A 576,716-nucleotide genomic window follows, 5' to 3' on the forward strand; every position below is an offset into this window, starting at 1 on the left:
TTCGGCTCAGGTCATGATCTTATAGTCCGTGAGTTCAGCCCCGCCTCGGGCTCTGTGCTGACAGCTCAGAGCCTGGAGCCTGCTTCAGATTCTGTGTGTCTCCCTCTCTCTCTGCCCCTCCCCTGCTCATGCTCTGTCTCTCTCTGTCGAAAATAAACATTAACCAAAAAATAAAAACAAACAAACAAACCCCTTGGAATAATAAATAAATGATTTTTATTTATAAAATTTATATTATATTATTATATAAACTATAGTATTTATATTTTTTTTTTCTTTTTTTTTTTTTTATTATTATTTTTTTTTTAACGTTTATTTATTTTCGAGACAGAGAGAGACAGAGCATGAACGGGGGAGGGGCAGAGAGAGAGGGAGACACAGAATCAGAAGCAGGCTCCAGGCTCCGAGCCATCAGCCCAGAGCCCGATGCGGGGCTCGAACTCACGGACCGTGAGATCGTGACCTGAGTTGAAGTCGGATGCTTAACCGACTGAGCCACCCAGGCGCCCCTATAGTATTTATATTATAATTTATTTCTAAAACAATATATAGCTTCTAGCACATTTAGTTAGATTTAAGTCCTGACAGATGAAAGACTGAACAAGACGTCTCTCCTGAATATTGTTAGGGACTAGAAGCAGTTCACCTTATTTAATACAGTGTTTAAATCTATGTAACCACTTGACGGTATAATAGTAACAACTCAGAGTAGCCTCTGAGTTAATATTGCCTAAAACTACTTGAATGGCAGTTTTATAATAAATAAGTAAGTAAATAAATAAACAAACAAACACCTATTCTTTATCTAATGATTTTGACACAGTGTGGAAAGACTGGTGACTTTTGATTGCTGGCCCTTTCAGCCTAAAATTAAGCTGTTGTAGATGTCACGTGCAAGTTGAGTATTTCATAACCATGGCTCATCGCTTAACTCTCCCCTCTATGTTTTCTTTCTCAAGCACCATATGTAAAGGTGTATCTGTTAGATAATGGAGTCTGCATAGCCAAAAAGAAAACAAAGGTGGCAAGAAAAACGCTGGAACCCCTTTACCAGCAGCTATTATCTTTTGAAGAAAGTCCCCAAGGGAAGGTTTTACAGGTATTTACTGAATTGTTTATCCCCTACATAAGAAAGTATTTTCATGGAGTCAAACCTTGCACCCCCATATCTTCTTATTGCCTTCTTTTCAGTTGCCCACACTCGAAATTCTCGGAAGCGTCACAACAGTGGCTGGTGCTATAAAGCCACAGATGCTGTTGTTTCTTTCACAGTGAACTAGAGACTTGCAAAGCCCCATCATACACAGACTCCGATCTCCCTGGACTGCTTATGATCGTAACACTCGAGTACACTTGTCCTCATGTACCTTTGGATTCTAGTAGTTAAAAACAACTATCCCAGCAATTAAAATACAACTCTTTAACTTAACGTTTGATATCCGCACATTAACTCAATGTATTTTAGTTTACAAGTTTTCACGTACATAATTATACTGACATTACTCTCCTTTGTATTTTGCCAACAGATCATTGTCTGGGGAGATTATGGCCGCATGGATCACAAATCCTTTATGGGAGTGGCCCAGATACTTTTAGATGAACTGGAGCTATCCAATATGGTGATTGGATGGTTCAAACTTTTCCCTCCTTCCTCCCTAGTAGATCCAACCTTGGCCCCTCTGACAAGAAGAGCTTCCCAATCATCTCTGGAAAGTTCAACCGGACCTTCTTACTCTCGTTCATAGCAGCTGTAAAACTGTTGTCATAGCAACCAGCGTTACAAAAAAATAAAAAAAAATCACAGGTCGCAAACCCTGGTAACACTGCATGCTTAATGTTGTGTCTTCTGAGCCTGTTTCTAGGGATACAAAGCGATCCTGTGTTCTCAGAGGAAGTTGCACACATTGTGCCCTAAAGATGGCCCTCAGGTGAAAGAGCAGTTTATGAAGAACTATCAGGTTTGGAGTTCAATAACACTCGAGTTTTGGTCCAATCTGAAGCCATGGATTAATCTCAAAGAATCAGTCAGTTTCATGCAACAAAAGCCCTTTTCAATGGCACCTTTATATTTTTATCGTTCCTTTTTCTTCATTTCTCTGACCCCAAAGCCCTGTTACGCCACAGAAATGGAGCTATACAGTCATTAAGCCATGTTACAAGTCAAGGAGTGAAGTCCTAGGAAGCATCAGGTGAAAAGCAAGAGACCAAAGAAGTGGTCCGGGACAGACGTCAGCCCTCCTCTGGAGTGTGACCAGCAGCAGCCAGTCCTGCGTGAACAGTGGCAGACTCAGAGCTCCGGCAGGCACGCCATTCACTAATGCCACGATGTGTTGGACTCTGAAAAACAAAATTCTGTGGCTACACTGTACTGAATGAAATTAAACTTTTTTTGCATGGACACAGATTAGCTGAATACTTAAATTATTTTCTTGGGGCTGCAACTTGCAAAAAAAAAAAAAAAAGAATAAAAATCAGCCATTTTCAACAATTTATATTATTTTTAAAAGTAAATTTCACTATTGCATGGTTTTAAAAACGGGAGAGAACGCAACGGGGTGGTACAAAGAGACACCATGTTTATTCTTTAAACTGATCATAGTCTGTGTTTTGGCAGACGTTACAAATGAGAATACTTTCTAGAAGATACTTAAAATTCTCTTTATGTGACAAATAAGCATAATATATTCAATTGATTTCCATGTTAAATATACAAACCTTATGAAGTTCAATATGTGCAAATTGTTCTCATCTTTCTTCCTCTTCTCTGTCTTACTTTTCCTCTTCACTCTTTTAATCTTTTGTTTTCTTTCTCCCTACCAGAGTGATTATGCTAAAAGATTACAAGTTTTTGACCTGATACTCCTTACACCCCATGTTTGATTCAGAGCTATAGATGCTTCTGAATTTATGAATTTCTCAAGGGGGGGAAAAAAAAAAACTAAGAGCTTTCTTTATTTCCAGCATGTTGAAAAGGATTTTGCAACATGACTTGGGAGTACATTAAAGTAAGTCAGCATGTATTTGATAAAGAAGATATTTGAACTTTTGCAGTTTATTGTACAGTGCATGGTACTTTTATTTTCACCTTCAAAGTTCAGTTTACAGGAAAACCCTACAATCATGTGGCCATTGTAATGTCTAATAAATTTGTTTTTAGCACCAGCATTATTCATACAGGGGTTAAAGTATTATTTCTAGAAGGTCTTAGGTTTTGTTTTTTAATTAATTAAAGCAATTTCTTTAGCCAATTTCCATTTACTATGTGAATAGAAACACTGCTAAAAATTTGGAGCCTGAAACACGGGGCTGTTTATTAATTCATTTTTCTGTAGTAAAATACAATTTTTCACAAATTATATTTCTAAAGAAATATAGTAAACATAAATATGCAACAGATAATTTTAAAGCTCCAATTTTTAGGTGACTCGAAGAAAGTCAATCTGCCGATTAATAGTTCTTTCACGCCATCACCAAAAGTCTACACCACAAATCCCCTAAGGTCAAACCCCTGCCTTTGGTTTTACAGACAGTTATTACCATTGGGTGGTGCTGCAAGGTCGAATTTCTCTTAAGTTTCCCTGTTGAGAGGAGAAGTCACTGGTTAACGTTAACAAACCACCCACACTTTCTGTTTCTTTATGTACACTTTGATAATGCATTCTTACAGGTCGATTTCAATTTCTTACAGCAACTTTTGAAATCCACATACATACCAGTTAAGGCCATGCACAAAAATTGCTTTCTTCTTCTTCTTTTTTTTTTTTTTTCCTTTCTAAATTCCATGCTGACCATTAAAAACTATCATGCTTGATATGGTGCAAAAGTTAAAATGAGTATCACTAAAAATGCCTTCTCTTTATGTGGTGCAATATGAAATACACCGAGACTGTGTCTTGACATTCTGAGATCTACGATGGACCCAGGTAAAGTTGTTAAAAGAACGAATAAGACTTTATGGAAATAATTTAGACACTTGTGTACCAGCAGCAATTGATTTAATAGACCTATAGTGTCTATACTCTCCCGTAGAATAAACGTTTACCATTTTCCTGATACTAAGATGCAGTCACGTAATCTTTTGTGCATATTCCTATATAAATTATTTCTAATTTTAATAAGAAGGACATGACTGTATGGGATATTTGTACATACTTGTCATTATGCAGTATTTATTTAAAAGTTGGTGTATTTTTTTTTTTTTTTTAATTTTCACATGTCTGCACTTCGACTTGTGGTTTAGTCATGTAAATAGCACTATTCCAGTGACCATTGCTGCCCTGTACATAGTATGTTTTCAAAGTAAAGGGAATTCCAGTTGGGGAAAAAAAAAAAAAAAAAAAGGCAGATTAGTCCTGTAATGAACACCAACTAATGTAAATCAAATTCATTCTGGTGATGGTATTTAACACTTTAAATAAAACATTTTCTTTACAGACGTTGTATGCACGGCTTTCTCTGGCTTCCCTTCTCCCCATCCCCAAGCCTGGTGCAGCTTTCCCTGAACTCATGCATCATTTCAAGACAACAAAATAATTTTATTTTCCTTCTCCGTGCCAGAAACAGATTGCTGGTCTTAGCAAATAGCCCTCAGTAGAGCATGTTTCCAAAGAGCCAAAGGATTTCTGCTCACATCATTAAAAAGTTGCTGCTTTAAAAAAAACAAACAAAACATTGTTATTCTATGGTGGGGGAAAGGTGGTTGTTCCAGACTGAAGTGCTTTCTGGTTAAATGACTCAGCAGCTCACAGAGTCTGTGAGTAAACTGAGATTTCTGAGTCAGCGTCACCTCCACGGATGGCAGAGTCCTGAAGAATCACAAGAGGCCATCTGCCATTCCTTGGGTGAAGGTGAGAAGAGTGACAGGGGCTTTACCCAGCTGTGTCAGTTCAGCTTTGTGGGGGTGAGGGGGGTGGTGCATTTTCAGCGGGGGAGACGCCGGTGGTAACAGGACGTGTAACAACCTGTCCAGAGACTGGCTTCTATGGTGTGGCTCTGGAGGCGAGGGTTTCTGCGAATCCTCCCAGGGCAGTTCCTTAAACTGGAAGAAAAAACCCCCAGCAGAGTTCTCTCGGAAGGCCCCCCGCCCTGCTGCCCGGCTCTAAATTTAAAAGCTGGCTTAATTAGTTAAAAATTCAAACCTAGTTTTCTCTCCATTCTTGGAAATAGCCATCTCTTCCCTTTCCAAGGACTCCCTTCGAGCTCAGTCCCCCATGCCTATCCCAGGTTATTTGTCATTACTCAATGTCCACCTCCTAGTCTAAGGAGCTATTTCCTTGCTACTCACACACTCCTATTATACCAATCCCCTTGCCTTTCTTGCATGCCCTCTCTTGAAAAGCCCTTCTGCTTTCTCAGAAATGATCCATGCTAGCCCCTCCCTACAGCTCAACTCCCTGCTCAGGACCGAGCTCCTCTTTAGCGGTTCTGACTAAACCCGAACAACGTGGCTGCCATTGACATCAGCACCTTCACTTTCCCGGGAACATGTGATCAAAGCTCCACAGTCCGCAATAAAGGACATGGTGGTCACGCTTGTAGGGGCTGAGAGAGGAATGGCCAAGCAATCACCAAAGCTGTCCGCCTGTATTGACTTAGTCCCAGAGTGTAAGTGACTGACTTCCACATTACAAACCAATTTGGGTTTTTTTTCTGGTTCCTGGCTCTGCCGCTTGCTTGATGTTCAGCCTTGACCATGTCATTTATATTCTCTGAGTCTCACTACCCCAAACTGCAAAATGACAATAGTAAAACTACCAGCTCATTGGGTCATCATAGGGATTGAATAAAACGATGTATATGGAACACAGCACCATGAGTGGTATAAAGTAAGTGCTCCCAAATGCTATTATTATGAGTATAAGTAATTGATCAGAATACCATTTCACTCTTTGCTGGTCTCACTGAAGGTGCAAGTCCTCTTAAGAAAACAAATTGTTTTGGGGCACCTGGGTGGCTCAGTCGGTTGAGCGTCTGACTTCGGCTCAGGTCATGATCTCACGGTTCATGGGTTTGAGCCCCGCGTCAGGCTCTGTGCGGACAGCTCAGAGCCTGGAGTCTGCTTCGGATTCTGTGTGTCTCCCTCTCTCTCTCTACTCCTCCCCCACTCATGCTCTGTCTCCCTCCCTCTCTATCTCAAAAACAAACATTAAAAAAAATAGTTTTCTCTGGACATTCAGGGCCAAACTGAGGGATCACCTGCTGGATTGGGGGGTAGCTCTGCTGAGCTCCTTGCAGACCACGTCTGATCTTCCCTGAAGAAGAAATGTACCCCCAGTGCATTCAGCTACCATCAAGGTTGCATTAAAGACCCCAACGAGAAATCTCAGGCAGCAAGGCAGCTCAGGGCCTTGTCAGAAGGTACAGCTAGGCAAACAGAGTTGGGCAGACATCCAAAAGACAGGACCTTAAAAATACCCTGGGAGAGTTCACTGGCTGGCTCTCTGTCCTGGAGAGTCAGTGATGGGACAGGAAGTCCCAGCCCCTGGAAGATAACATAACATGGGAGCAGGGTGACCTCAGAATCCTCATAGATCCTTGGGTTCCTTATTGTGCAGCCTCTTTGGTTGTTTCCTAGGCAAGAAATAGGTCAGACTTTTCTCTGCTTTTCACCTGCAGGGTCTGAGCTCCCCTCTGTCATGGGTCTGGCTGGGCTGCTGGGGACAACAGACTTTTGGGGTGGCCACCCAAGATCAATGAGGGCCCCCACAGACTACATTGCGTGATATGCTGGGGTACCCAAACCCTGACTGCTGATGACTTGGGCCCTATCTGAGAGTAATGAACAGCATGTGTTAGGCAAGGGCAAGAAACTATGTGTTAGGCAATCCTGAGCCTTCCTTAGCACATTTCAAGCTCTTGCTGGGGAAACTTTGAAAATTGTGATAAAAAGTATGCATTGCCTAGTTCATTCTTGATTTATTATAGCCAAGAACTTTGTGGGCTAACAGGCAAAAACCAACAACAACAAAAAAACAACAAAATCAATGCCTCGGTGGTAAGGGGGAGCAGCAGGATAGGGGGTGGACTCATCCTAAATATTCTGAGTTCTGATGAGTGCTGGGCACTCAAAGTTGACAGTCTAGTCAACCTCAGGGTATAAACTTAGTGCCTGAAGACTTACGGAAATAATGCCAGACTCACAAAACCAAAAATCTAGTTCTTTGGGCTTTCTCAGAAGAAGTGACAGGGTACAACAGGGCCTCAAGTCTTAAAATTATCTGAGAGACAGGCACTTCAGATACCCAGGAATCATTTCTCTTCCAAATGGACTGGTCCTCCGTCTCTAGATACTAACAGGCCCATCTTTTCTGTCTTCTATCTTTTCTATTGTCACAATAAATCATCTTTCTAGTCTCAGGTGTAAATACTGTGACCCTTCACTCCAAGCTGAACCTCAAACCCTATCACGCATTTTTCATGGTATGGAAGAGGAAATGGGCGTGGGAAGGGAAAGAGGGAAAGAAGAGTATAGAAAAGGAGGGGACCGAGAGAGAAAAACGCCCCAAAACAATTTAGCCCTTAACTAGCTTTGGTCTGTTTTCCCTGTCTGGAATGTAGTTCGTTTTCTCACACCTAGCTGGAGCGGGGCAGGTGAATGGGTGAATGTGAATGAGCACCAGAGACAAAATGGAAACAGAAATAAACACTTGGAGGCTTCCTTTAATGATATAGTTACATCCAGAGTCTTCCTGGGGAGCTGAGTACACCTTGAATGTGAAGGAGAAAGGTCGTGGCTTTTAAGAGGACACTCAGAGAGGAGACAGCCACCCTTCTGGGCAGGAGTTCAGTCTGAGGGACACAAACCGCACACACAGAGAGCAGGACCACAATGGCACCATGATGGAAAGGTCTCCCTCTTGGAACACAATAAGCAGCAGTGGGAGCACCTTGCAGTCGCTGCAAGAGGTCTGTTATCCTTCCTCTCTGCCTGTAGTATGGGATTATCAGAGCACTAGTCCGCCCAGCCAGAGGTCTTTTTCCTATCTGCGGGCTGGGCAGTTTATCAGCTGGATTTCAAACACAGCATTGTGCACTTATGGAACAGGTTCTCGGGACAGGGAACAGAGTAGGGCTCAGGGGTCCGAGGAATGTGAAGACAGGTCCCAGCAAGCACCAGTGCCCGTGGGAGACTGCCGATTGCAAGAACTTTTCAGGTCCTGGTATCCCAGGGCTCAAACACTACAGATTGCCACCTGCTCTTGTCTCCACTGTATAGCTGGTCTTCTTAATAATGACAACCCCAAAGAATACACTGCAGGGCAGTATAGTCTCTATATTTTATTTTTTAAATATGGTTTTATATATATATATATTTTTTAATTCTGTTCCTGCACTAATAACGCCATGGTGAATAAGACCTCATCCCAGACTGCAAAAGGACCTCTCTGAATATGACCAAAGTGTATTCTTCTGTACCTAAAATATGTCTGTTGCTAGATAAGATACGCACTAGACAGGAACAAAGAGGAAGATTTGGTTAATTTTCTTCAGAAAGTTTGCCTGAAGGAAGTGAGCTTTTCTGTTTATTGTTGACTTACTGTGTGTCAGTTTACTCATCTGCCGCAAAGGCAAGTAATGGCCACTTCAAAGGGCTGTTGGGAGTTAAAATGACAAAAGAAATGACCACTTCCAACACAGCCCAGGATACAATAAGTACGCAACCAAAGTCATTTCTTATATTAACCAGGAACTGCGTTCAGCACAGGATAACAGAGTCTCCAGTGAAAGTAGCTTATTTTTTCTTCAAGGTTGCTTCCTGGTTAGAAGATGGTAGCTGTGGCTCCTGCCATCACGTCTACGGTTCTAAGAGAGAAAAAAGAGGAAGAAGGAATAGTGAAGGGCACCAGTCAGGTGGGGAAAGGAAACAGCTTGAACGCTTGTCAAGAAGTTCTGCCCAAGACTTCAAGGCTTGGGGAGGCAGGGAATGCTCAATATTTAACCCTTAGGTATTGTGGTAGCTGTAGGATTTTTGTAGACGCTCTACCATATTGAGCAAGTTCCCTTTTAGTCTCAATTTGCTGAGAGTTTTTGTCACGAAGGGCTGGTAAATTTTGTCAAATGCCTTTTCTCCTTCTACTGAGATGTTTGTATTGTTTTTCACCCACACACTGTTACTATATGAATTACACTGATTGATTTTCCAATGGTAAGCCATTTAAAAATTTGGAAGGAAACCCAACTTGATCGTGATGTATTATTTTCTTTATATATTGCTGGAGTTGATTTATTATTTTGTTAAGGATTCTTGCATCTGTGTCCAGATATTGGTCTTTAATTTTCTTTCTTTGTGATACTTGTCAGGCTGTTATCTGGGAGATGATGGCCTCGTGAAAAAAATTAGTCAGCAAGTGTTTCCTCCTTTATTTTCTGAATAAATCTGTGTAAAACTGGCATTATTTCATAAATATTTGACAGAATTCACCAGTGAAACCATCTAGGCCTGGAATTTTCTTTGTGGGAAAGATTTGACTATCAGTTAAATTTGTTTAATAAATAAAAAGCTACTAGAATATCTTTCAGTTTGGGCTATGATTTCTAAGGAATCTGTTGACTTTATGTAAGTTGCCAAATGTTATTGTTATAAAGCTATTTACAATATTTTTTATCATCCTTTAAATGTTTGTAGCATTTAAAATAATGAGCCCTCTGGGGCGCCTGGGTGGCTCAGTCGGTTAAGCGTCCGACTTCGGCTCAGGTCATGATCTCACAGTCTGTGGGTTCGAGCCCCACGTCAGACTCTGTGCTGACAGCTCAGAGCCTGGAGCCTGCTTCCGATTCTGTGTCTCCCTCTCTCTCTGCCCCTCCCCTGCTCATGCTCTGTCTCTCTCTGTCACAAAAATAAAAACATTAAAAAAAAAAAATTAAAAAAAATAAAATAAAATAATGATCCCTCCTCTCTTACTCTTGGTATTGATAATTTTCTCTTTTTCTTAATCAGACTTACTAGGGGCTTATCAATTTTGTTTCTCTTTCCGACATACCACCTTTTGGCTTTGTTAATTTCCATATTCTTTGCTCTCTGTTTCACTGATTCCTGCTCTTCATTTCCCACTTTCTAATCACTTTGAATTTGATTTGTTCTTATTCTAGTTTCTTAAAGTAGAAGCCTAGATCATTGATTTTAAATCTTTCTTCTTCTCTAATATCCTTATAGTTATACATATCCTTTTACACCGTGCTGTGGCTTCATCCCTCACTGTTATTTAGGTAAAATGTTTTATCACACTTGGTGATTGCTATCTGCATCTGTACATCTTGCACTAATTCCAAATATTCGGGAATGTTCTCGGTATCTTATTGATTTTTTAAAAAAATTTTTTAACGTTTATTTATTTTTGAGACAGAGAGAGACAGAGCATGAGCAGGGGAGGGGCAGAGAGAGAGGGAGACACAGAATCCGAAGCAGGCTCCGGGCTCCGAGCTGTCAGCACAGAGCCCGACGCGGGGCTGGAACTCACAGACCATGAGATCATGGCCTGAGCTGAAGTAGGACGCCCACTGACTGAGCCACCCAGGTGCCCCTTATTATTGATTTCTAACATAATTCTAATTTGGCCAGAAAACAGACTCTAAGATATTGATCTTTTGATACCTGTGGGGACATATTTTATTGTCTAGCTTTTGCTTATCTTGGCAAACATTCCCAGTGCAATGGAAAATAACGTGCTTTCTGCAGGTGTTGGGTGTGGTGTTAGGGGTCTGCAAATATTAATCAGGTCAAGTTGGTTGATAGTATGGCTAAATCTCCATCAGTTACTGAGAGAGGGGTAATAAAATCTGCAGTTTCATGTAGGTGTGTCGATTTTCCCCTTTGATTCTCTCAGGGTTTTTTTTTCCCCCTCCTGTATTCTGAACCTCTGTTATTAATTGCATAACATGCATGATTGTTATGTCTTCTTGATGAATTAAACCGTTTATTACTATGCACTACCCTTTTATCACTGCTAATATTCCTTGTCTGCAATTTTACTTTGTGCTGGAATATTCATGCCAGCCTTCTTACTCTTACTGCTTCCATCTTTCTACTCCCAACCTGTCCCTGCTGATTTATTTAAATTGTGTTTCTGTCTCCTCCGGGCAGCTTTCGCTTTATAGTCTACTCTGATTGCTTCTTCCTTTTACTTGCAAGGTTTAATTCATTTACATTTAGTAGCACTATTAATATGGCCGGGTTTAAGCATCGCATCTTGGTATTTACTTCCAAGTTATCCTATCCTATTTATCTTTTCTTTTCCTGTCTTTTGAATTAATGTGTTTTTTAATATTCCATTTTAATTCCTCTATTTCCTCTGCATTGATATTTTTATGGCTGCTTCTAGATAGATGACAAATGAATTCTTCACTTACAACTGTCCACTTAGAGTTAATATTTCACGAGTGCACATAAAATATAAGAACCTTACAACAGCAAAATTCTATTGCTCTCGCCTATCCTTTTCACTCTTGTTATTTGTCTATGTGAGTCATGAAACACTGCAATGCAATGTCTTATTTTTGCTTTAAATAATCAGTTGTCTTTCAAACAAATTAGCAGTAGGAAAAAGATACTCTTTTATATTTTTCAAATAACATTTACTATTTTTTAAAAGTTTATTCATTTATTATTTCTCAAAAAGAGAGAGAGAGCATGTGCATGAGCACAAGTGAGAGAGGGGCAGAGAGACAGATGGAGACACAGAATCTGAAGAAGGCTCCAGGCTCTGAACTGTCAGCACTGAGCCAGACGTGGGGCTCGAACTCACAAACAGCAAGATCCTGACCTGACTTGAGCCGAAGTTGGATGCTGAACTGACTGAGCCAACCAGGTGCCCCAATATTTACTATTTCTGATTTTCTCTGTCCTGTAGATTCAACTTTCTGCCTAGTGTTCTTTCTTCTTAGCCTGGAGGCTTCCCTTAGCATTTCTTATCAGGCAGGTCTACTGTCAACAAATTCTCTAGGCTTTTGTTATTCTGAAAATAGCTTTATTTCACCTTAAATTTGAAGTATATTTTTTACTGAATAAAGCATTCTGTTGCTCAGTGTCTTTCCGTCTGTTGCAGAACTTCAAAGTTGTCATCTCATTGTTGTCAGACTCCATTCTTTATGATGAAAAGTCAGTCATAATTCATCCTTTTCTCTCCTTCTTTGTGGCTTCGTTTTAAAAAAAAATACGACTGCTTTCAAGGTTTTTCTCTTCACATTTGGTTTTCAGCAATTTGACTACATTTTCCTAGGTGTGCTTCTCTTTGTATTGAAATTATGGTTAAGTTACTGGTGGATTCTTTGGGTCCTGGCAGGCTGGTTCCATTCTTTGTTAGGGCAGGTCTGTTTCTGTTTTGAACTTAGCATTGGAGCACGGCCCTCGTTCCTAAGGCCTGGTCTTTCCCAAGTCACAACTGAAAGTGTAAAATTTTGGGGAGTTGTCTCTACTCTGGCTGGTCTAGAATTCCAACATCTTCTAGCATTAGAACGATAAGAATTAGAATTATCCCTGCAGCCCCAAATAATGGGGGATCAGAAGCATGATTAAACAGAGGAAGTAATTGGTAGGCAGATTTTTTAAAAGTAGGCATATAAGACTATAATTGTATCATAATCATGGTATAGTATTAAAGCTCTGCCAGGATGTTTTGAAAAAAATTTGAATTCAGAACCATCTTTCAGCTCCACACTGCCTGAGGTCCTGCCATATTTTAGTTCTCCCCTTCTTAGATGTCCAAGGGATTCTCCTAATCTCTCTTTTTTTTAAAATTTTTTTAACATTTATTTATTTTTGAGAGAAAGACAGAGCATGAGTGGGGGAGGGGCAGATAGAGAGGGAGACACAGAAGCCGAATCAGGCTCCAGGCTCTGAGCTGTCAGCACAGAGCCTGAGGTGGGGCTTGAACTCAGGAACAGCAAGATCGTGACCTGAGCCAAAGTCAGACACTTAACCGACTGAGCTACTCAGGGGCCCGTCTCCTAATCTGTTTATGTGATTTTGACATTAATCCCACTCCCCCTACTTAAGCTACTTTGAGTGGGTCTCTGTTTATTTAATCAAAAGGACAAGGTAAAACTGTAATTGTATCTCTCATGCGGAAGAATATTTGGTAAGCTATGACAACACTCCCTTCATCAAATCTGAGCCTTCTGTCACTGTAGGAAGAGACCTAATATATTAAGAACAGATGAGCAACCCAAAGCCCAGAGATATTTTCTGGCCATCCTGGGAATTTCTCAGCTCTCCTGACTTTAGTCAGATGATATAAAACAGTGGTTCTCAAATGAGCATGTGCATCAGAATCACCAGGAAGGCCTTGTTGAGTATTCAGGCCCCATTGCTACTGTTTCTGGATTGGCAGGTCTAAGAAAGGACTTAAGAAGTTGCATTTCTAACAAGTGCCCAGGTGATGCTGGCTGGGCACTACAGATTAAGAACTACTGATACGGAGACCTCTCAGAGCAAGTTTACATTTGTGTTTGTTTCCTATGTGTAGAGAGTCACCAGTCCCCTGTCACTCATTACTTTATAACATGATGTCATCCATATTCCCAGGGTGAGATGGGTAGGGGTGGCAGCTGAAATCTAAGAGCAAAGAGAGCATTATAAAGGGGTCATTTCGGGGCGCCTGGGTGGCTCAACCGGTGGAGCATCCGATTTTAATTCACGTCATGATCTCGTGGTTCATGGGTTCGAGCCCCACATCAGTCTATGGGCTGATAGCTCTGAGCCTGGAGCCTGCTTCAGATTCTGTCTCTCCCTGTCTCTCTGCCCCTCCCCCACTCGTGCTCTAGCTCTCTCTCTCTCTATTTCTCTCTCTTTCTCAAAAATAAATACACATTTTTAAAAAGTAAAAAAGAAAAAAAAGCCATTTCGTTAAGGATTTCCCGCTCCTCCCCCGCCCCCAAGAAATGACAATAGGGAGATTTAAAGGTTTTCACTTACTTTTCCAGTGTTTTGCTATGACTAAAGAATCATAAGTAGCATACAGTTGAAGTCTGGCAGTATTTCCTCAATATACTGTACAGGAAAAGCTAATGAAGGTGAGCTACAGATGTTTCTAATATTTGGATGGTTATTATCACCAGCAGTATATCTCTAATTCGTATAAAATGAAATTTCGTAACCCAGTGATGGTCTGTTTCTTATTGGCTACAACACTGGAAAACAATAATAAGACCAACTATTGCCTGAGGCTTAATATAGCTCTGTTTTGTCAAAATGTGAACCTCTCCTGTGACTTCTCTCAGTCACACAAATTTCATGTCCTGGTGCTTCTTCACTTAAAAAGGGTTTATGAAAAATCCCAAGTTGCTCTGTGGGGAAGCCACAGATACTCACTTCAGGAGAAAAGCTTGGTGTCCACTAAGGGAGATGAGACAGCTGCAGATATCACTATGACAGTAAAAAGTACAGCAGAACAAGAGCCCCAGGGGTCAGAGAAGAACCACTTTGGGTTGGAGTGATCAGAGAAGGTTCTGTGAAGAAAGTGGCATCTCTGCAGAATTGTGAAGGGAGACTTGAGTTTTGATAGTCACATACGGGAGGAAAACCACAGACCAGGAATTACTTCTGAGAGCACCAGAGACAAACCAGCCCAGGTTGTCTCCCATTTCTAGTGAGGTAAGTGGGCGAGTGCTCACGTAACATCCGTGCAAAGGAGTCCTGCGTGAGGGGGTGAGAAGGGAGAGAAAATAAGGTCTCAGATGCCAGAGCAAGGATTGAGAGTGTAGTCAGCAAACAATGGGGACATATTGAAGTTTTCAAGCAAAGGAACCATGTGGTCCAGATATTTACGTTTAGCACATTCATAAATGGCCAATGGCTAAGAAAGGATAGTTGATCATAACGTGAAGAGAATAGAGGCAGACAGAAGCAGTGAGATGACTCCAGCGGTGTAATAATCCAGGAACGAAGAGGCCACAGCTAGACCCGGGAGGCACCCATGGGAACAATAGAACAGGGACAAAATGAGGTAACTCATTACATAAAGTTTAGGTTTTCAGAAGAGTGTTGGTGCCATTAACTGAACTAGAAAAGTCAGGGAGAGAGGTATGTACTAAGGTTGGGGAGGAAAACGATGAGTTCGGGTATGGATACATTGGGCTTACATTTCTTTCAGTAAAGCCAGAGGGAAATTTTTTTTTTTTTTTTTTTTTGGTGTTTATTTTTGAGAGTGAGTACAAGCAGGGGAGGGGTATAGAGAAGGAGGTACAGACGATCTGAAGCGGGATCTGCTCTGACAGCAGGGAACCTGATGCAGGGCTCAAACCTGTGAGCTTACGAGGTCACGACCAGAGCCAAAGTCAGGTGCTTAACTGATTGAGCCACTCAGGTGCCCCAAGGCAGATCGAAATCCTTTTGAAGGCAGCCGGAGTTTGGGAAAAATCTCAGATTGAGCTGTTGTATGGGTCAGGCCGGGCCAGATGATGCTACAATTACCATCCTCAGGGAAATCCCAGGGGCTGGAAACAATGGTGCTTATTTTGTAATTCATTCGCTGCGGCCACTTTAATTTAGGAAGGGGACTCTGTTCATCCTAGTTACTCAGAGATTCGGTCTGATGGAGGCTCCATCTCAACATGTTCTCCGTGGTCACAGGGACTGGGAAAGGGGAACAGGAAGAACCAAGGGCTGGCTCATAAAACTGCTGCCCTGAAGTGACACATAACACTTTCCTTCACATCTCACTGACAGAAGTAAGTCACATGACCGGTCATTCCTCAAAGCGGATGCAGAAAAACAATCCTACATGTGCTTCAGGCAAAAGAACTGTGGGCTAGGAAGGCACAGCCCAGGAAGGGAAGGCTCTTGATGCCCCTGAGAGGACCAGGAGCCCCAGACCAAAGGGGCAGAGGCTAGTGCTGCCCCCGGCGGGGGGGGGGGGGGGGGGGGGGGGACACAGAAGAGGCAGGGCCCCATGGCAGAGCCACCCACCAGCCAGCCAGCAGAATGAGTAAGTGGGGGGTGGGGGGTGGGGGAGGTGGGCAGCTGGGTGATCTTGAAGCTGCAAAAACGGCTTGCTTGTGAGGTCACTGCCTAGACCTATTGCCCTGCCTGCCTTCCTGTGCCCAGAAAGGAAGGGGCTGTTGCCCCCTCCCAGCCACGTTTCCTCTCCTTTTCCCTCCTGTGGACTCTCCCATCATCCATGTGGCCTTCCTCTTAAGGCCAGATGAAGATGGTCCCTTGTGGTTTCCCAAGTTAGGTTTGTGATGTGAGACGCTTCTGCTCCTGCCCCTACCTCTCCTTCCCCACCCCTGCAGAAGGCAATTGCTAGTTTTCTTTCCCTATTCTTTTCCAAGTAGGTTTTGTTTACTCCCCAAATCCCTGAGCCAGATGTGGGGTGCTGACACTCACAACCCCTGAGTGCCCAGTCTTCTCCCTCCCCTTTCCACTGAGTTTTTAGTCTCCTGTGCTGTGCCTAGTGGCACCTGGGCTGGGGAGGACACTGCCCCTGTCTAGGTTTTTATAAATGTCAAGGGGTGCCTGGGTAGCTCAGTCGGTTAAATGTCCAACTTCGGCTAAGGTCACGATCTCATGTCTTGTGAGTTTGAGCCCCATGTCGGGCTCTGTGCTGTCAGCTCAGAGCCTGGAGCCTCCTTCAGATTCTGTGTCTCCCTCTCTCTCTGACCCTCATCAACTCATGCTCTTTCTCTGTCTCTCAGAAATGAATAAACGTTAAAAAAAAAAAATTTAAATGTCTTACTCAAGTTCAAACCTGCAGCTTGTGAATCAACTGTCTCTTTTCTGACTTGGTAGGCAAGTTTTGGACTTTGGAGAGAGGGGAGGTCTGTAATGTGAAACAACTTCTTGCCTTTTCTTCTCCTCCCATTGCTGTACATAACTTTTAACGGCCAAACCCCAGATTTGTACTTTTTTTTTTTTAACTGCTAAAGCCATTCTCTTCCACCTGGTTTTACTGTAACATTTTGAAAAGGACTAAATATTGTTCCTTAAAAAGAAGAAGAAGAAGAAGAAAAGAAAAAGGACTGCCATTTATGAATTGTTGCTCTAATTCCCATGAGTATCATCCAGATGACAAATGGTGAAGACCGAGCATTGGGGTGAATTTTGATGTAAGAGGAGAGAGAGGGAAAAGCAACCCTCTAAGGATAGAACCCCAGGGAATAGTCTTACTTGATAGGGCAGTAGGAAGAACACATATTTAGGGAGCAAAGTAAAAACATATAGAAAAGAAAAGGGCTCAGTTTAGTCTAGGGTCACATCCGTGAGAAGCATCTCAGGAAGATTCCCTATTGCCAGATCTGGAGATAAAGCAACTGAACGTGAGGAAAGGCCATTGGGTCTGACCTTGAAGGTGACCGTGGCTGACCTTCAAGAGAGCTGCTCCAGGGAGGCGATGGGGCCAGACCAGGGAAAGAGTGATCAAAAGTGGAGGTAGAACATTGGACTGTGAAAAAAAGGAAGGGAAATAAGATGGTTACTTGAGGTAGTTGCGAAATCGAAGCTGATTTGTTAAATCAAAGCTGACAGTTTTTTATTCATTTATTTAGCAAATATTTATTGTACATTTACTCTTGCCAAACACTGCTTTAGAAGCTGGCGAGAGACAGAACAAGATAAGTTTTCTGTTCCCATGGAGCTTATCTTCTGGTGGAGACAGACGTCCAATAAACAAGTGAGCAAAGAAATGAATGAGTGAAAAAGATCATTTCCAATTATATTTAGTTCTGATAAAATGAAATAAATTATATTTGGTTCTTCCTTTAAAGGAAGTGACCAAGTAGGTAGAGAGTGTGGGTTGAAGGGTATATCCTCAACTACTCAGGATTGGGCAACATATGAGCTGATGCCCAGAGGACAAGAAATACTGGCTATGCAAGGATTTGGAGCTAGAGTTTTTCTTTTCTTTTCTTTTCTTTTCTTTTCTTTTCTTTTCTTTTCTTTTCATGTTTATATCTTTTTGAGAGAGAGAGAGAATATGTATGTGTGTGAGTGGGGGGAAGGGCAGAGAGAAAGGGAGACAAAATCCCAGGCACGCTTCACAGTGTCTGCACAGAGCCTGACTAGGGACTCGAACTCATGAGTCGTGAGATCATGACTGAGCTGAAATCAAGAGTCAGATGCTTAACCGACTGAGCTACCCAGGCGCCCCTGGAGTTTTTCATGGTAGGCAGAAGTTGTGAAGGAAGGTTCTCATAGAAAGTAGAGATTAAATAGACAACTAAAAACGGCCGTGTGTGTGACTATCTAGAGTAAATAAAGGTTCTAGAAGGCACTTCTCAATGCGCAGGGCTCATTAGTTTAGAAGCATGCACCTTCTCCTTCAGTTAACTCTGCCACAGAACCTACTTCTGCTGCCTGGGAGAAGTTGCTAAGGGTACAGACCCCTTGAGGTGATTCTTTCCTCAGTGTTCTATATTGTGCCGGCCTTTTCTTCTTAAAGTATCTGAACCAGCCCTCACTGGCTTATGGTGAAGTGCCTTTTACACTTGCATTCTTTCTGGTTTCTTACGGCACGCATCAAACATTTGTGTAAGTGGGCGTAGGGTACATTTTCCTGGGTCCACTCTTCTACGCGTGTGGGGTTTGAAAAGAGAAACTTAAAGAAATCTCTGCAGAGCTCTCTGACCGGTCCCTGTGGCCTCAGGAGATGAGAGCAGTCACCACGGCCATTATGGTCTGAATGAAACTGCCACTGGGAATAAATGCACACATTTAAAAACCTTTTAATATTTTTAAAATTTATTTTTGAGAAACAGTGAGAGACAGAGCACAAGTGGGAGAGGGGCAAAGAGAAAAGGAGACACAGAATCCAAAGCAGGCTCCAGGCTCTGAGCTGTCAACAGAGAGCCTGATGGGGGCTTGAACCCACAAACAGTGAGATCGTGACCTGAGCTGAAGACAGATGCTTAATCGTCTGAGCTACCCAGGCACCTCTAAATTTTAAATTTGAGGTATGCTAGTTCAGTGCGATAATCTGCTGGAGGATTAATTTGTGTTAACTTATTTCTGTTTTTTCATATTCTTTGTTGTCCCCACTGCCCTCCCTGCTGGAACACAAGCTCCATGAGGGCAGGAATATCTGCCGGTTTTGTGCACTGATGTATCCCTAGTTGCTAGAACAGTGCCGACAGGAAGGAGGTGCTCAGTAAATACTGAGTGAATGCGTGTTGTTTCTCCCTGTTGTGACCCTGGCAGGAAGGCAGGCTTGCTTTCAGGCTAGAACTCAAAAGGCAGCCAAGTTTCTGTGTGAGCTATGAGTGCTGGTCTCAGCACTCGTTAGACTTTGTTCCGTTGGGATCAAAAGCCTTAGCCCTGACATCCAGAGAAAAGCCTGTGCTCAGAGCAGCAGACTGGAGACCAAGGAGGACAGGAGTGTGGAAAGGACCCTTCGCGGAGTCCTTCGAGAGGGGTGTCTCTTGTGGGATGCCAAGGAGGAAGAGTCCCTACCCATTCTGAGAGGAGAGGGTTAGAGTGTATTGTTTTGATTTCCACAAATGCAAAAGTTACAAAAAATGTCTTCAAGGCCGAAATGGGATGACGAGGTTGGGAGCGTGGCAGCCACAGCCAGCATGCACTTTTTCCAGACACGCTCTGTGCAGAGCCAAACATAAGTGCTTTGCAGTTATTTTGTCACCAAGGTCTCCAAACCATCCTGGAGGCAAATAGCATCCTCATTTTACAGACAGGTTGACTGCAGTACAGAGGGTGGTTTAATCTGGAGCTAGTGGTGACCAGCGTGGCCTGGAGAGGACCAGCTAGGGCTTTGGGGAACAAGGAATCATGAGGGATGGGGAGCAGGATTGCTGGGGCCGTAGAGACTCATCCCCGTGGCAGACAGGCTTACCAGCAATCATAAGTTGGGGCGGCAGAGGGCATGGCTCTGAGACACACGGGAGGGGCAGGGGAACTTATCCTAGGCTGTGGATCTCCTTGGTATTTCCCGTGACAGCTTTAATACAGCAGCAGTTAGGGGAAATCTTGGGGCGGGAGGGTAGGGAAGGCAAATTCGGCTTCCAGTACCCATGTCTGGGGAGGAAAATTGGCTTGCACTAGGGGTAGGAAGGTGCAGGTGCGAGAACCCAGGCCATTTCCTAGTTCACGCCCTGCATGCAGCCCCAAATTTCCAATAAGAGAGAAAGGAAAACAGAAGACAGTAATTGCCCGAAGTCTCTTCACTAAATCTCATTTAAAACAAAACAATTATGTGTGGTCATTGTGGGAATGAGATTGTTTCTCTTCAGGGCTGGGTGGAGCCAAGAACATACTTCAGGAGGGAAGAAAACCTGTTTTTCCCCAGGTTCTCCGAGGACCATCCTCCCGCCCCTGGGAGACAAGGAGGGTCTCAGGTTTCCCACTTTACTCCTGGGAGGAGCATCAGAGGAGCCTGCTTTGCACGGGCCTGTATTTGCCACACCCATGCCACAGGCACACTACTCCTCCCCAGGTAGGGGGGCAAATTCAGGGGGTTTGGCTCAGGATGCCAGCCGGGGTCCATTCTTTTGTCTTTATCATCCTTTCTTTGTGCCCCTCAGCCCTGGCTTGAAGGGTCAGCATCTTTGGGGCCAACGGTGTCACTCCTGGGCTCGGGCAGAAACCCTGCAGCTGTTTGTTGACTGACACTAGAGCTGAGTCTGGGAGGAGGCAGGGAATGACGAGGGTGTTCTGCCTCTTCTGCTCCGTGAGCACGGTGTGCGCTCGCTCGCAGAGCTAATGCCCTGTGACAGATGGATTCTGGGCCCGAGCCTCACGCTTGGCTGGTCCCTCCTGCGGAAAGGAGACTCAGCAGGGAAGCTGCTCCCAGAGAATTTATTTCCACGGGTTTGAAAAGCCACAGGGCCCTGGGAGCATCTGAAGACCAATGATTGAAGGAGATCAACATCACGTTTGCAGCTTTTCATTTCCCTCCCAGACAACCTGAACTGATGTGAAAACAGAAAATTGGTTCCCAGGGAGACAATGCTTAGGGGCAGATAAACCTGGTGGCCCCTTCCTCCTGTTTTCCATCTCTCCAAATCCTTGGCATGGGCACCGTACCACCTCTAGAACCATCCTCTGACCTTTATTAACTATCACGATGTCTCTCTTCTCTCATTCCCAGGGCCACCTATTACCGCACACCAACATTTACCAATCCCCTACTTTGTTCCGGGCAAATGAAAATGGCAACACCATCCTACCCGCTTGGGGACTTGGAGGGAGGCAGAGACTCATTACAGCGCTCATGGTGTATTAATATAAACTGCCTTGGAGTGTTTCTCCATCTTGTCTGCAGGCGTATATATGTATCTGTTCATTATGTAGATACATATATATAGATACATATATATATAGATACATATGAATTAGTTTCCCCATAAGACTATAAGCACTTTGAGCACAGGGCTTTATCTTATATGATAATTCACAGGGTGCAGAGTATAAAGTAAATGTATAATAATATAAGAAATTACATTATACATACACAATAAATAATATAATAACATCATAAAAATATAATAATTCCTTTTGAATTTGAATGAAAATGACTCTGGGGTGGTAGAGTGACAGAGCATTTTCTGGAAGAAAAACAGCAAGCTGTTTGTGTTTACTGCAACTAAGCATTCGTGGTTGGTTTCACCTGCAGTTTTGCCACTTAGAATAAAGCCCACCACTTATGCAGCTACAACAGAACAGAATCCTACTGCTGATCTCAGGAATACATTGTGGGCTGATAATTTACAGGCACGTTTTTTTCAAGGCAGCCAAATAGGCCAGTGAGAAGCAATGAGGAATAATCACAAAGGGAAAATAATTAAGTTGGGTTCCTATCTCATACCATACAACAAAATAAATTCCAAGTGGATTAAAGATGGAGCTGTAAAAACAAAACCTAGATAATTAGAATATCTCTCTGAATCTTGCAGCAAGAAAGGCCTTCCAAAACAAGGCAAAACCTGAAGCAAAAAAAAAACCCCAAACAAACAAACAAAAAAAAGGAAACATTGACAAATCTGAGCATATAAAATTAAAAACTTCTCTAGGATAGAAAGAAATAAGTTTTAAAGTCACCAAGTAGAAGCATATTATTCATACTAGATGATTAGTAAGAAAGGTGAATTTTTTAAAGGTAATCTGAAAGAGAAAAATGACATAACATGGGGCATCTGGGTGGCTCTGTCAGTTAAGCTCCCAACTTTGGCTCAGGTCCTGATCTTGTGATCTGTAGGTTCAGGTACCCCGTCAGGCTCTGTGCTGACAGCTCAGAGCCTGGAGCCTGCTTCGGATTCTGTGTCTCCCTCTCCCTCTGACCCTCCCCTGTTCATGCTCTGTCTCTCTCTCAAAAATAAGTAAACATTAAAAAATTTTTTTTAATTTAAAATTTGTTAAAAATTAAACAGAACATTTACAGAAGAAAATAAATGGCCAATAAGGGATGCCTTTAATTTTGTCTCCTAATATAAGCCTGTGTTTTTATCGCCAGTGGTCTGTTTTGGTCTCCATCAGAGCAAAATTCGTTTTGTTATGTGACTTCATAAAATAAAGCACCATTTTCCAATGAAAACCTTTTAGAAAGAAGTAAAGAATGTCATCCTTTTGAGGTATTTTACCTCCTTTCCTCATTCTGACCTGCTTAACAAGAGGAAAAGTTCATCAAGGTCTCAGCTTTGAGAGCCATCAATGGAAGATAAAAGTCTTGGCCCATCGTCACCACGGCAGAGCCTCCTATTCACTGCCACCAGCAAAGCCTCTGATTGTCACAGGGATCTGGCATCCTCAACGGTGATGAGCTAAACGTGTGTTCCCTGACGGCTGAGGGTAAACAAAGAGTTTATTTCAGTACCAGTGATGTTTCTGACATTCCTCTTTCAAAGGCGAGCTGACTTCAAATCACACATATTTTCTCCACACATAAAGATTTGAAGCCATTGTAGCCCCAGGCATTAGAGGTCTCACTTACCCTGTTAGTGGCTTTCTCTTCCTCTGACCCCGTTTCAGGGGTCCGCAGCCACCCCCAGAGCCAGGTGCTGCTTTGGTTGCCTGCACACAGAGACCCAAGGAAAAACGAGAAGCCTCGCTCCTCCAGGGGGCAATCAGAGTAGATGTATGTTTATAAGTCTATGAGAAGGGCTGGTGGGCAGCTGGGAAGAGAGATTCTGAGAAGCAGAGAGTGACTTGAGAGGGAACAGAAGCAACAGTGGTGCCACCTTTGGCTAAGAGCACCTGGAAAAGAGACTTCTCAGCAGAATAAATAAGAAGGCAGACAAGAGAAGGTGCCCGGACACATCACGGCAAAAGTGCACATATCAGAGGCAAAGACATCGTTAGTGAGGAGGAGAGATAACAAAACAAGGGGACACCTAGGCTGATGGCTGATTTAGCAGCAACAAGGAAGTCAGAAAACAGTAAGAAAATATCTGCAAACACTGAGATAAGATAACTGCCACCCTAGATTGAAATACTTAGCAGAACCACTTCTCAAGAACAAGGGCGAAATAAAGACATTTTCAGATAAACACTGAGGAGGTTGACCTCCAAACTCTCACTAGCAGAAATTCTAAAGGATGTACTATAAGGAAAGAGAGAGAGGAGAGAGAGAGAGAGAGAGAGAGAGAGAGAAAGAGATTCCAGAAGATCAAAAGGCAGGTCTGAGATAAGATTTTTTTTTCAATTCTAAATTTAAAATTCTAAAATTTTGAAATTCTAGAATTTTAAAAAATTCTAAATCCAGCTAACACTGATGTTATAAGAATAATATCTAAATAGTGAGGTCAAGAAAGGAGCTAATGCTTCTTCTGAAAATTGTAGGGGAGCCCTTCCTTGCCTCTTTCCAGCTTCTGGTGGTTTCCTGGCAATCTTTGGCGTTCCTTCACTCCTGGATCCATCCCTTTGACCTTCCTCATTCTCATCATCTTCCTGTGTCTAGATTTCCCTTTTATAAGAACACCAGTCAGGTTGGATTAGGGCCCACTCTGATCACCTCATGTCAACTTGACGACCTTTATAAAGGCTCTATTTTTAATAAGGTCACATTCTAAGGTACCAAAGGTTAGGATTTCAACATATCTTCTTGAGGGGGGAGGCTGGGGAGGGGAACAACCCATAACAACCTCAATCCTAACTGACGGTTTTAAACTCTAGACCTCACCCTTGGTTCTAGCTGTTAGCATCTTTGCTTTCCACCTTCCGTCCTTTCAAAGCTCCAAAGCCAAGGATGCCCTGTGGTTTTATCCTCCTACACGGCTTGTTATGGGCTAAACTGTGTCCTCCTAAAATCCATACACTGAAGCCTAAACCCCTCCATTCTCCAGAATGTGACTCTATTTGGAGATAGGGCCCTGAAAGCAGGGACGACCGAGTCAAAATGAGCCTGTTAGTGTGGGCTGTAATCCAATATGGCTGATGTCCTTGTAAAAGGAGGAAATTCGGACACCTGGAGAGACATCAGGGATGCACGCTGTTAAATAACAAAAATTCAACTGAATAAAATTTAAAGACCGAATTGGCTCTATTAATCAATTCATGAATCGGGCAGCATCCCATCTGGCAAGCAGAGGGGATTTCCAAGGAGTTGTACGGAATAGGAGGGTTTTATAGGAAGGAGGGTCAGGCAAGTAGTTATAAGCAAAAGAAAAGAAAGGATTGCTCCAGGAGGTCACCTTCCCTTAAGGGAAAGGGCAGCGGGGCTTATTAGGTGGATTATCTCATCTTCTTTGAGGGGTTGGAGGGCCTCTGTGATAGATGCCTCACTGAGGCTGATGGGAAAATTCCTGACTGACAGGTTGAGACTACATTTCTGGGGGATATTGAAACTGCAGTTAGGTTAGGTATTAAGTCCAGACTGATCACATGGCTTAAGTGATGTCATTTGGCGGCTGAGGTTTTCTTTTTAACAATAATCACAAAGGAAAGAATTTGTGAGGACACAGCGAGAAGGTGGCTATCTGCAAGCCAAGGACAGAAGAAACCAAACCTGCTGATGCCTTGATCTTGGACTTCTAGCCAAGAAAGGGGAAAAAATAAATTTCTGCCGTTTAAGCCACTGAGTCTGTGGCATTTTGTGATGGCAGTCCATGCAGACTAAAGCCCCTCCCCATGGCATTTGGCAATTCCCCTAAGCAGTATCCCCAGGCCTCACTCCCTCTTCCCCCACATGGGGTCTTTCTCAACTAACGTCCCTGAGAGTCAGTGTGTGGAGTCCAGGGAAGCGTCTTCCCAGGTAAGCAGGCAGGCGTGCTCCCCCCAGTGGTCTAGTGTGGCCTTGGTGCCCACAGCACCTGTGACTGTGGAGGGATGGATGCCAGCAGCTGGTGTGAGACTGTTCGTGGGCGCAGAGGGTGACAGGGAGGATGACCTGAACGTCAAGCAGATCGCTGAAGGAGAAGCTGACTGAAAAGCTCAGCTTAGGTCCAGATGTGGAGAAAGGAGGAACCCACCTTCCTAACCATCGTTGACTTCTCTGTTCCCACTGCATCTTTCTTTGACTTTGTCCTCTTTGGATTTCTCTTGGACACTGCTTCCTTTCCTTCCTTTCCTTGCTGGATATCCAGATGTTCCCCTGCCCCAGCGTGCATTCCTTCCTCTTCTGGCTGCACTCTTCCTGGCCTTTTTTTTTTTTTTTTTTTTTTTACAAAGTAACAAGAGTTAGCAGCAAAGAGCCTGGGCTTTGTGGACACAGGTGTGGGTGGATGAGCCTGACTTCAAGAGTTCATATCCTTGAGCTTTGGAGACTGGATACAAAGTAACAAACAAGAAAATTCTCAGGGCTTAGTGCTGAGGATTGACATGGGAGAGGAGATTGCAATTGATGGTTTTGGACTGGGTAGCTTTTGGTGCAGCTCTTGGAGGTGGGGGTGCAGGTAGTAATTGGCAATTTCTGATCTGCAACACTTATTAATCTGGCTGCAAAAGCACCAGATACACCAGAGGTTTGCCATTCTGGCTCTAAATTACAAAACCGTCAATAAGTTTTGCTTCTCTGTATCAGACAGATCAGAGCAGGTCACCAGACCAGGTTAGAAAATGAGTAACAAGTGCTCCCAGGTCCCATTTCCTTTGTCTATTTAGAAAGCACTTGTAGCCATCACAAAGCCTTCTTATCAGGCCTCTGATAAGGAAATGGGATGTTATGAAAGGCTGTTACCTAAGAAAACAAAAAAAACCAGGAGATACATATTTAACCTACCCTGGTAACATCTTTAAGTCCCAGGCCTGCAAGATCAACTGGAAGTGAGTTGGGACCCCAAAGCCAGACACTGTCCCTTAGACCCCAGCATTAAGTCCAGGGGAGCCTTTTCAGGTGGGGCACACGCTGGCCAGGGGCCAAGTGCCAGGTGGATGCAGCACCCCAAGTCTTGGGGGTGTCCTGTGGAGCTCTGGGGTAGCTCTTTGTGGGAGGGGCTCGGGGGAGGGAACTGGGGGGGGTGATATGGGGAAGCAGCTGGAACCTCAAGATCCAGCCCCCTCCAGCAGCACCCCTGACATGGCAGGAGAGAAGGTTTGGCTCTTGTCATTATGGTTTGTTCCAGGGCCAATGCACCGACCTTCGGGTCAGGAAGTGACTTCTTTGTCAATTGCTGCTTTTGAGGGGCCTGCCAGGATTTGAAATGAAGCAGCAGTTCTTCTAACATCCAGCCATAAATCTAAATCTTTTTTTTTTTTAACCCAAGCAAAATAGTGAGATAACTTGACATTTTGCAGGCTTAAATTTAGAACAGATTACAGAAATTGAATACCCACGTCATAAGCTGCTTCGTTTAAGCACAACACACATACCCAGACTCAGTTTCATGTGATTTGTGTCTTGACAGTGCTTCCTCTTCTGCCAAAATCTTAAAATCTTAAGGTGGCTAATGGATATCAGCCTGAGGATGAGGCAACCTGACCTCTAGTCCTAGCCCTTACTTAGCTGAGCAAAGGCGCCTCTCTGGGCCTCAGTGAACCCCTCTCTAAGATTCCATGGGGTGCAGTGGCCGGCTTTTGTGCCCAAAAGGCACAATCCCGAATGACTACAGATAGTGGTCACACCTCAGTGTCTAGGACGACGTGAATAGAAGATCTATGAGATTACCTTGGAATTTATGCCTCATAAGGATTTTTAATAATAGGTGCCACTCACCAAGTACTTCTCACGTGCTAGGCGCTATCAGAAACATGCTTTGCTTGTCTTATTTCTCCTAATTCTCATTACAACCTTGTGAGGTATCACCATTTTACCAGTGAGGAGACTAAAGCTCCGAGAGGTTAAGTAACTTGCCTAGGCTCACACAGTGCATACGGCTCTAAGCGGGGACTCAGGATACAAACCCAGGCATCTTAGGGCACTCCTCCTGCCTTGCAGCTTCTGGGTATCAACCCTGAGATCCTCCCACTGTCACTGAGCTGGAGGGATGAGAAACAGGAAGAGCTAGTGATCCTGGGCCAAAGATGGCTCCTCGTGGGGCCGACTGTCTCTGAGCCTGTCCCACAGCGACCTGTCTGGAGGGAGGAGCGATGGGTATAATGCAAAATGGTTGATTCGATTTAGAAAAAAAAAAAATCATCGCCCCATTACCATGAGCAATATAAAGTGTTTCAAGAAGTTCTCTTTTGAGAAAATCGCTGTAGATCTTAGAAAAATGAATCTAAAAGAAGAGAAAAAGAAAGGCCAAGGGATCCAATGATTTGAGTACGGATGTTCAGGTTTAAAGTATCCTTTGCCCTTTAAACACAACCTTTTACTCACCTTGACGGAAAGTCTCTGCTACTTTGGGATTGTCTCAATACTTCTCGCAAAGGCTGGCTGGGACTGTCAGGCAGGACCATCTGTGCGGGAACAAGGTTTCTTCCAAAGACCTGGTTTTGATTTTCTAGGAGCTGTACATGACATCATACACTTGAAAGAGGAACTTCTTCGCTTTTGCTTATCTTCTCTCCTTCTACTTAAATGGATGCCTGCCGATTTTTCTTCCAGTAGGACAGTGGGGAGGAGGGCTATTGGATAAGTCATTTCCTTTTTGTGGGCCACAGCTGCAGAACCCAAGAGGGGCAGAGATTCAGCCAGCCCTGTTTGCTGGTTTTGCCTGAAGCCGAAATATCCAGGCCAAAGCAGAAGGTGTAGTCAAAGCCACTGGGTCTAGTCTTTCCAGCCCTTTCTTCATTTTCTGTACTCAAAAGTTGTTAGAATCAAATTTGCCTAGCTTTTTGTGGGTTTCCTTTGTGGGTATCTGTTTGTACCCACGGCATGAATACACATGTCCCTCCGTAGTTTCTACGTACAACCTAATTGGAGACCAATTAAAAAGATGTACAAGGTGGGTGCCGTGAAGACGAGGAAAAGGGAGAGGGGAGAGGTTTGCCACAGAGGATTATGAGAGTCCCTGAACCTTGGAGCTTGCATTCAAATTAAGTTACCATCCAATGTTCAAGGAGACCAATTTACATAAATACATAACGAGGGTCATCTCTGTTGTTACAGCCGGACTGTTAAATAAGACCAAACTAGAGAATATTATTATTAAAATTTTTTTGATGTTTATTTATTTTTGAGATAGATAGAGAGAGCGCAAGGGAGGGGCAGAGAGAGAGGGTGACACAGAATGTGAAGCGGGTCCAGGCTCTGAGCTGTTGGCACAGAGCCCGACGCGGGCCTCGAACCCACAAACCTGAGCTGAAGTCAGACGCTTAACCAACTGAGCCAACCGGGTTCCCAGAGCATATTATTATTAACGGTAACAGCAATAACACCATTGATGGGGCACCTGTTCATGCCTAGCAGCACTGCTGTGCATGAGGTGCTGTCCCCATTGCGATGGCAGAACAGCAGACTCTGTCACATGTCAAGGGCACAGAGGGAGCAGGGCCGCAGGTCTGAATCCAGACTCCATGCTCATTGTCACCCCCTGATGAGGAAACCAGCACCAGCAAAGTGACTTACACATGTAAAATGTGCCACTGGGTAAGCAAAATGGCTTAATAACAGGCCCTGAGTCCCAGGACCGGGTTTGAGCAATTTCCTTTTCATGACTTTAGGAACACTGTGCCTCAGTTCTTTCATTTCTCCAGTTTTCATCCCAACAGACTCCTGTGGGCATGGGACGGGAAAATACAGGTGGAAGTTCTTTGGTAACTCCTCCTAGTGTGCATGGCATGTATAAGTGCCATGCACCCTCCCGCTGCCTGTTTTAACTACTGCTGAAGCCGGGCCTATTTGAACTGTTGGCCAATTGAGAAATAATGCTTCTAGGAGGTGGTGTAAAAGAGCATCAGCTTGAACCTCTGTATCCTGCAAAGAAGACGTGCGTCTCAGTCCCTGGCGTGGCAGCTCCTTGTTCCTCTGGTGCCGGCTCCGGCAGGATGCAGAGCATGTCTGGACTCCTAGCAGAACCTTCTGCAATGACGCTGCTATTTCCATCTCTATGAAGGAAGGCTCTGCTTCTCATCTGCTTCTCACCATCGTTTTCTCCCTTAAATCCCCATGAACAATGGTGAGGGATCCTGGACCCCCAGAACAAAGTTCCTCTGTGTATAGGAAGAGATATGCACAGAAATCGTTAAGACCTCTTCCTTGCTTGCCTCCCCTTCCGACCAAGGTGCAGGAAGAATTGTAAAGTGAGTTGCTGGTGCTTCAGAGCTGGGGTGCCCACCAGTGACCCTTGACAGCCTTGACCTCCCTTCTCACGCCAGCATGGGCCCCAGCAGACCCCACGGGACTGCCTGTGGGCCATTCCTCTCTGCTTAACTGGCCCAAGACCGTGGCAGAGTTCCAGAAGCTGTTGTGTTGTCAGGTTTCATAGAGCAGGCGCCCTGTCAAAGAATTGCAAAGAAATCTCTAAGCCGTCTTTCAGAAGAGATATTAAGCACCTCTGTGCCTCGAGCTATGCCCGTCACAGCCTAGCAGCCTTGATTAACGCTCTGGTGCTGAGATACTGTGCACCGAGTACTTCCTCTGCACCTGCCTCTGTGCTTGGTGCTTCTCCAGTGTTCTCTCCCGTCCTCTCACGTAGCTGGCAGGGAAGGCTGTATCTTCATCGTGCAAGCAAATTAATTCAGGCCCAAAGAAGTAAAGGGCAGCCAAACTGGACAGAGCTGGGACGAAAACTCGGGCCGACTCTTTCTGCTAAATCTTGTTCCAGTTCGGCAAGGCTGGGACTGGCATTAACACCCCAAAGCGGCCCGGCACCAGGCCAGTCCAGCCCACATGTCCGGTAACGGTAAGAATACCAGCTACCCTTCGTCAAACTCTTGTTATAGGTCTGACCCTGTGTTTTTACCGGTGCTGTGCATTCATTTTCATACCGACCCAATGACGTTGGCACCAGTGTTATCCCCACGTTAGGAAGCAAGGGCTCTGGGAACTCCAGTAACTTGAGCACAGGCCACGGCTGTAAGAAGTCAGACCCAGGCTGTGTGGCTGTGAGGCCCCTGCTCTGAACCGGCGTGCTCCATTACCCCGCCGGGTGGTTTTCCAACTGTCCTCAGAGGAGCTCCTCAAGCCTGCGGTGCCCCACATGGCAGGCGGGAGAGCTCGAAGACTGGCAGGAAAAGGAAAAGGCATATGGGGAAGGCCAGCTTGTGTCCGAGCCCTGCCATCTGTCCCTGTTAGTTTGATGGGGGCCCAGTTGCGACAGCATGTGCCAGGCACCAGGATGGTGTGCTCACGCTCACGGCAGTGTTCAACTCTCGGAACAACTTTATTGAGGAGGCGTGACCATCTCCACTCGACACAGCAGGAAGCGAAGGCTACCTAGACGAAGTGACTCTGCTGTGATCGCATAGCTCGCAAGTGGCAACGTCTGGGTGGCGATCCTGGCTCTAGGCTCTAGACAGTGTTGGAGGAATAGCTCTTCTGGCAGATGCTACTCGTTGATTGACTCGGAAGACGGTCCCACTCCTTTATCCTTTGTACTTCCGTTATAAAGGGCAGCTGCTGTCTTTCTCACCCCCTCGTCTGGTCACAGGACACGGTTCGGATCAGTGGGACGTCAGCAGAAGTCCATCGGGAGCTTCTAGGAAGGTCCTTGCTCTTTCTGATGAACAAAAGGCCGCTATTACTTCACCTTCTCCTGCCTTCTCTTCGTTATGATGGGGCCATGTGTCTTAACACCGACCATCTTGCAGCCTTGTCTGAAAGGCCAAGAGCAGCCGGCCCTGATGTCACTGGGCCAATAGGATTAAAGACTTCTTGGGATGTGCACCAAATACCTTCCTTTGTGAAGCCCCTGTGAATCTGATTTTCTCTCACTTGCAGCCCAGCACATTCTTGACTTGACACAGGTCCTCAGAGGTGAGAATGAGGCGGTAACCTTGTGATGCCTGGTCACGTTGCATCTACTGACTAGTAAGTACTGAGATATGAATTCGTGCTCTTACCTGGAGTGAAGCTCTTGGATATAATTATGAAATTTGGGGAATGACTAGACGCATGTGAATATGGCGTTTCATTCCCCCAAACTGAAATGCGTGAAGGGCAGATCACTGGGCAGGCATAGAACGTGAACTAAAATTGGCAGACTTTCAGAGAACAGAGTCCTCAAGGCCTGTGTTTCCTCTCTGTGACCCGTCTAAAGCCCATCAAACACCAGGGGAAATCTTCCTGGGAAGGGTGGAGGGGAGAGCAGCTGAGGATTGTGGAAGTCAAAGTTGGAGACCCCAAGAGATGCTTCCCAGGGAATTCCAAGAACTGTGGGGATATTGTGACTCTGCTTGACATGCTCCTTGCACCGTCACTCTCTCTCTCTCTCCAGTCTTTGGGTGTATCACCGCCAATTTAATGTGGGAGCCACGAGTTCAGAGTGCCTGGGTTCAAATCTCAGTTATGAACACAATTCCAATCATGAAACTTGCTCTCTATAAGGACACTGGTGAAGTTACTTAAACTCTCTATGCCTCTACTTCTCCATCTACAAAATGGGCTAACAATGCTTAGTTCATAGCATTATTACAAGGTGTAAGTTAGACAAGCCGTGTTATATGCATAACTCAGGACCTGGCATATGGTATATAATTGATAATGTGAGTCATTGTTAGCACCTTCAGTGAGAGCAGGTGCGTGTTCATGGTGCTTTTCTTGACCATTCATCACAGAGAAGGCCATCTTGCCTCCAACCCACTACTCTCCGCAGAAGCCCTGCTAGTATTCTCTTACATTGTTAACTCCCCTTGAGGTTAGAGAAGCAAGTGGCTGGGTAAGGAAAAGTCAGGATGTACATTGGCCAACATGCCAGTTGAAGGACCGGGCCAGTGGCCTTGACATTGCCAGTGCAAATCTTTTTATCTAACAGGGCAAACTACCATGGGTCAGGTCAAGACAAGAGCAAGGGTGCAAAGAGAGAGACAGCCTATAAGATAGGAAGGGGAGTAAGCTGGATACCTTCTGGAGACCCCTTTTGGCCTTATGATTTGGCGTAAATACATGATTGGCATAAAACTGAATGCCATAAATTTAGCTCTAAGTAAGATAGCATAGATTCCCCCCACCCCCATACACACACACCTAAGTCTGGGCAGTTTTCCTATTAGCCAAGAGAACAAAACATAAATCTCCCTCTGGATGCAAGTACTGGGCATACAACACACTCTGCTGTCTCCCCTGTTTCCAGAAAGGGTTGATGGATCCTTCCCCTCACATTTATTTTAGCCATTAGTGTGGCACAATAGAATTTCAACAAGACAGAAATAGAAGACAGAAAGGTTGATCCTGTCAAAAGCTCTTAATATAATTATGAGAGTCCAACCTCTGCATGCACCCGCCCCGCCCCCCCCCCCCCGCCCCAGGAATAATTAGGCTGTGAGTCGGTGGGAACTGAACCAGGGTGGGGGAGGGAAGGGACAGCAGGCTGAGAACATTGTGATTAGCGCAATGGCTGCTGCTTCTTTGCAGGAAGACGCTGGGAAGCTGCAGCCTTGTGGGCTCCCTGGGAATTCTGCAGGTTCATAAAAGCCTCTGTTAGAGCTTAGATCGTCCCAGGCAGCAATTAGTGGCTCTAATAGTTTCAGCGACGCCTTATGGCTGCTCCCACCCCCACCCTGAGCGCTTCGCATGCACAGACCCTTTGCTGAAGGTTAGTTATGGAGAAATAACACCCTTGTCACCCTCCCACCCACAGGGTCTGCCGAGGGTAGCCAGGAACATACCGGCCATGGCACCAGGCTCTGGGACTGATGGGAACTTCAGCGGCAGGCCCAGCCTGGGACATCCAGGCTACCAGTGGGAAAACAGAATTCCTTTTCCCTTGAACATTTGCTTTATGGTTAGGGTTTAATTTTCTCTTTGAAAGGCAGTCTATGGACTGAAAACAAGCCAGTCCCCAAAGTCCATTCGTGCTGTCTCTTCTCCAGCTTAATTTCCGTTCTAATGTTTATGTAGCTCCCACCTTGGTGTTAGGCATTAGTTATTCTAATTCTGCTATTATTCTCCCCCGGGGAAGAATTTGCTGTTTTGTCAGGGGCCTGTGCTGCTTCATTTCAGGGATTGGAGCAGAATTACAGAACTTAGGTATCGAAGGAGGGGACTCAGGAGGACCTTGACACCCTAGAAATGAGTTCTCCATGGCTTCATCTCCTCTCCCTCAGCCCCAGAGGTAGGCAGCCCTTTAGCTCTGCTGGCTGTCACCTGGGCTCCAGAATGTCCACTCTACACTGGTGGCCAAACGACAGAGAGCTGTGCTCTGTGCAAGAAACAGACACTGGTCCCTGAAACCTACTCCTTCATGATTCTGCGCCCATCCTCTGTCAACAGCAGGGCTGACTACAGCTTTAGGAGACACCTCAGTTTAGCCTTTTTGAAAGCACTCTCTGGAGTTGAGCCAGATTATCTTGGGTTTGGATCTCAGAACTGCTGCTTACCCGCTATGCAACCTTGGGCAATTTCTTCAACCTCCCTGTGCCTCGGTTTCCTTATCTATAAAACTGGGTACCAGCAGTACAGGGCCGTTGTCAGCCTGAGATGAGTGAATAGATATCAATTGCCCGGAAGATTTCAGGGTACACAGTCAGCATCAGAAAGTGATGGCTGTAATCTTTATTGCTGTTATTAGCACCTCCTGCTCAGGTCTGGACGCAGACTCTGGAGCTGCAGTTCCCAGTATGACCAGCAGGGTGCGCACTGCATCTCAGTGGCACAGGGTGTGGAGCTGCTGGCCATCCCTGCCTAGTCCGCCAGATGCTGACTGGTACCCACCTATCGGGTTCTGTCGGACCAACGCGTGCTTCCGTCTCTTCCATCCTCCCTCCAAACCGCCTGACCTGGTGACTCCTGCCTGGAATATGCCTTGTTTGAGGAGGGCAGACGGGCAGGAAGGAAATCATGGGAATTCTGACTCTCATCCTCAGAAGGGTTCAGTCACCGGGCCGAGCCCACTCGACTAGCGAGTGGCATTGCAGGGACTCATACCCATCTGGGCTTGACTCCCAAGGACACACTTGCTTCTCAGGCCCCGTGGGGTGATGGCCCTTTTGCCAGGGGCTGCTCTGTGCCATTCCAGGCTGCACGGTGGTGAGTGGAATGGACGATTCTGCCAACAAGTCTCTGAAGGCAGAAGTGAGGCTCTTTGATAACCACCAAAGGTGGGAGATGTTCCAGAAAGGAGAAGCTGGCCTATTTTAAAAGGCTTCAGAGAAGGAAATTCCCAGCCCTCTCCAGACGCAGGATGAGCTGCCACCTTCAGGCCAAGTGTGGATGACAGGGCCTCTTGCTCAAACGCTCAGCCACCAGTTTGATCCTTGTAGGACCCAACACCTCCCAGATCTGTGCCCCTGCCCACTGACAAGGGACCCCCAGGAGCAAACCATAGTCTGTGCCCTGCTGACTTCTTAGGTGGCCCTGCTTCTGGGCATGTTCAGATGAAGATTCTGTCCCCCACCCAATTAGGTCCCAGGCTGGAGCCGCATTGCCATCTCTCACAGTCCTCTGCATTTTCCTAACTTGTTCTGTGGCACATTGCCAGCTGCCCAAGGTAGTGGCTGTTGGGCATTCCAGGGCTCTGGGCCACACTTGGCCTCTGATGAGCTGGGCAGTGTCTGGTGAACCCTCGGAGTTCGGGTCTCCTGAAGGCTGGGCCCAGGCTGTGGAGTAGACAGAACTCCATGTCTGGAACTTGCCACCCAAACCTCCTCCTAGTGCCTTTCATGGCCCGGACTCTCCCATCGAAGAGGCCACAGCCTTTGCCAGTGATCCTTCCTCTGTTCAGGCTCTGGATCTGTCGTCGGTTTTAGGCTGAACTTCCCTAGATCGAAGGTACACCAGTGTTTTTCCTGGCAGACGAGGCAGTCCTAGGCTGATGTGAGAAGCTTCCAGTCTTTGGTGGCACTCACTTCCCAGCCATGGTCTCCTTGGGTCCTGTCGTTCCTGCAATCCTTGCCTGCCAGTCTTGGCAGATGTCAAGGATGTGGACCCCGATATCATTCCTCTGCCGTTCTGGAGTTAAGAGATCCATTTTCCCGAGGCCCCTACAGAAGAGGGGCGTGGTGAGGTATCGAGGACAGAGACTAGCTTTGGGATCAGATCTGGGGTCCAGAATGCGGGCACTGTGTAACCCTGTGCAGGGGATACTCTCAGGATGCTCCCGCCGCAGTAGGGAGAGTGGTCTCCCCGCCAACTGTCATTGTGTGATTGAGTGATGTCACAGGGGTGCCCGCCACCCAGAACACCGCACACATTCAGTCCTCCTTAGCTGCTTGCTAAATGGTCCACTGTTAAGCCCCTGACACCGGTGCTGCTGGTGAGCATGAGGCTGGCTGGCCGTGAGGCCCTGCTGAAAGACGCTGGGCCTGCCCAAGTCTGGGATAGACAGGAGAAAGTCACCTGGAGCCTAGGCAGTGCCTGAAAAGGATGGCAACGAACTTCAGGGTTCCCCTGAGCGGAAGAGAGAGGCATTGAGGGTCATTTGAGAAAGAAAGGGAAGAGGAGATAGGAAAAGAGGCACAAATGACTTGCCTGTTTTGCCATTTTGCTTACAGATGGCACATCCTCGGGAAAAGCCCGGATCCCAGAGTGTCCTGACCACCAACCCTGTGCAGCCCCCATCTCCCACTTTGCAGCCCGCTTATGTCCATTGCTCCAGGGCCTTGCCCTTTGTGGGGGGAACCGATTCCCTGCACTGGTCCATCCATCTGCTGGCAGAAAGATGCGGTCTGCTCAAGGCATTCTGGAGGTTCTGAGGACTGGGCATCCTGTAGAAGAATGAGGCAGGACTTTTAGCTAATGAGGCTCCTGGGGCACCTTGGAATCCCACCGCAGCCTTCTCTGTGGTTCACTTGACAACCAGAAGAGAACAGTGAGAAGATGGACAGAGATGTGTGTGGCCAAAAGATCTGGCTGCTGGCTACATGGATTCATCCTCCTGGATTTTGGAAGGTCTGCCGGCTGGAAGAGAGGCTGGTCCCACAGACGAGCCTGGTCCAACAAGCGTCCATCTGGCTGTGAGGCCCATGCTGCCACCTACAAAGGGAGGGAAGGTCTCCAGGAACAAGGCTGCTGAGCTGGGCAGGCATGCGGGGCAGCTGGGCAGGGCCGCAGTGGAGGCTGAACCAGCCAGCACCCGCTACCCCAATTCTGCCTGCTGAGTGCATCACAAACAAACTCATAGAGGAGGCGTGTTGGTGCCCTCCCAGTCCTACAGACATAATAAATCAGGAAATCTCCCTGATGCCTGAACTCCCCCACATGCCCTTTGATTTAATTATTCATAAGCACCCTCAATAACTACTGATCTCCAAGGCAGTGAATGAAGCTGCCCAGGGTTCTGCTGAAGGAGGTGAATGGGCGTGTGCTGCCCCACCCAGAGACCATTCTGAGCTGTCAGGCGCCAGTTCCCCCATTAGTACTCAAAGCTCAACTCCCTCCCATCAGTCATTTCTTGCCTTATCTTATCGATCCTTTTAATAGCAGGCGGTAACAATTTATTAGCAGTTTTCCAGAGTCCGTGCCTCCTGGTGAAATCTTTTTCCATCTTGAGAGCTGAAGTAATATTTCTCCTAAATCTGGCTCTCTTCAAGGCACCAAGGAAGGCCCGTCTGAGTGAGCCAGTGATGCCTACAGAGAAGGAACAATGAAATGAAGACATTTCCACTTTTCTTTTTGCTTATTTGTTAAAAGAATAATAATTTAATGGTTTCAAGTGAATAACTGTGTTGTGGGGTGGTGGGGGTGGTGGGGGACACCTACAGAGACCAGATGAAAAATGAGTCCCCTTTTAAGAGCAAAGAAGATATGAGAGGAGGGAGGCCCGCAGGCCATGCCCCTGTGGCCCAGCCTCCCTGCCCTGAGCTTGTGACTCAGGCTTTTGGTGCCTCAGTTTTACCCACAACAAAACTAGGGGAAGCAGAAGCCACTTCCCTGTCTCCTGACCCACAGTTGATTCATGACCCCTCTTCTCCTTGAGAATGAAGAACTTCGGGGAAAGCACTGAGGGCTGGCGGGAAGCGCCTGACAGGGAAGAGAAGTTTGCCAGGCAGCCCTTCTGGCTTCTCAGCGGCTGGCCTGAGCCAAGAAGCCATGAGGGACTGGGCCTGGGCAAGCGTCTGGGGCTGTGTAAATTCAAAGTGTTTATCCGGTTGACGGCCAAGAGGAACAGAGACCAAGATGAGACCAGGGACGAAGAAAGCCCCGGAGCAGATGAGTGCTTCAGGCTTTTGGGCCAGACTCACAAAGCTGCCTCTGCTTTGGAGCCAGAACTTACCCAAAGGGAGGGACTGGCGTCCCAAGGACTTTTACTGGCCCGAGGAGAGCCCTTGCTCTGCTCCTTGACCATCTCCCTGTGCGCCCCTCACCCCCTGCCACCTGGTGGCGGATCCCAGAGCTGATGTACACACCAACAGCCTGCTCCCCATGCACCATCACAGCCCGTGACAGTTCACCCACCTCTCCCTACCCAGCCCCGTTTGCAATAATAAAGGACAGTGAGCTCAAAGCAAAATGAAGGCTCAAAAAGGATACCTCACTCATTCAAGACCACACAGTGAGTAAATGGCTTGAAACGCTTTGAAATGCAGATCTATCTGCGTTATTATTTACTTGTTTCCCAATATTTATATTGTAGTAAATGATTGGCTTAATGCTTACATAAATATATCCATAAAATTCACATAGAACTTTAATATATTTAGAAAATTATACAATATACTAAGTTAGAATTTAATATCATTATTCTTTTATTATTGTAGGGGCGGTTATGTTATTTATTTTTTGAAGGAGGCAAAGTGCGTGCAATTCAACATTCAGAATATACCAAAGGAATGCAGTAAAATCTACCCCTCCTCCACCTGTTGGGATGAGCACTGGGTGTTGTATGGAAACCAATTTGACAAAAAATTTCAAATTAAAAACAAACAAAAAACCCCCAAATCTGTCTAAAAAAACAAAACACTACCCCTCCTCAATCTTTGTCCTGCAGTCACCCCCGTCCCTCCTCAGGGGCAGCCACAGTTAATTAGTTTGTTGTGTAGCCTTCCAGAAACAATGATACAGTTAAAATAATATACCCATAGAGTCTTTTACTCCTTTTTATACATATATCATTCTGCTTCTTATCTCTTTTTCCAGTTAGTATTTCTTAGAGATCATTCCATTTGAGTATATAAAGAACTGCCTCATTTCTATTTATAGCCCCATGGTACAAAGACACGGTAGTAAATTATGCATTAACCTCAAGAGGCAAATTCTTTTCTTCTCTCCTGTTTTATGCATTTATTTTAAAAGTTCCGTGTTCTCTCTAACTGATCTTTCCACTTGGTACCTAGATCTTCTGGTCTGGAGTAAATTTCCAGGGCTGGGAAGCAAGCTGGTTCTTGCTGGAGAATAACCAGAGACGGGGTGGTGGACCCCAGGGCCGACCTTACATGGCCTGCTATTTGGCAGGGTCCCTGTCCCATCTCAGTCTGGCAGCTTCACACACTGGAATCCCAACCTTCTGCGGGTTGGGTGCCCATACCATGGGGTTGGGTGCATCATTGCCTCCACCTGAAATTAAGAAGAATTTCTGGGATTATCCCACTATGTACAGAGCCCACGTTCTTAGGATCAGTAAGGTTCGAGATTATAAGTCTTACGGGTGTAGGGAGAAGATATTGGGAAATGCTGTAACTTTTGATGTCACTGAGACTTTTCAGTCATGGGGATTATGGTTTAATAAAATTTTTAAAAATAGGTTTTATTTTTTAAAGTGGTTTCAGGCTCACAGCAAAATGGAATGGAAAGTACAGAAAGTCTCCATATACCGCCTGCCTCCCACACAGGCACTGCCCCCCTCCACTATCAACATCCCCCAACAGGATGGAAAATTTACTACAATCAGGGAACCTACGGTGACACATCATAATCACCAAAGTTCATAGTTGACATTAGGGTTCATTCTTGGGGTTGTCCCTTCTATGGACTTGGACAAATGTATAATGAACTGTATCTACCAATACGGTATCACGCACAGTAGTTTCACTGCCCTGGAAATCCGCTGTGCTCTGCCTGTTCATGCCTTCTCCTCCTCAACTCCTGGCAACCACTGATCCTTTTACTGTCTCCATAGCTTTGCCTTTTTCAGAATGTCATATTGTTGGAAACATCAGATTGGTTTCTTTCCCTTAGTAATATGCCCTTCACGTTTTGACAATTATCAAAAAAGCTGCTTTGAACATCTGTGTGCACGTGTTTGTGAGACACAAGTTTTTAACCCCTTTGGGTAAATACCAAGGATATTGGCATGTCAGCTGCTGGATTTGATGGTAAGAGTATGTTAGTTCTGTAAGAAACTGCCAAACTGTCTTCCAAAGTGGCTGTGCCATTTTGCATTCCCACCATGAATGGATGAGAGCTGCCATAATAGAAATGGCTCTAGAGGTCATCTGATTTTACCCTGCCATCTTGGAAATGAAAACCAAAAGACAGCAGTTAAGTGACTCGCTCGAGAACACACAGCTTGACAGTCAATGGCAGAGACGTCTGTGATGACTAGAAAAAGAATTATAGCATTTCCTATCCTGGCTGCTGGACGTTATGCCATCAGACAGCTCATGTGGCTGAGGAAGCAAATACCAGGCAGCCTTTTGGTATGAGCTCAGGATGTTTACAGTAATTTCACCAATGGCAGCTGAAACACGGTCATCACAGTCAAATGCTGGGGTAAAATTTTAACAGATTCTGCTATTTGATAAAATAAATAACATAGTCATTCTCAATGAATACCAACACAATGGAAACATCCAGAAAGACATCCAGGAATGCAACTCTGGTGGGTGAGCTACAGCATGCCCCTGTCACAACAGCTATCTGCCTGTACTAACATTCTCCTTTTACATATTTGAGCTCTCCACCAGATTAGGAATGCCTCGAAGTTAGAGACGGTGGCCCATTCCTTCTAGAGCCCTGGTGACGAGCTTGGAATCTGGTGCATCGTTTGTTCTCAACAAACATCCGTTGGGCTGAAACTTGGAGGCATTAAAATATCACTCATTATTGTTCACAGAGTGTGAGGCAGCATCCTACCATTGTGCATCTCCTAGATCTCGTATTTTCACTTCAGTGTCTCTTCAGGAGGTGGTACTCTTACACAGTTGTGTCGCCTGCAGTTTGGGAGGTCACCATGTCACTAGATTGCCCTGGCCCCTGGCTGGAGCCTGGTAGGCCTGCCAGGCATGTAAGCAGTGAGGCTGAGAATAGAGATAGGAGCAGGTCATGAAATCCTCAAGAGTCACGGGAAGGAGTTTGAACTGTGACCTGTAGCAATGGGGACCAGGGATGCGTGTTAAAAAGGGTGTTCTACTGACCAGAGGAATAGAATAGAAAGTTCGGAAATAGACGTCTCGTGAATTTTTTGTATGATGAAGCCGACATTTCCAATCAGTAGAGTATGGATTGATTATTTAATAAATAATATTGGGCTAATAGGTGAGTTTCATTAAAAAGCAATAATAGATCCCGTGGTAGACAGATTTATAACGCACCCCTTTTCACCCCCTGTCCATGTCTTAATCCCCACAACCCGTGAATGTGGTACTTTTAAGGGCAAACACATGTGATCAAATTCAGGATTTTGAGACTGGAAAATGAGCCTGGTTTATCCAAGCAGGTCCAATGTAGTCACGAGGGTTATAGGAGGAAGCAGGGGGGTCAAATTCAGACGGAGATGTGAAAATGGAAGCGGAGGTCAGAGTGGTGCAATGGCTGGCTTTGAAGATCAAGGGCACACTAGCCAAAGAACGTGGGCAGCTGCAAAAAGCAAGGACACAGATTCTTCCCTAGAGCAACCGGAAAGAGAAAGAGCCCTGCTGACACCTGGATTCCAACCCTGTTAGACCCGTTTTAGACTTCTGACCTTCGGAGCTGTAAGAGAATACATTTGTGTTCTTTTAAGCCACTGAATTTACGGATGGAGTTTGCAAGTTGTTACAGCATCAGTAGAAAATCTCCCTGGGGCGCCTGGGTGGCTGACTTCGACTCAGGTCACGATCTCCCGGCTCATGAGTTCAAACCCCTTGCGCTCCGTGCTGACAGCTCAGAGCCTGAAGCCTGCTTCGGATTCTGTGTCTCCCTCTCTCTCTGACCCTCCCCCGCTCATGCTCTGTCTCTCTCTTTCTCTCAAGCATAAAAACATTAAAGAAATTTTTAGAAAATCAATATAGTTTCCTATTTTATAAGTTATCAAATAAATATTAGACAGATTAAATATTTAAATGGAAGCACCACCTATACACACAAACAAAACAAAACTTATAAGGGGAGTTGAATTTTCTTTCTTCAAAGACAAAGACTGATAGCAATTTTAAAAACTTCTGTGTATAGGGCGCCTGGGTGGCTCAGTCAGTTGAGTGTCTCTTGATTTTGGCTCAGGGCATGATCCCAGGGTCATAGGATGAGCTTCATGCTGAGTGTAGAGCCTGCTTAAGATTCTCTCTCTCTCTCTCTCTCTCTTTGCCCCTCTCCCCCATTCACACACACTCTCTCTCTCTCTAAAATAAAATAAACAACTACAAACTTCTGTATGCAAAAAAAAAAAAACCTTAAAAATCAAATTAGAATGCAAATTACAAAGTGGAAAATTATTTGAGGTATATAAAATGGACAGAGAATTATCTTTGAATGGTAATTATCTTTGAAGGGTGATGTTCTACAATGAATGTGAATTATTGTCTCATAAAAGAAGATACATATTTTAACAGAAATTCTATTACTGTGGCAATTGTATTAAAAATGAATTAAGAGACAAGTACAGGCACTTCACCAAAGAAGATACAGGGATGGCAAATTAGAACATGAAAAGATGCTCCACATCATTGGTCCCTGGTCAAATGCAAATTAAAACCATAATGAAATACCACTGCACAGCAATCAGAGTGGGTTAAATTAAATAGACAGACCATACCAAGTGCTGGCAAGGACCTAGAAAACTGGAATTCTCACACTCAGCTAGAAACAATGTGAAAGTGCACACTTTAGAAAACTGTGGCTATTTCTTTTTTTTTTTTTAATTTTTTAAAAAATTTCTTTATTTTTTGACAGAGACAGAGTGTGAGCACGAGCGGGGGAGGGGCAGAGAGAGGGGGAGACATAGAATCCGAAGCAGGCTCCAGGCTCCAAGCTGTCAGCACAGAGCCCGACACGGGGCTCGAACTCACGAACTGTGAGATCATGACCTGGGCCGAAGTCGGACGCTCAACCGACTGAGCCACCCAGGCGCCCCATCTTTGGCTATTTTTTAAAAGTTAGTCATACACCTACTATATGATATGGTTATTCCACTCCTAGGTATTTTCATAAAAGAAATGAAATCGCATGCTCATACAGAGACTTATGTTCAAATGTTCATAGTGGTTTTATTTTTAATAGCCCCGAAGTGGAAACAACCCAAATTTCCACCAGGAGGTTTATGGATAAACGAATGACAGTATGTCCATACGTAGGAACACTAATCAGCAATGAAAAGGGATGGTACATGCAACAATGTGGATAAATATCAAAATAATTACACAGCATGGAAAGAGCCAGACCAAAAAGAAAGCACAATACATGCTGTAGGGGTCCATCCATGCATTTCTAGAAAATAAAAACTAATCTGCAGTGACAGAAAGCAGAACAGAGGAGGTCTGAGGATGGGGTGGAGTGGGGAGGGAGAGTGTGCAGGGGTGCAATGGTGTCCCAGGGAACTTTGGGGGAGATAGGTATGTTCACTATCTTGGTTGTGATGATGATTTGGGGAGTATACACGTATGTTGGAGCTTATCAAATTATACATTTTAAATATGTGCTGCTTGTGATATGTCAGTGATACCTTGATAAAGTGGTGTTTAAAAGCGGCTGGACCTTGAAAAGAGATGTAAGAAACTTAAGTGTCTATTGCTAAGTGAAGGAAGCCAATCTGAAAAGGCTACCTACTGTGATTCCGACTATATGACATTCTGGAAAAGGTAAAACCATGGAGACAATAAAAAGATCTGTGGTTGCGGAGGTGAGGGTGAGAGAGAGATCCACAGGCAGGCACGCAAAGATTTTCAGGGCAATAGAACTATTCTGCATGACTGAATATCCCCTATAACGGTGGGCACCAGTCATTACACATCTGTCCAAACCCAGTGAATATACGACGGCAAGAGTGATTTGTAATAAAAACTATGGACTTCGAGTGACTATGATGTCTCAATGCAGGCTTGTTGTGGTACACTTTCCGCTCTGGTGTGCAATGTTGATAACGAGGGTGGTTGTACATGCGTGGGGACGGGGAGTATATGAGAAGTCCCTGTACCTTCTTCAGTTCAGTTTTTCTTTGAACCTAAAACTGCTCTAGAAGATAAAACTTATCAAAAAAAGTGGCTTGAGCCATTGGGATATTTGTTATCTCTCATATCAGGGACCCTGTGGGTGGAGGTGGGGAAGCAGCTACAGTACAGAAATGAGGGTGAAACATTGCAAAACTTCCATATTGACATAGCAGGAATGATCCAGATCTTTATTGTAAAGGATAGGACTTGGATGACCTCGGAGAAACACTTGGGAATATCACTCTGAGATTAAAAGGAGAGAGTTTTGGAGCAGAGACCACATAACAGGACTCGAGGGACAAAATTCTTTCATTGTCCGTTCAACGTAGGAAAATTACTACCTCTAACGGGTTGGTCAGGAAAGACTACAGCCATTTTTAAGGGGCTAAAAACCACTAGCTGGACAAAATGACAACACTTGTCTAGGCAAGGCCTTGTAGTCTCACAAAACACCCACTCCCTGTCTTGTTCTCCGGAGATTCCTGGGCTCGATGAATCACAGGTCTGAAGTGAACCTCATATTTCCCATGCTTCCTGACTCATCAACACTAAAATTGCCTCTGGGGCAGAGATTCCAGATGGCAGGAGAAAGAATGTTAGATGCTCCTGACCTTAGGGTCATACAGGAGCTTCAGCAGTGGCTGACTGCTCCTTGTCCGACACTTCAGGCGGAATCCTAGAGATGCCCATGGTCACCAGGCCCTGGAGTAGGAAGTTTGTTGCACACCAGGCCTCCCTCAACCATTGCTGTTCTGAAGCTATTTATCTCAGGAGTACAGAGACTCTCAAATTGTTCAGTCCACTAACTGCAGACTTTCAAAGTCATGAAGGAACATTGGAGCTGATTCAGGTTAAAGTTCCCAGCTGAGCGTAGCTTTCCCATTGTCTGAGTTTCCTGAAAGCCCAGGAAAGAAATCTTGCAGCAACAGCTGAATGTCAGCATTCCAGCCCCTCAACCTTAAGTGGCACCCACTTTTAGGTGTCTCCAACGTCTGAACCCAATTGGCTGCTCTCATTCCAAGGCTTGGGCACTGCTGGGGGGCTCAGTGCTTCCCCTTAATGGCTCCTGGGGGCTGGGGGCACATTGCTTTCCTTCTCCCAGTGCTTCTTCAGGCAGCTGCTCCCAGATGTGCTTTCCACAATTTGACAACCCATCTCCCCTCCCTTCTCTGAGAGCAGAAGGCCCCCTCTCCTCCTTCCCCAAGGGGATTGAGCCCATCCTCAGCTTTCCTTCTTTTCTCCTCATCTTACCTGCTCCTGTCTTCATTCTCCTTTGTGAGGTTGATATCTACATTTTCTCTGTTCTCCAAAAACCAAAACCACTGCTTCTCAACTATTATCTACTCCCCTCTCCATTTCCATACCCAAGACTGCTACAAAGTAACCCTGGGCTTGCCCTTCCTGTCCTTGCCTGTGGCTCACTCCCAGCCCTCTAGTGACATGGCTCTTCCAAGAGCACAGTGACCTCCTAATCACCAAAGTCTAGGGCCATTTCCTGGGCTCCATTCTTCTTCCCGCATTCATGATCTCCAGACTGCCTCTGGTTCTCCATTCCCTGACCCATCCCTTTCTTGGGGCCCCCAGTGTTGCTTCTGGATTATCCACATCAGGCATCCATGCTACAGTCCAGACCTTCTTACTCAAATGAAAGCATCTTGCCTCAATGGCCCGCTTCACTTTCAGGACTGAGTCGGCTCCCTGACATGAAGTCTGTTAAGGATATGATTCTGGCAGGCTTATCTCCTTCATTTGTGCCTGCTTGCCCCAACCTCCTTAACTACAGTCACATCCCGATTTTTGCAACTCTATCATTTGTCTCCATGCATTTATTTGCATGTGCCACTTTGTTTTTCTCCTGTCTAGAAGCCTCCCTACCCACCACCCTTCCCAAGGTTAAGACTTATTTCTCAGCCTCGCTGGAGGCAGGTATGTTCTTGAAGCGTTGTCTGAATGTGTTCTGTGAGCTTGATGAGTCAACAGAAGCCCTAGCCCTTTGAGTTTTACGATGGTACTCTGCAGCCCAGCACACCATAAACCTATCCCCTCATTCTGCTTTCTCTGTTTACACTGTCTCCCTCTGAAAATCCATTTGGCCTCAGAGCTTGCAAATCAATTAGACAGAAATGCCCCGGTTGCTATGTTGCAAGCACTCGCCTGGCTAATTCTCAGCTCTCTATACCTCATGTCTTCTCCTGAGCCAGGGACCACATTCCTGGCTGTTCACAGGATGGATATTTCCATCCGGACATCTTTGTGGAATCATATTTTTCTAGCCACATTCCTCCATGCTCTTTGTGGTTCAGGTGGAAATTTTTGATCATCACTGATTCCTTTCTTTTCTCTCCTCTAGATACCAATTCTGTCCATTCATTCTCTCCAGCCTAAACAAACAACAAACAAAGCTCTCTGTTTTGTCTTTCTTTCCTTTCCGTAATTCAGATCTGGTTGTGATGGTTAATTTTCTGGGTCAGTTTGGCTAGTGTCCAGATAGTTGGTCTGATGTTGATATAAGGGTATTTTTGTTTTAGAGGAGATTAACATTTAAGTGAGTAAATATTGAGTAAAGTGGATTACCCTCTATAATGTGTATGGGCCTCATCCAATCAGTTGAAGGCCTTAAGAGGGAAAAAGGATGAGGTTCTCAAAGAAAGCAGGAATTCTACCTACAATTCACCTTTGGACTCAAGTTGCAACATCACCTCTTCTCTGGGGCTCTCATCTGCTGGCTCACCCTACCGATTTTGTACTTGTCAGCCCCCGTAACTATGTGGGTCAATTCCTTAAAATAAACCTCTTTCTCTCTCCACACACACACTCCCCGTATTGGCTCCATTTCTCCGGACAAACCTGACTAATAATACACTGGTCCTACCTCCTAACTCAGCTCCCTGCCCCAGTACCCATTTCTCTTCAATGCACTCCAGTGATGCTCACTGATTTTTTTTGTAATATTAATTTGCTCACATTTACAGAATCCCTGTTGTTCATGATGGATGGCTATGTCTCCTAAGCATCATATGTTTGGGTATTTTCACCATGATATTTGACCTGAGTTTTCAGTGACCCATCCATATACTTGTTTAGTTTATGTTTTTCAGTTTATATCAGTCCTTCTACATTTTGGCAGGAATCTTGAATTTTAAGGTAAAAGCTTCTCCAGTTATATTATGGGTCTAGATCAAAAGGTGAAAAACAATTTTGTAGAAAGGTTTTGAGGTTTCCTTAACTCCCTCAAGCCACACAAGCTGATCCTTTTGGAAGCTAAATTTCCAAAATGGAAAGATTGAGAGGCGTTACACAGACAGTTACACCTGTCTTGGGTCATCAACGCAGAGATGGCCCCTTCATGCCTCTGGGACTGTGGATGGTAGACTGGAGGGTGAAGTTTGTCACTAGTCCCTGTGCTGGGCCTGGGGTGGGGAGAATTAGAGTAAAGGGAGAAGAGGACAGAGGAAGATGACCCTCCAAATTTTCATAACTCACCCTCCGTTGTTTGAGAATGCCTTATTTCATTATTTGCTAGAATTGATTTCTGGAACATCTATTCTGAGGAAAATACGGGAAAGAAATATGGAGTTCCTTTGCATCAATTATCCCCTTTGTCAATATTATGACTTAGTCTCCTTGTGGAGGAAATAAAGATGCTGATTCATGGTGATGTGACCCTCTTGTTACTTCTGGTTCCTTTTTTCCTATTGTATATCAAAACTCAGAGTCCATGGGAAGGGTATTTTCGCACTTAGAGAAGAACCTGAGAGGAACCTGTAAGTAAACTTTCAGAATATTTTGTTCTTGGAATTGCTTAAGAAAAAATTTTTTAATGTTTATTTATATTTGAGAGAGAGAGAGAGAGAGCACGAGTAGGGGAGGGGCAGAGAGAGAGAGGGAGACACAGAATCCGAAGTAGGTTCCAGGCTCTGAGCTGTCAGCACAGAGCCTGACGTGGGGCTCGAACTCACGGACCGTGAGATCGTGACCTGAGCTGAAGTCGGACGCTTAACTGACGGAGCCACCCAGGTGCCCCTGGAATTGCTTTTTTTAATGAAAAAAAAAAAAATTAGTAAATTGGAATATACAATTGAGACCAGAGGATACTTTAAGCTCCTCCTCTGCCCCAGAGAGTTTATCTGTGTACAGAAATACCAGAAAGAAGTCTTTATTAATGCGGGCCGGAGGGATCTGAATACCCTCATCTGGGGACTACCACAGCATGATAACCCTCTTACTAGAGCAGCTTGGGTAAATTTGCCCATTCCCCAGGTTTTGAAGAATTGATCCCTGTTAGCCGAGCCTCTGGGGGGTGGTGAGGAGCAGGGCTGTCCCGGACCTGTGTGGAAAGCTGCCAGGCCTCACTGACAATGCCCCGCACAATGACAGACTGAATTGTTCCCTAAATGCTCTTCTGTTTACCTGGTAGCTTTCATTAATCTTTTCTTTCTTGTGTGAAGGTTGCTTTCAGGGAGGAAGGCATTTGCTAGCTTTCCCAAGGCAAGAACGATTAAAAGGAATGAGGAATTCACTCCACCTCAGAAGGAGGCCTCTGTGACTGCTGGAGCGATTTTGGCAGTCTGAGAGAACAGTATGTTACCAAACAAATTATAAGTTTCCAAGAATTTAGGAAGGAAGGAAGGAAGGAAGGAAGGGAGATCGGGAGGGAGGGAGGAAGGAAGTGTTAGTCAAGAAATCCTCCATTCTTCCTTTGTCCCATTTACAGGTGCTGGGCTGGAAAACGCCAGCCCCCAGAGCCAGCTCTGTGGCTCTCTTGTGCCTCTCATTTCAGACTGTCGGGCTAGCAGCAATGTTAGAATTCATTTAGCCCAAGGGAGCTGTGGTCCTGAGAAGCGAAGTGACCTACCCAAGGTCACACAACTCGTCCTGGGTGGAAGCAGGCGAGGCCACAGTTCTCCCATCTCCCTGCCCTGTGCTCTTTTCCTATTCCACTATGACCTTTAACCTTTGTCCCAACTTCCTTTCAGTCCTAAAGATGAGAGAGAGGTTGGTGGGTAGATAGGTTCCCCCCGGGGGGTTAGCAAAGCCGGCTGGAGGAGCACAGAAAGACTAGAAGGATCATTAGTCTGGATTTCCTTTTCCCCAGGGTGTCTGCAGAATGCATCTGAGCTTGTGACGCATAAGCCGTTGGCTTCTGCATGGGAGCAGGGTCAGAATGAGTTGATCTCACTTAATGGAAATTTGGGGATGTCAGACAAGGCAAGCATTCCACGTAGGGAAAGAGGGGAGCAGGACAATTGCCTAGATCTTGATCTGCAGCTCTTTCCACAAGGAAGTCACCTCACCACCTTGATTTCTCCTGCACTCACAGTGAGGTTTCTGTCTGTCAGCCCCAGAGCAGCACTGGCGAAATGCATCTCCGATATCCCCCAATCTAGAAAGCTCCTAGGATAGGCCATTTCTTTGGAGGAGGCTCTAGTCATTATGTCATGGCTGCATTTGTCCTGGCTGCTGCCTGGGCTTTGCACGTGAAGCAAGGATGCGGTACAGCTCCAGAGTTGATCTGCGCTCAAAGAATGGTGCTCAGGAATGTTGGCCCCCCTGATTCCCCCACGAAGTGGATGAGCAGGGCTCCGAGGTGGGGGACCGGGGGCCTGTGCTGCTGCCTCTGGCATTCGACACCCCCTGGGGAAAACAGCCAGGGCCACTGTGTATGCACCTCACAGCCCATGCTTGCTATGCGGGGTTGATGGAGAAGCCTGGCCCTTCTGTTTCCCATGGCAACAGCTCAGCTCTGCGTGAAAGCAGATAAGTGTGGGCTCAGGCTGGCTACACAAACTGCATGGGCTGCCTGGCTCTCAGCTTGGACCGGGGGCTCCTCATCACCAGCCCTATTTCCTTCCTCGTCCCCGCCCACCCAGCCCCACAAAAATTGCTTTAACCCATGAAAGAGAGGTGGGGCTTCAGTGATGCTCTCCTGTGGACTCTAACTGTGGTTTTCCCACCCAGGGTGTGGCGCACACTGTAGTTTAGGGATGAAGGCAGGAAAGCGGTAATTGCTCTTGGGATATTGCTGTTGGTAAAAGCAAGAAGCAGGTACTCTGTCCTGGGGAGACAAGGATGTTGAGTCAGGCAATAAACATTATCGATAATGGAGGCAAAACAAAGAGAAATTGCAGGTTAAAAGGACCAGGTTAGCCTTTTAGCAGCTCCCACAAGAAGCAATGGAGAGAGGGAGGGAGGGGCTCCATCGGGTAAGCACCGACAGAGGGAAGGGAATAGAGTTAGAGATCTTTGGGGAAAATAAATATTCCCAAGGCATAGAGAAAAACCTTTATGCATGAGACTGGAAACTGGCCTACAGCATGATTTTAAAATGTCCCAGGGGATAAAACGAAGGAGAGGAGGAAGAATAAGGTTAAGGAGGGAGGCAGAGCAGAGAGGAAGGAGCAGTGAGGATTCCCCAAAGACCAAGACTCGCAAACTGACAGTCAGTGGCTGAAAAGCAGCTAGAGTATTTAAAAAGTTTTTATGTGTGTATGTATATACACACACATATATATATACTATATATACACACACACACACACACACACACATATATATATATATACATACACACACACACACACACACACATATATATACACGTATCAGGAGATGTTACCCCCAAGAGTCTATATTTCTGGCTTCTTTTGGAAAAAAAAAACAAAACAACAGCAGAAAATTTGGCAACACTGGGACTCCATACAGGCTTGAAAAAAATCTGTTGGTTTGGAGGCTACTGTACCTATAACTGTAACTGGGGCCTGGGCTCTCTGGCCCCCAAGACCTACTGCCCATTGCTCTATACCCCTCACCCCAAGAAATGCCTGTGCCTCCTGATTTCCTTTATTCTTTACAGTGCTTGTCTGACCCTTGTAAGTATTTAAAATGCTGAGGGCTATCCACACTGCCCTGATTTTCCGGCACAGGACAGCCCGACCCTGCGACGTGCCCCGCCGCCCCCCCCCCCCCCCCCCCCCGCTCCCCAGCCCAACAGAAAGTGTGGGCACCTGCACTGAACCTACCTCTCAGCTCCCTGATCCTGGGAGAGAACGATGGACCTGCGGCCTTGACCTCAGACCGGGATGGGCCTGACACCAAATGGGCTCGTTCAGGGGAGGAGTGAGCCTGAGCTTAACGCTGGCCGGAATAGTCTCTAAGGAAAACATGGAGTAGGACACAGCTGAGCAAAAGTGCCGGCCCGGGGAAAAGAGATCCGCAGTCAGCTCTGGAGGGTCCGCTGGGCATGTGCTGGCAGAGGGGGAGGGGGCTACCAGATGCAGACAACAGTGCGAGGAGAGCTGACACCAGCACTGTGAAATCCACATTTCTGGATGCATGCGCGATTAGGGTTCTGGGAATGTATTTCAAACAAATTTAGAAACTACTCCTTGGGGCACCTGGGTGGCCCAGTCGGGTGAGCGTCTGACTTCGGCTCAGGTCATGACCTCACAGTTGGTGAGTTCGAGCCCCGCGTCGGACTCTGTGCTGACAGCTCAGAGCCTGGAGCCTGCTTCGGATTCTGTGTCTCCCTCTGTCTCTGCCTCTCCCCTACTCATGCTCTGTCTCTGTCTCTCTCTCTCTCTCTCTCTTTCTCTCTCTCTCTCTGAAAAACAAAGATAAACGTTAAAAAAAAAAAAAAGAAACTACTCCTTTAAGACTGTTTTAAGAGAGTCTAGGAAGCTGCCCATCTTGAACCCTCAGTGGCGCTTAAATGCGGGTCAGAATTCCAGTTCATCCACTTATCAGCTGTGTGACCTTGGGCAAGTTATTTAACCTCTCTGAGCCTCAGTTCTCTCATCTAAAATATATAACTATAATAATATCTATAATATCTAGAGCCATGAAGATTAGAAATAAGGTACATCAGATGCAAAAACAGTGACCAGGCACTTGGTGGACAAATTGAGAGACATTACCTATTATTGTTGTTATTTTGCTAAGCCTGGGAGGCACAAGCAACAGTTTGTCCACTTTTCTATTTATGTGTGTTGGGGTGCCTGAGGGCAAACTTGGTATATGGGAAAATTTTTTTTTTCTTTTTTTCTTTTTTTTGGCATGTGGGAAATTTTAACTCCATTACCCAGGAACACCGGTAAGGATTTTGAAACAGAGTTCGCAAAGAGTCAGAAGTGAGATGCTGATGTGATGGGAAAAGTGGGGGAGAACTGGGGTCTCCTCCCCCCCCCCCCAGCTCTGTCTCCATTGCCAGGACAGCCTCAGCCAGTCCCTTCGCCTCGTTGGATTTTGTTTCCTCATCTGTGGAAATCAGCTGGCAAGGTGTCAATCATCTAGAGCTGTGCCCTTCAGTACCATGACACCAGCGACACGGGACTATTTAAATTTGAATTATTAAAATTAAATCAAGTTAAAAATTCAACTCCTCAGTCACACTGGCTCTATTTCAAGTGTTCAATCATCGCATATGGCTAGTGCTGTGTTGGACAGCACAGATACAGCACATTTCCCTCATCACAGAAAGTGCTATCAGACAGGGCGGAATTCAAGAGCTTGCTACCCAGTGCCTGTCCTCAGATAAGCAGCATCAGCCACCTGGGAACTTGCCAGAAAGGCAAAGTCTCAGGCGCCATTCTAGACCTTTAGGACCAAAATCTGCATTGTAACAAGGCTGCCCCAGTGATCATAGACTCAAGTTTAAGATGCCCTGATCTGTAAGATTCCTTTTGGCTCTCAAAATGAAATTTAGGAATCTGGGTCTCTGCTTGACAAAGTCTATGGGAAAGAAAGGAGCAACTGACTTCTCCAAATCTGGATTCCCAGATTTGCCTCAAAGGGAAGAATTGGGGCCATCCAAGGAAACTTTAACAGGACAATCATACCTCTGCAGAAGAGGAAGGGAATCAGCAGACTTCTAAAGGAGCCATGGAAACAGCGGTCCTGGGAAGGCAGTGCAATCCCACTCCTGTCGCTATGCCTCCCTTGAACTTGGGGCATCCAGTTGGTGCTTGAAGACCTTCAGAGAATAGAAGTTCTCAAGTTCTCAATTTTTTTTTTTTTTTTTTTTTTTTTTGTGGCCACCAAAAAAAAAAACAAGAAATGGGCTGCATTTACTGGGCACTTTCTGTCCTGGTCGTCTTAAGGGGCTTGCTAAAACTTTCCTCGTCCAACTACACCAGAAAGGAGCTCAGGTGGAACTGATATTCAAGTAGGGAAAATGAGAAACAGATTGGGGAAGAAATCAAGGCCACGTTCAACAATGACAGGAAGGGCAGACTGGACACCAGCTTCTGGACATGCGGTCCCAAGCCCAGGTCTGTGGCTTAAACTGTAAAATAAGAGAGGAGACACTCAATCCTCTCACTGCAGAAAGTTTTGGTGTCTTTTGGTGATGTGCTGTTTTCAGTACAAAAATAAGGAGGATAATATTAAATCTGTTGCTCATTAAGAAAACATGTGCCTCTTACAGGACAAAATTGCAGCTGTATATCTTATTTAATTGTTATTAGTTTGTATCGCCCAATGTTAAACTTTTAATGTGTCCGTAAATCTGTTTCTTACTGTCAGAGAAATATCTGTATTAGGAACACACTGTGCAAGAATGAAGACGAGAGAAGGGAAATATGAATCCAAAATACACATTATTAATTTTGTAGGAAGCCAGGAGAAGGGTGCCTCACGAAGCATATTAGAAAAAAAAGCCAAAACAGCTGGGATTTCTGATTTGCTTGAGAGAAAAACCTGCTGAATCGAGACACAGCCTTACAGGGCCAACTATCTTCGGTAGGGGGAAAAGTGAGCAGGTAGAAATGGGTTTGTGATACACAGGTCAACTCTTAAACATGACGTCACTGGCAGAACGTGTCATGCTTTTCCAGCAGACACACAATGAGCTGAGTGTCCTGTCACATAAGCTGGAGTCATGGAATCTGGCCATGGCGTGGGATGCAGGGAGCTGGACCGGGAGGCAGGGAGAGCAGGTCTGGACTCCACCACCGACTCTCTGGGTGCTCTGAGGCTCGGATTTCCACGAGCCTCTGAGCCTCGGCTTCTGTGTGAAATGCAAAGAGCATTTGTCTTTGGGGGCTTCAGGGAGAGAGATGCTTTACATAAAGTGAACGGAATGGGCCATTAATCCCTATTAGTGGATCATTTAGACAAATAAAGGTTTAGGGGTCAAACCCAAAGCTATGGCAAAGAAAGTGAACAGGGACATGGCTGCGAGGAGGGACAGCACTTCCGACCTGCTCTGATGCATCGTGTCCTGCCCACCTGCTCACCGCTGACAGCAGCTGTCCTCCCGTCCAGCCCACGACGCAGCTGACTCTGGCTGGCAGTGCTGGGGAAGATTCGGGGGCACAGGAGCCCTTTGGTGATTTCCAGGGGTCAAAACAGAGTGGGAGAGGGGTCAGTGCATGGAAGAACGACCAACCTCCAAACCAGCTTCCAAACTGAAAGGAGGCAAGCGTGCAGGAGGAAAGACCTCCGTCCTTTTGCTGGTCCCTGTTCTAACAGCTATTCCAATTCCCCTCTGGACAGGGTGAGAATATCCTCTTATGTGGGATTCCGAATCTCTAAAAAGGCCAGTCCCACATGGTAATCACCCTTCTTCAACACTTCATTTCTCTCCAGGTCTCTTTTCTGTGCCGAGCGTTTCCCCTCACGTGACGGGAGCCGTATGCCCTCTACATTATTGTAGGAGAAACATCCACAGGTTTGTTCCTAACTTGCCTCTTTGTCCATCTCATTTCCACTCTTCATCAACTTCATTCAGCCTGAACACAAAAAGAATCGTTCCTTTTCCTTGAATTGCTCGGTTCATGCCCACTAGCCAATACCTGGGCACCTCTCACACACTGAGTATAATCCTGGCTCAAACATTGTCCAGCTATTCCAGAAATCCAGCCCCAGCTTATCTGATGTGAGAAGGGATGTATTTGATGGTGTTTGTTTTTTTTTAAGTTTACTTATTATTTTGAGAGAGAGAGAGAGAGAGCACGTGCACACATGCATAAATTGAGGAGGGACAGAGAAGGGGAGAGAGAGAGAGAGAGAGAGAGAGAGAGAGAGAATTCCAAGCAGGCCCCACACCATCAGTGCAGAGCTGAATTCGGGGCTCAATCTCATGACCATGAGATCGTGACCTGAGCTGAAATCAAGAGTCAGATGCTTAACTGAGCCACCCAGGCGCCCTTATTTGACAGTGTTTAAAAACTGATCAATATCTTCTTTAAAATCCCACACATACCGTATGCTCTCTTTAGATACTTTCATGCCAATCAAGGAAGAAACGTCTCAAATTGATTTTATATCATTCCAAATGAACCCAAGACCATCTGAGTGCATCACAGACCTGAAGATGCATGACTGACAGGGTGGCAGCAGGCTCATTAGCACCTTCATTTTAATCCTGCCAGATCTGGGAATAAAGACAAGGTGATCCGTTCAGTGACAAAACATTCTTATTTCCCTTGCAAGATTCTCAGAGAGCAACTGCCCTCAGAGGGTAAGGGCGGGCTGGAGGGTGTGGGTAAGACACAACTGTTACAGGGCAGAGACACAATGGCTTCAGTCCGGCGGCTCATTTAGGTTTGGGTGCCCTTGGTACGCTTTCTGGTCTGCAAGATTAGGGCAGAAAAAAATAGATGACTATCAAAAAGTGATCTTATATAACGCAATGTGTTGAAATTTTAGCCTATTCATCAGCCTAGGGTTTATTTCCATTATTAAGATCCATGATACAGTATTGCTGTTTTTATCAATTCACAACCAGCGCCTGAGAAAGCAGCACAGAATTCGGTGACTTAAGATAAATAAGCATTTCTTACTACTCAAGTAGCTGTGCTCAGCTGATGGGCTGCCTGGTGACTGGCTGGTCTAGGAGGGCCCCCTTCAGGTGTTTGGCAGTTGATTGGCTATTGGCTGGCTATTGGTTAGAGCCAAATCTGGTGAGATGGGCTCATTCACGTCCCCCCACACCCAAGCTGTCCATGTCCTAAGGCCCAGAGCCTGTTAATATGTTATTTTACATAGTGATAGGGTCTCTACATATGGGATTAAGCTAAGGACCTTGAGATGGGGAGATGATCCAGGTTCATCTGGGTGGGCCCAATATAATCACAGGGATCCTTCTAAAGGGAGGCAAGAGAATCCGAGTCCCAAAAGGATATAAGGATGGCAGCAGAGGTCTGAGAGGAAAGAAGGTGCAACATTGCTGGCTTTGAAATGGAGGAGAGTCCAAGAGCTTCCAGTTGCTGGAAAGGGTGAGAAATGGATTCTTCCCTGGAGCCTCCAGAAGGAACATTAGCTCTCTGGACTCATTTTAGACTTCTGACTTGCAGAACTGTAAGAGAATAAATATGTGTTTCTATAAACCACTAAGCTTGTGGCAATTGGTTGCAGGAGACTAACATCCCTGGACCTGTTAAAAAGTCAGTAGTAAGGTTCCAAGGGAGAAGAAGTGGATCATAGACTCAGGACTGGCACACTGTCACTTCTGCTGCGTTCTATGGATCAAAGACATCACAAAGCCATTCCAAATTCAAGGGCTGGAGAAATAGACTCACCCACCTCTTATTGGATTCTGTTTCTCCCACCTCTTGACGGGAGAAGCTGTAAAGTGGCATTTAAAGGGATGAGGAGGGGTGCCTAGGTGGCTCTGTTGGTTAAGCATCTGACCCTCGATCTCAGCTCAGGTCCTGATCTCAGGGTTATAAGTTCAAACCCCACATTGGGCTCTGTGTTGGCTCTTCACTGGGCATGAAGCCTACTTTAAAAAAGGGGGTGGTGGTGGGGGTGTGGAGGTAGAGATGGGTAAAGAATTACGGCCATTTTTTGCAACCAATCTACCCCCATGTCCTTTACACAGTGACAGAGGACATTCAAAAGCAGTGCCTGACCCTGGTTTCTTTTTGATTTCCAGGGACACAAGGAGCATGGGTGTCTTTACCTCAGGCGCTGATATCTTCCTAGGTCTCTGGGGGATGTATGTGTCTCCAAGAAGCCCTGGATGGATGGACTTTATCCAACATTTGGGAGTTTGCTCTTTTGTTGCTCTCATTTCAGTGGGCCTCTTGTCTATGGCCTTTTCCGGGTGTCTGTCCACATTTATCGCCTTTAGCTCCTCCTGGATGGTCACTTGTGTTCTGCTTTGCTGCTCCAAGCATGCACGATGTTTCATTCTCCTCTTCTTCCTTTCCTGTGGCCTGCGGGAGGGCAGGAATGCTTTGATTGCAGCTGGCACAGGGATAGTAATCTTAGGACACGTGGAAAATATTTTTCATAACTTCAAAGGTCTCCTGGACAGTATGACTTGCAACCTAAGGGCCAAGAGCTTTTCCATACATTTTCCACTTTTGAAAAAATATATTGAAGCCATTCAGTGGATTTATGGCCTTGCCACTCACCTAAGTCTATTTGATGACCTTATTTCTTGGAACCAGACTCTGGCCGTCTCTCTTTTCAGTCCCAGCCAAGCCCTGGAGGCACAGCTAAATGACACCAAAGGCCAAGTCCTGGGTGTCTTGTACCAGATGGTGACGGCAACAGAGGTATTGTCCTCCCTGGGACAGCAGCTCCTTGCCCTAGCAGGGCTTTTGCTGGTGCTACTTGGCACTGGCCTCTTCATGAGGCGATTTTTGGACCCTTGTGGTTGGAAGTTTGAAAATATCTTCATCACTAAACAATTTGTTCGGTTCGATGAAATGGAGAGGCAACTACAGAGGCCCTGTGTCCTCCCACTGAATAAGAAGGAAAGGAAGAAACATGTTGTCATCCCATCTTTCTGGCCGTCTCCTAAAGAGAGGAAGAACCTGGGGCTGTTTTTCCTCCCCATTCTTACCCACCTCTACATCTGGGTGCTGTTTGCGGCCATAGATTATCTTCTGTATCAGCTCATTTTCTCAGTGGGCAAACATTTCCAAGGCTTGCCAGGGCTGGAGGTCCACCTGAAACTGCACAGAGAGGTAAGCGTTCACAGGTGCTTCTTGCGATGCGTCCCGGCTATTTGCTGGCTTGCTTTGAAAAAGATCATGAACCTCCCAGAGCAGGGCACTGCCTTATTCACCTTGGGATTCCCATGATGGCACAGCATCTGGCATGTAGAAGGAGCCCAACAATTGTTGGTTAAGTTGACTTGAAATCCTGTTGTTAGAGTATGATGTCATCCTGAAAATCTTTGGTCACCGTTTCAGTTTCCTGTGGCTGCTCTAACAAATTGACCCAAACTGGGTGGTTTGAAAGAACAAAAATTTATTCTCTTATAGTTCTGGGGGTAACAAGTCCAAAATCAGTACCACTGAGCTGAAATTAAGTGCGAGCAGGGCCACAATCACTTTGGACTCTAGGGAAGAATCTACTTGTTTCTTCTTTTTTTTTTTTTTTTTTTTTCAACGCTTTTTAATTTATTTTTGGGACAGAGAGAGACAGAGCATGAATGGGGGAGGGGCAGAGAGAGAGGGAGACACAGAATCGGAAACAGGCTCCAGGCTCCGAGCCATCAGCCCAGAGCCCGACGCGGGGCTCGAACTCACGGACCGCGAGATCGTGACCTGGCTGAAGTCGGATGCTTAACCGACTGCGCCACCCAGGCGCCCCGTCTACTTGTTGCTTCTTACAGCGTCTGGTGGCTTGTTGGCTTTTCTTGGCTGTGGCTGCAACCCCCATGTTCACTTATGTCTTCACATTGTCTTCTCTGTGTGTGTAAAATCTCTCTCTGCTTTCCTCTTACAGGATGAATGTGATTGTATTAAGGCTCACTGAGATAATCAGGGTAAATTCTCCATCTCGAGATCTTTATCTTGGTCACTACTGCAACGTCCCTTTTTTCCAAATAAAGTAACATGTATAGGTTTCAGGCCTTAGGATCTTATATCTCTGGAGGGAGGGAATTTTTTAGCTTTCTATAGTTAGCAAACACTGAACTGGGAGAATAGGTGTCTCTGATATGGGACATAAAGTTGGTTCTCAAGCAAGAGTACCTGGCATGAACCTAGAGTCTGTCTTCCTCTCTCCCTTGGACCTGTGCAGGTAGACTTTGAGCAACTTCTGTGAATGAGAACTTCTTTTCTTTGCATCTTGAGTCCGTATGCAACATAGGAGGCCTGTCAATGCATCAGCAGAGCATTTAAGAGGATGATCGCTGAAAAATGGGCTCCTAAGTAACCAGATATTATGGCTGGTGCTAGTATATGATAACACCCCCTAAAAAAGAAAAGAAAAGAAAAGAAAAGAAAAGAAAAGAAAAGAAAAGAAAAGAAAAGAGCTACCTTGGTTTTTTAGGTCAGTGGTTCTCAACCTTAAGTGTGACCTGAGCCGAAATCAAGGGTCAGATGCTTGAGCCACCCAAGTGTCCCGGGGAGAGTACTTTTAATAAACACTCCATGGGATTTCAAAGTAGGTGGTCTATAGAGACCATATTTTGAGAAAATTTGGTGCAGGTGCCAAAAGCAAGGACCTTCTAAGTCAGTGATTATCTGCCATAGCCACACGGTGCCTTCACTGTGGACCTGAACAAGCCAACAAACACCCGGGAATCAGATTTAAGTGGATTGGGGTGAGGCCTGGGTGAGGGATTTTTAAAAACTCTCCAAGCAGTTCTGACGTGCGGCCAAGATTGAGAACCACTGTTCTAAACTCTGCCCAAAAGAAGGGAGCTGAAAGCCATTGGATGGATCTATGACAATCTTAATTGGTCAAGATAGTGTGTTTCTCTGAGCTGGTGCCCCCTGAGTCTCAGGGAATCTGCCTTTCTCTCCTTCGTTCTTGTTCCTCTTGGCAGCTGTGTCCCAAGCAAGAAGACCATGAGTTTTGTGCCTCCCACCTTTTTTCTTTTCCATTTTTCTGTGGGGAAGTTTGTGATTATGTGGGCATGTCAGAGGATGTGGGTATTGTCAGACATTGTCTTGATTTTTTCTAAACCCAGAGGTTGTGAAGCTGAGCTAGGTAGGACATGCGTGTTTATGTGCATGTATGTGTGTGTACATGCGTGTGTGAGTGTGTGTATGTGGGCGTGAGTGTTGCTCATGGTGGGGTAGATTGCGCCAGCCTGGGCTAGTGAAAACACCAATAGCTGTCTGCACATGTCTGATTTTCCCTTGTTTTTGGTCAAGCTACAGTCCCGGAAATCTTAGAAGGAAACGGCAGAAAGGATGCCTGCAAGGCCTCCTTTGAAGCCCCACTCTTCCACGGGCTCTCTTTATCTGGGGAACTGGGGTCTTCTGGTAGCATCCACACTTTTCTTCCCAGCTTCCTCTGGCTCAGCAGGTAGGTCGACTCCACCCCCTCTAATCCTGGGCTGCTTCTCAGAGTTGATTACCCTGAGCATTCTGCTGCCCCTGAAGAATTCAGTTAATTACAAGATCTCTGTTGCTCTAGATATCTGGAGCAGGGGGAATAATGGAAGCGGTGTCTCCAGTGAAAGCTAAACTAACTCTTCAGACATGCTTAATCCTGGGGGTGGCAGGGAAAAGGGTCTCTCCCTTCCCCTCCCCCAGCCCATTCTCCTTTGTCTTTTTTCCTTGCTCGGTTCTTCCTCTCCCCTCTTCTCTTTTTGCTTCTCTCTCACATTTCTCCCTCAGCCAATACCCATGCCTGCTTTGTGAATTCTCACCATTTTAGACAGAATGAGAAAAAGGCAAGTTCTGCCTTCCAAAAAAAGCCCAGAAGCTTTCCAATGACAATGTCCTGACAAATACATTTTTGGGCATCACAGGGTACTGGAGATGCAAAGATGTCTAAGCTTTGCCAGCTGCCATTGCACACTCACATCCTGGTGGGGGAGGCCGCCACCCTCTCGCATAGCGACAGCAGGGCGGTGGGTGCTGGGGCAGGTGTGGGTACGAGACTGCTGTGGGGGCTCCTCGCAAACTCTCTCCTGCCGTGCCTGGGAGACTGCCATCAGCCACTGGCTCCAGGGACCTGCAGTGTCCTGCCCTTATCCCGGGATGCCCTTGGTGGCCATGGGTCCCTCTGTTGCTGCAGGTTGAGCAGGAAGAGAAACATCGCCTCAGGGTTTTGCTAATATTTCTCTCCCACTTTCATATGATTTTAAATAAGTCTTTTAAGTAGAGAAGAAAGAAGGGAAATGACCCAAAGGGAGCTAGCTGGATGGGTGGGCATCATAAGTAAAAGTAGCCAGCATTGTTAACTTATTGAGCATGTATTGTGCACAGCATTTGTCTGTATTAGCTTTTCAGGACTGTCTGATACCAGAGCGGATCCTCGGTCCATTACTCAATGCTGTCTTGGCAAATTGTTTACTTATGAGAGGTAAACACATTTTAAAGCATCAGGGTACCATTTAGCATATTGCTCAGCATTTTGAGAGAATTCATTTGTCTTCCACATTACCCTCCACCAACCCTGTACAAAAATGTTGACTCAATCTTTATGAAACCCCGAGTCCCAAATGCAAAATCCCCAGTTAGATTCCTAGATTAAGTAACTTCTTCCAAGACCGGACACCCGCTGCTTTCTTATTGCAGGATTTCTCATCACTGACTCACTCGATGTGTTTGTTTCTTCACTAGTATTAAAAAGAGCACATGCTTTGCTCTGGGGACTGAAATCTCTATATTTAATTGTAGGCGAACTGTCTTTTTAATAAGAGAAAATGAAAGGCAACAGAAAGGCTTTTCATTGCTTAGGCACAGTGGTGGAGAAATTACAGATTTGACTTGACATCTATAGAGACGCCCCAGGTTTGAAGTTTCCAGAGTCTTCACAGGTACTGGGACAGCTCAAGGTGCACTCTGTTCTCTAGGTGTGGTTGTGTTCTTTTGGAGAAGTCGTTTCCCTCTTCCTGCCCGCCCCTGCCCCCCCAGCTCTGGGGTGCTGCAGTGATAATAACTTACTAAGTACTCCAGTTTGTAAGGTTAACGCTCCATCCCCAAGGTGCTTAATTTACACTGGGAGTAGTTTGTTCATGGGCAGGATCTGCTCCATTAATTCCTGTTTTACCAAATTAGAAAACAAATCCACCGAGAGATTAAATGACTTTCTCAGGTCAGGGAAAACAAAGTGCTGAATCAGCACACACTTTTGCTGGTGGCTTGGCTGGGCGGCACGATGTCATCTTTTGCCCTCTGTTGTCAGTCCACTGAGGGCAACTGGTTTGTACTCTTGCCTTCAAGCAGAAAGGAACACATTCCCCCCGAGCATCCAGCAGAGATGAGACAACGTCCTGTCTGAGACCTCTACACAAAGGGTTTAAAGCCACCTTCAGCAAATACTATTCTTAGTATTCTTACGCTAAGAATAATTCCCTGCCCCCAATGTCTAGGAGGTTGATTTAGAACATAATTTAATGCTTCTGCATCTTTGTGACCTCGTGGTCTGCCGTCGGGGTATTTGTCAAGATGGGGAGGATATGGTGGGGTCTTAAGGGGCTATGCTCCCAAAAAAAGGCTCCTGCAGTTAAGCTAAAAACATCTTTCATCAGTCCCATGTTTCCTAGCGTGTAGAAACAGGTGTTCCATAAAACTGGGTTATGTGGTCAAATGTGTGAGGAGAAGTGTTGGCTGAAGTGAAATGGATTTCTCTGCCTTCTTCTCAGAGACTTCAACAGGCTCATGGGGATCCTGACTCTCCAAAGAAAGGACAGAGTAGACAAACTTATCTGATACGTTTTCTCTCAAGGAAATCTATATTTCCACAAACCCGCTTTAGAAAAACACTGCAACCGCTGCAAAGAACACTCGGCCCTTGTCTTTGCTCCCATGCTAGCACACGAAAGGAGCTGCTCCAGTCCAAGACCCTGCATGGTTCACGCTAAATGCTATGCATTGCAGGGCAGGATTGAGCAAGACAAGGACTGAGGGCAAAAATGGCATGGATCTTAAGGGTCTTATTCTTTCATTTTAGGAGCAAGGAACTCAAGACATCATACATGACTCTTCCTTTAACATATCTCTGTTTGAACCCACCTGCATCCCCGAGCCAAAGCTCCTTCTGTCTAAGACCTGGGTTCCTCTCAGCATTATTCTTGTGATACTAGTGGTGCTGGGACTGCTGTCCTCCATCCTGACGCAGCTTAAAATCTTGGTGTCCGCGTCCTTCTACCCCACCGTGCAGACGGAGCGCGTCCGGCACCTGCATGTGAAGCTCCTGAAGAAGAGAGCAAAGCAGGCACTGGGAGGAGGAAACAGTAAACAGAATCTCTACTTTACAAAGGCAAGGCAAGCCAAGATGGCGATGTAATCTGTAATGAAGGAGACTTTGGGTTTGAAGGGCCAGTGGACTTGCAAAGCACTCTTCAATTTCATGTTAGGGTTCACACCCCTAGCAATAGATAGGACACCAGGGGGAGAAAATTAATAGATATGTGTGGCTAAGGCTCTTCGCTTCATGCTTTTGAATAGGCCAGATGGGTCTGCAAGATATTTTTCAAAACGCTGATATTTTTTTAAATTTTTTTTAACGTTTATTTATTTTTGAGACAGAGAGAGACAGAGCATGAACGGGGGAGAGTCAGAGAGAGGGAGACACAGAATCTGAAATAGGCTCCAGGCTCTGAGCTGTCAGCACAGAGCCCGACGCGGGGCTCGAACTCACGGACCGCGAGATCATGACCTGAGCTGAAGTCAGCCACTTAACCGACTGAGCCGCCCACGTGCCCCAACGCTGATTTCAAGTAGGTACAGTCAGCCACAAGGTAGAGAGGCTACTGGGAAGGCCCTCTGCAATTATTATTAAAGGACCATGCCCAGTAAGAGCGATTTATCACGTCGAGGACAAATAAATAACAGAGGGAACTATCTACTACAGCTTGGTAAACTTCAAAGAATTTGTTCATGCTCCAGCATTAAAGTATATGTATGATGTACATATGATGAAGAGGATTTCTATAGGCATAACATATATGTATATTTATGCATAGATATGATAATGACTTCCTACACATAAAATGAATGCTCATCGAAGGTTTTGTTTAACTTATTAATTAATGAAGAGACGGTAAGAAATTCCAACCAATTCAAAGAACAGTTCAAAGGACACACACACACACACACACACACATATATATATATGCCACCAGGAATACCCAAATGAATGTGCTTACTAGATGCAAAACTGGCTTCTTCCACAAGGTGGATGGGAGAATTAATTGCACTTTACAGGGTGAAAGTCATTTCACGTGTCCGTGGACAAGAATCATTCCCATTGTTGCTATCAGCTCCCGACAGCTGGGAATGGGGAAATGGCTTAGAAACAATGAAAGGCTAAGGTAACCCACAAGGATAAGTTTCTGGCCATTTCCAAGTCTCTTTTTTTTCTCCTTTTTATAATGGCACAAGACCATTTTATTTCTTTATTTTTTGGGTAAGTTTATTCATTTATTTTGAGAGAGACAGAGACAGCCCAAGTGTGAGAGGGGCAGAGACAGAGGGAGAGAGAGAGAATCCCAAGCAGGCTCTGCGCTGCCAGCACAGAGCCCAGTGTGGGACTCAAACCCACAAAGCGGTGAGATCATAACTTGAGCCGACACCAAGAGTCAAACGCTTAACCGACTGAGCCACGTAGGCGCCCTTGGCCATTTCCAAGTCTTTTGCATGTTTTTCTGATGCCAGCAGCCCACAATGAGAAGTTTATGTCAGAGGCATCTGAAATGACTCTAATGCTCATTCATCGATCTTTTTGTCTCTTCAGATTCACTTTTGGCTTCCAGTCCTGAAAATGATCAGGAAGAAACCAGTGGGCATTGCAGGTGAAGACAATCCATGAGAGACGCCAAGCAGCTCCTCGGCCACACTGCTCCAGCAATTCTCCTCAGGTCTGCTGATGGCAGGTCCCTATTTTTGCCCAACAGCAGAGAACTGTGTTGCGTGATTCCTCGGGTGTTTGAGTTTGCGGACCAAACCACTTTTCTTCATAAGGCCGAAGGGCTACCAGGCTAATGGCTTTGTCATCTGTCTTCCAAAGCACATGATTTGGACGCTGTCACGGTGTAACAGAATTATAACCAGACCCCTGGAGGATGAGCCTCAGCATGGAGTAATATTCAAAGAAAAAAAAAACACAGAACAAATATTAGAAAAAAATCAATATTTCTACTGCTGACTTATAGGCAAATGCCAAGGAGAACATAACACATATAATGCCAGGAAAATATCTTTAACCTCTTCTGTCCCTTCTCTGCCCTTTTAAATATCTCTCATAGCTATTCACTATATACAGAACTATCTCCCTTTCCCCTGTTCCTATTCAAAAAAACAAATCCTTTTTTTGAAACCCATATCTAGCAGCTCCTAATTTCTCCTTACCACTACCTGGGCTCCTACTCTCTTCTTTCCTGGATCACTTGTTTTTTTCCCCTCTTTTACCAAATCCTCTATCTGGTATTTATGACAGTGTTGCCTCAGGAGCACATGCTTCCAAATCACAGGAAATACTTGTTAAATTGCCCATCTTGAGCCACTTTCTCCCACGCTCAATGTAGACTATACAGTATATAGAGGCCTATTTCCTCTAAACTCCAAACACCCATGAGGGAAAGAAAACCTCCTGAAATATTGATTCCATTATCTTGAAAGCTTTTATTTTGAAAACTTTTCAGACTTACCGAAAAGTTGTAAAATAGTGGAGTTCCATTTACCTTCATCCATCATCCCCAGTGTTAACATCTTATAGAAGTGTAGTATAATTATACAAATTTAGTAAACCATCTTGAAAAAAAATGGATAATGAGCAGAACTTATTGAGTTCATGCCAGTTGTCCCACTAATATTCCTTTTCTGGTCCCTGATTCAATACAGGCTCCCACAGTGCATTTAGCTTCTTAGTCTCCTCCAGTCAGGGACAGTTCTTCAGTCTTTTTCTTTTATGACCTCGGCACTTTTGAAAAGTATTGGCCAGTAATTTTGAAAAACGTTGTTTGACTTGGGTTTGCTGACGTTTCCTTGTGTACTTTCTCCAGATAATGTATTTTCAGCAAGAGCACTACAGAAGTCATGATGTGGTCTCCTCGGTGCCCCCTTGTACCAGGGAGCACATGGTGTTGACATGTCTCATTACTGATGAGATTACCTTTCATCGTTTAGTTAAGATGAAGTCTGCCAGATTTTTCCACGGTAAAATTACTGTTTTTCCCTTTGTAATTAATAAGTATACTGTGGGGAAATACTTAGGCTATGCAAACATCCTGTTTCTCATCATATATTGTTAGCATCTGTCGATGCAGAACCACAGTGTGGCCAAAAAGTGATTTTCTTTTTTCATAATATCTTCTATATTTCTTCACTGGAATTTTACACTATCCTTAGAAAGAAACATTTTTTTCAAAGCCTAAACTTTGTTTCGGGCACCAGAGCAGGTATTTTCTTTCTTTCTTTCTTTCTTTCTTTCTTTCTTTCTTTCTTTCTTTCTTTCTTTCTTTCTTTCTTTCTTTCTTCTTTCACAGTTAAATGGAGATGCTATGTATTATTTTTTTAATCTTCATTATTTTATTTTATGTTTATTTATGTTTTTTTATTTTTTTTAAATATGATTTGTTGTCAAATTGGCTTACATGCAACACCCAGTGCTCATCCCAACAAGTGCCCCCTCAATGCCCATCACCCACTTTCCCCTCCCTCCCAACCCCCATCAACCCTCAGTTTGTTCTCTGTATTTAAAAGTCTCTTATGGTTTGCCTCCCTCCCTGTTTGTTTGTAACTATTTTTCCCCTTCCCTTCCCCCATGGTCTTCTGTTAAGTTTCTCAAGATCCACATATGAGTGAAAGCATATGATGTCTTTCTCTGACTGACTTACTTCACTTAGCATATTACCCTCCAGTCCCATCCACATTGCTGCAAATGGCCAGATTTCATTCTTTCTCATTGCCAAGTAGTATTCCATTGTATTTATAAACTACATCTTCTTTATGCATTCATCAGTTGATGGACATTGGGCTCTTTGCATAATTTGGCTATTGTTGAAAGCACAGAGCAGGTATTTTCCATAAATGGCTCATTTATGTTTCCCAATTCTGTGAGGTAGGTATTATTATTTCCATTTTATGGGTCAGAAAACTCACCCTCAGAGACCCTGACTTTAGCTGGCTGCGGGTAGGGCCTCAGCACTGGCTTGTTTAAAGCTCCCAGGTGATTTTAATGGACAGCCAAGACTGAGAACCATGATTCCAGAAGGTTTACAGATTGAAGGTCTTTCAACTCAGGTATTCAACTGTGCGATTTCACGAACAGAAGGAGCCTACATGAAAAATGTGTCTGATTCAACATTTCCCAAAGTGTGTTCCTCGGACCACACCAGTCTCTCAGTTGTCCCATAAAAAGAGTTACATGAGTTAGTAAATCCATACCATCTGCCTTCTAACTGTGAAGACTCGTAAAGGATGTTGGCACAACGCAAACACTTGAGAAACCCTATAATAAAGAAGTCTCTTTAAACCCCATTTCACTCAGAATGTCCCCCAAATTATTAAACCTTGGAATAACTTGCAATATCTACAAGAAACGTGTAGGACCAGTTCCGCAGCCCCCGCGCCGGCAATTGCTGATGTAATCGGCATGACTTCCAACCAAAAAAGGATTTGAGAAGGTGAAGGTGCATTTGCGGTTTTGATTTATTTAAATCAAATCATCCAATTATTTTGTACTTTGTTGTGTTTTCTAAATAAACAAATGTATATATTAACAAATGGATACAATATGTGAATTTCTGTATTCATTTTACATTTATTCCTCCTACGGAGAAATCCGTTCCATATTAACAGAGGCAAAGAATGAACTGCCAGATTTTTAGAAGGAATCGGATGCTTTTGTGCTTCTAAATTCTGTTAATTAACTAACTTACTTATTCTACCTAAGAGCATCACCACCAACTAGAACAAACATTCAAACAGCCCACATGGAAGGTACTGATGATACCCAAACAGTTCACTTGGTCCCTGCCTTTGAGGTGCCTTCAATCTAGTCAGGAAGACGGACAGATCTTAGACAATAAATAACAATACGCACTAGGCTTAGGAAGTGCCAAAGGCACAGGGCAGGTGGGTACCTTTAGGGTACCATGGCCAAGTTCTCTGCCCTGGCCTGTTATGAACGCCTGGTTTACCAAGATTACTAAATCGGTCCTAATTTCCTTGAAACCAAAGTTACCTTCCTGAAGTCAGCATAATCCCTGTTGTTTCCAATGCACTGTGATTTTGAACAGTGCACAAGCCTGGAGAGTGGCCCTGCTGTCTTTATCTGTTAGGTGTTTGCCCTTATTCTGAAATGCCTGTCCCTATTGGAAGGACAGACTGGCAAGGAGGTGCTGTCACAAAGCGCAATTTGATCCTGAAAACAAGATTTAGACTTGCTCATTAGGGCCAGCGTAACTGGGATATAAAATGCTTATTTAATTACAGCCTATCCACTTTAGATTTCAATGAACGGTTAGTTAAATTTCTTGAGACATCTATTGTGAAATGTGCCCTGTTAATCTCATGCAGGTGGAAAGATACTGCCCAAAGTAATTGAATAGCCCTTCCATTTTTGCCTCTAATTGTAATGGCTTACAGAAGATATTGCATCACGGTCAAAGTCAGTATTTCTCATCTCACGAGTCCCAGCATGATGCCATATTTTGTCAAGGTCTTTCAAGTGTCATTCTGATGTCCTCATTGGTTTCGCATTTGTTGTTGGTCGTGTCTCTCTGAGTGAGATACACTAATTCTAAACACCTTTGCGGTAATAGATCTTGTTTATTGTTCTACTTGGCAGGTTAAACATTATCTTTTGATTCAATGTCTGCTGCTTTCTTAGGACCTCATCAATCCTAATTATAACATGGGACATATTGAAGTCTTTGCACATCATATATTTTTGTCTTAATTCACTTAAGAGAAAGAAATAAACCTATCTCATTCTATGAAACTGAGAACTAGCTTCCTCACACAAAGTCATTCATAGCGAAAAGACCATTGAGGTCAATTATCTTAGTTAATTTATGCAATGAAAGAGAGAGGAACCGGTTAAAGAAATGAATGTGAGGGGCGCCTGGGTGGCTCAGTCGGTTAAACCTCCGACTTCGGCTCAGGTCATGATCTCACAGTTCCTGAGTTCGAGCCCCGCGTAGGGCTCTGTGCTGACAGCTCAGAGCCTGGAGCCTGCTTCACATTCTGTGTCTCCCTCTCTCTCTGCCCCTTCCCTTCTCATGCTGTGTCTCTCTCTGTCTCAAAAATAAACATTAAAAAAAAATTTAGAAAAAAAAATGAATGTGAACTGAGTGTGGCCATACATATATTTAAAAGCCTGTTTTATTAGGCTAACATAATCCTCAAACAGCAGGGAGGAAAAATTTAAATTAATGGATGGCTGAGACCAACAAACTTTTGGGGTTCTAAATCTTTTCTTGTTTTAATCCCTAATGGTTTCAGTGACATTCTTAAAAGCAGGAAAGGAAAGAAAGATGAAAAACAGGGTACAGGGGATACGAGGCTTTTCTCATCTAAGTTCTGACTGTCTATGCACCTCACTTTTACAATCAGAAAGCAGAGGAAATCAGGGTTGGATTTGTCATTTGAGGAATTTTATGCAAATGCAAATGGAAAGCGAACAAGGCAATGACAGAAATAAAAGTGTAACCAGTCAGATAACTACAATGAAGGCAGAAAGTGCACTACTTTACTGGATACTGAGGAAATACTAGTGTGGTGTGTAAGGCGCCCCTGCCCCCAGCCTCATACAGCAAAGATGCGGAACAATGTACCTACGACCCATAGCCTGGGGCTCAGGAAGAGGATGGGCTTAGAAACACACAGGAGGAAAGGAAAGGACTCTAACAAAGATACAGACGTCCATCCAGTCATTACCCAGCGCAAAGGTTCCCAAAGCTGGCTGCTCATCAAAATTGCCTCCAGAGGTTACAAAAATAATAATAAAATTACAGACTTCCAAACCTAAACTCAGATACACTGACTGGAGATTTGGGGAGGGTCCTGGGAGTCTGTATTCTCAGGGATTTCATGGAATGGAGCAGATGATCAGGCAGATAGGGGTACCACTGTTCTAGAGAACTGTGGCGAGCTTTGGACAGGATGGAATGCTGAATGAATAAGAACACATCTATGTGGTATCGATGTCATCAGTTGTGTGACATGCACACAGAACTTCCGTTCTACCTGTTGCTGAAAGACCTATTAATCCATCAAGATTTTTTACAAAAAGCATAACACAAAAACAAACAACAACAAAGGGGTTTCAACCAGGCTTGATACACAACAGGGATCGGCAGACATCTTTTGTGAAGGGACTGTGATTCAATAAAACTTTATTTGCAAAACCAAGCAACAAGCTGGATTTGCCTGCCTAATAATACAGGAAGACTTTTTAGAAATGCATGAGTTGATGCAGGACGTGATGCAATGGGGACTCCAAGTCAAAAAAACAAATGGGTTCAAAATCCCTCTTACCACCAAGTAGCTAGATGACTTTGCAAAATTCACTTCACCTTTCTGAGCTGAATTTTGTCATCTATAAAGATGAATGAGCTGGGCTACAGAATCTCTGAGGAAGCTGCCCTCCCTTGGTCTCTGATTCTTTGCGAGACCGCAGTCTCCTGGAGAGAATCACCAATATGCTGTCACCAAAATTCCAGCATTTGTTTCTTCGTTCATGGTTGATCAGTGAATCATAAAGAACAACAGAAGCTCTCAGGTCATAAGTATGATTTATCTGATGAAAAAGGGAAAAGATAGCATTTGGTCAAAATAAACGTTATTTTCTCCAGACACAAAGAAGCAAACAGAACAGTTATTAAAATTTAAATGTCATACGCAAGTTCATACAGTTTAAAGTCAGACTCCCCTGTTAGTGGCTGAAGATCTGAAAATTGAAAGCCCTGCTTTGTCAAAGCAGGCAGTGCTCACTCTAACTGTGGTATATTAATTAGGGAGTGAGAGAAATCATCGATCAAAATGTTTTTCCAAAAGGAAACCATTGTGGAGATATGTTTGTACTAAATAAAGGCATTATGTTTTGCAAGTGGAAATGCTAATGCAGACAAGAAAATAAATAAGACATCATTTTAAAACAAGATGCACAGAAAAAGAGTGTTGAATTAGAAATCAGGACTGATTTCTAATTCTGTCTCTGCTACTACCTAGCTCAGCCAGGCCACTTCCCTCTCTTGGCACTATTCAGTCCTTCATAGACAACATCATAATAGCCCTTAGTAGGGCTCATTACTGAGCCCTTAATAGGTACCAGATACCGTTTTGGGTGTGTTAGAAGAAGCTAAAGCACAGAGAGGCTAAGTAAGTGGCTCTGGAAGCAGTATTTGAACCTAATTGCTCTCTGCAGTGTTGCCTCCCAAAGCATGGCTTTCATGGGTCCCTTCCCAGCTCAGAGACCCGGATCCACACTTCCTGTGAGTTCACACTCCCCCCACCAGGCATTCAAGCTCCTTCTCCTCTGATCCCAACATGTTTCCCCACTGTATTCCTTGTTCCGCCTCTGCCCAACACCTTCCTTTATTAAAAAGCTCTCCCTGCCTGGCCCCGGGAAAGTGTCACCTGATTCCCCTGCAGAGCTGTGCTCTCCAGGATCTTCTCTCCCCATTCCCTGCCCTGCTTTCTCCTGCCTTTGAAGCCCTACCTGAGCCCTGCCTCTGAAGGAGGGAGCACAGTCAGAAGAGCATGGGTGGGGGTCACGTGAATGGGCCCATGTCCCAGCTCTGTCACAAACTCCATACGGGAACTGGGAAATGTCATTTAAACTCTCTTGGCCTCAAGTTCTTGATAAATTGAGTGCTGGACTCCATTTGAACATTTCAAACTTGTGAACTATTGTTCTTTGAAATGGTAGATCCCTTCCCCTAGTTCACTCCTTAGATCACAGATTCCCAGGCCAGTACACCAGGATGCCTTGCTTGAAGGAGAGGCGGGTGACCTGAAGCCACTGTCACTCCTCTTGCCCACCTTAGCAGTCTCTGAGGCACCTGAGGGATCTGCAGAAGAGAGCAGGAAGACACCAGTGTGGCTTTAGTCATTCATGCACAACCTCTACATTTTTGTGGCATATTGGTGGAGGTTATACTCTATCATTTACTTAAATGTTCTTTAAATCAATTCAGCATTTTTACTTAAACAAGTTCATTCTGAAAAGAAGCTTTATAAGCACCATTGCAAGTGGAAAACAGTATTATCTTCCAAAGTATAAAGTACCATATGCACACACACACCATATACATTATTTGTTATATACACAGATTATATACATATACATTATGCACAGAGTATATACATTTCATATATACATATATGAACTATACATACTACTACATATAGAAACATACATATATATATAAGCTTTCTCTATATATAGTTTATATATATATAAACTATACATACTACACATACACACACACACACACACACACACACACACAGAGAGAGAGAGAAAACAAAGCAATAATATTACTGCATTACTCTAGCAAGGTATTTGCCTTGCAAAGCCAGCAGCCTACTTACTCTGTGTGTTAAATGGCTTGTAGACCCCATGCGAGGGGTCATGCTAGGGACTAGGGTATTTATACACCAACTCCTACCAGTTGCCGGTTGGGGCTGCTGCTGCTTTTGGGTGGTTTTCATTCCTTGGCACGCTGGCTTTCCTCGGTTATGAAAAAAGCCCCCGGGCAAAGGGACACAGAGATTGGCAGCTGGCGGTCAGTTGGAGAGCACTGAAGCTGGGGGGGGGGGGGGGGTTGGAGCAGGGCCCTCACAGCATCTGCAACAGCTCCGTCTCAGTAAAAAGCCCTGCCATTGTCACCATGTGGTTCTTGCTTACAAAGCATTGAGAACCCTTCACTCTCATTCCTGAGTCCTTTTCTCCAATAAAAGACGTATTCCTGGCACAGGGATATTTATACAACTAGAAAATACTTTTGCTGAAAAATCGGCATAATTCTCCATGTTACCTACTGAAAAAGAGTTGTCGCTATGGAGTACAAAAGTGTCACGGGATCACTAATTCAGCTTGAATTAAATGAATAGTTTCCTCTGAATGTCTGCATCATTCAACCATGAAATCCTAGACAACTTCCAGAAAGTGGTGGCCCAGAACACCCTGATCTCACTCAGAATACTATTTATAAGAATGCCCTGTGTGCAGTAGTCTTTACAGACTTTTTTCCCCTTCTCAAATGTTCTTTCGCCTATGTAGATGGCATTTATGCAATTCAGAGAAAGGCACCGCAACAGGATTAGTCAGCAACGAGCCCTCTGACGCAGCTTCTGTGATCTAGTTAAAAATAGGAAAGAGGATGTTTTGCATAAGTCATCACCATTGTGCAGGATCAGAGAATTGCCCACTTTTTTTGGTTTCCACATCCTGTTACTTTATCCAAAAATAGATGAAAAGTCCGTCCCGTCCCCTGGATTTCTGGACGAGACCTTTGCTTCTGTGACGTAGGCTCCCTGGGCCTTCTTGTCTTCAGGTTCCTTCCCTTCACCCTCTGCCATTTCCAATTCTGCCTCTCAGCCGCAGGCTCAGGACCCCTGCCTTTCTTCCCCTCTCCCAGGGGTTGTGAACTCCAGGGCCCAGAGGGGCCAGGTGGGGGATATCAGCTGTGAAGCCCGCCAGGTGGGCAGGTACACCAGCCTGTGGCCCATCTGACATGAAGGAGCTCTTCCTTAGTTTCTCACAGACCAACTGACTTTTCCCGGAGCAGCCAGCAACCTAGAGTGCCATGGGAACTCACCTGACCCTTAGGTGTTAGAAACAAATTTAAATACTAATTTTAAAAACTAGAATAAAGGTCAAAGCATGAGTTTGTGGTTTGTCATCTCTGTTCCATATATTCTCCTTTGTGGGTTGCCAGCTAGAAAGTGGGGTTCTACAAAATCTACATCCATAGGTCTTTCTCCAGTTCTTGGTCTCTAATTTGGATTACGAGAGGGGCCTTGGATTCTGATTTTGGCTCCACCCCTTTGCTAGCCGTGGAACTCTGGTTGACCGCTTCATCTCTCTGGGCCCCAAGTGGCCTTGTCTGTAGGATGTGGCACTTGGAGCCAATGATTATGAGGGCTCTGCCAAGCTTTATTAGCCTGTGAGTCTGACAGACCCTCCTCTTCACCTCCTCTTTCTTGCTTTTCTTGATCTTGAATTCCCTACCACACTCAGTGACCCAAAAGTTTTTCAGATTTCCTCAGCCTAGGAGTCAGCCTTGTTTGTAACTCTGCTTCCGTGCAATGTCCGACCAAGTCTACTGCTGCCACATCCCTTAAATTTCCCTTCTGACCAGTGCTGACTGCTCCTATCATTTCCCTACCAAACCAGTGGATTTGGATCCATCCCTGCTTGAGCTTCTCCATCACCCCCAGCTCTAGAACTCTTTCTCCAAAGACAAAAAATAAAAAAAAATAAGTTTAAAAGCATTTTGTTCAGCAATTTTCCCTGGAAGAACATTTAATGGCCATTTATAACCTGCATTACTTATCACATCCAACCTCCAAGTTGCTTTGCCGCCCTCGCAGGCTAATGAAGCCACTCAAGCAGCCACATTTAATTCATTAGCTGGGCACCAGAGGAGGGTCCGGCAGGCTGTGGTGCGGTCAGGGGTGGTTCACAAGTAGCCTCTCTTTGGGATATCACGCAGTCACACTCTAGGAAGAGCTGTAAATATTTAGGTAGTATCTCAAATCTAAGTGTCTAATGCATTATGGGTAATAATGTTACCAATGTCAGGGGAGAAAGAAATCACTGCATTTTTTTCCCCTTATGTCCAAAAGTACAGAAAGTATTCTCTTCTAAGAACCAAATGGGCAAATTCCCATCTATCCTTGGGGGAAGCTGAACATTGGAGGCAAAACGATGACAACATTTGAGAGCAAACCTCTCACCTCTTTCTAGTTTTCTGGTTGGTGAGTGTATTGTTTGCTAGGGCTGCTATAACAAATTATCACAAACTGAGTGCCTTAAAACAACAGAAATGTACACTCTCGCAGCTAGAAGCTGAATAAAGTCTCTACAGAAGAATCCTTCCTTGTCTCTTCTACCTTCTGGGTGGTTGCTGGCAATCTTCTGCATTCCTTGGCTTATGGTAGCTTAACTCCACTTTCTCTTCTGTCTTCACACTGACAGGTTTCTTTCCTATTCTCGCTTATTATAGGAACAGCCGTCATTGGGCTAGGGCCCACCATAATCCACTATGATCTCATTTTCATTTGATGATACCTTCAGAGACTCAATTCCAAATAAGGTCACGTTCAGGGTGTCGGGGATTAAGGACTGAAACGTATTTTTGAAGGGGACACGGATCAACCCAGTACGACAAAGACTTTCACTTTCCGTATAAGAATTACACCACGCACAGTATACAGTACCACGTCTTTAGACAATGTTTTTTTCTAAATTGGTCATAGCACAACTGCACAGTTAGGATGAACTTTGCATATCCGCTGGTGCACTTTAGCTCTAAATGCAGGCATGGAAAGAGCAGGGGCAATCAAAACTGGATTTTCGGGGCGCCTGGGTGGCGCAGTCGGTTGAGCGTCCGACTTCAGCCAGGTCACGATCTCGCGGTCCGTGAGTTCGAGCCCCGCGTCGGGCTCTGGGCTGATGGCTCGGAGCCTGGAGCCTGTTTCCGATTCTGTGTCTCCCTCTCTCTCTGCCCCTCCCCCGTTCATGCTCTGTCTCTCTCTGTCCCAAAAATAAATAAAAAATGTTAAAAAAAAAAAAACAAACAAAAAACTGGATTTTCAATGCACAGAGGCAAGCTGTTCTAAGGAACTTGGGTTTATACCCTAGCCACAATGAATGTTCTGCTGTGTAGAGTCCCACAGAGCTTTGAGGAAAGGATCCGGGTGGAAGATCTTGGCAATGCACTGAGCTGAGCCATGAGAGGCCTAGTAAGTGGGAGATACCGAATGTGGGAATCAATATGGTGCTTCATGGGAAGGTGAGGAAGAGTGGTGATGGGCCCCAACTGAGAAATGGGACTAGCTGTTGGACCAAGGACAAGCCTACCCTCACTGGCTGCAAGTGGTGATTGCATGGCAGAAATTCTGCCAGCGGATGTGAAAATCCATGTCAAAAAGAAAGGTAGAACTTGAACTGGCAGTAGCGGGCACCACCTCGGTGTTTCTTGAGTCTTACAAGTTTACAGCTGAGAAAAAAGCTACGGGCAAGCCACACTCTGTGAGTAGAGCAAGATGGATTCTAATAATGGGTCAGATAGAGCCTTCTTCATTAAAGTGATGAAAACCATGTCAGGAGCCTTAAAAACAGAAATGGATGGGTCTAATAAAAATGACACGGTAACATAAAATTAAATGTGCACTGTGACTCTTGTTCCTCTATTTTCTTGAGTTAGTGTTCATATTCGTCAGTACTGAGGGCGAGACTGCTGGCAATTATAATCATGACAACGACCAGCAGGGGGCAGAGTCCCCAGATGTAGGTGAAAACGTGAGAGCCAGACATTATGTTGGGAGCCACATGCTTCTCCCGGAGACTCTTTCCAGGGCTGGCATACACTATGTGCGGAGGAAACAGTTTTGAAAAGAGTCAGTGAAAACGGCTGACAAGGAAACTTAATTTTTTGGCACAGAAGTTGTGGAGAAATTTTATATTTCTAGTTGGAAAAAAAAAAGTCATACCATAATGTGTTTAAGTGCATTTTTTAAGTTAATTCTGAGAAGACAATGTTCCCTTAATGAAAGACATTCTGTATCAGGACAGGATGTAAACACGGCTGGGAACTGAATAAGGTACAGCAAAGGCTAGTAACTAGAGAGGGGTTGGGTATAGCTTAATGAAGAAGCACGTTGCCATGGAAACAAGCCACTAAGTGGACCGCAGCCATCTTGAATGCAGACACCCTATAAAGAGAAAGGAAGGAGACTGGAGACATGCCAGATGGCCAAGAGTTCTCAGGAGGGACACTGAGGGTAGTCCTGGCATTAGCTATATGGCACTAGAAAAGAGCCTAAGGCAGTCAAAAGCCACCAAAAGAGGGAATAAAAATTCCAAGCTCGTTGGGAATCTTGAATTTGGCCTTATTCATTTGCTGTTCATCTATCTGTCGGTTCATTCCAACGAACACTGGCTGAGTGCCTTCCATAGGCCAGGCACTGTACTAGGTAGCGAGGCTACAGAGAGGAATGAGATATGTCCCACCTCTCAAGGATCCTGCTATCCCAACCTGCTGTCTGGAGGAGCAAGACCTAAACACAGTCCTCCTTTCTCTCTCCCAGGCATCAAGCCTCCCGGAGCCCTGCAGTTCTGGTTCTGTTCCAGGGTGACTGCCAGGTCTCCTTCCTGCCAAGTGGCATCCTTGCCACCTTGCCTAGGATTCCAGCTCCTTCAGAACTGGTTTTCTTGGCCTCTGACCACAGCCGTCAGCTGCCTCTGCCCAGACATCGGTTGCTCATTCTGACCTCCTCCCACCGCCTCTTGCTGGGCTTTCTCAGAACCTGCCTGGAGTGTCCAACTCATTTCACTTCCTGGACCACCCAGCCCTGCGTGTCTTCTCCACAGGTCCTCGGGCACGGTCATCACCTCGGCAAGGCACACCTATTCCTGTCTCTGGCTTTTGCATGTGACCTTCAACATGGATGGTACAGTGACTCACGAAATCATAAGCTCACAGCATAAGCTGTTTCCTCAACCGCTTTCCCCTGCATGTCAGGGAACAAATCCTCCAGCTTCCTCCAGTAGCACCCAGCAACACCTCTTCCTCCTCTGGTGCCACTGCCAGACTTCCTGTTCAGTGTCTCCACCATCGGCTCAAAAGTGCCCTTCCGTGCCTGCTGTGATCTCACCGATCTATTTGTAAATCCCCGCGGCCTTTATAATCTCTCTCTCAGTCTGAATCATTTTTAACCACAAACCAACCTTCCAGAGTGTGTTTTTGAGCGTGACACTGATATCACAATCCTATTGTACTCATGACATACATGAAGTTTCACTGTTCACAAACTTCACTTGGAGCAGTTCTTCTGGCAACGCAGTAATGTAAGCAGGGCAGGTGTTATCATGTCCATTTCACGGATCCAGAAATTGAGGGTCAGAGAAGTGCTGCAGCTTTCCCCAGGCCACACACTGAAAGCTCTGAGCCCTGGGCCCTGAGTCTTCGTCCACACCATGGCTCACTGTGATTCTCAGGGTGCTTCCTTGTGTGAAGCCAGTGTCCTCCGAAGAATCTGAATAAACAGAAACAGCGACTTGTGCCTTCATTTTCCCCTTTCCCTTTAGATCCGGTGGCATAATTGTAGATCCTAAGATTTAGGAAGCTCCATTCTTCCTTTGTTGCCTACAAAGCGGGGGGGGGGGGGGGGGGGGGGTGGATAACCAAAGCAAACCCTATACAAGAAAACCCTTTTCTCAGGAACTCTAGAAATGGCAGCGCCGCGTGCAGAGTATCCGTGCACACTCCCCAGAAGCCTAGCGATTCTCAGACTCCTCTCCCTGTAGCGTTTTTATCACAAGCTCCCCGAGGGCCGCGTCGACATCTTCCTAACGTGCTGTAAAGCTCTCTCCCTCCAGGCGGGCCTGTGCAGAGCCAGTAAATATTGATTGGGGAGGGGGGGGGCAGGGGGGAGGCCGGGCGCGGGGAGCGGGGCAGCGTGTTCCTTTAGAAAGCAAGCCAGCCGTCTTGTTACTAGAATTCCCAGGGCAAGAGAATTATTTACAGCGAGCCTGGCCAAACGGTGTAAAGCAACTCAGGGTATTGTAAACCACTTAAGAAAAGAAGGCAGAACCGGGCGGGGCGGGGCGCGGGGAGTAAATGAGTCCCGGGACGGCGGCCTGCGGCGAGGGGAGTCTAGAAAGCTCTGGCGCGGGAGGCCCCGCCAGCCGCGCTCCCCCTGCCGCACCCCGCCGCGCTTCCTCCCCACTTCCCCCCCCCCACCACCACCACCCCGCGGGGGCTGCACCCGCCTGGGCTGCGGCGGCGCCTCGCTCGGCGGGCCGTGCCGGGCGCCCCCGCGGGCCGTGTGGGAGGCGGCGCTGTCCCGCCCGGTTTCCTGCAGCCGCGTCCCGGCGGGCCCTGCATGACTCAGGGAGATGGCGCTGCCGGGAGAATTTGCTACCGATCGCGCACTCCCCGCGGGCTGCTGTGTGTGCACCGTCTCAGCCGCACCTCCCCGCAGACTTGTGCAGGTGCTGCCGCCTCCATTACGTAGGAGGAAACTGAGGCTCAGACCCGGGAAGTTTCTTGTCAACGATCTTCCCGCCGGTGAACGCTGGTTGTCTGACTCCAAAAACCTGTGCCCTTCACCTACTCTAAAAACGTGCTTTTACCGGGCATCTGATGGGTTTCAAAGATTTCACATTTTATCTTGTGTGTGCCTCGCAACCAGCCTATGACATGGACTGGATGAATGTTCTCCGTTGAAATGGAGGTTCAGAGAGGCCTCAAGCCGCTCAGCTGGAAAGGGACAGACAAGGGCGACCAGCACAGGCCCTTGGACACTGAGCCCAGGAGCCTGTTCACAGTAAATCTAACTCTGTGGTCATGTCTCATGACCATGAGCCAAGTCACTGGGAGGTTCCATCTCACAGGGGTTCAGCCTGGGGAGTGGGTGGATTGTGGACCACTGGAGAGGTGATAAGGATGAAGCATGTGGACCCAATGCCTGGCACAGACAGCTGATCCAGAAGTTCTCCTGGAATTAACAAATGAATTTATCGCCAGGATGCTTATTACAACTTTGCCCTAACCCAACTGTTAACATAACCAGCTCTGGTTCTAATAGTGTTTTCATAGTGACGGTTGCTGAGTCCTAATCTCTGGCCATTTCGCAGTCTGTCACCTATCATCTGCAAGGATTTGGTTTCTTACCTCTGGGGGGACAGCTGAGGGTGTTGCAGCCGGGCTCCTTAAAGTAAGCCATTGTCATGAGGACACCTGCTGTTCCACCCCTCTCTCCATCTTGCCTCCTAACTTTCCAACCAGCAAAACTCCCAAATCCCTCACTTACATGAATCAGTGTATTTTGAAAACGGTCACATGTGCCTCCTTTTTTTTTAGTGTTTTCTTGTGGTAAAATAATACAACATAAAATTGACTGTTGTAACCATTTTAAAGTGTACAATTTAGTGGCTTTTCGTACTCATAAAGCTGTGCAACCAACACAACTTTCTAATTTCAGAACATTTTTATCATCCCCCCCAAAGAGATCTCAGACCCACGAAGCAGTCGTCTGAAAGGGTGAGTTTGAGCAAACTGAGTCACCAGTTACACACTCCTGTTAGGCACGGGTAGGGGCGGCCACAAGAGTGTGTAACTGGTGACTTGGTTTGATCAAACTCCAACCTTTTAGAGGCTCTTTCAAGACAAGGACTCTGCTGGGGACAGTGCTATGGGATATTAGAACTCCAAAGTCTTCCAGAATACTCATGGCTGGCAGTTGTCAGAATTGTATACTGTGTGCCTTAGAAACTCAGAGAGCAGCCAGCGAAAGTCAAGAATTGCTTGGGGGCTTGGAATGCCATAGCAACAGGGGGCACTAACCATTGACTTATTGCCACCACTCCTCCCAGCACCACACATAACAAGACATAAAAGGACCCACAGTCCTAGAGAAGGAAGGGTTAATTCTATCCTCAAGAGGTCTCAAAATATTCAGTTAATTACACCGATTCTGTTTCATTATGATTCATTGCTAACATATGTGTATGCAACAAGCTTTTCCTGACTCCTACTATGTTCCAGGTGCTGTGTTAGACACTGGGAACAGCGATGAATTTACCCATTGAGGTGCTGGTTGCTATGAGGGATAGAAGGGAAGCAAAAGATCTGTCTCTTGGTTCTTTCTGGGTGTGGGCTGAATAGAACGGCAGTGTGGCTCAAGGTTTGCAGCATCTGGAGGAGGCTTCAGGAGGGGGTGCTGAGGAAGAGAGGCTTGCACAGAAGATTGAGAAGATTGGGAAGGGCTTGCTGGAGCTACAGGGGGATCTTTGCCATCCTCCTGCCGCCGCCACAGTCCTTCCCACACTGTACTGATGTCCTTGTCTGTCTAGGCTCAGGGGCTTCATTATATGCTGGCACGTAGTTCAGTGCCTGGCACATGTCACCAAAAAAACATTAAAGCTTTCTGCAACAAGAGGACTGAGTGCATTCTCTGCTATGTTACAGCTCAAGCTGCAGAGTAGGGCTTTGGACCACGTGCTCAGAGGCTGGTGTTCAACCTGTCCTTTCCATCACTGCATGCGGCCTTGATGTCTTTTCCATTCTCGGTTCCTCATTTTCCCTACTTGAATAAAACCCTGCCTGAGCTCCTTCCTGGTGAGGTTTAACAAAAGGAAATGTAGCACGTACCTTAAGGCTCTTTGTTAAATTAATTGGGGAATTAATCAATACAATGTCATTGAAGACAATAGAAATGTGAGTTTCAACAAGAGAATGTTTGTGTCGCCTAATAGGGTGAGTGGGCTGTCTTGGGATGCGGTGACTGGCGAACACTGGGGACAAGGCTTGGTCCAGCTATTGTGGGTGGATCCAAGAATGCAAGGTTTTGAGGAGTGGATTTAAAGTGAGAATGTAAATACGGGTTCCTCTTCCAAACTGGGCTGGGAAGAAAAGACCACTAGAATCAAAATAGCTTGAGTCAAAAATAAATTGGTCAAGAAATTTCTGTAAGATTGGAGGAACTTGGGACGCCTGGGTGGCTCAGTCGGTTGAGCGTCCAACTTTGGCTCAGGTCACGTTCTCATGGTGTGTGAGTTCGAGCCCCGCATCAGGCTCTGTGCTGACAGCTCAGGGCCTGGAGCCTGCTTCAGATTCTGTGTCTCTGTCTCTTTCTGCCCCTGCCCGCTCACGCTCTGTCTCTCTCTCTCTCTCTCTCTCAAAAATAAATAACAATTAAACAAACAAACAAAAAAATGAAGGAGAAACTTAAGCATACTTGTAGGCAAAAGGGAAGGCACAATAATAGTAATTGCTGACATTTACTGAAGGTTTATCATATGTTAGACGTCGATTGAAATATTTTCATTTAAGCCTCCCAACAATCCAATGAGGGAGACAAAATACTTTCAGCATTTGAGAGTTGATGACACTGTGGCACAGCGATTCAGTGATTTGCCCAAAGCCACACAGGTGGGGCTGCGTGGACGACAGGAGGCAGGATGGTCAGAAACTGCACCAGGTGAGGGGGAGAAGGTGGGTGCAGACGAGAGAAGACAATGGACGTGGTTGCTGAGAAGGCTCAACTGATTAACCGGCTCCCGAGGTTCCATTATTACCCTAGACTGGACTGCAGTTTGGGGATCATTAGACTGGAATTGATTTTCTAACGCCGAAACAAGACTCCTATTGTCCTGTGATCTGAGCTCGGTCATCAGAGCTACGGCAACTGCCCAATATTTAACCGGAGAGAGAGGGGAGAAGGGATTCAGACCGTAGGAGAAGGAGACAGTTGCTTTGTGACTGCACTCTACCAAGCCCAGCTCATTCATAAAGGGGTGATTTCATATTCCTGGAGCCTAGCACGTTACCGGCACCAAGTAAAAGCCAGCGAACATGTGCTGCGGAGACAAATGAGTGAAGTGCTCAGTACAGTACCGTGCGGTTACGTCACAGAGAAGAGCCCAGAGCCTTCTGCACGTCAGACGCGACACCGGGCCTTCACATCCACCGTGTCACGTATAAAAATGTATTTAGTTATTTATACCCACCTCATTTCAGAAGAGGCTTGAAGAAATACCGTCTCACTTCATCCTCTCACCGTTGCTCGGGTGCTGGTGTTACGATTATTTGTATTTCCAGATCACAAAATGGAGGCAGAATCAGTGGCCCAGTACTTTGGGTTATCTTGAGGCACTGGTGATTTGAGATCTTTTATGTGGGTCATGTCTGTAGGGTCAGTTGGTACTGCCCAGAAGCTAGAGTTTCTAAGCCAGAGAATTCGCCTTTAGATTTTGTTCTTGTAGTAAGTTAAGAGTCTGCCACAGCTGGGGCGCCTGGGTGGCTCAGTCGGTTAAGCGTCCGATGTCAGCTCGGGTTGTAATCTCTGGTCGTGATCTCACGGTTCGTGATCTCACGGTTCGTGAGTTCGAGCCCCGTGTCGGGCTCTGTGCTGACAGCTCATAGATTCTGTGACTCCCTCTCTCTCTGCCCTCCCCCCCCGACTCTCTCTCCCTCTCTCAAAAATAAATAAACATTAAAAAGATTAAAAAAAAGAAAAAGAGTGCCACAGCAGAGCTTTTGAATCTTACCATTGACGATAGGGCCCCTATTCTCAGGTGACTGACTAGCTATAGACTTCAGGAAATAAATTTCCTGATAATAATCACGGCCAGAGCTGACTTCTACTGAATACCTACTGGGTGTTGCCATTGTGCTAAGGGATTTCTTTACATTATCTCTTTTAAGCCTGAGGTAGACACCGTGACGACTCCAATTTAAAGGTAAGGAAACAAGCTATTCTGTTTGGAGGCGTCTGCAAATTGAAATCTCGGGCGCTGCTTTCTCCTCTAGTACGTGCAACGGTCTCTTTGATCTTTCCACTTGGATAGCTCACTAGCATCTCAGACATAACGTGGCCAAACCCCAGCCTCTGCTCTGTCTCTCAAATCTGGTGAGGTCGTGTTTTGGCTGAAGACCCTTCAGAGGCTTCTGGTTGCTTGTTCTGGCTCCTGCCTCCCTCTCGAGTGCTCTCTTTCTCTCTGTCTCTCTCTCCCTCTCCCACCAGATATCTCAGCCTTTGCTCCTTTATTCATACTTCCGGGTCCTTGCCCTCCCCAGCCCCAGCCACACACACTAGTCTCTGCAGACTCCTCCTGCCCTGTGTTGCCTGCTTATATTCTTACTTCTGGTCTCAGCTCATCAGTCACCTTCTCTGGGAAGCCCTCCCTGATCATTCTCCAAGTCATGAAATCTTTCCTCTCAGGTTCTTGTTTCACTGTATACCTCTTCTTTGTAGTGCTTGGAACAGTTACAAATTTAGGATGGTTTGTGATTATTTGACCAATCTCTGTTTTTCTCAGGAGGGCAGGGACTGTATCTGCTTTTACTCACAATTTTATCTTTGGTGCCAATATCTGGCGCATGAGGAATACTCAATAAATGTTAGTTGCCCAAGGGCATGAGCCAGGAGTGGGACCTAGGGCAATATAGCCTGGAGGGCTTTATTTCCTCATCTTGCTTATGGGGGCGCTAAAAGGTCTTTCTGGCTTTAAGTCTCTATGATGCTTTCATTTCCTGTCTGAATGAAGTTTAAGTCTGATGTTGAATGTTATGAAGATTTCATCCAGCAAACAGCTCTCTCTCTCTCTCTCTCTCTCTCTCTCTTTCTATTCTAATACAAGTTTTGAGGCATAAACACCCAGAGTTTAAGTTTGGTTTTTGTGAAAATAAAATTTCAACACATTTATGACTTTGGAAGGACTAGTTGCAGAAATGTATTCATTTCATTTATTGGTGACATCTCATTCCCCAATAATTAACTCAAATAATATGTTCTATGAGACAGAAAGATGTATGTTTAGGTGGCTCATGGGAAAATTTGAAGGGAAAACAGTAAGGCTTATTTCTCAAGTGGCTTCATAAATTACTGAAGCAAAAGCAACACTCACCTGCCCCTCAGCGGCTAACAACGTAGTCACTTTTCGGAGAGCCAATCGAAGTAAAGAGGAGGATGAGCAGTCCACCAATCACTACGGGGCTGCTTTTGCACAAGCGTTTCTTTCATCTCTCAGTTTTAGTTGTGCGACTGTGCTATTGAGCAGCAATGGCCATGAACTGTGACCCGGAGGAGGCCAGAAGCTCCTACAATGGCATTAGATGGCTTCATTCTACCTTGATGTAGAACACTAAAGCAGTCGAGCGCAAAGAAATGACAGTAGCTAATGCTGACTGAGGATTTACAGCGTTAAGTGTTTATGCCTTAACCCATTTAATTCTCCCCCAAATCTTGCAGGTAAGCATTTATATTCCCCCCATTTTACAGATGGAACATATGAGGCCAGGAGAATTTAGGTAATTTGCCAGACTATACAGGTAGTGACGGAGGCAAGTTTTGAAACTCAGTCCATTTGATTCCGGAGCCCCCGTTCTTGAATGCTTCCGTACACAGCCAGTGTACCCACCTCCTCTGTGGGAAGATGAAGTCAAGGAGGCTTGGAGCCGAGTGTCATTTGCGGGAGCCACACAGGTAAAAGGGCAGAGCTGGTACTGACACCGGGTTTCTAATGTCAACCCCACGCTGCATCATGCAAGGTGTCCCATCAGGCAGAGGCACCGACGGATGTGAGCAATCCCAGGAGTGGTAGGGCCAGGTTAACCCTGCTTCAGGTGTCTTTCCCCATGGCTGGAAGGGCCAGCCCAGGGGAGCTCCCACGGGTCCCTGGCACGGGGAGAGGCAGCCCACTCAGGACACCGGGAGGAGTGTCCATGAGTCACTCGCTGGCCTGTGCTTCCCACCTGTGCTCTTGACTTCAGGTTCAAGGAGGAAAGACAACAAATCAGGATTCAATTCTTTTCAACAAAATGAACAAAAGAAAGATAACCCAACCTTCTGGCTGCTCCAAGAGAAATGTCCTTATGTAGGATGCTAGAGTTCTTAGAAAGAATTGAATCTAATTCCATGAGAACAGCCATTGATTTCTGAAAATCCTGTCTTCTGCTCCTCCTGTGTTATGTATTATTAGTTAGGGAGAGTCTAGCACTATCTAGGGGTGAGGTGATGCACTTTCACCAGGACTGTCTTGGGCGGTTCAGAAACCGTTTACCGAGAAGACGTAACGCACATTGGGAACCCCCTCCCAGGTCATCCCCTGACGTTATCTAGGAACTGAGAAGTTATAATTAACGTACCTCGGTTTCACCACGTATAAAATGGAGGTAACCACAGTCCCCTCCTCAGAGTGATGTCGGAAGGATGGTGTGAACTAATACTCGTAAAGTATGTAGAGCCTTGGGGCACCCGGGTGGCTCAGTCAGTTATGTGTCCAACTTCAGGTCACGATCTTGTGGTTCGTGAGTTCCAACCCCGCATCGGGCTCTCTGCTGTCAGCACAGAGCCCGCTCTGGATCCTTTCCCCCTCTCTCTGCCCCTGCCCAGCTCTCACTCTCTTTCAAAAATAAATGAACATTAAAAACAGATTATTAAAGTACATAAGGTCTTCATAGGTAGACTCTTAATGACTGATAGCTGCCTTGATTTTTTCTGAGCTTTAATGAGGTTCAGACAACTGTACATCATCCAGGGGTGAGTTCCTTTGAAAATCTTGACTAAGGAATACACTATCATGGTCAATTGGAGTCAAGTGGGCTGGGATTCACATCCTGGGTCACCCACTGACCAGCGAAGTGCCTTTGGGCAATTATTTAACTTCTCTGAGGCTTTGTTTTCTCATCTGTTCAGTCAGGGTGATAATAGCATCTATCTCATAGGGCTGCCGACAGAATGGAGTGACAGCATGTATACAGAGAGCTTAGCACTGGTCCAGACATCTAATAAGGGCCAGACAAATATTAAGAATCTACTGAGCACATTTATAGGTTTCATTATGGAAAAAATCAAAGGTCCTGTATTCTTGTGGAGACTACATACTATTTTTAGGCAAAGAGCAGTCTTTAGAAAGCGTGTTGATGCTTCCCTACTCCAAGGGCTTGTTACGTAAAGCCGACTGCCCCCTGAGGAGCCTCGAGGGCCAGTGCAAGGTGTACTTCCAAGGCTGACAGTTGAGCTCACCTGTGATTTTGTTGTTCTGTTCCCCTTTTTAAAACATACTCCTTTCTTTCCTCTGGCAGACAGGAGTGTCTTCAAAAACGCAGGATTTGAAATCCTTTTTCTTCAGAAAGTCTTTCCCAATTTAGACAGTTTCCTCTAAATCCCCCCAGCTATGGTACGATAATTTCAACTTACCAAGCCCATCATGAAGGCCCACCCTGTGGAAATCACTGTGCTGGTGCTGTCTGGGACCCAAGCTGTGAAGAACTTGTCCCTGTCCTCAAGGAACTGACAATTACCATGCGGCTGCAAATATTTTGCACAGTAAGTATAACATAATTATTTGGTCATATTAGATTATCTTGCAGGCTTCAATAAAACATGGGCACATATATTTCAAAACCGGCCATTTATATTTTTAGAAGCTCCCTCGACACATAGTGGATGCAGTCCTGACCTCTGAACACAACCAATAATTTGCTGTAGTGTGAATTTTCATTTGTGAGTTCTTTCTCTTGGTATCTTTTGTCTTTTATTCTCAAGATGAATTCACTGAGCCCCTCACTGTGCCACTCAGTGTGCAGTTGAGGGACAATGGCAGCCTGAACTAAGGGATTTTGTTCAGTGTTCTATAAACAGTGGGTGTTTACTAAATGATAGATCCGTTCTTGTTGTCTTAAAAACCTGTCTACAGATATTCAAAAAGAAGGAAAAGGAGAGAGTGGGTTTGACAAAAAGAAATCTAAATTAATCGATTAGGGGCTTGAGGGGGTTCCGTAGCAGGTAGCTGGGAAAGAAGGTAAAGAGGAGAGTTAAAGTTGGTATGGAGGAGGGGCAAGGAGCAGCGGGCAAATCTGACCTTCCACTGGTGGAGAGCCAGAGGCTTTACACTTACCCTCTCAATTCATATTTTCAAAGAACCTCTGCAAAGGAGGTGTTTATTATTACTACCTTACCAAGAAAGAAACTGAGGCTCAGGAAAGTCAAGGGTCTCAATCAACTGGTACGAATTCAGCTTTTGTGACTTTAAGGACTGTGACATGCCCACGATCCTTCCCCTAGAGGATGCTGCCTCCCCTGTCCAGTGGGCAGGCATAGGGGAGAGGAATGTTGGGAGAAGAGGGTACCAGCTGCAGCTGCAGAAGCGCACATCGGGACCTGTTGGACCTGCAGGGGGCGCTTGAGAGCCAGTCTCCACCCATCCTCATTTTTCAGCTTGTGCCCCTTGTTCACGCGGTGCCTGCTGGGAGCTACCAAGCCTTTTGACCTCTGAGCTCTCTGCAGACCCCTGCTGTGCCCTCTGTAACTGCCTCCTAGTCTAGGCTTCCATGCTCCTGAGGCTGCCAAAGCGGCCGGCTTCTTTCGAAGCCTGGTGAGCTTCCTTCCCACAGAGACAGCAAGGTCAAGACTTAGACAATCTCTGGGTGTTAATTCGTCATGTGGCACAGAAATCGTAGCAAGCTTGTGCAGACCATACAGTACAGGCTTCCTGATCCTTGCAGCAGCCTCAGGTGTTAGGCTGATACTATCTTATCTTATACATGAAGATACCGAGGCTCAGTTAGACCGATGAAACTGCACAGTGAAAAGGAGCTCAGCCTCATTAGCACAACTTTTCACTTAGAGAACAATTTGCCAGTATTGAAGTAAGGGGAGGATGTGCACACTGTAAGACCCACCAGCCCCACTCTTCTGCACCACAGGCATGTTCCCTGGAGGAGCTCGAATTGCGTCCCAGGAAACCTGCACAGAAATGCGTGTAGCAGCATCGTTTGTGATAGCAAAACAATGGAAACAGCGTAAATGCCTGTCAAGAGGACAATGGGTCAATAGACTGTGGTGTGGTTACATGACGGAAATTATGTTGCTAAAATGGATCATGAGAGCTAGACCAATCAAAACAACTCCCAAACACCTTGGCTGTAAAAGAAAAAAAAAAAAAGCAGGAATCAATACCATAGGCACTAGAAAACAAACAAAAAACCCCCAATACATACTATATAACGTTTCTATAAGATTTAACCCCATACAGCACAATGCTTAGAGATATGGGCAGGTATCGCAAAGGTATGGAAGATGTGCGTGGGAATAAAACTCCAGATTCAGAGCTCTGGTTACCTTGGGGCAGGTAGGAGACGTGGAAATGGCACTTGCACTGTATCGGTAAAGTTTTATTTCTTAAATGGGATGGTAGGTACATAGGTGTGGTTATGTTAATTGTTTTGCTTTTTGTATGTTTTAATAAACTCATATTTTAATTTTAAAAATGGAATGCTACTCATTCCATCTATTTTTTGCACAGACCTTGAAAATGCAATTGTTTAGTGACAAAGGGACCTCGCTTTGTATACCAGAGGCAATCCTGAAAAACATGGTATTAAATATTAATAGCTTGAATCATGTTTTCTTATGGCTTTATAATATTAGTTAGAATTACATTTCTGCAAAAATATTCATGACAAGTCTCATAAAACCAACAAAGGGATCCCCACATTCATTTCAAATGACTTTGTTGACACAGATTTCATTCTCCAAAAAAGGATCTATCAAACAGACAATGAATCTGTACTCTTCATTTATTTTTTGTAAATGCTTATTTATTTTTGAGAGAGAGAGTATGAGCAGGGGAGGGGCAGAGAGAGAGGGAGACAGAGGATCCGAAGTGGGCTCAGGGCAGACAGTCGGGTCCTATGTGGGGCTGGCACTCACGAACCCCCGAGATCGTGACCTGAGCCAAAGTTGGATGCTCAACAACTGAGCCACCCAGCACCCCCCGCCCCACCCCAGGTACTCTTCATTTAAAGCAAGCTTACACTCAAATACTCCCATCCAGGTACTGACCAGGTCCGACCCTGCTTAGCTTCCGTGATCAGACGAGATTGGGTGAGTTCATGGTGGTATGGCCATAGACTAAAATACTCCACAAAGTTTGTCCCTATTTTGTTCAGACTTCTTACTAACTTCATCTCTCTCAATTGAGGAACGTAGCAGGAACTCCTTCGTTTCCTCCTTTATTTAAAAATTAATAAATATGCATAGAATGCTCATCAATTTCCAGGCACTCTGCTAAATGCTGGGGAAATGATCTGAACCGGACAGGCCCTGCCCTGAATGAGCATTCAGTTTCCGGGAGGAGAAGTCATGTAAAGCAGTGATTATAGCACACTGACACAGGCACTGTGACTGGGCGTAAGCTGGGCTCTGGTAAGGACGAATATGACCCAACGTGACCTCTCATGTTGGATCTGAAAAAGCCTCTAAGAAGGGGTGATATTTAGGCCGAAGACTGAAGGATGAGTGGGAGCTGGCTTCCAGGTGAGAAAGCAATTTCACTATTTCTTTTCAGAGGATTCAGACATTTTATTGAGGGGTTTCCATTGTCAACCAAAGCAGAGGAGAATACTAATCAAATATTTTAAGGTACCTCTACCCTGACAAAAAAGACCCATGATTCTTCTTCAGGTGTAGCTCACCGTCATTTTTTCCTGTGTGTTCAAAACAAATTAGAATTGGATAAACTGGATTCCTATCACCCTTTGTCAAAGGTGTGGGTACACTCCTGATCTAAGTTAAGTCAGGGGCAGAAGTATCTGCAGTGAGAGCATAATTGCCCTGATTTTACCCCATGTTTTAAAAATTCCTCTTGACCTAGTTACTTAGGAGAAGAAATAGAAGCTCAGCTTCTCTGCATACACAGAAGGATCACAGGACACACCCGGAAGCATAGGGGAGGGAAGGTATCACTGTAACATCTTTCAGCCATGCTGATTCTTGTTAATTCCTCCAAATCCTGCACTCATCAGTGTGATTGGATAATTTGGTTCAGACTTAATCTAAGGTTGAGTATCCAATTTAATTACATGAGGTTTGTTCAGGGATCCGATTTCCAGGAGTTACTGAAACAGATGTCACAGAGGAAATTGTGCTTTTGAATCGAAACCAACCTCTCAGGCTCTCAACCCTGTAAGTTAGAAGATACACATGACCCAGAAAACAGGATATAAAATGCAGATCTCAATGTTTATTAATTAGAATAGGATGTAAAACCACAGAGTTTGCTATTTTTAAACAAATGGTAGCCATTAAAACAACCTTAAACAAGAAAGTGATTTTTAAAATTTCAAAGCAAGAAATCCAGTACAAGCAAAGATGTCATTTTAAAGTATCATCAATGAATTTTCACATGGACTTTCCATCACAATAATAGTCATTTATATCTTCCATCTTACGCAGCAACAAAGTCACAGTGAGAAAGACAGCAATTGCTTCTGAAAGGAAATCAAAGAGGCCTTGAGCGATTATTTTTTCAAAAGCATCTTGGGGAGTTGAAATGAGGCCTGTTTCTCCACGGGCTGACGACACTTAACAGTGATGGGAACAGCAGAATTCTTTTCTCTGATTTTACCTTTGAACAGAACAAAAGGAACTCAGTATAACATTCTCCCTCATCAAGAGATGCAGAACTCAAGCCTAACCCCCAAGAAATGCTCTAATCAAAGTAAACACTAATCCTGCTCCTATAAATGATGTTAATAGCACGTTATAGCATTCAACAGAATCTCTCCCTCTTGCTAATCTTCCTCTGAATTTTTAACACAATATTCCTGGATTGGAAAAAGAATTCCAATAGTCAGGAAATGACAAAAAACTTGAAGCTTCGGCTGCATAGCATTGTTAAAGACAGCACTCCATAATAAAGAGAATATAACCCAGAGTACACAGGACCTCATGATTCAAGTCATGGGGTTTAGGGAAGTACAGGTTGTCCTAGTGTAAAAATGTGCAACTCCTAAGTGGGTATGTATAAAAGTAGTCCTTTGACAGTGTCCCAATTAGCACAAACACCTATCCCCGTTTACCATGTCGACGCCTCGTATAAGTCTTTTGCAGATCACTATGTGTTGAAACAGCCAAAAACATCACAAATTAAAAAAAAAAATTTAGAGCCCAATAAAATTTAAAGCTGGCAAAACATGCAGATTTCATGAAGCCAGTGGAAGTGGTGTTGGAGAGAGGCTGCCAGAGCAGGATCAGAAAATAATAGGAAAGAAAGAAAGAAAGAAAGAAAGAAAGAAAGAAAGAAAGAAAGAAAGAAAGAAAGAAAGAAAGAAAGAAAGAAAAGGAGGGAAGGAAGAAAGGAAGGAAGGAAGGAAGGAAGGGAGGGAGAGAGGGAGGGAGGAAAGAAAGGAGGAAGGGAGACAGAGGGAGGGAGGGAGGGAGGGAGGGAGGGAGGGAGGAAGGAAGGAAGGAAAGAGGGAGAAAGGAAGGAACAGGAAGGGAAGGGAAGAGAAGGGAGGGAGGAAGGAAGAAGGAAGGAAAGAAATTGACAAGAATGGTGATAATAGATACTTGAAAAAAAAAGAAAGATCTGGGTATCAAAAGACTAAGAGAAAACTGAGGAAGCAATGAAATATTTTTTCAAAATGACCATATCTACAATACTATTCCAAGAATTAAGTGTGCAATAAAGTACATCAAAGACTATCAAATAATTTTCCTGAAAAATTATACACCCAAAAGCAACATTTGATTTATTTTTTTCATTCATTCTAAGTTCTAGAACATAATTGCATTTACAATACGAAGATTTGTTTTCTAGATAAGATCCTAATTAAATAGTTTATAAATTTTGACCACAAAATTACACTGTTTTAAGACGTGTCAAATTTCCTCACTAACAGGTCCCTCTGTATGCTACCCGTCTATTTGCCTCTTGCTCATATTTGATACTTCAAGGCTTTGCTGAATGTTTCCTAACATCTCAGAGAATAAATCTCGAAATAGACCAAGGCCTTCTTCAATCTGCAGGCTCAACTAAGTGTTCTGTGTTAAGAGGTCTTTTATCAGTCTTCCCTTGGCTAACCTGTCCTTGAGTCTTTTGTCACTTTGAAGCCTTTGACATTGACCTTGGACTCTTCAAAAGCTTATGAAGACAGAGCTGCTGATTTCATGCAGGAATACTTTCTCTGCCCACCGTCCCTTACCCACAGCACCCAGCTCAGGGGTGGGCCTGTTTCCTGGTCCCTGCTGCGACGTCTTCTTTTGTCTCTCTAGTTTTCAGTGTGACGACTTCTCCCTTGTAGGGTTCACGCTCCACAGGGGTAGGTGTGCAAGTCTGAAACAGAACAGTTCATTTTCCTCTTGTGGTTTACTGATTTCCTGAATTCAAAGCTAAGCGCAGCTCCCTTAATGAGCAAAACGAATCTTAGCGAGAGCAAAACGAATCTTGCTAATTGACCTCTCATGTGCCTCCCGCCCCTTGCCCTTTCACTGAAGTTCCTGGCAACCTCAAGTACCTGAGCTGTGCCCCACTCTTTGCTGGCACTAATCTGTGTCCAACAAAGACCCAGGAAGCACGCTCTGATTGTCCTTTCACTGAAACTTAAATTGGAGCCTCTACCCCATCCCCACACCTTTCTGGTTGTATTAACCACCTCATGGTCCTTCGGACATTCTACCTTTCCTTCTCATTTCAATCTTAGACATCTATATTCCTAGACCGCTTTGTGGTACCTCTCCTAAGACTCTGAGCATTTTCTTCTGAGTCTAGCAATCTGTGTATGTGTTTTCTCATTTTCTCACTTGCCCCTGTGTGTAACAGGCTGTCCACAGAATCTCACATCTCTAACTACACCTCTCGGGTGGCCCGCTGAGAGCAGAACCCGCCGGCTGGATTCAGCTTGAGTTAATTCAGTGCTTGCTCAGAGTTTAGAAATCTGGACTGGATAAACAAAGGCATTCACAAGAAATAAGTCACACTGTTTATAAACATGGACACAAATTCACTGGCAAGTCAAGAGGCAGCAAGCCACAGTGATTAAGGGCATGGGCTCTGAAACCAGACTGTTTGGGCATGTTCCTGAACACTGTATTCCTGCTGCCTCAGTTTAAGCTGGGAATAGTAACAGCACCAGCTTCTGGGTATGGTTGGGAGACGATTAAAAATAAGTAAATCATTTAGAATAATGCCTAGTGTAGAATAAGCTCTTAATAAATAAGTATGTGTGTACACATAAGTATGTAGATCCCCCCTCCAATAACATTTGCCTTGTTTTGACCACCAAAACCAATATACTGTGGTGATCAACAATGTGAGCTCTGCCAGACACCGGCCCTATGTTTGAGTTCTAGCTTTGCCATAAAGGCCAGATGAGCCTACTCACTCATCTAGAAAACGGAGGGAATGAAAGCCATCTCCCAGATACAAAGCGTTACCTTCCTTCATTTTATGGATATTTATTGAACACACACAGTCCCAGATATTTTGCCAGGCCAGAGGACAAAACAAAGAGCAACACAGAGACCGTCCCTACAGTTGTGACATTTGAAGTGTAGTGTCAGGGTACACACAGAGCACTTAGGGGGTGGGAGGGGGGGACCCCTGCCCTCCGCTCACCAGTCCCAGCCTCTGTCCGTTTTCTGTGTCTGGTTGGATGCTTTGCTGGACTTTCATCTTGACTATCTCTGTCCTTTACTTTGCCCTGGATCCTGTTGTCATCTTGAGGAACATCGACACCAAGAAATGAAGGACCAACTTCCTATTTCTGCCACCCAGCCCCTGGACCTTGTGTTACCTGGAGCTAAGCCACACCTGAAACTTACATCTACTTACTGTCCCACTCTATGACCTTTCAGGGAGGTCTTCATGTTTTTTCCTCTCCTGGTTTACTTTCCAAGTCAGACTGTATGATGTATCACTTAAACTTTGGCTGACCATATAATTGAATCCAAACACGACTGAGACTGTAAAGGGAACTAAACATAATTAACGGGCATCATCAGAACTGGCTAATAACAGGGTGCCTGGATGGCTCAGTCGGTTAAGCGACTTGGTTTTGGCTCAGGTCATGATCACACGGTTCGTGGGTTCAAGCCCTGCATCAGGCTCTGCACTGACAGCATGGAGTCTGCTTTGGATTCTCTCTCCCTCTCTCCCTGCCCCTCCCCCACTTGTATGTGTGCTCTTTGTTTCTCTCAAAAATAAATAAATAAACTTTGAAAAAAAGAACTAGCTAGGAAAACCAGGATTCATGTCCATATGTTGCCTAAAATCGGAAGGGTCTTTCCTTTCTCTCTTTTCTGTTAGCACTGGCACTCAGTAAAACCTGTGGCCAGGCTTTTCCACAGCTAAGATCCCCTGGAAAAAGTGACATAAGTGGGCAGATCTTGGTGTCACCTGCCTTCATGCTGCGTGCCCTTCATCAGCCCCACTCTGTCTCCCTCTTCACCCAACAGTTCCTTTGAAACTTCACTGCTTGTGGTTTTCAGCTATTACTTTTTTGTCTCTCCTGGACTCGTTCCTGGGAAGGGGTGGCTAAAAGCAGTGATTTAAGCAGAGCCATCACGCCCAGGCACAGTCCTCCTCATTCAGGGGTGGGCTTGCTTCACAACCTGATCAGTCCCTTGGAGGATCCTTCCCTGACCCCAGCTGCAGACCTGGTGGGGATCACGAGACTCAACAGATGACCAGGGTCCTTCCCAGATCCTCCCGCCAGGGCTAGACCTTGCCCATGCTGGCATTACCACCTCCTTGGCCTAAATATCTCTGATTTATCTTCTCTCACTCAAGTCCAGAGGATTGTCCGTCCAGGATGCTTTAGCCCTCCCTGACACATCCACCACCCTGTTTACCATGGTTTCCTGTAATTATCTGTTTACTCATCTATCCCTTCCAGCAGATTCGGGGCTGGGGTACTGCTCTGTTTTTCCATAACAAGTACTCAATACACAGTTGATCAATTTCTGCCCAGGGTATGATGGGAAGGAGATCCCCATCTGAGCTTTGTCTCCTCCTTGTGTGGGTCATCCTGGCCTGGGGTAACTCCGTTTCCCTCACACTCCTTTGCTGTGTTTCGCCATTTATCTGTTCTCTAGGCTTCCCTTCCTCTTTGGCCGACTGTCTCCTGTGGGCAGGCCTCGGCTCACCTGGTTGTCCACGAACCACCTTCTGGCTGCTCAGTCACTTCACTAGCAGTGCCACTAGGCCCCTCGTAGCCTTGCTGGTCACTCTGGTCACAGTGGCCACCGTGTATCTCTGACCTGACTGGCCAGGTCTAATCTGCACGTGGTCCTGCTCTGTATCTGCCTCTGAGGCTCTGGGTAGGCAGGGCACGATTTCCCGCCAGAACTGCCGTGGGGCATTAACCACCCCTGCCCACGCCGCCACCTCAGAGACAAACCGGCCCTTTCTGGGGAGGCTTTGCTGCTCCACACTTCACAGCCTTCCGCTTTGATAGATGATTTGACAGAAATCAAAGACAATTCAAGTTCTGGTCCCAAGCCTCCCAGTACTCTCACCTTGTAAAATCTTCTTATCCTTAGAGGTGGGTTACATAAACTCTTTAATGTTAGCCCCACATCTTGTTCATCTTTGTACTGCCTATTGCCCCTGGTATTGCACTCCGTCTATTTCAGAACCTCAGTAGATATTCACTGCGACAAAACAGAGAGTGATGGCACTCGTCCTGCAAAATCTCAAGCCGTCACTGTGTTATTCAGAAGTTCAGTTGCACATGTGTTTTCTCAGTAGACCCAACCTACAAGTCTTGTTACTTCTCTCTAGTGACAATAACAGATCTCCATCTGAAGTGTGAAGTGCCCTGCCCTGACATGGCCCCTAGCGTCTGGTGAGACCAATGTGTCATGCTCATGGGTTACCCTAAGTGGTGGGGTCCAAAATAAAGTGGGTTTCGTTCCCTAGGATCTCAGATGAGTACAGTGATTAACACGGACTCTGTCCTGAGTCTCCCAGCTAAACCCATACCTAATTCTTCGCGGACATTTATGGAAAAGCCGGACAAAGAAGCAGAGGGCTCTGGATTGAACAAAGAGGGCAGGTCTCTTCTCTGCTTGCCTTCTCTCCTCCATGTTCTCCTGGTTTTCTTCCTACCTCACCGGCCCCTTTCTCAGGCTCCTTTGCTGGCTCCTCTGCTCCTCAACCTCTGAAGGTTGGCAGTCCCAGAGCTCCATCTGAAGCCCCCTTTCTTCTTCTCGGTGGCCTCAGACTTATGGTTTTAAATCTACATATTGCGATTCCCAAATTTTAATTGCAGCCCTGATCTCTCCTAATCTCCAGACTCCTTTGTTCAAGTGGCTAATAGACCTCATCGCAGGAGGATGTAATAAGGGTCTCCAGCAAAATTGGAACTTAGGCACAAGGAACTGTAGGTGAAATGGAAATAGGATTTAAGGTCTTTGAGAACGAACACTGGTGTTATATTACGCCTGTATCCCCAGGGCCTAGGATAGTACCTGGTGCTCGAGAAATATTTGTTAAATGAAAGGTTTCTCAACTGTAGGACTTCTTAGAACTTTTGTATGATATTGGGCAATAGAATCAGTCTGAGAGCAGCATTATCTAAAATTATGTGACACCTTTCTCAAGGTGCACCTCAAGAGACTAGTGTCCTAAAGAGAGAGAGAGAGAAAGAGAGAGAGAGAGAGAAACTAGTGTGAGACTAGTGTCCTGAGAACGCACCTTCAGAAGGGTGAACTGGGTTGTGGCATCTGTTCCCCTCAGTACAGGTGGGTCAAAATCCAATGATTTCACCCACCACCAGATCTTTCCATCCTGATGATATCACAATCCAATAAAGTGGCTCGAGTGTAAAACTGTGTGAGAGGCTCTCTTAGGTAATATAGGGATCACAGATGGCACCTCGTCTGGCAGGGTGCTGGTGGCTTGCATTGGTAAAGTTCAAGGTTTACAGCATTTAACGATGACTGTCATTATGATGAGTTAATAGACAAAAAAGAGAACTATATCACAATGTGCAGCACTATGAATAAATATGAATCGCAATCATTATTATTATACCCGGGTAAATGCTTTTTGGTTAGCTGACCAGGGGAAACAGGAAGTTGTAAGTGGATAGAAAATGTAATTGTATTGTTTGCAGAGAGTTGTGTGCTGGGATGCTAGCTTTTCTGAGACTAGGAAGACCAACGGAGAAGAATCCTGGGCCCCAGAGGAAGTTCTGATATCATGCCAAACATGGAGACTAAGAAACTAAAATATCAATTGAGACAACAGAATTTCCAGATTCCAAACAGCAGGTACTGATCCAATACTTAGCAGTCCAAATGAGCAGCAAATGAAGTCCATGCCTGTCTGGTGAACACTCAGCACACATTGAACTGAGCCCTTCAGGGCTGTGAATCCCTAGGGCACGAAGAACCCCTAGGTTCATTAGAGATGACCTGTAACAGTGAAAACCTGCATTTTGAAAATCTTTTGCAATCCACCAATTATTTCCTTTTAACCTTCAACATATCTGCTGAGCTATTTCTCAAGGACAATGTGACAAAGCTGGGCCCTCTCATTTCAGGGATGGTTCCTCTGGTAATAAGTTTGCCAGCCTGAGGGTAAGTGAACGCCATGTACAGGAAGGCAGACTAGTGGGGTGACATTCTGAGGATGGGGGCAGGTGGCTTTGTGTGTGGGGGGGGAGTAAACTTCCTGATCAGTACACTGCAGCAATAGAGGCTAAGGGGATTGGCTTTGGAGGTAGAAAAATCTGGGTCTGGGTTCTAAGGCGGCCACTTAGTAGCTATGTGACCTTAAGCCTCTGATTCTGGGACACCTTGTGGCTCAGTCAGTTAAGGGTCAAACTCTTGATTTCGGTTTAGGTCATGATCTCATGGTTTTGTGAGTTCAAGCCCCATGTCGGCCTCTGCACTCATAGTGCGGAGCATGCTTGGAATTCTCTCCCTCTCTCTCTCTCTTTCTGCCCCTCCTCCGCTCATGTTGTCTCAGCCTCTCTCAAAATAAGTAAATAAACTTAAAAAAATGCCTCAGTTTCTTACTTTATAAAATTGGAATACCACTACTTGCCTCAGAAGGTTGTAAGGATTAAACTATGCCAGGCACATAATTGGTTATCAATAAATATTTACTGAATAAATGCTGAGTGGTTAAAGCGCAAAAAGAGAGTATTTAGGAAGTCCCCGTATACAGTGGTGCACTGGTCAATGTCAACAACCAGCGCTGCCTTCCCTTTTCTCAGCAGCCCCCCCAAAGCCCTGATTTATAGCACCTGCCTATTTCTGGGGTGTAAATGCTCCCACCACAGCAGATTTCAGGCTACTGAAGTGATGTCACTGAATGAGGAGCTGGGAAGAGGCACACACAAATGTCTCTCATGAACCAAAATGAGCCGACTCCAACGGAGGTATCACCTTTGATTATTATTAACAATCAATCTGAGGAAATGAGGATACGTGACAGTTACCGACATCCCTTAAATTATTTTCTCTGAGCTACCACATTGAGAAAGACGTTTGACAAACTGTTCCTTCAGAAGTGGAGAACACTCATTTCAAGGACCAGATCAGCCATCCATTCAATTTTATCTTATCTAAAAGGCAAATTATGCTTATTGTTGCAAAGCTTTAAAAGTTTCAAAGCTTTGGCACAACTCTGAAGCCATGCATTGCTCCGTGAAGCTATTCCTGTTTCTCTATAAAATGCAATGTGACCCCGATTTCCCAGAATAGATTGGGTTGCTTAATACTGAAAAAAGAGAAAAAGAGATGACTTAAAGCAACTCTGTACTTCCAAATTTGGGTGAAAATTACAAGTCTAAACACACAAAAAATTCTAGAAAAAGTAATTCATTTGAGTTTCACGAGCTATATTTTTGGGGGTAAGGAATTAACAGTATGTAAGTTGATTTTATTCTTTCCAGATGCTCTTGAACATCTAAGTTGTGTTACTCTTTTTTTTTTCTCCTTCCTTCATCCCCCAAGAGTCACTTAAGTGACTTTTTATAAAATACTGTAATATATATTTTATTATGTTATATTTATCAAATAGTTTGATGCCTCATCTTCTGATTTAAATTTTTTTCCCTTAAGGATCAGCTGCTTAAATGTTAAAATAAATAAAGAAACAATTCCCAAAAGCTGTCAAATTGGATAAAAATGTTGTTTCTTTCCTTTGAAATTCCTTACTGTATCTGATAACAGTGGTAGGTGCCTGGCATGATGCTGGTAACTTTTGTTAAGTAATAAACTCATGGACAAGAATCAAGCTCACAGATAATTCCACAATTTGGGATGAGTCAGGGGGCAATCTCCTGGGTAAGTTGATTTAAAATTTTTTCTAAGACCTCTAAAACTATAGTCTTTGCTCTTTCTATTTGCAGTTTTTTTTTATTTTTAAAATTTTTTTAATGTTTATTTTTTACAGAGAGAGACAGAGCATGAGTGGGGGAGGGGCAGAAACAGAGGGAAAAAGAGGATCTGAAGCGGGTTCCAAACTGTCAGCACAGAGCCCGATGCAGGGCCCAAACTCATGAACCGCAAGATCATGACCTGAGCCGAAGTGGGATGCTTAACCCACCGAGCCCTCCAGATGCCCCTGCAGTTTGTTTATGCATCAAATTCTTACTATGTACCAAGTCCTGGGCATGAGAATATACGATGGTGTCCTTAAGGAACCAACACTCCAGCCAAGTCAGCCAAGTTATGGAGCAGGCAAACGCTGATGTGTCTCTACCACAGAAGGGTAAGGGATGCATTTTCTTACTTTTCTGCTTGCCTTCAAACTCCTATCCTTACAAAAATAACCAGAATATTTTAAATGGAAACCAAAGCAAGAGCTCTAATAACCTAATGTCAATTTAAAACTAGAATGCCTAACAACTCTCTTTATTAACCTTAGTGTGATATTTTTCTTCTATGAAATTATCTTTGCTTCATGGAGAGAAAAAAATGTTTGAAATGTCTCCAGGCAGCCTTCAAACCTCATTTTATCCATTTTCTTTGATATTTTTCCCACACCACCATTTTCCAAAATAATGAGTTTCCCCACACTTTGAGTTTCACAATCACTTTCTTCTCTTTTCTTGATGTATGGAGGTCCCATGATGCAGCGGGAATCAGAAAGGCCATGTTACAAATCCTGGCTCTTATGTTTACTTACTGCTTATCACAGGGAAGTTATTTAATCTTGCTGAGACTCAGCTTTCTATTTTGTAAAATGAGGTTGATAATATCTACCATATGACTTGTTATGCAGGTTGAGTAAAATAATGACTGTAAACCATCTAGTACGGTGCCTGGCAGATAGTAAGTGCTCAGAATAGCACATGACAATAATGATAACAGCTATCACCTATTGTTACTGCAAAAACAATAATGCCCTTGAACGCCTTAAAAGTTGGTGATATCAGGGGTGCCTGGGTGGTTCAGTAGGTTCAGCACCCCACTCCAGCTCAGGTCATGAATCTCACAGTCCGTGGGTTCAAGCCCCGCATTGGGCTCTGTGCTGACAGCTCAGAGCCTGGAGCCTGCTTCAGATTCTGTGTCTCCCTTTCTCTCTGCCCTTCCCCCACTCACGCTCCATCTCTCTGTGTTTCAAAAATAAATAAACAATAAAAATTTTTAAAAAAAGGAAAAAAAAGTTGGTGATATCAGAAGAAAATATTAAGAAACTAAGATGACTCACAAACAAAGTGAACTCTTGAAAAGGGAAGTTGATAAGAATTTTGCCAACAAACCCTAAAATGACAATTTGGAAAGGAGAATTGATGACGCCAGTCATTTGGTGATCTCTGCTGCCTCAAACATTTTCTCTACAAGAAGACAACTTAGGTAACGTCAGCCATTTAAATACAGTCTATCAGGCGTTCCCGGTTAGTCTAGAGCCCCTGTTGGAGAGCATTGGCACTGATGCTGTCTTGAATCCAATTCACATGTGACCTAACCTATCACCCAGTTCTGCTGATTCTGCCTCCTTATGGTTCCCTAACCCAATCCCTTTCTGCTCATACCTTGGATTACTATTACAGCTTCGTGAATGCATTAGCCGCCAACAATGTCTCCAATTCAGATTAGTTTTTGAGAGACTATTGTTTTCCAAACCAAATGCTGAATCATTTGTCTCCCATTAACTCATTTAACTCAATGTTTATGATTTACAATATCGTTCATTGCTCACCTGTACAGTTTTTGGAGTCAGACAACCAGAGTTTATGTTCTGGCCCTGCCATATACGAGCTGTATGACCTGGATCAGTGTCTTAATTTCTAAAGCTTGTTTCCTAATCTTTAAAATGGGGGAAAATAATAGTTCCTTCCCTCACAGAATTTTACAGTGAAAGAACTCATGCCCTGACTTGCATTCAGTTAGCATCAGTAAATGTTAGTATTGCTATTATCTATCACACACGTGGTCAGAAACACAGGGGATTCTTACAGTCACTATCTACCTGGTACCTGTCAATGTCAACATTTACAAATTAACCCTAGCAAAATGAACTGTAATCTTAAACATTTTGACTAAAATACAGTATATAAAGAACTATGGCACCCTGAGAATTTAAAACATTCTAGAGTGCCTGTTTACTTAATCAAAGCTTTAGGAAGTGTTAAAAGAAAAACACCAAACAAAACAGGATGAATCCTGTATAAGGGACTCTGAGAATCCACAAGTAAAAAATTTCTCACAAGACATAAGAGGAAAAATCAAACAGACTACATGATCCAAATGGAATGCATTGAAAAACAGCCAGAGAACTTTGGAAAAATAGAAATTTATTTTAAAATGGAAAGAAGAGAGAGAAGCCTTAGAATTGATCCAAGGGTTTCAAACTCTACTGTCTCTAGGCCAGATGAGGAACACAGTGAGTGAAGCCTACTGAGTAAAAACCAGAAAGGCAGTCTTAGAAGATCTCGGGCATCCAGCCATGTCCTATTGTCCTCACGTGGGGTCGAGGGCACAGGTTGCCTCCCTGACACCCCAAGTTTAGCAATTTATATGGTTTTCATTTGAAATTTTCTGACATGTTAGTGTATTTAGTAAAATGAATTTTTAAAACAGTGTAAAGTAAACAAAGGTATAAAAACCCATGATACATTAAGAACAAATGTTTCTTTTATACATTTATTACAAACAAAGATTTAGGGAAACTTTGTCATAGATTTGGTCATCAAAAGAGGAAAACAAAGAGACAGAAATAACATTTGACCCATACTATGTGCCTTATATTTAAAACTCTTATTTCAGTCTTAGCAATTTGTTAAGGAGGAAATGTTGCCTTTCTCTAGATCAGACAACTGAGCAGAAGGATGAGAGATCTTGCTGTTGGCCACATAGCTAGGAAATGGAAGGGCAAGGTAGAATTCATATTTAGATCTACCTGCTCAAAACTCCACCACTGCTCTCATGGCCATTAAAATGAGCTTTCATACATTCAACTATAAGGAGTGTAATTTTTTGAAGCACCATTCATTGCTAAGCACCATTCATTGCTGAGCTCCAAACTCCACCTCCATTTTGCACACAGGCCACGCCTCCCATAGCTGCTCCCAGCCAATGACAGCATGCCATGTAGCTGGTTGACAGGAGACTTGGTTCAAGGGCTGCCCAAGGCCTTGCTCAACCTATCTTAGATTGAATGGTAGACTAGGATGCTTCCTTTCTTTTTTCTCGGTCCTTCACCAGAGTCAGACTTGAATTTCAGTCTGAAGGCTCTCCCAGCACTTTCTGACTCCTTCCAATCTTCTCACACAGGTGTTATCCCTAATAAAAACATGAGTATCTGCTTCCTAGAGGACGCCGACTAACGCAATTGCCAAAACTCCCCAGAGACCCTGAATCTGCCTGGGGAAAAGTGACTTGGTCCATGAGGAAACCCTTGGTAGATATACCTATCTTCAAGGGAAAATGCATACATCCAATAATGATTCTCTCTTAGAAAACTGGAATTTAGCTGGAACCTCTCCTCTCAATCCTGACTCCCAAGAAAGTGTTAAGGCGAGCATATGTGAAAACGCCAAAAACAACATCCAGAAACAGGTGACGGTTCAGCCCCCGGTAATAACCTATTTCTGCACAACTCACCTGGTCTCGCTGCTTGATCCGTTTGTAAATATACTCAGCAAATGGTTTGCGAGGAATAAACTTTCCATCTCCTGCTGTGACACTAAGAACTCCAGCTTCGTACACCACTTTGCCTCTGGAAATGGTCACAAGGGGCACCCCGTGGCAAACCATGCCCTCGAAGATATTGAAGTTAACAGCCTGATGATGAGTTCTTGCCGAAATAGTCCTGTTTGTAAAGACAAAGACCCTCCACATCATCACCAGCTCACCTGACAAATATAAAATATTCAAAGAATGACTTTAGAAGAAAATTTAGCAACTCTATTAAGCCATATTAAGCTTTATCATTTGAACAAGTGACTTCAAGAATAGAACATAGCATTAACATTTCATTACAAAGTAATTACATTTTCTGAGAGAAAGACCCAATAGATCACTCCTTATGGTGATTAATGAGGATGAAGTGGGTGAAAGGAAGATATTGTCTCTCACGGTTAGATTTTTAAATTAATTTTTACAACACGCATGAGTCTGATGAACACACTGATTCAGTACCCACCCAGCTTTACAGAAGTGTAACTTTTGGCAGGTGCATCTGAGGCTTCTTCATTCCCACTCCCCAAATCCCATCCCTGTCCCTCCTTTCCCAGACGGAATCAGAAATTGGTGGTTGTCAAATTGAACTTGGTCGTTATCAAGGAAAATTGTATGTGGAATTTCTTTCCCTTGTCTGAGGCAAAACTTGAAAAATTTGAGATGATAAAAATAACAAAGCATGTTAGAATATAATCACTTAGCAGGGTCTATGTCATCTATTTGTATATTCATCATTATTCTTAGTAGTTTATTAGTACGTTCAGTCTTATACAATATGATCGATGACTTCCAGGCTGGATCCTTGAAAGTTGAGTGACTTCTTCCCTAAATCTCATTTGGTGGAAAGGGGCGGGGGTGGGGGGAGTGATCTGGCAGCAGTGAATAACATGAGCATCATCTGAATTCTGTACAAGTCTCTATAAGCCCTCTCAAGATGGATTGAGAGAAGTTCTTTGCTAAAATCCCCAAGGCTGGGTCGAAGGAACAGTAGCCCAAGGCTCCCCCAACCCTAATCTGGAAGGATGGAGCTCAGAGATTCAGAGCTTTTGTGTGCTGCCACCCTAGAAATGAACGAGATGGTGCTGGCCTGGATATTGGGTTTCCAACCCTAACATGTCCAAACAGAATTCTTGATTTTCAATGTCTCCCACAACACTCCCACTCAAGTTTGCTTCTCCCTTCAGTTTCTCAACTCAGTAAATGATACTACCATCTGCCTTTCCTCCTCCCTCAAGATATCATTAAGCCTATTGGTTCTACCTCCCCAAAAATAAATAAAGAAATCCCAAACCTGCCCGCTTTGGTAGCTCTCCACTGTTCCCACCCAAGTCCCATGCCACCATCATCTCTCATCTGGACGACCCAACACCTCCTACAGCCCTCTTTGTTTCCCCTGTTACCTTCATACACTCCTCACCACTGTCCACAAAGAGGGGCCTTAAGAACCAACTGACTGATAGAAAAGTTGAAAAGATCACAATGAATAAGAGGTAGATACAAACACAGTAACAATAATTTCAAACACTAAGGAGGAGGGGGGCTACTGATCAAATAGTGATGTTTGATAGGAAATAGGAAAATGAATAAAATATTTAAAGGGTTACTAAGAATAGGATGAGTTATGATGAGTTATGAGTTGGTGATGAAAGATACAAACTCAAGATAAATCTAAGGAACAATATAAAGGAGCTTCAAACCTGCAGGTTAAAGTGTTTTTACGACCATCACAGTCTCTTTGTGATACTTCCATAGTCTGTCTGGGCTGTGGTTTCCTAAGTATCAGTTACACTGATGGCAGAAACTCTCCGGCTTGCTTTGTAAAATGTTACATAAAAATGTCTGGACGAATGCATTAGTAAGTCTACTAAATGGAGGAAGTAAAATGCATAAAAATTCATGCTGAAATGGTTCCTGAAATACAAGAATGGGAGGCAAAAAAGGGGAAGCCCTAAATCATAAAAGTCTATTTTCCCGATGGGAAATTAAAAATTACTGACGCTCTTAGGGAAATAATCTAAGAGAAGAAATAAGCTCTATACACAAAGACTGTCATTGCAGTACTGCCTAAACTATTCAAAATCTGAAGCATAACAATTTTCTAATGACTATCTGGTGGAATATTGGGCATCTATGAAAGCCTACAATTAAGAATATGATAGGGAAGCAAATAAAATGATAATTACATAATAATAAATGGAAAAAAGTTATACAAAGCATGTATATTATATCTACAAGGAAAATACATATGCAGGTAGACAAATACAAAAGGAAATACACAAAGTAAAGTGTTTTTGTGGGCTGGGAATAAATGAATATGCAAAAAAAAAAGAAACAAATATGAAAGCAAAAGGTCTGTGACAGCAAAATGTCAAATCAGATTTCTCTGCCTCAGACAAATAAAGATCATGACCTTGACTTTCTCAAGGGTTATAAGAGAAAGAAGACAATTAGGCAGCATCTAAGTGATTCTTTATAATAAGGCATTATGTAAATGAGGTGCAATTAACACAAAATGTAAATTCTAGGCAGTATCACCAGCAGCAAAAAGAATGTGCTTCCACTTTTACATCGGAAGGTGTCTGACAGGGTGTCATTCCTCGCCCAACTCTTGCCTTCCAGCCAGAGCTGCAATTCTCCAGTCTTTTAGGAACCTTCACACTTATGGATCTTGATGCATGCAGTTCTCGTCACTCTGATTACCCTCCTCCCTGTTCACATCTGTTCCCCTCCCTTCCCTAAGACTCCACTCAAGAATCCCGGTGCCATGTCGATTACATTTCAATAAAGCAGGTGGTGGAGGGTGGCGGTGGGAAGAGAATCCTGACCCCGATGACCCCCAGCAAAACCGAGTATCTTCCTCTGTGGCTTAGCCCTATCTGAATGCTAAATGATCCAATGATCTCTTGACAAGACCCTCTCTTCCTACTTAGTGCACACTTTAAGACTGAGTCCATGTCGTTTCATCCCCAGCACACAGTAGGTGCTTAATAAATATGTATGAAATGACCAAAAAGAATCGCCACGATTTTCCTCCTGTGTGTTTTATTTCCTGCCTCCATCAACCTCTAGGACGTGACTGTGTTTTGGAAATAGACCACCACATTACATGAGATAGAAACATCTAATCCCAGAGTTTCATTGTTTACTTAACATTTCTGGTGAGCTGTACCAGTTCATTAGCAACACATAAATAAATGCATAAGGTAAATTGTTATAATTATCATTGTTAATTGCATCTTATCAAGTCATATGAAACGCTTGCTCATCCATACCTAGCAATATTTAGCGATGCCAATATTACCGACAGTTATAAATTCACAGGTAACTATTGTCACCCCACATCCTTGTTGATAATGCTGGATTAGAGCTGTGTGAGAGCTTGCCCAAGGGTCACTCAGTTTGATAATGAATGAACCTCTAACAGGACAGAATAACTCTCACTTAAGAATACTGGTATATTTGTAATGCTGCCATAAGAAGGTTAAAAAAAATTGCGGTGCATTTCAATATTTCATTGTTTTAAAGAAAAATAGAATTCAATATCATCACAAGATTTATAAAATTATTACAAAATGTATCTAAAATCTATTCACCACCAGTGCAGTATGGGAGATGTGGTCCATTAATGGAATGAACACAAGTTCCAAGTCACACAATTGCCTTTGGGAGGATACCTGTTGTTCCTTTGAACATGCTCCCTTAAAGGCAGAGACCCTCTGTTAAGGCAAAAGCCAAGAACATGCCTTCCCAGCCTCCTTTGCAGCTGGGGCCCAGTTATGAGATCTTGCCTCCTCCAAAATAGTGCCCCAGCACCAGACTTTGCATGCGAGCTGGTGACTCAGGATGCAGGTGTCACAGGAACTCATGTTGGTGAGGGTGGAGACAGATAAATCCTGCTTTTAGGGCCAGCTGTGACAGAAGTTTAGCAGCAGAGTCCAACCTTGTTTCATTGGAGCCATCCATGGGAACTGTGCCCAGGGGCAGGACCGTGGCTCTCTCTTGCCCTGTGGTAGGCCTAGAGCATTGGTCCTGGTTGTATAGCCTCTTAGCCTGGTCCTCTGGTCCTTCTGGAGATTCTCTGAGCCACTCAGTGTCCCTTAATACGTTTCCCTTTTGTTTAACTATCTAGAGTAGATTTCTCCTGGTTGCAGTAAGAACTTTGCCAGATACATCTTTTTCTTTCAATATTTGCAGTGTATTTCTGGGACTTTTAGAAAAATCGTTTGTGGTAATCTCAAAAGTATAAAACTGAGGCCTTTCTTGAGCATGAAGCCTGAGCCCAACTGCCCTTCAGGTCTTGTCTCTGTAACAGATCCTGAGCAGAGGTGAGCATTAAGCACTGTCTCTTCAAGTCTAACTCAGGCCACTGCCCTGCAAGACACAGGAGCAGACCCGTTCGTCCTAGAACTTTATGGAAAAATAATGAAATATTCCCTAGGTTTTCATAAGTTGCTCAAAGGGGCTCCCTCAGATGCAGCCCAAGCCCAGGTGTGAAAGACAAAGTCAGACTCATTTATCCTCCCTTACAAAGCTGGCGGATCTCATGTCACCTGGTGGGCTGGCAGTGCGTGGAACACTGAGAGACCATTTTGGAAGAAAGCAAGAATGCAGGTACCCAGAATCTGGCTAAAAGAGAGATTGAGTCAATGGACTCATTCATCATCGTTGTAAGGTTCAGCAACACTGTGAGATAAATTGGAGCAGGTGTCATGGAAGTTGGAGGTGCATTTGGCTCTTAAGTGGGCCACACAAATAATCCCGTCCTGAGAAATGCAGGGTAGCAAGCACTGTAATTTTGTCCCTTGGCTTTCATTCTCCCTTCCTCTGGTGTCAGCACCCCCATTTTTCTTTAAGCCATCTCTCTCCCTCATTAGAGATAATCTGGTAAGACAGTTAGATATGGTGCCCTGTTCTTACCTAACCAAGGGATGGGCAATTGCCTTTTGTTTCCTAGTAACCTGAATCATTGGCAGAGTGACCAAAAAAATTAAAAGTGATTGGTGGGCACAATCCTCATTGCAAACCAATTCATGCTACAGGCTGTCCATGGCTGCCCCGGGCTCCACCATTCCAGAGCCGGCAGCATTGACTGTTCTTTTGGTCTGTAAGCTCCTCATAGCCTTCCCACAGAGTGTGCCTTTGCCTAAGTGACAGCAAGTTGGTCACTATGATTTGCAGCCAAATATCCCGACTGATAAAGACTTTGTCCCTTGGAGAGTAATTCCCTTAACAAAGAGCCCATGGATATCTCTGAGGCAAAGTTCAAAAATTCTGTGATTCAGAAGGAACCTAGAAGCTACGTTCAACCAAATGTGTCTGCAGAACAGATGCAGATGTGGGACAATGCTCTGATTCCATTTGTAAGCAAAACCAAAGAGCTGCAAGATTTATCATCAAATATTTTTTCAAATTTAACAATATGCCAGGTAGCTCAGGAGACTAGCGTTTGTGAGAAATCTCTTCTCTGTAATTACTGATTGGATGGCTAGGCTGTTGGCCCGTCTGGGTGGTGACAGGAAGGGTAGGAATGATTAAAACTTTCCCAGCTGGTAAGGGAGGATGGGGTTCCTGGGCCTTTGCCTCTTCATTAGCAGACTCACAGGAAGGGTGTTCTCAGTGGTCACTCTGCCCCGAGGGAAAAGCTGCTCTTTGTCAAGTTCGCTTTGAGCCTGTATCAAAGGGCACGTCTCTCTGCAGAGGGGTGTCAAGGTTGTCTTACTGAGTCCCAATTATACACATCTCCAAGGCTCAAGCGGACAGGGAAGCAGAAGCCCTGAAGATAACATTAAGCTATTTTCCAACTTAGTCAATAACTTTGATACCACTCACATCACAGCTGCGGAAAAACATTCTGTCCCTTTGCAAATAGCTTTCTATCAAAGAGCCGCGTGCGGTTATAGATGAGAAAATCACTGAAGCAAAGCCTGCAGGAGACTGCAGCCCCGTCGATGTGCATTCAGAGAGAACACTGGAGAGGAAGAGAATTTCTGAGAGCAACGTGGGTCTTCTTGGCCCCAGAGAAATGACTTGTTTATTTTGTTACATTTTCTCCAACTCAGCCATTCTGTCTGTGGCACGAGTGCATTCTTATCAGGTCACCATGAGAGCCCAAAAAAGTTTTTAAAAGTCTCATCAGGTCGCTTGGCAGCTTCTTTAAAAATACACCTCATCTCTTTACATTGGGTTATATGACACCTCATGTATCACATGAAAGAATAATCATCGTTAGATCTCAACATTGTGAAGTAAGTGCTATTATTACTCCCGTGCAATTAAGTGAGGAAGATGAGATGCAAAAAGGTTTATATAATTCACCCCACACTGCACAGTTCATGTAGGTCAGGTGAGATAAAACGTTGAGGTCTTAGCCTCTAGACAATATTGCCCTTGAAAGCTTTATGGGAAGCCACCTAGACAGCAGGCAATCAACGAAAGCATTTTTTCATCAACCAGAAAACAAATGAGAAGCAACTTGTTCCATACATCCTGATGATTCTTAGTTTGTTTTCCATTTAGCATCAAGGGATTCAGTATGCTATTAAAAAAGTTCTTAAACCAAAATTGGCCGGTCATTCTCAATGTGATCATGATAGAAGATATTTTTTTGACATGTGTTCCAACTGTCTGTTTCAAACTACCTCTTCTGTCAATTTCTTGGACCTGACAAGTTATATAAATGGGGGGCAAAGCAGCCACATCTCTGGAAATGCTAAACGGTGCTACTTCAAGTACATTGTCATTATTAAGCAAAATTGCTGCTCACTGCACCCATCAATCTTCCACCCTCTATTCAGACTTTTCCACCTGCCTCCCACAGAAGAGAAAATGGGAATTGCTTCAGCCACGTTATTAAATCTAAATTGGACAATAACTTGGAACTGTATTGGTGCTCAATGGATGACAAGACATTTAATGCAAGTTCACAAAAACTCCCCAACATTGACTTAAAGAAATAAACCCACAAGGTAGCCCTGCTATTTTGTCTTTGAAGTTATATCGTATAGGTCACAAATGGTGGTGTGGATCGTGGTTAGAGAGACTGAATTTGAACACTGGAAAGTTGACCTTGGAAGTAGGTATCACATCTTTCACCTCCTGTGTCTCACACAGCACTGAGCAAATAGAAGGCATTTTATATACACATTTGTTTATCTGAAAATAACTTATTAGTAAATTTCTATATTATTACTTAACATAAATATTTCATGTCCTATACACTAGTTTTCAGAAGGTGGGCAACTGAAAATAATTTAGTGTCTTAAAGGAACAGGAACTGAATGTGAATCAGCAAAAGCTAGCATGATTCTAGGAAGTATGTTCCATGAATATTAAACAGATACATGCTTATAGGTGAGATATGATTATTAGCTTTTGCAAGCAAGGCTGTTGCCCTAACATATTGGTCAGAGTTAAAAATAACTTTCTGAGGTGGTGTGCGGACTTGGGCTTGTAATTACATTGTCCCCATGCTGGGAAGTTGCCTTGCCCTTGCCTGATGACATTGTTTGACAGACTATCTATGGGCACAACCTGGGCAGAAACAAGATGTTGGTTTTCTACGCAGGAATATACTGGCTACAATTCACACAATATCCTTCTTGAAAAGTCAGAGTAGGCCCAGTGCTTATGATGTTCAGCTATAATGCTATATTTTAGGGAGAGAAAGGAATGCCTGGAATATAGAGAAAAGACAGCTGAGTTCTCCAAAGGGATGGAAAAGAGAAGGCTGGGTAAGCGAAATGTCTGGGGGACTTTTAAACTTACTCTTTTTTTTTTTTTTTGAAAGGAAGATGACCTATTTTCCCTCCATCCCTATCGAGGGGAATAAAAAGAGGTAGGAAGCATAAACACGGGAAGATGAAATATAGTTTGACACTGGAAAATCACTGCTTGACAACGGAGAGTGAGGTGTGTTCGGGAAGAAGGGAGGCAAAAGCCGTGGCTAGGTGAGAACACCGTGAAGGCAGGCTGCCACAGACCTGGGTGATACCCCGGCAAGAGTCAGAGAGAATTTCCAGCTCTGCAATCTGAAGAAGGGCAGCCTGGCCTCCAGGATTTCTGGGAAGGTGATGAGGCAAGCATAATGTTGCATGATTCTATTCCTGAGTCATTTCAATTAGGGGCTCTCAGAAATGCCAAACTTGTCAAACACATGACCTCACAATAACCATAACAGATACTGATGGACTTTTTACTCTGTGATAGACGTAGAAAGCATCATTTCATTTAATCCTCACAGTAAGGCTATGATATTGACATATTTATTATTATCCCTGTTTTATGGGTAAGAAAAACTGAGTGTGGAAGAGGTTACATTGCCTACGACCCAGCTAGCGTATGGCCAAGGCAGATCTGGAACTTAGGTCTGTGGAGTAAAAAGGCTTCCCATTAATGATGGAAAGCAGCTCGTTTTAACCACAGTGCAGGGTCTACAAGTTCTTTTGGAAGTGGCCTGAGACAATCAGTCAATAACTATGCAGAGAGCATGGTACCCGCACTATGCTTATCTATTTCTGCTGCGGCCAGCAAGTTTTACTTAACCTTGACTGCTTTTGAATTGATGGAGCTACTTAGGATCCAACTGTCTAAATGGAATTTCTTTAGAATGTTCTAGACTTGAATGTCATTCAGTTGTCAATAACAAAGTCATCTTTTCCATCATTTCTTGATTCACTGTGTAAGACTGTGCTGTGGAAAAATACGGACCAAGAGTCAATGAGTTACCAAAGTCTTCCTCAGTTGTCATTGTGTGAACTGGAGGTCTAGAATGTCCATCAGAGGATATCAGTGTTCAGTGAGAGGAGTCTTAATCTCCAAAAGTCTGAATCAGGGGTTGGAAAATTATAACTTGCAGGTCAAATCAGGCCCACGGTCTGTTTTTGTAAATAAAGTTTTATTGGAACACAGCCATGTTCACTCATTTGTGTATTATCTGTGGCTGCTTTTGTACTACAATGGCAGAATTGAATAGCGGAAACAGAGACCCTCTGGCCCATGAAGCCTAAAACATTTGCTCTGTGACCCTTTATAAAAGGAGTTTGCCGACCCCTCCTCTAAATGCCTCCAGTGACAACAACAACAACAACAACAAACAAAACATCAGGCCCTTGAGAGATTTGCAAGACCTAAAACCTTGGCAAGGGAGAGAGCTACAAAAAAAAAAAAAAAAAAAAGATGAGAGGCGAAGAGAGAGAGAAAGAGAGAGGGAGAGAGAAAAGAAGGGGCAAAAAATAAAAACAAAGAAATAATTAAGAGAGTGTAAAGGAAGACAAGAAACATGACCCAAGAGTTGTGGGGCAGAGCGACGCCAGTGACCATCCCAGCAAGTTCCAGATTTCATCACTGCCCATTAAGCATCTGCTGTATTCCAGGTACTTCCATGCGCGCTGCCTCACTTAATCTCTCAACGACCCATGTTATTATCCTTGTTGACCAGATGAGGAAATGGAGACTGAGAGGTGAGGAACTTGCCTGAGAAGCGGCGAGGCCAGAAATAAAACACAAGCAGGCTGATCCCCCGCTCCTCTCTCTCTCCCACACCCCAGGCCATCAGTGACCACTCCCCTGATCAGAGGAGGAAAGCACTACGTTTCTTCACTCATTAAAATGTATCAGAACACTTGGAATTTTAACAGACATCATCTGCCTTCCATCTGGGCCAGAACATGGAGGCAGCTAATCAGTCATCTAGTTCAGCCATGGTGCACGCCAGCAGTCCAACGACCCTTTGAGAATAGAGGACTTTGGAAGTGCTGCCAGAGTGAGAAGCACAGCCCCGGAGTCCCAATTGGCAATGAGGTTGTATAGTTCAAACGTGGCCCGACCCAAAAGGCACCTGTTTTCTAGGAAGCACTGTCGGGTCACAGAGGCAGGCTCCAGGGCTAATGTCATCACTACAATGTCATCTCTGTCCCCTGGAGCAGGCGAGAGGCTCAGAATGCAAGGCGGTGATGATGCTGGGAAGCTGGGGCGAGTCGGCCAGTGAAACGGACTCAGCAGCAACACCCAGCACGCCTAAGGGCAAACTCAGCCAGTAAGGAGGCAGGGACCACTGGCACCCCAGGAGGGCCTGACCAGCTCTCTGCCGCTGCAGGCACACCCAAACCCTCTGACTGGAGCACACCGGGGTAAGAACTGCTAACATTCCCAGGATGCCTGTTTGTCGGATGAGGAAACCGAAGTAAACCAAGGAGGAAATTGAAGCAAACCGAGGTCAGGCAACTCGGCCCAGGTTACACTGCCATTCTGTGGAGAAGCCACATTTTGAAGCCAGGAGGTCTGACTCCAGAGGCCAAGACTCACCTCTAGGCTGCAGTGCCCCTTCCCTTCCCTGCCCTCTCAGGAGGCTGGAGCTTTGCAGTGCTTAAGAGATTGGACTTGAGTCAACCAGGCCTGCTCTGAATCCCAGCTCTGCCCTTTCCAGCTGTACGATTTGGGGCAAATAACTAACCTTTTTAAACCTCAGTGTCTTCACCTTGAAACAGATACCCACACTGACAATGGCATCTAGGCCTCACAGGACGGGGATGGAACTGAAGCAGAAACCACCTTGCGGCTCTGGTTATCTGCAGGCTCCTCTCCCAGCGTGAGGTGCCACCATAGCTGCGCCCACTTGGATCTTCTTTCAGCAGCTCTGACTCCTGTGTGTCCAGTCCTATGGCCAAAGGCAGACCTGCACACCACACTGCCAAGGGCGGAGGTCACGAGAACAGGATGGTTTCACTCCATCCTCCCCGCGGGGCCCAGCTCCTACTATGGCTCCATCCTGTCATTGCTTTGCCTGCTTTACCCCATCTGGCCCTCACAAATGGCCTGCCCTCTGGACTTCAGGCTCCAGCATCAGACACAAAGACAGCAGCCTTGAGACACTGTCCAACCAGCTCCTACAATTGTGGAAGGTGAAATTATATATACATACACGTATTGTACGTGCATGTGGTGAATGTCCATATCTATCTGTATATGTATGTGTGCATATGTATATATACACACACATACACATCCTTATATACATATGCCTATATGTGCATTGGTGTGTTTGTACAAGTATCTATGTCTATATCTATCTCCAGGTGGTCCTACTTCTCTGTTTGAGCCCTGACTGATGTATCTTGGGTGGGTTACTTCCGGGATAGTTTCTTGCCAGGATCTCTTTTCCTTTTTGCTATCTGAAAGCATTCACCTTTGACATTTTCATCGGGTCTTCTTACATCTACTGATAGCGCCTCAGTGGCTAGGAGTCATGGCCAAGTCATCTATGGTGAGTGTGGTGATGATAAATAATGCAGCTTCTATTTACTTACACGTAAATGACGCTTACACGTCAAACCATACGCTAGCATCTTTTCATAGATTATTTCACTTAATCCTCCTTACAGCCCTGTAGAAGCCAGCTGTTTTTAATACCTGGTTTATAAATGAAGAAATTGAGGCCCAGGAAAGCTGAGTAGCTCACATAATATCATAAGTAAGAGTCAAATACTATATATTGCCTCTCACTTAACCACTATATATTGCCTCTCACTGTAAGAGATCCATCCAGGACCCAGGCCTTGAATGAAACCCACATTTATATGAAATTTTACACCATCTTCTTCCAGAAATACTAAAGCACTTTGAAAGGAAAACACAATGTGAAGTAGGATAATTAGGGTTAAAAACAGAACGGAAAAACTGTATGAAAGAATATGGTACCAGACTCTTGGGTGGGTAGTTGAATATATGTCTATACATGAGATTATACTCAGCAGCATAAATTTCTATGCAAAATGCTTCCCCCAAAATAGTCACCCAAAGAATGAATCAATTTTAAGGAATACAGTCATGTTTTCTTTTAGACTTTGTGTACAATTAATTCCCATAGGTGCCAGAAAACAACAAATGAATCACGTGAGGACTCAGAGGTTCCATGTATTTAGGAACTAAAAATGCTCTCATATGAAAAACAAAACAACAGCCGGGGTCTTTTGTCATATTGCTGAAAGCCATACTTGGGTCATTAAGCTCTTCTTGTCTCTGGTTTATCACTTAAGTAAATGAGGTAAGAATTGCTAATTAGGCTTACAATGCTACCATACCTAAAGTTAGGTTCTAAGAAATGAGTTTCATAAGCCCAGAACTGTGAGGCCACTATTTCAAAGTTCTGACCTACCAACGTATCTACAGTTCTATTCACTCTGGTTTGAGGCAAAAAAGAAAAGGAAATGAAGAAGTCATCGTGGTGGAACAATGTAGAAAATCCCTTTCCGTCTTTGTGTTTCTCTTATATTCACCCGTTTAACATAAATTTATTTATTACCTGCATACTAATTGATTCCCAACATGTATCTACTGATTACCAATTTATTGATTGATTCCATGTCATGTACTGTTCTAGGCCATGGGGATGCAGCAGGGAAGAAAACAGACAAATCCTCACCTGAATGGTGCTCACACTCCTTGTCATGCCTATTTCTGAATGTGCAAGGACCTGCTTGTTATAAATGTGATTCTAACATACGAACAAGGTCAACTTTTTAATAACAATAATACACACACACACACACACACACACACACAATGCTTTACAGTTTCCATGAAACACTTCCCCATAGACACAGCATTTATTCCTCAAAAGAACTTTGGGGAGTTTGCAAGAAATATGACAGACCATTTAAATAAAGAGACAAATAATATAACTTTACCAAAAGAAAAATGAACAAAGGGCATGAACAGACATTTCTCTATAAGAAAAAAAAAAGCAATGACTAATACACATGAAAAAGCATTCAACTTTCCTAGTGCTCAAAAATATGCAATTTGTAGCTGAAAGGTAATAATTTTTACTTGCAAAAATAACAAGAAGAAAAGGGAAAAAAAGATTGTATCCGGAGCTGGTGAGGAACTATGAGGTGGTAACCACATATGCAGAAAGCCCTTAAAAGCACATACACTCTGATACAATAACTCTGCTTTCAGTAATCTGGCCCATAGAAATAATCCCAAATCTAGATTTAAAGTAGCAGAAAAATGAAAGTGAAAACTGTCAAAGTTATTCAAGTGTATGAAACCTGGATAAAGGGCCTAACACAAAGTCATTAGAGAGAGAGACTTTCCTGGAGAAGTCAGACATTCAAAAATACTGAACAGCTCTGTGCCATGTGACATCTAAGGGGTTCCCACTGAAATTGCAGTTACAATTGTGCCTCGTTGACATGCCAGTTACAAATTCAATGTGCAGAGGAGGATATGTATAAGCAGTGACTGACAAAACAAACTGGAATTCTGAGGCTATGGTTGATTTCTCTAAGCTTTTTTCCCTCTAGGATCCCATATTATAAAAGTCATTTACTTTGATGCCTCCCTGCTAGTTTGTAAATCTCTCATGGCTATCTTTTGTATGTGATAATGATAATAATGATATTAATGTCTCTTAGAGTTTTGCTATATGCCATGCTTCTATTGAAGGTATTATCTCCTTCCAATGACCTGCAGAGCTTGGTATTATTATTAGCATATCTACATTTTACTGACAGGAAACTGAGCCTCAGAGAGGTAAGGAACTTGTCCAAGGTCATTCAGACAGTATTGGCAGAGTTGAGATTTGAATCCAGTGACCCAGTTCTGCTCTGGATCCCATGCCCCTTAGCCACTGAGCCACACGTCCTGATCTATTACTTTATACAATAGTTATGTGGAGTACTTTTTTTTCTCTGTCCACTTAAGTCCTGAGTTACATTAGAGGAAGACATTTCTCGTTTAGCTTTGAGCACAGTATATGGCACCCAGTTGGCACTCAATAAATGCTTGGGTCATAAAGCAACAAAGCTACAGTTGACTCTTCCACTTCATTCGATTTCCAGTTTTTCACCAAGTTGTCAGGGAAAAGTTTTCCTTCTGGGGGAAAAAAAACCACCTTAAATCAGTTCCACTTTTGTTGTCATCATCTTGTATGAGGCTTTATCCCTGCAAATCGGACTTCACCAACAGTCTCCTGACCATTCTCTCAGACTCCAACCAGTCCTGCACACTCATTACCCTAAAGTCATCGAGCTTTCCCAAGTGATGAGCCCAGATGCAAGATTGAAACCCTCAGATCCCATGGTGACCAGGTCGGGGTAGAGCTCCGAGGCTAGTCACTGGTGGCCAAAAGCACCTTCCCAGGTGACAGGCAAGCAGTCCTGGTGTAGGGTTAGGTTGAAGGATTTTTTGGGATGTAGGACTTCCAGTGCTAAACCTGGGAAAGTTCTGGCCAAACCAAGACAAGTTGATTATGTTACATTCTCCTCACAGTCTCCAAATTCCTTTCACTACCACATACCCTACAAATAAAACCAGTTTCTACTTATGCCATGTAAAAATCAGGAAGCACAGAATAACACCAGCATTCTTCACAGAGCTAGAACAAACAATCCTAAAATCTGTATGGAACCAGAAAAGACCCTGAATAGCCAAAGTAATGTTGAAAAAGAAAACCAAAGCTGGAGGCATCACACTCTTGGACTTTAAGCTGTTTTACAAAGCTGTAATCATCAAAATTGCATGGCACTGGCACAAAAACAGACACTCAGATCAATGGAACAGAACAGAGAGCCCAGAAATGGACCCACAAATTTATGTCCAACTAATCTTTGACAAAGCAGGAAAGATTATCCAATGGAAACAAGATAGTCTCTTCAGCAAATGGTGTTGGGAAAACTGGACAGTGACATGCAGAAGAATGAACCTGGACCACTTTCTTACACCACGCACAAGAATAAGCTCAAAATGCATGAAAGACCTAAATGTGGAGACAGGAAACCATCAAAATACTAGAGAAGAAAACCTCTTTAACCTTGGCCGCAGCAACTTCCTAGTAGACATGTCTCCAGAGGCAAGGGAAATAAAAGCAAAAATGAACTATTGGTACCTCATCAAGATAAAAAAAAACCAAAAACAAACCAAAAAAACCCCTTCTGCACAGTGAAGGAAACAGTCAACAAAACTAAAAGGCAACCAATGGAATGGGAGTAGATATTTGCAAATGACATATCAGATAAAGGGTTAGTATCCAAAATCTATATAGAACTTACCAAACCCAACACTTGAAAAACAAATAATCCAGTGAAGAAATGTGCACAAGACGTGAACAGACACTTTTCCAAAGAAGACATCTAGATGGCTAATAGACACATGAAAAGATGCTCAACATCTTTCAAAGACACAATGAGATACCACCTTACTCCAGTCAGAATGGCTAAAATTAACAACTCAGGAAACAACAGATGTTGGCAAGAATGTGGAGAAAGGGGAACCCTTTTGCTCTGTGGTGGGAATGCAAACTGGTACAGCCACTCTGGAAAACAGTATGGAGGTTCCTCAAAAAATTAAAAATAGAACTCCCTATGACCCAGCAATTGCACTACGAGGTGTTTATCCAAAGGATATAGGAGTTTTGAAGGGGCACATGCACCCCAGTGTTTATAGCAGCACTATCCACAATAGCCAAAGTATGGAAAGGAGCCCAAATGCCCATCGATGGATGAATGGATAAAGGAGAGATATGTTATACACACACACACACACACACACACACACACACACACACAACGGAATACTACTCGGTGATCAAAAAGAATGAAATCTTGTCATTTGCAACAACGTGGATGGAACTAGAGTGTATTTTGCTAAGTGAAATAAGTCAGTCAGAGAAAGACAAATATACGATTTCACCCATACGTGGAATTTAAGAAACACCACAGATAAACATAGGGGAAGGGAAGGAAAAATAAGATAAAAACAGAGAGGGAGGCAAACCATAAGAGATTGTTAATTACAGAGAACAAACTGAGGGTTGCTAGAGGGGAGGTAGGTAGGCGGATGGGCTAAGTAGGTGATGGGCATTAAGGAGGGCACTTGTTGGGATGAGCACTGGGTGTCATACGTAAGTGATGAATCCCTGGATTCTACTCCTGCCTGAAACCAATACTACATTGCATGTTAACTAACCTGAAAAAAAAAGATGCAGATCAATTCAATCCTCATTCAAAGACATTCAATGGTGCTCTCTGCCGCAGGAAATCTATACTTCAACTAACATTCAAAGCCTTTGGCAGTCGGGCCAGGAGAGATCTTATCTTCAACTACCTGCCATCCTGACCCCTCTGCCCAGGCTCTCTGGTCCCTCGATCGCCCCTTGAATGTCTCTTTTCAATTTCCCCTTATTTAGCCCTGACTTCTTCATCTGGATAGCTTTATTGCCCCCGTCTATTTACCCAGAGCCACCTCAGGGGTTCAGTTAATTCAAAGTCTTTTCACGAGCCCAACCCAGCCTTCTGCGAGGTCTTGATGACCTCAAGTCAGGACAATTATTTTGACTCTTCCTTTGTGGAGGAGTGAAGCACACCAGACCCTGGTCACTTCTTGAACTGATGTGTTGAGCTGTTAATATTTTCCTCTTCCAAGAGTTATCGCTTCCCACACGAACCTCTTGTCTGCCCAAGCAGAATACAGCTTCTTTGATGGTAGGTATGGCACCTTATTTATGACCCCCATGGCACTCAGCAATGCCATTTCTTACACAGAGTGAGGGTGCAATAAATATATGTTTAAAGATAATTGATTACTACTGTCTTTCTTCCCCCACCACAGGAGGAATTCCACAACACTTGCACACAGATAAATGCTCCAATTTTTGTGTGTGTGGGGGTAAATTGCCTTCTCATTATTCTGCCTCCAGAATCTTAGCTTTCCTTAAATGCCTGGTAGAAGAATGGAACTGAGAGCAAAGTATGAACATTTCCCTCTGCTGGATGATGAGTATTGGCAAAACCACAGTGTGGAGGGATGGGGAGAAGGAAGACAGGAAGAAAATATCACAGAAAGGTAAAGAGGCATGCCTCGTGGCCCAGTCAGTTCACTGTACCATCTCAGATCAGGTCATGATTTTACAGTTCATGAGTTCGAGCCCCACATCAGGCTCCCTGCCATCACCACGGAGCCCACCTTGGAACCTCTGTCCCCTTCTCTCTTTGCCTCTCCCCCGCGTGCACGGGCACACGCGCGCGCTCTCTCTCTCTCTCAAAAATAAATAAAACATTTGAAAAAAAAAGAAATGTAAAGAAACGATTTTAATGAAATTTTGGAGAGACATAGAGCGTGCCAAACATAGGAAAAGACACAGAGAAAAGATGGCGAGGAAAGTGCTTCACACAGGAAATAAAGAAAACAAAAATAAAGCTGTCTATATTAGAGTATGGCCAGAGAAACAGGTGCAAAAGGGCCCAACACAAAGGCCAAGCTCTGCCCGGCGAGGGGCGGCCCGCCTGAGCCCCTCCAGAAGAGTGCTCCTGGGGGGCTCTGCACAGATGGCGGGCTTCACGTGCCTGTCTGGGGAGGCCCCTCATCGCCCAGACAGCACGCAGCCCCAGTTACAGGCCTGAAGGCAGGCACACTACACCGATGGAAAATTTCCTTCAGGCAACATAATCTCGGCATAAAAAACAATATTGATCCATTTGCCTCCCGGCCAAAAAGAAATCAAGTTAGACAAAGGAAATTAGGCAATAGGTTTAATATGACTCCAACTGCAATGGCAAAATCAACGTAACGTACCCTGACTCTCCTTCCTGAGCTCTCTCTGGTTTGCACAGGCCACTCTTTGGGGTGCGGGTGTGGGGGGGTGGCACTGAGAGGTGCTCGCAGGCACATGGGTATCTTTGAAACGAACAGGTCAACTGTCCTCTCATGTCCAAAGAATCCCGCTGCCAGCAAAACGTGCTGGGGAGTGATGTCCAGGAGTGCTGGCAGATTTACAGGGACCCATGTCACACACCGGCCAAGTGTGTGCTCGTCACCGAGGACAGAGCATGCAATCTGCTGCCCTGCAGAACACTGAGGTAGCTCTGACCTTGGATTCACAGGCAGACGGGCAGCTCACTCAGCACACCCAGCTCATCACTCTGCATTTATATATGGTGAGAGAGAGGAAATCTTTCTGGAAGTGACAGCTAATACCTGGAATGTTGGACTCACAACTCAAAAATCAGTGACTGCAGCTAGAAATAAAGCCATCACCTCTCTACTAGCCCTGCATGTGCTACCGTGGGTAAAAAGTGAGATTATACTTCATTTGCTTTGTCTTCAGCTGCCTCCTGGGCTCTCTGGAGCATGGCAGGGGCCCAATATACTGTTCTTAATAACTGAGCAAATGAATGTGGGACAAGATAAAATATAATGGGGACAAATGGAAAATTCTGCATTTAGTTACAAAAATCAAGCCATTTCATATGCTTCTACTGGCAAAATTTGACAGCATTTGATGCCAAGGAAATCAGGGACTAGATGCTTGTCCTTGAGAAGCTCTGACACATGTACATAAGGATGTACACAGTGTCTGGGATAGTGAGAGACTGCAAATGACCTAAATGTCCTTGAGCAAGAGAATATATAATTAATTATGCTGTATTCATAGACAGAACACTATATAGCAGTGAAACTGAATGAAAAACCTACGTATTTCGACATGGATAAGTCCCAGAAAGACAGTACTGAGAACACTGCACAATAATACACATAGTGCAATAAATTCATATAAAGCTAAAAATACACAAAATTATATAATTATATATATGTATATATATGTGTATATATATGTATATATATGTATGTATATATGTATGTATATATATGTATATATATATGTATACATATATATACATATACATGTATACGTATATATATGTGTGTATGTGTATATATATATATATATATATATATATATATATATATATAAAACAGCTTGGGACTGCATCTGTATATAGTAAAAATAGAAAGAAATGCATGGGAGTAATAAACATCAAATACAGGACCCAAGGTGGTTGTTGGGAGTGAATACAAGGGCATTATTTTTTGTACTTTCTCTTTATATTAAATTTTGCATCTTCTAAAAATTATGGTCATTATAAATTACTGTCTCTTCAAGTGGACTTAAAAGTATAATATAGAAAAAATCCATTTAATATAATCCTAGTCATTTTAACATAAACATCAGAGACGAAGACCCAATACAAGTTTTTAAATTAGCGACTGCACAAATGTGATAAAATATTGGAACTTCATGCAATGGTTTACATTTCGCTGTTTGTTTGTTTTTTTAAGTTTTTTTATTTATATTGAGAGAGAGATAAAGCATGAGCAGGGAGGAGCAGAGAGAGAGAGAGAGGAGAGAGAGAATCCCAAGCAGGCTCCATGCTGTCAGTGCAGAGCTGGACAGGGCTTGATATCACGAGAGGTGATATCGTGACCTGAGCCGAAACCAGGAGTTGGACACTTAACCGACTAAGCCACCTAGGTGCGCCCCGCATTTCACTGTTTTTAACCTGCAAATGGCAATTTCATAAGGTGTTATTGCAAAAAAATGTAACAAAGGAAATGCAAAGTTTTACATTTAGTATAAAACTAATTAGCTCACATGTTCCTGCTCTGGTGCTATTCCAGGCAGAATCATGTGCAGTTCTGAGACTCACATCTTTGTAGGACAGGGACAAGTGTGTGTCAAGAGAAGGGTGAATAGAAGTGTGGTCAGGACATTGGGAGTCTGCTAATCAAGGACCTAAGGATCTACTGAGGAACTGAGAAAGCTTATTTGGTGATGGGAAAGCTTACTGGAGGCCAATGACTTTCTCTAAATGTTTGAATGAATGAACTATCTTATGAGAGCACAGATATATTCTGCATAGTTCCAGAGGCAAACAGTTGAGGAGCACAACAGAGGTAATTTTTAATGGAACCAAAGGAAGAACATCTTAACAGTTATAGCTATCCCAGAGAGAACTGAATGGTTTAGTTAGGTAGTAACTTCTCTAAAAATAGTAGTAATCAAGCAAGGCCATAGAGAACTCTGAGGAGTTAGCTGGATATTATGAGTTCCAAAGCCCTCTCCAATTCTATGAGAACCAGTGGTTCTCAAACTTGGGTGTGCATCAGAATCCCCTGGGGTATTTGTTAAAACCCACGGAGTTTCTGAGGCAACAGGTCTGGGTGGTACTTGAGAATTTGCATTTCTAATAAATTCCTAAATGATGTTGAAGTTGCTGGTCTTTGAGAACATGTGCTCTTAAAAAGAAGAGGTAGATAAGCTTCAGTTAAATTTTTTGGAGTTTTTTTTTTTTTCCAAGCCATTAGAAAAGACTGCCTCTCCCTACACCACTCACTGCCTCCAAATAGACTTCCACAGTGGTCCTCTTCTGATGGGAAGGGCATATTTAAATGGATGCTTTCTCCAAAGTCCTTTGTAAAAAGCCATGGCTCTTTGCTGTGCCTTAAGAATATAAGGACCCTGGGATTCTCTCCAGGTACTGACATTATATTTCTTTTGATCCATTTTCATTTCGTCTTCTGTTTCCTCCATAGCCAAGATTCCCATGTTTTTAAGATAAGTGGCCAGAATTAAGAGTGAGTCTGGGCCAAAACCAGAATTGTTTGACCCACAAAAAGATCCAACCTAGCTTAGGCCATATTCCTGGCCAGATCTGGCAATGCTGCTGGCCACTGAGTCTGGAATGCATCTTGGCCAAGCACTGCTTTGGGGAAGGAGAAGGTAGAAGTGCCAAGAATTCTCTGGTTTGTTTGTTTGTTTAACTCAAAGGGAAGAAATGTAAGACCAATCTTAAACCAGTTCAAGGAACAGATAATAAACAAAGCCTAACCAAAATTTTTAAATCACACATTTGTTCATTGGCCCAAGACCATTATTAGTATCTGGTTTATTCATTCAACAAATAATTACTGAGTTCCTAGATGTGGTCTCCTGGCACTGCTTTGAGACTTAGGGATGCAGCTGTAAATAAGAGGGACAAATGCCAAAGACAGGAAAATAGATAATATATGTTGGGCAGGAAGAACAATATAGCAGGTGCTTAGTTGGAAGAGCCTATGCCTTTCACACAACCCCCTCCCCTTGATGCTTATTCTTTTCCAAATCCTAATGCTTAAAATAAACTGTGCTTACTCTGGCAAAGGCAAATGATCAATGATAGAATGGGTTACTGTGATCTGTTCCTAAGCTGATTTTCTTTTATAATTAGGAAAAAATGCCACTAATAGTAGTGAAGTCCCTGGAAATCATTTTCTAGTTCACTTGAAAAGTTCAGTTGCATAAGAACATGTTTAAATAAACAAGTTGGAATAAACAGTGGTTAAAATTTTACCCATCTGTAATCAGCAAAACTAGGGTTTTTTTTAATGCGTAGTCAAAGCCTTTTTTTTTTTGAAGCACAAAGGTGTTTTTTTTAAAGCCTCTTCCGAAGGCCACAGAATAAATGTTAGGTGATTTGTTGGAATGGTTTCACAGCAAACAACTTTTCAAAGGAGTCACCTCTGGGGCCACTGAAGAGTTCTGCTTTAATCAGGTTATCTCAGCCAGAAGAACTCATCCAAGCTTCTCCATTTTAGTCATTCTTGGTGAAAATTAGAAGTGTGCATGAAGTACAAGAGATGGACTTTCACATGAAATAGAATTCTAGTGACTTTTGGTCATGTCTGAATTAGGTCACTACTGCAAGGACTTGTGAATCACAACTGGAGCTGATCACAGCTTCCACTTATTCAATAAATTGACTGCCACTGACCACCTACCACTACATCGTCAGCAGGTAAGCCAAGAACCGCTGAACATTAATCATGTACTAAGCGCTTTAATTATTTTGTGTTTTGTTTTTTCATTATACTATCTTAGATACGCATGACAATGCTATAAAATAAATATCACCACCATCATCATCATCGTCATCCCCATTTTACAAATAAAGAGACTGAAATTCAGAAAAATTAGGTCACAATTCCCAAGGTCCCGTCTAGTTACTAAGAGGCAGGGTAGGAGTTAAACCCCAAAGCCTTTCTCTTTACACTCTCCTTCTGCTCCTGCCCCCCAAGGAACCAGGAAGATGGGCAGGATTTTGTGTGGATTAGCAAAAGACAATTATTCCTCAAGATACTGTGCCATGATCCGTGGGAAAATGACCATAAGTACTACATACAGCTATGGTCACTGCTATGACCGTAGCATGTGAAGGGTGCCCCTGGAGTGGTGCAAAGCACAGCCTGCACAACCTTAACCTGACGCCATGAATGTATGCGAGGCAACACAGTGAAAAATCATGGCATAAACTGCCATTTCCACCTGCATGCCTGGTCTGAGACCTGGGCCCCCACTCTTTCCTCCCACACATATGCACTGCCATGGTGTGCGTTTGGGAACCGAGGGAGGAGTTAGTCATAAACACTCTTAGAAACGGGCGTTAAAAGCAGAGTCATCAGGCTGACCGACGCTTATAAGCAGAAACGCAGCTGCTGTGTTCATGTGCACATCTGTGCAAGTATGTGTGTGTGTGCAGACTTCTTTTGAGGAGCAGGAAGACTAAAGGTCAAATCATACACAGTGTGCAACTTCAGGGGAAAATGCCTAAGGTTTCCGTGAAACAGTCACTGATAATATAGCTATAATCATAAGCCGCCACTATTTGCCAACGGGCACCTTACTCCTTATCTCTTCTTTGTCCCCACACCCACAGCCCAATTACCCAAGGATGAAATAGCCATTCTCACCCCACTTTCCTGCACACACAACGCCCCCTCCAGAATCCAGGGGGCACTTTCACAGGCGGCAAGTTATTCCTCTTCACTGAATATACAGTAAAATTCATTCATCTCTATCGTTGCTGAGAAAGGGAAGGAAATTAAGCAGGAAGGACAGCACAATGCCTTTACGAATGGTGTATTCAAGGTCAAAGCCTACTATAATTGAGTTAAAAAATAATAAATGAAAATAGCTGTGAGCAAAATATGCCTGCTTTGCAGAATACGGTCCAGCTAGAAGTCTTCATTAAATGTTCCAGTGCGCACAATGTGTTAGCTATGCGTATGTGTGCTGGAGATTCTGCGAGATATCCTGTAGCTCATAAATACTGAAAAGGGACAGTTGCCATAGTAACTAAGTGCTATTTAATGAATACCGAAGAACCGAAGCTCATAGGATAGTCTTAAATTGCCGGAACGTGAGTTACTGCTGCTGCTGGGAGCTTGCAAGTAACTTACGTGCCATCCTCTCTAACACGATTTTTTAACAAGTTGGCTGATTTGACTGGTCTCTGTCTTGACCACATGACACGGCCAGATTCTCTCTTGACTCCGCATGAAAATCCTACCCCTGGTTTCTTCCCCTTGACTCTAAGTACCAAAACATTCTACAGAAACGAGCCATACATTTAGATAAGGAATGTGTCCTGAAATTGGAATCTTTGACCCGAGTAGTGACGCGTTGGGACACATACCTCTGTCACAAGCAATAGACACTGGTTCAGTGAGCCATCAAGCTGAATACAGCAGATTCTTTTTACTTCTGGAAAAGGTGGACGCTCCATATGCACCAAATGCAGTTTGTTTTTATTGTGCAATGACACAGAAGAACCACCGCAGTTGATTTTTGTGAGAACTTTGTACAGGCTAGTAACATCTTAGGTCATCTTGCATTAGGATGTCCAAACCTTCTCTACAGACCCCCAATTCCCTCTCACCATCCATCCCACATGTCAGATTTCTCATCCTGGAATCATCGGGCTTTTCACAGGTTTAAAAAAAAAAACAACACAAAAAACATGGCTGCACTGCCTTTTCTTGGCTCTGGTCGCCCTCGGTAACTATAATGCGGCTCATTTTTAAGGTTACAGATTGTGTCGCAAGCATACTTACTTCTACATGCCATTAATAAATAATGAGAATTTAGAGAAAGGGGGAAACATCTATGTACCATGAAGCCAAAAATCATTAGCAAACACATCCATTCTCCAGAGGCTGGCTTGTTCTTGCATAACCAACACCTCAACTGGCCTCGTTGGGTCTCAGTGTGGGCTGTGGGGGCCCCCTTCAGGGTCTGGGGTGAAATGCATGCTGCTCTCATTTGAGATGCTAACTAGTCAGCTGGGCAATTGTTTTTGCTAAAACCTTTCAAGAAAATTTCAAAGGAAAATTCTGGCCAACCTCTAATGGTGTGGTCAGACAGAAAGCCCTCACATCACCAGGCTTCAGCTAATATTTAAACCAGGTAGGTAAAATAAAAGGCAGTGTCATTCAAGAAAAAAAAAAAACAAAACCTACAGATAGATCCATTTTATTCATTGGATTCAACAATGCTTTCCACCAGATGAGCTCTGTTTATAATTGCCTCTGTCTGTAATGAACAACATGAAAGCTGGAGACAGGCAGCCCATGACCCCCTCACCTCCCTACTTGCTTCCACGACCTGAACCTGTTCTCTTTCTCACATAAGTTAAGGCCAGCCTTAACTGTCTCCTCCCAGACTCCCCCAGCACTGCCTTGGTTTACCTTGTCTCCATGTTTAGTCTTGACACTCAGGGCCAATGTGGTCCCATGCCAATGACAGTGCTAAGGTGAGAATGATCTTTGAACTTCTTGCTCCTGATATTCTTAACCCATTCCTGCTAAGACTGAGAGTATTTGACTTTGTATCTCATCCCCTCTCCTTCCACTGCCAGCTTCCTAAAAGCAGGGCCTGGCTCTGACACAGTCTGGACCCTCGTGTCTGGCTCATGGTGGTGCTCCCATGATGAGTGGCCGTGGGAATGAAGAAATGCAGTAAGGAAACTGTATTCACTTCATTTTCTTCTCTATAAGAGCTGCTTAACAAGCTAATTGCTCCCAACTTCAAAAATGAAAAAGACACAGAGAAAATAAGACCAGTGAAGCAATTCTTCCTCCTCTCCTTGGGAGATCCTTTCTACTCACATTCACCTTCATTCATTCAACAATCATTTATTGATAACTTGCAATAAGTTAAAAGCATAAGGTGAGGAAATGCTGCTCTTTGTACTTTTCCTTTCACTGTAATCGTTGCTGAATAGAATCTTTCCAACTTTCCCTCATGTCATTTCTTTATTTTTCACCAGTTACCTTAAGATATAATTGACACAGGGGTGCCTGGGTGGCTCAGCTGGTTAAGCATCAACTCTTGGTTTTGGCTCAGGTCATGATCTCCCAGTTCCTGAGTTCGAGCTCCACATTGGGCTCTGCTCTGACAGCACGGAGCCTGCTTGAGATTCTCTCTCTGCCCCTCCTCTGCCTGCATTCTCAATCTCTCTCTCAACATAAATAAACATGAAAAAATGTATAACTGACATGTAACATAGTATGAATTTAAGGTGACTTGATACACTTACATAGTGCAAAACGCTTACCACCAAGCATGAGCTGACCCCACCATCCTGTAACATAATTGCCACTTCCTTTTCATGGTAAGAACGTTTAAGATCTACTCTCTTGGGAACTTTAAGTGTATAAGGCACTTGCAGCCATTTCTTAATTACACGAATCTTGCATGCAGTGTGGAAGGCTGGATCCATCTTGCTTGCCCGTTCAACATTTATTGTGCTTCTACTCTGTGCTGAACTGGGCCAGGCCCTGAAGATATAGAATCAATTAAGACATAAAACTAGAGGGGTGCCTGGGTGGCTCAGTCAGTTAAGCATCCAACTCTTGATTTCAGCTCAGGTCATGATCTCACAGTTCATGGGATTGAGCTCCAAGTTGGGTTCTGAGCTGACAGCTCAGAGTCTCCTTGGGGTTCTGTCTTTCCCTCTCTCTCTGCCCCAACCCACTCGTGTTCGCTCTCTCTCTCTCTCTCTCAAAATAAACTTATAAAACCACATAAAACTAGAGCATAATTCTCCACTCCCTAAGTGTGAGCTGTGCAGTGACTTCCTTCTACAAAGTACAATATGGGAGGGGGGAAAATGAGTAAATTGTACAGCCAGCAGATCCAGGCCAACATCAGCAGTGACAGTCGTGTTGATAGCATATATCCTTCAAAGGATGGGATGAAAATGGCACTCTATACCCATAACCCAAGGCTAATAATGAGAAAAACACCAGAAAAACCGTAATAGAGAGACATTCTACAAAATGCCTGACCAGTACTCCTCAAAACTTTCAAGGTCATCAAAAACAAGTTGGAGAAACTCATGGACCACTGGAGCCTAAGGAACCATGATGACTGAATGCCATGTGGTATCCTAGATGGGATCCGGAATAGGAAAAAGGAAATTAGGTAAAATCTAAGGAAGCCTCAAAGTATGGGCTCTAATTAATAGTAAAATATCAGTATTGGTTTATTAATTATAACAAATACACCAGAGGGATATAAGATAATAATAACGGAAACCGAGTGTGGGGTATATGGGAACTCTCTGTGCTAGCTTTGCAATTTTTATGTAAATCTAAAGCTATTCTGAAATAAAACATTGATCTTAAAGACTGAATTCTACTTCAAGAATGTTAATGAGGGAGAAAGACAGCGAGTAAGGACTGTGGTCTGGTACTGTACGTGGGTGTGCAGGATTCAGTGAGCTCAGTCTGCAAGGTGGGAAGAGGCAGACGCAGACAGGGGCAGGGCAGCAGCTAAGGATAGTGGGAAGCTACGGGTGCTGTACGGGCAGTTAGAGAAGGCTAAAAATATTGTTGTGCACCAGAAAGGTCCTCGTTGAGGTCATCAGCATAAATTTTGGTCAGGAACAGCCAGCCCAGATGAGCAACTTTCTCATAACAACCAGGCCAGGAATAGAGGGAGCCGGAGCTATGACTGACCTAGATAAGGAATCCGCATACCATTCCCACAAAATTCTCTCTTTTGATAGGAAGCACAATAAACACACTTTCTCTTTGTTCAAATATTCTTGCAGATTCGTTATTCTGTGAAGCTCCCTCTTCAAACACCCCTTCTCTCCTGTTTCCCACATTCTGCAATTTTCACATTGAAAAGGATGAATAATGATAGTGCAAAAAAAAATGGGGGGGGGTGGCTTACAGAAAATTCTTAAACTAAAGGGTTGGAGAAGCAAGGAGAAGTCAAAGAAATCCAAAGGGGGCTGGATCATTTCAGTATATCCTGCCAAGTAAAGATAACATTTCCCCATTTTTTAAAAGGACAGCAAAATGCAAAAGAAAAGCAAATGAACAAACAAACGTCTCCAGTTTTTAAAAAGAATCTGAGGGTCAGAGAACCCAGTGGTTCACCGACCTCCCTGGTCACCTCAGGAGAACAGCCGTGACCACCTGAAAATGAAGACTGAAGCAAGAAACGACACCAGCTAAACTAGATAAATAGGAAGTAACCAAAACAACACAAATCTTGTCTCTGTGGAGTGCCTTCTTGATTTACAACACATTTTTGCATAAATTATCTCATGGGATTCTAACAAAAAATCTTACGAGGTAGGCTTAACAATTATTAATAATCTCATTTTACAAATGAGACAGAGGCTATTCAGGAACCCTAACTAACCTGCCTGGGTCCCCAGCTTGGCACTGATGGAGCTGTGACCAGCACCTACTCAGCAGGCTCTTAGGCTGCGCTGTTTTTAAAAGTTTTTTTTTTTTTTAATGTTTTATTTTATTTTTGAGAGACAGAGACAGAGTGTGAGCAGGGGAAGGGCAGAGAGAGAGAGTGGGAGAGGGAGACACAGAATCCAAAGCAGGCTCCAAGCTCCAAGCTGTCAGCACAGAGCCCGACGCGGGGTTCGAACCCACAAACTCTGAGATCGTGACCCGAGCTGCAGTTGGATGCTTAACCGACTGAGCCACCCAGGCACCCCTGTGTTGTTTCTATGTAGCCCTGTGCCCAGGCATGCGCAGTAAGCAGACGTAGGTAAAGAGGACATTGAGCTAATAATTAAACGCCAATATGTATCTTTATCTCAAAAGATTTGTATATGAAAATGTAAATAGTTAATTTCCTGCTATCATGACCGCTATAAAGTGAAGGACAAACATCAAATAAGAAAATTAAAGACTTGATAAGAGAGATAGAAAGAAACTTAAAAGCACAGAAACTTTTTAGTTTGACCTTAGGCTAGAAATGAGGGGCAGCAAGCAGGTAATATATAGACCTGAAAAAATAAGAAGTAAACATCTGGCTCATTAAGCGCTATTCTGCAACAACTGAATAGGAAAGGAAGGACAAAACAATGTTACAGAAATCAGCAACTAAAAGTTGTGCGAAAGTGCTCTAAATTTATATCGTCTGAAAACATGACTCAAAGAGACATAATCACAGCCTATAAATATCCACCGAGCAACAATATATGTGGAAATAAAGTAAGTGAATTATTCACACCCATAGGTTTGGATCATTTCTCTTTGTCCAGTTGTCTAAGGAAGACAATGCTCTACCCCTGAGCTGGTGTCACCCTCACAGATTAAAACAGCCAAGGATATGCTTAAGGTGAATCCTGCCAGAGAGAGCCAGGTGCAGGGTTAAAAAGAACCACAGGAATGGCCTCCCATGGTTCTTCACTCTGTTAGACACTGGATCACTCAATTGATGATTTTCATTTCTCCCTCACTTTTGAAAATGAATACAGAATAGAATCAAATCCAGGAAGTCTCTTCGTGACTGGACCACTTGATTGGAAGAAAAAACGGAACATGAACAAACAAGTATGGTATAAAGTGCTCTCTGCTTTGGCATTAGGAGATAGCATGGTACCAAATCTCCTGAAAGACCTAAAAGTTTGCAAAGTCAAAGACACTGGATCAAGGATCCCTGTATCAAACCTGTCATGGACGCCCTTGTGCTAAGGTCTTCCCATTGCCGTAAGGGGGAGTCCCGTTTGTTTTACCTTGAGATCACGTTTTAGATACAAAAATATGTTTTTAAACCACGGAGAACTGTGCAAATAGAAATGGTTGCAAATTAATATCATTATTAGGACTCGCCCAGATGCAATGCTTCAAAAACACCATTTCTCACAAATATTTTTCTGCATGATAGTGTTCTTCCTTTTGAAATTTTCGAGGTTTCCTGATTAAGTCTCATCATCTCCATAAGCCACAAATCATTTCAAAAGACCTATCTGTCCCAGTACTTGGGGGCAATCAAAACCGTTTGAATCACAGCAGAAATGATGCTGGGCGGGTCCCTGCTGGGTGTACAAGAGCGTGAGTAGAGTGACATTTAAGACACCAGGAGCTCTCTAAACACAGCATGCTCAATTTGTCCGCAAACCAACCCAAGACCAAGCAATTTTTTTCCCTTTGTCTCCCCAAGGACATTTTTTTTTTCTAGTCTAGTAGAGAAGCTGCTCCAAATGTGAGTTTATTTGTCATCATTTCTTCTGCGTAGAGAGGGGCCTAGATGATTTGACAACCAGATATTTTGTCCTTAAGTAAGCAATAGTTCCTTGTTAATATCATAGCAACAAAGACCCTGAGTTGTTCCTCGTTGGCATCTTAGGACATCGTCTTAAATAAGATGTTCGTACCACCATGCCCTGCACTGCTTGACTGTAAACCAGAAACAAGATGGTACACATTCAGTACAGGCTGCTTGCAATGACTATGGATGGCCAGTGGTGTGAACTGGTGCTTGGGTTCTGAGGGAATCCCCAGAGAGTGCTAAACTAAAAAAGACAAGCCTTTTCTACAGGAATACCTGGTGCTTATTTTTTAAGCTCATAGCAATGGTAGCTCTCATGCTTCTCAGTCTTCTTTTCCCCAGCGGGTAGTCCAGGAGCCTTTCAACTGAAGCTGGGTCTTTGTGACAACAGCACCTCCAAGAAACTAAAGACTTCTGCTTAGTACAACATATAAACCCAGTAGACTTTGAATAAATGCCATTCAGTGGGGGTAGAAGGTGTATATATCCCTATTTACACACATGCACACACATACAATATTAAAGTAGGTGGGGTTTTCTCCATTACAAATGCAAAGGCTATAGAAAACACAAATTGGGATGCAGGTTTTGTCTCTGCTGATGTCTTACAAGGAGAAATTACCAGAGCTTTGGCCTCTGTTGAATGCTTTCCTGAGTTGGTGGAATTTGTGAAATCTGCAATATTAACATAGAATTACAGAAATAGGAAACAAAAAGCTGGAGTCTACTGGGAATGACAAGCTCAAGATGAAATCAACTGGAAAATCTGGCTAACTAAAAGTGACATCCTTTGTGCTGGAATTTTTCTATCTGAAAGCTTCAAAAAGGCTATAATTATTTTGGGTTTTCAATTCAGCCCTTTCCAAACTAAGCCTTCTAGTTTCTTCATTGCGCCATACCGTCCCTCCATGTGAACTCAGGTGTCTGCCAAGCTTACCATTGAAGCGGTAAATTCATACTGGTTTTATACCCAGATGCATTATCCAAGGAATGGTAAGCAACACAACTTTTTTGTCCTCTGTGTCCAGGAAAACAAAGGGATATTTGTACATCAAAACTTTTATCTTGTGCACAGGCTCAAAATACAGGCTAAATAAGTCACCCACAAGAAGAGTCTGATTAAGACCAATAAATCATTTCTTTGCAAGTTAGCGCTTCTTCTCCCTGGAGAAGCTAAGGAATACAAGAACTTAGACCTACCTTGTGGCTTTTGGGTCCCAAATCACAATGTCTGCATCTGATCCCACCGCGATTCTTCCTTTTCTTGGATAGAGATTAAAGACTTTAGCTGCATTTGTGCTGGTAACTGCCACAAATCGATTTTCGTCCATTTTGCCACTATGCTGTAAAACAATCCAAGAGAGAATATGCATTTGCTTTAATGACCATATGCTTAAAAACCTCCTATCAATTAAGGTGCAAGATTTGTCTCTTAAAACTCAACAGAACTGTAGTTAATTTCTTATATTGGGGAGCATAACACATCTGTGGATACTGGTAGGTCTTAAATTATCACAATGATAATGATGGGGATGATGGGGTAACACATGGAAGCCTGAAGACAACTTTTCAAAAACCTGTCAGTTTAACGCCCACCCCCCACTAATTGCCCCCATCCTTCCCAGAATCACACAGACAACAGCTAAATGTTAGCAATAGTGGTTTCAATTTTTGTTTGGAGTTTACTACTGCCACCCACTACAATTTTAATCTGGCTTGTTTATTGCAGACCTAAAATGTATGAGATGATCATGTAGACAATACGAAGAATATGATAGAGTTAAATTAATACAGACCTTTAAATCAGTGGCAACACTTCTAGAAAGAGGAAAAAATCAATTCAAGAGGTTAAATTTTGCGCTATTGAAATGTACATGAACCAATAATCATGGACAGTCTACTATAAAAGATTTTCATATGAACAAACTTTGGATAAATGTGGTCTCTCTAAACTGATATGATTTGTTTTTTTTTAATGTTGAGAGTTTATCCCTATGCACATTTATATGGTTAGAAGCATTCTTAAGGGTTATTTAATTATCAGTGTGTCAATGTTTCACAAAATGATGAAGAACCACATCCTGAGAGTAATATTCCCATGAGCAAACCCCCTTAATGTTTCATAAAATAACAGTTCCTGGATGCTATTAAGAAATAGTCTATCACTTTGAAGTCATTTATGCACTTGACGTAGTATGAAAGTTTGCTGTAATGCACATACTCATCGTAATAGCACAAGTTCAGAGAAAAAGGTTGAAACTTCAGCAAGAAAATCTATGCAAACAGGAAGAGCAGAAGAGTCATCTGGGTTGATTAGAGTTTGGGTAGAGGTGAAAAGGGCTGAAAAGATGATTAGCAGAAGATAGGGCTGTCAAGATGTTTTGAAGATCCTCACATGTAAATTAATTGTTCAAATATCATCCCATAAATAATGGAGGATATTGAAGGATTTTGGAGAAGAAAGCATGAATAGTCCTTTGGCTTTGGAAGGCAGCTCTGGTCCTAAACTATAGCATAGGCCGTAGCAAATGAGAGACCGGCAGCAGGGGCACCAGCTGTGAGACTACTGCAATAGTCCAAACAAGGGACGGGACTCAAACTAGAGTAGTAAACACGAAGATAAAAATAAGGAGACATGTTAGAAATAGAATTGACAAGAACTGGTAAATAATTAAGAGTTAGACATGAATGGTATGTGGAGGGGATTCTGAGGTGTGAGATATGGTTAATATGTCATCTAAGGGAGGGTTTCTGAGAGATGGGTGAGAATGGTGTGACAATGGTGGCCCCAGGTGTAACCAGGCAAGTCTCCCCCTGCTGATCTTTACGACTGCACATGTCAAATGGCTGGACAGGTTGACATATGGACATTTAGCCACTTGATTCTTCTCCATGCTCAGGGAGAACATTTTAAATTGTGGGTATTTACAATAATCTCTTGTTCTAGACTTTGGATTATTATTTATGTGACTTTACACAGAAGTTTCAAAAATATGATATTCAACGGTCCTCAAAAAGAGACATCCACAAAAATTTCATGAAAAAGAAAAATTTCTCCTTTATTATGAACATAAGAAAAATCCTTCATGTATTTTCAGTCATTCCAAGTGTTTACACCAATGACACATGAGGAACTGGGATTCAAAACCATGAGAAATCAAGTAGAAGGGCTATAACATTTCACTGACTTGGAGAGTAATCCTTCTGGTACCCAGTCTAAATTTACCTCCTAATGTCTGCATAATGATGCAATGTATCTTCTGAACTAAATTATGTGAGAAGAAAATTATTTCTTATTGTTACCCTGGAGGAATGGGGTGGCCGTGGTCATGGTGCTGCATTCCGAGTCTCCACTGTAATAAAAACCATCAAAAAGCCTTTCTCTGACAGTTTGCAACACTCTGATCCTGAAACAAGCCAGATCCTGGTTACAGAGTTCAGCAAAACAAGCTGGGTCCCATGAAACTCACCACGCCTTTTTCCCATATTACTGACATCCGGTCCTCAACACCATTCACCCCATTGGGAATCTTCGTGAAATCATCCTTCCCAAGAGCTTTCTGGCAGGTGTTGAAAGTGCAGTGGTCAGTTCCTGTTGTGGTTAGATCACCACTGGAAAAGAAGAACACACCAGAGTGTGCGATAAATACATAAAAGACGTCAAGAGGAAACTACCAGAACTTTCCGGTTCTCCTGATGCTCCTCAACTGAAAGTCAGAAAACTGCAGTGGAGAACGAGAAGCTGTTTCAAGTATGTGTTTCATCCATACTCATCTCTATTCTAGGAAGTGCTTTTAGAAAATAAGACCCTTACAAGAAGCCTGATGCACCATCACGTGCAGGCCAGAAAAACTGGTTCCAGGCTCCCTCACTTGTAGGTTCTGTGGTTATGAGTTTGTTCAATGCTCAGTTTCTTATCTAGAAATTAGTGATGACATGTACTAGATGACAATTATATTAGGGTCACTGGCAATAACGTAAAGGAAAATTCCTTGTGAGTAGAGCCTTACACAAAGATGAGCCTCAGTGACCCACATGGACAGAGGCAGCTCCTGCCCAAATGGCAATGTTGTGATGGGCAGACATGTGACAACTGGCTGAGGATGTTCGTGTCACCAGCAACAGATAGCCTGCTTTGACTTGCGAATAATCTCAGAGATGTACCTATACAGGCACATCTGGTTCTTGGGTTACAGCAGCACAGAAAAATATTCAAGAATATGTGAATGATAGAAACAAAGCACAGTGAAGAGACCCGGTTCTATGCGGGATAGAAAGGGCAAGGAAACAATTAGAAGAGAGTCAAACTTCAGTAAAAATTATCTGATTTCTCTGCGTCCAGGAGAGATTTTGACACCATATCATAATTAAGCCACTGCTCGTTGGTCTCAGGTAAGGGAGTCCCCAGCACCTATCATGTCAAGTAGAGCAGGACACTGGAGGTCGATGGAAGGTCAGATGGTGGACAAGATGTCCTACATCCAAATCTGAGACTCATCTAACACCTTATTTTGGCAAAACACTTCACACCCATCTGCTCAAAGATTACTTAGCCAATAGATTCATGAGGAAGTCAGGCGTTGATGGGTCTGGTCGCAGGGGTGGGCCCATAACATGGTGGGCTGCATGGTGCCAGTCTTGATGCCAGTAGTGAGTGCCATCTGTGCCGAGACTTGCCGCTATGGGTTCTCCATAGACCACTTTCCCTGGAAATTTCAAAGGACGCATTCAGTACTTTAATTTGCTCTCAAGAGAACCATCTGACAAACATAAATATTAGTCTTCTCTGCGCTAGTGAGGGATGATAGGAATCCCAAACTAGAATTTACCTTTTGTGAACAGGATTTAAAAATTAAAACTACTGTTTGGGCACCTGGGTGGCTCAGTCGGGTAAGCGTCCAACTTCGGCTCAGGTCTTGATCTCGCAGTTTGTGTGTTTAAGCCCCGTACCGGGCTCTCTGCTATCAGCACAGAGCCCGTTTCAGATCTTCTGTCTCCCTATCTCTCTGCCCCTTCCCCATTCATGCGCACTCTCTCTCTCGCTCTCTCAAAAATAAACATTAAAAAAAAAAAAAAGAATGATACCTGGTTTAAAAAAAAAAAATTAAAGCTACTGCTTATTGAGCATCTACTATGTTCCAGTCAATGTCCATGCGTGTTGTGGTAGACGATTATATGCTCTCACTGATACTAGGCTTGACCACATGGCTTACTTTGGCCAATTAAACATGAATGGAAGTAACATGGGCTGCTTCCAAGCAGAAGCTGTTAAAGCCACAGTGAGTTTTCTTTCTGACCTTAGACTATCAGAGACTGCTTCTTCAGTTGTCCCTCAGGATGAAGAGAATATGGAACAGAGGTAGAGCCGACCAATGACGGACACGAGTATGAATGAGAAATAAATCTCTGCAGTTATAAACCATTGATATTTTAGATGTATCTGTTAGTGCAGCATGATCTAGCAAATGCTGGCTGATATGTGTGCCATTCTAATGAAAGGATCTCAAAACCCTACCGGGGAAGTGCTATCATTATCTCCATTAAAAGATGAAGAAAAAGCTTGTCTTTTAAGTAGCTTCTGTTATTATAACAGAAGTGAAATGACTTCTGCACAGTTGCATTACATGTACTCCACATGCCGTCAATGAAGTGGAGGAGTCAGGATCTGAATCTGGGCATTTTTCACTCCTAACTTCTGTGCTATACCCCTGATGACAATTACCACATGGTCATATGGAGTTTAACCACAGTATATCTCTACTGCAAATACACTGAGAATCCCTTCACACCCTTGAGAAAAAAACAAAAAACAAAAAACCTCCTCCAAAAACTTACGTTAAATAGAAAGAACACTCAGATAATATAATTGTAGCCAGCAATGCATATTCTAAAAATCATGCAAATGAGGCCATCAAAAGCAAACGGTGTTAGAAAAGCTAATAGTGCAGAGTAAATTTGAATTTAAAATCAGAATCCTATCTCTGATTAGCATTTGTTGGAATAATAGATACACCGACATCAAGCTGATCATCCCCAAGCAGCCACAGAGGTGAACGCAGAGTAAACAGATCCTGGCACACCTAACTAGCTCACTCTGGCTAGTCAGTCACCGGATTTCAGCTCAAATCCTCGATATAGAACTGAAATTAACTCATTTCTTCAGAGAGTACTGACAGCGGATGGCCACCAGCTGCTTTCGTCGCGTACTACTAGAATGTAGCATCCTATTACCTCCCAAATCATCTCTTCCCGGTTTCCTCTTGCAAACCACGAAACAAGGCTTACTGAAGCCTAACAAACCTTGCTTCTTAAGTAACCAAGTACCAAACATGGTCAATAAAAGTTATGCCCCAAGATAGCCATGGCTAAGATCTTTCACTTTCATCACACACACACACACACACATACACACACACACACACACATACACACAGCACACACACATGCTGAATCCCACCCCCATCCTCTTTCCTACTGCCCTGCTCCCAGGAAAGAAGAAATGCCACTTGTATCTCGTTCTGGTGTGTAGAACAAGAAGCGATCCTTTTTCATGTGAACTAAGAGGTAATGTACTATTTGCTGGAGGGATAGAAAGATGGACCCAATATCTGACTTGCAGGCATGTAGTGACCTTCCTATCCCAAGAGAACATACAGATGCTCAGACACTGAAAAACTCAGAGACTTGATCTGCAATCAGTTTACAAACTGTCAACTCAGGATTTTCCGTGGTGCTTCATCATGTGGGAACGATTCTTATCACATGCTCTATTCAATCATTTGGCCCATCAAGGTGAGATGGGAACACAGTTTCAAAGTTCTACAAATTTATTAGCTCTCAGGAAAAATTAAAAGCGTCAGCAACTAGCAGGAGTCTGCCAGGACTGTTTTGAAACCAGATGACATGTAATCTCCTTGGAAGGCTTTAACACCTTTAAAATGTGACAGGCCACTGTGTTGGTATACATAACAAACTCTTCATTAACTGGGCTATTTCCAACTGTCTCCCCATTCATTAAGCATCTGCAAATATATTAAAAAATTAAATAAAAGGTAAAAATTCCTAACTACTCTACCTATTTCACAATGGTTCTAAGACATTAACAACAACAACAACAACAACAACAACAACAAAACAGATAGTATGCAAGAAGTAAAAAAGGGAAGGAAAATGAAGGGACTGGGTAGTTCGTAAATTGGAGAATCACACTAGATAATTCAGCATAATTGTGGGCTTTATTAGATTTAGGCCAAAAATAAAATAAGAAAAATAAAAATATCTAACATCTTATAGCACTGCAAAATACAGTTGGAAATTCACGTATCTCATTTGGCTTTCACAGCAACCCTCAAGCTGGTGTGACAGATAAAGCATCTGATGCTCAATGAGACTAACTAATTTGCCCAAGTCACACAGGTAGTAAATGATAACCAGAATTAGAATCCTAGTATTTTGACTTATCGTACATACACATTGCGTTACCAGGAAAAGTGTTATTCTTCATTTCTTGGTTAAGAGCATGTGTTTTTAAATGTTTAAATCAACCACAAGCTCTTTGTGGTTGTGGCTGGGAAATTTTCCAATTTCATTTACTGGTGTCATTTACTACGCTTAGCAGGTTGGTAATGAAAAGTGCTATATCTGTCCTAGTCTGGTGCTCTCCTGATTACATTTGAGGCACATGGTTTCAACAACTCTCCGGAGATAGGGCATCTTCGTCATTGATCTCCTCCCACTGTGTCAGCAAGGTTCACATTGTATCATTCCCTATCTACCCATACAGGTTCTCTCTTTCTTTCTCCATCGTTTGGCCCCAAACCAAAAAAGTCTCTGCACTTATGATGCTATCTCCTACGTTAAGGACTTCTGCCCTCTAAGAGATTCTAAAGATTTCCAAATGATGAAACGTGTCAAGGCATTTATCAGATGAAAGTGATAGAGCAGATGTTCACACCTTGTCTAGATTTGTGAATAGCACTTAGTCAAGTCCAAAGATCTGTTATAAAAGGTTGGAAAATGCAGAGAAGCCAGCACAGGTGGCCCGGAGTAGAAGCACTGGCTACCAACAGAAAGCCAAGCACATCTATAAAACTATTTTTTCCTAGCAAGAAGGATAGAGTAGAACATTTCTGGGCTCGGTTTTGGTTCAAAATATTACATTTACACAGAAAGGAAAACACTGAGAAGGAAAACACGTAGAAGCAACATAATAGAGTAGATCACACAGATTTGGGTTCAAATCCTGATTTTGCTACTTTTTAGACGGCGACCGTATGCAAGATGACTGATTGTTCTTAGTCTCAGTTTTTCTCCTCTATGAAGTGGGGTCACAATGTCTCTCCAGTGTGGCAATTTTGTGAGGATCAAATACATCAATATATATGAAAGTACTTAGCATCTTCTTGGGACTCTGGGTTCACTTCATGTTATGGGCTGAATTGTGCCCCTTGCCAAAATTCAAATGGTAAAGTCCTAACCTTCAGTATGTCACAATGTGATTGTATTTGGAGGGTCCTTTATAAAGGTAATTAAGTTCAAATGAGGTCATTAGGGTAAGCCCTAATCCAATATGAGAGGGGTCTTCTAAGAAGAGGAAATTTGGACACAGATACATACAGAGGGAAGACACTGTGAAGGCACAGGGAGAAGATAGTCATCTACAGACAAAGGACAGAGGTCCGCAGTACATCCTTTGCTGCCCTCAGAACCAACCCTGTCAACACTTTGATCTTCTAATCTCTGATACTGTAAGAAAATTCGTTTCTGTCGCTTAAACTGCCCAATCTGTGGTACTTTGTTACTGCAGCAAATACATTCCACAAATGTTAGTTTCCTTATGGTTACACAATTCTTTTTAAAAAGTGTTTTAAAATGGCCAATCTTCAACTACTTTGCAGTTGGTCGTAAGGTAGATCACCTTGCTCTAAATTTAAAGGCCAAGGGAGTGTTTAGATGTTCACGTACAAAAAAAGAAAGCCTGAGATTCAGATCGCCTTGATTGAGCTGCATATTAATCCTTCCTTAGGAACAGCACGGGTTACTAAGCATCAGTAAAACATGCTTGTGATAAGATAACAAGATCTGACTTACTCTTGTTCAGCTCTAACAAACAGCGGTCAACTCAAACACAGAGAGAAAGGCCCCTGGATGGACCTTCCTCCCCATCTTTTAAAACACAAAAGGAATATGGCTGGGCAGGGGGAGGAGAGGTAAATAACCCAGAGTTTAAATAAAGACAGAGTTTAAATAAAGTGGAAAATAAGACATTTAAAACCTCTCTGTAATAGAAGTTTATATTTTACAGCAATAAACTTGGAAAGTAAAGCTTTCTCCAATAAGGAAAGCCAAATCACATCAAACAAACAAAAAACCCCCAACCACAGTGTAGCCCAGTTCACCATAAGTTACTTGAGGATCAAAATTAACTTCATCATTTTTGCAAATCCAATGCCTAGAGCCCTGTGACTAGCATATATCTGGTGTCCAATAATTTGGTTTTCTTTACGTAAAAAGTATAAAGAAAACATTTTATTAACAAATTCAGATGAGAGTCCTATTTGTACCCTATAGTCAGGAATATGGATACAAAATAGAGTTGAACTCTATTGAGACGAGTTAAACTGGAAACTAAAAAAAGGGATTAAAAATTTCAGTCATAGTTGGGAAATAAATTATAACAGATATCCATAAGTAGAACATCAAGTAAGTTCTGAGAGAAGTCACCACCATTACAAATAAAGCACCAGAAAAACAGTGAATCCATGTTCTATTGGAAAGGGAGGGGAAGGTAAACGATATATTTTTTTTGAAAGGCCATTAATAATTCCAGATGCCAATATATGGAGAAAAGGAACGTGTATAACCAAAGCTACTCAAACCAAAATAAAAAGTGTCACTGAAGCCAATGGCACATATTGACACATACACTATTTGGACAAAGACTGCAGTGAGTGAAAGCGGTCTGGGGCCGGGCAGATGGGAACTTCTATATGTGACACAAATCCAGCTGGTTGGTCCAACTTTATGTGTGGGGTATGAAGCAAGGGCAGCAGATTCTGCTTCTAAAAGAAAAAAGGATATCATTCTAGGTACAGCCTTCTGGTTCCCTTACCTCGTTTTTGCAAAAGTGGTTTCTCACACGAAGGATGAGAACTAACCTAGTTCTGGTTACTCAATTTAGAGGAACTAAGACTAGAAATAAGCATGAAATTTAAATTCCTCGCAAACTGTCAAAAGCAACTCCAATTTCAATGGCTTGCCCATGACATTCTTATTCTTTTTCCTGTAACCCGCTTTTTGCTTTTTATCGCAAGTGTTAAAAGAAAACATCAAGGTATGAACAAAGGGAAACCTCAGGCTTCAAGTTAAAGTTGGTGGACCGAATGTGCATTTCTATCTCTTTCTTCCCAGTTCACACCCAAAACCTGGCAAAGCTGTACAAGAGATGGCCCATACCCACAACTGCTCTGAGAATGAAGGAGGGACCGGGGCTGGCCAGAAGTCTGGGTAGATTTTAGGAAGACAGAAAGCGGAGAGATGGCAATAGCTTTATGAAGAAAAGTAGAGGGAGCCTCCACTATAGCTTGAACTCAAAGTAGAGGAAGTCATGGTGAGCATTTTTCCCAGGGTGGGAAGGGCACTTGGCACCTCTTTCTCTTCTCCTTCTGGAATGGCCATAACGTGAATGTTATTTTTGGTTCTTTCACTGTGTTCCATAATGCCTGTTGGCTTTCTTCACTCTTTCATTCTTTTTTTCCTCTTTAGTCTTCCCACTGGGTAATGTCCCAGGTTCTATCATCCAGCCCTTGATTCTTTCCTCTGCCTGGTCGAGTCTACTTCTGAAACTCCCTGTTGAACTCTTCAGTTCAATTGTTCTATTTTATTAACTCTAAGATTTTTGGGTTTTGTTTGTTTTTTGATGGTTGCTATTGCCTTCATCAAATGTTTTGTTCATGCCCTGTTTTCCTAATTTCATTTAGTTGCCCGTCTGTTTCTTGTAGTTCACTAAACTTCCTTAATAGGATTATTCTGAATTCTTTGTCTGACATTTCATAGGTCTCCATTTTTGTTAAGGTCAATTGTTGGAGCTTTATTAGTTTCCTTTGATGGTATCATATTTACCCAATTTTTTTGTGATCTTTGATTTCTTATGTTGGTAGTCTGCATATTAGAGTAATTGGGGTCCTCTTCCAGACCTTACAGGGTTGCTTTGACAGAGACAATTCACCAGTCCGCTCAGTTTGGGTTTCTGAGTGTGTCTGCTGGTAATGAGTCTGGGCCAGTGGGGGCCAGCTATTAAGGTCTATTTTTGGCTGACGCAACTGTTTGGGTTCTGGGGACAGGGATGGGGTGTGCCACTGGCTGAGGACAGTTGGTTGGATAAGACTGCTGGCTTGGTTCTCTACCCAAGTGAGGCTGTAGGATGGGCTCTGTGGTTGGCCTGAAATCTGTGGTCAGCCTTCCTAGATGGTCAGGATACTATATTCAGAAGCCAGTGGAACTACGACTTAGCTTCCCTGCCCTGGCAGGGCAGCAGGCCTGGACTCGAGGCCATTACAGCTCATTGTCTGAGGGCCCAAATCAAGCCTGGGTGTGCGCTGAATTCTCTGTCAGGTGAGGCTACTGGTTTTACTCTGCAGGTGGGGGAAGCCACTGGCTGTGCTCTCTGTTCAAGTGCCACTGTAAGGCTGTTGAATGGGCAGAGCACCTTCCTGTGTGCTCTGGTTAAGCTTTCTGGTTAGACAGGCTAAAGACTGTATTCAGTGACAAGTGGGGCTATAAGTGAGATTCCTTGGCCAGGCACAGGGGGCAAAGTAGCCCTAAAACTGGTAAAGATTTCTGTTTGCTGCCTTAACTCATGCCATACTGCACCCCACATTCCCTGGCCAAACAGTGCCATTCATCGGCTTTGCTCCGCAAACTATTGCTTCTGTCTGCTCTTCTCTTGGTCTGAGAGCTGCTGGACCACAGAGCTTGCAGATGTTTTCTTCGCCATTCCTCTTGCCAGATGAGACCAGAAGACACTCTCCACAGTGGGTGGGGTTCTGTCACAGCCCCACTGCCTGCGCAGGAGATGTTGGGGCCACTCGAAGCTATTCTCAATTTCCCAAACAGGCTCTCTGGTTGCAAGGGGCCAGGAGCTACCCTCAGCCTTGGCTATGAATTAATCCCCTGCCTATGCACAGCATGGGGAGCCTCCATGCGTGGTACTGGCTCAGGTCTACCTGTCTTCCTCTCAGCTTGAGCACTGCTGGGCCACACAGCTTCCAGGAGCTGCTGCCAGCCTGTCCCGTCAGGCAGGGTTGGAAGGCAGTCCCTCAGCAGGTGGAGTTGTGACTCAGCTCCTTGCCTGGGCATGAGCAAACTGGGCTCTAGGGTCAGCAAACCTCCTTGCTTACAGATCTAAATCAGGAAGATCTGCACCCCACAGAGGTCTGTGGTCAGAGTCAGAGTGTGCCCCCAACTTGGTTGTACAGATGAGTCAAGCTGCTGTTTGGGACTATTACTTGGGTACTGCAGGTATGAATTCTCTGTCAAGATCTGAGTGCTGGCTGCTGCAGCCCTTCCCTTCTTTACCACAGTCAGATTCCCAATGGGGGGGCCCTGCAGAGTCCCCTGAAATCCTCTTTTCCCCCTGGAGGAACCAGAGGCCCAGGGAGACCTCTACTCATTGTCTCTACTGCACTGGCCTGGGAGTGGCACAATGCGGTCAACATGTAGCCACTTTTCTTACTCTTGTTTTTTTTTTTTTTTTTTTTTAACATTTATTTATTTTTGAGACAGAGAGAGACAGACCATGAACGGGGGAGGGTCAGAGAGAAGGAGACACAGAATCTGAAACAGGTTCCAGGCTCTGAGCGGTCAGCACAGAGCCCGATGGGGGGCTCGAACTCACGGACCGCGAGATCACGACCTGAGCCGAAGTCAGACGCTTAACCGACTGAGCCACCCAGGTGCCCTTTCTTTTCTTACTCTTGTAACGCAGTCTGTCTTGGTCTGTGAGGTGCACGGGGTGCTTCAGCCTCAGCCCTGTGTTCTGGGATTCTCTCAGTGGCGTCTTATCTTTGAATAGATGTTAGCTGTTCTCGTGAGGGGGAGCGAAATCAGGAATGTTGCCATCTTGGTGCCGTCACTCCAACTACGTGTTTCTCTTTTAATAATGATAAAAAATGACACACTGATGATAACACTTTAAATAAAAACTTCAATGGAAGGCCAAACACCAAAGCCAATTAAATACGAACCTGATATCTGTATTTCCAAACTCTGTAAATCAATTTCTTCTTGAACAGAGTGGAGAAAATGGGAAAAAATTGCGGCTTTGGGGTCAGATGGACGTGGGCCTGAATTCCAGGTTTAACACCTACTAGTAAGTGATATTGGGCATAATTTACCAAACTTTTCCAAGCCTCAATTTTATCAGTCACAAAACTGATAAAACTTAGCTCAAGCATTGTTATGATAATTTAAAAAGATAGCATATATCAAAATGCATTAATGACAAAACATATAGCAAAACAGGAAATGATTTAAGACATCAAAATATGTGCCAGGGACATATTAAGCACTCAACAAGTAATGTTGGTTGTTATATCATCATTGACCATCATGTTGCTCTCTTCTGGGTAGATAATTGGCAATTTAATAATAATACCCAACTTAATAGCATTGTACTGTTAGGCTACTACAATAAAGAATTAATAATTGGATCTCGTTCGTGCTTCCTGGAGCAGTGATTCTCAAACTTTATTATGCATATGAATCACCTGGGGTTGCAGTTATAAGTGTACATTCTGATTCAGTGGGTCTGGGATGGGCTCCAAGGCTCCGAATTTCTAAAGAGCTCTCAGGGGATGCTGATGCTGCATTCTAGGGACCACACTCTGATGGTAAGGCCCTGGTGATAGAATGGGCTGGCAAAGGTATTTACAGATAGGAAGTGTTCATAGCATAAATCTATAGGCTGAATTGTTTCTTATTTAAACATGATAACAATGAATAGATGTGTATTGTTCTTTTGTGTTCGGAAATTATGTTAGATAATAAATGAATAAAAGGTCAGTGTGGTCCAAAAGTGCTTGTCGCTCTATACTCCCCAGGAACCTGCCCTTGGGTTGACTGATACAGTCACTATGTGAACAGTTTAGCATCATTCATGTCCAACCCACTCCCTTCTCCCTCTGGGTTCCTGCTTGATCACATGTGAGAGGTCGCATGCCGGGGGGGGGAACCCTCTTATGCCAATTTATTCTGGACTTTTGCTGCTTCTGACAGTGGTGCAATAGAGGATTTTCACAAGTGTTACTACAGTAAGTCTGACCCAGCTAAAATATCTGGGTTGACGTTTTAGATATCTCATTTACAACCCCTTTGGAAAGGGATTTACCAGTATCCAAAAAGTACGTCTGAGCATTTACCCTTTGAACCAGGAGTCTTACTTTTAGGACTCTACTCTGAGGATTCTCTTCTGTGGCACAGACTAATGGCGTCCCACAGATGTCCGTGTCCTCATCCCTAAAACCTGTGAATAGGTTATCCTACATGGCAAAAAGGACTTTGCAGATGTGATTAAATTAAGAACTTTGAAATAAGGACTTTATCCCGGATTAAACGGGTGGGTTCAATGTAATCCAAGGGTCCTTGAAATAGAAGAGAGGGGCAGAGGAGGAGAGCAGAATGATGCAATGTTCTCCACCCACCACTGCAGCTTTGGAGGTGGAGCAAGGGAAGTATGAACCAAGGAATGCGGGTGGTCTCTGGAAGCTAGAAAAGGCAAGGAAAGGGATTCTCCCCCTGGAGAGTCCGGGAGCCTCCGGGAGCTCCGGGAGAGAGTAAGCATGGCTGACAGCTTGGTTGTGGCACAGTGAGACGTATGTTAGACTTCCGACCTCCAGAACTGTAAGAGAACACATTCGTGTTGTCTTAAACTATGAAGCTTGTGACAATCTTTTATGGCAGCAACAGAAAACTAATATACCGTCCACATATAAAATAGCACACGCATAAGTCCACCACTGTGGTTTCATACGAAAGAGCTAAAGACTGACAACAGCTCACGTATCCATCAGTAGGGGAGTAGTTGAGCAGATACAGCGACATACTCTGCACCTGTAGGAAAGAATGATGAAACTCTCCATACCTAAGGTGAGCTGACCTTTAGGACCTATTTTCAAGTAGGGAAAAAAAGCAAAATACAGAACACGAGGTATACTATTTTACCTCTCAAGTAGGAAAGAAAAGAGAAATAGGAATATGCATATACTCTTTTTTAATAAAGAAACACGTTAGAGGTAGGTCGGCAAAAAAATAATAAAAATAATTACTAATGGGGATATAGGATGAAGGTGCTAGGGAAGGAAGCAGGACTTCTCTGAGAATACTTTTCTTAAATTTATAATTTTGGCTTTTGGACCATGTCAATGTTTTGCATATTCAAAAAATAAAATTCAATTTAAAATTTACAATAAAATGAAAATGCCCACAGTTAAGTTTAATAGTTTTCTGCCTGTGATTTATTCCAAAACGTTTTCTAGACTTTTACTCTGTGCCTAAGGGAATTCTATCCCAGTACAAAATGTATCCCTTAGATCAAGAAACTGTTTCCTGACAGAACCGTCAAAATTGCAGCTTGATAGTGGATTCAGATTGACAATTTCCACCGACTTTGCTATTTTTTAAATCATATTCTGACATTATGGACCTGACTGACAGGAAGGACAGGGTACATGATTTACAAAGCAAAGAATTACAGAACAACCAATTCCATAGAGTTGGCAACAGAGCCACCTGGTGGCAGAAACTAGCACTGTACCTTTAAAACCGCAGTGCTTTCTTTTTGAACTGCTGTGCTCTTTTATACTGAAATTCTATTGGGGAAGCGAGCAGGGAGAGGTAACCAGAAACGGTTGGTAGCCCCTATTAAGAGCGCCTGTGTGGGGCGCCTGGGTGGCGCAGTCGGTTGAGCGTCCGACTTCGGCCAGGTCACGATCTCGCGGTCCGTGGGTTCGAGCCCCGCGTCGGGTTCTGGGCTGATGGCTCGGAGCCTGGAGCCTGTTTCCGATTCTGTGTCTCCCTGTCTCTCTGCCCCTCCCCCGTTCATGCTCTGTCTCTCTCTGTCCCAAAAATAAATTAAAAACCGTTGAAAAAAAATTTAAATAAATAAATAAAAAATAAAAATAAAAAAAAAAGAGCGCCTGTGTGAAACTGAGTTTACTCTTCACACAAGATATCAATGGATTACATTGCACAAAAATCCTGATTGAACCTTCATGTGATAAGAAGCAATTTTGGCAAAACTAATTTTAGAGTTAAAGACATGTCAAACCTATTCTCACAATCCATATTTTAAAAATTCGGTCGGTTTCAGTGTTGAGAAAAACAACAACAAAGAGCCAGGAGGATTTATAAGACTATTTCTGATTTCCTGGTTTTTAAAAGTGAGATGGAGGGGCGCCTGGTTGGCTCAGTCGGTTAAGCAGCCGACTTCGGCTCAGGTCATGATCTTGCGGTCCGTGAGTTCGAGCCCCGCGTCGGGCTCTGTGCTGACAGCTCAGAGCCTGGAGCCTGCTTCCGATTCTGTGTCTCCCTCTCTCTGACCCTCTCCCGTTCATGCTCTGTCTCTCTCTGTCTCAAAAATAAATAAAAGTTAAAAAAAAAAAACTATTAAAAAAAATAAAAATAAAAAAAAGTGAGATGGCAAAACCACTAGCACATCTTAGGAAGGTCTATTATTTTATATGGAAGGGGGAAGGACTTGGTTTTAAAACCTTAGAACAGGGGCGCCTGGGTGGCTCAGTTGGTTAAGTGTCTGACTCTTGATTTTGGCTCAGATCATGATCTCATGGTTTGTGAGCTTGAGCCCTGCATCGGCCTCTGTTTTGTTAGTATGGAATGTGCTTGGGATTCTTTCTCTCTCTCTCTCTCTCTCTCTCTCTGCCCCTCTCCTGCTCACACTCTCTCTCTCAAAATAAACTTTAAAAAATTAAAAAATTAAATTAAGTTGTAAAATAATTGTCATACAAACACTATTTGGATAATTGCTTTAATAGCTACAACACCCAAGGTGCTATCAGACAAATCAACTCAACTCTAAAGATATTTGCTGAGCAACTACTCTGTACCCGGCACCGTCCTGATTCAGGTCCTAGGAGGGATAGCGGTGATGCCCCAGAGACAGGTAAGGTTCTTTAAAGTTAACTGAAGAGTCTGCATTCAGCCATCAGATTAAAAAGTGGGCTGCAGATTAAAGAGGGGGGACATACGGCTGAAGGAAAGGTCTTGAGGCTCCAAGGACGGTAGAGAAATGACCCAAGGCAGAGAAGCAGTCATGAAGATGAACAAAAAGAAGGGCAAAAGTGGACATGCGTGAGATGGAGGAAAACAGAAAGGATGCTAATAAAAAGGGAGGAAGAAAAGCTGCGGAAATTCACCTGCAACCTTCTCATAAGCAAAGCAGGGGCTGCAGTCGATCTACGTCCCTCTTCAGCTACTACTGAGTTACAAGTGAGGTTCTCGCTCGGGAATTACCGTCTCTCCTCGCATCGGCTATCACCTTTGCTGCAGATTTGCTCATCACGTGCACGATGTAGAGAGGGCAGTTCACAGCGCTGGCTATGGTGATGGCTCTCAGTGTGGCCTCTGCCTCCACTGCTTCCGGGCGGCACAGCTCATGGCCCTCAGGGCCTGTTATCCCCAATGCCAGCATCTTCTTTGCTCCCTAGAGAGACAGCAGAGACAGACACATGTGCAAGGAAGGTTTACTAATGACAGCTACCATTATCTTATTGCAAATTAAGTACACGGCCAGGCTTTCAGACCTGTTAGGAAGAGGGGTAGGAGTGTGTGTGTGTGTGTGTGTGTGTGTGGTGTGTATATTTGGGAAATATAATTTTAACACTCTGAGAGTATATGTTAGTTTTTCATACACACATTTCACAATTACATTATTTTGACTGAAAAGCTAAAAAAGAAATGAGGCTAATTCTAGTCCCAGTCTTATGACTGGTTTAGTATAAAATAAAAGTAAAACCAAATATTCTAACCCCCAATATTATTAAAGTGTCTTATGTCACATTATTGCAATTAGTTGTGCTTTTTGCTGAATCATAGTCCTCACTGCCCTCTGTTCCACTCACCAAATGATACTGGACCGTCATTTGCCCTCTCCAAAATATTACTTCTTCCTTACAAAAAAGGCAGGAAATCAACACTGTGACTGTTGGTAAATGGTAAAATGACTGGCCAGGTGTCACACTGAGGAAGCAGAAGAGTACCATTTAAACTCTGGTCTACTTGAGTTTACGGCTCATGCCCATTTCTCATGATCCCTGACTGCCTCACGGCCACCCAGCCTCACTCTCACCGACTTAAATGGGAACCGAGCCTAGGAGGGGAAAAAAAATCAGCTAATATGAAGGGTAAGAGACAGCTCTTAAAATCCTGCAGATGGTGTCCCTTCGGGCATTAAGAATGGAACTCACAGAAGAAATAAATAACATCTAGATTCCTCCAGAGCACATTTTAATACCCAGTTTCTGAAAAGAGTGGGGCTTTAAACAGCACTTAACACACTGCTTAAGTCATCAGATCCCGCTGATGTCCACACTTTGGCATTCTGAACCAGCAGGAGGAGCTACTTCAAAAAAAGAAGGAAAAAAAAAAAAGAAAAGAAAGTGCTAGGACAGACAAAGACAATTGTTTGTTTGAGAAACATGTTTGGGGTCTGATAACTGAGTTGAAAAAGGGAAATCTTCATTCCCTTCATATACCACCTGAGTAAAAGTCAGAGCATAGAGTTAAGTAAACTGAGTCAAGGGTTTCCAAGCCACTGAACATTAGTTTCTGGATCTCCATTCTTCCAATGCACAGAATGAGTTCACCTACTTGGGTCCCATTGTCTTCAGCTTCAGTCGTGGCCATTCTCATTTGTGGTGAAGCTCTGGGATGCTTACCTCTGCAATCAGGTCTCCGTTTTCCGCGTGGACTTGAGCAATTGCTCCGATCTCCTTGCACTGAGAGAAGGCGGCATACAGCTCCTCGTCCCTCACCATGTACAGGTCTTTATAGGCCATAAACATCTTGAAAGAGTTCACACCTTTGTCTTGGGTAAGGATTTTCATTTCTTCTTTAACCTAAAGGGGAGCAGTAGCCAAACACACACACACACACACACACACACACACAGTCACACTTTATTATTATTTTTTAAAATGTTTTATTTATTCTTAAGAGAAAGAGACAGGGCATGAGTGAGGGAGAGGCACAGCGAGAGAGGGACACAGAATCCGAAGCAGACTCCAGCCTCTGAGCTGTCAGCGCAGAGCCCGATGTGGGGCTCGAATTCACCAACCGTGAGATCACGACCTGAGCCAAAGTCGGACACTCAACCGACTGAGCCACCCAGGCGCCCCATACAATGTCACACTTTAAATAATAATATTTATTATTATTATTTTATTTTATTTTTAATTTTATTTAAATTATTTAAATTAAATTAAATTTATTTTATTTTTTATTATTTTATTATTTATAAATTATTGTTTTGTTATTATTTATTAATAATAATAAATTTCAAATTTATTTCAACGTTCTCTTCCACGTTCAAAATGCTGCATTCAGAAGAGAATTAAGTAAAGTAGGGACAACAGTCTAATTCCAGAAAACAAATGCAGTTAAGGCCTTGAACTCCCCCCACAGGTGAGACCTCACTTCATCTGATGAATATTACTGGTATGATACTTTTAAATCGGGAGAGAGTTCATAGTTTTCCCAAAGTACTGCACGTCTTTACTTGTATGTAAAATTCTCAGCATCCATCTCCTGATGGGAGGAAATTATTTTAGAAAATGAAAACAAAGCCACTTGGCAGTAACAGAAGCAATCGTGTCTCCAGGAGGAATCGAAGCTCAGGTAAGGTAAAGCTTTGGGCTCAGATCTGAAACCCACAGGATGGGCTCTCTGAAGGAGCAGGTAGACGTGCACTGAGCCACAGGCAGCTGCTAGGAGGTGAGAGACTCTGGACCGGTCGGAATCCTCAGGAGCCTTCAGGGGTGCCAAAGGTAAAAGACAAGATCAAAACAAGCTTAGTAACCGCCGTGCGGGTCCAGTTGGAGTCTCGATAAAAACTAATAACGTCAAAGAAAAAATTGGTGGATTTGAGCCAGTAAAATTGTTTGAATTTCTGTATGTTCACACACATATGCACGCACACACACACACACACACACACACACACACACGCCAAAACACGTTCTAGGCATAGGATTATTGTTCTTAGTTGTTATCCATCAACTTAAGAGAAGCTCTAACGGTCCAGGTAAAAAATATTACCAACAATTCAAACAGTAAACACGAATGACTAAAAACATGAAAAAATGTTAACCTTTCTGCTGATTAAAAAGTGCAAAATAGGGGAGCCTAGGTGGCTCAGTCGGTTAAGCGTCCGACTTCGGCTCAGGTCATGATCTCGCGGTCCGTGAGTTCGAGCCCCGTGTCGGGCTCTGTGCTGACAGCTCAGAGCCTGGAGCCTGCTTCTGATTCTGTGTCTCCCTCTCTCTCTGACCCTCCTCTGTTCATGCTCTGTCTCTCTCTGTCTCAAAAATAAATAAACATTTTTAAAAATTTTTTAAAAAGTGCAAAATAAAACAATGCAATTTTTTCTACTGAATCAGCAAAGTTTATAAATGACTCTATTACATATTAAATTACTCACTCCCAATGTTCTTTATTTCCTTACTAATTTTTCTTACTTTTCTCTATGGTGCTTTATCGTCCGGCACATTATGTATTTACTGGTTAACGCCTTCCCCCACTAGAATTTCAGCCCCATGAAGAACTGGAAATAACACTGAAATGCTGACATGGTCATCACTGAAGTGATGGAATGAGCTCTAGGATATGTTAAGGAACAACAGCAAGGGGCAGAGCATGATACAAAGTGCCTCGGGTTTGTTTGTTTTGTTTTTGTTTTACTTTTCTACAGTGTCAAACTTTCTACTGTGAGTCTATTATTTTCACGGTCAGAAAAAAAAATGCCTTAAACATTTCGCATATGCACACGTGGACTTCCATATGCAGGCGCCAAACCTTAGCCTTGCCGTTCCAACAATGTGGTACGTAAACTAGCCACACTGGCATCGGCTGGGAGTTTGCTGGAAATGCAGATTCTCAGGCTTGCCCCAGACCTGCTGCTATGGGTTGACTTGTGCACCCCCTTAACGTTCACATGTTGTTTAAGTCCTACCCCCGTACTTCAAAAGGTGACCTTCTGGAAACAGGGGCACTGCCAATCTAATCAGTGGAGACGAGGCCATTTGGGTGGGCCTAATCCAGTATGTTGGTGTCTTCATAAAAGGGGGAAACGTGAACACAGATGTGCACACAGGGAGAACGCCCCGTGAAGGTGAGAGCAGAAGCTGGGGTGCTGCTTCTACAAATCAAGGAACAGCCGAGATTACCAGCGAAGCATGAGAAGCCAGGGAGAGGCATGTGCCAGGTTCTCCCTCACAGTCCCCAGAAGGAAGCAACAGCCCTCCAACACCTTGATCTCAGGCTTCTTGTCTCCAGGAGGCTGAGACAGCGAATTTCTAAGCCGCTCAGTGTGTGGTTCTTTGTCCCAGCAGCCCTAACAAACTAATATGTTTACTGAACATAATCTGTAGTTAGACAATTTCTCCAGGTAAGCATTTGCATATTAAAGTGTGAGAAACACTGCTGAGGGCAAACATCCTCACCTTGACTCTGTCTTATAAAACAGGGGTGAGGGGGGTGCCTGGAAGGCTCAGTCGGTTGAGCATCTGACTTCAGCTCAGGTCATGGTATCACAGTTCATGGATTTGAGCCCTGAGTTGAGCTCTGTACTGACATCTCAGAGCCTGTTTGGGATTCTCTGTCTCCCTCTCTCTCTACCCCCCTCCCCCCACTCACACACGCATTCTCTCTCTCTCTCTGTCTCTCTCAAAAATAAATATTGAAAAAAAGAAAATAAAATGTTTAAAAAAAATGAGAGTGGGGGGAAGGAAAGAAGGAGAGAAAGAGGAAGGAAGGGAGAAAGGCGGAAAGCCAAAAGACCCTAATAGCACAAAAGAGACTAGATTCATCACTTAGAATGGTGTTCTTGGAGAAAAATTAACTTTTGCTGTGGACTATAAACCTTGCTATTATGTTTGCTGAGCTATCTGTTAAAGATTGATTACTAGTTTTATATTAATTTGGTGCCTGAAGCCCAACTTTTAGGGGGAAGTGGGGACATAAGTTACAGGGTAACTTCAAATAAAGTCACCCTCCTGAGCCCTCCCTGGTAAAAGGATTTCTGAATTAGGTCCATGTTGGCAACTGAGGGGCTCATGGGTGGCTCAGTTGGTTAAGCACCTGCCTTCAGCTCAGGTCATGATCTCACGGTTCGTGAGTTCGAGTACCTCATCAGGCTCTGTGCTGACAGCTCAGAGCCTGGAGCCTGCTTCAGATTCTGTGTCTCCCTCTCTGCCCCTCCTCCACTTATACTCTGTCTCTCTCAAAAATAAATAAAACATTAAAAATTATTAAAAAAACATGTTGGCAATTGAAATTCAAGTAAAAATTTCTTCCAAAGTATGCATACATGTTTTTAATGAGGAGAAATAAACATATTTTAACATCTCTCAAAACTATCTTTTCTATCTGAATTATGTTGTCATTTCTGCCATGGCCTAAATGATCAGCAGATAGGGAGGGCTGGCTTTAGCTCTGCTATGAAATGATCTGACCTGGTGTTGATGTTAGTGGAAGAGACCAGGAATAGCCCAGGTTAGAATACAGCTGTGAGATGACCTTCATAACCTTCCTGGTCTGTCCCTTCCCTGGTTTTCCCCTGATATTAAACATTTCTGACTGAAGTTCTATTCTGTGGGAAAATACTGCCTAAAAGAGCCTGGAGGTGTTAAAATTGAGTTCAGTACTTTAAAAAATTACAGTTAACAATGTTACAATTCATGGATTACATATCATGAAAGGCTATTGTGAATGACTATAAAGGATTTATCCTATCATCTTTATACGCTTTAAACATTTTTTTTAGTTTTTCAAATTGATAACTCTTCACAGGACTCCAAATTCAAAAGGTAAAAAGAATATGCAAGGAAAAGCCCCCCCTCTAATTCTGACTTCCAGTCATCCAGGAAGCAACCGATATCACCAATTTCTTACGTGTTAACGTTTGTTTCTTTTTTTAATAACTAAAACAAATGTTTTAGCTTATTTTTTGAGAGAGAGAGCAAGGAAGGAGCAGAGAGTGAGGGAGACAGAGAATCCCAAGCAGGCTCCACACTGTCAGCACAGAGCATGACTCGGAACTTGAACCCAAGAAACCTGAGATCATGTCCTGAGGCAAAATCCAACGCTTAACCAACTGAGCCATGAAGGTGCCCCTGTTTCTTTCTTTCCTTCTTTTTTTAAATGTTTATTTATTTATTTTGAGAGAGAGAGAGAGAGAGAGAGAGAGAGAGAGTCTCAGGCGCCCCTGGCACTACCAGTTTCTTGATCTTGTACGGAGCAAGGATTAGGGGACTACATGGAAGAAATGGACCCCTCATTGGTTCACCTGGTCACTCCACCATGTCACTGCCACGTGAAGACTGTAGTCACAGCAGACTTTGGGATCAGCCCAGCTTCGCCAGGTCTCGAAGGCCTTGATGAGGGAACCGCCCTTCTGAGGAATGGCAAAATCAATGATCATGGTGGTGCCTCCTGCCAAGGCAGCCTGGAATCACAAGAGGGTTTCAACAGTTAGCCATCAATTTTTCAGCCGAGTCATTTATCTCCTTGAACGCTATGCGTTTGCAAGCACTTGTGGGTCCACGAAATTGCACAACGCTGCTGCCTGTTTAAAAGACCCAGAGGGACATGAATAGACTTTCCATAAATTAAAGTTTGAAGTGCTAAAATTGCTGGACTTGCTTCCGTAAAAAGAACGCCATGTCTGGTGAGAAGAAAATGGCTGTGGCCCAAACAAAACAGAGTAAGGATTGCAAGGAAAAACCGAAATGGAAAAATGGAGAAGACTCAAAACTTTTTCTTCTCAAGAAGACCGTATTCATCACTGCGAAAATCCCAATGCATCAGCATCAGTCTCAGTGAACTGTATCTCCAACTGCCTCGTGCTCCACACAGAATCCTGGAGACTCACGTGATGCCTGCTTCGCCTACATTCCCCACGACCAACTGGGGACCCTTCGTCTTTCCTTAACTCCCGACTGTCCCCTCTAATCCATCCCCCTGGTCCTGGTCCAGCCTCTTCTCCTCCTTCAGCTTGATCTTTATATCCCACCCCCTCCACAGACTCCTTGGTGCAACTGGAAGCACATTCCACAAATGTGACCACTTGACTCCAAAGGTTAAAACCAAATGCTTTTAACCACCTCTGGACTGAAGTTGAGTCTTCTCAACATGGTCTACGAGGCCCCACATGATCTGCCTCAACTCATATTTTCCTCGGCACATTACATCATATGACATTGCCTTATCACTAAATTTAAACGTAAGTTGCTTAACCAAGCGTCTTTGATGAACTACTGAAATTGATTTTACTTAAGCTACAATCACAGGGTGGTTAATGTGCTTTAAGTGTTGCGGTCAAACAAGGTAGGTGAAGAAAACAAACGTAGCCAGGAAGTATGGTGGTGCAGTAAAGGCACTGGCCAAGGAGGCTGACAGACTTCAGAGCATAGAGGTTAGATTCAGCACCTGTCATCTGCGGTACCTGAGAGGCCAAGAGCCCCTCTCCCAGGTCCCTCCAATTGCACCCCCATCAGCCTCCCTGCAAAGCCGCCCAGACTCCATGTGTCCCCCCTGGTTTGCTGGCTCTCATCTTACTTCAATAGATTTTTTTTTCCTAAGTCACTTGGCCCCACTCCAATTCTTTTTGCTCTGAAAAATCTCACTTTTTGTACAGAAGCCTATACTTTGTCTCCACCTTTAGATAACAGTGCCTTATTCTTGGCAAACAATACACATTTGCATTTCTTAAGAAATCACTATTGGTGTAATGACAATACTAGGAAAAAAATCCTCAAGCTCTGTCTGTATTTTTACTTGAATGCAGATTAATCTTCTTGCCGTCTTCCTTCCTAACGTGTCTTCCCAGTGCGATGAGGATATCCCTTGAGGATGAAGGGCATCTTTCTAACAGAAATGCTGTTAATTCAAGTGTTAGAAGAAAAGTACTTTTTTTAGTGCCTACTGAACTACAAAATCAAGCTTAAAGAACTATCCTTTCCATTCTTTCCATATTAAAAGTCTTCCACATTCAGGATGTAGGCAAACTAGATATGATGCTGGTGGAAATAAAATAAATGGTGTAGCTACCTTGGAAAGCAGTGTGACACTTTTTCAGAAAGTTAAACATAGAGTTACCATGTGAGTCAGTAATTCTAATCCTAGGCATCTATGGGTGGGAAATAAAAACATGTCCACACAAAACCCTGTACACAAATATTCAGAGCAGCAATATTTATAATAGCCCCAAACCGGAACCAACCCACGTGTCCATAACGGATGGATCGACAGCAGAATGCAGCATGTGAACGCTGTGGAATATTATTCGGCCATAAAGAGGAAGCACTGACACATGCTGCGATGTGCATGAACGTTGCAAACGTTACGCTCGGTGAGAGAAGCCAGTCACAGATCATGTAGTATATGATTCCACTTGTACACAATATCCAGGAGAGGCAAATGCTTAGAGACAGTAAGGAGAACAGTGGTTGCCTTGGGCTGGAGGGGTTGAGTCGAGGTGCCAGCTCACAGGCACGGGGCTTGTTTTTGGGCTGATAAAAATGCTCTAACTTTGGTTGTGGTGATGGTTGCATAATTCCAGGAATATACTAGAAACCACTGACCTTAAATGTACACCTTAAATGGCTGAATTGTATCATATATGAATTATGTCTTAGTGAAATTATTACCAAAAAAAAAAAAAAAAGTTTACTACATGTAAGCTATGGAATGAGAGGGGTGGGAGGGCCCACAAATAATCAGACAGAGGTGCTCCCATTCGGTGTTTATAGACTGCAGCAGGCGATGGAAATAAGAATAAATAATTATGATAAAATACTCAGTTTGTAATACCAGGTAGCAAGTATATTTCTACAATAAATGGTAGTCTAGAAATTGCTAAGGGGAGGTAAAAATCGCTAAGCTCCTTGGAAGAGGTCCCGGGGAAAGACTACTGGGAATTCAGAAGAGGGAAGGATGAACAGAGGCCAGAGGAGGCATGGATTTAAATTAGCATTAGGACACACACGTGAAGTTGCCAGCCGGCTAATAATATCTAACTGGCAGTGTGTACTTCTAATGTGCCAGGAACTACTGACGTTCTGGATGTTCTAACTTTTGTAATCCTCTCACCAGATCTGCAGCAGGGAATATTATCAGCCCCTGTCTAGGGTGGAGGGAACCCAACACAGCACTACCAAATAACTTGACAGAGGCCGGACTGGAGTCAGGTCATCAGGTGCCAGGGCCTGTGCTCTGAGGAACAGCCAACAGCATGGGGGATGCTCTGAGGAAGGGCCCGTGAGGAAGAGCCAGCCCCTCAGCAGAAACTGGTAAGGGGCAGAATTAAGACCTGGACTAGGGTTGGAGCAAAGCGTTGGTTCCGACAAGAGGAAGGCTGCACCGTCAGCAGGGGTGGCGGGAGTCCGTGAGCTGATTCTGACAGGGATGGCTGATGGTGGCAGATGAGGGGACACCGGAGGGAGGCAGCTCTGGCGAGTGTGGTGTGCAACATCCTGAGTGTGAAGTGCTTGGGCACATGTGGACTTTGTGTATTTGCACACAGAAGGAAACACAGACCTGACACTGAAGGCAGGGGAGAGTTGGGGCAGTCACCTTGGAGAGGATGCCAGAGGGGTCCTGAGGTTGGCCGAAACGACCCCAGGAGAGAGAAGTGACACAGGATAATCTAAATCATAATACCTGTTCCGGAACATTCCAACACTTAGCACAAAAGCAACAGTACCATGCCCAGACAACCATTTACAGTGGCTGTTTCTGGGTGGGCATAATTGCAGGTTGCTTTAATTTCCCTCTAGTTAAATTTTATTTTTAATATTTGCTAACTTTTCTATAACAAAGCACAAGCTTTATAAGAAGAAAACAAGACTTCATGGACAGATGATAAAAATACATGCACATGCTAGGTAATTACATGGAGACTGTAGATGGTCTTCTTGCCAGACTGTAGATGTGATAGTCAAAGGACCATTTACTAAAACAACAGCAGACCAAAAGTCCTGGGGTTACAATTTGAAAGCTCCCCAATCAGGATTCTTCACACCTGCCCCACCTCCCTCATTACCCAGGAGCAGGAAAGGGAACGGAGAACCACCCTTTACCTCTTCTTTGTTGCTTCTGGTTCTGTTTCTCCTCCACTCTCTTTCTCCCTGTCCTCCCCCCAAAATGGGAACAAATTTTGAGAAACCCTAGTGAATGGGAAAGGGTGTGGGAAGATGTATGGACAACAAAATCTACCTGTTACCAAACCACCGGGGGGCATGAGCCACTGGCCTCCGGGATCCCCCTGCCACCCTGGGTCCTGGCAAACAGGCGCCAGCCACTGTGCACCCCAGCCTCCTCTGAACCTCTTTTTTTAAAAAAATAATGTTTTACTTATTTTTGAGAGACAGAGCGCAAGTGAGGGAGGGGCAGAAAGAGAGAGAGGGCAGAGGATCTAAAATGTGCTGACAGCAGCCAGCCCGATGCGAGGCTCGAACTCATGAACCGTGAAGTCATGACCTGAGCCAAGTCAGACCCTCAACCGACCGAGCCTCTTTTCTCCCCTCATCTCCTGATCTCCCTGGTCTGTCTGGTTACCCATGCTCCTTTCACTGCCCAAAGGGATCTCAAATCCTTGAATATTATTTCAAGACCTGAAATGGCCCTTCCTTGTTCTACTGGATCTGGGGAGTCACGTGTGTGCCAGAACTGAGGATGTACAATCCCAAGTAGAGGTAAAGGAGATGTGCTCCTCCTAGGAGGTATTTGCCTCTTCATTTTTATTTATTTTTTTGGCGAGAGAGAGAAAGAGCAGGGGAGGGGGCAGAGAGAGAAAGGGAGAGAATCTTAAACAGGCTCCACACTAAGCAAGGAATCCGCCACGGGGCTCAATCCCACAACCCTGGGGTCATGACCTGAGCTGCAATCAAGAGTCTAAGGCTCAACCCACTGAGCCACCCAGGCACCCCACTATTTGCCTGTTCAAAGAAGGGCTTGTGAATGCCCAGGCCTGGGTTAAGCATCTTATTATACACATTAGCCCGTTTAATTAAGCCTTTCTACAGTCTGGAACAGGTAGGAGTTGTTTTTCTTACTTCACAGTTGAGGATATGGGGGCTCAGAGATGTCGTATGATTCTCCAAGGCAACACGGAGGGGCACAGGACTCTGAGGGGTAAGTCTGACATTCAGCCTGCTCTGGGCCTCGGCCCTACGCCGGCTGGTTCACCTGAGCCACTCTTCCGTAGAGTGCGATCTGATTTCCAGCCAGTTGCTCTGGTCATCAGTGAATCATTACTTGGAGAGAGGCACAGGTTGATAAAACGAATCAAGCACTTAAGAAACCAAAAGGCTTACGAAACAAAACAACTGTCAAACTGTGAATTGGAAATCCACAAATGCAACAGAACTTTATTTAGCTCACTAGATGTTCGTCACTGTGACAATCACTGTGGAAGTAATACGTCCCTAGAAGGTCTACAAGGAAGGGCCCCACACTGCTGCTGCTTCCCCTTCACAGACCTATTGCCCCTGGAATAATCTCCTTGATTCAACAAACCGACCGGTCAGAACATCACATTCCCAGCCCACCTCAGGTAGCCACAGCGTCTGTTTAACTGCTTTTATCATTGGAGGCTTTTAGGTTCACGTCACAGATGTTCAGGGTTTACCTAACATTTGAGGAATGGAGAGAGTTTAGGCAGGGGAGGGAGAACCCGTAGAGGGTGAAAATTTCTCTCATATTTCTGTGTGAACCTCAACTGTCTCCTTCGTTTTTGCTGCTGATAGACTTCACGCCACTTTTATTTGTCAGAGAGCCAAACAAAATGTATTTACCTTATCTAATCTTGGCTCATAAATCAATTCTTTCAGCTCCTAATTACTTTGGCTGTTCTCCCTTGAAAACCTTCCAATTTATCTAAAGCCTTCTTCAAGGGTGGGGGGGGGGGTGGAGGAGAGCATGTGCTGTATCAGGTGCAAATGTGATAGAACATAAATTGAGATAAACTCCAACAGCGGGGTCACAATATTATATAACACAAGATTCTATTTAAGAATGTATTAGGTTGTATATCACTATTGAAGGCATCCCAAGCATCGTCTTCCTTTTGATGGTGTCACCAAATTTTCATTTCTAAGCTCATCCTGGAACCAATGAGTTTGTCTTATGAAAATCAATCATAGGACCTGCTTAATCAACCCAAGTAAAGCAGAAGGAGATGGAAGAGGGCAATTTGAGCCTTAGGGAAGGGGGCTGAATTCTCAGCTTTCCTATAGTCACTAAGACGTATGAAAACAAACTTCAGGATCCCAATTTATGTTCCGATTCCAGAAGCCCATTTGGCTTTGTAAAGATGTCCTCCGCACTGCCGCTCCGTGCCCGGCTCCTTGTCTCCCCAAGTCCGAAATATTAGCCACACCATCATCGTCCATCCAATTGTGCAAACCAGACTGAAGAGTCACCCTTCGCATTTTTCTCTCTTCTTCTCAACATTGCCAGAGCCAACCCATTGGCAAGCCCAGCTCTTCCCCAGGCTGCCTCCTACATCGCCCGTGAATCTCCTTACTTCTTGCGTCTATACCTCCACTGCCCAGTGCCACCTACATCCTCTGACTGGACTAGAGCAGTAGCCTCTTCACTGTCACCTTGTCCCTAGCCATGCTCACCACTTCTGATCTTATATTGATTTCCCTTTTGCTCTTACGATGGAGAAAACACAATTATTACACATCCCATAAGGCTGAAGCTTTAGCTGACTCCTCTGTTTGCTATTGAGTCACCTCCCTTCCAACCCATTTGACCCATTTCAATGACACTGTTCCTCCCTCTCCTTGGAGAGCTCTGAGCTCCGTTCTACCTCAGAGAGAGATGTCACTCCTGCTCTCTCCTCCCCAGCCCCTCCTCTACTTGGTCCAGTGACTCTTAACCCTGGGAACACACCAGCATCATCTAGGGAAATTTATCCCATCCCTCAGAGATCCTGACTGGATGGATGTAGTTTCAACTCTGTATGTTCTGTGCCTATTACAGTGCCTGGTACACAAATATTCTTTAAATGTTTAAGGGAATGTTAAAAAGAAAAGCACAGGCCCAAGAGGGAGTCACTAATGCTAGCTAGGCCAAGTCACCAAACCAGAGTTTAATACCTAACCTTACCGCAATCTCAGCTCTGCCTCAGAAATGTAGTCAGGAATTTCCTGGTTGGCACCAATGAGGTAATCTGTCATCTGGATCCTCTCCATCCCCCAAAGTAAGATGAGGTAATCTTCAGGATAAGACCCTCTGCCCTTCCCCCTAAGAGAGAGTGACCTTTCAGGAACCAATCCTTTCTTTTCTTTTGCTAAATAATTTCCCTCTCCACTCTCCTTCCTATAAAAACCTTCTATTTTGTAAACTACTTGGAGCTTCTTTCTACCTGACAGATGGGATGCTGCCCGATTCATGAATCGCTTAATAAAGCCAATTAGATCTTCAAATTTACTCAGCTGAATTTCTGTTCTTTAACAGGAGAAAGGAAGGGAGGGATCAATGAATTTCCTCCAGTAGCTATGAGATGGAGTAATTATGATGATTCACTTTTCCAATAGCAAAATGAGAAAGCAGTGTAATTTGCATGTTAATGTGACATTTCATTTCTTAAAAATATTGCTAGCCCTGGCCATGGAGCTTTCTGGATCCTTCTATGAACATGTTAATGTGGAATGTAGACTGAGCGAATATGAAAGCTGAATGCTCAGTTTTCTCCAAAGCTCATCACCTAATCAGTGTTAATTAACAGATTAGAATCTATATTGGCCTCAAATGACTTTCTTTCTTTCTTGCTTTCTTTCTTTCTTTCTTTCTTTCTTTCTTTCTTTCTTTCTTTTTTCTTTCTCCCTCTCTCTCTTTCATTCTTTTGAGAGAGAGTACACAAGGGCAGGGGAGGGACAGAGAGAGGGAGAGAGAGAGAGAATCCCAAGTGGGCTCTGCACCATCAGTGCAGAACCTGATGTAGAGCTTGATTTCACGACTGCACCATGAGGTCATGACCTAAGCTGAGATCAAGAGCTGGATGCTTAACCAAATGTGCCACCCAGGCACCCCAAGTGATTTCTTGTTTTATAAAAAAGATTACACTTTGTTGTACTTTAACTTTTAAGGTCTTTGTTTTTATGTGTGAACAGATCCTCAGGATTCGGGAATTCATGAGTATCACCATATCAATTTCTCTAGTACTTGCAATGAAACATAACTGAAGAACTGAAGTGTCCTCCCTCAATTTGTTACTTGACCTATGACAGGAGAAGCACAAAGTGGAAGCGAGCAGTAGACTCTGGGCAGCTGCTCTCTTATCTGCTAAATAACTTGCTCAGAAACATAGTTTGTGATGCAGCAAGCCATCAGGACTGGTGACCTGGTGAAAGGGAAAATGCCAGACCTTAAGCATTCACTCAAAAAAAGTCACAATCATCAAAGTTAAGCCCACAAGCTCAAAGTCTACTGTATATAATTTATTATGAAGGCCAACATACATTAGAGCCCCATATACCTCTAGTCTGTCTGCCATTGGGAACAGAGAGCATGGTTTTCATCTCTACCCCAGCCACAGTGCCAGCCACTTTGTGGGTTTCCAAGAAATATTGTTGGCTGAAATAATAAAATCTAATCATCAACTTGAAAAATCCTTAGTTTAGGATCATTCCATTTTAAATTGTGGTGCCAGGGTCCAGAGTATGCCCCTGTGGCATAAAAATCATTTTGAGCTGAAGTTATTTAAGAATAGGTGTGTGAGAGTGTGTGTCTGTGTGTGTGCGAATACCCTTATCTGCCTAAAAGCAAAGCCTCCCAAAACTCAACTGTAATAAATCCCCTTCTAGGAAGTTTCACCACCAGGGAAGATTGACTCTTAACACCTGAGACTAGAAACTTGCACCACACCTCAATAGACCTTGTCACAAACCATCATATTTCCCACCGATTTTCTTAAGAGCCCATCTGTTTTTCCTAAAAGTCATTTGTTTCCCCATCAGTGTCCTCTCTATTCCCCCTCTTCTCTTATTAAGAAGTCATTTATGTTCCCATACATGCCCTCTCCTTTCCTCTCCCCTGTTAAGGTGGTATATAAACCCCAAATTCTAACCACCTCTTGGGTCACATTTTTCTGTGAACCTGCATATACCTGAATTTTAAAGATCTGTCTTTTCTCTTGTTAATGTGTCTTTTGTCAGTTAATTTGCATGTCCCAGTTACTAAACATAAGAGGATATAGGAAAACTTTTTCCTTCCTGACAGTAGCATCATGGAAACCTTGATTTACACACTACTTCTGTTGGACATTAAAAACCCTCAGGCAAATGAGGAGGAAACATGCAGTGGAACTGAAAAGCAGGGAGAACTCAAGTATGAAAACTGTAAGAAGGCAAGTCCTAGATTCTGTCAAGTTCAGCGAAAGAATTCCTAACACACAACACCCTTAATGGGGCCCTATTTAACATCAAGCGGTTTCTAATTAATCTTTGAGATTTTTTTTCTTCCTCTGATTAGTGCAAAGATTAACTTTGTAATCAGTAAAGAGCTACTCGAGAAAATCACAGAATTATAAACTCTTAGAGCTGGAGCATGCAAGCTATTAGCACAGGAAGAGCATTCAAAGCTCAGCTTCACCAGCAATGAAAAAAAAGCTCATTTAAAAACATTAAGAAATTCTGTTTTTCCTATTAAATTGGCATTGATTTTTTTGTTTAAGGCAGTAGTTACAATTAACCAGGATTCAGTGAAATGAGAATTGTATGCGTTGCTCATGGGAGCATGAACTGATCTGGGAATATGTATTAAACTCCTTTAAGATCAATCTAAGACTCTTTGGTCCAGTCATTTCACTCTGAAGGGTGATTTCTAAGTCAATTATCAAGAATCCGTATGATAATTTATGTCCCAACATTGTTACACAAGCAAAAAAACAAAAAACAAACAAACAAAAAACAAACAAAAAAAACCCCAAGAACCCAGAAACCACCAAAATGTCAACCACTGAGAAGACAGGAAGGGAGCTTTTAACAGTTTATGAAACAGGATGAAAAACGGGTAGCGTAGTTGAAGGAAGGATGAATTGGTTCGGAACATGCTGAGTGCAAAGTGCTTGTGGGACACTGAGGTTGTGATATCCTCAGACAGGCGGAAATAGAAACCTGATGCACAGAGACAAGAACACAGAGAGAGGGGCGCCTGGGTGGCGCAGTCGGTTAAGCGTCCGACTTCAGCCAGGTCACGATCTCGCGGTCTGTGAGTTCGAGCCCCGCGTCAGGCTCTGGGCTGACGGCTCGGAGCCTGGAGCCTGTTTCCGATTCTGTGTCTCCCTCTCTCTCTCTGCCCCTCCCCCGTTCATGCTCTGTCTCTCTCTGTCCCAAAAATAAATAAAAAAAACGTTGAAAAAAAAAAAAAAAGAACACAGAGAGAAAGCTGTGAGGCTTAGCCTTGGCGAGGACAACAGGGCCCCGGAAATCACATTCTCCAACGGCAGTTAAGGTTCTGGGGGAAATGTGTAATGAATGAGGCTGTCTCCAGAGAGCACACAAAATTTAGTAGAAGGAAAAATGTGCGCCCCAAAGAGAAAACCGTGAAAATACGGGAAGCAAGACGTTAAACATTATAGGTGATTGAAAACCGTGAAAATACGGGAAGCAAGATGTTAAACATTATAGGTGATTGAAATATTATTTTTCTTTACGTTCAACTGTATTTTCCTTTTTTTAAAAAAAGGCAGTTATTCAAGCAATATATATTGAGCAACTATAACGCTCCAGCATTTTCCTGAGGGCTGGATAATGAATAATATATATTGTTTTCATTACTTTCACTTTTTTTTTTTAATTGAGATTGTTCTTCCAACCAAGGCATCATAATATAGATAAGGAAATGTTAACAACTCTGAGAGAAGAAGTGACTTGCCCAAGGTCACACGGTCAGCCCACACAGCTTCCAAAGCCCAGCCTGGAGCTCCCACAAGCAACAGAGAAAGGGATCTGACTTGCGACCAAGTTTTCTGAAGTGCAGTTCTACAACGTGAAGAAATTCTATAAATACACCACACACGCATGCTTAATCATACACCTTCCACTGCCTTATTATAAGCAATCATCTTGATGGCAATTTACCAAAAAGCCCCAGAGCAAAGCGTAATTTCCTTTCTTGACAGTTTTGAAGACTTTTGTCCTACAAAAGAAAAAGAAAAAGGTGTTCTGTGTGTTTTCCCAATTAAAAAAAAAAAAAAAGATCCTTATACCAGCTACTGATGCTGCCAGATTTTTAATGTGAGCCCACCCACTCCAAGCTGCATATGTCTGAATATCTATATCTATATCTATATCTATCTATCTATCTATCTATCTATCTATCTATCTATCTGGAAACTGGCCAGGCTTTCATAATTTACTCTCTTATCACAGGATATAGTAAAAGCAAACTCGTAATTCCTTCAACTTTACCTAACTCACAATATCCATTTGCATTTAAAAAATCCCATTGTTTTTCCTCATGGATATTGAATATTGGAAAACCACTGTACATCTAGTATATTTCAACAAAATGAAATATGATTTCTTTAAGCAGAAAATTATTTCCATTAGTTACATCACATAGAAAGCTTTTACCTGTAATTAAATAAATCAATTCTAGGCTTGAAACCCAACCTATGCCATAAATTAGACTTACAAAATATGTAACCTTTGGTTGACCTATATTTCATTTTTTAAATTGGGCCCCATCACAATCTGGTGACCAATAAATAGAATACCATGAACAGTATCCCTTCTATGTGTTAGATATTATAAATGATCTGCCTGGTGCATGCAGAAAGTAAAAAGCTATTGGTCTTAACATTTGGGGCCCATCTCTGAAAGCATAATATATCATTTCTACTTTACAGCTTTCTGTATGCAAGGTACCCATTTCTTACCCTTAGAAATGATGCAGCCATAAATTCAAGTACAAATGCCTCACAAACCTAACTCCTGAAATATGTATTTATTTTGATAACCTTAACTGCCTCCAGCTTTGGGAGAGTGAAGAGCTCCTGTATTTCTTAAGGATGACCCTGCTCTGTTTTTGAGAAAAGCCATCTCACATCGGCATGTGACATACCCAGCATTTTCATCCCAACACCTGCCACACGGACAAACATCACATATTTTCCCAATAGTTTCAGAAAGGAAGTGAGCCTAGTAGGTAGGTAAGAGCTCTAGCAATGGCAGGCAGTAAGGAATTTGAAGAGCCACTTGGTCACTGACTGGTGTGTGGCCTTAGGCAAGTGACTTAAATTTCAATTTCCTCAGCTGCAAAATGAAAGAACAACCCCTGAGATTGTTGGAAGATGGTGGACAACTTAGCACAGTTCCAGCACATGGCAGGTGCTTGATAAAATAAACGTTATGTAATGGTATTAATAAGATTTTTTCAAGATTAATATATAGCCCAATCAACATCTACAAAAGATTTCTTTGCCCCTATTTCCCCAAACCAGAAACTCCACCAACACTGCCTTGGGAATTATGAAAGACTCTATAAAAGAGGGCAAAGTGAGTCAATAATGTTGTCCTTCCAGAACTCAGGCCAACGCTTTAATGCTCCTGTGTATCTGTGTTTACCCATGTGGAGTCTCCTCTGTTTTGGGGGGCAGGAGAGGTGATTTCCTGGGATCCAACTGATTTTGAAGTAGACTTCTGTAACTTAGTGTCTTTGTGAGGACTGTTTTCGTGTTCAACATGAATTTAGCCTTTACTAAATCTTTGACCTTAACATCTCTGACCATATTGTTTTCGGTTTAATTAAGATCCTAAGCTCATGAAGAACATGTGTCTGTTTAATAGCTTGACAACGTTTAAATACAGAGATGCCTAGAGAATCAGCTGGTGGATAAGTTCTTTCAGATGTTGATGACTATAATATTGTGATATGCTTCAAAGACCTTCCTTCTCACAATAGAATTGCACATCTCTCCATGCTAGGAATCCCTGAATGGCCAAAGAACGACAGACAGAAGACTAAGAACCACCTTCCAGGGCCTTGGGGCATACACGGATGATCTTGAGAAAGGGAAGGAATGTTTCTTCCCAACAGCATTCCAACCCCACATCCTGGCTGCTTCTCATTCTAGAACCTTGCTGAGAAAAAGGGAGATGATGTGGGGTAATGACACTAGTGGTCCTGGCAGATGGCCAGAAAGAGCGGCTCTGCACCTGGCAAGTGGGGGTGTCAATGAATGCCCTGCCTTTAGCAAAGCACTTTGTTAATGATGAGCCTGTGGTAACAGCAAGAGTATGTACTGTAACCAAAAACAACAGGTTGCAAATTATGGACAGGTATGCACACAGGCCCATACACACATGCATAATACCACATCAATTATGTAAAATAAAGCATATTAGAAAGCACAAAAGCAATATACGGACACAGGAGTTGTCAATGCAGTTAGAGATTATGGGTACTATTTTTCTTTCTACTTTCCTAATACTTTTTTTCCAATTTTGTACAATCATGTATTGCTTTTATATATGAAAGATTCACTTAAAACATAAAAAATAAGTTTGGGAAAGTTTACTTTTAAAGTAAAGGGTAATGAATGTTCACTTTTCCCCAACAGAAATGATATGTCCCACAAAACACTTTGACCACTGCCCTGATGATAAAGGTTAATAATCAGTAACTAAAAGTAAGCTTTCCAAACATCGATGTGAACAGCCTGCCCAGACCCTTCTCTCTGGATCAAATTGTTCTTTTTTTCTATTAAACAGTGTGGTCAATCATAGATGATTGAGAAATGTGGACAGAGTGTGTGTGAGGAGAATAAAACTATTGGAAAGAAGTTAGTAAGGTAAACAAACTACAGTTCAAACTACTTTGAAAGCCTGTACAATTAATATCTTGACGAATAGCCTGATTTGTTTCACACACAAGAGTTTAGGCCTTAAGGATATCAATACCTTCACCCCAAAATGCAAGCCTCAAGGAGGGCATGGGCTTAGCTTTAACCAAAGTGCTGAGTGGGGTTGTAACTTTATGTAGCTGTAAGGCAGCCCAGTTTGTCTCCAGATCTTATTTTCAGGAGCTTTGGAGAAACGTTCAAGGTTCTTTTCATTGAGCAGAGCCTCTAGGCCTTTGTGTCTAGAGAAACCCAACCCTCTCCCACCTTGGTTTGATGATCTGATCCTCCCGCACCATCAGCCAAGCCCCAGGTGCTCAAGCATCAAGAAGGAGGTCCATATTCTGTATCTCCTGGGCCAGCTGATTAAGAAGAAATGGGGCCAGGTTGCCTGGGCACCCGTGTGAGTGCTGGGGAGACCATTCCTGGAATATTTCTCTTCTAAATTCTTGTCAGGGGGCGCCTGGGGGCCTCAGTCGGGTCAATGTCTGACTCCGGATTTTAGCTTGAGTCATCTCACAGTTCCTCAGTTCAAGCCCCCCACCTCCGGCTCTGTGCTGACAGTTCACAGCCTGCTTGGGATTCTCTCTCTCCCCTTCTCTCTGCCCTTTCCCTACTTCCTCAAAATACATAAATAAACATTAAAAATAAATAAATAAATTCTTGTCAGGGCTGTGTCTTTTCCACTGGAGGGTGGAGGCAAAGATTGTGGACCCAGTAGGCTACCAGCCTGCCCAGACTTGTCATCCACTACCCAGCATATGCTGCCTACTTGGAGTCAGGCAGTATCTACTAGGGGAACGGATTTTTCATTTGGTTTTGGCTGGGGGTGGAAGATGGGGAGAAATGGCTGGGGGTGCCGGGTAAACAGAGAGATTGTAGAGATAGTATGGAACACTTGCGGACTTCCATAGGACAGCAGCGACAATGGGGAAGGCGCGGGGAGGGAAGGGGGTAGTTGGGGAGTATAGGGTGCAGAGAACTGAGGGCGAGAGGATAGGCTGACTTAAACGTGTCAAATTACCCAAAGCGAGGAGTAGCGGGCGTGTGGCTGGGCCTAAGCTGGGGGGAAGCCAGCGGGAAGGGGAGCCTGGTAGAAGGGCGGTAGGAAGGGACCGCCCACCCCGGCCCTACGGCCGCTCAGTCGCGGCTGCAAGGCTCGCTCCGGCCCCGCGGGCCCCTCGGCGCGGCGCAGGCGGCGGCCCGGGGGCTCCGGGGCAGCTGGGGGAGGCCCGCGGGCTCGGCGGGGCACCCGGGGTGCAGGGCGCGGCGGCGCGGATACCTTGGTGCCCTGGTGGAAGTCGTCCACGGACCGCGCGCCCATGAAGGGGAACTGCATGTGCGTGTGCGTGTCGATGCCGCCGGGCAGGACCAGCTTGCCGGCGGCGTCGAGGACCCGCAGGCCGGCGGGCGCGCCCCCGGGCGGCAGCAGGTCGCGGCCGAGCGCCCGCACCACGCCGTCCTCCACCAGCACGTCGGCCACCTGCGAGAGGTCGTCGTTGACCACGCGCCCCCCGCGGATCAGGAGCCGCGACGGCGCCGCCATGGCGAGGGGGGCAAGGGCTGCCGACCGCGCATGCGGGGTGGCCTCCTTCGCGGTCCCCGAGAGCGGCCGACGGCCTTGGCTCCGGGACCCCAGGGGAGCGCGCAGCCCGGGCGCACCCGCCCGCCTGTTTATCTGCTGGCCGCGGGGGCGGGCTCCACCCCGGGAGGCGAGGCTGGCGCTGGCAGGCTGGGGCAGGCCGGCTGCGCTCGGTCACCACCCCGACTGTTCCGTCGTCCCGAGTCTAGGGGTCCGGGTCACTGGGAGGGAGAGTCTTGGAGTTTTAAGCGTTTGTTTTCCCTTGTAAGAAAAGGCACTTTGGGGAAAGAAATCCACCTTATTCTGCCCCTTAAAGACGAACGTGCCTGTCCCAAGACACATAGACACAGGCAGACACTCTCTCTCTCTCTCTCTCTCTCTCTCTCTCTCTCTCTCTCTCTCTCTCTCTCTCTCTCTCTCTCTCTCTCTCACACACACACACACACACACACACACACACACACACACACACACACATCACCTGCAGCAGCAACAATGAAAATATCCACGCCAGAAGGAACCACTTGATACTTGATCTGGATTTCCTTTTAAAAATATTTTTTAGGGGCGCCTGGGTGGCTCAGTCGGCTAAGCGTCCGACTTCAGCTCAGGTCACGATCTCACTGTCCGTGGGTTCCAGCCCCGCGTCGGGCTCTGTGCTGACGGCTCAGAGCCTGGAGCCTGTTTCAGATTCTGTGTCTCCCTCTCTCTGACCCTCCCCCGTTCACGCTCTGTCTCTCTCTGTCTCAAAAATAAATAAACGTTAAAAAAAAATTTAAAAAAATATTTTTTATGAGGAGCAAATCATCCATCACACAACCCCAGTAATTGGCAGACACGGAGTGAAAGTTCGGAGTGAAATATTTAATCTCTTTGAAACGAAAGCAGCTTGGTATCAATGATTCTCCAGATTTTAAGAATGCAATAGGTACCAGCAAGTTTTTCTTGGAAAATAGCAAGTAATGTAATTCTAAAGATCCGGGTTTTAGTCCGATTTTTCACAAGACTGGTTTAGAGGTCTTCTGTTAAGTCTTTCACCCTCTTGGGTCCTCAGTTTTCTCATACATAAAACTGAGATATTTGTTCTCCCCCTCCACCCTTCCAGACTTCTTTGAGAAGCGGATATGAAGACAGCAATACAGAATTTCAAGAAGGGCAGCAGAGCTGAATGCTGTAGAAGGGTCGGAGAGTGTGGTAGACATCTGCTGTTCCAGCACCTGTTCTTGTCCTTATTCTGCTAACAGGCCCTGGAGTTTCTCTGTGGGAAATCCTTCACCCAGAAGGAGTCCTCACAGTGATGGGATGGGCATGTGTCCCAGGCCACCTGACTGTGCTCAGTGAGAGCAGATTCCAAGACTTTGGTTAGATGGAGCAGATGGGGACCTTATTTCTTCCTGCTGGACTTGAACCTGGAAGGTTATAAACAAGAGGCTTCTGGGAGCCGTGTAGACAACACAGGGAAACAGTCCTGTGAACAGAGCCAACACAGAGGACATGCAGGAGAGATGGAGAGAGGCTGGTTTCTCACGACATGGTTGGAGCTTCCAGAACCGCCCGTGCCTCAAGTCCCCCCCTCCTCTAGACTTTCCATTCTGTGGCAGCTGGTTGACTTCAGGTCTTCTGTCACTTTCAGCAGTCAACTGACAGAGACTGGGAAGATATCTTTTGAGTTTAAAGACAAGGCGGTCACATGTGACCTCAGGGATGGTGTTTTCAATAGTGGAATGGACGGTATCGTTGCAAATTTCCTCATCTCTCAGATTACACATACGTCTAAGTGATTAAAAAATTAGAAAGCCTCAGTAATTTCAGATTCCTGATTTGGCCATCAAGCCAGAAACAAGAAATCCAAGAAGGTTATGCAATTATTGTGAAAAGGCTGCTGTGTAAAGGTGAAAGGAATAATTACAAATGTAATGAAACTCCTGTAAGCTATCGAAATAACACACCGTAGGAAAATAAGATGGGATGCCAGGGTGGTTGCGACATCCTTTCTGAAACTGTCCAGGTGAATGACCTCAAAGGTTTCTTTATTTTAGATACTTTATTTTATTTTTTTTAGTAGAGTCTTTTTCCCCCTTTTTTCCCTTTTAATTTTATGTTAGAGAGAGAGCTTGATCACGAGTGGGGGAAAGAGGCAGAGGGATAGAGAAACACACAGAGAGAGAGAATCTTAAGCAGGCTCCATGCTCAGCATGGAGGCCAACATAGGGTCAGTCGATCCCACAACCCTGAGATCATGACATGATCTAAAATCAAGAGTCTGATGCTCAACTGACTGAGCCACCCAGGCGCCCCACAGAGTCTTTCCCCCCCCCCCCATGTTTATTAATTTTTGAGGGAGAGAGAGAGAGAGAAAAGAGAGAGAGAGAGCACTCATGGGGGATGGGCAGAGAGAGACAAAGACAGAGGATCCGAAGTCAGATGCGGGGGTTGAGCTCACGTACAGTGAGATTATGACCTGAGTCAAAATCAAGAGTCGGACGCTTAACCGACTGAGCCACCCAGGTGCCCCTATTTTAGATACTTTACATCAAACCAACTTCCCATATTTAATTAACTCAAACTTTTATCAGAAAAAGGGCTTTGAATGTTGCTGAAGCAGGAGGAAGTGGCTCATGGAGATTCACCGACAGCAACACGAGACAGAGTGGGGAAGTTCAAGGAGAAGTGTTAGTTCACAGAAAGAGCTCTCCCTGATTCACCGGGTGGGATGAGCCTGGACAAAAGTGATCCTTGGAGGAAGCTTGTCCTCAGAACAGCCCCTCCTCTCTTCGCTTTGTCCTGTTCAGCCTCCTCCTTACCCAGAGGTCTACTTAGGGCCTCACTGGGCAGTAACAAGGATTTGGGAGAGAGAGACGCGATACTGGTGGGAAGCAAGACTGTCATTTTGCCTTTTTCTTGCTGGGGGAAGAGTCAGGTTGGTTGACTCACAGAACAAAGAGTGGAGGACTCACTGTCACCCAGAAGATTACAAAGATCGATGCTTAACCACAGAAATCAGCCCTGACTGATGATTTCAAAGGGCAGCAAGGTAGAGGAGAAAATGGCGACTTCCTTCACTGAGTGGCTTGAGTTTTTGGGAAAACAAATCCATCAGACCCAGTGGTATTTAAGTCCTCAGCAAGCCCAGAGTCCAGGAGTTTGCTTTCCCTATTCTCCTGAACTGGCCGGCTCCTGCTCTAGGACCCTGTGGCCCTGAGAGGGTTTCAAGCCACTGTTTATGGGCAGAGGGAAGGAATCTTCTCAACTGAAACACAAGGAGTGAGGTTGACAGGAGCTTGTAAGACCCACCCTCTGGGCTTTTAGAGTTTTGTGACTCTGGGAACAGGGACAGAAGCTCATTCAGAGAGTGCCTGGCAGAGTCTTCGAGTTTAACTCTTCTTGGGTCAAGGTGTGTGAATTGGAGACAAAGTAAGACTTGCCTTTGAGATCCAGGACTATTTTATTTCTGGTCCCTCCACTTCATTGGAGGCCCTTCATGGAAAGAGTGCCATATACAGAGTGTGAAGCCTGCAGTCATCATCAGGGAATGATGCTTGATGGAAATGATCCTGAAGTCTGTGTGCTGATGCCCAGGGGCAACATGTTTATCACTGCTCAGCAATGACATGCATGACAGGTGGGAACGGTCCCCTGCCTGTGGAGGGCCAGAGAGAGAGAGAGAGAAAGAGAGAGTGAGAGAACTGGCCATTGGACAACTCCAGAGGGCACCCTTCCCTGAAGCACCAGTCTTGGCTGGAAGGAAGGATGCTTGCCCTGGATAACAATACCAGCACCGGTAGCAAAGATTTATCCAGCACTCACGTCAAGTCAGGACTGGCCAAATGCTTTATGCGCCTTATTTTACTTCACTCTCACAACTCTCTGAACTGAGTACTGTTTTTCCCTTTTTGAGGTCAAATGATTTGCCCAAGGCCGCATAGCAGTAAATGTTGGCAGTAAGCCATTCTGGAACCTGTGATTTGCCCATTATGTGACTCCGGATTTCAAAGCCAGGTTCAGATCCCGGCTGCACTGGGGCCTCAGGTGACGTAAATGGATACATGATGACCCAGAAATGAAATCCTGCCTCCCTGACAGTGACTTCTGACCTATAGCACCCGTGATGAGCGGTTTCAAAGCTGCTGCACAGTCGCCTAGATTGTGATGACTGTATTGTGGAGTGATTCTGTATTCTTGTTCAGGTCACCAAGGACATGAGTGGTTAAAACAATTTATAAAGCAGGCAACACCGACCTGCCTTGGGGGAAAACTTTCAGACATGTTCTGGTGTGATTCCAAGAAACTCGAGGAAAAATACTTTGCAAACGTTGTCTCCTATACAGTCTGGTATTAACATAATTTTTGTTTGTTCTGCTTCTGGTTTGTTTGTTAAACTATTCTGATGCTGAACTGGAAGTTCAGGCATGTCTTGGAAACGTAGGACAGTCCTTCTGCATTTCCTCTGGCTGCTCGAACAAAGCACCACAAAGGTGACAGCTTGAAAGAACACAACTTTGTTTTCTCTTGGTCATGGAGCCAGAACTCCAAAATCCGTTTCCCTGGACTATAGTCAAGCTCTTGGCAGTGTTGTTTCCTTCTGGGGTCTCCGAGGGAGAATTTGCTTCCTAGCCTCTTCCAGCTTTTGGTGGGTGCCAGCATTCTTTGGCTGTGGCCTCATCACTCCAGTCTTGGTCCATGATTGCAATTGCCTTCCGCAGCCTCCCTCTTATAAGGACACTGTGATTACAGTCAGGGCCCAGCTAGGTAACCCGGGATAACTTCCCCCATTTCAAACCCCTCGATTTCATATCTACAGAGTCCCTTTTGCCCTATAAGGCAACATCCACAAGTTCCAGGGTCTAGGAAGATATCCGGGTATCTTCGGGGCCCCTAATTCAGCCTAAGGTAGTGCCTATCATCATTCCCCTGAACAAAAAGACACTGCCTTCTCAAGCAAAGGGCTGGGAACACCAGGCTGGGCTCAGAGGTTTCTTCTGCCCATCTGCCAGCTTCACTAGCTTGTGCCTACAGAAACCCTCCTGCTCCTTTAACTCACTCAGAATGTGCCACGGTTTCCGAGTTATTTTAATCTTTCTTAGCAAAACTTATTGCAGCAATATGATAATACGTAAGGAAATAGTGAAAGTGTACCCTGGGTTACAAAGGGTATAAAAAATAAATAAATGAGTAAATAAATGAGCTGATCTGCATATGAGTTCTGGCTTATCACCTATCACCTATGGATTCTTGGCTAAATTTCTTGGCCATTCTAAGCAAGAGCAAATCATTAAAAAAAAATGCCACTTGGATTTTTGTTGCATAGACCAAAATAGGGTTTGAATACTGTATTTTATATTTAAAAGTTTAAAAAATAAAAACAGTAAAATACATAGAGTAAAATTCATCTTGTTTAAGTATATAGTGCTATGAATTTTGACAAAGACATGCAATCTTTTGCAGGCAACTACCATCGCAATCAAAATGGAGAGTATTTCCATCAGCCCCAAAAGTTTCCTTGTGCCTCTTTACAGTCAATCTTCTCTGCCTCCAGCTCTGGCCCCTGGCAACCACTATCTTCTTTCTGACCTTTGAATTTTGTTGACTTTCGACTTGGATACAAAGTGAGGTGTAGAGTATCTGCAGGGTTTACCTACTTTGGTTCTAAAAGTCATCTTCAACTTAGTAGCGTTCTTCCTGTGCTGTACATCTAAAGCAACCCCACTCCCTTCCCCTTTGATGCCGTCAAGATACAAAGCAAAAGGGATTTAAGGCAGACCTTACTGGAATTTAGTCCAGACCCCAGCTGGGGCTGAGGCAGGGATAGCAGGCGCTCTGCTGGAACCCTCCCAACACTATAAAGTTATGCAGACATGACAGTGTTGAGATTCTGATGCCCCAGGCGTGGGAGGAATCAGTGTACAGGCAAGAACATGAAATACAGACACAACAGTCTGGGTGCGGCCCCTCTTACATGCACTGGTCTCATCGACACCCACGCCCTCTGAAGCAGAGACTTTCGACCTCTGCACTGGCCATGCCATCTCATTTTATGCTCTTACTTCTCTCACATAAGGTAGTGGAGTTGTATATCTTCCTACTTCATTAAAAACGTTGTGCATCTTAAATTCTTCTTGGGAAAAAATTATTCCTTTGCTGTTAAGCGGTACTTAGTACTAGACATGACAAACACAGTGAAAATGCTGTAGGTCAAGGATAATACCTAACTACCCATCTACTATGTAACTGTGTATTTATGGCCACTAATCTGTGATGTTATTTACCTGTGTAACAAAAACCTATCGATGGCACATAAAAAGAGCTCACTAACTTCATGTTCACTTTGTCAGTATCACAGCACAGCACATGGAGGAAATGTTCAGCGTTGGGTCCACATTAATTAGATCACAGTCAAAAGTTTCTTTTAGACTTCTTTGGAGCTCCAAACCGAGCTTCAGCCTTATTTACTTTTCCATTCACACATTTGCCTTCAAAGAAGTTCATTGGAGTGTTACTAAAAACAAGTATTCGACTAATTGCGTTCCAAAATAAATGACTGTAATGCTAGAATAAACCACTAGATGGCATCTCGAAAAGACCAACTGTTCTTTGGTTCAGAAACTTTTGTGAATAACAGATAAGCCACTCCTGGTAACTTTATATCTGTATTTATATATAGTTATTATCCTCTCTTTAAAGTTGGAAAGGAAAATAAATAGTTTCCTTGTTCCCTTGAATAGGACTAATGAATCCTTTTGTGGACATGTTAATGTACACATTCATATAATTTTATATTATATAAATTCATATTTATATTATAATTTCATATTATATATGAAATTATATATATATATACTTATATATATAAGTATAGTTTCATATTATAAAATTATGATTTTCTAGATTTACAAAATATATGCTTCATATTAAATAAAGTCTTCACATTATGATTTAAAGAGCATATAGAGTGAGCAAACATAGTCCCTCCATAAATATTTATGGAATAGTTAATTGCTGAGCTTGAATCCAATAGGTACTGGGCTGAGGTTCTTATAAATGTTATCTCATCTTGACAGGAACTCCATGAGGTAGAAAGCATTACTTCCATTTTACAGATGTAAAAACTATGGTTCAGAGAGGTTAACTGCCAGAGTCACACAGTTAGTTGATCAGATTTCAAGGCCAATGGAACCGACAACCACTATATTATATGGCTAAATAGATGAAGACAGTATTTTCTGTCTTTAATTTGATAAAACAATTACTTTTATCTTGCAGAATAATAAGCAAGAATATTTGTACACGAATAGCATAGACCTAATTCTAAAAGCAAAAGGAGAAAGGGAATATTGTTTGTGTTTTTGTTCTCTAATTGTTAATTGCTTTATGGAGATAAATTATACATCACAAAGTTCACCACACTGAAGTGTTCAATTCAATGGTTTTTTAATATATTTACAATATTTTAAAAATATTCACCTAATCTAACTTCAGAATGTTTTTTATCAACCCCAAAAGAAACCTGTACCCATTAGAAGTCGCCAATCCTAACTCTCCCATCTCCCCATTCCCTAGCCCTACGTAACCAATAATCTACTTTTTGTCTCTACAGATTTCAGGACATTTCATATAAATAGGGTCATACAATTAATTGGTGGTCTTTTCTTACTGACTTCTTTCACTTGGCATGATGGTTTCAAGTTCCTTCTTGTTGTAGGATGTTTTCCACTTCATTCCTTCTTATTGCCAAGTAGTATTTCATTTTCTGGATATATCATGCGTTCATCCATTTATCAAATCATGTACATTTGGTTGTTTCTACTTTTGGGTTATTATGAATAATGTTACTATAATAATTCACATACAAGTTTTTATGTGGACATATGTTTTCATTTCTTTGGGTATGTACCTAAGAGTGAGATTTCAGGGTCAGATGGTAACTTTATAGTTAACTTTTAAAGTACTGAGAAACTGCTTTCCAAAGTGACTGCACCATTTTATATTACTGCCAGTGATGTATGGAAGGTCGTTTTTCTATATCCTTGCCAATGCTTGCAGTTCCCTCTCTGCTTGACAATAGCCATCCTAGATTGTGAAGTGGTTGTTTTTAAATTTTTGTTATTTTTTAAAAAGTTTATTTATTTATTTTGAGGTGGGGGGACGCAGAGAGAGAGGGGGAGAGAGAGAAAGAATCCTAAGCAAGCTCTGTGCTGTCAGCGTGGAGCCTGATGCAGGGCTCAGACTCACAAACCATGACATCATGACCTGAGCTGAAACCAAGAGTTGGATGCTTAACCAACTGAGTCACCCAGGAACCCCTAATCTTTTTGTTATTTTTTAATAAAGCAAATATGGTTCCAAAGAAAACAGAAATGCTCACTATGTGACTGTAATAAAATCTTAAATATAAAGTAAAATTTCTCCATTATTCTCTGTGCGAACATGTAGTAAAGAATTAGTTCATGTTCCAAGAATTATACTTCTTCCAACATCAATGACAAAGGCACTTACTGCTGCTGCCGATACTGCTGCTTCAGAGGACAATATCTACCACCCAGACATGTTCTGAGGATTAGAAATGATGTACATAAGGCATCTAGTACTACCGTTGGTGCTCAGGAAGTACTCAACACAAGGATCCTTATTTTCACCCACTCCATTCAAGAAAATGGTTACAAAGAATCACTTTGCACACGTGGCAAACAATTCTAATGGCAACTCATGAGCTAGAGGAATGGAAATTATATTGTATGGTGAAATCTCCATAAAAAACAGTAATAATGCAAATCCAGCCAAAGGAAACTAATAGGAACACAATGATGTTAACACTCATACGATGCATAATAACCAATACAAAGTCTGTATTTAAGTCAGACTTGGAAAAACTAAACCTAAAAGCCAAAAGAAATTTCAATGTTCTTTTTTTAAATTTATTTTGAGAGAGAGAGACAGTGAGAGTGGGAGAGGGGTAGAGAGAGAGGGAGACAGAGAATCCCAAGCAGGCTCTGTGGGGCCAGTGCAGAGCCCAATAAGGGACTCAAACCCACAAAACCGTGAGATCATGACCTGAGCTGATACCAAGAGTTGGGACACTTAACTGACTGAGCCACTCGGGCGCCTGAGAAACTTCTATGTTCTTTAAAATCAGGGCTCAGCAGATAAGGGAAATATACATGATCCTATTGTAGTGAAAGTGAAAAAAGTTTTAGAATATTATTTATATGTTGCTTATTACCATAGTTTCTGGATACAAATAATTTCCCTGAAAGGCTGTTATTTATACTATTTATATTAGCTCAATGCATGTTGCTAAGTCCATAGCATGTAGCCACATCTTTCCTGTTCAGGGCCCTGTGGAAATTCTTCACTTTGGCCTTTGTAAAGTAAAATAGATGTCTCTGCCAAGATACCACTTTTCATTGAGATGCAGACATAAGTGGCCCTGTAATCAAGAAAATAGGACCGTGGCTGTTGTAAATCTGCTCTTTTGAGAAGCTCTACTAATATACATAACACATAACACATAGTGGAGGGGAGAACAAAACAAAGGTATTAATTTGGAAAATGAATCTGTAATATTGACAACTAAAATGTATTTTCAACCTGTTATGCTCTGGGAAAGTCTTCTGCATAGTCTTTTTTTTTTTTTTTCTTTTTCTTTTGTTTAATCCTTATAGTAGTAACTCTTAAGGGTAGGTATTATCCCATGTTCCAGATGAGACAGCACGGCTGGCTGAGATCAGATGATGTATTCAGTTCTAAAACTCTTTAGCAGCAGAGTCAGGATTCAGACTGTGATGTGTCAGACTCCAAAGCCCATGCTTTTCCAGCTCACTCTATTTGTCCCTAGTAAAGCTTCCATGTCACTTTTAGGAAAACATTAAGCTTCTTAGGGCTTGAGCCTTCTTTCAGCACATGGGAAGATCTACCCTAGTTGACATCTCAGTAACTTCACTTGAAGTCACTCTTAGTAAATTCTTTGCGAATATATTTATTTCAGTATCTTAAATAAACCGTATGTGCCCTAGGTTAGCATAGGGTGACTTGGTCCTACAATGTTCTAGCACTGGTTTCCAAATTTATTAATCCCGAAAACCTTTTGTTAAATGAAATCTTAGTTACTTTTGGCAGAGAACAGGGCCAGCAGTTTATTGATAACCTGACCATCAACCATGACTATGCTTATTGAGCACGACACTACATTTAACCTCTCCTGTCTAACTTACTTATATATATTATTTCATTTAATCCTCCAATCCACTGTTATTTCCAATTTAGGAACCAGTCGACAAGTTAGGAAGGTATTACTCTGTGGGTAATGGAGAAGCCTGTGACCGGTGCATCATGTAAGCAGAAGTCGAGGTAGCCAAGCCAACCAAGGCTTGTGCCGTTGCTCAGAGATATGAGACTTTTTCTCTTCCTTTCCCCAAACCTTTAAAACGAGGCTCCTCCTTTTGCACTGGTGTTGGAAATGCAAACTGGTGCAGCCACTCTGGAAAACGGTGGGGAAGTTCTTCAAAAAATAAAACTACCCTATGACCTAGCAATTGTACTACTAGGTTTTCAATCAAAGGATATAGGGATGCTGATTCAAAGGGGCACATGTACCCCAATGTTTATACTAGTGCTATCGACAATAGCCAAAGTGTGGAAAAAGTCCAAATGTCCATTGACTGATGAATGGATAAAGAAGATGTGGGGTGTGTGTGCGTGTGCGTGTGCGTGTGTGTAATGGAATATTCGGCAATCAAAAAGAATGAAATCTTGCCGTTTGAAACAACATGGATGGAACTAGAGTGTATTATGCTAAGCAAAATAAGTCAGAGAAAGATTACCCACCATTCACCTCTAATAAATTTAAAAATAAAGATTTCAGAAGGCGAGAGAGAGAGAGAGAGAGAGAGAGAGAGAGAGAGAGAATCCCAAGCAGGCTCTGTGCTGTCAGCACAGAGCCCAAAGTGGGGCTTGATCTCATGATATGTGAGATCACAACCTGAGCCAAAATCAAGTCAGTTGCTTAATTGACCGAGCCACCCTGATGCCCCTTACCTTTGTAGTTGTAATCAATATGTGGACAATTGATGTACTTGACATATGATAGGAGAGCTGAGTTGATTTGATCCTTTTGGCAAATGAGCTTCTTCCTGGGACTGTAACACTGTTATTCTTAAAATATTCACTGGCAAGTTAGTGTTTATGTGTCAGGTCCTGTGGTAGATTGCAAATGCCACGAATTCTTTGCTGTGTCCACTATTGAGAGTGGGGTCTAGCACTCTCTCTATTGGATCTGGTTTGGCCAATAAGAGACGGCAGAAGTGACATCCTGGGCCTTCTGAGACTAGGTCATAAGAAGCCTTGTAGCTTCTGCAGGTGCCTTGGGACACTCATTCTTGGATCCCAGTTTCCAAATTTAAGGCAACACAAGCAGCCCCATGGAGAGGCCCACGTGGACAGGATTCAAGTGTCCTGGCTGAACTCCCAGCCAACAGCCAGCAGACTTGTCAGTCATATAGGTGAGCTTTTTTTGTGAGTATATCCTACAGCTCCGTGGATGCAAGGAGCAGGATGAACCAACTGTACTGAGCTCTGCCCAAGTTACTGATTTGTGAGCAAACTGAATGACTTGTGGTTGCTTTAAGTATAAAGTTTGGGAGAAGTTTGTTACACAGCAATAGATGACCAGAACATGTGCTAAGGCCTTTACAAATGTTATCTTAATTTATTCCTCACAATAATCTTATGGGGTAACTGCTATTATCCTTATTTTAAAATGAGGAAGCTGAGGCTCAGTGAGTTTGAATAATAATCCAGGTTTGTTAGCTCCAATTTGAATATGGGTATTTTTCTTTACTGATATTACTTCATTCTATGGCTCATCTTATTCAAAAGACAACTGTTGAGGCAGACAAGACTAAGGTCAACTCTTAGTTTTGTCCCATTGTCTTAGTTTAAGTCCTTCTAGGACTTCTTCCCTATTGGCACAGGACTGTGAGGATCCAAAGATCCATATAATGGGCTTGACAGATGGTAGTCATTCAACAAGGGGTAAATAAGTATGTGCTTTGAGAATTCTTTCCTATGACAAAAAAACAGCTGGTGGTAAAGGACTCTTAGAAATGGTTTTTGATAGTGTGAACATGGGGATACACTCATTTAGGTCAGGTATGTGCTAAAACATGTCAAAAAGAATGACCTTTAAAAAAAATCCATAACATCACATAATGGTTAAACCATGTGTGCATATATGGCTTATGTTACAAGGCATAGAAAAAATACAGATTTCATTGAATTGGAAAACATTCCTGATTAATCAGCTACATCTGTTACTTCCCTTCAAAAGATTCCTTCCAGCTCTGAAATTCTGTGAATTTTACTTTGCCTCATTCTACCTTGAATGTTGAGGGCCTCAGAAAAAGATGCAATCAGCCAACCTCCAGCCCCTGGTAGTAGCCACATGCAACTTGTAATTTGTGTGCTATTTCTGAACGAGGGTGCAGTTACTCCAAGAACCAACCTCTCTACTGCCTATCCATTTTTACACAGGGTAAGTAAAACAGGTCCTATGAAGTTGCTGTCATTGTCTCCCTTGAAGTTCAGGGGCAAGGGCGTGAAGGAACCAGCAAGCAGCTAGAATGGAGCTCTTATCATCACCGTCATCATCAATGGGTTTGTGGTAGGTACTCGATAAATACTTAGCAAATTGAATGTATAGTACCTTTTTCCTTGTCCTTTTAACCTGTCTCACCCATTTATTTCCAGCTGAACAGTGGATGATGGGGGTAGCAGTGGTAGAAACTGAAACTCCAGAGCTTGTAGAAAGACTCCCCTTCATCCTGTGCTTATGTTCTCAGTCCCGGCTGATGACAAGCGCTAAGGCAGGGCTGCTGGCCCAAAGAATCCTAACACAGCCTCCTTGGTTTCTAGTCTCTTCCAAACTAATCCTGGAGCCCTGACTGATGGACTGATAAGGCAAGACAAAGTACTATGTCATGATAATCTGAGTAATATCTACTAAAATCTGTATCCATAAACAGAGAATGTACTTAACAGTGTTCCTGGAACACTTAAAAAAAAATGAGAAAGGACAAGAAACTCAAATCTCCCCAAATAATACATATAACATTTTCTGATCTTGATGCCATAAAAATGAAAATTAATGTAAGAACCAGCAAACAAAACTACTATTCACACCAAAATTCCATTATCTGAGGAAAAAAGGAACAAAGAAAAGAAAAAAGGAAAAAAATTTTCTTCTGTAAAACAACTTTTGGATTAAAGTAGAAATAAACACTGAAATATCACAATACCTAGAATATAAGAGTCATGACAACACCAATACATCTAAGTAATTCAGTTTAAACAGTGCTTAGAATTGTCTACAACTTAAATCTTACATTAATAATTAGAAAATAAAAATGAATGAATGAAGTGCTAACTCAAGGAGTCAGGGAAAAAACAACGAATGAACTAAGGAGAGCAAAAAGTAGGAAATTTATTAAAGTGGAAGTCAGTTAATTGGAAAACAGAAAAATTATAGAACAGAGATATTCAAAACATACCACTCTGGGAGAAACAAACAAAAAGTTCAAAATGTCAACTGTTAGCTATCTTATTTAAGAAGATAATAGGGCAAACATAATACACAAGGGAGAGCCATATGCACAAAAGAGAAAGAGAGAACTTTGCTCAACGCTATGCAACTAAATTTGTAAACTTGGATGAAATGGAAGATTTATGATGTCAGCTAAGATATAAAAACTACACAGACCAATCACTACAGAAGATAGCAACAAAGTTGTTAAAGAGCTACTAGCCAAACATCCATCAGATCATTTCACTGAAATTTTAAGGAACAGAATATTCCAATGCAATTTAAGCTGTTCTGGACCAAAGGAAAAGGAAGTTTCCAAATTAACCGGCATAAAACTAAAAACCAAACTTTTTAAAAGACAGCACACACATATAAAAACTACAGACTAATATCACTGATGAATACAGTTGCAAATATGCTAAATAAAATATAACGTAGCAATATATTAAAAATATACACATGGCCAAGTAGTTCATTTCAGGAATGCAAGAATGGTTCAAAATTACAAAATATATTAATAAAATTCAACGTATTAAAAGATCAAAGGAGAAGAATCATATGATCATCTCCATAGTGAAAAGGCATGTGATAAAATTCAACATGCATTCTTGGTTAAGTTTTTTTTTAAATATAGAGATCGGTGGATCAATTGATTCTCCTTAACGTGATTGACTGATATATTTAACATTATTCTAGAAGTACTAGACAATGCAATTAAAATGTAAAGAGGTATGCAAGCTGGAAAATATGATTGTGTAACTAGAGAACACAAAAGAAAAAAATATTACTAGCTATAAGAAAATGGTAGTCTGGTAGCTGTGGAGAAAATTAATGTAAAGAAATCATTAGGCTTAACGTATACTAAACGCAGATTGAATTATAAAAAGGACTTCCTTAATATTGATAACAAAAACACTGAAAGTCCTAAGAATAAACTCTTAAGAACGAAGATGATCTCTATAAAGTAAAATGCGAAACATGTCTAAAGGAAACAACCACAAAAAGAATGAATGGGCACCATTTTTACATAGGTACCATGATTTAGACAGAAGCTTTAACATGATAATGATGTCCAATTTCCCTAGGTTAATCTATAAAAATTAAAATTGTCTAGGGGTACCTGGGTGGCTCAGTTGGTTGTCTGACTTCGACTCATCATAATCTCAGTTCTTGAGTTCGAGTCCCGCGTCGGGCGCTGTGCTGACACGTTGTTTCCTGGAGCCTGCTTCAAAATCTGTGTCTCCTTCTCTCTGTCCCTCCCCCGCTCATGTTTTGTCTCTCTCTAATATAAATAAACATTAAAAAAAAAAATGGTTCAAAAAACCCACATACTAATGGGACTTGTTTTGTGAGACTTGAGTAGGTCAATTCTAAAGTTCAAATGGAAAAATAAGCAAGAATATTTAAAACATTTAAACATTACAGTTATTAAAACAGTATAGGGCTAGTATAAAAAGAGAAGGGTAGATCAATTGAAGAGAATAGAATTGGAGTCTAGAAACATATCCAAGTAGTATATAAATTCTATGATAAAAGTGTCATTTCAAATAGTAAGGAAAGAATGTATTATTTAATAAAGAGCTGCAGGATAAAATTAACTGGGGAAAAAATGGAGCCTTAAATTCCGGATTGATTGTGATTTAAGTGGGAAAATTGAAATAAAAGAAATACCCAACTTTAGTTTTAATATTCAAACTTAAATAGATACATTTTTCTCTTAAAAAAAGTACAAAGTATGCATAGTAGGTTACAATTTGTATTATTATATATGACATTTATATATATATGGACACATTTATGGATTTACATGGTACCTTTGGAGGGGTATACAGAATTCGGTATTGGTACTTGTCTCTTTGGAAGGGAACTAAAAGATGGGTGCCAGGGAAGGGGAGAGACTCACCTTTTACTGTTTGAACCAGGAAAATGTATTAGTTAATTATAGAAAGAAATTAAAATAGAAATGCCAGGAAACAAAACCAAGAAACCTATACAATATATTATTAGTAGGACCTAAATAAGATTAATTTGGTGATACAAATTCTGCTAGGAAAATATTCTATACGGGTCTGAAATGCATCTGAAAATCATACAAAGAGAACTAATTGAATTATTGCATCTTATAAGAAACATTAATTAAGAAGTTTTCTCAAAGGCAAATATATTCAGCTCCTTAGGAATTTTTACCCTCAAGTGCTGGTATAAGCTACCACCTTATTCTGAAGAAGACTGCCTGCCCTTCAATGTTCTTCTAGACACAACGCAGTATTTTACGGCCTCAATCTGCACGTGCACCAAAATGCAACAAAAATAAAGAGCAACTCTGATTTAAAAAGTACCTCAAGGCAATACAAAAAAAGTGATTTTTAATTTTGGATACATATTAAAACATTTCAGTCAGTTCTTTCTGACAGCATAACATGACAAATACACAAGACCTCAAACATGCTTTAAAATGACATTCAGCAAAATATTGAAAATTTAATAAATAGCAATAATCACACACAAATACATATTTCATACTCAATCATTAAGCTATTAAAACAGACAGCTAAAGAATAAATAAACAAGAATAGACAATAAAAAAATATGCGGGGTTTGCAATTCATTCTACTTAAAAAAGGGGGGAGGATCTGAATGATTTCGTAATTTGCTTTCTGACGTGTAGCATGATCCTCCCCCGCAGTGAATAAAATATATCGAAAATCACTCTTACAATAATGCAGTCTTTAAATACAACAAATAAATATGAAACCAGCAAAGCAATTTCAAGTTGTATAAAAACGCCCCCCCCCAAAGCTATGGAAATATATAGTCATTGTGGTAGCAAATGACAGTATTGAAAGTGATAGTGCTTGTGCACTGAACTCATCTGTGACCTTGACATGACGTTAGTGCAAATCCCTAGGGTCCAATACAAGCATCACCCTGTACCAGGGAAGGACATTACCAGTTGGAACTTATCTTGTACAATTTTTGTACATTTTTTATAAAGTTCAAGATTTAATGCATAGTAGAATATCTTCATCTGCTTAATTCTGTCCCGAAATAGGGATGAAAAAAGAAATGACTTGGGATTTTACCATTTGGTTTGTACCATATTAGAGTATTAAAGTCAACATTAGAAAATCTATAAAAGAGTTTCACTTTTGCCATTAATTTTTCTAACTCTATCTAAATTTCACATCACAGAATGTTAAATGTAAGAGAAAAATTTGTAGACAAAGGTTTTTCCCTTTGAGAAAGCTCATATTATGATGAAATCCAATAATATTTAGACAGATGTTACCTAAATAAAAACTCAGGTGAATATAAGGGGCTTTTTTTTTTTTTTTTGTACATTAACCACCTTGAAATGTGATATATTAAGTTACAAGATGTAATGGCAAAAAGCATAAAGGGTTCAATGAGAAGAAGGTATTATTTTGTACAAACAAATGTTTTAACATAGGATAGATAAACTGACAGTCGAATGAGTCAGCAGCCATACATCTACTGTGAACTACAGTACCAGGATAAAAACAATTAAAACGAATGGAAGAACATTATTGAACAATATGAATACATAATGCAATTTTAGCTGCTAAAATAGTAAACTCTAAAGTTCATAGAGTTAAAAGTTGTTTAATTTAACCATGCAGGCTAATATATAACAATAAGAAATCACCCTGCATCTTTTTTGCTTTTAAATTAAAACTAGTTTAATTGTGAAGTTTACAAAACAACGAACGGATGCTGCTCCGACTCATACATGGCCTCGCTCGCTGTGATCCGTACCTAACAAAGTAACAAAGCCTCATCATCACTTGTTTCATTTTTCAGTGTTGCTTCCAAGCAAGTGTCTGGGATCTGGGCAGTGTGGACGACGCCACAGCGTGCGCAGGGGCCGTCTCGATTACTTGGCCTCGCTCCAGGGTTCGCTGCGCTGCATGGTTGTCTAAACCCTTGTCCTTGCTCCGAGGCAAGATCGAGAAGAGGTCTGGAGCAGTCATTCACATCCAAGTCTGAAGCTCCATCGGACACCGGAATTAACATTTCAACATCATCATCTTCTTCTCTTCCATTTGCCCCATTATCAAGCTGTCTCAAAGGACTCTGGTTCTGATTTACAGAGCTTGATCGCCCTAATGTAAAACGTACCCAACGCAGCCCCTGAGTCATACGACTTAGTGCACTTGTGAGCTGGTGCCTCGCAGGACTCACACCTGGGGGTTCTACACTTGTCACATCCCTTCCACTATCTGTGTGACCACCTCGGGTACTCTGAGTTGAGGAACTTCCACTTGCTCCCACTGTTGCTTCTACTGCTGTCGTGGGAGGGACTTTTTGGGGCAAAGGAGCTGCAACCCCACCAGATGCTCCTGCCGTATCTCTTCTCTCATTTTCTGTGTCTGTGTCGTCGGACTCCACAGAAAACAAACTTCTGCGAGCATGACTTCTTTCAGGTTCTCTGCTGGTACTCTGACTAGGGACAACCTCATCTCCATCTGCTGAGACCAAAGCCAACGACCCTGAATGACGTGATCTTGCAAAATTAAAAATACGATTCCAAATATTGCTGGATCTGCCTGCCATTGGAAGCCTGATCGAAGTGAATCCAAGCTGAGATCGTACTGCCAGCCTCAGGTTTTCCAAAACAGAAGCCTACAGAAAATAAGAGCAGATCTTAAGATCGCTAACAATGAAGTATTAACACAGAAAACATGCTTCTAACAAGAACATGTTGTGGGTAAAGACACTATTGCTCATTGTTAGAGTCTATGAAGGATGAATTCAATTCTCTCATCTGTAAAGGTTCACCTACCACAGAATCTAATCTATAACTCGTACCATTGCTCACTTAAGATTTTCCTGACACTGCATTTTATACATACAACTTTAGAGTGATGTTTCATATCAATTACAACAACTATTTTATTTCAAAACTGGACGCTGTAATCCAATTCTAAAAGTGTGCCAAAGGGACAAAATCATTTGACACTGCTTTAGCTAGGAATGTAAACTAGGCTCTTTATCTGGTTTATGCCTTTCTTGTTTTTAAACACAGAACAAGTCAGACTTGATTTACAAGGTTGAAACTTTCCCAAACATGGTAAAGTTATAATATATATATATATATATATTTCATATATATATATTTCATATATATATAACTTTATATATATATATATTCATAAATATATATATATATATATTTCACAGCTGGTTCTCAAGGATTTGTTGAATGAATGGGTAGTGAAGATTGATTTATACTGTCATAAATAAGAGAATTAATTAATTTATAATACAGCACAGGAAGCAAAGTTTAAGATTAATTTTTTTATAGCACTACAACACAACGGTATTTGAGACATTTGGACTCTTCTCAATCTTTAAAGATTAGGTTTTATTTTCTACAGCATAGCGTTAAGCATAAATTTTCACACCCTTATTCTTTGAAAATTTACTCATTTTCCTAGATGAATACATTAATGGGTTATTTTAAAAACATACAACATTTATATAAAACAGTCTTTAAGCTCCATCTAGTGGTTATAAAAAGGAGTATTCAAACTTGGAACAAACCCAGCGTTCATTTGTGGCATTTGGTATTTAAAATACAGTATTTCCAGGAAAAAATGGTGAGTTGACATATTCCCTTTCCAATGATGCTATAATTTCACCCTGCCAAAACGAATGGCTCTCCCTTTCCCTTCACAGAAGAAAAGAGTTTCCCTTGATAGCATGTGTTCTCCACCTCTCTTCAAGATGGGTATTAAACTTACTTGTAAGTCCCACATAGGCCTTTTGAACATAATCTCAGGAATATAATTCACAGAAAGCAAAGGAACTACGATCATAGGAATATTTAATAATCTGGCACGGACTGTCAATAAGAAATCTGAAGATCAGCATACACAGATTTGCTATACAAATGAGTCAGATTTTTCACCAATTAGAAGTATCTAATTTTATATTAAAAAACAAACAAACAAACAAACAAAAAACCGGTTCACATCCCTAAGGAATTTCTCCATAGATGTGGTCCTCCCCATTTAGCATTTGAGTTCTAAGGCTTTCATGTGAGTACTATGTTATACCCAGCAGTGAACAGAAGGCTCTTCAGATAAGCTTCCCTTTTATTTAGCTATTACCCATCGAGATCAACAATGCTCACTTTCACATTAGAGTCCGTCATAGTGAAGTTCTCTACTTAGAGTTAAAAGTCTGTTTAATTAAAATTAATTTTACATTAGATTCCTAATGTTTTAGGGATAATTTTACATACTTCTTCAGTTTATGAAAGAAGAAAGCATTCTTCAGAAAGCATTTCTATTTTTGAATGGGATGGGAATTTAGAATATTCTTTTTCTTTTTAAAGAAAATAATAATTGATAATTAATAACAAATTGATAATGTGTTACCAAAAGTTTGAAATTTGAAAGTTTAATCTCATAAATGGAATAAAATCTAGCTTACTATTCATAAACATTTTATTTTAAAACTTTGTTGAGTATAATTCCCTCATAAGGCTAAACTATAAACCTAAAGAATGGTGTAGTATGTAGTAAAGAATTAAATGTTATTCAGAGTGAGGTCTGACCTTTGCCATCTGCTTCTGGGATGTGATCTCTGAGCCCTTACAGCATCATCTCTGACAGGAGTGTCCTAGCCTGGGGCCTGGGGCCTGGGGCCAGCCAGATACAGATACCGCTGTGTCTAAGGTAGAGGCTCTAAGCCACACCAGCAGTGTGATGTAGGGTGGGCACTGGACTCGGCAGGATCAGTCAGTGTGCAGGGGCTAGAGACTGAGATCAGCCACATGCGCAGTTAATCATACCTGCATGGTGGAGCCACAGTAAAAACTCTGGAGGCTGTGTCTCGGGCGAGCTCCCTAGTTGGCAATATTCTGTGCACACTGTCATATACCCAGTGTTGAGAGTGTAACACTGTCTTGACTTTGTGTGGAGAGGACAGCTGGAAGATCTGGGTTTGGCACCCTCCTGAACCCTGTTCCAGGTGTCTTATTCTTTGGCTGAATTAATTTAGGTCTTTTCCCTGTAATTAACCATAACCCTGAGTATAAGAGCTTTCAGTGACTTCTGAGTCCATCTAGTGAACAGTCAAAACTAAAAATCATTTTGGGAACCTCAGAACTTATAATTTCTGTAAAGATGAGACCTGTTTGGTGTGGACTGTGCTTTCTTTAACTCCACAGTTAGCTGAACTCTTGGAGGCAGCTTCAGGGCATAGGGGTGGTAGGTGACAGATGGCAGATGATAGACTAGGTGGGTGGAGTTGACCATTGTTTGAGCTCCTACCTAAAAAGAAACTTGCCACCTGGCAGGGCTGAGAATATATAGCTTTCTCTTATTTTGCACACAAAATTCTGACCAGTGGAACTTTTGAATTATTTACTTAGCAAGTTACATCTAGAGAAATGTTCTTAAAGCTATAAATTCTCACCAATATTTCTTAAAAGACTCAAATAAAGGTGACAGACTGTAGTCAGAGATCATATCTACCAGAAAGAAAACGGTTTTCCATTTTGCACAGGATTAAATCACTGGGAAAATAATGTTTATCAATTTTTATAAATATTTCTGAATGAATTTACATTTTATTTCTTTTAATTTTTTTTTTAACGTTTATTTATTTTTGAGACAGAGAGAGACACAGCATGAACGGGGGGAAGGGCAGAGAGAGAGGGAGACACAGAATCTGAAACAGGCTCCAGGCTCCGAGCCATCAGCCCAGAGCCCGACGCGGGGCTCGAACTCGCGGACCGCGAGATCATGACCTGATCTGAAGTCGGACACTCAACCGACTGAGCCACCCAGGCGCCCCGAATTTACATTTTAAATGTATACACCCTTATGTCTTTATGAACTCTGGTATACTTTAGGCATTGAAAAAGAAATTTTTAAAAAAATGCTAATAGGACTTTATTTAATTTTAATTTTTTATATTTTTATTAAATTTATTTAGTTCTGAGAGAGAGAGAGTGAGAGTGAGCAAGGGGCAGAAAGAGAGGAAGAGAGAGGGAGAGAGAGATAATCCCATGCAGGCTCCTCACTGTCACCGCAGAGCCTGAAGAGGGGCTCAAGCTGACCGGATCTGGGGCTCAAACTCACAAACCATGAGTTCATGACCTGATGCTTCACTAACTGAGCCACCAAGGAGCCCCAAAATAGTGTTAATAGAACTTTAAAGAATTCGGAAACATTAATAAAATAATGAGTTACTATTTAAAGAAAATGATATGAATTCTTAAACACTGTAAAATCCGGCTGTCAAGTTTTCCCTCAAGTCAGGTGGAAATATTAACTTCATTGCAATTACTTTTATTGTTAACTAGTTAATCTAATTATTGATATATTACTAGTTACTGTTTTAAAAAAACCGGTATGAATTCTTAAACACCGTAAAATCTGGCTGTGAACAAAAGTTTTCCCTCTAGTCAGGTAGAAGTGTTAACTTCATTGCAATTTACTTTTACTTATTAACTCAATCTAGCAGATTACTAATGTATTAATTTTAATGTTCATTCTTAAATCTTCTAGATGTTTAGTTCAAACAGAAAATAACTTACTAAACTTTACTTCTGAATTTTAATGCACCAAATTATCATAAATAGTAAAATGCTTAAGAATCACATAACAAAATCAGAAGAATGAAAACATTTGGTATTTTGTAGCATTTGTTAAAATACAATGAAACATAATTTCAAATCCTCCATATATTTAATAATCCTTGACTACAAGAATTATGACAAAGGTCCTTTACCATATATACAAATATAGAATTCATTTTAGGAAACAGAAATCATAAATTGCAACATACCTGATTAGGTGAACAAACAGGAAAATCTTCAACTGGTGGAATTAAACCCTGAGCAATCAACTGTCCATAAGAGGGAGGGGCTTCTCTTCTTAGCAGTTCTGCTTCCACTCTTGACAGCTGTGTTTCAAATGACCTGTTAGAGAAAACAGGGGAACAGAAAAGGTTAAAAAGGCAAGCTAAAATAATTTTTTAAATCAACAATGAAAAAAAGCTGAACCTTAATATATTTGACCGTTTTTAAAGCTTAGCCAACTAACATTTATTGGATATCTATAGCATTCTGACACTGAGAATACAAAGGCAAAAAGCCATGGGGCTTTCACTAGGAGCCTGGATCACTAAGTTTGAGTGAATTAGAAATTCCTGTAAAAGGTAAATATATTAGATCTTTAAAGCCCTAAGAACATAAGAGGTTTGAGACTTTAGGTGAAAGTAATCATCAAGTTCAACACATTTAGTTTTTAGATGAGGAAAAGAGTGAATGAGTCACCAGTACACTTTCTGGAATAGCTTGTTCTTGTAAGACCTCGGACTCTTCACTGAGCTCTTATGCTGCAATGTAGTCAAAAGCTTTCTGGCCAAAGAGGCAGCATGATTATTTTGATACTGTGCATCTGCGTGTATCTATTAGCTTACCTGTTGGGTATATGAAGTCTTCTGTTGAATCTATTATTTGTAATTCTCCTGGAACTGAGGGTCACTGTCTCTACAACAGTGTCCTAAGGGACCTCTCTCTGCCATTAGCTTCTCCCAAGTCCAATCTATCCCACACCACGTGGAAGAAAACCCTCTCTGAAGGTCACCTTTTAATACTTAACCATTTCTTAATTAACTGAGAACTCTTGACACACGGCTGTCATGGACCTGAGACACTAGCCCCTTGTTCCAAGTTTTAACTTTTAGCCCTTGATATGTATCTTAGGCTCCAGATGAAATGAAGTATGTGATACTTCTCCAAGCAATGCTAGGCATTCCTACTTTTACGCATTTTCCCAGGCTATTTTTTTCAACTACAATATCTTTTCCCTGTCTACATTCTACTTGTAGATTTCAAATGGCACTTGTTCAATAAAAGCCTTTCCTTTCCCCCCCATCAGATTAGGTTAACTTTTGACTTTTCTTCTATACTTTGTTTTGCAGCTACCATTTATATTTTTGTCATCTTATTCCACTCACCAATGCCTTCCTCTTAACTGTACAGTGCCTGTGAAATTATGCCTTATTCATTTTTCTACTCATCCGTATTGTGCTTTGAACCTAGTAGGTTCTCAAATATTTAGAATTGAATTCCTACTTACAAAAATACAGGTTAAAACACTACAACTGAATATTGCAGCTTGCAAAATTCCTACAAAATAATCTGAAAACAAAAACTAGTAAATACCAGTTCTTAAGTATTTATTAGTTTTTAAAATATATTTTTAAATGTTTGTTTATTTTTGAAGGAGAGAGAAACAGAGTGTGAGTGGGGGAGGGGCAGAGAGAGAGGGAGACACAGAATCCAAAGCAGGCTCCAGGTTCTGAGCTGTCAGCAGAGAGCCTGATGTGGGGCTCTAACTCACAAACTGCGGGATCATGACCTGAGCCAAAGTCGGATGCTTAACTGACCGAGCCACCCAGGTGCCCCATCTAAGTATTAGTTTTTATGTGTTTAGCCTCTTGAGTCTTAGCCTTTTCACACTGATTTTATAAATCATAAAAGGTATTTATGTATTTCCCAAAATAGTATGAGACCAAAGTATACTGCTGATCACACTAAAGTACTGTTGCAAATACTGGGGCCATGTTTATTGCAGAAGCCATAACCACTACAATTTTGTCTTGATACTGACCTTCGTTCAAACATTCTCAGAGAATAAAGCTTACAGGTACATCCCAATGCAATGACCAGTAACAAGCCACAGATAAGGCTGCCTATGACGGCTGCAGTTATGACTCTGGTAGGCACAATTACGGGGCAATTCTCTTCATCGCTGCCGTCGCCACAGTCATCCTGGGAATCACACACCCAGCTTTCAAACACACAACGATTGTTTTTACAATGAAAATTTCCTGGCTGGCAAAAAAAGCAGTTTTTTTCATCGGAGCCATTTGGGCAATGATTCTGGTAGTTGCAGCGATCAGAACGAGGATAACAGACACCATTTCGGGAACAGGGAAATTCTTCCTTTTGGCACATGGTGCAATTTATTTCATCCCTTCCATTTGGGCAATGCCAATACCCATCACAACGCTGCTGTTCTGTGTAACACCCCCAGTTACCCCCACAGGGTATTTCCCACGGCAAACAGAAGCCATCTACTTGGTAAGTTGCATTAAATCCCCTTGCAGCGTTCACTTTATCAGCACAAAAATGTACCCTGATCTGTCCAGAAGAAGAAACAACTGTGAGAGGTGCGTGAGAATCAAAAGCAGTTAACACACGCAAAAGTTTGTGTGGATTCTCCTCTAATCCATCGTATATTTTGACGTAATCGCCATAACCAGTACCATCAAGTTTAAAGTCAGTGAAGCGTAAAATGACTTTACGATGATCACCAGTGTCTATTAACCAGGTGCAATTGCTTCCAGGAGGATAAAAGTCTGGATAGTTGGGAGAATTGAAAGTACCATAAAAATATTTTAGCCACTGTCCACAAGTTGGCACATCACAGTCTATCTCATCTCCTAGGTCAAGGCAGTCAATGTTGCCATCACATTTTAAAGACTCAGGGAGGCAAGTGTAAACCTTGGTAAACCGAGACAGACACTGGAACTGGTTGTAGGCACAGGGCTGAAAAGAAGCAGCCGTTGGGGGACCAGCTTCTTTGGCACAGATCTCTTCATCGGAACTATCTCCACATTCGTCCATGTTATTACATTTCCAGGCTTCTGGTATACACTTCCCGTTGCCACAGCGGAACTGATCGCAAGCACAGCTTGGTTCTTCAGACTTCCCTGGGAGGATGTGGGGAGGAGGAGATGGAAGAAGGGAGAAAAAAACATACTCTTTTAAAAGATATATAACAGTAAGTGACACTTTTATAATAAATATTAACTAAGCCCAAGTGATAGGGTTTAAAAAAATCTTATTTTACAAAATAGATCAGTTCTAGTGGCAAACTAATATTGGCTCACTAATTACTCAACAGTTCAATTCATTAAACACTTATTGTTTGTTCCATGAAGACCTTAGTATTTTGATCTAAAGTGAAGAGAACACAAACTGAGGGGTTGCTGGAGGGGAGGTGGGTGGGGAATGGGCATTAAGGAGGGCACCTGTTGTGATAAGCACTGGGTGTTATATGTAAGTGGTGAATCACTGAATTCTACACCTGAAACTAAAATTATACTGGGTGTTAACCAACTGGAATTTAAATAAAATCTTGGGGGAACAAAGAACAATTCTGCTTTTGTAGAGAACTCTCTTACTGCAGAACATTTACTGATATGATACAAGACACTTGAGCCAATAGACTGCACTGCCTAAAATTTGAAAATAATTTATTGCATAAACATCATTAGAATATTTTCAAATGAAGAAAAATTTACCCACAATAATCACCTTTCAAATCAATTTTTTTCCTATTTTTCATATCCTTTTCTAGTTCTTGTTTATATCTATATCTATACATACACACAATATTTTGCTGTATGTGTCCTACAGTATATTTTGTAATCCTATTCTTTAGAACCAAATTTCTGCTAAGATTATTGTAAGATTAACTTTATACATGGTTCATAATGATTCATGTGACCATAACACAACACTGCCACTTTATATTTCTATTGTTTTACACAACTGCATGAATTTGAGTTATGTTATAAATTCATTCATCAAATTAGCAGGGGCAAGGAGAGAGGAAAAAACCTGAAATACCTACAGAATTCCAATTATTGTAGTGTACAATGCTAAATATACACCAATAGTGAGGCATGGAAAGAAAATCAAACATTAGCTCCTGACAGTTCCCCAAACTGACAGTGTTTGGGATAATACATCTCCATTAACTTCTTATTTATTGGTAAGCAGGTGACAGAAAATGTGCTTCGAAAGCTAAATAAGTATTACAAAGACTGTGTTTTTAAGAAAAAAAAGCTAAAGGACAAGTACAAATTTTAGAAGATACAAAATGATTTTCAGCAAAAAAGTAGATATAATTTAAAGAGGTGAAAGAAGATTTGATACTACAAACTAGGAAGGTGGAACAGAGCGGTCTTTTTTGCGAAGCTGTGAAGACCATGGTAATTTAGACACACAAAAACATATTCTGAAGTAACTTTCAGGATGTCAGTAAACACTTGAGGGAAAAAAAGACTTACTTAAATTTTTTTAGTGTTTATTTTTGAGAGAGAGAAAGAGAGAGAGAGAGAGAGAGAGCGAGCGCTGGAGAGGGGCAGAAAGAGAGGGAGACACAGAATCTGAAGCAGGCTCCAGGCTCTGTGCTGACGGCACAGAATTCAATGTGGGGCTCTGACTAATGAACTGTGAGATTATGACCTGAGCTGAAGTCGGATGCTTAACCAACTGAGTCACCCAGACACCCCAAAAAGACTTAATTTTAAAATTAAGTATTTAATTAAAGTAATTGATGTATTTAAAATTTGAAAACAAAATTGACCTTAGTTTATAAAATTAATCAGTTCATTAGAATATACAAAACACCTGTATGAGGCCGTGCTGTGCTTTAGGGCACCTGAACCTTCTTCAATCTCAACCCCCTTTTTTTTTTTAAATGTTTATTTTTGAGAGAGAGACAGAGAGAGAGACAGATACAGAGTGTGAGCAGGGGAGGGGCAGAGAGAGAGGGAGACACAGAATCTGAAGGAGGCTCCAGGCCTGAGCTGTCAGTATAGAGCCCGACATGGGGCCCGAACTCATAAACCGCAAGATCATGACTTGAGCCGAAGTCGGATGCTTAACCGACTGAGGTACCCAGGCGCCCCTTCAATCTCAAGCTTCTTAAGGTCTAGTCACAATTAGATATTGTTTAGAAGACTAGCCCCAAAGTGACTTCGTACTTAACACTACAGAATGCTGTTCATTATCTTTCTTTTTTTTTTTAAAAAAACACACCTGAAAAATATGCCAGCCTGAAACCCTTTCTAGAAATACTGTCATCGGAATGGAACCTGATCCAGACGTGGTCTTGTGAAGAAATATATGGTGGTGGAACTGTCGAACCACAGGCTCTGTAACTTTCGATATTCTTGTATGTTTCTATTGTCAACCAGTCCAAACTGCATCTTCTGGACCCTTGAATATCAAAATCCTGAAAGCTACAAGTAAAAAGTCAGAAAAGGCTATTAACAAGGGTAATTTGGGGGAAAAATTTCACTTAATAATACTTAATAACTGAGGACTTTATTATAAGCCTTCATTCAATATTCATTGATTCTCCTGGGTTTTCCAGGCATACAGCCATATCATCAGCAAATAATAATACTGTTTCTATGTTCCTAATGTTTGTATCTCTTTCTCAGATTCCTGAACAATACTTCTTCATAAAAAATACCAGATTCCAAAATAATGCTAAAAAAAACATAGGTAATAGTTGGCACCTTGTTCCTTTTTCTTCTTTGTGTGTGTTTAGGAAGGACCACTTCTAATTCAGAATATCCTAAATTATTCTGTATTTGAACCAGAAACACCACACCTAATCTGATAAGCTAAAGTGAAAAAGAGAAAGTCAGCCTCCTCTTAGATTAGACTGGTTCGTCTGCTTGCTTAGTGAGAAGCTTATAGCTTACACTTTCAGGAGATCAAATAACATAAATCTGAGCAAAGTAAAAAAGTTAAAAGTGAACAAACAAAAAATCTTTATCAGTGAAAAACCCCTAAGTTTGGAAAGACTTCTTTTTTTTTTTTAACATAAGTTACATTATAGTCAAACATTGTCTTGTAGTTCACAAAATATGGGCGTGCATTAAAAGGTATCAAAAAGTACACACAAAATTAGCTACTGCTATGAAAAAAGAGAAACTAAAATATTATTTTCCAATAACATGTCTCCACCAAAAAGGGAGTATCTGACTTTACCTCCTTGCCTCTGCCTTAATCCAAGTGATAAAGAAGTTAATTATCCAAGGATTATTACATGAGGATATTTCCTCTTTAAGTATTCTGAGTAACTACAACAAAGGCTGACAGATAATTTGATTGTTTCTAATTTCTCATTATTATGAACAATGCTTTAAAGAACCCTTATACATGTATCTCTACACGAGCAAATATTTCTCTAGGGCAAATTTTTCTAAAGGTAGAATTGCTAGGTCAAAACACAAAATTCCACTTTAAATTTGATAGACACTGACAGAAATATTTATACCAACTCACTCCCACTGAATGTATGTGAAAGTACCTTATATTAATGATAAAATATTTATCATTGTTCCATTTTACATTTCCTTATTTACCAAGATGGAAACACTTTTTCCAGTTTACTATTTCTTTTCCTATGAATTGCCTTGCTATATCATCCTTTACCCATCAGAAGTTTTTCTTATTCATTTAAAAATTCTTTACGTTGAACAAACACGTCCCTATTTGGGGGCATGTCTGTAACACAAGACGTATGTACTGATATCCACACGTGCATTCTCTCAATAAATAGCTGGTGAGGTAACTCCTGTTAACTTCAGTCATTAGTTGGCATGAACTGACATCTCTCATTGTGGTTTTATGTGCACTTCTCTGAAGACTAATGATGTTGAACATCTTTTCATGTGCTTATTGGCCATTCTTACATCTTCTGTGAAGTGTCTGTTCAAGTCTTTTGCCCATTTAAAAAAATTGGGTTGTCTTCTTGAGTTATAAAAATTAATTTTATATTCTGGATTCAAGTTCTTTGTTAGATATGTGTATTGATAATTTTCTTCTAGTCTATATAAATTGCCTTTTCATTGTATCTTTTAATGATCAGAGGGTTTTTTTTTTTTAATTTAACAACTTTAAGTTGTTTTGAGTTTGAGTGAGAGAGAAAGAGAGAGAGAGAGCGAGAGCGAGCGAGCATGAGCAGGGAGAGGGGCAGAGGGAGAGAAAGAGGGGAGAGAGAAAGAGAGAGACACTGTTAAGCAAGGCTCCATGCTCAGTGCGGAGCCCCACAGGGGGCTCAATCCCATGATTCTGGGATCATGACCTGAGCCAAAATCAAGAGTTGGACTCTCAACCAACTGAGCTACCAAAGCTCCCTGAGCAGAGATTTTTAGTTTTGATGAAGCCTATTTTTCCTTTTATGTTCAGTGCTTTTAGTGTCCTCTCTAAAATATCTTTGCCTACCCCAAGATATTCAACAATGTTTTCTCCTAATGTTTTATATGAGTTTTAGTTTTTACATTCACATCTAGGATTTATCTTGAATTAATTTTTGTGTGTTCTCAGAGGCAGGTCAAGATTCTTACACTTATTTTCTTCTATCATGCATGGAACATCCTGGTCTGGTCATCCTGCACTTGTGGAGGGAGGCTTGGCTCAGCTTTGCCCTTATTTAGTCTTAGGTGAACTCTTTATTTTAGGACATTGTCTTTACCTATGACATTTCTGTGGTTTCAATGAAATCCCAAGGTATTTAACAAGCTCGTCAAACTCAGCAAGTTTCAGACTCCAAACTCTGTCTCAGCTACACCACACAGGCACTGAAATCCTTGCGTAGCTTTCTACAAGGCTTCTGGGAGTCTCTTAAGCATGCACAGTTCAGAAAACAGCAAGGAATTTGAGAAGAATTTATATGTAGATGTAAGGACTTCCTACATTGGAGCTCTCTCCTTTTTGGATTTGCCTTTTCAATTTCCAGCTACTCTGACAGCCTCAACTCCACCCTGTGATACAACCACAAGCTGACAAGACTGTGGCAGTCTGCTTGAGTTGTAGTTACTACATTCTGCACGGATTAGGGAACAGACAGGAAGCAAACATATCTCACCAGTGTGGATCCCTTCTTTTAAGAGTTTAATCCCCTCCAGTTTCCTCCAGCTTCTGATTACTCTCCAGTGCCTTTGAGTAGTTTTTAAAAAACTTTTATCCAAAGTTGATAACTGTTTATGGGAGGGCTAGTCAGATTCAAGCTAAGGAATCTGTTAGTATGTTTTTATCCATTAAAATGTTTAAGATTGAGGAAAGCTGGATCCTTGTCCAGAACAAAAGAAATATCTATTCATGCATACGCTATTGGATTAATTTTGCTAATATTTCATTTAGAATTTAAAAGATCCATTTAAAAGCAAAATTAGTTTTTCGGTTTTCTTTTTTTTAATGCTTCACAGTAGTTTATATAACAAAGACTGTTCACATACCTGGGCCATCTATTTCAAGTATAGATCTAGAGTTGAAAATTTTAATTTCTTCGTTTTTTGGTTTAATCAGCTTTTTCTAAACTGGTATTGAGTCACTTTGATCATTTAAATTTTTGTAGAAATTACCATTTTATCTTGACAGTAAAATTTATTGGTACAAAGCTGTAAGTCGTACTTTATTACATTAAACAAATTTCATGTTTGTGGTCTTTATATTTGCTTAGATTTTCTGTGGAGATAGCACAGTACTGGAAAAAAAAGGAGAGACTCATCTCTTCCTTCCCATTTTTTGTATTACTAATTCTATTTATCATCTTGTTGCATTTTCTGAGGGTTCTGGTACAAGCAGTGAAAACATGCGTCATCATTCGGGCCCTTGGCACTAAAATTAACTTCAATATTAAGTTTGATTTAAAATTTTTTTAACAGATAACCTTTCATCAGATTAAGGATTTCCTTATCTATTCATTTAGTAACACCTGCCTGTAAAATTACTCAGGTTTAGAATCTTATTCTGAACGTTGATCCGATTTCTTTAGCGAATATTGATTTAATTAGCTTTCTAATTCTTGTTGAACCAATTTTGGTAATATACATTTTCCAGAAAATGGTCCGATTCATCTAACTGTATAATAATGTTACCACAAACTACTTGTAATATTCCCATATGACTTTTAAAATCTGAAAAAATTAAAAAAAAAAAAAAAAAGGGGGCGCCTGGGTGGCTCGGTCGGTTAAGCGTCCAACTTCAGCTCAGGTCATGATCTCGTGGTCCGTGAGTTCGAGCCCCGCGTCAGGCTCTGTGCTGACTGCTCAGAGCCTGGAGCCTGTTTCGGATTCTGTGTCTGCCTCTCTCTGACCCTCCCCCATTCATGCTCTGTCTCTCTCTGTCTCAAAAATAAACGTTAAAAAAAAATTTTTTTTTTAAATCTCTATTATTGTATTTGTAGTTATAGACACTTTTGCTCACTTTTATTAGTACCTTTTCCTTTTCTTCTTCAATCTTGCTTTCAGATTTGTCTATTTTCCCCAAGTTTTCAGAAAGCCTGTTTTTTGTTTTATTGAATCTTATTGTTAATTCATTCTATTTTTTTCTGATCGTATTATTTTTTCTACTTAAGATTTCACCTGGAATTTTCCTTCTAAACTCCTGAGTAAATGGGGAGCTCATTTATTTCATATCCTACTTATTTCAATGCATTAAAGGCTGTAAATTTTTCACTAGGTACTCTACCAATGTGTTCCAACAGTTTTAATATATAATACTTTTATTATGGTTATTTTCAAAATATTTTATGAGTACAGTACCACTGTGATTTCCAGCATTAATGCAGGAGTTATTTAGGAATATGTTTCCAAACATATGGGTTTTTTATTGTGGTTTCTAATTTAATTGCATTGTGGTCAGAGAAAACACATTCTGAATGATGTAAAGTCTTAAAAAATGGAATTCAGAGTTCCTTTGTGGTTTAATACATTATCAATTTCTTATAAATGTTCCATATGTCTTTGAAAAGAATATATATATTCTCTATTCATTGAAATAAGTAGAATCACTATACACATATATAATACATGTTCCTACTGGATTAAGCTTGTTAATTTTGTTTATCAAATCTTCTATCTTTACTAATTTTTTTTCTGTTTAATCTATTAAATTCTAATTAAAGGTATGTTTATAAACTTCCACTAACTGGCTTAGTCAAACTTGCTTGATAATTCCCCATATTTTGCTACTTTGACTGTATTTTAGACTGTGTTAGGAGGTATACAAAGTTTACCAACATTATATCTTCCTAGTGGCTTATTCCATTTGTTACTAATATTTTGTGTTTTAAGCTCAATTATATCTAATGTTAATCTTCCTACACTAGCTTTCTCTTTCTCAGTATTTCTGAAGTTTATCTTTTTTTATCCCTACCCCCCTTTTTAAACTTTCTGTGTTAGTTTTGTTTTAGTATGTTCTTAGAAGCCCTTTATAGGGGGATTATACCAATCAACAAACCAATAAACCCGATCAGATGGTCTATCTTTTAAAGGTTAAATGAGCTTTTTCCTGAATGGCCTTTCTATTAGAGTTCTAATTTTCCTCCTTTCTTCTTTTGTATTCGTAGGTTTTGGGTTTTTTTTTTTTTTTAAGTTTCTTTTACTTTTACTCAAGACTGCTTTCTATTGTTTCAGGAGTTATCTTTTGATGTTGTAATTCAAATACTAAAACATACTTTTGTTCTAATAAAGTCCAAGTAAGAGTATTCAGTGTTTCTATTCTCCTCTCAAAATGTCAAATTTGGTGGAAAAATTTACAACCTTATTTTCACTAATCTCTAACTGAAATTTGAAATTTCACTTATGAATATAAACAAACCATTATAGTATTTACAGTACCTGTCACTCTGTTACCAACAGAAATCACAGATATTTACACATTACATTTCAGTTTTAATAGATACCTAGAATCACTATTTACACTCAAAATCACCTTGGAATTACAGTAGTTGTTAGAACCATCACTTACTAATATGTTAATAAATAAGCATGTATTACTATATTACATATTTGTAAAAAATATCAGATAGCTTTGTTCAATATAATTGGTTCCCTTTGTAATGGTGTGTATTATGATTTATGAGTTTAAAACATTCTGGGAAAGGATCTATAGATTTCATTAACTACCAAAGTGTTCACAGCATAAAAAATGTAAGGAAAAAAAAAACCTGATGCACTTGTTGTGATGAGCACTGGGTGAAACTAATGTAACATCGTATGTTAACTATGTTGGAATTAAAATAAAATAAACAAAAAAAAAACCACCCTGATATAGTAAGTTTATCACGTCTGGAGTAAATTTGTGTTTGCATTTTGTGGCTGTTTCTGTCAGTATTAACATTTTCCATACATTTTGGAAATGAGGCTTATTCTTTAGACGCTTTTCTGGCTCTCTCTCCTTTTAATCCATTCTCTCTCTATATTCTTCCACAGCCTGTGTTTTATAGTTACTTCCAACTGGGTCTGCATTCCAGAACAGTCTTAACATGGTGGTTCACAGCATTATAGGTCCTGTCACGGAGTCATTAGGTGGCCTGGTTAAATTCCTATTTGTTAGGGTATGTCTTCCCACTTCTTTAAGTTCTCAGCCCCATACAAACTCAGGCAGTGGTTAGTAGAAGTTCTTTTCAGCCTTCTTTCTTGAGCACAATAGCCTGACTCCAGTCCCTGGCTTCAAGCAAGCAATTAGAATCTAATCCTCTATCTTTTCTTGATAAGATGGCCTTTGTTGATTTTGGTAGGTTTCAAGGGAGAGGAGTAAGGTAAAAATGCCTTTACGTTACCATCTTTAACCAGTTTTTAAAAATTTTTTTTGAAGTCTGTTTATTTTTTTTTTTTTTTAATTTTTTTATTTTTTGGGACAGAGAGAGACAGAGCATGAACGGGGGAGGGGCAGAGAGAGAGGGAGACACAGAATCGGAAACAGGCTCCAGGCTCTGAGCCATCAGCCCAGAGCCTGACGCGGGGCTCGAACTCACGGACCGCGAGATCGTGACCTGGCTGAAGTCGGACGCTTAACCGACTGCGCCACCCAGGCGCCCCGAAGTCTGTTTATTTTTGATAGAGAATCAGAACGTGAATGGGGGAGGACAGAGAGAGAGGGAGACAAAGAATCTGAAGCCTGCTCGAAGGTCTGAACTGCTAGCACAGAGCCTGATGTGGGGCTTGAACTCACAAACTGTGCAATCACGACCTGAGCTGAAGTCAGACGCTTAACCAACTGAGTCACCCAGGCGCCCCTAATCAGTTTTTACAAGGACAGCTCTAAATATTGCTTATAGTCTATAATTTTAGTTTCCCTCCTTTATCTAGATTTTAATTTTATTTTAAACTCAGGAATGAATGTTTTCTTTTTATCAAATGCTTTAAAACATCTGTCTATTCTAGATAATCATATACTTTTTCTTTGACTTGTTAATATGGTAAATTAATTTAAAATTTTCTAATAGTGACTGACTTGTATGTCTAAATGAGCCGCATTTGATTATGGTATAAATTTCTTTTGAACAATTTAGGATTACACCAATATTCACAAGTGAAACTTGGTTGTCTTTGTATGTATGTGACCCTTCTCAAGTTTGGTGTTACCATGACAATGATTTCAGTAAGAACTAGGACAATTACTAAAATCACTTTCCGATCTCATTAGGCTGGGTAAATCCAAATTCACTAACTTTGTCTGGAATTTGGGAAATTTTCCTTTAGATGTATGGTCCATCTCTAATTTTGTTCTGCATTTCAGCATTGTGCTTGGTTTTGGCGTATCTTTGTAAAATCTAAAGGGTCCAACACACGATCAGAACCAAATGGCAGGGGCACCTGGGTGGCTCAGTCAGTTGAGCATCTGACTCTTGGTTTTGGCCTGGGCCATGGTCCCAGGGTCATGAAATTGAGCCCTGTGTTGAGTTCCACACTAAGCATGGAGTCAGCTTGAGATTCTCTCTCTCTCTTCCTCTGCTCCTCTCCATTGCTTGCTCAAGCTCTCTCTGTGTCTCTCAAATAATAATAGTAAAAAAAGAACCAAGTGGCAGTGTTCCATGCAGCCTCCTCTGTGCTGGCAAGAATTGCCAAGTTTTATGGAACTGAGCTGGTAGGTGGCAAATTTAATTTTGGGGTTGGACTTTTAGGTTAAAAGATAAAAATTTCCCAAAACTCTAGTTTTATGTGGAAAGAAATCTTATACTTGGAATTCCTATGGTAAAAATGCTACTTTGTAAACACATTATAAGTAATAGAAAATAGGTGTATCGTCTGGGTTCCAGCTCGGGCAGTGCTGCAGAAGGATAACCTTAGTAGCACATCTTTTTTTTTTTTTTTTTTTTATAATTTTTTTTTCAACGTTTTTTATTTATTTTTGGGACAGAGAGAGACAGAGCATGAATGGGGGAGGGGCAGAGAGAGAGGGAGACACAGAATCGGAAACAGGCTCCAGGCTCCGAGCCATCAGCCCAGAGCCCGACGCGGGGCTCGAACTCACAGACCGCGAGATCGTGACCTGGCTGAAGTCGGACGCTTAACCGACTGCGCCACCCAGGCGCCCCAGTAGCACATCTTATCAATCCATCCAGCAAGACATTCACCCTTCTCACAGAGCAGAACGGTTTCCAGAGAAGCTCAGCTCTGGTGTTCCAGAAGATGTTGGCCTGGGGCAGAAGGGACCAGATGGAAAGCAAACCAGATGGCCCCTGTTTTACGGCTTCCACAGACAAAGGGGGATAGGACACAGTTGTGTTTCTCAAGAGACAGTGGGTGTCTCATTAGTTAGTGGATATAAAAAAGGAAGCTGGATGAAACATAAAGGGGATGAAGAGGTACAAACTTCCCATTATAAAATAAGTCAGTCGCCGAGATGAAAAATAGAGTGTGGGGAACGTAGTCAATATATTATAATAACATTGTACGGTGACAGACGGTGACTACTTTATCATGGTCAGCACTGAATAATGTAGAGAACTGTTGAATCAGGATGTTGTACACCTGAAACGAATATACCATTGTATGTTAGTTATACTTCAAAAACCCCCACAAAAGTAGGCTAAATTTACAATCTTATTTGTAAAAAATGTAAAGAAGGGATTTGAGTCTGATGTGCAAGGTCTCTTCTAAATCTAAAATTCCATACTCTTGCCTATAAAAATGTTCCTAATGAAACAATGTTGAAGACGCGGATGCTGGCCTTTGTGCTGTTGCAGACACTGCCTCCGTGGTGGGCGTGACTTTCTTATTTGTGTTTCATTTCCAACCACAGTTCTTTAAGCACACTATTTTTTTTCTTTTTCTCCTCTTCAGGCATTTTTTTTTTTAATAGCCTTGATATAACTTCCTTAAGCAAGCATTATCTAGTTCCACTGAATATTTTCTCCTTAGTATCTTATCCTCAAGGTTTTTCTCTGCAATTTTAAATGTTATTAAAGTGAATCTTAATCTTCCTTATTTATATTTATTCTTAGAAACTTAAACTTATGTTTCTTCTAGGAGTATCTTTCATTTTATATTCTTAACAGAAGTTCTTTTGTTTCAACGTTACAAAAAAGGAGATTTTCCTAGATACAACGTTTATCCATTATCAGCCTGTTTCAAGTTTTATATATGTACATGTATACAGATAAACACTACAGTCATGTTTTAGCTTATTAAGATAGAGGATTCTACTAATGAGACTAAGGTTATGGGCTAGGTGTCCAAGTGGATTAGTGAGTTTTGTTTATTTGTCCCATAGCTAAAGGTTACACTCTTGACCCTAATAAGCTGCTTCTCAAATGTGTACCTTTTGTTACAAAATGACCTACAAGAATATGGACGGCTCAGTGGAAATCCACTACCACCATCAGAAAACATTCAAAACATATACCCATACAGTACAGGAAGAATGGGCCATTACTCCTACTCTTAATATGGTACTGGTAACTACAGTTTATTACATTTTTAGAAAATTGTCTTTTAATATAACTGCATGCTGAGGGATGATACTTGGAACCTGAATTTATATTCTATAAAATATTATATTTATAATAAAATATTATATATTAAACATATATATGTTTATATTATATAGAACATACAGTAATATTTATATTTATAATAAAATATTATATATTAAACATATATATGTTTATATTATATATATATAAATATATATATACATAATAAAAGATTATACATAATACAGAAAGGTATCGGCATTACCTTATAGTAATGATTTCCCCTGGGTTTGCCCTTATGAACCAGCTGCAGTTGATCTTGGCAGGATATTCAGAAGGCCAGCCTGGGCTTGTGATTATACCACTTGGTGCTCGAATTTGTTCTGGAGTCTCTCCACAAGCTGTAAGAAGCCAAAGCAATCTTAGCTAATTATTATACTTTAAAACAGAGCACTAAGTAAATCAGTCTTTATTTAAAAAACAAAAAAACCCACAACACTTTAGAGATCAAATTATATACAATAAAATATGGTATTATCAACCTTAAAGAGTTTTTATTATTCTAATAAGATATTTTCTTCCCCTTAGTCAAAGGATCTTATGCTAATTAAGTACACATTTTGGGGAGGCATGGAAGTTTTCAAATTAGATCTCTGAATAACAGTTTAAGAGTCAGGATTACGAGCTTTAGCCATGGATTCTGATCAAGTGATCCATCTATCTTTTTTCAAAACTCACCTTTTAAATTCATTTTCTTTCTTATAAACTACCTATTAAAGTTCAATGTTTGCCGAACTACTGTGTTTAGATCCTTAAAAGTACCATTTTATTTTCTGGATACTTTAAATTAAAAAACTATTATATACATATGTATGTATATAAATAGTCTTCTGGACAAAATAATTAAGGGGAAGCACATATAAACACAACAGTAAGATCCTGGGTCATTAAGAAGTTAGTGTATGACTGGATAAAGACAGCAAAAGACTATACTTCAAAATTACTGCAAAGGAAGTCTTCAATTTATTCTATGAATATTTCTAAATTTTATTACAGGGTGATAAATGATTCCTAAATTATGTGAAAAATAAAGGCTTGAAATAGTGATTAAAATATCAGTATGTGATCAGATCTGAGTATCGTGAAGAAATACAGAATAAAGTCAAACTACTACCAACACTTTCCTGGTTTGTTCTTGCATTATCTTGAACTCTCACAGTGACACAGTGCACATTTTACCTACCCAGAAGTCAGCAGATAATGTGACAATTTATTCTCCCTCAATTTAAAAAATAGCCACTGGGCTACAAAAAATACATGATGAATGTTTAAGCTTTCAGTAAGATTTAAAACCCTAAAACCTCTTATTTGATGTAATTTCAATATATTAGATTATCTGATTTTTAAAATCAGATAGATAAGAAGTCGCAAATCAGAAGTGAGGAGAGTAGCGGCCAGAGGTACACACAGTTATTAGAAGTAATGGAGGCAATTTTCAGAATAAAGTACGTGCTGAACTAAAAAACCACGACAGCTCAGAATATGCATAGTACTGCCTATCTTCCAAAAGGTAAGAGAGGACTGTCCTTTCATACTAATTAGTGGTCATTCGTAGCTAAAAGAGTTGTTGAGCGAATAAATGAATCTTTGTAAGCAAAGTGCCTGGTGTAATAGGTGGCCTGAACTTTCATGTGTTTTTGAGTTCTGCTGTTTTTAAAAATTAGTTAACCCAATTTGTAGATAGGCAAGAATCCCTATTACAATTATAATTTGTAAAAATGGTCATTTTTTTGATAGCAGAGGTTATATCCATTCAACTTAAGTTAGAATGCCAAGAAGTATATTATGCAATTAAAAAAAAATTATCTATAATGATCAAAATAAAGCAAGCTATATTGCTTAAAGACTCAATCCTTATTTCTATAGAATAGCCCAATCTCTGAAGAAAAATCTAGGTTTTAAAAATGTACTTTAGTGAAGAAAAAAATGTTCATGCCTAAAATGGGTCTACCCTGGAATTAGGGAACACTGCACCAAAAGGATCTTGTTTTTAATCACTTAAAAAAAAAAAACCTTCACAGCATAGAATACAAGGATATATCAAGAGCCTAGTACACATCTTATTGCCCATTCATAGTCAAAGCTTCCAATATTTTTTGTTAAATTTCATTGAATAAAATTTCCCTTATAAATTTTTTAAAAATTTTGATGAATGATACTCTAGAAAATGATTAAATTTATCCGCATGTGAGCTTACTGACCATGAAGTCAGAGTTTTGCTTTTAACTTTGCTCTAATGAGTTATCACAATAATTAAAGAAAAGACATCCAAAGTCATTTAAGAACTTTTTCTTTCTTCATTATCTCTTGCCAAAGCATTTCGGAGTAGTATGCCAAAGCAAAAACCAGGTAGGGAGAATTTATGGCAACGTAGACAATTGTTAGCCTTTATATAAGTGGATGGACCAGTTATTGGTGAAAAGCTGGAATTTTATTAGGTTTGGTTTTAAATTTCTCCCCCCTGAATAACTGAGACACCCATAGGTGGTGCTCTTATACCAAAAACTAAGTATGTTATGTTCTGATATGGATGCTCAAAAATACTTCATTTTCATACGACTGCCCGAAGATAAGACACACCACCCATAAGAACGGTTATTTTGAGATTCAGTATTTTACATTTCTAATTCAATAAGTACTTTAAAAACAAAACTGTAGTATCATGTTTCTCCCTTAATTGGTTATGAATACATATTTTGATTTAATTTTGCACATTTGCAACATGACTGAATTTGGCATTTTGTTTCAGATCCAGCTGGTGGTTTTTTATCAACACATTTTTTGCATGTACAGTACGTTGGGCAAATAGATAAATATAATCTAGAACAGCCATAACACATACCTTTCTCTAAGAAAGAGTAAATTCAAATGTTAAAACAGTAAGATTAACATTAGAAACCACTAAAAAAGTTTTCTGTCCCTTTTGGGCTAGGAATTTACATATATATCTGGGTAGATTTGGATTCATGAGACCTAGATGCTATCCGTTCTACCTGCCATTTACTGGCTTTGTCATGCTGTAAACTACTTAACTTCTTTGGGTCTTGATTTCTTTATGTGTTAAAATAAGAAGTTGCTATTTGAATATCTCTAAGGTCTATTTCAGCGCTAACTCATGCCCACCCCCATATCCCATCATGATGATTTATTTCCACTACCCTTCTGATGGCTCATCAGGATGAACTCATACATTTTTCCGTATTTTCTGACTTTTTAATTTCTCTTTGACCTACTGAAATCTGATTCCAATTTGAATTCCATGAAAATCTTGCCAGCTGGCAAAACCATCACAGACATCAGTGCCGTACCGAAGGGATGCTCAATTCCCATCCTCCTTGATCTCTCTGGAGTATATGATAGTGGTTTGTTTCTTCTTGATACACTACTACCTTGACTTGCTGACACAGCCTCTCTGGCTCTCCGCCTCCCTCTGACTGTTCTGTTAGTTCTCTAGTCCAGGGCCTCCTTCTTCAGCCAGCTCCTGGAATGCTGGTGTTTGTAGTTCATTCCAAGCCTTCTGCTCTCCTCACTCTCTAGGGAAGGGTCCCATTCCATCGTACAATTTCAGCTATTATCTACAGTTCATGGGTTTAAAATCTCTAACGCAGAGATTCTGCATTAGTCAAATGCCCGCTGGACATTCCAACATCAAATTCAACATGATCAGGATGGTATATTTCACAAATCTTTCTTTCTATCCTATATTCTTAATCTTTATTCTTAGGCATCAACTGGTTAAAGGAATAGTCACTTCATCTAATTCAAATAGAAAGGAAATTTACTTTAGTATTACAGGTGACTTCAAGGATTTCCAAGCATACGAAGTAAGTCAGGCCTAATAGTGACTAAAACTAGAGATTTCCAAGTCAAACTCTGAGAATGCCTTTATCACCTCTTAGGCCTGCTTTATCTCCCCACATCCACCCCAATCTTCCAACTGACTTCCAGTGAGTCCTCTATTTTTTTCATTATTTCAGGGTCTTCTAATGATTTCCCATTTCTAATTCATCGTAACCCTTCAGCTCAAGTACCTACCATCAACTGTAATATCATTTTTTCTTCAATTTATTTATATTAATGTTGTTAATTTTATATCCCTATATTAAAAGATTTGAGGGGTGCCTGGGTGGCGCAGTCGGTTAAGCGTCCGACTTCAGCCAGGTCACGATCTCACGGTCCGTGAGTTCGAGCCCCGCGTCAGGCTCTGGGCTGATGGCTCAGAGCCTGGAGCCTGTTTCCGATTCTGTGTCTCCCTCTCTCTGCTCCTCCCCCGTTCATGCTCTGTCTCTCTCTGTCCCAAAAATAAATAAAAAAAAAAACGTTGAAAAAAAAATTAAAAAAAAAAAAAAAAGATTTGGGGTGACCTATTGTTACAAATCAGTTTCATAATACTTAAGCCTCCATCCTCTCACTTATAAATGGGGATTTAAACACTACTACCATCTAGAATGCTACAAAGGCTAAATATAACTATTATGGTAAAGGACTTAGCACAGTGCTTGGATTGCAGTGAATTGTCAATAAATAACAGCACATGATCTACCAAGTCAGACTGGTTGGTAGTAATGCCTTGGAATGCTGTATTGAGATGGCTACTAAGGCTGTGTTCAGAAGGTTCAGACCTTCTTTTACCCATGTTTATTCTACCCATTCGTTCTCTACTGCTTATACATAATTATTTTAGCCCCAATCTGACCGATTCTTCAGTGAGAGATAGTTTATACATAACTAGTAGATAGAAGAATCTCATGAGTATAATGCAAAGTTGTGACAGATTTTATTTCCAGCATGTTAATGATCTGAAGTAATCAGAAGCAGGAGTTTTTCACAGTTTAAGAAAAAATATAAACACTCTATAGAATGGCTTTCCTTTATTGCCAAGTGGTTACTTTACAAGCTTAAAGAACTGCTTGACTTTCCTCTATTTTAATCTATCTTGGGAGGTTGCTCGTACAAATGGGGACATGAAGACATTTTCCTGCTACGGAAACAAAACATTTTAATGAAGGGTATTTCTGAATTATATTCTTATTATTGATGAAGTTGTTCTCCATTAGAAGAAAATGTCTTCAAGGAGTAAGTAGGAAGCCTAAAGGATATGACTGCAAAGTCTGGACTGATTCTAGGTATAAATGCCAGGGGTATTTGACTGTGTTAGCATTTGGATTGATATTTCATCAGGGCTATACTTTGCAAAGCTACATAGCTGTAAGTGATCTGTATCAACACTACTTCTGTCACATGCCCTGTTAGTTTAATGTTTAATTTTAAAGAATGTGAGATTTTCTAGGAACACATATGTAGCATTATGGCAGAAATGACTATGTTTTAGTCTGTTCATTTTGCTTCCTTAATTTATCTCTTAATAACCAGTATCAACTCTCTTAGAATATAAACATCCACAAAAAACATGTGTATCTAATTTACTCTGGTCGGTATTTTTAGATATAAAGAAGCACTCAAGAATTTTGGATGATGATAATCCATTCTCTCTACTTTTGATAAATTTGGAAACAGAAACTCCCAAGTTAAAGAGGTCCCAAATGTTCATTCAAAGGATGGCAGCTTTCAACTTGGACAGCATCTTCTCCATAAGATTATGTAGTGAAGAGGTTATCTGACTGCTTATCAAATAAGAAAGGGAAAATTAGGGAATGAATAGGCAGAGATTCTCTGATGGGAGTTCTCAATAAGATTTTGATATTAGTTTTCAGGCTTAAAATCCAAAGATCTTACTGTATAGTTTAGAAAATGACAAAACTGAGAAAATACTCAAGATTTCTTCATGTTTAACCTGATACTATTCCAATAATCTCAAAGAAAAGCAAAGAATTATGGTTTTTAAGCTAGATTAATGTACTATAGCTATCATCTTTAAATAGGAAGGATTCAAACAACCTCTATTTTACAGGACACATGGCAGAGGAGAGGATAGGATGATTTCAAAATAATGTCAAATAAACTGCCCTTCAACTTGAGATTTCATGGTTTTAAAGCCTGAGGAGAAAAGAAGCAGGCAAGGAAATTTATGATTAGAGCTGAACTACCTGTAAAAGAAAATGAAAACTACAATTTCCTGTTCTACAGATGAAGAGCTGGGTTTCTTTTCAAAACTGAAAAAGGTTGACATTTTAGGACGATAAGTAGTTGAGACTAAAAGCAACATGGAATCTTTTTGCCTTTGGTTTTAATAAATCACAAAACCGAAAAGCAAATAAAAATCAACTGTGCTCACTGACCACCAAAGTAGATAAAATACATATGAAAGGCACAAAAGAGCATGAGGAGAATTCATGGTTTCATGGAAACTGCAGTGTTGCAATAATGAGATATGCTTATTCATAATCCAAGAAACATAAAAACAGCCAGGAGAACATACAAAACAACATACGTAGTCCTAAGTGATATAATACATTTTAAAGTAATTTCACACAATGTATCATGAGGACATAGTGTTACTAAACAGACGCAAAGACCCACACATACAAAAAACCTGCATTACATAAGTATAAAACAGGGAGGGCTTACTTGACTATTAACACAGCATTTCCTTCACAGAAGTAGGCAGAGCCAGAGTAATGAAAGAGCACATTCCAAATTAGAAAAATTTAATGACTCAATTCTGTAGACGCTAGTCAAGCCAAGGTAGGCTACTATGAAAAGAAGTGATGTGATGCAAATAAAGAAACTGGTGAAGCATAGAAATCAGCTAAGAAGCAAATCCTCCAACCTGTAAAATTTCACTTTACAGAAGTTTCATTATCTAACAAGAGCAGGTTCACTCTGTTTATAAGCAAAAGACAGCATTTATAGTCAATGGTGGTCACTATCATTTGGCTGTCTCATTTTCAGAGTACAGTATTTTATAAAGATTAGCTCCATTATGTCTGATAATACAAAAGCAATTCCAAATGTTGAAAACACTACTGAGAAGAATTTAATTCCAATGGAAACAGATGTACTTAAGAAAAAATGCCATCTCCAAAATAAGAAAAGTGGTAAGCAAATGGTGACTACTAAATGGGCGCATGGGATGAGAGAAAAGAATGATCCGGAAAGCTGACGAGGGAATCACAGGGTACGTGGAAACGAGTGTGCCAGTGCAAAAGCAGTACAAGGCACCAGGACATGGAAAATTAGGATATGTAGATAGATGATTAGCATGCAAACCAGATACCTGCTGGTCCAGTTAATTTAGGAGAAGGGCAGCAGTTTGAAACTTAAAGGTTAATTATGGTGCACAAGGCTGAAGATGAGATTCCTGCTGCAAGTCAGAAGTTTATGGTTCATGAGTTGAAGGCCTGTAAATACAATCAAAATGAGGAGTGTGTGGTCAGGCCTGTGGATCACATGACTAATGATAATGTTACTGCCTGTCGGGTACTTCCTTTTAATTCTTAGTATTTAATTCCTAGTATTCTTTAACTCTTAGTATTATTATCCCTATTTAACAGAAAAGAACACAATGGGGGCAGAGAGAAATTAATTTTCCCAAGATCACAAAAAAGCTAGTAAGTGTCACAACTGGGGTTTGAACCTAGGCAACAGGCTTCGAGGGACACACTCTTAACCACTAAGACACACACCTGCCCTAGAGCTTCCTATGATACTTGAAATAATTATCAAGGAGGTGGAGGGAGCTGCCTCAACAGAATTTTAGTAAAGATAAAAGTAGTCTATTTTGGAAAAAAGAACTTTGGTCCTGTATTAGCAGACAGAAAAGGTTTTAAAGCACCTAAAGACGGATTCCTATTTAGTACAAATCTATGTAGTGACTGCAGGCAGGACTAATCTGCTTCTAAGTCTCTTTGGAATTAAGACTTTATAAACTCTATTCTAGGACCTACCTTTTATAATAAGAAAAATATACATGTAGGGGTTAATTATAGGTAAGATGTTTAGGGCATGGGATAAAACAGCAGTAAGAGGATGTGATGAAGGCTGAAGGAGACATTTCAAAGGAAAGAGGAACAGAGAAGGGGAAAAGCAGGGAAGGCTGGGGGACTAATGGAAGGTGGTAATATTCTTAATGTTGGACAGTCAGAGTTTGGGAAGCAAGCATGTTGAGTAGGAAGTCTATGGGCCACTGAGCCCAGTATCAGGCAAGTACCAGGCGAGCGTCAGAATCTGCAGATGAATGAAGTACAAGAGGGTCCCTCTTCAGACAGTCCCATGTGACACAGCTAAGCCCTTGCAACCTCCCCAGAAGACGATGGTTAGGAGCCCATGGTCAGGAAGAAATGACTTTAGTTTGAAAGTTCTCTTCTTACAACTTGACTGGGTGTGTTGCCCATCCCAGTGTTTTGACTTCTTTGAACTTTTGTTGCCCAGATTCCTTGAATACCTGGTATCTGAGCTGAGCTCTCACATAACATAAATGTCAGGACAGTCAACACACTGAGGATGGACAGAACTGGAAGAAGAAAGAGACTGGACATGGGTAGAATTCCCTTAGAATTACTTCACGCTTCATTCCAATGTTTTCAGAAAGTCAGAAAACTAAACTTCTCTTTTTTTATGGAAACAATTACTAGCACCCTAACAGCAATATTTACTAGCTTAAGATGGGAAGGATTTAACTGTCATTTGAAAGGTAAGAATCAGTACAGGCAGAAAAGTTTGTATCAATCTATCGCTTACACTCAGGACTCTCATTATTTTCAAACCTATTACCAGAAATCACACATTTCTACTACAAGTAGAATATTATAGTAGAATATTTCTACTATGAGTAGAATATTATAGTAGAATCCTTATAATTAAATGAATATTCCTTTTCATTAATGTAGATACGTAACAATGAGTGCAGCAATATATTTATTCATGTTAGTTTAAATATGTTTTTTGAGGACCAAAATATTTCATGTGGTCTTCAGCTCTAAACAAGGCAGGTTGTCCAGAACAAACAATGATCAAGGGAACATCGCAGTAAAAAAAAAAAAAAAAAAAAAATATATATATATATATATATATATATATATACACACATATATATATTTTTTAAAAGTCAAGAGGCACAAAATATGGAAAATGGAGGAAAAATAGGAAAAAAAAACCATACAGTTTTTCCAGTTCCAAAAGGGTCATAGCACAATATGAATAAGATAAGGAGAGTACCCTTAATAGAACTATCCAAGTAGATTTACCCTAAAATTTCTAAGTAGTAAGAGTAATTCTGAATTTTGCTAGCAAAGTATAAGATAAGGTAAATGGAGAAGACTCAAACTTTTATACCTTTTTTTAAGGGCATAAAAGGGCAATTTTCTCCTGTATGGGCATAAAAACTACTGATATGGTACCTACATTTCCCAATTTTAAGTACTACAGAAGAGTCAAATGCTAAGCAAGCTACTTCTATTTCCTGAATGGGAAATAACATTAATTTTGAAGTTTACTGTGATTCTTGCTGGAAAAATAGAAGAAGCAGAGCAGAAATCAGCACCCGAGCAAACACATATTGGCCTTGATGCTCGTGATGTTCTAAGCCACCTCTCTCAGCTCTGACAGGGCTTTTTATATACTCACATCTTTTTCCAGGAGTGTCTTAGTGTCTTGTCAAGAGTGACACCCAGCAATAAATATACTACCCGGAGTGTGTTTAAGAGAGGAGGAAAGAAGAACTACCACCTACTTTGTTCTGGATACTGTATTTCCAGTACTGCGGTTTAAGATCACACCACCCCTTTTACGGAGCTATTAGTCAACTGGAATCCCAAGTCCGTTCTGCTCATCCACCAAGTGACTGGCTCTTGCACAACCGCTGCACAGTGCCTCTAATTCAAATTCATGCCTCAGCAAAATCACAAATAAGTCACATGCTATCTCACTTTGAAGAGTTATTCTCCAAGTAGGAAAAGAATTATTCCCAAAGTTACAGAGTAGTAGAGAAAACATCAAACCTTTGAATGCAATGTGTTACATCTTCACAGGATCACTCAAGTGGTTGAGTTTCACTTCCATCGTCTAAGTGTCACACACTTCTGTCACATTACCACCTGTTCTATCTATGGTCCTGGTGCTCACGCTTACTGTTTTAACACTGTTTCTTATGATAATATAATATAAAATTATTCTATATAATAATCTGCTATAAATATGCAATTGTTCAATAAAGACATGATAATACATGAAATATTATTACATAATACAGAAACAGGCTTCACATAAAATACTATTATATAATAAAACATCATAAATAATATTTAATTATATACTATGTAATGCTACATATAAAAGTACAATACATAAAGTTATATTACTATCATTACTTTCTTTTCTAAAAGTTTCAAGGAATGCTCTACTCCAGAAGCTAAAGCATTTCATGAATAAATTCTCTGAAGGCAGGCAATGCTTTTAAAAATTAACAGTATCTTAAAACATGTCCATTATTTTTTTAAAAATGAACTCTGTCTTGCATTCTCGACTCACTTTATTCATTTGAAAGATGGTTTCCTGGGTTCACATTAAGTTCTATTTTTTTTATATTCTGAAATCCTAAAAACCCTAATGGGTTCAGTATCACCTAAAATATAATAAACTTTATTTCTTTTCTCCATTTGAAACATGGATAAAAGACACACCATACAATACTGGTCAAAAGAACTGGTGAAATTCTTTTTAGGAAGTTTAGGAGGAAGTCCAGTATTTGCTTGAATAATTGAAAATAATATTAAAATCACAAATGAAAGGTACAAAGACCACTTACACCTACTGCTTTATTCATGCAACTTCTCTATATTTAAAAAAATAATTATAAACTGCTATCAAATAATTAGAGTTTAGGCTTTATTTCCTTTCAGAAGATCTGAAAATTCTAGGATAATAAAAGTGTTATCAGACAGGATGTTCTTCCAGGGAAACTTCAAAATACTGCATTACAGTATTTAAGCCCAAAATGGTAGCTAAAAACAAAAGTCACTTTACAACAGTGCTCTAACACTAATGCAAAATATTACTAATTAATTTGTAGGCAAAATAACTGCAATTTAGAAAATAATATATCCTAATTAAAAAGGCCACAACTAATTATTTGTTTTAAAAGGGTTACAGGATCAGCAGTATACTAGGCCTCTGAATACCATAATAGAAACTATAAAATGCAAATATACAAACACAAAGGTAATGACTTTAATAGAATAAAAATTCTGACGAAATAAAGGGAGGACAATACTTAAAAACTATTTGAAGTCGTTCACTTATATGAGGACTTAAAGATACAAAACAGATGAACATAAGGATAAGGGAAGGGAAGCAAAAATAATATAAAAACAGGGAGGGGGACAAAAATTAAACAGAAAATTAAAAAAAAATTAAAAAAAAAACAGACTCTTAAATACAGAGAACAAACAGAGGCTTACTGGAGGGGTTGTGGGAGGGGGGGATGGGCTAAATGGGTAAAGGGCATTAAGGAATCTACTCCTGAAATCACTGTTGCACTATATGCTAACTTGGATATAAATTAAAAAAATAAATAAAAATTTTCTAAAAATGTTAAAAAAAATATTTGAAGTCTATTTTATATACTCTGGTAATTCAGTTAATATGAACAAGGCTTAAAAAAGAAATTTCCTAAGTAGATATTCTCTTTCTCAGCTCCCAGAAATGCAAGACAAAACAAATCCAAGTTAAATGTAAAGTAGACTCAAGACAAAGCTAACCTCAGCTACCGATGTTATAAGGTAGGCATTTAGAAGCTGTATCACTAGTGACTTGGGAATAATGTGTTAATCCTCATATGTAAAAACGTTCTATTTGAGAAAGCAGCAAGATCCAACATCTGTTCCTATTAGCAACCAGAAAATCTTCTTTAAAATTCAGGGTAGTTTTGGGGCGCCTGGGTGGCGCAGTCGGTTAAGCGTCCGACTTCAGCCAGGTCACGATCTCGCGGTCCGTGAGTTCGAGCCCCGCGTCAGGCTCTGGGCTGACGGCTCGGAGCCTGGAGCCTGTTTCCGATTCTGTGTCTCCCTCTCTCTCTGCCCCTCCCCCGTTCATGCTCTGTCTCTCTCTGTCCCAAAAAAAAAAAAAAAAAAATTCAGGGTAGTTTTGCCTAACTATAAAAGAAAGCCAATCTCATTCTCTCATTCTATGCAATGCCACAACTCTCAGCCATGAATCAAAAAGAGAAGTAAACAATTACATTTCCGAACAGTCTGGGGAAAATAAAAGGTTGGGACTTTAAAAGAAATACGATAAGAAAAAAGTTTAAAGAGAAAAACATGATCACACCCAAGACAAGTGTTCTCATATACTGCAGACAGCTGTGTAAACTGGTATTGTCCTTTTTGAAAGAAATCTGTCAAAAAGTTTCTAAATTAAATTATTTATGACCTTTAATACACTAATCCCACTTCTAGAAATCTATGCTAAAAAAAGTCTTAGAAAAACAAAAAAGGCTTGCACCATGACCCAGACTAGGAAAAAACCATTGGAAACAATCCACCGATATGTTTAAGAACATTACAACATAGCCACTGAAGGGAATTTTATACAGGTATTAAAATAATGGTTATGAAAAAATGTATTCTATAAAATGTTCAACAGAAAGGGCAGGAGACAAAATTAGTTATAATTCAAATGCATATACAATTATTTTTAATATATGTACAGAAAAAGGACAGATGAAATAAAATACTATTATTAATTATACTAATAAGCAGAGTTAATGGGTGACTTTTTAAATCTTCTTGCTCTTTTTCCATGTTTTTCTAAATGTTTGATGAACCTTGCATAATGAGTAAGTAAAATTTATGAAAACAAGTAAAAGCCTTGATTTGGAAGTAATTAAGAATAGGGAGGGCATAACCAAATTATTTGTAGAATTATTCTGATTGAAATAAATATCACAGATCATAAAGTTTAAAGTAGATAAATTTAAAAAGTCAAATAGACTGGTTTAACTTACGTAAAGATCTTGTTATTAATCAATCTCACCTAAGAAATGTCTCATTCTATGCAAATGAGCAGTTAAGTTAGCTGTTTTAAAGATTTAGACATTTAAAGGAGAACAGGAGACATCTGATTTACACATTTTTTAAAAAGAACACTGAAATAGTATTTCTACTCTATCAACATATACAATTAAATTATTTGACAGTTCATATGATACAATTTCATGATTTTCACATATTATTAGATTTACAAAAATACCATTTGTCTTTCTCCTTCCTCTATTGTATATATGAAAGCAGATTTAAAATTCTGGACCATGAAAAGTTCTAAATAAAACATGTATAGAAAATAAAATTTTATCCAGTAATGCTTCCCCATTTTAAAATCATCTGATATATACTTTTTGATAATTTATGTTTTCTTATGCCAATACTTATAAGAACCAGCAAAAGGACAAAGACTTCTCTCTCTGGGCAAAGATTTGAGGAGGAGGAAGACAAAAATGAATAGAATTATTGGAAATAGAAAGAAATTATCCCGAAGCCTAAGAACCAAAAATACACTGTCAATCAGAAATTAATCATTCCTATAATTCATATGAATTCTCAAAATTCATATTAATAAAATAAAATTAAGTACTTAGTGCTATTCATAATGAAATATGAAAAATAGTGTCATTTACTACTCACTACATATTGTAAATAGGTCTTTCATAAACTCATTTTCTCAATTAATATGCTTATTATTCACTATAGGATACTACATTAAGACAACATTACAGGTGCATTTTGCACATATCTACTTCCTCCATTAAAATAAGTTCCTTCAGATAAGAATGTTTTACTCATTTCTTATTCCCACCCTTCTTGGCACAAGGTCCACAGGAGCTTTAATACATGTTAAATGAAACTTAATTCATTACACATAGGGTGACTTTTAAAAAAGCTGTTTATTTATTTTGAGAGAGAAAGAGAGAGCAAGCAGGGGAAAGAGGGGGCAGAGAGAGGGGGAGACAGAATCCCAAGCAGGCTCCACACTGTCAGCCCAGAGCCCAACATGGGGCTTGATCTCACTAACGATGAGATCATAACCTGAGCCAAAATCAAGAGTAGGATGCTTAACAGACTGAGCCACCCAGGCACCCCACACACAGAGTGACCTTATATCCTGCACAGTCCTGGTTTTGTCTGTAGTACTAGAATAATAATAGTGTTACTTTTCACTTTGAAAGTGTTCTGATTTGGACAATTAACTATGTGGAAACACTAACTGTAGGCAAATTAAAATTATTTCTAAAACTGTCAGTACAAATTCCAAAAAGCACAGAACTAGACTGGACAAGAGCACGGAGCACCATCAAAGAGAGTAGCAGAGGTAATATGAGAGCAGGGATGAAGCAGAAGCCGCCTCTGCTGCTTGCTGGTCTCAAGAGGAAGCAAGTCCTACATTTAGAGATTCTTCCGAAGGCTAGTTCTCCATTTAGACCAGTGCTGAAGGAGCTCTCATTTCACCTGGAGATGCACAGAAGTCAGAGAGCTTATACTATACCAAGTATTACATCTTCTATAGCTGCACACTGGCCAAAGCAAAACCACAATGAATCTGTATCTGAGGGCACCTTTTGAGACAGCATCCATTTATTTTTTTAATGGGATAACTGGAATAGATTTCATATTATTCTTTTTACATAGAAGAAAGATTTTATAAGAACAACCTTCAGGAAAAACAATAAACCATTAATAAGGTTTCACTGACCTCTGAAATTAAGCATTTTATTGATGTATAAATTTGATGCATAAACATTTCATTAAAATACACATTTTGCTATCGGCTGAATTGTGTCACCCTCCCCAGACTCCTATGTTAAAGTCCTAACCTCTGGTACCTCAGAATGTGACTGGGTTTGGAGATAGAATCTTTAAAGAGGTAATTAAATTAAAATGAGGTCATATGGGTGGGCCCTCATGACTGGTCCAATATGACTGGTGCCTTTATTTCTTTATTTATTTTTAAATTTTTTTTTTAACATTTATTTATTTTTGAGACTGAGAGAGACAGAGCATGAACGGGGGAGGGTCAGAGAGAAAGGGAGACACAGAATCTGAAACAGACTCCAGGGTCTGAGCTGTCAGCACAGAGCCTGATGCGGGGCTTGAACTCACAGAGTGTGAGACCATGACCTGAGCCGAAGTCGGATGCTCAACTGACTGAACCACCCAGGCCCCACTATGACTGGTGCCTTTATAAGAAGAGATTAGCACACAGACACACAGAGGAAAGACCATGTGAAGATCCATGGAGAAGATGGACACCTGCAAGCCAAAGAGAGAGGCCTCAGAAGAAACCAACTCTATCAACACACTGATCTCAGATTTTAGCCTCCAGATTTGTGAGAAAATAAACCTATCAAGTCACCTAGTTTATGGTACTTAGTTATGATAGCCCCAGCAAACGAATACACATTTCTAAATATATGTCTGAAATACAGAAGTAGAAAATAAACAAGATAAAAAGAAAATAAAATTAATATATGCAAAACTACATATTCTAAGTGCTGAATTTTTAAGCTGATTTTTTTTTCAAATAGGAATCTATTTAAGGGTAATTTTGATGTCCAACAAACATCAAAGCTTGGTGGCTTCGTAGTCTAATTTCAAGCAAACATAAAAATTATGAAGTAGAATCTAATCTTGATGAAATGAAGCAAAATTCTGAGCCTAATACTAAATCTGTCGAAATTTCCATAGCTCTCATACTCCATATGAATCTGCAAAACTCAGAAAACAATTATTTTGTAAATTACTACTGCATATTACAAAATAATGCATGGTAAAAGAAAATCCCATCCCAAGGGCAAGAAAGGACAACTGGGTTTTTCTGTAACAGAGAATAAAAAGTTCACTACAATGGTTTCAGATTCCACTTGAAACTACCTTTGAACTACAAATTGTTGAATTTTGGTATAATAGCAAAGAAGAATATTGTCACAATTATCTGACAAGGCTGTTAAAAATACTCCTCCTTTTACCAATTACACATCAGTGTGAGACTGGACTGTCTTCATATATGTCAAACAAAATAACATACTACAAGACTGAAGGCAGTCTTTTCTACAGATCTTTTTCTACAGATCTAAAAATTCAGCTATATTCCCTTAAACCGTTCTTTAAAGACTGCAAAATTATAAATTCTTACTGATGTTTGTCTTGAAAATTCATTTTTTATAGAATTATTTTATTAATGTAAACATGCAATAGATTCATTACTATTATTTGCAAGTAAATTAATGCATTTTAAAATAATTTCTCAGTTTTAATTTCAAATACAATAAATATCAGTAGCTAGAACCTACATAAAAAAAAAATTCTTTGAAGTCCTTGTTATGGACTGCATTGGGTCCCCCGTCAAACTCATTTGTTTAAGCACAATTTGTCTGTATTTGGAAATAGAGCCTTTAAGGAGGTAAAATGAAGTTAAATGAGGCCATAAGGGTGGGATGTAATCCTATAGGACTTAGGGTCCTTCTAAGAAAAGGAAGAGACACTAGGGACCTCTCTGAACACAGATGAAATGCCATGAGAGGACACAGCAAGAAGGTGGCCATTTGTAAGCTAGGAAGAGAGATCTCACCAGAAACTAACCCTGCTAGCTCCTTGGTCTTAAACTTATAACATCTGGAATTATGCAAAAATAAATATATCTGTTACATAGGCCATTCAGTCTGTGTATTTTGTTATGGTAGCCCAGGCAGATTAACATGGTCCTCAATGTTTTGGAAAAATAATCGTAATTCTCATTAGCTATTGAAAATAGAAAAAGGGACAAAATCGAAGTTATTTTTTAAATAAGTTTATTTTTGCTTGATGTGTAGAAAATCATACAGAACTCAAAGACAAGACAACAGTGAAACAAACTAAGGCACTCACTTCCATTTTTCAGAAAACCACACTTGTCAATGCATTTGGCTCTGCAAACTAACTCTTAGAGCTCCTAAGTCTACTAAAGTTTTCGAATATAAAATCAGACATAAAACCAAAGAGAAAACTGTCAGTTTTACTTCATCTGAGGAAAAAATAACCAAAGGACAAGATGACATGAGGAAATCAATCAGTAGATTGATAAATACACAAAGTATAATTTTTTTTTTCAACGTTTTTTTTTTTTTTTAATTTATTTTTGGGACAGAGAGATACATAGCATGAACGGGGGAGGGGCAGAGAGAGAGGGAGACACAGAATCGGAAACAGGCTCCAGGCTCCGAGCCATCAGCCCAGAGCCTGACGCGGGGCTCGAACTCACGGACTGCGAGATCGTGACCTGGCTGAAGTCGGACGCTCAACCGACTGCGCCACCCAGGCGCCCCCAAAGTATAATTTTTTTAACCACATAAAACTTATCAAGACTAAAAGGAAATAATAATATAATTAATACAATGGTAAGAAATTCTATTTCACTAAATGCAACAATAAAAGATTTTGCTCTAAGTAATTATAGTTGACACAGCAAAAAAGAAAACAAGGCTGTGGAAATCATGTTAAGAACGAAAACTATAATAGTAATAGACCTTTATGTAATTATTAAGTTATAAAAGCTTAGATGAATGGGAGAAAGTGCATTTGCTTCAACAAGTTTCTGAATTTCACAGATACAAACATGTTGTTGGGTTGCTTTTTAAGAACATAAATTGTGCACTTAAGAACAACAATTTTATGCATAGTAGTAACTCAAAAAAATAAAGAAAAATGCTTTTCTAAGGCTCTAATACTAGAAACAGACTCAAAATTACATTTTAATAAATTTCATTTCATGTAACTTTGTGTGGAAAGAAAATACTAATGCAAGTCGAGCTAACTTTTTTTTGGTTTAATGTTTATAAGAAAAAATAATTATGCCGTCTGTATGGAAGAGTATAATCAATCCAGGGGCATGCAAGTATCAACTTTATCTTATGACAATTTCTCCATGTTCCAGTTACTTCATTCCTTATTACATGCTGCAAAAAGCAGTAATAATTTTTATAGCCAAATATCACTTTGTAAGATACCAGGTGGCTTTCAATATTTACCATATAAGTCATGCATGAAATTTAAACATTACAAAAAAATGACTTACCAGTTGACACTCCTGAAATATGCACATTTTCAGAATGTTCTGCAAGAGCACCATTTCCTAAAATTAAACACAATAATAAACTAATTTCCAAGATAAAATTTATAAAGTTTTTTTCGGATTCTACCTTTAAAAGAAATACAACTACATAGAGCTACTTGTAGTGTTCAGGAACTAAAATCTCTTATGATAATCTTCAAAACAATACAATGAAGTCCAAAATTATAACCGTAGTAGGGATAACAGAACATTTTGGAAATCACAACAATGTGGTATTATATACATGAAGATCAAATTTATAGATCTGATTAATATCAGGAAAAAAATTCTATCAAAAGAGAACTCAGAACTACTATCAGAAAAGAGAATCACATACTTCTTCAAAACAGCATCCCACCAAGAACATGCTCAATTAGTCCACAATGCGCTTACTGCTTAATGGTCATACATGTTGGTACTTAAAAAATAATAATGTCTTTCTTGTCTTGTCTTCTAAATCTTTCAACCTCTTCTCATCAACAATTCTAATGGTTCTAAGAGTAGGGACAGAATTACACCCTATTTTGGTATCTGCTGATTTCCTGCACTTCTTACCACAAAGATGGACACATGGAAGCATTAAAATAACTGAAATAAGTTGCTGAGGGTCACCTCAAACTCCCATTTAAAGTGCTGAGGATATTTACTCCTTCAATTAATGTGAACAGTGTCCCTTCAGGTATTCTTTTTTTTCTTGTACCTATTGCTCATCTTTACTTGTAAAGTTTAGTCTCTCTCTAATCATTAGGTCGATTTGGCATCACAACAGCTCAGGAATCCAGCTGTAAGAGAAAGAATTCTTGCAGTAGGGTAGAGGAGGAAGCTAGGTGGGAGAAGGTTAGAGGGCTAAGGTAGAATTCTGACGGTTGACAAGAGTAGAGACAATAGCAAGCATGGTAATTAACAACTTGTCTTTCACAACCATCACATTCCTGTGATTGCCTGATTATTGTATAGCACCCTGCAATATACTAGGCTCTGGGAGAGCAGAATCTGCTTATTTGGCTCACCATTGCATGCACAGTTCCTGGAATAGAGCAGGTGCTCGAAGAGCTGATGAATGAATAAATGAGGGAGGTCATGATGATGAAGTCAAATCATACCAATTAAGCACTTGATATATTGTGTGGCACATAGCACTGAACAAGTATTCACTTTTGTAATTGTGTAAAATATGCTATTATCAAAGGAGAAAATAATAGTCAGAAAACAACCTTTCAGCTCAACTACAGCGATAGCCTTCAAAATGAAAATAAATGTTTCCCTCCATTAAAAATGATACAATGGAAATGGAGACAAAGGTGTGTAAGCTGTATTTAGTACAAAAATAAATCTGATTATAGTTATTTAAGTATTGTACATTAATACTACAGAAACCACGATTTATTTTTTTCAGCAATGTTAAATGCTACAGACATAGAATTGAAACTAGAAACGCCCACCTATTTAACACTTATAACTTATAAAAATAGGTACCATAAATAAAATGATGTAAAAACTGATTCAATAAAATCAATAAGATTTGCCCAAAGGTCTGTATAAATTGCCTAAAGTTTTGCTACTCACAAACAGGTCAGCAGTACTGGCGTCACCAGGAACTTACTAGAAGTGTAGGCTCAGGCCCCACCCCAGATTACTGAATCAGAAGGTACATTTTAACAAGATGCTCCCCCACTCCCAGAGATTTTTATGTAAATTAACATTTGAGTAGCACTGGTTCAAACCTTCTACTTGTATATTAGAAACAACCACAAATTATAACTGTGTAATCTGTGACCCTAGGTTTCCAATATCTTTAAAGTAGCATATTAAATTATCCTCAGGAGAGTTTTCATATTAAATATATTTCATACATTGATTTTTTTTCCCCCTCAATTCGGTAGGTAGACTAAGGCAGAAAGAAAAGAGTAACATAATGTAGTATTTAAGACTGGATTCTGAACTGGATTGCCAGGATTCTAACACCAGCTTTACTTACTTGCTGTGCAATTTAGGCCAAGTTACCTAACCTCCTTGTGTCTTAATTTCATCTCTAAAATAGAGAAGATAATACCTATCTCAAAATGCTTAGTAAACTTCTCTAAAATAGAAAAAAAAAAGAATTTAAATCTCTATCAGTATGCAAATGAATAAATATAACCTTATAATAAAATATTCAATAAACTGAATGAATTCTATATGTACTAACTTGGAAAGATATGCACATTAAGTTACATGTTTCAGAATAAGATTAAAATATGATCTGATTAGAAATATGATCTAATTTTAACTAAAAATGATGTATGCAGAGCTAAATGTATATATTTACATAAGCATATGATATACATATGTATATATACTTATATATATATGTTAAAGAGTCTACGGGTATATATAAATTGTGGAAGAAAACCCCTGGGACTGGAATTAAGGAGGAAGACACGGTTTCTATCCTTCAGCATTGACTGAATTTGTTATAACAGGTGTGGATTTCTTTAAAAATTTTAGGAGTATTCCTAAAAACACAGGTGAAGAGATTATAGTTCATTTCCCACCTTTGTAAATAAATGGAAGTCTGATAAATATTTTGAATTATAAAATATTTTAATTTCATAAACATTAATGATTTTAAAACTGATAAACAATATCTGAAAACATAAAACATGACACTGCTAATTTCTCATACATTTATTCTACCTTAAAAAATCCTATTTAGAAGTTAAAAAAAATCAATGATTATTTCTGTTAACATAAATAATTTAAATAATTTAATTTAATTTTATATTTTATTTCAGATAGTGCAAGCAGGGGAGAGGGGCAGAGGGAAATAGACAGAATCTTGAGCAGGTTCCATGCTGAGTGTGGAGCCCCATGTGGGGCTTAGTCCCAGGACTCTGAGATCATGACCTGAGCCAAAATCAAAAGTCAGATGTTCAACTGACTGAGCCACCCAGGTGGCTCCTCCCCTTTCTTTTCTTTTTTAATTTTTTTAATTCACTAATTAACTTACTTTTTAATTTACACCCAAGTTAACTAGCATATAGTGCAACAATGATTTTGGGAGTAGATTCCTAATGCCCTTTACCTATTCAGCCCATCCCCCCTCCCACAACCCCTCCAGCAACCCTCTGCTTGTTCTTTATATTTAAGAGTCTCTTATGTTTTGTCCCCCTCCCTGTTTTTATATATTTTTTGCTTCCCTTCCATTATGTTCATTGTTTTGTATCTTAAATCCCTCATATGAGTGAAGTCATATGATATTTGTCTCTTTCTAATTTCGCTTAGCATAATACCCTCTAGTTTCATCTACGTAGTTGCAAATGGCAAGATTTCATTCTTTTTGATTGCCAAGTAATACTCCATTGTGGGTGTGTGTGTGTGTGTGTGTGTGTGTGTGTACACACACTACACTTTATCCATTCATCCATCGATGGACATTTGGGCTCTTTCCATACTTTGGCTATTGTTGATAGTGCTGCTATAAACACTGGGGTGCATGTGTCCCTTTGAAACAGCACACCTGTATCCCTTGAATAAATACCTAGTAATGCAATTGCTGGGTCGTAGGGAAGTTCTATTTTTAATTTTTTGAGGAACCTCCACACTGTTTTCCAGAGTGGCTGCACCAGTTTGCATTCCCACCAGCCACGCAAAAGAGATCCTCACCCCTCCCCTTTCTTATAATTAACACTAGAAGTAAGTGAGCTACTTTACATATACTGCCATTCTACAAAAGTATTTTTACAAAGATGACAGTTATGTAACACAATTATTTCGATATTATAAGCAGACAGCTCCCACAAATCAAACTGCACTCTCCCTAATGCCCCTCATCAGTCCCCAAGAGAAGAAAACTCCACACATAGAAGAATGTACATATGCTATCTTCTCACTATAACCACAGTGTTCAAATGCAGCCATGCTAGATGTTCTCACAGCAGTCCCTTTTAGAGGTAACATGTACTAGAAAAACATAGGGTCTGATAAATCATTACTTCTATAACTATACATTAATAGCTAATTAACTAATGGATCAGCTAATAAACTAGAACTCCTAATAAAGAGTTTTCAAGCAGGAAGAAGTTATTATCACCTAAATCAGGAAATAATGTATTACGGCTTAAATTGTTTTTAGCCCCACGAACCAAATACCAAAGTTATCAATCTCCTCTATTATTTTTCTTTCCAAAACGAAACATGGTTTTGTAGTTTTTTACTGCAGTCAAATGAAAGAGAAAGAATCTTCCAAAAGTGATCCTGCTTTAGAAAAGAGGCCACATAAGGAGGTGAGTTGGAGCTGTGGAACCAGACTCCCCGCAATCATCCCCAACTCTACTATTTATTTAGTCATGAACCTTAAGTAAACTACTTCTCCTAAGATGTGTTTTCCTCACCTGAATAAGCAGGATGTCATCATTAAGAGAATGCCTAAATGTACGGTCTGCATCCTTATTGCTTTGTAATTTTCTGTTTATTTGTGCTTATATTTAAGAACTGAAGTTCTTAAAGAATAGCTAATAAATAGAGCTAAGATTTGACAGATATGTGCCAGCCAAATCCTAAGTGCTTTACAAGCCTTCCCTCAGCTCATCCTTAAAACAATACTTCCTTTTAGAGATGAGAAAACCAAAGCTTCTAGCAATTTAGTAATTCTTTCAAAAAGCTAGTAATTGGATGAATTGAAAATTCAAATCCAGACACTAAGAAGTTTGTGTTCCTTAACTTTTTAAAAAGAATTCAGAATGAACGTATTTCTTGTTTACAAAAAAATAGTACTTAGCTTTCAGAGTTAAAACCTGCCTGCCACAGCAATTCCAGTTTGTATGTTGGAAAGTCACTGGTTTAAAAAAATTTTTTTTTCAACGTTTTTTATTTATTTTTGGGACAGAGAGAGACAGAGCATGAACGGGGGAGGGGCAGAGAGAGAGGGAGACACAGAATCGGAAACAGGCTCCAGGCTCCGAGCCATCGGCCCAGAGCCTGACGCGGGGCTCGAACTCCGCGAGATGGTGACCTGGCTGAAGTCGGATGCTTAACCGACTGCGCCACCCAGGCGCCCCTCACTGGTATAAAATTTAATGAGCAGCATTTACAAGTAACTTATATACTAGTCAGCATCCTACAATTTCATTTTCTATGTGCACTGAGAGCAGTTATCAAACATAAATACATATATATATATACACACAAAAGCAAACATCATTCCTATTTTGCTACCATATGAAAGGGAAAAATCCAAAATCCTAATAGGGTTTAACTAAACTCTCCACAGTCCAGTTCTATCTAACTACTGCAAAAGCTTCATCTCTTGTGATCCACTCTTTTTTCTTCTGTTCAGGAATACTGGATTTCTCTTAGAAAAGTGTCAGCTGTCTCTTCTCTTTAGACTTTCCTTTAATATTATTTCTTTAGGGACGTATCACCTGATGTTCCCGTACTAGGTTAGGTCATTCTGCTATAGGTTCCTAAAGTTTTTAATACTGTCACTTTCTGAAAATTTCCCACACTTGTGTTTTCTGCGTAATGTCTGTATTTCCCATCATATCTTAATCTTGGCAGCAGGGTTCGGGGGGAGGTGGTGTAATATGGTGATGGGACATAGCTGGGTTTGTTTTGTTTTGCCAAGTGACTAGCACAGAACATAACGCATAAGAAATACTTAGACCATATCTGTTCAAATAAAAGAATGGTAGGTCAGTACGTAAGAGGCATAGTCCCTGCCCCAAAGAGTTGACAACCTATTGAGAAAATGATTTAAAAAAAAACAAACATGTGAAACAAACAAACGTACAAAAACAAAATAAAATTGGCAAGCTTCTTATTCAAGTGGGAAGCGCTAGAGACTTCTTTCTCTGCCAAAAATGGAAATGGAAGACAGGGGTGCCCGCTATAGTTATTACTATTAGCTAATGCAATTAAACAAGAAAAACAGTTACAAACATAAAAGGACATAAAACTGCATCTATCTGTAGATGATATAATTGTGTGTCTTTTTGGAAAACCCAAAGCAATCAACAGAGAAATAATTTAAATATGAAAAATTAGTAAAGTAGCAGGATATAAAATAAGCATAGAGAGATCAAAAGCCTTTGTAAATACAAACAACAGCCAGTCAGAAAATAGAGATCCATTTTTAGTAGCAACAAAAAAAGATATTTAAAAACTCAGACACAGAACTCCTGCTGTTCCTCATGACAGAGCAATTGGTAATGGATCAGTAAATCTGCTATAACAACCAAAAAAAGGTGGAAAAAACATGTGAAAAAAATTCAGACACCTGGACAACAGGCAACATAAGACTATGATCTCTGAGAAAAGGAAAACAAATTAAGATGAGCTCTATTATAGCACTAGCTTTCTGCCTAGAGATTTTCTGGACTCTGCTACATGGAAGGACAACCCAAGTTCATTGTTCTAGTATCCAGACCAAATTTTTCTGAATTGTGCAAAGGCTATAAGACAATTTGTTGGACCCTTGTAGAAGTTAACATACATTTGTCTCCAACATTTCTACTAGTGTGATTATCAATCAGAAAAGGAAATAGTTTCTCCAACCTTCTTCTTACCAAATCCATATAACTTACAGATTTATTTCCTCTCCTACATGTTCTTCTATATTCTCCTATTTCTTCTATTCTCTATTCATCATCTGCCCTAGGGTATACTACTGGTAGTTGTTGGTTTATGGAATTCTAATGCTTCTCACTCCCTGGTTTGGAAAATCAAAATTGCATTTCCTCTTCCAGTCTTCTGACCTTTCTTCTCTCTTTTCTTGGAATTATTTTAGTATCTAAGTCAGGATTCTTGAAGTTATTCATAATACCTGAATCAACTCCTATAATCTTTGCACCTCTGTCCTTCAAGAAGCTTTTCAAAAATGGTTACTCTTATCCTTTCAGTTTGAAAAGCACATTTTGATAGAAGGGACATAAACATTACCAGTATTAACTCTCTATCCAAGCAACAGTTCTCTATATCTTTGTGTTATTCTTTATTTTACAAATGTTTCAAAGATCATTTTGCCATTCTTGGTTTTTTGTTCGACTCAATCCTGAATTTTCTCTACATTAGTAATATTTATAATCTATTCTTGGTTAAATATCCTTTCTATCTTGGGAATATGTTAGTTAGTATGAAGTCATTGAGCAACCACTTAATTTCTTTAGATTTCTTCACCATTCATTCCTTTTGCGTTTGGAATTTTAATAACCAGAAATTATTTCTGAGATCTTAATAACCTCTCTGGACTATCTCTCTTTCCAGATTTCAATGTTGTGAAGGCATATTAATATTTTTTAATTACTTCTGAATCTTTAGGTGTTAAGCTCTCTGACTGTACTCAATCTCATCTTTTTTCTTTACAGTAAACTCTACTGCTAACATGGGGCTCAAACTCACAACCTCAAGACCAAGAGTTACATGCTGTGCTGACTGAGCCAGCCCTGTGCTCCTCTTTTTTCTTAAGCTATTACAACATATTACGTCTTTTGGTCTGGTCAAAGTAAGGTACAGACTAGCACACTGTTTTAAATTGAATTGTGTCACCTAAAATTCATATGTTAAAACCCCAATCCCAATGTGACAAGGGGGATAATTATGGTTAAAAGAAGTCATAAAGTGGGGACCTAATCTAATAACACTGGTTTCTCTAAGAGGTGTAAGAAATCTCTCTCCATCTGTGCAGAGAAAACATCATATGAGGGCATTGCAAGCCAAGAAGAAAATCAAATCTCATCAGAAACCAACACTGATGGCACCTTGATCTTGGGCTTCTAGTTTTCCAGAACTGTGAGAAAATAAATTCGTATTGTTTAAGCCACCCAGTCTGTGGTATTTTGTTATGGCAGCCCAAGTAGACTAATACACACACTTTTCCCAAAGGTTTGCTGAACTAAGATGTTTGTGAATCCCTTGAAAGTGTATGAAAAATTCAGTACATTCTTCTGAAGAGAGGTTCCATTCTGTTTAACAAATACCTATAATGAGATGTTTCATGGGAAAAAAAGTTAAGTAACCCCTGGGAGATAGAGTTATTTTTCCTGCTTTATTTAATTACTGGTATTTTGAAACTATTATTTCAATCTGAATTATGGCCATTCATTATGTATTTTATAGACTTTTATGAACTGGCCTAAACCTATTTGCCACTTAAAATAATAGTAATAATTGGGGCGCCTGGGTGGCTCAGTCGGTTAAGCGTGGACTTCAGCTCAGGTCATGATCTCGCGGTTTGTGAGTTCAAGCCCTGCATGGGGCTCTGTGCTGACAGCTCGAACTTGGAGCCTGTTTCAGATTCTGTGTCTCCCTCTCTCTCTCTGCCCCTCCCCACACACGCTTTGTCTCTGTCTCTGAAAAATGAATAAACCTTAAAAAACAATTTAAAAAAATAAATGCAAAATAATTATTTATAACATTACTTTTTATAAAAATGTACTTCATAATTTTCAAACCACATTCTTAACAGACTTTTGTAAAGTCAATGTTTTTATTTATAAACTTCCTACGGTACTATATTAGTAAGATTTTATATTTAAAATGTCTTCAAATAAGGGTATGATGACAATGAACTATTACTCAAACTAAAAATACTAAACAAATACACATTCTCAGTATTCAGAGAATGAATCAATCCCTTAAAGAACGTGCTAGATAATTATGAATCCTACTGTTGAGATGCTCAGCAACACTGTTCATGGAAATAATTTTCTTTATTCTAAAATAGCTTGAATCACTGATGTAGGAAGTCACAATTTACACCAGAAAGGAACACTAAAGTATAGGAGTTCAAAGGTTCCAAACTGTGACCCCTGTGGGTCACAAGAGTAAATACGAAAATATGAAGGGATTCAGAACTCCAGGAAAAAAACGGGAAGAAATTATACACCTATACTTCTTATAACAGATTGAGATATACTTCACCATAAAATTCATCTTTTTAAAGTATACAATCTAGTGGTTTTTACAATGTTCAAAAATTGTGCAACCATTACCATTATCTCATGGCTGAATGTTTTTATCACACCCAAAAGGAAGCTTATACCAATTAGCAGTTATTTCTTTTTTTTTCTACCTGTATTTTATTTTTTCAATATATGAAGTTTATTGTCAAACTGGTTTCCATACAACACCCAGTGCTCATCCCAAAAGGTGCCCTCCTCAATACCCACCACCCACCCTCCCCTAGCAGTTATTTCTTTGTGTCCTCTTCTAGCCCCTAACAACAAATTTGTCTCTATCTCTATGGGTTTGCCTATTCTGGTCATTTAATATAAATGGGGTCACAGAATATGTGATTTTATGTGTCTGGTTTCTTTCACCAAGTTTAATGTTTTCATGGTTCATGCATGCTGCACCATGAATCAGTACTTCACTCCTTTTTGTGGTCAAACAGAATTCCATTGAAGGGATAAACCACATTTTGCTTACCCATCCACTGGTCAGTTGACAAACATTTGGGTTGTTTGCACTTTTTGTGAATAATCCAGCTATCAATATTTGTGTACAAGTTTTTGTGTGCATATGTTTTTAGCTCTCCTGAGTATATACAGAGTAGAATTGCTTGGTCTTTTGGTAACCCTACACTTACCTTTAAGAGGAAATGCCAAACTGTTTTCCAAGTGGCTGTGCAATTTTACACCCCTACCAGCAATGTGTAAGAGTTCTAATTTCTCTATATCTTCACCAACACTTGTTATAGTCTATCTTTTCATTTATTAGGTATCCTCATCGGCATGAAGTGGTATCACTGTGGTTTTGATTTGCATTTCCCTAATTTAGAGAAATGATGTTGAGGTTCTTCTTGTGTGTTTACTTTTTTTGCATATTCTTTGGAGAAATATCTATATCATAATTGACTGGATCTGTCTTTTTATCGTTGTTGAGTTGTAGCAGTTCTTTGAGTTCTTTATATATTGTGGATATGAACCTCTTATCAGATATACGACTTGCAAATATTTTCTCCCATCCTATAGTTTGACTCTTCCCTTTCTTCAACATTTTTTTTTTTTTTTTTTTATTTTTGGGACAGAGAGAGACAGAGCATGAACGGGGGAGGGGCAGAGAGAGAGAGGGAGACACAGAATCGGAAACAGGCTCCAGGCTCCGAGCCATCAGCCCAGAGCCTGACGCGGGGCTCGAACTCACGGACCGCGAGATCGTGACCTGGCTGAAGTCGGACGCTTAACCGACTGCGCCACCCAGGCGCCCCGACTCTTCCCTTTCTTGATGGTGTCCTTTGAAGCACAGTGTTTTTGATTTGAGCCCGTCCAATTCAACTATTTTTAATTTTGTTGCTTCTGCTCTGCTGTCATATCTAAGAATCGTTTCCTAACCCAAGGTCATGAAGATTTACTCCTATGTTATCTTCTAAAAGTTTTATAGTTTTAGCACTTACATTTGGTCTCTGTCCATTTGGAGTTAAGTGTTGTATGCAGTTGAGGGAAGGGTCAAATTTCACTCTTTTGCATATTGTTAACCAGTTGTCTCATCTCAATTTGATGGAAAGACTATTCTTTCCCTAATGAATTATCCTGGCACTCTTGCTGAAAATCAACGGACTATAAATGTAAGTGTTTATTTCTGGAATCTCAATTTTATTCACTGATCTATCTATTCCTATGCCAGTATCACGCTGTCTTCATTTGGTAGCTTTGCAGTAAGTTTTGAAATCAGGAAACACGGATCTTCTAAATTTGTTCTTCCTCATTAAGATTTTTATTATTCTGGATTCCTTATTTTTCCATATGAATTTTAGGATCGGTCTGTCAATTCCTTCAAAGAGAATTGAGATTTTGATAGGGACTGTGTGAAATCTGTACATCAACTTGGGAAGTATCAACACCACTAATTCTTAATAAATATTACATCAGTACATTAAAAAAGGATATCTTTTCATTCATTTGGGACATCTTTAATTTCTTGCCACAATAATCTGTAGTTGCAGAGTATAAGATTTGCACTTTGTTAAGTTTATCCTTAAGTATTTTATTCTTTTTCATGTTATTTTTTTAAGATTTTATTCTTTAAATAAATTTTTCTTATGTTTATTTAGTTTTTGAGAGAGAGCACGAGTGGCGGAGGGACAGAGAGAGAGGGAGACACAGAATCTGAAGCAGGCTCCAGGCTCTGAGCTGTAAGCACAGAGCCCAATGTGGGGTTCGAACTCACAAACCGTGAGATCATGACCTGAGCTGAAGTCAGATGCTCAACGGACTGAGCCACCCAGGCGCCCCAGATTTTATTCTTAAGTAATCTCTACACCCAACATAAGGCTCAAACTCACAACCCTGAGATCAAAGGTTGTGTGCTCTACTGACTAAGCCAGCCAGGTGCTCCTCATGCTATTATTAATGGAACTGTTTTCTTAACTTGATTTTCAGTTTTTCATTGTTAGTATATAGTAATACATTTTTTTCTTGCATCCTACAACCTTGCTGAACTTGTTTATTAGCTCTAATAGGCTTTTTGTGAATTCCTTGCAACTTTTTTATGTACAAGCATGTCACATCTATAAACTGAGGAAGTTTTTAATTCTCTCCTTCCAAATAAGATGCCTTTTTCCCCCTACCTAACTGCCCTGCCTAGAACCTCCAATACAATGCTGAATAAGAGTAGTGAGAGTGGACATCTTTTTCTTTTCTTTTTTTTTTTTTTAAGTTTATCGATTAATTTTGGGAGAGACAGAGACAGTACAAGTGAGAGAGGGGTAGAGCAAGGAGACAGAGAATCCCAAGCAGGCTCCCCACTGTCAGTGTGGAGTCCATGCGAGGCTCAAACTCATGAAACTGTGAGATTATGACCTGAGCTGAACCCAAGGGTTAGATGCTTAAACAACTGAGCCACCTGGGTGCCCCCTTGTCCTGTTCTTGATTGTAGAGAGAAAGCTTTTAGTCTTTCATCATTAAGTATGATGTTAACTGTGGGTTTTTCATAGATGCTCTTTATCAGGCTGAGAAAGTTCCTTTCTATTCCTGGTTTATTGAGTGCTTTTATTATGAAATGGTGTTGGCTATTGTCAAATGTCTTCCCTGAATCCTCTGAGATTTCCCTATGGCTTCTGTCCCTTATTCTATCAATATGGTGCATTACATTCATTGATTTTCCTGTGCTGAACTTCCCATTCCTGGGAAGGATTCCATCTGGTCATAGTTTATAATCCTATTTAAATACTGCTGGATTCGGTTTGCTAGTATTTTGTTAGAGGATTTTTGCATCCATATAAATAAGGGAAATTAGTCTGTAGTTTTCCTTTAGTGGTACCCGGGTAATACTGACCTCATAGGATGGGTTGGGATGAGTTTGTACCCACCCCCCGACACACACACACACAAACACACACACACACACACACACACACACACAGAGTGCTACTATGTGTTTTATTCTCATTTAAGGAAATACCAATATATTGTTTTTGCTTCTAATTGTTTCTTGGTTTATTAAATTTCATAGATTACTGAACAGCAGATAATTAACTTATTGATTACATTATAACATTTCTGAAGAGTGACTAGTGACTTGCTTCTCTCAATGTACCAGGCACAGTACCCAAATAGATAAATGCAGTACATGGTAAGCTTAGTACAAAAGAAAAGTGTAATAGACAAATAAAGGTAGTTCTTTCCTGTTTCTCAATAGGCAAAATCTTCTGCAATGCAGGGGCCTGTGACTGAGGTTGCAAAGGGACACTAGGAGATAAACAGGTTGGAAACCTCTGATGTCATTTCTATTTTAATAGTTGGTGAAAACTTAAGTACAGAGAGAAGGAAAAGGTAGTTACGTGTTTTTTTTTTTAATTGGCTTTGTTGAGGTTTAATTTACACGCAAAAAGTTCAGTAATTCCAAGTACACAGTTTGATGAGTTCTAACAAATGCACACAGTTCTGCAACCACCACTATAACCAAGACACACATTTCCAAAATCCAAACAAAGGGGCCCATCTCTGGGCCCCTTTGCAGTCAACTCCCTTCCCACTCCTAAAGCCAGACAACTACTGATCACCAGACAGTCAATGTCCATAAAGCATTATGCATTGTACTGAACTCGTGAGTTATTATTTTAATCTTCTTCCTAAGGATACTGTTATCCCCCATGTTATGGACGAGGCAACTGACTCAGATTAAGTAAATTTGCAAGGTTCTTCCACATAGGGATATGCTCAAATCCATATCTACCTAATGCTAACATTAAAGACTGAGTTTTCATCTAAAAATACTAAATATAAATTTCTTGTCTTCCCTTGAAAACATTTTAATTAACATCTGTCTGCATGTATTCCTGAATGGAAACGTACTGAGCTGATCTCTTTCAGGAGAAGGATGCTTTTTTTTTTTTTTTTTTAAAGGTAACCAACTGCCCCATGACTTTCTACTGTCATTCTGACACCGATACCCGATACCCTACCTTCTCAGTACATTTGTATTACTTTCTTGGTCTTTGTTAGAATTTGAATTTGTGACCTCTGGTGTATTTTGTGAGTCCAAGTTACAGTGTAGAGATATGTATAGAAGGACACAAAATTGTTAAAATCATAGTCTCTTTTGTAAATTTAAGTTTTTCTTGACATTAACTCCATGCTTTTTCTTTTTGCATCAAACATCCATATTGTTGTCTCTATTACCTTTATTATTTGTGCAAGATGAAACAGTAAATACTTTGTTTCTACTTGTGGTAGTATCAATGACCAGAGAACATGACATTCTGAATGGTATTTCACTTCTCAGGAAGATTGTTCTCAAGTTTATCAGAGGCTTTATCACAGGAGTCAAGGACACAGTAAATCTAAAATCACTCTGGATCCTGGAGTCCCTCTTTCCCTTCCCTTCAGATATTTCCAGTCTTTTGGTTCCTTTGTCTCCTCTTGATGACATGTATTCAGGTCTTCCTCATCCATAAAAGAAAACTTTTTTTGCTGGTTCACCTCCCTGTTTCTGCTTCCCTATCTTAGTCTTTTCTTTCTCAGCCAAACTTTTTTGAAAGAAGAATGAACACTCACTAAGGGAATTGCCCTACCTACCAATTGCCCCAACACTTTCTCAATCTAGCTTTTACCCCTGGTGCATTTCTGAAACTCAAGGCAAAGATCACCAATGTTCCATCTATCAAACACTTTATTCTCAGAAATATGAACTCTATCTAAATCCAGTTTTCTGATAGATGGAGAAAATCACCTAACTGTGAGGAACAGTGTCACTATAAATTCATGGTTTCAACTCTTCTGGATACTCAATGTTGGGACCATAGCCTTTTAATAAAGCCTTAGCTCTATCTTCTATTCCCTCAAAACCTACAGGAATCCTTCATTATTCCCTTTTGAGTCTCCAAACAACTTCCTCAACCAATACTCTTAGCAAATCATCTCCCTTGCCAACCATTCAGAGATCTTCTGGCATATTATCCTCCCTCTTTCTAGACACTCCTTCTCAACATACATGTTTAAAGGTTCAAGTCCTCCATGTTGATAAATCTCAAATTTCTACCCCTAATCAGCATCTTTTTCTTGAGTTGCAAATTTTTACCTGATACTCACCACCTTGTGCCAGTCACTGTGGTTGGTGTTTTTCATACACTATTACTAAGCCTTGCAGCATCCTTGTAAAATAGATACTATCCCCATTTCACATGTGGAGAAATTGAGAATTAGAGTTTAAGAGAACTGCTGGAGGCCACACAGCTAGTAAGTGGCACTGCCAGGATTTAGACAGATTTGTCTAGCTCAAAGACCATACTCTTGAAATAACAGCAACGACTAATATGAGAAGTACTATTTGCCAGATGATGGTCTAAGCAATTTCCACGTTTCAGTACATTTAATCTTCATAATCACCTAACAAAGGGGCTGCTATTATTATTTCCATCATAAAAGTTATCTTTTAACTTCCTATTGAACAGGAATTCAGTATTACCTTAATAGTACATATAAACTCAAACTCATGTCCAAAACTGATTTCCTTTTATCTGTCTTCAGTCTGTCCCTCTTCCTATACTCTTCATCGTGGTGAATGACACCAGCATCTTCCAGTTGTCCACACCTGGAAGTTGTCCACCTGGAAGTCATTCCAGATCTCTTCTTTACCATCCCCTTCCTCTGCTCAGGCACTACATATTAAGTTCTCTTGATTCTTTCCAGTCCTGCTATTTCAAACCTTACTGCTATTTATTTCCTGTTTGACTGCATTAAATAAGCTCCACGAGGACAGAAACAAAGAATAGTGCCTGGCCCACAGCAGACATTTAATACAGTTGACCCCTGAACAAGACAGGCTGTAGTTCAACAACCGTGAACCGCTCAGGCCCACCTATGCACAGATTTGGAGGGGGTGGTGATAAATACAGTACAATGCTGTAACTGTACTTTCTCTTATGATTTCCTTATAACATTTTCTTTTCTCCAGCTTACTAGATTTTAAGAATATAGTATATAATACATATAACATACCAAAATGTATCTTAATCAACTGTTTATGTTATCAGTAAGGCTTCTCGTCAACAGTAGGCTATCAGTAGTTAATATTTTGGGGGAGTAAAAGTTATACATGGATTTTTGGCTGTGCAGGGCGAGGGGAGGTAGATGCCTCTCACCCCTGCATTATTCAAGGGTCAACTGTGTTTGCTAAATGTATGAATAAATGGCTTAGCTTGCAAGCTTCCTGCTTTTGGTCTCGCAGCTCTCTGATCCTTTCTTCACAATGCTACTGGAGACCTTTTTTAAAGGCATGTCTGATATTAATCTTCAGCTTATAAAACTGTAACTGGTTCAACTCCTTATATGTATTAAGAGCCTCTAGGGCCCACTATAGTCTGGCTCTTCTTTATCTCTTCACCCTCAACTTTTACTGCTTCTTGTCTACCTTTGCCTCACATATACATATTCTGGTTTTAACGCTGCTGAGGTAGTTTCTGAAACTGGTATTTTCAACATGATGTTGTCTCTCCCTGAAACAGTCCAGTGCACTCCCACCGGTTACTCACCTGACTCCTTCAACTCAGCTCAACAGATCTCTACCAATCGTAGAATGAGTTAGGAGTCCTTCCTGATGTTCTCATAGTACATCATACTAGTACTGAGTTATGAGCATATTACCACTACAGTCCTTATTATCTTGTTTGGTGTTATTAATTGTTCATTTTCCACATCAAATTTTGAGTGTCTTAAGGGCAAAGAAACACCCCCCCACTTTCTTCTCTCTTTCTCATTTTCACTCTTTCTTCCTGCCTTCCCATTCCTTAACAACTCTCTCCCAGTTTCTGACAGAATTAAGATCTCAGTAAATATGTGTTGGTTTAATGAATCAAAATGATCAGATTTTGAAATCAAGCATGAAACACCCTCTGTAATTAATAACTTGGTTTCATGTTACGGCTTGCTCAGATGCTAAGAGGAAAGAAGCGGCGAGAGAAATATAAATAGAAAGATAGGCATTTTTTCATTAGAGAATGAAGTCAGAAAGCCACAGGGGAAAGCAAGATTTCAGATCCATTGTTCACTTGGATTATGGGCTTTAGAGAGCTATTTCTTTCTTTCTTTCTTTTTTTTCCTCTTAAGTCAGGTTTGTTGAGAATGTAAACGATATATGATAAAACTAGGATGTGCAGTTTTGTAAGACTTGCCATATGTATACAGTCATGCAAACATCATCTCAGTAAGGACAGAGTACTTACATCATCCCCAAAGTTGACTGTGACCCTTCAGAAGCCAGTCACACCTCCCTCCCCCAGCCCCTGGAAACCTCAGATTGGATTTCTGCCCTTAGAGTTCTGCCTTTTTCTTTTTTTGTTTTTTCTTTTTCTTTTTTTTTAGTTAGCATATAGTATAATAATGATTTCAGGAGTAAAACTTAGTGATTCATCACTTATGCATATAACACTCGGTGCTCATGCCAACAAGCGTCCTTACTGGCCATCACCCAGTTAGCCCATCCCCCCACCCAACACTCCACCAGCAACCCTCAGTTTGTTCTTTGTATTTAAGAGTCTCTTACAGTTTATCTCCCTCTGTTTTTAGCTTATTTTTCCTTCCCTTCCCCTACATTCATCTGTTGTGTTTCTTAAATTCAACATATGAGTGAAATCATATTTATCTTTCTCTGTTGGACTTATTTCACTTAGCATAATACACATTGTTGCTAATGCAAGATTTAATTCTTTTTGATCGCCACATAATATTCCATTGTGTAAATATACCACATCTTCTTTATCCATTCGTCAGTCCATGGACAGTTAGGGTCTTTCCATAATTTGGCTATTGTCAATAGTGCTGCTATAAACACTGGGGTGCACATGTCCCTTTGAATCACATTTTTTTATCCTTTGGATAAATGCCTAGCAGTGCAATTGCTGGCTCGTAAGCCAGTTTAATTTTTTGAGGAACCTCCATACTGTTCTCGAGTGGCTGCACCAGTGTGCATTCCCACCAGCAGTGCAAAAGTGTTCCCCTTTCTCTGCATCCTCACCAACATCATTGCCCTTTGATATGTAAACTATTCAGTAAAAGATTGTTCAAAGCTCCTGAGCAGCTTCAGTCCTCAGGCTGCAAGGGAGTCTACTCAGCATCAGCTTTAGCAACTTATTGGGGAGAGTGAGGGGAAGACACCAAGCCAAAAACGTGATGCTTTTGCCATTTTTGATTTTTAATGACTCCTGGGTTCTTAACAGCTTAAAGGTCATCAATCTAGTGAATATGTTTAAAGCATTCCTTTTTTCTGAGCAAATGGCTAGCTCTTTACTTAACTCTACATAAGCTCATCTTATACACTTACTCTTTCACAGAATCTTAAAATAGTGCCTTGCAGTTTATGCTGTCAACTTGGCATTTCCCTAGAGAAGTATCATACGTGAAGTTGAGGATTCTCCTTTTTCACATAACTGTAAAAAATTATCCAGCGTAAATATAGCTATCTCTACTATACTGGTATGTTTCTCCAAGTGAACAAAGAGAAAAGTATTTATCTACCTAGTATGTATTAGTGGTTATACTATGTACTTTCACAAATTTTAATTTACTTAATCATCAGAACAAATATTTAAGATAGGTGTTATCTCTAGTTTACAAATGAAGAAACTAAATTTTAGAAAGAGTAAAAAACTTGCTTATGGGGTCACAGCTAAGAAATAGTACCCAAACTTAGGTCTTAAAAAGATCATACATTTAATTCCTCCACTACACTTTCCAAAATATAAATGGGTCATATTTTGGATAATAATTTCATCATGTACAAAGCACTTTCCTAATACACATCCTTTAATTTTAAAACAATCCTGGGAATAATTGTTATTCCCATCTCATGGCCCAGGAAATTGAGACTCAGTAATTTAACTGACAGGACTGAAGTCTCATAGCTACTGAGAAGCAGTATGGAATACAGGCTCTTCTATTAAGACCAGGAGATGTAGATCCATCCTTGACAGATGTCCATCAATGATGTCTATATACAGTGGAATAGGAGAAAACCAAGGTTGTGCATACATTGACAAGGATTCCAAGAGGTGAGGGAATTTTAAAAAGGTAGATCAGGGGTAGTTAAAAGCAACACAGAAGGGAATACTAAAATCTACTAGAGTCAATATATAATGGTGTGGGATACAGTGTGCAAAGTACATGAGCCTTGACATCAGAATCCTGAGTTTGACTTTTCTGCCTTTGATACTTATTTTTCTCTTGTATGTGTGTGTGAAGTATGTTAAGGTATATGCCACGTATCATTTCACCTCTATATACTTCAATATGCATCTCTAAAAGTATAGACAGACATTCTCTTGCCCAAATTCAATGCTATTACTTTAACAAAATTAATAATTCTTGATATTATTTTATCTAACCAGGCCATTATCAGATTTTCCTGGTTGTCTCATAAATGTCTTTTTACATTTGAAGCAGGATCCACAAAGTCTCAGTGTTTCATCTGGTGTTTAAATGCCTCTTAGTCTAGAGTGATACTCCCTTATTTTCCATTGCACTGACTGGTTTCAGAAACTAGATCAGTTGTCCTTTAAGAGGCTGTTTTCTGTGGTGTCACTTCCTCTGGGTGCCACTTAACTTTGTTCATCTAGCTCAAGGCTTAGCAAACTTTTTCTGTAAAAGGGCCAGATAGTAAATATTTTAGGCTTTGTGGGTCAGTCTCTGTTATAACTACTCAACTCTGACACTGTGGCATAAAAGCAGCCATAGACAATACTTAAAGGCACCAGAGTGGCTAGATTTGAATAAAACATTAGGAAAAAACAAAACAAAACAAAACAAAAAACAGACAGCAGGCTGGTTCTGGCTCAAAGGCCGTGGTTTGTAACCCCTGCTATAGAAGCTTCCACATTTTTGGTTGGGTTACTTCAGAGCTGGTGCTGGACGCTTTACAGGTATAATCTTAGAAGGCACACACTATCTCCATGCCCTGCTTTTCATAAGATTGAGATTAATCAATAGGTATAGGTAGGGCAACCTGATCCCTCCGTCGTAAAGTTCCCATATAACCGTCTAATAGTTTCCTTTACTGATGATTACAGCCTGAATAAATTATTTCATCGGGGTTGTGAAATATTTTCTAATCCTGCCATTCTTTATACATTCATTACCTGAAATTCTGCAAAAAATTTTTCTCTCAACAAATGTTATTTGCTTACCTTAGAACACAGTTCACACAGAAAAAGGAAGTGTAAGTACTTAATTCTTCCCTTAAAATTGCTTACCTTCAGAGTATGGAGGTAGTGCCCCATTTATTACCACTGGTAACCAGTAACCTGTTATTGTAGTGTGGTGTGTGTTTCTTATTACATGTCTGTTATTAGAAACCAAGGTTTTTGTTGCTGTTGTTGTTGTTGTTGTTTTGAATATTCAGGGAATTTCAACCGTCTTCATGTCTTCATTACTCTTTCTGATACTTAAAAGTTCTCTCATCTTTGGCCAATGGCAACCCTTTTACACTGATTGGCCCCTGTGACTTTTGGCATGAACCAGTCTTTGAGAGTCTCCTTGCTTTCTGATTTATCAGACTGTCTCAGGCTCACCTCTTGTATTTTCTGCCCCAGAACAGAATCAGCTGCCTATCCATGACCCTAGTTAGGATCCTTTCAATTCAGAATGGTATTTAGAGATGACAGTTAGGGCTCTAATTGTGCTCTCTGCTGTTGTACTATTTATTGCAATGTATTCACTGATGAGGGTATAAAAAGGTACATAATTTTAGGGGCACCTGGGTGGCTCAGTTAAGCGACCAACTTCAGCTCATGATCTCACAGTTTGTGGGTTCAAGCCCCGCATCAGGCTCTGTGCTGACAGCTAAGAGCCTGGAGCGTGCTTCAGGTTCTATCTCCCCCTCCCCTGCTCTCTCATGCACACACATTCTCCCTCTCTCTCTCCAGAAAAAACAAAAGGTATATAATTTTAAATTTCATGGGCAGAAGCTTAAAATAGTATGTTCTTTATGGAAAGCAAACTCTGTCTCTAATTATATGACCTTAAGAAATTATTTAATTTCTCTATGGCTTAGTTTTCTATAAAATGGAGTAAAAAACCAGGCCCATCTCATAGTTCTGATATAATGATTTAAATGAATTAATATAGGGCGCCTGGGTGGCTCAGTCGAGTAAGCGTCTGACTTCAGCTTCGGTCATGATCTCACAGTCTGTGAGTTCGAGCCTCACCTTGGGCTCTGTGCTGACAGCTCAGAGCCTGGAGCCTGTTTCAGATTCTGTGTCTCTCATTGTCTCTGCCCCTCCCCCGCTCATGCTCTGTGTCTCTCTCTCTCAAAAATAAGTAAACATTAAAAAATTTTTTAAATGAATTAATATATATATAAAGTATTTAAAGCAATGAGTAGCATATGGCACTCAATAAAAATTAGGTATTATTTTTGTTTATTTTTGAGAAATTTGAAAGTGCTCCAAACTTTGACCCGGTAAATCTACTTTTATGACTTAAAAGGAAAATAATAAAAAATTAAGATAAATATTCATAAAAGCATGTCTATTACAGTATTTATAAATGTCAACAAAACTGTAGATAATCTAATGTTCAACATTAGGGAAACAGTTTATGAGGAAAAGTGATATGGACAAATGCCAAAGATATACGTCAAGCAATACCAATAAACCCATCAATCAAAGATTACCATTTCTACTAGTCAAATAGGAATGCTCATTTCAGTATACCCTAACCACGTGTTGATTTTTTTATGTCTTCATTGAGCACTTGGAACACTTGACAGAAGTTTGATTTTTACATAGTTATTAAATTAGTATGTGGCATTTACTTGGCATTTTTTAAAAAAAAAATTTTTTAATGTTTTCATTTATTTTTGAGACAGAGAGAGACACAGCACGAATGGGGGAGGTGCAGAGAAAGAGGGAGACACAGAATCTGAAGCAGGCTCCAGGCTCCGAGCTGTCAGCACAGAGCCCGATGCGGGGCTCGAACTCACCCAGTGTGAGATCATGACCTGAGCTGAAGTCGGACGCTCAACCGACTGAGCCACCCAGGCGCCCTGGCATTTCTTCTTTAAAGCTAATTTTTGTTTATAATTTTATTAGCCATCCAATTACTATTTCTATAAAATTATTTTTTGTCCATCTACTGAGGAAGGAAGAAAATGAATATTTTATGTAGAAAGTATTTGCTTAAGTTATTTAATAGCCTCACAACAAACCTTAAGGACAGGTAGCATAAAATCCAATAACCCAATATCCTGCCATTTCAAAATCTCAATTAACAACAAACCGAAATTATTCAGAAAACACTAATGATCTGGTATCTGTGGCTCATTTATCAGCACCACAAGAAGATGAGTCCCAGTAATGAATTTAAAAGAGCAAATGTATCAGTAATTAATCAATTTGCATATAAGTAACAATGAGTTTAGGGAAATCTGTTAAGTAAAAATACAAAGAAGCAGTAGAGAGTAGTGGTTAAGAGCACAGATTCTAGAGCCAATCTTTCTGGATTCAAATCCTAGCTCTTCCACTTACTAATTATGTGAACTTGGCTAAAATACTTAACTTCTCTGTGTCTCAGGTTCCTTATCTATCAAATGGAAATAATAATAGTATCCAACCTGATTAGGCTGTTATAAGAAAGCGAGTGTGTGTCTCGCTTGTCTCTTGCTGTTTCGTATAGCATAGCTTGGTATTCAAAGACTAAATTGTAACTATTTAAAAATATTTCTACTTTAATAACCTGTGTGCAATTTGGGTGATTGCAATATGACTTTTTAAAAAGTAACCCTGACAATATATCATACACACACACACACACACACACACACACACACACATATATATAAAGGGAAAAAAATCAATATAGATGAGATACACAATACAATAGAGGTCCCTCATCTTCTACAGCAACACTTCTCAAATTTGAGTATGAAAGAAATCACCTGTGGATCTTGTTAAACTGGAGATGCTAATTCAGTCAGGGACAGGACCTGAGATTCCGCCATTTCTAACAAGTTCCCAGGTAGCACCAATGCAGCTGGCTCAAGAACAACACCATCAGGGGTCATGAATGAGCTTTCAGAAGTTCTGGAATTACACAATACCGTATACAAAATTTTCTCTGAATGTGTATATGTGGATTATTTTCTGAGGAAAGGACCCACAGTTCTTACCACACTGTCAGGGGTGGGGGTGCAAGTAGGGGAGAGGGCAGGTAGAGAGTAAGAGAATTCACAGGAGAGGTGAGAAACACACGTCAGTTCCAAAGCTAATTGGAAAAAACCAATACTGTCACTATGAAAAAGGAAAGTTATTTGTAAAGACAAATATTTTATATTTGTATAACAATTAAAAAACTTAGAAGGCTGACTGAAGAATCATAGACCAATCTAAATTATAGACAATTATAACTTAGAAGACTAAACTGAAGAATCTTTACATTTGAGAATAAAAACACGAGGATATAAAACTCTAAGAAATGAGAAAGATAAGGACAAGACATAAAACATTCACTAAAGAGCAGTTCTTAAAGTAGACAACTTATAGGATAATGGAGTTAAAACACATATACAGATACACACAATATACAAAACATATGCATGAAGCTATCTTTTTACCACACATCTAGGTATTTTCAGGTAAAATGCCTACCAAATACCAAACGGTAATAATAACATAAGATACATACATAAACACATACTGGTGAAAACTGTAAACTACAAAGACAAAAAGGAAATTCTTATAAGCTTCCAAAGGAACAAAGGAATGAGAATCAAAATGGTAACCTAAAGTTACAAGATGATAAAGTAATTCTGGATAGAATTCTGAATAGAAAATACTGAAACCTGGAATTCTCCCCTCAGCCAAACCATTATTTAAGTGTGAAAACAAAATAAAGAAACATTTTCAGCTGTGTACACCTAAGTATATATACAATCAATACATATTTCTTAGGGAGAAGGAGAATACAATTCAAGAATGTACTTTAGCAAAATTTAAAAAATCAAAGACTTCAAGAAACATAATATGGGATAAAGAAAATGATAAGGGAGGAGGAGATGAAAACTTAAGAAATCAAAATAATTAAGAATGGGGATGCAAATTTTAATGTAATTAATTTGGGAAAGTATTTTAATATCTTCTTTTTTGGCTTTATTATGTAAACTATCAAATAACACACAAAACAGTTTAGTAAGTTCTCATGTCTCATCCTCCCGAATTCCTGATAAGGGGTTAATATCCACAATATATAAAGAACTCCTATAACTCAACAAAAAGAGAATCCAACCCATTAAGAAATGATAAAGGATTTGGATAGACATTCACAAACAGCCAATAATGAAAAAAACTTCAACATCAATACTCCTTAGAAAAATGCAAATCAACACCACAATAAGATACCACTCACACCTACAGGGATGCCTGTAATGAAAAGAGGTCAATAACAAGCATTGGTGAAGATGTAGAGAAACTGGAGCTCTTACACATCGCTGGTAGGAGTGTAAAATTGTACAGCCATTTGGAAACCAGTTTGGCATTTCCTCATACAGGTAAATGAAGAATTACCACAAGATCCAGCAATTTCACTCCACGTATATACTCGAGAGAACTGAAAACAAATGTCCACACAAAAATGTACACAAATACTGACAGCTGCATTATTCACAAAAAGTGGAAACCACCCAAATGTTTGTCAGCTGATAAAGAGATAAACAAAATGTAGTTTATGCATACAATAAAATACTATTTAACTATAAAAAAGAATGAAGTATTGATTCAATACTTCAATAACATGCATGAACCATGAAAAGATTAAACCAGATGAAAGAAGGCAGACATGGAAGATCACATATTGTATGATCTCATTTATATGAAATGTCTAGAAAAGGCAAATCTTTAGTGACATAAAGCTAACAGTTGCCGAGGGCTAGGGGGAAGGGAATAGGGTGGTGATTGTTAATACATACAGGGTTTCCTTCCAGGCTGATGAAAATATTTTAGAATTAGATAGTGATAATAGGATAATTCTGTGAACATACAAGAAACAAATGAATTATACACTTAAAAAGTCTGGACTTCATTATATAAAATTGTCATTTAAAAAATCAGAATAGATTCATGCAAATATAACTGCTTAATCTTTGACAAAGGTGCAAAGGTAGTTCAACAGAAAAAGGACAGTCTTTTACCAACGTGTTTTTTTTTTTTTAATTAATTAATTTTTTTTTTATTTTTATTTTTGGGACAGAGAGAGACAGAGCATGAACGGGGGAGGGGCAGAGAGAGAGGGAGACACAGAATCGGAAACAGGCTCCAGGCTCCGAGCCATCAGCCCAGAGCCTGACGCGGGGCTCGAACTCACGGACCGCGAGATCGTGACCTGGCTGAAGTCGGACGCTTAACCGACTGCGCCACCCAGGCGCCCCAAGGACAGTCTTTTAAACAAATGGTGTTAGAACTACTTTTCATACAAAAAATGAGCCTCTTCTTAAAATTTACAATGTATAAAAAATAAACTCAAAATGGATCTTAGACCTAAATGTATAACATAAAAATAAAACTTTCAGAAAAAAAATAAGAGAAAACCTTTATTATCTGGGATTAAGCAAAGAGTTTTAGAAATGACACCAAAAACAGAATTCATAAAATAAAAAACTGATAAACTGAATTTCATCAACTCAAAAACTTCTCGTTTGCCCCTCATCCTTCTTCAGATGTGCATCCACCTCCACTAAGGTATCTTATTGGCTTATTTAGTCTTCAGGCCCATTCATTAGAAGGGATCTACTTCTTATAGGTCCATCTGTATTATCCTGCTTAGTGACACAAAGTTTAACCATACTAGGAATGAGAAACATTTCTGCTGTCAGCAGGACAAAGTTAATTGTTGCTTTCCTATTATAAACACATACTCTCCTTTCCTAATCTTAAAAAGGAAAATAATCACAACTGAAATGCTAAAATCTTTTATACTCTTCCTAACCACTGAAATCAAAAAAAAGTTTATAAACATATCTAAAAGGATTAAGAGATTAGGGATTAGATATGAAAATCAGGCAGGAAGAAAGGGGAGAGAGAAAGTTTATAGGAGAGAAAGGAGTGGAGGGAGGAAGAAATTTAGGATTATGTATCGATCTCATAAATACGAACACAAAGTCTTAAAAAAAAATACTAAGTGTATTCCAGCAGATTAAAAGAAAATACATCATTACCAACTTGTTATGGCCTATTCCATCCTTCAATTTACTCCATTCATAGGAATTCACTTACTCAAGTACTATCTATAATTATGTTAGATATGATTGCTTTGCCTAACACTGGCCCTCATAAACACCTTATGATCATCTTGGAAATGAAAAAACTTATGTGACAAAATCAATACCAATTCTCAAAAACTTATTGTCGGTATTTTTAAAAATCTCCAATGTGATTAAAAATACCAGAAACTTATATAGCAAATATCACACTTAAAATTTAAAAAAAAAAAAAATGGGGTACTTAATAGGTATCAACAATTGCAGATTATGGACCTTATTTGGATCCTGATCCAAACACTGTCTACAAATTCATGCTTAGATGACAACCAGGGCCACATGTACATGGCTGGGTATTTGATGATAATTAGGAATTGTTAATGTTTTAAGTGTGAGGATGGCATTGAGCTTTTCTTTTCAAGCCATCACATCTCTTTTTTTTTTTTAAGTTTATTTATTTTGAGAGAGAGAGAGAGCAAGCAGGGGAGGGGCAGAGAGAAAGAGAATCTCAAGCAGCCTCCGTACTGTCAGTGTTGAGCTAGACATGAGACTCAAACTGACTTGAACCAAAATCAAAGGCCAGGTGCTGAGCCGACCAACTGAGCCACCCAGGCACCCCTAAAGCCCTCACACCTTAAAGATACATACTGAAATATGAATAAATTAGCTGGGATTTGCTTCAAAATCATTTGTGTTTAGGAAGTGAGTAGAAGTCTAGATAAAACGTGGCTGGCCATATAATAATTTTTTGAAGCTGGATATTGGGTATATCAGGTTAATTACAGTAGTTTCTCTACTCTTGAATATGTTTAGAATTTTCCAAAGTTTTAAAACTCTTTTTAATTATCAAACCCAAAGAAAAAAATTAAAGAACAAAAGCAGAAAACGCTAGAGAGAATATAAACTACCAGAGAACTTTCCATACATACTATTATCTAACATGATTCTATTTTTTAAAAAAGTACTTAGCTTTTAACGGAGATATACATACAAAAAAGTGCATTAATTGAATGTTTACAGTTCCACCAGTTATCACCAAAGAACCCCGAATCTGTGCAAACTCTCACTCAGGTCCAGAAACAGAACAGGACCAGCAGCTCAAAAGCTACCCTGCTCATCCTCTCTATCACAACCTCCCTGCTTCCCACTGACAGGGAACTACTCTCCTTGTATTCGAACTTCTTAAATTTTTTTTTAATTTTTAAAAATGTTTATTTATTTTGAGAGAGTGCAAGGGAGAGAGAGAGAGATTGAAAGAGAGAGAGCAGAAGAGGGGTAGGGATAGAGAGAATGTCAAGCTGTGAGCGCAGAGAGCTGGATGCTTAACCAACCGAGCCACTGAGGTGCCCCCTAACTTCTAAGATTGTGACCATATAGTAAATACTCTATAATTTTGTGTCTGACTGCTTTTGATCAACAAGTGAAATTCACCCATGCTACCTGTATCAGTAGTTTGTTCTTTTTCATTACTTTGTAGAAAGTTATTCTCAAAATATGGGCAGTGGATTCCTGGGAACCCCCAAAACCCCTTCAGAGTTCATTTAGATATGGTTTCAGATTCCATGTTGCAACTAAACTTAAGAAACTACTACTTCTCAAATTCTGGTGGCACATCGAAGAATATTCACATTTATCTGAAAAGGCTATTAAAATACTTCTCTTTTTATCGTAACACATCTATGTGAGACAAGCTTTCTTCCTACACTTCAACTAAAACATGTCACAGTGCACTGACTACAGATACAGACATGGGAAATCACCTGTTTTCTATTAAGTCAGACATGATCGTAATTTGCAAAAATGTATAGCAATGCCATTCTTCTCACTAATTTTTGTTTGGAAAAAAACAGCTGTCATTTTACGTATTTTTATTTAATGTATGCTATTTATGGTCACATGTACTCGGTTTCTCACTGTCATTTTAAATTTAATTGTGGAGTCCTGAAACCTACAAGTTTGAGAACTGTGGCTCTGCAATGTTCCCTTATGCTAATACACCATAATTAACTCATCTATTCTACTGCCCACGGACACAGGGGCTGGGTTTAGTCCAGGACTATAGCAAATAAGGATACTATGAATAATCTTGTACCTGTGTTTTGTCAGACATTATGTGCCCACTTCTGTTGAGTTTATACCTTGGAGGAGAATTGCTAGATCACAGGGCATGTTTATATACAACTTTAATAGATACGATTTTCCAAAGTGGCTAATAAGAATTTGAAATGTGGTTACTCTAATTAAGATGGGTTACAGGTATAAAACTTACATTGGATTTTGAAGACTTAATATAAAAAACACTGTAGAATACCTCAGTAATTATATTCTATTGATTATATGTTAAAATGATAGTATTTTAGATATACAGTATTGAGGTAAATAATTATTAACATTAATGACACTTGTTCCTTTTTTTTTTAATGTGGCTACTAGGAAATTTAAAACTAGGTATATGACTTACATTTGAGGTTCACATTATCTATCTGTGGGACAGTGCTGCTCCAGGAGGAAACAGAAGTAAAAGAGCCCAATAACAATACTGTATAGAAGAAGTGAGATGCTTCTGAGAAGGGCACCTTTAAGGAAGACTCCCCAAAGGAGGGAGTATTTAAAGGAAAGCCAAAGGACATGCAGGAGTTAGCTTAGCAAAGAAAGTGATAGAGGAAGGAAGGGAAGGGGCAGAGGGAACAGAATGTGCAAAGGCCAGGAGATAAGAGAACTGTGTTCAGTATAGCAGAAACATGGTGGAAGGTAGGGAGTGGTGAAGGGAAGTAACAAGAGACGAAAAAGGTAAAAACTAGCCAGATTATGAAGGACTGAGTGAATTATACTTGTATTTTAAGAACAGGGAACTACTGGGGCGCCTGGGTGGCGCAGTCGGTTAAGCGTCCGACTTCAGCCAGGTCACGATCTCGTGGTCCGTGAGTTCGAGCCCCGCGTCGGGCTCTGGGCTGATGGCTCGGAGCCTGGAGCCTGTTTCCAATTCTGTGTCTCCCTCTCTCTCTGCCCCTCCCCCGTTCATGCTCTGTCTCTCTCTGTCCCAAAAAAAAAAACAAAAAAAAACAAAAAAAACAAAACAAAAACACGTTGAAAAAAAAATTAAAAAAAAAAAAAAAGAACAGGGAACTACTGTTGGGTTTTAAGCAAGAAAGTTACATAACTGTATCTGTACTTTAGAAAAGCCACTCTGGCTGCTGCTGTGTATCTGATTAAATCTGAACAAGACTAGGGGCGCCTGGGTGGCTCGGTAGGTTGAGCGTCCGACTTTGCCTCAGGTCATGATCTCGCGGTCCGTGAGTTCCAGCCCCGCGTCAGGCTCTGTGCTGACTGCTCAGAGCCTGGAGCCTGTCTCAGATTCTGTGTCTCCCTCTCTCTCTGCCCCTCCCCTGTTCATGCTCTGTCTCTCTCTCTGTCTCAAAAATAAATAAATGTTAAAAAAAAATTTTTTTTAAAAATCTGAAGACTAGAGTCATGATTAGTTGGAAGCTGTTACAATAACGTAGACAAAAAAAGAAAACAAAAATGATGGGCCTGTACACAAAGAGTAGAGAACACAGCAGTAGAGGTATGTGAACCTTAGGCAAAATCACTGCTATCAAATTCAGTTTCCTCTATCCCTACCCTCATATTCTAAGTCTTGGTGAAAAGTTTTAGTGTCACTAGAATGGGCAATAATAATTTCAAGAAACTGATTTTTAATTCAGAATATACAGGATACAAAGATTTATCTTTTCTCCAATTTGCTAACTTAACACCTAAATGATGCTTTAATAATCAATGAAATTAAGTTAAGGAAAGGCTTGCTTTCTTACTTAAGAGGTAAATCTCAACTACTAAATGTGGTACTGTGCGCTATGTAATCTATTCAGCATTAAAAGACTAGCACAATTTCCTGTTTCTCTAAAAACTGAAATGTAAGTAAATTAAAGGTAGATACCAATTTACTCTCATTCAGTGGTACGAACCTGAGTGTAAAACCATTTCTCTTCTTCACTAAACTGATACTAGCAGGGCAGTGAGTTATCAAATATTTAAAAGTCAACTAGAAAACTACTTTGTCAGCTTCATTTATTTTGAAATTTTGGGACCTTCTAAAGTTGTATCCTCTGTAAATAAACTGCAACCCAGGGGAATAAAGACAAAAAAGGTCACTTAATTTTTTTGTTGCCCCTTCTAAGACATAAAGCAATCTTTAATTGACCACTTAATATAAAGCATTTAACTTGGGCAAACAGGTCCTTGAAATCTAACGTTTGTTCTATCCTTTGCTTCTTACCTGAAATACTCTTCTTTTCTTATTTTTTAATGTTTGTTTATTTTTGAGAGAGAGATGAAATACTTTTAAAACACTGTAGAAAGTTATGTTCTATACTTATTTCATTGACAAAACTGATAGTCTTTAGAACTGGGTTCTCCACAGGCCACTTGTTAAGCCTCTCCCCTAACTGAAATCCTCATTCCTTCTTGTCATGTGTTGTAGAGCTGTTCACCACAATACCCCTTCTTGCACTGAGTGTTCTTAGCCTTCCCTTTTCTAGACTGAATAACAGAAACTTACCTTCCTAATGACCTAAACTGCTCTAATGAACTGTGGAACCTCTCCTCTCTCCTCCACTCGCCAGATCCCATGTCATATTACTTTAAGAAATCTCTGTCTTCCCACCCTGAAACTTAGAGGCCTAAGTACACTGGAGCCGGTATTTTCCTCCTTCCCTCTTGTGACAAGAGAGGAAGTATCCCTTTCTTTCCTAGCAAAAAGCCAAGCCATACTCTTCTATCTGCACTATTACTACCTTTGTCCAAACTCCCATGTCTCTCACCTGGATCACAGCCAAAGCCTGATCACCCCATCTCTACTCTTGTCTACTTCACAAGTCTCCACACAGCGGGCAAAAGTGACTCTTTTCAAACCGTAAATCACACCAGGTCCACTTAAACCTCTTATATAGTTACACTTAAAATAAACCCAAACTCTTTACCACGGTTTCCAAAGCCCTGAGTTCTTGCCTAAGATTCTAAGCTCACCTTGTCGGTCTCCCTTATGACCACTGTGCTCCATCGACACTGGTTTTATTCATTTACCTACAACACATCAGCTCTTCTACATCAGCACCTGCTTGATTCTGGGTCTTTCAAACGTGGTTCCCAAGTGCAAGGATCTCTTTTCCCAATCATAATACGGTTAGCCATCCTTTGGGTCTTACAAATGTCTCCACAAGGAAGTCTTCTAATTACCCTGTGTCTGTTATTCACTATCTCAGCCTCTTGTGAGTTTCTTACTGTAACTTACTCACTAGACTATAAACCTTATGAGGGCAGAAACTAGGTCCATCAGCTTGTTGTGCCTTACACAGTGCCAGACAAAAGCAAACGCTCAAGGAATATTTGCTAACTGAACGAATGAGTAAAGAGACAGGATTAGGTTGCAATCCCAGCTCTACTACTCCCTAGTGGTTGGATCTTAGATAAGGCACAACCTTTCTGAGCTTCAATTTTCTCTTCTATAGAAAAGGGGCAAACACCTGATAGGACTGCTGAATAAGACCTACTGAAGATTAACTGCAATAAATAAAAACCAAGCACAGAATCTGAACTTAATAAATGTTACAAACTTAATTTAATAAACGTTAGTTTCCTTCCCTTGTTTCTTTTGCTTAGACAGTGAGAATTCCTTAAGCTAATTCAGTATTGAAACTAATTCAGTATTGAAAATATGCATAGAAAGATAGATCTATATATAAACCTATTGTTGCATATACTTAAAAGACTGATGATATGCATCTCAACAGATGGACTGGTAACTTTTGCAGGATCTAATCCTATGCTTTAGAAAATGGGAATAAGTAGTGTACATCTATTACTCACTTCTCCCCAAAAAACGGTGGGGGTGGGGGAGGGAGAGGAGAAAAAGAAAACAAGAGGGAAAGGTAACCTTAGAAATTAGAGATCATTAACTCAACTTCAATTCCTAGGTTTAGAACAACCTCCACTTACCTATAAAGACTTGCAGAAAGAACAAGATTAATACTTATTCTAAAATAAAAACATGTTCTATTTGCTTAAATCTATACAAATCTCATCTATATTTACTTACCTCCCTTTTTTACCTTTCATTCTTTAAACTGTAAGAGCATTGAGAAAAGAAAAAGAAAAAAAAACAAGAAAAAACCTCAACTACAAAAACACCTCAAATCAGACACACAAAAAGGTTTCACTGTTCCCTTAATTTCTTGATAAGCTTTAAATGGTCTAACCACAAAAGTCAGTCTTTTCTTTCCATTTTCTTTAACTGCTGCTCACTTTTCAGCCTGACATCACTTTTATGTTTTTGTCAGAGATTTTACTTTCTAGGAACCTTCTAAACCATTTATGATACATCGTTCAAATCTCCACCATATTCTTCCTAGAACATAGCTAGCCCTCTGAAAGTGGTCACTTAATAGTCTCTGCCCAATAACTGCTAATAATTTTTAAGAAATGTGCTGCATACCTTCATATTCTCCCCAGGATATGGATATAATTTAGATTCTAAACCCAAGGAAGGGTTTATGTTAAGCAATTAATTCAGTTTATTCAACATATTTTACGTAATCAAGCTTGACTTTTTTAGAAGTAATTGGAATCTGGTTTAGATTTTTTTCCTCACGTTCCAGTTATTTCTACAACCTTTCTAAAATTGGAACTTCTAGTCTATCCTTAAACTGGAAATTTATAAAATGCTGTTGAATGTTCCACAAAATTCATGGGAAAAGATTTACCATTAGATAGAAAATGCAAGGTAAAAAGAGTATTTTATGTTACCACAACCCTCTGTAACAGTACTGTGTATGGCAAAGACTTTTGACTATAATTAGCCGAAAACCAGTTCAAAGAAGAATTTTATCACAGGCCAGTCATGTGTGCCAAGAAGAGTTCTTATTGCTATCAAATGCTCTGGCAGCAAGTAGCCACAAACTAACCACCTGCAGTTCTCCAAGGCTATTGTAAAATGATATACAAATACCACAAACATTTCAAATTACATTTTAAAACTTCATCTAGGGCCATGTTCTCACACTAGGAACTGCAATCTATTAATGGGTCCAAAATAATGAGTCCAACCAGCAAATGAAGAATGTTGGGTGCATCACAGGTAGTAAAAGTGTTATTTCATGGTCTTCGTTTTGTTCTGTGTACTGGGAGTAACATAAAATGTATTTTAAGGGTGGGTTTCAGTAAGGAAAAAAAAGTTAGAAAACACTGATCGGGAAGTGGAAAAAGGATAAAGCAATGGAACTGTTACAATTACCAACTTATGGCTTGGGAGATGAGCCAACCAACAGCTTCTGTTGACTAGGAGACAGTTTCTGGAAACCTCCATGCACTTGCAAAAGCCAGACATCCCTATGTGAGATCTGAAAAAGCACCTTCTCCTATAGTCGGCCTAGGACAGTGCCCAGCAAAGTTCACAGTTGTTTCCACTAATGTTCTTATTCCTTCCAAATTCCAAAGACAGAAGTCAACTTTTACTTTTACTAACTCTCACAGATATTCAATAGTTAAGTTATACCATCTAAGATAGAGCAGCTCCTGAAAGATAATTATTGGTTCTCAAACGACTACTTTTTTTTTTTTAATGTTTTTTCATTTATTTATTTTTGAGAGAGAGAGCACAAGTGGGGAGGGTCAGAGAGAGAAGGAGACAGAATCCGAAGCAGGCTCCAGGCTCTGAGCTGTCAGCACAGAGACCGACGCGGGGCTCGAACCCACAAACTGTGAGATCATGACCTGAGCCAAAGTCGGACGTTTAACCGACTGACCACGCAGGCACCCCACCAAACAGCTACTTCTAAAAAACATTATTATACTCCATATCACAATTTAGAGTTTCAAGTAAGGCCTTAACATTCAGAAAAGTAACTTGGAAGTAAAACAGTCACACTATTCCACTAATATGGTCACATTTAACAGTCACAAACATAGGCCACTAAAATGGCCATGTGAAGAGAATAAAAGCCAAAATAAACAGATTTATTTTATTTATTTGAGAGAGAAAGAGTGCAGCCCTGAGCAAGGTGGGGGGGGGGGGGCGGGGGAGGAGAGGGGGACAAGGGGAGAGAGGGAGGGAGGAAGAAGGAGAGGGAGAGAATCTTAAGCAGGCTCGGCGTTCAGCTCCATCCCACGACCCTGGGATCTTGATCTGAGCCAAAATCAAGAGTACGACACTCAACTGACTGAGCCACCCAAGCACCCCCAGATTTTTTAAAAAGATACATGAAATGTTCCAAGATTCAAGACACAACCTGGAGCCATTTAATACTGCCATTAATGCAGAAGACTCTATCTGTGAAGAGTTAGTTTGGAACTGCCTACATATTGAGCAACCTGCTTTTTTTCACTGAGCCATGTTAAGAGTTACTCTCAACACTCAGTTGTTTTAACAATAATTTCTAATTATTTTTGAAGCCATTTAAAAACACGTTTTGATGCATAAGGTACAGTTTCATAAATTACACCTAATATCTGTTCTAAAGGCCCAGTGTGATGAGTATTTCTCAGTAATACTCCTCACTAGTGCATATTCAAGTTAAACAAACCCCACTATTTATATAGAAGCACATCCCCCCATATTATTGTTATAGCTTTTTTTTTTTTTCTCATATAAACCCACATACGGCTGGAGAGACAAAAGAGGACAAAAGTATAGCTGTAAAGAGAACTTCCCCAGTTGCAGGGTGAAGGGTCTCTGCTCACATAGTTTTAATATTCTGCCTGGCTCACTACCTCCTTTTTTCTTATACTTTGAAACTTGCTGTGGCTGGAGACATCAACCCTGGCACAATTACTTGCTAGTTTCATAACATGGTCCCACACTGCTGGAAAAGGAGTTTCCTTCTTTGCCTACCAACAGTTTGTCACTAAACATAAATTCCAAAAAGGTAAATCTTTGATAAGCACCTACTAGAAAGTCGTTTTGTGTACAAGTACAAAAGAATGTACCAAGACAAATTACAAGGTTCACAGCCTCTTATCCCTGGAGGCAAAAAGACTTTTAGTTCAAACACTAATGACACAGATTTTCATGAAAGAGCTAAAAGAGCTCATTTATTTATCTATTCTGATCAGACATCACTAGGATTCAATTCTGACTACAGCAGAAGACAAAGCAGGACACTTCTAATCACCCCAGATTAAAGATGCCTTCTTGCTTTCTTCTCTCTTCTGGGCCATTACACCAAACCTAGGGCAGAACTATACCCACCTTCAGGCTAGAAGAAACAACATAATAGCTTATTGATCTCTGATGTAGACCCAAACCCACAAGTCATCATGCAAGTGGGAATCACAGCTACTCGGTGCAACTAATACTCAAAAGTCACGCACAGGGTTTTCTGATCACACACAGGCATACCATTCACAATTACCACGTCGAATGCAAACCTTCCCCCGCCCTAAACAAACGAAAATGCACACTATATATAATGTATAATATATATAATACAGTATAATAATACATTAATCAGATCAGGCAGAGAGCAACACATTTTGAATCACACTGAAAAACTATTTCGGTTGCTAGTAAATGTTAACTTACGGTCATTAAATTCATTTGCAGTAATTTCTCAGGTTCTAACAGTTACCATCGCATTCGATTCCACAGATAAATGCTTCAAAAGCGGTAATATTGCTCATGAAGTACATACTGACTGAACTCCCATCACCATACCATTAGTGGAATTAGTGTTCGTGGCAAATGACTTAGACGTCTTATAAGTGAAATTTCTCAAGGAATGGCAACTCCTATTTACAGTATTTCCTTCTGAAGATATCAAAACACCACGCTAAGTAGTAAATGTTAAGCGTGTTCACAGAAACACCTTTTCAATGCGTTCAACTGATAAACTAAGAACGGTGAAGTCAGAAGTGGAACTCAAAGTCTCAAGCAATGAATGTTCTTTCTAATTAATTCCATTCAGCTCTAGTTCAGACCCTGATGTAACATAAAGCTTAGACCTCGCACAGTCTCCAGCCTTCTCTCAACCTCAAAGGAGTGAGTATATGCGACGCAATCCACAGACTGGAATGAAGCAACAGTGACAACATTAGCGGCCAATGATGGATGAAATGACAAATGAACCAGGAGTAGGGGCAGACATCTACGCCCTAAGGGAGAGAGTGAGGTGGGGCTGGAAACTATTTTCTGGCCTTCTCCCGCGTACTGCTCCCAGAGAAGGGACAGGATCCAGCACGCCCGGGATCAGCGGAGCCTCGGCCTCCGAGGTGCAGGAGTGGGACGAGAGCGGTAGGCTGCTTTTTCAGGGAGTGGGGAGAACGGGGAATTGGTGCGGTGGGAATTTCACTGGGGAGAGAACTTCCTGACCCCGGAAGGGTCGGGGGTGGCAGGACCGTCCCGAGAGCGGCGAGGGCGACCTCCTCTTCCTTCTCACAGTCATACATCTTTGTGTGCGTGGATTGTGCAAGGGGCCCTCGAGTCCAGGTCGGGAAGTCCGCCCACCACCCCCTCGCTCCACCGGGACTCCCTCCGGCCGGGACGCCCAAACCCCTCTCCGACAACCCCGAGGGTCTAGAGGTGGTGAGCGGACGAAAGCATCTTCGTGTGTGGACACCCCTCCGGGGCATCCACCCCTCGCCGGGTCTTTGTCCCGTCGGCGGTGGGGTCTCTCCCCGGTTCTCCCGGGGAACCCCTGTCCTGGAGGCCTCGGGGCCCAGGGTCGCCCCAGCTTTGTTCGGTCAGCGGGGCGCAGGGACGCGGACACTTACCGTACACTCCCGCGAGGAAAAGCAAGACCAACGCAGACCTCCACCGCGGAGACTCTTTTGTGCTCCAGCGACGGGCCATAACCACGGCAGATGGAGGGAGCGAGGATGAGATGGAGGAGGAGGAGGAGGAGAAGGAGGAGAAGGAGGAGGAGGAGGAGGAGGAGGAGGAGGAGGAGGAGGAGGAGGAGGAGGAGGAGGAGGAGGAGGAGGAGGAGGAGGAGGAGGAGAAGGAGGAGAAGGAGAAGGAGGAGGAGGAGGAGGAGCTGGGGCCAGACGCCGCCGCCACCGAGCCCCCGGCTGCTCCCTGCGCGCTGCGCGGCGGCGGGAGGGGGAGGGGAGGGGCCACCGCCGTCGCCCGCCCGCGCTCCCTCCCTCCGGCCCTCCCTCCGCAGCACGCCAGCTCCCACCTCCGGCGGCGCGACAGCCCTACGCGGGGCGCTTTCCCCGGGGCAGGGGCAGGCCGAGCGCGCACAGGCGCTAGGAGAGGGGGCGGCGGAAGTGCCGACTCCGGCCTCGCACCGCACAGGCTAGCCGGCGCCGCCACCCGCCAGACGGAGCGCGAGCCGGGACTCGCGCTCATCCGTGCGATCGGTAATCACCTGGCCCGCCTGTCTTCGTTCCCGCCCCGCGTTCAGCCGGTCTTTCCAAGTCTCGGGGACCGTTTCCCCGCGAGTAGAGCCAGAGGAGTAAGGCAGTGCCAATCGATGAGCGAGCACGCGAACGCCGGCCGCTAGGTTCCCGCGAGCTGGGGAGTGGGGCCCCGCAGCGGAGCTCCGCCGCAGTCGGAGGCCTCCTCGCTGCTCTTACGGGTGGTGTGAGGGCAAGTTGGGAGGCTGAGGATGGTTGTGCGTGCGGGGAGAGTGGGGTGAACGGCGGCTAGGAACTTGGGAGTTCCTCTCCCCTATCCCTGCTTGCGTCCGCTTACTATCTGCGCAGAGCTCAGGGTGTGTGGGTGGCTTAGTGCTGCCGTCTCCGGCCGGCTTAGTGTGCACGCGTGCTGAGATGCTCGTGCTGGACACCCACGCTCAAGGTGCCCGGCGAGAGTCCAGCAAGCCTAGAGCGCGGTGCTCTTCCAGTCTAGCGTGGAAGCCGCGGGAAGCAGTTTGACTTCGCAGGGTAGGGCGGGATGCGCGGCTGGAGAAGGTGCGGAGGGTGGGGGGCGTGGGGTGTCTTTCTACATTCCCTAATTTCCCTAAGCATCTTCTCCCAATCACAGCGAGTGCGACTCCTTCCCTTGACACTCCGTAGCACTTTCTAGATACTTTTGTGGTGACACTGGCACGTCAGACCTTCCGCCGTGTAGTTTTAAAGTGTTTGTCTATTTTTAAAGTGTCTATACGTCTCCTCTCCCTTACTGATATCATTGGCCTTTACATGCGCTCCCCTGGCTATTCATTGAAGACCTACAATGCGCTATGCTGTCTCCTAGACACAGGTTAACTCTTTTTAACCCCCAACAGCCTCGTGAGATAAATAATATTACCCACAAGTTTAAACCCACAAGTTTAAAATATTTGTAAATTCACTGAAAATAAAAATTACAAGTTAACTTCGTTTTACAAAACAAAAGTTGGTGAGAAGTGTGGCATTGTTTCCATCTTTGTAAATCTCCTTGATGTCTGGCTTAATAGAAGACAGCTGGATTCTCATATCTGCTTCTGCATTCAATCTGTTGCAATATGTTGTTTTGGTTGAAGTATATGAAGAGAATTCAGACTCACACAGATACACAATTGGCAAAGGGAAGATTTCATGTCCCTCCCCGGGATTCTCAGATAAAACTTTGAGAACTGTTGATCTAGGTGTCTATCTTAACACCTTTGAAACCTAAGTATTTTGTTTCTCGTTGCAAAGAATTAATAAATATCTATTCTAAGGGATTAGAAGAATAGTGCTTCAATGTACACCAGCCAAGGATATTTATGTTGCATGAAGGAACATTTTTATTTATACAAAATCTAATTCTGATAGACTATCCAGACATTTGGTAAGCAACACAGCACAGAATACATATTCAGTATTACCCCTTCTTACCTAATCTATCTAACCTGGCATCTAAGTGTCTACTGGGCTAATATATCAAATAACTTCTACAAAAAAAGCACTTAGAAATTTATAAAAACTGTATACAGTAGTAAGTATCAGTTAACAGTTTTATTGCAGTTGGATTGACGGTTTAGCTTGGCCAGTGTTCCTATCTACACCCTATAAAACATAAAGTGTGCTGCTGAGACTCATATGGTTCTTAATCTGGATTCCTGGATCCACAGATGGGTTTCAAGGGGTCCCTTAATCCTCCTGAAAGTGTATGAAAATTTTGTGCGCATGTCTTCCTATAGGCATAAGTTTCATTATTTTCAGAAGATTCTTAAAGTGTGTGTCAACCATTTTAAAACGTTTAAGAAAGATTAAATGAAGCAACTATTTGAGTTGCTTTTTTTTTTTTTTAAACATGTATTTATTTTTGAGAGAGAGAGGGGTGGGGAGGGGCAGAGAGAGGGAGACAGAGGATCCGAAGCAGGCTGTGATCTGTGAGCTGGAGCCGATTGGAGGGCTCAACCCATGAGGTCATGAGGTCATGACCTGAACCAAGAGTCAGCCCTTCAACCGACTGAGCCACCCAGGGGCCCCTGTGTTGCTTCATAATCCTTTTCCAATGGTTCTCAAACTCCTCAAAGGCATGCATTCAGGAGTGGAGAAGTGTATAGACTGTTTCTTTTTCCCTTGGCATATTCTGAAAAGGGCCACAGTCCTTCATTTTATGGAGACATGCCCTTAAATAATCCTTTTGTTTTGATTTTAAACTTCTTCTTCCTTATTCGGTTATCACCGTATATAATGGTTTAATTTTCACTCTTGTCACCAATAAAAATTCATTCCTTCTAGTGTAGACCCTGTTCCATTTAGTAGCATTTGAAAATCTCATCAACACTGTGAGGTTAGACTGGGAATTTAAGTCTACCACTCTGAGCATCATCTTTTATTGGAAAGAAAATTGATGATAGTGGTTTTTCTACTTGGCATGCTGCCAGGCAAAGCTAAATCTTTTAACTCCTCCTCAAAGGAATATTATGTTTAAAAAAGAAAAGCAAAATTGATAAACACATATAACTAAAAGGGAAAGAAAAAATTTTCAAATTGAAGTTACATAAATAAGGTATCTTTACAAGCAAATTGTAATTTCCATTGGAGTTGAGTAATACAGGATAGCAAATGAGATCCATCAATCTAGGCGACTTCTATACCAGTTCCCTAGCACATTTATTGTGGTTATTATTTATTATGTTCTGTGCTCTGACAGCATACCCAGCATTGTACCAAGTAGTCAAAGACATAATCCTGGCTCTAAATTAAATAGCCCCAATCCACATAGATTTAGTTTTGCCCTCGTAAACCTACTTTTTAATTGTAAAACCCAACTGTAGAGCATGCGTGATTTTACAGTGCTAAACATCTCTCTCGTAGACATATGTAGCGGTTGCCCCTACCAAGAAAAAGGAGGGAAGGGGGAATTAACTACAGACATTGGTACTTATAGATACTCTGAGTGTTTCTGTTGTTTAATTGCTAGATTTCCAAATGCATTTAGATGTGTTAATTTTAAGCTCTTCCTATGATTGATTGAGGATGTGAGCTGGAGATGCTCATAGAATAGAATCTTATCCCCTATGAGCCCATCAGAAGTGAATTTGGCAATTGTAATGGCAATACAATGGCTCTTTATAGGCTAATTTCAGACATGTATAAGTTGTTTGTTTATATTTTGCCCATGTCCAAAAAGGATTTGTGATCCCCAGTGTATTTGTAGTAGACTATAGTTGTTAAGAGTGTAGATCTTAAGAGTTTAACAGAGCTGAGTTAACCTTGGTCAAGTAACCCAACCCTTTGTGTCTCTTATTCCCACCTACAAAATCAGGAGAAAAAATGGGGCATCATTAAATTACGTACCTGCCTTAAGTGGGATAATAATAATTGCTAATATATGTTGAGTGCTCATGGTATACTACACATTTCATCCTCAAACAATCCTCTGATGTTGATACTATTATTGACTCCCCCTTTTCAAATGAATAAACAGCCACAGAAAAGTTCAGTAATGTTATCAAGATCACAGATAGTAAATAACCAGTATTTACACTCAGGCAGTCTAACTCCAGAGCATGCCGTCTTAATCATTCTACCATGTTGTATGTAAAGCACTGAATAGAATGCTAGGCACTTAGTAGATACTCAATAAATGGCAGTTACTGTTATTAAACATATAAATGACATAAGCAAAAAAAATGCTTATTCTCTAATATCATGTAATTTAAAATAAAATGTACAGAGTATTTTCTGTCTTCCTTTTATTTCCTGGAAGTAGCTGATAGTACTGTTAGTTTGGTTTAAGTTAGACTTAAGCCTCTTTTAGATTTCTTTTTAAAAAGAAGAGTCATTTTTAAAAAATTTATTTCCTTGAATTTTGGAAAACATCAAGTGAGTATCAGTTAGATGAAGCATAAGTCTGACTTTTTGATGCTTGTACTAATTTTTTTTTTTTTTTGGTGACCTTGTAGTCATTATTTATAGTTTCCTTTCAAGATCAGAGAACCTTAGGTTGCTTATCGCCCTAATCTTTAGAAAAGATCTATGACAGATTTTTCTGATCCCAAAGAATACATCAAATCATATAAAACTGCTCAGTCATCAGGCCATGAAAACAGAGGTCATTTCTACTAAAGAATAGATTACTCCAGCTTCATCATGAAAAGAATATTCTCCTTGGAAATACCCAGGCGGGTTTGCATTTTGAATATGTACCAGCTGTGATGGAAAAGAACAGTCTAATCCTTTCGATTCCTGTAGTCCACTGCCTCACTTGCACAGCAGGGGACGTGAAAGAAATAGTGTCAAAAAGCATTTCAGTATAAAAATTTTATTCTCATACCCAATGAAATGAATTAAGTAACTGAAGAAAAGTTAAGCACCTCGGAACATCGTGTCGGTTGGTTCTAGTCACCAAGTCGCTTAACTGCAGCCACCAAAACTTTTTTTCCAGGTCAATTATTAGCTCTGCTTAAGTACTGACACCGCTGAGACGGAAACCCCAATTTATAAATACTCATCTGTACAAAATTTCATGAAATAGTTTTAGCCCTTTCAACGCGGGGCTTAAGGGTAATTACTGGCAATTAGCAAGTGGTGAAACAGCTATGAGGAAGCTGCTTCAGCTGGCCCGTGAATGAGAAAAAGGACAGTCCCAGAGCACATTGTGCTGACTTTGCTGTCTCTGGGTTACATTCCCAGCAGCGCTGACCTTCAGTACTCCAGGGACTAGAATCTGTGGGAATGAGGCTCCTTAGGACATTTTTTTTTTTTTTGCCCTTTTTTTTTTTTTTCCATTGCCTCGCACAGGCAGAGCAGAGAGCCAGGCTGCATACCACGCACGCTTTTTCTTCCCACTCTCTTCACCTCTCTGTATTCAGTCAATGATGTCTTCCAGGAAGTCTGTTCTCAGTGATGTTCACCCTCATCAGATCAGTTAACCTGTTCCCTCAGGAGTCTCCTTCTAGCACAGGCTTCAGACCCATTCTGGCGAGCCAGTTCATGGGCACTCCTCATTAACTCAGAAAAAGTGTGTTAAGAATTGAGACACTGGGGCGCCTGGGTGGCTCAGTCGGTTGAGCATCCAACTTCGGCTCAGATCATGATCTCACGGTCCGTGAGTTCGAGCCCCATGTCGGGCTCTGTGCTGGCAGCTCAGAGCCTGGAGCCTGCTTCAGATTCTGTGTCTCCCTCTCTCTCTGACCCTCCCCTGTTCATGCTCTGTCTCTCTCTGTCTCAAAAATAAATAAACATTAAAAAAAAAAAAATTGAGACACGGACCCATCTCGGAAAATGGGAGAAGCATTTTGAATTCATGGACTGGTGTGCGTTTGCTAATCTGAAGAGCAGGACTAGCATATTCAGATTCCCCCATCTTCACTGAGGAAGGTGGATAAAGAAAGGGAGAGAAAGCTCCAGTGAGACAGGGAATTTTGTCTGTTTTGTTCACTACTGTATCCTCAGCACCTAGAAGAAGGCTCATCTCCCAGCGGATGCTCAGGAAACGTGTATTGAGTGAATGAATAAGAGACATGAGGAATGAAATAGATCCCTGGGGAAAAGGAGAAGCAGAGCTGTTAGGGTCCTACAGAGAGAACCTGTGTTTGTTCTGACATCAGTGTCCAAGATGGCCTGAAGAGAAGCCTGCTTGCTTTGGAGCCCAAGCACGATGGAGTGAACCATCGGTTCTTGGGCTTCTAGGAAGAGCCAGTAGACCTCACTGCAAGATGAAGCACCTATCACCTTGTGTGCCAATATTCAAGATAGTTCTCAAAGAGGTTTTAAAAAACTATTCTGGTGTTTAAGTTCTAGTTTTGAACATTGTCTAAAATTTCCAGTATATGACAGGTTAAGTGGATTTTTTAAAATGTTTATTCATTTTTGAGAGAGAGAGCCTGAGCCAGGGAGAGGCAGAGAGAGAGGGGAGCAGCTGACAGCAGTGGGCCCGACGCGGAGCTCGAACTCAAGAACTGCGAGATCATGATCTGAGCCAAAGTCGGACACTGAACCGACTGAGGCACCCAGGTGCCCCTAAATGGATTTTTAGTGGTCTCAACTGGCCTTGTAAGATCTGTAAGTTGGGCACTACTGATTTTATTGATTATTAACGAGACCTTTGTTCTCTAACCCTGCAGAAACCCTCAGAAGACTTTTCAAAACCTTCTTCAGAAAGCTGTAAACTAACACCTGTCTATGAAGTTAAGCGGAGTTAATCAGTCTAAGAGGTGATGAAATCAGTGCCCAATGTGAAGTCAGGATCAGAGGGCAAAGAAGAGAACCCAGACAGCCAGACCTTTGCAGTATGAATTCAAGATTTATTCAATAGATCATGAATTGCTGGGTCCTCAGTCACTCCCAATTTAAAACGTAAGTACAGGGATGCCTGGCTGGCTCGGTTGATAAAGCTGCAACTTTTGATCTCAGGGTTGTAAGTTCGAGCCCTGCACTGGGTATAGAGATAACTGAATAAATAAATAAAATAAAATCTTTAAAATGTAAGTACAAAGAGCACTTTCCACTTCCAAATTCAAAAGGAAGTTATCTTTTTTTACGTATCATTTGCTATTTTCAATATTCTCTCCATTACTATGAATTTGCTAAAGTTGGTCGTTAGGCAAAATACAATCAGTTCTCTAAGAACTAGAATCTTGTTGGGATTTTAATAATAACTCATTTATATTTTTGAATCCTTGAAATATGCTAAAGATTGTAAAATGTGGAAGTTTACATTGCCAAACTCAATCACCTAACGGTGGGGGTTCTCTATCTGGCTAGTCATTGCAGATACAAGGGATATTATAATCTAGTGGGGAAACAGATATCCCAATAAATATAAACAACACTCATTCATTAAGCAAGTATTTATTGAGCACCTAATATGTGCCAGTCATTTTTTTTTTTTTTTAAGATGCTGGGCCTGCTTGGTGAACAAACGTGGTACCTGCCACGGTAGAGGTGCACACACATAAGATATACCACAGGGGAGAGTTAAAGAGGTCCTCATGGAGAAAAAACACTTGCTTTGAGAAAGGAAGCCTTAGTGTGAGAACGATAATAAAAAAGGAGGTAGGCCAGGGTTGACAGAAAAGCATTCCAGGCAGAAGCACATCAAGTAGAAATGGGAGAGTTAGATGCAATATGGGAATGTAAGTAGTTTGGTATTGCTGACTTAAAAGTGTGTGTGTGTGTGTGTGTGTGTGTGTGTGTGTGTGTTGGGGGTAGGGAGGAAATAAATATAATCATAAATCATAAGGGGTCTTAAATGGCGTGCAAATATGTGTAGATTTTATTCTGTAAGATGCAGGATGTGGGGAGTCATGAACAAACTGTGAGCAATGGAGTCCTGTTCCATTTCCGATGGAGCCTGGAATGGGACAGGGAGGGAATTTGGGGACCAGTTGGGAGGATATTAGAGCAGGGAGGAATGAGGCAGAGTGGTGAGTGCTCACCGGCCATAGGAATGGGGAGTAGTTAGCTCAATCAACAGTTGTTTGGAAGATGAGAATCCATGCTTTGTAGTCTGAGCATCTGGATGGCAGCATCTTTCCACATAATGAGGAATATGGGAGAGGGAGTGAGGTGGGCAGAAGAGGACTGAGAAAATGGGGAGTATAACTTTGGACCAGCACATTCAGATAGAGAAGTCCAATAAGCAGTTGGATACACTGTAGATCCCAGAGGAGAGCAATGGGCTCCAGATGGAAAACTACCAGCACTGATAAGATTACTTTTGGAGAAGATGGGTTTTCCCACAGCTAATAGGAAAAGCATCAGCATTCAGGGAATAGAGGTAGTAGAGGGAAAACAAATGGCCAGAGGGTAGGAGGAGATGCAGAAAAGCCGATGTCACAGAAACCAAGCACAGAGAATGTTAAGAACAAAGGAGGGGCAAAGAACATAGATGCCAAAGAGCTCAAGTAATAAAAGGTCAAGACCTGAAAAGGAATGAATAGAATCGGCTGCAAGAAAGTCCAATGTACATTTCTGAAGCCTTCTACAGATAACTGTTTGGCCTTGAATTTAGATCAAAGATGAATTCTGGATGATCTATATTTTTTTTTCTTGCTTCATCCAGCATTTTAGCATTTCCCTGCCTCAGACTTTATGTCACAGTATTAATCCATTTTAAGTTCAAATTTAAAAACTTCCAAGTTCAGCACTGGCCCTGGACGTGACGTTGAAGTACCCAGTTTGTCTTCCTCATGCAGTACTTCCTTGTTTGGTTATGTCCCCTCTTCCTTCCCAGCCTTGCTCACATTCTCTTCCTCTGACCTCAGACTCCTGACATGTTCATGCTTTCCAACCCTCACCTTTTCTGCATCAGAAATAATTCTCGAGAAAGACCTTCATAAGTGAATCCATCTTGAAGTCAAATATGGTTTCTCTCCCAGGAGGACAAGTTCAAGGGAGAAAACATTAAACATCTGTAGTACACATTTCAGGGTGGAATGTCAGTGGATGGCGGAGAGATTTGGGGCCTGGGAAGTTTTCCCAATGCTCCTCTCAGGTGACCTCTTAACACAAGGCTATCCTTGCCTGAGGTATCCAGGGCATCCTTGCCTTGGGTATCCAGCCCAAGATATGGCTGTGCAAGAATGCCCAATTTTTCCTCCTGGAACCATACTAAACCTTTAGAAGATTTAAAGGTCACAAACATTTATTATATCAGTAATGTTCTTTTTGGAAATTATATTTTTGGCTGATAGTATTTCAATGTACTTAGTTGCTAACATAATAGCCAAAGAACACATACACTTTATCTTGTTTACTGCCAATTACTCTGTCACTATTTTGCTCAGAGCTATTGGAATAACTTCAAATGTGGTTTGGGACAGACAGGTTCAACTCTGCAGAGGCCACATGTCCATGCCCACTGAATCAGCTGCTTCCTGTTGAGTTTTTAAAAGCAATATTAATGACTGGCTTTTGTACAGCCAAGTAGCTTGATCATGCTTTTAATTTAATTCAGTTTTTAAGCAAAGGGAAACAATCTCATTCATCATTTTTTTTAAGATTCTGTTTATGTGTGTGGCCTAGATATTGCATTTCCTGCAAGGGTCTCTGCTGAGGTTCTTTGATTGGAAATAAAGAATGGCTCCGTGAGTGAAAAATTTTATTGTTCTGCACTTTGTTTCTAAAAGCAAAGGTAAATGGCAAGAGGATTTGCCTGTTCGGACATGCAATGGAAAACGAGATTAACTTTTTCTCAGTGTATCATTTACAATGTGTTCTGCTTTCATGGGTATGTTTGTCTCTCATGTAAATTAGTTATGCTCTTAATCCTCTATTTACACTTCAGCCTGAGGGAACACGGTTCCTAATAAACACATGGTGTAAAAGTATTCTTTTACCAAAAGAGAGGAGGAAGTGGAACTGCCCAAGCATATTCTCACCAGCAAAGGCCCAAGTACCAGAGGCCTGTGTGGGTCCTGGCCAGAGTTCAGTGACAAGCCCCCAGGGGCCGGAAGCAGGAGATTAGCGAGGTCTTCTGTTTAGATTCCATTTGTGTTGTGTAAGAAACCGAAGGAAAATCTCTAGCACATCCCTTAATGGTCTGACTAGAATAAATTGGGTGAACTGATAATAACTATAGTATTTAAGGAAAAGCACTCTCTAAGAAATAGAAGCATTACTCAATGATGAGAAACTTATCATCAGAAAAGAGAGCCAGGCATAGACATGTCAGAATAAAAATAATCTACTCAGGACCTGGTGTGATTTTATTTTCTCTGAGGTGCTGTCAAGGACCATTAAATAGAGGAGGCATTTATAGAATCATAAGCCTGTCAGAGCTGAAAGGGTCATTTCTAGTCCAATCTCCTAATTTTACAGGTGAGAAAACTCAGGCCCATTTGTACAAGGGTACTAATACTCTGTGAATTCTGCTAGAGGACAGGCATTCTGGGAGAAATGGGGAACCAGAACTAGACCTCACACTTGGGGGGAAGGGGGCAAGAAAGAGGCACTGCCTTCCAAAAGCAAAGCCCAATCTCATGAAAAAAGCATGGCATGTGCAACCAAGGATACAGCACCCAGGAGAAAGTCTTATCCTGGATGAGTATCCTCACCTAGGAGGGCTGGGGCAGCAGGATCATTCTGGCAGCTGGACAGCACGTAATGATAGCATGGAGGTGGTAATGGCAGGCCAGCAGTTGGGATTGGGAAATCTAAGCGGGTAGCGGATCCTGAGCCGGTAACTTGGGCCTTGGCGACGCAGCCACCCGCGCGCATGCGCTGGCTCGGCCACCCGCGCCCCGAGCCTCAGTCCGGACTCGGCGCCAGGGGTTCATCTCCAGTTCAGACACAGGTGTCCCATCCTGCCCTGGAAAGAAGGGAAGTCTAACAAGAGCCAAACAGGGCTCCAATCTCAGAAAGATACCTAACTAGGTGGCCAGTTCGGCTAAAAATGTAGAATCAGCCTTGAATTGGACTGGATGTTCAAGATGGGTATTTGCAGCTCTGGGGCAAGAGAGATTCCTACCACCAGGGCACAGGGTGGAGCTGATAGAAGCCAAGTAGACAGATGGTGTGTTCCAAGATGCTAGGATAGAACTCCCTAAGTTCCTCTCAAGGAAAAGATTTTTCTAAGCAACTCTAGTATGTGGAAATCCAGTGGTTCCAACTGCGAGGAGAAGAGGGCTTCAAGTCCCATGAAAATACAGATGAGATGGCACACATCCAGGGTGCTATGGCTGTAGCAGTCCCATGAAAATACATTTAGTCACTTCCAGCATTGCGGACCCAACTTCATTTGGAATACTTTTGTGCATTATCAGTTTACTTTTCACATTTAATTGATGAATCTGGTCTAGGGATTTAACCCTCGCAGTTCTCACATATAACTGATGTTATTAGCAACATAGGGATGGAAAGATAGAAAAAAACTTGCCCTTTCCTTCCTCATTAACAATACTGATTGTTCTCATGGATGAATTTAATAATAGAGCTTTGAATTGTGGCTATTGCTTTTGTTACTAGCAAAAAGAGGAAAATGACGAACAGTATAACTGGAATTGCACGCAACATTTCAAGAGAGTGGGATAATCTCTGTTACTTAAGAATTGGTATTGGGGCGCCTGGGTGGCTCAGTTGGTTAAGCGTTCGACCTCGACTCAGGTCATGATCTCACGGTGAGTTCCAGCCCCGCGTCAGGCACTGTGCTGACAGCTCAGAGCCTGGAGCCTGCCTCTGATTCTGTGTCTCCCTCTCTCTCTGACCCTCCCCCGTTCATGCTCTGTCTCTCTCTGTCTCAAAAATAAATAAACATTAAAAAAATTTTAAAAAGAATTGGTATTACTCAGTTCAGCCTTTACTGAGGCTGTCAACTTGGCTAGCTCATGGTACCAGAATGTTTGGTCAAACACAAGTCTAGATGTTGCCCTGAGGGTGTTTTTTGTATGTATTAAACATCTAAGTCTGTAAACTTTGACAAAAGCAGATTATCTTCTGTAATGGTGGGCCTTGTCCAATCAGTTGAAGGCATTAAGAGCAAAGACAGATTTCTTGAAAAAGGAATTTTCTTCAAGACTGCAACAGAGAAACCCTGCCTGAGTTTTCATTTTGCTGCCCTAGGGAATTTGGACCTCAACATTAGTTCTTGCCTGGATTTTTAGCCTGTGGGTCTGCTCTACAGATTTTGGACTTGCCAGCCCCCCACAGTCACATGAGACAATTGCTTAAAATAAATATCTAGCAAGCTAGCTAATCTATTAATTCACTGTCTCTGGAGAACCTTGACTACAGTCCATGAAATGCAGAAAACCTTAAATACCTCAGGTAGCTAGCTTGGTGTGGTTAGGCAAGTAGAGTTTGCATTCTCTAAAAATGTTGTCAGGAAAACAACGCATCTCAATACATTGAACTTCAATTTCCCATGTCAAGACTTGATTAGTTTTCTGCAAATTTGACTCGCAATAAATCTTGCATCTGACAAATCTCTGCCATGTTTCCTTTTCGGGTCTCTCCAAGCCAAGTTTTAGTAGTGACATGTGGAAATATCTAAGAGACCATGGCAAATAGGAGAATGTGAGAATTTGAAGGGCACTTTGATGAGCAGCCTAGATCATCATGACTTCACTGTTGCCAAGCACTGATTTTTATTTTTATTTTTCATTTTTTTTTTAAATTTTTTATTTTTGAGACAGAGACAGAGCATGAACGGGGGAGGGTCAGGGAGAGGGAGACACAGAATCTGAAACAGGCTCCAGGCTCTGAGCTGTCAGCACAGAGCCTGACGTGGGGCTCGAACTCACGGACCGTGAGATCATGACCTGAGCCGAAGTCAGCCGCTTAACCGACTGAGCCACCCAGGTGCCCCATGCACTGATTTTTAAAAATAGTGTCAAGTGAAGCAATTGATGTATTGTTTGTTGTTAATCACAAAACATTTAATTAACCAGGTATTTAAAAAAAAATCCTTTTTCCACTCATATTTGTATGATTTCTTAAAAGTTGAAGCAACCTAAAAGGATCTCTAATCTAGCCTACTCACTTTGCAAATGAGGTGCAGAAAAATTAAATGACCTTGAATAGTGATTTATTTTCAACCCGCAGATAGAGTGAATTTTTAAAAACACATCAGATCATGTTACACCTACTCAATACTGTCCAAGGATTTCTCAACTCACTCTGAGAAAAAGCCAAAGTCTTTTCAAGTTATTCAAGCCACTGCCTGATCTCTATCTTCCTTCTACACCCCTTGGTTACCACTTTTGACCTCATCTCCTTCCATTGTCTTCCTGGCTCAGTCTGTATCAGCCGTTCACACCGGCCACTTTGATGTTCCTTGGCCACTTTGATTTCCTTGGACAGACCTATGACTCTCCTACCTCAGGACAGAGATGAGCACTGTTAATAAAATGTTCAGGAGAGCCCATTAATACAGAAAAGGTGTCCATATGTGGTGTAATCCAGATGGAAGGCAATTAGGGAGGTAACAGAGGAATGTTCGGAATCAGGGAGGTCTATCAATACATTTTGAAGACCTCAATTCATAGGAAAACTGAACAAAGAATCTTAGTTTCTCTACCACACGTCAAGTGGGTAACAAAGCTAGGCAAGACCATTGATTCAGCAAGTGTACTGAGCACCTACAATTTGTCAGATGTTTTAGGCTCTGGGCATAAAGGGGTAAACAAAGAGGACTGCAGTTCCTGCCCTTAGGGAATGTAGGTCCTAAGTGGGAGAGAACACACAATAAAGCAGATGAGTAAATGGGGTTTGTGACATCACAATGAATGTTATAAAGAATAATAAATAGGAAGGAAGGGCGAGATAAGGATTGTGTTGGAGGAGGTCATCAAGAGGATATAGTCGCTGTTTGACCTGAGAGCTGGACCTGGGCAATCAGAGGCTCCTCACCCCTTCCCCAACCCCATCCCCATCCTTAGAATATATGTTCTTTCTACTACTCCCACACTAGCGGCCCTTTCTCAAGGATACGGCCTTGAGAGAGTAAGGTGTGTTGAGACTATCTGGACTGAATATATAACTGAACCCAGCTAAGCCCTCTATATAAGCTTCTCAGGTTCTAGAGGGTGGATGGGGGGATCTGTTAGTCTTGCCACCACCCAAGACGAACCTTGTATGTAAGTTCTCTTGCTTCTTAAACCTGCCACCTAACATCTGGGGTGGTCTGTGTCTCCCTTTGGCCTCTCTTTGGCCTCCATGTACAGGGCTTCATTTCAGATTTCACCCAGGAAACTCTTGAGGTTGCAAGCCAACAGATTATCAGAGCTGGGAATAGGGGAGAGGAAGGTTCAATTTTATGCAATGAAAGTCCTACTGAGAAGGTGACATTTCAGCCAAGACTGAAAAGAGGGGAGAGAGTGAGCCACATGGACATCTGAAGGAAGAGTGAAAAGGGCTGAGTCCTGAGGTTTGATGAAATTACCAAGGAAGTGAGGGAAATAAGGAAGGGGGGCCCCTTGGCCTTGGGGTCTTTCTTATTGTGAAGAATCAGCAAAAGAAACTGAGAGGGAGAAGCTAATGGAAATAGACCAGGAGGATGTCATCATCCTGTAAACCAAGAGAAAGAGCTTCCAGTTGTAGAAAACAATGAACTGACAAGCTGCTAGTAAGTCAAGTAAAATGAGGACTGAGTATTGATCATTAGAATTGCAGCAGGAAGGTCTTTGGTGACCTTGAGAGGATTAGATTCAGTGGAATGGTAAGGATGAAAAGCAGAAGGGAGTGGATCTAAAAAGAATAGAAAGCGAGGAATGGGAGACAGTGAGTGCAGACAACTCTTTGGAGGAACTTTTTTGTAAAGGGCAACAGAGAATCGAGATGTAAGGTAAAAGGGGATGTGGAATTAGAGAGGCTTTTTAAACTTATTTTTTTAAGATGGGAAAAGTGACACCATATTTTTATAGTGTTGCCACTGAGCCCTAAGGGAGGGGAGGAGCCTGATGAGGCAAGAGAGGGGGAGAGTTTCTGGAATAGCTGAGAAGGGACGGGGTCATTGGGTAAGTGGAGGGTTGCTCTCAGAGAGGAGTACATGGGAGGAAGGCAGGGTATATGGGCCAACAGCAGATAGGTGAGTAGGTTGTGGGCATAGCCTGACGAACTTCTCTTCTGGTTGCTTCTGTTTTCTCTCGGTGAGATAGGAAGTGAGATATCAGCTGAGGGAGGACTCATCTTCCAGCCTATTGGAATTCTTGACTTACTTTGTGGCTGGGAGTGGGAAAGAAGCCTCCTATTGAGGAAGGAAATGCATTACTGCGATAAGTGAAGATAGGGATCTGAATTGGTTGGTTTTAAGCAAAATTAAATGTGACCTAATCATGGGCCCCCAGCTGGCCATATTAATTGTGGTTCTCCAGAGTAGCAGGCTATATATATATAATTGTATCAACACAGAGATTTTTAAGGAATTGGCTCATGTGACTGTGGGAGCTGGCATGTCTGGAAGTCTATCTGCAGCGCAGGCTGACAGACTGGAGATCCAAGGAGAGTTGATGTTGCAGCTTGAGTCCAAAGATGGTCCAGAGGCAGAATTCCCTTTTCCTGGAGAAACTTGATTATTGCTTTTAAGGCCCCCAAGTGATTGGATGAGTCCCACCCACATTATGAAGAGTAAACTGCTTTACTCAAAGTCTACTGTTTTAAATGTTAATTTCGTCTAAAAAATAATACCTTCACAGCAATGTCTAGACTGTGAAGACTGGGCACCATGCCTAGCCAATTTGACACACCGTAGCGGTACTGTCTGAATTAACCAAATTAACCATCCCTGAATAACCATATTTACCAAATTAGGCATCACAGTGGTATAGTCTGAAGAAATGAGAATCAATGTGACAAGGACAGGGAATGGAGGAGAGAGGGTGAATGGTGTGGAGGGAGCAATGGGGAGCAAGGAGGACATCCATACCACATTCAGTCTGACTCAATACTGGATCAATTAGCTACTTACCTACAGAGTTTTACTGTGCCCATAGGAATGGGACTGGTTCTAGAGTCAGGAACCAAGGTACCCTAGTAGGTAGGCATTGCATGGTCTGCAATTATTAGAGCAAGTTAGGGCATGATTACTGTGGTCATTGACATTCTAGCCAATATGCTAGATATACTTGTCTAAAAGTTATAGCACTTGAGTGCCTGAGTGGCTTAGTTGGTTAAGCGTCCGACTTCAGCTCAGGTCATGATCTCACAGTTCTTGAGTTCGAGCCCTGCATCAGGCTCTGTGCTGACAGCTCAGAGCCTGGAGCCTGCTTCGAACTCTGTGTCTCCTTTTCTTTCTGCCCCTCCCCAACTCGCGCTCTGTCTCTGTCTCTCTCTCTCTCTCAAAAATAAACATTAAAAAAAAATTTGTTTTTAAGTTATGGCACTTTATCTCATTTCTTCTCATACCATAAAACATAAAATAAGACACATATCCACGGAGCGTCTGGGTGACTCAGTCGGTTAAGCATCTGACTCTTGATTTCTGCTCAGGTCATGATCTCACAGTCATGAGATTGAGCCCCATGTCGGGGCTTAAGATTCTCTTTCCTCATGCTGTCTCTCTCAAAAATAAATAAACATTAAAAATACTAAAAGAAAAAATAGGGCGCCTGGGTCATTCAGACGGTTGGGCAATGAGTTGGCTCAGGTCATGGTCTCGTTGCTCATGGGTTCGAGTTCCACGTTGGGCTCTGTGCTGACAGTTCAAAGCCTGGAGCCTGCTTCGGATTCTGTGTCTCCCTCTCTCTCTGCCTCTCCCCTGCTCGCACTCTGTCTCTGTCTCTCTCTCTCAAAAGTAAATAAACTTAAAAAAAAAATTCTCTTTTTCTCTCTTCTACAGCCCCCACCCACCTATGCTCTGACTCTCTCTCTCAAAAAAAAAAAAAAAATGTATATCCTATGGAATAGAACAAAATAATCCTTTAGGCTTATTTTTATTTAATGTGTATTTTCATATTTTTCCTACTTTCTGTTTTTAAAATATAAAAATAGTTTTAGGGACACCTGGGTGGCTCAGTTGATTGGGTGTCCAACTTTAGCTCAGGTCGTGATCTCACAGCTCATGGGTTTGAGCCCCGCATTGGGCTCTGTGCTGACAGTTCAGAGCCTGGAGCCCACTTTGGATTCTGTGTCTCCCTCTCTCTCTGCTCCTCCCCTCCTCACACTTTATGTCTCTCTCTCTCTTTCTCTCGAAAATAAATAAACATTAAAAAAACTTAAAAAAATAGTTTTAGAAAATCATCATGTGATAATGAATACTGGGCATTTGATTTTAATACTAGCAACAATGGGGGGCGCCTGGGTGGCTCAGTCGGTTAAGCGTTCGACTTCGACTCACATCATGATCTCACGGTCCGTGAGTTTGAGCCCCGTGTCAGGCTCTGTGCTGACAGCTCAGAGCCTGGAGCCTGCTTTGGATTCTGTGTCTCCCTCTCTCTCTGACCCTCCCCCGTTCATGCTCTGTCTCTCTCTGTCTCAAAAATAAATAAATAAATAAAATAATAAAGTTAAAAAAAATAATAGCAACAATGGTAATGATTATCAGCAGTTTTCCCAAGTCACAAAGAATTCCATCATGCATTAATTGATGGGCTCTTTCTTTCTTTCTTTCTTTCTTTCTTTCTTTCTTTCTTTCTTTCCTTCTTTCTTTCTTTCTTTCTAGGTTTTATTTATTCATTTTGAGACAGAGAGAGAGAGAGAGAGAGAATATGAGCAGGGGAGGGGAGAGGGAGAGAGAAGGAAGCCCAGAGCTGGACAGGGGACTCGACTTCATGAACCGTGAGAAATCAAGAGCCGAAATCAAGAGTTGCTGCTCAACCAACTGAGCCGCCCAGGCACCCCTGATGGGCCATTTCCAAAGTGAGGTCCTATTCCATCAACTTTACTACAGCAAATAGACTTGATGTCTTACTATATAATCTCCATCCTAGCCTACCATGTCAGACTGCCAACCAAAAGTTAGCATCCTGACTGTTTGGAATTATGTTATATTACATATGTATTTCCCCTTTTAGCTCTGGGTAGTGAGTATATTTGTTATGATTATGGTGAGGACCACCCACTGACTAAGTCTGATTTTCTTAGAAAGAAATCTATGTATACTTTACCAGTTGCTATTTGGCAACCCTACCAAGCAGATGACTGTAGCTGTGAGTCCAGTGGCCTTTCCCTTCATTTTATAAATTTTGCTGACACATTCATTATTTTGTAATGGTCATAGATTTGTTCCATTTCACTGTTGTCATTGTTGTTTCTCCTATTTCTTTAGAATATGCTTTCTTCTTACTCTTTCTGATAAGGATTGCGATAGGGATTTCATGTATCTCTGATATTACTCATGTCTTATAAATGCTATTTGAGTAATGATATTTTTTGTAAATTACTTTCGCTTACTCTCATAATAACCACTATATTTTGAATACTCACTCTACTCTTTATGCATGCTGTTGTTAATATTCATAATTTTGGATTTTACAATAGAGATAACCAAGGTGTAGAGAGGTGGAGTGACTTATGTAAGATATCACAGCCAATAAAAGGACATGATTTGAAGCTAAGTTTGTTGAACTGTGAAGCCCTTCCTCTTTTTACTCTATCATTCCACACATATTAGTTTCATTGTATCTTTTCAGCAATCACAAGAGTGTTTTGAACAATTACCATGCACCTGTTTTATATATTTGGCATGTACTATCTCATTTAAAATATATTTTATATATTTGGCATGTACTATCTCATTTAATTTAAAAAAATTTTTTTTTTTTACATTTATTTATTTTTGAGACAGAGAGAGAGCATGAACAGGGGAGGGTCAGAGAGAGAAGGAGACACAGAATCTGAAACAGGCTCCAGGCTCTGAGCTGTCAGCACAGAGCCCGATGCGGGGCTCGAACTCACAGACTGCGAGATCATGACCTGAGCCAAAGTCGGTCGCCCAACCGACTGAGCCACCCAGGCACCCCCTATCTCATTTAATTCTTAACCAGCCTTAAGAGGTGGGTAGTATTACTACCCTCACTTTGTAAAGAGGAAGTAGAGGCACAGAGTGGTTAAGTAATGTGCCCATTCAAACCACTAGTTACTGGTGGATGCTGGGTTAGTAAAGGAGATGTTATGATTCCCATTTTATAGATGAAGAAGCTGAGATTCAGAGAGAGCAATGCTTTGTTCATGTTTACAAAGGTGATAAGTGGTGGGGCGCCTGGATGGCGCAGTCGGTTAAGCGTCCGACTTCAGCCAGGTCACCATCTCACGGTCCGTGAGTTCGAGCCCCGCGTCAGGCTCTGGGGCTCTGATGGCTCGGAGCCTGGAGCCTGTTTCCGATTCTGTGTCTCCCTCTCTCTCTGCCCCTCCCCCGTTCATGCTCTGTCTCTCTCTGTCCCAAAAAAAAAATAAATAAATAAAAAACGTTGAAAAAAAAATTTTAATAAAAAAAAGGTGATAAGTGGCAAAATTGGGTCCAAATTTCATGGCTTTCACAAGAGTAATATAAAAATTACTTTAAAAAAAAAAGAGAGTTCTTAATGGCTCTTGGAAGATGTGAGAGGTATGTAATGAGAACTCTAAGCATTTACTGTATGTAAAACTTGAGCAAAGTGAATGCACATAGGGGTGCAGAGGAAACACATTAAGAACACTGAAGAACCATTTCACACCATGAAGAGTAACTGTGGACCGCTGAGAAACAGTAATAAAAGACAATCCAACCAAGCATGCAGAAATCAGAAATTGGATTGCTCTTTGGAAACAAATGTCACCAGCAATTGCAAAGATATTTTTTAATCTGTGAAATAAGTATAACCCTTTAAGCCCACATCTTTCTTGTTCTCTTTTCTCAGTGTTTAATAGGCAAATCACTTTGGTCAGTGATTTTCAACTTTTGAAATGCAAGCAATCTTGACTTCATCACTGTAATGCTGTGAAGTTTGTAACCCAAAGTTTAAGACTCTAAAAGAGTCCATTTTCTGCACTCCAAATTCTTCTTAGCTTCTTTTTCTTTTTAGAGGTAGGTATAATGATTTAGCATAACTATTTACTAAGTTTCAGTAATAAGAAAATTCAGTAATAAGATATAAGTAAGTTTCAGCAATAAGAAAATTATCATTCAGACAGGACTTGATCTCAGTCTTGATTATCTCTCATAATTTCCAGCAGCCATGGAAATTCATACCCATTCACGAACATGTCACATGGAACAATAGCAACAAAATGAGACAAAGGAAAAATAACAAATTTATACTGTTATGATGGTTCAGATTTCCATTTTAAAATTCTCCAAGTATTGTAAGCATTTTAAAAAAGTTTACCTATTTTGAGACAGAGAGAGAAAGCACAAGTAGGGGAGGGGTAGAGAGAGAGGAAGTGGGAGAGAACCCCAAGCCTGATGTGGGGCTCAAACCCATGAACTATGAGATCATGACCTAACCGAAGTCTGATGCTTAACCAACTGAGCCACCCAGGAGCCCCTATAAGGAATTTCATTAAAAAAGAAATTGATCAGTCTGGTAAAATATTAATGCAGTTGAAGGATTCTGTGTTGCTAAATTTATATTTGGGTCTTATTGAGTGACAGTATATGTAACATGGAATGTATTTTAAGATCTCTGATCTTGCAGTGTCTATGTGGAATCAATTGTTAGAAATTCTAAATACAAATATGACAGAAGCGAACAAAAGTTCTTGTTGATCCTGTCTAAGTTCCTTTAAAATGCATGTATGTGTCTTTTGTGTAACTATGACAAAATTCTCAAGGCTATTTTGTTTCCTTATGTGGTTTTTATGATAGGACATTTATTTTTTGTAACATTATTCATCCTGTAAATGTATCTCTTTGTTTTATTGAATATGCTAATAAGATAGATTTTATGTGTGATTTCTGGTGTATATTTATAGGACCCAAAGCACAGCTACTACCCTATCAGCATATTAGTAAGAAAGGTGTAGGAATTGATCGTCTGGATGTTTAGCAATTTAAGAAACAGTATTTAAGAACTTCATTAAGCCTCTGACAAAACATCATATCCCAACTCTTCAGAGTATGAGGAGGATCCGTGTTGGAAGTCTAAGAGTTCAAGGTCAAGTAGGGGAAGAGAGGTCTGTTGAGGACACTGAGAAGGTGTATCCAGAGAGAGTGCCGGAGTTCATCATCAAAACAAAGCAGAACGGAGTCACCGTAGAATAAGGACATTTTAAAATCACAGTTATTATTTAAATATACTGGATAAGTGCTGAGTATACCAGAAAATCCTCTGCACGAAGAAAGATTCACAGTAGAATTCCCTGGGAAACAGTCATGACAGTAATCCACCAGCATCTTTTAAAACTTCATAAGGAAGGTGCAGGGCTTGAGGAGTATGAAAAGTTTCTTCAGATGGTGAAATTTTAAATCAATTAAGGTACATATCAGGGGGAAAAGTAGCTGGTGACTTTGTGGGGTCAAGTGAGAGATACTGATGGCAGCATGAACAGTCACCACATCCTACATGTTAGGGTCTGATCTTCACCAATAACCTTTGATGGTTCAGAGTACGTGCCCCATCAGCACAGGCTTGGGAGTCTGACAGTGGGCCTCCTGTATGACTCCACGCCTACCTGTTCCTGGGGGCTAGGCCACTTCCCAAAATGTCTTGTCTCTGATTCTGACTCGTCCACTCTCTTACCTCTACTTCGGAAGCTCTACTGAGCGAACTCCTCCTTGAATCAGGTAATCTTTCATTTCAAGGAACCAGATCTGAGACTGAACTGCATCTGCAAGTAGCAGCTTATAATCCTGGTCTCTGACCTCTGCCACTGGAGACCCCATTTCTGGCTCTGTTTTGTTATTTCTGCCAAATTTCAGTGAATTCTCCCTTACTTGGGCTGCTGTCTCCTGTTGCTTGTAGGATGTAGTGTACATCCTCCTGGAATTAGCTCTGAGAAAGAACTAAATAAAGTTCGGCTCAAGAAGTAGGTCGGATTCAGATAGTCAAAGTAGATTCAGGAAGGAAGAGAAAGTTAAAAGTAAGGTGAGATCATGAGCGCCGTGTAAGGTGTTCAGTAGAACCCCAGTGTGAGTTTGGTTCCAGACCAAGGCTGCCTTTGGAAGCACAGGGCGACGATACAATAAAACAACGCTGCTCTGGGTGTTTGCTCTTTGGTCTCAGAAACAATAGATGGCTCAGGGCTCACAGGGGTGTAACTGTAGCCCGAGGGAACTCTCAAAGGTCAGCCGGGGCACACTGTTTCTACAGAGGGTAGGAGTGGAGGGGTTGCGGTTAATGGAAGGATCTTAGTAGACTGTACGGCAAATCTCCAGGCCATCATGAAGACCCATGCTGTCCATCTGCCTTGGAACGTATCATTCAGGGAGTATTTAATATTTCATTATTATTATAGTCAGGATTGTAGTTTAAAGGAAAATCAAATTTTGAAGTAGGGATGAGTGTTGATATAGTCAATTTTTAATGTGCTCTATTACTACCATCTTTAAACCAGAGGGGCTGACTGTCTTTTGTGATAGGGTTTTTATTCTCCTGACCGTGGAAGGGCTACTCACTCATTCAGCAGGCTTATTTTCTTGTCAGCTGTGTGCTGCACACAGTGATTGTGCTGAGAGTAGAAAGATGAATAAATTCCAGTTCTGACATTAAGAAACCTAAAATAGAGTTGGAGGAACTTAGAATAGAGTAGAATGGTTTTTAGGTGCAGTGAAGTGTTTGGGGGGCATGACATATGTCAGCAGAGAATACAAGGGGAGTAGAAGTATGAGTCATCAATTTTATGGGGCTGGGAAGGTTAAGAAATCTCCATGGAGAAGGATGTCCTTAAAATGCACCTGATAAGTGACTAAATGCTCTGTCAGTAAACAAGCACTAAGGTGCTCCAGGCCACAGAATGTGATGAGAGGACACAAAAGTATAAATAAGTGGGGTGTGGAGCAGGAACTTTAGTTTGAGGAAAAAATTCTGACAAGAACATGGTGGATGGATAAAAGGGGTTTTAGATGTGTGGTAGAGAGAGCCTGAGAATACTGTTCCTATGGAATTAAATACGGCAGTCGCCAGAAGGATGGAAAGAAGACAGATTGGAAAAATAATTTTGAAAAGGTAGAATCACCAGGACCTGGTTGTGGGTTAGAATAAAGAACAAGGAAGAGTCTAAGATGATTCCTAGATTTCTGGGTTGGATCACTGGATGGATGGCCCACCATCGTGGGTCATTCACTAAGATGGGGAAATTTCCGAAGAGGAGCAAGTACAGATTGGAGAGAACTTTGAGATGTCTGTGAGTAACTAGGCAATACAATAAATACTCTGAACCGCAGGAGACAGGTCTGAGGCGGAGACATGGACTAGGATGTTACTGACATGTGTTAGCTGTTGAAGGTACAGGGATTGATAACAACACAAAGGAGAATGTTAATATTGGAAAGCAGTGGAGAAGTCATCCTTGGCAATTGCTAACATTAGAGGACTGGGAAGGAAGGGGATCTGGAAAAAGCACCAAGAAGGAGTGAAAAGATTGGTAGCATGGGACTCAAGAAAGCTATTTTCTGTTAACCAAGGAAGAGTTGTTCTAAGCAGGGCAATGTCAACATGGTCAGTTGATTCAGAGAGTTCAAGATGCTGAATAAAGAGAGAGCAGTGGGTTAGGATGTCAACAGTGACCTTTGTCAGAGCACTGTGTCCAGGGAGTAGTAAGAGCAGAGTCTTGACTACAGTTCACCGAAGTGAACAAGTGAGGGGACAGGAATTGCTAGTGGGGACTTAAAATCCAAAAAGTATATATTTTCAAACAAAGGAAGTTGAACTTGTTTAGGCTTCCGAATGGAGCCTATGGAGACAGCAAGATGTTGAAATACTGGAGGAAGAAGAAAGAACTCTTGTAGCAAGTTACCAGTAGAGATGAGAAGAAATGGATTCAGGATCCTGGGTAGAGAGTTTGCCCAGAGCAACACATCTTCCTTTGAGACTTTGGGGACAGAGTGAGATTTGGCACAACCACCGTTCTTCCCCAAATCGTCCAAACATCCTGCAAAGTATTCTGGTCCACATTTTCCTTATTATTTTGTTCGGATTTGCTGAATCACTGGAATGTTTTCTTCAGGTTTTCATCCTTCCTCTGATATTTAATCAAACATTGGTGTTTATTAGTTGCGTTTTCATGTTTGTTTTTTTTTAAATTTTTTTGAAGATGCAGTCTTTCTGGCACAGGCATTTGCCAATTAAGGGTTATTAAATCCACAAGAGCTGGAAAACCCTGATTGCCAGCCTTAATTATCAGCTTTAATTCTCTCAGTTGCATGAGCGTTGGTGTCATAAGGCAATTCCCAACTGTCTGCCTACAGACGTTCTTATTCTTTGGTCTTTAAGAACTACAGAAACTGAAGCTATTCTTCTTATATAATTTGCTCTGACATTTTCCTGAAAATCAAAGCCCTTAGTTTCTAGTCACCTATAGTCTCTCTTTCCTTTCTTTCCTCCCTCTCTCCCTTTCCTCCCTCTCCCTCACCTCCCTCTTTCCTTCTTTCCCTCTTTTCCTTCTTTCCTTCGTTTCCAACTCACGGATTTCTCTTCTTTCTATGTTGTAGATGATTCTATAACCAGTACACCAATGCTAATTGCTGAGACCCTCAGCATTTCTTGCCTTCTTTGAGGCAACAAGGCCACTGGTACTGCTGCCACAAGTCTAGGTCCTCTTCCATCAACCTGCCAGGTGTCCACGCACATTACTTCTTTAAACACTTTAAAAAATACTTATCTGCAACCTGGAGACTGTGTGGCCTGGACAACAATAGTTTTAGTGGAGTGGTGGCGGCGAAAACTAGAAAGGACTGGGTTAATGAATCGTCTTACTCCACCAATGTATGGGGACGAAATGCATTTGAGGATTTTTGCAATCTGTCTCCAACTTGCTTTTCAAGACTTGACCCCCTACACTGTATTTTACCTTTTCCACTTAAGTGTATAACTGAAATTCTACACTCACTAGGAGAAAGCAGTTTCTTTTTCCAGAACATTCCATGTTCTCTCATACTCATATCTGATTTTCCTGAAATGCCTTCCTTCTTTTTCCACATTAAAAAACTTCTACTTACTCTTTTTTAATCTAAAAAAATTTTAACGGGGTGCCTGGGTGACTCAGTCGGTTAGGCTTCCAACTCTTGGTTTTGCTTGGGTTGTGACCTAACAGTTAGTGGGTTCAAGCCCCGCGTCAGCCTCTGCACTGGCAGCACAGACCCTGCTTGGGATTCTCTCTCTCCCTCTCAATATGCCCCTCCCCTGCTTGTGCGTTCTCTCTTTCTCTTTCTCGCTCTCTCAAAATAAATAAATGAACTTTAAAATTTAAAAATTTTTATTTTCATTTATTCTTTTACTTTTTAAATTTTAATAAAAAAAAAAAAACAACAACAACCTCCTACTTATTCTTTAGGGCACAGTTTAAATATCTTCTCTGTGCTCCCATAGTGTATTGTAATTTTCATCTTATTAGGTTGTTATAGGAGTTGCCAGTTGTCATTTTAAAGAACATGAAATGGGGTTAGGAGAAGGGATTCCTGTGGTTTCTACCCTACCCTGTGCTCAAGATAAAAACTTTTGCTGACTCCATTTGAAGGAAGTGAGCCATTATCTCAGGGTTCCATTGTGGTTGTTTACTTATCTCTTTCTCTTGCTGTGTCTGAGCTTCTTAATGGCAGGATCCATGTCTTACTAATTTTTATATTCCCAGGGTTTTGCTCATAGAAGAACAAATAGATGTAGAATTAATAACATTTAGCTGCATGCATAGGTGATCCCGAAGGATTACCTTTGTTCATGTATATGGCAAAAAAGAAAAAGCCAGAGCCAAGTAGATCGGCTAACTCTAATAGGCAAGGTTGTACAGTTGTATTTTGAAAGTTATGATGAGAAGTTTAGGAATGTGTGGAAGTGACCGGTTTCTCACACTAGTCAAACAAAGCTCACTACTGACCTAATTGTTATTGAAGTACACATGTGGTTTCAGGGCTTACAAGTCAAGTACAGCTCAGCAGTTTGGGGAACTTGATGAGACCCGTGAAAGACCCTGGGTCCGTTCAGCTTACTCTGAGAAGAACCACCCATTGAATCATGTATTCTAAAGTCTTTAAAAACATACCACTTATCAAGTGTGTGTGGTGGCGGGGGGGGGGGGGGGTGTTGGGGTGTGCAGGGGTGCTAGCAATAATTTTGTTCACTAAAAGAAGATTGGCTACAATTCTTGGACGTGTTTTATTTTTTTTAATTTTTATTTTTGAGAGAGAGAAAGAGAGAGACAGAATGCAAGTCGGGAGGGGCAGAGAGAGAGGGAGACACGGAATCCAAAGCAGGCTCCAGGGTCTGAGCTGTCAGCACAGAGCCTGACACAAGGCTTGAACCCCCAAACCACAAGATCAAAACCTAAGCCGAAGTCAGACGCTTAACCGACTGAGCCACCAAGGCAACCCCTTGCACATGGTTGTTTTTTAACTGGCAAAATGAAAAACTACTCTACCTAACACAGACACTAAATAGACAAAAAGTGTTTTTTAAATGAGTTGCTCTTGAGCAATATTAATAATAGTTACTATTTACAAACACTTCTTGAACTGCGACTACTTCTGCTATGGAGAAAGCTGTGGAGTAAATTTGTTTTAAAAGAATATGAACTTATTTTAAAACAATTTTTGAAAAGTTGTTGGAAGATTAAAAAAGCAAAGCAACACTTCAAATATGGATGGGGATAAGACCTACCATTTTGAAAAAATGTCAAAGTTCAGTGTTTGAAACTGTACAATACTGTTATTGTAAAAGATGGTAGGATCAGAGAAGCACAATGTAGAGACCAGAAACAGATCCGATTATATATAAGAATTTAATACATAACAAAAGAGGCGTTACAGAGCAGTGGGGAATGAGCTGGTTACTCAAGAAACAGCGCAACAATTGGCATTGTTGTATAGTGAAAACAATCAGTTTAATTATTTGCTCTGCAGCATAGACAAAAGTGAATTTCAGGCAGCATGAAGAGTTAAACAGGGTCAACCAAAGACAACCTAAAAGAAGATAGAATTGGCTTTTTATGTAGCTTCTAGAAGGGGAGGTCTTTCTAAGTTTAAAAGCAAAAGAAAGCACCAAGGGAAAAATAAACAACTTTGTTTTATTCCTTCGGATAAAAGTTTTGCATAGTCCCTTTAAAAAAACAAAAACCTACGGGGCGCCGGGGTGTCTCAGTTGGCTGAACGTCCGACTTCGGCTCAGGTCATGATCTCACGGTTCATGAGTTCGAGCCCCGTGTCGGGCTCAGTGCTGGTAGCTCAGAGCCTGGAACCTGCTTCGCATTCTGTGTCTCCCTCTCTCTCTGCTCCTCCCCTGCTCACACTCTGTCTCTCTCTCTCTCACAAATAAATAAAGATTAAAAAAAATTAAAAAAACAAAAACCTAAATCCATCCTAAATAAACTGGCAAACAATAGAGTAAGGAAATTACTTTCAGCAAATGTAAGAAACAAAGCTAATATCGTTACTATAGGAAGAATATATACAAAACTCTCTTTAAAATTTTTTTTTTCAACGTTTTTTATTTATTTTTGGGACAGAGAGAGACAGAGCATGAACAGGGGAGGGGCAGAGAGAGAGGGAGACACAGAATCGGAAACAGGCTCCAGGCTCCGAGCCATCAGCCCAGAGCCCGACGCGGGGCTCGAACTCACGGACCGCAAGATCGTGACCTGGCTGAAGTCGGACGCTTAACCGACTGCGCCACCCAGGTGCCCCTACAAAACTCTCTTTAAAAAAATTAAGTTCACACACCAAAGACATAAAACTGATAAATACATATGGCAGAATATTTGTCTTCCTTAGCGACGAAAGAAATGTAAATTAAAACAAGATCGAAGTACTAGTTTTGCATATCAAAATAGCATACATTAGAATTAATGAAAATATTTAATGAAGAGGGTATGGTGAGTCGACATTCTGTTACATTATGTAAGTTGTTTTTGGAAATCAATTTAGTAATCTTCATTGAGCCTCAAAAGATGAGCATCTATTTTGACCCATCATTCTGCTTCGAGGACTCTGTCCAAAAGAATTCATTGCTGTTATGGAATGAATAAGTCATGGGGATAAAAGGTACAGCGTAGGGAATACAGTCAATGGTATGGCAATAGCATTTGTGTGGTGGCAGATGGTAGCCATGCTTGTGGTGAGCACAGCGTAACAAATACAGTCGTTGAGTCACTGTAGTGAACACCTGAAATGAATGTAACATTATGTGTCAACTATATTTCAATCTTAAAAAGGTCTAATTAAAGAAAAAAAGGGTCCAAGTTTTGCAATATGTAAAAAAAATGAAAATAGGGCGCCCGGGTGGCTCAATCAGTTAAGCATCCGACTTCGGCTCAGGTCACGATTTCATGGTTGTTGGTTCAGGTCCCACATTGGGCTCTGCGGTGACAGTGTGGAGCCTGCTTGGGATTCTCTCTCTCCCTCTCTCTCTCTGCCCCTCCCTGACTTGTGCTTTCTCTCTCTCTCAAAATAAATAAATAAACAGAAACAAAGGAACTAATTGCTAAAAGCAAACTCAAAACAATGTCTATGGGAAAAGATGTGTATCAGTGTTTGTATTAGTATATGTGGCCACTAGGACGAATTATCACAACCTTGGTGGCTTGAAACAACAGAAATTATTCTCTCCCAGTTTTGCAGAGTGGAGGTCCAGAGTCATTACTGAACTGAAATCAAGGTGTCAGCAAGGCTGTGCTCCCTCTGAAGTCTCTAGGGGAAAAGCCTTTCCTCACCTTTTCCAACTTCTTACAGCTGCTGGTATTCCTTGGCTTATGGCTGATCACTCAAAGTTTTACTTCTGTGGTCACATGGCTTTTTCTTTTCTACCTGGAGTCAAATTTCCCTCTGCACCTCTTATAAAGACATTTGTGATTGCATTTAGGGCTCACCTGGATAATCCAGGATAATCTCCCCACCTCACAACCCTTAATTGATTTACATTTGTGAATACCCCTTTTCCCCCTAAGGTAGCATTGACAAGTTCCTGAGATTAAGACTCGGATATCTTTGGGGGGATCTTTTTTAGTTTCCCACAACGTATGCATCAGCCCCCCCACAAATACTTGTGCAAGACCCTGTACAAGGTATGGGGATGCAATGGTGGGCCAGGAGATTGTACCTGCTCTCAAGGAGCTTATGGCTTGGTGGCAAAGGTAGGTAAAAATCAGCAGGTGCAGTCTGCAGGGAGGAGAAGCCCATGGCACTACGGGGACCTGGTTTTGAGGGTGTCAGGGAAGGGAAGCAACAACATGTCATCTGCAGCTTGAAGGATGAGTGGGAGTTGGCTAAGGGGTGCCATGGGAGGAAGGAAGTTAACCACACTTTCCTGCTTTATATGTACCTCAAAATGAACATATTTTAGTTTTCCCTATGCACACTGCGCTCCCTTAATTTGTAAATGTTTGTCTTTGGGCCTCTACATGTGCTATTACCTCTTCCTGGAACACTTGCTGACTCCTCTTAACCTCTAAGGTTGAGCCTGCAGAGAGCTGATGCTCTCTGCGATAAGGTTTCTCCCAAGTGCTTTGTGTTTCCATGACATCTTCTGTTTCCCCTGCCACAACAGTGAAACCTGATTCTAACTGCCTATTTACTAGTGCATATCCTCCATGCATTTGTTACTTCCGAGAGATCCTGGTTATGTCTGTCTTGGTCACTATTGCAGTCCTAGCTTCCTACCTCTTTAAGTAGAGTTCCTGGCACATAGTTGATGCCAATAAGTATTTGTTGAGTGAGTGAGCGAGCCAGTGAGTGAGTGAATGAACCCAACTGGTGGGGAACTTGGGCAGCATTCTCTTACCGGTCCTCCCTCTTTCATTGAACATCTATTAAATATACATCTATCGAGGTAGGCTAAACACCGTATTTGACATACGTCAGAGAGATGCAGGTTCAAGATTTGCTTTTCTTTTTAATTATGTGACTACGTGTCACCTAACATCCCTTGGCCTCATTCTCATTTTTGTTTCCTCGTCTATAAAATTCAGAGCTTAGATTAACATACATCTAAGGTCTCTTTCTGCCCTGCAGAAAGATTCTTCCATGATTTCCATGATTCTTGCCTTTTCCCAATCAAATCATTTCTTTGTCCTTTCTCTTTTGGGAATGCCTTTTGTCCTCTTGTCTCCCCTGGAGAACTCCTAATAACCCCTTAAGGCATGGCTCAGATAGCTGCTGCTCCCACTTCTCCCCTAGAGCTGGCAGGGCTCCTCACTTTTCTTTGCAAGTGTCACTGTGATGGGATGTGGCACACTGTGTGTAATTGCTTGTGTGTTTTCCATCCCAGTCCCCTCCCCACCCCTTCGCCTGCAACTAGGATTGCCATTCCATGAAGCGGGTACAAGGCCTTCATGTTTTAAATCTATCTCTCTATTCCTGAGTGAAGTTCTAGCATCAACAGGGAATGCAATTGAATGAACTGTTTTTTCTTTTCTCCGATGTTACATATGAGCCTTTTCGAAAATAAGGTAAGAAGAAGGGGAAGAGCGATGTTAATATCCTGGAAAATCAGTAGCAACGGGGCACCAGCGGTGCACTCTGTCCTACAGTTTACAGGACTGCTTTTTCCAGCGCTAGAAGTGCAGTCCAAATGGTTAGTCTGTGTAAATATAATTTTCAATATCTTCTAAGCAGTAGATGAACTTGGCTGGGTTGCTGAGAGTGAGGAAGAGAGGCATAGCTTACCTCTTAAGAGGGAGTGACAGGTATTAACCTTTTTGAGCTACGTGGATCCATTTAGTAATTTACTTTTAGTAAATTGCTTAAATAGAACCTTAGTGGCCTAGAAAGTTAGCACATCTGCCTAAAAGTAAGCAATTTACTCTTCTCTCGGTTATAGGATTAGTCCTTAATGGCTTCTTTAAATCTTAATGACTTTCTCAGAGTGTGGAACAGTATAGTCTTTTATGGTATTCTAACTTAAGCATTTCAAATCAAATCGCACATATTTATTGAGCTCTATGCAAAGCATAGTGCTTAGCTGTGGGGCATACAATGATGAATAAGATATAGTTGTTATCTTCAAGGAGGGTACTATCTTATTGGAAACACAAGGCAGATAAATTAAATAATAATACATGATTTAAATACAATCTAAGAGACTCCTTAAAAAGATTTTATAGGGTGGTTAAGTCATTAACTGGCAGACTAAGTATGCAGACTACATGTAGTTAGACCTTCCAGAGAGTGGAGGGAACCCTTTGGGTTATGTAAGGCTTTATGAAAAAGAAAATGTTTCAGTTAGGCCTTCAAAAGTGTCTGGGAAGGGGAAAGGAGACATAAGTGTGAATGACCTGTTACCTGGTGGGACAGGTAACACTGTCAGGAAGTAGTGGGTTGTGGGTTGTCTTAGTCCATTTGGGCTGTCCTGTAACAAAACACAACATGCTAGGTAGCTTATAAACAACAGAAATTTACTTCTCACATTTCTGGAGGCTGGATATTCTGAGATTGGGATGCCAGCAGAGTCAGGTGAGGGTCTTCTTCTGGACTGTGGATTTCTCACATGGTTGTGAGATACATGGGTTGTATCATCCTCAAGTGGTAGAAAGGGTGAGGGAGCTCTCTTGGGCATCTTTTATTAGGGCATTAGTCTCATTCATGAGGGCTCCACCCTCATGATTTAATCACCTCCAAACACCCCACCTCCTAATACCATCACATTGGGCATTAAGATTTCAACACATGAATCTTGGGGAACATGAATATTCAGACCGTAGTGTAGATCAAACACCAGGTTCAAACAGGGAAGTTGCTGGGAGGGAGTTCAGTCTGTGCTACAGCATCTAGAGGGAAATGAACATCCAACATGTGACATGGTATTGGCAAAAAGTCAGTATTAAGAGATCCAGCATAAAGGAGAAAGATGTAAAGATAATCCATTGTACATAGATACTAGTTAATTACAGCAACAATGACAGACAACAACACCAGCAATGGAATCAACAATAATTAACAATTTGGGGTGTTAGTGCTAAGTGCCAGGCACATATCCATTATCTCTTCATTCTTTTAATCCTCACTAATGTGTAGATTAATTACATTATAATTCCCATTTTACAGATGAGGATATTGAGACATTGATCCACAAGGAGGTGGTACTTCCCAGTCAAATGGCATAAGGAACTTCTGTCCACAAACAGCACTGGTATCTGCACAAAGTCCATCTTGGCAAACTTCCAGCCCCATAAGGATCTGAGAATTAGAAAGGCTGTTAGGAAGGAGATGGGTTAGCACACAAGGACCTTTAATCTGGCCTGAATCACCTACTTAATGTGTACCTGCCAGCCCATGAATTTAAGTCACAGCCACTCAGTAGTGTTTGCTCCATTTGGCCTGAAATCACCCAAGACTTTCTTACTTGGACTTTATTTCTGCCTATTCTGTCCTAACTCTGAGACTCTGCCTTCATTGCTGCCTCCAACTTTTGCATTCGTATTTGGACTTGCTCTTTCCAGTCTGAAAATGTGTTTACCAGTGGACTTTGACTTGATTTTTGTCTTGATTCTTGGCCTTTCAGACTGTCTCCAGCAGGAAGTTCTAGTTTCCATTCCAACCCCCAAACTCAGTCTTGTGACTGGCCTCACTCAGTATTCCACATAAGCCAACCCTAGGCCTGCTTCCTCACTATTTCCCCAAATAGTGGGATATGGTGGGTGGGGATGTGGGTGGGTTCAGATGTGAAAAAAAATGTGCTGTGTATTTGGGAATCAGTGAGTTCAGCCCGAGCAGAGTTCTTTGAGGGAATAGAGGAAGATGAGCTTGGTTCAGTCCCTTAAGGAGATCAAGATGGGGAGGGCCTTTTAGCTTGAAAGATTTGAAATGTAGCACTTCTCGTGATAAGATTTAACGAGAAAGTAATTCTAAAACCAGTTCAGCAGTGTGTTTTAGATGCTCCAACTCTGGGCTATGTTTGCAATATTAAAGTCACACATGGGATCTATATTAAAAAGATTTTTCTTTCCAATTTCAAGGAAGGTTTACTACCTTAGGATAACTTAGATTAATGTTTCTTACAAGGTGAGTCATTGGAATATCAGGCTCACATATATAAAATGAAGATGTCTAGATCATGCCCTTGATCTACTAGATCAGAGACTTTCTGGAGTTGGAGATAGTAGATTTTTTGTTCACATCTCAAGTGATTGTTGTGCACACTGAATTTTTGTTTTGTTTTGTGTTTATTTTTTTGTGCACACCGAATTTTTAATGAAAGGAAGACTGATAAACACCACAGCCACACCATCAGGCTTCATGGAAAAACTAAGAGCTTTTGTGCTGCAGTGTCAGTCTGGTGATAGTTTCTGTCTCTTTAGCAGTATTGTTACTTATCTTAATAGCTCACCATTATGACTCTGCTTTTTTATTCTCACTCACAGTCTCTTTGGCTCTTAAGACTAGCACTGCCTTCTACTTACGTCCTCAGTATTGCTCAGTCATGGTTTCCACTACCTTACAGCTTCTACTCCCTCATGGCTCATGCTCCCTACATTTTCTCTGGATTTCTTTCTGCTCTGCCTTTTCTCTCAAGTGATCATTGTGTCATCATCCAGGTGAAGGTTGGTGCACAAGGTCTTAAATCAGGGATTCGGTGATCTTTGAGCAGGATAATGCTCATAATTTTCATTTGTTCTTATTTTCAGTCTTCATGAACAATCTTAATATTTGCATGATTATAGAATAAAACTGTGATTTACATTTTCCAGATTATGTAATTAAAATCTCCAATTCTATCACGTTTCCCCCATCTTCCCCCATCTTCCCCCAGCTATAATGCTACACATGTCCTGCATTTAAACTCTCCAAGAGAGATAATCTGACTTATTCAGTTAGTCACTTTTCCAAGTCGAGTAGCCAGGCTGACAGAGATCTCATGCCATTTCTCATGCCGTGGCCTGCCTTCAATCAGGCATCCAGCCTCGTTCCAATTGACTGTGGCCAGAGTAGTAAGGTCATATGATCAGCTTCCTTTAAAAACAAACAAACAAACAAACAAACAAACAAACAAAAAACTATGCACCATTCAAGAATTTAGAATGTATATACCTCTCTATTATGTAGCCATGTTAGAATTTGGTGACTTGGAACTTTTAGGATAGCCTCTTGTGCTTTTTTATTTTTTAAAGCCTACTGTGAAAATACAGTCTAATATATGCTTGTCTTTCTCAAGTATTTGAATTCACTTGGGGATGGCTCTCAACACAAAAGGAACACACGATCAGGTACCTCACTGGGCATTTGTCACTGTGACCTTACAGTGGAAATGCAAAGATAAAGGCTGAGCATATTCCAAGAGTCACACACTACTACTTCTCTATTCAAGAGAGGCTAGATGCACAATAAAGATTCATGAACCTTTATTTCAAGTGCTAGCTAAAAACAAAACAATAAAGTTGGTTGAGGGATTCCATAGATATCAAAAAATCACAGACCTATAGCTTCTTCAGATCAGAGAACCAATTACATGCTAGGTTCCTTGAGAAACCATGCATTATTATTTATAGCAGGCATGTCGATCGATTATTATAGACTGTACTTAAAATAAGAAGGCTTGATTTATAGGCACCTGTTTTCTCACAGAGAATATGAAATGCTTTTGTCCACTGTGTTCATGAGACTGGAAAAATTATTCAACATGTCATGATGGCCATATTACAGGAAAAGCTAAATGGATAATTATTTTCCCAAATGCTGGCTGTTAAATATACTGCATGGAGCATGAACCTCTTACTCAAAAAGCATTGCTTGTCGCAAAGAGGAGATTCAAAGTTTACACTCTGTAAAGTCTTTTCTACTGGCATTGGTGTGAATATTTACGATAGATATCCAGGAAGTTCCCAACTATTCACTCCACGAATATTTATCAAGACTGTTCCAGACATTATGTGCCAGTCATGGGCAAGATAAAGTCCTTTTCTCGTGGAGTTTACTTCCTACTGGAGGAAAGCAGAAACAAGTAAGATAATTTCAGATGGTGGGAGGTGGCTTGTAGAAAATAAATTAGAGTAATAGTCTAAACAGTAAGGGGGTTGGGTACTTTAACCTGGACAGCTCCTTTAACTAGAATGGCCAGGAAAGAATACTCACAGGAGATAAAATTTGAGCTGAGACCTGGAGGTAGAGCAGGAGGAACACTTATTTAATGCTGGTGAAGGTTAAATTAATATGTCACTTTGGTATAATCTATGGAAAGTTGAAGACGCATGCTCTGTGACTCAGAAATTCCTCACGCAGGTATATGCTCAATAGAAATTCTATCACGTCTGTGCCAAAAATTATGTACAAATATTGTCTGTCTATTTTTATCCTCAGTAGTGATGCTCACCTTTGTGCCAGCCTCATAGTTCTCAACACACAGGGCCTGACGTTGGGCTGTGTGGTGAATTCCGCTGTTGATTTACTGGCAAATATGTTGTTCAAACACCTACAGTGTGTCACCATTTCGTGGCTGCACACTCTAAACAACCCAGATGTCCACCCACAATAGAATGCATACATAAATTGTGTTCCTCATACAATGGAATACTTTACAGCAATGAAAATGAATGAACTACATCTACACATTCATCATGGATGAATCTCACAAACACAATGTGAAGTGAAAGAAACCAGACACAAATGAATACGTGGTGTATAGGTCCGTCTATGTAAAGCTCAAAAAAGGAGGCAAGCTAAACTCCAGGGTTTAGGGGATGCAAGCTTAGGTGGCAGGGAAGTGATTACTATCTAGGCCAGGATAGTATTTACCTCTGGAGGAGAGGGGGTTAGTGCTCAGAAGCTGGGAGGCTTTTGGGTGCTGATAGGGTCTTGACTTGCAGGATAATGCCCCATCCTGATAGTCTACATGGACTATAGTCAGATAGTTCTTCGAACTCCACATTTTTATTTTATTTTATGCATATAACTATTTGCTGTATTTCACAGAAGAAAAAAATTCATAAAAGCACAACCCATGCGTAAATGAATACTACTTGTACCAAAGAATGAAAACAAATCAAAGCTTACTAGTCAATATCCAAAAAATGAAAAGAATTATGAAGGTGAAAATTTTAAAGGTTATTAATGGGATTTTTATCTTGCATTCATATGTTTAAATTATTAAATACAAATATGATTTTTACCTGCAGTAGAAAAGTCTTGTATTTTATTAATTTTTTATTTGCCACTTCATTGCTGTTTACCTGTGAAAGATGCTGAATGAGTGATTTATTCTCACCTTAAACCATGTCAGAAAGTGTTTGAGCTATTAGGTTAATAACAGAAATAGAAACTAATATTTTATGTGATACCCTTTATGCTGAGAATGTCTTAAGGCACTTTGCAGAGTAAACACTGGTAGTGAATAACCTTGAGCAAATTTTGCCATTGTTATGCACTTAAAACTCTATACATATCAAATAAGGAAATGTTGGCTGGAATGGAAGGCTTTTGTTATTATTAATATTTATTTCCAAGCCTACTTGGGGTCTATATATAATACAATGCTATTCTGAAATAATAAAGGTCAACACTCATAAAAAAGATTTACCTGTCTACTTACCTACTTGGTAATGAGGCTCACATTTGTGCTAACATCACAGTGCGTACTACTAAGTGTCAGGAGTTAGAATGTATTATACAATGTTACCAACAACTATTGATTCCTGAATCACTTAATGCTTAATCCACTATTCTGCATGGAACTGTTAGGTGTATAGCAATCTCATTACAAAGGAAAATTGTGCATGTTTTTTCTTTGTTCTGCTATAAAATCTGTAATTTCTTTTTTCCTGTGTGTGTGTGTGCACGTGCACATGTGTCTTCATAAATAACATGTGCTGTACTTAAACTAGAGTTTATTACCCAAAGTGATAAAATCTATTAACAGCTCTTAATCATTTGTGTCTCTTTCTGGCACCTCAAACATGGAGCTTGAAGGTTGCTATGACAAGGGTGAACTTAACTGCATTAAGAGCCCAAGGATCCTCTAGGACAGAAGGGACTGAGATGCCACAAAAGTCAGTGTTATAAAAACTTCCTAGGCTGAAGCAGCCTAGTTGGTCCTGAGTAAGGTCCAGGGCAGAGTAGGCAAAAAACTGTCAATGACAAATTATGAGAAAAATTGCTATTGGAGGTGGAAAGACTTAAAAGAGAGGATTGGTGGGGCACCTGGGTGGCTCAGTCCGTTAAGCTTCCAACTCCTGATTTTGGCTCAGGTCATGATCTCATGGTTCATGAGTTTGAGCCCCGCGTCTGGCTCTGTGCTGGCAGCGTGGAGCCTGCTTGGGATTCTCTGTCTCCCTCTCTCTGCCCCTCCCTACTCACATGTTCTATCTCTCTCTCTCTCACTCTCTCTCTTTCTCTGTCTCAAAAATAAATAGACATCAAAAACAAAACAAAACAAACAGGATTGGCTTGGGTGACAAGACAGATAAGAACCATAATTTTTCTGGGGTCTGTGAGGCAGTAGACATCAGAACCTCTCTATACCTACATCCAGGTAACAGACTTAGGTCCTGGGAAGGTGGCTGAGCAGCTGATTCTAAGAACCGCAATGCAGGGAAGCTAGGCCAGATAAGGCTCTTCCTCCCTCATCCCAAGAAGAACTAATCCGGCTCAGCCAGGAGTCTCCACCACAGTGGTGGCTCAATCCAGCTCTCTTGCTTTGGGATAGACCAGCAAGGGTTTATGCCTTTAGAGAAACAACAACAGAAACAAATGGAAAATTTCCTCAGACTATCTTGGGAAGGGGCTTCTCCAAGTACAGATTTCCACAAAAGAACGACATTAGAGTCATCTAGCAACTGGCTAGAAATGCATGTTGTTAGGTCCACTCCAGACCTACTGAATCAAAGTCTGAGACAGCATTTTGTGTTTCAGCAAGTCCTCCAGTTCACCCTGGAAGCGTCAAGGGTCTGACAACAGGGTGACAACCACCAGGAGTGGCCCTTTGCATCTCTATCAGTGGTGACTATGAGCTCTAGTCCCAGTAACAGCATCAACAATTAGTATCAACATCAGGGGCCAACGTGCTGTCTCATTGATGGGGGCAAAGCAACATTGTGTTAACTTCTGGAAAAACCCAACCTTCATGACTGCTGGGTTTCCAGTAGCTTGAAGGCAGTTCTGGCCTCTGTGTGATTTGAGAGTAGATCAGTTACAACTTTGGACTCTAGAAAGCAGTCTTGGGGGCTTTTTGAACATTCAGGGAAGGGGGATCCAAGCAGAGGAGAGACTGAACTCTTTCTAGTCTCTGGTGAGGAGGCCTCGTTGTTGCATTGTGCAGTATCGGGGACTGTCTTTTACACCTCCATCTATAAGGGGGGTAGTCCTAGTTCTGCAAAGAGGTATTTTAATTTATTAATTTACATTTTCAGTCAGTTTTGTTTAAGATGTTAAAACTTGAAATATTTTTATTGATCAAGTCAAGGATCAACATCTTGACTTATGACTTATGGTATTCTTGACTCCACATTGGTATCTCTAAGATGGCCTTCTGTTTAGTAGATGTTAGCAAGGGAGAAATCGGTGCTCCTTTTTGGAAGTAGCCATTTTTAAAAAAAATGTTTATTTATTTTTGAGAGAGAGACAGATAAAGTGTGAGCAAGGGAGGGGCAGAGAGAGGGAGACACAGAATCCGAAGCAGGCTCCAGGTTCTGAGCTGTCAGCACAGATCCTGACATGGGGCCCGAACCCACCAACCGTGAGATCATGACCTGAGCCGAAGCCGGATGCTTAACCAACTGAGCACCCAGGCGCCCCAGGAAGTAGCCATTTGGAAGACTATGACAAAATACTCGGTGCAGATATGCTGTCTTTATTCTCTCAGGAAAATAGAACTAAAGTCAACATTGCCCTCAGGAATAAAACTTAGTACTCATCAGAAGAAAGCTGACAGGTCATGCTTATCTATGGATCATGTTATAAGAGTCAACATTTTAGAAAATGCAAAATAGCATGAAGACATTGTTAAGATCCAGCATAAAATCTAGCACATCAGTCTCTCAGAGCTGAGACTGGAGAAGATTGAGAAAACTAAAGGTATTTATGGACGGCCTCCTCTGCCTTGGTTTTTAAATACTTTGTAATTTCTTTATCCTTTAAGGAAGACTGAAGAAAAAAAATTCTCATACTATAATTATAAAGCCACATCTGATGTTAAAGAATGTTGTTATGGCTAAGCCCAGCACCATTATTTTATATTTTATATTCTTATTAATTTCTCTCATTTTCCCCCATCTGAGGAAATCATTACATCATCTCCATATTAAAAGATGGCAGGAAGCTATAGATTCTCTGCAAAGTTTTGAAACTGTGGAAACAGCCATACTCATAAATCGATGGTGCGTAAAATGATCACAAGCTGTAAAATCGTGCTTTAATGGTTCTTAGCATATAAATGAGAACAGAATTTGTTCTAAGTAAGTTATTGCTACACTGGCACTTATTCAGTAAGGTTGTTGGATTCTCTGGCTGTATACAATTGGCTATATGTTATGGTGTGAAATAAGTTAATTGTGTATTTTTTTATCCAGTCAAAGTCTAGATGGTCTCACAAGTAGTAAATAATATTGACATTTTTCTTAGAATCATCAACACATAGGAAAGCACTATGAATAATTCTGATCCAAAATATGTGGGATCCCAGATCTAGATAACTTCAGAATAAGCAAGAAGCTTTTCACATATGCATGGATATATATCCCCACTCCTGAAGATTTTGATTTAATAGATCTAGGAAGGAAGCTGAGAATTTGAATTTAAAAAAATTCCCAGATGTTTCTATTATTAATCAGGCTTGACAACCAATGAAGTACTCTCTATCTCTATCATCTATTGATATATATCTATATGATTATTATTTTTTATTGTTTAAAGTATTTATTTATTTATTTATTTATTTATTTATTTATTTATTTTGATATTTATTTGAGAGAGAGAGAGAGAGAGACTTCAGGAGGGGCAGAGAGAGAAGGAGAGAGAGAATCCCAAGCAGGCTCTGTGTTGTCAGTACAGAGCCTGATGGGGGGCTCAAACCCCCAAACCATGAGATCATGACCTGAGCCAAAACCAAGAGTTGAATGCTTAACCGGCTAAGCCACCCAGATGCCCCATATAGATTATATCCTAAACTTGTTCATAACTTTACAGATTACAAAATGTGATCTGAGGTATTTAATGAGCCTCACAAAACCTTTTGAAGGAAATTTAAAGACAAAGACCTAACACTCAAGGAGGGTCTCAAGCTGAGGTTCTCTTAGTCTGTAATTCGTAGGAGCAAGATTCAAATCCAGATCCTCCTCTGTCAGTGCTTGAGCTCTTTTCCTGTATCACGTGATGCTGTAATAACATCTTGCCACCAGTTAAATGTGATCTCTCTCCTTCAGGAGAGTATGGAGAACCCAACCTCTTGAGACTGGGAGGAGTAGGAGGTTATTAGAAAGGGAAGTCATCACTTTCTTTCCTTCTTCCAGAATAACCTAAGCATTTAGTGAGGTGATAACCAAGAATATACATTAGTTATGTTGATACTAGGGGTTCCCTACTGGGTGGGTGCAAGAATCGCAGAAGATACATATATGGGTTTCAGAGGGTCTGTGAACCTTTCAAAATTATATGCAAAATTTTGTATTTATGTGTGGCTGAAACATTAGGGGTTTTTGTGGTACTCTAGAATGCTGTATCCCACATTAATAATAGCATACACTGATTGTTGTTTGGAGTATAAGTTCTTCCTCATTGGATATACTCTGGTAGGCTATTAAGGAAGGTGCCCAATACATCTGCAGCCCAAGCCTAGGCATATGACCCATGTTAAGCTTACTAAATAGTCACTTTTAGAATTTAAATCATGAACCAGGTAATACAAGACTGAAATCATTTAGAGCTTATCCATTCTAGCAGAGGTGCCCCAAGCAATTCCTATAACTAGGACCCTTTAGAGTTGCTTGATTCTTATTTTTCCAGTCAATTTATCAGCTTCCCCTTTGTATTTGTAAACTCCCCCATATATTTTCATAAATTATTTTTGCTTAATCCAAGTGGCCTGTGACTTGCAAACAAGAGCTTTAGTGACTGTGTAACTTTTTTTCTGGAAAGAAGGGTTAAAACTTTTATCGGATCTTCAGTTCAATTGGTGACCACAAGAATGTTAAGCATTGCAGGTCTGGAGCAGATGGGAAAGGATTTGGCACTGCTCTAGGAACAGATGACGGTGGGCAGAGGGCTGGAATGTGCTCTCTATAGAATTTGAGTGGTGGGAGCAAAACCTCATTCCTGCTTCTGAGTTGTATCTTCATTTTAGGGGTGATGCCAATAGTCCAGGTGGCCCTAAAGTGGAGCAGCCCTTTGTGGAGTCCTGCTCTCTTCTTCACATCGCCTTCTCCCTCCTCATCTCATGTTGGCACACGAATGAATCTATTTTATTTCCTTCCTTGCTTATCTAAATTAGTATTTCTCAAAATGTGGTTGGGGCCCACCCACATCAGAATTAGGTAAGGTCACGGGCACCTGGGTGGCTCAGTCAGTTAAGTGTCTGACTTCAGCTCAGGTCATGATCTCATGGTTCACGAGTTCGAGCCCCACGTCAGGCTCTTTTCTGACCGCTCAGAGCCTGGAGCCTGCTTTGGATTCTGTGTCTCCCTCTGTCTCTGCCCCTCTCCCTGCTTGCGCTCTCTCTGCCTCTCTCAAAAACAAATAAAGGTATGGGGTGCCTAGGTGGCTCAGTTGGTTAAGTGTCTGTTGGTTAAGTGTCTGACTTCAGCTCAGGTCATGATCTCACAGTTCGTGGGTTCAAGCTCCACATTGGGCTCTGTACAGACATTTCAGAGCCTGGAGCCTGTTTCAGATTCTGTGTCTCCTCTCTCTGCCCTACCCCACTCACGCTCTCTCTGTCTCTCTCAAAAATAAATAAACATTAAAATTTTTTTTAAAAATAAACTTAAAAAAGAAAAAAAGAATTACATAGGGTCATGAAAAACCTGTATTCCTGGGCCTTTCCTCCTGCTATGATAGATGAACTGTCCTTGTTACCATGTAAGGCAATTCTTCCACTTGTGTACTGGGTCTTGTCCCTTCTAACCCACCCAAGGACTATGCCTCACAATTATCCTTAAATCTCCTGAATCATCAAACTCTGTCTGTCTGCTGGACCATGCCCTTGAGCATGCAAACATTCTGTATTATCACAAGACTTACAATAATTCTCTAGACTCCTTATTCCCATGTAACTACTGACCTGTGTCTCTGCTCCCCTTTTAGCAAAACCCCTTGAAAAACTCTCTATACTTTCTCTTCTCATTCTTTCCCTAGTTAACTGTACTCAGGTCTTTTCCCCGCCACTTCTCCAAGAAACTGATCTTTTTAGGATTACTAAAGTTACTAACAGCCTCAGTCTTGCCAAACCCAGCAGTCAATTCTTACCTTCCCAGCAGCCTTTCACACTGGTTGATCACTTTCTTAGTCTTGAAAATCTTCCTTCACTGTTTTCAGAGACAACATGCTGACTTGTTTTTTCTCCTATTGCAGTGGCTTATTTTTCTTTGTTTTCCCCATTTATAAATTGTGGAGGACCATAGGGCTTGTTTCTCTGCTATCTTAATGGATTCTCACTTCCTGGGTGAACATTTTCACTATTGAGTCCCTTTGATCATTTCCCTGAATGCCAATCTTTAATATTTGATTGCCTCAACATTTCCACCTGAATATCTAATACACACTTCAAACTTAACTTTTCTGTCTATGTCTCCTTTTAAATCTGCTCCTTCCCAAGGGTACCCTGATTCAGTCAATGGCACCACTAAGCATTTAATTGTGGGGGTTGAAAACCTTAGAGTCATCTTGACCTTTCTCTCTCTCTCTCTCTCTTTCTCTCTCTCTCTCTCTCTCTCTCTCTTTTTACATACCCCATAGCCAACCTAATAGCAAGTCCTACTGGTTTATCTAATCACTTTTCATCTACAACACTCCCACCCTAGCCACCACCATCTCCTGTCTAGACTATTGAAATAGCTTCCTGACTGGTCTCTTCACTTCCTCATTGTATCTTCTGTCAATTTCCCACATAATGCTTTAAATGATAATTTCAAAAGGTATATCATATCAGATAATAATCTTCTACTCAGAATCTTCCAATTGTTTCCATTATATTTAAAATAAAATTTAAACTCCTACCATGGTCTGTGATGCCCCATGATCTGTCTGTACTTATATCTGAGCCTATCTTCAACCACACTTCTCATTCACTTTGCTCTAGTCTTCTGGCTTTCTTATGGTTCTTGAAACATGTCAAGATTTTTCCTATTTCAGAGACTTTACCTCTACTCTTCTTTTTGTCTGGAATGCCATCCTTCCCAGATCTTCAAGTTTAAATCAGGTCTCTCATCCAATGTTATCTCTCAGAGAAGCCTTCCCTGATTATGCTATCTGATTAGTCTTCCCAGGCTTAACATGCTGCTGGTGTTCTAGCACCTAAGTTCTTCACCTAAGTGGTGGACACAGAGATGATTACTTATAAAATATATTTTACACTATAAACCTATGGTTTTTTAATTGATGTTACATTTCACAGTGAAAAATAGTATTAAATGGAAGGGAGGCAACTATCAAAGAATTATTTTTGAAAATTTCCCCAGAGTTGACAGCCATGGGTTTCCATACTGGAGGGGCTCAGGGGGAAATCAGCCTCATGGGTCAGAAAAGGACCCACACTAAGACACATCGTCCAGTTGAGGGCAGAGGATGGGATGGAGGATGTGGGGAGATGAGGTAGGAATAGTTCAGAGAGGGGGCAGGAGCTTGGACCAAAGTCTTTGGGTTGGAGATGCTTTCCAGAACTTTTCTGCTAGTTAGCAATCTCTTAATTCCTATCCTGACTCTTAGTCAGCTTGTCCACTGCTGCCATTCAAAACTTTCCCCTCAACCAGGTGTCTTTCCAGTTTTCTTCAACTGCCAAGGACAAGACCTTCTGCTGGGGTGAGAAAGACAAGGGCAGCTGACACTGTTGGGTTTGTAAGTTCCATTATCCAACCTCCTTGCAAGTGGTGTGAATTTCAAATATTCCTCATCTTATAAGGTAGGTAAGATTTCACTTAGAAATCTTTTCACTCTTGGTTCCATTTATAGCTCACCACACCTCAAACCCAAACTTGCACATTATTCTATGCCTGCTTAATCTTCCCTTATAGCATTGATCACAATCTGAAATTATTTATTTCATATTTGCCTTTCTATCTCACTAGAAAGACTGTAGCTGTGAGACAGCAGTGTCTTTATCTCCCTTCTTGTTTCATCCCTAGCTCCTAGAACAGTGCCTGACATATATGGATGTTCAATAAATATTTGTTAAATGAACAAATAAATCTTAGGATCTCTGCATGATTATATTCAAATATTTCCTATCATTTTCTTCTCAAGAAGTAGCACCAAAAAAAAGAGAGAGAGAAAAATTTAGTCATTTTTATCTCTCAAGGGACTTCCACCTTCTATCTTATACATATGGTGTTTTATCATTAGATGTGTTGCATTTACAATAAACAATAACACATCCATTTAAAATAAATATCACTTAGTACTCCATACCTACTTAGAATACTTATTTTCCTTTAATAACACTTCATTGCCTGAAATTGTATCATATATTTATTTGTTTATTGTCTTCCTCCCTGTCTAGAATGTCAGCTCCATAAGAGCAAAGACTTTTCTTGTTCATAGTTGTATCCCTTGTATCTAGAATAATTGGCACCTGGAACAGGCACACAACGGGCACTCAAATAAAATTTAATTCTCACCTCAAACTTACTGCTGAATCAGAATCTCTGTGATGGTACACAGGAATCTGCATTTTTAATAACCCCCCATAGGTGATTCTTATGAGCTTTAAAATATGAGAACCATTTATCAAAATGATCATTACCAGGTCATTACACATAGGTTACTAAGTATTGCTGCATTTGGAGAATAGTTCTGATTTCAGATTCCATTCTTTTAACCCAGATTGCCTTATTTGAAGAATAGACTGAGAAATTGGGCAATCTATAAAGGGGTAAGAATAGAAGTGCTTTTTCTCATCTCTCAATAGTCCTGTCAAAACCAGGTAGAAAGAACAGCTCCCTCCAGCTTTCTCTTAACATTTATAACTGGTGTGTTCACTTTTTCTTTTGCTCTTGTATTGAGAATTAAAAACAAAATAAAACAAAACTATTGGTGTTTAGGTACTGTAAATTACATTAGCCTAACCTACTTGCAAGCTGTGTGAATTTCAAATAGTCCCTATCATATAAGGTAGATGTGTAAAGTATATCACACCTGGACAGAAACAAATCTTCTTAAGAGAAAATTCTGTTAGGGAAGGTTCTTCCCTAGTGTTGTCCACTCTGGGTCCCAGGTAACTATACACCTGGTAGCTGGAGGCATTATTTATCACCTTTGTGAGATAATAAAAAGAATTTTTTGAGAATTCTGTAACCCACAGTCTACATTGACAACTACGTGCTATACATACATATGTATATACTTCAAAGCGAGAGGTTTTTGCTGCCAGTCTTCAGATTCTTCCCACTATGGACATTGAATTAGCCCTTTTTCCATAGTGCTAAGGGAGCAGTCTTGGATTCTCTTCTTATTGCCCTTTACATATTTGTTTCTTGAAAGGAACCCTTCTGACCTAGTTTCAGCTTTTGCTTATGTTTTCATCTTTTAGTCAAATCTCTTAAGACCTGAATGTCTATAAGAGAAAATGTGTAAGAGGTTTTTTCTCCTTTTGAACGTATTCTAGAAATTGATGGTTATGGTTATATTTTGTCACTTTCTGCTTGGTGCACCAAAATGAAAATGGAATATCCCTTGCATTGGTCAAAACCACTAAAGTGACTGTAAGAGTTTTAAAACTTGTCTGCAAATTCTTTGACACTTCTCCCATCAAGAGGTGGACTCTAATTCCTCTGCCCTTGCATACAGAGTGGCTATAGGGGCTCACTTCTAAACAATATAATGTAGTAGAAGGAATACTATGTGAATAACTAAGAGGTTAGAACAGGCCCGAGTTTCTCTCTTGGAACACTCCCTTTGGAATTCAGCACCATGTTCAAAGACCTAGTTGATAGCCCCTATTGAGATCCCAACCAACAGTCAGCAACGACCACCAGACATGAGTGAGGAGGCTTCTAGAGTGTCACTACCCTCAGCCACTGACTACAACTGTATGACAGACTGGAACTACAGTGGGGTAGCTGAATCTAGTCAACCCTCAGAACCAGGAGAGATAAAATGAAGATGACTGGTATAATTTGGCATCACTAAAACTGGGGTGGTTCGTGATCTAGGAATAGATAACCAGGACAGCTATGATACTTTTTTGGGAAGTCTTCAGTTTATGCCGAGCTTCTGATTGTCTTACTCTGTTAAGCTTGTACCTTTACCACTCTGAAGTTTATGATGCAAAATGCTGATGCCTGTTGAATATTATCAATGAGTTTCTTTATGTTTGTGATTAATTGATTTATATATTTGGGTGCTTCCACATTTGACACATAAATGTTTACAATTGTTAGATCTTCTTGGTGGATAGACCCCTTAATTTGATATAATGCCCTTCTCCATCTCTTGTTACAGTCTTTATTTTAAACTCTATGTTGTCTGATATAAGTATGGCTACTCTGGCTTTCTTTTGGCGACAATTAGCATGATAGATGGTTCTCCATCCCCTTCCTTTCAATCTGAAGGCGTCTTTGGTCTAAAGTGGGTCTCTTGTAAACAACATATGGATGGATGTTACCATTAACATAACCATTCTGTTATCCATTCTGTTACCCTATATCTTTTGATTGAGCATTGAGTCCATTGACGTTTAGAGTGAGTAATGGAAGATATGAATTTATTGCCATTATGTTGCTTGTAGAATTAGAGTTTCTGGTGGTGTTCTCTGATCCTTTCTAGTCTTTGTTGCTTTTGGTCTTTATTTATTTATTTATTTTCATCTTAGCTCCCCTCAGAGAGTCGCCCTTAAAATTTCTTGCAGGGTTAGTTTAGTGGTCACAAACTTCTTTAATTTTGTTTGTCTGGGAAACTTTTAACCTCTCCTTCTGTTTTGAATGCCAGCCTTGCTGGATAAAGAATTCTTGGCTGCATATTTTTCTGATTCAGCACATTGAATATATTTTGCCACTCCTTTCTGGCTTGTCAAATTTCTATGGATAGGTCTGCTGCAAACCTGACCTGTCTTCCCTTGTAGGTTAAGGACTTTTTGTCCCTTGCTGCTTTTATGATTCTTTCCTTGCCTGAGTATTTTGTGAATTTGACTATGATATGTCTTGTTGATGGTCGGTTTTTGTTGAATCTAATGGGAGTCCTCTGTTCTTCCTGGGTTTTGATGTCTGTGTCTTTCCCCAGGTTAGGAGAGTTTTCCACTATGTTTGCTCACATAACCCTTCTACCACTTTTTCTCTCCATCTTCTGGGACCCCTATGATTCTGATGTTATTCCTTTTTAATGAATCACTGATTTCTCTAATTCTTAAATCATGCTCTTTTGCCTAAGTCTCCTTCTTTTTTTCTGTTTCATTAGTCTCCATAAGCTTGTCCTCTGTATTGCTGATTCTCTGCTCTGCCTCATCCATCCTTGCTGCTGTGGCATCCATTGAAGATTGTAGCTCAGTTACATCATTTTTTATTTCATCCTGACTGGCTTTTACTTCTTTTATCTCCACAGAAAGGATTCGAATCTATTTTTGACTCCAGATAGTATTCTTATTATCATGATTCTAAATTCTGGTTCAGACATCTTGCTTGTATCTGTGTTGATTAAGTCCCTGGCTGTCGTTTCTTCCTGCTTTTTGTTTTGGGGTGAATTCCTTTGTTTCATCATTTTTAAGGGAGAAAAAGAATTAATGAGGTAAAAAAATTAAAATAAGAAAAATTAAAATAAAAAAATTAAAAAGAACACACACACACACACACACACAATCAAATAAATGATGCCAGATCCTAGGTGTGTTTTTTTGTCTGGGTGTTGAAAGGGGCTTGATAGATTAGAGAAAGAAGGGGAAAGAGAAAAAAAAAAGAAATCATTTGAAAATTTGAAAAAATGAATACACTGGAATAGAATAAAATGAAATGATGGAAGTAAAATAGAATTTGAAAAAATGTACACAAAAGTAAAAATATAGTAGAGAAAAACTAAAGAAAAAAATTTTAATAAAAATTAAAAATAAAAATAATTGTTTTCTCTTTCTGTATTCAAGAAAAAGAAAAAAAACAGAAAAGAGAAACAAAAGAAAATTAAATAGATGGACCAGCAAACAGACTGAAATACGATTGAAATTACTTCGTTTTCCCCTAGAAATCAAACTATGAAACACTTTATAATCCGTAAACTAAGCAGGCAGAGAGATTTGTGTTCCTGAAGAGCGAGGTTGGCCCAGTTGGGCGGGGCTTAGTGTAATGACTCCGTTCTCCACTAGATGGCGCTGCTTAGCTTACTGGGGTGGATTCTTGCGGCGCTTGTAGGTGTATGCGCATGCGCGGGAGCGGTGAAAATGGCGTCGTCCAGCTACCGGTCTCTAGTATTGGAACTCTGTCCTCTCTGCGACAGGAAACCAAGCACCTCTCCTTTGTCTCCGGCTTGTGTCCATTCCCTGCTTCTACGCTGTCTGTGACCGAGCCATCGGGCTGCCAGGCGGCACCTCCCTCCTGAGTTTTATCTCCGATGCGGCTGTGTTTCCCGACCCCTCACTTCTGAGGGACTGCGGCTTTGACCTGTTCTGTCCCTCTGCAGGAGGGTCTCATCGAGCAATGGCCGGGTGCTGGCCACACCCAGGAACATTCGCGGGACCATGCCACTGCCAATGCTCAGAGACTGTGGCCAGGTGCCAGCCCGTCCCAGAAAAAGTTCATGTGATCATGTAGCAGCAGCATTTCAGGGATTATGGAAAATCACAACACACATCTGGCACCAGGCTTCATCCCCAACGACCTTGTTCCAGCACCAGTGAATGTGGTTGCTCTCTGGGGTCTGCTGAGGTCTTTGCCTGTGGGGGGCCACACAGCCTCTACCAGATGGCCTCCCAGCAGGGGAACCGCCGCTCCCCGTGTGGCCCGAGGACAATGGATCTCGTCTCTGCTCTTGGGGATTCGCCCTTCTCACCAGAGCACCACCAGGTATTGAGCTGCGGCGTTTCAGACTCTGTGCTCCCCCTGAATAGAGTCTTAATGGAATTTAAGCCCTCCCCTTTCTCCCGTTTTAGTTCAGTCCCTGAGGCTGTTCCCACTTTTCCACTTTCTCTCCAGCTGCTTTTGGCGGGGGGAGGGGGGTGCTTTTCCCTTATTCTCCTCCCCCTCCCCGCCCCGTCTCTATCTTCTCTCTGCAAACAAAAAGAGCTCCCTGCCCTCCGAGGTTCTTCTCTCTCCCCCAGTTCACCTTTCCGCGCCGGTACCTGCTGAATTCTGTGGTTCAGGTTGTGCAGATTGTGTTAATCCTCAAATCAGTTTTCTAGGTGTGCAGGATGGTTTAGTGTTGGTCTGGCTATATTTCGTGGATGCGAGACACACACACAAAAAACTGCCATGCTGTTCGGTTATCTTGGCTCCTCCCTCTGATTCCTGTTGAATAATGTTTTTAAGAGAATAATTTTTTAGGCCTGACAGATTTAGGGACCAAAGGAGACAACAGAGTGGCACCATGTTTCAATATATAAAGAAGTGACTTGGGAGCTGCAGAGAATTAGGTAACAGAGAACTCAGGGGAGAACAATAGAGAAGGTAGAGGTGGTTAGGGTTACCACCCAGCAGGTGGTCTCTCCCCCTACTTCTCCCCCCCCTCCAACCCAGTGTCCTCCCTGAATAATCTTTCTAAAGCATCTTTCTAATAATCTAAATAATCTTTCTAAAGTCCCACTACTTAGTAGCCATCAGTGCTCTGTGATACATTGTCTTTAATATAAAAGTCAAGCTCCTTTATATGGCACAGGAGGATTTTTATGGAGCCCCACGCATGCCACCGTCAGTCTGCAGCCTCGGGATTCCTCTCACCCTCCTTTCAATCTGTGCTTTAGTTACAGCATTCACAATTGCACCTTCCCACACACAGTTTTATACTTGAATGTTTCTCCCCTCATTTCTTCCACAGTCCATTCCTGTTTATCTTTCAAGTCCAGCCTCACTGTAGGCATCTTCAGTGTTGGGGGTGTTACACACACTTTCTGTGTATCCTCCAGGCCCCTGTGGTTGCCTGTGTCCTCAGACTTTCTGCCTCGGATTGTCCTTGCCCATCTCCTTATCAGGCTATAAGTGACTTAAAGCCCGGGCTGTGTCTGTCTGAATACCAGAGCCCATCTGCCCAGTAAGTGGTTCACGGTAAGCACTCCTGTATACCCCGTAATGAATGAATTATAGCGAGACAGTAAGACAGGGGGAGGGGATAAAGAATGCTAAGTTATTGTTGTTCCTAGTAACTAGGAGGAAAGTGTTGCTGTGATATTTAACACTTGCAATCTGACTACTTAAAAGTTTAGAACAAAGTGAAACTCATGGGGTCTAGGCTGTGAAGTTGCCTTGGGGTGAACTCTGGACAGGAATGGGATGAAGAAATCAAGTGACTGCAGAATAACCTTTATTATAATAAAGTGACAGAATACAGTCTTTATACCTGCAAGTTATTTTTCTTTTCTTCCGTGTTATGTTGCACAGAGTGTATCTTCTGAATGCGAATTTAATTTACTCTGTATCCCATACGGTTGCATGTGGATAATTTTGTGAAATGACACAGCCAGTGGTGTGCTAGAGATGCTCATCTGGGCTCATAAGAACCAATTGTTAAATTTTCAGGAGTTTTGCAATCCAGTTGTTGAACACAGTTACTTTGAAATTGGCTAGGGCGGGGGTATTTATATCTCATAAACCTGCAAACGCTGCTGGTCTCACACCCCTTCTATCCCTATAACCAGCTGCTTGGTAAATATTTACTGGTTCATCAATGGATGCAGTTCTGTTTTACTCAGTAGTACTTTTATGCTCAAAGACTGTACAAACCGTTATGTCCTTCATAACCTCATGAGAAGTGAAAGAGGAGATAATGGAATCTGTCATATATGTAGGCACGTGCCTGGAAGAACCAGACAGTTCCCTTAGGATGTGGCCAAAACTCAAAACTTTCAAGCACAATAGAAATATCGCCCGGGTTTGGTTCATAAACATATTCTCTCTAGATTGTCCATTTGGCAGGCACTTTCTACTGAGATGACTGGAAAGGAGAAAGAGCTGTGTTTTTCTGAAGTAGAGCTTTCATCATTACTGTTACCGAGACAGTGTTTTCTTTGTCTTAAAAAAAAAAATCTACAGGAAAATACTAAATGATGCAGATATAAGCTCATTATGAAAATACTTATTCACTTATTCCACGAATATTTGTTGAGTGCCTGGGATCTGTACAAGAGGTTATTGTGGGAAAGATGATAAACACAGACCAGCCCTCATGGAGTTCACAGTCAGATTGGGGAGAGAGTCAGCAAACAATTACCTAAACTGTGTTACCTGTGATGGAGAAATTCAGGGCGAAGAGGAGGAAGTAAATGTGCTGCTAATAAAGCTTAAGCTTTAGGATCCGATCTCCTTTCCCCATGTGTACGTAAAGACCCTCAGGTGAAGTGGACTGTGGCATGTTTTAAAAACTAAAACTAGCCCAGGTGTCTAGACTATTAAATGAGAGAGGAACTGGCAGAATGTGAGTCTGGAGAGTTAGGTAAGGAGAAGCTCAGGGAGGGGCTTTCAGAAAGTTAACGATTTTGGGCTTTCTCTTAAATATAATGGGAGGCCCATAAAGAGTTTTAAGCTGAGGAGTGACATGTTTTTAAAAGATTGTTCTGAACTGCCATGTGGAGAATGGATTGGGGGGGGGGGGTGGGTAAGGAACATAAAACATAATGAAAGATGGTCCTGTTGTGCTTTGAGAGAGCAAGAGGTTGTCTAGGAGAATGCTAGTGGGATTATTATTATGAGGCCACTTACACTGGATGTCCTTCCTAATGACCTGGAAGAAGTGATAAAAATAATTTGATTACTCTTGCAGGCAGTAATACGGAATTACCCATAAGACATAATTTTTAAAGCTCTAGAAAAATGATATCTAGTTAAGAAATAAAGCCATGTGAATAGTGAAAATCTGTGTGCACATACATAAAGCTTCTAAGAATTTGTCAGGTCTCATGGAACAATGTATTATGAAGAACACCACATCTTGTCCGGTGTTGTTTTGATTCTGAGAGCTCTATATTGTTTGGTTCAGCAAAGCGGCTATTTCCAGTTAGTTCCTAGTGCTTTTAAGTTCCACTTCTGCCAGAATGACTACCGACAATCTATTTAAAGAGCTTGTGGAAGGATGGCCATCCATGTTAAAAACTGGGGATAGCCTCACTTCTGCCATGAAAGAAAGAATTCTCTAATACCATAATCAATGGGAAGCTCTTTAGACAAGAGGCCATCAAGAGCCTACACAGAACAGAAAGTAAGAATAATTATCGAATAACCTAATTGGCCTTGAAAATCTTATATAATGTTTGTTGCTTCTTATCACAGATGAAGCATGAAAGGGTGATAAAATGCAGCAATTGAGTGTACAGGTCACAAAAGTGTGAATATTCAACTTTCATTATGCCCATTGGAGACAAACTATCCGAATGAAAAATCCACTTTAAATCGTTGTGGGAACAAGTGTTAATTTAAGTTATATCCTTGGAGAACATTCTGTTCAGTCCCTCAAATGAAAGATCATTTACCTTCTGTTACATAAGTTTAAGTCGTACTGACTATAAGCTGGCTGCTTCTTGTCTTAATTCCACTTATCAAATCAAACAGAGCAGATGGCCATCTTAATGCAGCCCATTTCATTCAGCGTTACCAACAAATAACAACACGGCTAGTTTGGCATATAGGGAAATTAATGTGCTGGTGACTAGTCATTAGGTTTGCAACTACAGTTTATTAATTTTGATTTTTACGATTATTACATGTTTTACTGGGAGAGTAAGGTAATTGCCATAGAACAGTCTCCATTCCACCCTGGCACAAACTGAAAATTTTAGTGCCCTTACATTTTCTTTTCCTTAGGTAGAAAGATGTAAAACATTGGGAATTAAAAAAAAAAAGATGGGTTATGTATGAAGATAAGTAATATAAGCCATTTGTGATGCTGATGGTTTGTTTGTGATACAGTGAGGTTAGATGCCTGATTGGAAATGTGTCTAATCCTGTGCAGTCATATGATTTACAATCAGATGAGCTGGGAGAAAGACTTTTCAAATGCTGTAGTGACTTGGCCTCTTTGAAAAGTAGTTTCATTCAGCCCAGGACCCAGGCTGGTACCTAACAGTTTAAACCAGCAAGTGAGGTGGTGTCACGACTTTGGTACTGTGGGGGTGCTTTTCAGGAAGTCCCTGGTCTGAATTATTTACAGTCCTCGGGGAAGCTGTGAGAAGGAATAAGGGAAGGAGAAATGCAGAGGGAGGAAAGACAGGGTGAGGGGAAAGACTCGAGATAACAGGCAGCAGCAGCAGCAGACAACTTTGGAGCATGAATACTGGAGGAGAGTGAGGCCACTTTAAATCCCATATTGTCTAGAACTGAGTAGTAGCAGATAGAAAGATATATAGGTAAAGCTATGAAAATATAAGAGACAGTAAACTGAAATGTACACAGGAGCCAAGGAAATAACGTAAATGTAAACAGAGACCAGGAGGGTCCTATAAAAATGGGAAGCAGCCTGCAAGTAAGATACTGGTGTCTTTATTGCCACCAAGCGTAATACCCATCAAGTTATGATGCTTTTTAAGATACAGTTTGAGATTAAAGAAAAAAAAATGGCCCTATAATATATAGGGGTTGATTTGTGACCCCTAAGACACTGTGCTTAGAGTTTCGACTTGAGCAATTGCATGCATGAGAGAATTTTCTACAATGACCGTAAAAGCCCCCAAATCAGAAATTGTTCCTTCTAATGGAGGCAAGTAAGATAAGAGTGTATCAGAATCCATATTTGAAAAGTGTGCATGGCTAAAAGATTTTTTCCCCAATAAGTTGCAAGTGTGGAGGGATTGGAGTTAATACTACAAGTTTATTTTATGTTATTTATCATGTGTGTGTGTGTGTATGTGTGTGTGTGTGTGTCCGTGTGTCTGTGTGGTATATATCTGCCTGAGTTAGCATTTCACTGAACTTTTCACAGTTCATTTCTTAGCACAGAATCAGTCATTGTCATCTTAGCTTTTTCTTGTGTAGTGTTACATTTCCAAGTTTAGTTCATTCCCCATCATCTATGGTTGGAATTCTCAGAATTTTGCTCTTATCAGTTTTGTCTTGTTTGCCTACAGTTTCCATTTTGCTAACTTATCATTTCCAGCTACTTACTTTGGGAGGGACTGGGGCTGGCCCGGTTGGGATTTGCATCAAGGCATAGTGGTGGAGACAGACTCACCTGCCAAAGGTGGTCTAGAAGTGGAGGAAATAAATAGGCGTGTTGAAATCTGAGTCTATTGGGGAATGTGGAGAGATCAGTATTGGAATGTCCATATACTAAGGCCAAAGGGCCAAAGATAGGTTCAAAGCTGGGGGATAGTGAAGAATTTGGAGTTGGGTAGAGCTAGGTCAGGGTGAGATCACGTGAGGGACATGCAGGAATGGTCCATGGGTCGTGTCTTTCCTCAATGGGTGTGCGAACAGACAGTGGTTGGAGTGTTGTCTGGGACTAGGGCAGCATATATGTTGTTCTCTTCACTATTGTTAAAAGGGATTTTCTAAACCACGCTTAGGTTTCTTCTCAGAACCCCACTACTTGTTGTAATGCTCTCCAATGTAGAGTCACAACATTTTGGCATGTTGCAACCAACTAGGTGTGTGCACTCACATGTAGGTATGTGTCATGTAATTTATTGCTTATAATAAAGTGCTGGAGTTTATGCAACATTTTTTTTCAATATGAATTAGAGCAGATTGACTCTAATTTACACTTTGTTTCTGTTGCATTTGGGGGTGTTTTCTTGAGCAGAAATGAAAGGTACAGTGTTACAAGTGGGTCTTGGGAAATTACATATAATCTGAGGTGAGTCTTGGGTATGCTGAAATCCTGCGTGAACTACTACATTTCCTAATGTGCTGATAGCTATTACAAAACACGATTATGAATTATTACAGTGCTGGGCTTCAACAAACTGTGGTGTATCTATAGGTGTGTGTTGTGAACAAAAATGTTATCTGCCATGTCTCTTTTGCAGAAAAACGTTGAAATCTGCTAGCAAAATCCAAGCTCAGTAGTTTGTACTGTCCTCTACAGCCTTACCTTTCTCTTTCCCCTTCAGGTGTGCCAGACCTCTCCATGCTTTCCCATGCCCTTCCTTTTACCTAAAATGACTAATCCAGGGCTGCTATACTGTCTAACTCCAGAGAGCACCATGCATGTTGTATTCTTGACTTGTTCTCTGGGAGGTGGGAGGAAGATGGCATTAACACAGGTGAACCATATCCCTGAAATTGTACTAACAGGTGTTTTTCATTATGGCTCCTTTCCATCATAGGGGTGTGTGTGTGTGTGTGTAAAAACAAACAAATATATATATATATATATATATATATATATATATATATATTTTTTTTTTTTTTTTTTAATTTGTTATTAAAGTCCTCTTCCAAAATCATCATATTAATTATATGTAATTACTTAATTTTTGAGACAAAGGTTTCTAAGTTTGATTTATTAAAAAAAATCTTTTTAGTGATTTATTTATTTTTGAAAGAGAGAGAGAGAGAGAGACAGAGCATGAGTGGGGGAGAGGCAGAGAGACACAGAATCTGAAGCAGGCTCCAGGCTCTGAGCTGTCAGCACAAAGCCTGACACAGGGCTTGAACCCGTGAACTGTGAGATCATGACCGAGCCGAAGTCCGACACTTAACCAACTGAGCCACCCAGGTGCCCCAAACATTTCTAAATTTTTAGAAAACACAGTGATATACCCTCAGGATGTTTCCACTCCCATCCTCACCATTGGAGATTGTCAGTGCAAACAACCTGATACAAACAAAAATTTTTTTCCAACAACTTTTTCAAACTCATACAAATACCTAAATATAACTATTTATATCTATAGCTATATCTATATCTGTGGCCATTGTGTATTTTTCCCAAGATGAGATTGTCTAATAAAACTTCTCTACAATATCCTTGACTTTGTTGTAGCTCAATGTCTATAGACAGAAGTCATTCTTTTGAAGGGCTACCTTCAGAGTTTGTTGGAGAGCACTGAGAGTTCAATGTTAAGATGACCACGTACCAGAGGGCAAAGGGCCAAGGATACAATCAAAGGAAGGGATGGGCCAGGAATTTAGAGCTGGGTAGAGTTTGGTCAGGGCGAGATCAGGCAAAGAACATACAAGGATGGCCCATGGCTTCTGTCTACTGGTCAGTGGATGTGTATGATGATTGCAGGTTTGGGCTGGCCTAAGGAACCAGACATTTCTGTAGCCTAATAGTTACTGATATAACTCATTTCTTTTAAAGGGCTGCATTCTTAGCTTAAATGTGATGTAATTTATTCAACTCTTCCCCTATGTAGGTTGTTGTAAGTTTTTTCCAGCTTACCTAGTACTGTAACAAACATCCTTGTTTTTATCCTTAGGCTCCCAGCTCTTGTCTCTGTAGAGTCCCAGAAGCAGGAGTGAGAGGTGAAAGGCCATGTGTATATCAAATGTCTTTCTGTTGCCAGGCTACTCTCCAGAGTAGCTGCAGCAATTCTCTCTTCTTGGATGTTTTCTCAATAACGGAATATACTTTTAAATTACATAGGTCTCAATCTTACCGTTTTGCACCGGTGCTCAAACTTTATGTTTGTAGATCAAAAGCGTAAAGTTGAAACTTTTTACTACAAAGGAAACCTCAAGACCTTTTTTTTTTCTGTTGACAAACCATTAAGCCAACAGAGGATTACAGTGATCACCTTGGAACTTGGTAAAGGGTAATTTTGTTAGCTTCAGAAAAATAGGATAGACTGGGAGATACGAGAGTGTAGAGATACTACAAATTCTAGAAGAAAATCTGGTCCATATTATAAGTCATGGAATAAGGGGTCTCATTCAATAAAATAGTGGTAGTCAGAGCAGGTGGCTCCAGGGAGGCCCAAGGCTGAGCCCAGTAAGAGGCAACTCAGGAGTAGAGGATATTCGGAGACCCAGGAAAGCAGCAGACAGGTGGTTGGCATTGGACACAACTATTGGGAAGAAGAAAGGACCCAGTCACAGGACTAGGCAGCAGGGAACCAGGAATCCCTTGGAGCGGCTCAGGTTCTCTAAATCAGAGAGACCTACTTTCAAATTCTGGCCCTGATGCTGATTAGTTCTTTGACTTGGAATAAATTATTTTATCTTCATGGGTCTCAGTTTCTTTACCTATATTGTATGTGAAGGTCTTGGTTTAGTGTGCAGCACATGCAATACACATACACAGTGTTTGTTGGCATTTCTAAAGACTGCTGAATTTTTCCTTTGACAAAGGGTATGTTACCAGGTGGTGTGTGAAATGAGCTGACAGTTGCAAATCCAGGCTCCAGGAAACCGTGAATACCTTGCCTTCCTGAGTCGCATTCCTGTTGCCCCATTGGAAGTGGAACTATATCTAAATCTTAGTCCACATTTCCTGGAACCTCCTGCCAGTGTTCTCTTGGGTGGTTGGTTAGAAAGACTGTAGGAAACCTTGAGGTTGCCATTTGTCTGATTCAAGTAACACCAGTGTCTGGAAAGCCCTGATGTGGGGCTAACTTGCTGGATTGCCCCTTCTTGGGTATCTGTTTCAATCTCTCTAGTACTCTCCTTCTCTCCCTAGTACTTAGTTCTGGTCTGTCTATTGACCTGTTATCAAGAAGTCTCAAAATGCTCCCCAATCAAGCATACATGAGTTATGACCTGGGCCAGGAAGGAGACAGAGCCAAAGCCAGACTCTGATGCTGAATTTCAGAGTGTTAAACCCATATCCCTGAAAATTGTTTTGCCTAATGGTCTTGTTTGGTCCTCAGGTAGGACATGGTTGAGCCTATCACTTAGAGGCTCACAGACATTGAGAACCATTCAGAGCTTGGTAATATCAGTGTTTGTAACTGGGCATTCATTGCTTGAAAGTTATATCAAGTATTTCTTGAACTGGTTAGACTGAGTTGACCATAATGTCCTGGGAACAAGAAGGTATTTCTCAGGAGAGTATTTTATGAATTTCTATGGTTTGTTATGTTAACAACAAACAAACAAAAAATCAATGGCATAACAACAATGAAAGTGAGAATCAGGCAGTGCACATTCTTGCTATTTTTGTCTGCTCAAAATCCATTTTCCTCTCTAAAAAACTATCTCAATTTCCTTTTGGAGGCCCCCTCTTACCCCCAGTCCAGAGTCCGTTGGATGAACAGGTGACCCAAGTCTAGCCAATTGGCATATTTCAGTTGTTGTCATTGCACTTAGTTCAACAGTGAACTGATCCAATGAATTTCAATCCTGAGACTTTTTCTGGAACTATTAAGAAAGGGACTTTCTCCTTCTGCTGTGGTTATTTAAACTTGTAGAACATAAGCCTGGGAATACTAGTGGTCATCTTGCCAAGATATGGGGAAAGCCTGTTTAGCCAAGCTGTGCCAAAAGTCACACCACCTCTGGACTATGTAGTTACGCAAGCCATTACATGTTTTGTTTTGCTTATGCCAATTTCTGTGGTATTTCTGTCACTTGCAGTCAAAGATTTCCGACTAAGGTAGATGGGTCCTTGAAGTTTTTGAAGTACAAAACTAAACTCAATGCTATTGAAATGAAGACTCCTCTAAATTGCTAAAAATCCAAATAATAAATATGAGGAATGAATGTAGTTCCTGTCTGCGGTTAAGATGAAAAGAATTCAGAGCTAAAAACATCACAATGGTCCTTTCAACATTTAAAATGATACACTAAAATGATTGCAATTTTCAGTGTATTATTATTGCCTTTGGGCATTGAAGATAAATGCCACAAATTTATCTGAGATCAGGTGTTTAATCAGATTATTTATAGAGTCTCTTCCAATTCTTTATTCTACACAAACTGTAGACAATGGGGCATGATTCAATTTGTGCCATAGTGTTCTCACGTGGGGAGGATTAAAAGAGGGCCAGAGACAATATGAGTGATGTGATATTGTACAATATACATAGATTTTGGAACCAGACAGACATGGATTTGAATTCTGGCTACATGACCTAGGAAATTTTTCTTAACACTCAGCATTTCAGTTTTGTCATTTGTAAAATGAGGATAGCAATATCTGTTCCACTATTAAAGACCAACTGAAATACCATATACTAAATCTAATGTAGTTGATGCATAGAATTCCAGCTTTTGTCTTTACATTGTATGAAAGAGACTTAGCTATAAATAAAGTTTCAGAAATTACCTGTTATGATTTTGTGTAAATGACTCCCTCATTCAAGCCCAGAATGAATCTTTTTGTTGCATCTTTTGCCATAAGACTCCCTCTCTCCCCAAACAGGTACATTTTTAGTAGCGATGAGAGTTTAGATTTATTTGAGCAAAATAAGTGGCAACAATGGGAAATTGGTGTTTACCAAAGACTAATAGGGAAAAAATGCATACTTCTGACTTAGGTTGAGAATACAACCGTTTAAAATGCAGACACTAAGGCCACGGAAAAGAAAGCTAAGGTATTTGTAATGCATAATATTGAAATGGTATATGCTATATCGATTTTACTACTGAGTGGGTGTTTTGCTTTTTGATATGCTCTGTTTTTAAAGCCTTTGTAATGTGAATTATAGATGATACCAAAGCATTTGCTAGGCCCCAAATAGCATTTTTTCTTTTCATTTTATTTTTATTTTTGTTGTAAATGCATGTTTTGATGATGCTAGAACCATAAATCTTGGTCGATAGTGCTCTGTTAGTTTTATTAAGCAGTAGCCAGGCTGGCTGTCGTTTACAGCTGTTGAATGTTAAACAGCATTGAAAAATGTTAGGTTGTTAGATAACTGACTAGTTTTCTCAACACTCCTCTGGGAGGCTGAGAATTAACCAGGCTTCTTACTCCCTTTTTCACACTCCAAAGGGAATATGCTAATTCACTATTAACTTTACGGCAATGGCTTAACATTCCATTTCTTCTAATTCACAACGCACTCAGTAACTTGTGCACAAGCACTGTGTACGCTGGTTTCATTCTACCGGGAATTTGGGAATTCACATCCTGAAGCATTGCCCTCCCGACTTCAGAGCCCTCCGTGATACCTAGAACAGAAGAGAGGCGCGGTGGATGTTTGTGGAATGAATGAAAAACAACCAGTGCAATTCTCTGTCATAATGTTTCTGCTTACAGAACATCCAAATCGATTGAATCCGGAGGAGATGGAAAGTAATGTTGTATATGAGAAAACACGAATCCAGGCCTGTTAGTTTTTCTAGTAAGGCCCTTTGATGTATCTTTCAGGAACAAGTCCTGTGAGACTCTGTGATTCAGAAACATGGTGCTTTTCCTGGATGTGAGACAGCATCAAGATCCTTCTGGGACTTGCATTCTTTTTTCTGGAGGCTTGATGTCCCTATTTTTTTATTTTCCCCATTCTTTCCTGACCTTCTAGTGTTCATCCAATTTCTTTTTTTCTTATTTGGTCCTATGGCTCTTTATTTTTGTTAATATGAAAAAAAAATTCCACATAGAAACCTTAAAAAACCATCACTCTGAGTTTCTCCTATATCTATTCAAAGCCACACAATTTTGTCATTTTTTTTTTTTCTGGGTGGATTGGGAAGCATAGGATCTGTAGATGGCTACCATTGTTGACCTACTTACTGTGGGCTAGGCATTTTGGATACATTTTCTCTTTTAATCCTTACCAGAAGCTCATAGAACAATTTGAGGGATTGTTATTGCCATTCTACAGATAAGAATACAGAGGTTTATAGATTTAAAGTCCTTTTTACTCAAGGGCAGTATTTTGGTCTTTAACAGAACTGCATGGAAATATAAGCAGACAGAGTGCTATGTTTGTACAAAATACTTCGCAAATGAACACATCATTATGGTTAACTTTCCAATGATGATATGGTTCATTATGAGTATATTTAAATGCATTTATTTTGTAGTCCTATAACTACCCCTGAGTTACTTCAGGATCTTCTGCAGTGGTTTTGTGTAATTTGGCCTTTTAATGCCTACTTCTCCTTTCTTCTTATATCACCACTTACTTTCTAAAGCATTTCGGTGTCAGCTCAGCTGTTATCCCTCTGATCTGCCTTCTGAGATGACTTTAGACCCTTCCATCACTCTCTGTCCCAATGTCCTATTGTGTTTCCTTCATAACTTTTATTGCTATGCAAAATAATATTAAAAAATTTTTGGAAGTACAGTTGATGTACAATACTATATTAATTTTAGGAGTACAACATAGTGACTTGAAGTTTCTCTACATTACAAAATACTCACTATGATAAATGTAGTTATCATCTGTCACCATAGAAAGTCATTACAGTATTATTGGCTATATTCCCCAAATTAGAGTCTTTATTCATTTGTACCTCTAACTGGAATGGGAGCTGCTTAGGACAGCTGTCCTTGCTTGTCTTACTCATCTCTGCATCCCCACACCCTAGAACAGTGCCTGGATGAATTATTGCATATTCTTCAAGCCACATACTAAGGTAAGTGGCATGATGCTGGATGCTGGTGGCTCCAGTCACGGAGAGATAGAAGATATATGGCATCACTCCCTTTTTGCCACCTGCTGTGTTGTTCTTCCAGTTCAGCCCACTAAGATGGGTATAATTAGCTTGTAGTGCTCGTCTAAACAGGTGCCCAAGTCCCAACACGAAGAGATCTTTTTAGCTAGGTCCCCACAGGCATTGCTGGTTTGTATGAAGCCAAGCACTCTCAGTAGTTCTCATAACTGCAGGACATTAAATCGACCTGAGCTAATCCTGGGCATTTCTGTTTCAATGGAAGGTATTTGTAGATTGCTTCAACAATGACCTGACTTCTGGATCCCTGCAAATAACTGTACATACCAGTCGAGAAAAAGAAACAACCCTATAAAACCAGGCACTGTGCTAATTATTTCAATACCATTTAATTTCATCTTCAAACACATCTAGAAGTAGTTGCTACCATCATCCTCGTCTTTCAGCCAAGGAAGCCAAAGCTTGCAGTGGTTAAGTGTCTTGGCTGGGTCCCACAGCTAGTGGGGAAGAGATGCAAACCCAGGCTGATCCTTCCCAAAGTTGATACTCACTGTCAAGTTGGCAATGATCAGACACCCCATTCTGATGTGGCCTATGACCTGTAGGGAAATCGGGTTTATCTGCCAAGAATGACTGCTCAGTGGGAGGATGCACCTGAGGGACATTGGGGGGATCTCGGTTTGGAAGCTCAGAAAGAAGTCAAGCTTTGAATCCTCATATTCAACTCCTGATAAATACAAGTCTTATGCAAATCAATTTTTGAAAAGAGCTAATCTTAGCTGATTATAACTTTGAATTATATCTGTACCTTGGAGACAGACCAACTTGGTTCAAAGCCCAATAGCCATTTAACACCTGTGTAACCTTCAAGAGTTTTTTACCCTTTGAAGACTTACTATGGATTCCAATACCTATCTTGTAAAATTCTTACAAGGAGAGTGGCTAATTCAGTGCCTGGCACATGGGATGCAGGGCAAAAGATGATTTCCTTTACTTGAAGTATTATGCTTGGGAAGTTTTTGGTTATGACGTTTTATTTTTTCCTAAATTTGATGTTCTTCCAGTGTTCGTGCTAAATTGTTATTTCTAGTCTTTTCATTTCTTGCCTCAGGTACAGTTTAAGATCCTAATTCATTTCCTAGGAGTTGTGCACCACTGGTCTGGAAAATCTCTTGGCCACAGAGTGGCTGATAGGTTCGCATTTTCTCTTCATTGAATCTTCTCAGACTTCATCCCTGACCATAGTCTTTGTTTAATGGCTTACATTTCATCACTCTTAACCCTTCATAAATCGATGCCACGGTTTCTTCTGATATTATCCTGGAAGGGTCCTTCTCAAACCATACTTCTGAAAAGTTGAGGCATAAGACTTTGAGAGAATGTTCTTAATACCTTAGCAAGTTTGAGTTGATTTTGAATCATTTTTATAGTCATGGTTTAGAAACATTTGTGGTAAGAAGTAGAAATACAAGCATGCAGAAGCTTGGTCACGGCCTATCTCAGTAATGAAAACTAGGGCCATTAACATTGGAGCAAAGGAATCTGAGAGTGAAACTATTCAGATAAAAATAGCTGGCTCTCCGAGTCCAAGCCAGGCAAGAAGCTACCTCCACCATGAACAAGACAATGGGAACTGTCTGTAATATCTCCCATGGAATGAGATGATTTTCTTTATACTTGACAGGTGACGTCTAATGAAGTTATCCACAATTTTTATTCTGTGTTTAAGGCAAAACAAGCTGGGTAGTGTGCTCATTTGTCACAGATTTCGGGACACGTGTATAAAATTATAATAAACTTACTCTTCTTTTCACAAACTTCTGTCTTCCCCTTGTTTTTGAAAGCTTGGCTTGCAAGGCATTTTTGTGCTCTCCAACTCACTCCTAACTTATCAGGAGTGCAAAAGGCTGCCATGGGTGCTAGCGCTGGAATACCGTAATCCCTCTGCACCTCGTACCGCCTGAAGATGTACCCCTCAGTCAGCTTTCTGCTCCTTATCTTAGGCATTGCTGTGGTTAAGGCAGGCTCTGAGGAAAGCCCCTGTAAGAATAGAACTACTAAAAAGTACTTATGATCCTCTTTGATTGGTGATGGGTAAGCACTATTCCCTCCATTTTATAGATGAGGAAACTGAAGCACATAGATGCTGAGCAAATTAGAGATGTGGAGTAAATAGGTCACATGGTCAGTAAGCTGCAAACTAACTGGAGTAAAACTCAGGGTGACCAGCTGTGCTAGTGTTCTCAAGACTGAGGGGTTTCCTGGGATGCAGGACTTTCAGTGTTAAAATGAAGACAGTCCCAGGCAAAATAGGACAGGTGGTCATTCTGGGTCATTCTGACTTTAGAAACAATATACTCCATCATTTTGCTTAGAAGGCTAAAATACTTAGCTCTCCCTAAAATGTTTAGCCCACCATCTCCTCCTGTAATCCTCCCCCACCTGCTGCCGCACCTTCTTCTACTAGTTAAATCGGCCCACTGCTCACCATTGCATTCATTGTAAATTGCAGCCCATTTACACTCTTTTCTGCACCACAGGAAATCGAGAGGCTGACAACTCAGCATCTTGATGGCTTCCTGGGCCTCTAACCCTATTGGATTTCCAGGCAGAGAATTGTTATTCTTGCTCCTGGTGACCCTGTGTTGAGAAACTGAACAATTGCCGTAATTTCAAAGATGACGAGGTCTATAAAGAGGAAGAAAGCTAAAGGTTTCTGAGCATTTAAATCCCACTATCCTGTTAACCTCAAATCATGTCAGGGATGCCTCAGCTGCTTTTGGCAGTTTCTCTCAGCAGAGGAGGATCCTGATGGTGAAGGCTCCCGGCCACGTTCTTCTTGGCAAGGACTCCTCCCTTTGGGCTCCTCCCTTTAGTTGATCCTCTTCTCTGTGACAGCTTCAAGAGACAGCAATTGCCTCTGGTGGCTTCTTTGGCTGATGGTAACAATTCTCCTAACGGCAGCTTTTTAAAAATTTTTCTGGAGTCTTGCTTTTTTTCAGGAAGCTCCATGCTTCCTCTAGAGCTAATAACTGACTTTTGTGCTTGGTTGGTGCTAGAGTCCTTATTAGGTCCTCTAGTGAAACCATGATGCTTCACTGCCCTCTAAGACAGTGTTTTCCACTGCAGATCCTTACTCATTAGTGGGGTAAAAAACTGTTGTGGGTCAAGATCAGTCATTTTGAAAAAGAAATTTTAAAAGAGTAGACTATTATAGGGTAGAAAAATAAGAATACATTGTATATAGAAAGGACTAATATTATTTTATAAAAGTTTCATTCCATTATCTTATTTACATATGTGCTTGTATATGCCTGCACATGTACGTACACAAACTCACACAGACATGTAGGAAAGTATGTACTTCTGGTGAAAAACATATTCCTTACTGACTTAGATTACAATTATTAAAAAGCTTCTAAAAAGATTTTTAGACAGCCATCATAGTGTTTCTTAAAGTAGTAAAACATCACTAACAACCAAAATGTTCATCAAGGGGGAATTATAAGCTTTAGGCACATATCTACAGCATTCATTGTCGTATCACTCCAGAGCTTAGCATTGGTGCTCTCTATGTAGGTAGGTACCCAATAAAATTTTGTTGATTATTATTGTTGCTGAGAGATTAAATGTGTTCTGAAGCACCCACAAGTTAGATTAATGGAGTTGCTAAAATTGTTTCCAATTATTTTGTAAACATATTAAAAATGCTCATAATGTCAGGAGAAAATATAAGTTATATAAGCATATATATCATTGTATGTATGCATATATGGAAAAAATTGTGAGGAAAAACACTAAAATGTTAACTGTGTCTATTTCTGGTTAGTAAGATTATGGGTAGTTTAAAAATTCTTCATTTTTATTTTTGTTTCCTACAGTGAACAGGTTTTCTCTAATCTAAAAAAAATTGATTCATTTGGCATTGCAGCAGATAAGTCAACTTACTCAAAACCACATGGTATCATAGCTTTGACTGCCTGAGAGGTCTGTTCTTGGGGCCTCATGGTGAGGAAAAGTTTCACTGACTCACCCTTGTTCGAGGGGTATCTGCCATGCAGATGCTACGGAGGGATCTCTTAAGGGTATGTTCACTTAGTCAATGAAGGTATATTAAACTCCTTCTTTGTGGGAGCTTTTTAGTCAGGTTCAAGGGATTCTGAGATGAATAGAGTACAGGCTATCTTCCAAGACTTCACAGCCTACGGCGGGGGGCGGTGGGGGGGTGGGAAACAAAGGAATAACTAATTCTTGAGCTATATGATACATGCTAAAGTAAAGATATGACATTGTACTTTAGGGGATGAATTCGGAGCTCATCACTCCCTTTTTGCAATGCCTTAAGCTCCAATAATTTAAGGGCTTGGAAAACATTCTAAATTTCTCTTCCCATGTTTCTCCTGCTTTTCTTTTGTTGTTTTTTGTTTGTTTTTTGTTTGGTTTTTGTTTTTGCTTTGCTTGTTTGTTTGTTTGTTTGTTTGTTTTTGCCTAAGACCTGGGGAAAGCCTTGCAAATCAAGTCCCAGTAGGAAAGATGGTCATCTCATAGTCCCTCAGGTAGACATGTTCATTAGAGGCAAATAACAGAGTGGTTATGAATGTCAGTCTGAGATGCAGCACATGATGATATGGCTTATATCACTGGTCTATGACCTAGGCAAGTCACTCAATTTATCCAAATCATTTTTCATACTTGTATAATGGAATGAGGATATCCCATATATCCTTAGTGTATGGGGATGAAAACACTTAGCATGGTGCCTGGCACACAGTAAGGCTCATTGCGTGACAGCAGTTGTTATTCTGGGTTCGTAAAGATTCCAAATTGGTATCAGGGCCTGTGAAACTAAGCTGATGATGTTTCTCTTCTGAACATTTACTATATATTATAAGTACCAAAAAAGCTCAAATTTCTTATCCATTACTTTACTTTGTAAGTAGTGTATGAATTTTGCCTGAGAGATTATGTAGATTGATAGATTGAGAATGGAGAAATGTCTTAATTGAGAAATTGATAATTGGAAAAAATTTCGTAGTTATTTTAAGTACGTCTTAAAGATTTTGGGAGAAGTTAACTAACCAGGATTATTTGCTTGCTGGATGGAGGCCACTGAGAGCGAGTCCTTTTGAGAAACGAGGGGCCATTACAGTAGATCACCAATTCATTGTTTCCTTTGCTTCTCTGGGAAGATGACATCTTTTGTTACTTCTCCACAATTCTGAATGTTTGTGTCTTTATAGCTCTGATCTGGGAAGACTAATGCTTGTATACTCAAGCAAACAAACAAACAAAACCATACAATAAAAACTGGCTGGAAACCTTGCATTTTGTACAGAAGCTGTTTTGTTCTTTAAACAGTTATGAATCTATGAGAGCACATTTATTTTCCTCCTATTCTGATGCTGACTCTTTCCACAAGTACGTGTATTAATTAGAATTTTTTCATCTGCAAGGGGAAAGTGCAGAGGTCATTCAGCTTTGACCACAACTTGATCTGACAGACCAAATGATGCCCCCAGGAAGCCATCTCTTCACCTCTCTGAACTTTTTCCCTCCGTGTTAACATCATCCCAGGGCAAGCTTTCACCAAGGGGCAGAAAAGATGGGACTGAGCGACAGCTTCAGACTTACACAGTCTTCCAGCTTAGCAGCCGCAGCTAAAAGCGGATGCTCTTTCCTGATAGCAAACCTTTGGACTGACTTTTACTGGCACAGATTGGAGCCAGCAGATGTGCCCACCCAGGAAAGGGAAGGTGTTATCCCACTCGATCCTCAAATGAGATTGGATACTGGGCAGACAAAACCAAAAATAAAGGAACAGCCTCACCCCCTCCAAGTAAAAACAAAAATGAATGCTCACTACATTATTAACTCAATTTGTTTATTTGAAAGTAACATAAAATTTAGAATAATGGCACTCACCAAGGCACTTTCTCTTCCATTTATGATTTTACTCACTGACACGTCTTCAATTGTTAATTCTATACAGATGGCTCCCATACCTCTGTCTCCATACTGAATCTCTCCCCTTGACTCCAGAGCCAAATATCCCACCACTTGTTTGATATCTGTAACCCAATGTCACACCCTCATTTCAGAAATAAATCTTTCTCACACATACATACACAGACACATAGAACATTTAAGTGTGTGTATGTGTGTGTGTGTGCATGTGTGAAAGGGGGAGAGAGAGATGATATGTGTGAATACTTGGTATTTTTTAAAAGTACACTGTTGAGATATAGCTACTTAAATGAAAGAACATTTCCATATCAACTGATTCACTGGCAAAACAAAAAATTAACAAGCAAACGCGTGGGCTGATCAATGTGACCCTTTCACCAAAACAGTCATTAAAGGCGTCATTATGGTTTGATGCTAATAAGCAATGAGAAACAATATGCTTTTCTGCTAGGTCTTTATAAGGAAATCTGTTAATGTATTTCTAGGCTTTTGTTCAAATTGAATGTGCTTCTGATTCCTTTGAGAGGAAGGTTATTCGGTGTCTCCCTGGCCCAACCCTTGGTATGTGAATCTGTTGCCAAACCACAGCTCATCAGGCCCCACAAACGAGCCGGATGAGATAGAAATGCCAATTAGAACAGATGTATACTCCTGTTTTTATTCATCAACTTAAGGAACTGTCATGATTGTCACCATGTGCATATTTAGGTTGGCGAGTTTTAAGTTTTAAATACGAAGATGTCTTGTTTCCTGTGTATCTTCAGGAGAGTGGTTCTGACTAGGGCAATACCAAGCTGTAGACCTTAAGACCAAGGAATGAAATGGAAACTTCTGTCACGAGAGTCTTCTATAAAAGTTGCAATTTTGAATGGAATTATTTTGCAGTGCTCTTGTTTAATTTCTCAAGATGCAAACTAAAAACATATTTTCATAGGTGTTAAGCATTTCAATTTCAATTCTGTATTTTGTTAAACTCTTATCTAAAACTGAATAGAGAATGAGGTAAGACAGTTTACCAAGATACAAGTATTTTCCTTCCTCCAAAAACAGCATTGCCCAAGGCCAAACTCATCTTCCACCAAGACCAGCTCTTTTTTCTTGGTTTCTTCTTTCCATTCATAGTTTGATGATTTTTTCAAATGTTGTTTGCCTCTGTCTCAGCACGGTGGTCTAATATTGATCGTGTTTTTGTTTGTGAGTATGTGATGTGAGAATTAATCACGTTTGTGCTTAAAACAGAAAGACATGCCCTTCATAATGTTTGATTATTTTCATTCTTAGGAAAGTCCTGTCATTGGCAAGATATCTGGTATTGGTATAATGCTGAGGCCCTTTGAGTTGCTTTTACTCCTGGTTTGAGTTTGGGGACAAGAAGTTTTAATCTAGAATAAGTCTGCAGGAAGAACTCTAGAGATTGAAAGTAGCATTAGTATTATTTTTTAAATGTGTGTACTGCTTTTGTTTTAAGAGGTGCCTCCAAGAACCAGGTAAGGAACAATTGCTGTTCATCTTTATAAATATATAGTGCTAATAGCATTGTAGTAAGAGGGCGGTTTCCCCTCCGTAATGGTTTTTAATATGGGTCTATTATATTCTCTAAGCACTTTCCTTGCAATAGTTTCATTTATTCCTTAGTTCTTTGGGCCATCAGGGTTCCTGCTCTAGCTATAAAGCATGGTACTTAAATGTGCACCGAGCCCTCACTGTAGCTGCTCATCTACTTTCTCCACATGTTGTCACAGCTTTCTCTTATTTATAAGCCTTTTTGCCTAATATTATTGCTGCTATTGCTGCTACAGAATTTTGCTGATGTTGTAAGTCATCATTGTCAGACCAGGAAAAGACATAGTTTGAATTTTGAATGTTCAGATAGACTTCATATCAAAGTGATGTGATTATACCTAAGTATTTGATCAAAAATGTGGGTCATGACAAAAGACATAGCTTTAAGTTCAAGGGGGACTGTGTGGATCACTTAATTTATTAAAAACTTGACAGCATCAGCCCCAGACAATATTATGGGGCATCCAAGCAGGTGATGGCCGAACGGGTAAATGCCCTCCCCTCAATAAGCTGCATAACTGGCACCATATTATTCCAGACTAGATTTTCTTCACACCTGTTCACAGACTTTCACAAGATCAATTGGTAAAGTGGTTGCTGGCTTTACATTTTGGTTCTTACTGACATGATTTTGCTCCGTCTCTCGTTATGTTATAGCTGCACAAATACAAGTTTTCCAGATGGTCTCCTTGTCTTCCAACTGACCCCCACTCAAATCCATGGTTTGCATGGCTGACCAAGTTATCTTTTAAAAAATGTTAATTTATTAACCCAATCATTCAAGATTCACTTAACTTTATAGAGCACCTATGAAGTGAAGGCTCTTGTGACAAGTGTAGTGAGGGAGGCAGTCTTATACACAGAAAATTATGAGACCATGTGATATGTGTTTTATCTGATTAAAACTTTTTCATGCTTCTCTACTGTTAATGAGAATAAAAGTTTAACTTTTCCCCCTAAAATAAAATACATTCACAATTTGAATCTATTCTACCAACACAGCCTCATTCCAAGCCCTTCCCTCATGTGTACCCTATGTGTCAACCACATAAAATGTGCTGATGTTTCCAGGACCTTCACCATTCCCTACAACTGGCGAATTCCTACATATTCTTCTAGATTTAGCTCAAGTGTCATTATCTCCTTTTTGACTCTGACTTCATCGCTCCAAAGCAGTTAGTCATCTACTCCTTTGTGCTCCTGTGGAAAATTTTATGTGTCTCTTTTTTTTTCTCATGGCTTATAAAATAGCTTATTTCATTATAATATTCACTACATTGTGAGACTCTTGGAGGCAGGGAGTGTATTTTATGCCTTTTATTTTATTTTCCCAATGTGTAGTTCAATGACTGGCACAGACATGATGCATAATGATTTCTTTTGAATGAGTAAATGAATGAATGAGTGAATGAACTATAACACCAGCATCTGAAGTTACCATTGCATTTGTTTTACAATCAACACTGTTGAAATACTCTGTACTGTTAAGCAATTATCTTCTGGTAGAACACCTGGTAGAAATCTATGAATATGTTGGCCAACAACTCAAAGTGATTAGTGCACCCAAGTTACTGCAATTAGAAGGAGGACCACACTCCATAGAATTTAAAAGGTGCATCGATTACACACCTGTACAACATAAAAGGGATTATGACTACTGCAATAATCATGAAAACATATCACTCTTTCACTAATTAGTTAAATAGGCCACTGACATTGATATTTTATGAAAATAAAGTCAGATAAAAGTAAAAGGTGAAAAGCAGCCTCCAGAAAGTAGACTTGAATAGAAACGGCAAGACAAAGAATTTTTTAAAGAAGATATAATTTCACATACACACCCTCTCATGCCAGTATGGTCATCTTCATGTCAGGGCATTTTTAGAGCTAACAGTGGAAGCTAGATTAGAGAAGGTCGAATTCCATGGAAAGCAATGTGCATATGGCTTCATTTTGGAGTGGAATCTTCATCAATGTATGTAGTGGTTAAGAGTTCTGGAAGCAGAATGCCTGGATACGAGTCCCAACTCTACCTCCTTCTGGCTATATAATATTAAGAAAGTTATATAAACTCTTTGTTTCTTAGTTGCCTTACCTACAAAATGAGGATTATAATAACTATCTCACAGGATTGTTGAGAGGATGTAAAATGGTAAGCTCTCAAAAATACTAGCTTTTATGACTATTCATCAGTTTCTTCTTTGGGCTGTTATCATATCCTATCTTTACCATTGTTTAACATGCACTCTTATTGGGACTTGGGTTTTCCCTGTTTTCCATATTGTGTATCTTTCATATGTTCTGTAAAGTTGCTACCTCCAAGAAAATGGCATTTTATTGTATCTAGGAAATTATAATGATCTTTGGTGAGAAACACCAGGTCCATTAGTAACCAAGGTCATAAAATGATTGTATCCTTTTACTCATTGTTTGCTATATGTTTCCCAGAAATCCTTTATGTTGCCCACAAAGGCTGTGAATCATCTATTATAACTGGATTTAGGGCTAAAATATGCATGTTTAATTATAACTGAGTTAACAAAAGCTGTGTTGAGAAAAATTATTAAAAGTTTTTGTGTAATGATGATTATATTCCTGGTCTCATAATTAGGATGGGATACAATAATTATTGTATTGGTTAGAGCTATATCCTGCTTTAGTTTGACAATCAGAGCCAAAGACATGCCAATCTTCCTTCAAATATATGAAAGGCTTGTTCCATTGAATGACTCATACTACAATATTTTAAATAATTTCTTTTGTGATCAAACTTGAAAAATAAATAACTATGCAGATTATAAAGAGCTGATAAAAATAAATTCAATTGATGATTGCCAACGAAACAAGGCATTGTACATATTAGGAAATAGAAATGAAGATATTTAGGTCTTAATACTATTTTGATTTGAAACATTGGGCTGTTGACTATGTATTGCTGGTTTAGAACTTTACTCCATTTTAGATGGGCTATTTATACCCAACTTTAAATGGGCTGTTGACATAAAATTAGCAGAAAAAAAATGTCAGTAGAATTGATTTTAATGTGTTGTTAACTAACCACATTTCAAAATTATTTTCTATACTAAACTGTGACTAAAGGTCCTAAAGGACTTCCTATTTAAGAGTATCATGAGAGAGTACTCTGGGAGGGTAAGATAAAGAGAGCTATATAGTTTCTCTTTGCAGGAATTAAATATAAAAATATGTTTTACATGAAGTACTAAGGATCATCATGGTGACTGCTTCTTTGACCAACAGGAATCATCATAGACCAAAAGCTTTGTCAGCTGTGCATTGGACAAAGTATTGTTTTATCAAAATCAGGTGAATGAATGAAAAAATAGATGCATTTTAAGAACTAAATTTTAGTGTAATATCCGTGTAGAGCTCTATGGTTCTCTACTGAACAGATCTCATACTGAGAAAGCAATCAATCAAGAATTCCAGGTAAAGATGGAGGGAGAATTGAACATAGACATCTAAATTTCAGTCCCTAAATTCCCACTTAATAACAATAAATGGAATTTTAAAGGCTATATGAGTTAGCTTTTGCAACATAACCAAATACCACAAAGTGTAGTGACTTAACAACCATTTATTTAACTCATGATTCTGTGGTCAGCACTGTGACCTGGGCCCAAATGGCTGATTTATATGGTCTCAGCAGGACTCCCTCGGTCAGCTCCAAGTCAAGTGCAGCTTTACTCATCTTGGCTGCACTCTCCCATCTCTATGGTCTTCACTAGAACCTCTGGGCCAACTCAGGCTACCATCCTTCATCAGGCCAGATTGGGCTTGTTCATGTGGAAAATGAGGGACCTCAAGAAACTGAGTGGAAATGTGTGAATTCTCCTGAGGTCTACGTGTAGAATGGCACATTGTCACTTCCGCTTCATTCTGTCGGCCTAAGCAAGTCACAAGTCCTGTCTAGATTTAAGGGGTGGGAAAACTGGCTCCGTCTCTCAATTGGAGAAGTTGCAAATTTACATTGCAAGGAGCATGAATATAAGGAGGGGGAAAATTAGAGGTATTTATAAAATCAATCTACCATAAAGGCATAAACCCATAAGGACAAACAGAACAGAAGAAAAGAGAAGAGTAATGAAATTTAGGAAGCTAGAAAGAAAACATATGAGTGGCAGTTGACTTAAAGACACCTGAGAAAGCTTTATCCTAACCTGGCAGTGGAGAAAGCCAAGAAGCAACCCAAGGTACTGGTATAATCCAGACACCTTCCAAAGTCTCAAGAATTGGTGTGTCTGGTATATATATTAGGTATTTATGGAAGTAGGGGGTGGACAGTGAAGGTAGAGATAAAAAACAGGCAGATTCATAGAAATTCTCTTTAAGAAGTCCTGTACTTAGACCTTCAGAATGGATTCCCCTGTCTCTCTAGTCATTAATTGCCACTCTTCTACATCCTATCACAGAGAAAACAGGAGATTTAGTTTGTGAAGAGGGTGAAACCAAGGGTCTCCGTACTTGTTGACACCCTAGGCACAACTGAGCAGTGAGATGACATGATAGGCAAAATAATGGCCACCAAAAGTGACTACATTCTAATCTCCAGAACCTATGAATATTTTAGGTTATGCAGCAAAAGGTAATTATGGCCGCTAATCAGTGGACCTTGAGATGGGAAGGTTTCTGGTTGAGCTGGGCAGACACAATGTAATCCAGCATCCTTGTAAGTGAAAGAGGGAAGCAGAAGAGAAAGGATCAGAAGGAAGCAGTATAAGTAGGACTTGACTGCTGTTGTTGGCTTTGAAGATGCAGGAAGAGAGCAAGAGCCAAAGAGTATGGGCAGCCTCTAGAAGCCAGAAAGGGCAGATTTGGAAATGGATTCTCCCTAGAGGCTCCAAAAATAAACCCAGCCCTGCTGACAACTTGATTTTATTCCAGTGGAACACTTTCAGATTCTGAACTCTAGAACTGTAAGATAATCATTTCGTATTCTGTTAAGCTACTTAGTATGTGGCCATTTGTTAGACCAGCAATAGGAAACAAATACAGGTGCTTACTGAAAACAGAAGGATTGAGTAAATATTTACATATCAAATGTTGAGACTCCCATTTGTCTTGGTCTGTATGGCTTCCAGAATGTTGGCAGCCAGGCCTTTACCTTTTAGGCGGGAGCCTGGAAGGATGTTCTCTGGGGAACCTCATTAGTCCGGACAGATTACTTAAGGATGCTGACATCTGGGATTGGCCATAAAATGGTTCAGTCAGATCACTCTATGGTAAAGCCCACTACCATGTATTCAAGCTTACTAAAGCTTTTGAGTGTCTCATTCCTAAGCTCAATAGACATCTGAGGAAAGCATGTAAAAAGAAATTCACTGACCAAAACAAATAGAGTTTGAGGGATGCAGAGGAAGCTTCTTGAGGAAATAGTATGAAGCAATGATGAAGAGAATAGTAAATAGTTAAACAAAGGTTAGTGGCAGAGAGTGGGAAGGAGGGCATTCCAGTCAGAAAGAAGCACATGTTTAAGTCCCTGAGGAGGGCTATATCTTGAGTGGTTCATGTTTAGTCAGCTAGCATAAGTAGAACTTAGAGAGCTAGAGAACAAGGAAGAAAGTGAAGAGAAAAAACAAAGGAATAGTGTGAAGGAATAAAGCATCAGAGTAGTCAAGGACCTATACAGGGGCTTCTATCAGTCCACAGTCTAATCACAAAACATTTATATACATTTACATACACACATGTACACATACGCATTACCCATATATGTAATACATACATATATACATGTGTAAATAATGTGTATATGTACATATAATACATTTGCATATACTTGTGTAAATCTCAACTTCTAACTTGTATTTGATATTCTTTGTATTTACTGATGGAAGGATAGGAGAAAATAATCACCTTTGCACATCGAACACCGGTGGGGAGGAGAATTGTAAGAATTGTTAGTTACTTTGTATATAATCAAGGCAAAGAGAGGCCAGGCCTTCATGGGAGAGAGTAGCATAATCTGGAAATGAGATGTGGTCACACTGGCAGTTCTGTTTACTGTCCCTCAGGTCCCATGACTGTCACGGCTGATGAAAGGCATGTGACAGGTCTATTGACTATTGTATCTTCCCTTTTAATGTCATAGCTTGTGTCATACCTACTTATTTCCAGGATGACTAAGAAGCAAAAATTCAGTCTCATGGCATTTCTGGAGGTGGATGACCTGGGAAGTTTAGGCTTTATGTTTGGATTGGCTTTGCTACCTTTTCCCTGAAGTTTTTTCAACCTTGGGAGTATCACATCTGGAGCTAAGGGAAAGGATCCCCTCTTGGGCAACACATATGACACTGAGTTAAAGACAAAACAAAACAAAATAGAGCTTGCTCTTGCCAAATGAAGAAAGAACATTTAAACTCACAAAAAGGGACTCACACACACACACACACACACACACACACACACACACACAAAACTAGACCATGCTGTTAACTGTCCAAATGTGCAATTAAGCACATTGGAGTTTTAAGTGGTCTGCAAAATGGTTCCTGAATAATCTAGTTAACATATGGCATTGGTTCCACGTTAATTGTGACTCTTCAAATGGAGTAACTCTCCATGCCCTTCTCTGGAGAACACACTGGAGGAAAAAAAATGGCCCTTCTGACTCATACTGCTTGTTCTTAAAACAGCAACAGCAGCAGCAGCAGCAGCAGCAGCCAAATAGTGGGTTCAGCCTGTTGTGTTTCTTGATGCCGCAAGGGTTGCTTAAGGGGGCTGGGATCTATAGCCAGCCTGAAGCTGTCAGTTTCATCCCCCACAGCTTGAGAGCAAATAGTGGTTAAGTTTTAGCTTGCCTCTTTTTTTTTTCCTATGGCAATCTAACTTTTCTTTATGAGAATCCATCTTTTCAAAGCTGTAGTGAGAATTTTACTGAACCTATGTAGTGGGTGCATAGCATAATGAGTTGTACGAAGTAGGCCACTCAATAAATATGGGTTGACGTGGATTGACTAAGATTTAAAAGGTAAATTAAAGGGTGGATTAGCAAAAACCTTATTTACAGAATGTGTCATTAGCCTTCTTTAATTGTAGGCATCATTTTTAGGCCCAAGTATTTTATGATTATCTATCAATTCAATTTAGCACATATTTACTGAGCCCTACTAGCCATACTTCACTAAGAGTCTCAAAAAGGGAGAGAGAATGGTCTAAAACTATGACGGGTACCTTGCTCTCATGAAACTTATAATCCAGCAGGACAGATGGACTAGAATGATGATTTGTCTTCTAAAAGTTGGATGACACAGTTGGAATATCCTTGAAGCAAAATCTCTCTTCATTCACTTAAAGAATATTAGGTAAATGAAGGGAAAACCAAGGTGACTAGTCTGACATTGAGAAAAACGAAAAAGGTTTGAGTGCATGGTATTTTCTGAGAGTAAATGAAATGCTTCTGCAACCATTCCACTAAAAGCCAGGGCTTCTTGTTCCAGAGTTAAGACCAGCTCATAGGCCAGTTCCCTTCTCTCCAATGTCGTCCTGACTCCCTACCCATTCTTCCATCTGTCCGTGAGTAACTCTGTTGGTCTTTGGTATTAACTGTGCAACAGAAGGGAGTTTCTACTCCACAAAGGTGCTGCCCTCTCCCTTTCCTCCATGCCTTATAGATGGCCTTTCCTAATCTGGCTTGCTCATAAACTATAATACTAGAGGTTCAGTTTTCAAAGTCTGAGATTTGTAAAAGACTTTTGAATAAGAAAATGCTTACATTGGCCTTAGAGGAATCTGTCTTTCTGGGTACTCAATACTCCTTGGGACTGTGCCATCATTGTGGAAGATACTCCAGGAGCTGAATGGAATCCCCAAACCAAACACGCAGGATGGAGACAGTGACCCATGGAGAAGTCTGCTTGTTTTATACTTTCTAGGGAGACAGGAAGCTGAAATGATCTGTTGTTATTGCTCAAATTTCTTCCAAATGGTTTGGAATCATGCTGCTTTGAGATCAGTAGTGAACATCTGTAGTTTGTCTGTCCAGGGCCTTCTGGAAACAGTCTCAGTCTCGGAACTACTTTTTCTTTCACTCTAAACATGCGGGAGGGAGTCACCATGTTCTTACTCGATATCACCTGTCTTGCCAGTGGTGATTGCTTGAGGTGTGCACAAATTATGCAAAGTGGGCAAATCAAAGTAATTCCTGAGATTTTCCTGGAATTGAAGAGTGAGACTAAGTCCCTTTCAGGTTGTGGGAGACCTGGGGTAGGAAGCTTGCCAACTGTTGGCAGTTATGTTTTCTATCACATGGTGCCAGACGGTCTCCAGCAAGACATGGTACATGTGATACACAGAGAAAAGCAAAGACAAGAGATGCACTAAAAAAATTTTAGTAGTATGTGAGTCCCTGGTTCCCACAGTTCGTGAGGCACAGCCTAACCATGCATGGATCTGTTCGGTCTTTCCTTTAGTTGCTAGAAACACCCTACCCAGTATGTATCCAAATAATCCCCAGTCCCTTTTGTGCATCCTGCTTCACAATGAGTTGTTACCTCTTGCAACCTTTAAAAGCGTCCTGATTAACAAGTAGATCTGCTCTGACGCTGGCCCCTTGTCTCCTCTTCTCCTATATTCTTCTCTTTGCTTTTATCAACCACCAGTGATTTCCATTCTTTTGTATGTAATTTTCTCAGTTTATTTCCTCTCCAGTTCTCCTGGCTCTCTTACGTTCTTTCCTTTTCCTTTCTCCCTATGTTCTCCCTCTGTGTCTCCTTTTAAACACTGCTCAGAGGTCCACTGTTCTTCCCTCCTAGTGATTAATTAACATTCATTTTATATAAACAACCAGTTTAAAGATGTTTTCACTTGCATCCCGAAGCCCCTTTTGGAAGTGGTTCTTTCATGGCTATTATTTTGGATTATGTTGAAGATAAAGATTCAAACAATAGAAATAAATGTGTTGTTCCTGTTGATTACCTGTGGGTTATATAATTACAGGTGATTTTTGTTTGTTTTTTTTGCTTTCATATATTTGAGGAAATTCCTACAATAAACACTTTGTTTTTATTTAAAAAATCATTAAAATTCTTTGTCATAGATCAAATGGCTAAATTTGTTACATGAATGCCTACTTTTCTCATTTGTCCTTGTTGGTAAACTCTTTAATATTAAAAGTTCTATCTAAGGATAACTGTATCAAAATATCTCATCCAGGAGAGTCAAGGGACACTCCCTGGTATATAGATGGGTAAACAAATAAACAAATGGATAGGTGAATGAATAAATGTTTCTCTAAACAAAAAGCAGAAACCATTATGGCAAAGCCTGATTCAGTACAGGGCCGTCAGATAATTTACTAAACAGTCAATTTCATTCAGCAGATATGTCTGCATTATTTGACCAAAGACGAATATTCAGTAAACTCTTTGGGCTAAACCTGGTAATGGTATATTTGATAGCTTTAAATAGAGAAGGAAAGCTACACTTCTGGACTCATCCCAGCTGGTAGAGGCAAAACAGATGCTCAATACAAATATTTTAGCAAGCTACAGAGACAGTGAGGAAGAAAAAGGTCAGACTGAAAATAATGCTCTCTCAAATGAAACATCTGGTCGCGGAGAGTCACAGATGCAGTATGTGGTCTAAAGGGAGCTATAACCCATATGACTTTAGCCTGAGTTGCCACAGGGATGGCAAATTAGGAGAAAATAAGCCAGTTAAGGAGAAACTGAGGTAGTTTAAAGAGAATGATGGTATCCAGGATATGGAGAAACTGACACATCGTAGAGATATAGTACCATGGAAATGTATATGCGATCCACATTTGTGCAAAGTACTCTGGTCATTTGTCTCATGCCTTCTAACCAAGCAAATACACTTGAACTATTTTATATTAAAAAAAAATTTTTTTTTAACGTTTATTTATTTTTGAGACAGAGAGAGACAGAGCATGAATAGGGGAGGGGCAGAGATAGAGGGAGACACAGAATCAGAAGTAGGCTCCAGGCTCTGAGCCATCAGCCCAGAGCCCAACGCTGGGCTCGAACTCACGGACCGCGAGATTGTGACCTGAGCCAAAGTCGGACACTCAACCGACTGAGCCACCCAGGCGCCCCTAAAAAAATTTTTTTTTTTTTTCAACGTTTTTTTTATTTATTTTTGGGACAGAGAGAGACAGAGCACGAACGGGGGAGGGGCAGAGAGAGAGGGAGACACAGAATCGGAAACAGGCTCCAGGCTCCGAGCCATCAGCCCAGAGCCTGACGCGGGGCTCGAACTCACGGACCGCGAGATCGTGACCTGGCTGAAGTCGGACGCCCAACCGACTGCGCCACCCAGGCGCCCCAAAATTTTTTTTAATGTTAATTTATTTTTGAGACAGAGAGAGACACAGCATGAGCAGGGAAGGGGCAGAGAGAGAGAGGGAGACACAGAATGTGAAGCAGGCTCCAGGCTCTGAGCTGTCAGCACAGAGCCTGATGCGGGGCTCGAACTCGCGAACAGTGAGATAATGACCTGAGCCGAAGTCGGACGCTTAACCGACTGAGCCACCCAGGCGCCCGGAACTATTTTATATTAAGGAAAGTTTCAGGAGATTCTACAGATGTATGTACATAAAGATGTTGATTGGAGTCTTTTTATAAATAACAAGAAATAAACTGAAACAAATTAAAAATCAACAAGAGGTGCCTGGTTGAATTGAGGCACGTCTATAAAATGAATATTATGCAGCAGTTAGAAATTACATTTGCATTAGGGGTGTGGCTGGCTAGGTCAGTGGAATGTGTGGCTCTTGATCTCAAGATTGTGAGTTCAAGCCCCATATCGGGTGTAGACTTTACTTGACAACAAAATCTTTTAAAAAATGTCACTGATTTATATTCATGGACATGGATTTATATCCAATACATTCACATATATTTTTAAGTAAAGAAGATTTTAAAGTGGTATCTAAAATGATCCTGTTTTTGTTAAAAATATTAGCATGCATATGGATTCAAGCATATAAACACAGAATTTAAAAACTTACGAAGGTGCCAGATTGTTTACAGCCATCATGTTTGGCATTACAGGTATTTAAAAAATATGTTTGCTTATTTTAATTTTCTGTTTCTCTATAAAGAATACAAATTATTGGTATAATAATATAAATTAAGTTTTAAAGGGGAGACAGAGGCATTGATAAGTCAATCACTTCCTCCCTTCTCACATGCCTTTCTTAGAGACCCCACTCTCTTTCTTCTTACCCTCAGCCCCTGGAAGACTTGAGTGGCAGTTCCCTTTTAAGAACTAGTAGGCATACTACATGTCACAGGACCCCGTCTGTCCTAGGCATTCCTCCTGGAGATCTGGAATTGAGACACTGAAAGGCAGAAACAGACGATGAGTGGCTACACTGAAGGTCACGCAGAGCGAGATCCAGAGTTGGCACTGTGACAAGACAAAGGCACCTGCAGACTGAACTATGGGGGAACACAGATGCCCTGAATAAGCCCTGAAAGCCAGCCTGCAGAGAGGGAGCAGGGGCAGAGGCAGATGCCAGAGGGGAGCAGAGCTGAGACTGGGGGGCCTGCTGAGGAATGGAAGGGGTAACCTCATTATCAAACCTCCCATTTATTTCTCTCCCTGTGTGATCTGACTATATTTTATTTCTGACCTTTAGAACATATATGAAATCGTCTGTTTTATTTTTTAAATAAAAACCACTTTTACCTGGATGGGTTGGAGTGAGTTTCTGGTCATCGTGATAACCTCAGTGGGGACAGCAAGGCCTACTCCAAAGAAGCAGCCTGGTGGGTCAGCAGAAGAGGACTCTGAAGGAGCTGCTTCTATCACTTCCTCACCACCCGCAACTTCTGCAAGAGGCTCTCCTGCATGGCCAACGCCAAACCCAGCTTCTACTTTTCCATCCTTGGCCACCTAGACTGGGAAACCAGAGTGGCGGTTCCCTTTCGAGAACCAGTTGAAAAAAAAAAAGAAAAGTCAAATCTGGACAAATGTCTCTCCCAAGGCAGCTGTAATTCCTAAGTCATATTTACCCCCCAAATGGGGTTTTGTGCATTTCCTTAAAGACTTTTGAAGGTGAGGAATTTTACAGTGCGGCTCTCCTTTTCAATATTCCGAATTTTGTTGTGCAGAACTTAGCCTAATGTGCGTGACAGCCTTGGCGAAAGAAGCGCCATACAAATGCATCATCAATATAATAATATAAATTGAATTAGAACGTTCATTCTGTTCTGCTGAGTTTCTTTCCTGAGCTGATTATGTCTGAAATGGCTCCTGTTAGAAGCTTTCTCATTATGAGGAACTCACTGTTCTGTTCCAGCCCTCTGTCAAGTACCACCTGTTTGGCACTTTTCGACTCTCATTTTTTTAAGTCAAGTATCCCATCATGTGAAGATTTGAGGCTCAGAGTCCTAGCATTAGAACCACAGCATGCTGCTTCTTCCGGGTAAGTTTTTCTGCTAGGAATTTAAAGTTGCATTTTGGAGAGTAAAGAATGACAGTTTGGATATGCAATATCTGACAAGGTCAAATGGTGGACCAACAAATGACGACTTTAACATTCTCTCTAATGAGCTTCTTCCAGTGGCATAATTCATTTTTTATTTTTATGCAGGAGTATGGGTTATTTGCAGTGTTCCAAATAACTTGCCATTCAAGTGGACTGGTTAAGTGTCTAAATTATGTATTGGAGTGATTTTTTTTTTTTTTTTTTGGCTTTACTTTTTAGAATAGTTTTGGAATTGCAGAAAAATGGAGCAGCCAGTACGGGAGTTCCCATGTGCCTCTCCTTCCCACCTCCACAACAGGGTTCCCCTATTATTAACATCTTACATTAATATGGTACATTTGTTATAATTAAAGAACCAATATTGATACATTATGAACTAAAGTCCATGATTTAGTCAGATTTATTTAGTTTTTCTCTAATGCCTGTTTCCATTACAGGATCCTATCCAGGATACCACACTACACTTAGCTATCATCCCTCCTTAGGCTACTTTTCTCTGTGTAAAACAAAAACCAGAACAGATAGGAGTTCCTTACAACAAAATCTAGGGCGAGAGACTCAGGTCCTGAGATTCACTTCTCTGTGGCTCTCACACTGGGCATGTACCCCCCCGCCCCCCCTGCCGCCTTACATTGGCTCATCCCTTAGCATTAGTAAAACAGGCGGTAATTTTCACAATGACTCTTAAAGCATGAAAAATGAAAAAAATTTTAATGTATGAGAAACCCAAACAACTCAATAATAATAATTTTCTAAATTATAACTATAGTATTTACCATCACAATAGAAGTATCAGCATGCTATATTGAGCCACCAAAGGTCTTTATTATAACATAAAGTTGGTACCAAAGTATAGCTTTTCTCCCTCCTAGTATCCTAGGTGACTTGGTTATCCTCTGGTCATTGTGTTCCTGGCCCTCTGACTGTCCTTTCATGGCCATACAAGTACCAGAGTCTTTCTTTATTAAAACTCAAAACTTTTTTGAGTTTGAAGGTTCTAGATTATTTTTTTTCCTACTCAGTTCACAGTTTGAGATACCTGCTGTGGAGTATTCCAAACTTCAGAATGCCTGCAAAGTCTCTGGTCCTTTTATAAGGGCCACTTCTTTCTTTGCTGAAGAAAGGTTCTAGGCAGTGCTTTAAGAAACTATGTTCCTGTTGGCACCACTGTGACCTCGTCTTCTTAGCAATAGCTGATTAGAGCAGATGTGGACATCGGTCCAAGGACAATCCATAAACCGTGAGGTCATCCATGTTGTCATTCAGAGCAACAGCTTTGTTCACTAGAACAATGGGGATTAAACTGGACAAATCAGAATTTCTGAAAAGAAACGTAGAGAATGAAGGCAGTTAAGCCACAGAGCAGAAGGGCTATGAAAGATCATGAAAAACAAATTGTGGAGTAAGCAGAAGTCATGAACAAACCCAAGTGATGAGTTAAAGGGAACCAGATGACATAGGTAGTTTGTAGCCATAGAAGAGGCACAAGGAGAGGTAGTAAAATGCTGACTCATTATACTAGTCAACTCCATGAACTCCTGAGGCTGAGGGCATGACAAGGTATCTAGGATCCAGAATCACCTAGGATCCCAAGCCATTCACAGTTCATGAGCTTCATTCCTTCTCTGGGAGGCCTAATCATGCAGGTATTCTCGGGTTGCAAAGATATTCATGTTGTCCTCATCACCATGTGCACACTGACATTATGTAGGTGTGGTCCTTCGAGGTAACATGAGGGAGTTTAAATAGCACATGTGCTTTGGCTGTGTTCATGTTGCCAGGAGTTGTGATTAACACTACAAATGATCTAGCCTATTCTTTGCACAGCTCAGAGATGTTCCAACTTGTTGCAGAGAGGTTTGACCTTCACTCCCAACATACGGAAGTAGCCTTATGAGAGCCCAGGAAATGCAATAAAAAATAATTTATATCCTGGGTAAAAAATGTCATACCCCCAAATTCCCTTTGTCAGCTCCTCCCCATTTGCACTGAATTCTTACCACAATCAAGGTAGTTACTCACTGTTTGATTTCAGACTGGATATAGACCTGTTCTTCACGTGCTCTCCAATAATAGAGTCACTAATATTTATATATGCAAGTTACTGTTCTAAGAAATGCACACATATTAATTTGTTTGATCCTCACATGAACCCTCTAAGAAGGTGTCATCATCAATCTCTTTTTGTAGGTATGGAAGGATACTGAGCCTTAGATAGGCTAAATAATCAACCAGAGTTCCTACAAATGGTAAGGAAGATTTGAGGTATAATCCGTCTGATATCAGTTCTTACCCAGGGACCCTGTTCTCTGATGCCTGCCAGCTTGGTGACTGAGCCCTCCTACCTTCTGATAGTTGGCCCTGTGGCTAACATCCAGTTGACTGCTTGCCTGGGTCACCCAGGGTCCAGATTCCCTGTCAGTATGCTCCATCTGCATGTAGGCAAATCCCTAATAAACCCCCCTAAAGGGTGAGTATTGGGACAAATGCACTAGAATGGCACTTGACTTTGGAACCATAAGAATCCAACCCCCCATGTCTGTTTCCTCAAAATAACCTGTCTGAACTAGATGGCCTCTATATCCCATCATTTCCACATTTTCTCCTAGAGACTGATGTATTTTTTTTAATCTCTTTCATATACTGTCGGCCCTTCTAAACATTAGAGCTTCCCAGGCAAGAGGGCATCAAAGGCAGTGGTATTAGCCTCTCTTTTCATAAGGTCCCTTCACACAGCTGCTGGATGTTGACCATTCCCTGTCCTCCAGTGATGGTGACTTCCTGCTGAGCTCCTCTTCCCTGGAGTCTGGCTGCCCTACCCTGGCCTCATGGATGTCCATGGGGCAGGCTCCAGTAGATGCTGAGCTGCAAGTGGTCTGCTCTGTTTCTAGAAAATTCCATCACAGAAGTTGCCATTTCCCAAGGAGGCCTCCTTCTCATTATGCTGATTTCTTGCTAAAGGAGTAGGTGACACCCCCTTATTCAGGCTCCTAATGCCTTTTCCTAATAAAGACAGAAAGGAAAAGACTGACTCCAAAATATAAAAGCTTCTTATGCCAACCTCAAGCTGTCTAATAGCATTTTTTTCTCACTTAGGAATTCCTTACTTCCAGAGAAAGGCCCAGTGTTACGGGACTGATAGCTCTCCATTCTTTCTGAGCAGTGTCTTGAGGGAGAACTAGCCTAATCATAAGAGCGGTGACACAATTGTTTGTCCTCCCAGGAGCCACCCTTTTCCTTGCCTTATTGGGCAAGCACTTTTAGTACTAAAATGCCAGTTACTCTTTTTCCAGCCTCCTAACAACTAATACATAGGCAAGTGACCCAATATTGACTAGTGAAACCCAAAGAGATGTCTGTAAGGGTTTTGGCGAAATACTTCTCTTCGTAGAAAAGTAGAAGTATCCCTTTTTTAGTTTTCTGAATATGATGTGTCTTCATGTGATCTCTGGAGCCACTGCAGCCTTTTTGGGTCCTGAAGGGGAGATATCAATGTCGCATTGTGATTGCCAGAGCACACAGAAGAAAAGTACCTGGGCCCCTGAACTATTGCACTGACCTTGGAACTTCCCTGCCTTCTTGTTACAAGGATTGTGGTAGTTATTATTACTACCAGCAATAATAGCAGCTAACGCTTCTACAGCCCATTATGTACCAAACATATTTAATTATTATGTGAGATTTTAAACATCTGGATTGTTTAAACCACACCTTTTAGCTGGGTGTCCTATTATTTGCAGCTGAAAACACCCTAACTGATACATTTGCAATCCTAGTTCTTATTCTCTCCAAGCCTTAGAGGTCCTTGAGAGGTTCAGGAAGCAGACCTGAGCTTTGCCCTCTAAAATATATGATCCTCCCATCAAGGGATGAATCTTCTTTTTCTAGAAGCCTTCAATGAAATCCCTTCTCCTGTGCAAATATCCTGAAGCCTACGTATAAAGTGTCCTTGGAAACCAGGTGTGAACTTGCCATACCTTTATCTTCAGCCTAATGACTCCTGAGTTACACAGAAAACAAGAATTCGTACACATACAGTTCCTAGAGGACCACCCTGTCACAAAAAAAAAAACAAACAAACAAAACAAACAAACAAAAAAAACCCAACAAACAAAACCATCTGAAAGTGAGAGCTTGGAGTGAGGATGGGGAAATACTCCTAAGAATCCTTCAGTTCTCTCATTTCCTCATAATATTTCAGGAAGTCAGTCAGGTTACTCTAAGGGCTCAGGCTTCCCTGAGGATCTGTAATTAGGCCACTGCAGTGAATGTTTATCTGGACATGTCTGCCCAGAGCAATTATTTTCCTGGCTCACATGCTCCACTGGACAATAATACCCTGCCTATATTACATAACTTTATATAATAAACACCATCACCAAAGAGCTGTATAAATCGTAAAGTATTATACAGATGGAACTTAAGATGATCGCAAGGATTTATTCATAACCTGCTTTCAATCTTACTGGCTCTGGGTCCTAGAAATATATTTATGCCCTATTCTTTTTTATTGCCTTATTCAACTGTCAACATAACCCTGCTTTTCCACCAAATATATTGACTGTGTCAGAACTAGTAGTGTTTTCTTTTATTGCTAGGGAACACATCTCACATTTTACTAATAATTATGACTAATGTTTGTCAACATTTTACAATTTACAGTTTGCTTTTCAGATATGTTATCTCCTCTGAGCTTCATAACAATCCCCATTGAAAATGAGAATATGGAGGCTCGGAGTTGCCCAGGATGATTCAGGAAAAAGTAATCGAGTCAGGAAAGGAGCAGTTTCTTCTGAAGCCAAGGAAAGTTCTTTCTGTTATAATGTGCTAACGCCCCCTTTAGATTGTGCCTGCCTTCAAGATGGCTGAGGGAACACAGGGCAAGATGGGGAGGTTCAGTAAGAAAGGTGAGCCTACTGACGTCAGGCTAAGCAGTCTTCTGGGGCTGGAAGTGGTGTGGGGGAGAGATTTCATGATTTGGCAGTATCCTCAATGACCACATCATGGATTTTCGTGGCTCCTGGGCAAGTTATTTGGGCAAGCTCATTGCCCCAATTTTCCTCATCTGTAAAACAGAGTTCCCAGTAGCACCCACGTCATTATTGTGAGTTTACATGAGTTAGAAGAACGTTTACCATATAAGAGGAACTTCATAAATACTTGGCACTTTGATTTCTATCCTGTATGAACACTGAGTGTAGGTGAGGACAGAGGGAGGACAGCTCAGCTGCTTTTCTCTCCCTACAGATGCTTCCCTTTTCTCTCTCTTTGGAAAAGTTCAGCATAAGGTATAGATTACAGACCCTGTGTAAATGCCCTCAGGGATCATCTAACCTTGATCGCAAGCACCCTGGTAGTAAAATGAATCTTGAGCTTAAATGAAAACTGTAATATTCCGCCAGTTCACTGTTTAAAGAGTTCCTTTAAAGAGCTTAATAAAGAGGATCAGCAGGGCTCTTGGGTATTAAACACGTCTTTCAATGCAATATATTAATGAGGTAGGTGTAATGCAGCAAGCCCTTGGATAAATCTTCCCTTAAACTACCCATGAGCTCAAGACGGAGACAAAAAAAATCCTCGAAAAGTTGTGGGGACTTTTACTGAACCTGCATGTTGAATGCAAGAAACTTAGAGGTGCTTGATTCCCAGCCCCCGTCAGGGCTGGCTTTGTGTCTCCCTCAAATCTCGAGGCAAAAATGACAACCACAGAGGGAATTTGACAATATGACTCCTTTGTCGTCCCTTATCCGGGTCCTGGGGAAGCTATCTCTGCTGTAGTTTATCTTGGGGGCAGGTTGGAGGGCTGGGCTGGGCCAGCCGAGCCCACTGAGGTGGTTCTCAGTGCCAGGGACTGAGCTTCTTTGCCGAAGGTACAACAGTGTGTCCTCAATGCAGAGACCGTTTTTCCTCTGAGAGCTCATAGTTTATTTTTAACCGCTGGTACCAAGACTTGTGTTGTTTGTCTGCATCAGAGCGTGGGCAGCTAGGACGCACACATGCAATTTCAGAGCATGGGAGCCATTTGCCTGGTGTTAGTCATTAGGAAGCGGCTGCCGCCTCCTTCGGCAGTACTTTGTAACTGGGCCATTTTAGGTTGCCCGTCCTTCTGTATACAGCTTAATTTTGAGCTCTTTAGCTCAATTTTGTCCTTTGAATTCCCTTATAAATTACAGCATCTTGTGGTGATTTTTTTTTTCCTTTTCCAAAAATGAAAGGACTAACGTAAATCTCTAAAATGAGAGAGAAAGGATGAGGATAGAGAGAGGAAGAGCAAGGTGGGGTGGGGGAGAGGCAGCTATTTTCTTCTTTTCTCTTAGACATTACGAGACAGGCACGGACAACCTCAGTGGGCTTCAAAGGGCAGAGGGAACAGATGATTGCTGTGGGGTTTGATTTGGTAAGTTGGACATAGCTTGTCTGATTACCCCCAATAATCTCTCCGCTTTTTGCTTTGATTCATTCCTTTGAGTAAGGCATCGCCTTTCTCTAGTAGGCTCTTAAAAAGGCAAATCTTTTGTGAAGGCCGACCATGGAGTTTTAAATGCTTGATAAGAATGAAATTCTCAGATTGGTGGTTCCCAAATCTAGCTAATCATCCCAAGCCCCTGGGGTACTTGTTAGGCATACAGATTCCAGGGCCTCACCCCAGACCTGGGGAGGAATCAAAATATCTGATACCTGCATCTAATTTATAAAAAAGCCTCTTAGATATTTCAATGATTTGGACATTTCTTACAGACTTCCAGACATGCTTCCATGTCTGATTTATGTTCCTAGGAAGAAAGGAAAGGCAGAGAAGCAGAACTGCACTGGGTCCTTTGGGAGAATGAAGATTCTAGAAGGAAGATTCTAAAATAGAGGGGATGATTTTTAAAAAAGGCAGCGGAGGGTTCCAAAACCAGTTTGCCCACCTCACAGTTTTGCTCTGAGTTAGCTGTGTCGTGGAGTATATACCTTCGTCAGGAATTGTCTTAATTACTACAATTTAATAAAACCATTACAGAGGTGACTGTTTTCCTTTCGGCATGTCCAATATTGAGGCCAGACAACAAGTTAACGCAGTGTTTCTGGCCTTGATATTTTGCAGATTTGAATTAAGAGCTCGTTTATGCCAAAGGAAAGATAGCTTTATTAATTAATTAAAAAGAGCATACATATTCATTAAAATCAGCAGGTTATTTCAATTCACCTGGAGGTGTGACAATCATGGACAGAAAGTCCTGTTGGTGAAACATCATCATTTTGGCTCTGTTCCTTTCTTCCTTAGTTTCCTTGTGTCTAAAATAAAAGGAAGAGATGAGAGCAGATTCTATTCTTGGAGCACATGAAGGTAATAATGGGAGTGCATATGCTATTTGCAATATCTGAAAAAGAAACCAGGATTAAACATTGCATATTTACTTTGCAATAGAAGTGCATAAGCGAACAAAAAAACTCCCAAGTTTTTTTGTTTTTTTTTTTGGTACTAAATATGTCAGTTCATTTATTAATGCTCTCTCATTCATGCTGAATTAAGTTTGCGATTGGGAGTTATACAGTTAGCAAACAAAAAGAAGCAAAATGTTTGTAAACATAAGGTCTATTTGTTCCTTCATTTGGTCATTTTAGCTAATAGGTCCAGATATCACTCCCAGCAACATTTAGATAACAGAATTAAAAATGTTCCAAAGATTTCAAAACACAAAGTTATGAGAGATATATTTTAAATAGGGTACTTCCTATAGGGCACAATTCTGTGTGTACAGAAATTCTTTATGTGTAGAGAGAATTTCTACATGTAAAATTCTATCACATGATAAGATCTCTGTTTTATGGTGGGCTCTTCAGGAAATAGAGCTTGAGATGGAGATTTTCATGCAGGAAATTTACTGGGGAGTACTTACAGAAACTCCCATGAGGCAGTGAAGGAAGTGCTTTTGGGCAAAGCACAAGTCCCCAGCCAATCCCTCAGAGAGCTGAGGAACTGGGATGGCCCTTCTGGAATGTTGGCAATTTCGGGAGAGGGTCTCAGCTGAGCCATCAACCCCTACTACTCCAGGGGTTATTTGGAAGTGCAGCAGACCAGCCCCCAAGGCTGGCTATGCTGTTGGGCAATCACTGGTGCAGTTCTGTGATAGATGTGGATCCCTGTTTCACTCATACCCCTAGGATCTATGTTCCCATGTAGATCTATAATGTCTTTTTCTTTAGACTTCTTGGTTGCTGAAGAACATTAACTGAACACATTGAGCCTTTTTAGGATGCTAATTCTTCACTTATTTTCATAGGAGGTGGGCCTCAGTGTTGAAAGCTCATGAATACCTTTATTGGTAATAAGATTTTGGCCATGAAGGGAAGGGTAGGGCAGGGAAGAGAAGCTAAGAGGAACATGTACCTACCATATGCCAGGTCCTATGCTAAACTCTAGAGATGAAACGTGAATTAGACACAGTAGGAATGCACACATTTACAAATTAGTCATTGCAGCAAGGTATTAGGGGTGCCCTGAATAAAGTATGATTAGAATTCAGTGGAGACCATAAAAAAGAGTGTGGTTAGCTTACTGTGAAGACTATTCAGGAAAAGCTTTCTATGTGATATGAAATTTGAAATGAGTTTTGAAAGATGACTAAATATTGGTCATGGAGTGGCACAGTGAAAGATGTTCCAGACAGAAGAAGCAGGGTATGCAAAGGCCTGGAGGCCTGGACGTGCATGGGAGACTCCAATCCTTTTGACATTGTGGAAGCTTAGGTTTCGGGGGAATGTCATGCCGAGTGGCAAAGTTTGAAAAGTAGGCAGATCATAGAGTCTTTGATATCTTGCCAAATGATTTGACTGTAACTTGAAGGCAAAGGGGAACATCTGAAAGGTGTGTGTGTGTGTGTGTGTGTGTGTGTGTGTGTGTGTGTTTCCTCCTTAAAGAGAGGAGTGACATGATCAGATGTACATTTCTGAGAACTCACTTGGGCAGTACATATTGGTACTAGGCTAAGGCAAATTGTCAACTCTTTGAGAGGACTTTTTGATCTTCATTTTATGTAAATGCTGTGGGTATTCAGGAAATAAAAACTAAGAATGATGGTGCTTACAATATGGTAACTTTGCTTCATCTTTGCTTTTTTTCTATTAAATAGGAGTAAATGTGAGAGCCCATATCTATCAGCTCCATTATATTCTTCACCAATATAAAAAAAAAAATCAATGAATGTTTGCCAGGTCACTTTAGAAATTCATGCTAGTGCTTTCTGTTTATCCAGAAATAATCTGATAAAATTTATTATTTTTAAAAATATTTATTTATTTATTTTGAGAGAGAGAGCATGAGCAGAGTAGGGGCAGTGGGAAAGAAAGAGAAAGGGTCCCAAGCAGGCTCTGCACTGTCAGTGCAGAACCGGACGTGGGGCTCCATCTCAGGAACTATGAGGTCACGACCTGAACAGAAAACAAGAGTCAGACACTTAATGGACTGAGCCACCCAGAGGCCCCATAAAATTTAGACAGATAATTTCTTTGGAATGTGTTTGGCAAAGAAAGAAGTGTTCTTAGATAGAATGAAAATGTAGAGCAAAGATATGGTCATATATCCATTGATCCATCCATCCATCTATCCATTTGTATCTATCGTGCCCTGTTCCAGGCACTGTATGAGACACCAGGGCTGCAAAGATGCGTAAACTCAGCATCTGTTCAAAGAGCTTTGTATCTAAGTTCAGAGATATATTATAAACAGATGATGGAAATACTATATGGTAATGTAAATGCTATTTTTTAAAATTGTGTGTCAACTATACTTCAAAAAATAAACTTTCAGGTAAAACAGACACATAATTTATCTTGAAAAGATTAAGCACTTGAAGTTGTAATACCAGGGTTTAAGCTGCAGATGAAGAATTTACTATCTAGGTGACCTTGATCATATTATTTAACCACACTGACTTATTAGTTTTTTTTTTTAATACAAACGAAGGAAATAATGATTGTATCTTATCCAAAAGAATCAATTGAAAAGCCATTCAGAATGAGAGTTCAATAAAGTTGCTGCATACAAGTACATAAAACCCAAGAACATTCATATATACCTTTTGAGAGAGCTGATCTGCCACCAGTCCTAAAGGTCCATATGTATTCTTGCTGGATATGCCAATATTTCAAGGCCCTGGCCTGACCATTCTTTATTCTGGCCATCTCTCATGGTTATGTTTGCAGCAAGCTACTTTGAGGGATGAGATAATATCTCCACCCAGGCAAAGAGTGTCTCACTTCTGTTCACTACTCAAGTGGAGACTACCCCAATTTCAGTGCTCTGCAAATGCTGCTCACTGTGTGTGGCAGGCATCCATGGTAGGCCCTTTGTTTCATCCCCATGTATTTGTATGTATATAGAATGCATATATAAATATGTATATATAATGCAAGTGCATATATACTATGGATATATAAGTACATATACATATATTTAATGCATATGTATATATGAATACGCATGTCTGTGCAAATACATATATATATAAAATATATAGACACACAGACATTTATAATAAAAGAAATACCATAGGTGAGTAGACAAGGGAAACATATATATATATATATATATATATATATATATATATATGTTTATATATATAGTATGTTTATTAATACACACAGACACATACATATAAGATGCCTCCTTCAAAAGGTTGGGAGTCAGTGCTACATCCCATGAAAAGATAGCCCCCAACAGACGAGTAATTTAAAAGAAAATCCTTAGAACATACTAAACCTTATTTAATATGTAATCCTACCTACTAGGAAATACTTTATGCAAAATTCCCATCGAATAAGCTCGTCTTTCCTGTTTCTTTAGTCTGCCAAAATCAAATACAGGCTCTAGTGCAAAGGTTAATCACATCCCTTTAAGGGGAAAACCCTCTAAAATCTGATTGCCAAGTGTTAGGGAAAGTTGTAAATATGTAGTAAGTTCTGAATTAAATGTAAGGCTATTTTAATTATAAAAGCGTTAATGACAGCAGGAAATTTAATGAAATAGTGGACCATGAAATCAGTGTTATCATTTTAATACATAACAGAATATGACAAACTCTATAAGATTCCTGTTCTCTTTCATGTCTATTACAATTTCCTTCTATTAGTTTCTACAAATAGAAAATTACATATAAAATTGAGTTTAACCAAATCTCTGTTAAAATCAGACAATCTGATTTGGTATTATATAACCACATTGAAATTTCATTTAATTTAGAAAGAGCTTCTCCTGGTGCCTTGAATACTAACTACTTCTCTAACAACACGTATGTAGCTCTGGGCTTGACAGGGGAATAATCCTTGTGCTGAACAATAGATCAAGATTTTAACAGAAAGAATGAAAATGGATAGAGATGGAGAGCCTGACCCAACCTCATATAGGAGAGATTTCAAAAGCATTTCTTGAAATGGTCTGAAAATATTTACTCTTGCTTATCATCTTACAAAAGCATTCTTTCTGAGAAAAAGCTGAAGATTCAGATGTCAGTCCTGACTACCTCCAAATACGGCATGTCTGAATCTCCCCTGTGGTCTTTATGAAGAATACAAAGCCTTAGAAAATAGGTCTTAAGTCCTTCAACTACACCAGCAAGATTGTTATTATAGCGGTCTATTGTAAGTTGTAACTTTTTGAGATTTTCCTACTCTTTCACACAGATGAAGAGTGCTTCAAAATGAAAAAATTTTTAACAGAAGTTTAGTTTGTTTATTTTAGAGGGAAGAATGAAATCTAGAAGTTAGGAGAAAGGTGACCCTTGGGGGAAGAGGATTGATTTAAAGGAAAGATGAGGGGGACTGAGTGCTAATAGTGTTCTTGACTTGGTGCTGGTTATAGAGTGTGTGGTTTATGAAAACTGAGTCGTATAATTATAATGTATGCACTTTTCCGCATGCATATCATACTTTACACAATTTTTTTTTCTGTTCAGAATACAGTTTCCTGAACTGTAAAAATCTCAAGCAGTGAAAATTTCTAAATTAGTATTTAGGGGAAATTTGTAGGTTTGGCTTTATGTTGCATATCATAGATAAGATTAGAAGAAAATAATAAGATCCCTATCACCTTTGAATCTGGCTAGTCCACTGTGATTTGGCTAATCCTATGTCCTAAGATCCATCCAATGAAAGTATCTTAACCATGAAATCCTACAGAATCCCAAAATGTATGCTCAAAAATGAGTGCCTAGACCACTAACTCTATTTTGATCGGCCTTCAAGTTTGCAACTCTTTGCCGGCATCTAATCTCTATTGAATCCTAGCACCTAACACATAGTGAATCATTCACTCATTTAGGCAAATTATCCTCCTAAGCATCTAGAAATATAACTTGTTCCATCCTTGAAGGTTTTTTTTTTTTTTTTCACATCCAGCCAACTTTTTTCTCTCCTTTAGTTAACTCTATCCTCAGAGGTATGGCAGATAGCTCTATCCCTTGACTCTGAAGGAGATTCTTAAGCAGATTTTCTTAAGGAGATTCTTACAAAGTTAGGCTGGGAAGCAATGCAGAGCAATAAAAAACAAGAATCAGAAGGAGAATCTATTGGTTTCAACCCAAGTTTTACTTTTCAATAGTTTTATGACCTTGTGCAACCACTTTGTAAAATAAGGGTCAAGTATCTGTCCTCATGGGTTTGTTATGAGGATTGAGAAAGACAATGTGTGTGAACATGCCTTGTTTGCCGTGAGCAGCAGTGCAAGAATTATTACAGTCATGTAGCTTATTTATTATAGGCTGTATGTTTGTGCTTAGGGGGACAAGAAGTTACTATCACATTGAAAATATTTTTAGCTATTCTTTGCAGAGAGGTATTCAAGGCAGAGGAGGGCAGAACTGGTTTTCGTTCTATTCCTGGTCACTTCATTAGACATCTTTCAAAGGCAGCGTGACTTAGCTGGGCTTGTAGTGCAGGTGCCAAATTACAGTGCCGAGTCTGAGAGACAGGACAGTCCCCTTCTCTCCTTCCAGATGACTGTCTGAAATAATTTTGTGTTTGTCCTCAATTTACTGTGTTGGGAACTTCCCAGATAACCAATGCCACATGCATTGTGACAGTAGCATCTAGGTCATTTGAGGCATCTTGGAGCGAGTGTGTACAGAAAATATTAAACGAGCTCAAAATTTTAAGCTCCAATGATAATGGACAGTGGATCAACAGGGCTCTATTAAGAAGGTGGGTTGGGGAGACTTTTTGGGGTTCTTTAATAGATCGAGCCCATTCAGGAAGGAGGTGAATTGTTTTCTGGATCAAGGAGACATTTCCTTAAGGGAAAACTATTATATAACCTTGGACTGTCTCCTGTGGAGTCCTGGGGACCCCATCCCCATTTAATTCAAGCAATGTTTTAAAAAAATATGTCAGTCCAACCCTGCTGGAGTTCTGAAACTTGCCTCAAAGGGTTTGTAAGGTTACATAGCCCAGAGGGAGTTGGAAACTAAATTGAATTCTTTAGCTTTACAATTTCTTTCCCCAGCTGGAGCTTACATATTACATTATTTAGTGCACTTCGGAATAGTAGCCTCTTTCTTGTTCTTAAGTCCCAGATAAGCCATAACTAATACTTAAAGAATTACAAATGCAGAGAATAGACAGCTTAAAATAAACATAAAGATGTGTGCAATTCTCATGGAAAATAACAACTCTCTATTCCAAGGAATACAGGCCATAAATATGCCCATAGACCAGAGTTCTAAATCTTTTTCAGGGGAAGCCGGGTGGCTACGAAGTTAATTATATTGTTGTCCTAGGGGCTGGATGGAAGGTCACGTAATGCCTTCAAATGCTTTCTACAGGCCTATGTATTAGAAGAATGGCACTGTCATCACAGTGGCAATCAAGCCGTCTCTTTTGTGGTCTCACTTCATTACATGCTTTCAGAAGCTACATCTCTTTAGCCATAACCTGGTACAATTCAAAGAGACAGGAAAGGAGGACAGATGGGAGGCTGCAGAGGGGGAACTTGCAGTCAATCTCCCCCCACAGCAAGGGATCGGGCATTATTTAAGGAAGGAAGCCTGGAAGAGCTGTAACTGAAGATACAGACAGAGTTGTCAGCAAAGGAATTGGTGTCAGGGGCAGGTTTCACCAGGGCCTGGGTAGAAAAGGCAGAATTCTCTAGGCTGTGATTTTCAGCAGCTAATCACCTCCCTTGCTGGCCTGATACGGGTGTCTAACATTGCATGTTGTATCCGTTGTGTTAAACGGTGGCTTAACGGAGCTGCCTCTTTAAAAGCACAAATCTTCTGGAGAGAGGCAAGTCGTGAAGCCACTTAATGCCTTCTCCTGAATGGATGTGGAGAGGTAGGGCTGTGGGGTTGGTGGGGGAGAGCAGGAAGGGAAGGGAAGGGATGACAGAACTTAAACCATATGTTTTTTTGTTTTGTTTTATTTGTTTTTTAATGTTTATTCATTTTTGAGGGAGAGAGACAGAGCATGAGCAGGGATGGGACAGAGAGAGAAGGAGAATCAGAATTGACACAGGCCCCAGGCTCTGAGCTGTCAACAGAGCCCCATGTGAGGCTTGAACTCACAAACCCCGAGATCATGACTTGAGCCGGAGTCAGAAACTTAACCGACTGAGCCGCTAGGCGCCCCTCAAACCATAAGTTTTGCGGGGCCTTGCCTGTGAAGCGGAGGTGGACATCTGGAAGAGGAGAGACTTCTTGTTGCCTGTTTGCTTGCACAGTCCCAGGGGAGTGTCGTCAGGGGAGGTAGCGATTAGGGGAGGATGGCCAGTGTGGGAGTCCGCTGGAGCAGGAGCACCTTCCCACTCTGCCCCTATTCTCCAGCCCTCTGTCTCTTACTCCTTTGCTCCTCACCCTCCTTATGGGTGCCTGCCAGTCTCTCCTGTACTTGGTTCTCAGACCTTTCTGGAGTTCACTCCGTGTCCATTTCTGTTTTGAGACGGCCCTGCTGTGCCCAGTGTACTTCGCTGTAGTGCTCCCCCACCCAGGAGGGGAGCTGGGAGCAGGCAGGTGCAGCCATGGAATGCTACAACAACACAATGTGAGGAGAAACATGGAAGGATGTGGGTGATGCCGCCTAGAGGGGATAAGGCTGAAGGGCAGCTGGGTGAACATTCTGGAACACGGAATTTCCCTTCACATGGGGCGGGGAACTGGCCCCACCTTTTCTGAGGGTCACACAGAAGGAAGGGGAAGGGATAGCAGGTGACAGATCCTGGCTGGATTGTCATCACCATTTACAAAAATAGAGTAGGAGGGAGGGAGGGGATACACTGTAGGGGAAAAGCAGGAGAAAAGAACTGATTTATAAAATACAACAGTTTTCCAATTTTTAAGGTTATTGAGCCCCTTTTCTTTGAATTAAATTAAAGCTAAACTTCTCTGGTTGAACTGGAGGTAGACGGCCAGGAAGCCAGTTCAGTAATCTCTCCTCTCTTGGTGAGAGTCTCCTGAGGAATCCCAGGCTTTTTGAAACAAAAATTTAAAAATCCCTGGTAGAGTGTTTTTAGTTTACACAGCACTTTCACATACCCTGTCCCATCTGATCCTAACAAAAGCCTTGGCATCATCATCTCCTTGGTAAGGAGATCAGGCCAAGAGAGCTGGGAGGTGGCCCTTCAGGCTCAGTGGGGACCTTCACCAGGCATTCTGGCCACAAAGACACAACAGCTCACCAGCATGTCGCACTGCCTCCTACGAGGTGTCTCCAGACCTGAAGAACCCCAGTCTCTCCCTCTGGATCTTCAGTGAGAAAGCCATCCGCGCATCACTGTATTTGAGAGTCGTCCCCTTCCTAAAACCCAGCGCTGGAATCTGACCTATTGGTGACCGTGGAAGGACAGAGAGCAAATAAGGACGCTATGATGAGGTGATCCTGATGTGTCTGACTGTTCTCCCTACCGCACAGATGATCCAGAAGTGGACTATACCAGGTCTGGGACACAAGTGTCAGCCAGAAGCCTGAGAGAAGAACTCAGTGAAACAATAAGGTGGAGATGAGGTGGCAGGAGAGCAAGCTTTTACATTAATTGCAAAAAAAGAGGCAGATGTGGAATGAAAATGCCGGCTTGGAATGTTTAAAATTAAAGCATAAATAAGGCCACACCTGTCTTGTCTAATTCCAGGCACCATTCAAAAGGAGGCACAGATCCCACCTCTGTCACCCACCCTGGGCACGTTCTTGTTATCAGCCTCATGTGGAACAGGAACATAAAAACTGACATTTGGTTTCAGGATGGTCTACACCCCTTGCTCTCATCTGTTAGGATAATTCCCCTCCCTGCCTCCCTTCCTCCCTTCCTCCCTTCCTTTTCTCCTTCCCTCCTTCCTCCCTTCCTCCCTTCCTTTTCTCCTTCCCTCCTTCCTCCCTCCCTTCCTTCCTTCCTTCCTAATTATACAGAATTTGCTCTTAGGTGTTTTAAATGGCCTCAGCACTGCTCTCCTGTCTGCCCTCCCCTTTCCTGATTCTTCTCTGATTTACTTCCTACCTCCCTTTCATCCACCTACATCTTTCTCTCCCTGAAGTACTTCTTCTTCCCTCTGCTTCCTCCACTTCTCTCTCCAAAGACAACAGAGGGAAAAGAAGGGCAGTAAGGGAATTCCACAGCCTGGATACCTTATTCTGTATACTCTCTATTACCTGTTATTGGGGGAAGTTGTTGTTCTACACATTAAAACCAGTTTTATATTTTCCCCATATGTTGATACGTTTAAAAATATCCAAAAAGAAAAATAACATTTTCACTGCATGACAGAATATGATGTGTGGAAAAGCAAGTCTGGCAGAAAGTGGCTTTAGCAGGAAGAGGGACAGCCTGCAGGCAAAGGCAGGGGCCATCCCCAAGCTCTCAACTTCCTCTCAGCTGCCAGAAACACCCACCGGCAGGGCTTTCCATTCTCAGTGGGCAGCATGGAACAAGGCACGGAACACAGGGCCATTGTCCTGGGATCCCAGAGCAACAATTGTACGTGCTTGGTCTGGCCTTGTGGACTCTAGCCTCCTGCTTCACTTGCCAAGGACATTTCTGAAGGCACTTGAGATTTTTTTTAAAGTTTATTTATTGATTTGAAAGAGACAGAGAGCAGGAGTGGGGCTGAGAAAGAGAAGAGACAGGATCCCAAGCAGGCTCCGTGCTGCAAGCACAGAGCCCCATATGAGGTTTGAACTCACAAACCATGAGATCATGACCTGAACCTAAACCAAGAGTCAGAGGCTCAACTGACTGAGCCACCCAAGGCACCCCGAAGGCACTTGAGATCTTAATGGCTTTTTGGGGATGTGGCTTTCCACCTGTATGTACCTTTCTCATTCTACCCTTTCTGCTTGCCTACTCATCTGATTTCTTATGGTCAAGCTCTGGTAGCAAGATATGGTTGCAGTAGACAAACAGTGACATGGTAATAAGCATTTGTGAAATGAAGAAAATAATCTGAATTTGCAGAAAACCATGATGCTCATCAACCTTGACCTCCCTCTCCTCGTCTGATTCTCCTCCTGTGTTTGTTAGCGTGTTAATGGCATCACTGTCCTGCAATTCCTTTTGTCTATTTTTATTTCTTCTTTTTTCTATCATTTACATGATAATCATACATTAGCCTTTTTATATTCTACTTGCAAAGTGTCCCTGGACTTTGTCCCCCGCTCAGACTCCTGTTATCTCTTGAGAGATGCCATTCTGTGAGTCTTTCTTCTTTCCTATTTACCTCTTACATTCTAGGTCATTTCCTAAAGGCTGAAATATGCATTTTATCACTCCCTGACCTACATATTGTTGCTGGCTCCCTGATGTTTGGCACAATGTCAGCACCTCTAATGACTTGGACCCAGGACATTTTTCAGTCTCGTGTCCTCTCATCCCTTGTCACGTGCCGGCCCTTGTTCTGACCCCAAGCCAGCCCCACTAGCCCTCTGCCCAGTTCTGGAACATGCTATATAATTGCCAGCTTTTACGCTCCAGGTAAAACTGCTTCTCTTTCTTGGAATATATTTTCTCGTCTTTACTTGTCTGAACCTGACAGAACTTCCAAGGCAAAGTTCAAAAGCTGCCTTTACTGCAGAGTCCTGTTCTGTTGTCCAGCTACAAGGCAGCACACCCTCTCTGTTCTCTGTTCTCATAGCACTTGGTTCACACACCTGTTGAGACACCTGCCATGTTTCCTGGTATTGTTGTTATTACTTACAGTCTGCTTTTTCCACCAGACTGTGAGAATTCCAAGATTTGGGCTCTTTGTTTTAAATGTTTTCTTTTTTTCTTTTCTTTTTTCTTTTTTGCACAGATCCTGATATCCAAAAGGTAACCAATGAGATACAGTTAGGACCATGGTGATTAGGGCCTGTGGAGGGTGATGTTTACTGACCCTAATGTCACCCAGTTACTCCTGCAGCTGGCCCAGATAATAGTGGTCCCAGGCCCAAGAAGATACCCATTCCAGTGACATGAGTGAGTGTAAAAGACCCTGAAGTGGGACCCTTCCCGCCTAGAAGCATTGTCTGAAGCCACAAAGCTGAGAACAACGGATTCCAAGCATTTACATATTCTAAAGTAGATGTTGGGCCATCCATGAAGAATCTGCAAAGGGGATAAGAAAAACTAGATCTATCAGACTACAAAAGAAAAGATTTATTTACTGAATATTCAAAAGAATTCACTAACTGAAGTGGTCTTCCAGCTAGTCTCCCCCATTGCATCTTGTGTCCCTCGTGTTCTCAGCACAGCCGCCAGAGTGACCCCAGTGAATCGTGCCTCTTACCTTCTCAGAAACCACCATGGTTCTCACTCAGAGCAAAAGCCCAACTTCTTGCAGTGGTTTCTGGGGCCTGACCAAAGCAGCTCTCATTTACCTCTTGAACCTCATCTCCTGCTATGCCTTCCTTTGCTCTCCGCTTCGCTGAACTGGCCTCTTTGCTAGTTTTCAAACATGCGAGAACTCTCCTGCCTCAGGGCCTTTGCACTGCCTTGTTTTGGCTAACCACCTCACCTTCAAGACTTTGCTTAAGCATCGCTTTTTTTTTTTTAAGTTTATTTATTTATTTTCAGAAGAGGGGCAGAGAAAGAGGGAGGGAGAGAATCCCAAGCAGGCCCCTCACTGTCAGTGCAGGCTCCATCTCACAAACCGTGAGACCATGACCTGAGCGAAATCAAGAGTCAGACCCTTAACCTACTGAGCCATCCAGGTGCCCCATGCATCACTTTCTTACTGAGGCCTACTCCATCACCCTATTTGAAATTGCAAGCCATAAACGCTGGTTCTCCTGTTTCCTTATGTCCTGCTCCACTTTTTCTTTTTCCATAGCAGCCATTTCCATATAACCACAGCAGCAACACACTGTAAGACTGAGTTGTTCATTACTTTTTGGTTTATTGTCTGTCTTTCAGGGTGGGGATGTTTATCTTTTCTGTTCACAAAAGACCCATTCTATTGATGAGGCATAGAATGCACTTGTTTTTCTGTACTAGTCATTAGCTAAGTCAGGATTTCCAGAAAAGAAAGGATGGCTCATCAAACTCACTTTCCATAACAACCATATTTTTCCTTGGATTCAACTCCTACTCACATGTCTTTTGAATTCTTCAAAACGGCCCTTTCATTAAAATAATCTTTCACTATTGTTTACTAAAATTTTCAAGAAGCTATTCAGGGTAGCTTTATCATAAAAGCAGTCTCCTTTGAGACGGAGGTAAAACAAAAGAGTTTCTGTTCTGTTGTCTTTCCTCTTGCTCTATCTTGTTTGTCTTTTCAGTGTTTCACTTCACTCCTTCCTCAGGTGGAGCAGACAATTTATCTGTGTGTTTTAACAGAAGGAAGAGGGATCAAGTGAGCCAACTTAGTGAAAACCCAACAGAACGAGGAAGGAGAAAAGGGGAAACGTGTGAAATTGGCTTCAGTAGATATAACAAAGCCAATCTCTAATGCGAGGCTCTTAAAAATGAAGGATGCGGCAAATGATGTCACCAATTTCGGTATGTGCTCAAAGCTCAGAGTCATGGGTAGAAGCACAAATATCAAGTTCCGAGGCTACTCCACAGATCACAGATTTATGGTAGAAGAACCAGAGGGCTGGGAGCCAGAAGACTGGGCCACATTCTGATATATCCACTAACTTGCGTAGGGATTAGCCTATCAATTCATCTCAAAAGTGGGGTTAATGATAGACACGTCAACCTATTTTACAGAGTTGTGGGAAGATAAATGAAAAAAAATATTTGGGAAGGCACTCTGCTAAGTGCTCCATCAATATTGGAATCATTTATTCCAGGATTAAGGGGATTTGTTTATTAGCTTACAAAACAAAGGCACTAAGAGTCATTTGAATCTCCATGAAAAAAATTCAACATTGTTCTGTTTCCTCACACCAGGGAAGCAAATCCTTTGACGCTTATGTGTCCACATTCATCAGCTGGGGAATCCAGCCCTCAGCTGTCCTCCTTCCCACCAAGATTAAGAAACATAACAGTGGCAGCTGGAAAAACACAGAAGCATGAGTAGAAAATGAGAACTTCAGCTTCTGAATATCTTCATCTCCCAATATTTTCCAGATCAGCAGGGTTTTCTTGTCACAGGTATTGCCTGTGTCTTATCATCAGCATGAGCCCTAAAGGCTCCTGTGCTCTCTAGAAGTTCTGTCCTTGTTGCCAACAGTCCACCATTAGAGATTCTGTTTATTTTCACTGAGACATTAATTTCTGCTCAACTCTCTGAGTTGTCACACAGAAGAAAGGGGGAGATGAGGTCCAGAGAATCGGGGAGACCCTGGAGAGCAAGAGGCACTGGCTGTATAAAGGAAAGAATCACTTAAAAAAGGAAGTGAGAAGATCCCAGAGAGCAACTTTATCCCCTCTGGTTATTACCTTGAACTGGCCTGCAGAACAATTCCTTCTGCCCCAACCCTGACTCTAAGTGTGGTGAAAGATGTTGAACAGCAGGACCTGAAGCACAAATGTGAGCTCTTACATTTCTCTATATTTCTCTCTCTTACTTGCAAACTGAAGGCTAAACACAATTTTTGAGATGGAGATCAGTTTTGTCCTCAGTGTCTTGGTTCTATGAAACTGCCCCCAGCCAACTGCCTATGCTCATTTCTGCCAACATTTTAGTGTCATATTTCTTACATGTACCGTATAGGAACCATCGAAGGTTTGGGATTGCCCATTATTTGGCTCAGTTATGAAGCATGAAGTTAGTTATGAGGGCCTAGATCTCTACCAAGAACAAGCAGAAGAGCTACTTTGGGATTCAGCACAATTCCTAGATAATCCTCATAATCTGAGCTTGCATTGCTTATTGTAAGGGAAGCGTGGGGTATCTTGGTATTGATTTGGGGATTCCACTGCAAGCCTCTTTGGTCCCTGGTTTGTATTTTGGGCCAAAGATTTATATGTTGGCTTGGTTTATATGGGGCTTGTCACTCTAGGGTGCTGCTTTCTTTTTTAGTAGCATCTTTTTTGGGATGAGGTTATGGAGAGTAAGGAGGAATGAGAAAGAATAAAGATGATTCAGTGATAGTTGAGGCCAAAAAACAAGATGAGAATTTTAATGTGAGGCTGAGCAATTTTGCAAAGACCCAACTTTTGTACTTCTTTTGAGGGCAAGTCAATCAAATAGACACTAAGGTGATTCTCAATCTTCTACTGTCTATGCTTATGAAATGCTATTTAAAGGTGTTGAAGATATGTAGGGAGAAAATGGTTTTGATGTCAAAGAAGAGAATTAATAAAAACCAAAATTATGATGAACTAAAGTAATCATTGCCATTTTAAGAAAATCAACCATGTGGGGGACACCTAGCTGGCTTAGTCTGTGGTAGAACATGTGACTTAAAATTATTTTGAGTTTATTTATTTATTCTGAGAGAGACAGAGAGAGCACCAGCGGGATAGGGGCAGAAGGAGAAGGAGAAAGAATTTGAAGCCAGCTCTGCACTATCAGTGTAAAGCCTGAAACAGGACTTGAGCTCATGAACTGTGAGATCATAGCCTGGGCCGAGATTAAGAGTTGGATGCTTAACCGACTGAGCCACCCAGGTGCCCCAAGAGCATGTGACTTTTGATCTTGGGGTTGTGAGTTCGACCCCCACTTTTGATGTAGAGATTACTTAAGGATAAAATAAAAAAAAAAAAAAAAGAAAATCAAAATCAGTCATGTGTATTATAAATACCCACCATGATCTCAAGACAAAACCTTAAGTGCAACTTCTACATGGTAGATTTTGGAGGGTGACTCATAACTGTCCAAGAGGGCTAAACCAAAGGTGATGATAAATACTCATAATTAAAGGTGTATGGTGAGAGATGAGAATCTGTCTAGAAATCTAAAGAAAACAGGACTGAAGGCAAAACAAAATTGTGAGTTTGGAAAATAATCAACATTAAAAAAATGAATATAATATTCCTGTCTTGCTTATTTGGCCAATTTCATTTTTTTTTAATATATGAAATTTATTGTCAAATTGGTTTCCATACAACACCCAGTGCTCATCCCAAAAGGTGCCCTCCTCAATACCCATCACCCACGCTCCCCTCCCTCCCACCCCCCATCAACCCTCAGTTTGTTCTCAGTTTTTAAGAGTCTCCTATGCTTTGGCTCTCTCCCACTCTAACCTCTTTTTTTTTTTCCTTCCCCTCCCCCATGGGTTTCTGTTAAGTTTCTCAGAATCCACATAAGAGTGAAACCATATGGTATCTGTCTTTCTCTGTATGGCTTATTTCACTTAGCATCACACTCTCCAGTTCCATCTACGTTGCTACAAAGGGCCATATTTCATTCTTTCTCATTGTTATTTGGCCAATTTCAAATACACCAAAGGCTTCCCCTTTCACCATGTAAATAATGCACTTGATTACCTGTTTGAGTTTATTTGGAAGTATACAGTATAGAAATTAAGAGCAAGGGCCCTGGTCAGACTGCCTACATTCAGCTCTGCCATTGACCAGCTGTGTGACCCTGGATAAGCTAAATGGCTTCTCCAAACTCCAACTTTCTCATTTATGAAAAGGTGTCACATAGTAAGCACTCAATGAAGTTTCAGTATTTATGACTATAGGAAACACTATTGGTACCCAGCCCACATTCCCTTTACTGGTGCATCCCTTCTCCAGCTGTTTTGAGTTCTGATGCTAACAGATCACAGCTAATCCCCTCCTTGAAGACTTGCTCTCACCAAGGGAGGAAAGCTTGCTGGAGAGATTGCTACCCACCCTGCCCCCTGCTGCTGCCCACCAATGACTGACTGACGTGGATTACAAAATACTACACCCTCCCCTCTCCATCTTCCCTCACTCCCCAGCTTGGAGACTGGAGCTTGACTTCTCTTGAGGTCACATTCTTGCTCAGCTCTTCCAGTTCCCTATGTTACTTCTCTGCCTCCCGAATAAGATATATTTTTTTCTTAAAAGGCACTTCCTCAATACACCACATACACTTGAAGGTCTGTTTCAGCCTTCTATTAATCTGATTTAGGATAAGAATCATTTTGATTTTAAGCCACATACGTTTTCGTATTTTAACAGTTCTGAAATTAAGATACATCTTAAAAATCACTGTTGGCTTGGCCAAAGTTGTCATTTTCTGCACACTGAAACCAAAATATGCAGAAAATCCTGAGATAACAATGGAGCATTCTTTTGCTGCATTGCCAACATTCTTGATAACACAGAGGACCATATTTTGTGGAAAAATGGTCATTAGTGATTGAGTTGAAAAGTTGAAAAGTCAGATTGAGTGAGTGGAAGTTTTAAGAATATTTTCATCTGCTTATTTTGCTTTTGGTTTTTTTTTTGCATCTATGAATTGCAAAACAATTATAATAAATTTTATCAAAGTAATTCTGATAGAGCTCTTTTAATAATAAAACAATCTAAATGATGATTATGATAACAGTGGCACTTCTGTGGAGTGGGAAAGGGAAATGCTCTGAATCCACTAGGTGTGCACATTGGGTCATTGGGACGTCCACATTCTCCTACCTATCACTGCACCCCGAGTCAACTGCAGATGGGTTGTAGATCTATCCACCTGATACATGAAAAAGACAACACAATGAAACCACTGGAAGGTAACATAGGAAACTATCTTCATGAGCTTGGGTTGGAGAATTTTTTTTTAACTTTATTTATTTTGAGAGAGAGAGAGAGCACGCAAGCAATGTAGGGGCAGAGAGAGAGAGGAGAGAGAAAATCCCAAGCAGGCTCCATGCTGCCAGCACAAAGCTTGATGCAAGGCTCAACCCTACAAACCACAAGATCGTGACCTGAGCCTCAATCAAGAGATAGATGTTTAATCGACTGAGCCACCCAGGCGCCCCTGGAGAAATTTTATTAAGCAGAACTTCAAAAGCTCTAATTACAAAAAAAAATACATTGGACTACATTAAAATTAAGAACTTTTCTTCGTCAAAACATACCATTAAAAGAGTGACAAAACAAGTCACAGGGTGGGGGAGAAAATATTTACAATATGTATATATGACAAAGGCTTCTACTCCATATAGTAAGGAACTAAAACTCAATAAGACAAACATTCTAATAGAAAAGTGGGCAAAAGCATGAATATATCCCACAAATGAGGATATCAGGCGGCCTATGAACATATGAAAGGGGCTTACCTTCATTAGTCATCAGGAGAGTGCAGATTAAAATCACAATCAGTAACACTACCTGCCTACCAGAATGGCTGAAATAAAAAGACAATATCAAGTTGCTCCAAAGAGCACATAATGTATAATTCCATCTTTATAAAATCCAAAAATAGACAAAATGTCATGGTTTTTAATTGGCAGCATTTATCTCTTTCCAAGGAGTAATGAAATAATGATGTATCTTACAACTGATGGCATCTGGGTTGAGGTAAAATGTAGTATTACTGTTACTTTTTGTAATTTTTTTTAAGTTTATCGCTGTTATTAGTCAAGTCATAAGATTTCCCTGACCCTGATCTGTCTCTTGCTCTCACTTTTCCAGCTCATGTCAAGTGATCAGTGAGACACTCCAAATCTCTTCTTCACAACTTTTTAAGAGTAGCGCTCCTGTTACTTAGCTTGATGTGTATTCCGTGGAGTAAAAACCACCCTTCCTTGACTCACCTGCATCTAGGAAGGACCAAGGTGATTATGTTTTGGTCTTTAGCAGGGGGAAGTATATGGGACAATGTGTAGGGAAGTGTTAACTGGGCAGGCCCAGATCACTCAAACGTTGCACATTCCCAAGAAGGATCTGTTCTATGACTGGCCCTTTGCTGTTCTTGGGAATTGAGCTCTTGGAATGTTTTAACTGATAAGCAGAGACTTTCGCATACTCAGGGCTTTGAATCACACTGTACCAGTTTGAGTAGATATTTCGTAGAGACAGTGTCTTTCTTGGGGTCTGGAGCGCCAGTGATTCAGTTAGTCACAGGGGCAATGGCACTATAGGCTTGGGTGACTGACACTGGACCCTTAGACTCAGTCTTCCTGACTGACAACACTTGGCAGGGGTTGTCACAATTTGATGCTGGAGAAATTACACATGCCCTGGGTAAGGGAGAGAGACTGGGAGAGACTCTTGGAAGTTTGCACTTGCTTTCCTCTGGACTTCACCCTTTGTTGAATTTGCTCTGTACCCTTCACCATAATAAGCTGCCACTGTATGAGGACCTGTGAGTCCTTCTAGTGAGTCACCAAAACTTTGGGTGGTCTTGGGACCCCTGGCATGGATAGTGTAATATATGATATCATTAACAAGAAAATATCCACTCCTCTCCCTCAACTCTCATGGGAAGAGTATATTTTCCTATCCGATTGGTATCGAACTTGGCAGTATGACTTGCTTTTGCCAATGACATGTGGGCAGAAGTGACTTTGTGCCAGTTCATAGTTTAGACCCTAGCAGGCACTGCATGTTTCTTTTTGACCATTTGAGAGCATTTGACCTCCTTTATGGGAAAAGCATGTTTCAGAAAGCTGGTGACTATATCAGCCTCGGCCGTGGAATGAACACACACGAAGCCGACTGGAGTCCAAAGAGCAGCACGTTGCCAAGCCTGGTCAGGCCTGCAATCTGAGGCTAACCGGTAGTTAACTGATACAGGCAGCCTTGGAAACCTCCCTAAAGAACAGCTTGTGCGTGTCCTCTCTTCCGTGGCTGTCTTGTCTGGAAGACCAGATTTGATCCCAAAGCTCTAGCCACTCCTGCAGGGTGTGAGGATGCAGGCCATCTACCCTCAGGATGGTACAGCAATGAGCTGGAAAGTACATGTATCCCTCATGACTTGGGGGAGCTGACATGTTTCTAAGTTGTTCAGAGCACGGATAGGTTAGATTATCTGTCACACGCAGCTACATTTAATCCTAATTAATACAATGAGCAAACCCTTGTCCATCGTAGACTCTAAGGCTGGAAGACACGAGGGACACCAGGCAAATGCAGAGAGCTCAGGCGAACTTCTTTTACCGTCTCCTGTTATGTTCTGGTCTATCCTCAGAATACGCGTCTGCTACCAGTTTGGGTATTTACCCTCATCCGATGCCTAAAAGAACTCAACTCAGAAAGAAGAACAAATGGGCAAAGATTGACCTTTGGAATATTCCACCAGACAATTTCGTTTTTAAAAATGTTTTTCCTTTTTTTTCTTTTTTCTTTTTTTTTCTTCCTTTTTTTTTTTTTTTTTTTTTTTTGCCTCCAAGCTCTTTCAGATGAAACTTGACTGAAAGCCAATAAGTGAAATAAACATGGGCCAAAATGCTCTGAAAGAAGGCTGGTGACAAAGTCTGGCATTGTAAATCTTTCCTCTCCTAGCTCCGAGGTCGGGGGCAGGTTGGGGGTGCTCTGCTGAATCGCTCTGGCCTGGTAAAGCACAGCACTATGCCCAGAAGTGGTACTGCATCCCTTTTCTGGATTTCACCCCCTCTCCCCACCTAGCCCAGGGCTTTGCTGAGAAGACTTTATTGAGTGTCACATTATTATTCTCTTCAGTGCTTTCTCTCTTCCATCTGGGGTGGAAGGGAGACAGTGAGGCAGACAATTACATTGCTGATGTGGGATTTTTAGAGGAAAATTGAAGGAAATTATAGGGACTACCCAGCTGTGGTGAAAACTCCTCACTCTCTTCCCACAGGACCCATTATTTTACAAACTGCAACTATTTAAAATGATTTACAGTCACTTGCCAACTTTACCATGCTGTTAGATTCACTTGAATCCTACCTAGCTCTTAAAAAGAGTACAGACGGTGAAAGCATGCTCACTCTCAAAACAGTGTGGATTTGATGACTCCTATTTGGAAACTTGAAATCTACTACATTATCAAGGTCAATCTCATCTCCCCAATATTGCTTATTCTATTTGATCTTGTTTCCCATCTTTTAGATACTGTCTCCTATGTCAGCTTATTTGTACCTTGGAACTTTCTTTCACTATAGCATCTTTGGCTTTTGGCCTGCTTAGTCCTCTCTTTCCAAATTCAGAGGAAATCCCTTGAAAGATGTTGTCCTTCCCCTTTATTTAAAGATATTCACTATGTAATTATATTCACTTTCTTCCTTTCTTCCTTTTTGGCTTCATCAAGAAAGGTCACTAAGGTACATGATAATCCTGTAAGACTGACCCAAACCCTGCTGGCCTGGAGAGCTCACAGGTTCTGGTTTAGGCCAGTTTCCTGGTTGCTTTATTACCTTAGAATCAGAAGTGTGATGGCACAGATGAAAATAAACAGCGAGGTTCTGTACAGTAGCAGCCGTGAGCAGATCTGTGGCTAATTGCTGAAAGACAGCATCTCCAAGGCTTGAGGTCAACTATGGGGGCCCGACTTTAGGAGGGAACTACTATCTGGTTCACTTTGTATTTTCACTTTATAGCCTGCTGCTCTATACAATTAACACTTAGGCAATGGAGAAGAAAGTGTTTTTCTGGAGAAAATGCTCAGGGGACCTCCCAGTAGTTTAGATTGCAACACACAAAATGTCTTTAGTGTGAAAAAGAAAATGAAAAAGCCCAAATGGATAAGGGATAAAATGAGTCACTTCCAAGATGTGCATTTAAGAACGGGAGAGCAATGGGCTGTTTTGAGCAGTGGCAAATAGATAATTTTGCCATTTGGCTTTCTTGGGGGGCAGGGAGGGGAAGAACTAAGGTTCTAGCTGGATACTTTTAAAAATACATAGTATAAAATTTTTTTTAATGTTTATTTTATTATTTTTGAGAGAGACAGAGACAGAATGTGAGTGGGTTAGGGGCAGAGAGAAAGGGAGACACAGAAGCAGAAGCAGGCTCCAGGCTCCGAGCTGACAGCACAGAGCCCGATGCGGGGCTCGAACTCACGAGCTGTGAGATCATGACCTGAGCCGAAGTCAGATGCTCAACCGACTGAGCCACCCAGGTGCCCCTCCAACTTTGTTTTTAAATTATGAGAGTAACTCATGCTTGCTGTAAAAAATGTCAAACAGTAGAAAAGGATATTGCATTGTTCGGGGTAGTCTAGGCTATGCTGCATGTGGTAGTCAGTCTTAGAGATGGCTCCAGTCATCCACCTGCTCATATTAACAATCTTGAAATTCTCATTCCTTTGAGTGTGGGCTAGATTTAGCGACTCACTTCTAACAACAGAGTAAGAAAGAGTGATGGGATGTCACTACTGAGATTAGGTTGCAGGAAGACTGTGCCTTCCACCTTAGAGTCTCTGTCTGTCCCTTTCTGTCTTAAATCTTTCCCTCTGGGAAAGCAAACTGCCTACTTGAGCAAGCCTGTGGAGTGTCCCCTGATGTCTCTGGCCAACAGCCACATGAATGAGCATGGAAGCAGATTCTCCAATCCAGGTAGAGCCTTGAGATGTCCACAGCCTTGGCCAACACTTTGATCAAAGCCCCATGAAGTGTCCTCAATCAGAACCACTCCCAAGATCCTGACCAGTGAGCTGATAAATGTTGGTTGCTTTTAGTTGCTAAACTTGTGGGGTAAATTGTTATGTCCAATAGATAACTAAGACACTACATTAATTGACTCCCAAATCTCAGTGGCTTTACCCAGTAAGTATCCCCATCTACAACACACACATGGACACTCATACTACCTTTTTAGTTCAAATTGGGGACCTCCTGGGAAACTGTCTTACTTGGGTAACTTTGTAATCCAGACTCCTTCCATTTTGTGGTAGGGAGAGTATATGGAGGACTCACAACGTTAAGTATCCCAGACAGAAAGTGATGTGTGTCACTTCTGCTCATATTTCAAGGGCAGAAACCAGTCACATAATTTCACCCAACTGCATAGGAAAACAGGATCATATGTATAGTCAATGAGAATTATTACTTGCCACATGTGTAACATAAGTGAAAATCTACTTTTCTCCTCCCATCCATCATTCCATGTGTAACTACTTGAATTGTGCCTCTTCAGATAGACACACTTATTGCACAAGCACACAGGTTTACATGTGTAAGCAAATTGGTACAATAGGATCAAATTTCTACATTGAGATCTATCTCATTCTTGGTGACATCTGCTTGGTGTTCTATGGTAGGGATATATCATAATTCATTTAATTGTTTCTCTATTAATGAGGAGTAACTTAATAATTCTATGGCTAATGAATGTCTTAATAGATTTTCACCTGTTACTTCTCCAAGTTGTTCATATGACATCATGTGCACATTATCGACACTAGTCTCCACTCACCCCACTCTCGCTCCCTGCGTAAATAAAGGGCATTATCATATTTGCTCCCATTTTTAGGGGCCATAAGAGATGTTAGGGAGTTGTTAAAGTATTCAAGCTCACTAGCCATCATTCTGATATGAATATAAAAGAAAAGAAGAGAATTAGCATCTATATGCACAGGGTGCTTAGACACTGTGCTATCCATTTATATATCGATTTCACTAAAATCTCATGGTACCCGATGAAATATGTAATTATTATTTAGCTCCCATGGTGAAATCCTCTTCATGGACTTTAAGTACCTCCCTGCTTCAACTCCTACCACGTATACTCACCATGTAATTTCTTTTTCTTTTCTTTTCTTTTTTTTTTTTTTCACTAGAAAGCAGAGTTAACAGGCTGTGATGATTGCTACTTTTCTTAGTGAAGATACTATAAAGATCTGTGCGCCCTTACCCAGAAGATAGATCATGCATAGTAAAAAAGAAAAAAAGGAATATGTAATGTTTGCAAATTCCCTGGGAATAGTGTACAAATAAGAACACTAATTTGCTTTCCACATCTCTATTAAGGAATAGAACAAAATATAAATATATCCCAAATGATGAGAGAGAGAGAGGTATGACTGGCTGTCTCTGTTGGTCCACCATTTCCACCCGGGGATGTATTCAAGAGGCAGAATATTCTCTGCCTTCAAAGCAGTTGCCAGGTCATGTCTATGCTGTCTGAGGGTTGCAGGCAAACTCCTCTGGGTTCTTCTTTCTGACCAAGTGAACTGTTCCAGTTCAGAGGCTTGGGACTGCTAGACAGCAAAGTATTCCAACTTTGGCACAGAGATAGGGACAGGGAGGGTAACATCTGAATTTTTATAGCATTTTCTTGGACAGGAAATAAAGAAAGAGAAAATTTTCTTGACTGATTTCTGGCCCCTGGGGTCCTATGGCTTCCTTCTCTCTGCACTAAAAGAAATAAAGTAAGGCTCAGTCTGGACAGAATACCACCTCCAATCCAGGCAGGGACTAAGATAATATTACCATTTCATTATCGCAGATGAACAAACAGAGGCTCTGAGAGATTAAGGAACTTCAATGCAAGATCTGAATAACTATACAGAACCACACAGACCTCAGGACACACAGTCTACCTGTTTGGATTGAACCAAGTGTACTCTTGGGACTGCTTAACATTTATTTATTTTTTTTTTAAACTTTTTTTAAACATTTATTTATTTTTGAGACAGAGAGAGAGCATGAACAGGGGAGGGTCAGAGAGAGAGGGAGACACAGAATCTGAAACAGGCTCCAGGCTCTGAGCTGTCAGCACAGAGCCCGACGCGGGGCTCGAACTCACGGACCGCGAGATCACGACCTGAGCCGAAGTCGGCCGCTTAACCAACTGAGCCACCCAGGCACCCCATGGACTGCTTAACATTTAAAATACATGATCCAGGGGCGCCTGGCTGGCTCAGTCAGTTAAGCACCTGACTCTTGATTTCGGCTCAGGTCATGATCTCATGGTTTGTGACTTTGAGCCTTGCCTTGGGGTCTGTGCTAACAGTGTGGAGCCTACTTGGGATTCTCTCTCTCCCTCTCTCTCTGCCCCTCCCTCTCAAAAATAAATAAACCTAAAATAAACAAAATTTAAAATACATGATCTAAACAGAGCTGTAGCCAAATGATATGCATCTAGAAGAGCCCTCCTTCCCTCCCAAAACCTTGAACGCTTTCTCTGGACAAGCTAAAAATAAATTCGTACCTTACAGCCCTTCTGCTCACAAAGGTTTTGGGGACAGGTGGAGAGAGCACTCTACTGAAGAATTTGCACCAGTTCTTTCTGCAGATGAGGTATTCTAACAGGACTGGTTTTCTATGTATCCTCAGGCTCCGGGACATAGAACCAGGACAGGGGAAGGAAGGCAGCTGTGCAAACGAGTGTGAACCAGTGTATCTACGCTCAGGTGGGAAGACTGTACCCATTAGATTACATGAGTGAGGAGTTGTCCTTCTCTTTTATTAAATTGATCATCCCTCCAAGAATTATTATTTATCATTGGAAGACCTGTGTATGTTCTGACAGTCCATTCACTGGTTCATTCGTTCATTCATTTACTTAACAAGTATTTCTTGAGTACTTGCTACTCAAGTTGCTGGGAATAAAGTCATGAACAAAAAAGACCCAAAGTCTTACCTTCATAAAGTTGGGTTTGTTTTGTTTTGTTTTGTTTTTCATTTTAGTCAGGAAGAGAATCAAAACAGTAGTTAAGTAACACAAGTGGTGTGTCAGATTACAAAGGATTACTGTGGAGAGAAACAAAGCAGAGAAGGGCAAAAGTGAAGGTGGGGTAGGGGAGGAGGTGATTTTAAATAGAATAGAGAGGAGGTGATGTTTGAGGCTGAAGTGAGTGGAGTGTTCCGGTAGGGGAGCAGCGGATGCAAAGGCTGCTGGGAATGGTAGGGTGGCTGGAGAGGCTGGAGAAGGGTGGAGTCAGGAGGAAAGTGAGAGAGAAGGCCCAAGAGATGAAGGAAGGACAGGACAGGTTGTGCCTCAGAGGGTGCTAGAGAGACTGTAGTTTTATCCGAGCGGGATGGAAGCATTGCAGGGACTCCAACAAAGAATGGATAAGACGTGACTTATTTTGTTAAGGGACCACTCTGGCCGATCTGCTGAAAATCAGCTGTGGGGAGGCCATTTGGAAACTACTGCAATAATCTAGGAAAAAACTGATGGTAGCTTGGTTCAGATTAGCATGGAGGAGGAGGCAAGAAATGGTCTGACTCTGGATATTTTTACTGATCTATTGACTGTGGAATGTGAGAAAGGGGAAGTCAGGGAGGACACCTACATTTTTGGTCTGAACAATTAAGAGGATGGAGTTAACTGTTGGGGCAATCAGGAGTTCAGTTTTAAACATGCTAAGTTTGAGATATCAACTAGATATTTTAAGTGACAATCTACGAGTGTATCCCTAGCTTCTACCCACGAGGTGCCAGCAGTGTCCCCCACCCCAGTTGTGGAAGCCAAAAACATCTTTAGGCACTGCCAGATAGTCCCTTCGAGGAGCCAGATGTCCCTAGTTGGGAACCACTGGTGGAGGGTCGGCACTCTGTTTGGACTGGGCTGGGAGCAGCTCCTCTCTCGGCAGTTTCCCAGCGGGGCTGAGCCCTGGGGTAGCCAGAGGTTCTGTGTTGCATGCACCCTTCTTGGAAAGTGCCAGGATCCCGGGGGGCGGGGGTGGGGCACTGGCCATGGCACTCCTGCCTGGTGGGATCACTGCACTTCTTCTTCCACAAGGCTGTCTCCTTGGCTCATCCCTGCCTCTAAGGTGGGTGCCTTACAGTCTTGTATATGCTCACCTTTTGGCTTGAATTTTCTATGTTCCAACCAGTTTCCAGGAAAGAAAGCAAAGGACAGGCCTCTGGTGGTTCTCCTCTGATTTCATGTCTGTTAGCTCAATGAACAGCAGGTGTATGCAGCTGTTAAACCTCAGGGGAGAATGTTATATACCTGGATTAGATTGGCTTGATCTCTGATCACAATGAGCAAGTCAAGAAGCTGACGGATATTTCTTGGTAGAAAAACATTCTATCACCAGTCGATCAGCATTTAACGAATACCTAACCTAAATTCGCTTAGCACAGATGTCACGTTTCCCGTAACCCTAGATGAGGCATTTCCATGCACCAATGTAGAAGCACTAATTTGGAACTTAATTTTAGGTATCTGAATCTTTTTTATCTCTCTGATCTTCCCACCCCCTTGATGTGCTTGGATTGCTTCGGAAAGCCTGGCATGTCGCTTGCATTTTGTGTGTTTCAGTACATTCTATTGGAATGTTTTCTTTCAGACATTTATGTCTGCCAAGTTGGTGACATTTCTCTCATGATGCGTGTCTCTACAAGTTACCAAATGCTTTCAGTGAAGCTGGAGCTAAATTTCTGTGTTGACTAATTCAGCTTTAAACACCAAATCCCCCTGGGGTTGTGTTCAGAAAGTGGACTCAGGAGTGGCTGCTGGGAGGGCAGAGAGATGTCTGAAAAGAAAGACACAAAGACTTTTACCAGTTTGTGGTCCAATTTAGATTCACCAGGACAAGCTAATCCTAATTCAGGGCATGTTATGATTTTGTGAGAGATGGCTGCTCCGTCTTCCACTTGTGATTTATTAGTAAGTGAGCTCCTGGAGGGTGAGAGGCCCAGGGTATCATTTGGTTGGTAACTTGAAGCACTTCTGAATCTTCTCCCGTATTCCATTTTCTGACTCTCTTTCTAAATTATTTCCCTATAGAAGGCTTTCCTTATAGTCACCATTTGAATTATGCAGGATACTGCTTGATTTATTATATACTTCCATATTATTACAGAGTCATGAGGCTCTGATAGAGGTTTAAATATAGCAGCTCTATATTTAATTTTCTCAAAAGGGGTCTTTTGGTAATAGGAGTTTTTCAGGAACAGTCACTGTCCCAGCTATGTCTACATACCTTGTCTCATGTCTGTCTGCCATTATAAAGCCTGATAAAACTAGCCACTTTCCCAGCCTTCCTTGAAATTAGATCTTGTTTAGGCCAATGAAATGGTAAAAGGAATGTACTGGGGTGGCAGGGTTTCTGGGAGGAAATTTTTCCACACTGAGAATAAGAGGGTGGTGTACGAGGACAGTGCTTTCTAACAGCCCTGACGACCCACCTGCTTCCTGCTTTTAACTATAGCTATGTGGGATGAGTGCAGCTATGGCAGCCATCTTGTGACCATGAGGGAAAGCTCTCTCCTCAAGAGAATTGCAGAGACCCCAGATCTAGCACTTTGACCTAATAGAAAACTCAGCTGAAAGGGGCTTAAACCGTAAGGATACTTATTGTTTCCTTGGTGGTGGGTATTTCTGGTGGTGTTTTGATAATCTTACAGCTAATAGCAATTCAACAGAAACTAGAATTCAGTCACCAAAGTTCACACACTCATTAACAGAGCTAATGCTAGAGCCTGGGGACGCTGTCTAGCAGAACTCTGTTCCTTTATGCCTCACTAACTCTGTATATATAGTTTTTAAAGTTAAAGAAACACAAAATACTTTTGCAACTGCACAATAATATGTGTGGATAATCATATAGGATGAGACATAATTTCAAATTATGTTTAATCGGTAAGAACCTTGAAAATGGACCAAATCCAGCAAATAAGATAGCAGAACTAAGGCTGAGCGTAAGTTTTAAGATGAAAATATCTATATAACATTTAAGTCTGGGTTATATGCAGAGGCTTGTAAATCTCATACTCCGTGACTTAAGTGACTTATTAACAATTTAATTTGTCCCCATACCTTTCAGAGTCCTTTGGATTCTTCGCCACCTTGAAGTCAAGCTGTGAGTGGTGCATTCTCTTATTATCTACAAAAAACAAAACAAACCAAACCAGCATAAACTGGAAGCAGCTCCCCAGTGCTCTGAGCCAGATTCATCCACTTCCCTTGGCTCTCTGTGTCAAGTCTAGCAAGTACTGAAAAGGAAGCTTCTCTCTAACATTCTGAGCATTCTTGAAAGGACTTGGCCTTTTGTTCACAACTGCTCCTACGTTAAGGGCAAACGTAGAGTTGGTAAAAGGTCTAGGCATGCAGTAGCATGTTGAATATAACTCTTTAAGATACAGAACCTTGTAGGATCTGGGAATCAAAATTATGCTTGGGCTAGCAGCTCGTATGCAGCAAGATTCATCCCGATGTAATTTTAAAGAGCTGAGATCCTAAGCTGACTGAATCAGCCTCTGAAAGAAAAAGATGAGCTCAGTATGCCATGGCTGTGCTACTCCAGCAACCACAAGATGCTTAAATATGCTAACTCTGAGCGGGGTAATGCACTGTGACATGTTCAGAGGAAGAATTGAATTCCACGAGACAAGAAAGCCATTGATGCAGGCCTTTTTATGCAAGTTGATTAATAAACTTCTCAATGGATTATACTAACATCAACTGCTTTCTCTAGAATAATGTACAACAGGAGGTCGAAAACTTCTCAGCGGACAGCTGACAGCAGAATTTATCATTGGAAGGGAGTTGGCTCTAGCAGCCAGAATGTGTCCTGGGGAAGAAGGTGAGAGAGCTAGAGGGCTTGGGTGTTGACTCGTTCTACAAAGGCCCGGAAGGAAATGGAAAACTGTTCCAGTGAGGCATTTTTGTGCTGTGGTATAAGGGTATGAGAGGAAGGGGGAAGATGAGGGAGAGGCAGGGGGACTTGGTGTGAGGTAGAGGAAATACAGAGCATTAGGTAGCCCTTGAAGCATCCCACATGGCTGGAGGGGCTGGAAGGGCTTCCAAGTACACGGATGTCTTGTTGAACTTGACATTCTTTGTGATGTAAACTCTTCTTTGGACTACCTCTAAGTCTCCAATGCAATCTAATAAACACAAAATCCACCCACTGTGAGTGGATGCTTTTCGTGGAATTTGAGGGAGGGGCTGCATTTTGGGTTTGGGTCTGTGCAGTTGTGGGCTAGAGATGACATCTGTGGATTGGTAAGGAGGCAGCAGACTGAAGAAGAGATGGGAGCCAGAAGGGGTGGAAGAATTTAAAGGCACCCTTTCTCTCCACCTCCATTTTGTTGGAAATGTTTGGAAATCCTAGAAAGAGTTTACAGATTTGTGTAATACCATCTTGTTACCTGCATCAGGACTTGTGAGTCTCTCCTGGTGGGGGAGGGTTGGGCATCTCCCTCAGGCTGTTTTGTGTGCCTGAGGGCTGAGCTGGGGTCCTTTCCTGCTCCAGGGGCACCCTCCACCTTTCCCCGTTCTGCTCTCTGTCCTGGGAGGCTGGCAGTGTGGACTTGGCTTCTGGTTGATTCTGGCTCATGGGAAGCCCCATGCAGAGCCTCTGTAGGAGGTTAGAAAAAGGGAGGAGAATGAAGGCAGGGTTCCTGTTCCCTGCCTTCCTCCCTGTGAGGTTACTTTGGGTTAAATGTGGCCTTGTCTGAAGATCACTGATTTCTCTTAAGGGGACTGTCTTTCTTTTCAGGTTTTAATAACCTGTCGCTTCCTTCCTACCTGAGCACTGGGTAAGGTGATCAATCTTCCTGGTTTGTAGAAACTGAGGGTATTCCCAGGACATGGGGTTTTGAGTTCTCAAACCAACACAATCCTGGGCAAATGAGGATGAGCTGGTCATTCCAGCCCTAGGAATGGTTAACAGCTCCTTTGCTGGTTCTAGATTGAGGTTACTGAGCTATCTCTGTGGTTCCCATCCCACCCATCCTTACCTTTGTAAGTAACCCTTTTGTAAAACAAACACACCATCCTGGAATTATCTCATTCAAGCATGTTGTCTCTTTCCTGTTGGGTCCTGGAGTGGCACACTGGTTGTCCATGAACACTCATGACCATGTTCTCTCACAGCTGTGGTTTCCTCAACTGCCAAATGAGAGAGTGACACTAGAACATTCCCCTACACCTTTCCAGCTCCAACATCACAAAGAGATTGAAAAGAACATCATGATTTTTATCTCTTAAAATTGTGTAACTGTCTCTTTTATTCCTGTTGTCATCTTCCAGTAATTCTAGGTAAATAATTCTTAAAAAAATTTTTTCTAATGTTTATTGGTATTAGCGAGAGAGAGATAGAGAGAGAGAGAGAGCGAGCATGAGTCAGGGAGTGGTGAGGAGAGACAGAAACAGAGTCTGAAGCAGGCTCTAGGCTCTGAGTTGTCAGCACAGAGCCTGACGCAGGGCTTGAACTCATCAGTTGTGAGATCATGACCTGAGCCTAAGTTGGATGCCTAACCGACTGACCCACCCAGGCACTGCTCCATCTAAGGAATTCTTTTTTTTTTTTAATTTTTTTTTCAACGTTTTTTATTTTTGGGACAGAGAGAGACAGAGCATGAACGGGGGAGGGGCAGAGAGAGAGGGAGACACAGAATGGGAAACAGGCTCCAGGCTCCGAGCCATCAGCCCAGATCCTGATGCGGGGCTCGAACTCACGGACCGCGAGATCGTGACCTGGCTGAAGTCGGACGCTTAACCGACTGCGCCACCCAGGCGCCCCTCGTCTAAGGAATTCTTAAGGACTTCCTATTGCCTGGGGAAACTGAGATGTATGGCACATAGTTCTGACCCTGGATGGGATCATGTCTGGTTTAGGGGGAGGGAAGGAGAGAGAGGCCAGACAGCAGATTGTTTCAGCACAGAGTGCTATGTGCTAAATGAGATTTATATGTGGTGTCCAAGAAGCCCAAGGAGGGGTATCCAACCAAGTCTAGAGGGAGTCTGGAAGACTTTCTGGAGGAAGGCACAGCTGAACTGAATTTTAAATGATGTGTAGGGGCCGAGCAAAGGGGAGAAAGGAAAGGAAAAGGGCAGGTAGAACATTCCTTGCAGAGGAATGGCATGAGCAGAGTCCTGGAGGAGGGCAAAGACATGAGCTATGGGGTGAATATGGGGGGACTTCCGCAGGGTGACATTAGCTGTTCAGTTTTGGTGGAGCCTAAGATGTGAGGCAAAAGACGACCCTGGAGAAGGAGGCAAGGCTGCATTAGATGGGGTCTGGTGGAGTGCTTAAGGAGGGGCCTTTTTATCTTATAGAGAACAGAAAGCCACTAAATAATGGGTTGTTTTGCCATTGAGCAGGGCGACTGACTATTGAAATATCCAGTTTCTGAAAATAGAACATAAAGAGTAGCTCTGGACCACCAACAAAAAATAACTTGCGTTCAGGAAACTTCCTGAAGTGTTGTTCATATATAATGGAACTTTAGATCTTTAGTGTTTTTCACTGTATGAAATAATGAAATGATGCTGCTGTTAGGGAAATGTATGAAACTCCACCCCAAAGCCCTTCTCTGAAGGAAAAACAGCAGACACTGACTGGCCTGATAAATTTACCTTGCCTGTCTTCATTCATTTACTTCAACATTCATTTTGTTTCAGCTAAATTTTGAGGTTTTGAGGACAAAAACTATGTTTTAACATGGCGTCACCAGCAATTAAGGCATGGTTTGGCACGTTTGGCTCAGTAAATGTCTGGCCCACAGAAAACAAACAAACAACCCACTTCACTGAGTGCCCACCAAGCAGTGGGTGCTATAGCTGCACTAAAGCCAGGAAGTAGACTAACGAAACACAAAATTCCAATCCCCAATACATTGAAGGTCGCAAGTGGACCTTGAATTAAACAAACTGTAAAGGACATTTGGATTCGTTTAGAGAAATTAGAATATGGAGTGAGCATCAGATGAAAAGAGAGATTATTATTTAGTTAGGTATAGTAACAGTGTTGTGGTTGTGTGACAAAATATCTATTTAAAACATGTAACATTGGGGCACCTGGGTGGCTCAGTCCGTTGAGCATCTGACTTCAGCTCAGGTCAAGATCTTGCGGCGGGGGTCCTGAGGGCTGACAGCTCAGAGCCTGGAGTCTGCTTCAGATTCTGTCTCCCTGTCTCTCTCTCTGCCCCTTCCCCACTCGTGCTCTGTCTCTCTTTCTCTCTCTCTCAAAAATACGTAAACATTAAAAAAAAATTTCTTAATGTGATGTTAAAATTGGAAGTAATTATGAAATAATATCTAGGAATTTACATTAAAATATTATCTCTATGCCATAAAAAGTTTGTTTAAAAACAAAAAAAAATTACTATCAAAACAAGGAAGAAAGAAGAAAGAAGGGAATAAAAGGAAGGAAAGGAAGGAAGGAAAGGGGCAGAGGAGGAAGTTAGCTAGTTTCAGTCGGGAGAAACTTCCAGATTAGAAAACACAACATTCCCAAGGTTACACACACAGGAGTAAATCTGCTTTGTGCTGAGCATGAAATAAAAGCATAATCACAGTTTGAGTAGAAACCAGGAAGAAGGAACCGGGAGGAGCAAATTTTGAGTGAGGTTTCTTAGGCTCCTGACAAGAGCCCATCTCCAACTGAAGTCATGATTTCTTTCCTATTCTCTACATTAGTAGAACAATGTTTCTCATTTCATCTCCAAGTCTACTATCATTTCCAAGAAATACAATGGGGTAAAACCTACCTTGTGGCAACTTGGCTACGATGCATGCCAATGATCTGGATAGTTGCCTGGAAATGATGCTCATTAGAGGCTAATTGTGTGGCCTTGGTTACTGATGATAACAGTATTTTTTCTTTCACTAATTCATTAAAATCTTACCAAGTGTTTACCATGTCATGAGTGATGCATTAGGCATGGAAGCAGACAGGGCAAAGTTCCTATTTTCATGATGCTTACATGCTAGCGGACTTTTGGGGAACAGGGTCACAGGTTACAAGTATGTGATTGTTCTTCTTGGCTCTGATCTTGGCAACAACCTGAAAAGATTAGTCACTGTTTCAGACAACCTTCCCTCTAAACTGGAGGCTCAGGCTGTTCCATGACTGGCCCTGGTTATGTTGCTCATAAATGGCAGCCATACTATCCAAACGTGGATCTCTCTTGGAGTCCAGCTCACCCCCCAGCACACCACAGTCTGCGCTTTCTGGTGTTGCTTCTGTCAATCCGAAGCAAGTGCAGGTATGATGTGCCTACTGTGCCTGATGATGAATGTCAGCACTGAGGTGAGCCGCGATGGCTCTTTGGCCATAAGCAAGTGTTCTACTTGGAGCTAATCTGGGGTGCAGATCTGAGGGTGGCTCTGTTAAGTACAAGCACACTGTGACACGTCAGAGGAGATTTTCTGCTGCCAGCTAATTATCACTTAAATTTGTCAAGAAGGCAAAAAGCACCTCTCACATTTTATTTTAAAATATGAAAACCTTTGGAAAAGTTTGAGGGTGATTTGCTCCTCTTCCCTCTTCACAGACAAGCCCCCCGAAAGAAGGTGTCCCTGGGCCCTCCCCAAACAAGGTGTCCCTGGGGCACTCCAAGGGGTGGCAATCCCTGGACAGTGATTTCACACCGTATAAGATGCAAACAGCACAGACCAGCGCGGGGGAAGGAAACAGAGAGGATGGAAATGAAAGATGGATCTCAAAGCAATTAACTAGAGATGATTTGTACCCAGAAGGGTTGCCGATGCAGAGAGAATGAAGCCAGACTCAAAAGGCCACATAATGTATGATTCCATTTATATGAAATATCCAGAACAGACAAATCCCTAGAGATAGATACAAAACAGATGACTGGTTGCCAGGGGCTGGGAAGGCAGGGAGGGAGGATAGAGAGTGACTGCTTAATGGGTACAGATTGCCTTTTAGGGTAATGAAAATGTTCTGGAACTAGGCAGTGGTGGTATCACACAGCATTGTGAATGTACTAAATGTCGCCAATGCTAATTTTTATGTTAGGTGTATTTTACCACAGTAAAAAAAATATATATGCACACACACACTTAAAAAAGTAATCTTTCTGGTTTGTTAATAGCAACTGCAACCTCTAAGGTCCTTTGGCAACGTACCTGATGAGTGGTCATGCAGATTGTACCAGAATATCCTCACTGCGACGAAAGTTGCTCGAAAGTAAGTGTGTTTCATTTTTAGGAAGCTCTAATTGTTACAAAACTCACTGTGAAAGTGGATTAAAATCTATATTCTGGACAGAAAGAGAGAGAGAGAGAGAGAGAGAGAGAGAAAGGGAGGCTTGCTGAGTGATCAGGATGAGAGGGTATCTGGTATCTCAGATATTCCCCACGTTTGTATTTGTGCCTTAAGAGAGAGGGCAATTCTAGTCAAGGGTCTTGCAAGGACGGCTATATAAAGATATGCTCCACTCTAAAGTGGGGTCACTGCATTTTCCTGAGCATGTGAGACCAAAGGGCTTGTGTGGAATGCAGGAGTTATGGCTGGGATTATTCTAGAATTTTGAATAATAAATTATTCAAAATCTAGCCTTATTGAGCACTGCAATAGAGGGAAGGGAATCTAGAAAATTTTTCAGAATTTTCTATTTGAGGAAATACACTACTATGCTCATTTTAAAATGAGAGAATCTTGGGTGGGATGCATGAAAAAAAAGCACATTATCAGAAATGTTCTGTGTTTTATAAATAGATATACAATCAGTTTTTAAAAAATGGAGCCTCCAAGGGCTTTGATTTATAGGAATATTATGCGTCCACTTTTCCAAAAACATGTCTATTGTGTAAATCAAGTACACGTGTGCGTCTCCCTTAATTTACATACTATAACCTAAACAGTACATATACATGCATAGTTAAATATTAGGAGAGATGAATAGTTTAGAAATTCTTTTGCATTCTGGTTTAATTAATCGTGAGAAAGATAAACAAAAACAAGTCAGTGGTTCCCTTGAGCAGGGCTCATGGAGTTCTGGTGGAAAAAGGCAGTAACAGCTGATTCTGACTTGATTCACCCTGGACTCCGTTCGCGTCCCTCATCTTTATGCCCCAGCTCCCTTTTGTGCTTCTCACAGCTCATCTGGAGTGCCATGAGTAATTAGGGCTCCCTTCTACCTGGCTCTTGAAGAGCTTTGTGGTGCCACAAAGAAAAATGTGAATTTCATCCCTGGGAGCTAGCAATGTTTTGTGTTTTCAAAGCTCTGCTTTTAGATGGTTCCCAGCAAAGGAACATACTTACCTTTTATCATCATTGTAGCGGAAAAATACTAGCCTGAGGATGTGGGCTGCTAAAAGCTGCCGGAGCCTGCCTACCTTTAGTATTTAGTGAGACGTTAGAAGCTTTCTGCAACCCATACTCGGGTCTGACTCAATGTGGGGAGAAGCCAGAAATACCAGAGCAATTCAGGAAAAACAGGAGAGCAGCAAGGGATAAGCCCAGAGGAAAGGAACCTTTGTTTTAGACCTCGGGAGGAGACATAACCAGGTTACGTCACAAAGGGCATGAAAACCACATATCTCTCCCAGAAAGTGGTGAGAGCCGTGTATAGAAAGACCCACGCAAATCTCCTATTCATTGGAGCTTTGAGGCCTATGATTTTCTCTAAGCATGGGAGGGGCAGGTAGTTTGAGATGAAGGAGAGGCCCAGAACACACTGTCAGGGTGCAAACTTTGCTTCTCCCTCCCTCCCCTTCCTGTGGATTTATCAGGCAGGCGGGCAAATCGGTGTGCAAAGAATAGATTTGCTGGAATAACAGCTGGGTAAATGGCACATTATGCAATTTTGCAGGCGCACACTGATTTGCAGTTGCACAGAAACGATACGAGGCAAAGGGCTGTGCCGTGCCAGCTTTGGGCTGAGCATCCCCCTTGCCACTTTGTCCGGAGAAGGGTTTTTATCTGCAGTCTGCCCTGCAGCCTGCAGTTCTGTGCTGCACCATCCCTAGCACGGGGGTGGTGTTTACTCACCCGCGTGAAGAGGACGTTTTAACTCTCCATCTTCCCCTCCAGCGTGCAGTATTGATTTTCTGCTGTAAGGAGACAGAAAGACCTTTCTTCAAAGTACCTTTGGAGGCAGAGCCGGCTGTGGGCTGAGCTTTGTGAGCAGGGGCCTGCATTCAGGGAAGGCAGAATCTCGTTCTTAGGCGCAAATTGTGTTTGGGGATTTACTAGTCACAACAAGTTCTTGTTTCTGTTAGTTGTTTAAGAAAAACCCAACAGGCGGAAGCTGCTCCATTGCTAGATTCGTCTAAACAAGTCGGGATAAGTAGCCTGGCTAATTAATACCTGCATCTATTGTGCAGTTTGAGATGACATATTTTGCAGATGGTGCCAGTTCAACAACGGAGAAACAATTGTTCTGAAAAACTGAGCATGAGGGATATTTCCATGGGATTGCACCTTGACTGTGCAAATGTTCTCCTTTTAAAATGTGATTTGCAAAAGTAAGGAGTATCTGGAAATTCTCCAGTCTGCAATTGTTTGATACGGCAGTTTATAGAAACTCTGATCCTGCCTTGGAGGTATGAAATACTTACCAGTATCGTCTTGTAAAGGAAAAACAAAAAGTTCACACAGCTATCCCTTGCCCTAAAAGTTCCCAGTATATAGGATGCCAAATTTGTAGCCTTGATAAAGTGAAGAGTTAGTCTTTTATTCCTTTGAAATTAAGTGCTCGAGTTCAATGGCTACCCATTGCTTAACAGATTAAGTATAGAGCTCCTTGCCTGGGTTTCAAAAGGCCTTGAACCACACACACACACACACACACACACAACATCTACATGCCAAGTGTGAGATTGCAATGTGTTTTTATTACATATCAATACCATAAAATACAGTAGGAGAAATTCCTGAGGTCTGATTGAGAGGAAAAGACAGAATGCATGGACCACAGGAGAACTGATTCTTCAATTCACTGATCCGTTTGAGATGTGTTTCCCAAGAAGTAACTGATAGAGGTGCAGGGTGAGTGTACTCAAAATGATTTTTAAAACAAAAACAAATGCCATGAATGAGTTATTGGTAGCTAGAGGTGAAAACACTAGTTTACTTTGGAGTACACCCTCTCTGATTTGGAAAGGGCCAACTTTGTGGTGGCTTTTAGTTATGCAGATGTAAGGCAAATTTGGGTAGGAACCAAGGAGGGCTCTTGGAAGAAGGGAATAGATAATACCTTTGCATTTGAGGTTTGATCCTCCATAACGTGTCAGATGGATCGAAGTGACCATGATTGAGGGCAGCTGTTTATAATTGAAGTCCTCAAGGAAACTCGTTTTAAGGCGGAGGGAAGTCCAGAGTGGTGGCCAAGGCCAACATCATCACCAGAAATGGACACAGAGCATCAGGGTATGGCTGATGCTAGAACAGCTCCTGGCCAAGGAGGAGTGTGTGTGTGTGTGTGTGTGTGTGTGTGTGTGTGTGTGCCTAAAGAGCTCAGTAAACAACAGGCGGTCAGGTGATGGCTTTGGGCAGTGTGCTGTGAGCACTGCTGACTATGAGATGAGGAAGAGATGATGCTCCAGCCCTTCCCTGCACCCAAGGAAATACTCTCATAGTAGTGAGTTCCTTGTCACCAGAACATGAGCAGGAGTGGACAAGGACTGCTCGGCATTGCCAGAATTCCTGGTTAAGGGCACTCTTTCTTTCTTTCTTCTTCTTTTTTTTTGTTTTTGGCAGAGACCCCGTGATGCAGAAAAGGGGGTTCTTCAAAAGATAGGCACAGTTTTTGAGCCCATTGGAGTTCTCAACTTATCTTGTAGCTGGGAGTGGCAGTGGCACTTTGTACTGAGGAAGGACACACATTATTGAGATAAATGGAAATAGGGATCAGAAGTGGTTGGATTTACAACAGAATGAAATGTGTCCTAATCACATGCTCTGAGTTGGAAGTCTCAGTCAGGGCTCTTCAGAGAAACAAATATAGATATGCTTAATAAGTTATACCAATAGGAAGAGAAGGAGAGGGAGGGAGAGAGAGAGAGAAAGAAGTTTATTTTAAGGAATTAGTTTACGTGATTATGGAGGTTTGGCAATTCAAAAATCTGCAGGACAGGCAGGAAGACTGGAAATTTAGGTAAAAGTTGATATTTCAGGGGCACCTGGGTGGCTCAGTCGGTTAAACATCTGCCTCTTAATTTTGGCTCAGGTCATGATCTCACAGTTCGTGAGATGGAGCCCCGCATCAGGGTCAGCACCAACAGTGGGGGAAGAGAGCAGGAATGACGACAGGGAACGCAGCTCAGAAGAGAAGAAATGTTGTGGGATTTCAGCATTATGGGAGAGAGCAGCTCAAAGTATTCATGGAAGCTGCCTTTGGTGTGCGTCTTGAAGGATAAGGGGATTCAGTAGGTAGGAGAGCACATGAGAACATTTGAACAAAAGAAGGAAGATAAAATATACATACAAAGAAAGCCACTTGGCAATAGCAAATGGTTTGTGGTAACATAGGAGAAAGGGCTTGAGAGCTGTCTAGGAGATAAATGGCAGGTAGGGACTTTGTCATTTGGTATGCAATTGCAGGGGGAGGGCTATCATGGAAGGTTTGATTTTTGAATAGGGTAGCAGTGTGATTAGCACTGTGCTCCAGGGAAACTACTGTAATAAAGGTTTTCTGGATAGATCTGAGAGAGAATGATGTGGGATAAACAGTTGGAAGACTAACATCTATGCAGTGAGGGGTGGAAACCAGGGTTGAGGCTGCAGTGATTGAATTAAGGGATCCTGTTTTCAAGATATTACAGCAGTCAAAGCTATAGAACATGACAATTAATTTGGGATAGAGTGAACAAGAATAAAAGCATACAGTACTATTTGCGGGCAGTATGAATGAAAAAGCAGGGATAATATTAACAGAAGAGAAACGGGTATGGAAGACAAGATGCTAATTTCATCTTCAGACATTTTGAGCTGAGCATTCTGGTGAGACAATCTGGTGAAATTCTTCAGAAACCAGTTAAAAACATGGTCTGGAACTTAGGAAGGAGGTCAGGGTTAGAGACGTGTATTTGTTTCTAATGGCTGTCTTGGCAAGGTATGTCTGGGATAATCCTGTGTCTGGAGGCTTTGCCTTGTAAATATCGCTTCCTATTTACAAGGACAATATGATGTAGTGGCCAAAAGCTTTCGCTTTGGCTTCAGCTAGGTCCAACCCAGCTATTTACAGACTCCATTAACGTCGGGGATATTATGCTTCTCTATGCCTCGGCTTTCGTTTTCTATAAGTTGTAAATAATAATATCAGGATGGTCATATTAACTTCGTTAATGCACATAGGTAACCTGGCTGGGCTGCTTTTGTTATACTCCTGGAACTGTTAACAGAAGTGCCTCTCCTTCTCTGGCCAAATCCAAGACATCTTCCTTTCCTGCTCATCTAAAATCTCACATGAAACTCCTTTTTCCTCCACCAGCATGCGTTGAATTCACTTGAAATGGTGGGGAAGTGCCATCCTAACTTGTCTGTCTGTGAATCTTCTATCTTGTCCTCTGTGTCTTGAGAGATTAGTTGGTGACGTAGAGGTTGAATTGTACCCTTAGCCTGAGAATGTGTCTGTGGTTTAGGTTCACTCACATAATGGAAAAGAAGTTATTTATCTTTTCCCTTGAAAAAAGAAAAATCAACCCTTAATCAGACAAATTTTCTTGCATAGAGATGATGGCTAAAGTTGCAGGAGTAGATGGCAGGAGTGGGGGTAGAAGGAGAAGAATAGAACCTAGAATAGCATCTAGAATAGAATCTTGGGGGATGTTATCATCTATGAGTTATGGAGAAGAAAAATGTGCTATTTTTGTTACTAAGAAGACAACCATAATTAAAGACAAGAATGTTATTTCTTTGGTTCACCATCAGCATTCATTTATTCACTCACTTATTCAGTCATTGATTTAACAAATATTTATTGATATCCACTAAATACAAGTAACTAAATAGAGCAGTGCGCAAATTAGGCAAAAAATTTTGGCTTTCTTGGTGCTTGGACTATATAGCAGGCACTTAAAAGAATACTTGTTAAATGAATGAATGAATATTTGGGCAAGCAGCATGTTTGAATGGAGCCTTTATTAAGTGCAAACACTGTATTTTATAGACACTGGGAAGTTTTTGTAAAGGAGCAAAGCTAGTAGGCATTCTTTATTTTGAAACACGAGGCTCCTAGTTTAAGCAGGAGACTTCTTCCATCATTTCCAAGATTGACAAATTTGACCATTACAGAATTTTATGGTCGGTAAAAAGAGAAAACTAGTATCTGTTAAGTTTCTACTAAGTGCCAGACCTTAGATCAGGAACTGTGCATATATATAGGACCCATTGAACTAGCTCTACAACACTCATGTGCAACTAACATTACATATTTTTTAATTAAATAAGATTGTGTCTGGGTTGGCCCAGACCATCAAGGGTTGGTGAGAAATTCAATTTCAGCTCTTGCTGGGGAGGAACAGGCTTCTTCCTATCCCTTGGGGGAGTACCGTAACCTGAGGATTTGCACTATCCAGGAAAGGACTTCTGGTCTTTGGTCCATTTTTATAAAGTTTTTTGTTGTGTGTCGTCTCTCTTTGTCAGCTTAGTCCCTGGGCCACTGCCAGACCTCCAGCCTTGGTGTTAAATCCCCACCCATCCATTAGGCACCTCCATTAGGGCTTCTGTCATCTTTGGAAGGAGATTTCTGGCTCTCCCCCAGGCTCCAGTCTACACAGTACCTCGGGTTGGGGCACTCTCAGAGCACCTACTTCCTCTCCATCTCTTTTCTGTGGCTCCTCTCCAAGGATCTGGTTCTCCTAGACCGGCCTTTGTGTATGTTGTCTTCAGGACAGCTCATGCAACCCAAGAAGTCCTGTCCCTCTACAGCCAAGAAGCCCAAGGCAGAGGGTTATGGCGCTGGGACATGGGAGAAGGTAGAGAGGAAAAGAGGGAAGGAAAAGAGAAGCAAGAATAAGACAAAAATTAATATGCCATTGTATAATAACGCATTATGTCCTCTAGTCCTCCAAATCACAGTGCGAGATAGGTATTGTTATTAGCATTTTACAGAAGAATTGATTCATTCAATAAATATTTATTGAGAGTCTTCTTTCTGCCTAGTGTTCTAGGCTCTGGAGGAAAAACAAAAAAACCAACAGTGAATAGGAAACAAAAATCCAGATGAAAACACGAAGTCTCTGAAAGTAAATAACATGCTTGAGATCACATACTTCATAAGCAGAAAAGCTAGGATCGAGCCCAGGCCTGACTTTCTCTAAAGTTCACATCATTGTGTCATGCGACAGTGGTGTTGCAATGCAGGCTGTTCTGCAAAACACAGCTCAAACTTCTGACAGACGGAAGCTATCACTCACTGACTGCTTGCCATGCGTCAGGAGATGTAACAGAGATAAGGCATGCAGTATGTCATTTAACCCTCATGCTATCCCATTTAACCCATTTTCTCATTTTTCTTGGTTCAAGGACACTGAAAACTAAGGGTTACATTCCTTGGCCAAATCATCAGGCTAGCAAGTGAGTGAGCAGAATTTCATTCTAAATTACCTTATTCCAGTCTGAGGCTGAAGAACACTGTACCTCATCCTAATTGTCTTGGGGTCTTGTCTTTGGAAAAGTAACTTAAAAGTCCTCCTTTCTTCCTGCTTGGTCCTGCCTCAGGCTGGGAAGTCTGGGTTGGGCCAGGTGAGGATAGCCAGCTTCTCTTTCTTGTTCCAACTTTCCTCCCCCTGGTTATCAGAACCTACTGTTTGGGCTTCTCCAGGTTTGGTAATCAGGGTCAAGGAGGACACACAAAGGACAGGGAAAGTCTTAAGGTTTGGGGTCTTTTGTGAGTGGTGAATATCCCATGTTAACTATTGCTCCCAAGAGTCCCTACAGAGGTTCTTTGGGGCCCCCTCTCACTGGACATGGCTTCTGAGGCCCTCTGGCTAGCCCCAGACTCTCCCCATGTAGGCTTTTCAGTTACAAGTGAGGGACTGGTCCTCGCAGCATTCAAATCCTGAAGAGTAAGTGTTTTGTTCCCTAAATTGTTCTTTTGAAGGTCCCTCACTTGGGTTAACATGGCAAAGGGCAGGATCACCTCCTTGCCCTCTACCATAGATGGGTGACTCAAAGGGAAGGGAAATGACCCAATCCAAAGTGTTCTTCATTGCCTGCCTGTGCGAACCTGAGAGAATTTCCGAGTGTCTTTTACACAGCCTGGAGCTGGAGGGTGGGCTAAAGTGACAGAATGCAGTGTTTCAGGGGATCCCACAGAGCATGTGAGACTATTTTGAAACTTTGCTGAAAACAGAAAAAGTGTCATTTAACATCCAGTTTGCATTGGCCCCAGAAACTTCTAAGGAAGAACAAGATCACAGGCCCTGGAATCAATTGTTTTTGTTTGTTTGTTTGTTTGTTTGCTTGCTTGTTTGTTTGTTTTACTTACTAGCTACGTGACTTAAGGCAAGTTATTAACCTTGCTGTATATCCATTTTCTCTGCACATCTGTAAACAGGGCTTGTAAAGTACCAATTTCACAGGGGTGCTGGAAGAATAAATGAGGCAGTATGTGTAAACTGTGGCAGAACACCTGTCACGTGGTTAATGTCTCCAAACTATGAGCTGTTGTTATTCTCACCACTTTCTCCTGTACATCAACTTTTGAGACAAATTGAAGATCAGCACTTCTGACTGCTTCTGAGTTTAGAGCACAGGCTTTTATAAAGCTCAAACTCAAGAGGCAGGCATAAGAGAGGCCAAACATATGTGACTCCTTATAGAACTACAACTTAACTCTGCTTTAGGGCTACCCTGATCTGTTACCTTCCAAGAAAGGGTGCTGCCTAGTGTGGGCTGCTGTATCCCTTCCAATGTGGTTTTTACATTGTTTAGGCTGATTAGAGGCAATGTGGCATTGTAGTTAAGAAAGCAGATACTGGGGGGGTGGGGGGCGTGCCTGGGTGGCTCAGTCGGTTAACTGCCTGACTCTTGATTTCAGTTCAGGTCATGATCTCACCAGTTCCTGAGATGGAGCCCCAAGTTGGGCACTGCATCAACAGCACAGAGCCTGCTTGGGATTCTCTCTGTCCCTCTCTCTCTGCCCCTCCCCCACTTGCACACACACTCTTTCTCTCAAACTAAACAAAACTTAAAGAAAAAAGGTGGACACTGGGTCAGTTAGACTTGGGTCTTAATCTCCACTCTGACACTTAATACTACTGTGACGTACTGGAAATTACTTACTTTTTCTGTGTTTTCATTTCCTCATCTATAGAACAAAGACAATAATAGTACCTCCCTTATCAAGTTGTTGTAAGGATTAAAGAAGAAAATGTAGGTAAAGACCCTGGTGCAAACATAGGTTCAAAAAATGGTAGCAACAATATGGTATATGATGCTAAGGCTTGGTAAGGCTTGGTTATTTACCAGGGGTTAGAAGCAAAGTCTTTTTTGGCTTCTGTTGTTAATGGACCCAGAGAGTTGAACCTCTTTCCTGAAAGTATGTTGGATATTGCTTCAGAAGATTTTGAATACACTGAACATGAGCACACAATCTAAAATCTAAAAAGCAGATATCATCATTGGTGGTGGTGGTAGGGGTAGAGGTCTGGTTAATAGACTGAAAAAGGCTCAGGTTTCACCTAATTCTGGGACTAGTGTTAGAAACAGTAAGGGGCCACAGGAATTTAAGAATCCTCACTGGGGGCATGAGAGCTCTCTGCTCTCCTCTTAGCGTTTGCCAAATATTTTTCTCACCATTTTTTCACAGTATGATCCTCTCAGTCTTAAAGTTATCCTAGGCTTCCCTTTCCCCATTCCCAATCCTTGGAATATATTTGATCAATGGCTTAATCCAGTTCAGATTAGGATATGCATTTTGTATGTATTCTTAGTTGTGCTCAGTTCTTTTTACCACATCTTACTCTTCAGAACATCATGGAACTGCTTTGGAGACACCTGATAAGATGTAATGAGCCAGGCTCTGACTCGCATTGCTCCACAGGGTCATGTGAGCATCGGGAGTGTGCCTCCACTCTGTTCTGGGGAGGCTCCACACAGGCTGCTTTCCCCAAATGGTGCAATCTAAGCTGGGTGTCACCAGTGCTTGTTAATTCCCAACATTCAATAGTTGTAACCACTATTTATTTATTTATTTATTTATTTATTTATTTATTTATCTATTTATGACAGAGTATGTGTGTGTATGTGTGAGTGAATGAGGGGCAGAGAAAAAGGGACAGAGACAGAAAATCCTGAAGAGGGGCTCAAGCTCACCCAAAGAGGGGCTCAAATTCACCCGAAGTGGGGTTCAAAGTGAGGAACCATGAGGCCATGACCTGAACCGGTCAGATGCTTAATGGACTGAGCCACCCAGCTTCCCCTAATTTCAACCACTTTTAACCAGTATTTACTTGAATCTTCACTTGTAGTTTTTACCCTGGGCTGGTCCTAGTCGAGTGGTTTATGCAGAGACATAACAATCATGTGGCCCTGTCGCTTGGGTTCCTGGAGATGTTCCAATCAGTGGCACACTTTGAACTGGCATTACTTCTTGCTAGTGTTCCTGCCCGCAGCCACCAGGGCACTGGCTCTCTGGGACCCCCCAGTGCTTTTGAGTGCCACTGCTACTTGGCTGACTATCTCTTCTTGTTTCATAAAGTTGTCTTCCTCATGTGCTTATCTCTAGATAGAGATTATTAAAACACCAAGTCTCTCTTCATCTTCTGGGACCCCTATGATTCTGATGTTGTTCCTTTTTAATGAGTCACTGATTTCTCTAATTCTTAAATCGTGCTCTTTTGCCTTAGTCTCTCTCTTTTTTTCTGCTTCATTATTCTCCATAAGTTTGTCCTCTATATCACTGATTTGCTGCTCTGCCTTATCTGTCTTTGCCACCATGGCATCCATTCGAGATTGCAGCTCAGTTATAGCATTTTTTACTTCATCCTGACTAGTTTTTACTTCTTTTATCTCTGCAGAGAGGGATTCTAATCTATTTTCGATGCCAGCCAGTATTCCTATTATCATGATTCTAAATTCTGGTTCAGACATCTTGCTTGTATCTGTGTTGATTAAGTCCCTAGCTGTCGTTTCTTCCTGTTCTTTCTTTTGGAGTGAATTCCTTTGTTTCATCATTTTGAAGGCAGAAAAGGAATTAATAAGGTAAAAAAAAAATTAAAATTAAGAAATTAAAAACAACACACACACACAAAATCAAATAAATGATGCTAGATCCAAGGTGTGTTTTGGTCTGGTTGTTGAAAGGAGCTTGATAGATCACAGAAGAAAAGGGGGTGAAAAGAAAAAAAGAAGAAAAAGAAAAAAAGGAAAATGTTTGAAAATTTGAAAAATGAATACAATGAAATAGAAAAAAATAAAGTGATGGAAGTAAAATAGATTTTTAAAATTTTACGGAAAGTAAAAGATATGTTAGAAAAAAATGAAAGAAAAGTATTTTTTTAAAAAAAATGAAAGTAAAAATAATTTGTTTCTCTTTCTGTTTTCAAGAAAAAGAAAAGAAACCAAAAAGAGAAAAAAAGGAAAAAAAAGAAAATTGAATAGATTCACCAGCACACAGACTGAAATACGATTGAAATTACATCTTTTCCCTAGAAGTCAAACTATGAAGTACTTTATAGTTCATAAACTAAGCAGGTGGAGACACTTGTGTTCCTGAAGAGCAAGGTTGGCTGAGGGGGGCTTAGTGTAATGGTTCTGTTCTCCACTAGATGGCGCTGCTTAGCTTACTGCGCTGGAATGTTGTGGCGCTTGTAGCCGTGTATGCGCATGTGCGGGAGTGGTGAAAATGGTGCCACCCAGCTACCTAGTCTCTAGTATCGGAACTCTGTTCTCTCCGATGAGAAATCGCGCATCCATCCTTTCTCTCTGGCATCTGTCCACTCTCCGCTTCTACACTGTCTGTGACCAAGCCACAGGCAGCACTTCCCTCCTGAGTTTTATCTCAGATGCGGCTGTTTTTCCCAACCCCTTATTTCTGAGGGTCTGTGGCTTTTTGACCTGTTCTGCCCCTCTGCAGGAGGGTCTCACCCAGCAATGGCTGGGTGCTGGCCACACCCAGCAATGTTCGAGGAACCGTGCTGCTGCCGATGTCCAGAGACTGTGGCTGGGTGCCAGCCCACCCCAGAAAAGGTTCACACAATTGTGTAGCAGCGTTTCAGAGATTATGGAAAATCACAACGCACATCTGGCACCAGGCTTCACCCTTAACATCCAGCACCAGCAAATGTGGTTGTTCTCCAGGGTCTGCTGGCACCTTTGCCTATGGGGGGTCACACAGCCTCAACCAGATGTCCAGCAGAGGAACCACCTCTCCCCATGTGGCCCGAGGACCCTCAGACTTCACTCTGTTCCTGGGGATTTGCCCTTCCCACCAGAGCACTGCCAGGTATCGAGCTGCGAAGTTTCACACTCTGCACTCCCCCTGCTTATAGAGTCTTCATGGCATTTAAACCCTCTCCTTCCTCCTTTCTCCCTTTTTAGTTCAGTCCCTGTGGCTGTTTCCACTTTTCCACTTTCTCTCCAGCTGCTTTTGGGGGTGGTGTGCTTTTCCTGTACTCTTCCCCCCATCTCTGTCCTCTCTCTGCCAGCAAAAACAGTTCCCTGCCCTTCGCAGCTTCTTGCTCCCCAAGTTCCCTTACTCCGTGCCGTGTACCTGCTGAGTTCTGTGGTTCAGATTGTGCAGATTGTTGTGTTAATCCTCAAATAAGTCTTCTAGGTGTGCAGGATGGTTTAGTGTTTGTCTGGATGCATTTCATGGACACAAGATGCAAAAAAAACTTCCATGCTGTTCCGCCATCTTGGCTTCTCCCAAACACCAAGTCACTTAGGGCACAGATTATTATGATTATTTGAGAGAGGGGAGGAGATGGGAGAAAGAGAGAGGAAAGGAGAGAGAAAGAAAGAGGAGGTAAGAGAGAGAGGATAACAGAGACTTTACTGTCACATCAGAATTACCTTTAGAGCTTTTAAACATACATGTCTAGCCCCATGTCATATTGCCTTTGTCAGATTTTTTTTTCTGGGTTCCCATTTAAGTTTGTTGACTATGAATTTTTATTGATACTAGTCTTTCCACTTGTGTAGTTTTCCCCTCTGGATCCTCAGTAAGGTATGAAGAAGGCAGTGAGGCCATAGATGGGAGTTTGACAGGAGAGTAGATGAAGAAAGGGCAAATAAGCAACGATGCTGAGTGTGTAGATGGGGAGGTGATTGAAGATATAGCATGAAATACAAGTAAAAAAGGGAGGGGGCAATGGAGATAGTGGTGTTGGTGAAGGTCCTGGTGAGGTCCCAGGACAGGTGTAGTCATGCTGGTTGTGCAGGTAAACTGGAAGGAAAGGAAGGTGTGACCAGAGTGTAATGACTTTCTGAATCAGGATTTGGAGGCTAATCTGCAAAGAGAGGACAATAACTCAGGTATGCAATAATCACCATAAATGAACGTCAGATAATCTGAAAATCAAATGATCTGTCACTCACCCCAGGCTTTAATCCAGTCCTTACTTTTCCTCCAGGTTGTATTATGGTCTCCACGTAATCTCTGATTCCCTTATTTTCATCACCAGTCTGTAGCTTTTCACATGCCCCTTGGACTGTTGAAGTTGGCATCTCTGGCTTTGAACCTTGGTGATAGAAAATTTCTATCCTTCTATGGGCATTTCTTACTGCTAACTGCTCCAGAAAACCACCCAAAGGAATCTCTGGCCCTTACACCACATGTCAACACTGATTCTCTTAGACAGAACCCTTCGTGGGTTTACCTTGGCCTCTGCAGAGAGGAATTGGATACCAGGTTTCTTGTCTCCAGTCCAGTGTTTTCCTAACACACACTTCCACGTTCCCCTACATGCATGTCTGTGACCAAGGTCCCTGTTTCACACTCTGGTCATGCACTCTTTGGAGCTCTATGATTGGGTTTCATGGACTCTCCCAGACCTCCAGTCAGACAGCTGCCCTGAGAATGGAGGTGATAGCACTTTTGGGGTGACCCATTGCTCTTCTGTCTCAGCACTTCTCTAGCTAGATAGCCTGATTTAAGCTCAGTCCTTGATATTTCCGAGAATTTTCTCTTGTCTATGCTGTTTGGGATCAACTGAATATCCTAACCCTAAGAGTGATCAGTAAGTGATTGAGGAAGCCACAGACAGGACATTCAGTGTAGAAATGGAAGATGCAGTCTTAGTCTCATACTGATGCTGATTTGAGTAATTTTGCATTGACTTGAGTCAGAATGAGGGTGTACTGTACTGTGTAATATTAATGGGGCGCTGGGAAATAGAAATAACTGCTTTTAAGCATCACTGTCACTTGGTTTACATTTGGAATTCGTGGACTTTCAGTGAAAAATGATATTTCTTATGAGGTTTCATGAGACTTTACATTTATCCATGCCTATCACTAGCCTTAGTAAAAAGACAAAGATTTCTATCAAAAACACACATTCCTTTGAAATCTAGAGTGATGGTAACAAGATAATAACAAGGGATAGGATGTGTTAACTTACTGTTATTTCATTGTTTCACTTCCTTGAGACCTGTGTGAAATATCTTTAACTAAAGCACTTGTAAATAGCTAGTGTGGTAGAAAGAACAGTTTTCTCATATAAGTACCCCACGCTAACTGATTGCACCACTGGAACTCCCAAAGAACACAATGTTGGAATTGTGATTTGATTTTGAATCAGAGACCACCCCTACCAGCTATGTCACCTGGGACAAGGTTTAGTCCCTCTGAGTTCTGTCTCATCATTGGTAATGTGGGGGTACTCCGTTGTCAAATGCCTGCCACATAGGAGATAATTGTGGATGATGTGGACTGGCTCTTCAACGTCCATCTGAAACGCCCTGTGGGGTCACCCCTCCTCGCAGAGGCTGGAAAGTTAGAAAAGATGTTTCCTAGACTGTCTTGCAGCTAATGTTCTGGATGTGATTAGAGTTCCATCAAGGACACGCACCTAAACTAAGACTCAATTATGGGATGAGTTAAGGAGAGAGAGATATTGGCAGGGTGCAAAGTGCCCATTTTGCTGACGTAGGCTGTGACAGAGACAAGGTGATGGCTGTTGGCAGCTTCCAGAGGGAGTGGCTTCCTACAGCAGCAGTGTTCATTTTCCTTATTACGTGTGATTCTGAGGGGCTGGGAGTTGTTCTTAGAAGCTTAGTCTAGAGCTTGCTCCTCCAGCCCTTCCCACAATTGTGTAAGCACCCTGGTGCCTGGTATAATTCTCTTTATGCTTAAACTAGTAATAGTGATCTCTGCCATCTAAGACCGTGATGAAACAAAACTGAGTAAGTGGAAGCTAGTCCTTCTCTTCATTATGACGACCTGCATGCTAATGTATATGTAGATTTTATACACACTGTGGGAAATGCAACAAGGAATGGGGCATAGTCCCTAAGGAGCTTATTATTTTTTGGAAGAGACACACTTATAAGTGGCTATACTTTAAAATGAGCTAAGCACCAAAGGTTATCACCAAAGTGCTTTGAGAATCAAAGGATAGAGTAAATGGCAGAGGCTTGATGAGCTGGATCAGAAAATGACACTTTATAGAATTGAAAAGAATGAGTAAGGACATCAGTAGGTCAGTGGAAAGACAGGGGTGGAATGGGAGGAGGGCCCAGCATTTGCAAAGGGGCAGAGAAGTGAAAGTGTCTCTGTGTCAGAGAAGCACGAAGGGCTTGGCGGGTCTTGAGCACGGCCAGGATGGAGTATGGTAGGTGTAGGATGGGAGCATTAGGAATTTGAAGAGTTAAGTTCTGACCAGATTGTGTAGAGCTGAATGTTAGGGAATTTAAATTTTATCATCCAGTGATAGTGATCCAGCAGGGATTTTGAAGCAAAGAAGGAAAAATAAACAATTTTTCTGTTGATGGGGAAAGCTGGCTTTAATGTGGAGAATGAATTGGAGGATGAAGGGTCCTGAAAGACATATAGGAGGCTGTTTTAAAAAGTGAGAGAATGAGGGTAGCATTAATGATGGAAAGGAGGGCCAGAATTCGGGATATATTTCTGAAATAAAAATGTACAGAATTAGGGGCACAGGGGCGGCTCAGTCAGTTGAGCTTCCAACTCTTGATTTGGCTCAGGTCATGATCCTAAGGTCGTGGGATCAAGCCCAGAGCAGTCTCCAAGCATGGAGCCTGCTTCAGGTTCTCTCTCTTTCCCTTTGTCCCTCTCCCCTGCTCAAGGGCTCTCTCTCCAAAAAAAATGTACAGAATTAGAGACCAATTGGCCTGCAAGGAGAAGAAGAAAGAAGTGAAGTTTCCAGCTAAAATATAGGTTTCATTGGAGTAAGGACTTTGTTCATAGTTATATCCTCAGTACCAAGAATAAAGCCTAGCACATAGTAGATGGCCAATAAATATTTACTAAGTGAATAAGGTGAATGGCAATGCCATGAATATTGTCACGATGAGGTTGTTTTTAGATGTCTTTGGAGCATCCGAGTAGAAATGTTCACGATGCAAATCTGGTGCTTAGAAGAAAGAACACACCTGAAGTTATAAACAGAAGTTGTGGACACAGGAGGTGAAGCATAGATAAGATGTTCCAGGGAAAGCCTGTCAAGTGAGGGGAGAACTAGTGGTGGACTGTGGGATCCACCAGACTTAAAAAGTTGGCAGAAAAGAACTTCCCCTGAAGCTTGAAATGCAATGGTCAGCAAGGGACAGGATCTAGGAGACAGTGGCATGTTGGAAAGGCAGGTTAGAAGAAACTTGTTGGTGCACAGTGTCAATTCTATGGTGAGATCAAAGTGGAAAAAATGGTTATAAAATAGGCCATAAGACCTCTGAATTAGGAGGTCTTTAATCATCCTCTTCTAGTCTCACTTTAATAGGGTTACAGAGATGGGTCTCATTTTGCAGTGGGTTTGGCCCTATGTGGATGGAGGAAGGCCACTCTGCCATTTGCTTCTACTAGGATAAGCCAGTCTGTTTGTACCTTCCTTTTTAGTCATACATAGACCAGTATTCTCAAGTGGGGGCAGTTTTCCCCCCTTAGGAGTCATTTGGTTATGTCTGAAGAACTTTTGGTAGTCTTGGCTGGAAGGGTGCTACTGGAATCGAGTGAGCAGGGTCAGGGATGCTAGTAGACATCCTACGGTGCACAGGACAGCCACCAACAACGAAGAATAACCGGCCATAATACTGATGTCAAGAAACCCTGCTAGAGAAGAAAACACTGCCAAAATGAAGCTAGTAAAAGAAATGATGAGGCATGAGAAGAAGGGGACATTTTTCCCCTTTGGATGTGTGACCCAGGTTCATCAAGTAGAGCTTTTGAAAGGCTCTGGCAGTGGAATACAAACAGCCCAGGTCAACCATTAGAGCAAATGGCCTCTGGAATATTGCTGCTTCCTTCTTTTTTCTCTTCCACATCTGTGTCTGAAAGCTTGCTTCCACTTATCCTCGTTGTAAAGAAACATTGCCTGAGGACTCTCTGTGGTCAACATTGCACGGTGTGCAATCAAGACTGCAACCACTTTTCTGAGCTAAAAATTGGGTTACCTGGTGAGTCAAGTGTGAGTGTATTTATGTCGACAACGGGACAGGGCTTTTGAAATTGAGGCAGCCTGGAGCTTCTAGGTTATGTCATTGGAAAAGAGAAGACAGAAAGAGCTCTGGACATGGAATCGAGAGCCAGGTACAAATCTCAGCTTCCCTGATTACTGGCTGCCTGATCCTAGGACATCCCTAAGCCTCTCTGAACCTCAGTTTCTTCATTTGTAAATAGCTTAATGATACTGAGCTCAGTGATTGATGTGCAGATTAAATCCATGGTGCATTTGAAAATGCTTTGGCAGGGGTGCTTGGATGGCTCAGTAGGTTGGATGTCTGACTTCAGCTCAGATCATGATCTCACAGCTCATGAGTTCGAGCCCCTGATCAGGCACTATGCTGACAGCTCAGAGCCTGGATCCTGCTTCAGATTCTGTGTCTCCCTTTCTCTCTGCCCCTCCCCTTCTCACACTCTGTCTCTCTCTCCTTCAAAAATAAATAAACATTAAAAATTAAAAAAAAAGAAAAATTCTTTGGGAATGTGTAAGTTCATCCAGCTAATGTTATTACCTAGGATATTTTAACAGATAGCGACATATACAAGGTATGAATATAAAATAATATGATTATGTTTTCCTGTATGAAAAGCACATATAACCGTGGCCAGAATTTAGTACCCAACTGGATGTAAGTTTTTCAGGACAGATTCCTTAGATGTTTTGTTCATTTCTTGGCATATCTATCAAAGAAAACCTACACAGACAACGTTGGAATTCTGAATGAAGATTTCTGTTCTTTTTCTTTTTTCTTTGCAAATGTATAACATATGCAAAGGAACCCAGCCTTCAGATTTACTGGCTCTTAGAATAAAGAGAGAGAGTGATATGTAGAGTTGATATTGTTGTGATAGTTGGCGGTTCTGATTAGATACATTTTAATAAACTGAAAGTTCTGTCTTTGATTAAAATAAAATCTGAAAAACAATTCCTCCTCCCCAACAGAATGTCCCTGGCTTTTGCTTGTTTGTGTGTTTGTTTTCTGTGGTTTATCTCCAGATAAAAAACTTTGGGGAAGGCCCTGTAATTCATTCACAGTTTATTTCTCAGAGTGAAAGTCTTTAGAAATGTAAATCTTCTGGGTCCTGATTGACTGTGCTAACCGTTAGGCCAAGTTTTACTATTTTTCCATTGAAGGCATTCGAGAAATAATGGCTGAAGAAATACAGGACGAAGCTGTGAGTTAATGAATGTGAAGTAGTTATTGGAGTGCCTGGCTCATGGTAGTTGCTCAGTAAAGACAGTTGCCTGGATTTGTGCACAGTGAGGTGCTGGGAGAATATTAACAGAAATGTGCTGTGGATTCTGAAGAAGACACTAGAGAGAAGTGTTCAAGGGGCTTCTGTAAAGGGATGCCTTTCCCCTCCTGGCAAAAGGGATGGGCGTGGATGGAACTGCCTCTGTTCTCCTGAACAGAGACACGAACTCAGTGAACTGAGTTCACTGAACACACTGAACACAGACACGATGCCAAAATTGTCCTATGAAGTGACAGGAAAAGGACAGAAGGCATATATCAAGGGTGGCTGAGTAGAAAGCACATGATCCTGGTGGCCCACTGAAGCCTGCACTGTTTACCTTCTGACTTGTGGTTATGTGAGGAAAAACAAAACCTGTATCTGGATAAGTCACTAGATGTGGGATTTGTCCTCATGTGCAGTCAGACCTGCTCCTAATGATACAGCCCACGTTAGACTCAGCTGGCACATGCACACACCTACTTGAAGTGGAAGGGCACAGATGTTCCTCAATGTCTCCTTTATACTTGTCTCAGTTTCATTTCTGGCCAGTTTCGGGTTATATTTTTATTGCCATTACACATGGGATCGTCATTTCCTGAGCTTCCTTTTGCCCCTCACCTTATTCCCCAGGGCCTTTCATCCCTGTGGGGCTGGGGAAGAGGGAGGCAATGCCCACATGCAAGTCTTCAGGCCCCACTCAGTTCAGATGCTCGTCAATGCCCCAGGGGCCACATGAACTCACAGCTGGAACTGCCCTCTAGACACTAAGGAAGTAGGCGGGCAAAGCCAGTTCTGAAGAGAAGTGCGGAGACTATCCAGTCAGAGGGTTCCTTGGAGATACGTCAAAGACAATTGGGAGGGTGGGTTTGTAGGGTGCTGGGATGGTCAGGATACATCCTGTCCCCAGTCTCCTTTCCACTAAGATTTCTCCGTTTCGAGCTGTATTGTATAATGTACTTTAGGAAAAGGTTTCTGTAGCTAGAAAACCCTGCTTTATACATCAGTAGTATGAGGACCTTAGAGGTTAATCTGACACATACTTGTTGAGAGTCCAAGAAATACAAAACATTACTGCAGGCAGGTCTGCACACTGCACAAGTCTCGAGGATGCAGCCCCATACACCACAATGCAAATGCCACGCTGGGGATGTGCAATGAGGAAGCTCTAACTATCGGTGCCACAAAGATGTTGAGTGAGACAGTGTTCTTACCCAAGGTACTAACAATTGTGTAGAAAGAAAGACTAGGAAAGGTATCAGAGACATGGTGTGTTTAGTGTGTAAGACAGAGTGGGATAAACATAAGACGTATCAAGTATCAATACAAGAAATATTATGGAAATTAAAGAAAACAAGTTGTAAAAAGAGGTGAAGGTGAGGAGGGACTTGGGGCAGGAAGTAGTATTCAATATGGACTCTGAAAGAAAATTAGCCATTTGTGGATTAGCTTAGACTGGCAAAACTGAAGTAAATCTTTGCTGAGTATACATGATAGGTAAGCGCAGAGCTCCTATTTAATTTAAACCTCATGCAAGCAAGTTTATTATCTCATCTTAGGGATAAGAATACTGATAGAAAGAGGTTGAAGAATTTGCCCCAGGCCTTACAGCTAATAACTAGAGGATAAAGGGCTCAAAATCAGATCCATTTGCTGTCAAAGCCTGTGGTCTTTCTAGGTTCATCCTGAAAAAATTTAGGCAGAGGAGAAGGAAACTCTCTGCTGTTAGACAACAGAACTATTGAGTCTATAATATGGCTGGAAGACGTAAGCATCTAACCCGCTTGGCAACCCCAGAAAGTCAGTGCTACCGTCCTTTCCTTACAGAGAGTCCCATGTCAAGTTACATGGGTGGTGGGAAGAGTGGAGCCTTAGTTTCCATCTCAGTGTCACTGATTTCAAGGCAACACATCTTCCTTTCATTCCCACGCCTCCTCCCATGAATCAGATTATGGGGAACCTGTGCGGGTGCGCGTGTGTGTGTGGAACTGTGGATTATGTGATGGGGAATGGCGGAAGGGAGGGGACTCTAGCTTGACAGTCAAGGTGAGGAGCTGTATCAGAAGCTGAAAACTTCAGTGACCCCATTCTCCCATCTGCTGTTTTCTGTCAAGAGTGGGCTCTCTGAGGGCATGGTCTTCCTTCTGCAAATCAGATCCTGAGCCAGTAGCTTGTGATCTGTTATTTGTTCTGGAAATGGATTCCAGGGAACTGGAGTGGGGACCAGGGAGAGTGAATGAGGAAGGAGGGTGTACCGTCTAAGGGTGTGCTCTTGAGAAACTGGAGCTCTGCTTGATTGCACTGCAGCCTTGGGGGGAACCCATGCAGAACACACCTCAGGATTGTCTGGCGATGGACCGAGGAAGGTGCATTGCCCACCAGGGCCTAACCCCTGAGTATTAACTTCCTGCACTTCCAGGTTGAGCATGTGCTGAACAGGATCTTTCAGGGTCCTGTGGTGGCGGAGAAACTCACTGTGCAGCTGAAGCAAAGTTCTGATCACCAAAGCAGGGCTGGGGTAAAAGATAGGCAGAGAGGGGGTGAGGTAGGGACAAGGAGTATCCGAACATGGGACTCAGGTCAGGAGCTTGCTCCAGAATGGAAGAAAGCTTCAACAAATGCAGAATTTATGTTGTTTCTTATCAGGTCAATTTATGATCTCTAAATAGAAGACTTATATGAAGCAGGATGGGTGTAAATGACAGAGAGCAAAGCATACTGGAAAAAAAATTTTATTATAGTGAAATGTACATAACACAAAATTTACCATCTTAATTTGATTTTATTTTTTTATTAAAAAAACTTTTTTTTTTTTTAAATTTTAGAGAAAGAGAGCAAGTGAGTGAGCCAGGGAGAGGGGCAGGGGGTGAGAGAGAGGGAGAGAATCTTAAGCAGGTTTCATGCTCAGCACAGAGCCCGACGCTGGGCTCCATCCCACGACCCTAGGATCTTGACCTGAGCTGAAATCAAGAGTCAGATGCTTAACCAACTGAGCAACCCAGGTGCCCCAACCATCTTTATTTTAAAATGTGCAGTTTAGTGGTGTTAAATAGTCACAGTGTTGTGCAACCATCACCACTATCTAGTTCCAGAACTTTATTATCACCTCAAAAGGAAACCCTGATGCTATTAATTAGTCACTCGCCCACCCCCACTTCCCCAGTCCCTGCCACCCAGAATCTGTTTTTTCTCCCTATGGATTTGCCTACTCTGGATCTTTCATATAAACGGAATCACACAATACGTGGCCTGGTGTCTGTCTTCTTTTACTTCGTATAGTGCTTTCAAGGTTGGAAAATATATTTTGAAAGGAGTATTTTTGTTGCATCCACCAGCAATTTCATCCTGTTTGGAGATGGAAGGCAAGTCCGCCCCTGAAGTTGTCACTGCTTGCAGAACAGCGGCCCCTGGCGGACTCTAGGGGATGTTCTCTGGCCCGACTGTGCACACAAGCATTTGGCAGTCACCCTCTGCTAAAGTGAGGAAATAAAGATTAAAGAGTCCTTTAAAAAGCAGGGGGAATTAAAAAAAAATAAAATTTAGCTTCTCCCTACTACTGAGCTTTACTAAAATAAGACTGCAAGGAGAAAATACCTGTCAAACTGTCATTAGCAATTGTTGGTCATCATGCCCTGTATTACAAGGGATCTGTAGGGTTGAGATAAGTCTATGGGGCCATTTGCATTGCTTATGATTACTCCAGCAGGATTTGATGTTCTTTGGGCTAACTTCAATGAAACAGCAAGTGCATTTGAAAGTTATATTAGACACCCATAAATTAACCCTAAACATAGTTATGTGAAACATCCATAAATTAACCCTAAACACAGTTGTGCTATTACTTTGGTTATAAGTAACAATCAAGTGTTTAAGCCCTGAAAATTGCCCCATAAAAATTCAAGCCTGTGGCAAAGAAGATAATAAAGAAAAAACATACTCTTAGGTGCATAAGGCTGTTTTGGAACTTGTTTTCCCCTGTGAGACAGGCTGAGATTTTTAAATAGATATTTGGCCAAGTATTTGTTTCCGTTATTTGGCTCTTTTCATTATTTCAGCTCTAGTTCTCTCCTAGGCACATTTTCTTCTCACATAGTGGACCCAGAACAATAGAAGGGAGGTATCTAAAAAGATTTTTTTTTGAGAGCAAGTGGAAAGCTAATATGCACTAATCCAAATAAGATCCTCCTTGCGGGGCACCTGGCTGGCTCAGTCGGTTAAACATCCTGCCTTGGCTCAGGTCATGCTCTCGTGGTCCATGAGTTCCAGCCCCTCATTGGGCTCTGTGCTGACAGATCAGAGCCTGGACACTGCTTTGGATTCTGTGTGTCCCTCTCTCTCTGCCTCTCTGTCTCTCTCTCTCTCTCTCCCTCTCAAAAATAAATAAACATTTTTAAAAAAAAGATCCTCCTGGTATATACTTCCATGGCTTGCATAGACCATGTGTGTGCATGTGTGTGTATCTATAGTGTTTCTCAAAGCCTAGAAAAAGGTCTAGTACATAAGTGTTCAGGAAATATTTTTGGATTAATTGTCCACATGGAAAGTGTTCTGAAGGTATGATTTCTAGTTCCAACTCTGTGGCTTTAGGTTTTGACTTATCTCACTAAATTTTTGTGAGAATCAAATGAGATAGTGTACTTTAAATTAAAAAAAAAATTTAAATGTTTATTTTTGAGAGAGAGAGACAGTGTGAGCAGGGGAGGGGCAGAGAGAATCTAAACTGTCAGCACAGAGCCCAACGTGAGGCTCAATCTCACAGACAGTGAGATCACGACCTGAGCCGAAGTCAGATGTTTAACGGACTGAGCCACCCAGGTGCCTGAGATAGTGTGCTTTGAAAGAGCACTTTAAAAAGTAATAGTATAGTATTATTTTGAAAATAGTAAGAGTAATAATTTTGATTTGGTTCAATTTAACTGATTGCCTGTTGCATGCAAGGTAGAGGTGTGGACATTGCCTGGAAATTCCAGAAAATTTAGGCACAGCCCCTGTTCTAAAAGAGACTTACAAGATTTGACAAAAGGAGAAGAGAATAAGACGGATACAAAAATAAGCATATCAGGTGAGTTGATTAAACTACTAACATCAGTGTGACGTGGGCAATGAACAATGACACAGAAGTCGGATGGGAAAGCTGAATATTGATCCTAAGTGGAGGTAAAATGGACTTTACAATTATATCTTCACCAGTGAAGAAGAGAATAAAAAACAAATAGCGCTATAAAAACTTGCCCACCTAGAACAGCAAATAAGAGTTTTTAAAAAATTTCTATTGGGGCGCCTGGGTGGCGCAGTCGGTTAAGCGTCCGACTTCAGCCAGGTCACGATCTCGCGGTCCGTGAGTTCGAGCCCCGCGTCAGGCTCTGGGCTGATCGCTCAGGAGCCTGGAGCCTGTTTCCGATTCTGTGTCTCCCTCTCTCTCTGCCCCTCCCCCGTTCATGCTCTGCCTCTCTCTGTCCCAAAAATAAATAAAAAAAAAAACGTTGAAAAAAAAAAAAATTAAAAAATTTCTATTGATCTGGGCTTACATGGCCCCAAATGGCCTGCCATGAGCTTGAAATTACTTTGAAGTCCTGGGCTTTATCCCAAACATCATGTATGTTTTGAATTCTGTACCATAATTACCTTGTATTATGATATAAAAATATCCTGCCTTCCCACTCAAAACCTGAACATAACTGACTTTCCAGAGAGCCCTGCTGAGTTTATTTAGGTATCTTCAGGCATGCTTCCTTGAACTATAGAAGGGCGTGCCCCAGTTGAGAAGCCAGGGGCCCCAGTGGGAAAAGCAGGGAGTAAATCATTCAGTCAGAAGTAGATTTTTGCTCCAAAGGATTGATTTCCCTCATGAGTCTGCACATTCTGTGTGTGAAGGGTAGCACAGCTTCTTCATTTTATTTCATTTATTTTAAGCCTCGAAGACTTGGAATTCTGTCATTCCCTAGGGAATTTGGAGATAAAATTCTCAGTGTTTATGTTTCCAGACTGCATTGACTCAATATTCTACGGCAATTACATGTTAAATACCCTACCCATGTATGTTGTACTTGAGTGAAAAGCAAAGCAAAAAGCTTTGTGGGTGTTAATTCTTTAATAACTCCACTTGCCATCATGGGTGAAGTAATGAAGGACCAAAGTGACCACCGGGGCCAAGTTCTCCAAGCTGGTAGGTGGCAGAACCAGAACATCAATTGATCCAAGGATTCGGAATTCAAATCCAGTGCTTCTCTTCAAACCCAAATTGCAAATATAAACCCTTATTTAAAAATTTGTTCCTATGCAAAAAGGAAGGCTGTTTAATGGTGATTCTTGTAAATAGCGATCTCTCAGGAGCTTCCCAAAGTTCTCGGATAGTATCCCAGGGCTTGTAAGAGTAAGCAGGGCCAGCTCTTTGGTTGGCACTCTACCTCCCCAACTCCTACCATTCTCTGAGGTCTCTGGTAATGTTCTGATGACCAAATGCAAGTGTTTTTTTTTGTTTGTTTGTTTTTCTCAAATTCATTCACCTTGACCTCTCTGCAGCATGTGGACATGAGGGACTCCTTTCTCCAACCTGACAGAAAATCTTGGGCTTTTATGAAAATGCACTTCTTTAGTTTTCCTTCTAGTTAATGCTGTTGCCATTGCTGGATTTTCATCTCACTCTTGCCTCGTACACGTGGGTGGATTTTTGTTTTTAACAGTTGTGACTCCCTCTTACTATTTATCTCCGGGCAACTACTACTAATGTATGATACTAGACACAAGCCTTCACAGATAATGCCTCAGCCCCAATGCTTCCTGATCTCTAATTCCACAGCCCATCAGTGTAGACGGTCCACTTGGCTGTCTTCCCATCACCTCAACCTAACACGTCCTGGGCACAAATCATGCTCTTCATCTTCCTGAGACCCACCTCACCTCCCAACTTGCCCATTTCTGCCAGTGTCACCACCTTCCTCACAGTTAACCTGGTTCAAAGCTTTAGAATCATCTCTCCTTCTTTTTATTAGTACCTTATATCTACCCAGTTGTCAATGCTCATTGGGTGAATGATTCCTGGTCTTTAAACTCCAAAAGAATTAGTATCAAGGTTTTCACTTAGTGTTAATCTTGGTGCTTTTCTTATTTTCCTGCCCACACTTTCTGACCCCTTCCCTAGTCTGTCTAAGGTAGACTAGGAAGAATTGGGATTTCAGGGGGAAAACTGGAATTCAGTAAAGGAATGTAAGATAAGAGGTAGCTTTCAGTTATTTTGACTTCCAAACTAGGTCCTTGAGAATCAAAAGACAAGGCAGATAGGATTAAGTAATAAAGATAAGAAAGAGAATTGAAGGAGAGAGTTAAAGGGTCAAGACCACAGGACTAGGTGGAAAGTGATGTGGGAGACTGTTTTAGGGAAGTGTGTGAAAGGCTTGGAAGATGGCAGGTGCCAAGGGGCCCCTGGGAGCTGAACTCTTACCTGCCACACACTCAGCCAACTGCACTCCTCACAGCTCTTGGGAGAGGGTGGTCCATCTAGGCACTTTGCCTCATCTATGGATTATCCCATAGGACTTGAACATTACCGCCCCCCCCCCCATTAGTATGGAAAACTCGTAACCTAGCAAGGCAGTGGTGTGTGGAAGAGAGAGCCCCAACATCCGGACTTGGGCAGGATGCTCATTACAAACAACTCAGCAACTGATGTTTGCCAGAGCAACATTTCACAATATCATCTTGGGAGGCTGATGGGAATATGAAATCCAACTCCTTTCTTTGTTCTTGCGTGGATTGCTTAACCTGGAGGAGATTTGGAGATACGAGTCTTCCTTTGACTAGCCCTGAGATCTGGCTGCCTAAAATGCGGTGAAAAAACAGGGGACAGATAGGAGGGTGAGATAGACCACCAAGGATGACCACTTAGGTTATCACAATAGGAAACCATCATTAGGGAGGACCGTCCCAAAGGAACAAGAGAAAACCTGGAGTTGTGGAGAGGCAAGAGCAAGAAGTGCTGAGGGAAGGTGGACGTCAAGTGAACCTTGCTCAGACCTTATGTGAGTCATGAGGAATATATGTGAGGGCAGGGTGAGCCTTTATGTGTTGCCCTTTCTTGAGATACAATAGGGTTGGAGAGGGATTTCATAAGTGTAGCTCCTTTTTGGGAGCACAGGGCTCAGATGAAATTCAGCATTGTCAAAGGAAAAGTGTAAAGCTAATATGTGTGTGCTGCTATTTCCAACCTCTACAGTTAAAGGCTTCTTTTCACATGGCTGGCGTTGTATCTTGTTCCTGGCTAGTTGTCAACTAATTCTTAACATTGTCAGAAAAACCTAAGGTTCCAATCTGCATAAAAATGGTATTTGTGAGGTTATGTTTGGACTGTGTTGTGACTTTTAGTCTTTAAAAGCTAAGCTGCTGACAGATGACAGTTCACCAGGACTATTAGATGGCAATCTCCGCCACAAAGGGAAGAAACTTGTGTTTGCTCCATGCACCCAGATCTGCTCTGATAGCACTCCTGTAACTGTGGCTCCCGCTTCCCCCCGGTGGGAGTCTCTTCACCTATAGATACTGGAGGCTGTGGGGCTGTCCTGTGCCCTGCAGTGTGTTCAGCAACATCCTTACTTCTGCCCTCTTTTTGCTAGTGGCATCTCTTTCCCCTCTGCAGCTGTGACAATCAGAAATATCCGTAGACATTGCCAGATGTCCTCTGGGGGAGGGGAGTGGGCAAAACTGTCCCCAGTTGAGAATTACTGATTTAAGTGTTTATATTTTAGATTCCAAAAATGTCAGGATTTGAATGAGAATGGAGACCATAAGCCTTACTTGAGACAGAGCTTAATAGAAGCATTAGGTTAGGCGCCTGGGTGGCTCAGTCAGTGAAGCATCTGACTTAGGCTCAGGTCATGATCTCATGGTTTGTGAGTTCGAGTCTCATATCGGGTGAGCTCAAGCCGCTTTGGGTGAACACTAGCCCCATTTCGGGTGAGCCCCAATTCTCTTCTCTCTCTCTCTCCCCACCTGCCCCTCGCTCACTTGTGCCCTCTATTTCTCTCTCTCTCTCTCAAAAAAAAAAAAGGGGAATTAGGTTAATAGAGTAGCAACCTGCAACAGCATCATAGGCCAGGGAAGTAAACAGAAAAACACAGAATAACTAGTACCAAGTAGTAATGATCCAAAAATGAGGGTAAGAGAAAGACTGGGACCTGATTAGGAAAGACCCAGAAGTTTCCAAATGAACAAAATTGAAGAATAAGTATGCTCAGGAGACTAAAAGTCCATCCAAAGGACATTAAAGTTGCTGCATTTTTGTTCTGTTATTGCTATATTTAATTATTTCTTATGAAGATTATTTTGTCACTTTATTCAACTTATATTAATAAATTATATTTTATATTTTAAGGGACATGTGTTCAGCCATACTTTGTTTACTTTGTATTTTTTATTTTTTTAAGTTAATTTATTTATTTTCAGACAGAGCGTGCAAGCAAGGGAAGGGCAGAAAGAGGGGGAAAGAGAGAAAATCCCAAGCAGGCTCCACACCACCAGCACAGAGCCTGATGTTGGGCTTGAACTCACAAACCATGAGATCACAACCCAAACCGAAATCTAGTCAGATGCTACACCGACTGAGCCACCCAGGCGCCCCTAATTTTGAACCTCTTGAGGACAAAGACCATATCTTGTTTGCCTTTGTATCACAATCCTTGGAACACAGTAGATATTTAGTAAATACCCATTGAATAAATGGATGGATATATATAGTTTGAGACTCAAAGAAATGGATCGCCCATGTAGAATCTCACACACAATTGTGGTGGACAGTGGTAGAACAAGGGGGAAAATCATCATAGCTTTTAAGTAGTTTCTATGCCATCACTAGGAAACATTTCTAGTAGAACAGACCTACATAGTAAAGCGGCCCAACATTTCAACAAGGTCTACAACACTTGTCATTGTCTCTACAAGGAACATTAACTAGGACTGGGCTACTTGTCTGACGTACTATTCTTACCTCTGAGCCACAGACATCTTCCTCCTAGTTGCGACTGTATCTAGAGGACTTAATCTTCATTTTGCAACCAAACCCTCTGAGGTTTACAAGCTGCATATGTGTGTAAATGTAGATAAATTCACTTGTAGGAACCAGAGAGTTTAAGTTTTCCTGGACCCTGCTTACTCTTGACGTTTGATGTTGAAAAGAAGGTAGAAATATCCATTACAGACATTCTCCTGTATTTCATAATGTGGTTGACTGCCGTGAGATTTATAGTTTGAAAACGCAATGCACAGATTTGTAAATCTCATGGAGTTTTGCCAGAATGGAAGGAAAAGGGTCAGTGACATCCCTCTGCTCTTAAAGTATTTATTTTATAGATTGGTGAAGTAATAATCCATTTTTAATTCTTTTCTTTGCTCATTCCTTCTATAAACATAGAAGGAATTCCATATTCTTATTCTGAGTAGAGAATTATGGTAGGAGCCATTAAATGTTTACAAGTGAGCAAGGTGGAATCTCTTTTTTCCAAGAGTTTAGTTCCATTGGGGTAACTTAGAAGAGGCAAGGCACATTCTCTTCCTACTTGTTAAAAAAAAAAAGCAAAGAAAGAAAACAGTGTAAGAGTTAAGTAAAAATGCAACCAGTGCAACTTTATAAGCTCTGACTACATTCTGTGATTATGGATCTCTGTTGAATATGCTTGTTTGGTGTAATGAAGTGAGAATCAAGGAAAGCAAATCCTCATTGTTCATCCTGTTGTTCGTCATTTTGTTAATTCATTGTTGGGGACAAATGAGTCCTAATGGTGTTCCTTTAGATGTACTAGCTAAGTGTTCTTATGCTCTTATTAACTACCAGTTTATTGAAGGACGAAGGTGGAGGAGAGGAATGGTTTTTGCTCTTTCTTAAAGGGGGGATTCTGGCTGTGGTTCCAGATAAACACATAACTGCTGAAAACACGCCAAGGATTTGGGTTGAGGGGTGGAAAGAGAGGGGGAGGGACAGAAAGAAGGGAAAGGAGAGAGAGATTCTGAGAGAAAACTGGCAGTGCCCCATGGGGAAGAAATAGTCCCATGCATAGTCCCATAGTGATTAAACTACTTGGTATCGTATGCCCAACTAATACATGCGATTTAACTGTGTTTTGAAGCAAGGGGCAGGTGTTATCTGTTTCTGGAGGATGAAACTGAAGTTTAGAGAGAACATTTGACTTGTCCAAAAACTAGAAGTGTTATTTTAGAAGCCAAGCTTTGGAAATATAATCTTCTGGTTCCAGATTTGATGTTTTCCCACATTCTCCAAGGAACTACCCCAAAGTTGGGAGTCATCAGACATTGCAAAAGGGGTGGACACAGTGCTCACTGTTGTTTGTTTACCACTTCCCACACATTCATCCATTCTTCCAGCACGTACATATTGTGTGTCTAACGCATGCAGGGCTGAACAACACACAGACATCCCACTCTGAGGATGGAGGTGAGGAAAAAGGGAATAAAAGTTTTCCTGTTCCAAAGAACCCTGGAACATTCTCCTAGGGCCTTCCTCTTGCCCTCTGTATTGTCATTCCAAACTACCTCTTTCTTCTTCATTCCGTTAAGTGTATCATCTTTCCCAAAAGTACACATTTCTCAACATTTTTTGTTTATTTTTGGGACAGAGAGAGATAGAGCATGAACGGGGGAGGGGCAGAGAGAGGGAGACACAGAATCGGAAACAGGCTCCAGGCTCCGAGCCATCAGCCCAGAGCCTGACGCGGGGCTCGAACTCACGGACCGCGAGATCGTGACCTGGCTGAAGTCGGACGCTTAACCGACTGCGCCACCCAGGCGCCCCTACACATTTCTAAACCTAGACACTTTCTTATTTTTTTTCTTTTACACCTGCACCAAAGTGGTCACTAGACATTTCTCCAATTTTCTAATGCTGACAGTGCAGGTCTTCATGAGTATATGTTTTTTTAAGTTTATTTTTATTTATTTTGAGAGAGAGAGAGAGAGAGAGAGAGAGAGAGAGGAGGGCAGAGAGAACCAAGCAGGCTCCACATTGTCAGTGCAGGGTCTAACATGGGGCTCGAACTCATGAACCCTGAGATCATGACCTGAGCTGAAATCAAGAGTTGGATGCTTAATCAACAGAGCCACCCAGGCGTCCCATGAGTATATGTTTTAATTTCTTGAAAGTCTCTCTCCTGAGTAACTGCTCCTAATTCAGTGTATTTCTCATGAGGCTCCTGGAGGCATATTTTATGATCATATTTAATAATCTTCCATTGTCCTAAGAATATATAATACCTCTTTTTCTGTATCCCATCTGTATTAGTCAGGGTTCTCCAGAGAGGCAAAACCAATAGGACATACACAGATATACATAAGAGGAGATTTATTATAGGAATATGCTCACACAGATATGATGGGACAAGAAGTCCCACAGTCTGCCATCTGCAAGCTTCCCTGGGGGGAGCCAGTTGCATAATTCAGTCTAAGCATGAGGCCTGAGAAACAGGAGCCTTGATGTCTAAGGGCAGGAGAAGGTGGACATCCCAGCTCAAGAAAAGGGAGAAGGAATTCACCCTTCTTCTGCCTTTCTGTTGTATTTGGGCCCTCAATGGATTGGATGATGCCCACCCACATGGGTGAGGGTGGATCTTCTTTCCTTGGTTTACTGAGTAATGCTAATGTCTTCTAGAAACATGCTCCGACATCTCCAGAAATGACATTTTACTAGCTCTCTTGGCATTTCTTAGCCCAGTTAAGTTGACACATAAACTAAACCATCACAACATTGTATTCAAACTGTAGCCAAGCATGATGGACTCTATATCTCCTTCCTTCTAAGGCCATACCTTAGCATCATTTCTCTACTTCCTCTAGACTAGACTCTACCATCCACCATAGGCATGCAGGCACGCACACACACACACACACCACTATTCCTCTATCTTGAAACTCTTCCTCAAAAATGAAAAAAAATGATGGGGTGTCTGGGTGGGTCAGTCAGTTAAGTGTATGACTGGCTCAAGTCATGATCTCATGGTTCGTGGGCTCCAGTCCCAAGTTGAGCTCTGTGCTGACAGCTTAGAGCCTGGAGCCTGCTTCAGATTCTGTGTCTCCTCTCTCTGTCCCTCCCTTGCTCATGCTTTGTCTCTCTCTCTCTCTCTCTTAAAATAAATAAATGTTTAAAAAAATGAAAAATGGCATTAATAATACTAGTTGCAAAGGACTGTTATAATGATTAAATAATTTAACATATAAAGGGCTTTGTCTGGGGCGCCTGGGTGGCGCAGTCGGTTAAGCGTCCGACTTCAGCCAGGTCACGATCTCGCGGTCCGGTCCGTGAGTTCGAGCCCCGCGTCAGGCTCTGGGCTGATGGCTCGGAGCCTGGAGCCTGTTTCCGATTCTGTGTCTCCCTCTCTCTCTGCCCCTCCCCCGTTCATGCTCTGTCTCTCTCTGTCCCAAAAATAAAAAAAATTAAAAAAAAAATTAAAAAAAAAATAATAAAAAATAAAGGGCTTTGTCTGGCATAGAATACACTTTAATAGGGAAATAAACCATTAATTTTTCATACTCACCCATACCCCAAACTCAGTCCTCATTGACTAATCTTTTGGTTTGGCAACCTCCTTAGAACTTACATTACTACTTATATAATATTACCTTGTAATTGTCACATTTCTTAGGTTTGCTTGTCTGTTTACTATAGCTATACCTTCTGTCCTCAAGGAGATTGTAAACTTCTGCAGATCAAGAACAGTATCTGTATGTGTGCATGTGTGCACACACACGTGTGTTCTTTATGGCACCTATTACAGTGCTGTGGATACTATAGAATTAAATGAATATTCATTACAACTTGGCATATGAAAGAAATAATTTCAAATGAATGAATAAATGAATAGAGGATATCATGGAGATTAGTCATCTGTTGATTATTCTTCAGAGTGCAAAGCTGCCTCTGAGGACCTCTTTATAACTATTTGTTCCTTTCCATGTACTGTTTTTTTTTTTATTTTTTCTCCTTCAGTCCTCATATCCAGTCAATCATTACATTTTAAGTTCCACTTTCCTTTTCAGGCTTGAATCTACATTTCCATTAGTCCAGGCCGTCCTCATTTCTTGCTCAGATTCATATTCCATAGGGCAGAAAGATGGATCTTTCTACTATACAATGATGATTATGTCACTCTATTACTTAAAATCCTTTATTGCCTCCCACTGCCCTGGGGAGAAAGTCCAAATTGCTCAATGTGGCTGCCTTAGTTTGAGTTCTACAGAGAGCAGAGCCTGAGCCATTGATTTGGATGGGTGAATTTATTTGAGAGATGATTCCAGGGCATGGAAGGAGACCACCAGAAGGGTGAGATTGAGAAAAAAGAAAAGTCAATACACAGTTAGTATTTAGCTGCTTCCTGTGGTGGGCAACTGGGGCTCAGTCTCCTGGGGGACATCTGAAGATCCATGTAGTATCCTCAGAATTATCTCACATGGGTGGAATTTAACACATATCTACTGACTCCATTTCCATTGGTTGGACAGCTGTATCTGGAGATGGGCTGCCTGGTCCCCCCAGACTTCCAGCTGCTCCTGAGCTCAGAGAAAGCCTGGAAACAGAATACGTACTCAGGCATGGTGAACAACCCACACTCCAGCCATACTGATTTTCCTGGACTCCTCTGGACGTACCCCATTTTCTCTTGCTTTTGTTCATTGTACACCTGATCCCTCTGCCTAGAATGCTTTTCTCCTTGATGATTTCTGTTTTCCTGTAAGTTTTTAGATTAGATATTACCTCCTTCAGGAAATCTTCCCTGACTAGCATCCCCACTCCCTACAATGTGCTCATAAGAAGGAGTTACTTACTCCTCTTGTGTGTCCCTATAATACATTGTTTTTTATTGCACTTATCATTCTGCATTGCCATTATGGTCTCTGAAAACTGGGAGTTACTTGAGGGCAGGGGTTGTGTCTTTTCTTCCATTATATCTACAGAGTGTAGTAAAGTAGCAGGAACACAGCAGGTGCTCAATAAATATTCATAAAATGAGGAACAAATGAACCAGGATATAGTCCTATCTTCTAATATATTAGTCTTTTTAGTATAAGCAACTCAAAACCCAACCAAAGGGGCTTAAGCAAAAAAGATAATTTAGTGACTTAACTGAGAAATCCAGGGGCAGGACTATTTTAATAAGGATTCAAACGTTGTCCTTGGGATATGGCTCTTTTTGAGGACGGGCAAGGGGGAGATGGCTGGGGTGAAGAAGTAAACTGAGGCAGGGTTCCCAAGAAGCAGAAACCGAGACCAGAAATCTTGTGCAAGTGACTGATTGAAGGAACACTTTCAGAACTGGGCTGACGAAAGCAAGAAAACCTTGGCCAAGATGTGGTCTCAGCCAGAGATCAGCTATAGCCTAATCTCATGGGAGCCTGGGGCATGAATAGTACCACAAAGTTCCTTCTACCTTAAGGCAAGGGGGATGACCTTTTGTATCCCCCTGGAAATGAATTAGTCATTGGCTGTGGGCTGCCTCTGGAGGTGGGGTGGGAGGTAAGGTCCGAAACTTTTGTCTAGGTGGCTCCTGTTTTGGAAGGCTACTTCTCCTGAAAAGGGGAGTTGAGAACTGTTAGCAGCCAGAGGATGGGGACATTGGCCTGGTTAAAGAGGTCTGGGAATAGTTGTCAGTAAAGAGAAGATGAAGGTTCGGTGATTCTGGAATTGTACGGATGGAGGGGACTCTGTTATGGTGAATCTACAGAGGGAAACCTGGGGCTTGGTACCCAAAGGAGGGGAGGCAGATGCTGGACAGCCAAAGAGCAGCCTGGCTACTACATTCCAGGGAGCAGGTGCCCTCTGTCTGCTAGAGGTGGTACTGCACTTTGCCTGTGGCTTCCCTTTTTCAGTGAGGCTCTAACATTGTGATAGTTTGTAAACAGGGCTGGAATTTATCTGAATAAATTGGAGAGTATGCTTCGGATAGTTCTCTGTATTGCCATTTTATTTGGTTAACCAACCAAATGTCTGAATATAAGATGCTGGTGTGCAGGGAAGGAGAAAAGGTGAGCACCGCAAAGGGCCAGGGAGGAGGAAAACTGAGCACTGTCTCCGACAGGGAAAATGCCCCACTTTCAGCTTTTTCACTTTCTGGGTAAGGAGAGATATCGAGAAACTTACTCCTAAATCGTACGATCAAAGAGGCCTTGTTATGCTTCATACCATCAGTTGGAGAATCTGGGAAAAAAGAATCTTTAAAAACCAACCAGAATGCTTTCAGCTGAGAAGAAATGTAAAGTTTCTATTTTACCCATGAGCCTTGAGAACTTTGCAACATTTGACCTACCTAAAATATGAAGAAGGCACGCCACCCGATCGTTTTTGTTTCTGTCTTTTAGTTTCATTAACTCTAGGTAGTTAACAGATCTGGCAGATGGAACATTCACACATGGGATCATTTGCTTTCACAGACCCTTACCTCCTTCAAGCATCGCGGTAGATTTATTTAGACAATCGTGCATTTTAGTGGTCGCTCTGTTCAGATTTCCACTTGAACATATGTCTGTAATAGTTTCTGAACTTCAGTTAATGTCTTGAAGGGACAACCATGAGAAAATCCCTTAATTGGGGTTCTGTTTGAGTTCGATTATTAAGGATAATGAGCGTAACTATTTATTAGCCCAAGTAAGCCCCTCTGCCATGGAAACATCTGTCATGTGGAAATACTGAGGCTCTATATTTTGCTGGCAAGCATGGTGTACAATTCTGCTTCAGTGGTGAAATTTAATCTTACCACCAATAAAAGAGCCTGCAATGACATAAAAGATGCCCAACTAAAGAGAAGTGTCGACTTGACTTTAAATAAATGCTGCTAGCAATTGTTCCTTTTTCCCAAACATTAATCCCAATCTGAACTGTAACCTGATGTGGTCGATTAAATTGTACTGATTCTGTTCTTTGGGTATGTTCTTCTCCGCTATCCCTGAATTTTAATCCGTTTTCAAATAGGAGTTGAGGGCTCTCTTTCATGTTGTGGGTGGAATTGTTGAGAGCCTTTGGAATGAGGCCTAGCCGGTGGTATCATGAGTGTGCGAGAACGGTGGACAGGCTACCTCACTGCTGGTTTAGAAACTGCTGTTTGTTGGTGTGCGTGCCCCCTTTAGGCATGATATAATGCTGGTTTTCTCAAAGTTCAGGTATTGACTGCCTTCACAGTTTTTGCCGTATCATTGTATTGCCTGTGCACATTTTAATTTAAAAATTTCCCTTAAATTGACTCATAATTGAAAAATTTACATACCATTCTGGTCTCATCTTAAGTAATAACATCTATGTGTCTGAGATTTGATGTGCCATTTGCATACGTTTCTTCATTTGATGTAGGATACACATTTCTTTTCACGTTGTTAACATACCTGGAGTCATGATGTGTCCTACAATGGATGCTAATGACTATCCTTGCACTTTCTGTTGACCAGGCAGCCAGCAGGCCTGGCCTGGTTCCTAGTTGTCATTGCCTGACACCTTCTGGTGAGAAGAGGAAGGCACCAGATAAAAACTTCAAGAATGGATGTCAGCAGCATGGGTGGAAATCCTGAAAGCCCTGAGGGAACATGTTTGAAAAAATGCAATTCATCAATGCTATCCATGCCATAGACGATGATATCATGTGGCAAATCGTGGCCATTGTTGACCTCAAGTTTAAAAGTGAGTTGGAAGAATTGGGTACTTGATTGTAGAGAAATAGAAGATATATTTTAGCCAATTAAATTTGGTTATATGTCATTTTTATGTATGCCCAAGTGTAGTTTATTTTAAAATATTATGTCCAAAGAAGCTTAAAAGAGTTCGTTCAGTAAGAATAAAATACATATGTTATGTAACAGGAAAACATTGGGTCATAGCTATTTTCCTTTTTTCTTAGGAGTACATAAAGTTTGGTGTATATTACAATCAAAAGTGTCTCAAATTTGATGACATATTATATTACCTTTAATACACATTCAAATAAACAAAGACCCTTTCCTTAAATCTGACTGGACCATTGTAGATATTATAATTACTGAAATCAAGAGTTGGGACTTAACCGACTGAGCCACCCAGGCACCCCCAGTTGTTTTATTTTTTAAATGGGTGTCTTGAACTTTTCTAAAGAAGACATCCAGATGACCAACAGGCACATGTGAAGATGCTCAACGTCGCTCCTCATCAGGGAAATACAAATCAAAACCACACTGAGATACCACCTCACGCCGGTCAGAGTGGCTAAAGTGAACAAATCAGGAGACTATAGATGCTGGCAAGGATGTGGAGAAATGGGAACCCTCTTGCACTGTTGGTGGGAAGGCAAACTGGTGCAGCTGCTCTGGAAAACAGTGTGGAGGTTCCTCAAAAAATTAAAAATACATCTACCCTATGATCCAGCAATAGCATTGCTAGGAATTTACCCAAGGGATACAGGAGTGCTGATGCATAGGGGCACTTGTACCCCAATGTTTATAGCAGCACTTTCAACAGTAGCCAAATTATGGAAAGAGCCTAAATGTCCATCAACTGACGAATGGATAAAGAAGATGTGGTTTATACATACGATGGGATACTACTTGGCAATGAGAAAGAATGAAATCTGGCCATTTGTAGCAACATGGATAGAACTGGAGAGTATTATGCTAAGTGAAATAAGTCAGGCAGAGAAAAACAGATACCATATGTTTTCACTCATACGTGGATCCTGAGAAACTTACCAGAAGACCAGAGGGGAAAAAGAGAGGGAAGGAGGCAAAACATAAGAGACTCTTAAATACCGAGAACAAACTGAGGGTTGATGGGGGTTGGGGGAGAGGGGAAAGTGGGTGATGGGCATTGAGGAGGGCACCTTTTGGGGTGAGCACTGGGTGTTGTATGGAAACCAATTTAACAATAAATTATATATTTAAAAAAATAAATAAATGGGTGTCTTGAGTAGATTCTCTCAGAAGCAGACCCTGAGACAAAACTGTGAGTGTAAATATTTGGGATTCTAGGAAGCATTTGGGATTCTAGGAAGCATTTGGGATTCTAGGAAGCAAAGGTAGTGGGGAAGTGAGACAAGGAGGAAAAAGAAGCCAATGTAGGTGTGTCCACGAGCAGGTCACCATTGTAGGCAATTGCGACTGGATCCTACTGGGATCCTGTGACCCTGGGATATGGAGAACATGCCTCAGAGTTAACCCATCTGAGGGCAAGGAAGCTATTTATTTATCAAGCACTTATTTATCAAGTATTTGGTACAAAATAAGTATTTATTTATCAAGCACTGTTCTGTATTATTAACAATTAGTCCTAGGTTGTTAACTCCATAGTAGTTCTGTCCTGTCCCACACACCTGCAGTCTTCTCCTGGGGCAAAAGACCAGGTGCTTGCAGGAGGTGTGGATGCTTTTTGGTATGGATGATGATGATGAATGCCTAGGGAATGCCTGCATGACATCAGCAACACCTCATCCAGTGGGAATAATAACATTACCCCCAAGCACCGTTTTTTGTTTTTGTTTTTGTTTTGTGGCTATTAAATACAATCAGGCATACGAACACTGGTATGTAGTAAATTTTAATAAATGTTGGCTAACTTATTACATTTCGTCCTCATTTTGGACTGATAACTGTCCTACCAAGCTGTTGGGCTGCAGTTCGATAGTCTGTAAAAATCTCGCCTTATGTGATGCTTTGGTTTTTGTGGGTCCTTAAACTATTTCTTCCGTACCTCTTGGTTAGCATGCCTTCACTCCAACTGGCCAATTGGCAAAACTGTAAGAAATATATTCTGTCTATATTTGAATGTGATACTGCTGTCCCTCCATAGTATGGCACTCTAGAGGATTTTCCTCTTTTGGGTATTTGTTCATTTGGCTTGCTCTTGACAAATACTTTGTATTCAAATTTTTTAAAAAGCAACCTTTTTTTTTTTTTTCACCAATGACATACAAATTACATTTTTATATAAGGATCAAACAGTTACTTTTAATCCTACATTGAGATAACTACTGCTAAACTTTGGTATATTTTTTTCAGTTCTTTATGTACTTTAGTGGACATTCATTCATCTCCCATCCAGTACTGATACCTTCTCTTTCCCCTCCTAACTACACTTAGATTTATTGGGGTATAAACATTCCCCACCATCACAACCATGTATAGTTGGTCGAACAGTCCCAGCTGTTCCTACTCCGGTCTTCAGGAATGGGCCTTAATTGGCCTGTCTTTCAAAAAATTCCACCTCCTTGATAGAATTTTTAGTTCAAGGATGGGCATTAATCCAGGCCTAAGTCAATCAGTATATAATATTCCTCTGGTTCAGAAGTAATTGTAATATCTACAATGGTCCAGTCAGATTTCAGAGAAGGGTCTTTGATGATTGTGAAGAGACACTGCCTCCCTTCTGCCGGACCAGAATGAGAAAATCTGTAGCGTTGACTGCTGCTGACAGCTTTCCATGCTATAAATTTGAGAGGCCTGAGCTTGAGCTGTCATTGTGGATGAAAGAGTAGAGAGAAGTAAAGAAGGAATGGGTTGAGTCTGTCTTAAAATATGGCCAATTCCAGAGACTCCTGGAAGGGTAGAGTGGGGATAAATTAGGTCTGTCTTGCTTGTTTTCTTCTATATACGGGGAGGTGCCAAGAATTTTTTCTTGAAGTTCCTCATGAAAGATCAGAGTTCATAGAGAGAGATAACACAAATACTCATTTTTTTTCATAGACTGAGAGATGTTCTATGCTGAGCATCAACCCTTTTGGGAAACCACATGGCCCTAACAAATACTCTTTCAAGAAAACCCTCCATCTTGTGTCTCCTATAGTGAAGACGTGTCAGGATGTTTGCATTCCTCAGGAGATGGGGAACTGAAAGGAGAGTCCTAACATTCTTTTCTTAGGAGAGACTCTCAAAATTTGCTCTAACGTAGCACTGTGCTCCGAGCCAAGCCACAGAATAGCGGGAGGGATGATGTTTAGTGGTCACGTGTTCAGGTGTGGAGGATAAGAGATGGCTGGGCTCAAGTGTTCTGAGTCCTCAGACAGTTCTTACCACACCTACACATTCTTGTGGGGGCTCTAAGGCAAGGATGCACAGAGGCCTTTGATGCTGGGTCCCTGGCTCTGTGAGCTGGGCCGGGCTCCGTGGAGCTACCAGAGGTCAGACTGCCTTGGTTGGAACCATGATCCATAATTCCCTAACTTCGTAATCTGCTGCTGCTGTTGTTATTGTTACTAGTTGCCTAATTAGGCTTAAGTGGATTGGACTGGAAACAGAACTCCTATCCCTGGATCCACACCCTAACTTGTCTTATCCCTCTCATGGTGAGGAGAGAACCTGAAGGGAAAGTAAACCATATGAGTGTCTGTGTTAGCACTTTTGCTCTGGAGCAGAGTTGATCACCTCACCTTTTGGTCTTCCCATTGTTGGGGTATCTCTACAGAGAGAAGCTTCTTCAAGTCTTTGATACCTCACTGGGGCCATGGAAAAGACATTTTTCAAATAGCCAACCCAGAAAAACCTTTTCACACGATAGCCAGGGCTTTGGCCTCTTTGCTTGACTTGACTAAAGCCCTGTTCCCCAACACTGCTGACCAATGGCCTCCTTGGCTGTGATCCTCCTTGTGTTGCTTTCTGGGTGGTGGGTTGGAAGGAGGGAGAAAGTGCTGTGAGGTGAGGAGGCTTGAGCTGTTCCTAGAATAGACGATACCGTGGAACCTTTGTAATGCCGACCTGGACATTACTTCCAGTTTATAAAGTGTTTTCACTGATATTTCGTATAGATCTTACTGAATATTAAAACGCATAAAGAGTTCCTTGAAGAAGATACGAAGCACACGTGATTCACTAGCATACAAATTTATGCATCAATTCATACATATTCATGAATGCATTTCTAGTAACCCATGGAATATTAATAGTAGATTAATTTGGATAGGGGTAGGGCATGTTATGAATGAGTCTGAGGGTTGAGGCTAAAAATAAGAAAAGGAGAAGGGAAGTAAGGGAGGAATGGAGCATCTCTTAAGTCTAGCTGCTTTACACATGTTCTCACATATGCAGTTAAGTACTAATTTATGAAAGAGCTGTTATTCTTCCCATTGGGCTGACATCTAACATCACAGACAATAAGCAGCAGAATCCGCCTTCAAGCATAGGACTATGTAATTTTGAAGCCTGAATTTTGTCCATCAGCACCATGTTCTAGTTTCCTTTAAATAGTGATCAGGTTAAATGGAACTTTTATGTCAGTGAGTCGCCCAGAGCTAGTATCACCTTGCTTGCTTACCAGTGTTCTACGAGTTCTCTCCCCACCTTACCTGTCCGAACTGTTATTCTGCAGGACCACAGTGGAGGCCTCTGTTCTATCAAGGCCAGACCCCAGACTCCAGCCCATTCCCACGTCTTGCCTGTGCTGTTTCTCGTATATGGGTTGCCCTCTTCTTACTAGTGAGACAACAAGTGCTTCCTTCCCCATCTCTTGTTATCCCTTTCCACCCTTGCTCCCACTTTTGGCAGTTAGATCTGCAATTTTCATCCCTGGATCAGGTGGCAGAAGTCAATGCTTGGGATTTATTTCAGAAGCTTAGCCCTGGGAGGCAAGAAGATATTCAGACAACTGCATGATACGTAGGCTGCAAAACTGAAAATACATACATGTTCCCAGGGCTGGGCCGGGAAGAGAGCAGCAGAAAATCAGAGGGATAGACGTTCTATGTAGGTGGGTCCCAAAGAAACTGGCCTTTAAGAAGCTGCGTCCTGGGGGTGAGGTGTGTTCATGAAATTCCTATCTCTTTGGAGGAATGTGAGAGTAGAGATGGCCTGTGCCCTCAGACAAGACTTTCTTGTGCTTCCACTTGACATGGGGTAGTATAATGATGTCCTGTGCTGAGAGGACCCGAGGCAGGGTCCCCGAGAGTGCAGCCTGGAGTGTTGGGTAAGTAGGTGTTCCTAACAGAGTAGCTCAGACAGGACACCAGAGGCCATCAGATTCAAGGATCCTTGCAGCCAGGAGCATGGAGGAGGCAGCTTTGTGCTATGTGGACTGATAACTGATGGAGAGGAGGGCATCTACACCAGTGACAATGTAGGTGTCAGAGGCTGAGGCCTGAGGCACTCCTGCCCCCAGCCCTGAATACTGCAGACAACCCTCACCCAACTCAATTTAGACCCAGTGAGGTAGGGGCAGGTTAAGTTTCTGCCTTGTAGAGCATGCTCAAAGCCAAAATCTAGTTCAGTTTAAACAAATCATCAGTCTGTGAAGTAATATTCAGTGATCATTGAAACAAGTGGGGGCAGTGGAAGGATGGCCACTCCAGCCCCACGATGGACCACTCCTCTTTCACAACCCTTCAAGAATCACTTCTCTGATGTGGGAAACCTTCTGTTTCTCAGTCTGGCAAAGCTTGAGGTGACTTCATTTGCAGGAAGGACACAAACAGTTGTTTCTGGCATTGTTGTGGGTAGCAGAACCAGTAGGGGGTACTTTGGAGACAACTTCACTAGCTTTGTCATCAAATAGAAATTTCCCCAGAGACATTTCATCCAGCATGAAGGGAGAAAGTCATGGGGAAAATGAATACAGATCAGTTTCCTAGTCAGAAACAGGTAGAACAGTTGGCAAAAGTGCCTACAAACGAAAAATGTTCCCAAGGAATTACACACAAATTAAAACAACAGTTACTGTTTTAGGGCGACCAGATTGGCAAAGATAAGAAAAGAAATGATAATACCCAGTGCTGGTGAGGAAAGCTGGTAGGAACATAAATTGTCCAGTTTCTTCAGGAGGGCAGTTTGGTACCATGGATCCAAATGTCAATGGTCTGTTTTCCCTTTGAGTCAGCAGTTCTAGGAATTTATCCAAAGGGAAGGATCAGACAGATACAAAAACATTTATGTACGAGGAGGCTAATCCCAGGTTTGTTTATAGCAGTGAAACATTAGAAACCACACACACACATTAATGAAGAGTAAAGCAAATAAATTACAGAGCATACATGTACCAATCCACAATCTATATGCAAACAAATACGGAGATATGATATGGACATCGCAATGACTATGCTATATTTATTAGCATAGTATGGTGTTTAAGATATATTGCTAAGTAATAAAACCAGCTTAGAGTCAGCATATTAGGTATGAATGAATTAAAAATATGCATAGAGGTAAGAAGCTGAGGATCCAATGTATGGCATGGCTGAAATTAATAACACAGTATTGCACACTTGAAGGTTGTTGAAAATAGATCTTAAGGGTTCTCACCACACAGGAACTATGTGAGGTGTCGGATGTGTTCCTTATCTTGGTCTCAGTAATCATTCTATAATGTATCTGTATATCAAATCATCATGTTGTATACTTGGAATATATACTAGTATCAATAAAATTAAAAAATATGCATATGCATAGGCAGACAGAAGTCTGGAGGTCTTTTTTTTTTCTTTTTAAATTTACATCCAAGTTAGTTAACATATAGTGCAATAATGATTTCAGGAGTAGATTCCAGTGATTCGTCCCCTATGTATAACACCCGTGCTCATCCCAGCAAGTGTCCTCCTTAATGCCCCTTACCCATTTAGCCCCCACTGCACAACCCCTCCAGCAACCCTGTTTGTTCCCTGTATTTAAGAGTCTCTTATGTTTTGTCCCATCTCCGTTTTTATATTATTTTTGCTTCCCTTCCCTTATGTTTATGTTTTGTATCTTAAATTCCTCACATGAGTGAAGTCCTATGATATTTGTCTTTCTCTGACTGACTAATTTCACTTAGCATAATACCCTCTAGTTCCATCCATGTAGTTGCAAATGTCAAGATTTCATTCTTTTTGATTGTTGAGTAATACTCCGTTGTATACATATACCACATCTTCTTTATCCATTCTTCTGTCAGTGGACATTTGGGCTCTTTCCATACTTGGGCTGTTGTCAATAGTGCTGCTGTGAACATTGGGGTGCATGTCCCTCTTTGAAACAGCACACCTGTATCCCTTGGATAAATACCTAGTAGTACAATTGCTGGGTCATAGGGTAGTTTTATTTTTAACTTTTTGACGAACCTCTATACTGTTTTCCAGAATGACTGCACCAGTTTGCATTTCCACCAGCAATGCAAAAGAGATCCTCTTTCTCTGCATCCTCGCCAACATCTGTTGTTGCCTTTAGTTGCTAACCATTCTGACTGGTGTTAGGTGGTGTCTCATTGGCTACACCAAACTATTAAAGATAGGCGTTTTAGGGCAGGAGTGATAATAAAATGATTACAGTGATTTTATGTTCTCCTTTTTCACTTAAATGAATTACCTGTCAAACTTTTTTAGAATAAGCGTGAATTATTACATATTTATATTTATTTAAGTGCTCTGGGTGTTGGACCAGGTGACCTCCAAGGTCCTTCCCTCCTTGCCCTGCTCAGCTTTTCCCTCCCCCCCCTGTATTTTCTCTCTTCTCTGAACTCCCAGGGCAGTTAAAATCCAAGTTCTGCCCAATGGAGGAGTTCAGTAATGTCTTTTCATTAAAGATACTGTTGGTGGCGAATCTGTCATATGCTGTTTCTCCAACAGCTTTTTTGCTCCAAAATTGTTTGGCACCAACCATTATAACATTTTTTTTGTTTTGTTTTGATGGGTCATTACTCTTACAGACTTCTGAGAACACATGAGACTACAAATGACCTTTTGTCGATTGTTTGGGGTGTAGACATGTTGTGGAAGGAAAAGGCCATCTAGGATTTAGAAGGCATTTTCAAATGGGGCTTGAAAACTGGGAGTAGGGTCAATGCTAAGCACCTCATTAGGATCAGAATTGTAGAGCTTTATAAGATAAAGCACCAACAGGGGCGCCTGGGTGGCTCAGTCGGTTGAGTGTCCGACTTCGGCTCAGGTCATGATCTCACGGTCTGTGAGTTCGAGCCCCGCGTCGGGCTCTGTGCTGACAGCTCAGAGCCTGGAGCCTGCTTCAGATTCTGTGTCTCCCTCTCTCTCTCCCCCTCCCCTGCTCATGCTCCGTCTCTCTCTGTCTCAAAAATAAATAAAAACATTAAAAAAAATTAAAAAAAAAAAAGATAAAGCACCAACAACCGCTCCATCTCGGGATCTTTGTCTTTCTTCCTTCCTGATAGTGCTGAAGCTGCTTTCGCACTGCTTGGGGAAACTGATCCTATGAAATGTTAAATATCTGTCTGGCTCTGCTTGTGGCACAAACCTGTCATTCCTGGGTCAGGGAGAGACAGCAGGGGCAGTGTCACCCTTGAGCGTAATTCAGACGTAAAATCTGGGAACCGATGGTCTGAATTTCAAACTGCTCCCTAACTGTTGATAAGCCAACTGAAACGAAAACTCCAGTTGTAAGTAAGTATACCATGGAGAAAGAGAGAAAAAAAGAAAGGTGAAAATCTGAGAGGAAATAAAGAAAGGAAGGAAGAATCAAAGGAGGAAGGAATGAAGGAAGGCAAGAAGATAATAGTTTGGAAGAAAAATGAGGATTTTTTGCAGAAATAGTAATTTCTGAAAGCAGCTGTAAAGATTTTTGAAGGCCTTGGACTGTGCTCCCCTTACCATGCTTTAGGGAAATTTGGGGACCCTGGGAATGAGAAAGATGAGAAGTCAGAAAGACTGGGTGGAGGTGTAGCTCTGTCACTCATTATTCATGTGACTCTGACTGTGTACAACCCCGTCTGGATCTTCCTTGAGAACATGGACATGAGCCGGGACATTCGAAGTTTCCTACCAGCTCTAACATGCCATGTCTTACAAGTCCTAAGAACACGCATTCTAAGAGACACAGGCAGGATGTGTTTGTGGTGGCCACGTGGCAAATGTGCCCACCTTGCCTTATTTCTACCCTTTGTCCTAGGCGGTGACTATCATAAGTCGTTCTCATAGTTCCTCACAGCAAATGGGCCCTGCTCCTTTGAAAACAATGATGGATATGATTCTCTTTGTTTGCTTAAAATCTGGGCTAAGAGGTTGTCCTAAAATTTTCAGTCGCATTATGGAAATGACATGATCCCAAATCCTTAATGATATTTGGGTTTGGTAGATAGTGGACGTCTTACCTAAGTTCCTGAGTATCCATAAGAAGTCTGTGTGAGTCTTGGCTCTGATTAGACTTCAGATGTACTATGCTATCTATCCTGTTTGTGTTATCTCTCAGGATTAGGATAAAATAACAGTATGGAGCCTCATTTAAAAAAATATTTCTGTGATATATTGTGTGTATAGTAAATGTATAGAATGAATTAAATTACATTGATCATAAATGTATAGTTGGGTATTTTACATATGCACACACCTATGTAAGCACCATCCAGATAAAGGTATAGACATTCTGGCACCCTGTTTAAACCAGTTACCTCTTCTAACCCCCGATCTATCCAAAGGTCAGCTATTTTGACTTCTATCACCATTGATTGTTTTTGTCTGTTCTTAAACTTCATATAATGGATTCATGCAGTACGTACATTTTGGATCTGATGGGAGAATTTCTTTGGTTCATGTCATTGAAACTACTTATTTTAATCCGGTCTATGCTTCTCTTAACCACTATAGACAAGGGGCCACATAGACATCCTGACATAAAGTATATGTTGTCTGACTACCATATGTACTTTTACATGCAACATGTACTATGCAATTTTACTCAGATGCCTTTAAACTCGTGTCAAGTACCTCTTTGATCAGGTGCCACAAGAGTTAGAGAATCAATGGTGAATCTAGAGAGACCAGACTCTGGAAAACAGATGAACAATCTCAGAAGTGAACCACCATAATTGTGAAAAGGGGCTAAATTGTTCCCAAGGATACTCTTTAAAAAGACATAATAAGAGGAAACATCTCACTTCTGAACAATGAAACACGTAAATGCCTAATTCATTAGACCAACCAGAAATGCAAACAAACAACCTGCGATTCAGCATAGCGTCACTAGATGGGGATCTTGAGTCAATCATCGCTTGCTGGTTTTCTTTATCTCAGGTTTTCTTTCTTTGAATCTGTTTTACCCAGGGTCTGAATACACATAATACAAGTTTACAATTTTGGCATTTCACATTTTTTTTGGCTGAACTTTTTGGGGATGGTAATTTGGAGTAAAATGGATTTAGTTTTAAATATATTAGCTTAATTAATTTCTCATCTGGGGTCCCAGGGAGGTGAAGAGCCCCCGACAGGAAGGCTGTGTGCTATTAATCTGGTGGTTATTTCTGGCAGAAGCTACCAGTGTTTATTCCCATTGCCCCCACAGGGTGTGGCTGGTTGTGGAGACTGTCATTATACTTTATAACTGATTAAAAGAGGAAATCCTCACTAGAAATTGCTCTACAGCAGCCAACAAGTGAACCCAACTGTTTGATTTCCATAGAGTAAGCAGTTTCGATCTCTTTATATGTAAAAACTGTAGCAGTGAAAGCTAATGCTTTTTGTCCTTCTTTTTTCACAATGAAATTCCAAAGTGATTTTTATATTTAATCCCATGTTGACCTCATAGAAGAATCTAGATATATGAAGTAAAAGCCTTTGCTTTCTCTTCTATTTGTCTAGGCAGTCATGCCATTCAGGAATAAAAATCCTCAGCTTGCTGAGAACGGCGACTAAAGTAGCCTGTCCTCATGTTTAAGTTTTCAAGAAAACTCAGTAGCTGGACAGTCTTGCCTGTGACGTATTGACCTTCTATCTGGGGACAATGTGGCCATTTAGCTTTGGCTGCTATCTGAAATGAGTTTGAGTGTCTCAGCTCATTTCATAAGAAACACAAATAAAGCCCACATAATAAAGCATGCAGTTTGGGATTATTGCCAGTCTCTGTTCAGAAGGTGCCCAGAACTATATTTCGGAAAACTAAATTCCTGTTCCACGTAGATAGAGACTCTTGTATTTTCAGATGGGTCCAGTTGGAGGGCAAGCAGGGAAGAGAGAGAAAAGAAAATTGTAAACTGTGAGCATCATGCTGGAGGAAATGCCTGTGGTGACCCAGGCTGAAGGCCCGCACAGCAATCTCGAGGACCCCACATTCAAACTGGTGGCACATCTGAACCCGCGTGAAGTCGAGGGCAGGGGCTGTCTCTGCTCTCCCAGTTTACCTTCTGCTCTCCAGCTTCTTCAAAGCTGCATAATAAAGAATGGTATGGACTTCACTTCTTACCGCCTTCACCTGCCCCTGTCACAGCTCCTACTCCCAGAGCGGCCAAGGAGGCAAACGCTCAGAGGCTCACTGTCAGTGGTCTGTCTCCACTCTGCCTGTCCGGCCAGAGAAATAGGCTGCCGGGCCTGGTTGTGGCTGAAGCAGGGGCTTTGTCATTTGGGTAGAACCCTGAACGAAATTTTGTGAGGATGAAGTGTTGGCCAAACAATGTCTCAGATTTCAGATTCAGAGTGGTCATTTCATCAAGGGAGGATACTTTCGTTTGCTTGTCCTTATATTTCTTTCTCTTAAATAAAAGTAAACCATGTTCACTAAAGAGAAGAATTCTAGTAAATGCAGATAGGTTCAAAAAAAATTTTTTTTTAACTGTATTCCTCCTACATAGACATAAACTGTTAAATGCCTGCTTTGTGTGTACCCTTCAGTCAAAGGTCTATGGGTATGTACATATGTAAATTTTTTATAAAAATAGGAGTCATTTTGTACACACCGCGTTATGACTTTTATTTTCACAGAATGCTATTGTATCTTTCCATATATTCCTAGGCATTTATGTATAATCTCACATTTAACAGCTGCCTTATATTCTATCATAGACAATCCCTTCTTTCTGAACAATAGACTCCTTCCCCCCAATTTTATTGATGGTACGAAGCAGTGATTAACTTTCAAAGGTGATTTTTATTGTATAATCTAGTTTTCAAATATATCCGATTTAGAAGTATTTGATTACTGAGAGATTCCTTCCAGTATGAGAAATTATGCCTTTTACAGAAACATGAATATAAGTCAACATTTATTTTTAAAAAAATACAACCTTTTTCTCTCCCCATGTGGATTAAGTTATATTAAACACTCCCCACATATATTTACATGAATTGTGTGTGTGTGTGTGTGTGTGTATGTGTGTGTGTGTTTAGATATATATATAAACATACCCTAGAACTGCCACATGATACCCCCTTTTAATGTAATGGAAAATTGTTACTTTAATTCTTAGGGTTGATTCTTATGTGGGTAAATGGAAAAAAATATGCTAGGAATACAAGATGCATGAAAAATGTTTTAAAGTCTTTATTAGGCTTGAAATGATGAGAGTTTACATAATTAATCATAAGGGGATGTTTTTAGTCACAGAAATGATCATTAGTATCGCACTAGAGTTAAGTAATCTTTATAGCAATATAAAAATGCCATTTCACCCTTAGATCTTACCGAGATTTTGTCTCTCTTTTATTCTCTCTGGCATTACAACACTCAGTAATTGAATGCTACTTAATAATGAGGGTGGGTAATGAAACCATCTAAGTTAATGTGTCCATGGAAATTTCTGAAGCACAAACCCCAAATATCACCACAGTATGTTGTGTTAGCCCAAAGCTAGGAACAAGAGAAATTAAGTGCTATCATGGTGGTGTTTAAAAAAAAAATTACCCCCACTTTTAAAATTAATAGCCTTTGTTCTTCTTCTTCTTCATCTTTTTTTTTTTTTTTAATGATCTTTTAAGATGCAAATTCTATATTTCAGCCTCGGTTCACGTTTTTGTCAATTGCTTTGGTGGGGGCCGTCATAAATTTTAACTCTCCTTCCTAAATTATAAGAATGTCTGGAGTGAGTTTTTTGATAAACAGAAGGTTCGTATTTGGTCTATTTTGACAAAGAGGCAATAATAAAGACAATTAGCGAGTTCCATTTACTCACAGGAGAATATAGGTCAATAGTCAACGGTGCAGTCTCCGGAATCAGAGTGACTTTGCTTGTACCTGGGTGCTGCCCTTTACTTGCTGGATGACCTTAGAGTGATTTGCTACCCCCGCACCCCCCCCCCCCAGGGTGTTTCAGCTGAAAAATGACGATAAAAATGTGAAGATTAAGCGAGGAAATGCAAGGTGTGCACCATTGTACCTGACAGAGAAAAGAAGTTCAATACATTTTTAACTATTGTTTAAAAAGTTGGCTAACTGTACTTGAATATTTAATGGAGTGAAATTAGACTTTATTTTGATCCCCAAACACAAAGCCTATGAGTTAGGGTTGTTGCAGATTTTTCAGTCTATTTGGTTAGAAATAATTGTGTCATCATCTAACTAAAATCCCTCAAGAACTTACTTCAAAGACATTTACATTTATAGAAACAAAAGCATACAACTATGGGGTAGATGTTTTGACTTTTCTCTGATCTGTTCAGTAAAACGAGCCTTCAATTGAGATACATGTCTTCTTATCACAAATGTGTTCTCATAATGGCTTTTAGCAAATGTAACTTATTGAAAATAGGAAAAGCTGCCTAAAGTATCATTTAATGAAACACCTTTAAATTTAAAAAAGCAAGAATATCTCTTGTGCCTTCGAAATGGAACTTAATTGGTTCTAAACATGAACAGTTGGATTTTGATCTCAGGGTATAAAAAAAAAGTTTGATTTTGACTATAAGACTGGTTTAAAATTTAACTGCAAGTAATTGATTTGTAAAATTTCAAAAGCAACTCTTTAATCTTTTACTAAAGTATTAATAAGTTAATAACCTTATTTCATTGAATTTGCTCGTTCATTATATAAGTCCAGCTTCTTGAGTAGGTCCTTGTTCATTCAAAAAATATGCTCTTATTTTTTGAAACGTCCATCTTGCTGTGTAAGAAAAATGAATTTGTGGCATCTTTTCTTAGTTGCAATTTTCCATTAAAATTTACCTTTAAGTGAGAGTGAGGTGGGGGAGGGTGAGAGAGAGTGACCAAGAAAAGGTTTCTTAACCTTATACTTATGTGGGCTCTGAAGTTTAGCAAATCTGGTTTTTAAGTAAATTCCAATTTTCTTTCATCTTTACTGACAATAGATATAGTTGGATAGAAGATCATCAGATTCCTTTGTCTATACATTTAGAAAAGCATTCTTTTTATGACTATCACATAGAAAAGAATATAAATCCTGTCTACCTCATGATAAACAGACTTTTCTATTCTGTTTTGTGAGAAACGGTTTATACAAACTTGTTCTGCATCTACACTCTAATTATCAAATTTTTCTCAGAGTTGGTCATACATCACTTACTGAAATACTGACATCATCCATTTTAGGGCTGGGATGACTGTTGCTTCACTATGAAAAGAATTTTTTAGAAGGTGAGTTATGCATGTTCAGTACCTCTCAACTGTTAGAAGACTGGCATATTTAAATGCTCTAATGAGGGGCGCCTGGGTGGCGCAGTCGGTTAAGCGTCCGACTTCAGCCAGGTCACGATCTCGCGGTCCGTGAGTTTGAGCCCCGCGTCAGGCTCTGGGCTGATGGCTCGGAGCCTGGAGCCTGTTTCTGATTCTGTGTCTCCCTCTCTCTGCACCTCCCCCGTTCATGCTCTGTCTCTCTCTGTCCCAAAAATAAATTAAAAAACGTTGAAAAAAAATATTTTAAATGCTCTAATGATGGGGAAAAGTATAGATCAATTGTCTTCCATTTGAGATCAATAAGCTAACTGATCTGAAAGGAAAAGCAAAAACAGGTGATGCTTTCATAATCTGTTTGACTCTATGAAAGATGATGACTGTCTGAGTCTGTGTGCGTAAATGGGAAGAGCTGGGTTTAGTAATTCATGACAAGTGGCTCTTCCGTCATCTTTTAAAAACAAATAGATCCATGTAATGGTTAAATGTGACTCTAACATCATAGCCCTGTTACGGGATCGTCGACAAAGATTCCTGAGCACAGATTTTATAATTTGACTGGATCTTTTTTAAAAACATGTTTATTTATTTTTTTTTTTGAGAGACAGAGAGAGAGAGATAGTGCAAGCGGGGAAGGGACAGAGAGAGAGAGAGAGAGAGACAGACAGACAGAAAATCCCAAGCAGGTTCTGTGTTGTCAGCACAGAGCCCGATGCAGGGCTCGATCCCATGACCCTGGGATCATGACCTGAGCTGAAATCAAGAGTCAGAGGCTCAACCAACTAAGCCACCCTGGCATTCCTGATTCTAGATCTTTTTTAAAAAGCCTATTTCCTTTTTAAAGCTCAAGACTTGAGCCTTTATCAGAGCTTCCAATAATTCATGACAGTTTTAGGTAGTGACCGTGACTCAGGAGCAGTTGAGAGGATGAGATATTCATTTTCTTGTTTGCTTGCATGTGATCTATCTAACACCTTGGAAAGTAAGATACATCACAGCAAATTTTTTTTTAAATCAATGTTGTATTGTTAGCACCTAGAAGAGACTTTAGCACATAGTAGGGCCTCAATAAATATTTGTGGAATGATGACATCAGCTGAAGAAAAGAAAAGACTCTGTTCAGAGAAGAAGAGACAGCAATGGAGAAGCAATGCCAATTTTCAACCACAGCAGACAAAGAAATCCCAGCTTCTCTAGTCCTGAAAGTTTGGAGATGGGCATGAATGATGGTGCCCAGTTGAAATCAGGCAAGGAGTGTCATTTAGTTTCCTAGTTCCCCCTTCAGTCACCCTGCAGCCTGCAGTGTCTGGGTGCCTCTTACCTCTCTGCCTCTTAGTCTCACTGGGGTTTCTTCCTCTCCCTATTGCCCCTCTCCCCCACTTGTGTCAACATGAAGCCTGGGCTTTCTGGGTAATGAGCAGGACAGTGATGTGGTTGAGAATTCGAGAGGGCTTCAAGACGCACTCGGGTGTCAGTCCAGGATCTGCACTTTGATGTGTCTGATCCCACACAAGCTCCTTAGTCTAGCTCAGCCTCATTTTCCCCATCTGTATATTTGTGTTCATAATAGTTGTGCCTATCTTGTTGGCCTGCTGAAGGATGAGTACTCATTGGTATGAGTACCCAATGACAAAGACATGTCGTGGGTGGCTAACTGCTTTCAAGAAGTAAAACTTTGGGGTGCCTGGGTGAGTCAGTCGGTTAAGTGTCCTACTGGGGCTCAGGTCATGATCTCACAGTTCATGGGTTCAAGCCCCACATGGGTCTCTGTGCTGACAGCTCAGAGCCTGGAGCCTGCTCCGGATTCTGTGTCTTCCTCTCTCTCAGTCCCTCTCCTGCTCATGCTCTGTCTCCGTCTCTCAAAAATAAATAAATGTTTAAAAAAAAAAGAAAAGAAGTGAAACTTCATGTAGAGGGACCAGGAATAATGCTCTTAGCACAGGACTGGCTCATGAGCAGCCTTTGACAGTATGTGAGGTTCTGCTTCTGTATGTGCGTCTTTTCATTCCTCCCAGTGTGGAGAAACAGAATATGAGTAGGAGGCAAAGGAGATGGAAAGTGGGAAGATTCTGACCCCAACAAAGGCTTTGGAGTGAAGGATAGTTCTGTATTTCACAGCATCCCTGGGCTGGTGTTCTCCAGGACCTGAGATGAGCCAGACGTATGTAAGTCTCCACACTGAAGTGATCTACATGCATTCAACCCTTTCCAGTCTGGGTGTTAAAATTCTTTCCATATATCATCATGGTCATTTGAGTTTTGCTCTTGCAGAAGACGTTTCTTCACAGATTTTGTTTCTCTTTTTAAGTTTATTTTATTTTTAAAAAAAATTTTAATGTTTAATTTTGAGATAGAGGGAGAGAGCGAATGAGCAGGGGAGGGACAGAGAGAGACACACACACACAGAATCCGAAGCAGGCTCCAGGCTCTCAGCTGTCAATGCAGAGCCCGACATGGGGCTCAAACTCAGAAACCGTGAGATCATGACCTGAGCCGAAGCTGGATGCTTAACCGACTGAGCCACCCAGGTGCCCCTTTGGAAGTTGATTTTAAAAGGTTAAAATAGCATTTGCCATCAGGTCGTTGCGTTGGATATGTTAGGCTGGGGCTTGGTGGGCTGTTTATGTTTTTTATATGCTGCTGGGGAGAAGACTGTGGTGCTTCATGTGTGGTCTCGTGGTTCAAGTGGCCAACTTCACTGTGGGTGTGGGTAAGCGGTTCACCTTCCAAGAGAAAGAAAGAAACAATTTGACAGGCTTTTCCCACTTAACTATTAATAATCCATTTGAAGACAAATAGAACTCTTTATTCAAATACCTACGCATAAACATAAGCTGAGGCTACTAATTTTCGTGTATAGAATATGCAATTAGAAAAAGATAATAAAGAAAATAAGCACCTAATTACAATTTGATGCCTTTATCATTAACCTTCAACTGTTAGGAATGTGAATTCTTTCGCTTGCTTCCTTTTGTAACTTTAAACAAAGATAGAAGCATTCAGGCTATTCCTTTTTACAAATCTTTTCTGACACCCTCAACCTCTTCTCAGGTACTGACTCCTTAGAATTCAAATATTCTTATCTTTGTAGCAGCCTAAAGCTTTCTCCTGCCTCTTTGCCCTCCCACTTTTGTATACACCATTCCCTCCATCAGGAAAGCCCTTCCTCTGTCACCCCTAATATTGAGATTTTGCTCAAACAACCTCTCTCCTATAAGGGAGTCTCCCAGGCAGAGAACTCTTTGAGAAAGCATTTTATTTTTTGTGGGTTCCTATTAATCAACTTGTCGATCTAATTATGTGTTTACACATCTGTCTCCCCACCTAGCAAGACTTAATTTTTTTCAAGGACCTGGCCTTGGGATGGGGTTCCTTTCTGTTTGTTTTGTAACATAACAGTTTTATTGGGATATAATCCATGTGCCATGTGATTCGCCCACTTAATGTGTATAATTCAACGGTTTTTAGTATATTCACAGAGTTGGGTGGACAACCATCTCTACAATCAATTTTAGAACATTTTCATCACCTCAAGAAAAAACCCTGGACCTATGAGCAGTCATTCCCTTTTTACTCTTCAATTGTCTCCCTGAACAACCCCCCCCCCCCCCCCCCCCCGCCGCCCTCCACTATTAGCCAGAGAGAACCACTAATCTACTTTCTGGACTTTTTATATAAACATCATTTGCTTTTAAACTGCACTGCACAGAAGTAGAAGCAAAGAAAGTTTGTTAGAGGGCCAGATTAAAAAATGCATCCCTAAATATTTTGCCTTACTGCGGGAGAGAAGCCCACTGGAATGAGCCCTATTATTTTAACTATGGGATAATACAAATACCAGACCATCGCAGGTTAAACTCAACAAAGAACACTTTACCTGCTCTTTCAGGGAATCACTATCAGCAACAATATACCAGGAGGCAGTTACGTAGCTCCTGTCACATATTTTAGGGGCTCAGTTCTGTTCAGTTTGGATACAATTCTGGAAGAAGAAAAGCCACCTCTTAGTATTATGTGCAAGCCACTTGCCTTCTCTTGTCATAACAGAATGCTGACATAAATCTTTTTTTAATAAAATGAACTATTAAAATTATTTCTTTCCTGAATGATGGCTGAAACAGATGTATTTTAATCTACAGGGCCTAGAAAATGAAATTTACATGTCACTGAGGTCTCTCTGGTTAATAAATGTTTTAAATAGAAAGAAAACACTAAGCTAAATAAATATGGAACTATGCTGCTTTGTATAAGATTAAAGAAGTAAAATTAGAGGTCTTTTTCTCCAGCAAAGAACTGATTTATAAGGTGAAGGTATCTTATACTATCAAATACCAGTTTTTTAGAATACCCTGAAAATGCTGCCTTGCTGTTCTTCTTAAAAATAAAAAATAAAAAATAAAAAACAAAAACCTGCAATATGTTGTTCAAAATATTGCCTCTGCATTTCTAACTTGACTGGTTAGACTGGTGTGTCTGTTATGTGAGTACCAGCCTGATTGTTTTCACTAATATTGGGACATTTTCTCTCTTTTTGTGTGCTGGTGAAGTGGAAAAAAACTCATGTTCCATTTAGGACCTGGCTCTAAAATTTTACACTTTTTTTTTGTTTATAAAATATCATAAGGTTTACCTACATTTTGTTTGTTACTGTCAGACAATGTCCATGATTAAAAATGAGGAACTCAGTACTGCCCTTTAAAAGGCTTGGCAGACAATTGGTTTTTTTCCTTTAAAAAACAAACAAACAAACAAACAAACAAACAAAACTTTTCCTGGGTGCTTTGAACTGTTGCCAAACTAGATAAGGGTAAAAATGGCTGAGTTTTCCTAAATGGCTTGCATGGAAAAGCTTCAAATAACTTTCATGGACAGGCAGTCTAAACATGCATGCCACGAATCCATTTCCCCCAACCTATTTGTCCTCCCACTTTTGATGAGATATATCCCTGGTGGAATCAACCTTGGAAAAATAAAATGGCAGCTTGGATGACCTGACTTGTACCCTGAACACCACAATGCCTTGAAAGCTACTCTTTTCATTGTAGTCAATGGGCTGAAAATACAGGAATTCTATTCCAGATTCACCTTTCTATAGTTAAAAATTGTGGCAAAGTCATTTTTAAAAAAGTGTTTATAGGAAGGGCTCAGGTACTACCCTAGTCTGATTAAAACGGGTTGTGGGTCCCCCTCCTGCTTTTAAATTGCAACAAGACAGACTCTGATATGATGCACAGATCTTTTTTTTTTCACAACAAACTGAGTTTTAGAATTATAATTTAGAGTGTATTGGATGTATCACCAAAAGACAGGGTGGTTGTGCAATTGTAAGGGAGTATTGTATTGTTGCTAGTCTGAGTAAATCTAAATCTTTTCAAGCTTTGGTTGAGTGGGTTAATTCCAGGACCTGAATTACAAGTGCAATTTGAATTACATTGCAAACGCTGAACTTCCTTCACTTTAGCGAAGTGCTTTCTTTTCCCCTTCTCAGACTTATGAATTCTAGCTATTTTGTTGGTTTTCAAGTGTTGAAATATTTCTGTTAGCTGTAAAAAATAGCAGTTCCAACTAGAAATGGAGGAAAAGACTTTTTCCCTTTGCCCCTTTGTTTATTAATTCCCCCCTGTCTCTTTTTTTGGTTTGCCTCTATTTTGTGAAATCTCCATTTCTAACATCAATTTAAGCCTTTAAAATCATAGCAACTCCTGAACCATTCCAGGCAGTACAGCATTAACCCTTTGATCCTAGCATATTTTGTAGAAAGAGTGCCACAAACATTAAGAACAGGTTGGGGCCAAGGGTGGCGGTGGATGACAACAAATGAACAGGTAAGAAATTAATATATGATCTATGATACAAATTGGGATTTCTGGTTTGAGGATTTTCCCAAGCATCAACAAACAAGGATGAATATAGTCTCTTAGAAACCCTGTGAGGTAGAGCCATAGGATGACACTGATTTCATAGACAAAGAACAAAGAGGTTAAGGGGATTGTTGAGAGCTTGAATTCCTGTCTCCCCACCTGATTCTAACCACTGGTCCTCTGTGGGGAGGATGGAAAAGTCCAGCAAAGAGGAAACAGCAGGCTTGGGGTGGGACCGGAGTTTCTGCTGCAATGCTGGAGATAATGTCAGGCATTTTAACAGCCGGGGGAGGTGGTAGGCAAACCGCCTGGTAATTATTTAAGAACATAGCAATTTATTTGTAGCATAAAGTCTAAGATCAAGCTGCTCAGGCATGACACTATAGTTTTCAGACTGTGGAGGTATTTATCTCCCAGTCTTCACAAAGGAAGTCTGATTGAATAATTGTTGTCAGAAGACAAGAAAATGCAGGTTCATATTGGGAGTTCAAAAGCTTGACAAATTTTTTAAGAGAACCTGTAAATGGGGTACTAAAACTGTAGAAAATTGCAGTAATCAAGGGCTTTCAGCAAAGAGCTAGAAATGAGTAATCAATCTAGAACATCACACGCTGTGGTGACAGTGTATTTTGAGGGCTTTGTTCATCTGTGCCTGCACTTCCCTCCCAGATTTAAAGACCCCATCCATTAAAGCACCTTTCCAAGCATGGGACCTGGGTAACATGGTGGCTCATTTACTGAGGACCAAAGAAGACAGTAGGAGACCCGGCAGGAAACCCAGGACCCCTCTCTGTCCTCACTCAGGAGATTATCCAATGACACTCCAAATGACACGATTGCAGACTTTTTCTGGCTTGCACATTTGTTGATCTTCTTTTGTTTCTCTTGTTTTCCCAACATCACGATTTAACTAAGGCAGATTTATCCAATCAAACCTTACGCAACTAACAAAATGTTTCATTGTAACCACTGAATATTTAAATTTAAGAAGAGATAGTGAAATATATTATTTTCAGCTTACAAAAATATTTAAACAGAACACTATGCTTTTCTCCAAAAGTGAGAGGGAAAATGGCTTTGAGGAAAACTGTACAAAAAATGACTGTGGTTCCAGATCAAGGATTAAAATATAGTGGAATTTCATTTTTAAAAAATCATCTGATGTTTTCTCTCCCAAATCTATATTTTATAAAAAGTTTTGCTTCGTAGGTGAAATTTTTATTTGAATAATTTCCATATTACACGTATATAAAGGCAAATGCAACTTCACACATGTTTATTATATATTTCTATAAATCTATAACTTAGAATATCTCAATGTAACATCCCATTAATCCACGCAAAGTGGAAATTTTTCAATTGGAAAAACGTGAGAAAGTGTCCAAGCATGTATTTGTGTCATCTATTAACTAAAATATAGTCTAAATGCAGAATCCTATATTGATGGAAAGTACGGTGACATTTGTTCCTCTTCTGTTTTCTTTCTATTTTAGGAAAATAGCATTATAAGGATAGGAATGATGCAATGTTCAGGCAGTAAGTTTTAAAACAAAGTCAGAGGTTGTAAAATTTAACGTTCTCATAACAGCATTAACTTACTAGGATTGTACATATAGTACATTAAGGGATCGCATTTTGCTGTCTTCTATGTAATTGGAAATATTCTATATGTACAATTTGAGTGAGTTAATGTTTCTAAGAGAACCTTAACTTTTGCATTTCTTGACTTTTTTATGTTTGAATTTGTAGCTTTAACATTTGCATTAACATAGTTATTTGCATTTCATTACAGCTGATGTTAGCATATTCAAGGACTAAAGTCGTAAGTGAGTGTTTACTTAAAGATCTGTTTAAACGAAAATATTCAACCTTTTTTTTTTTTTTTGGTTTACATATTTATGGTTGGAAGGTATACTAGTTTAAGACTGTGATTTTTTTGTGTGCTAACTTAAGACTAACAATTTTTATGCATGGAAATTTGGCAACAATTGAATGGGTGAGTAAAGGAACAATCGCTACAACAATTTAGCAGCAACATTAGATATAGAAAAAGGTGGCAAAAAGATCAGTGGATTGTTTGAATTAAAAAGCAGCTCTCAAGAAACTTGTCCCAAAGAAGGGAAGAATGTCTCAGCCTTTTATAGTATCTTCCTGTTGGTTTTTGCTGTTCTAAACGCTCTTTTTGTGTTGTTTTAAATATTCTCCAATTGAAAGGAAGAATGCTATTTCTCCAATTTTGCATATAAAGAAAACAAGTTCCTAAGGGATCACATGATTATCTCAAAGAGAAAAAAGACGGGAGGGCATGCTATACTGAAAAAAATCTGGAAATCCAATTGTACATTGATTTTTGGAAATTTATATGAAGATACAGATGTAAATAAATGCAAATGGAAGGGATAAGGGAAAAAATACCTGCTCTTTTATTTATGAAGAAAAGTTTAGCATAAGGAATCCCTTCCTCAGAGCATAGACCTCATGCAGACAGGCACGGTCCTGTTTTTATATCCTAGTCTCTAGCACATGCTAGGAACATGTGAACTCTTTTTCTAAATAACACAATTAGTACCAAAAAATAGCCAATTTGCTTTACTCTATGTGCTTCAAATTACGTTAACCTTAACCAAAAGTTATATTTTTAGGGGACAGCTACTACTTAAGAGTGGAATGAAGACAAGTCTGTCCTGTCTTAGATTATGTTCCTTTTCATCGTAGGAGAGCAAAAGTTGCTACCCTAAAATTGCCTCTTTGGCGTGTTGGTTATTTTAAGCTGGCTATTTCTAAGAAACAGCAGACACAGGAGAAGCTTTGAAAAACAAGTACAAGTTACCCTTTTGTAAGATTCATTTACATTTATAAGGGAAATCTCTATTTGCAAGCCCGAGTCCCTCAGAAGGACGAGGATGATTCTAAATCTCTAGGAACTGTTACTGTTTGGAGAAGGCACTGGACTTAAACCGTGTAACAGCTCTACCAATTGTTAATTGTGCTTTCACTAGTTACTTTCCCTAACTGACTCCCCATCCCCAACATCTTCTTTGTCTCTAGGCTGAAGATAGTATTTCGGGTGGTGGCTTCAGGCTTTTCAGGGAATTGCTGAGTTTTCTTGGGTCTCTGTCCTGTATACAGAAGGTTTACATGTTATTAAACTTTTGTTTTCTTTTTTTTTTTTTCCTGTGAATCTGTTTCATGTCAATTTGATTCTTAGACCAGCCAGAAGAATTTTGAAGAGTATAGACATTTTTTTTTCCTTTCCTCAAATATACAAAACGTTCTTAGGTATTTGTAAAGATTGTGCATAAAGATGTTTTAAAAGATCATATATTTGTAATAAGGATTTTATGTTTCTTAACTGAAAGTTGGTTTCAGTTAAACTAAGTTAAACCTTTTTGTTAAAGGTTTAGCACTTTCACCACAGAAGGTGCAAAAATTTGAGTTTCATAAAACTTTCAGGGAATAAGAATTTCCTGTTCCCTGGGGCGCCTGGGTGGCGCAGTCGGTTAAGCGTCCGACTTCAGCCAGGTGACGACCTCGCGGTCCGTGAGTTCGAGCCCCGCGTCAGGCTCTGGGCTGATGGCTCGGAGCCTGGAGCCTGTTTCCGATTCTGTGTCTCCCTCTCTCTCTGCCCCTCCCCCGTTCATGCTCTGTCTCTCTCTGTCCCAAAAATAAATAAAAAACGTTAAAAAAAAAAAAAAAAAAAGAATTTCCTGTTCCCTTTAATGGGTCTTTCCAGTTAGACAAAAATCAAATTGACATGAGACAGATTAACAGGAGAAAATCAAATTTAATTTCATACTAAGAGGAATCCGCACGGACATGAAATTCCAAAGACAGGTAAAATATATGTGGTTCTGAACTAAGGAGATGGGGAAGGAATCTGGAACTTTAAAGGAAAAGAATGGAGTTCACAAGAAGATAAAAAAGAGCAAATGTTTCATAAACAAATGAGTGTTTGGACACTCGGAAAGAGTAGGAAATAGAGAACTTTGATCAAATAGGTCTTTCCAAGTTTCTCCCTATCTGCCATACCTAATTTATATCATCATGTAGTTCTCTGTGGTGATAGCTCTCTTCCTGGAACAGGTCCTTTACATTCTTTTTAGGCAGTTTAGTGAGGAGGTAAAGAGCTTTTACTGAATCTGCTAGGTTTCAATTGCTTTTTAAATCAAAATAATCTTCATGCCAAAGTGACTTATCTGGGGCTGGCCTGCCCTTGGCCCCTACAAAACCATATTAGAGATTAATATAGACACTATGTAGATTTAAATTTTGAGGAGAAAGGGGGGACAAAGAGAAGAAAGAAATGTGGAAAGAATCCAAGAAAATAAAAAGCAGTAAATCACATTTATCTATTCATTCGACATATATTTATTGAGCGCCTATTATGTGCCATATGTCTGAATGCTGGGTATATAGCAGTGAAGGAGACAAATAAAGACTATGCTCTGATGGAATTTGCCATCTAGTGGGTAAGACAGTAAGAAAAGAAATATGTAACTAAGATTATTTCACATAGTTAAGTGCAATAGATAAAACAGGTGGAAGGGAGCTATTTAAAATCGGATAGTCAGGGGGAGGGGTGGGTACTTTAGATTTGATGATCAGGGAAGACTTCTCCCAGGAGGTCACACTTGAGGTATGATGCCTGAAAGATGGAAGAAGGCAGCCATGTGACATCTAGAGAATTTTCTTAGAGCAAATCTTAGAATTTTCTAAGAGCAAATAAAGCTGAGCCTGATGTGCCTGAGGACCATAAATGAGGTCAGGGTCACCAGAGTTTAGTGAGAAGGAGGCAAAATGCTAATAGGATCCTGATCATGTGGAGCTTCCTCAGCAGTAGAAGAGTTTGGATTTTGCCTTATGTGCCACGGGGACCACTGGCATGAGAGACCTAGCTAAGATCTTTTCAGTTACTCATTCATTCACCCATTCATTCATGCAGTCATTTGTTTGTTTAATAGACTTTATTTTTAGAGCCATTCAGGTTCACAGCAACACTGAGTGCAAAGTACAGAGTACCCACATTCCTGCCCCACCCCTCCAAACTTTCCGCATTATCAACATCCCTCACCAGAGTGGTACCTTTATTACAATCAATGAGTCTACATTGACAAATACATAATCATCACCCAAAGTCCATAGTTTGCATTAGAGTTCACTCTTGGTGTAGTATTTTCTGTGGGTTTTCACAAATGTATAGTAACATGTGTCTACCATTATAGTATCACACAGAGTAGTTGTACTTCCTTAAAAATCTCTATGCTCTTGTGTGTTCATCCTGCCCTCTCCACAGACCTCAAGCAACCACAGATCTTTTACTGTATCCATAATTTTGCCTTTTTTAGAATGTCCTGTAGTAGGAATCATGCAGTCTGTAGACTTCTTACAGTATGTAGGCTTTTCACATAGTAAGATGCATTTAAGTTTCCTCCATGTCTTTCCATGGCTTGATAGCTCCTTTCTTTTTAGTGCTGAATAATATTCCATTGTCTGGATGGACCACTTTACCCTGGCAATTTGTCTTTTCACTCAGCTAAATATGTGCCATATGTGTATTTGTCACAGAGGATATAGTGATTAGCTAAATAAATTTAGCCTGTGGAACTCACAGTCTAGTGGGGAAGATAGATGGAAAATTAATAAAAACAATGAATGTAAAATTGCAAGCAGATATGTGTTCTGAAGGACTGGAACACCTTTTGTTAGGTATGTGTAAAGAGAGCCTTGGAGTCAGACAGGGATTTCCTGATCAAATGACACTAACTTGGAGTGGGGTCTGAAGGATAAAGTGAAGAAGGAGGCAGTGGGGGAGACAATATCCCAGACAGAGGAAGCTTGCCTCATTCAAGGAGCAGAAAGAAGGTCCAAGAAGCTAGAGCACAGCTCTAAGTGGGAGGCAGGGTACCTGACTGCACGGGAACTGGTGGGATGGGGGAAGATCACACTTTCATTGTTGAAGCAGTGGGAAGGCCTTGGTGGGTTCCAAGCAAGAGAATGAAGAATGACGTGGGCAGAAGAGTGTGCTGGAAGAATAGAGGCTGGGGGGGTGGGCAATGAGAGCAGGAAGGAGACTTTTCAGCAGTCCTCACGGCAGCACCAGAGGTTTGAATACCGGTGGTGCGAGAGGAGATAAAGAAGGTAAGCGGGCTGGAGAGGTAGTTTGGAAGTGAAATTGACTGGAACGAAAAGTGAGGGAGCAGGAGAATGAAAGGGGTCTCCTGGATTTCAGGCCAGAACAAGATGGACTGAGACAGGGAGCATTAGATGGAGATCAGGGTTGACTATAAAATAATCTAGGAATCTTTTTCCACACTAGGAAAAATGTATCATTGGGCTGCTACCAGCTGTATGCAGATTCTAGAACCAAAGAAGACAAATCCTTGCTCAAACTGTAAAGAGGAAAACCATCTATCGGGGCCAGCGTTTCACAGAGGAACTGTAAGTACCAGAATTAGACACAGAATTCTTTTCCTTGTTTTGGAACTTAGTGACTGAGCAAAAGTGAGACTCATGCAAATTTTGTAGAGCTTTACTTGTTTTTAGAATCAGCAAGATTTGTGAGAATAGCATCACATTTTCCTATAACTTTTTAAATAGATGATAGCCTATAATAAAATGAAAATAATATTTATGGAAAGCATAATATGCATTCAGAATGGTCTTATATAATTTATTATTTGTATGATTTATTTCCTATAATGCTAAACTCACCCAACAACATTTATTAAATAAGTACTCTTTTCATCTCCAGTGCTGTGCTATGCTGATAAATGTCTAACAACTGGCTCTCTGGGGAAAGCAGAGAGCTCTGTTTGTGGCTTTTGCCAATTTCCTTCTCTGTGGTGTAAATTTTCCCATCGTGGCCAATTCAAACTACCAGGGTGATGTCGCTGAACATAAAGTTGGGAAGAGATGTGTGTACAATCGTTTCCTCAGTCCATGTGAGCCCGCTCCAGCACAGCACTGAATCTCCCTTTTATTAATGAGGAATTCAGGCCTCAGAAAGTGAGAAACTTACCCAAGTTCACAGAGATTAAGTGGCAGAGTGAGAATTTACACTCTGGCAGAGATCCCAAAGCCTGGGTGTTTAACTGCTATTCTGTGCACACCAATGGTTGAATCATAATGTTGAAAGTTTGATGCAAACCCAGGACTCATTTCAGTCCAACTGCTTTTAACGGCAAGAACACTGAACCCCAAAAGGCTTTTATTGATTTCCTCCAGATGAAAGGCAGCATATTAGCAAAGCCAGGGCTATAACCCAATTCTTCTGTCACAGCTTTATGCTATGCTGTAGCTGCTTGGTTTTCTCAAACTTCCTCCACAAAATGTTTAAATAATTTATTTTGTAGGAAAAGCAATTGTTGGGAATTTTTTTTTTCTTTCCACATATTTGGAGTGAAAAATCTCATCATGTGGCAATGCAGCTCAACAATATCACCCTGCTTGGAAGCAGTTAATTAATTGTGGACAGAATTCCTAAAGAACAGTTATCATAATAGTCATAGTTGGCCATCACTTATTTTGTGCATGCCAGTTTATTTTACAAGATGGCAATAAACTATGGAGATCTAATTGTGCTCCCAGTCATAGGTGCCCTAATGTGTATGTGTGTGTATGTATGTATGTGTGTGTGTGTGTGTGTGTGTGTGTGTAACTGTAAAACAACAGAGAACTCACTGTGTAACTAGCTCTATAATAAGTTGTAAGTAGCTGCAGAACTAAAAATTGAGCCATGCTTGGAGACTCCAAAAGCGCACACTGTAAGAAGCTGTTCCTATGCAATTCCAGCTCATTTTAGGGCCAAAAAATTACACAATTTGCTTTAACCTCAAAGTTAGCAGTTTAAAAGAAGAGAGAATGAAAATGAATTATGGATTGAGCATAAACGTGACACCAAAATTGCAGAACTTCTAGCAAAATTTCAAAATACAATTTGGCCAAGTTACCAATCCTCCCTAAATCAGGGAAAATAGCTACTCATCTCCCAGCAGTGTTGTTAGCAAAAATTAATTAGCAATGGTATTGCTGTCTACAACTGTTATTTCTAGAGAGATCCCGAATTTCAAGGAGACTCCAATTCTTAAAGCAGTTAAAGATTGAGAATTTTATTACTTACAAGAGGATTTATAGTATGAAAGACTTTATTTACATAATGTTTGACTAGAAGTTTTAAAAAACGACGCAAAACTATGTTCCATGTGGAGAAACATTTTATTTTCTTGATAACTAACTAGGTAAGACTTGCTATTTGTTGCTTCTTAAAAGATTTTATTTTTGTCATCTTGTTCTTTAAATCAAATGTAACCTACTGAGGATGGCCATAAGAAGTATTCTAAGACTTAGAAGTGAAAATTATTAAAGAAAAGTGACTTTTACTTAGGTAAATGGTTCATTACCTTTTTAGGGGTTTAAATTTGGCCTACCCGTGTTTCTATAGCACAGCAGGTGGACATGTGGTCTTAGAAAGGAAATAAGAACTGCATATTATTCTGTTTTTAAAATATGCTCAGCATAGATTGGGCCAATGGAAATATGATACCCAAATTAACATGAGATTGAACAACAGTGTGAGATAAAATGAAGACCTTGACTATGTGCCTGAATGTTGTACATGTTCCTGGGGAGAATCTTTGACCTTTTTTGGAGCCGGCACTTTAAGCCTGGGGACAAATAGTTGCATTTTTGACAGTCATATGAAGATTACACTGGGGACCAAAGATGTGAGACCCTTTCTCTGTCAGAACTTAGAATTAAACCCACATCAAAAGCATTTCGAGAAGTGGGAGATCAGTGGGACATACTCAGTAAAAAACTCTTAATGAGCAGATAGACTGCTATATAGCTTCTGTGATGTGCGTCAACTTAGTCTTGACATAGCCAATTCCCAATTCTCTGTGCAAGATAGAATAAGGGTAACAAGGATAATTGAAACCCAGAGATAATCCGCAGGTTCCATTTTAACCCTCAATTGTAACTGACTGCCTTGCAAGCCTTTCAGGAGACCCAGGGAAGAGTTGCACCTCCTTTTTGTGATGTTGGCTATCAGCATATCCTGAAAGTGTTGGGAAACCATGAAGTAAATAGAGAGGTTGTATCATTCAGGGGCCTGGCAGGAAACAGATGGTACACTCAGAAAGCAATCAAATAGAGTTGAATGAAGGGACCATTTTCAAAGATGTGGGTAGGTTCAAGGGAAGCCTAAAGACTGAGTAAACATCCTGGGGGTAGCAATGACCAGGAGCTGTTTCCACCCCTAGGGATGAAGGAGCAAGAGGACAGAGCTGTGAGTTGAACCAAGCTGCCTGGCAGGGTCTGTGATCTTCCCCACAGGAAGGCAACCACTGGCAACCAGAGCTCCACAGAGCAGGAGTCAGGGCAGGAAACACCAAACCCCTCCTTCCTCTAGCCCTCTGATCTCCTGCCAGCGCCCCCCACTGGCTGAACCCATCGGGAAGCCAGAAGGAACGGAGAGCTGTTGATGTGGTCCACAGATGTCAAGGTCCTGGGGCACACAGCAGAGTGGAAAAGGGTCAAGAGTAAATCTAGAGGGAGAGACAGAATATCTAGTCCAGAGGGGAAAATGATTTCGGGGAGCTCAATGAGTCATGGTTACCAGCCCCTGCATTTGAATACAAAACCACACCTTTTAGAAGAGATACTTTTATTTTTACTTTTATTTTTTTAGAGAGAGAGAGATTACAAGTGGGGCAGAAGACGGGGGGCGGGGGGGGGGGGGAGAGAGAGAGAGAGAGAGAGAGAGAGAGAGAGAATCTTAAGCAGGCAGCATGTTCAGCGTGGAGCCAGACATGGATCCCAAAACCCTGGGATCATGACCTGAGCTGAAAACAAGAGCCGGACATTCAACCACCTGAGTCACCCAGGTGCTGCGAGAAGAGATACTTTTATTTTTAGAAAGCCAATCAAGACAGAAGGTAAAAGAAAGGAACATTCTCTACGAAATGGCCATCTGCAATACATAACATGTATGTATTGGGAATACAGTCAGTCTTTCATCCTTTAGAGGGAGAGAGAGATAATAAGGGGAAAGTTAGTGCTCGTTTTGCTGTTTAAAATTTGGGGGAACACAAAATCTTCGCTGTGATTATATCAACTTCTATTAAAAGGGAGTCCTGAAGGTTCCTTGATAAATCTGAACGCATGACCATTCCAAAGGGCAATTTGAAGAGTGGAGTTTCCATTGTCCCTTCTGAAATTCAGACCCACACTCCTATATTTCAGTGGCTCGTGAGAGAGACAATGTCACTTGTATCATTAGTTACAACAGAGATCTTAAAATGAGCTTTTCTTGGGGCACCTGGGTGGCGCAGTCGGTTAAGCGTCCGACTTCAGCCAGGTCACGATCTCGCGGTCCGTGAGTTCGAGCCCCGCGTCAGGCTCTGGGCTGATGGCTCGGAGCCTGGAGCCTGTTTCCGATTCTGTGTCTCCCTCTCTCTCTGCCCCTCCCCCGTCATGCTCTGTCTCTCTCTGTCCCAAAAATAAATTAAAAAAAAAAAAAGAGCTTTTCTTATAGATCCAGATACTGTGGGAAACTGAATTGTAGTACCTCAAAGAGTTACAAAAGTATTATAAAGTATTATGGCTTATCTATTTCAGTATGTTTATGGATTCAACTATATAGAAAAGACTGTGTTAATGCCACTTTCTCTCTCTTTATGTTAGCAGAAAAGATATTGTTCTAAGGGATTTCTGGAGATCATCTAAACAAGCAGGAGATCATGAGTGCCCGTCTCCCCCCATCCGTGTCCACTGTTCCTGACAGGCTCCACCCTGTCACATTCCTAAACCCAATCCTACCAGCACTGTGTGCATTTTAACTTTTCTGGTGGCTCAATATTTGTTTGGGGCCAGAATAAGTTTCATGGATACTATCTCTGAATCTCAAGTGCTAGGGTGGGCTCCAAGTACCCAGAGGTTTTCTTGACCCCAGTGGTGGGTTCTCACTTTAGGTAACAAGTCAGATTTAGAGTGGCAAGTTTTCATAGTGCTACCCTGAACTTCAACTGGCTTGACCAAGAAATTGGCACTTTTCCTCAGCCTTTGCCAGACCTACTGTCTCCTGAACAGGGTCTGGACCATGACTGTATAATTTTTCTTGGTGTTCTTCTCAGCTTCTCCTGCTGTGCTCTGCCTCCCATACTGGGCTTCATATAAGCAACTTGCCCCTTTTTCTCCACCTCCCTACTCCTGCCCCCAATCTAGCCATGTTGTCCCAACCCACAGGACTAGGCTTCTGTTTCCAAGAGGAAACACTGAGATGGATTACATACAGAGATTAAGCAGAAACATAGTCATCTCTCCATCATGAGGCTTTCTGCCACATGAGGCTTTCTTCTATTTGTTTCTCACTTGCTGAGTTAGATGTTTTATGTTTTATACTGTCACCTGCCTCCACAAAGGCTGACTTTGTTAAGGCCCTGCTAATCCTGCTAAGGTCAGTCCCATGTCAGGGTAATGGTGATGGTACATTCCCTACCTATATGGTCCTGGTGTCCTTCTCTTTATTGTCTAATGCTGCTAAAAATCTTCACTCACCTGGAAGTGGATCCACCTAATGTATGACAGATTGTTTCAGATAAATAAATTCCCTATTTTCCAATAATTGTGTTACAGCAAGATATGGTATTGAAATGTTAGTCTCATGAATAAGAGACACACTGGAGGGCTAGAACTTTATTATTTGCTCTGAAAATGTCATATAAGTTTAGGAAACTTTAAACTCCTCTTTGGTTATTTCATTAGGAAAAAGTAATCTCATTTAACTGGCACTTTTACATCTACATTCATGCTTTTAAAACACTGAAGTGAGTGTTCTACAGCTATGTAAAGAAACACATTATCAAAGCATTAGGAAATGATTAAACTGACATTTTCTTAAGAAAACGAAAGGAGCAGGAAAAAGCCATTCTAAAAGGACTGAGTGCTACATACTCCAGATATTATCTGCAGTGCTTACTCAGGGATCTTTAAAGAAGCTTATTACCAAGTACCCTAAGAAGACAAGTGTGGATGTGTACAGATCAGAGGAATGCAAGTTAATGCACCTGCCAGATTTTACTATCGTACAAAGTATGTCAATCAGCACTCAGACCTTGCATTTAAAAATGTGTTCTTTCAGGTTTTCTCTGTGCTGTATCATTCATAACTTAATCCTCCAAGTCAGTAACCATTCTATGTTGCCAATTGTCACAAATGGCTTATGCACACACACACACACGCCCACACACACACACGCGTGCGCGTGCACACGCGCACACACACATGCACACGTGCCACATGGCTCTTGAGGTTATTAACAATCTTTTTCCAGACATAAGGAAATATTTTAAAACATGAAAAAGTTAGAATCTTGACTATCTCAGCTGTTCAAGCATTTTCTTATTTGACTAGCATTTATTAAGCATTTGTTGTATGCTTCACTTTTCATGAAAAGCTTCACTTTTCATGTTTTCATGGATGCTCTCTCAGGTGATTAGTATTGCCAAGTTCTAGGATATGGATTCAATTTGGAGGGAAATTATAGTCTTCTATGGAAGAAGAAAACTAAACTAAACTAACTTAAAAATAAGCTTAACTGACTTTATTAGGGCAACATTTCTAGCTGTGAGGCTAGCCCCAACAGGAAGGAAAAAGATGAGGAGGTCAGAGAAGGCAGACAATGGTTGTGAATGGCCTGGCCTCTTTTCTAAGGCCTTGGCCAGGGAGTCTGGAGAACAAGGCCAGATACATGCTTTTTCAACATATATGGGAAGGGTAGTGATCAGGATTGGCAAGTGTTCATTGTATGTTGGTAGGGACACTTTTCAAGGTTGACTACTGACATCTCAAAAGCAATTGTCATAGCTGAATACACTCTCCTTCTCCATATGACGTGTTTCCTTGGTTTCTCAACATCTTTCTTGACAGATTTTCCTCTGCTTGCTGGCTGTTCCTTCTCAAGGTCACTTGTAGTCTCAAATGTCGTCGTTCCTGAGGGCTCTGACCACAGAACCCTTCTCTCTTTCCACACTTTCTCTAGGAGACCTTCTTTATCTCTGGGCCTCCAAGACATTGAATCTCTTCCTGAACTTCAGACCCTACAAGCTTACACTGGTGTTATGTTCTTTTGGCTAGACATTCCATAAACTGTTCAGACTCAACACATTCAGAACCAGGCTCATCTCCCCCTGACGCCCTCCACCTCCTTCTAGACAAACTGCTTCGGGTAGTCGCTGTCTTGGGAAGAACCACCGCTCTAGCCATCCTAGGCATCACTTTTGACTTCTTTTCCCTCTTCGCCGTGCACGTTCTCTAAGCCAATGTCAGCCACCAGGTCCAGTTATAGGCTAACCTATCACACTTTTTATATCCATCTTCTAACCATCTCCACTGCCATCACTTCCTATGTTACAGGAAACCCCCATACAACAAACAGATTACGTAATGAGAAGTTGGAAAACTGAAGAGAGCACAAGACTAAGAATTTTGAGACCTACAGTTTTGTCTCCGTAGCATTCATATCTGGCCAGAAGGATGAGAGATGTCTTTTACAGCACAATGCTGTTGGTGTTTTAGGAGCTAGTGGTGCCTTATTTGTCTCTTTTTTTGTAGAACATAGCACTAGTGCGTGTTTTACAAGTGCTTGTTGAATGAGGAACCAACACCGGAGACCATTCATTAATGTAAAATTTTAATAAAGTTTAGACGTTTTTCTGTCTTTAGAAATAAAGACATTTTAGGTAAAGGTGGGATGAAATTAAGTGGATAAAGTGGTACAATGGAGTGGATGGAATCTGCAGCCTCTTCCAAGATCCATAGGGAGAAATAATATAATGTGATGATTAAGGCAACTCCAGGAGCCAGCTATGGTTTTTCCAGATTTTACTATCACAAGATTTCCTCCAGTCAGCCATCTTTAGATATTCCTGGCCTTTCTCGTATTGATTGTTTTTACTAAAATTGGAGTTTCCACCTATACTGAGTGAAGAAAACACAATTGTGATGATGGGCAATTGCTGTTTTGAGAGTTCACACTTGTTTGTCCTACCTCGGGATGGTGTGTGGTTAGGGCTGGTTCTTCCTTTTGGTTGAAATAGCCACCCACCCCATCCTTAGAATAAGTAGCTGGTGCTTTTGGAAAAAAGCCAGAGGAGATCACTGAAGCTTTGTTCATTTTTGAGACAAAATATGTTTCAGCAGTAATCTCCTTGTAGACATTGTCTCTTTTGCGTTGCTTAACCCAAAATGCTTTTTTGGGGAGAGAGAAGTGGGAGAGATTGTGCGAGGGCACTAAGTAACATGCCCAAGGCCTCACACAGAGGTTCTTCTGACTTTTGCCCTGAGTAGAGAGATTTGGGGCAATGTGTGTAGCCTCAGCCATAAGAGTGTTTGTCTAATATTCTGCTCTGAGAGAGATAATAATGAATATGAAATAGAGCAATGAGGTAAGAGTCTGGAGACTTGGATCCTCTCTGGTTCTTCTCACTACTAGTTGTGTGATCTTGCCTTGGATGCAGCCTCAGTTTCCTTCTCTGTGACATGGGCATAATAATGCCTACTTACCTACCTCACAGTGCTGGTGTTAGGAATAGAGATGATATATATCAAAGCCCATTGAAATTGATTGCTAAGTTCATTAAGTGTGAAAAAGAGTATCATAATTATTTTTCTGGCCCCACCACTTACTACCTGTGTTGCTATGGCCAAGTTACTTAACTCTCATCTGCCTTGGATTCCTTATCTGTATAAAATTAAATACCTCACAAGGTTGTTTGAAGGTTTAATGGAGACAATCCACATAAAACGCTTAGTACAGTCAAGCATGTAAGAAGCAGCCTATGAATATCCACATTTTTATCTTTCATGGCATCATGACCTTAAGCACTTACTCTGAAGCATCATTTTAACATCACTGTAGTGTACCCAGATTTACCTGGCTTTATAGTATTTCAGGATGCAATGAAAAAATTTATATTGTTGATTTATCAATCATGTCTATCCTCAGCCACCATCTTTTCAAGTTCATATATTCTAATTCTTTCAGATTGTTCTCATACCATGGACTCTATGATCTTTGAATCATTTCTAGCAAAATCTGAAAAATAAAGATAATCCATAAATAAACTAAAATGCAAAATGCCCAGACGTCTGTATGATATTTTAGACATGGCTGTTTCATGTTTATTCAAAGGTTGTTTGCTTCTTTGCCCCCAATATTCTTGTGTGTGTGTGTGTGTGTGTGTGTGTGTGTGTGTGTGTGTGTGTTTCTAGTGAGGAATAGTTGAACTAAACGTAAGTCAAGGAACAGGATCAGAAGACCCAGGAACCACCCTTAGTGCTTCCATTGCCTCCCTATGTGTCTTTGGGGTGAGTTTAGTCAATCCTGGAACTTTGAATTTCCTCACCTGTAATAGGAACTTTATAGGACTGCTGTGAGGATAAAATGAGATTATGTATATCGAGAAGTTGGCAAGTAGATCCTGGGTGTAGTGTAGTGGCATAGTAGATCCTCAGAAATTTTAATTTCTTTCTTTTTCTCTTCCTTGATACTTCTTTGACCCATAGCTTCCTAATGTGTGACGTGTAGATTTTTACTCTTGTCTTACATTTCTGTGAGATTCTTTTGAGGCATAGTTAAGGTGCACCTTATGAAGGCACTCAAGTCATTGTAGAGTGTAAAAATATCATTATTCACAATGATGGTGGTTAGTGATTTACCAATTTATTCAAGAACATTACTGAGTGTCTGTTATATTAAAGGCAATGTGCTAAGTGTTGGGAATATACTGTTGACTATTAGAGACATAGTCTTTATTTTCAAGGAGCTTTTAGAAGGAAAATGCATGTATACATAATCTTCCCTGGTACTTGTTTTAAGAATAAATAGAGTATTAAAATCTCTGTTAATAATTAAAATTGTTACTTTTGTGTAGCCCCAAATTTCACATGGTTATTTGATCATGGAACAACTTCCCTTACCATTGTTTTTTTGCATTTCATGCAAACCCACTAAGATGCCATGCAACACAACCTGGGAAACACCACTGAAGCAAGCAGGATTTCCTCTCCCATGAGGTCTGGTATGTATTCCCTCAATGTGCTGTATTTGCATAAATCATATTATGTAGGTGGCTGCCTGTTTTGCCCATGGTCAGGGCCAGCCATAGATAGGGTACAACCCTGGAGTGAACAAAACAGGAGTCACTCCTGGGCAGAGAACACAAACTTTGTCAGAAAATAAATTACTGGAAACATTTTTATTAAAGAAGAGGAGTAGTTTTGAGGGTGTGATAACTTCCGTTAAAGCTTGCGCAGTTAATCATTCCTTGTTTGAGGTTTGGACTTTCTTCCCTTTGATGTAATTAGCCATTAGGCTTTCTGAAGTACATTTTTCATGTCAAGGAGACAATGGTTTCAAAGGAGAGATAGGGTGGGGCTGAAAGGAAGGCCAAGTTAATGCATAGAACAGCAAAAGACACAGGAAAATATCAACACTTCTTGCACAAGCCATTTGCTAGCGGTGCATTGGAACACGATGCTATTTTCACTATAAATACAGCAACGTGTTACACTCTGTTTGCTGCACTGTGAGGGTTTTCTGGCACTTTTTTCTGAATTGTGAGATGGGGAAGTGTGTGTATTTGGGAGTGGCATAGAACCATTTCCCCTGCTTCAACCAAAGAAGCTCTCCTGTTATGTTTTTGTTTATGCTTCGAATTAAGATGCCATTTGCAAAAATAGTAACTGCTAAAAACTATTTATAACCTCTGAAATAGATGAATTACCTGAGTGAGAGAGGATTGGTTAGTCACCTGTTGCTCCATTCCTGTCCAAGTTGACTTTGTTATAGCAGAAAAAATATCAGGTCAAGTTATTGAAAGAAAGAGTAGTTTATCCAAACTCTTTATTCATTCCATCAGTGTTTATGGGAAGTACTCTATATACAAGATACGGTTTGGTTTTGTGTAAATGTGTAAGCATATGCACACATACAGGAATTGGTATGTGATTGTGTGTATATGTACATGCATATACACACACACGTGTGTGTATATGTGTGTACATGTGTGCACGCACACACGCCTGCGTGTGTGTGATTTAGAGGAACTTCAAAGCTGACACAGATCTGAATCCTGGCTTTAAAGAGCTTGGTCTAGTATAAGAAGTAAGGCATGCGTACAAACAACTATAACCAAAGCAGAAAGTAGTTTGTGTCATCTAGTAGATGAGGACTAGTTCACATTCAAGTTTAAATAAACATATCCCTCCCCAAGAGGATGTCCTCATCTTTGTTCTTTGTCTTTGAAAATTATATAAAAAATACAAATTAGACACGTTAATATTTAAAACACCAGATTTCTGCCACTCCAGACTCATTTTTTAAAATTAGTTTTTGGTCATATTTGTGTGAGCCCTTTTATGGAAAAACTAAGATAAAGCTGAAGCTTCCTTCGATCCTCCAATTCCGTTCACCTGGGTCTGTATGTGTGTCAATTACTGGTGAGAATGTGGGATGTGTCCTTCCGGCTCTTGGTTCGTATTTCTCTACACGTATATTTGTATCCATGTATACTGTTTTTTCCCAAATGTGGATGCGTAGTATCAGATTTTTTCACTTTCTGCACTGCATACAGATGTCGAAATAAACAGATATAACACTAAGTCCTACTTTTACTACTGTTTTAGTATCCTAGGTTGGGACAGGATTTCTTTTCATTTATTCCTTTCCCTAGAAGTATTTACATTGCTTTCCACTTGTCCACAATTATAAATCAAGCCGCAACGAGTATCTTGGCATATGTGTCCTTACAAGAGTTTTTGTCAGGCAAGATCCTTTTTCAAGGTTAACAGAAATGAGAAGCTGCAGGGGTGGACCCTTTTACTAGATCGTGCCAAATTGCTCTCCAAAGCGGTTCTACCCATTTCTGCTTCCAGCATCAATGTATGAGTTCTTGTTTTTCCACATCCAGGTCAGTGCGTAGTGTGGTTGAGGCTGTAGGTTTTTGCTAATTTGATATATATATATATATATATATATATATATATATATATAATTTTTTTTCATTTGCCATTCTTTGATAACTAATTAGTTTGAACATCAGCTTAACATTTAGTGACCACTTGAATTTCTTCAGTGAATTCTTTATATCATTTCCTCACTTTCCTAGTAGGTTATACTAATGATTTTTTTGCAACATAGTTTGCAGATATTTTCTTTCAGTTACTACCTTTCTTCAAAAAATTTAATACCATATGCTTAAAGTTTTCTAATAAATGAAATTTAACTTTTGTAGGTGTGAAGATGAGGATCTAATTTAAATTTTTTTTTTCTACAAGGGTCAATGATAATCTTTAAGTCTCATGGAATTTGGCATTTTGATGGAGGAGGGCAGCAGATTATGGTTATAAGAACCCAGGTTCTGGAGGCAGGCTGCCTAGACTCAAATTTTAGCCCTGCCACCAAAAAACTTTGTTGCTTTAGGCAACTTATTTTCTAAGCCTCAGTTTTCTCACCTGTAAAATGGGGGTGATAATAATATTACTTCTTACAGGTATTTTTGTCAGAGCTAAATTAGCTGATACATTTAAAGCATTTAGAACAGTCTTAGAATCTAGTAGTATCATATGTGTCTACTATTATTACTTCATGAGAATCAGTGCTATAACCCGAGTTTGTAAATATCTATATCTAAGCTAACTTTTACTTCAGATGTGATCAATGTGTTTGAATATGACAGATGAATCTGGGGCATAGTGGCATATCTATTCACAGGACTGAAATGACATATGGCTAACTATTAATTTTATGTATTTGTAAGTCTCTCCAGGGCCAAGACTATAAATATCCCATTTATTTTTTTTACGTTTATTTATTTTGAGAAAGAGAGAGAGAGAGAGAGACAGATTGAGCAAGCATGGGGAGGGGCAGAGAGAGGAAAAGAGAGAGAATCTCAAACAGGCCCTACACTGTCAGCACTGAGCTTGATATGGGACTTGAACAGAAGTCTTGACAGAACCATGAGATCATGACCTGAGCTGAAATCAAGAGTCAGAAGCTTAACAGATTGAACCACCCAGGTGCCCCCCTCATTTCTTTTCTATCCTTAATACCTATCACAATGCCTGGCATAAATAAGCTCTCATCTAGGACCTGATGAGTGAATGAATGAATGAATGAATGATTTTCTCACATTTATGTTAACCTTACACCCCACTCTATCCTGTCAGCATTTTCTCAGAATGAAAACTGCCTTAATATCAGCACAAACAAACCCTGGAGGATCAATCAGCTGCAAAATTATTATGCAAAGCATTCCTGAGCCAAATATAAATGACTTTGGATTATCTGATGTTCTGTATTTTCTGCATCGCTACCCCCCTCCATCAGTGTGAATATTCAACAGATAGGTGTGCTAAGCATCAGGAGCCTGTTTCACCATCAGGGAGTCCAAGAAAGTGAAGACATTCCAAATTGTTTTAGAATGGCCTCCTCGTTAATGCTACTCACTCCATTTGTGCTCTTGAATTGATCATGATATAAGGCACTTGGAGGTTTTTAAATTTAATTTATTGTGATGAAATTTTCTGGTATCCGAATTTGGGAGGACAAATGTTGTGCCATGGTTCATGTATCAAGCTACTGCCCACTCATCCACTCACCCATGTATCCATCTATTCTATATGTACTTGGGGAGAGTCTACTGTATGCGTGAATGCTTTGGGTGGTGCTGTGGAGGATGCCCCAGTAATGTGGTGTGTCTGTTCCAAGAGCCTGTAGGAAATCATGATGGCCAACCCTTGAAAAATACACAGATTCTAGCATAAGATTCTCTGTCTTCAAGTTAAAGCTCTCCTATTTACTGTGGTACATGAGCAAATACTTAAACTTCTGTAACTGTCAGTAAGGAGGTTCATGTAAATTGTCTGGAAAATAGTAAATACTCTCCAAAGTTTAGTTTTTATTCTTGCAACCTTGGATATCAAATGGATTAAGGGGAGTGTTCACTTTAGAGGCAAACCATAATTCTGACATGGCAGGTCTGATAAAGATATTCATGAGTATTAGAAATTGCAGATGGGGCAATCCTGACCATAATTTACTTCAGCTACTGCAAAGGCATATGCATGCCATCATTTACAGCTAATATTAATTAGGTGTTTACTATTGGATAGTCTCTCTTGTAAGTGCTTTTACATCTATTAATTATTTTTAAAAAATTTTTAACGTTTATTTATTTTTTGAGAGACAGAGCATGAGCATGAGCAGGGGAGGGGCAGAGAGAGAGAGGGAGTCATAGCTTCCAAAGCAGGCTCCAGGCTCTGAGCTGTCAGCACAGAACCTGATGTGGGGCTTGAACTCACAAACTGTGAGATCATGACCTGAGCCAAAGTCTAATGCTTACCTGAGCCACCCACATGCCCCAACATCTGGTAATTATTTTAATCCTTCCAGCAATAATGTGCAGAGAGTAAAGTAGAACCAGAAAGAAGTTAACCATGTTGCCTCAGGTCACATTATAGTGATTGGTAAAGTCAGATTCAGACTCTGATGACTAGCTCCAGAGCCCATGCTCCAGCTGCCTCTTCTTGCTCAAGATGATAGGTTGGAGACTCTCAGATGTATTATAAACTCATGGGATTTGGGTTTGTCTATGGGTTCCAGGTCTGTTTCTAGGAATTCTAGGGGCCTGTCACATATACAAGACGTGGAAGCCAGTTTTATGTTTCCCTCAAGCCAAAGACATAATTCTTGGTTTATCAAAAAAAAGTTATCTTGGCCACTACATGATGGGAATAGACAATTTTAAGTTTGAGTTTAAGGTAGAGGTTTCTTGTATCTATATAAGAAATATTTCTTGAGCACATACATTTATCAATGAGGTCATACATTGAACACATATTCATCTTGAGGTTGTCAAGATAGAGTGGATAGGAAAACAGGCATGATCTTGGCCCTAAATCAGTATATTGCATTAAACATTGTCACTGTGCTTCAATTTATTCTAATTTGGGGAATCAAAAAATTAGTTGAAAGTATTCAAAAATCTATGGGGCACCTGGGTGGCTCAGGCAGTTAAGCGTCCAACTCAATCTTGGCTCAGGTCATGAATCTCAAGGATTTGTGAGTTTGAGCCCTATATCATGCTACACACTGTCAGTGCAGAGCCTGCTTGGGATTCTCCCTCTCCTTCTCTCACTGCCTCTCCCCTACTCTCTCTCTCTCTCTCTCTTTCAGAATAAACTTTAAAAAATTAAAAAAAAACCCAAAGTATTAAAAATCTAATATCTATCATCAGACATTGCTGTTACTTGTTACTAATTTGCATGTAGTAAAGATCAGGTCAAGCTCCTCTGAAACATACCAAGAATTTATTCCAAATTAGTTGGGTATAGTGAGGTGGTTTTGCCAAACCTTATTAGAGCATCACTGGACTACATTTTCCAGCCTCCTTTCACTTTAGGTGTGAGTATGTGACTGAGTACTGGCCATTGAGATGCGGGCAAAAGAAAGGTGAGCCATTTACAGGCCTGTTTCAAAGCACTTCTCGGGTGACTCTCCACTGTCTCTCTTCCCAAGTTTTCTTGCCACATCCTGACACCCAGAGTGACTTTGGAAACTATGTATGGAAGGAAGATGACTGTGTCAGCATGGGGCCCTGAGGATGGCATCGAGCCCAACACCCACAGTCACCCCCACCCTAGTCAATTGGGGTTTGTGAGATTGACAGATAAAATTCTATTGTGCTAAACCACTGAGTTTTCAGAAATGATCTGTGGCAGTTGCTTTCTTGTGCGGTCCAAGTTTTGAACTTTTTTGTGTGTATTCTTATGACTTTTTATAAGTTCAAGTTATCTTTTGCTTCCTGATGTCCAATCGGCTCTCTAACTCCCTATTCTTTCTGTTGTAGCTTCTACTTATAGGCATGTCTAAGCCGGGCCTTGTTCAAAGGAAAATGGGCCATTATTGAAGAAAGGCCCGTGACACAAGCCAGATGTACACGAAATGCAAACAGAAGTAATTAAAGAATTTTTAAAGTGGGAGGGATTTGGAGGGAAATGTGGGCTGGGGTCTGAAGCAGTTTTTTTGCGGGAACAAATACCCCCAGATTTATGCATTCACTTGGCAAACACACAGTCTTATATGCCATCAGAGAGCCATAGGATCTAGAACCTGCTCCCTGAGAGTGAAGAAGGTATCTTCCAATCAAGGCAACTGCCTATGAGACATGTGTTAATCCTTCCCAAGGGTGTAGTAGTTCCATTATAATTGAAATGCCACCATTTTTCAGTTTGTTGGGGTCCTGTGTTCCAGCCATTTTCATTGTATTCCCTTTCTTGTGTTGGTTTCTGTTCTACAATGATAAAATATTTGAAATTCTGGTATTGAATTTCATCCCCTCGTGAGACTTTCCCTTTTAGAGACATGGCTCTTTAGCAATGCCAAAGTTTTAGCTTCTAAAATTCAGATGCAGAGATTTAAAACCAGGAGCAATCTGGGCAGATGTCAGCGGGTGAGAGGTTGCCACAGCCAGTACTCATAAAGCACATGTCCATCTTGCACTGTGGCTTCTAATCCACAAATAAAGCACAGATCCTACTGCGATCATCGGCTGAGACTCATGTCCAAAGGCAGATATTTTATTCAAATAATCTCACACTGCTCTGTGGGAAATACTATTTTCATTATGTTTGCAAACATGTTAGCATTCATTAAAATGTGCACTGCCTGCAAGAAAGATTCATGGCGAGCTTTTCCTGTTAAAGGACATGTTTGTGAGCAGCTCTCGTGAGGCAGTTTATAACATTGGTGGTTTGAAGTGTGTAATATTTATGTTGCTCCTCTCATTAGAAAGTTTTAGAGTGCTGGGGTCTGGGGTACTTTCCATCCCTCCAGCCATCTGACAGGCCAGACCTTCAATAGTCTTTGAAGTTTGTCTGTTCATATTTTTGTAGATTTCTATATGTACCACACCTGTTAACCTGTCAAAAAAGAACAAGATTTAAATGTGGGATCCACATGGGCTCTATGTTAAATTCTGAATTCAAGTGGAACCCAGAAAGGAGGTTTGTCCTTCTCAACTGGAGCCTGGGAATCAGCAGCCCTTGTGTACCTGGAAAGATGTGTCAGTTGGGGACTGAAGATAATTCATTAAGCAAATGTTTTAGAATTACACAGTCATAAACTATAGAATGTGAGAATTGGAAGGACCTTGAGCTCCCTTTTTGCATGTGTAGGACTGCATTCTAGACTGACTTTTGGTTTTGTACTCTTTCTTTCTATTTCATGCGTGGTATCCTTATCTGTTTAATACCTTTGAAGTGTTTCCCTTCGTTCTTGTCTTGTTCTTCTTGTCTTAACAACTTCATATTCTAACTTGTCTGTTGAGAACGTGTTTTGTCCTTTTCCTCTTTTATACTTCTATTGCCAGTCTAGGTATTATTCTATTTTCCAATGGATGTGACACTAAAAATTTATCCTTGTGTAGACTTACATTATGTTTTCAAAGATGCTTAATGTTAGTCTGATGACAAGCTTTCTAATTCCAGAGGTGCAGCTAGAGTAGATTGTTTCTTTTCTAAATGAGTAGACACTTGTACAGAGACCAAGACTCATAAAGTATGAATAAAAATTTACATAAACTTTAATTTCTAAATGAATGTGATCCCACAATCATGCTTGCATTGCATTCACACATACACACACAGACACATGCACACACTTGTACTTGATTGTGGTAATGGTCAGGGAAGCAAGGGCCTGACCTCTGATCATGTCAAAAATAACAGGTGTCTAGGGGTGGGTTGGACCACTAAAGACTTTAAAATTTTGAGTTCAGATAGATAAGGGTTAGCTATCACCTACACCCCCCAAAATTATCTATTTATACTTGAAAATTAGGCAAAGTGACAATCACATCTTTCATTTTAAAGAAAAGCTAAAATCAAACTGTTGTATTGTCAAACTGCATTAGCTATTCTTGCATCTAAGGCTTACAGGTTGTATCTACTTTAGGAGACAGTCTAGTGACCAACAGAAGAAAATCTTATCCTTGGGAGGGCCTCACTAGAAAGAGGCTAGTGCCCTGGGAGAAAGAAAATTCCAGCGATACTTTACCAAGACTTGTTATTTTTATTTTCATTTGGATGAATCTTTTTTTTTTAAATTTTTTAACATTTATTTATTTTTGAGACAGAGAGAGACAAAGCATGAACGGGGGAGGGTCAGGGAGAGGGAGACACAGAATCTGAAACAGGCTCCAGGCTCTGAGCTGTCAGCACAGAGCCTGATGCAGGGCTCGAACTCACGGACCCGGAGATCGTGACCTGAGCCGAAGTCGGCCGCTTAACCGACTGAGCCACCCAGGCGCCCCCATTTGGATGAATCTTAAATTGACTGAACAATTATTTGCTTCTTTGTCAGTGATTGGAAGTGTGGCGGTCCCTGTAATGAGCAAGTTCCTTAACTTTTATTTCCTCATCTATAAATGGGATCACAATTCCAACTTAATTGTTGGGAAGATTATGGGATGTGATCCCTGTAAAGGTCAGAACAAAACCTGATACATAATAGGGACTCCATGTTGCTGGCTCTTTCTGACACTATCTTTTGGCAATCACTTCCTGGTTAGTATCCTGTTATCTTCAACCTGTCCTTTTTATCACTTATTTGTATATACTTCCAGGAAATCTAGGGCCAAAGTTCATGCTGGAGCACATCACAAAGATCTGCTTTCCTCTTTATAGCTTTAAGGCAATTCCTGGTCACTTAGGGTCTGCTTATCACATCTATGGCCTCTACAACCTCCATAGTTATATGTGTGCTATGAAATTTTGTCTATCCAATCTTGGGATAGAATACATTGGGATCTATAAATTCAATTCAGTCATCCTACTTCACCCTAATATTTGAAACCTACTATATTTTCTTACTTACAAACAGAGAAGTTTGGTAATCTAACCAAAGCATTCATTCTAACCCAAGTAAGGATTAGTGACTTCTGGTGATCAAGGCCCTGGCATTTTGGCCTAATTTAAAGGAGAGTTCTAATAGCAGCAAATTTCAAAATAGGTAAGTAAATACAGAAAACAAATCTATAAATAGATTATAGCTGGAAAAGATATGGGAGATTCTCTGGCCCAATTTCTCATTACATAGATGGAACTGAAGCCCAGAGAGGTTAAATAAATTTTCCAAGGTCACTCAACTGGGAACTGAGACTAAAATTTGAGTATTTTGATTCCTAGTGTTTTGGGTTTTTTCCACCTGTACTTCATTGTCTCTTGAAAAATGATGATATTTTTGCTGGTTGGATTCATTGGGCTTCTCAATTCATAGCACATGGACAACTTGATGCTTCTATCCTCAGATTTCCATAACCTGGCCTTTATCCCCATCTTTTCTCCTATTCTGATAGTCAAAGACCTAAAATCTCTATGTCAGCAGTTTTATTCATTGACAACCACTGTAAAAATGTTACACTTAACTAATAATAAAATTGTAGAAAGGCAGGGTTCATCAGATATATGTTGAGGATGATATTAGCAGTAGGTCTTTCATATATGGCTTTTATGATCTTGAGGTGTGATCCTTCTATCCCTACTTTCTTGAGGGTTTTTATCAAGAAAAGATGTATTTTGTCAAATGCTTTTTCTGCATCTTTTGAGAGGATCAAGTGGTTCTTGTCCTTTCTTTTATTGATGTGATGTATCACATTGATTGTTATTGAACCAGCCTTGCATCCCAGGTACAAATCCCACTTGGTCGTGGTGAATAATTCTTTTAATGTATTGTTGGATCCAGTTGGCTGGTATCTTGTTGAGGATTTTCGCATCCATGTTCATCAGGGAACCTGGTCTATAGTTCTTTTTAGTGGGGTGTTTGTTTAGTTTTAGAATCAAGGTAATGCTGGACTCAAGGAAAGAGTTTGGAAGTTTTCCTTCCATTTCTATTTTTTAGAACAGCTTCAAGAGAATAGGTGTTAACTCTTCTTTAAATGTTTGGTAGAATTCCCCTGGAAAGCCATCTGGCCCTGGACTCTTGTTTTTTGGGAGGTTTTTGATTACTAATTCAATTTCTTTACTGGTTATGTGTCTGTTCAAATTTTCCATTTCTTCCTGTTTCAATTTTGGTAGTTTTTATGTTTCTGGGAATTTTTCCATTTCTTCCAGATTGCCCATTTTATTGGCATATAATTGCTCATAATATGCTTTTATTATTGTTTGCATTTCTGCAGTGTTGGTTGTGATCTCTCCTCTTTCATTCTTGATTTTATTTATTTGGGTCCTTTTTCTTTTTGATCAAACTGGATAGGGGACTTATCAATTTTGTCAATTTTTTCAAAGAACCAGCTTCTGGTTTCATTGATCTGTTCTACTGGGGTTTTTTTTGTTTTTGTTTTGTTTTGGTTTTGATACCATTGATTTCTGCTCTAATCTTTATTATTTCCTGTCTTCTGCTGTCTTTGGGTTTTATTTGTTGTTCTTTCTTCCAGCTCTTTAAGGTGTAAGTTTAGGTTGTGTATCTATCTGAGACCTTTCTTTCTTCTTTAGGAAGGCCTGGATTCTATATCCTTTCCTCTTATGACTGCCTTTGCTGCATCCCAGAGGTTTCAGGCTGTAGTCTTATCATTTTCATTGGCTTCCATATACTTTTTAATTTCCTCTTTAACTTCTTGGTTAGCCCATTCATTCTTTAGTAGGATGTTCTTCAGTCTCCAAGTATTTGTTACCTTTCCAATTTTTTTCCTGTGGTTGATACTGAGTTTCATAGCATTGTGGTCTGAAAATATGCACGGTATGATCTCGATTTTTTGTACTTGTTGAGGACTGATTTGTGTCCCAGTATGTGATTTATTCTGGAGAATGTTCTATGTGCACTCAAGAAGAATGTGTATTCTGCTGCTTTAGGATGAAATGTTCTGAATATATCTGTTAAGTCCATCTGGTCCAGTGTATCATTCAAAGCCATTGTTTCCTTATTGATTTTCCTTTTAGATGATCTATCCATTGCTGCAAGTGTGGTGTTGAAATCCCCTACTATTCTGGTATTATTATCAATAAGTTTCTTTATGTTCATGATTAGTTGATTTATACATTTGGGTGTCTCCACGTTTGAAGCATAAATGTTTACAACTGTTAGGTCTTCTTGGTAGATAGACCCCTTAATTATGATATAATGCCCTTTTTCATCTCTTGTTACGGTCTTTGTTTTAAAGTCTAGATTGTCTGATATAAGTATGGCTACTCCAGCTTTCTTTTGGTGACCATTAGCATGATAGATGGTTTCCATGCCCTCATTTTCAATCTGAAGGTGTCTTTAGGTCTAAAATGGGTCTCTTGTAAACAGCATATAGATGGGTCTTGTTTTCGTATCCATTATGTTACCCTATGTCTTTTGATTGAGCATTGAGTCCATTGACGTTTAGAGTGAGTACTGAAAGATATGAATTTATTGCCATTATGTTGCCTGTAGAGTTGGAGTTTCTGGCAGTGTTCTTTGGTCCTTTCTAGTCTTTGTTGCTTTTGGTATTTTTTTTTCTCCTTCATTTTTTCTCCCTTCAGAGAGTTCCCCTTAAAATTTCTCGCAGGGTTGGTTTAGTGGTCATGAACTCCTTTAATTTTTGTTTGGGAAACTTTTAATCTCTCCTTCTATTTTGAATGACAGCCTTGCTGGATAAAGAATTCTTGGCTACATATTTTTCTGATTCAGCACATTGAATATATCCTGCCACTCCTTTCTGGCCTGCCCAGTTTCTGTGGGTAGGTCTGCTGCAAACCTGATCTGTCTTCCCTTGTAGGTTAAGGACTTTTTGTCCCTTGCTGCTTTCATGATTCTTTCCTTGCCTGATTATTTTGTGAATTTGACTATGATGTCTTATTGATGGCCGGTTTTTGTTGAATCTAATGGGAGTCCTCTGTGCTTCCAGGGTTTTGATGTCTGTGTCTTTCCTCAGGTTAGGAAAGTTTTATGGTCTGATTTGCCCACAAATTTTCCACTCCTTTTTCTCTCTCTTCATCTTCTGGGACCCATATGATTCTGATGTTATTCCTTTTTAATGAGTCACTGAGTTCTCTAATTTTTATTTCATGCTCTTTTGCCTTAGTTTCCCTCTTTTCTTCTGCTTTATTATTCTCCATAAGTCTGTCCTCTATATCCTGGATTCTCTCCTCTAACTCATCCATCCTTGCCACCATGGCATCCATTGAAGATTGTAGGTTAATTATAGCATTTTTTACTTCATCCTGACTAGCTTTTACTTCTTTTATCTCCACAGAAAGGGATTCTAATCTACTTTCAATCCCAGCTAGTATTCTTATTTTCATGATTCTAAATCCGGGTTCAGACATCTTGCTTGTATCTGTGTTGATTAAGTGCCTGGCTGTCATTTCTTCCTGTTCTTTCTTTTGGGGTGAATTCCTTCATTTTGTCAGTTTGAAGGAAGAAAAGGAATTAATAAAGTAAAAAACAAAACAATTAAAAAATTAAAAATAACACAAAGAAATCAAATAAAGGATGCTAGATTCTAGGTGTGTTTTGGTCTGGTTGTTGAAAGAAGCTTGATAGATTAAAGAAAAATGGGAAAGATAAGAAAAGAAAAGACAAAGGGGAAAAAAGGAAAAAAGGAAAAAAAGGAAAATGTTTGAAAATTTGAAAAAATGAATAGAATAAAATAGACTAAAATGAAATTATGAAAGTAAAACAGAATTGAAAAAATTTACAAAAAGGTGAAAAATATAGTAGAAAAAAGTTAAAGAAAAATCTTTTTGATAAAAATGAAAAAAATAAATTTTTTCTGTTTCTATATTCAAGAATAAGAAAAGAAAAGAAAAAAAATTGAATAAAAGGACCAACAAACCGAATGGAGTACGATTGAAATTACATCTGGTTTCCTGTAGAAGTCAAACTACTAAGCACTTTATAGTCTGTAAACTAAGCAGGCAGAGAGACTGGTGTTCCTCAACAGCGCAGTTGGCCCAGTTGGGCAGCGTTTAGTGTAACAGCTTCATTCTCCACTAGGTGGCGCTGCTTAGCTTACTGGGGTGGATTGCGGTGGCTTGTCTAGGTGTGTATGCGCATGCGCGGGAGGGGAGAAAATGGTGTCACCCAACGACTTAGTCTCTGGTGTTGGAACTCCGTGCTCTTGGCAACAGGCAATCAAGCACCTGTCCTTTGTCCTGGGCTTCTGTCCACTCCCCACTTCTATACTGTCTGACCAAGCCGGCAGGCTGCGAGGTGACACCTCCCTCCCGAGTTTTATCTCAGATGCGGCTGTGTTTCCCAACCCCTCCCTTCTGAGGGACTGCAGCTTTGACCGGCTCAGACCTTCTGGGGGAGGGTCTCACCAAGGAAGGTTGGGTGCTGGCCACACCCAGGAACGTTTGTGGGACTGCGCTGCTGCTGATGCCCAGAGAGTGGAACTGTGTGCCAGCCTGCCCCAGGAAAAGTTCGTGAGATGGTGTGGCAGCAGCGTTTCAGGGATTATGGAAAATCACGACACACATCTGGCACCGGGCTTCACCCTTAACGACTTTGTTCCAGCACCAGCAAATGTGGTTGTCCTCTTGGGTCTGCTGGGACTGGGTGGCCACACAGCCTCTACCAGATGTCCTCCCAGCAGGGGAAAAGCCACTCCCTGTGTGGCCTGAGGACAATAGACCTCAGTCTCTGCTCCTGGGGATTCGCCATTCCCAGCAGAGCACCGCCAGGTATCGAGCTGCGGAGTTTCAGACTCTGCTCCCCCTGTTTATAGTCTTAATGGAATTTAAACACTCCTTTTTCCTTTCTCCCTTTTTTGTTCAGTGTCTGTAGCTGTTTCCCTCTTTTCCACTTTCTCTCCAGCTGCTTTTGGTGGGGGGAGAGGGTGCTTTTCCTGTACTCTCCCCCCATCTCCATCCTCTCTCTGAAAGCAAAACAGCTCCCTGCCCTCCGCAGCTTCTCTCCCCCAGTTCACCTCTCCGTGCTGTGTACCCGCTGAGTTCTGTGGTTCAGGTTGCGCAGATTGTTGTGTTAATCCTCAAATCAGTTTTCTAGGTGTGCAAGATGGTTTGCTGTTGATCTGGATGCATTTCAGGGAGGAGAGATGCAAAAAACAAAACAAAACAAAACTTCTATGCTGTTCTGCCATCTTGGCCCCTCCAGGGAGATATCTTTGTATTATTTTTTGTTGAGAGAGTTTGCATGTTTTCAGTTGTATGAAAGATAGCTGCATCATTTAGGTGGAAGGATGATTTTGCTCTTCTTTATTTAGAAGTTAAATAAGGTTAAAAGAGATTTATTTAACTTTTTTTTTTTTTAAGTAGGCTCCGTGCCCATCATGGACCCCAATGTGGGACAATCCTGAGACCAAGACCTGAGCTGAGATCAAGAGCTGGATGCCAACCAACCAAACCACCCAGGTACTCTGAGATTTTTTTTTAACTTCTAAATAAAGAAGGACTTGTAAATAAAGAAGGGTTAGACTGTGTGGTGGGATGACAAAGGGATGACTGTGTGCCATGGCAAATGAGCTAAGCTGGAACTGCAATTTCTAGAATTCTCTTAACTGTATTCCTGCTTGTGGGAATTGTATGATATGTGGAAGGCAGAGTGTAGCCGAGGGCTTTATGCCCTGAAGTTCATGAGGGCTCTGGGTGCCACCACAGCTCATGCACATTGGAGCTGACCTGTGGACTCACTTTATAGGCTTCTGACCCCTATGGAGTCCACTGCCCTTCCAGCCCCCACTGATCAATCTCCTAATTCAGTTTCACATAGTTCTGGGCTAGGTGAATGCGCAGCTCTATGTCTCCAGGCACCAGCTTCTTTTGGCAGATCACCCATGTTGATTTGCAAAATGGTAAGAAATAGATTCAATAGATTCAATAGATGTCTTCATGGAATCCTATTTGTCTTCACTCTGCTTCTTTTCACTTATAGCTTTCCTTTCTGATTGTCTGCTCTGCTGACCTACACTAATTTCAGGAAGAGACTTCTCTCTAGTCCCCATGATTGTACAAGGTCTAATCCCTACTATAAATCCATTATTCCTTATCACTCATAGTGGTTCTGCTTCTTTGAAGGAACCATTTCTGATTGAAATGAAGACCTTGATATTTATGTTTCAATTTTATGGGTTTTTTTTTTTTAAGTTTTAATCTTTAATTTAGGTGATTCTCTTTAGATGTTGATGATGGCACTAATGTATTTCATGTTCTTTTGAGTTTCATACCAACTGCAAATTTGGGGAACAGGTCATCTATATTTTCATCCTTATTGTATATAAAAATATCAGTTTGTTTTAGATTTATGAGCATAGTTTGGTAATTTATATAACCAACTATTATCACCTTATTCAGTGGATATTTCTTCATCTTTTCCACAAAGACTAGTGAAGAAGTTTTCAAAAACTTTGGTCAAACATAGAGCATACATATAGATATGCTATAGTTACTATACTTTTATGATTCTACAAGTTACTAATTCTGTGAGATTAAAAAAATTACTTTTAATCTGATTGGAAAGTGGACAAAGACTGAATAGACATTTATTTATTTATTTAATTTTATTTTTGAGAGACCACACACACTCCCACGAGTGGGAGAGGGGCAGAGAGAGAGAATCCCAAGCAGGCTCCATGCTGTCAGCACAGAGCCTGATGCAAGGCTGGAACTCATGAACCATGAGATCGTGACCTGAGCTAAAATCAAGAGTGAGGATGCTTAACCAATTGAGCCACCCAAGCGCCCCATGAATAGACATTTCTTTAAAGAAGGTATGCAATAGCTAACAGGTACATGAAATGGTGCTCAATATCAAATCATCAGGGAAATACAAAGCAAAACCACAACAAAAGATCATCTCACATTTGTTAGGATGGCTACTGTAAACAAAACAAGACAAGACGAGACAAGAGAAGACAAAACCAAATCCAGAACCAAAAGATAACAAGCATAGGTGAGGATGTGGAGGAAATTGGAACTTTTCTACACTATTGGTGGGAATGTAAGATGGTGTAGCTACCATGGAAAACAGAATGACAATATCTCAAAAAATTAAAAACAGAACTGCCATATGATCTAGCAATTCCACTTTTCTGTATGTATTGGAAAAAATTGAAATGAGGATCTCAAAATGTTTATTGCACGATTAGTCACAATAGCCAAGATAAGAAAATAACTTAAAAGTCTATAGATGAGTGAATGGATAAGAAAATGCGGCATATACACACAATGGAATATTATTTAACTTCTAAAAAGGAGGGAGGAGCTAAGATGGCAGCATAATAGGAGGACCCTAGTCTCGTCTTGTCCCTGGAACACCACTAAATAACTATAAAATCATTCTAAATAACCCAGAAATCAACCTGAAGATTGATGGAACAAACTCCACAACTAAAGGGAGGGGAAAAGCCACATAGAGGAAGGTAGGAGGTGTAGAGACATGATTCTGGGGAGAAATGATCATGAGTGCTATGGAGGGGAGGGAGCTGTGGTCATGGAGAAAGGTGAGAGAGGAGCACACCGGGGAAAGCACAAGGAGAACATTTCCCCAAGCCATTGACTGGGGAAACAAGAGGTGTTGATTTTTGTTTTTGCAATCAGTGGGGCTTGAAGGCTGGAGTTTTAAAGGTCTGGGGCACTTGGGTGGCTCAAGTTACTTAAGTATCTGACTCTCAATTTTGGCCCAGGTCATGATCTCACAGTTCATGAGTTCCAGCCCCACATCTGGCTCTGCGCTGATAGCACTGAGCCACTTGGGACTCTCTCTCTCCCTCTCTCTTTCTACCTCTCCCCTGATCATGTGAGTGAGCTCTCTTTCTCTATCTCTGTCTCTCAAAAATTAAAAAAAAATTTTTTTTTTGAAAGATCTATAGGCTTGGCTGGGATAGAGCCTTGATGGCACTGCCCTGCTCCTGGAGAGAAGACAGGCAAACAATCCAGGGGTCAGACTGGGCAATCTGAGGAACACCCAGGGCACACAGTGGGAGGAGGGGGGTAATTCACTTTTTTTGGAGCATGTCTGTGAGACATAGTGTTCATTGAGATGCCTCTCCAGGGACAAAGGAGCCAGTGGGTACCATTTTCCTCCCCTGCCCCTCAGCATAAGCACAGAGCCACTTTTGAAAAGCAGGTTGGCTCCAGCACTGGCTGCCTAGCCTGCCTACTCCAAGTCCAACACCCTTGAGCTCTGGCACAACTGCCCTTCTTGGGCAAGCCAGCATGGTGGGCCCTCCCCCAGAAGACCAGTGCAGGTCCCCGCCACACCACGGTCCCTGAAGCCTAGAGTTTTAAATGTCAGCAGGCTTGGCTGGGATAGAGCCGGGAGGGCACTGTGCTGGTCCTGGAGAGAAGGCAGGCAGACAACCTAGGGGCAGACTGTGAAAACAGCAATCTGAAAAATGCCTGGGACACACAGTGGGGGAGACTATTCTTCTTCTGGGGGTGCTTCCCTGAGAGACAGTGTGCATGGAGACTGCCTTCCAGGGACAAAGGAGCTGACTTGTGCTATTTCCTACCCTTGCCCCTTAGTATAAACCCGGAGTCACCTTCAGTAAATAGCATAGCCCTGGCTCTGGCTGCCTACCCTGCTTATACTAACTCCCACACCACTGTGCTCTATCGGTGCTGCCTTTCTCAGTCAGGTCTGCCTCAGTACCAGCACAGTGGGCCCCTTCCCCAAAAGGCCAGCAGAAACCCCTGTCCACAACATGTCTCCCAACCAGAGAGTTCTACAGGGCTTCAGTTCTATTGGAAGTAGTATCAAGTCTCATTTAACAGACCAGAGTACACCTACTTAAAACTTAACACATTCTGGCCAAGGAGCAAACACTGCCCACTGCCCACTGCAGGTACAGAGAGTCTCTACAGACAACTGACCTGAAGGATAGAGCAGCCAAAACACAACAGCAGGGTGCAAGCAACAGACACCACAGACACTCCCTGAAGAGCCAGGCTCTGGACCCTATATGATCTCTTCTTCTTAAAGCCATTACTCTCAGGAGCAGGAAACATAATAGGCTTTTCTAATATACAGACAGAGACTTAGACAAAATGCCAAGACAGAGAAATTCATCCCATATGAAAGAACAAGGTAAGGTCACATCCAGAGAACTAAGAAACAGATATAAGTAACATACCCCATGGCAATCATAAGGATACTTGCTAGGCTTCAGAAAAGAACGAAAGACTTCAGTGATGCCCTTACCACAGAGATAAAAGAGTTAAGCAGCAATCAGAAATGAAAAATGCAATAACTGAAATTTGAAACAGACTGTATGCAATGCACATAAGGATGAAAGAAACAAAGGAACAAATAAGTGACACAGAAGATAGAATAATGGAAAATAAAGAAGCTGAAAAAAAGAAAGAAGAATTATGGAACATGAAAATAGACTTAGGGAACTCCATGGCTCCATTAAATGTATTAACATTTGTATTATAGAAGTTCCAGAAGAAGAAGAGAGAGAAAAGGGGGAAAGAAAATTTATGTGAGGAAATAAGAGCTGAAAACTTCTCTAATCTGGGGAAGGAAACAGACATCCTGATCCAGAAGGCCAGAGGACTCCCACCAAAATCAACAAAAGTAGGTCAACACCAAGACATATTGTAGTTAAATTGGCAAAATGTAGCGATAGAGGAAAAAAAATCTTAAAAGCAACAAGACAAAAGAAGTCCCTAACTTACAAAGGAGGACTCATAAGGCTAGCTGCAGATGTCTCAACAGAAACTTGTCAAGCCAGAAGGGAATGGTATATTCAATGTGCTGAATGGGAAAAATATGCAGCCACTCTATCCAGCAAGGCTATCATTCAGAATAGGAGAGATAAACAAAAACTAAAGATGTTCATGAACTAAACCAGTACTGCAAGAAATAGTAAAGCGGACTCTTGGAGTAGAAAGGAAAGACCAAAAGTGACAAAGACAAGAAAGGAACAGAGGAAGTCTCCAGAAACAATAACAAAAGAAGTAATAAAATTGTACTAAATATATATCTATTAAGAATTATCTGAATGTCGGGGCGCCTGGGTGGCGCAGTCGGTTAAGCGTCCGACTTCAGCCAGGTCACGATCTCGCGGTCCGTGAGTTCGAGCCCCGCGTCAGGCTCTGGGCTGATGGCTCGGAGCCTGGAGCCTGTTTCCGATTCTGTGTCTCCCTCTCTCTCTGCCCCTCCCCCGTTCATGCTCTGTCTCTCTCTGTCCCAAAAATAAATAAAAAACATTGAAAAAAAAAATTAAAAAAAAAAAAAAAAAAAAAAGAATTATCTGAATGTAAATGGACTGAATGCTGCAATCAAAAGACATAAGATGTCAGAATGGATAAACAACAACAACAAGATCCATCTATAAGCTATGTACAAGAGACTCATTTTAGCTCTAAAGACATTTGCAGATTGAAAGTGAAGGAATGGAGAAACATTTATAATGCAAATGGACATTAAAAGAAAGCTGGAGTAACTATACTTATGTTGGACAAACTAGACTTTAAACCAAAGACTGTAACAAGAGATGAACAAGGGCACTATGGCACAATCTACCAAGAAGATCTAACAATTGTAAATATTTATATACCCAACATAGAAGCACCCAAATATATAAAACAATAACAAACATAAAGGAACTCATTGATAATAATACAATAATAGCAGGAGACTTTCACACCCCTTTTACATCAATGGACAGATTAAGCACAAAATCAACAAGGAAACTACAGCTTTGAATAACACCCTGGACCAGATGGACTTAACAGATATATTCAGAACATTCCATCCTAAAGTAGCAGAATACATTTTCTTTTTGAGTACACATAGAACATTCTCCAGAATAGATCACATACCAGGTCACAAATCAGACCTCAACAAATACAAAAAGATTGAGATCGTAACATGTATATTTTCTGGCCACAATACAATGAAACTGAAGTCAACCAAAAGAAAAAATTTGGAAAGACTACAAATACATAGAGGTTAAATAATATGCTACTAAATAATAATTGGTCAATCAGGAAATCAATGAAGAAATTAAAAAAATACATGAAAACAAATGAAAATGAAAATACAACAGTCCAAAACCTTTGTGATGCAGCAAAATTGGTCTTAAGAGGGAGTATATAGCAATATAGGCCTACTTTAAGAAGCAAGAAAAGTATCAAATAAACAACTTAACCTTACACCTAAAGGAGCTAGAAAAAGAACAACAAACGAGGCCTAAAGGCAGCAGAAGAAGGGAAATTGTAAAGATTAGAGCAGAAATAAACGATATAGAAACCAAAAAAACCAAGTAGAACAGATCAATGAAACCAGGAGCTGGTTCTTTGAAAAAATTACTAAAACTGATAAACCACTAGCTAGACTTATAAAAAAGAAAAGAGTAAGGACCCAAATAAATAAAGTCATAAATAAGGAGAAATAACAACCAACACCACAGAAATACAAACAGTTATAAGAGAATATTATGAAAAAACTATATGCCAACAAATTGGACAACCAGGAATAAATGGATAAATTCCTAGAAACATAATAGACTACCAAAACTGAAACAGGAAGAAATAAAAACTTGAACAAACCAATAACCACCAAAGAAATTAAATCAGTAATCAAAAATCTCCCAACAGACAGAACTCCAGGGCTAGAAGTCTTCACAGGTGCATTCTACCACTCTAAAGAAGAGTTAATATCTATTTTTTTCCTCAAACTATGCCAAAAAATAGAAATGGAAAGAAAACTTCCAAATTCATTTTATGAGGCCAGTATTACCCTTATATCAAAACCAGATAAAGACTCCAGTAAAAAAGAGAACTACAGCCAATATCCCTGATGACATGGATGCAAAAATTCTCAACAAAATACTAGCAGACTGAATCCAAAAGTACATTAAAATAATCATTTACCAGATCAGGTGGGATTTATTCCTGGGCTTCAAGTGTGTTTCAGTATTCACAAATCAATGGGATACACCATATTAAAAAAATAAGGGGTAAGAACCATATGATCCTTTCAATAGATGCAGAAAAAGCATTTGACAAAATACAACATCCATTCATGATAGAAACCCTTAACAAAGTAGGGTTAGATGGAACATACTGCAACATAACAAAGGTTATATATGAAAAACCCACAGCTAATATTATCCCCAATGGGGAAAAAATGACAGTCAAAAACAAGGCAGAGATGTTCACTCTCACCACTGTTATTTAATATAGTACTGGAAGTCCTAGCCGCAGCAAGTGAACAACAAAAAGAAATAGAAAGCATCCAAATTGGCAAAGAAGAAGTCAAACTTTTGCTATTTGCATATATATAATACTATATAGGAAACTGGAAACACTCCATCAAAAAATTGCTAGAACTGATACAGGAATTCAGTAAAGTCTCAAGATACAAAATCAATGTATGCAAATTGGTTGCATTTCTATACACCAATAATGAAGCAGCAGAAAAAGAAATCAAGAAAATGATCCCATTTACAATTGTACCAAAAACCATAAGATACCTAGGAATAAACCTAACCAGAGAGGTAAAAGATCTATACTCTGAAAACTATAAAACACTGATGAAAGAAATTGAAGATGACACAAAGAAATGGAAAAACATTCCATGGTCATGGATTAGAAGAACAAATATTATTTAAAATGTCCATATTAACCAAAGCAATCTACATATTTAGTGGAATCCCTATCAAAATAACACCAGTATTTTTCACAGAGCTAGAACAAACAATCTTAAAATTTGTATGGAACCACAAAAGACCCTGAGTAGCTAAAGCAACCTTGAAAAAGAAAAGCAAAGCTGGAGGCATCATAATTCCTGACTTCAAGTTGTATTACCAAGCTTTAGTGATCAAGACAGTGTGGTACTGGCACAAAAATAAACACTTAGATCAATAGAACAGAATGCACAACCCAGAAATGAACCCAAGTTTGCATGGTCCATTAATCTTCTACAAAGTAGCAAAGAATATCCAGTGGAAAATAGACTGTCTCTTCAACAAATGGTGTTGGGAAAACTGGAAAGCAACATGCAAAAGAATGAAACTGGACCACCTCCTTACACCATACACAAAAATAAATTCAAAATGGATGAAAGATCTAAATGTGAGACAGGAAACCATTAAAACCCTAGTGGAGAACATAGGCAGTAACCTCTTTGACACTTACCATAAGTGTCAGTAGTAGTAAGTAGTTGCCATAGTAACTACTTACTAGATATGTCACCTGAGGCAAGGGGAACAAAAACAAAAGTAAAATATTGCGACTGCATCAAAATACAAAACTTCTACACAGCAAAGGAAATAATCAACAAAACTAAATCCCTATGGAATGTGAGAAGATATTTGCAAATGACATCACTGATAAAGGGTTAGTATACAAAATACATAAAGAACTTATCAAACTCAACACCCAAAAAACAAAGAATCCAGTTAAGAAATGGGCAGAAGACATGAATAGACATTTTTCCACAGAAGACATACAGATGGCTAACAGACACATGATAAGATGCTCAACATCACTCATCATCAGGAAAATCAAAATCAAAACTGCAATGAGGTATAACCTCACACCAGTCAGAATGGTTAAAACAGAAGAAAAAACAGGTGTTGGTGAGGATGTAGAGAAAGGGGAACCCTCTTACACTATTGGTGGAAATGAAAACTGGTGCAACCACTCTGGAAAACAGTATGGAGGATCCTCAAGAAGTTAAAAATAGAACTAGCCTATGACCCAGCAATTGCACTACTAGGTATCTACCCAAAGGATACAAAAATATTAATTTGAAGGGATACATACACTTTTATCAGCCATAAAAAAGAATGAAATCTTGCCATTTGCAATGACATGGATGGAGCTAGAGAATATTATGCTAAGTGAAATAAGTCAGTCAGGGAAAGACGGCTACCATATGATTTCACTCGTATGTGGAATTTAGGAAACAAAACATGAACATGGATGGGAGTGGGGAGGAAAGAGGCAAACCAAGAGACAGACTCTTAACTATAAAGAACAAACTGATGGTTGTTGGAGGCAAGGCAGGCAGGGGAATGGGCTAAATAGGTGATGGGGATTAATGAGAGCACTTGTGATCAGCATCAGTTGTTGTAAGTAAGCATTGAATCACTAAATTCTATACTTGGAATTAATATTGCGATGTATGTTCACTAACTGGAATTTAAATAAAAACTTAAAAAAAGAAGGAAATCCTGTCATATGCAACAACGTTGATGAACCCAGAGGACATAAAAATCTGGTTGTATAAGGACAAATACTGCATGATTTGATTTAAGTTATCTAAAGTACTATTAAATGGCTAATTTGATAATGGTGATGGTGATGATGATTAACCTGGCATTTCAGATATTTCAGATCAGTTGTGAAAAGTTTGATTATTCAAAAAGTGGTGCTGTATTTCATGGTTAAAAATATGAAAAAAAACATTAGATGCCTCAATCACTTCATATTATATTAAAGAATAAGGAAAGTGCATAAGGTAATGGGTAAAAACGTATTACCCGGTGTTAGCTTGCTTTAATTCATGTTTCATCTCTGCCTCTTTCTAAGTGTGTGATAGCAGCCAAGGTATGACAGATTTTTCAAAGTGATCATGAAAATAATGATGATGCATGAATTTATTGCATTTGCTCCTGGTGAAACTTTAACTGGGTAAAATTAGAAAATTGGCATATGTATGAAGAGTCTTAAAAATTTCCACGATTTTATTGTACCAATTTAGTTTCTAGGGATTTACCTTAAAGAAAAAATCAAAGAAGTATAAAATGTAGGGGCGCCTGGGTGGCTCAGTCAGTTAAGCATTTAACTTTGGCCCAGGTCATGATCTCGCAGCTCGTGAGTTCAAGCCCTGAGTCTGGCTCTATGCTGACAGCTTAGAGCCTGGAGCCTGCTTTGGATTCTGTGACTCCATCTCTCTCTGCCCCTACCCTGCTCGTGCTCTATCTTCTCTCTCTCTCTCAAAAATAAATAAACATTTTTTAAAAAATATAAAATGTATATACAGTAATGCTCTTGGTAGCATTATTTTTAGCAGGGATAATCTGAAAACAAACTAAATATGTGATGAGGGGACGGGTTAAGTGAATGTTGGCACATTGTCAGATACAGTGCATGGTGATTAAAGGCAGGGCTTTTAGGGCCAAGTTGGCTTGGGTTTGATTTCTTTTTACTTTAACCATTTATGAGCTCTGTGAATTTGGATATGCTGCTTACCCTCTAATTCTGTGTCCTTATTCATAAGATGGAGCTAATAATAGCATGTATCTATCTTAAAGGTTTGTGAAATGAATATTAATTTATTTAATGTATTAATTGAGACAATGTACCTAGAGTATCTGAGACATAGTAAATGGCACCTGTTATCAATAATTAATATTTTAGAAAATTCAAAGATTATCATAAGGGAGGGAGCTTTGCCACCTGTCAACAGGACTTACCTGGGATTTGATTGTTCTTTCCTCCGCTCAGCACATCTGATCTTGGAGTAACTTCCACCCTTTTACTAGTGCACCCTGCTTCTAATTGCTCATCGTCACCTCGGTCACAGCCTCAGTCAGTGCCACTTGCCTGGAAAACGGTGATGGCCCCTGCTTCTGCTTTCTCTCTCGTTCTGTTAGAGTCCATCATTTATATGTGGCCAGGGTAAACTTTTAAATTATAAATCAGGACTCCAACACTCCTCTGATTGAAGCCCCCTGGGGGCACCTGGGTGGCTCATTGGGTTAAGAGTCCAACTCTTGATTTCAGCTCAGCTCTTGATCTCAGGGTCAAGAGTTCAAGCCCTGCCCTGGGCTCCACACTGGGTGTGGAGCCTACTTAAAACAGACAAACAAACAAAACCCTCCAAAGACTTCCGGTTCCAACCAAAATGTGATGTCAACTCCCATAAGTCTCTCTTTGATCTGGCCTTCCCTAACTTTTCAACTTTATTTTTCTCTGTTATCTCTCTAATTCAACACATTTCAGAAACATTGATTTTCTTTCTGTTCTTCAAATATGCATGTGTCTCTTGCTTGAAATGTTCTTTTCTGGGCACCAGGTCACAACTCAAGTGTCATATCTCCCCAAAAGCTTTCAAGCCACCCTCACAAAGGCAGCTTCCAGAGGCATTTTCTATCTCTTTACCCTACTTTATCCTCTTCTTAACATGTGTGTTTTTACTTCACTTATTTACTTTTTTTCAGCCAGTAGAACATACACTTCTTTAGGAGAGTGGCTCTATTTCTCATATCCAACATGGTGTCCCAAGCAGCTAGAACGGTTGCTGGTGCACAGATAAGTATTTGTTGACTGAGTCTTGTCCTGGATTGTGTGGACATGTTTTGGAAGAGTAGAATAAAGGACTTCATCTTTACTTTACACAGGGCATTATTGTTTTTTTACAGCGTACAATAAAGTGATGCTGGTTATTTGTGGCTATGAAATTAAGGGTACTTTAAATCTTTTTATTTCTTTTTTTTTTTTTTCCACTTTTTTTTTTTTTTTTTTAATTTATTTTTGGGACAGAGAGAGACAGAGCATGAACGGGGGAGGAGCAGAGAGAGAGGGAGACACAGAATCGGAAACAGGCTCCAGGCTCCGAGCCATCAGCCCAGAGCCTGACGCGGGGCTCGAACTCACGGACCGCGAGATCGTGACCTGGCTGAAGTCGGACGCTTAACCGACTGCGCCACCCAGGCGCCCCTAAATCTTTTTATTTCTAAGTTTCACATTTTAAATATATTCTCCTATAAACCTATTCTTTACAGAATCAGAAAACATTTTATTTGATTAGTTTTTTAAATGTTTATTTTTGAAAGAGAGACAGACAGAGCATGAATGGGGGGAGGGGCAGAGGGAGAGACAGAGACACAGAATCCAAAGCAGGCTCCAGGCTCTGAGTGGTCAGCACAGAGCCTGAAGAGGGGCTTGACCTGAGCCCAAGTCAGATGCTTAACTGACTGAGCCACCCAAGGGCCCCAGAAAAATATTTTAAAGAATACTATAAAACCCTGATCAGATGAAAAATTTTGATAATATATCTTCATAAATATCTAGATGGCAATCGGTAATAATAATGTGTATTAATTTATACTTAGCCATATTTACCAACAGATGTTGATTAAAAATTATGGCATCAATGAAAGCAAACATGATAATTAGAAAATAGGAATAGCTGTGCTTGATTATGATAGGAATTGTAAGAAAAGTTCTTTCTCTTCTCTCTTTCATTTTTTTGTTGTTCTTTGCCTGTCTTTTAGTAAAGCAAATGCAGTATTTCCTGTCTGCCAGTGACAGTATCTTTACTGTGAAATTTCTACTGTGGCCCTTAAATGTACCTGAAAATAGATATAATGCTCTGGGGTGAAAATGAAGCTGTAATCTGGAGATGAAAGAAGTGAAAGACACTGAATTCAGAAAAATATCCTAAAAAAGAAAGAAAGAAAGAAAGAAAGAAAGAAAGAAAGAAAGAAAGAAAGAAAGAAAGAAGCTAAAAAAGAGACAATTATTTCACAAAGCAGCCCAGGAAATAATTTTGCTTGTAGAAGATTTCCATGGGATCCAAACAAACCTCTTGATGTTTTATATAGCACAGTTAAAAAAATCCACTTCCTGCTTTACTATTTATTTATTCTTTCATTCATAAAACATCTTTTGTCTTACATTCTGCCAAGCATTGCACTAGGATCTTGGAAAGGAAGGTTGACCAAGATAGACATAATCACATTTCAGAGCAAATGTACAAACTGGAGCTTATGAAATCTGGTTCCAGGACATTGACAGAAATCGGAATATCTTCATGAAGTAGAAAGTGAAGTTAAATTTATATAACTCTGGTAGAATTTCTATTTTTGAAGAATCAAAACATGTAAAAGCATCTATTATGGTAATTTTCCCATTTTCATACTCATGTAGTTTTTGGTCTGGTTTCATTGTTTTACCCCATCATTTCTTATTCACAGAGGATCAAATTTGTGTGGATGTAGGGTATAAGATGATTTTCCTGGGGGCAGTTGCTCTGAGCTGGTGAAGAGTGCAGGGACTCTTCACACTACAGTCTATGTCTTTCCCCCATTTTAAAATTTAGCTTTGCTGTTATTTCTTTGACCTGCCTCCACTCTGTTTCAGATTTGTATACTCGTGTTTCATGTATCAGTGATGATTCCAATTACACGCTAGGTAACAAGAGTTTAATAAAATGTGGCAATAAATTGTGGAAAGACATCATGCATGTGAAAAAAATGTATTAAGAAATGTGTTCCAGGTAGAGCTTCCAGTATTAAATGACTAATCACTTCCACACACATATACAAAGTGAAGGTTTTATTTAGTTGAATCTGGCCTTTCAAAACTAGAATGCCAAGCAGTGCCTTCCAACTGGTTTCCTAGCTGTCAGAAGCATGTGGCGGTTGTTTCTTTTCACAGGGAATGTTTTAGATAGTCTTCAGTAGCCCTTCAGCCGAAAGGAGGTAGGACATCTTGTTCAAAGCTCACATTATTTTGATTTAAATGGCAAATGGTAATAAAAAGAATGTGCAATATTTATACTCAATACAACCTAGTGGTCAGATGACTGGAATTGAATCCAGGCTCTTCCTTTCAGTAGGTATGTGACATTAGGCAAGATTCTTTTGTGTGGCAGTTCTTCATTGGCAAAACTGGAACAGTAATACCTTATTTACAAAGATATTGTGGAAGATCAATGATTAAAAAAATGTGAACTGTTTAGTCCCATGTGGGACAGAGTGTAAGCCCCCGATGTGTACATTATTCTAAAGAGTCAAACTCAAAACAGGTATAACAGTTGTAGAGCAAAACAAGGCAGGTTATGTGGGCCAGAGATGTCATCTTGGCTTTTTATTCCATTCTCACTCCCAGATTAGGCTTTGTGAAATCTTCTCCATAAACTGGAGCAACATTTAGGTTTATTTCTGCTCACCTCCCCTTCATTAAGAACTACTATAAGGAGTCCTAAGTTTCAGTAACTGCTTCCTGAGATAGGAATCATAAGTATAAGTCATTTCTATGTCTATTTCTATTTCTACTCATTCTCATTTAATATTGAAAGCAAACATTAAGAAAACATAGGAGTTAAGAAGGCTGTTTGCTGCCCATCAAGTTTATCTTCTCATTGCCCATGCCTCAGGAACATACTGAGAACACATAAAGGAGCCAGCTATGCTCCCTGTGCTCTATCTGTAGAGGATTGCATTAAAGTGGAAAATGTCTGGGTTAATGGCTCAGAGATCTCATCACTTTCTTACTGAGTGACACTGAGAAAGTTATTTAACTTCTCTGTACCCTTTGTTCTCCTATGTAAAATGACAATAACGATCCCTCACTGTGCAGTGGGAAAGATTAGATAGCCTGTTTCCAAATGCCCAGGACAGAGCTTGAACACATAATAACCATTTAATAAAGGTTCTGTGTTGGTGTATTGTTAATGATTTGCAAGAATCAAATGAATAAATATCGAGTTAGATGAGAAGCCTAGAATGGAAAATCATATATTTATAAACAAGTTAAATTTTATCTTTAGAAAAGCAATACATAAGAAAGGTTACCCATGATTGTACTTTTGGATGCAGGGATATTAGGCTGAAGAACACAAATGTCAGAAGGTAGATTTTGTTCGTATGTGTATAAGTGAGAAATAGAAGAGGCAGTCAAGTGATAATTCAAAGTGTAGTAGTATCATCTGGTATGTGTATTATTAAATCCTGTTCCACTGGTAATTTGACCCTGAAGACAATGTTATATTTAAAAAAGAATTTTATTTAGGGATTGGGAGCTCTGCTCTTTATATCTACTAATAAATGGTAGTTACAGAAAGAGTAAACATTTGTTGAGTGCTTACTGGGCACTCGGTATGTTTCTGAGTGTGTTCCATGTGCATGACTTAATTCATTCTCACATCAAGTCTCTGAGGTGGATAGTACTGCTCTTAGAATATGACATGGAAAATGGACATTTTTTTCCACTTTATTTTCCTGAAGCAAGATGGAGATCTCCTTTTTCACATGGCACAAGAGATTTGGGGAGACCTGACTTGTCTTGTGTGGGAAGAAAAAGGTCTCTAAGAGGGAAGAAGACCATATCTTGGGTATTCTCTTATGGTCCCAGTACTACTCATCATTATTATGATGATATGGTGGTGGTGATTTTAATAACCACACCATTATTATTGTTATGAATAACACTTATTGGTTACTATGTTTCATGCGTTTCTGCCTTATATAACGACATTTTTAAGAAGGAATGATATTGGAATATGTACTTTTTAATATTTCAGATATTATAGTGTACTGAAGTATTCACTGAAAAAGGCAACACATTTCTTGTCTACAAATTTGGATCTATATATTCCTTGTTTCATAATATCTGTTAAGTTACAGCAAATGCAAAAAAACGGGGAAAAGCAATCAGGGAGAATGATTTCTGATTGTTCTCAGAGTCAGCTACACTTTGGGAGTGTTAACAAACTCTCTTGTCTTGGATTGTCCTAATTTAGTATAGCGATATTGAAGGTTTTCAGTTTCTTATTATCAGGAAGGGATGGCAGCTGAATTTTGGGGGGTTAATGTCAGTGGGATTTGGATTTAAGCTATAATGCATGTGTAAATCGAATATTTTTAAAATAAATATGAAAAAATTATACCTTAGTCAATGATCCATAATAATTGTACTTTATTGATTTTTATAGTCTTATATTATAAACAATTCAGGGCACCTGGATGGCTCAGTCGATTAAGTGTCTGACTCTTGATTTTGGCTCAGGTCATGATCTCAGGATCCTAAGATTGAGCCAGTGTTGGGCTCTGTGCTGGGCATGGAGCCTGCTTAAGATTCTCTCTCTCTCTCTCTCTCTCTCTCTCTCTCTCATTCTCTCTCTCTCTCCCTCTCCCTCTCTCCCTCCCTCCCTCCCACCCCTAATGCTTGTGCAATATCTCTCTCTAAAAAAATGAAATATAACAAATAAATAATTCGATTCAGATTTATCTTGCTTTACTAAGTTGAGTGTTTTAAAAATATTAAAAACATAAATTATGGGCATTTGCTTTGCTAAAAAGATTCATTACTTATGAAAGGATTTTTGATAGGAGCCTTTTGAATAGTGAATCATTTAGAATGTCTGAAATGTGTGAATTAAATAAAATTTACTTACATATGTATTGTTTACAGTAAGAGATTATATTTTATACTGAAAGTTATACAGACTTGCCCCTGGGTTTTCACCTGACTTTTGCATTAGTTCTTTTGTGTGATTGGGTATTGGACTGCATTTTTTTTTCTTTCATGTTGTTTTTACTCTAAAACTCTAAGATTTTGAAAAGCACTCTTGTCTAATAAGTTCTCACTTTATTTGCAAGACACTGTAGTCAACAGATGATAGAATCGAACAGCTGTGTTTCAATCCTAGGTCCAACATGTGTTAGCTGTGTGACCTTGGGCCAGTTATTAACCTCTGTGCCTCAGTTCCTCATAAGTGAAATGGATTATGTACTTATCTGATTGGAGTTTATAGAAGTTTGCAAAACACTTAAGAGTGGCTGGTGCATTAAGTATTATATCAGTAGCTGTTGTTATTTAATTAATTGTTTATTCAATTAAAAAATCTAAAAATCACTTTACCCAGCTATGAAAATTATGGAAGCTTCTGTGATTAGAGAAAGTTCAACTAAGAATTTTAAGAGTGGATGATGAAGAAACAGAATTGGGGAACCAATCTATGAAAACTGTTGTTAAAAAAGAAAAGAAAAGGAAAGAAAAGAAAAGAAAAAAAAAGAGAAAAGAAAAAAAGAAAAGAAAGAGAACACCTTTATATTCAGTGGGAAAAAAAGACAATAATTATGGGATACTAAAAAAATTGAATGGAATGCTACCAACCATATTTTGGAATTGACTGCCAATCATTTTTTTCCCACATTTTAAAATTAGCAATAATGGCTTTCCTGAAATTAATCTCCATGTATTTACCCACCATTTTTTAACTAGAAATATGTCAAGTTCTCCTTTTCTAACCTTTAGAAACTTTGTGATTTTGGTTTTTCGCTTTGTTACTAAGAAGCACTTTTTCCCTCCACGGCCAGTCCTCCATCCAGCTGTTGACAATCTTCTCAAAGTTTTCTATGTTGGATCTCTGGGTTTCTCTTCATGATGTAGAGTTACTTACAGTTCAATGTTTGCATGTTCAAAGCAACTCTTACACTTACTCCATTAATTACCACTTCTGCACAAGGCCAGAAATCTTCCTTCTGACTTCCAGGACAGAAGATTCCTTCCTGGGAATACCATGACAGGAAGTGGCCTCTCTGAGAAAGCACAGAGATATTTGAATGGGAGTGGATAAAATTATTGCTATCTTCATTTTACAGATGAGTCAACTGAGGTTGCTTAAATAACTAGTTTAAGATTATAAATTTAATAAGTGACAGGCCTGGCATTAAAATTGGACAGGCTGCCCCTGGGCCCATGTTCTTTCTATACAGAAGAATGGGAAGCTAATGGTTTGTATGACATTGTACCTTGAGAACAGGTACCTATGAAGAGAAAGGGAGATTTAGGAAGTTGTTATGTAGTATATACTATGTGCAAGTTATTGTTTATAAATTTAAGTAGCTTATTTCTTTGATTATAGAAACATTACATGATCATCATAAAATAACTTGGGAAATACAGAAAAACACAAAGAAGAAGACAATATAACAATTCACAACTCAGAGATAACCACAGTTGACATTTCAGTGTATTTCTCCTCAGCTTTTCTTTTTGCTGTTAACAGATTGCTATCTGCAGTGACACAGCAGGGCTCATACAATACAAGCAGTTGTGAATACTGCTTTTTCCATTCAACATGTCTTACACATTGTGCAAGCTAGAATATGAATAACTACTTGAAATTTTTGGAAATTATAATTTGACCTGTGTTATTCTTTTACCAAGGAAACTTGATTTAACTAAAGGTACCTGAAATTGCCAAGTTACAGTTTTTTGGGGAAAAAAAAACACTACAGAAAGAGAGCAGGTACAAAATGGCTTAGAATTTACCCAAAATACTATTCGTATCTAGCAGGCTGTTCTCTTGTAGACTTTCTAGAGACACAAAAAAGTTGCCTGATGTGGGGGAAAGTTTCAAACTAAGTGGACTCCTGATGTTTGACCTGTTTTCTGAAAGGGGTCCCAAATGGGTTCTAATAGACTCCAAATCCAAGGTCAGTCCTGGGTTTGGATTTGTTCTCAAATGACCTGGGGGTTCTTCTCTGTCCTCCGGTGTCATCTGGCCAATGCAAGTGCTTACTAAGGTCTCTCTCTAGACCAGGCACTCTGCTCTATACAGTAATGAGACTAACATGGTTTCTGCTTTCATACAGTTTTGTAATTCAGTGTGAGAGAAAGGCTCTAAACCACCATCTGTCTGCTTAACTTCTTAACTAAGTGCCATGGTAGGAAGTGCTATCTTGCTACGTATGGAAGAAAAACAGAAGGTTCTGTGAATCCTGAGATAGGAGCCGGTGAGGAAGGCATGGTTTCGGAAAGCTTTCCTGAGGAAGAAGGACGAGTAAGACCTGTCTAGGGGAAGTGCAAGTAAGGAGAGAATTGGGGTAGAGAAAAAAAGAGCATACTGTTTCCCTAAGGAAGACAGCAGCTTGAGGTTTTGGGGAAACAGAGAGGGCAGAGTGATTGGAGATAATAATCAAGTGATTCAGGGTGAGTCTAGATAAATAACCTGGTCTATCCTATTCTGCATCCTTCAATTCATGGCACAGTAGAATATAACAAATGCCCACCGGGGGCTGAAATATCCAAATCACACTGGCAGTTCAAATTTAAGTGGGCCTAGAAAAGGAACAATTTTAATTGCTAAGGAAGGAAATACAAATGAATGAAAATGTCTGGGAGGACAAATGCAAGAGAGGGATTGAAATAGAAATGATTGTGAAGTCAAGGCAAATTCAAAGGGCAGTTTTCCTCATTTTAATTTACAGTGTTTATTCAGAGGATCACAAGTACATACGCATAAGTTTAAACCTCCCTCTTTGCAAAAAACATTTTTAAACACCAAGCCTTTATTCCAAGAAGAGAAAAAGCTAATGCTCGTATTTTTATTCTGAATGAATTGCCAACATTTTATTCACTAGTTTCACTAAAGAGCTGGAACCTCACTGAGGTTTCTGAATTAAATTAGCTTTCAGAACCATTTAAAGTTCTTCCATTCTATTAATTCAGCAGACAATCAAGTTGTTCACTTGTTGACTTTTATCCACATGCATTCAATCAAATCAACTATCAAAGAGAGATACCTATTAGTTGTTAATTTCATATGTTAGATAGGAATCCTAGAACTCCTGTTTATATCTGTTTGATAACCTTCTAATCTTTACTACAGTCTCACTAACAGCAACATTAACTAGTCTGCCATCTATCTTGATTAACAACCCTGAGACTCAGAAAGATGCACAACATCTGATAAGCCCAGCAGTCCAAACTTCTAATAATGCCTAGAGCCCTATGGAAAATGGGCTTCTACCACCATTTTTACAAACCCTCAAAGTTGTTTTTAAATCACAGTTTTGCAAATTATTATTTGAAGTTAATAAGAAGAGCTTGTTTTAGTATAGGAGCTCTTACTAATAATTGATAAGACTGAGTGCCTTGCAACATTTTTACCTCAATTTTGTATACTGTGAATTGGGGTTTTTAGAAATTGTTTTTGCCTCATATTGAATTACAAGTACATTGTTATCTATGGATTAGATTAATTCAACAAATATTTATTAATCTCTTTGTGACTAGCACTTCCTACATACATAAAAGATATAGAAAGTAAAGCTCCACATACCATAAAGCTCCATCTTTGACACCATAGTAACTGGATTTCTTAAAAAAAATTTTAATGTTTATTTATTTTGAGAGAGAGGGAGAGAGAGAGAGAGAGAGAGAGCAGGGGAGATTCAGAGAGAGGGAGACACAGAATCCAAAGAAGGCTCCAGGTTCTGAGCTGTCAGCACAGAGCCTGACACGGGGCTCAAACTCATGGACTGCGAGATCATGACCTGAGCTGAAGTCAGACGCTTAACCGACTGAGCCACCTAGGCACCCCTAGATTTCTTTAATAAGTGGAATTATATTGGATTTTTCTTTGAAGTTAATTTTTATTTATTTTGAGAGAGAAATAGAGAGCAAGCAAGGGAGGGGCAGAGAGAGAGGGAGACAGAATCCCACGCAGGCTCCGCTCTGTCAGTGCAGAGCCCTATGCAGGGCTTGAACTCATGAACCATGAGATCATGACCTGAGCTAAAGTCAAGAGTCAGACACTTAACCAACTGAGCCACACAGGCACCCTTCTATTAGCTTTTAGGAGAGAGAGAGACAGACAGACAACAAAGAATGTTCCACGTGATAACGTCTAGGTAAGTCTTCACACAGTTCTTTCCAAGTCTATTTATACCATTCTTCATCCAGTTTCATTGCTGAAATGTTAAAGACATTTTACACAGCATCCATGTTGATTTTGGCAACTGGCCCACAACCTTTTTCTCCATATTCTTCTCAGGAAGTTCTTGGTGACTTCCATATCCACCTTGCCAATGTTTCTACCACCATTACCTCATAGTTTCATATTTTTAAAATTTCCACTGAGCCTGCTCTTCATCCCACTTCAGGTATTCTTAGGCACAGCTACATCATGGAACTTGGTTGGGACCATGCTGTCTCCAATATTGTACTCTGAAAAGTTCTTTTTGAGTTTCTCTGAATCTTTATTGGTCTAGCTGCTCTTCAGGTAGCTTGTGGGAAGTAGATTTTAACAAAAGATTGGAGCAGAAGAATACAAGATGAATGATTCCTCATGTGGGACATCCCTAGCCATATCTAAAATAAGTGTGCAAAGAGAGAAGCGTGGAATCCTTATATTATCTCAGGAAGGCTTTGCACTAGCATATTTTAGATATTACTATGATAAAATGTGATTATAGAAAAAATGTGAACTCATTACCTCAGGATGATGGACGATAAAGACATCCACATTTCTTTCTCAACTCCCATATCTGTGCAAATGACTCCCTAATTTATTTCTGAAGACAAGGTCAGTCTCCTGAGTTCCAATCCTGAATTCCCAATGACTTGGGTATCTCTAAATGCATCTCCCAAAGAACCTTCAAGCTCAGCATGTTCTGATTTGTATTCATCATCAATCTTCTTACACTAGCACCATCTGGGAATTTCATTATCCATTAACGAGACCACCATTCTCTAAGTCATACAGGTTCCCTATTTTGCTTCTCCACATTCAATTCATTACCAACTCCTGGCAATTCTTTGCCTTGAAATTTGTCTCAAGTTTATCTTTTTTTTTTTTCTATTCCCAAATCCACTTCCCCAATTCATTCCTCATTATATGTCATTCTGAAAACTGCAGTACACCTATATCCGTGTTCCCCAGACCCTCACTTACTCCTTTAATACATCCTACCCATAACCATAGATTATTTACTTCTTAAAATGTTTAATAATTTAACATTTCTATTTAAGTATAGTTGATACACAATATTACATTATTTTTAGGTGTACGATCATAGATTATTTTCATAAAGCTACTTTGGTACAGTCATCCCTACTCAAAATTTTTCAGTGGTCCTCCTGCTCAAGTGAAGTTCAGAGCCTTTAAACTGGGATTCTGGTCCTTCACAATTTGCCCCAAAATTTCCATTCCGTTTTGTTTTTTCTCTCATACATATTTTTCCATATATCCTTCTCCACCCATCGTCTTGAGTTTTACATTTCATGTCCTTTTCTCATGAGTTTCCTTCTGCCTCTAACTCTCTTCTACATATTTATTGGTTGTCAAAATGATTTTCAAAACTAAACCCGATTGAAATCCTTCCTTCTTCCCTGCCTCCTTTCTTTCCCCCTCTCTTTTTTTTGTATGAATAGGTACACTCATAGACATCTATTATGTTCCAAAAGGGTGTGTATCCTGCCATGAAGGATCTCACAGTCCAGAGGAGATGACCAATACACCAATAGGTATAAACAAATATGGGAGCAGAGAAGAGGAGAACATAATCGAGTCTTGTTTGGGGGAGGTGAGGAATGAATCAAAGGAGAAATTTTGGAGGAAGTTGCAGCTATGCTGAATCCTAAAGTATGACAAAGAATTATCCAGAAGAAGTTTAGCAGAGAAGGAATATTTTTCCAAATTTTGGAGCTAGTAGGGGCACAGGCTAGCTGAAGAAAGGAGGTGTTTGGCAAAACCATCAAGATGTAAGTTTTGCTTGAGATCAAAGGACAGGGAAAGAGAGCAGCAGAAGATGATATCCGAGAGGTAGGCAGGGTTTAGGGAGGAGTTTCTGTACCACGTTTAAAACTTCAGAATTTGCCCTAACATTGATGGGAGCCATGAGTGGATTTGAACAGGGAAATGAAATGACCAGATTTACATTTTAGATGGACCAAGATGGAAGCTATGTTGAGAATAGATTTGAGGGAAAAAGTCCACAGCCAACAACAGTAGAAGGAAGATATGAACACAATCTGTGGGGGAAAGAGAACTAAAAGGAGGGAAACAAAAAATACTTGGTAGTTAATATTGGTAGCATTCTATTACTTGATGTGGACATTAGGAAAAGAGAGTTAATGATGACTCCAAGATATCTAGTTTGCATAATGGGTTGGATAGTGATGCTACAAAATGATACTAAAAAATAATAATGCATGATAAGCAGGCTTGGTGGGAGAAGTGAGATGGGAAAGTTAAAGATAAAATTGAGCGGTGCCTGGGTGGCTCAGTCAGTTAGGTGTCTGACTTCTGTTCAGGTCATGATCTCACGGGTCGGTTTATGAGTTCGAGCCCTGCATCAGGCTCTGTGTTCTCAGTGCGGAGCTTTCTTCAGATCCTCTGTCCCCATTTCTCTCTGCCCCTCCCTCCCTTGCACATGCTGTTTCTCTCTCAAAAGTAAATAAACATTTTTTTTTAAAGATAAATTTGAATGGCCTCATCTCATCAGGTGAAGGTGAATGAGGCCAGATAACATACATAATATGTAGACACTATCTGAAGCTCAGGAGGTAGGTCTGAACTGAGCCTTAGAACTGACATTAATTAGCACCCAGATGGCATTTGATAACTGATTGCATCTGTAGCAATGCAGGGTACCCTGGGAAGCAAGCTGAAGAAATAGATGGAGGAACAGCAACTGAGGAAGTAGACAGGGAAGAAATAACTGAAGAAAAAAAAAGTCAGAAACATGTTTTTCTTCTGATTTCAGTGTCCCTCTTTTCTTTGAGTTCTCAAAGCAATGACACATTTTTGGGGGGAGAGAGGAGGTTCCCTCTATCTCCCTTATTCTTTACAATTGCAGTCTGGTCAACTTAAAGGAAATTTATCGGACCACGTTTATTAGTGGATGGATTTGCTATTGCAAATTGATGTAGCCTTGTGCCAGGATCTCTTCCTTCTTCTTCCCATTGCCTTTAAGAGATGTAATTGATAAGCTGTGCCAAGGCTCTCTTGAAAGTCTCTTGCTCCTCTTTTCTTACAAACCCCTAAATTCTCATCACTTCTAGTGAGTAGTCGGAGAATTAAGAATGTGAGATAGTAGCCTGCCTTGGAGGGGCTTTGGGCACCAGATACATTCTCCACACCGGTTTCACCAGAGAACACTATACTGGAGGATTGGGCCCTAGCCCAACTAATTCTAAAGTGATAATGTACCCATTTATCTATGTCCCTTGTATGTATTGCTTCCTTAGTCCTAAGAGACAGAAGAAATTGTCAGGTAAAGGTAAAATTCAGGCATGCCTACCTTTCCTTTCTCTACCTCAGCACTCCTTTGTGGCTCTTGTTACTTTATATCTTATATTTTTACATATTCATATTTTATATATAGCTATTTTATGTTTATGGTTTATATTTTGGTTCTTCATACCTATCTCTTATCCCCTCTGCTGTACCCTAGGCTGTTTGGAATCTCATTCTGACAATACAATGAGTAAAGGCATTTTTATTTTTAACAAAGTACCAGATCCTTACGTAGTTTGGAAGATTATGCTAACCTGCATCATTCTAAGTCAAAGATGACACAAATGAGATATTGGAAACATGAATTGACAGCATTTTGTATGATGTCTACACTGTAATTTGAAGTAAGGATCATAGACAACATCAAGATTTATGATAGTATTACACACTTTATAGTAATAATTCAGGGCCCCATTTCATGCTTCATAATCAGATTATTATGATATCTCTCCCTCCCCAATAAGGTATGTGGGCTTTCCTGCAGTCATTTCACTAGATGCAAACAATATTATGGTATTTGGGGATCTATATTTCAGGGTCAAGGAGAGGTGTCATGGTTTTGATGTTGGTTTGGTAGATAAGGACAAAAAGACTTAGGTGCCTAAATGGAATAATGAACTTCTTACTTTTAACACATGCATGGAGGACTTCTGTTCCTTAGCTCCTTTCGATGTCATTTTCCTTTTTACACCTAAGGTTCCCATTAATTTATTCTGAGCACCCTAGTTTCTTGGCTGACTGGGCCTGCACGACGGCTTAGTGCCTTTATTTTATTATTTGTTCAGAGGACCCTTTCCAGTGGCAGGCGAGTCACTTAGATGTCTCTGTGTATGTGTGTGTTTTATACAATCAACTGATATTTTTGAACATGACTGGGTATAAATGATTAAATGTCCTTAAAAGATTAATTTGAATGACAGATGCTATGAACCTAAACCTGAATATGAAATCTCTTAACTTTGGAATGAACATAGATGCCCACCCAATACTGTTGGCTCAAACTAACCACAATGTTCTCTGTTTATTTATTTTTGAGACACAGAGAGAGAACATGAGTGAGGGAGGGGCAGAGAGGGAGAGGGAGACACAGAATTTGAAGCAGGCTCCAAGCTCTGAGCTGTCAACACAGAGCCTGACGCAGAGCTCGAACTCATGAGCCGCGAGATCATGACCTGAGCCAAAGTCAGACACCCAATCGACTGAGCCAGCTAGGCGCCCCCAGAGTAACTTCTTAAGACTGAAAGGTTCACTTAAGTTTTTCAGTTACAATTTAATGAATTTTTTAGAAGGGCAATTGTATATTATGATGATATTAAAATTTGGAGATTCTCAAAAATATTATGTCACATCATCACCAACTTGTCAATATTTTCTTTATTATTAAATATAAGACAGGATTTATATTTTAATGGAATTTATAATTTAGTTGAAGAGAATGTGAAAAGTTAAATAAAGGGACTAACAATCTAAAACTAGGTACATGAAATGTCAAAAGGCAGTGATTCAATGAACATGAGAGTGTTAATATCATTTGGTGATCTTGATTTCTTTTTTTTTTTTTTTTTTTTGGAAAAATACCCAGAAGTAAAGTTGCTGGATCATATGGTAGTTCTATTTTTAATTTTTTTGAGAAACTTCCATACTATTTTCCATAGAGGCTACATTGTTTTGCATTCCCACCAGAAGTATAAAAACGTTCTGATTTCTCCAAATCCTCACTAACACTTGCTTTTTTAAAAATAATAGCCATCTGGAAACATTATTCATAATAGCCAAGATATGGAAACAATCTATATGTCCATCAACAGATGAATGAATAATGAAGTATGATATACACATACAATGGAATACAATTTAGTCTTAAATAAGAAGGAAATTGTGCAATATTTGTCAACATGGATGAATCTTGAGGGTGTTAAGATAAATGAGATTAACCAGTCCCAAAGAGACAAATATTGCATAATTTGACGAATCTGAGGCATCTAAAATAATCAAATTCATAAAATCAAACATTGGAATGGTGGTTGCCAAAGGTGGGAGAGGAGGAAATAGAAATTTACTAATCAATGGGCATAAAGCTACAGTTAAGCAAGATGAATAAACTCTGGAGATCTGTACCACATTGTCAACAATAATGTGTGATGTACTTATAAAACTTAAGACTGTAGATTTTATGTTACGTGTTCTTACCACAAAAAAGAGCAGTGAACTAAACTTTAGCATGAAGTTTGAATGTATCTTAATAAAATATTCCCTTGACTTCTTATAATTCTGCAAATGTTCCTGGTTCCTGTTAAATGCCTAGGAAATGGAGCTGTTGCGAGTGCTTGGTCCATTTTGTAAGGTGTGAATAACTTTTGAAAATTTAAGAGAGAAGAGCTTTATCAATGAAGTTGGGTGAAATGCATTATATCATATCATGGCCATCAGAGTTCTATTTCTCCGGAGTCACTCAGGTATGGCCACAGAGTCAAGGCTTGAATATTGCTGTCTTGTTTTCGGCACAAATGCTGGCAATCACAGAAGGAAAAACAAATTATTGTATTTTTGATGTTGGTGATTCTGGTCTAGGTCCTGATCTGAAAACTGAATCTAGAAGTGACTTGGAACTTTCTGTCATGTTGATGACTGCCTTTTATCAAATCCCATTTTCCCAGATTTCTTGGCAAAAGCATATTTTCCCTAGTTGAAACTCAACATTTTAGTTTTTTCATATCCTCTGTTCTGAACTGTTGCTCATATCCCTTCTTGGCTCAGTGCAGATGATAATAATTGCAACCTTTAGCTTTGTTGGGATGGAGGGCAGATGGGCTACCTTTCTTTTCTGCTAGGTTCCTCTTGGAAAACAATAGTAAGTGGATCTCTCTCATTTTCCCACCTTTCTAATTTCCTGTTTTCCTTTTTCCTTATTTAATTTGGCAAGTACTTGTAAATCTTCTCCTATGTTCAGAAGACAAAAAAAATTGTATGCAATTGCAGAAATTTTGTTTTATACCTTTAGTAATTTCCCCCTCCATTTATATATAATTTATAGTGAATATTCAACTGGGACACATAAACCTGGATATTCATTTTTTTATTAGGAAGACTGGGTATATGGGCTATTTCCCCATAACTAGACTAACATTATCTATATATGTGTTATATCCCCTAGGACCCCTGCTACTTTTTAATTTTGTCTTAAAAATTATTTGCTCTTTGTTTTGTTGTATTTTTCGGGGTTCAAAAAAGGAATGAAATTAGACTTCTTCCCACCTCTACACATGGCATTATAGTACATTGAAATTATGACAAACTTACTATTAGAAGTCTTACATTCATCCCATCCACTAATAATGAGCACATCTCAGTTAACAATAATTATATTAAATGTTTAACATTACAAAGCACTGAGAGAGCATTTCAAAGCTGACTCTCTTGATTCGTCAGCCACAGAGGGATTCTCTTGAGCACAGCTTACTGTAAGGAGGGAATAGTTTCATTGCTAAGAGGACATGGGAAAGAAAGAAAATTATTTGTTGATCACATAACGTGTAACAGGCAATACGCTCGGTATTTTTTCTCGGTTATTTTTATAATAACCTCATGAAGTAGGAATTAGTATACTCATCTTATAAACATGGCTCAGAGGTAAAATACCTCAACTAAAGACTTTTGACTAGCAGGTGGACAAGCTGGGGTTAAACTCAAGTTTACTTGGCTTTGGAGCCCATGTACTTTCCTCAGTGTATCCTACTGCCTTCTGGCATTATGACAGTGTGAAAAGCATTGGACTAGAAAGAAAAAAACCTGGGTCTATATCCATTTTACAGATGTGGACCTGTAAACTTTGGCTCTAGGACCACCGTCTCCCAATTTGTTGAGTGAGAATAAAATACCTCCCAAGTTGATTGTGATAATTAAGTAAGATTCGTAAGTGTAAATCCTTTGTAGAAAATAATTAGTACCAACATGTATTCACTGTATGGTAGGCATTCTAGTAAATACTTTAATTTATCTATAAATGCACTCATTACTAAAATAAACCCATGTGGTTATTTTTTTCCCCGCTTGACAGAAGGAAACTGAGGCACAGCCTTAAGTAACTTGCCCAGGGTCATGTGAAGATGAGGAACCAGAATTTGAACCCAGGAAATCAGAAATCAACAGGCATGATCTTAACCACCACTGCATATTGTATTATAAAATTAGGGTTTAGTATGATAATTCCAGTCTTCAAAATAAATATCAAAATGATGCAAGAAATTAGGTGTGAGATCACTGTCAGCTAGTAGCTTTGAAGAAATGGAGCTGGAACTATTCAACATCCTAGTGTCAAAAATGTGCCATAGGGAGTTATCTTAAAGAAGGTCGATCTAGCCCACCACCATGGCAGGATGGAGCCAGGTAGTACTTGTGGTTTCACTAACAATGATCAGATTATCTATAGTAATCTACTCTTTCTAAGGACACTCAGGTGTCTCAGTGACATGTCCACTAAAGAAGGACTTGAAGGATCCATAAGAATAGTATTCTCTTAGGGATATAAGTCTATGTTCATAAGTATATGTAAGTACATATGTTCATAATACAAGCATGGAAAGAGGGAACTTTCTTTGAGGATTTATGTTAACAAGACCCAGAATTTAAGGTGTACCTTAATGGCTATATGCTTCCACTCCCCACCCTGACCTCATAGCTATGGCAAACATAAATACTCTATATGTAGCCCTGAAACACTTCTTAATACCACGCTGGGACGCCATTACTAATTTCCACTCTACTTTTCATTATTTCCTTTTTTCTGCTTGCTGTAGGTTTTGTTTCCTGTTCTTTTACCCCAGTGTCTTAAGGTGAAAGTATTAAGTTATTGATTTGAGATCTTTCTTCCTTTTTAATATAGGTATTTGCAGATCTAAATTTCCTTATAAGCACTGTTTTAACTTCATTCCATTAGTTTTGGCATGTTGTGTCTTCATTTTCATTCACCTCAAAGTATTTTTTTACTTCTATTTTGATTTCTTCTCTAATCCATTGATTATTTAGTAGTGTGTTATTTAATTTCCACATATTTGTGTGCTTTGCAATTTTTTTCCTCTTACTAATTTCTAATTTCACTCTAATGTGGTCAGAGAGTATATCTTGTGTTATTTTTATCTTTTGAAATTGATCAAGGTGTGTTATTTGGTCTATGTTGGAGCATGTTCTATGTGAAAAGAATGTACATTCTTCTGTTGTTACGTGCCATGTTCTATGAATGTCTGTTAGGTTTAATTGATTTATGATATTTCCTTGCTGAGCTTCTCCTTAGTTGTTCTATCCTTAGAACATAGTTGTTCTATTGGTTCTGGGGGCGGAGGAATTCAAGATCAAGATGTCAGGAAGGTAGGTTTCATTCTGACGTCTCCTGAGAGGTGGCCATCATCTTGCTGTGTACTCACACGACCTCTTTGTGTGCATGTGAACAGAATGAGAGAGAGATCTTCTCCTTTTCTTATAAGGGCACTAATACCATTGTGAATTCATTTAACCCTAAATGTCTCCCAAAGGCCCCATTTCCATATACTCTCACAGTGGGGGTTCGGGCTTCAACATGAATTTTGAGGGAACACAATTTACTCCCTTTAGTCCATAACACCCCTCCCGGTCTTCCCAAACTCCAAGCATCTCAGAACCTTGTCTGACCACTCAGTTGGTTTTAGAGACCTGCCTTTGTTTACACAGTATATTGTGCATGCTTGCATCATAGAACTGATCACCCTGAACTATTACTGGATGCATGGTCTTCTCTCTGCCCAATAGACTCAGCTTTCTAATGATGGAATCTATCCTGGTTCATCCCTGTATCCCGAGGTCCTATAACAGTGGCTGCCATAGAATAGATGTTCAATAAATATTTGTTAAGTGGATAAATCATTCTTAAAAAACTTTATATGTCTATTACTAGAAATGCTTCCATTATTTTAAAATCCTAACAATATACTTGGAAAATAACTAGCTAAGATATTAAGAATATACATCTGTGTTGCATAAACACATTCAGAGGGAAGAAAATATTTTAACTCGACATGAACTTACTGATGACAGGTTTGATTTGAGGAAAACGTGGTTCTATAGTGCAGATTCCACCTTAAGTTAGGGAGCACAGAGCTGCTTGCGGCTCTAGAGATGCCTTCTGTGAATGCAAATGCTGACATGTATGACTAATGTAAGCACTCTCTCTTTTGAGTTAAAAAAAAAGATTCTCACCTGAATTTTTTCAATGCAAATAGAAGCATAAATAAAGATTTATGTAGAAATTGCAGATGGCTGAAACAGAATGAATGTGTAAAAGAGGTCAGATGAGAACAAAAAAAATCCGTGCTGAAAGTTTGTCTCCTTAAAAACCTTAGTATTTCTGTGGTTGGTGTTTGTGTTTTTATGTAATATTTATTATTTATACAGATATTGCTTGACTTACGATGACGTTATAGTCCCAACAAACCCATCTTAAGTTGGAAATATAGTAAGTGGGAAATGCATTTAATACACTTAACCTACCCAACATCAGAGCTTAGCTTAGCCAACCTTATATTTGCTTAGAACACATATTAGCTTACAACTGGGCAAAATCATCTAACGTAAAGTCTATTTTATGTGTTGGATATCTTTTGTACTTTGTTGAATATTGTGCTGAACGCGAAGCAGTACTGGTTGTTAAGTGTATCAATTGTTTACCTTTGTGACTGTATGGCTGATTGGGGGCTGCACTCACTGCCCCTGTCCAGCATCACGAGACAGGGCTGTACTGTTTATCGTTAGACCATGAAAAAATAAAAATTCAAAATTCAAAGTGCTGTTTCTACTGAATATTTGTTGTTTTCACACTGTCCTAAAGTCAAAACATCTTAAGTTTACCACTGTAAGTTGTGAACCTTCTGTATACTCCAGGCACTTAAGCATCTCATATACTACTTTGTTTCATTTAATCCACATAACAGCACTGGGAAGTAAACTTGTTGATTTTAGTTTATACTCTGCTTTTGTTTATGCTCTGAATTTTACTTTCATGGACTCTAATCAGGATTTTGGGGTAGATTCTTAGATATATTTGCTGATATGCTAAGCCATAGGAGCCTGGCTTCCCAAGTATAACTATGACATCCCCTTTTACTTTCCTACAAACAGTTGAACATTTGTGCATTTACCATTTTGGATTGGTAGAATCTTTAATTAATGTTAAATGTTGTTCATTGAAGACCTTTCCATGGACTGTTAATCATTTGACTCTAGCTATTCTTTTTATTTTTTAATTTTCATCATATATGTGTGTGTGTGTGTGTGTGTGTGTATGTGTGTGTGTGTGTATATGTGTGTGTGTGTGTGTGTGTGTATATATATATATATATACACACAAATTATATATATATATATATATAATTTATTGTCAAATTGGTTCCCATACAACACCCAGTGCTCATCCCAACAGGTGCCCTCCTCAATGCCCATCACCCACTTTCCCCTCTCCCCCACCCCTCATCAACCCTCAGTTTGTTCTCAGTATTTTTTTTTCTCAGTATTTAAGAGTCTCTTATGGTTTGCCTCCTTCCCTCTCTGTAACTTTTTTCCCCCCTTCCCCTCCCCCCTGGTTTTCTGTTAAGTTTCTCAGGATACACATAAGAGTGAAAACATATGGTATCTGTCTTTCTCTGCCTGACTTATTTCACTTAGCATAATACTCTCCACTTCCATTCACTACTTAGCTATTCTTTTTACTTTCTTTTGTGTTTGTGGTTAATTGAGCAGTTGTAATGAATCCCAAAAGTAAGCAATAACGGCTGGCCAGGACTAAAAGCTCTTTAAGGAAATTCCAGGTGCCATGAACCACACCCAAGGCAACTGATCTAAGCTTGGTCCCAGCCCAAGGACCCATGGAAGGATTGCTATGTGTTGTAACTATACTAGGCCTAGAAACTCCAAACTTCTTGGCCTTAGCATATGACGACTTAGAGGAAGGCAACTATATTGTTACTGAAGGAAACAATGCCCCCAGAAATCCCTTCTTTATTCTTCCAGTCCTCTAAATGACAAGAAGAAGCACCTGAAAGTCTCAAGTAAGCTTCTCTTGAATTTTATGTAGTTCTTTTTCCATTGGTGAAAAACTTTCTTTCAATGAGCCTTGCAGAAATACACCATAAATATTCTTGTATTTGTGTATTCTAAAACACAAATTTTAGCTCTTGTAGTCACTTTGTAACTTTGTAAAAGTTACACTTTTGATCTTTGTAAATGATCATTAGATTTGGCAGAATAAAAATAGCCTTATGTGTTTGTTGTCAGTGGTTTCTACAATGACTGTACTTAATTATCAGATTACATAGTATAGGTTATACAGATTCACATTTAGATACATGTGTTTTAGATGGTAAAAGATGAATTTACACCAAGGACTTCTTTTTTTCCTCAGCGTAACTATTTATGAACCACTTAATTTAAAGTTTATACTTGGAGATATTATAATAAATTGGGATACTGTATTTTACTCAGTTTACATTTAGTTTGAGAATGCTTGCATTCTATAAAATGTATTTCAAGACTTTCTAAAAAGACAAAATAGGCACTCTTTAAGCAGTTTACAAGATACAGATCTTTATCTCCTACAAAGGAAAGGAAACAAGAAAGCTGTAAATAATAAGTTCTGAATAGGAATGACATAAACTGCCTAATCAATGTCTTCCAGAACTGGCAAGTGACACCTCTTTGTTTTTTGCAAATAAAAACCTTCTTACCATCACAATATAAACCATTATCTCTGCAGGCAAGGTATATTTAGAAATGTACAAAATGTACATTTCCTGCCAGCCTCTAGATCAGTAGGTGGAGATCTAAAGTCATGCAAATATTACAGTAAATGCAGGCAACCAATTTCTAATTATTCCATATCAGCAGATTTGTGAGGAATATAATTTATTAAAAAAGAACAGTTTATGATCAGCAGACCTTGGTTATGACTGTTTAGGAATTCAGTGCATTTTGATCTAATCACAAAATCAAAATATTCATGAAACACAATGATATCTCCCCAAAGCAGCCGGGCAGCCATTAATTTTGAAATTCGGGTAATTTATTAACACTTATCTGAAGCTGTAAAAGCTTACCTCTGTGTTTGTAATATGGGGAAAAGTGAAAGCAGTTTTAAAACTGATTCCTAATGATTTATAATGGTTTGCTGTAATTTGAGCCAGAAATTCAATTAAAATGTATGTCTAGTTTTGTTTCAAGATCTTTAGTTAAAAATTCTATTAAAATTCTATTTCCTTCTTGCATTAAATGTATCTGTTATCTGCATATACAAGAAATATAAGAAAATTCTATCATTTATTCCCCAGTCTCCATAAATGCTTTAAAAAAGCATTCATTCTTATTTCATAATTCTGCTAAGGTAGCATTTGGAATTTATATATAGTAGAGGAAGAATTACTGTATATGCTATTTTTCTCAGTGAGGAAAGAAATCTAACACTGAATACTTTAGGGACAAGTCAAGTGATATTGGCCACTTTATCAAACTACAGGAAAACAAATAAAATGAAACAGACATTTTTGGCTCCAAATTATTCACTAATAGGTGGTCTCTGAGGCATAAAAAAAAATATAACTTCCCAGAGAAAAGGGTATGCGCTTGCATACCCTTCCCCTTGCAGGGAAGACTATTCAACTTCCCTGAAACAAATGCAAATGGATGAAAACTTTGAAAAAATTATCCTAAGGTATGAGATTCTTTAGATATATTTTTTTATTAAACCCAATGAACTTGATGGGTTAATTGAAGGAGAACCTGATCGGTTCTTGCTTCTTGTTTTCTGCTATTTTCTTGAACTACAGGAAATTTTATAATAATTTCCAAGGACAAACATTAACAGAAATGGTTTGTGTCTTAATTTTGTGGTACCAAAAGTCTATAAGTAGAAATAGAAATAAAGCTACAAGTTGTTGAGCATTTGCTACAGGTATATGTGGATGGATTGCATGGACTTTTAAATAGTTCAATCTCTTCAGTCATATATGTATTATATATAAATATTGTTATTCATATTTCACTAAAGTTGTAGCAGAGGCACAAAGTTTCACAGAACTAATAAGTGGAAGGGCTAGGATTTGAATCTAGAAGGGCTATGACTATCTCCTTTTCAATTTGGTCGTGTAGTGGGATGGAGCGATGAATGGTGGGAACTTCATTTTATAAAGCCAAGAGTCAGGCTAAAGTGAGCTAACTTGGAGTTGATGGACTGTTTCTGAGAAAGGAGAAGATTTAGTAGACAAAAGCTGATAGTGACTGAGAAGGAACAGAGTGGCATTTTCCTTGGTGTATCTCTTGTACTTTGATAATTACAAGATTGGGGCCCTACTTGTCTTCCCTCGCCTGGTGAACTGGGGACCCTGCAGGGTGCAGGGCTTGAGAGATGTTGAGCTGAGTGTCAAAATGCCATAACACAATCAAGGTAAATAGTAGAAAACTCAGTCACTCAGCCAAATGAGGATAAAGGAAAAATATAAAGAAAAAGAACAACAACAACAACAAAAAAGAGCAAGCAAGCAAGCAAGCAAAGTTATAATGTCCTATGAGCCTGAGACAGAGGGAAGACTAAAGATGAGATTGTAGAAAAGTCAAAGGAAGGGAAGTCATTCTGGAGCAATTCTCAAATGGAGAAGGCTTTTAATGTTACTCTGAAGGTCCCTTCTGGGATGGGCTGAGATCCTATAATGGGACAGAAACCAGTAAAGCATGTACTTTTATTTGACCACTCCCTTAATATTACACTGAGATTTACCTGTGTTTTACTTGTTGAAAGTTACCAATGGCCAGTGAGTTTCTGTTTTGTACCCCTAGGTGGGTTAGGGTCAGAAAACAGGAGACCAGCTATCCCCTACACATACTAGAGTTTCTGATAGGGGTGATAGAGTCAGAGCAGGGTTTTCCTGGACTAGGCCTGTTGATAAATGATGGAAAGCAGAATAGGTGCCATAATTGCTGTGACAGTACAGGTTTATGGAAGTAGATTCAGGGCTGAGGTGGGTGGGACAATTGCAGATGAATAGTATACTGATGGAGGAATTTTTCTAGGCATCATTATGCTCCGAGAATCCAACAACAATGGTCAGGTAGACAGGAATTTCAAATGCCTCACACAACATTACCTAAAGCAGGGCTGCCAATGAGGTCCGTGGTCAGAGGAAACAGATCAATTAGAGGTAAAGAAAATGGGAGTTGCAAGAGTAGGAGTCAAAATATACCACAGCAACGTACCTGGGTGGCTCAGTCAGTTAAGTGTCTGACTCTTGGTTTCTGCTCGGGTCATGATCTTACAGTTCATGAGCTGGAGCCCCATGTTGGGGTCTATGCTGGCAGTGCGAAGCCTGCCTGAGATTCTCTTTCTCCTTCTCTCTCTGATCTCCCAACTCATTTTATCTTTTTCTCAAAATAATAAACAAACATTTTTTTAAAATGTGCTTTCATGGTTGAGGGAAGAGATATTCAGAGAAGCCTCACAAAGTGATAGTATTTGGGGATATTCTGGGAGCAGTGTTCCTTTGGATTGGCTAGGTCTGTAGTTGACACTTAAACCATTTCCTGTCATGGGTGTGCCCACCACAATCTCTGTGCACCTTGTTAAAAGGTTTGCACAAGTCAGGTTGGCCAGTCAAAAGGCCATAGTGGCATAACCACAGTGTCTAGATTCAGATCTTCCTGGTGTGTTTATATAGAGTTGACTATTTTTCTAGAATAGGTCCTTTGGCATTCTGTATGTCCCAGGGCCATTTCTGGGACTCCTAAATTTGGGGAATGTGAGTCCAGGTGCTAGATTAATTGTCCAATTATATTCTTGATAAGGGATAAATTTTAGCTACCTTGTTAGAAAATACTTTCTTAAAGTCCACATATAAGAAACAAAATAGATGAACATAGGGGCAGCGAAGGAAAAATGAGATAAAAACGAGGGGGAGGCAAACCATAAGAGGCTCTTAAATACAGAGAACAAACTGAGGGTTACTGGAGGGGAGGTGGGTGGGGGAATGGGCTAAATGGGTGATGGGCAGGCATTACAGAGGGCAATTGTGATGAGCACTGGGTGTTGTATAAGTGATGAATCACTGGGTTCTACTCCTGAGACAAATACTACACAGTTTGTTAACTAACTTGAAGTTAAATAAATTATGTACTCTAAAAAAAAGAAAAAATACTTTCTATTAGGCTATATACTTGACCTATGCTGGCATGGAACAATTAATAGGGAAGCTCTGCAAGGTGTAATCATTTCTCACAGAATTCTGATGTCAAGTAAGTGGTGTGTGTTTCTTGGGAGATGGCCAGGTCATGAGCCTCTGCCCATGTTCAAAATGGGTATAGTTACCTCTTGAACAGAAGCATGGCCACAGCACCTTCTATAGGTTCCCTGATGTGGCCATGCCAAGAATATATAATAAGCAGAAATGGAGTAGATGGTGGTTAGGGAGCAAGACAGCAGTTGTGGAAGAATTACAAACAAAAGCAAGATTTAGGATGCACACGGCCAACACAGAGAACTGTGAGACCACCCGGCTCCCAATGCCTTCCTCTTCCTCATTGTCTGGGAATTTAATGAAAACCCTTACCCAAGAAACATGGGGCCTTTATGAGCACTTTGCCTTTTTGTTTGTAACTATTTTTTTCCTATAACCTTTTAATTTAACTATTTTTTTCCTATAATCTTTTAATAAGGGAGATTTTTCTGCAAGGCAGATCGCATATGAAAGGAATACCTCTAAAGACTATTTGTAGAAGAGGGTGGCTAATAAAAGATTTACATGGCAGGGGTTACATTCCCAAGGGTTACATGGGCAGGACAAAGTCAAATGGCCTTGACATAAAGGATTACTGATGCTTAGTGAATGCTGAATAATGCTGCATTGAAGAATTGGGATGGGACATGAGATCATTTGATTCCATTTACAAAAATCTAATAGACATTAGAGTCCTAGAGCTATTAAAAAGGCCACATGAGCACTAACAAATACTGGGAAATATTTAGGGTTTTCTGAATCCAAAATATAACATGAAATTTGAACCAACTTGTTAAAAATCAGAACAATTTATTCAGGATTAATTGTCATAACAAGTTAATGCATACATATGGTTTTGGCAGATATTAACTTATTTGTTCATTTTAGAAATTCACTAATGTTACTTCAAAGCAATCGTATTATCCTTTTACCATCAAACTGCTTGGAAAAAATGTTTTACATTTGATGTTTTTCCTTCTACCTTGTTGGCTCTCCACTCCACTGTAGTTTGGATTTTGTTCCCCCTAATCTAATGTAATAGCTTTCATTAAGTTCCTTAGTAATCTCTCTTCATTACCATTCTTTTTTAAAGAAATTTTTTTTAACATTTATTTATTTTTGAGACAGAGAGAGAGAGAGAGCATGAACAGGGGAGGGTCAGAGAAAGAGGGAGACACAGAATCTGAAACAGGCTCCAGGCTCTGAGCTGTCAGCCCAGAGCCTGACGCGGGGCTCGAACCCACAGACCGCGAGATCATGACCTGAGTCGAAGTCAGACGCTTAACCGACTGAGCCACCCAGGCGCCCCTCTTCATTACCATTCTAAATGGCTTCTTTTTAACCATAAACTTTCTTAATTTCTTTGGGGCATATCTTTCTGTCATTCTCCTTTTCAGTTTGTACCAAATTCTCCTGCTTCCCCTGGAGCATTCTTCTCTATTCCTTTGCAGTCCACTTTGTGGTTTCCTAAGATCCTATCTTTGGTTTCTCTCCAGGACCAGAACCCAGGTCTCTGGTCCCTTGGGTCAGACATTCATAGAGAATCATCCTATTCCAGTACAAGTGTTAAGGGCAGGTGGCTTCTGTAGCCTACCATTGTCTTCTGCTCCCCTGCATGGCAGTCAGATGGGTGCTTCCTCCAGCTAAATATTCATATATACTCTGCCACTACCCTCAAAGAGGACTATACAATCTCTTTGAACATTAATAGTGACTCATACATTCTGTATTTTCAGAACCTATTCTTCTATTCACAGAACGACTTGTTTTGCTGAAGCCAAGAACTAAACATGGCTTCACTTGTGCAATCTTGGCCAAGTATATACGGTTTGGTACTCAGTAATATTTGTAATTTCCATATTTTTGCTTTCTTGTAGTTTGTTCATTTTCTTTTCCTATATTTTGTATGAATTTTATTTTTTAATTTATTTTAATGTTTATTCTTGAGAGAGAAGGGGGGGGAGAGGGAGAGCAGGGGAGGGGCAGAGAGAGAAGGAGACACAGAATCCAAAGTAGGCTCAGGCTCTGAGCAAGCTGTCAGCACAGATCCTGACTTGGGGATTGAATCCCATGAGCCGTGGGATCATGATCTGAGCCGAAGTTGGATGCTTAACTGACTGAGCCACCCAGGTGCCCCTGTATGAATTTTAAAGCAATAAATCGTGCCGAGATTTTACTGATCCATCCATCCATCCATCCATCCAACCGTCCATCCATCCACCCATTTATTAATTTATTCCTTCCTCAAAAATCTCTTTCTCTCTTTTAGCATTAGATTGCTTTGTTTTGAAAAGGCAGCCTAGGGGCACCTGGGTGGTTCAGTTGGTTCAGCCTCCAGCTTTGGCTCAGGTCATGATTTTGTAGTTCGTGCTTTGGAGCCCCACATCAGTCTCACTGCTGTCAGCCTGTCAGCACAGAGCACGCTTTGAATCCTGTTGTCACCCTCTCTCTGCCCTTTCTCTGCTTGCACTCTCCCCCAAATAAATAAATATTTTTTAAAAAGAAAAAAAATGTAGCCTAAGAGGTAGAGCCCCAAGAACTTTCTGTGTAAGAAAGTTTAGGCTTGTTATGAGGGCACTTCATGAAACAAATGAGTATCCCTTAATTTTCTAATCTGAGAGAAATTTTGCCAGTAATTTCTTCTTATTCTTCATTGTATGGTCTGGGACACGTTCCTGACTTATGGGTGAATACATGTCTTGGTGGCCTTTGATGTAAATATTTTCCCATGTGCTTATTAGCAATTTGATTTTATGTTCATAAGCTGTCTATTAACATTATGTTCATAATTGTCACATTTTTGTCTCTACAATTCCTCCCTATAGGTTTGTGGCATATCTTTATTGATTTATGAGCTTTTAGTAGAATACAAGTGTTAAACTTCTGTTACATATTACATATTCCTTTGTTATTTGCCTTTTAATTTTGGTAAACTTCCATCTTTAACATTTTATAATCATACCTGTCATTTTCTTCATGAGTTTTTCCATTACTTATTAGCTATAAAACCTTTCTTTCTCCAAAGACTTACTAAATATTTGCTTAAAATTTTTTTTGGCTATTTTTGGTCATTCTGTTCTTCTACATTTAATTCCTAAATCCATCTGGAATTTTAGTATAAGGTATAAAGGGAAAATGCAATGTTTTTCCTAAATACTTCTCTATTGTTCCAGCACTTTTCAAAAGTAATTTTAAGTTACCCTCTCATCTGTGATACCCATTTTATACTATACTAAATTTTGATATGTTCTTAGCTCTGTGTCTGGGCTACTTATTCTCTTCTGTTAATTTGTCTATGTAGCCTTATCACATCTTCAATCATAGCAGTTTTATAATATATTGTGCTCTGGGAAGGTTAGGGTCTCCCTTCCTCCATTAGAATCTTTTCCAAAATGTCTTTAACCATGTGTTACTGTTTATTCTTACTTTGACAAATATTGGTATAATTTATGATGTTATATGTATTTCTCATGTCTCAGGTTACCCCAAAGAGGAATTTACATTGAAGCCATAAGAAAGGCTTTTGACAACATGTAGCATCTTGTGAAAAAAAGCCCTGGATTCTAGCTTTGACCTTGAACAAGTTACAATTTCTTTGAATACTACTTTCTCAGTTATGAAGTGAGAGATTTGTTTCACACAATTTTTAAGCTTTTTTTCAACTCAGGCTTTTTTACATACAGAGTTCTGATGTTAGAAGTTCAAACCATTCATTTATATATTCATTTATTCTCTCATTAAGTTTCTGAACAATTCTAGGGACAATAGTGGGAATGATGGCAGAGATTGGATGGAAGGAGGCAAGGAAGATGAACATATGCATAAAGTATAATTCTAATCTTCATGTGATTTACAATAGTGTATTTGTTTATCTCTGCCACTGGACTATAAGCTCTGGAAGGGGAGAGCCTACCCTTATTTCTTATACCTGACAAATGATAAATGCACATAGAGATGATTTGTTCATTGAATAAACACTGACTTCTACAAGTCAGAAGACCACCCTCCAAATTGGCCAAGGCAACAATTCCATAGCTGCATCTCTCTAACTGTCCTTGTCCATGAAAACCTACCTCTTCCTGTTTTAATCAGCCAACCCAGTTCTGTTTTCCATCCTATACTTTTGGGCCTAGCTCTAGCAACACAAGATGAGAAGCTGGATACATGGTGGAATAGTACTGGACTCCTGCCAGTTCCTTAGTTAAGTTCTATTACTTGGTGCACTGGAAGTGGGAAGGAGGACTTAATCCCAGTCACCACCCAGGATTTTCAGAAACTTCCCAAGATCCCTCTCTTTCATATTTCCAATCTGCCTTCATTTTAATTCTATTTCTGACTGTTCCTGATCTTGTTTCTTCAGTAGTTTTTTGAAGTTGGTTTTCATACTTGTTTAAACCATAGCTCTTCTGACTCTTGAGTGTCTGTCAGTCTGGCTGTGGCTATCTAAGATCATCTTGCATAGAAATCATGGCCAGCTGAATTTTAATCTTTCCCATTCCATTGGTTCTTACCTAGACTACCTCTTTACCCTGTGAAGAACTGACTGTTCAGAATCAGTGGATAGCATGAGAAAAATTTCCAAACTGAAAAGAAAGTGCTGCCACTGAGGGAGCTTTAGGATCCTATGGTCTTTCTTGCTTGCTTGCTTGCTTGCTTCTTTCTTTCTTTCTTTCTTTCTTTCTTTCTTTCTTTCTTTTCCAATTTAAATTGTGGTTACATACACATAATATAAAATTTATATTAACAATTTTAAGTGAAGAGTTCAGTGATATTAAGTACAGGAAAACCCTGGATTGTAAGTTATTCTGCGAGTGTTCCAGAAGACAAGCAAACATTTCTAATAAATTTTAACTTGATAAGCGAGCAATGTCTTGCAATATAAGGAGTACATGATAATGAATGAATGTCACATGATCACAACTGAGCCAATGGTTCTTTCTCTCTCTATTTCTCTCTCTCAGTCTGCTCAGATGCTCAGTCTCAGGCCATGGTGTTTGGCAGTGATTTTTCAGAATGTTGGAAGGTGCCCACAAATGGCACTAGTGTATTTTTCGTCACTCCAAAGCACCTATGGATGGTTCTTTGCTTTTCCATACAAGAGTAAGCTTAGGAATGCTTTGCTTCATTCTAGGTCAGGCTGCCTGCAGATATAGACCCTTTTCTCTGCTGCCTTATTGCCAGTTACATTAAATACAGTATATGACAAGACTTTATTAATACTATAGTATAGTCAACATTCATGAGAACGTATACAATGGCCCCCATGCAGAAAAAGGTTGAAATGAAAGGTGGTAAGAAGAAGGAGATGATTATGGTGGAAGTTAAGAAGGAAATCATCAAGAAGTATGAATGAAGTATGTGAGTGGCTGAAATTACAAGATTTTGTAAGAAGTCTACATCAACCATTGGCATAATATTAAAGAAGAAAGAAGAAATAAAGAGGCTAGATGCAGTAAAAGGAGTCAAAAGAATATCAAAGCAACCGCCATGTGTTCTGGAAGATGTAGAGAGATTGCTTCTGGTTCGGATAGAAGAGAAGCAACTAGCAGGTGATACTGTGACTGAGAACCTTATCTACGAGAAGGCAAAGGCCCTGTACACCGACCTCATGAGTAAACTGCCAGGTACATCAACAGAAAATAAAGATGGCTTAACGGCAAGCAGGGGATGTTTTGATAACTTTAAGAGGAGAAGTGGCATCCATAGTGTTGTGAGGCATGGAGAGGCTGTGAGTTTGGATGCTAAGGCAGCTGAGGTGTTCACTAATGAGTTCCAGAAACTCATGGTTTCCAACTGTTGCCTGCCGAAGCAAGTTTTTAACTGTTCTTTTTTGGAAAGAGATGCCAAAGAGGACCTACTTTACAGAAGAAGAGAATGCAATACCCAGTTACAAGCCCATGAAAGACCATCTCACCCTCTTGTTTTGTACTAATGCAAGCGGGTATTTCAAAGTCAAGCCGCTGCTCATGTCTCATTGTGAGAAGCCATGAGCCTCCAGGAAAGGCACGGTGCAGAAGACCAGTTAAACATTATGTGGAGGTCCAACAGCAAGGCTTGGGTCACTTGTATCTTGTTAATTGAGTGGATCAATGAGGTCTTCAGTCCTGCAGTGAAGAAATACCTTTTAGAAAAGAATCTGCCACCCAAAGCCATGCTGGTTATGGATAATGCTTCTGCTCATTCTCCAGGCTTTGAGGACAACTTACTGGAAGGGTTCGAGTTCATTAGGGTCAATTTCCTTCCTCCCAACACCACTCCAATCCAGCAGGTTATTTCAAACTTTAAAAAGCTTTATGCCAAAGCACTATTTCAGCCATGCTTTGAGGTGACAGAAGGAACAAAGCTTACCCACTGAGAGTTTTGGAAAAATCATTTCCACATCATGAATTGCCTCAAGAGCATTGATAAAGCCTGGGGTGGGGTCACCAAGAGAACCCTCAATTCTGCTTGGAGAAAACTGTGTCCTGATTGTGTTGTTGGACATGACTTAGAGAGGCTTCCTCATGAACAGGAGCTGCCAGTTGTTGATGAAATTGTGTCCTTGGGCAAGACCATGGGACTGGAGGTGGATAAGGATGACATATAAGAGCTGGTGGAGGAACATGGCCAGGAGCTGACCACTGAGAACTGATGAATCTGCGTTGTGAGCAACAGCAAAAGGTTATGGAGGAGATCTTGTCTGCAGAGAAGGAGGAGAAAAGGCAGACGAATCCCTCACTTCAAATGAGATTGGGGAGATGTGTAAAATGTGGGAAACAGTGCCAAATTTTGTAGAAAAGCACCACCCAAATAAGGCTGTAGCACTGTGATTGGTGAATCTGTTTAATGGCAATGCAATGTCACACTTCCACAAAATCCTCAAAGGGAGGCAAAAGCAAGTGTCATTGGATCGATTCCTTGTTACAGTTGCACAAAAAGGAAAAGATTCCGTTGAGCCAATAGATAGCAGTGATTCCATTAATGATGGTGAAAGTCATCCTACACAATAACCCTCCTTTCTCCTGAGTCCCTCACACCATCCAAAAAGGTTTTCAAAGGTAAGTGCATGATAATTTTTTTATTTTTCTTTATATTTTGTATTTGCTTTATTATTTTGTATTATATTACAGTATTGTAATCATTTTTATACAAATATTTTTGGTTTGTGGAATGAATCATCTGAATTTCCATTATTTCTTATGGGGAAAGTCTCTTTGATATACAAGTGCTTTGGATTATAAGCATGTTTCCAGAACAAATTATGCTTGCAAACCAAGGTTTTACTGTACTTCCATATTTTTATGCAACCATCACCACCATCCATCTCCAGAACCCTTTACATTTTATAAAACTGGAACTCTATAGCCATTAAATTATAGCTCCCTATTCCTTTCTCTTCACAGTCTCTAGCAATCATCATTCTACTTTCTGTCAATGTGAACTTGTCTAAGTATCTCATAAAAATGGTATCATACAGTCTATATTTTTTTAAATAACTGGCTTATTTCACTTAGAAAAATGTCCTCAAGTTTCATCCATGCTGTAGCATGTGTCAGAATTTCCTTTCCTTTTTAAGGCTAAGTAATATTCCACTGTGCATATATGCCACATTTTGCTTATCCATTCATCTGTTGGTGGACACTTGGGTTGCTTCCATGATTTAGGTATCGTAGACAGCCCTCTGTAAACCTGGCTATACAAATATCCCTTCAAGACCGTATTTCCAATTTTTTGTATATATACCAAATTGCTGAGTCATATGGTAATTTTAGTTTTTTTTTTTTTTTTTTTAATTTTTTTTTCAACATTTTTTATTTATTTTTGGGACAGAGAGAGACAGAGCATGAACGGGGGAGGGGCAGAGAGAGAGGGAGACACAGAATCGGAAACAGGCTCCAGGCTCCGAGCCATCAGCCCAGAGCCCGACGCGGGGCTCGAACTCACGGACCGCGAGATCGTGACCTGGCTGAAGTCGGACGCTTAACCGACTGCGCCACCCAGGCGCCCCGGTAATTTTAGTTTTAATTTCTTAAAAAATTTTTTTAAAGTTTATTTATTTTTGAGAGATTGACAGAGTGTGAGTGGGGGAGGGGCAGAGAGAGAGGGAGACACAGAATCTGAAGCAGGCTCCAGGCTCTGACCTACCAGCACAGAGCCCGACGCAGGGCTTGAACTTGGCAAACCGTGAGATCATGACAAGGGCCTGAGTTGAAAGCTCAACCAACTGAGCCACCCAGGTGCCCCAGTTTTAATTTTTTGAGAAAGTTTAATACTGTCTTCAATAGCAGCTTTACATTCCCACCAATAGTGCAAAGCATTCCAATTTTTCCACATTCTTGCCAACACTAATTTTTTCTTTGCTGCTGTTGTTGTTGTTGTTGTTTTAATGTTTATTTATTTTTGAGAGAAGGAGACAGCGCAAGCGGGGGAGGGACAGAGAGAATCCGAAGCAGGCTCCATGCTGACAGCAAGGACCCTGATGCAGGGGCTAGAACTTATGTACTGTGAGATCCTTACCTGAGCTACAGTTGGACACCCAGCCAACTGAGCTACCCAGACCCCCTGTTGTTGTTTTAATAGTGGCCATTCTAATGGCTGTGAAGTGGTGGCTCATTTTGGGTTTGATTGGCATTTTCCTAGTGAATAGTGATGTTGAGCATTTTTTCATGTGCTTATTTGGCAATTTGCATATCTTCTTTGGAGAAATGTTTATTTAAATCCTTTCCCTACAGGAGCCTATGTTTTAAAAATCTTGCCTGAGGGGCGCCTGGGTGGCGCAGTCGGTTAAGCGTCCGACTTCAGCCAGGTCACGATCTCGTGGTCCGTGAGTTCGAGCCCCGCGTCGGGCTCTGGGCTGATGGCTCGGAGCTTGGAGCCTCTTTCCGATTCTGTGTCTCCCTCTCTCTGCCCCTCCCCCGTTCATGCTCTGTCTGTCTCTCTCTGTCCCAAAAATAAATAAAAAACGTTGAAAAAAAAATTAAAAAAAAAATAAAAATCTTGCCTGAAATCCTTTTTCACTGTTTCAACTTTTCTGAGATATAACTTTCTTTCAATGAACAGTTAATTTTTACCTCTTCTATGATGCTCTCCCTGACTTCCCTAGGCAGAACTGATTGTTTCCTTTTCTATTTTTCATTTATATCTTGTATAACCTCTAAGAACATTTGTTCCAGAACCTCACAATCATCCCATAAACATACATGTTTCCTCTCATCTAAACCTGAAGTCAGCAATGATGTTTTATTAATCTTTTCACACATATTATTTGTTCTATATCTGGCACATAGTAGGTGCTCAGCAAAGTTCTCTTGAATGGAAATGTCAATAATACATTAATTATCTACTCTCAAAATAAAATGTTTATTTTTATAGAGAACTATTTCACTTATGGCTTCTTAGGAATTTGACAAATAGTGTCTATTAAGGCCACTTGAACTGTTGTTCCTACTGTCAAAAATGGGTGGTGATCCTTAACTCTGACTGAACATTGAAATCATTTTAATTCTTGGGTTTAAGCTTAGAGATGCCAGATGAGGCCCGGGAACTATGGTTTTAAATTCAGATTATCCTAATGTGTGTCCAGGGCTGAGAACCATGAAGAATCACTGAAAACTGTGACCACAATGTCTATTGCTCTTTTTCAGCTTTATGGAACTGTGACACTAGTGTTACTTTATAGGAAACATCATGAAAATTCATTTGTAGATCTGTGCACTTCTTAAATTTCTTGCCTGCATTGAAATAAACCAAATACCTCTTCTCTATACCTCATATCTCTCATAATTAATCACAACACAATCTATTTAGTAGTCCAACAGTCATGAGGGTGTTCCTGTTTTATTTTAGTTTGAGAGACATAAGGTCAGGTATTACTAACCCAGGCATTTGGAATCCATGGAATCAGGTAAGGGGCATGAAATATCTCCAAGTTGGAGCTATTTCCATGTGCAATGTTATCAAAGTTGGCGGGGAGATGTTGGTAACCTCTTTGCACTGGTAGATGTGGATTTTATAATTACTTGTGACTTTGCTTCTTTTATTGTCTCTGGCTCTAGCGTTGGCATTCTTTTAATGTGCATTTCTGTACAAATTAGAAAAGCAAGAGTTAAGATGTAGAACTTATGTGTCTGGCCACAGATGTTCAGAGCAATTCAGCGTGTCAAGCTGAGGTCAAATGAATAGGTAATGTCATTACTAAATGGTAACATTTTCCGAGAGCTTTAAAGAAATTCAAGTCCTTTTTAAATCTACATTTATTTTATCTTTTTTTCAGGGTGATAGGTTGCACTTCTAGTTCTTGTCAGAGATTTGTACATTAAAATGACTTTATATTTAACTATTCTAGAAGTCAACTTTCCAAATAGTGTTTCAGGCAGTGCCAGAAGAAGACATACAATTTTATTTGAGATATAGACTTCTTTTTAAATTCAATGAGATGTACATGTTTATTGGTAAAGCTGATGTGGCATATGCCTATATATCCTTTTGATATATTAACAAAGACTCTGGGGGTTAGGTCATGTTTTTAAATTCCATGACCTGAATTATAGGTATTAATTCAATCTTTTCACAGTTCATTAAATTTAAAACGCTATAGCTTTCAGAAGTTTTAGGAAGTACTTACACCAATTTGGAAGCTAACAAAACAAACTCCATGCCTGTGCATCTGTGTTTTGCGTTTTGATGATACACATTGATACATAGGAGGATTTGGTTACAAACCACATTATGTACCTTTTAAGCCAGCGATGTAGCATTTATGGTGCAGAGTTTGCAAAAATGGATCAATGGCAAAACTGGGTTATTGAGTTACATTTTAGTGCATGCCACCCCTATGATGTTTGTAAAGGACCAAGTCACATAGTAAGCAGGACAAAGTGGGTGCCTCCAGCTCTGAATTATCTCTGGAATGGAGGTGAGCAGAAACATAGTTAAGTATATAGCAGAAACTGTTGGTGCCTCGTACATTTCCTTCAAATCTTTACGTTTCTTGCACACTTGCTGGTTTATAGTTGGTAGCATCTCCAACGTTTTATCTAAGGTCTTTTTCCACAGCAAGAGAGGTCGGCTTAGCCCACTTGCAGAGCAGACTGGAAGGGCGGGGGAATTATCTTCTTTTTTAGGCACAGCCCTCAACCAGGGATGGAAGAAGTTGATAGATAAATACACTGGCTCCTTTTTCCACATGTGGGAGGATCTGAAGTACGCAGTCTGTCCATCTCCCAGACTTCCCCAGTTGGATTATCTCTCAGAGGCAATTTTCTCGAGAACACACTGTTCACTGCATCACTGGCAGTGAACTTTTTCCATGTCTGTGTCGCTCCCGTAACCAGTCTCTTCTGTCTCTCCCAAACTTGCAAACAAGTCTTTGTCCTAAGGTTCACTTCTGGGGAAACTCCAATATAGGATAATTGACAATGGTATTTGCTGTTTTACTTTTGTTTTACAATGGAAATTTATGAGAATTTACCAAAAATGTATTGCAAATCAATACCCTAGGAACTCTGGTTTCGAACAACCCCTGATGTCTTCCTGCACCTCCATTTCCTTATTTAGAAACTTAACAGATGGCATAAATGACCTCATTCTAAGAGTCTCTTATTTTAAGACCTGCATTAGAGCATCTTCTTCCCTCACCCAAGCATTATTTCTGCAGTTTACTGCTGAGTGCTATTTCTCTGTGCAGGTAAAGCACAGAGTCTCTTAGCCAATGCAAGCAGAGCTTCCAAAAAGTCTTTCTGCTTGGTGCATTCTTTCAGAGCCCTGTTCTCACTTGTCATCCGCTCAGACTCTGGGTACCATTCCTTCCACTCCACTCCACTCTTCTGACGTTGATAGTTGCAGTCTCAGCTCTAGAACATCAGGATTCCAGGCCCCTTTCTCTGAAAAACCCCTCACTTTCTTCTCCTTTCCTCCCAGGGAAGGGTTTGTTTTGTCTTCATGTGATCGATCAGAATTTGCTTCTCTTTGGGACTCCTACAGTCACTCCCTACCTGAGGTAGAAGCACTTGCTCCTCGATCTGACTTCATTTGCATGGTTTAATAAAAAGTGATTTCATGCCATGCTCAATAGATATGTACAGCATGACAGGCCAATTCCACAGATAAAGTTAGTACCTTTTAAGGTGGTTGAAATAATTGTGAGAGCTGCCAGCAATGTCTTACCTTCAAGGAGATGGGAGTAAAGACAAAAAGAAATGAATGTGAAATAAGTGGGGAAAGCATACACTTTGGATGTTTATTTTTTTATTTTTATTTTTATTTTTATTTTATTTATTTATTTATTTTTTTTATTTTTATTTTTAAATGCAAACACAGTTGTTACTTTCCATGCCTTGGCTGGTCTGGAGGGGGCTGTCTTGGGTTTCCTGAGCACCTGCGGCTCTGCAGTCTGTCTTCCTGGCAGAGAGAAAGGCATTCAGATTCTGGGTATTTGTTTTCTTTTGCTTGCAGCTATTCTTAGATTTGGAACAGACATATGAATAGATAGGAGTACTATGGAGAGAGACTTATGGGGTCAACGTGGCATCCCTGTTGCTCAGAAGGGGCTTCCTGCAAAAGGGCCATCAGTCGTCATGTTTTTCAGGTGGTTTATCTCAGTTTATTGGGGCTTTGACATCCAGAGCCTCGGGATCATGGTAATTCCAACAGGCATCTCGCCATCCGAATGAATGAGAACAGATGTACGAATGTATGTGGACTTGATTAGACCCAATACTGGGTTCTAAAGCACTGAAGTAGGGCTCTGGACCACAGATCCTGATGGAGGAGCCGGATTTCCAGCAGTCAATAAAGAAAGGCCTTCCACCCCACATCCCAGGAGTAAATTGGGATGACAGCGATATTCAAATTCAACAGAGCTTATAGTGTAGGGAGGATAGGCTTACTCATATCTACTAGTGTCTGTGATGAATTTAGGGTTTTCCAAGTTGCTTTATTCACATTGGTTCTGAGTAAGCTAAACATGGTTATATTATTATCTTGAACTGCAGTGGTTTCCCGGTTAACATGTCACTTATAGTATCCCAAATCTTCAAAGTTCAAATCCGATTAATGGAACATTGAGGCGGGTAAAGGAAGAGTGTTTCAGAACACAACACACAAATGATATGGACTCTTTCTTGCCTATACTGGAGCAAAAAGTATGGTGGGGCTGGGGTGGGGAGGTGGGGAGGGGGGATATCTAGATGGTTCTCTAAAGAACCATGACTTGGTTTTGAGGCAGCTCCAGATGAAAGAGATTTCAGAAATGTATTTATCATGGGTCTTGTGTTATAGTGTTTTTCATTCACCAGATTTGAAGTCCCTTGCTGGCAGTCTGTTCGTTTTCCTTATTGTTGATATCTTTACACAAGCTTAGTGTGTCAGGGACAGTAATTTTCATCAAACATGCTTCCCATGTTCCCTGGCCCCATGAAGTTAGGTGCGCCATCTGGATAGTTCTGGCCAGTGAAATAATACTTGTCAATGCTAAGCTGAACCAGCAAAAAACCCATGAATGATCCTGCAGTGTCTCTCTCCTCTGTTTTGGAGAATAAAAATGTTCCAGATGGTGGTGCCCCCGTCAGTCTGTGTTCATGAGTAACTGTGTGAAGGACAGCCCTATATTTGATTTATATTGAGCATGTGATGTTTGTGAGTATGTGAGAAATGTACTTCCGTCGTATTAAGTTATTGAGACTTTAGGATTATTTGTTACTACAGTATTATCAGTCTATTTTGACTAATATAGACATTGGCATTTGATATAGGATGGTGCAAAACAAAAATACAAAAATATGTCACTTTGGTTTAGTGATCCAGTCACAGGTAGTGAGTAAACAGATAGTAGAGACTGGAAGGGTGGTGATTATTGAATGCTGACTCCCCAAAATAGCCTCTTGCTAAGACAAAGCTGTTTCCTTGTTTCTCATCTCAACCCAGAGAAGTTCTTGCAGACATAGATTTGCTGACTTAATGATGTTTCCTTTTTCCCCTCACAGATTCCCCTAATCAGAGCTAATCCAACTTCACTGTGTGCTCTCAGAGTACTTTATCTATCTTTCTATTATAACATTTGACATGGGCTGACTTTATAGTTGCAGTTATTTGTGTCTATGTCTTCCTTGTGTCTTTGGTCCCCATGAACGGACTAAGTCTTTCTAAATTTTTTAAAAAATGTTTATTTTTGACAGAGAGAGAGAGAGAGAGAGAGAGAGAGAGAAAAGCATGAGCGGGGGAGGGGCAGAGAGAGAGGGAGACACAGAATCGGAAGCAGGCTCCAGGCTCCGAGCTCTCAGCACAGAGCCCGACGTGGGGCTCGAACTCACAGACCATGAGATCATGATCTGAGCCAAAGTTGGATGCTCAACTGACTGAGCCACCCAGGCGCCCCAGGACTAAATCTTTCTAAAGTTTGGATGATGTGGGACATAATTTGGAAAAATTAGCTGTGTTAAATCAATTATTTCCAATAAGTGTGAGTGGATAAATTTCTTTTGTGTACTTATTCAATGTATATTAGTCAGGTGGAGAGAACATTATGGTGCTGTAACAGCAACATCCACAAATTTCCATGTTTTGTTAAATTTTTTTATTTTTTTATTTTTATTATTATTATTTTTTTAATATATGAAATTTATTGTCAAATTGGTTTCCATACAACACCCAGTGCTCATCCCAAAAGGTGCCCTCCTCAATACCCATCACCCACCCTCCCCTCCCTCCCACCCCCCATCAACCCTCAGTTTGTTCTCAGTTAAATTTCCATGTTTTGACACACACAAGTTTGTATCTCACACTGCCTGTGCAAAATGGATCAGTATGGCTTTCTGCACCATCGGTGACAGGAACACAAAGTTTGACATCTGGAATGTTTTTGGTAGCTGTAACAGAGGAAGAAATATTCTGGAGAACCATACATGAGCCTTGCACTGTCCAGCCCAAACACCTCATGGAGGGAGGGGTGGAGCCACTGGATTCTAAAATCTATATTTTCAAATTCTTATTCAATGAGCAGGGTTTGTTGTTGTTGTTCTTCTTCTTTTGTTTTTTTTTTTTTTGTTTTGTTTTGTTTTTCTTTTTGGTAACATTTTCATATTCAGATTTTACTGTGCTAAAACCGAAACTAAGCTAGATACCAAATTAGCAAAGACTTATTTATAAGGTTGCGAGAGAACCATCTCCCTCCGCTTTTGTTGCTGCGGGAGTTCAAAGAGGGTTTGAAAGGAGAGTGGATATTATAGAGTAAAAGGGAGACGGTCTTTTAGAGTGAGACCTTTGGAAAGGGTGTGGGGAAGTTTTGTGAGTCGCATTTCAGTATATCTGGTTGTCCTTGTTCAGTCGTGAGTAGAACAGGTTGAGGAGATTTCCAGAGAAGAAGAGACGGTTTAATCTGTGGTTGGCCATTTCCTAGAACTAGTGGAGTTCAGTAGTTCGGTCTTTCTCGTTAAACTGATGGAATATTTGAGTCGTGGTCCTCAGGGTGGGTAGTGGTGACAGACAGTTCCTCAACTGAATTCTTAATCTTAGTGAGTTTTGTGGGTTTTTTTTTAAATTTTAAAAGAGTGAATTTTAACCATAAACAAATTATACTTTTGTAAAACAAAACAAAAAATAATGATGCTTTTCAGGGGATGGTCACAATTTGTATATCCCAGAACAGGAAGAATACTGGGATATGAACAGCACTAGAAAATGAAAAACAACACTTCGTTTCCAAGTTACTGGTTTTCTACATGGCAGCATACTATGTTTTCATTAGAAAGGAAACCTTAGTGAGTTTTGGGAGCAGCCCCAAATTGTTGCTTTTTCATCTAGTGTGATGAATTATGAGGGCTTGGACTGGTCAACAAATCTCTTTCTTTACTTTTCTTTTTTTTTCATATGACAAAGACAGTGAATTAGGTGATGTTTAAGTTGTCTTTGGATGTTTACAAGTCTGAGCCTCCATGATGATGTTGCTACATACTAACGGAATTACCTCATTTTATCAATGGCTAATTGAGGTGAATAACAATTTGTCTCTCAGGGTGGTTATAGGGAAGAGTCATGTTACAACAGGAATCTTACAAACGAACACACCCACTGAGTTATGGAATTCTCTGTAATAACCAGCCATTCTCTGTTATTCCAAGGTGACAGCTTTTGGGGGTCCTCCTTCTTAGCATATGTGTCTGTGGCTTAAGAGACTGCTGGGAGTGCACTCTCCTCTTCGTACATCCCTGGAGTAAAGGCTCTTCTCAAATTGTGGTTGCAGCCTTGTCTCCCAGAACCTAAGGCCATTTGCGACCCTGCCACTTAGATGTGCAGTCAGCTGGAAACCTTTATTCAAAGGAGCTGCTCCAGGCTTAGCGACTGCCAGGCTGATGCAACTTGCCCAGCTGCACACATCCATGCCACAAAGTTGGAATCTATGCCCTGAAACAACCTGGATCCTTCCCTGCATATGGTTTCCACACTTCAGCTCATCCAAGTCTGCCACAGAGTTCACCATGGGGCAGAAAGTACTGTCATGATTTTAGAAATTGTATAGTGGTCCTATTTTCATGTAAATTACAAATAATGGATGCTCAACAGTAACTTGAGGGTGAATTTGTCAAGGGCCAATATTTTGCTAGTGCCGGTTTCTAATTCACAAAGTAGGAATCTCTTTACACTTCCACCGGGAAGGGTGATAATTTGCCAGTTCAAGGAAGATGTTTGAACTTGGTACCATGTAAGAATTCCTAACATTTACTCAGCCCTTAACCACTGTGCCAAGATCTTTATATGCACAATGACTCATTTAACCATCAAAATCACTTGAGTTGAGAGGTTGATACTATTTATTCCCCCATTTTCCAAATGAGAAAAATGAGGAAGACTAAAGTAATTTTCTTGAGATCATACATAGAACAATGACATACTCTAGCAATGTCATTAGAAAATTTTGTTAAATGGGCAGTCTTTCCTTTTTTTTAAAATTTTCACTAATGGTGTAAATTTTTATTTTGGAAAAATTAATCAGTTTTAAGCATCTTAATTTTATTTCACTTTAAAAAATATCATCACAAAGATGCCACAGTACAACGGGACCTTAATTCTTATGTGGGACTTACCCAGTGTTGTTGGCAGTGTTTGTTACAGTGGCCTATGAGTATCTGCCATGTTAAGTTTCAAGTTGCATTACCCCAGAAAGGAGAAAGAAATATGTTCTTCATTTTATACTTGGTGGTGGTCATGATAGATGCCATATTTCCTGGTGAAAAACTGAACTCTGCCTCTGTGACCTGGCAAAAATTGTTGCTTGTTTTCTTTTTAAGTCATTTCGATGAATAAAAGGAACTTACTCATTTCTGAGGATCCTAAGAGCAGCAGCAGAGAAAGGCATCACATCACCTCTCTTTCTCGCTTTGATTGTCCATCTCCCTCACACAAAAAGGTTTGTCCATCTGTAAAATGGGGATTATAAGTGACCTTAAAGAGGATGCTTGCCGAGCATTCTGGAATGTATTATACAAATGGCAAATATGACTCACTTTCTCATATGGCCCTTTTCCAGAGAGTAAGGCTGGGCAACAATTTCCCTGAATCTTTGCAGGTAGGTATAAGCTTGAACATTTATGAAGCACTTATAATTGTGCAGTATATCACTCGGTAGGCACATACATTTGGTCTGAATCTTGATAAAGAAGTTTTTAAAAATTTCTCCCTGTTTTCCTGGCATAATATTCTGAACAGCAGCAATGCAATCTGTTGTTTGTTTAGAAAAGATGGCAGAAGCATGTATGGGGTGTGTGTGTGTGTGTGTGTGTGTGTGTGTGTGTGTTGTGGAAGAGGCTAGTCATATAAGATACCTTCATAGTCCAGGAAAACAGAAATTTGGCAACATTCGGAGTTACCTGAGCTAGTAATCATCATTTGGGAAGAGGGTAAGGTCTGGAGTGAATTAATCAAAGCTACATTCCAATGGTGGGCGTATAGCAGAGAGTCCACCCCACATTCTCTCTCTCCAGTGTGGTCACATGCACACAGAGACCCACACATATGTATGCACACAAGGAAGAAGGGGGTTTTTATTTCATGGTCAACCCACAGTAGAATTCTTCTGTCCCTCGCTTTGGCAATCCTATCTTTTCCTCCCTTTGACTTTTCCCGCTTCCCATCTTGGCGGCTGGGCTCTGCTAGAGGGCAGAGGAAGCATCTGAGCTGACGGAAGAATCACCATAGCAACATGGCAGTGAGTCCTGCCCCCAAAGGTCTAGCCATGCTTGGCTTTTGGTCTTAGCTCAAGTGAAGAATTATGATGGTCTTCCTCACAGCCCAATCTGTTGTGATTTTGAACTACCTTCCTCCCCAGGTCGGCTCCTTCCCCAGGTCTCTGTACGGTTTTGGGAGCTGGAGTTTCTTTTTCTGTCCACCAGGCCAGAGATGCCAAATGCTGATTTATTTACATGTTTCAGATAACAGGCCAGCCCTATCCAAAGATATGGTTGGCAGCCACCTACTGTTGTGATTCAGGGCTCCCGGGAAAGAGTGGCAGCTCTAGGACAGGGAAGCAAGTGCTGGTCTTTCAGGTAGGAGGTTGGGGCTCATACTTATTTCCTATAGCCAGTATACAGCTCCACTTTCTATGTTTTCTTTTTTTTTGGTCAGTGATTGAACTATAGGTATATTCAGCAATATGGATGAATAACTCCTAGTAATGCGATGTTGAGTGTGAAACATAAGTTCCAGAAGATTGCCTATTGTATAATAAAGTTAAAAACTACTAAAACTAAACAAGGTTGTATAATCATGCCTATATTTAGACATGATTTTTTAAAAAGTGTATGTGTGTATACGTGCGTGCAGGTGCATTTGCTTATGTGTGTAAAGGTAGACAAACCTTCTGGCTACCTCAGGTCGGAAGGAAAAGGATAAGATAGGGGTGATAGATATAAGTTGTCAATGTTAAGTCCTTGGGTTCAGAGGTGTGCTTAGATATTCATTATTTTATTTTACTTACTTCATAAGTATTTTACTTACTTCATAAAGTAAAGAAGGCAATGCCTAGAATAGTAATGGTGGCATGTCCTGAAGCAATGATTATGGTTAGTCCAATTACATGTATTTGAGGGTCACAAAACTGAAACCAAAACCAAGTACTCCTTAACTGTAGCTGCTGATGCAAGTTACCCCTGCTCTCTGCACCTTAGTTATCTTACTTGCAAATACAAACATTCAGTCCTTAGCAATCTTAGCATTGAATACATTAAGCATGTCACCAGAGAGCTAAAGGGGTTCTTAGCTCAAAAAGATTACACACCTTTTATAGAAAACTCAAAATTCTCTAAACACATACACATATACAGAGAGAGAGAGGCATATAATTCTGTTAAGTGGATAGCTTGGGTAGCCTGAGAAAGTTTGAAAATATATATACATACATACATGTATGTATGTATGCACACACACACATCCCTGTGTGTGTGTGTGTGTGTGTGTGTATTTACACCTCAGTTCCCCTTAAGCTCATGTGTGTGTGTATGTGTATGTTTGTGTTTCCTTTTGATAGGTGATCTGCATTTATTCCTTTCAAGATGAATAGCAAAATGGTAATTTTGACACATTAAATACATGGGAAAGAAATGAGCACATTACCTTTTCAGTTAAATTCCACAAAGGAAAGTAATTCTTTTGAAAATGATTTAAACATGTTAAAGTATATCCTTCAAGTTCTAAATCATTTTTGAAAACTCTTGAGAAAATTTCAGGACCTGAAGGTCTTTGGGTTATTTCTCCCCATCTAAAAAATGAGGGTCAGGCAAAGTGCAATATGATATTATAGCATTTCCTAAATCATACTCTTAAAAAAAAATGGACACACATGGCCCTGTGTGCTGAAATCCATCCAAGAAAGAATCCATATGATTGCTATTTATGTTTTCTTACTCATTCATTGACTTTTCTCCAGGAACTTTGAATCCTGATTGGTCCTTATAAAATTATCCATTGCCGTATACGGTTTCAGTACACATGTACTGCAGGGGTGTGAGACACCAGTGTAAGCCACATACCCAGCAGTCTGAGGGATTAATCAAGAGCCTGTTTGTATAAGGGCAGTTTATGAAAAGAATTCATCTCAAGTGAGGAGGAAATGGAAGAAGTAAACAAGTTTGGTCTCAGGACAATGAGCTGTTGTTAGAGGAGTGCCAATGTTTAGCAAAGAAAGAAATATATCTTTCAGGTTGTCTTTTGGCAATCCAGAACTTGAGTAGATCTCAGAGGTGGTGCATATAACAGACGTGGGTCACAAAAGAATCTCTGTACGCCCCCTCAAAGCTACTCTCTAGCCCCTGTGGCAGAATCTAACAAGTAGTACAACTTGTGTTGTCTTAACATCCATCATACCTCACCATGTAGCAGCCTTGCTGTGGGTAGTGGTAATTCTGCCTTTACCCTCTAAATCAATCAGTAGAATTTCACCCTCCTGCCATAGGATTGGTTGGCAGGATGGCACATAACAAGGTGGCCCAGTCAAAGTGAAGCTCAGGGCTTGCGTTTGATGGGTAGGGAAAGAAAAGTCTTGTTTCCTTGCCGGAGGAGGGTTGGGTAGGGAGCCATGTGTGTGGATGTAAACACCTGGATTTGGTGAGGCCTTTTGCCCTATGTGGAAAGCCAGCCTGAGGACAAGGCTGACCTTGAAGGAGGGCAGAGCAACAATGCACTTGTACAGAAACAGAGCTTGAACACTTATCCAAACAGTCCAGGAGCTGATCTACTTCTGGGTATTTCTAGTACTTAAATAATACAGTGCCTTTACCACTCAAGCCATTTTGATTTCATTGTTGTTGCCAGTGGGAGCCAAAAACATTGCTTATTTTGGAAACACTCAACTGTGGTGGCTAGTTAGGCGTGCTGAATTGCAGAAAAGAAGAGAAGAAGAAGCAAGAGAAGAGAACCATGGTTATTGGGACTCAGCCTCACAGCACTCTGGAAATTTGTTCATGAGGTGATATAATTAATATCTCTATTTTATAGATCAAAACGTATCTGCATGAAGAGGTCTTCTGGTGGGTCTAATGGTCCCATATGACTTACCATGTAAATAAGACTACAAACCCTGTCTTTTGATTCAGCTCCCACAGATAGCACAGATTATTGTGGCTTTTTAAGTACTTTTTTGAAGTTTAAAAACCTGGAGCCATTTTAATAAATCCTTTCAGATTTAGGACATTCAGATAACTTATATCTCTTTGAAATTCACCTGCAAATGATAACTAGCCGATTTGGGGTTGACTGTCTTTTATTGTTGTTAGATGGAGTTGATAGAGTATAAATGATTGAGAGAACTCAACCCCCAGTCAGAAAGTTGTACTCCTGTTCCAGCTAATTGAATTTCTCTGGCTGGCAGGAAGGTCAAATAATAATGATAGCAATTGTTTATTGAGCATTAGCTTTGTGTTAGGTATTGCGTTAAGTGCTTTACATGCATTGTTTCATTTAATCTTTGCAAATACTTTGGAGGTTGTTACCACTGTGCTATTTTTCATAAGTAAAACATTAGAAATGCAGCAGGAATGTGATCTGGGGATGTTATTAAGAGGTTGATGAGGGTTCATAAACTCAGACCACCATCAGGCATTAATACATAATGCTTTCAACATGATAGAAACCACCGTGATCCCACTCAAGATGCAAACAGGTCCCTCTAAAATGGTTTGCATCATTCATCAACTGAAAAATTATTTTAGGTGCTGCCACTAATCTTTTTCTAAAATCTTTAGTATTGGTCCTTCTGAGTTTGAATAACCCATTACAGTTTTTGAAAATTTGCTTTCAGTACAGGAAATAAAATTGATTTTTCAAAATACATTGTTATTTTATATTTGAAAGTAATTTGATTGAATGCTTCATGCTTCATTGGTTGACAACTATATATTAAGGAGTTATAAAGAGGAGAGAGGCATTGCAGTTTTGAATAACAGTGATGAAGAATCAATTTCTGTAACTGCACCTCATGTTTTTATTTTAAAATTGAAATAATGGTTTAATAGTTCTGTGATATTTTAGAGAAGGTTGATTACTTACACCTTTTCATAAGAATAAATATGTGTCTCCTACAACATGCCTATAAGGTGTTTATAAAACACAACTGTGTATCTCACAATGATTTTTTTTATAAGACATAGTTCTTGAAGGTGAATGCTACTTCTGGTTGGAATTCGTTATAAAATTAAAAATAAATTCTTCCAAAGGAAAACACACCACGGGGGAGATCGGAAGTATTTGGGGGTAAAAGTAGTTCAGATATTGCCAATTCTACAGCTACTGGACCTCATACTGTATCTCTACATTATGAGATAGTGGCTGTGGAAAGCTCTAAACTAGAAACTTGCTTTTTCCTTAAGGCATTTTCTTACCTTGAGGATATCCTTTCTTCTGGGTGTTAGCTGTCCCCCCCTCATTTTCTTCTTGGGTCAGGTGGACTTATAAATATTTTTCTTCTTTCTGCCAGTTCCTTGACTCCACACTCAAACCCAGCAAAGCTTTGTTGCACCCTTTCTTGGTTTACAAACTTAAACCACGCCTAGGTCATTAATCTCCATCAATATGCCAGATGGCAACATTACACTTTGCAGGTAGGTCTCAGCATCTCACATGTGATTCACAAAATTTCTAAGTTCAGGGTTTCAGGAAGACATTAGCTTCCGACTACTTTGATAAAGTTTTATAAACTTGAGAGCTGGTAGTCAAATTTACTTAGAAGAAGGCACACTTGTACCATCAGCGTTTCTCATTTGCAATAGCTACGTTGCTGAACGGTAAAAGCTGGCATTTTTTCTAACACATGGTATCAAATACAAACATATAATTAACTTATCTTAGCACTCCTCTCGAAGTGAGGCAGCTCCTGCCAATCCACGGAGCTTCCAAGACAGATCAAGGACATGGTGAGAAGCGTTGGCTTCCCTGCCTGCAGTATCTCCTTCTCTATCCACACAGAGATAAGGTTTCTTCTCACCATCTTCAAATCCCCTTTAAGCTCCCATTTTACCCATCTCTAAACTTTGTCTTCTGACTACTGATCCAGATACAGCTATGGAAGCAGGGACCTGTCTTCACCACATGCTGGACCTGGCTTGTCCTACTTCTTGTCTAGTCTGCTGCTCCCACTACAACCCGTCTGCAGTAAAAAAAAAAGAAAAGTGTGCACACTATAATTCCCGAGAACCTCCACCTAATGAACATGGTGTTAAAGAAAGACAGGAACCAGTCAGAAGGAAGGATGGACTTCAGCAAATTGACCTGAAGCCCTTGCTTTCTTGATGGTCTCTGAGTCTGCAGAATGCAAGACTTGTACCAGTCATGACACCCATGCACCTTTCTACAGCCCCCTTTCTCAGCTTCACCACCTCTGTCTAGTTCCTAACAAAGTCCTACTTTACATCTTACTCTTCTACTTCTCTCAATCTCTACTCTAGCTCAAATGATCATGTCCTGCTTTACAACCATCTTCTAACCTGTCTTTCTGCTTCTCCCTGGTTACTTTCTAATCTGTGGTAGGTAGCACAGCCAGAGTAAATGAAGGAAATCAACTGCTAATCATGCTCCTCCTGCAATGGCTTCCCATTGGTTTTAGGATTTAATCTCACATTCTGGGCTGCATTAAAGCCCTACATGGTCTGTGCGTGCTTTGCTGTTCCCACACCATTCTTCTGCCTGAGACTGGGAGCAACAGTTTCTAGAATTCCCTTTTCTTCATGGTCCTGGGTGAGAAATTGCCAATGATAGGACTTATTTGAGATTTGAAAGGCAGAAATGAATGGGATGCTGTTATCCTCAGGCAGCAGTGGGATTCAGATATGGGGAATCTTCACAAACCTTTCTGGAAATTCTCACTCTGTTAAGATGGGCTTTACAACTTTCCCTGAGAGTTCATTTCCCTATTCACACTCCAGTACTCCAGGCTGAAGCCATTGGTGAGCTTTTCTCAGATTTTCCAGATGCACCTTCTACCTGTTCATTTGTCTGGCTCTTCTCCCTTTTCTGTAAGCTCTAGTTTCTGTGTTAACTCACACCTGCCTACCTCTCCTGCTTCTTTTCTGTATTCGCTTTAAACCTTAAAGGATATATATATATTTTTGCCATTCTCTATTATCATAGACTTTTTCTTTGCACCTCTTCTCAAAAGCTTCCCCTACTTCCATATAGGCGCCCTCTCGTTAAGTTAGCTTGATGTATCCATCCAGGTATAAACATACAGCTCACTTTCTCAGTAAAGTCTTCCCTGACCCTGAGCTTAGTTCAGGTCCCCCAATTATACATCCTTTTACATTTGTTCAGAAGATGATTCTCTCAAAGCCTGGCTTCTGCACCGGCCTGTAAACTCTATGTGAGCAGAGACTAGGTCTGTTTTGTTCAGGATCTAGTTCAGTGCTTGACACATAGTAGACCTTCAATAAATATTTGTTGAATGAATGAAATGAATGAATGAAATGGGTTTATGAATCCATTCACTGGATCTGGCTGATCAGACATAAAGGCAGTCAGATTGAACCAGGGTGGACCGTGTCTTCTTTGATCTGATTTGTTTGCCCAGGGTCTCCCTTTCTTAAAGAAACATTTTCTCCTTAGCTCATTTCAGTTTGGGAGATTTATGTGATAACTTCAGCACCCCATTTTTAAATATACTCATGGTAATGAAAAAATTTTAATGTGTGATGATTTAAAGTTTAATTTTTAAAAATTTTGCCCTTTACTTGAAAAGCCTGAGGGCACAAAGTTAGTAAAATATACTAATAATGAAAAGATTTGAAGTTCTCAGCAGTGAAAATTAATAAAATATCAAGCACCCCCAGACGGTGGCCTCATCTTGACCTATGTGGGACACACGCTTGTCCTCTGCTCGGGGACCCCCTCTCCCTGAGCAGTGCTTGGGTGTGGGACTGTGATGGGTAACACTTCACGCTTGAATATTATCCGGCACACATGATAACACCCGATCTTTTCATAACAAACATTTTTTACTCCACTGTCTCCAAATACAATTTTAATGGTTAATATATTCCACAAGATGGTTCTCAGGACAATTTAAGCCAGATATTTTTGCCTAATTACCCCAGCTATTGTCACTTTCCACATCCCCTTGGCCTGAAAGCCAGGCCCTCAGTGAACACTGAGTTATGGCATGAACATGATGATAGTTCCCAGGGTATGATGCTGATGAATAAGGGAATGAAGCCAATTGCAGAGCACAGATCGAAGCCAGGGAATGTCATCTCCTTTTCAGAGTAGGGGACCCTAAGTAGATAGAACAGATCAAGGTTAACGATGGCCTTGAGCATCTGTAAAACTTCTTTATCCTTTTCCTTTAGCCTTTCTCTTCTCCAATTTCCCAATCTCCTTTACTCTAAGGTAGATAAAACACAACATTGAATAAGCATAGGTTCTCTCCTGTTTGTCTGTTTCTGTCTCTCTCCTCCCCCTCCCTAAAGTCCCTTAGAATATATAGAATGTTGTCCCAATAACCATGCATTTCAAACTGATTGCCTTTCATCCCATCCTGTGGGATTGCACCTATCTAAAGGGCAGCAACTTTACATTCAATCCATTTTGATCAATCAATTTTGATACATTGTTCATTGTGGATTTTTGGGCAATTATTTTTGTTTGTAAAATATTGCATTAAAATATTTATCTTAGCTACTGAGCTGTTGGCACACCCTTCAATTTTGCCCTTGAGGCTGCCACCTCACTCTGGTTCCAGCAATGCTAGCACAGCAGGCAAGAATGTCCCTAGATGTGGATAGCCATGAAGCTCATTAAGGACTATGTCATCACAATCACATGTAGCGGTTTTCTTTCCAATTTAGAGACTGGGCTATTTTATGATAAGCCACATTATTGGAAACTGTAATGCTGTTTTGTTTGTCCAGCTCGACATGACCACCATTTAAACAGTTATCTTTAGAAATAGAGAACTGTTCATATTTCTCAAGTGAATTTCAGTCTTTTGGAAAAAATGGTATGGCAGAGTGAATTGAGTTCATCTCTACGCTCATTTGTACTCAGGCAATCTATGAATCTCACCACATACGTTTGGCAGTTAGTGCAAAGCATATACGTATGGGCTACTTAGATTGTATCAAGTGAAGCCCTTTATTTTCTATGGGTCATTTTGTTGTTTCCAGAAAACAGTCTCTCCAATGGCCCTGAGACTACTGTGTCCAGCTATACTGAAGTCAACACCCACAGCCCTGCATAAAAAATTAGCTGCAGGCATGCACAGAAGTGAAATGCACGAAAGATTTAAACAGACACCAACTATATTGGGAGTGGGGAAAATGTTAGGGCATATTTAAAGGCTGTAGGTTCTCACTGGAGAGAAAAATCACCAAAAAAAATGTAGGAGATCAGAGTTAAAATAATTTTTTTCTCCCAGGAAACATTCAAATCAGTTGGCCAAGAATGGCTGGTGCTGAAAAGACCTTCCTTCCGTCTTAGTGTGGAGTGGAGAAAATCCTGCTAAATTCCACATTTCGGTGACACCAAAGCCAAGGACAGTTTTTGAGACAACTTTTATGGAAGTGGAAAACAGTAACTTTAACCAAGAACTAAGGGAAATGCCAACAGAAATAAAAGACTCAGAATTCAGAGGGCAACCATACAGAACTTTATATACTAAGCCACACAAATTGAAACAACTAAAATAAATGCCAAATGTACAAGAAAATAAATGTAACTTATCAGAGGTTAATGCTGTTTAACGTTTTCTTCATATGGCAACTTGTTCAGTGATTTGATAAAAAGGATTGGGGACGAGACAGGCCATGAGGTTTGCTAATCCATATTGAGCCACTGACTCTGTGTGACCTCAAGCAACTCTCTAGAGTTTGTTGGCCTCACTCAATCACACACACACACACACACACACACACACACACACTACTTTTACTTGGCTTCTAAGGGGGAGGAATTAATAAACCTTCTGTGAAATCTGGCATCATTTTGGGAGATCAATTATCACCTCTGGTAATTGCAGAGAAAGAGGGCTGAGAGAGGTTTTCAGATCTGCAGGGGAATCAACTCTGTTGGTTTTTGACAGGACAACTCTCACAGAGCGGAGTGTTTACTGTGTGAATATCCCTGGCAAGGCTTTGGAGGATTAACTAGCCTGCTGACAGGAGAACAAACAGTTTAATCCCACTGGAGCACCTGCCACTGGGTGGGCTGGGCTGAGCCCAGCATGAAGCCAGACTCCCAGTCTTCTCCTCTGTTTTGATGCAACACACCCTGGACTCCATTGGCTTTCTAGATGTGTTGAGGGGTTATTTTGGGGGTAGAGGACCTTTCCCAGCATCCACCAAACCACAACAGAAGAGCCTGGCTGCTTTGCTTAAGCATAAACCCTTCCCAAATATACATTATAACACTGCAAAGACACTGTGCCTGCCATCAATGAGTTCCAGCTTTGTTAAAAGACTTGCAGTTCCAGTCTTGGCCCATACCACTCTGCCTGGTAGACCTTCCCGACAACTTTCTAAGACTGGGTTAGGAGCCCGTCTGCCCCTCATCTGCTCCCACAGCACCCTGTGCTTGTTTGCACTGTAGCACTTTTACATCTTATGACATAAAATAAGCCCTTCACAAAGCCCATGCCCACCTCTCTTCATCCCAGTTTCTCATTCTATTTCCTCCCTCCATTGTGCTATAAATCTGAAACTGACTTCTGTTCATGCAGGTTCTCTCTGGAAGTTCATGCAGATGCTGGTAGATGGAATTATTGAGCCCATTCTTCGCTGACCCTCAGCTGGGCCTGTTTTTATGCTCTTTGCTATGTAACCTTTGTGATACCTGACACTAAAGGCAAAGTACAGCTCCTTGCCCCCCACCCCTTGACTCTGGCCATGGTCACATGACTTGCTTTGGCCAATGATAGATACATGGGCAGAGGTGATAGTGTACAGATTCCAAGCTGACTCCAAAGGACTTGCAGTCCTTTTGTGTTTCTGCTATTGCCCTGAGGAGAAATCCCAGGGCTGCCCTTCAGCCCAGGCTCTAGAATGAGTAAGTGGAGGAGAACTGCTCCCGGTCAAAGGGCAGATCTTCAGCAAGAAGACTGTAGTCACCATAACGTGAAATATAGCCTGCAGATGCATGAGAAATAAGTTCTTCTGCCACTTTGTCCTGTTCACTTGGTGATCTCCTCTTCATCCTTCAGGACACAGCTACGAGAACCTATTTCAGGAAGTGTCTTCTGACACACTAAGACTTTGGCCTTTCTTCTGTTAAAAAGGAACAACAAACCCAAAATGGAGTCACTTATGTTAAGACCCACCAAGACTTGATACCTGTCTTAAGTGCAGTTGCAGCCTCCCTCAGGAGTGAAAATTTAAACCAATCAGTCTGGAATTTCCTGATTGAACTAGTGAAGTAATCTGGATGATAGGACCCTTGCCCTTTCCCTGAAGGGAAAATGACCTTGCCTGAAAATGTTTTTCCTTTTATTTTGCTAGTAACTTCTTTGTCCTGCCTCATTTCTGCCTACAAACACTGTCCATTTTGTATAACTCCTCAGAGCTCCCTTCTGTTTGTTGCATGAAATTCTGCCTCAGTCATGAATTGTTGAATAAAGCCAATTAGATCTTTATATTTACTTGGTGGAATTTTTGCCTTTAATGGATTTGGTGGCAGCAGTGAAACTGAAGGAGACTTACAGCAGCTTTGGTAGCTACCAATCAGAGTAGGACTCTATCCAACTTAAAAACTGGACTGGTCCAATTTGGGCTGGACTGAGTCCAATGGGAGGCCTCAGGTGAATATTAAATAAGGACTCATTGCTAATGGGAATCTAAGAGGTCAAAAAAGCCTCAAACAATGATGGGTACAGGTTGAGAATTTAAAGGTTGTTAGAGAGCTTGTCACCTTAAGAAGACTCTTGTGATAGGCCCTTTCACATATTAGTTTGACTCCAAGAAACCCAAAGGCCTATATAGATGAAATGAGATCCTTTATATCCAAGGGTTGAGTGTGCTACCTTCTGACATATCTGCTTATTTTATGTTTAAGTACTATAGTCGTAGACGCTTCAGATACCTAGCAAAATGGCAAAATTTTATTAAAAATAACCTGGAGTTACAATGGCCGTTATGGGGAATCTTCCAATTAGACAACATTGCTCATTTAAGAAATGCACTTGAGAGGAAAAGATCCCAAATTGAACAAATAGAATGAGATGTCTACTTTAACTGGCATGCAGAAGCTTCCAGAAGGCTTCAAAATTCCAAAATAGCTTCATTAAAGGATTCATTACAGAAGGCTAATGAAAAATTAAAGATACAAGAGGTACCTAAAACAACAGACAATAGGACTGATGCGACTCCTCCTCCTCCTCCTCCCATTCTTTCTTTACCCGAATACTCATGTTTTACTAATTCTCTGTCTGAACCTCCTGTCCACTCTGAAGATACTACTAAACAGTTACTTTTTAAAATAAAACTACCCAAAGTTATAGATGAATCTCTTCAGGTATCCTTCACCTGTGGTCAAAGACTCAATTAAGGGCCAGAGTTAAAGAATTTCCTAAACATAAAGAGGAAACTCAACACTTTTTGAAGATTTTAGTCATTATTAAGACCTATAACCCCATACTTCCAGATTTTTGTCAGCTTTTATGCATGTTGGTAGGACCTGGTGAAGCCCAAGTAATGGATGCAAGAACCATGATGGGGAAACCCCAAGGATAATAGTCAAGATCCAGGGACGATAAAAAACTTGCACTATAACAGCCAAATTTTATAAGCCATTCCTAGAGTCTTCGATGCCAACACTGACTGGTCTATTATACAAACTTGCAAACAAACAAACAAAAAAAGATGACTCTATGGCAGACTTTGAAGCCCTCTGGTATTCCTTTTTTTCTACAGCATTTGGGGTTTCATATGGTAAATAAGGTCACCTAGTCTACTGTAGCTTCCCTCTTTGTAAGTGGTTTATCTCCTGAGATTAGTGGATTGATAAAAAGGTAGAAGATAGGATAGGAGGCCACCAGCCTGACTGAACTCATGACTATAGCTGAACATTTTGAAAGGACCCTGGAGCAGTATCATGAACAAAAAATCTGCCAAGCTATTAACTTTATAACTATCACATCTCCAAGGCCAGAGACCCCAAACAACACCTGGGCCTCCCATATTGCATCCCCGTTGGGGTCCATCATCAAAATGCTTGTGCACAGATTGATGTCTCAGCTGTAATTAACTGGGACACTGCAAAAAGAGATTGTCCTCAAAGGTCCTATGCAAATTCTCCTTGAATGACTTCATACATAAGAGTCATATAGATGTAAGTAAACCTGTCCCTAAGTTACTTTCACACCCATAGTAGAAGATCTAATTGTCCAGGGGCTATCTATTCCCTGTACTTGTCCTTGTAACACACAGCTTACTGGCCCAGAAACCTTATGGACTATGGGATTTCAGAGGTATTGATAGGATAGTTATTCTCCATTTCCTAGTCATCTCAAACCCAAGCACTTTTCTGTGGCAAGTTATTCCAGACTCAAGTTGGTTCACTGCTGTAGACTTCTGTTCAGCCCTTTGCAGAATCCCTGTGGGCCCCAACAGTTAATATCTATTGCCTTTATTTGAAACAATTGCCAATATACCTGGACAGTCATGCCTCAAGGGTCCTCTAAAATTCTTTCTTATTTCTCTGAAATACTTCGCTGAGATTTAAACACTCTCCAGTTCCCCTTGGAAATTGACCCTTTTACAATATGTAGATGACTTCTGGTTGTGTTCAGTTACCAAAGAGGAGTCCACAAAAGATTCCTTTTATGTACTGCAACTGTTAGCTGAAAAGGGACACAAAGTCTCCAAGGAGAAATCACAATTATCTCTAGCCACTGTTCATTACCTAGGTCATGATCTAAGCACTGAAGGACTTCAGCTGTCTCCAAAAAGAATTACACTAACCCAGGACTTTCCTAGACCACAACTAAGGGACAGCTTCGTGGATTTCCAGGCTTGTTTGGTTATTGCAGACTATGGGTTCCTAATTTTTCCCCTATAGTTTCCTCACTCAATGAAGTTATTAAAATCTCAGTTCCTGAGCCCTTCTCCTGGGAAGAAAAACATGAGTAGGCTTTCATTAGGTAAAACAAGTACTGCAAGAATCACCTGCCTTAGGGCCACTTAACTCTTCAAAACCTTTCAATTTCTCTGTGCATGAAAGGGATAAGCCAGCCCTGGGAATGCTCACTCAAGAACATGGTAATAAACACAGGCTTATTGCCTAATATAGCATACAACTTGATTCAATTGCTTGTGCCTATCCCAGCTGTCTAAAGACTATAGCCACAGCTGCAAAGGTAGTGGAAGCCTCAGCAGATATGACCCTAGGAAATGATATTTATTTGCAAACTTTACATGCTGTCCAACTCTGACAACTTCTGTTCTTAACTCTGAATTAACCCAACATTTCTCTATAGATAGAGTAACTTCTTATGAGATCCTTCTGCTTTCATAACCTAATCTACATCTTAAACATTGCAACTCCTTAATCCTGCCTTGTTACTATATCTCCCTGAGGAAGGGAAGCCCTGCAGCTGAAAGGTAATAAGGTCCCATTTGGTGACATCATGTCCTGATTTACAAGTTACCCCTTTAATTTTGATCTAAAGTTGTTTGTTGATGGATGATACTTAGAAAGGCAAAAAGGAATTCCTAGGCTGGTTATACTATTACCGTTCAATATGACCTACTCAAAAGGGGAAACCTCCCACAAGCTAAATCCATGCAACAAGCAGGGCTCCGTGCTTTACCCAAACGTGCTCATTATCAGAAAGACAAATTGTAAATATTTACGCTGATAACTGGTATGCTTTTGGGTTTGTCCATGATTTGGGAGATGTTATAGAAATGGGTTTTCTTACATCCTCTGGAAGTCCAATCAAAAATGGGCAGCAAGTAAATGACCTTCTTACTGCTTTTCTTTTACCTTCTGAAATTGCTGTCATGAAAACTGAGATTCATAGTAGACTGAGTCTGAGTATGAGAAATGTTCTAGCTGACTTTTATGCAAAGGCAGCAGTAACAGAACCTATAAAGATTATGGCACATGTGGATGAAGTCCATCCTGCTTCTGCAAAAAATGACCCCTCATTGCTAGACTTTTGCCATCCTGATTTCCTTGTAATGCGGCAACATCCTGCTCCTGAATCAGGGAAATTAAGATAGCTAAACAATGGCTGTAAATTAAATGAACAACCAAGGCTATGGAAAACAGAAGACAGACTCTTGGTTCTTCCAAGCCCCCTGGAAAACCTCACTTTTCCATTTTTGCTTTCCTACACTCATCATAATGCATTCAAGATGATTCAAATTATGAGCTAATACTGGTTGGGAGACATCTATAAAATTGCAGAAACAGTACTAGCAATATTTGGCCTGCCACATCCATAATCCTGGAAAAACTATTTTTGTCCCCAGTGGCCTCAGAACTCCTCCTTTGGACCCTTTGAACACATGAAGCTGGGCTGCTTTCAGCTGCCTCTTCGTATGGGTTGTCAATATGTTCTTGTTATTATATGTGTGTTTTCCAGGTGGACTGAAGCTTTGCAAGTCTGATGCGCTTACTGTGGCCAAGAAACTGTTAGAAAATGTGTTTCCAATTTGGGATACAGCTTCCACAGTCTCTGGGCACCTACCTCACCAGACAAATCATACAAGCCTTCATGAAAATCTGTCAAACCTCGTAGAATGATCACTGTCCTTCCTACCTTCAATCATCAGGCAAGGTTGAGAAAACTAATGGGATCCTCAAACTTAAAATTACTAAACATGTCAAAACCACTGAACTCCCCTGGCTTAGGGTATTGTCTTTGGTCTTGCTGAATGTTCACAGTAACCCCTTTGGAAAAAAAAGTCACATCACATGAAATAGTCACTGGTAGACCAATGTCTATCATCCTTTTGCTGATTTTCTTTCTCATGCTATTATGACCAGCTGCTGTTAAGTCTTTAATGTCTTATGCTCAAGCATAAAACTAACAGATTAAGAAAGCTTTTCTGTATCCCAGTGCAAGGTCCTGTCAATCACAGTCTGGAGCCTGGCGATGGGTGTACTAGAAGGGTCATCACAGGAAGACAACATTTACTTCCATTGAAAAGGACCTTATGAAATACTCCTGCCCACTACACTGCTGCAAAAGTAGAATATATTGAGCCTTGGATACACATCTCACAGCTAAAGATGGCCCCACCTGACATCTAGTCCTATCCAGATGCTAGAGGCCTATGAATCAAATTGATGAAGAAGAGAAGTAGATGGCATCAAAATAGACTGCTTCCATTCAAGAAGATGGATCGAGACTTCATTCTTTAATTAAATCCCAAATCCTCTCTTTCTTCTTCTTTTCTTTATTCTGGTATTGGTCTGGAAAGATAATGCCCTGTCCATATCTCCTAGGTCATTGCTAAGTGGGGTAAACTTTCAGATTGCTGGATTTGCCATGGTGCGAGAGATCCCCTCGTCTTCACTATGACCAATTTCTCTTTGCAACGTCATTGTAAACTACAATTGACACCCCTTAGAAGAGTGTACCCAATTGGACACATCAACCTACATGAATCTGAGTACATTTGCACCCCCATATTCCCATGATTATCTAGATCAGATTTGACCTCACTCACTAAAAGATCTCACTCTTTGTAAGGCAGCACCCATCTTTGTAAGGCTTTTAAGATGTCTTTTTTATTTCAAAGTAGGAGACTCTCCTCCCATATGTGCTAAAAACCTGACAGACCCATGGTTCAGGAGTAAATAGAAATAAGAATATGATCAAAAGGATCTCAACACTTAGAGACATTATAGATTTTATTGCTAAGACATTGCCCAGAAAAGATCCTTAGACTCTCTGGCCAAAAATTGTTCTTGAAACATGATTATTTTTTAGCTAAGCAAGGAGGTATCTGTACTATGGCTAACACTACCTGCTGTACCAGGATTAACACTTCTGGGGAAGCTGAAACTCAGTTATATTAGATCACTGAGCAAACCAGTTTGGCTTAAAATGGCAACTTCTTCAATGACGTCTTTCTTTGATTGTTTTAGGTCTTAGAAACAATGCTCCCAACCATTGGGAATTATCCTACCTATAGTTATCATAATAATCTTCCTGGTGCATTGTATTCTTTCAAAAGCTTTAAGTGCATATTTGCAGCCACTGACCACCAATCAGATGATCTACTTAAGACTGGAACATGAGACATGGAATGAAGAGAATGACCAACCAAGAAATTCTATGACTGAATTTATGATCTGTGAATACCACAGAAATTCAACCAAAAAACCCAGGATCAACAAAAGCTGTGAGAACTGTAAAGCAGTAGTTGAGAATGGTGCTAATGCATTAATGCCTTAATTTTGGTCACAACTCTCAGGCTAAGAGTTTGATCAAAAGGGAGCAATTGTTAAAAAGGACAACAGGCCCAACATAGAGCTACTTATGTTAAGCCCCACCAAAATTTAATACCTAACCTGATTGCAGTTCAGTCTCTTCCAGGATTATTTTAAACCATTCTGTCTAGAATTTCCTGATCAGCACTAGTGAGGTAGTCTGCATGCTAAGACCCCCACCTTTCCCCCAAAGGAAGGTGAACTTGTCTGAAATAATCCTTTTTTTTTTTCTTTTGCTAGTATCTTCCGTGTCCAGCCCTGTTTCTGCCTATAAAAGCCTTCTATTTTATCCAATTCCTTGGAGTGCCGTTCTCTTTGTTAGATGGGATGCTGCCTGGTTCATGAATCATTGAATAAAGCCAACTGGATCTTTACATTTACTCTGTTGAGTTTTTGTTATTTAACACTTCTCATATGTTTCTGTAACTGGGAGGGAGGTTTAGAATCTCTACTTAGTGCCCTCATCCTTGTTAAAATAGGGATGTCTGTGTTTCCTTAAGCCTTTCCTCAGACTATCCTCATGCCTCACTTCCAATCTACAGTCAAGTTTTTCTCTGTCTCACTGAAACCATGGATTTGCTGCAATAGTCTCCTATCTGGTTTTTTTGCTCCCACATGTCTCTACCGTGTTCTTCGTATAGTAACTAGAGTCACCATTCTAAAACTGAACCCTCCACCTCCCTCTCACCCTCGTCTCCACTTTATGCTCAAATATGTTCTCTTTTGTTCATTCACTCAACAAAATTTTTCTGGGTTCTGACTTTGTAGTGGGAACAAATTATAATCTCTATTACAAAGGCTGCAACTTCTTATCTCTGTTACTGACTTGGGTCCTTGGACCCTCTGAGCAAAGAAACAGACTGGGCTCAGTGAAAATTCCAGGCAAGATTTTATTGGGGCTTATGTTGGAGCATGTGGGAAACAGCACAAAGGAAAGGGTCCTTCAGTCCGCGGAAACCTTTGAAAGAGGTAAGGTGGGAAAGAAGTGACACAGAATGTTGGGCATGCAGGGACAATGGACAGAACACGCTTCATCATACATCATATGTGTCAATAGCATGTTAAATCTCCACCCCGGGCATGATTTTTAGTATTATAATGAGGGATAAAGTTGGTGAAAAGTCAGCACTACTAGGATCCACCTTAGTGCTGGTTCAGTTTGGTTCAGTCTTCTCCAGTCTTCATATTTGAGTCCCCTATGGTAAGCATCTTGCTTCTGCATTCCTGCAAGATATGCTACTCAGGGGGCATAGGGTTGCAGCTATGAAGGAACACTGGGTTTCATGGTCAGGATTGAGGGGACTCGAGTCCAGTCCCTGGTCTGTTTTACTTCTTTTACCTAGTTCAACCCCTACACAATTCTCATTTCAGTCCTTTCCTACTTATCTTTCAAATCTCAGATTAGTTGCTAGCTCTGGGATCCCTTTTTTAACATAGGTTTTTCTGTCATGTGCTCCTTGGTTATCCTGTACATTCCTTATTTTTGTATGTTCATGCACTGCATATTTATTAATCCTCTTTAAAGTGCTGGTTTGTTGTAATATAGTCGAATACTCTTTTCTTGTTTCTTGTTCTTTTTCTTCTTTTTCTCCTTCCTCTTCTTTTTGCTCTCCCCCTCCTCCCCTTCCTCCTCTTCCTTCTTATCAATACTTTAGTTGTATTGTGTTTTATTTTTTATGCAACACTATTCCAAACACCAATTACATTACATTGTTAGGTTTTCACCCCAAACCCTGTGAGTACGCAAATGAGTGTAATATATCTGTTTAACAGGGAAGAAAGCTGGGATTCGTGCTGATTAATTGTCTTCTAGAGCTACCCTGGTAGTGAGTGTCAGAGTTAGATTTCCAAGTCCCAACCCAAGTTCATTCTATTTCACCTCATCTCTTGATTTGAAAAAAAGACTCTGCTCATAAGGCGCCAGGTGTACTGGGGAGCTCTCAACATCGAGATAGACATTCACAAAGTTAAACAAAATAATGTTCTCTCTATTTTATCCTCTCTGTTTCTGTAGGTGAAGTCTACAGGACGTGGGCATAAGAGACATATTGTGAGTAATGGAAGCTGATACTGCCTTCCAAGGTTTAATCAAAGGGTTAAAAAAGTGAAAAGACTTTTTAGAGCATGGGAAGAAACCTTTTCCCAGTAAATCTGATGATATGCCTGTAATTAAGTCAAATAGGTTAAAGGCTTGTTATGCTAGCATTAACACGTAATTCATCCATTGAATTACAATGAGATTCATGTAAGGATTACACGTAAAATTCCATGTAATGAGATGTATTCATCATCAAAAGCTTTTTGCCCTTTAAGAAAATGTTACAATAATTATCCCATGAACGTGAAAAGTCAATAGAGGTGAAAATACATGTCTTTTTATACCATCATTGTGATTGTATTTATATTGGCAAGGCCTAACCTTGCTGGCATTTAACTTTCTAGGGAGAGAACCCGGGCGGCTGCCGTCTCCTCTCATCTTACCCTTTCCTTCTGGGCCAACCAAGAGATGCTCTTTGGCCTCATTCTCATCTCCTCTACTGGAGATACAGGCACGAGAATCTTGTTTCTCAAGTTGCAAAACAGATAAGTTAGAATGTGATTACTTACTTTGCAAAAGGATTCACTAGAGACTTCCTTTAAAAACTCTCTTCCTTTTTTTCATAGCAGTTTTTCTGAAAGTGAGGGCTCAGCAGTATTTCGAATAGGAGCTTTAAAGATTATTACACATTTAACATGAATTAATTCAAAATTTGTGTGGACAGGTGTATTCTGGATTTATTAGTGACAACTACTGCAGCCCTTGAGGATGATATAAGTATACAGGTGAGTTTGGGGAAAGCTCCAATAATGATGACGATTTAAGGAGCTAGGTGCATACAGAAAATATTATAATCCAGCCAAGGAAGTAAGTTTTTGCCCATGTGCCCAGGACTATATAAAAAGTTTACCTAAATGTTACTAGACAAGGACTTTTGAACAGTTCAGCCCTCCGTAGAATCTATATCCAATATAATGCCATATATAGTTGAATTATTAAAAATTCCACCATTGCCATTTACCTAAAGGGAAATGCAAGTAGTAGGAGGTGAGTATGGAAATGTTAAACCCAGCATTTTAAAGGCCAAATTGAGTAACATAGAGGTAGATTATTGCTATTTCAGCATTAAGTTCTTCTCTAACACCAGCCACCACACAAATAAGGCTAGTGTGTCTCACGCCATTGATGTGTCCCACTAATGAAGGAGGAGAAGTAACCGAGGGTACTTTGTCTTGTGTTCATGAATGATTTTAGGCAGTATCTGTCCAGCTAAGTGAAAATTTTTCCAATAATTTTGTGTAAATATGCAAAATATTCAAAGCAGGAAAATAGCATTAAGAAAGACTTGGTCTTTTAAAAGAAAAAAAAACATGCTTTGTTTGGAACTCTTGATGTATCTTTAAAAAAATGTTGCAGTCATAAAATATCCTTTACCTAATGACTGAGTAGGAAAATACCTGTCACTCATAGCCTCTTGCTTTCAGTCATGCTTAATAAAGAAGAGTGTCATTTGGAGTATTAAAATTTAATTTGATGTGTATCTTTAATGTATGTGTCATGTGATGTCTTAATTTTGTATGGGTCAGCAGGTGCTTTTTACTGACACTGCTATTATCTGAGGTAAATTCTCTAGTGTTCTTCCTGTACAGTCTAGTTTCTTTTATGTAAAAGAGATAAAGGAAGTGTCTTAATAATACTTTTTCTTCAGTACATGGAAACTGATGGAATATCTTATATTCTTAAAATCAAGATAGCCATTACCAGAGCTCAAAGTCAGCTGGAAGGACTGAAGGAGACTAGCTGTCTCCTTTTGCTGTCATAGAAGATTCTTCAAAAATCTAGATAGCCACCAATGTGCCTATGACTAAAATAGTGGGTCCAGTGGCCAGCAGACATCATGAATAAGCATTGGTGTTCTTTGCTATGAAGTCAATTTTATCCAGAAGTTCTCTTTAGAGAAGAAAAGGAATAATTTATTTTTAAAATATGTTTGTTTTTGAGAGAGAAAGAGTGAGGGAGGGGCAGTGAAAGGGGGACAGAGAATCTGAAGCAGGCTCCATGCTGACAGAAAAGAACGAGATACAGGGCTCAAACCTATGAACCATGAGATCATGACCTGAGCTGAAGTCAGATGCTTAACCGACTGAGACACCCAGGTGCCCCAATAACTTATTTTTTAATAATAAAACTCTAGTCCAACTTTACTTTCCCTTCCATTACAACTTAGTCAACACTGACTTTTTCATCTATTGACATTCCATTAATTAATTGTTACTATTTATTGTTTAATGGCCGCATGTCAGACACTTTTCTTGGTCCAGTAAGAAATATTAAAAATAAAGATAAATCATAGCTCCTGTTTTCATTTTACTTACAATATAAATGGAGGCAATAAATAAGATGGCTAAATAATCATCATATAAGGCAAAAATTTAATGAAATCCATGAGAGATGTTAATTCAAAATTGTATTGGGTTTTGGAGGGGATGGGGGTTGCATCTACTTTTCAGGGAATCAGGTAAAACTTTATGAAGAATACAAATAGGAACTAAGATGGTTGGATCTTTATGAATAGACAGGAACAGCACTTTCCAGTGGGAGGAATAGTAATAACAATGGCATGAAAACCGTGAAAATTGAGTTTGTCCTGGGAAATAATGAACAGTTCAGTTTGCCTGTGTTGGTAAATACTGGAAGCCACTAAATGCCCTAAAGCAGTGGTAGTTTATTTAGTAAGAAATGGTGAATCACTGAAAGTTTGGGATCATTATTATGCCATTATCAGAGTAAGGAAGGAAGATTTATCTGACAGCCATTTTACAAAAGGGGGAGATCTGAAGTCATATTGAAACCACAAGCATTGGGGCGCCTGGGTGGCGCAGTCGGTTAAGCGTCCGACTTCAGCCAGGTCACGATCTTGCGGTCTGTGAGTTCGAGCCCCGCGTCGGGCTCTGGGCTGATGGCTCAGAGCCTGGAGCCTGGAGCCTGTTTCTGATTCTGTGTCTCCCTCTTTCTCTGCCCCTCCCCCGTTCATGCTCTGTCTCTCTCTGTCCCAAAAATAAAAAAAAAAAAAAAAAAAAGAAACCACAAGCATGGATATTTATGAGAGCCTTAACTATTGTGATAAAGAGTAGCAAATGAAAAGCAGGGATAGAAATGGCATAGTTAATGACTTGCTTGATATATGGAGGGTGGGGAGAAGTGTTGGGATAAAAACCTAGGTTGAAAAGGTGCCAAGGTTTTGAGCTTGGAGTGCTGAGAAAATAAAGTTATTAACCGAAATTGTGAAATTAGAAGTCCATGGGATTAAGGGAAGATGAAGAGTTGAATTTGAGTACAGTAAAATCTTGGTTTGTGAGCATAATTCGTTCCAGAAACATACTTGTAATCCAAAGCACTCATATATTAAAGCGAATTTCAAGAACCATTGGCTCAGTTGTGATCATGTGACGTTCGATGTCACATACTAGTATTGCAAGACATTGCTTGTTTATCAAGTTAAAATTTATTAGAAATTTTTGTTAGTCTTGTGGAACACTAGAAGAACAAATTATTCACAATCCAAGGTTTTACTGTATTTGTTGACTCATTTATTCATTCAGAAATCTTTCCTGAGCACCTCCTAGACAGATCCCTCCTAATTGTCTATTTAAAATGTGTCAGGAAAGGAAATGGAAAATGATACTTCTGGAGCTCTAACTGACTGCCCAAACCTTTTTGTGTTTTAAACATTGCATTTAGTAAATTTTAGGAACTTTGCTTTGCTATTCGATTATATCTTTCTTTTTTGGGGTGTTAAGGTGGTGTTATATTAAGCAATAGTGATGCAACTGGGTATTTTTTTAAACTTTTAATTTTTATATAATTTTAAAGCTGCAAGATAGACACAGAATTACCAAATAGTCTTCATTCAGCTTCCTCTAATGTTAACATTTTACATAGTACGATTGTCATGGTCTGTATTCCATCTTTGGGTCCCTTGACGATGTGGTTGATATTGTAAAAATTTTGCCTATTGTAAATTCTTTAAGATGTTTATTTCTATGGTTTTGACAAATATATAAAGTTGCGTATTTACCACCATGTGGGATGGTTCTATGGCACCCAAAATTCTTTTATGCTGCTCCTTTGTAGAAATACTTTCTCCATTCTCAACCCCTGATCCGATTCCTGTACTTTTAGATTATCTTTTCAAGCATGTTATATGAGTGGAATTAAATAATATATAGACTTTTGGTTTTGGGTTTTTTTTTTCAGTTCGAAAAATATGTTTCAGTTTCATCTCTGTTATTACATGGCTCAATATTTATTTTTGAGTAGTATTCCATTATATGGATACACTACAGTTTGCTTATCCATTCTCCTGTTAAATAACATTTAGGTTGTTTCCAGTTTCTGGACATTATGAATAGGGCTGCTGTAAGTATTCACATTCAGGTTTTTGTGTGTGAATATGTATACTGAATCTGCTTGGGTAAATACTAAGATTGTTGGCTGTGTAGTACTGTACATTGTAATATTATCTACACTATTCTAATAGATGAGTAGTGATAACTCATTGTGATTTTATTTTGCATTAATCTAATCACTAATGAGATTAAATATGTTTTAATAGGCTCATTTGTTGTTTGTATCTCTTTGGTGAAGTGTGGGTTCATGTGTTTTACTCATTAAAAAAATTGGGGTTTTGTTTTGTTGAATTTTGAAAATTCTTTGTATATTCTAGACAAAGGTCTTGATTTGTCAGATATGTGTTTTTCAAATATTTTGGCCCACTCTGTGGCTTGGAGACAATAGCATCCTTCTCAATAATTGAAAAAAAGAAGTAGGCAGAGAATAAGGAAGGATGTAGATGATTTCAACAGGACCTTAAGTTTGACCTGACACTCATTTATAGAACACTCCATCCAACAGCACCATAATACACATTTTTCTGAAATACATATGGAAGTCAGCAAGATAGACCATATTCTGGGCTGTAAGCAAACCTTATAAAACTTAAGAGAATAGAAACCATATAAAGTATGTCCTTGGACCTATTGGAATTAAACCAGAAACCAAAAACAGAAAGTTACTTGAAAATACCCAATATTTGAAAAATAAAACATATACTTCTAAAAAATGCATGGATTAGATCTTTAAGACAATTAAAAATATTTTAAACTGAAACTAAGAACAGTTAGACCAAATAGAAAATAACTCTTGGATATTTCCTCATGTTTTTCCCCCACTGTTTTTTTTTTTTCTTTCTGCTTCAGTTTGAGTAATTTCTATAGATCTAACAAACTTTAATTATCTCTTAGTTGGCTTTGTTGAGTCTACATGCATACCAGCTCATTGAAGGCATTCCTCAACTCTGTTGCTGTATTATACATGCCTAAAATTTATGTTTAATTTTTATACTTTTAATTGCTCTACTAAAATTACCCATCTGATGTTGCATGTTGTTCACCTTTGCCATTAGATCCTTTAACATATTAATTCGAGTTATTTGGAAGTACCCTTTCAGATAGTTGTAACATCTGTGTCATATTTGAGTCTTGTTTGGATGATTGCTTTGTTCCTTGGGAATTGTTTTTAACCTCTGGTATTGTCATTTTTTGTTGAAAGCCAGACATTTTATGTAGTAGTGAGACTGAAGATAAATAGTTCTGCTTCGAGATAAATACTTTTTACCATCTTGTAGGTCATTAGTGTGGAGGTTAGTGTTAATCTAATCGGAAGCTGGATTCTTTTTAACTCTATGTCCCTGAGCTGAGACTAGTGTCTCCAAGACTTTTTTTCCTTTAAAAAAATTTTTTTAAATGTTTATTTTTGAGAGATACACACACACACACACACACACACACACAGAGTGAGAGCTGTGGAGGGACAGAGAGAGGGAGAGACAGAATCTGAAGCAGGCTCCAGGCTCTGAGCTGTCAGCACAGAGCCCAACATGGGACTCACGGAGTGTGAGATCATGATCTGAGCCAAAGTCAGACGCTTAACAAACTGAGCCATCCAGGTGCCCCCTTTTTTTTTCTTGATGAAAAAAAAATTTAAACTGAGGTCTACTGGTTTATAAAAAAAACAATCTTCAAACTCTTTAAAATATGGTGTAAAATTTTGTGTGATTGTGGGCAAATGAGTTTCTGTAGCTTTCATAAATGCTTCAGAGTGGTCCATGATTTAATACAAATTATTAACAATAACTTCTGCTTTATGACCTTTTAAAATACTCATCTTACTTTCTTCATTACCACTACCTAATGCTATCAAAAACCCCAATGGTAAGCTTAAATTGCTACTACAGTCTTTTGCCAAATTCCAGTCAAAGTGAGAAGTGAGGATGAATTAGCAAATAATTAGGTCTGTGTAGCCCCAATCACAAATTTCAGGAAGGGCTACTGTACAATGTGTTAATTGCAAAACTAAACAAATCTGTAATCCCTATGCAATGTAGGGGCCACACGGGTCACTGCTACTTCTCACTTGCTTATTTGAAGGGTTGGTAGATGGAACTGATCCAAAAGCAACAGATATGTGATGATTGGTCCTGAGCTCTTTCAGATAAAGGAAATGGAGTTCCTGGTGCCCATGTGACACATCTTTACTTTTGTAATAAAAGTTGATAGGAAAAAAAAAATACAATTTCCTTTACCAAAACTGATCTTGCAGTTTGTCAAAATTGTTTACTATATAGCATGAGATGGATTGTAGAGTATGTAACTGAAATATAGGAGGAAATTTTTGCATTTTGTAAATTTTAGGCACTTCCCGGTTTGTTTTCTTTTGAGGGGCAGAAATTATGACTTCTTTGTAAGATTTTTCACTTCTTTGTTTTCTGAAATAACTTACTGACAATTGTGTTTAGGAAATCACCCCCTTCCTCCCCCCAAAAAGGAAGGGTTATTTGGCACTAACCCAAGTGGAGTGCTTTTATTATTTTCTAGGAAGATATCAAGATATTCCTCTGTTATAGGCTGAATTGTGTCCCTCCCAAAAATATACATGTTGAAGTTCTAACCCCCTACTATCTCCAAATGTGACTTTATTTAGAGAAGGGACTTTAAAGAGGTAGGTAAGTTAAAATGAGGTTGTGTGGGTGGTCCCTAATCGAACATAACTGGTGTTGTTTAAGAAGAGATTAGGACACAGACACACACAGAAGGAAGATTATGATGACGCAGGGGAAAGTGGGCATCTGCAGTGTAAGGAGAAAGATCTTAAAGAAACCAAACCTTCCAACACTTTGATCTTGGACTTCTACCTTCCAGAATTTTGAGAAAATAAACTTCTCTGGCTTAAGCCACTTAGTTTGTGATATTTTGTTATGGCATCCCTAGAACTACGGCTTTCAATATCATCTTGTTACTCTGTTTCATTTACGCATTTATGAAGATATAATCAAAAATATATTTAAAATATTTTGATATTGTGACAATCATTTTTAGTTTATATTGCAAAATATGTGTCTCTTTGTACATATTTTCTCTACTGGTAACATGCATATAATTATATCTAGCCACTAAGTGTTCTAGGAGACTTCTACACCTTTAAGCAAGGTATCATATCAAATGGGATATATGCACATTCTGCTAAGCTATAAAAACAAGATCATATCTAACAGATATTTTGAAGCTAAAATTACTTTAATCTGGCACATTGTCAAATATAGCGGCATATTTGTGGCAATTTTATCAAATGTAGTAATAAAGGATATTGTAGTAACTATGCACAGAGTGTCAAAATGTTTCCTGTTTATACATACTGAAGATTTATGTATTTTTATATGAGCAATGTATTGTTGATTCATAAAATTCAACTACTAAAAAGACATGGGGGTGCAATAGGGTATAGAGGCCAAATTAATTTGATGATAGAGTGAACTAGGTCTGATTCTTTTTTTTTTTTTTTTTCTCAACGTTTTTTATTTATTTTTGGGACAGAGAGAGACAGAGCATGAACGGGGGAGGGGCAGAGAGAGAGGGAGACACAGAATCGGAAACAGGCTCCAGGCTCCGAGCCATCAGCCCAGAGCCTGACGCGGGGCTCGAACTCACGGACCGCGAGATCGTGACCTGGCTGAAGTCGGACGTTTAACCGACTGCGCCACCCAGGCGCCCCTAGGTCTGATTCTTGAATCTACCACTTGTTTGATGTTTGGGTGTGCTCTTCACTTCTAAATCTTAGTTTTTTCATCTTTAAATGGGGATCATTATAGGATATTGTGAAGCCTAATGAGATAATGGATGTTAAGTACTTGGCTTAAGTGCTTGGCAAATTGTAGGTGCTCAATAAGGATTAGGTATCACCATCATCATCATCACCGTCACCATCATCATCAGTAAATTAATAAATGATAAAAAAGTGTCACCCCAAAGAAAAACAGAAGAAAATGTCAGAGATGGCTTGAACTGTATAATTATCCAGAAATATTGGATGAGATTTTTATAACTACAGCATTAAACTTGGTGCATTTAATTTTCATTGTCTGTAGAGGAAAATTAAGGTGCAAAGACATATTACTCAACTGAGGTCTTTGATCTAAATTTTCATGGAAATGTTTTATTTCCTTTCAGGAAGAAGCAAATTGTTCAACATCTATGTAGATCCCTATTATAATAAAAATGGTCAGTACTCTTAAAACATGATAGAGAAATACTAGTTATAATATTAATTTGTTCTACATGTTACAGAGCAAACTATATCGTCAAGACAATATATGCCATGTGTAATTAATTCTCTGGGTAACTGGATAGGTAAAGATATAACTTGTAGTTATATAATAGTTATATCCTAGTAGTCAACCTAAGATTGTATAATTATAATATAGTACTTTTTTTTTATTTGAGAGAGAAAGAGAGAGAGAGAGACTGAAATCCCAAGCAGGCTCCATGTTCAGCACAGAGCCTGACTTGGGGCTCCGTCCATGACCTTGGGATCATGACCTGAGCCAAAATCAAGAATCAGATGCTCAACCGACTGAGCCATCCAGGTGCACCTAGAATACAGTACTTTCTATAAATCAGGATGCTTTAAGCCAGACACTATAAATAGTTTTTAAAGGAAGATATTTAATTACATAGGAAATATGTACAAAAGAAAACTTATCCCAATATCTTTTCTTCCCCGTAGTAAAGGGCATGGTCCAGGGGGATGCACATTGGGGATTTAAATTTACCCTTCATTTGCCTCTTTGCCCAGGATTTCATTGAATGGAAGAATTTAGGTAACATCACTGGCAATAATGGTGTTTCAGTCTCAGCTACTCTTCTAGCTATGCCAACAGGATTTATTGAGCTCTATTTGATGCCAGTGTTTGATGCTATGAAACATAGCCTTCTTAAGGTTAATTTTCCTCTTTGTAGGGAAATTATCCAAGAATAGGGTGACAAACTTTATATTTTTGAACTAGTAATTCTGGCTGGGTCAGTATATTGAGAAGTCTAGTATATTTTGCCTGTGTTTACTGGCATACTGCAAAGAACTTATTCTGATTTTGGTAGACACTATTACTTAGATGAGGGCTTCCAGACGACTCCTCAGAACTGAGCACTCAGAGGTCAAGAAGGCCTGAGAGAAACAATTTAATTGAAAATTGGCAGTAAAAATATTGTCAGCCTAGAGAAGGAATTAGATCAATTTAATATGAGAGGGCATTCATTATTCTGAGCCACAGTAAACCAGTTGAATTAATAGTATATATTTCTTTCTAAACAATGCAGTAATTTTATCTTTGAAATCACAATATGAAAGTTGCTTTGCTTACTACGGCATTGTAATTTTCAAAGTATTTTCACAGTTTAAAAAAATTTGGGCAAAGGTCTACTTATGCCCACATATAATCCTTTTTTTTTGAGGACAGGTGGAACTTGTGACAAAAGAGATGAAATATTACTACCTTGATTGAGTTACATTATAGAAAGCTCTATTTTACTGGACTGGAGTGAGATTGCCCACATAGCATTAAAGAAGTAAGCAGCCATGTTGTAAGATACTCTTTAAGAGGACTATGTGGCCAGGAACTGCAGGCAACTCACAGGACCTCAAAGCAGCCTCTAGCAGACAGCCAGGAAGATCACGAGGCCCACAGTCACACAGCCACAAGGAAATGAATTTTGCAAACAACTTGAATTGAGCTTCTCCAGTCAACTCTTTAGATAGGAATGCCTGGTCAACACCTTTATTCCAGTGAGATCCTGGGCAAAGTAATCAGCTAAACCCTGCCAGACTCCCGACCCACAGAAACTGTGAAATAATAAACGTGTATTATGTTAAGCCACTAAATTTATGGTAATGTGTTATGTGGGTCTACATAAACTAAATACTGGCAAATAGTCAATGAGATACTCTAACCTTAATTCAAAGTCATTCTTATACAAAAATAGCTACCCAAATAATCAAAGTTGCAATTTCATTTTCTCTTCTCATAAAGTTCCATTCCTTTCCACTCATTCATAATACATAAATCAGAAAAATGAGTAGTGTTTCTATTTTAAGGACCTTTATGATATAAAATGATATACAGAAAAACCATGAAACCAAGTATATCTAGATGGTCACAGACACAAAGCAATGAAATTGACCAAATGTCTATATTGAGAGTTATTTGCTTTTTTAAAAAAAAGTCTTGAAATGATTGGCTATGGTTGGAAAGAAAAATTTCAAATATTCTTAAGACAATCAGATTGGTGAGCATTCTCAGGAGAAAGTGAACTTGGGACTGGATTATGGAGAACTTTGAGTGTCCAGCTGAGGAACCTGAAATTTATCTGATAGTGAATCGAGAACTTTAGGGTTTTAATAGGCTTCATTTGCTAGCATCATGTCAGAATGGATGACAGCAATAGCAAGTAGAGAGTTCCTGGTGATTCTGTGTAATACACATAGTATGTACAGGACCTTGGGTCAAATGCTTGGACTCAAAAAAGGTATAGTAGGTAGTCTGCCTTCAGGTAACCTAGGATTTAGTAGGCGGATGGCTCTATACACTAACCAATAAGCAATAATATATAATCCAAATACTGAGTTAGATTCAAGTTAACTAAAAGGTTAGACAGCAGGGAAATAATTCAAATAAACTCTTGGGGAAGGTATTTATAGAAAAAGAGACTTAATGGGATGCAAGAAAGGAAAATAAACATAAGTAAGAGGGATAGGGACATTATTCTAGGTTGAGTATCATCTAATCCAAGGGTAGGGCTTTAATATGGTATATACGGGATGTGAAGGGTAAATAAGTTTGGTTTTAACTGAAAGCTGATAGAAGAGTAAGAATATAATTTCCATGAAGTCAAGGATACGTTCTTCTTTGCTAAACTTAGGTTCTCAGTACCAAGAATAGAGGTTAGCATATGATAGGTACTGAACAAATAGTTGGGAAAGGAAGGGAAGGGAAGGGAAGGGAGGAAGGAAGGAAGGAAGGAAGGAAGGAAGGAAGGAAGGAAGGAAGGAAGGAAGGAAGGAAGGAAAGAATAGAAAGGAGAGAGGGAAGGAGAGAAGATGAAAGCTAGAAAATGGGTTGGGTAAAGGAGATCCTTGGGAGTCTTACTATGCAAACAATAGAGTCATCAACATTTCCAACAACAGAGGCTGATTCTGGCAGATTATGCCCAGAAAGTGTTTTGTTTTGTTTTATTTTGCCATCAGGGTTATTGTGAAGACTAGGCTTAGACTTGAAGCTAAACTTCTGAGAATAGAACAATGTCACAGAGCTGGCTGTCCTGATGAGGAAATTCCTGCCCCTTTCCATGGCATTACTGAATCTAAAAACCACTGCATTTGCCTACCCTTCATGTCACTTCTGCACAAGAACTTCACTTTGCAATCACTGGAAAGCCGACATCAGTACTGCTGCCACCACCAAAATTGGCATGCCTCAATCCCTACTAGCACCGGCAAAAAATAAAAACTTCACAGAGAGTGTGTTCATTTCCAAATCAAACCGTTAGGTGAATGTACCAGGTTGGTGAAGCCCAGGTCACATGTCTGCTTTGTAGCTTCAAGGAAGGCTGGAACTTTTAGGTCTGACTCTTATGTTAGGGAAGAAGAACTTATCATGTGGAACTTCTTTAAATATAAGAAATCTATTCAAAATATGAGGGGTAGATATGAATATGACAGTTATTTGCTGTGCAGTAAATTGGAAATTAAAGTACAAGCTACAAGTCTATCATGGTAACTCAGGAAGAATAATCTCACAATGTCATGCGGGACATACTTATGCAATCAGATATGAGAGCCTAATTGGGAGGCCAGTTAGATAATTATTTAATTATTGGCTTGTCCTAGGGTGGTAGGTCATGGGAATTTTAAGGGCAAGATCAGATACTGAAATATCGATAACATCACAATGTATGGAGTAAAAAGGAGAGGAAAGTGTCTGTAATGACCACCATGGTTTTTAGACTTAGAGAATGATGAGGTTATACATTGGAATAAGAATGTCAAGGAAAAGAGAGTTTGGGATGGTTTTCGTCTTTAAACCTCAAGACCCTAGTACAGAGGTGGCAGATGGTAGGTACTCAGTAAATACCCAATCACCTAAGTAAATATGTTGGATGGCAATTTATGAGGAAGCTGGAGACTTGGGAAGGAAACAGTACCAGAAATAACAGTAATTCATATGGGCTGGTAAAACCTGAAAATTCTAGAAAATCGCTTGGGGAAGAAAAGCAAATGTCCAAAGAATGCATCTTAGGAGAGATACACAGTTAGAAAAAGGAGTAGGAAAAGAAGCAATGAAGCAGACTCATGAGAAAAAGATCAGAGAAGCTGAGGAAGATGTTAGAATGAATGATTTTATACAATCTTGTATCTCAGAGAATAAAAATGGTCAGGGATAAGAGTAACACTTGTTCACAATGCTGCACATCAAAGAATAAGACTTGAGGAATGTGCTTCAGTGGTCCTAAGTTATTTTTAAAAATTGTCTTTAAACATCTACTAATGTCATTGTCTCCTTAAAGACCCAGATTAAATATCTCATTTTTCCCAGGTAGAATACCACAATCACTTCAACAGGATAATTGTGAACCTAGGACAATGCTTTACATGTAGAAAGTGCTGCTTTTTAGTTCCCAAAGAATTTGTGATAAAATATGTGAATTTTAAAAATCTCTTTTGATTATAAGCATCCGTAGTTCAGGTGGCTGGATCAGAAGACACTAATTGCACTGGAGATTTTCACTAGAAGAACCAGAGAATAAAGATGCTGAATTCTTTATTCATTCAAATGTGAGACCAGAAAAATTTGAAAACATGTGGTCAAAATTGTCCACAAAAAAATTGTTTTGTCCTTCACCCCCTCTCCCAAATACTCCAGATCAGTTAAAGACTCCATTAGCTAGGGAATAAAAGGAGAAAGAAGAGTAAAAAGAGCAAGAACTTATATTTTGCCTATTTCTGTGATCCCAGATGGATTTGCAAAACTGAGTGAGGAGAGAGAAGAGAGGTCTCACTGCTCCCATCTAAAGCTCTGGGGGGTTGTTCCACAGACATGTTTTGGGATGTGACATAGGAACGACAGAGTGGCCTCAGGAGGATGTGGGAGAAAGCATTGGCATTCCCTGTGCTTATGAGACAGGGTTCAGAAATTAGCTGAGAGAGAGAGAGAGAGAAATCATGCTTGAGCAAATGTGAGTACAGCAGTGGATGTGCAGAAGATCTCAGTGCCAAGAAAGGGACACTCAGAGCAGAGGAAGACAAGATGTGGATTGCTTCAGAATGTGCTTGTGTGGAAGAGGTCGGACCTAAGAATCTGACCTGAGAATGAGGTCTGCATAGGGCTAAGGTAGATCAAGGCTTGAGAAGTAGACCAAGAATACTCTCATGGTCTTTGTCATAAGTCACCAAACATTGCATCAATTCCAAGGAAAATGGAGAGCTTGGGGGACACTGAATGTGGACAATTTTAAATCCAAAATGACTGAAAAGACACTGAATTTGATGAGCCTATTTGGAAGTGACTGGATTATGTTTTCGGTATCAGAAGGAGGGTTCAAGCTCTCAAAAAATAATGTTAAAATGTTTTTTATAGCTGGTACTTTGTTGATTGTGTGATTAGGAAATTCATACTCATCAAACACTGATTAGTCTCATCTACACAGGAGTCCCTATAACACATTTCTCTCTGGTATTTATATGTGATAATCTCACCAGTTCCTGCCTTAATCATTTGTATATTTGCCAGAGGGCATATCACTCATCTGGACAGAATTCAGGTTAATATGCCTTAGAATGGCCCAGACAATGAACATTAGAGCCTATGGAAAGGACAAAGCCAGCAAGGCCAGGTGAGGAACTTGGGAAGATAATCAGAAAATCCAGGGTCTCTTGGCAACCAGCAATAGTTAAAGCTGATACAAGCAGTGCCTAGGTGCCTAGTAAAGGGCTGCAAGTGAGACAGGTGGAATTCAGCATTAGAGGAAGTTCCTAAGCAGTCATTGTTAGAGGTTTGTTAGAACGGTTACCCTTTCCACATCAGGCATCTTTAACAGAGACCTTATATTGAGATCTAATTTCATGGGAAGGACCTTCTAGAGAACTTCTAGAGAAAGTCAGCTTTAAGAGTCCTAGGGAGTACAGTAGACAAAGGTGGTTAGGTAATGTATCAGGTCACATCAGATGACTGCTGCACAAAGACTAATTAGCAATTCTAATTTAGTGTTCAGTTATGGTCCCCTACTTCTTCTGATTCCCCTGGATAAAAATAGGATTGGTCTTGTAATCTGGGGTATGGATGAGCCTGTACCTAGTGAATAAGTGTCCCCAGTGCTATGATGGTCGATAACCAAGTCCTATCATCAGCCATCATTATCCTGCCCTGGCCCTTCGCATGCAATGAAACTGTGGCAGTGCCCTTTCAATATCAAACCACCCTTTGTGTTTTCTCCTGAGTCTTCAGCTGCCACACCCGATCAGAGCTCTGATTCTGCCACTTCACCCTCCTGTGGTCCAGTTCTCCGTTTCATATTAGCTTTGCAGAGAGTTTCAAGGAGCTCCAGAGTTGCTGGCATTGTCATATTTCAAGATCATACTGTTAAAGGAAGATTTTGGATTGAGCAATATGATGGCATATTTGAGAGAATTATCAAAGCTCTGATATTTGACTTACATTATCTTCAGAAGGAGCCCCAAGACAACATGGACACTCCCAGACATTCATCAAATATTCTGTCCTATCAAGTTTGCACCTATCATCAATGAGTCCCAGAAATGCATGCCTACTGTTTCTCAACTACTAAAGTCCCTAGAGAAATGTGGAGGAAAGGCCCTGAAATTTCATTTATATAGTAAGTAATATGTAAAGAAAAATAAGTAAAGTAATAAACTATAAGTAAGAAAAAAAAAGGTCTTCCTACTTTAGATTCATTTTGCCAGCATCGTTGAGTGTCTTTAAAAAATTGTATCTTGGCTGTCAATTACAAATGAAGCTTCGCAAGAGCTTTTGTTTAAATGTTGTACATTCCAATGTTAATATGGTTTTCCTAGAAAAGCAGCTGCCTTTTGTGGATTTTAAAAAGCCACTGAGTTTTATCAAAGGTTCCTCTTTCATGTTCTTCGATTGCTAAGCTATATAAGTTAACCAAAAGATAACTGAGCATTAACCCATGTTGCCTTTTGTTTTTTATCTTCTTTTGAAATCCCATGAGTTTAGCTAAGTACATTAAATGGAGCATAAATCTTTATGTTGTTTTCATTAAGTCACATATTTGGAATATATATCTGAGACTATTTGATCGATTGTAAAATATTAGCTGCTGCACTGAAGATTTGTGACATGGATTTTAACAAGTGAACAAACATTTCAAGAGCACAGTAAAAACTATTGGCTGGGCAGCATGGATAAGTTATGACACTTGAGTTCAGAGAGATTTTACTCCATAGTATTTTCAGATATACATTGCAATTTACAAAATTAAACATGAGCAAATTTGGAAATAATTTAAAGATTTAGAAATATTTTCCATTTTTCAGTTTTTCCACTTTTATATTCTTATGATGACTGCCTGTCAAATTACATAAAAAATCCGTATTATACTGGCCCAACAAACATCCATTTACAGATTTATATATTTTACTCTTTTAATATATCATAAATACAATCTCAACTAGTCCCTGTGTCTCAGTTTTACCTTGTCATTTCCTAATCTGGGCTTTTCCTTATAATATTTCTTCAGCCCGGAAGTTTTCATGCCTATCTCTCTGCCTACCAAAATCTCATTCATTCATTTATAATTATTAAGCTCCTACTATATGCTAGACAATGTGTTTAGTATCTTTCAAAGTATAGTTTAAATGTCACTTAATCTATGAAACTTTTCATAATTTTATCTCTCCTTTAAAATAACAGGAAGGGGCGCCTGGGTAGCTCAGTTGTTTAAGCATTTGACGTTTGATTTTGTTTCAGGTCATGATCTCATGGAGATCTCATGGAGAGGTCATGATCTCACTGGAATCTGTTTGGGATTCTCTCTGCCCCTTCCCCACTTGTGGTCTCTAAAAATAAATAAATAAACATTTAAAAATTTTTTAAATAGGAAGAATTTAAAAAGAGAGAAAGAGAGTTGAAATTCCAATAAAAGACAGTCAACAAGATGGCAGAAAAATTTGAGATTTTATCAGTTTAACAAATAATTCCCAAGCACCTATTCAAGAATATAGGTCAAAATGAATTTCAAAATTGTCCTATTTCTAAAAGACACAATCTGTTTAGTAGAAGGTTTACATTTAGAAGGATTTTAAGTAAGGAGGTTTTATAGGTCATTAATGGAAATGTTTGAAAATTGCTATTCTATAACAACCGTTCATACAAGTTATTAGAGTTGTGTGCATGGATTTAGCCTTGCCAGTGAGATATTTTGAGTAATTCTCCAACATTGCTCAGCATTCCTGTATAGTAGCAAGTGGCCTAAGACTTTCTTGATGTGTGTGATGTTCAGGTTTCTTTAGTTTTCCTCTAAGAACAGTCAAGCATTCTCTCTTTCACTGGTGATAGGCATGGTCTCTCTAAGCATTAAACCAGTTCATTCATTGTCTATAATCCACACATCTGTCTCTGTTATGGCCATAGGATTGTGCTACTTAATCCTGTCTGAGTGGCTTCCCAGGAAGGGAAAACAATCTCTTTGTTCTAATATCCCTGAAAAGACAATGTCTCCTTGTTGATAGGAGAAAAAGGTAGAACCTTTCCAAAATGAGCACTGTCAGTGAGAGACTTATTGGCAAAATCTGACCTAGGTGGAGTCCATTTTCTCCCAAATAAAGATTTGGGAGAAATTTCAAGAAATTACTTATAAAATTTACTTATAAAATACCTTTTAGGTATTTCAGAACAATTTACTATGCAAGCAGTTGAGTCTAATGACTAGGCATGGTGTTTCCTAGGGACACAATATGATGCATTACCCGTGTTCACTACAGCAAAGAAAATGGAAGGACCCAGATTACAATCCAGAATTTACCACTTTAGGTAAGTAACTGTAAATCAACATTGTTTCTAGATTTTTAATTCTGTCTTATATTTTATGGCAGAATGTGTTTGCTAATAACATTCTGTAGCTGGAGGTCCTGTTTTGGGAAGAAGTGAAATAGATAGTGGGGAGTATAAAGGTCTCTCAACATCTAGAGCTTGAATTAATTTGTGCCATAAGTCTATGAAGTGAGATAGAAAACTTTGGATTTAAGCAATAAATAATAAATCTTTGGCATGCTTCCAGATTTGAGATCAATATCATTTAAGAAGAAAAAAAATTTTTATATTTACTGCTATGGCAGAGTAATCACTTGAAACATAGTGCCTAGAATAGTGCTTGGTATATGGTAGGTAATCAATGAATATTTGTTCAATGAATATCAACAAGACTTTTTCTTTTCCCCTTCCTCTCCAACTACAGCCAAAATTTCTCTTTCTAAGACATAGGTCTATCACTGGCTATTAGGGATGGCTATTAGGATTGAAAAACAACAAAAGAACAACATTATTTTCCTTCTAGGTCCAAATATATCATGGTTTATTATATGTGTTAACTTCTCTGGCCCACAGTGCCCAGATATTTGGTCAAATATTATTCTGGATTTTTTGGTGAGGGTGTTCTTAGATGAGATTTACACTGAACTCAATGGACTTGAAGTAAAAAAGATTGTCCTCCATACTGTGAGTGAGCCTCATCCAATCAATTGAGGGTCTGAATGGAGTGAAAGGCTGACCATTCCCAAGCAGACTGCTTCAGACTTCCTCTGCAACATCAGTTCTTCCTGATTCCATGGAAGACTGCCTTTGGTCTTGAACTGTAACTCTTTCCTGAGTTGTCAGCCTGCTGGGCTCCACCATTAGATTGTGAACTCTCCAAGCCTTCACAATTGTGTGTGCCAATTCCTTAAATAAATCTTTGTATACACACACACACTCACACACAACCCATTTCTTCTGTTTCTTTGGAGAATCCTGACTAATTCCAAAGGTGAGAGATGTAAGAGTGTGATAAAATGTTTTAGAAAGCAGGAAGAATGATCAAAATCACATGTATTCTGTGTCCACATGCCTCCTGTCCAAACTCATTATAGAACCTCTGAGTTTGGGAGGAGGTTGGAAAGAGAAAAGATAGTATGGATGCAATAGTGTTAGTGTGCAAGGCTGTGTTTTCTGCCCCCTGCCCCTCAAGGTAGACTTTTTCCCTTGTGTCATGTGGGAAGCAATGATAGACACTCCAACTTTCAGTCTGACAGGACAGAGAATCTGTACTTCACATAGGTTATGAAGCCCAGAGATGAGGCAACCACAGTATAATTGCAAATGCTGTATAGCAGATCTGGGACAGCTTCAAATTTCCCAGAGAGCTTTGGAAAGCATTCCAAAATTTCTTGGGCTTCCAAGCATAGAAATTGGAAGAAAGGAAAGAAAATATCTGCAAAAGTTTCTAATGTGAGTTAGGGCCTCTTCAGAAAAGTGTAGTGAGAATAGTTATCAAATGGAGTCAGTTAAAGACTTGGTTATATCCCTCCAATTGGCAGATCCCCAGATGTTAGCGTAAACTGAAGTGGCATCCAAAAGCTACATGGATCCATGTTAGCAAGAGTGTCCGCCACTGGGGCCTAGGAGCTAAAATAGTATCCTTCTCACAGCAGAAAAGTGAAGGCAGCCCATCAGCACCATCTTACCAGCATCCCTAACTGTCTTTCAGAAATGGTGCTTGCCTGTGTCATGGGATTCTGCTTAGTTCCTTACATGACTCACTGTGAATAGACAACACTTCTCATTGGTCTCAGATCATAGTTCTGGACAATAAGGGAGGTGATGCAGATAAGAGAGGGATAATGAACTGAGGAAAGAAGGAATCCAATGAAGCTACTCCAGAAAGAGAGCAAAGAAAGTACCAGAACACATCCCTTATTACAAGAAGGAATTTTCTTAAAACTAAAACATCATGTGGTCAAAATTGAGACCCTCTTAGCTGCAAGTAGCTGATGTGATTGAAATAAGACTCTGCTTTTCCACAGAGAAACTTCCCCTTTAGCATAGCTTAAATATTGTTCAATAGCATATAACTCAATTTCTAATTTCTGCTTCTTATGAACTGGGAAAAAAAATCACTCAACTATTTCAAACTTGACAGTCTCTCATCTCACAATCGAACAGCTCCTCCTTGGGTGCTTCAAACTTTTAAAATGTATCTTTTCTGTCCTATTAAAAATTTTTTTGAGGCCAGAGGGACTTCAGACTCTTAAGCTATTTCTCCATTGTGTGATTATTTGCTGTTCCAGAATCTTTCTGAAAATAAAAAAGTAAAACACAAAATATTATACTAAAAGAGTTTTACACAGTATTTTTAATATGTACAAAGATAGTTCTCATTTCTTAAATAGACTAAAGTCACCAAAAAAAAGTGTTGCAAACTTGTAGAGAAGGTTCAGACATATATTGATGCTTAAATGGTGCAATAGATATGTAGGCAAAAATTAATGGAGATTTTCTCTGTGGTCACATATTTAGAGACTCCAAGGAAACTAAGGCATATATTGGTCAATCAACTATTGTATTTAGAGCAATTGTATTTAGTCAATCAACTATTGTATTTAGAGCAGCAGCTTTCAGACTTATTTGACAAAGGAATGCTTTGTGGAAAATGAAGAAACTACGAGCATATAAAACTTACAAAGTTAAAGATGTCTTACTTGAAGAGCAGTGAGAAGTGTAGCATCCTCCCTACTCAGCTTTCTCTGATCTTGTGGGTGGTCCTTGAGACATTTTAGGTGCCCAGGGCTCTGACAATACCAATGATGGAAACAGATCCTGGAGAGTGGGACTCTATAGTAATCTATATAGGGGAAAAGAAAGCTTCTTCTGAATTTTCTCTCTGGTGCTGGGACTGGGATTCATAGTTGCATAACTGACACCCAGATATAATAACCTAGTCTCCAGAAAACAGTGGTAAAATTTTACAGAATCATTTTTATTTGAAAGCAATTTACCCCTTTCTTACCTTAAAAGATCTACTGAATGTGGTATAAACCAGTGGGGTTGTGTACTTCCAGAGCAAATAGGATAAGAGAATTTTTCACTAGACACTGTGCCTTACCCTCTCCTCTGATGTATTCTACAGAAAGTAAACTTGAGCGTAGCATTGTGGCACTTAACTTTTCCTTGCACATCAAAGTTCCATATGGAGAGTCTTTACCCAGTGTGATATTTGCTTTATATCAGTCTGGGGAATTTTCAGTGTTTACATTTGTACTATTTAGCCATACTAGAAAAAAAAAAAAAGAATTCATCTTCTGTTAATGTGCATTGCTTTAAGCACTGCAGCAGAGCGATCACAGTCAAATTGTTTTATAATCAGTAACACACCATTTGGGAATTAGCAACCTACTGTTAATAAGTTGTGTACAACCGTCCTTCTCTAGAGATGCAGTAGGTCTTTGGAGTTAATATACACTACAGTGGGTTTTTTGTTGTTGTTGTTGTTTTAGTTAAGTTGTACATTAAGAAGATAGGATGGGTTAGTACTTTGTGATGAATTATGTGTCTTGATTTGTAATCTGAAATCTGTATGTATTTTTCATTAACGTTGCAGCTAAAATGTATTCCGTAGATAAAAGCCATAAGACTTGAAAGAAAAGTGGGACTGATAACTTTGTTAGAAAAGAACTAGGCCATTAGTGAATATCTTGCTTAGCTGCCTAGTGAACACTTGATTTGCTTTTTGATTACTATTGACTTATAGGGTGATATTTGAAAAAAGTGACATGTGGGATAGGGTATATATTGGTAATAATACTATATGAGTACTGTTTAGTTACATTTTTACAGAGATTCAGACACATCTAATGCTATTAGAGTCAGGAATCACCAAGAACTTCTAAAATCAACTGTAACTCAATTAGAGCTTCAGACTTTTCATTAACCAATCACATAACAGAATTATAGAACTGGACTATAACCTTAAGTATTCCTTTGCTAAATATAGATTATCATCTGCCATATGTAAAACCTTATGCTTCTTTTCATTAATTGAATGAGGGAGTGGTATGTAGATAGAAAGACAGTGGTACAAAATTAATGAAAGAAATGACCCTACATCCCACATATACTAAAGCAGAAGAGTAAAAGGATAAGAAAAGAAATATAAGCTTTCTACAGTTTTCAGCATACAGATCTTTTACAGCCTTTGGTTAGGCTTATTCCTAGGTATATTATGATTCTTGGTGCAATTGTGAATGGGATCAGTTTCTTTATTTGTCTTTCTGTTGCTTCATTATTAGTGTATAAGAATGCAACTAATTTCTGTACATTAATTTTGTATCCTGAAACTTTGCTAAATTCATGTATCAGTTCTAGCAGATTTTTGGTGGAGTCTATCAGGTTTTCCGTGTATAATATCATGTCACCTACAAAAAGTGAAAGCTTGATTTCATCTTTGCCAATTTTGATGCCTTTGATTTCCTTTTGTTGTCTGATTGCTGATGCTAGAACTTCCAACACTATGTTAAACAACAGTGGTGAGAGTGGACATCCCTGTCATGTTCCTGATCTCAGGGGGAAAGCTCTCAGTTTTTCCCCATTGAGGATAATATGAAGGAAATTGAAGAAGGTACAAAGAAATGGAAAAACATTCTGTGCTCATGGATTGGAAGAATAAATATTGTTAAAATGTCAATACTACCCAAAGCAATCTACACATTCAATGTAATCCCAATCAAAATTGCACCGGCATTCTTCTCGAAGCTAGAACCAGCAATCCTAAAATTTGTATGGAACCACAAAAGACCCCAAATAGCCAAAGTAATATTGAAGAAGAAGACCAAAGCGGGAGGCATCACAATCCCAGACTTTAGCCTCTACTACAAAGCTGTAATCATTAAGACAGCATGGTATCGGCACAAAGACACATAGACCAATGGCATAGAATAGAGACTCCAGAACTGGACCCACAAAAGTATGACCAACTAATCTTTGACAAAGCAGGAAAGAATATCCAATGGAAAAAAGACAGTCTCTTTAACAAATGGTGCTGGGAGAACTGGACAGCAACATGCAGAAAAATGAAACTAGACCACTTTCTTACACCATTTGCAAAAATATACTCAAAATGGATAAAGGACCTGAATGTGAGACAGGAAACCATCAATACCCTAAAGGAGAAATCAGGAAAAAACCTCTCTGACCTCAACCGCAGCAATTTCTTACTTGACACATCCCCAAAGACAAGGGAATTAAAAGCAAAAATGAACTATTGGTACCTCATGAAGATAAAAAGCTTCTGCACTGCAAAGGAGACAATCAACAAGACTAAAAGGCAACCAATGGAATGGGAAAAGATATTTGCAAATGACATATCAGACAAAGGGCTAGTATCCAAAATCTATAAAGAACTCACCAAACTCCACACCCGAGAAACAAATAATCTAGTGAAGAAATGGGCAGAAGACATGAGTAGACACTTCTCTGAAGAAGACATCCAGATGGCCAACAGGCACATGAAAAGATGCTCAACGTCGTTCCTCCTCAGGGAAACACAAATCAAAACCACATTCAGATACCACCTCATGCCAGTCAGAGTGGCTAAAATGAACAAATCAGGAGACTATAGATGTTGGCAAGGATGTGGAGAAACGGGAACCCTCTTGCACTGTTGGTGGGAATGCAAATTGGTGCAGCCACTCTGGAAAACAGTGTGGAGGTTCCTCAAAAAATTAAAAATAGATCTACCCTATGACCCAGCAATAGCACTGCTAGGAATTTACCCAAGGGATACAGGAGTGCTGATGCATAGGGGCACTTGTACCCCAATGTTTATAGCAGCACTCTCAACAATCGCCTAATTATGGGAAGAGCCTAAATGTCCATCAACTGATGAATGGATAAAGAAATTGTGATTTATATACACAGTGGAAGACTACGTGGCAATGAGAAAGAATGAAATATGGCCCTTTGTAGCAACGTGGATGGACCTGAAGAGTGTTATGCTAAGTGAAATAAGTCATACAGAGAAAGACAGATATCATATATGTTCACTCTTATGTGGATCCTGAGAAATTTAACAGAAGACCATGGGCGAGGGGAAGGAAAAAAAAAGAGAAAAGAAAGGTTAGGGAAGGAGGGAGCCAAAACATAAGAGACTCTTGAAAACTGAGAACAACCTGAGGGTTGATGGGGAGTGGGAGGGAGGGGAGGGTGGGTGATGGGTATTGAGGAGGGCACCTTTTGGGATGAGCACTGGGTGTTGTACGGAAACCAATTTGACAATAAATTTCATATTAAAAAAAAAGAAAAGAAATATAGTAAAACCTTGCGTTGTGAGTAGCTTGTTCTGCAAGTGTTTTGTAAGATGAGCAAACATTTCTACTAAATTTTAACTTGATAAACAAGTGATGTCTTGCCAGACAAGTAGTACATGACACCAAACATCACATGATCACAACTGAGCCAATGGTTCTTAAAATTTAGTTTGATATACAAGTGCTTTAGATTACAAGCATGTTTCTGGAACAATTTTTGCTCGCAGACCAAGGTTTTACTGTATTCAGGAAATTTCGGTGTGTGATTGGTCAGCTTTGCTCAGCTCATGAGGACAATTGCTCTTAGAGAAACTTGTTACTCAGTGCTGGGTTAACTTTGTACTTGAAGTAGGGACAGAACCTAGAAAACAAGAGAAGGTTGCCTGCTTCATTATCGGTAAGGAGAATTATATGTACTAAATATATTAAATATATACATATGCATAAATACATATGTGCATGTGAGTGTGTGTGTGTGTGTGTGTGTGTGCGCGTGAGCGCATGCACATATGGCATAAACACGTAAACTGGGCTGGAAATTAAAGTGAATGAAATGAAGAAAATCCAGACATATTATTTGGTAGGCTTGAAGGGGAGAGACATTAGTTAGATAAAAATATGGAGAGCAAGGGGGCCTCTAACCAGGTTTATTTGAAACTGAATGAAGCTTGGTTTGGTAACTTTTTTTTTCTTTTTATTTAAGTTTTTATTTGAATTCCAGTTAGTTGGGGCGCCTGGGTGGCTCAGTCGGTTGAGCATCCGACTTTGGCTCAGGTCATGATCTCGCGGTCCATGAGTTCGAGCCCCACGTCGGGCTCTGTGCTGACAGCTCAGAGCCTGGAGCCTGTTTCAGATTCTGTGTCTCCCTCTCTCTCTGACCTTCCCCCATTCATGCTCTATCTCTCTGTCTCAAAAATGAATAAACGTTAAAAAATTTTGAATTCCAGTCAGTTAACATTCAGTGTAATATTGGTTTCAGGTATACTGTTAACTTTCTTCTGTGTCTCACCTTGATGATCTTTGTGTCCCTGAAGACTCATATTTCTAGTAAAGCAGCTTTATGATCCAGGGTCAACTGACCTGAAAATATGCTAGTAACATGCCTTATTGGTAAGAGCAGTTTTTCAAGATGAAAGTCAAACTAGGAACACTCGCTTCCTAAAAATTATAAAAATGACCAAAAAGACAGAGAGACAAAATTATATCATAATGAGTGTAAAATAACATTCATTTGGTACTAACCATTTGCAAAATTCTTTCATGCATGTGGTCTCATTAGAACTTTGTCCAATCTTATATTGCCATTGTTGTGATTAGTCTTATTGTTAAATAGAAGAAAAACTGAGGGTTGGATTCAGAGATTTGTTCAGAGGACAATAATGAGTTCATTTTTGTAACCCCAGTGCCTAACATATTGCTAACTCATAGAAGACACTCAAAAGATGTTTATTAGAGGAATGAATGAAGCTCTGTTTCATTCATATCTTACAAGTTGAAGCTTGTAAGTACTGAAACTAGAAGCAATTATTTCTGCATTACTTATGGCTGTTTTTGTTGCAAGTAACAGAAATAAACAAATTTTAGAGGTATTATTATGATTGTACAGAATCTAAGGTCATGAAAGTTGTATAAGTCTTAAAAAAAAAAATGAAAAGGAAAACTGGAAGGCATTAGTAAATCAAGGCTGTATGTCTCTCTCTCCCGTATGTTTGCTTCATTTTTCATAACCTCTTTCTTCAAAGGAGCTTCCTCTGCTCTTCAGGCCTATGGTGGAAAACAGCTGTCCCACAACTCCTGAGTTCACATGTTACAGATTAAGTCTCAACTCAAATTCTTAAGAAAAAGATCTCAGTTGCCTAAACCTTTGTTAAGATTTCCACTTCTGGAGTATCAAGAATCAAACATGGCTCTTGGAATCCCACTCCTTGAGACACATCGTTGGGAGTCGTTCATAGAAAATGAAGGAGGCATTGATTTATAAGCCATGCAGATGTTCCAAAGGTGTCTGTTACAATATCTTTTACCAAATCCCATGTTGATTCTACCCTCCTACTATGCATTAGTGCCACTAGGAAGGATACAGTATTCTATGTAATGTCCTCTCCTACATGATTTCAAGTAGGGAAAAAAGCCCTTAATAATTCCCTTTGAATTTTTACAGAGTAGAAAGTAAAAGCTACAGAAATGAATGGTTGTATCTGTCTTTTGTTAAAATCCAACTTCCTTGTGATTATGCTGCTTATCCTGAAGGTGGAGCGGACTAAACAATTTTAAAAGAAATCAAAGTAGAAACAGTGATTGTACTATAATATTGGTCTACAAACCACATTTCCTAGTCTTCTTTGCCAGTTGGCACTTTACCTTAGTCAGTCATAAAGGACAACTGGAACTATCCAGGTAAAAGAAGAAGGTGGAAGTATGTTCCACTCAAAGGAACAAACATTTGAGGCAAGATATTTGTAGAAACATTTATATTGTAGAACAGCTGCAGTGTAGATTGTAAGGTGGAGGGGTAGCAGATATGATTGGAAAAGCAGACTGCAGGTGGGCCAGGGTAACTAGACTTTGGATGTTCTGAGAATGTAAACTTTCTTCCATGGGCCAGTGAAAGCCCTTGAAGAAGTTGTGGGGTCATACTGGTAGTTTAAAATCTCACTCCGGTGAGAAGAACACTGTAGAAAAACTAGAAACAACTCAGAAAAAGCAGTGAGGAGACTATGTAGTTATGGACCAAAGAGAGATGTGTAAAATGAGGGCTGAGTCAAAGTTGTAGCAGTGGGAATATAGAAAAAAGGACTCAATAAGATCTAGTAATAAGGATGTCAAATCTCAAAGTGTTGTTGAGAATGTGGGAAATAGAGAATGCTTTTGGCAATGGTAATGATACCATTATAGAAATGGGAAACCTGGGAGGAAGGTCAGGTTTGGACATGAAGATAATGTGATCATTACCCTTGAATTCAATGATCATAATGTGATCATTACCCTTGGATATTTATGGCACATACAAATGGAAATGTCCAATAGCTAGCTGGATATACAAATCTGGAGCTTAGGGAAGAAGTGGTAACTAGAGATGATTGGCATAGGGAGTTAAAAATCACACAGAAGTAAGGGAACTTTACCTTTGGTTTTTCATATATTCAACTTCCAATGGTAATGTAAATAGGAGAAAAATTCAGTTGTCATATGAAATTTTAGAGCTGTCATCAGATTCTTTGCCTTCAATAGTCTGTCCTTGTCATGGCAAATGCCTTTTTTTTTTATCAGTGCTATTGAAACAGAGCTTTATAAAACCTTCATGTCTAAGAACACATTTTCCAAGGGGTAGTTCCAAAGATAGAAAAGTGTATTGGATGGATGCCATTCTGACCTAATATGGCATTTAAAAAAATGTGTGTGCATTGTTATGCATAATTTTTTGATGGTAGTTGTTTTATAAATTCTTTGAATGGGATAATTATCAATTACTTAGTGCTCAGAAGTCAACTTCCTCTTAATTGGTTTTCTGATTTTTATCATGTCAGGAAAATGTCCAGTTGCAGAGATGATCCTTCATGTTTTTCTTTCATGAAATTTTTGAAGGTCCATCGAATTTAAACCTTCCTTCTTCTCGTCTTTGAGGGCACCCCTGATGCTTTAATGTCAGGTTCACTTCTTGATGCTTAAATTAATAGTTTAAGACCTTATTCTATATCTTGCATATACCTAAGTTAACTGGACACTGTGTCTTATAGACTAGATTTCATTCCAATGTTTGCCTATAGGGCCTGCTGCCTCTTAGAGGGCAGTTCTTGTAGGGTGGTCCCTTCAAGCTTGACCCACACTGACATACTGAACTAGGTATCATTCATTTATGCCTTAACTAACAAGAGAACCAGAAAGGTGACAAGTGTGAAAAGCAGTTAATATGTAGAAAGGCAGGAGAAAATGTCCATGGTTAGGCAGATACCATCTAAGGAAGACCTTAAGGTTCTCTATGGAACTCAAATAATTGGAACTCTATGATACAGAAAAAGAAGGAGGCTTTGAATTCTATAGACCATCTGGAGGTAGAACAAAAAAACCCCAGTGATTTAAAGCTAAAAGACACAGATCTAGGCTTTGTGTAAAAAGAACTTTTAAACATTTAGTGAAATAGGCTGGAAAGTTCCAAAAGGTGAAAATTATCAGTCATTTTGTACATTATTGTCTGTGTAGTGATTGAAAATAAGATTTTGGTTTCAGAGTAACCTGAACAGAAACCTTATTCTACCACTTTGTAAGTTTCACTGTCCACATCTTCTGATGAGGGATAAAGATCCTACCAACCTGACACTGGGGTGAATCCTGCTGCCCTCATTCTCTCACGGGTGTTCTGGAGAGCACTCCCCAGTCAACTTCCTGCACACTAATCTATACCCCAGACTCTGCTTCCTGGGGAATCCTATTTAAATCATTAGTATTTTCATCTTCATTGTCTGATTCTAGCAGATTGTCAGCACATTAGGGGCACAGAGTCAGCCTTTTCATCTTTCTATTTCAAGAACTGTGGTTGTTCACTGTTTCTCTCTTTGCTTTGTGACAGTTTTGAAATGAGTCTTAGTAAATCACCTACCTTCCCACCAACAAGACAGTGGGTAATATAGATCCATAACCTGCCTTCTGCCTCTTTCCCCTTATTCTCACTGAAGTGCTCATCAGCATAGTCTCATGCACAGGAACATGAATTTCCAATGCAAGGGGGTCTTCTTGAAACAAAATGACACTCCCACTTATACTGCTTAATTTTCAATTAATTACTAGGTTTTAAGCAAAATTAAGCAATTACCATAGTTCACATTAATCTTGTGTTGGCAGCATAGCTTAGTGATTGAAAACAAGATTTTGGGGGCGCCTGGGTGGCTCAGTCAGTTAAGCGACCGACTTCAGCTCAGGTCATGATCTCCTGCTCTGTGAGTTCCAGCTCCACGTCGGGCTCTGTGCTGACAGCTCAGAGCCTGGAGCTTGCTTCAGACCCGTGTCTCCCTCTCTCTCTGGCCCTCCCCCATTCATGCTCTGTCTCTCTCGCTCTCAAAAATAAATAAACGTTAAAAAAAAATAAAAAACAAAAAAACAAAAAAAACCCCACAAGATTTTGTTGTCAGATAGACCCGAGTTGAAGCCTTACTCCACCACTGCATTAGTGTGTGGCTTCCCTAAGTTTCATTGTCCACAAATTTTGGAAAGGGATGTTGATAGCACCTACCTCATTAGGCTGCAGGGAGAATTAAAGGGGAAAAATGTGTGCAAAATACCAGACATATAGCAAACACTCAGAACATATGGGCTATTATTTGTGATGTTGCTTTATTAATATTTCAAGTTCACTTTATTATTCATTCTCTGTAAATTTGTTTTCATACAGATCAAAATACTTACTAATTTCCATTGTAATTTCTTCTTTGACCTATGGGTTAGTTAAAAAGCTGTTGTTCAATTTACAAATATTTGTGGATTCCCAAATTTACTTTTGGTGGTGATTTCTAATTTAACTCCAATGTAGTCAGAGAACATATTCTGTTTGATTTCAAGCCCTTTAAATTTATTAAGACTTGTATAGCGTAACTCACTCTTTATATTAACATAAGGTATATGAGACCTAAATGTTGCTCCAAATCTCCTTCTCCATTACTCTCTTGAGAATGGATATGCAGCCTTTCTAATATTATTGCATTTTCTTTCATAAATTTTTGACCTGCATGATAGTAATTTGAGAGTATAATCAATGAATTTTTCTCATCCCCCACTTTGTGATCGGGGCCATCTTGGTCAGCTCAGCTAGCCTGCTGCCGGAGTCATCTTTCTCTGTCTTCAGAAGACATGGCACTGAATCCATTGCCCAGAGCTCACTGTTCTCACACTATAAGCCATGGTCTGAGCACAAATTCTGAACTTCAGCACCATCCGCATGTCCAGCTGGTCCTCTTTCTTCCTTTCCAAAGCCATGACCTTATAGGGGGATTGGAGATGAACACACCACCTGTGCCCCAAGTCACTCAGTTTTTCTATCTAGGGCTGCAAATGTCCCTGAGAATGAGAGAACCGAGCCTTTTCTGGCAGCGTGCACACGCCTGCATGATGCAGCAGAAGCTAGCCATGGGTCTAAAAAGCTCTGTTAATAATTAGGGACTAATAGATATTTTTGCCCGATTCATTTTATGTATTGTAAAATCCAAATTTCTACATGGGTTCAATAAGATCTGATGTAATTATCATCAGCAAATTTAAACCAGACGAAAAAAGGATTGCGTGCATGATTGTTTAATGTTAGTAGATACCTGTTTCTAGATATTTATAAAGGAAGATGATCTGTTGTATATTTTTTATACATGCAGCTGTATGTATTGACATTTTGCTTTGCAATACAGAGTCACAAAAATACGTCTTGTGACGAAGCATCAAACATAATAAATAACTAAATAAAGGAGGCATTGTAGAATATTGCTTAAGATCACCCGCTTTGAATCTGGACAGATCTGTATGTCACTTCTCTGAGTTTTGATTTTCCTCATCTGTAGGATGTAGGTAACAATTGCATTTGCTTACTACTCAGGGTTTTTGTTGCAAACTTAGGCAAAACGGCATATATAGGAAGGAAAGTTCACAGAAGTCTATAGTTTTGAGCTCAGAAATTGGGCTGGACCCACGTTGTGCTGGAGGGGGAAACATAACAAAGTCCTACATAGGAAAAGTCTAGTTAGGGAGCATCCAGTTGGCTGACCTTGGTTACATGGCCCTGCCTGGCTGTGTTAGGGAGAGTAAGTGACTGGTCTTTTAATTAATAAAGTATCCTTATGCATAGGTCATGAGTAGACAAAAAACAAGCTAAACAAAATTAGCCAAACAAATATATACATATTATACACATGGCACCTCGTGTATATTAGGCATTAATCACGATCTCTCTCTCTCTCTCTCTCTCTCTCTCTCTCTGAGAAGCAGAACAACTAGGGGTGCTATATAATAAAGTTCTGCACACTTATGGAGAGAAAAGAAAACAATAACAAACACAAATAAAGCCCAAAGGCAACTGTGTTTATATTTTGTTTTAAAAAATAAGTTCTGAGCACATCTACCCTGGGAGTCGTTGTTGCCCTGAGAATGTATTTCCTTAAATAAGCTTTTAGTGGTATGAAAGTTAAATCACTCAAAGGAAAGATGTTTTATTTTCTTAAGGAAGTACAGAAAACTTTGGTTTGTTTGGTCGATTTAAACTAGATTCTGAATGCTCAAGAACAGGAACAATAGAAGCATCTGAGAGATCTGTGTTAAGTTAGTGGATTTCCCCATGCTTTTGCTATAAGGTGGTTGGTTTGGGACACATTTTCTAGAAATTACAGTGTTCTTTGGGACAAGGTAATTTGTTCAAGATTTGAAATGTTATCCTAGTTTTAAAAAATATGTACAGGGTGGGACATACATCACATGGCTTCCAATAATAAAAAATTAAATAACTGCCATCAATTGAACACTGTATTCCACTCCTACCATGGAATATAATACAATCATAATATCATTTTGCCCTGTTTCTGAAAATCACTGCTCTTACTAAATTGCCAATGTCCTCTATGTTGATAAGTCCAATGGACAGGTTTTGTTTTGTTTTGTTTTGTTTTGTTTTGTTTTGTTTTGTTTTAGTACTTATCCTACTGTGAAAGGACAGTGCCCTGGGAAACAGACTCTAAAATAAAGATTTGCATGGAGGGAGGTTTGGAGGGAGCACTCTCAGGATCAATGGTGGTAGAGGAATGAAGGAAGCAAGATTGGGCAGACAGAGAAGTTGGGGTGCACGCAATTGTGAAAAACACTGCAGCCAATCCTAAAGGAGAGCTCTGGAGCTGACTTGGCCCTTCAGAGTTGTTCTGCATTGGGTGAGAGCAGAATCTTTATTTCCCCCTCATTGTTCAGTTGTCCATTGCTGGCCATCCATGGAAGAGAACACAGACGTAGGCGAAGAGTTTTTCTTTAGCTACAGGCAATCTCAGAGATGGGTCAGCAAAAAGCTATGTGCTGCCAACACTTCTGGAAGTTGGAAGAATGAACGGTTCAGTCCTGGAAGAGTGATCTGGTGACACACCGTGTCATCTACTACCCTTACGTTGCTTCTTATCAATATTTGATATAATTGGCCACTTCTTTTGAAATGCTCTTCTCTTGGCTTCTGGATTGCTACACTATCTTGTATTTTGTGTTTTGCTTTGTTTTGTTTTGTTTTGTTTTTTCCTTCCTTCCCCTCTGAGTGTCTTCCTTCTCTACCTGAATTT

The 576,716-nt window shown here is 40.7% G+C and overlaps 4 protein-coding genes and 2 long non-coding RNA genes across 59 annotated transcripts in view; 3 read left to right on the plus strand and 3 right to left on the minus strand.

The window, feature by feature from the left end:
- RIMS2 (regulating synaptic membrane exocytosis 2) overlaps nucleotides 1–4,442 on the plus strand; it is a 612,947-nt gene extending 608,505 nt beyond the window's left edge. For all 50 annotated transcript variants that reach the window (XM_058698768.1, XM_058698770.1, XM_058698807.1 and 47 more), the window contains 2 exons: nucleotides 960–1,099; nucleotides 1,527–4,442. In XM_058698768.1, the coding sequence (XP_058554751.1) occupies nucleotides 960–1,099; nucleotides 1,527–1,745 (359 nt within the window). In that variant the 3' untranslated portion in view covers nucleotides 1,746–4,442. The remainder of the gene's footprint in view (nucleotides 1–959; nucleotides 1,100–1,526) is intronic.
- Nucleotides 4,443–55,385: 50,943 nt separating this feature from the next.
- LOC131494417 (uncharacterized) lies at nucleotides 55,386–77,811 on the minus strand. The gene is made up of 5 exons (XR_009253390.1): nucleotides 77,402–77,811; nucleotides 71,162–71,513; nucleotides 70,017–70,240; nucleotides 62,509–62,689; nucleotides 55,386–55,928 (listed from the first exon to the last, which is right to left on the minus strand). It is a non-coding gene; the product is annotated as an uncharacterized LOC131494417 (long non-coding RNA).
- On the plus strand, nucleotides 56,508–62,878 carry DCSTAMP (dendrocyte expressed seven transmembrane protein). The gene is made up of 2 exons (XM_058698809.1): nucleotides 56,508–57,549; nucleotides 62,447–62,878. The coding sequence occupies exons 1-2, from the start codon at nucleotides 56,521–56,523 to the stop codon at nucleotides 62,780–62,782; spliced, it is 1,365 nt and encodes a 454-aa protein (XP_058554792.1). The 5' UTR covers nucleotides 56,508–56,520; the 3' UTR covers nucleotides 62,783–62,878.
- Nucleotides 77,812–90,185: 12,374 nt separating the features above from the next.
- On the minus strand, nucleotides 90,186–171,095 carry DPYS (dihydropyrimidinase). Of its 2 annotated transcripts, XM_058698811.1 has the most exons (10): nucleotides 170,716–171,095; nucleotides 155,865–156,023; nucleotides 151,240–151,419; nucleotides 149,816–150,005; nucleotides 136,839–136,995; nucleotides 135,760–135,901; nucleotides 133,490–133,632; nucleotides 103,030–103,237; nucleotides 92,169–92,299; nucleotides 90,186–90,589 (listed from the first exon to the last, which is right to left on the minus strand). In XM_058698811.1, exons 1-9 carry the CDS (start codon nucleotides 170,977–170,979, stop codon nucleotides 92,183–92,185), a joined length of 1,560 nt encoding a protein of 519 aa, XP_058554794.1. In that variant the 5' UTR covers nucleotides 170,980–171,095; the 3' UTR covers nucleotides 90,186–90,589; nucleotides 92,169–92,182. The 2 variants fall into 2 exon arrangements, with proteins under 2 accessions (XP_058554794.1, XP_058554793.1); XM_058698810.1 differs by lacking the exon at nucleotides 92,169–92,299 and having other exon boundaries at nucleotides 170,716–171,094.
- Nucleotides 171,096–186,937: 15,842 nt separating this feature from the next.
- LRP12 (LDL receptor related protein 12) lies at nucleotides 186,938–263,225 on the minus strand. 2 transcript variants are annotated; one of them, XM_058698812.1, is made up of 7 exons: nucleotides 262,663–263,224; nucleotides 226,210–226,266; nucleotides 208,415–208,550; nucleotides 198,468–198,670; nucleotides 195,244–196,348; nucleotides 193,412–193,544; nucleotides 186,938–189,232 (listed from the first exon to the last, which is right to left on the minus strand). In XM_058698812.1, the coding sequence occupies exons 1-7, from the start codon at nucleotides 262,739–262,741 to the stop codon at nucleotides 188,366–188,368; spliced, it is 2,580 nt and encodes an 859-aa protein (XP_058554795.1). In that variant the 5' UTR covers nucleotides 262,742–263,224; the 3' UTR covers nucleotides 186,938–188,365. The 2 variants fall into 2 exon arrangements, with proteins under 2 accessions (XP_058554795.1, XP_058554796.1); XM_058698813.1 differs by lacking the exon at nucleotides 226,210–226,266 and having other exon boundaries at nucleotides 262,663–263,225.
- Nucleotides 261,892–472,603, plus strand: LOC131494421 (uncharacterized). Of its 3 annotated transcripts, none has more exons than XR_009253391.1 (5): nucleotides 261,892–262,183; nucleotides 269,382–269,613; nucleotides 448,528–448,649; nucleotides 458,225–458,290; nucleotides 472,509–472,603. It is a non-coding gene; the product is annotated as an uncharacterized LOC131494421 (long non-coding RNA). The 3 variants fall into 3 exon arrangements; XR_009253393.1 differs by lacking the exon at nucleotides 261,892–262,183 and adding an exon at nucleotides 263,383–263,778; XR_009253392.1 differs by lacking the exons at nucleotides 448,528–448,649; nucleotides 458,225–458,290; nucleotides 472,509–472,603 and adding an exon at nucleotides 343,182–343,646 and having other exon boundaries at nucleotides 261,897–262,183.
- Nucleotides 472,604–576,716: the final 104,113 nt, after the last annotated feature.

The sequence above is a fragment of the Neofelis nebulosa genome, chromosome 14 (assembly GCF_028018385.1).
Source record: "Neofelis nebulosa isolate mNeoNeb1 chromosome 14, mNeoNeb1.pri, whole genome shotgun sequence".
Lineage (NCBI taxonomy): Eukaryota > Metazoa > Chordata > Mammalia > Carnivora > Felidae > Neofelis > Neofelis nebulosa.

Coding starts and splice junctions, on each gene's coding strand:
- DCSTAMP (XM_058698809.1), top strand. CDS start 56,521: ATGGGTGTCTTTACCTCAGGCGCTGATATCTTCCTAGGTCTCTGGGGG. Junction 57,550..62,446: donor ACCTGAAACTGCACAGAGAG/GTAAGCGTTCAC, acceptor CTTTCATTTTAG/GAGCAAGGAACTCAAGACAT.
- DPYS (XM_058698811.1), bottom strand. CDS start 170,979: ATGGCGGCGCCGTCGCGGCTCCTGATCCGCGGGGGGCGCGTGGTCAAC. Junction 151,420..155,864: donor TGACATGGTGGAGTGACCAG/GTGAACCAATGA, acceptor GCTCCCCTTTAG/GTTAAAGAAGAAATGAAAAT. Junction 92,300..103,029: donor GGATCAAGCAGCGAGACCAG/GTGAGTTGTGCA, acceptor GTTCTGTTTCAG/ACTTGCACACCTACCCCTGT.
- LRP12 (XM_058698812.1), bottom strand. CDS start 262,741: ATGGCCCGTCGCTGGAGCACAAAAGAGTCTCCGCGGTGGAGGTCTGCG. Junction 196,349..198,467: donor CAGGCTGGCATATTTTTCAG/GTGTGTTTTTTT, acceptor ACATCCTCCCAG/GGAAGTCTGAAGAACCAAGC. Junction 193,545..195,243: donor CTGAGAATGTTTGAACGAAG/GTCAGTATCAAG, acceptor TTTCTCTAACAG/GTCATTTGAAACACAGCTGT.